We start from the raw sequence: 576,716 nt of genomic DNA on the forward strand, positions 1-576,716 counted from the left end.
TCATGGCCATAAAGGAAACCAACCCTGAATATCAGTTGGAAGGACTGATGCTGAAGCTGAAGCTCCAGTACTTTGGGCACCTGATGGGAAGAGCTGACTCACTGGAAAAGACCCTGATGCTGGGAAAGATTGAAGACGAAAGGCAAGGGAAGCAACAGAGGTTAAGATGGTTAGATAGCATCACTGACCCAGTAGACATGAATTTGAGCAAACTCCAGGAGAAAGTTGAGGACAGAGGAGCCTAGCGCGCTGTAGTCCATGGGGTCACAAGGAGTCGGACATGACTTAGTGATGGAACATCAATAACAACAACATGGCCAGGAAGGGTGGGTGGGCTAAGTCAGTTAAGGGCTCGCTAGAGCTGTGTAGGAGTGGGGCCCAAGTCCATTACTGGGAAGGAGAGGGGAAGAGGCTGAGGAGGGTGTAAGGAAGGAGGAAAAGGGATCAAAGAGTAGGAAGGTACAGAAAAACTTTTTTTGCTTCAAAGTTTTGACCAGGTACACAGCTTGGCCTCATGATATGACTCACAGAGCAATTAGACCATGCCTGCTGTTGTCCAAATTCTAGATGGAAGCAACAATGAAAAGTGTTTGTCAAACTCAGTAATGATCACGGTCACCTTGAAACCACAGTGATTTGGTAATGACAAAACAGTGATCATTCCTGTCTCATGTCCTCATTACTCATCTTTAAAAGGTCCTCATTTCTAAAAGATTCATCTCAAAGATTCATTTAGGTTCCAAAGTTGGAGACTTGGCATGATAATCTGAAATGAACCCAAAGAAAATTCTCACATTGTCTGGATTCTTAAGCTGTAATTTACAGTTTTAGCAAGACAGTGGATATGTTGTGGTTTTATCTTTAAATACCATGCACACTAAATAGTGCAATTATTCTGTGAATTATGGAAACTGTGAGTGCCCCTAACTGTTTCAGAAGGGAAAGAATGAAAATGATCACTCCCAGTTGTACTATGTATGTGCAATGAGAGTTAGCTGTCATTTTTATTTGTTTGCTTATAGATACTTATATCTGGATTCAAGAAGTGTTTCCACAGATATATTTGTAACAACGTAGGCAGGCAGTTTTACAAGAAAACCGTCTACTGTTTTGTTAACCAGATCAGATCTATGAAAGTGTCCCTTGCTGACTATCCGTTTGCATGGTGAAGCAAACTTGGCATCCTTTAAAAGATAAATGACTTCTTCCTAAAAGTTAATCAAAATATTACTTTCTGGGAGATCCTGATAACCAATCCTCTGGGAGATCCTGATAACCAATGACTAAATGACATAGGTGAGAAGTAAAAAATTTCTACCATGGCAACATGATTTCACGGAGGATTTTTATGTAATCCACTTAATGTATGGTTTACAGAAACCACAGTATTTGAAATTTGTCTCTTTTTCCATGGATGTTTTAAACTTTTTTAAAAAAGTCTCTCAAAACACTTATGAGAATTATTTACTCTGTCCCTTCCTTTCTAAATTCTTCATCTTCAGGGTTCAGAATTTTTACGGATTTGGAACCTTCTTAAGTCCTGCTGAAATTTCTCCAACCTCCTCTGTAGATCCTGCTGCACTGTCATCTGTTATGCCACTGAAACTCTGTTCATTCATTTTCTTTGGACATCTTTACTTAACAAAGCACTTTCATTGTAGTCTCTTTAATATTACAAAAACTTGCTAGAATTGTCAACTGTGCCTAATATATTAGGGTTGAAAATTCTAGTTTTATATACATATATATATATATATATATATATATGTATACATATATATGTAAAAGTTAAGTTAAGTTAAGTTGCTCAGTCATGTCCCACTCTTTGTGACCCCATGGACTGTAGCCCACCAGGCTCCTCTGTCCATGGGATTCTCCAGGCAAGAATACTGGAGTGGGTTGCCATTTCCTTCTCCAGGGGATCTTCCTGACCCAGAGATCGAACCCAGGTCTCCCGCATTAGAGTCAGACACTTTAACCTCTTAGCCACCAGGGAAGAGCATATATATGTATATATATATATAAAACTATGCCTACTGTATATGTATACAATATATGGTATCCATAGTAGGTATATGGTATATATAGTATGTGTGTATATATACGTACACACACTAGCACACACACATATATATTTCCCTAACCTACTGTACCTACTATTCCAGTTGTTACTAAGGAAACAGATCCGCAGCATGAAAGGTCAGAATTGAATTAAATTATGTGTTAAATCTTTTCTGCAAGGTGCTATTTAGGAAACAAATGCTTCCTAAGGTTCTTTTTTACATACATGATTTTTATTGGTACTATATTAAATAAAATCTATGTTTTCTTTGAATGCCATTCTTTTAGTATCTGTAAAAGTAACCAATTACAGGGAGTTGCTGTGTGGTGACAAGGTAGGTAAGTTTGTTAAATGCCATCATAGAATACACAGTTTTGTCAGGGGAAGAAGACATCTTATTAGCCTACAATGATTAGGTATTGACTATATTATCATCAGAGAGACCTTGAAACATTATTTAAAAGCCTTTATGCACACTGGGAAAATAGAATAGGAATTTCATTAAATTGAAATTATGCTTATAAATGGGAGGCAGGTAGATGAGGTTATAATTTTTAGCTAGTAAATACTGATACTTATAGAATTTTATGTAATTAAGTTTATTACTAAAATATACATATACGTTTAAAATATATTATCCATTTATACAGAATTAAATAAAAATGACTTAACTTTTATTGTAAATAACCAAATTATGTTGTTTTTCTAAAACTATATTAAATAAGAAGTCCAGCTGCATTGCAGTAATTTTCTAATTTGGTAGAGTCCACATTGAAATTAGAAGTCACTGTAATCAAAGTGCTTCTCCTTGATTTTTAATAATATGCTGTTTTGTACCACTTGTATGAATTTCAGCAAGATTGAATATTGTAGAATACAGATGCTTATAAAGTATGGGTGGAGGTGCTAAATTGTGAATACAAAGTTAAGCTTTTTTCCACAATAATGATAAAAAAAAATCTTTGAAAAAATATAAAACAGTATAAACATGTATTACCATTGTTTTGTTATCATCATTAGTTAAGCCATCGTTAGAATGTCCAGAAAGTATTGACCTTCACATTTGGGCTTTTTGCATAAATTAGTATGCTTTTCCACTGATCTGTCATTGCATTATTCTAAATCAAGTCTCTAAGCTCTTATACATTTGCTGGTCATCCAATAGGTGGAACTGTAGCTTCTAGAATTAACTGCAATGCTTTCTAAAATTATTTTTTACAAATCTTCAAAGTTGGTTTACGTATTTTACTGTCCCAGATTTAAAGCACTAACTATGTTGTAAGGAAAGATCTGATTTGTGGGTATGGGTAATAAATGTCTTAAATTATCCCCATTTATTATCTGTTTTCCCTGCTGGAATGATGTTATATAGTCACCCTCTTTAGAACATTTTTTTTTCCAGTTTTATGTGTAATTTTAGACTCGGGTTTTGTAGGGCATGCAAAAGTTTACCTTGATTTACTATATTCTGTTGTTTGAATGAATAAAATGTAGAGCTCCACTATCATTAGTTTCACTTATCAAAGGATCTTAGGGGAAAATTCCTGATAATATTAACATGAAGATTAAATGCAGAAAAAAATATCAAATGAGTGACACTTGGTCGCTTCTATCTCAATGCCGCATTTAGTGTGTTTTGTAAGTGCATGTAGTTCAAAGAGTTGAAGTGTACTGTACAAGGGTCATTTTGGCAAAAAACAAACAAAAAAACAAACAAAAAACCTGTCCTGATTTTACCTCCATTGAGACAAAAAAATGTCACTTCTGATTATTTTTCTGCTGTTAAAAGAGTTTGTTCGGCAGCAGCAGGAGTTAGTTGCAGCCTGCGGGATCTTAGTTCCCTGACCAGGGATTGGACCCAGACGCCCTGCATTGGGAGCATGGAGTCGTATCCACTGGACCGCCAGGGAAGTCCCTCTGCTTTTCTGAATCGTGTACATATATCACCACTAGATGTTTTTCCATTTTTGACATTCTTTATTGAATTTGATATTGTCTTTTCTACAAACTCACCACACACACACACCTTTGTCATGTATCCATCCTTCCAAAATATTTACATTAAAGTTTTGATTATTTCAATATTTGTTGTTTATTTTTAATGATCTTGCCAATGCTCTTCTTAGTTGAATACCATGATAAAAATGATTGTTCATTCTCTTCAGAGTTAATATCTTTTTTTTCTGTCTAGCATTAACACTTGTCTCTTTTCCTAGTTTACTGTTTTGGTATTTACCATAACTTTATCTCAGAGTCTTCACCCATGGTCTAAAGGCTCTCTCCAGATTCTCTGAGACACAGTGGATATTTAGACAATCTTGTCTTCCTAGAACAGAACCTTGACCTGGGCTGATAAGCAGTGGTTATAAGCACAAGTTATGACTGCATAACTGTCATCCCAATGTCTCTCTTCGTCCAGAAAAATAGTGGAGAGGACCATACAAGCTGGAATTGATTCTACAAAATTTCCCAGTTGGGCTGCTATCCAAAAGTCTACAAGCAATAAATGCTGGAGAGGGTGTGGAGAAAAGGGAATCCTCTTACACTGTTGGTGAGAATGCAAACTAGTATAGCCACTATGGAGAACAGTGTGGAGATTCCTTAAAAAACTAGAAATAGAACTGCCATATGACCCAGCAATCCCACTGCTGGGCATACACACCGAGGAAACCAGAATTGAAAGACACGTGTACCCCAATGTTCATTGCAGCACTGTTTATAAAAGCCAGGGCATGGAAGCAACCTAGGTGTCCATCAGCAGAGGAATGGATAAGAAAGCTGTGGTACATATACACAATGGAGTATTACTCAGCCATAAAAAAGAATACATTTGAATCAGTTCTAATAAGGTGGATGAAACTGGAGCTGATTATACAGAGTGAAGTAAGCCAGAAAGAAAAACACCAAAACAGTATACTAACACATATATATGGAATTTAGAAAGATGGTAACAAAAACCCTGTATGCAAGACAGCAGAAGAGACACAGATGTATAGAACAGTCTTTCGGACTCTGTGGGAAAGGGCGAGGTAGGATGGTTTGGGAGAATGGCATTGAAACATGTATATTATCATATGTGAAACGAATCGCCAGTCCAGGTTCAATGCAGGATACAGGGTGCTTGGGGCTGGTGCACTAGGATGACCCGGAGGGATGGTACGGGGAGGTCGGTCGGAAGGGGATTTAGGATGGGGAACATGTGTACACCCGTGGTGGATTCATGTTGATATATGGCAAAACCAGTACAATATTGTAAAGTAATTAGCCTCCAATTAAAATAAATAAATTTATACTAAAAAGCAATGGATATAAGGTGGCAGATTACAGATTTTTAATCAGTGCCCAGAACATGGCATGATAAGAAGCCTGTTATGTTTGGGTTTGTGTCTGTAAAAGTTGAGGGTATTGGTTTTAAGCATTAGAAGCAGATGCTGACTGTGTTATAGGAAAACAAAACAAAACCAAACCACAAAACCAATTAATTTATTTGAGTGATAGGATGACTCAATAGCAGTTCCAGGATGTTGATGGAATAAGTTTGGAAAACGGAAAATAAGTGGCAACTCCAGGGGTCCACAAGCAGGAAACCACTTTGAGCTTTGATAACTTTCTTTACTCACTCTTCAAAATTTGATCTCAACTGATTCTGTATTTTTCTGCAAATTCAGTCTTAAGATGATCTTCTTCTTATTTAATCGTTTATTCATAACAGCATTTATTCCAGATATTCAAAAATGCTTATAGTGAATAAGACTGTTATCCTTTAAGGGCTTCCTTGGTAGTGCAGTTGGTACAGAATCCGCCTGGAGATGCAGGAGACCCCAGTTCAATTCCTGGGTCTCGAAGATCCGCTGGAGAAGGGTTAGGCTACACACTCCAGTATTCTTGGGCTTCCCTAGTGGCTCAGCTGGTAAAGAATCTGCCTGCAATGCTGGAGACTTGGGTTTGATCCCTGGATTGGGAAGATCCCCTGGAGAAGGGAAAGGTTACCCATTCCAGTATTCTGGCCTACAGAATTCCATGGACTGTATTTTTTAATATTCCAGATATTGAAAAATACATTGAATAAGACCATTACCCTTTAATCTCATGACTGAATAAGACTGAACTCTCCAATTTACTCTCAATGTTATTAAAATTTCTTGCTACAGTTTTTGATGTGGCTTCAGTTGAGCTAATTTATCTTACTTTTAAATTTTATCATTTCTAATGAAGATCTTCAGAAGCAAATTTGAATTTTTTTAGCTCACGTGGTGAAAGGACAAAGAGATATAATGGCTCAGTAGTTTGTAGAGACATACAAACTTCTTTGAGCCTTTTTATAATCTTGGATGTCTGTTTGATCATCGTTTCAATGGCTAATGAATAGCAAGATATTATAAATTTGGTTTATTGACAAAAATATCATTATATTATTTTGCTGTGCACTGTCATTCTCAAAGCACTTTCTCATGTTATTCCATTTAAGTTTTAAACAACTCTAAGATGTAGGCAAGGTAAATATTATTATCCCAATTAACAATTGAGGCAAAAAAATCCAGAGACACTGTGCGTCCAACTGTGTTTTGTCAGTTGGTTTAACTGAGGAACTCTTACATCCCAGAATCTCCTTTTTTAATATGATTATGGGTTGCTGCTGCTGCTGCTAATTCACTTCAGTCGTGTCCGACTCTGTGTGACCCCATAGACGGCAGCCCACCAGGCTCCCCCGTCCCTGGGATTCGCCAGGCAAGAACACTGGAGTGGGTTGCCATTTCTTTCTCCAATGCATGAAAGTGAAAAGTGAAAAGGAAGTCACTAATTATGAGTTAGAATTGGCCTAAATAGAGCTTTCATGAGATGTGGGCCACTGGGTATTGCTCTCTGTAGGTCATTTTGGGAAATGTTGATGAACAACTGGAGAAGATCTAGCACGTTCTAGTTTGTCTTTGCCCCCTCTATTGTATGTCTTATTTTTCTTATCTTTTCAAAGAATCAAATTTTGGTTCCATTGATTTTTTTTCTATTATTTTCAATTACATTGATCTGCTCTGTTTTTAAAATTATTTTCTTTATTCTGCTTGCCTTAGGTTTATTTTGTTCTTTTTCCTCTGGTTACCTAAGGTGTAAACTTAAGTTATTGATTTTAGATTCTTCTTCCTTTTCAAGTCTTGGCATGTGTGTGTGTGTGTGTGTGTGTGTGTGTGTGTGTGTTAGTTGCTCAGTCATGTCTGATTTTTTGCAACCCCATGGACCACAGCCCACCAGACTCCCCTGTCTATGGAATTCTCCAGGCAAGAACACTGGAGTGACTTGCTATTCCATTCTCCATCAGTCTTGGCATATAATGCTATAAATTTCACTTCATCCCCCAAATTCTCTGTGTGTGTTAGGCACTCAGTCATGTCTCACTCTTTGAGATCCCATGGACTATAGCCCACGAGGCTCCATGGAATTCTCCAGGCAAGAATACTGGAGTGGGCAGCCATTTCCTTCTCCAGAGAATCTTATCTACCCAGGGATCAAACCCAGGTCCTCTACAATGCAGGCAGATTCTTTACCAGCTGAGCCACTCTGGTAAGCTATAATTTTATTTTTATCAAATTAAAAAATTTTGGATTTCTCTTGAGGCTTCTTGGGTTATTCAAAAATGTGCTTTTGAAATCTCTCTGTATTTTTGGATTTCTCTGCTATATTTCTCTTATGGAACTCTGATTTAGTTTTATTATAGCCTGAAAATATTATTTGTATGATTTCTCTTCTTTTAGATTTATTAAGGTGTGTTTTATGGTCCAGAATATGGCCTACCATGGGGAATATTTCATGTGAGCTTGGGAAGAATGTACATTCTGCTGTTGGATGTAAAATCCTGTAAGTGATCAGTAGATCAAACTGACTGATAGTGCTGTTCAGGTCACCATACTCTTTCTGATTTTCTCCGCGTTTGATGGATCACATGCGTATAGAGGCAGGTTGCAGTCTCCAACCATAGCTATGGATTAGTCTATGTCACCTCTAATAGAAGAATTTATAAACGTCACACAGACATCTTATCAGCTTTTGCCTCATGGATTTTGATATTTTGTTATTAGGAACATATGCTTTTGGGACTGTCAATTTTTTTTTTTTTTTTTTTTTTTGAGACTTGACAACCTTTTCACATATGATGTGCTTTTTATCCCTGATAACATTCCTTGTTCTGAAGTCTGCCTTGTCTGAAGTCAAATAGTTGCTCTGGCTTTCCTTTGAATAGTGGCAGCATGTCTTGTCCACCTCCGGCTGTGGGCTGAACCATGGCAAACGCCCCCCAGGAGCCCTCACAGTGGCCTGGATGCTATGCTCTGGAAGTATACTCACTCTCAGTCCATGTGTGTGCATACATGTCCCCCCCTTGGCTGTGGGCATTCCTTCCCCTGCACGTCCTCTGGCCCAGAGCCTGGTCCCCACAGCTGGCTGTGCCTTCGAGGTGAGACTTCAGGGCTCTGTGATTCTGACCGAGGGTTGGGAGCCCTTGGCATTGACGGGGGCTTGCTTGAGAGATGGCACGAACCAGCTCCTGTACTGACAAGTCTAGAATGAGGGCCTCCGGCAACTGGGGGGGTGGTGCCCTGGTGTTTCTCATCCAAGGGCTCTCATTCTTACCCCACCCCTCACCCCACCCAGGAGCTCCTGGGATCAGGAGACATGGGGCTCTGTCAGGGATGAATGTTCCTGGCACTGACTTGGGCCTTTTCTGGGTTCCTCTTCGCTTCCCTGACCCTCTGCACACCCCAGCTTGTTGTGAGCTTCTACCTGGACCTGCCTTTTACTCCCCACCAATACACAACCATGGTCACAAAGTGTGCCCTCCTTCCCTTCCTGCGGGGCTTCACAAAGAAGAAAAAAGAGAAAAATGTACTGAGTACTCCTAGGTGCCCCTGTCACAGCTCTGTTGTCTGCAGTCAGCTGTGGTTACCCTGGATCCCTGCTGCTGCGATGGTAAGTGGTGGGGAAGGGGGCTTCTACCACCGTAGGATTAAGTCTCCATCTTTCAGTCACCCTGTGACCTTGTAAGGTTCACAGCTATCTCCCCAGTGGAATCTCTTGCCCTCTACCTCAGGTCCTGGCTGCAGAGTTTCCAATCTGTTTCCATGATGGCCTGGCACCTGCTGACTAGGTGATCATGATTATGATCTTTATTTCTCTTCCTTAGGTGAGACAGGAAGACTGTGGGAGCTGGGAATAGACTTGAGAATTGGGCTCTGATCGTGTCCTTTCCTCTGGAGTGTTGTTGTTCAGTCGTTAAATCATGTCATACTCTTTGCGACCCCCATGGACTGCAGCATTCCAGGCTTCCCTGTCCTCGACTCTCTCCTGGAGTTTCCTCAAATTCATGTCCATTGAGGTGGTGATAATATCTAACCATCTCATCCTGAGTTGCCCTCTTCTCCTCCTGCCTTCAGTCTTTCCCAGCATCAAGGTCTTTTCTAACGAATCAGCTCTTCGCATCAAGGGGTCAGAGTATTGGAGCTTCAGCTTTGGCATCTTTTCTTCCGGTGAATATTCCTTTGGAGTGTAGGTCTTTGTTACAGAGAAGGCTCTCAGCTTATTCTACGGTTTGATCCTGTTCTTTCCTGGCTAGATGTGTGAGGGGGTCTTGGATCCTCTTGGTGAGAATTTGGTGGCTTTTGGGTCCCTCTCAGACTGTGGTCCCCATGAGTTTCTCACACTCATTAGTCCACAGCTGTATCCAGCAATTCATCCAGCTGACTGTTCAGGTGTCCCTGTTAGTTTTCCGCCACAGCACTCTGTGTGAGGAGACGCTGCTTGCTGGAGGTCTCTGGATGTGTCTCTCTGCAGATTTTGGGGTGGAGGTTTGCCTTGGAACCTCAGTTTTCTGATAGGTTCAAGAAAAGAGATTTTAGTTTGTTCACCTTTTTCTTATCGTCACGGCCATTGCCAAGTGCTTTCTATGTTGGCACTAAAGCCAAAGTCCTTACCTGAGTGCTTCTGATATGTATGTTTCCCGCTATCTTGGTTTCTGACCTCTTTTTCTGTCCTGATCTTGTGATGCTTCCGTCGGGTGGCCTGACACTAGACTCCCGCGCTTCGGCTCTCTCTGCTCCATACTGACTTCTTGCTCCCTTTCATAAGCTACAGATCTAGCTGACAAAAATTTCTATGCTTTATTAAAATTGAGCACAAATAAAACATGGAATATAATTGGAAGGTTTGTGTGGATTGTATGGTCATACTCAGTTTCCCTGACTATTCAGATCAACATCAGGCCTCCTAAACTTTTAGTCCGAAAAGAATCAAAAAGGGAGGGAGGTTCAGGCGGAGGGAATGTCTGTATACCTATTGCTCCTTTGCTGATTCATGTTGATGTATGGCAGAAACCAACACAATATTGTTAAGCAATTATCCTCCAATTAAAGATAAATTAAAAAGAAACAAAAGGTAGTAAAGAGACATTCTGTCTCAAGCCACAAGAAGACAGTAACGTGTCAAGTCTACCAGTCGGCAAAAACTAGGTCAGAGGCACTGTCAGTAACACCCACCCAGAGAACACAGTCTGTCTGAGGCACCAGACTTAATGATTTTTTTTTTTTTTTTTGGATTCTACTAAAATGAATGAAATGTGAGTCAGGAAAGTGTTTCCCTGGTTACATGTATTAAGTATTAATTTATTTTAAAGATTATCACACAAAAGGTAAACGAGAGTCAGAAGAATGCCCAGCTAAGAAGAAAGAAGACAGTCACAGCATGATCGGGGTGTATCTATGAACATTTGGTTTCCGTGGAAGAAATACACAATGGAAAGCAAGGTAAACAAAACAGAATGGCAACCTGAGGAAGTCCATACATCCAGAGTTACACAGTTCTAGTTAGTTATATGCTTTTATAAATGGGTGAAAGTGTCACTTTAACATGAACAATAGACCCAAGTCGCAATTGCCTGATAGCATCTTCACTCCATAGGGCCACAAACCAAGATTTTCTCGATAGATCACTGAACAATTTCTTCTAAAATGTTACCCTTGTTCTCTTTACATGTTAATGGGGTGGTACTGAAGTTGAACATTTTTATTAAGTTAGACTGAAAAACAGACAACCCACTACTGCCCAAGTCTTGTTACCATCACTTCCCGATCAGATCACAACGTAAATAATGACTATCAGTGGTTACTGTAAGAATCACACGTCATTTAAGGAAGAGATGGTGTCTGGACAGGAAATAAAAAAGACAAAGATGATGTCTTTTACTCGAGTCATCAGCAATGACCTGAATTATCTGAGAGCTCACAGAGTTCTGACTCATTCAAAATAACGCTCCCATCTCTACCCATCAGCCCAACTTAAACACTCAGTTAAATAAAGTCTCTCTGGGGCTACAGTGCCTCTTGGATAAATATACATCTTAGGTCTATATTGAAGAGCTTGGAAGGACAAATGTAGCACAAAGGATGGAATTTCTACATTTTGTTCATGTATGTAGTGAGCAGGTTGTACTATAGGCAATGTTGATTTTACCTGAGATATCAAATATCACCCCAAGTAAGTCTATGCTGTGCGCAGTGTTAAAAGTAGCAGTGGGAAAGCTTTCCTGTGTCATACCTAGTCCTGCCACTTCCTATTTCTAAATTTATGACAATTTATTTTAGTTACACTCCTTAGAATCCTCAGTGGTCCATGCAGTTTAAAATTTAGAATGTCGTTCCCTGTCAGTATTCAGGAAGAGGGACCAATGGTGAGGAAAGGGGGCTGGTGGGGAGCTGAACAGAACATTCACAAAATCTCCTTTGTGGCATTGTTACTTTAGATTATATCCCTGACAGTGAGGTGGCTGTAGTTAGAGTGAGTGAAATGGATTATTTCTGGCTAATGGACCTAATGGGCTTCCCTGATGGCTCAAAAGTAAAGAATTCACCTGGAATACAGGAGACGCAGGAGACGTGGGTTCAATCCCTGGGCCAGAAAGATCTCCTGGAGGAGGACTTGGCAACCCACTCCAGGATTCTTGCTGGGAAAATCCCATGGATGGAGGAGCCTGGCAGGCTACAGTCCATGGGATCACAGAGTCAGACATGACTGAAGCAACTGAGCCGAATGGCCCTAATATTTATCGTTTTTGGATATCAAACTCTACTTCAGTTCAGTTCAGTTCAGTTCAGTTCAGTTCAGTCGCTCAGTCGTGTCCGACTCTTTGAGACCCCATGAATCTCAGCACGCCAGGCCTCCCTGTCCATCACCAGCTCCTGGAGTTCACTCAGACTCATGTCCATCGAGTCCGTGATGCCATCCAGCCATCTCATCCTCTGCCGTCCCCTTCTCCTCCTGCCCACAATCCTTCCCAGCATCAGAGTCTTTTTCAATGAGTCAACTCTTCACATGAGGTGGCAAAAGTACTGGAGTTTCAGCTTTAGCATCATTCCCTCCAAAGAAATCCCAGGGCTGATCTCCTTCAGAATGAACTGGTTGGATCTCCTTACAGTCCAAGGGACTCTCAAGAGTCTTCTCCAACACCACAGTTCAAAAGCATCAATTCTTCGACGATCAGCTTTCTTCACAGTCCAACTCTCACATCCATACATGACCACTGGAAAAACCATAGCCTTGACTAGACGGACCTTTGTTGGCAAAGTAATGTCTCTGCTTTTCAATATGCTATCGAGGTTGGTCATAACTTTCCTTCCAATGAGTAAGCGTCTTTTAATTTCATGGCTGAAGTCACCATCTGCAGTGATTTTAAAGCCCCCCAAAATAAAGTCTGACACTGTTTCCCCATCTATTTCCCATGAAGTGATGGGACCAGATGCCATGATCTTTGTTTTCTGAATGTTGAGCTTTAAGCCAACTTTTTCACTCTCCACTTTCACTTTCATCAAGAGGCTTTTTAGTTCCTCTTCACTTTCTGCCATAAGGGTGGTGTTATCTGCATATCTGAGCACCCTCTTCCAACAACACAAGAGAAGACTCTTCACATGGACATCACCAGATGGTCAACACCGAAATCAGATTGATGATATTCTTTGCAGCCAAAGATGGAGAAGCTCTATACAGTCAACAAAAACAAGACCAGGAGCTGACTGTGGCTCAGATCATGAACTCCTTATTTCCAAATTCAGACTTAAATTGAAGAAAGTAGGGAAAACCGCTAGACCATTCAGGTATGACCTAAATCAAATCCCTTATGACTATACAGTGGAAGTGATAAATAGATTTAAGGGCCTAGATCTGATAGATAGAGTGCCTGATGAACTATGGACAGAGGTTCGTGACATTGTACAGGAGACAGGAATCAAGACCATCCCCATGGAAAAGGAATGCAAAAAAGCAAAATGGCTGTCTGAGGAGGCCTTACAGATAGCTGGGAAAAGGAATGCAAAAAAGCAAAATGGCTGTCTGAGGAGGCCTTACAAATAGCTGTGAAAAGAAGAGAAGCGAAAAGCAAAGGAGAAAAGGAAAGATATAAGCATCTGAATGCAGAGTTCCAAAGAATAGCAGGAAGAGATAAGAAAGCCTTCCTCAGTGAACAATGCAAAGAAATAGAGGAAAACAACAGAATGGGAAGGACTAGAGATCTCTTCGAGAAATTAAGAGAAACTCTACTTAGGTCTCTGAAATAAAAATGTATTTGTTAAAAAACTATAAACTTAAAAAATAGCAAGGTCCTTAAAACATTTTTTTTAAATGAATATTGAAACAAAGAAGGATCAAGTGACATTAGCTGAACAGTGCTAAACTGAATACCTGCTTCATAACTTGAAATGCATCCATTTCCTTAAATAGTGAGTTCCTTAAAGGATGATCCAAGTCTTATTCTTTTTTGAATACCCAGCTCTTAGAAGATCCAATTAATGTTTTTTAAAATTAAATTTTGAGATAGTAGGTTTTTTTTTTCTTTTGGCTACCTAATAATCAAAGTTTGCAAATATTCAGAAGAGTATTAGGTATGTAGAACAGGTCTCTGTAAAATTCACACAGACATAGAAAGTGATGGAGAGCCCATATTTGTCTTATGTACATATTTGCATCAGGAGGAATAGAGGATTTTAGAGAAAGTGGTTTAACAAAATTTATATGACTGAAATAGCAAGAAGTATTTTTGGAGTTATGTTAGACTGCTGCTGCTGCTGCTGCTAAGTCACTTCAGTCTCTGTGCGACCCCATAGACTATGCTGCTTAATAATTTCCTGTGATTAAAAAAAAAGATGGGTCTAAATATTTAGAGAGAAAAAGATAGAAAAGAAGGAAGAGGAGGGGGGAAGAGGGAGGGGGAGGAGGGGGAAGGTGGGAAAGGAAGGGGAGGAGGAGAAGGGTGGGAAAGGAGGGAAAAGAGGGGGAGGAGGGGGAGGAGGGAGAAAGGAGGGAGAGGGCAGAAGGTGGGAAAGGAGGGGAAGGAGGGGGAGAGGGTGGGAAAGGAGGGGGAGGAGGGGGAGGGTGAAAAGGAGGGGCAGGGTAGGAAAGGAGGGGGAAGGGGGGGAGGGTGGGGGAAGAGGAAATGCAGAGAAACAGTTTTGAGAAAGGGATTTGGGGAGCCTGATGAGGCTGGTCTTTCTTCCTTTCCCTGCACCCTTATTTCTAGTCATCTCAGGTTTTCCGTGGAAGCCACACGCTTTGCCATCAGAGCTCACACCTGACACTCATGCATATCAAGAATATTTCAAAGGAGGCGAGAACAAGAGCCAAGAGGTATGGGCTGTCCTGTACTCACATTCTGTTGGTAGCAAGCATTCAGGAAGTACTTATCCAGTGACTCACCTTTGTGATTATACAAACCAGCAGCCTGATTTCCTAAAATACCTAGATATTAGGATAATTCATGTCTCCATGAATATTTAGATACTCTATCTAGTTCTTGCTCAAACATTGATTTTAAAAATTACCATACGGATATCAAAATTAGGTATATTGGTCTAATATTTTTCTTGAATACTTGGAAATAAAGATAGCAGTTTTTCCGTCTTGGGAGAATTACCAGATTTGGGTTTTTGGTACATTACAAAAATAGCATAGTAATTGCTTTTGTGCTGTACCCTCGGACCTGCATTTATTCAATGTCTTGCTGCTGCTAAGTCGCTTCAGTCGTGTCCGACTCTGTGCGACCCCAGAGACGCCAACCCACTAGGATCCCCCGTCCCCGGGATTCTCCAGGCAAGAATACTGGAGTGGGTTGCCATTTCCTTCTCCAATGCATGAAAGTGAAAAGTGAAAGTGAAGTCACTCAGTCGTGTCCGACTCTTAGCGACCCCATGGACTACAGCCTACCAGGCTCCTCTGTCCATGGGATTTTCCAGGCAAGAGTACTGGAGTGGGGTGCCATTGCCTTCTCCATTCAATGTCTCATGTTGGCTCTAAACTTATACAAGCTTTTGTAATTTTCATACACTTTCCCCAGTAAACATGATCCCCATGATTTTAATAGTGACAGAAAGGGAAAGAAAACTCCATCAAGTTCACATCAATTTGCTCTGGAAGCACATAGAAGTCATAGACAGAAGAAGCTGTTTCATTCAGCATTTAGAAAGAATGAGTGTTTGCACCACCATCGCCCTCCTAAGCATTTTCAGCCTTCTACTGGCTGCTCAGAATTGAAAACAATCATACATTTTTCATTGCTTTCCTCCAATTCATGACCTTGCCAGACCTGCTTGAAGCAGGACATTTCAGCACTAGGACTGACCTCGTACTTCAAGCTTCCTCTCCCGTTTTGATTTCTATGATATTATGGAAGCTTCACTTTCTCTCTCTAAAGCCATGACTCTATAAAAGGACAAAAATATTCCTAACTAATTTGGTAATAGCGAATAAGAAATGCCCAGCTAATATTTAAAGATTAAGTTTGAGAAACAGATTCTGCAAGTCTAAATCCAAGTCACAAAGGATTCTGTGTCACGAGAGAGGAAGTAGTAAAGAAAGCCACTGATGTCTAGCACAGTCATGACCACACACATTTCACTTTGGACGTTCAATCCTTTTCTACCAAATGCTCATTTGCAATAATTTTATTTATTAGAGGATGAGCATGGTTCTGGAGGAAAGCTGTTTTCTAGTTGTCTGACACTGTGAAAGCCACTTAAAAATTCTGGATATAGCTTCACTAGTAAATGTGTTGATTGCCAATGTCATTTTCAACATTGATATTCTATGATTCTGTCAAACCAGAGTCAACCTAATAAAAATTATATTATACCAGAGTTAGGAAAACACTGGAAATGCATAATAAATTCTCAGTAACCGTATATTTAATAAAGGCCTTCTTTTACTTTATTTTGAAAATAGCAAGCCAGTAAGTGAAGGAATAAGTGACATTTTAAACGTTAGCAGAATATGATTGTCAAAATTCTGTTTAATTACATAGTTACAGCTCATCACACAATAACAAAAATTAAGGAAATCATATACTATTACAGTTTCAACAATATCAAATAACTCGTGAGTAAAAACCATCAATTTAGATGTTCAAAGTCTTGATCATGCAAAGTTGTATTCTTGAACTGCTTTTCCTTTTTTACAGTGGGATGGGGGAAATTTTAATACTGTGCAACTATAACATCTTCCTGGTAGTCATATCTTTTGTAAATTGCTTAAAATTATGAATAAGATGTTAATAAGTTTTCTCTATTAAGAATTGAGATATAGAAACTATGAATTCAGAAAATGGTAATTCTTGAGCTATGCATTTCATGTATTTTACCAAGGGGAATAATCACACAGACAGATTTTTAAATAATTTAATTTCCTAATTTTATTATTGCCGCATTATAATAATATTTTCTGTTCTGCCAGAAATTCACATTTAGTTTCCAGGGACAGCTCTTTCTTTGCATTCCTTTTCCAAAGGTGGCCCAATGTTAAGTAGAGATGTCCCCAAACTGTTATTTATCTGGGATAAATTGTGATTCAAGATAAAGGATGTCAAATCACATATTTTCCAATAGAAGCCAATTTGCAATGGATATTTTATTTCTTAACAAGGGCCTAGTGTCCAGTTATTTACCAAAATGCTCATAAACAGTAAATGGAATCAATGACAAATGACATATGTTTACAATGTACAGTATAAAACTTCACAAAGTATATATAAATTAATTTAAAAGAGTTTTACATAAAGCAAACATATAGCACACAATTTAATATAGTTTGAAGATTCATAGGGATGAGGAATTTACAAGATGGGATAATTCTGTGTAGACCTAAGAAAAAGATCATTGTAGTGGAACATAGACAGTGGGTAAAAAGTCAAAAATGTGTGTGCGTGACAGAGAGATAGGGCATGTGTGGAGTAAGAGGTTCTCTGCAGGTCCCAGGAGCTCTCCTGTCATCTGCAGTAAAGATGGTACCGGCTTTCATGCATTATTTATTGTCAAGGGGTAGACTGATTCGTTGCTATGATTTATATACTGCCTGCTGTAACTAAAATAATTGTATCATAACTGGAAAGAAATTCTATTTCAGGTTGTCACAAAAAGTTGGAGCTCCATTTTGCCCCCCTCTGCCCACCGATACAGCCATATGTATTTTTGATAAAAGAAAGCATTGTTCCTTGAATTATGCAATATATATGTAAATCTAAATTTTATTAATCAAATTATTTGCAACCTATATTAGTCATACTAATTTCTAATTCATATTTAATATTAAGATACCCCTGTCATTTTCACTTTTCCTGCCTTTTCAGCTTCTGTCAAACAGTTAATGATATTGAAACACCATAAAAACCCTCTCATAATTTTTTTTTGAGAGAAATCCTACAGTGACTTAAAAAAAAATTCTTTAAATCATCTCAGTTTTCTTTTTCTCCTGAATTTAGGTTTTAAATGTCAGCTTCCTGAAAATAAGCAACTCTTATGAGTCTTATGTAGATCATTTGAGTGTTAAGATAGTAATCAAGTTCCAGCATGAACACAACTACAGAGATAGCATGGAGTCCTTGTGCCATTTGACTCACAATTCTGTGTCTACAAAGAGGGTTGAATTTATGTTCCTTAAAACCATCCTAAAATCAGAGCACAGACTGAAAAAGCTAACTGTGTCAGCTACCAAACCTACCAAAATAACTATTGGAAAATTTAAATCCAGTCATTTTTCTTCAAACCAGAATAGCAGGCAGAGAAAACAAAGCAAAATAAAAACTTACTAGGTAGAATTAGTAGAATAAAGTTGGTGTATTTTGATTACAAATGTATTTTTCCTCTCCTTTAAGTGTATACAAGATGTTAAAATCTTCAATAAGAGAAAGTGTATGAAAATCACAAGTAAAATGTGTTTTTCATATTATTTAATAATTTAACTTATTTACTTATCTAAAGTTGATTTAAATAATTGCCTACTGAAGTATGTAAGAAAAAACTTGATATTTAAGGTATTTTAATGTAAAAAAATGCCATTCCCCAAATTTCAGTTGAAAATGGAAGCTTTTTGAGTTCCCAGGAAAAAAATGTAGCCTAGACATTATTATCTAACAAAGCTGTGACAATTGCAATAAATAATGAAACAAAAGTGCTACAGAGTGATAAAGGTCCCCGAAACAATACTCATATATGATGAACTAGTAGGAATACAAAACATAGACATCTACTTAATTTTTTTTGTTCAGCTATCACATTAGGATAAGTAAATCTGGATTTCCAACAAAGAACTCAGTAATAATATAAAAGTAATAAAACTTATCCTAATCACTTATGACCTACAACCAGTCTAATGAATTGCCTCATCAAGCCTTTCTATTGAACTAGTGGTGATGGGTTCAGGAAGAGTTAGAAACATCTGAAAAACAGGGAGAGACACTTACACGTGCAAGGGCCTATTTACTTGCATGGCATTTCTCAGCTCCCACCATGTCTAACTGGGAGATGCCATGAGCCAAGGAAACATTCCTGGATTAGAAGCCTGGAACGAGGCAGGACTGTTCCTGACCATTTCTTTGCCTTTACATGAATTACAATACCAACAGGTTTGGGTTTTCTCCTGAGCAGAGCATAAAGTGGAAATGTTCTTCTACGTGATTGCTTTCAGAGCTGGGTAGCATTCCATCTATCTAGAAAGGGTGTCCAACATCTAATGATACTTCCCCAAGAAGTATCCTGTGTCTCCACTAATTGTAATAGTTGCAGAAATGTACAACCAAGATTCACATTCTCAGGTAAGAAAGGGAGGATTTGTGGTCATTTCAGAAAGCAAAAGTGGGTGACTCTTTCCAATAGACTGATAGGGAACACACATGTGAGGCTGTTGACTGTTTAGCCCCCAAGCAGTGTCACAGCTAATACACCTTTGTGTTGAAACTCAAATGAGGTTGACTGTACAGAGATGATCGTGTTACTGAAGAGATGTTTAACCATGGGTGTTTTGTGATACACATTCTTTTGTGTGCGATAATTTTCACTAAACCGAAGGAAGCATACTTGATACGTGTTGTCTTTCTGTGGTGACTTCAAAACCTGATAAACTGACGTCTTCTTTTGATTGCATACTTAGTGTGAGGTGAAACTAGTAAAGGCCACATCTGTGACATAGAACTGAGGTTAGAATGTGAAGACAGCAGAGTCTGGGGTCATGCTGGACACTTCCCTGGAGTCTTTGTAATTTTGTCTGAACTGTTGCGCTCCTGACTCACCCCGTCATCTTGTTCTGCCTGCCTCCAGGGGACACTGCACTCCACACATTACAAAGGCTAGAAGGGCATTCATGTGGCATATTGCCTGCCATAATTATTAACATAGGTCCAGTGGCAAATTTTTATCTATTTTGAGAAGGCCAAGGTCAGGGGATTGTAAAGTATATTAATAATTGGTAAAGTAATTTGAAATTGAAAGGTATTCAAAGTCATCACTGATTTGGAGAAAATGTCTAATTTTCACTTTGAGCAGTTTTCAGTATAATATTTGCTATAAGACAAAGTGTTAGAGGCCTAAGTTCAGCCCCACTGAATGTAGACTGCACATTTATTGTGCTGTGTTGTAAAAATAAAATCTGGACTATAATTTTTTTTTACAAGAATATAATTTTCTCAGCTTCTTTTCACTGTAGCATTAGTGGTCCATTTTAGTAAATGGCTAAAATAACCTAGGGAGTAGGGTACTCATGCTTTTTACTGATTTTCTGAGATTCTGGCCAAAGAATGAGGGGCAGACATCAATTTTTATGGTTTTAATATCTCCTATAAAGATACCACATGCAATAAATTGGATTTGTAGAAACTACTAACAGTGCAAAGTTATTTACCCATCCACTGCTTCTATGCTGGACAAAAAGAATAAGTGGTTAATCATTTTATAGGTGATAAATTATTTTCAAAACATAATTGCCCAGTGAAGACAGAGGAAAATTGTATAAGATACAAGGACTAGCACTTTTTCACTACTTGGTGAAAAAGGTGAGGTTTACTTTTAATAAATACATTTCACTTTATTTCACATGCTCTATCAAACAGCATCTTCCCTAACATATAAGTAAATAGGTATTTCTTATTTCATTAAGTTCAAATGGCAGTAGTGGCCAAAACCTACTGATTCATAAGTATTTATTGTATAAATAATTTAGTTCTGAGTGCCTAGTATCATTTGATGAATAAGTGAAAGAAATGTTTTCTTTTTCCCTCCCAGCAGGATAAAAAAACCATTGGGTCACAGTTATTTTGTACTTCTCTGCATAAATATAACCTCATGGCTTGGTCGTGTGTACAGCAATTAATATTATCAGAAGAAAAAACGGGGACATAAAAAAAATAAATCCCTTCAGATAATCTTTCCATGAAATATGTGTGTCTTTCAGGCCTTCTCTGCGCTCAGAAGAGCCTTTGTGACTTGTGTTGGGTTCTTTGACCACGAGTTTCTTCCAACCTGATGTGGGAATTCTGACCACCTTCATCCACCTGTCTAAATCTGGGTGGAAAGCCATCTGAGTTTCAGAAGGAGTCAAAAGATGTTTTTGGTTTGTAACTGTCACTACCTCATGATGAAAAAGTCACATGTATATTAAAGAAGAAGATAGTTTCTGAAGGGAGAGAAATGCTTGCAAAGTGTAGAGGCATCTTTAGTCAAAAACCTGCAACCTTGAGTGAGCTGGATACACGCCTATGACCCCTCTTCTGACTGCTATGGTTCTGGCTTTACGAAGTTCCAGCAGACTGGTTCAGTAACTTCATCTTTGGTTTGTGTAGAACATTTATCTGCTTGTCACGTTGATTACAATGTGCATTGCCTTATGCCAAGTATATTAGGTTAATATAAATTGTCGTATCTGTTCATTTAAGTTTCAACTTAGCTACAATTTTAAGTATAGCTAGAGGAGTAGGCTAGAATAAGTCTCCAAAAATTTACCACGAAATCTTTTATAGCATTATTCTCATTGTGATAAGATTGGGTTAACCACACAGGAAGGAAATTTCTCTCTCACTGACTCTTTTTATGACATGATTCTCTGAATGAACTGGCCCAAGGTTATGCCTGATCTTTGGGACCCCTCCTCAGTTACACTCACTGGTAATGATCACAAGCAAATGGCCTTCTGGAAACTACTTCATGCAGGTATCGTGTCTCCCGCCAAACAGACAAAAGAGCAGACTCGTCTAATCAGCAGAATCTCCCCCTCCCGCCCCCCTCCCCAGACCTGCTGTCTGTACTGCTGGCACGTTAATAATGCTGAGACGTAAATCAGGACCTCTGAGGGTCTCTCCCCCTAAGTCCCTTGTAGAAACTTGTGGTCTCTAGGCAACAGCTCTACCGAGTGAGCCGCAGGAGGCTTGCTGTGAACGCGGCACCACTAGGAGCTGGGCTCAAATGGTCTCAGCCAGGAGTCGCTCTGATGTGTTTCTTTAACGGCATTTCCAATGCAAATGCCATGTGCTCAGGTAATCCGGAGGTGTTCAACCCTGGAAGCTGGGACTTCAGGGAAGGCTGTATGAACATCAGCAACCCATCTCCTGCTCTTCTGCTGTGTCAGCAAAAGTCACAGCACAGAGCATTTGAGTAATTTTCTTTTTACCCCTGAAAGCTTAGGATAATTATTTTTCACAGCCACATTAACTCTTATGATTAGCATCTTGATGGCATTTTCAAACTCATCTGAGAGATGTGGAGAGTCTAGGTAGTGGCTATAAGTGTGAAATTTTTCAAGGAGGGACTGGATACTGCTTTTATCTAGTAGTAACTGTCTATAATGAACTGTCAATCTGCATTCAAGCTATGGCCATGGGTGAAAGAAAAGTCTCATCACAGGTCAGCAAATCAGGTACCCTTTCAATAGACTAACTCTGAAAGCTTAAACAATTTTGATATTGAAAAAAAATCAGGTTTTCATCTTACAAGACCTAGGATCATGATTCTTTAAATCCACCTTGGAGTGTTGGGAGCTGACCATTTTAGGCACGTGGCATCAGACAATTCAGGCAGAATGATTTTTATTTTTACTTGAGTAAACTCCAAACTAGAAAAAAATATCTGTGTTGACCTGAATTAGCCAAACTTCCCCAGTTCACATGGGAATCACCACTTCCTTTTAAACCTTATAGGTCTGTCATTAGTCTCAGGGATGAAAAAACTTTTTGTTGTTGTTGCATACATTTTCTCTTATAATCCCAGCCAACCCATATCCAGTCAAAGGAGAGTAAAACCCAGCCAATTCTGGTTATGTAGTAATTACAAGCCCCTGATGGCTATCTGAGAACAGCATCTCTAACGCTTAAGAATGATACCTACCATCCTTTCCATGCTCTTCTTCTCTTGACTGCAAAATGTCTGAGTTCTTTTAAAGTGTATTTTTTTTCCCCCTTAATCAGATTGTCATTTAGAGTCCTTTTCCTCCAGGTTAAGTGGAAGCTGATTGGGGATCACACCCTATCTTCCCATGTAGCTCAGAGGGGGCCCAAGGGAGAAACATCATCAACAACAAGGGGTACTTAAACAGAAAGACAGGGCTGTGACGTGACGAGCAGGACAGCCAGACTGCTTCCTTCGCTTCCAGAGTAGTTCCCCGTTCTCACACTGTCACCTCCGTTTGTCACAGGAGCAGACGTGAATACATAAATACTTTGCTGATAAGAAGCCTTTTTTTTTTTACAGGACTATTTTAAAAATAGTTATTCAACATAACAATCTTAATTTTAATGCACCAAATTACAGTTTTCAACAATTTAAGTGAGCATATCCTGTCACTCTCGGCACACATGGATATATACGTGTTAGATATAGATGGATACAGCAATATCCATATCTGTATTGTCTACAGACACACACACACACACACACACACACACAGCACACACACAGAATAGAGCTACAAGGCCCTGGGTAATAGTGTTCTAAATTTTGTGTTCCCTTAATTGTCACTGGGCTTACTTATATAGAGAGTTGTGATACCATTTGTAGAGCTTACTGAATTTGTCCCTGTTGAAACTCTCCGAGCCACACAGCTTGTGGCGGGTCACCTTTCTGCCCAAAGACAGACCTCTCATCAGGTGGGAGGACTGAGCCCAGAGTAATAATGCCAGGGGTAATGCCCTCACCCAGGTCCGGTCCAGTCCAGCTTGGCAACTTCTCACCCTGCCCAGGTTTCTGCTGCTGTCAGACCCAAAGAATTTTATTTAAATGACTGTTCAGACGATTTGAATTCTATTTTTGTGAAACACCGACTCCCCCCTCCCCCCATCCCAAGAAACTCAATAAATAAAGGACTTAGCCACAGAATCAAGGAAGCAGAACTCCAGTTTTGAACCTTCTACGGGGACTGGGGCCAGACCCGACCCAGGTCAATGTTCCCTGCAGTTGGTCCTCAGAGGGCGCATGCCCCGCAGGCAGGCAGGCGGTCCGGACAGACGGTCTCTCTGGTCTCAGCCTTGCCCTGGGTGTCACTGGATGAGGCTGGAGCTGTAGCTGAAGCCGTAGCTGCTGGAGCGCGATAGGGCCGGCTGCGTCTCCTCGCTCTGCTCCGAGGCATAGCTGGGGAAGGTCTGCGCACGTGACATCTTCGAGGGCCCGAAACCGTGACCTGGAGGGGCACAGAAGGAGAGCTGTTACGGGGGGGCTTGCTCAGTACCGGGGGCTGGCTCCGAAGGGCACCGGGTGAGGGGGCAGTGAGCGCCCAGCGGCTGGTTCCTGGGGGGTGGCTAGGATGTCTTCAGGGCCCAGTTTTGGACCCGGGTGGTGTCAGAAATTCTGGATGCCGGAGAGCTAGGGAGAACTTTCTAGGGATCTCAGACTTCTACTGTCCTTCAGTCTCTGGAACAAAAGCACAAAATCTCCCTCCACGACCAAAAGCTGCTTTTGGTGGAGAATCTGTAAACGTCTTCTTTTCTTTGATGGTCCCTTTTCAGCATACAGGAACGAATGACACACTCCTTAAAACCTTTTTGAGCAGCCAACTTCATTTTATCCTAACCAGTGTCAATTATCAGGAAAAAATATACAGGGGGATAGCGTTTCAGGAGCCCAGGTTTGTGAGTAAAGGCACCCACTTCATGATGCGGTTATTAACCCAATTAGAGTGGTCTAAAAGCTAATTCTTACGGACAATTTATTAAAAAAAAATTCTATCTACGATTTTATAGCATAGATGTACCCCTGCGGTGAGAACTTTAACGCAAAATCCAAAGGTGATTACTGGAAAACTAATGGCACCCCACTCCAGTACTCTTGCCTGGGAAATCCCATGGATGAAGGAGCCTGGTAGGCTGCAGTCCATGGGGTCGCTGAGTCGGATAGCACTGAGCGACTTCACTTTCACTTTTCACTTTCATGCATTGGAGAAGGAAATGGCAAGCCACTCCAGTGTTCTTGCCTGGAGAATCTCAGGGACGGGGGAGCCTGGTGGGCTGCCGTCTCTGGGGTCGCACAGAGTCGGACATGACTGAAGCGACTTAGCAGCAGCAGCAGCAGTGGAATGCTAACATCAGGAGAAAGGATGCATTCTCGGGCCTCACGTGGACTTCCCAGGTGTCTGTTCTAAATGAATCAGGATTGTTCTTCGCACATGAGGACGAGTATCTGATGGATGAGCTCAGTGCAGAGAGAAGATGGAATAGATGTGGTGTGCTGTGCTCTCGGACCATCTGCGTCACGCAAAGCAAGAAACGTACTGAGTCTGGTTGATACGTTTTCTGGTCTCTGTGGTGAGAAACCCAGGGAAGACGGTCTGCTAACACAGAAAGAGCAAACTCGGCTCCCTTTACAAGCTTACACGCTTAAAGCCGGTCTCATCATCTTCGGGTGTGTCTGACCACTCAGAACCCTATCCTTGTTGAGATCTGGGGAGGAAATGCAGATACATCGGGTAATAATAAAAAGCTAATTAAAGTGGTAGAATCTCCTAACATTAAGAAAAATCGTGAGAACGGAGCCTTCTGTTCGAGATAAATACCCTTTTAGGGGCACTGTTAGCCCGGTTCTCTGGGTGAGCCTCAGAGCAGGGCAGGGCGGAGAGGGCCCCACCGCCCCTGCCAGCCTGCGCATCCCCCGGCCTCCAGAACTTCGCACTCCCTCTCCTCCCTCTCCGGGTCCAGAAACCCCGTCTCCTCTCTCTGCTCCTTCAGGCCTGAGGGTGGCGGGCTGCCTTGCTCCTGCCTGTCGCTCACGTGTCCTCATCAGCTCAGTACCTGGATCCACAGCTCATCCAAACCTCAGCTGAACGTGTCTTCTTTTTCCTGTTGGACCATGAAGATGCTGTGAGGAAAGGGAAGCTGGGTGTTGGGGGGAAGATGGAGCCACCAGAGGCGAGGTCAGGAGTGGGGTCTGGGGAGCTGGCCCCGCGTGACCGGCTGTAACTGACTTTGAGAGACTACTGGTATCTGGGTTTGTCCGTTCCCTTCTCTGCACGGTCTGTATGACAGCAGTGGTATAATAGGGCTTTCTGAGTCTGAAATCAGTGTGTATCAATTAAATTCATACATGTAAAATGCATTCTCCCTGGTGGCTCAGTGGTAAAGGGTCTGCCTGCCAATGTAGGAGATGTAGGTTCGATCCCTGGGATGGGAAGACCCCCCTGGAGAAGGAGTTGGCAGCCCACTCCAGGATACTTGCCTAGAGAATCCCATGGACAGAGGAGCCTGGTGGGCTCCCGTCCATAGGGCCACAGAGTCAGGCATGACTTAGTGACTAGACAATAAGAAGCCTGTCATCCTAGCAAGAGACAGATGCTGTGAGGGCCCTCCTCCAGTAGGGCCGCCACAGGGGCAGTCAGTGAAGACTTCCCTAAGGAGGTGGCCTTTTTACATGGTGCTTGTATGACAGGGTTAGGATACACTGACCTGATACTGGAAACTTCACTTAAAATTTTACAGTTTGCTTCCTTATCTCACCATTGACTTGCTGGATGATAATTCATAGTTCTTATAGGAGGAGAGACTGGCATTCATGAGCAAAAACCAGTTGGAAGTCCTAATGTTGAGACCGTGTTACTGGCCTTGGTTTTACCTTGTTACTTAAAGAAAAATAAAAAGAAATATCTGAAAGAGAGCAATGTGAGAGCACACTTTGTTCTTGTACTTGTGGCCTGAAGGCTAAGGTTGGAGCTGTGAAGATAGAAGCGTCTTTGCCCACGCACACAGGTTTCGACCCTGGAATCTTGGTGTAAAACTTCAGTCATTTAAGTAACATTTGCCAAGCAGCTACTAAAACAGTTCAAGATTCCACAGGGAAGACAAAGTAGTGGAAACCATGGTCCCTGCGTATCTGGGGTCCACAAGCTGCTTTGGGACACTCATTAGACAGGGACAGGCAGCAGCAGACATCCAGTGCAGGGTCTGTGCAGGCAGTGTGGTCTGGGAGCAAAGCAGGATGCCAGCGTGGCCCATGGGCTTGGTTCCAGGGCTGCACACGTCAGTCCAGCCATCACAGTGACCCCTGCTCCAGACTGTGCAGACCCGCCATGCCCTCAACGGAAACAGCCCTGAGTTCAAATCCAGCCCTACTGTCCCTTTTTGAGCCTCATTTTCTTGCACAGACAGGACACATTTTCCTAAGGTTTTTTTTTTTTTTTTTTGGGTCACGCTGCATGGCATGTGCAATCTTAGTTCCCCAACCAGGGATCGAACCCCAACCCTTGCCCCCTGTAGTGGAAGCACAGAGTCTTAACCACTGGACCACGGGGGAAGTCCCTTTCCTAAGGCATTTTGAGGGTTAAACAAAACAACAGGTAGCACAATGGGAAAAGAATCTGCCTGCAATGCAGGAGACCCAGGTTAGATCCCTGGGTCAGGACAATCCCCTGGAGGAGGAAATGGCAACCCACTCCAGTATTCTTGCCTGGAAAATTCTATGGACAGAGGAGCCTGGCAGGGGTCATGGGATTGCAAAGAGTTGGACATGACTGAACACACACACATACTTTCAAACAAAACAACATACAGGAAGCCACTTGGGGTGGTAGGTGCCTAATAAATGTTAGTTTTCCCCCTTCTTTCTACACTGAATGTGTCCACACTCTTGTCTGACTTCCTATTCAGTGTCTATACTTTCTGCATCATCGCTGTGTGCCGTCCTCATTATGACAGGCTTTAAATATTGTTCTCATTCAGTCATCTTGAAGATTTCATCATCTCCTCTACAAAGAGTTTCTAGTCTAATTGGAAATGAAATGGTGAATTTTTCTTACCTCAGTCATGTCTTTACAGTTGATAACTGATGCTATTTAATACTTATCACAAAAATAATATACCTCAATCTGAGCTGAACTTATGCTTAATAAATGCTGTTTGATTTTGGCAACAATGAGTATGGGAAGAAAAGAGAGAAATAATTAATGATTTTCTCAACATTCGTTTGAATTCTGCCCCTAGGCACTGTTGATGAAAACAAAACAAAAAACAGAAATCAACTTTGTGGCTTAAAAACTTGCTGGAATAGACCTGTTCACTCCACTCAACAGAGACTCTATTTCAGTTCTTCCTAAACTTCCCCTCCGGTGCCTTGCGCTCAGTCGTGTCTGACTCTGTGCGGCCCCACGGACTGCAGCCCGCCAGCCTCCAGGCAAGAACACTGGAGTGGGTTGCCGTGCCCTCCTCCAGGGAATCAGGGACTATTATTTTCTTGACTTTTTCTCTGGGAGGTATTTGTACTTGCTAATGAAATTCTTTAATTTGCTTTAAGATTATATAAAATGATTAAACATAACGTGTAATTTTTCATCTTCAATTATCAAAAAAAGGAAAAATTTAAAGGTTCATGCCATCATGTTTCTGATATAAATTGTCAATTTGCATCACACTAATTTACATTCCCACCTAGAGGGTATTAAAATACTTTTTATCCTAATGTTAGATAGATCTGGATTATTAGATTAAAAAATTCTGCCAACTTGAAGGATAAAACATTGCATCTTATTTAATTTCTTTTTGCTACAATTAAGTGTTTAACTTTTGTAGTCAAGTGTTTGTGGTTTCTGGTTTTGTGTCTTGAAATAAGTCTTTCTTTATCACATTATTAAAATATTTTCTTACAAGTTGTTTTCACATTTTCATAAATTTCCTCTACTATCTTCAGCTTTTTAATTCATGGTAAATCTCTCTCGGTTCATGCCCTGAGGATCCTGTGTTGCGCGATGGTTGATCGTGTTAGCTCTGACGGAAGGGGACACGGGTTTGGGTTCTCACTCTGTCCCTTGACTCTTCTGTCCCTCAAGCGTATAATGGCAGTTGTAATAGTCTGTCAATAGGATCATGTGTTAAATGTGCTAATTCATGAGAGCACAGTCTCATAATGTATTCCATTCGTGTGTGTGTCACACAGGATTACCACTGAGAGCAGGGTATACTGTACACACACGCAGCCCACCAGCTCAGTCTTCACAGCCGGCTACTGGGGAGAAGCAAAGCGTTTTCAGTAACACCTCTCATTGATCCTTTGTTATGAGGTTCATGAGTCTCAGTGTGAGTATTTTTCCGAAGGCGTCATGAGGGTTTTTTTTCAATCAAGGAACAAAGGTGTCTAATTTCTGGGAAATACTTCTGAATTATTATTATAATTTTTGTTGATTATTTCCCTCCCACCATTTTTCTCTGCCCTCTCTCCCACCTTTGTTCTTTTTCTAACCTTCTATTATGTATACGTTCTAGGGCTGTTCTAACAATTTTCCAGTCTTTTCCATCTTCACTCTCTTTTTTGCTGCTTTATTTTGTGGATTTGAGGTTTACTTTACCTTCCAAGCTTACTAAATTATAAAAAAGATTCTGCTACTCTAATTTTAATTTGAAAAACCTTTCTTTTCCCTTTGTCCTTCCCTGCTTTGTTCTCCTTTCTTTAATATACATTCATATATTTTGTTATTCGTAATGACACTTTCATCCCCAAAATGATGGACCTGTTTGGCTTATTTCATAAGTAGATATTTAAATATTCTTTTTTTTTTTTTTTTTAGGTTCTCAGCCTTTTAATGCATTTAGCATCTGAGGGACGTAGACTTCTCTGAAGATTTTGGGAACCAAAACACTTGGATTCTAGAGGCTTGCGCTAATGGTTATCTCACAGACACTCCCTCTGTCTCTCCCTCTGTCTCTGAGAAGCACACGGCTGTTCATTTCTTGACAGAGAGCTCCCGGGACTTGGATGTTTGCGATGGATGCCCTTTATGTTTGGAATCCCTTCCTTCCCTCATTGGCAGAATCCAAATCTCTGGGTCTTCCACAGCTCATCTCTTTAAAGATTAGAAAATTTTGAATGGAAAAATGCATATTATTTAATTCTATGTAGTACCCTCCTCTAGTTATGAAAAACTGATGAGTTAGCAGCCACATTCTCATGCTGGGAAAAGAAAAATCAAACACAATATCCTTCTAATACTTTAATTTGCTTTAAAGATGGTTTAATTTGATTCATACAGAATTATATTTTTTAATACCCATTTCATAAATTTTCTAGACCAAAAATAGTCTTCTATTATTTTGGTTGATGTACCATTTATTTATTCCTGTTGCATACATTTCATTTCTCTTGTATTCTAATTACCTACTGGGATCTAATTTTATACAGCTGTGATATTAATTTTCTATAACTGTAAAATTTAGTTGAACTCTGTCAGTGGATTGCATTTGAGTAGCTGTGGAATTTGTAAGCAATCTGTGGCAGCTAATAAAATGGTAAATATTAACATGGGATAAATCAAAGTTGAAACAGTAGAGAATATGTGAAAAAAGTTATTAATGGTGCTCAAAAAGAGGAATGGGACAATATTATAAAAATAAAAGTAGATATATTTAATTTTTGAGCTATAAATTTTTCATTGCTATTTTCAAGAGTTTACATATAAATTTTTTAATATAATGTTAATATAAATTTGTTTAGTTGCTAAGTTGTATCCAACTCTTTTATGACCCCATGAACTGTAGCTTGCCAGGCTCCTCTGTCCATGGGATTTCTCAGGCAAGAATATTGGAGTGGGATGCCATTTCCTTCTCCATTAATATAAATGAGGTACATATTGATACACCTTTTTCCCATTTTGAATGTATTTATAGAAAGTTTTAGCAATCAAAGAACTATTAAGAATCATGAAGTAGGGTGTGCCCAGTTCAAGCTGAGATCGGCAGAACTAGTATCTGAAGCATTTTGACAAATTTACTACCTAGTCACATTAATTGCCTGCAAAGTGATTACAAGAATACATATCAGTTGATCATCCTTAAGATGACATCTTAAGGAGAAGATGGAGAATTTCATTTGCTGTAATTCTTCTCTAAAGATTTTAAATGCATAGAAACACTTTTCCAAGAGAGTGAGGCTTTCCTATATAGTATATGAGATTTATTATGAGAGTTATAAATAATAGATTTGATTTACAACAGAAATAGAAAAAACTGAATGTCACATACATTTACACAGGAGGAAGTTTGCAAAGAAAAAAAAAAGTAAATTGAGGGAGATAAACAAGTTGATTGAAAATTTGCTGCCAGGTTTTCATATAACGTGGTGCAGTTTTATTCTGCAGTGGATACAATGAGCTTGCATTTAGTCTGAGGACTCTGAGATGAGTTTGAGGATGTGTGTCCAGAAACCTGCTTAGCACTCAACACATCTGATTTCTCATCTCATCCTATGAAGAAATTTGCCTTGAACTTCTCCTTCTAGTAAGGATTAGGTTGATTTTTCAGAGATCTGGGAAACATTCTGATAACCACAAACAAACCTATGTCTTCTTAGGTTTTCTAAAAATACTTATTTGACAGCGTTGGGGTCTTAGTTGTGGGCCCTTAGTTGCCTGACTAGGGACTGAACCCACAGCCCCTCTATTGGAAGGTGGATTCTTAGTCACCAGACTACCAGGGATGTCTCTGTCTTCTTAGATTTGTAAACGTTTTGTTTGTCTGCATAAGACCACAGTACCCAAACAGTCATGGCTTTCAGACTCTGTATCTCATCATTAGGAATCAGGCCCTCCTGATGCTCATGATGAAAGATAAAGCTCTGGATGGTGAGTTGTAGCAGGTGAGATGGAAGCATGGAGAGGGCACACCCCGGGGAGTCTGTTACATCTTATGAAGCCGACTGGATTTTTTTTCTAATGGATGAGGAAGAGTTTTGAATGATTTAAAGATGAGTGATTGGATCAGAGTTGCTGGCTTACTCAATGAGACTACAGAGGAGCTGTTGGCAATCCTTTCCCATCACACAACTGAGAGATAAAATTCAGCCCCAGAGAGAACAATTTCTCAGAGAAGGTGTTTCGAAGGTAGAAAGAAGCCTCTGATTTTATGTACATTTCCTTAGGTTTACTTATCATTCTTCCTTATTATCTCCAGCTAATCAGCATTCCTCCAAGTCCAATAACAGAGATGAAAACTGCTGGTATCAACTTGCACAAGAATGAGGCCAAAATGAGTGGGTGTAGTGAGAAGTGAGGATGTTTATTCTTGCTGAGAAAGACTTATGAGTACCTCTCAGTATAATTATATTCAATATTTTAAGTTTCCTCATGTAGTCAATAAACTGTGAGGATTTCAGAACCTGGAAATCTGAAGCCTAGAGTTTCTGGTTAGTAGTGCTTCCTGGTAGGTTGATATTGCAGTGATTCCTCTAGTTGCTTTGAAAATAGCCAGATAAATAGAGAATAGGATATCTGCGATTCATGAAAATGGAGTTAGGGAGTATAGAGCAAAGGAGGTGATGTGGACATTTCTTTTATGAAAAAGTACTGCCAAAATTCCAAAGTACTTTTCCAGGCAGGCTGAAAAATTGTTGGTATGCATTTTACCATCAGTGTAGCCAGCAGACAGCAATGAAAGCCGTCTTAATCCCAGTTAGTTTTTAATTTAAAAAAATTAATTTTATTGTGTTTTTTGGCTGTGTTGAGTCTTTGTTGCTGTGCAGGTATTCTCTGTTTAGGGTGAGCGGGGGCTACTCCCTCGTCGCGGGCCACACGCTCCTCCTGTGATACTCGTTGCAGGGCACTGGCCCTTGGGCGGACGGTCTTCAGTAGCTGTGGCTCCGAGGCTCGGTAGCTGTGGCGCATGGGCTCAGTTGCCCCGGAACTTGGGATCTTCCCGGACCAAGGAGCAAACCCACGTCCCCTGCACTGGCAGGTGGATTCCCAACCACTGGACCACCAGGCAAGCCCTTTTAATTTTTAATTAGTTATCTTTATGTTAGCTCTGTGAGAGATTGAAATGTATTTTCGTCAGTTATTTTTTTTAACAGTAGTACTCATGTCAAAAGGCTGAACGATGTTTGTGGAATTATTGCCATTGTATAATGTCACATTGCCTGTAGTCATATCACTGAAAACAGGCTAGGGCAGGGAAGGGTTGGGAGCACAGCCACTGAGGCTGGTACTGGCCTCACCGGTGACCTCGGGTCGGATACGATTGGACATTAAGTAGCTGAGTGCTCGGGTCACGATATTACTGCTCATTAATATGGAGCACTAACTGTGTCCCAGGAAGTGGCAGAGGTTTCACTTGCATTGATTGACTTAATCCACCTGGTAGCCCTGCAGGACTGGCCCTCTTGCCCTCTCTCCTGGGCACACAGACACCAAGGTTGGAGTCCAGGCTGCTGGCTCTAAACACTTCAGTGACCCCAGAAAATTGTCTACCCTACAGTTAGCACAACAACCAGAGAAAGAGGCATGATTTTGAAAACAAAAACATATTTTAGAGGCAAGGGAGCAAGCAGGCCTCATGCCTTTTTTTTTCTTTTAATTCCCCTCAGTTATATTCATTTTCTAAAGAGCACAGGATAATCTGAATTACTTATATTTCATATTTCTTGATAATAAGAATATGGAGATTCACTGTTTTTTTCCCCCAAAGGTCTATATTTCTTTATGTTTTACTTCAATTTTATAATTGTGAAACTCAGAAATGTTAGTTTTTATCTTTTTCTAATATTTAACAATCACTTACTAAAATAGCCTCAATGGTAGAGAATCTGCCTGCCATGCAATCGAGATGCAGGTTGATTCCTGGGTCAGGAAGATCCTCTAGAGAAGGAAATGGTAACCTACTTCAGCGTCCTTGCCTGGAAAATCCCATGGACAGAGGAGCCTGACAGACTATAGTCCATGGGGTTGCAAAGAGTTGGACATGACTGAAGTGACTCAGTAGCAGTAGCAGCTTCTAGAAATAGGATGCTAAATCCTATAAAATTATCAGTAACCCCTTTAGATTGATCTTAGATTATGTCCAAAATGGTGAATTGGCCATTGTTACCAAATTCACTCATTTTCACTACTGCTGTGGAACATAATATTTTAATGAAAACCATTTATGTTTACATAATTAATAACATTAACAGTATAAATTGATAAATCATGTAAAAATTAAAATTTGTAATTAAGTCTGAGACAGAACAGCTTTATGGTTGCTCAAGTCTTCATGCCTCTATATAAGCCTATTCTAATTCTTATCAACTTCGAAAAACTTCTAGTTCTGGGAAATTTGGCCGGCTCTTTAAGGAAACATACTAGTTTATATTATTTCCTATGTGATATATAAAAATAAATTGCAAAGACCTTGAAAAGAAGTGAAAAAATAAGCATTAAAGATCATTAGAAAGAAATTTAGGAAAATAGTTCAAATTGGGAGATTTTTCTAAGTACAAAAGCAATTGAAGTTAAAATACAGAATCATTTGTCACTGTTTGACACCAAGTCTAAAAGGATGAAATTTTGAGTTTAACCCCCCTGAAGCTGGACAGCATTCAGTTCTTTGAAGCCTCAATTTTAATGACTTTCCCAGGAAAGCATTCATTAGCTATCATTTATGTGTCAGAAAACATTTCAGCTGGGTTGATTCACTGAGGAGTCCTGATAGTGGTGGTGAGGGGCCTTGAAGTGGTCATAACACTATTTTTGTTAACAAATTTATAGGAAGTTACTTTTTTACCTAAGACAAGGCTGCCCAATGTGAGTACATTGTCTACTTTCTTTACTTTGGATGGATATATAAGTATAAATATATATGGGCTTCCCTAGTTTTGGTAGTGGCAAAGAATCTGACTGCCAGTGCAGAAGATTCAAGAGACATGGGTTCAATCCCTGGGTTGGAAAGATCCCCTGAAGGAGGGCATGGCAACCCACTCCAATATTCTTGCCTGGGAAATCCCATGGACAGAGGAGCCTGGTGGGTTACAGTCCATTAGGCCACAAAGAGTCAGACAAGACTGAGCAACTGAGCCCATACACACATAAATATATATTTGTGTATATATATATATATTTATTTATTTCAGGCTAGTAATACTGTCATCTGACGATTGCAACTTTGGGTCCTAAGTCATGTGTATTTTTAAAACAGCATATTTTTTTGATAGACAACTCATTCCAAACATGAATCCAATGAAATGATAATGAAAGAATCAATGAAGATGCGTGTAGCAACTAAGACAAAGAACAGGTATCTAGTGGGAGCTGGAAACACGGAATCATAGACAAGGGACCAGGAGGATGCTGAACAAAGAGAAAGGAGAGCATTTCCGTTTGACACCTTGAATTCCATGCAGTATTGTATGAGTTCGGCCACAGCAAATAGGCCCTCCTGTTTCCTTCCATCAGGAGGAGATTAGAAATTGTCATTCTTAGAAAGAAAATGAAGCCGAGAAGTTCAGCTGCGTAAGAAACATATTCCTCTCAGCCTGGGAGACGGGAGCTGGGACCTTGAGAACTGCTGCTTTGGGCAGAGCAGCAGCCTTTCCTTGGTTTACACCTCGAGCAGAGTTACTGGACAGCAGTGAAAATGGTTTCGGCAGGCTTAGAAACACGACTGAGATGGCAGAGTACTACTCCTTTTAGAAACTCTGAGGAGAAACTGGATGGGGCACACAGGAACGTTAAATAATTCGGGGTGTGATAGACTTGAGTTCAGCATCCTGGCTGTCAGTGAAGCCTGAGGTTCCTCTCTGTCTGTGGGATGAGAAGGGGCCTAGAAACCCCCCAGAGCCTTGAAGCAGAAGTGAGACAGTAACTAAACCAGCACAGGGGGCGGATCCCCGCATGGTGCGCTAATGCCTTCATTTCTGCTTCCCTTTTATTTGCAATGTGTTTCTAGATATTGTTGAATTGACTAAACGAGGTGCTGATACACTGAAGAGATAATTTTTTTTTCTAAAAATGGAGGAGGGAAAAGTGAGTTGCTTTGGGGGTTCTTGTTTGGAAAAGCCTGACAGCTGGAGGTCTGATGGCTGCAAGTTTTCTGTCACCTATGGACAAAGAATGGAGGGGGGTTCATGTTTGGGAACACATGTAAGAATTAAAGATTTTAAAATTAAAAAAAAATAAAATGAATCACAAAAAAAATTAAAAAAATAAAGTTCACAATCTTCTATAAAAGAAAAAAAAAAAAAGAAAAAAAAATGAAGAAAACGTTCATGCCTCTTCATCTTGGCATTGGTCGCTGAAACAGGAGAGCGTGGCCAGGAGACAAAAGCTTGTCTGGTACTGAGAAGGGGTGTTTCAACACTGAACACAGGATTCTTGCCTAATTTCCTGTCCTCCTGGACTTGCTGTTTTGGTGAGCAGCACCCATCAACACGACAGCCCGGGTCAGCGAGCTGCGGCCGGTCTGGTCTGAGGGCTCTGCCATCATCAGCCACTGAATCCTGCAGTTTCTTCCTCCCCGAAGCCTCGTGAATCCACGTGCTTTCTTCGTGCTCACTCCCTTCACCCTAAATTTCCCACCAGGTTTATGGCTGCAGCCGCCCAGCTGGTCTTCCTGACAGCAGTGTCTCCCTTCTCGGATCTGTTCTTTGTGGGGGTGACTGTGAGCATCAGGGCGTCCCTCCCCTCCACACCGGTCCAGGATAAAAGCAGACTCGCCTGCACAGCACCTATGTATGCAGGGTCCTCAGTGCTGGTGACACGGGTGTGATTAGAGGACTCTTGACTCAACCCGCACGTGCAAAATCCATCAGTTCCACCCCTTTCCAGTAAAACTCCTCGTAAAAAACATTGTTTCGTTTATAAATAAGCTCTAGACTTCCTCTAGGGCTTCCTTTTCAGGGAGGGGGATGTATTTCCCTTTTATTGATTTATTTAAATTAATTTTTACGGGCGTGTAGTTGGGATGAGGATGGGAGAGCAGGCGTGGAGGTGGAGATTGGGAAAAGATGAAGCTGGAGAAGTGAGCGTGGCTCAAATTGCGTGAATATATGTGGAACGCAGGGCTTTCTTTTAACCAGACTATTAACCCTCAGACTCTCTCATATATAACATATGTTTATAAACATGTCGGAACTTCCCCTGATGACTCTCTGATTTCAGCCGTGCTCTACCCCACCTCGGCTCCCCCAGCCCCTTTCGAAAGGACACGCAGTTCCCCAGGAAGGCAGTTCCCTGCCCTGTGGCCTGGGCTCCTTCCCCCCGCGGCAGTGTGCCCCCTCGCCCTCCTTTGCACCCACTCTTTCAAACTGGTTCCTGTTTTTCTTAAAGAATTCACATAGGATGCCTCAGAGAGTTCCGCACACCATCTCGCCTGGCCTGATCCTGAGCCGCTACATGGCACTCTTACCCTCTCCTGTGTATCCAGCTCACCTCTTAACTCTTTGCCTTCGTATCTCCTCTGTGAGCTTAAATGTGAGGAAAGAAGGTCTATTTACCTTTGTGTCTGTGGAGCCTTGTGAAAGGCCAGGCTCACAGAGGGCACTCAGTAAATGTTAATGCATAAAACTGTGAGAAATGCTTGCAGCAGCTCTATGCAGAGAAGGTAGACTCATGTCTCATGGATCTCCTTGCACATGTTTGGTGGTCAGTAATTACTTTGTTGAATCAGAATAATTGAACGATATGGCCTGGTTCTGGCCAACAGGGAAATGATAATCCTTTTAAAAATGAGAATTTTAATAATAGTGTAAGACTATATATGATTGTCAAATGTATGCCATAGGTGTATAGGAGAATGAGGAAATGATTATTTTTAGCTGCCTCATAATATACTGATCTCAACAAATGTACCAGTTTAAAAGGTTTTTCACAATCTAAACAGATGTGAGTTGAATGGAAAAATGAGGAAAGTGAGAGTTTGCTGGTAGACAGCCCTGCCTGAGCCTCCCTCCCCTCTGCGTGTTTTGTGAGCAAAGGCAGGGAGGGCCCTTGTTCTGAAAGATGGAACAAGCATCTCCCTCTAGAGAAGAGGGGAGATTATGTCCCTCACAGTAAGGATGTCTCCCTCTGGGACAAAGTGTGGGCTGGATCATAAAATATGAGGGTTCCCTATGCTGTGATTCCTTTCCTGTAACACAACCTTCTTCATATGTGGGTGTCACCTGGCCCTCTCTGCACCTCCCTGTGAGAAATGGGACTCAGGAACCCGACAGAAATGCTGGTGCACTGGCTAATACTATTGCTCTGAGTAATAAAGCTTCCTGGGTCTCTGATCCAGGCATCCCTCCTCTTCTGCTGGCATCCATGAAACTGCGGCAGGCCGACTGGCTAGCTGGTACAGGGCGTGAAATCTTAGACCCTCACAGTTCTTGACAGTGTTAATACACAGTGATGCTTAATGCTTTTTTACCATAAGGGTGGGCTTCCCTGGTGGCTTATATAGTAAAGAATCTGCCTGCAATGTGGGAGACCTGGGTTCGATCCCTGGGTTGGGAAGATCCCCTGGAGGAGGACATGGCAACCCACTCCAGTGCTCTTGCCTGGAGAATCCCAGGGACAGAGGAGCCCGGCGGGTTACAGTCCACGGGGTCACAAAGAGTTGGGCATGACTGGGCGACTAAGCAGAGCACGGCATAAGGGCAGTGACTCCCAGTTTCTGTTGGATTTTCACATTGACTTATTATTTAGTAAGACTTTGCTAAGCTTCAGTGAAATTCTTCCTTTTGTGAAATCATCATGGCTTTATGAAATAATTTCATGATAGTGACCAGCAGCACAGTTTCAGAGAGAGAGCTGAATAACTCCTTGATATGTGAGAGAGAGAGAAAGAAAGAATATGGATATGTTGGAATTCTTACTGGAGAACAGAAAATTAGGTGAGTGGTTCTCTTACCACTCAAATGCATGGGGAAGAAATAATTATTAATGGAAATTAATTTCCAATAAAGGTAGTCCAGTCATCTAAGAAGAATTATCCAAACTGTTTCTTATAAGGCACATAGATTTTTGTTGCTGCTACTGCTTTGATGAGGGGAATCTCTTTTTCAGATATTTTTTTAAACAATAGCATGCTCTCAATGTAAAAATAAAATGGGGGATAAAAATCAGAGTGCTTATTTGATTTTCCCAGTGAAAAAAGAAACACTTGTTTTAGGACAAACACAAAGCAGAGAAAATGAATGATTCCTCCAGTTTTAGAATGAAGCTTTTATCTTGTTAGAGTCGTTGTTAAGAACAGCGAAAAGCAAGTTTAAATTCTGAATATGGAAAATTGTTCTCGAAGATTTTCTGCCCTTTAAAATTGCTCTGAGAGATGATTGCTACACCACAATAGGGAGCTTTAAAGATAGAAAATAAAGAGATTACAGGGTAAATAGCCTGCAAGCTGTGATGGTTAACATTCAGGGGATGAGTCACTGGTGAATATATCACTTATCAGAGTTCTTTGGTGAATATAGTTTCCTTTGTTTCCTTGACGGACAGTTAAACTGAACTGAGAAGATGCAGTCAATGTATTTTAGAATGTCCTGTTAACCACTGTCAGAATGTGGAGCGGACAGAAGAGAAACGTGGCCCACACAGGAAGCATGGTGCAGGGGCTGTGAGAAGCTGGTTGACAATCAGACAGCTCTGCCTATTGATAACTTTCAGTTACCGCCGACTCGGTTCATTATTCTTGAGCATGTTAACCACTACGTGTCATTTTCACAGGATGGTTGACATGTGAGTTGATTGAAAAAATTTGATCCTATAATAAGTGAATGGTTGATGATTGTTATTCTGATATTCACAAACTTTTGAATGATTTTCCCTTTTGTTTAATAACAAAAGGTCCTGGCAGTGTTTATGTATTGCATCTGTATGTTTAAATTTAAATTTACCAGTTAAAGTTAGCATGGGCTTCCCTTGTGGCTCAGCTGGTAAAGAATCTGCCTGCAATGCAGGAGACTTAGGTTCAATCCCTGGGTTGGGAAGATCCCCTGGAGAAGGGAAAGGCTACCCACTCTAGTATTCCTGCCTGGAGAATTCCATGGACTGAATAGTCCATGGGGTCACAAAGAGTCAGACATGACTGAGCAACTTTCAAAGTCAGCACAACTTTAAATCTCTTGAGTAGAAAGAGATATGGTATAAAAACAGTAATCAGTGTGTGTTCAGTGGCTTGATCGTATCTGACTCTCTGTGACCCCGTGGACTGTAGCCCACCAGGCTCCTCCATCCACTCCTGGTGGTACCGCTGGACACCTGGGTGTACTTTTTAAGAATGTTTTTTGCTTCTGTAAATATAGGCAGACGTTCTCTGATACCAGTACCAATGACAGTAAAACCGAAACTCTTGTATGTGTGCAAAATGTTTCTTTTCGGTCTCTTTTCACGTTGTTTCATGAAGCCTGCCCGGTGGAGAACTACTTGTAGATGTCCTTGCGGTTGTGCCGCCGTGTCTGGCAGCCTTGCAGGGAGGGGGCGCCTGCAGGCTGGGTGGTCTTTGCTGAGTGTGAACTTGGCTGGGCCACAGCCCTGGTTTCAATCAAACACTAACTTAAGTGCTGCTCGGAGGAGTTTCGTAGGTGTGATTAGAGTCCACAGGGAGGGAGATGATCCCAGAGAATCTGGTGGAGCTGATTCCATCAGGCGAAAAGACCAGCACCGAGGGTTTCAGTCCTGCCTGTTAACAGCAGCTTCACATTTGATAGTCAATAAAAAAGTGATACTCACAAACTTTTGAATGATTTGCCTTTTTGTTTGACAACAGAAGGTCCTAGAAGTGTTTACATATTGCATCTATGTGTTTAAATTTAAATTTACCAGTTAAAGTAAGCACAACTTTAAATGTCTGGGTGGAGAGAAATATGATATAAAAATAGCAATCAATATATGCTCAGTTGCTATGTTGTGTCTGACTTTTTGTGACCCCTTGGACTGCAGTCTGCCAGGCTCCTCTGTCCATGGGATTTTGCCGGCAGGAATACTGGAGTGGGTTGCCATTTCCTTCTCCAGGGGATCTTCACATCCTAGAGTCCCTACCTGCTCTTCCTGAGGTTGTGGTCTGTGGGTCTGTTTTAAAAGTAATTCTATTGTTTGTTTATTTTGGCTGTGCTGGGTCTTTGCTGCTGCAGGTGGGCTTTCTCTAGTTGTAGTGAGCGGGGCTGTTCATGGACCGGCGGCAGGATGCTCACTGTGCATGAGCTTGTGATGGTCAGGACGCTGGACTGAACTCAGCGGTTACAGGACTGTGGTGGACTGAACTGTGTCCCACTAGATTCACTGGTTGAAGCTCTAACCTTTAGTGTGACTGATTTGGAGAGAAAGCTTTTAGGATGTAAGTTAGTTGAATGAGCTCATAAGAGTGAGTCCTAATCAGATAGCACTGGTGACTTCATGAGAAGAGAAAGCAGTCTGTCTACACTCACTGAGGAAAGGTCATGGGAGTTCACAGCAAGAGAGCAGCCATCTACAAGCCAGGAAGAAAGCTCTCACCAAAATCTGACCCTGCCGATGCCCTGATGTTGGACTTCCTGTCTCCAGAAGTGTGAGAGAATCAGTTTCTCAGGTTTAACCACTCAGTCTACGGTATTTGGTTATGGCAGCATCAGTAAATTGTGGAGGGATTGATTTTAGGGCCAAACATCCTCAAGGACCATTTTCATTATTGCCTCATTTATTAAGAAGAAAACTGAAGCTTTTTCACTTAACAAAGAGCTAACACATCTGAACTGATCAGCAGTAGTGATCAGCGGTGATTGCTGACTGGCTACTGGAGGTGTACAAGGCGTTTCAGGAAAGAATAAGAAAGAAACAGAAAAGCTGGGCTCAGATTCAATGAATGAACACCTACTGTGCAGGAACCGTCAAAATGTAACACCATTAAAAGCTTAGTCTGCACGTCCTTCTGATGCTTGTCGAAGCTGTGGGTCTACTGTCTGGTAACGGGAACGTGCAAGGATTGTCTCCTCCATAAATAACATGTCGAATGCACAACGTTCTCCTTCGGGGTTTTCTTCAGGCTCAAGCTGGTGGACGCAGCTGTCACTTTTGCTGCAGTGGCCCTCCTGCAGCCCTCCCTGGGGCCTCTGCTGTGGCCCTGGCTGTCTCTTCCTCTCCGTGGTCCTCCTGGCCTAGCTTTCAAAGGTCAGGAACAATTCCTAAACCAGTGGCTCCAAAGACCTCCTCTACAGTGGACAAGCTCTCAGACCAAAGGCAGGATTTGCTGATCTGGATTTAAATCCTGTTTGCCTGTAACTGGAAGTCACTGAAAGTCCCCAGGTTTTGCATTTTTTAAGTGGGGGTAATATTTACCTTGTGGCTTAGGTTAAGTAGAAAGTGTTTTAAACAGAGTGACCCATGTGAGGGCTTCCCAGGTGGCATTAGTGATAAAGAATCCAGCTGCCAGTGCAGGAGACTTGGGTTTGGTCCCTGAGTTGGAAAGATCTCCTGGAGGAGGAAATGGCAATCCACTCCAGTATTCTTGCCTGGAGGATCCCATGGACAGAGGAGTCTGGTGGGCTACAGTCCATGGGGCTGCAGAGAGTCAGATGCAAATGAGCACATGCATAACCCATGAGAAGTTCTTTGCACAGCACTTACTCCTGTAAGTGCTGCAAACACATTAGCTGGTTATGTTTATGACCATGGAATAAGATACCCCAGAGCAACAGATCTCCAACTTTCCTGGTCATAAAACATCATCCGTTTACTGCAAATCTGCTTTAAGGCTGTGGAGTTAATTTGCTAATTTGCTCATGGGGAATGGGTCTAATTATTGTGATATGTGTGGCCACTGTGTATTATTATGCACAGTTCTTGTTTTTTGGAAGAGGTGCACACTGCACTGGAGGTGGAAAATGGTCAGTTCTGTTGGCCGAGAGACATGTAGGAGCAGCTACTGTCATCCAATGTCCAGCACATCAGACTAGACAGGAGCCAGGCAGTGCCCAGGGTGTTCACTGCTGGAATTTGATTCTTCAGCAACCCAAAGTAGGAACAATGGGATTACCGAGGGCCTCCTAATGGATTCAGGAGATTGTTTTATGTTTAAAAAATTATCACTGAATGGAGGATATGAATTAGGATGTTTGATCTGTCTCTAAAACTGCTATTTGTTGTTGTTCAGTTGCTAAGTCGTGTCTGACTCTGTGACTCCATGGACTGCCGCATGCCAGGCTTCCTATCCCTCACCATCTCCAAATGTTTGCTTAAACTTGTGTCCACTGAGTCAGTGATGCCATCCAACCACCTCATCCTCTGTCTCCCCCTTCTCCTCTTGCCCTCAGTCTTTCCCAGCATCAGGATCTTTTCCAAGGAGATCTTTGCATCTGGTGGCCCAAGTATTGTAGTTTTAGTTTTATCATCAGTCTTTCCAGTGAATACTCGGGGTTGATTTTCTTTGATTGACTTGTTTGATCTCCTTACAGTCCAAGGGACTCTCAAGAGTTTTTTTCCAGCATCATAGTTCAAAAACATCAGTTCTTTGGTGCTCAGCCTTTTTTATGGTCCAACTCTTACATCCATACATGACTACTGGAAAAACCATAGTTTTGACTATACGGATCTTTGTCAGCAAAGTGACGTCTCTGATTTTTAATATGCTGTCTAGTTTGGTCATAGTTTTTCTTCCAAGGAGCAAGTGTCTTTTAATTTCATGGCTGCAGTCACCACCCAAAGTGATTTTGGAGCCCGGCCCCCGCAAAAAAAAAATCTGTCACTGTTTCCATTTTTTCACCATCTATTTGCCATGAAGTGCTAGGACTGGATACCATGATCTTAGTTTTTTGAATGTTGAGTTTTAAGCCAGCTTTTCAGTCTCTCACTTTCATCAAGAAGTTTTTTAGTTCCTCTTCACTTTCTGCCATTAAAGTGGTATCATCTACATAGCTGAGGTTGATGATATATATCCCAGCAGTCTTGATTCCAGCTTATGAGTCATCCAGCCCAGCAGTTCACACGATGTACTCTGCATATAAGTTAAATAAGCATGGTGACAATATACAGCCTTGATGTACTCCTTTCCCAATTTTGAACCAGTCCATTGTTTCATGTCTGGTTCTAACTGTTGCTTCTTGTCCTGCATACAGGTTTCTCAGGAGGCAGGTAATCTGGTCTAGTATTCCCATCTCTTTAAGAATTTTCTATAATTTGTTGTGATCTACACAATCAAAAGCGTTCAGTTCAGTCACTCAGTCATGTCCGACTCTTTGTGACCCCATGAACTGCAGCACACCAGGCCTCCCTGTCCATCACCAACTCCCAGAACCTACCCAAACTCATGTCCATTGAGTTGGTGATGCCATCCAACCATCTCATCCTCTGTCGTCCCCTTCTCCTGCCTTCAGTCTTTCCCACCATCAGGGTCTTTTCCAATACGTCAGCTTTTCACATCAGGTGGCCAAAGTATTGGAGTTTCAGCTTCAACATCAGTTCTTCCAATGAACACCCAGGACTGATCTTCTTAAGGATGGATTGGTTGGATCTCCTTGCAGTCCTAGGGACTCTCAAGAGACTTCTTCAACACCACAGTTCAAAAGCATCAACTCTTCAGTGCTCAGCTTTCTTTATAGTCCAACTCTCACATCCATACATTACTACTGGAAAAAACCATATCCTTGACTAGACAGACCTTTGTTGGCAAAGTAATGTCTCTGGTTTTTAATATGCTGTCTAGGTTGGTCATGACTTTCCTTCCAAGGAGTAAGCGTCTTTTAATTTCATGGCTGCAATCACCATCTGCAGTGATTTTGGAGCCCCCCAAAATAAAAGTCAGCCACTGTTTCCCCATCTATTTTCCATGAAGTGATGGGACTGGATGCCATGATCTTAATGTTGAGCTTTAAGCCAACTTTTTCACTCTCCTGTTTCACTTTCATCAAGAGGCTCTTTAGTTCTTCTTCACTTTCTGCCATAAGGGTGGTGTCATCTGCATATTTGAGGTTATTGATATTTCTCCTGGCAATCTTGATTCCAGCTTGTGCTTCATCCAGCCCAGTGTTTCTCATGAGGTACTCTGCATATAAGTTAATTTAGCATAGTTAATGAAGCAGAAGTAGATGGTTTTTTGGAATTCCCTTGCTTTTTCTATGATCCAGCAGATGCTGGGATTTGACCTCTGGCTTCTCTGCCTTTTTTAAATCCACCTTGTACATCTGAAAGTTCTTAGTGCACATACTCCTGAAACATAGCTTGAAGGATTTTGAGCATAATCTTGCTAGCATGTGAAATGAGTCCAACTGTATGGTAATTTGAATATTCTTTGGCATTGCCTTTCTTTGGGGTTGGAATGAAAACTGACCTTTTCCAGCCCTGTGGCCACTGCTGAGTTTTCTACATTTGCTGTCATATTGAGTGTAGCACTTTAATAGCATCAAGATATTTGATGATGACTTTTCTTAAGTCATATTGTTTTATTTTTGGATAGCATAATCATATCCATAGAAAATAGCATTTTTCAGAAATCCTGATGCTGCTGCTAAGTCACTTCAGTCGTGTCCGACTCTGTGCAACCCCATAGAGGGCAGCCCACCAGGCTACCCCATCCCTGGGATTCTCCAGGCAAGAATACTAGAGTGGGTTGCCATTTCCTTCTCCAATGCATGAGGACATAAAATGTAGGAGAGAAAATACAGTTGTATAAATTGACACCTGTGCAGATTATTTTTCATGCAAATATGTTTAATCAGTGAAATGAAAATGAAACCAAAAAAAAGAATTTTAACCAAATACTGATAAATCTCAAGGCATATTATCTATTCAATAGGAGGATAGGATTGAATCCTATAATATTTCACTTTTAAGGTTATGAACTATAAAATATCAGAAATATCATGGCATGCAAGTCTAAAATACATACATTCAGATTTTAAAAATGTGATTATAACAAAGTTTTTTTGGTCATCTGTCAAACTTGGTTTGCTTTCATTTGCATGATTTATTCCTGTAACCATATTCTTGTATCAGAGCACGGCAGTCATGTAGGAGCTGCAGTGCTAATCACGTTAACTCTGCAGATGCTCAGAACTTCTTCCTGGCCCCAGGTAATGGCTTCAGTGCCAATTTTAGCACACAGCTCCATAACATAGTATTATTTATATTGATCTCTCTGTCTAAGGAATCCCTGGTGGCTCAATAAAGAATCTTCCTGTCAATGAAAGAGATGCTGGTTCGATCCCCGGGTTGGAAGATCCCCTGCAGAAGGAAATGGCAACGTGCTTGCCCGGAGAATCCCACGGACCGAGGAACCTGGCGGGCTCAGTCATGAGGTGGCAAAGAGTCTGACAGGACTGAGCGGCTGAATCACCACCACGGCTGTCTGTTTGGCTGCCTCTTGGTTGCGGCACTGGGACTCTCTAGTTCTAACCCGCGGGCTTAGTAATATCAGCACCCAGGCAGAGCTGCACCTCGTCACATGGAATCTTAGTTCCCAGGGACTGAACCTGCGTCCCCTGCATTGGAAGGTGGATTCTTAACCACTGGGCCGCCAGGGAGGTCCCTACGGTACTGTTTTTTATTCACATTTCTTTTCTCTGATGCCTTTCCAATCACAGAAGGATTTCCTGTTGACTGCAGGGTGAGAAACCAAACGATACGAAGATGAGTAAAAGCAAGCCCACGTTCCCGCCTTCCTCCATTCCCTGCTGAGATGCTGCCTGTCTCTGTGCAGCTCTCCCCCAGGGCCTCCGACCGCACCTGCCCCGCGGCCTCCCTCCCTCCCGGAGCTTCGCTTTCCTGCCCCCTTGGCGGCTTCCCCGGGTGCACCAGGCCCTGGTGTGCCCCCGCACCTTTCTGCTCTGGTCGCAGTGCCGGGCGCCCGGGGACCAGCCCGTTTCCCCTTTCATTCTTACAGAGGTCAGATTTTCAGACTGCCTGCAGTGATTTCAGAATTATCGAAGAGAAATGAAAATCCAGCCCCGACTCCACTGTACCTTTCTCCCTTATCCGGCCACTCTGGCTCTACTGGTCCCGTGGCCCCTGAGGGGCTGTGGCTTCATTTTTCACAGCACCCCTCCCCCATGTCTAATGTAGCCTTTAAAACACGTATTTGTTGTTGAGGTCCAGCTTTGTGATCAGGAACCTCTCCTTCTGCCCACCGCTTTCACTTCTCTTTCCGGTTGGTACTAGTTTCTGATTGCCGGCTCCTATATTTTTAATCAGCTCTTCTTCTAATTGCTTTTCTCAAGGCCACCCAGCTCTAGGCCAGGGTCTGTCCCTTCCTCTCTCCTGGGGCCCCGCCCATTACTCCCCCTGCTCCCATCATTTCCGGGTTACACCCTGTTGGCCACAGGTCTCAGTTTTGATCAAAGTAGGAAAATGTTTATATGTGGCTGTCAGGCTTCAGATATTTTCACAGATAATTACTTTTTCAATTCTAAAACCAGCACTGAGAAGTAAGAGGGAAGGCGTTGTTACTTGGTACTTGGAGTGGCACCCTGGGGGCTGGTGTGACATTGCTAAGGTCTGTCAGGTGCCCGTGAGATTACAGCTCAGATCGCCAAATTCCTGGTTGTGTGTCTGCTCCCTCACATCATGCTCTAGGTGTCCTCTGAGCTCCGCTTTGTGGAGGCTGGAATATCAGATGTCTAACGACAAAGCTCTGGTTAGTCCCCTTCCTCCATTTTACTCCTCAAATGAGGTCCAGTTCTGCCACTCAAAAAAATGCAGTCATCTCTGTGAATAGTACAGGATATTCTCTTGGAAGTCAGATCTGGGAGTCCTTCTGACTTTATTGTCCAGTGATTTGTGTCAACCTGTCATTCAAAAAGTGGAAAAAAATGGGATGGGGTTGTTTGGAATTTAAGCATTTATCAGAATCACCTGAAGGTTTGCTGCACACGTCTCCGGGGCTCCACCCCTAGAATTTCTGACTCAGTAGGTCTGGACTTGCATTTTTGACAAGTTGCCTGATGCGAATGCTGCCGACTTGGGGACAACACTGTAAGAACTACTTTGTTGTTTAGTCACTTTGGTCGTGTTCGACTCTTTTGCGATCCCGTGGACTGTAGCTCACAGGTTCCTCTGTCCATGGGGTTCTCCAGGCAAGAATACTGGAGTGGGTTGCCATTCCCTTCTCCAGGGGATATTCTGGACCTAGGGACTGAATCCTCTTCTCCGGCATTGGCAGTCATGTTCTTCACCACTGAGCCACTTGGAAGAACACGTGCCCACGTAATTTCTAAATTCCTCTAAATACCAACCAGTTGTGACTGGGAGTGACAGCGCTCACCATCAGTGAGCTGCTGATGACACCGCATCCCTTGGCACTTTTGATGACAGTCAGCTGGAGGCTGGAGATAGAGGATGTGCATAATAACACCCCCAGCACTTCCTGCAGGCCTGCTTGAAGCTGGGTGTGAATCCAGTGTTGGTCCTCTTTTCCATTTGAATGTATGATGAACTTGGATGGCTAGTGTTTGTTTTAGAAATTTGTAGAGACATAAAAGCCAGTCTGCATGCAATCTGATTCCTGAATGAGCTTGTCACTTAGCATAATAGTGTCATATAATAACCTGCCTGGTGGTGTAAGTCTCCAGTTACCTTGCCTGCCTTGTACAATACTGATCCTTAAGGTTGATGGTAACGGGACTACAGTGACTGATGAGTGGGATTTTATTCTGTAATTCTGGGTCTCAGGAAATTACACAGAAAAGGAATTTATTTGGGTTCTGTAGCTGGTTTCTAGTCAGGGCAGGAGCTGCAAAATTTATGTTTCTCATCTATGATTCTGCTAGGTTCATGGGTTCTGAGGGAAATAATCCTATTTTCCTGCTAATAAATACAGGGTAAACTCATTAATTACACTGAGATTAATCTGGCATTTAGCACAGACACTAAAAAGAGCACTGCATTGAGTATTTGACCTTTTACAATATTAACAGTTGGAACGGGCTAAAATTTAACATACAGCACAAGTCCAAAAATAGAATTAGCAGCAGGCTCCAGAGAATTTTTGTATTTCATTCAGTTGTCTTCCCGTAAGAAATTACAGGCAGTGAAACCATCTAAGAAGACATAAATAAAACTGATTTTCTAAACTGTGTGGATACCATTAAATATATCATTTATTATACTAATTATATAATAGTAATTCTCTTTGGTGCTTTGCTAGGTTAGAGAGCTAAAAAGAGGCCAGATAAGAAAGACATTTAAATGGGTGTAATGCAAATTTCAATTTATAACTTTGAAATACATCCAAGAAATTTTGAAGGGAAAGTAAACAGTAAGGCTACACAATCTTTTTGTTTGGTTCTGTTTTTGTTTTTTTTTTTTTTTTTTTTTAGTATACACATCCACACAACATAAACTCAGTTTCAGAAACCAAATAATAATAAGGGAAGTTATTATCATACCATGTCCTTTAATAATAAAATGAAAAAACTTGTTTGAAAGGACAGATACAATTAATGACTTTTCTTCAGAGTTTATTCATATATTTGTACCCTAAGAAGTTTCAGCTAAGCCTGTGAACCTTTGGCCAAGGTTCAAGAAAATGTTTATTGCTTGTTAATGGACAGTGTTCAAACATTATCATGTATGTGCTTTCTATCAGATCAGGATTTATTTGGGAGAAGATCTGTTTGGAAATACTCTGGCCTGTCTTTTTTCTTTTTTTTCTTCCTGTGTGTAAGAGAACCATCTTAATAGTGCTGTGGTTTATCTGGAAAACTGAATGAAGATTACTGAACTGTAGAAACAAGTTCAATCCAAATTATAGCACCATCTATTTTGCATGTGGCTACCTGTATTGAAAAAGAGCCAAGTCTGTTTTTTGCATGGATTTTACATGGATTATTTCATCAATATTATTATTATTTCTTTCTCATCGCTCATTTCTTTCATGAAAACTCTCAGTGGCCTTCATCACCTCTTCTCTCATCTTCATCCTCCCCTCACAGGACATAACAGGTGAAATAAGACCACCGTCTAGGTGCTCATGAACCTCCCTCCTCTGAGATGGAAGTACATCCCCCGGTGATGAGTTTTAATGTCTCGCCAGCATGTATGCCTCCCTTTAGATTATAAACCACAGGTGCAGGAGCCGTGTCTCTTTATGTGCTGTCCAAGTTCTGACTTTTGATGGCACTTAATCATAAGAATCGTCAAATGAGCAAGTTAGAAAGTGCTCTTCCAAACGCCTCCATCTTAGCAGTAAAAGGATTAACTAGAGCTTGCCCTGAACTGTCGCCCTGATGTGCTTCCAGGGTGTAAGGAGTCCCCTTACCTTCTCAGCAGAAATGTATTTTGACCCTTCCCCGGTTGCTAAACTTCTTCATTCTTTATTTTTATCCCGCCCTGCAGAGACTCCATTTGGTAGATACCCTGCACCAAAGTTAGAAAAAATTTATGACACAGAAAACGCCAATACCAGTTGGCAGTCTGTGTTAATATCTAAGATGGCAGAGCAAGCATATGTGAGACTAAGGAAATTCATGGCTTACGGTTTCCTGAGGAAGCTTAAGAGGTAGTTTGGGTCCAGTAATAAGATACCTAAGTTACGGGGATATGAAGCACAGCACGGTGACTATAGCTAACAATATTGGATTGTATTTTGGAGGTGCTAAAAAGGAGATGTTAAAGGGTCTCATCACCAGAAAAATACTGTGATGTTTAACAGCAAAATAAACAGAAAACCAAACCAAAAAACACAAACATGAAACAGTCTAAATGTTTGACAGTTGCAGTTGTTTATATGGATTAATCTACAGACCTACTGCTTGGAATATCATTTAGCTATTATAAGTGATGATGTACAAAGATATTAATGATGTGGCATTAATATCAGCTATGGCACACTATTAAGGAAAAGGCTGATTAAAAAGTAGTATTGAAGGTAAGATGCACTGAGTAAAAAAATCAAACCAAACGAAAAGACTGGATATATCTTTATACATAAATACAACATGACAGTCTCTGGGAGATGGTTTTAAACATTTTATTTTATTCTCACTTCTCATTTTATTCTCAGTGCTTTATTCTTTCCCCAAATTTTCAATTCCCCAAAATTATTTTAATCAGAAGTATTTGTACTTACAGATAGATGTAAAATAGTAACTTGCTTGAATAAATATTCTTGGAGAGTTTATAGTTTTGTAATTCTATTGTCCTAAAATATGCCAGCTACTGTTCACTGCCTAGACAACTGCCCATTTTGCCTTTTCTCCTTGTGGTAAGAAGCCAGGGTGGAAATATTTCAATCTCAGGGAAGTCAGGATTTTCCTTCAGCCAAGGGTATAAATAGTGACTATGACTAGTAAGCTCATCACAGCAGTTCCTTCCTCTTGGTCCAGTTACTAACTTAGCTAGCCTCCCTTGTCCACAGAGATGCCCATAATGTCAGAATTCTGGCCCATTAAATGGAAGATGTCTGCATGGAAATTTGGAGAGATTTCCTTCACTGATTAAAAAATGAATAAGCCTCATAATAGAAAAGCTTCTTGTTTCTTCCTTTTGCATTTTGAGAGTGAGTGTGAAGCCTGGAGCTCTGGCAGTCATCTTGTGAGCAAGAGTTACAAGCATGAAGGTAAAAGGAAACTGGCTAAACACAACATAACAGAAGCATTGAAAGAGACTGGATCCCCAATGTCACCACTGAGCTGCTAAACCCGCAAGAGCCTCCAAATGATCAGGCTTTTTTATATGATAAAGAAATGAACTATTGGTGTAAATGTCAGTTAGTTTTAACCTATTTATAGCAAAAAACATTCTGAAGTATTACATGAAGTCCATTAGCAAAATTAGATGGCAGGATTGTAGCTATCTTCTAAAAAAATACTCTTAGAGCACCCCCACCCCATAAACACATTTTTTGAAAATGTATTTGAAAAGAGAGAATGTTGTAAACAATGTATTTGTTATAGTGCAGTCTGGAGTTGTTTCTCTTTCTAATGTGTTTGAGATCATGGTATCTGGTCCCATCACTTCATGGCGAACAGATGGGGAAACAATGGAAACAGTGACAGACTTTTATTTTTGGGGGCTCCAAAATCACTGCAGATGGTGACTGCAGCCATGAAATTAAAAGAATATGCTTGCTCCTTGGAAGAAAAGTTATGACCAACCTAGATAGCATATTCAAAAGCAGAGACATTACTTTGCCAACAAAGGTCCATCTAGTCAAAGTTATGGTTTTTTCCAGTAGTCATGTATGGATGTGAGAGTTGGACTATAAAGCTGAGTGCCAAAGAATTGATGCTTTTGAACTGTGGTGTTGGAGAAGTCTCTTGAGATCCCTTGGACTGCAAGGAGATCCAACCAGTCCATCCTAAAGGAGATCAGTCCTGGGTGTTCATTGGAAGGACTGATGCTGAAGCTGAAACTCCAAAAATTTGGCTACCTGATGCGAAGAGCTGACTCATTTGAAAAGACCCTGATGCTGGGAAAAATTGAAGGCAGGAGGAGGAGGGGACGACAGAGGATGAGATTGTTGGATGGCATTACTGACTCAATGGACACGAGTTTGAGTAAACTTGGGGGGTTGGTGATGGACAGGGAGGCCTGGCGTGCTGCAGCCCATGGGGTTGCAAAGAGTCAGACATGACTGAGCTGAACTGAATGTGTGTGTTAGTCGCTCAGCTGTGTCCAACTCTTTGTGACCCCATAGACTGTAGCCCACTAGGTTTCTGTGTCCATGGGATTCTCCAGGCAAGAATACTGGAGTGGGTTGCCATGCCCTCCTCCAGGGGATCTTTCCCACCGAGGGATCCAACCCTGTTCTCCTGCATTGCGGGCACATTCTTTACCGTCTGAGTCACAAGGGCAGCCCCTCCTTCCTAGTAGTGGTGCCCAAAATGTTGTTCCCCTGAGACCCAGCCAACTGGGGGCTACTCTCTGTTTGCGAGGGGACAGAGGCGGGTGGTGGCTTCCTGCTGTCCTCGGGCACCTGGTGTGGGAGATGCTGATGCACCCCGCTATAGCACAGTAAGTCTCGGGGCGGTGCTGGCCCCCACAGGCTGCCTGCTCAAGGCTCAGCTGCCAGCCTTCATCTGAGGCTTGAGCTTTCAGCTCACATGAATACGACAAATGTCAGTTTTGAAAAATAAAAAGAAAAAAACTTAAGTGGCCTTTAAAAAAATTTTATTTTTGGCTGTGCAGGGTTTTGTCTACGTGTGATGAGCAGGGGCTACACCAGCTGTGTGACTGCGTGGCTTCTCCTATTGCTCAGCACTGGCTCTGGGCACACAGGCTCCAGTAGTTGCAGCACGTGGGCTCAGTAGTTGGGGTGCACGGGCTTAGTTGCTCTGTGGCATGTGGGATCTTCCTGGATCAAGGATTAAACCTGCGTCTCTTGCTTGGCAAGTGGATTCTTTACCACTGAGCCACCAGGGAAGCCCCAGAGGCCTCTTAAACTGTGGAGAAATAGCTGTCTTTTTTGAATTTTTTTTACTGGAGTACACACTGCTTTACAATGTTGTGTTAGTTTCTGCTGCATGGTGGAGTGAATCGGTCACATGTATACATATATCCCCTCAAGAGGGAGGGGGCAGACATGTAGAGCCCCGAGCTGAGCGCCCTGTGTATACAGCAAGCCTCCCACTAGCCATCTGTTTTACATATGAGGGGGTATGTGTATCAGTCCTGCTTTCCCCGAATTTTCATCTTCGATAGTTTTTTGACAGTTAAACAAATTCCCAACTATGTGGTAGTGAAACAAGAGCCCAGCATTCTCTAGCACAGAGGTGACCTCAAATGGGCACTGTTCTCTGTGGATTAGCCTAAAATGTGATGAAAAGTTTAACAGCCAGAGAGTCAGAGATGCAGTGATAGTTCTTGTATCGGTCGGGCGACTGTTTTCCTACTGCTGCTGTAACGAATGGGCACAGACTTAAGGCCTTTAAAAGCACCGACTATTCATGGGGTCGCAAGAGTCGGACACGACTGAGCGACTGAACTGAACTGATTCTCTTGCAGTCCTGGAGGTGGAGTCTGAAGGGCATGTCCCTGCACAGAAAGGCCAGCAGGTGGCGCCAGCTGCGGCCTGTTTCCTTGCCTCGGCCTGCTCCTCACTGGACGCTTATGACCCCAGAGCCTCATCTTTCCTCCGTCTGCTCCCACAGTCAGCTCACCTTGTTCCTCTTCTGTAGCCACATCAGGTCTCACCAGTCCATATCCTTAACTGAGTCGCCCCTGCAGAGTCTCTCTGTCATGTCAGGTCCTGGGGATTTGGACACGATGGATGTCTTTGGGGAACCATTATCCAGCCAACGACAACAGTCAGACCATTAAGTAAAAATAATACTGACAACTGAGCCCATATTGTGTTCCATGCATTATTCTAAGACCTTGAAAATGGGTAAAGTGAACATTTAGGAGAAAAATATTAACGCACTTTAATACTTGTGTCTTTATGTGATTAAGTACTATAATTATTCTCATTTGACAGATGAAGATAATAAAGTATAGAGACACTAACTAGTTTACCTGAGATCATAACGCTTGAAGAGGCAGAGTGGTTCTTCAGTCCTAAACAAGAATCCCTACTCCTTCTCTCTGTACCACATGTCACCTTGATCTCCTGTGACTGGAGTTTCATGGGGTGATGGGAGGGTTAGCAGAACTAGATAAGCTCTGTATTTCAGGTTCTAATGGATTCTTTCCAACTTAAGGTCATAAGTACATTTTGCCCAATGAGAAAAATTCTAATGGTATCTTAGTTGTAGCAGCAAAGTCATTAAAGCAAATGTTTCAGATTCATTCATTATATTCTTTGGAAAGAGTCTAGTGTAGGGGGAAAGTCACATTTTTTAAATACAGACTTCACCGAAATGTTAGTAATGACATGTCTAAGCTGGCCCAGAGTGAGCTTTTCACAGGTGGGGTCTGAGAGGCCAGATTATGTATCAGACAGCTGATAACTAGTGAAAAAGAAACTCCATGTTTTTCAGAGGCCATGCTCATAAATGAATTTTAAAAATCTAGCATTCTAAAACTATTATGAAGCCAACAAAGGAGAAGTCTGGAGAAAATAAAACACATGAACATTTTTTATAAAATTATCAATTCTGACAAAATAAAGTAACAAAACTTTTTGTGTTAAGGCAAGCCTATTAGATATGTATACAGATAGAGTGCATATGTTTAATAATAGCACTTATTATCTTTCCCAGAAACATAATGGGCAATTTCTGAAGCATAAGTGATTTCTGAAAAGAGGAACTAAAAAGAGGAAAAATAAATGTAGATATAATTTAACTTCTTTGTTATAAGCAATTTGAAAATATAATGGGGGAGAGCAGAATGTAATTGTAATGTAGAATGCATTTTAAAATCCCATTTATTGAGAAGCCATTTGGTAAGTGGTATACCTAAAGAAAAATATTCACATACTTTGAAATTAGGGAAATTCATAGATTAGTGGCTTTAGAGTTCATTTACTGTTTCAATGCAATAGAAAAAGGAAGCCAAACTGGCTCCAAATGTTGTGTTTTTATAGCACATGTGGCGACAAAGAAAAACTAAGACTAGTAAAAATAACTCCATAAAGATAAGCTGAATGTTTCTTTCCTGCTGATTTCAGTTTGTTGCCTTAAAATTCTAATAGGCTGGGGACGGACTCCCACCCCTTGAAAGACGGCTGTTATAATTACTCCTCTTTGCTTTTATATTCAAGTCACGGGGCTTGGGGAATGAAGCTGTGCAGCTCAGTTTAGCGGGTTTCTCAGCTGACGATAGCTGAGATCCAAGCAGTCAAGTGTGAGGAAACTAACAGAGGGTAGGTTGTCAGGCCGGCATGGATGCAGACGAGATGGGCTCTCCGCGGAGAACCACAGCTCAGGTTTACTACGCTGTGCCCTCCGCAGATGACTGAAGCAGCCTCGTTACTCAGGACGGTGATTCTTCGTGACCAAACCATTACATTTCAATGCCACGGCCAAAACTTGTTGTTAGAGTGGTTTCCTTTGTAGAGCTAACTCACTTGTTAGGGGCACTTCTGAGCTTGGATGCTCGTCAAGAAAATGTCAGAGGTGCTCAAGCAATGCTAAGGAAGTATAGGTATCTTTCCTTATACCTTTTATGACCTTTTTCAGAATGAACAGTTTCAGTGATTTTAGAATGGTGCTTTTCAAAGCCCATTTGTTGCCTTTTGGGTCATAGGCAAGTCAAAGTTAATGACTTTATTTATGTATGAAACGAGGTTAGGTGTTCCCAGATTTAAAAATATTATCTTTTTCACATATTGCTGCTGACAAAAATTTTTCTAAAAAAAAAGAGCTGCTAATTTTGAAATATCTTAATGAATTTTGAAAGAACATGATTACAGTATTTAAAATTCAAATGAAAAAATTTCCTTTTAGCTCACAACTCTACTTTCTGGCTTCTTGGTCCATATATTAGGATTAGGAGTAGTAGTTAGCAGTAACAGTAGAAGAATGATCATAGCACTCATTTTAAGTTTATGATGTGCTAGGATTTATGGTTTCTATAGACATATTAAATTCTGTTTACAAGCCAGTGACTTGCTAAAAAGATTTTTAGTTCTATTTTGCACATTAGCAAACAGATTTATGGTAGGTAAGTTTTCTGCCCATGACTGTAGAGCCAGTACTCCAGTAACATTGGTTTGGCCTCAAAACCAATGCCCCCATCCCCTCCAAAATGCTACAAAACATGAAGTGAAAACAGTTGTCTCTGTAAACTGAAAACTTAGAAAAAAAACAATAAGCAGGGTGTTTCTTTCTAAATTTTATAATATTAAGAATAATATCAATGAATAACACACTATTGTTTCAGTTTATTTAAGAGATTCCAAAAGTATACAAAACAGAAAATAAAAGAAGTCTGTCCTCCTCAAATCTGGTAAGATCAATTTATGGCATTTTTGATAGCCAAATTTTCACGAAGATTTGAAGACATTTTAATATGCAAATATTATGTAATTAATAGAGTTAATTTTTAAAATTATGATTTTACTTTTTTGAGTTGTTTTAACTTCACAGCAAAATTGCAAGTGCAGAGATTTCCCATGCTCACTGCCCCTACACAAGTGTAGCTTCCCCTGTTATCAACACCACCCACTAGATGTTACGTTTGTCACAGTAGATTAGCCTAATTTATTTTAGGGTTCACTCACGGTGTTGTACATTCTATGAGTTTGGACAAATGTATAAAGACATTTATCCATAATTATGGTATCATACAGAGTATCTTCACTGCCTTAAAAATCCTCCTTGCTCTGTCTGTAAATCTCCCCTCGACTGACCTTGGCAACCACTGATCTTTTTACTGTCTCTATAGTTTTGCTTTTCTCCAAATGTCATATAGTTGGAATCATAATTACATAGAAAGCATAGGTTAGTGAATTACTATAAAGAGAACACAAACCCATCATTCAGGTTAAGTAACGTAACTGTGACTTCCTGTCCTAAACCATTCAGTTTGCCCATCCTCATCACAGTCCTCTCCCTCCAAAATAACCCCTGTCCTGACATTTACAGTTGCCACTTCCCTATGTTTCTCTATGGTGTTAACCACTCAAGCGTGCATTCCTAGTCAGTGTAGTTCATTCTTGCCCATTTTAAAAAAGATTGACTATATCTTTTATGTCTCTTTCAGTCCACAGGTTCTCTCTCTCACTTTATTCACCTCCCCATTTATCCGTTAAAGACCCTGGACTGACTGACCTGCAGGGTTGAGGGGCCCACAGGCTGGATTCCCCGTGTCACGTTTATATATGTGCAGGTCAGTATATTCTGCTCTTCTTCGTTTGCGGAAAATTAGCTGTATATGGAAACTTTATCAGATATATAAGATTGACAACTTATATAAATGATTTTTGACTAAGATGCCAAATCAATTCAGTGGGGGAAAATGAAGTCTGTTTGATTTTTGAACAGCTTGTACTAGAACAACTTAGTATCTATAGAGATTTGGAAGAAAAAAAATCCTCTTCCTACTTCACTCTTTGTAGAAAAGTCAATTTGAGGTGAATCAAAGGCCTAATTGTAATAGTGAGACCACAGGGCTGCTAGGAGAAAACTAGAAGACAGTCCTTGTGTTCTTGAGGTGAGCAATGTATTCTCAGACAGGACTGAGCACAAAGCATGGAAGAAAATGGTGTGAAACTGGAGCTTCCCAAAGTTAAAAACTTCTGCTCCACAAAGGACTGCAGTCAGCAAGTACAGAGGCAAGCCACAGCAAGGGAAAGAGTTTGCAATATTTATACTTGACAGACAACTTATATCAGGAAAATACAAAGAACACCTATAAATCAAAAATAACGAGACCTAAAACCCAGGGTTGAAAGAAGCAAAAGGCTTGAACAGAAGTGGGCACAGGGAAGGATGTTCAGCTTAATACTCACGTCACTGCAGATAAAAAACTGATCTAGAGCAGCACACCCAAGGAGAATCACTGAAGGTGAAATCTTGAAACACCAAGATGGGATGGGAAACTGCGGTAAGTACACGCCCACCTGAACGACTGGCATAGGAGAGATGGACAGCATCAGATGTGGAAGAGCAGCTGGAACTCTCCCAAGTGGTTGGTGGGAATGTAAAGTAACAAGGCTTGGGGGTTTCCTACAAACTTAAACACACATCCAACTTATTACCTAGTGATTCTTCCCCGATTATTTACCCAAGAGCAATGAAAACATATGTCCAAAAAGACTTGTACAAGATTGTTTTTCAGTTTTACTCATGATAATGAAAACTGGGAATAATTCACAAGACAATCAGCAAGAGGATTAATAAATTGTGCACTGGACAATAAGGGGACAATATTTAATTTAAAAAACCCAAAACACTACACTGTACAACAGTCTAAGTATCAAAAATGTGTCGTGAGAATGAAGTCAGAGACGATGATATACAATGTCTGATTACATTTTTAGACGTCTAAGAACAAGTTAAATTGCCGTGGTGATTGAGGTCTGAAAGGAGTTGTTTTGTGGTAGGGAATTTGACTGGAAAGATACACAAATGAACTTTATGAGGTGATATAAATGTTCTGTGTTTAGATGGTGGTTATGTGAGTGTAATTTCAAACCTGGAAGATCTGAACTTAAGCATCTGTTTATTGTATGTAAATTATAACTATAAAAAATTATATGGGAAAACAAGTCAATCAAGTTGGTTTATTGTAAGAGCCTGTATCAAAGTCCAGAGTGTAAGCTGTGATGAAAATCTGCATCAAGAATCATGTTGAAAGAGGAAAATTGTATGGAGGCAACACCTTATTTTTCAGGCTTAAAGATGAATAGATATTTAATGAAAGAATGAACAGAAAGAAGAAATGAATATAAGACAGTGATAGGTGAGGAAATAAAAAATACTGCCAACTTCTAGAGAAAATAAACTATGTAATACTATTTGTAATACAAAGTATGAAATAGTGTCACCAAAGAAAAAGAAATCTGGCAGTTCAACAGTGAAAAACACTATTCAGTTAGGGGAATCTGTGATAGAGAAAGCCTTAGTAGAAGAAGTAGAAGATAACTTACCTATGAGATTATGCATTAACAATTCACCTGTATTGTATATTTTAAACTTAGTATATCAACAATTTTGAGCTATATTTCCCTTAGCACTGAAAAATAGAAGATTCTGGCCCTACCTTGATGTATAAGGGTATTTTATAAAGGTTAATGTCATTTCAAGATGTTAGCATCCTGAGGTGACATTCTGACATTTTTATAGGCATCCTGAATGGAAATAAAAAGCCAAAAGGCAATTCAGAAAATGAGACATGGCTTATCTAGCATGCGGTAAATAATTTTCAGGCAAGTGTAATAAAAATGTGACAAAAATGAAAGTAAAGCAAACAATGATACATACTTTCCTAATTGTTCTATTTTTTTTCACATTTAATATGCATTTGGTGAGTGGATATGACATTTTCTGACTCCAGTGAAGGTGGCATTTTATTCCCACAAAAAGGATACAGCTGTTTTCTTAGAGAATTCTAGAAGAATTATGCCACAAAGAATTTCTACATCATTTGTCTTCTTCCTTTCAGTTGGTGAGAAGACCTATCCCTAAGGGTAGGTTTTGTGCAGGAGCAAATCACTGGTTTCTAATTCACTTCTCTAAAGTATAGGCAGTCGCCACAGGACTGGAAAAGGTCGGTTTTCATTCCAATGCTAAAGAAAGGCAGTGCCAAAGATTGCTCAACCTACTGCACAATTGCACTCATCTCACATGCTAGTAAAGTAATGCTCAAAATTCTCCAAGCTAGGCTTCAACAATATGTGAACCATGAACTTCCAGACGTTCAAGCCGGATTTTGAAAAGGCAGAGGAACCAGAGATCAAATTGCCAACATCCACTGGATCATTGAAAAAGCAAGACAGTTCCAGAAAAACATCTATTTCTGCTTTATTGACTATGTGAAAGCCTTTGACTGTATGGATCACAACAACCTGTGGAAAATTCTGCAAGAGATGGGAATACCAGACCACCTGACCTGCCTCTCGAGGAATCTGTATGCAGGTCAGGAAGCAACAGTTAGAACTGGCCATGAAACAACAGACTGGTTCCAAATAGGGAAAGGTGTATGTCAAGGCTGTATATTGTCACCCTGCTTATTTAACTTATATGCAGAGTACACTGTGCGAAATGCCAGGCTGGATAAAGTACAAGCTGGAATCAAAATTGCTGGGAGAAACATCAGTAATCTCAGTGATGTGAATGACACCACCCTTATGGCAGAAAGCAAAGAAGAACTAAAGAGCCTCTTGATGAAAGTGAAAGAAGAGAGTGAAAAAGTTGGCTTAAAGCTCAACATTCAGAAAACTAAGATCATGGCATCCAGTCCCATCACTTTATGGCAAATAGATGGGGAAACAATGGAAATAGAGACTTTTGGGCTCCAAAATCACCGCAGATGGTGACTGTAGCCATGAAATTAAAAAGATGCTTACTCCTTGAAAGAAGAGTTATGACCAACCTAGGTAGCATATTGAAAAGCAGAGACAAAAAAACAAAAAACAAAAAACAAAAAAAAAACAAATAAAAAGCAGAGACATTACTTTGCCAACAAATGTCTGTCTAGTGAAAGCTATGGTTTTTCCAGTGGTCATGTATGGGTGTGAGAGTTGGACTATAAAGAAAGCTGAGCGCTGAAGAATTGATGCTTTTGAACTGTGGTGCTGGAGAAGACTCTTGAAAGTCCTTGGACTGCAAGGAGATCCAACCAGTCCATCCTAAAGGAAACCAATCCTGAATACTTACTGGAAGGACTGATGCTGAAGCTGAAACTCCAATACTTTGGCCACTGGATGTGAAGAACTGACTCACTGGAAAAGACCCTGATGCTGGGAAAGATTGAAGGCAGGAAGATAAAGGGAAGACAGAGGATGAGTGGTTGAATGGCATCACTGACTCAATGGACATGCGTTTGAGCAAGCTCTGAGAGTTGGTGATGGACAGGGAAGCCTGGTGTGTTGCAGTCCATGGGGTTGCAAAGAGTTGGACACGATTGAGCAACTGAACTGATTGCCAGTTTCCAGAAAATAATCGCCATAGTGAGGCTGAGTTGTCACGAGACATGAGCTGATTTCAAGAATCTTCCTAAAAAGTATTCACACGGACCTAGGGTGCTTTTAACCCGAAGTGCACCCTCTGTGCAGGATACCACCCTCTGCAGGAATCATGCAACAGCAAATAGCTCCCTTATCCTTATCCTAGGCCGCCCCAAAAGTAGGCCATGAGGATCAGAAGCCATGGCCACCTGCAGCCTTGTCGTTGGCTTGACAGTTGGGGGCTCTGACTACACTTTCTTCTCTGGAACAATGCTGAGCCCCTAACTGGACACGTACATTTCCTACGTTCATTCATGGCAGGAAATTTCAGCGAGTTGCCAGTGACTTTTAAAATTTTTCTGTAAACTATAAAGGAGCAAGATTTGCTCTCTTTTGAAATGTATCGAGCTCAGCAAATTCTGCTTCTAAGGGTATGTGCGTTCAGACGTTAGATTGTCCCAAGCTGACAGTGTTCCCTCCGAGACAGTGGTCTTAGGCTCAGAAGGCTGGTTTTGGGTCGGCCAAAATGTTTGTTTGAGATTTTATGCAACATCTCATGGAAAAACCTGAACTTTTTGGCCAACCCAGTATACAGGTGAGAGCCGACAGAAAAGATGTCATTTCTGCCAAATCCATGTGTTAGACTTACATGCAGCCTCCCAGGTGGCTCAGTGGTAAAGAATCTGCCTACTGATGCAGGGCATGCAGGAGACACCGGTTTGACCCCTGGGTCAGGAAAGATCCCCTGGAGAAGAAAGTAGCAACCCCCTCCAGTGTTCTTGGCTGGAAATTTCCATGGACAGAGGAGCCTGGTGGGCTACAATCCATGGGGTCTCAGAGTGGGACATGACTGAGTGACTGAGCACCATAACCATAGACTTAATATGTCTGTGCGCTCAGCCGTGTTCAACTCCTTGTGACCCCACGGACTGTAGCCTGCCGGGCTCCTCTGTCCGTGGGATTCCCCAGGCAAAAGCACTGGAGTGGGTTGCCATTTCCTCCTCCAGGGGATTTTCCTGACCCAGGGATAGAAGCTGCGTCTCCTGCATTGACAGGCGGTTTCTTTACTGCTCAGCCACCTGGGGAAGCCCCTGTTAGACTTACAAAGAGTACAGTGATTGGAACCAAGGGCAAGCGCAAATATCCCTGGAGGCGGATTCACAGTGACAACTTTTCCATCGTGTGCAAAGGCAGAGTTAAGGTTAGAGGAACTGGGACCGTGGATCCCAAACATCCTGAAAAGCAAGCCAGGCTCACTGGTGTTTCCAGGGCCTTTCTCCGGGTTTCTTCTCCACTTCCCATCATCCTGTCATGAGGCCCACCGGAAGTGCCAGGGACCCGCCACTGTCTAATCCACTACTGGGACTTCCCTGCACTGCCCACCACCCAGGTCACCATTGTGACATCTCATTTCTCCTCTCGCAGAGACACTCAGGCAGAAAGTTCATTCTTTTAGAAAGTGCCCCAAGCCCTGAGTTACAGGACAACTGTGGTTCACAGGGATGTGACCAGCTCTGTCTCTATGTGGTTGGATTACTCAGAGCAAGAATAAGCCTGGACAGATACACAGAGCTGTTTCTCCCTGCTTTCCCACTTATCAGTAGGTAGTTAAAAGGGGATAAAACTTCTCATTAAAGACCCTTACTTTGAGTGCAGCAAGACTTTCTATTTACCCTGCCTGCCAAATGAGTAAAATTCCCAAACTGTGGTCTCATTAAGTGAGTCCGTTTGTATAGCAGGAACTTGGTCATACAGAAGGCCAGGCCCTTTGCCTGGGGGTACAGTCAGTACTCAGGAAACATGTTACATGGACACAGCATCAGAACTGGACCCCTCTCCTCACATTAAACAGTGTTTTCTGAGCTTTTTAATCTTTATCTCTGCTTTCTCTGATGATCAGCTCACACCATCTTTCAGTGGATTGTTATTAAATCTTGCAAACGGTTTGTACCTGCTGTTTCATAGTTCAAAATAAATAAATTCTTAGCTCTACAGAACTATCCCCATATCCTTCATCACACGTTTAAAGAGATTGAAGGATTTCTACAATCACTGTGAAACATATACTGAGTGAGGTAGATTGAAGGGCTGAGCATACCAAGCTCACCGGACCTCAGCTACACCTGGTCCACATTTTACAAGAGAACTGTACAGTTCCGAGAGGTGGTCAACTTGTCCAGGGTTGTGTGAGAAGCTAATGACAGAAGCGAGATGAAAACCCAGGTCTCCCAGCATCTGGAATAACTGTCAGGAGGACCTGAAGACCACAGGGTCGGAGAGCATAGCGTCACTCTGGTCATTTGGCATGCCTGTTCTGAAGTCCCGAGCTCTGTCTCCATCTGCCAACTAGGATGTGCTGTCGCTACTCCCACTGCCAGTAATCTTAAGCCAAAGTAGCGCTTCATTTGAGGAAATGGTATCACTGGGTTTTAAAGCTGAAAAATCAAAATGAGGGGGAAAAGCACATTTTTTTATATGTTTGAAAAATAGATATTCACTTTCCATAGAATTACTTTCTCCTTTACCTTCCCTGGTGGCCCAGAGGGTAAAGCGTCTGCCTGCCAATGTGGGGGACCAGGTTCAAATCCAGGGTCAGGAAGGAAATGGCAGGCCACTCCAGTATTCTTGCCTGGATGGAGGAGCCTGGGAAGCTACGATCCATGGGATTGCCAAGAGTCAAACATAACTGAGCAACTCCACTTTACCTATTGACATTAATACATACCTCTGTAGGGAGGTAACACACAGCCCAGAACATCACAAAATATTTTGCAGAAACCAAACTAAAATGTTTTGGATATCTGGTAGATCTATATGCTGTTGAATAGTCCTATACAATAGTGCTACAACTGAATAGCCATGCTTGGTGTGCTAGCAATGATGATGGGACCCAAGTGACAGGAAAAGTGGGCGGGATCCAATGACCACGAGACAAATAACATTCTAATACTTGTTTAAACAGACCATCCTCATTTTCAGTCGAGACTACTCCTATTTTTCTATAATTTGCATCATGTCAAATTTATTTCCTAAAGGATTATTTACCAAAACGATCATGGACGACAAAACCTAAGTGAGCATGTGATGTGCTGTCATTACAAAGCTCAAGAACTGACTGTTTTTATTCGTGATAGGTGATATTCACCCACACACCAGGATCTGGTTCAGCCCTGTGTGACTGCATGTATGCTAAATATAGACGACTGAGATCTAAGTATCTTCCATAGAGTTTAAAAGGAATTGCAAACATTCTTATGTAGAATGTTGGCTTCAGCTACGCAGCACAGTTATAAACATGGTCTAGATTTTGTCATGTGATTCTCAAAAACAGCACATTTTAAACGGCAGAGATGCCCAGTGCTTCTTTGGCCGAATGAGGAGACATCCTCTCCTTTGAGAAGATCCCTGACCACAGGTAACAGAGGGCTAGGGGTTTGTGCTCTGTTCAACTGTGAGGACGTGGGGCTTGTCATCCGCTGCGGCCACAAAGGGAAATTGGTGGTGATTTTCAGCATGTGACTATGTCACAGAGGAGAGGTGTTTTTGCCTCTCAGACACAGTATCTCCTCAGAGTCGCTGCATTGCAGCCTCTGCTCACGTGCTCACAGCTGTGTAGGGACCTTCATGGCAGAATGCCTGCTGGATATTCAAATTAAGAAGAAAAAATGTTTAAAAATTTATTCTGAACATGAGATTCAGATAGTCACAGCTGAAATCTTAGTGGTTACCCACAGTTACATTTGGAATAAACCTAGGTTTAATATATTTAATCTGGTTGGATATCACTAGTAAATTGATACATATTTCAGGAAAAGTATTGCAAAGTATGGCTGTGTTAATGTTCCTTAAAATGTTATTTTTAGCAGCTCTGACAATCACAACCATAGTCACAGTTACACTCAGTTATTAAAGAATAAATCTAGGGGGTCTGATGAGCATAGGGATTGCAGTTGATGTATTATGTACTTGCAAGTTGCTAAGACAGTAGATTTTGAATGTTTTTTGCGCAAAAAAGGGTAATTATGTAAGGTGGTGGCAGCGTTAAGAAATGCTATGGGAGTAATCATTTCTCAGTACAAATTATATCAAATTAACACATACACCTTAAACTTTCACAATAGTATATCTCATATATAAAGTTTTAAAAATTATAAACAGATGTACAGTTAAAATTGGTGATTTTGTATTTGGGGTTACTGCAGCCTGCCAGGCTCCTCTGTCCATGGGAGTTTCCAGGCAAGAGTACTGGAGTGGGGTGCCATTGCCTTCTCCGCAACAATATGAGATGATAATTTCATTTTTAAAAGTTTTTTAGTTACAGACACACACACATCTTACCAAATGGTCACACATCTGTTTATAGTGTATTTTGTGAAAATTTGGGGAGGTCTGCCAATGTCTTGGACTGGCCAAAAAGTTTGTTCGGTTTAAAGTAAAAGATTTGTCCATTTTCACCAAGAACTTTATCCATCAATATTCCCTAATGGGATGAACTTTTTGGCCAATCTAGTAACTTAAGCATTTTTAAGATAGAGAAATTTAAATGGGGAACAAAAGAAAACTAAGATCTATCTTATAAGATAAATGGTTTACTTGTAAAACCAGTTTATATAAATATGTTATTTATTTGACATAATAATTTACATAAATTCTATCAGTAAGTACTAATTACTCTAGTGAAAAGAATTCAGAATCAGGGGTGAAAACTGTACTGCCTTCATTTTTCACAAATCATCATACACACTTGGGCTTTTACGATCATGTCTGTAAACAAAATATATGGGCTTGGTTTTGATTTGGCAACTTTTTAAAATAGCAAAACATTATTTACCTTTAAGACCGGCACTGAATGACGCTCTTCTCTTTCCTGTTGTAAGATATATGGGGCATGCCAAGCAGGTTGAAGTGAGTGGAAGAGAGGGACTCCATTGTGTTGTAATGAATCACATTATTTCTATACTTATGAATGCCTTGCCAGAAGTGAAAACACAGGGAAGTGAAACCAATTTTTTACCCTCCTAATTTACAAAGTGGGACATATTACAGAAGTAAACGAGACAGCCAATTCTGATCAAGTGCTCCACCCTCGTTACCTGGCAGTGACTGTTGCTGACATGGTGCGCAGGAACCAGGGTGCGTTTAGGAGGCGTGGTGACCACAATCCACACTCTGACTGCACTCGGCGCGGTGTTTTACAAGCCAGCCCCTCTGGCCAGTGTTCCAGACGATCAGTGAGGACGGCTTGGACGGCTTTATTCAGAAGCGCCAAGCTTAAATGGATCCCATGCTTCACGTGACTTTAATGCTGGCATCTCCACCTACTCCTTCATTTCTATTTGCTGCAGAACACTGGAAGCTTCCCTCCTGCCCCTCTGTTCCCCCACACGGCATAAATGGGACGGAGCCCTCTAATCTCTTCTCATGACGAGGAGCCATTTATGCTCCTCAGCTGGGCCCACCCCCACAGGAATCCATCATTACTCTGTGTGTCTGAGCTAGGCGGTTGCTCAGGGGTGAGGGGGGCTCCAGAGACCCCTACGTTCCTGCTGACATGGGCGCACCCCCTGGTCCGGTGTGGTTCTGCTCCCTGGAGGGCTGGTTAATTAACCTGCTCTGTGAAGAGAACATCATGAACCTCAGTTCAGGGGAGACCCACATCACCTTCAGTTTTTCTAAAACTCGTTAGCACTTCAGAAACTGAAGTACAAGACAAGGTGTTGATCTTTAGAGGTTTGAGGGTTGCAGACAGGGTCCTCTCCTGTTTAAGCCATGTCCACTGAGTGGGTTCAGGAAGACTGTGCCATTGGAGGGTTTCCTAGAGGTGCCGGTGACTAAGTGCTTCCTTCAGAAACACTCTAAGAGAGGCTCACAGACTTAGAGAACGAACTTCTGGTGGCCGGGGGAAAGGCAAGGATAATTAGGGAGTTTGGGATGGGCATGTACACACTGCTGTATTTAAAATGGACCAGCAACAAGGCCCTATGCATGGCACAGGGAGCTCTGCTCAACGTTATGTGGCAGCCTGGATGGGAGGGGAGTTTGGGGGACAATGGATACGTGCATATGTACAGCTGAGTCCCTTCACTGTGCACCTGAAACTATCACAAGGCTGTTTATTGGCTATGCTCCAGTACAAAATAAAAAGCTTAAAAAATACTCTTAAGGATGCTAATAAGTAAACAGGAACCAGGGTATGGACACCCTCAGAAGCAAGTGTAATTTTGAAGCTGAATGTATTTAAAATACACGTGGACAGAAAAGGGAGGAGACTAGAGATGAGTTATAACTTTTCAAGGTGAGACTCGAAAGATCCTTTGCTCCTCTGTTGGGCTGACTTGGGTTTCCCCAGACCCTGTAGGGACCCAGAGCCCCTCACCTCTGCTCACGGGGCCACCTTCTGCAGAAGAGTTTGACAACAGGTTCTGAGTGATACTGGAACCACCTTTTAGATGGTCATTGTAGAACAGCCCAGAATCCCACTACTGGCAGTGATGGAGGACTGGGCTGAATTTACTTCCTGACGGTGCTGTGCACGCTTAGTTGCCCAGTTGTGTCAGACTCTTATGACCCCGTGCACTGTAGCCCACCAGGCACCTCTGTCCACGAAGATTCTCTAGGCAAGAATGCTGGAGTGGGTTGCTATGCCCTCCTCCAGGGGATCCTCCCAATCCAGGGATCGAACCCAGGTCTCCTGCTTTGTAGGCAGATTCTTTACCATCTGAGCCACAAGGGGAGCCCAAGCATACTGGAGTGGGTAGCCTTTCCCTTCTCCAGGGGATCTTCCCAACCCAGGAATGAAACCAGGGTCTCCTGCATTGTAGGCGGATTCTTTACCAGCTGAGCCACCAGGGAAGTCCACTTCCTGATTTAGTTCAGTTCAGTTCAGTCGCTCAGTTGTGTCCAACTCTTTGTGACCCCATGAATCGCAGCACACCAGGCCTCCCTGTCCATCACCAACTCCTGGAGTTTACTCAAACTCATGTCCATCGGGTTGGTGATGCCATCCAGCCATCTCATCCTCTGTCATCCCCTTCTCCTCCTGCCCCCAAGCCCTCCCAGCATCAGAGTCTTTTCCAATGAGTCAACTCTTTGCATGAGGTGGCCAAAGTACTGGAGTTTCAGCTTTAGCATCATTCCTTCCAATGAACACCCAGGACTGATCTCCTTTAGAATGGACTGGTTGGATCTCCTTGCCGTCCAAGGGTCTCTCAAGAGTCTTCTCCAGTGCCACAGTTCAAAAGCATCAGTTCTTCAGCGCTCAGCCTTCTTCACAGTCCAACTCTCACATCCATACATGACCACTGGAAAAACCCTAACCTTGACGAGATGGACCTTTGTTGGCAAAGTAATGTCTCTGCTATAAACAACTAAAAAAAGTAGATACAGTATATGAAACAACTGACTTTGGACAGTAGGCTGCATGAGAATGTGACCCCAGACAGAAGTAGAACCCATGAGGTCCGCGTGAATCCTCCTCTTTGCACACGGATTCCCTGGCCTTTCTCGCTGCCACATGGACAAGGGTAAGAGTGTGAATGGAGGCCCACAGCCCATTTCTAAATGTTCACATGTTATAAATAAAGCCTGCACGTTGTCAAAGCACAGATGCTATAGCCCCTGATATTGACAAATAAACATTATGACAAACCAAGTATATTGATCTTGCTGCTGGTTACAGTTATTTTGAGAAAATCGTCAAGCTGTACATTCGGATCTCGGTAGTTTTCTAATTCAGTTGATTCATATGAAATTGCTTTGGGACTACAAAAATGGTCATCATGCGGCTCAACTTTGTATATATGAATATATGGTTTTTATATGAATAGAAGTCTGCAAAGTATCAAAGTTTAGTGATTTTAATGATTGAAATAATCCCAAGTACTTTTTTTTTTTTAGCACAAGGAAACTAGATATAAGTAAGATAATGAAAATGGGAAAATCTACAAACGTGAAAATAGTAACAAACTCTTAAGGAGTGTGAGAATGAATAACAAGCTTGTTTTTTTAAAAAAATCATTTGTGACCTATTGTAGTATTTTTAAAAAAATAGAAATGGTTCAATAAAACAGAACTTGCTCTTTCCTCCTGGTGCAGCTTCTTCAGGGAGATGAATGAAGCTTTAGAAAATATTCAACACATGAAATTTCCAGATAGCTCTAGGTTTAAAAAATTTTTCTCTAGACATAGAGAGAAAAAGAGGAGCTCACTTCTTCAGAATGTCTATTCTTTATTTGGCCTCTATGTGCATTGATTCTATGCTCACGTGCTCACTCGTGTCTGACTCTTTGCGACCCTGTGGACTGTAACCGCCAGGCTCCTCTGTCCTTGCATACTCCAAGCAAGAATACTGGAGTAGCCGTTTTCTTCTCCAAGAGATCTTCCCCACCCAGGGACTGAACCTGGCTCTCCTGCTTTGCAGGTGGATTCTTTACCAACACAGCCACCAGAGAGAAGCCATTCTCTCTATAATGTTTCCATTTTTTCCCCTTTGTAATTAAGATGCTTTATTAATTCTGGACCCTAATAAAACAGCTACATTATTCTTTCTGATCTCTTATTTATCCTAAGCAAATCCCATGTCACAAATGTGAATAACGGGCTGTCCAATTTTGCAAAGAACTCCTTTTCTTTAATGAAATCTCTCTCTTCTGTTATAAAACATGTTACTTGGGACTTTACAGGTGGTCTAGTGGTTAAGAATCCACCTTTCAATGCAGGGGGAAGGGGTTCGATCCCTGTTCAGGGAACTAAGATTGCACACGCCATGGGGCAACTAAGCCTGAGTGCTGTAACTAGAGAAGCCCTTACACCACAACTAAGACCAACACAGTCAAACAAATAAATAAGAGAAAAAAGTAAAACACGGGGGAGTATGGCTACCGTGACCACCTCTTTTAACAGGTGGGGCACGGTCACCTCTTTATAAAACAAGAAAGAAAAGAAAATATATAATTTTAGTTGTTTACAACAAAGTTTTCCTTCAAAGGTAAATACCATGTCAAGGTAGTCATTTAGATGAAAAGGTCATTTGTACTTTGATAAGTTTGCTTTTGACAGAGGAAATGTCACCATCTTAGAAATTTATCTTCCAAACTATTTCCTTTTGTATAACTCAACATGATGATTTTAATCATACAAAATTCAACTAAAATGATCATTATTGTATAATCCCATTGATTATCATATTAAGTGTACTTTTTAGCCTAGCTTTTCCATCTGTAGTGGAGACATTTATCTGTGTAATAAAGAAAAATCTATTTAGTTACACTAGTAATGGACTGTTTTTCATAATTTTACCTATATATATATATAGGTATATAATATATCTATATGTTACATAGGTAAAAACCTTTGTTATATATAGGTACCCTATACATCTATATATTATATAGGTATATTGCTGTGCTGTGCTTAGTCACTCAGTTGTGTCTGACTCTGATTCCATGGACTGTTGCTCACCAGGCTCCTCTGTCCATGAGGATTCTCCAGGCAAGAATACTGGAGCGGGTTGCAGGCCCTCTTTCAGGGAGTCTTCCCAACCCAGAGATCGTATTAGAGTCTCCTGCATTGCAGGTGGATTTTTCACCAGCTGAGCTACCAGGGAAGCCCATAGGTATATTATATAGGTAAAAACCTATATTATAGTTTTGCTTTCTCTGCATAATTGTAAGTTTTAGATAAGTAAATCATAACATCACTAACATTTACTTCTGACCACATACAATGTATCTCTGATTAGCACTGATAAAACTGAGCTAGTTTACTTCAAGTTAGTGATAATTTTGCAAGTAAAAGTATCCTGTGAACAGACGGTGGGTGACAACTTCCATATTTTGTTCAAGAAATCTAGAGAAAGTCACAGGAGAAAACAGCACAGTCACACTTACCCACCAAGGCTATGTGCTTCACTCTTCTTTTGGAAAACACTTTTTAAAAATAGCACTAAAGAACAATTTCTTTCATTTAAGAGTGCAAATTATTTAAGTTAAGGAAAACAATCTTCTAACATCCTCTGAACATTCTAAAGAGAACAAGCAAATGAAGTTGAAATTTGGAAACTGTTCGCAAAGTATTTTCTCTTGTTAGCCAAGTGCCTGCAGGTATAGCAGAGACACAGTGCACAGTATGATATTTCCAACAGACGGCCACCTGCCACTCTGTGAGCAGAGAAATCCACAGAAACCTCGCCAGGCTAAACTAAGGAATCCCGCATGTGACTCCACAGGAGACAGACCACAGACATCCACACCTTTGGGGCCACTGAAAAACAAGCTGACCCCAAACACAGAACTTTCCCATTCTATGTGCTTTCAGAAATCTAAAACGTGATTGCCTGGTTTTCACTTAAAATCCTAGCCCTATTTTATAATTTGCCCTGATCATAGAGTCAACTGTATAATGAATTCTCATACATAGCAGGAGATATTGTCTACTGTTCTGTGTTGTATGCAAATAGGTTGTGTCTGCCCCAATTTTTTATTCTATGTTCAGTTCAGTTCAGTCACTCACTCGTGTCCAACTCTTTGCGACCCCATGAATCGCAGCACGCCAGGCCTCCCTGTCCATCACCATCTCCCGGAGTTCACTCAGACTCACATCCAGCGAGTCGGTGATGCCATTTAGCCATCTCATCCTCTGTCGTCCCTTTCTCCTCCTGCCTCCAATCCCTCCCAGCATCAGAGTCTTTTCCAATGAGTCAACGCTTCACATGAGGTGGCCAAAGTACTGGAGTTTCAGCTTTAGCATCATTCCTTCCAAAGAAATCCCCGGGTTGATCTCCTTCAGAATGGACTGGTTGGATCTCCTTGCAGTCCAAGGGACTCTCAAGAGTCTTCTCCAACACCACAGTTCAAAAGCATCAATTCTTCGGCACTCAGCCTTCTTCACAGTCCAACTCTCACATCCATACATGACTACTGGAAAAACCATAGCCTTGACTAGACGGACCTTAGTCGGCAAAGTAATGTCTCTGCTTTTGAATGTGCTGTCTAGGTTGGTCATAACTTTTCTTCCAAGGAGTAAGCATCTTTTAATTTCATGGCTGCAGTCACCATCTGTGTTACTGACACATAACCTTCATTCCTAATTATAATTTTAGAATTACATATTTATGTTTAAATATATTAAGTAATATATTGATATTAAATATATACTATCATATACAGGATACTATAAGTTATATTAACATATATTAATGTATTATAGTATATTATGTTAATATGTTATAATTAATATATTAATATATGTTTCATATATTATTATTCATATGTAAAGGTGGGCCCACATTTTCATGTCCTATTGTTTATATAATTATACAATTATTTATATAATTCAGATAAAAATAAGATATTTTATTTTTCCAGTAATAGTACAGTAAACAAGATGCTTTGGCTTTGCAGGTGGCTCGAACACACCTGCTAATGTGGGTTCAGTCCCTGGGTTGGGAAGGTCCCCTGGAGGAGGGCAACCCACTCCAGTATTCTTGCTGGAGAGCCCCATGGAAGGAGGAGCCCAACAGGCTGCAGTCCATAGGGCCGCACACAGTCAGACATGACTGAAGTGACTTAGCATGCATGCAAGGCCTCGTTACAGCTGGTGTGAAAGGGACCTGACTTAAAAACATTTCCCTGTGTAAGCAAAAGCTGATTCTATTACAAGTAGCAAACTTGAATTGACTTGCCTCCTATTATTAGCTGGGATTACGGGGCCCAGCTGCAGCTAGGGAGCTGGCCGACCACAAACAGGATGCTATCACTGGATTCAGATGATTTTTTTACAAAAGTGAAAATATGAAAAATATGTCAAATGTAGACTCAAAAGACAGAAAAGGTCAGGTTCAGGTTTGAAGGACTATGAAGGCAGAAGCTGCTAGGCCGCTAACATCATTTACCAGGAAAAAAACCAGGGAAGAACTTCCTAAATATGAAGTCAAATGAATTATGGTACAACGGCAGGTTAAACACACACACACAGAAGGACAGGGAGCTGGAGAGGAAAACCAAGCAGGACCCTGTGGGGCTTCTGGGCACAGAAGACTCTGTGTCCCCTATTTCTCATTTGTTGGAAACAGACTCCAATCTCTTGACCTTCCCTGAGTTCCAAAGGGCAGGGAAGAGAGAGGATGCAGAGACAAGGAAGAGCAGTCAAGAAACAGGCCCCCACTCTGCCTCAAGGGATACACATAATGGTATCTTCAAGCTCTTTATAGCACTAATGAGGGTGAAAGAGGAGAGTGAAAAAGCTGGCTTAAAACTCAACATTCAAAAAACAAGGATCATGGCATCCAGTCCCATCACTTCATGGCAAGTAGATGGGGAAACAGTGAAAAAAGTGTCAGACTTATTTTCTTGGGTTCCAAAATCACTGAAGATGGTGACTGCAGCCATGAAATTAAAAGACGCTTGCTCCTTGGAAGAAAAACTATGACAAATCTAGACAGTGTATTAAAAAGCAGAGACATTACTTTGCTGACAAAGGCCCATATAATCACAAGATGGTAGAGTAGAAGGATGTGTGCTCATCTTCTCATGAGAGAACTCCAAAATTACAACTTGCTGCTGAACCATCTACAGGAGAATGTTCATCCCACCAAAAGAGGATACCCACATCCAAGGGCAAAGGAGAAACCCCAGCGAGACTGTAGGAGGGGTGAAATTTCATTTAGAATCAAATGCCACTCCAGCCAGAGAAGCTCGGAGGGCTCAAACAAAATCTAGTGTGCACCAGGAGACATCACAGAGACTGACCAGACCTGCCTTCGAGTGTTTGAGTGTCTCCTGCGGAGGCACAGGTCAGCAGTGGCCTGCTGCAGGGGCACAGGCTATGGGTACAGCAGTCCTGGGTGTGGCAAAAGCCCTCTAGGAGGAGGTCGCCAATAACCCCACAAAAGAGCCACCAGAACTTATACAGGACTTGGGGAAACAGACTCTTGGAAGGCACAAACAAAACCTTGTGTACACCAAGACCCAGGAGAAAGGAGCAGTGACCCCACAGGAGACTGACCCAGACTTGCCTGTGAGTGTCCAGGAGTCTCTGGCAGAGGCCTGAGTTGGTGGTGGCCTGCTGCAGGGTTGGGGGCACGTTGTGTAGCAGTGCCTGCATGGGACCTTTTGAAGGAGGTCGCCATTATCTTCATTACCTCCACCATAGTTTGGTCTCAGGTTAAACAGCAGGGAGGGCCACAGCCCTGCTCATCAGCAGAAAATCTAATTAAAGATTTACTGAGCATGGCCCCGCTCATCAGAACAAGACCCAGTTTCTCCTACAGTCAGTCTCTCCCATCAGGAAGCTTCCATAAGCCTCTTATCCTTATCCCTGTCAGAGAGAAGACAGAATGAAAACCACAAGCACAGAAACCTAACCAATCTGATCACATCAACCACAGCCTTGTCTAACTCAATGAAACTATGAGCCATGCCATGTAGGGCCACCTAAGACGGATGGGACATGGTGGAGAGTTCTGACAAAATGTGGCCCACTGGAGAAGGGAATGGCAAACCACTTCAGTATTCTTGCCTTGAGAACCCCATGAACGGTATGAAAAGGCAAAAAGACAGGACACTGAAAAATGAACTTCCCAGGTCGGTAGGTGTCCAATATGCTACTGGAGAAGAGGGGAGAAATAACTCCAGAAAGAATGAAGAGATGGAGCCAAAGTAACAACACCACCCAGTTGTGAATGTGACTAGTGATGGAAGTAAAGTCTGATGCTGTAAAGAACAATATTGCATAGGAACCTAGAATGTTAGGTCCATGAATCAAGGCAAATTGGAACTGGTCAAACAGGAGACAGCAAGAGTGAAGATCAACATTTTAGGAATCAGTGAAGTAAAATGGACTGGAATGGGCGAATTTAATTCAGATGATGATTATATCTACTACTGTGGGCAAGAATCCCTTAGAAGAACTGGAGTAGCCATCATAGTCAACAAAAGAGTGTGAAATGCAGTACTTGGATGCAACCTCAAAAACAACAGAATGATCTCTGTTCATTTCCAAGGCAAACCATTCAATATTACAATAATCCAAGTCTATGCCCCAACCAGTAAGGCTGAAGAAGCTGAAGTTGAATGGTTCTATGAAGACCTACAAGACCTTCTAGAACTAACACTAAAAGAAGATGTTCTTTTCATTACAGGGGACTGGTATGCAAAAGCAGGAAGTTAGGAGATACCTGGAGTAACAGGCAAGTTTGGCCTTGGAGTGAAAAATGAAGCAGGGCAAAGTCTAAAAGAGTTTTGCCAAGAGAACTCACCAATCATAGCAAACACCCTCTTCAAACAACACAAGAGAACAATCTACACATGGACATCACCAGATGGTCAATACCCAAATCAGATTCTTCATATTCTTTGCAGCCAAAGATGGAGAAGCTCTATACAGTCAGCAAAAACAAGACCAGAAGTTGACTGGCTCAGATCATGAACTCCTTACTGCAAAATTCAGACTTAAATTGAAGAAAGTAGGGAAAATCACTAGACAATTCAGGTATGACCTAAATCAAATCCCTTAGATTATACAGTGGAAGTGACAAATAGGTTCAAGGGATTAGATCTGATAGACAGAGTGCTTGAAGAGCTATTGATGGAGGTTTGTGACACTGTACAGGAGGCAGTGATCAAGACCATCCCCAAGAAAAAGAAATGCAAAATGGCAAAATGGTTGTCTGAGGAGGCCTGACAATTAGCTGAGAAAAGAGAAGCCAAAGGCAAAGGAGAAAAGGAAAGATATAGCCATTTGAATGCAGAGTTCCAAAGAATAGCAAGGAAAGATAAGAAGGCCTTCCTTAGTGATCAATGCCAAGAAATAGAGGAAAACAACAGATTGGGAAAGATTGGGGATCTTTTTAAGAAAATTAGAGATACCAAGGGAACATGTCATACAAAGATGGTCACAATAAAGAAATGGTATGGACCTAACAGAAGCAGAAGATACTAAGTAGAGGTGGCAAGAATATACACAAGAACTACACAAAAAAGATCTTTACGACCCAGATAACCATGATGGTGTGATCATTCACCTTGAGCCAGACAACCTGGAATGTGAAGTCAAGTGGACCTTAGGAAGCATCACTATGAACAAAGCTAGTGAAGGTGATGGAATTCCAGTTGAGCTATTGCAAATCCTAAAAGATAACACTGTGAAAGTGTTGCACTCAATATGCCAGCAAATTTGGAAAACTCAGCAGTGGCCATGGAATGGAAAAGGTCTGTTTTCATTCCAATCCCAAAGGAAGGCAATGCCAAAGAATGTTCAAACTACTGCACAATTACACTCATCTCACATGCTAGCAAAGTAATGCTCAAAATTCTCCAAGTGGGGCTGCAACTTACTTCTAGATGTTCAAACTAGATTTAGAAAAGGCAGAGGAACCAGAGATCAAATTGCCAACATCCATTGAATCATTGATAAGGCAAGACAGTTCCAGAAAAACATCTACTTCTGCTTTATTGACTATGCCAAAGCTTTGACTGTGTGGATCACAACAGACTGTGGAAAATTCTTAAAGATGGGAATACCAGACCACCTTACCTGCCTCCTGAGAAATCTGTGTACAGGTCAAGAACCAGCAGTTAGAACTGGACATGGAACAATAGACTGGTTTCAAATAGGGAAAGGAGTACATCAAGGCTGTATACTGTCTCCTTGCTTATTTAAATTATATGCAGAGTACATCATGCAAAATGCTGGGCTGGATGAAGCACAAGGTGGAATCAAGATTGCCAGGAGAAATATCAGTAACCTCAGATATGCAGATGACACCACCCTTATGGCAGAAAGCAAAGAGGCACTAAAGAGCCTCTTGATGAAAGTGAAAGAGGAGAGTGAAAAAGTTGGCTTAAAGCTCAACATTCAGGAAACTAAGATCATGGCATCTGGTCCCATCATTTCATGGCAAATAGATGGAGAAACAATGGAAACAGTGGAAGACTTTATTTTTGGGGGCTCCAAAATCACTGTAGATGGTGACTGCAGCCATGAAATTAAAAGGCACTTGCTCCTTGGAAGAAAATCTATGCCAACCTAGACAGCATATTAAAAAGTAGGGACATTACTTTGCCGACAAAAGTCCATCTAGTCAAAGCTATGGTTTTTCTAGTAGTCAAGTATGGATGTGAGAGTTGGACTATATAGAAAGCTGAGCGCCAAAGAATTGATGCTTTTGAACTGTGGTGCTGGAGAAGACTCTTGAGAGTCCCTTGGACTGCAAGGACATCCAACCAGTCCGTCCTAAAGGAAATCAGTCCTGAATATTCATTGGAAGGAGTAATGCTGAAGCTGAAACTCCAATCCTTTGGCCACCTGATGCAAAGAACTGAGTCACTGGAAACGACCCTGATGCTGGGAAAGACTGAAGGTGGGAGGAGAAGGGGACGGCAGAAGATGAGATGGTTGGATGGCATCACCGACTCAATGGACATGAGTATGAGCAAGCTCTGGGAGTTGGTGATGAACAGGGAAGCCTGGTGTGCTGCAGTCCATGGGGTGCAAAGAGCTGGAGATGACTAAGCGACTGAACTGAACTGATGGTTTTCTAATAATCATGTATAGATGTGAGAGTTGGTCCATAAAGAAGATTGAGCACCAAAGAATTGATGCTTTTGAACTGTGGTGATGGAGAAGACTCTTGAGAGCCTTGGACAGTAAGAGCATCAAACCAGTCAATATTAATGTTAGTCAACCCTGAATATTCACTTGAGGGACTGACACTGAAGCTCCAATACTTTGGCTACCTGATGTGAAGAGCTGACTCATTGGAAAAGACCTTGATGCTGGGAAAGACTGAGACCAGAAGGAGAAGGGGACGACAGAGGATGAGATGGTTAGACATCATCACTGACTCAGTAGACATGAGGTTGAGCAAACTCTGGGACTAGTGAACGACAGGGAAGACTGGCGTGCCGCAGTCCATGGTGGTCACAAAGAGTTGGACATGACTTAGTGACTGAATAACAAGAACAAGAACAAAACTTATGCAACCACAATTTAAAGTTTTAAAATATTGGATGTTTTCAGTTTGAAGTAGTAAACTTTGAATTAGCATGTATTATTTATAGAGCAGTGGGGTAAGTGCCAGAACTTTACTGAAGGCCACATCCCAGCTTAAATTTATATTAACTCTGCAGTATAATTTTCACATCCCTGGAAGAGGGCATGGCAACTCGCTCCAGTATTCTTGCCTGGAGAATCCCCCGGACAGAGCCTGGTGGGCTACAGTCATTAGGGTTGCACAGAGTCGGACATGACTGAAGTGACTTAGCATGCACACATAATTTTAATGATGTGAATTTCCTGATGTTTCTCATTTTTTCTTATTCTCCAATCATGACATCATCCAGATGTCATATTCTTTGGCAGACAAAAGAAAATAAGGAGTGGGGGATGGATGAAAAGCAAGTATTAATGTTAAATCTAGAATTAGGGTTGGGGTACATTTAGTTGAAGGGTAATGGGGTCGCACAGAGTTGGACATGACTGAAGCGACTTAGCAGCAGCAGCAAGAGGTAGAAATGAGGTTAAAAAAACAGAACAAAAAACAGAATCAGGAAGAAAAATACAAGTGAACTGTTTTTCCTCTCAAGATTCTTCTATGTAGTTTCTAGTTTGTGAAGCATAGCTTAATAGGTACATTTTCAAGGGAAGTGATAAACAGTGGACAGCAATGAGCCAAATGGTCCCGTGTGTGTGTAGATGTGTGTGTGTGTGTGTGTACATGTTTGAGCATATGCACCCAAATCCATGACAGAGACAGCGGACCTTCTGTCATGGTTGCGTTAACCTTTCCTTGAGCTAACATTATGTACCAGTTTTATCCCCTACAGAATAAAGTGGAATATATTTTTCCCATAAAAGTTTGATCAATGTAGAACTACACGTGTTACCGATTGTGTTTTAGAATATCGCACGGTAGAAGCTTGATGGAGGAAAATCAAGTAGAGAGACCAAGTTTCAGGTTTAATTCAAGTCTGAAATTGAAGTTTCAATTCCAGGTTTGAATTAGAGAGTGAAGCAGTCTGTTTGAATAAGGCCCTCGTTAGATTATCGCAATCCAATATACTATCTGGAAGCTCTGCGCCTTTTATTAACTACTTTTTATACCTAATAGACCAGGATTAAGCGGCTGACTGCTGTATTTCACACTGAGTTATATTCCATTTTCACTGTGCTAGACTTAATTAACTAAACTGTGCCTTTCACCTGTGGTCCAGCCAGTAGAATGTACGCCGTGATGAACCCGACTTGGTAATAATGGGATCAAGCAAAGCTGGTCTACCCAGGGAGAGAGGCTGTGCCTGGGGCAGGCACCAAGTGTTCAGAAAGGTTCTCAGGAGACAGGATGGGTGAGTCGTCAGAATGGATCTTGGGTGGGAGTGCAGGCTGCGGTGGGTTCACCTCTTCGTCACTGAGCTGGATAAAGTCCTTCAGGAGTTTTTTACTCCCCAGCCTGGAAAACGGAGTCCTGTTTTCCTTAGGCTACATGGACTGTGTGATGCAAACTTGGGAGGAGTGTCACCTCCTTAGAGGGTAAGAGCTGGCTTATACTGAGAGGGGAAAGAAAAAACCAATGAAGACTTAAGCCTGACCTTGTCCCTTTTCCTCTTGCATCAAAAACTTAGGTTAGAGTTAGTTTTTCTCAAATTTCAGATGCTGGAAATGTATTTCTTTTATTAATTTTTAATTTTACATCCTTAAAAATTTTTTTTCTCTAATTGGAGGGTAACTGCTTTACAATGTTGTGTTGGTTTTTGCTGTGTGACAGTGTGAATCAGCCATAAGTGTACAGATATCCTCTCCCTCTTGAGCCTCCCACTCCCGGAATACTATTACTTAAAGCTAGATTTTTATAACGTCCTTAGAACAAAACAGAATTCTTCATGCATAGTGGAAACTCTATAATAACATTTTAAAGTAAAAAAGTGGAATAAACTGGAGTAGGATAGCATGATTCTCTGTCTGGGAAAGAAACTTCTCAGCGTGAATTTAATTTACTTCAATATATTGACAATGGTTAATGACTAGGGAACCTTTACGCCTCATGTGGACAATCTCATTTAAGCACCATAATAGGTACTATTATCCTTGGTTTAGAGATGAAGACAGTGACGCTTAGAAAGATTAAGTAAATGGCCCCAAGACACACAACTTAGCTCTGGTAAATATTCAAACTCTGATTAACTTAGCTCCCAAACTCAAGACTGTAGCTTCTGCAGGTAGAGCCTCTTCATCATGACTGAGCCCCCAAATTTGGCGGCGCCATGGGGATAAAAAAAAAAAAATCAAACTTGCTACCTCACAACCTAGTGGAAGAAGCAGGTTTGTAAACAAATACATTGATGTATGGAAGTTAGACTTGAATGTCTGGGAGCCTGGAAGAGCAAGTGACGGACTGTGCATGCAGTTCGCACTGAGACTATTGTAGCGTTTTTATCTGACATCTGTTTCGGGGGTGCAGATACCCAGGGAGGCCCTTCCCTGCACTCACCCTTCGTAAGGCAAGGCCATGCTGTAGGCGTCATGTGCTGTTGTGCTGTGCTTGGTCATGTCTCACTCTTATGTGACCCCGTGGACTGTAGCCCACCAGGCTCCTCTGTCCATGGGATTCTCCGGGCAAGAATACTGAGTGGGTTGCTGTTTCCTCCTCTAGGGGAATCTTCCTGACTTGGGGATCGAACCCACATCTCTTGGATGGGCAAGCAGATTCTCAACTGCTGAGCCATCCGGGAAGCCCACCATAAATGTTCACATAGATGAAAACTGATGATTCTAAAAACTAGCTCTTGTTTTTAATGGTTGTGGTAGAATCTCCAAAGGCAGGCCCGGGCCCTAGGGAAGACGTGTGATGTATTTGGCGGCCACGGACCCAGCGAGACTGACTCACCCGACAACGTGCAGATCACATTCTGGGAAGACACGTGGATCGTGAAGTTCCTTTCTACCACTAGTGCAGAAGTCTCTCTGTGTTTTACTTGCTGCAGGAGGCTTTCATTAACTTTGCAATTTGGAAAACATCATATCATGAAAATTTAAACAGAAGACCTCGATGGAAGCAATTTAAAAACCACGCAAACTCGAAACTGAATGGGCAGTAAAAGAGGACAGAGGGTCAGAGCCGACGAAGAGCAAGTAAATCCTTTGATTTGCCTCCCTCGTCTCCGCCAGAACTCTATTTACTATCTTGCGAAGGTTATCTCTAATTCTAATTGCCTGTTTGCATCCTGTCCTTCGGAGAAGTTGGCGCCGCGGATGCCCTTTCGGCCAACATAAACTGGCTTCTGTGTAACCAGGTGCGCTGCTGTGCTAACACTCGGGGTCTGAAGCTAATTATGGGCGATGGGCGGAGGGCGGGCTTAAGGCAGTTGAGAACTGGCACGTGAGTATTAATCAGCGTTAATGAAAGCAGAACTCCAAAGTTATCACCTTTACAAATGGCATCTCCAATGGTCCTTAGTTCAAACAGCAAAGCTGTTCAGACTGTTCAAAAATGAGTCCCAGCCTATCTCATAAAAACTGGTGCAAAAAAGGAGTCAATAAATGTATCAGGGAACGTTGACGGGTAACACCGAGTCCCCTAAGCCGGTGCACAGGGCTCATTTCCGGCCCATATTCTCGAGGCCCCTTCCATCACTGTAGCGTGTGGGAGAACTCACCCTGGAGGCGAGCGGCAGATGGAGACAGAAACCTGGCTACCAGGGGCAGGAGCCTCGGCATCTCCTGGCGCCTCCTGGGCCACCTGAGCGAGGACCAGCAGCTGCGAGCATCGGTGTCCAGGGAGAATGACGGTCCTTTAGCGAGCAGCAGACGTGCCAGCTGTTCAGGCAGGCAGCCTGGCTGTGCAGGACATGGGCCGCCGGGCCGCTGGGGCTGGGTGCTGCTCCTTGAGACACAGGCTGAGGACTGTCCTCGGGGAGCGGTATCGACGCTACCCCTCCCAATAGCTTTTCAATGCATTTTCTATGGCAACCCGCTCCGGTATTCTTCCCTGGATAATCCCATGAACAGAGGGCCCTGGCAGGTTGCAGTCTGTGGGGCCGCAAAGAGTTGGATATGACCCAGCGACTAACACTACTACTACTAAGTTTAAAGTGGGAACGCTTTTAATAAGAGGTGTAAGTAAAGATGACGTCAGCTTGATGTCTGAGGCAAACTTGATTCCTCCCATAATCTATTTAAATTCGTACTTATGGCACGTTTCTTTGTTAAATGTTGCTGCTTTTTTGTTAAATGCAGCATTTCACCATTGACCTTCAGGCTTCAGACTTTCCCCAAAGCTCTGTGCTCCAGAGCTCTGAGTGATGAAAGCCCCAAACCATTTGACATTCTCTGGGCGTCTCTGGTGGCTCAGATGGTAAAGAAACTGCCTGCAATGCAGGAGGCCCGGGTTCAAACCCTGGGTCAGGAAAATCCCTTGGAGAAGGGAATGGCAACTCACTCCAGTATTCTTGCCTGGAGAATCCTACAGACAGTGCTTGGTGGGCTATAGTCCATGGGATCACAAAGAGTCGGACATGACTGAAGCGACTGACTCTGTTCCATAATCTGTTGTGTACATAAGTAGAATTGTGATTAAAAGTCATGTTGATGTATAGCAAAAACCATCACAATATTGTAAATAATAGAGTAACTAAAAAGCCTCTTGATGAAAGTAAAAGAGGAGAGTGAAAAAGTTGGCTTGAAGCTCAACATTCACAAAAGGAAGATCATGGAATCTGGTCCCATCACTCCATGTGAATAGATGGGGAAACAGTGTCAGACTTTATTTTGGGGGGCTCCAAAATCACTGCAGATGGTGATTGCAGCCATGAAATTAAAAGATGCTTATTCCTTGGAAGAAAAGTTATGACCAACCTAGATAGCATATTCAAAAGCAGAGACATTACTTTGCCGACTAAGGTCAGTCTAGTCAAGGCTATGGTTTTTCCAGTAGTCATGTATGGATGTGAGAGTTGGACTTTGAAGAAGATCGAGCGCCGAAGAATTGATGCTTTTGAACTGTGGTGTTGGAGAAGACTCTTGAGAGTCCCTTGGAATGCAAGGAGATCCAACCAGTCCATTCTGAAGGAGATCAGCCCTGGGATTTCTTTGGAAGGAATGATGCTAAAGCTGAAACTCCAGTACTTTGGCCACCTCATGCGAAGAGTTGACTCATTGGAAAAGACTTTCATGCTAGGAGGGATTGGGGGCAGGAGGAGAAGGGGACGACAGAGGATGAGATGGCTGGATGGCATCACTGACTCAATGGACATGAGTCTGAGTGAATTCCGGGAGTTGGTGATGGACAGGGAGGCCTGGCGTGCTGCGATTCATGGGGTTGCAAAGAGTCGGACACAACTGAACGACTGAACTGAACTGAACTGAAGGACAACTCTGACCCCCTTACTGGAAGCAGCTTCCATGTCCCTTTTGTTTGTTTATCCCTGTTTTCCTTAGACTTTAATCATAAAGACTAGATCGTTAGGCAACAGTTAATATAGCTCCTGATTTCTGCTTTCCTAAATATACACCTTAGGGCTTCCCAGGTAGCACAGTGGTAAAGAATTCATCTGCTAATACAGGAGACTACGGTTTGATCCCTTGGTTAGGAAGATCCCCTGGAGAAGGAATTGGCAACCCACTCTAGAATTCTTGCCTGGAAAATTCCATGGACAAAGGAGTCCATGGGGGCTAGAATCCACGGAGTCGCAAAGAGTGGGACATGACTGAGCACACACACAAAAGTGTACACTTAATCTAGCCTGTTGATTCCTTTCCTAGATTAGAAGGAATAATTAAGTAGTTAAAGAAGCTAGGTCTCTACCCTTAGCTTCTTCTCCTTTGCAAATCCCCAGGCCGACTCTCCTGGCAAGACAGCATCCTAAGGATGATGGGGAGAAGTCAGCAGGCCTGCATGCAAGAGAACATGATGAATAATCTGACTTCCTGCCTCAATGATTAACTGAGATTGTTCCCCCTCTTTTCCCTTTAAAAGCTCTCATGGCTGAGCAGAATCTTGGGAGTTGGTTTCCAGACATGAGGCCACCATCTCCCCAGATCACCAGCTTTTCTGAATAAAGTTCTTTCTTCTCTACCGAATTCTGCTCCTCAATTTCCTGGCTGTTGAGCGGTGAGCAGCTGAACCTGTACTCGCTTACATTACGGACTTATTTTCTTTTTCTCCCTCCCTTTCTTTTTGCTTTTCTGAGTGTTTCTCATCTTCCCAACACATTTTCTGCTGAAGGCCTTAGAACTAAAATCACAGTTCTGATATGAGTGAAACAAATAGTGTGTTTTAAGCCTTCACTTTTGGACCAAGAGTTCCTTGAGACTAGAAAGAGCATCACAAGAAGGTGTAGTGACATAAATGTTTTTCATAAATGCAGAAGTTAGAGACATAGAAAAACTACCTTCTAATAATCAATCAGCCTGACTGCCCACTAAAAATCGAGAAAAGTCTTTATGAACACCCTCTGCAGGAAGGGGAATCAGAACCCATCACAGCCATTTAGGGGCAGAGATTTTCAACAGCAGCAGCCTTGGATTTAGCCACCTAAAGGTGAATTATTCTGTTTGTCAATTTTTTTTTTTTTTGACTCCAGAGAGCTAGCGTCCAACAGGGAAGCTGTAAGAGCCCACTCTTTCTGAGCGCCTAGTGGGAGATCTGGAAGATTACATTGCACCTCTTTTCCAGACATTAGAGTAAACACAGGATGTCAGTATTGATATGTCAATCTTTTAAGTCTATCTTGCCTCTACGGTTATAGAGTAGATGACAGAAATGTATACAGTAAAACCAAAGAGAGTGCAGTTTTGAGGGTGATAGGCAGCTGAAGTTACAGGTAAGTCCTGTAGAGAATGGATTTGGTTTCACACCAGGAATTTTCTTTTCCACTTCCAGTACATGTGCTGCTTATTAATGAATTCCAATCTATTAAACTTTAAGCATATTAACTTCCCCCTATTACCTTGTGAATGAAAGCCTGATGAATTGAATTCATACTGGCCTCAGCTCCACAGTGAGAATGTTCACAGTATGCTGGAAAGACCCTAATGATATTTTTAGTCCCCGATGCCACCTGCAGTTTACTCGATGATGTGTCTCCCCCCAGTGTCAGTTGTCCTCGGACTCTGGATGATCAGTGACGGCAGCTGCTTGACCATGTTCCCCTCCTTGTAAAGAGGTGGGACCACTTTAAGGAGCACAAGTGAGGACTGAGATGCAAAAAACCACACTTGTATATGTAGTTTAGTGGGATGAAGGGGTGATGAGATTGTCTTTGTTTTCCTTCTCTCTCTTTTTAAACATCTGCCTGCAATGCAGGAGACCCTGGTTCAATTCCTAGGTTGGGAAGATTCACTGGAGAAGAGATAGGCTACTCACTCCAGTATTCTTAGGCTTCCCTCGTGGCTCAGCTACTGAAGAATCCACCTGCAATGCAGGAGACCTTGGTTTGATCTCTGGGTTGGGAAGATCTGGAGAAGAGCATGACAACCCACTCCAGCACTCCAGTATTCTGGCCTGGAGAATTCCATGGGCTGTACAGTATATGCGGTCACAATGAGTCAGACACAACTGAGTGACTTTTTTCACTTTTAATTTATTTGGGCTTCTCAGCTGGCGCAGCAGTAAAGAATCCGCCTGCCAATACAGGAGATGCAAGAGACATGGGTTCGATACCTGGGTCAGGAAGATCTACATCCTGAGGAGATGGACGAGGAGGAAATGGCAACTCATTCTCTATAATATTTTTGCCTGGAAAACTCCATGGACAGAGAAGCCTGGTGGGTTACAGTCCATGGTGTTGCAGAGTTGGACATACCTGAGCACGCAGGCAAGAGGTATGCAATGCAAAAATAAATGCCCAGCAGAGTGAAATGTACTCTGCATTGAATACATTTTATAGTTATCTGATTTACAGTAATCACCTTCATCAATGCATTTTTTTTTTTTTGGGCCGGCTACAAGCAACAGCCAGAGAAGAATGTGACATTGAGATTGAAGGGGTTCAGAACAAGCCTCCCCAAAATGTTCCACTTTGGCAAGTGGATTCTTTCGAGCCAAAGACAATCAAGGCCCAGAAGACTCAGGAAGAGTTTTTAACCTCGTGCTTAATTGACTAAAAGAATCCAGACTGAGCGCCTGGCTCAGATGCAGAGCTGTTACCAGAGATAACTTTTATCAGAAGGACCAATCTGTGTGGCAGGGCAAACATCTAATTACCAAACACCTGCTCTTCTTGTCACCTGTGTCCTGCCACCCACCTCTACCCTTGGAAGCCCTAGGCCCTGTCCCTTCCCTTTGCTCAGAACACCGGATAAGCCTCAGCCACCATTCTTGGCTTTGGGTCTCATGGGAATCCCTAATGTATACCATTACATTTATTTTTCTCCTGTTAATTTCACATCAATTTAATTATTAGACCAGCCAAAGAACCCTGAAGGGTAGAAGGTATATTTCCCCTCCCCAACACAATCATCTAAATAGATCATAACTAATAAGGCATTTGAAACCCTTAACTGGAAATATTAGTGAGATAAATCATAGAGTATCTAATCACTTATTGATTCTGTTTTATTGTGTAAATCACCACTGTCCTCCAACAAGTCTCACTGCAATGTTTTCAGCAATTTCACTGCCTTCTGGTATTTTTTGTTGGGCGCTTATGACATTATTTTGGAAGTTATCCACCTAAATCTTAATACTACCTTCAGAGAAAAGTTTTCCATGTTACCATGAAAACCACAGTCTTTTATTTGCTGGAATTATAGACCAAAACCTTGTTAGAACCCAAAGTTATCAGTAGAGTTGTTCCAACCCTTTTCCAACTTATTTGTAGTAGTATTTCTACAACTTATTTGTAGTAGCTTAGAGATTTAGTTGTTTTTGTTTTCTTCTTTGAATATTCCATATTTTTAGTTTTCTTCTATTGAATATTTACAGATATATGATTACATTTAAATAAAAATAAATTTATATTAAAAGCATATTTTCTAATTATTTCTAACCACAGGAACAAGCAAGATGAATTTTACAAGATCACGACTCAGGCAATTTAAGTGTGTAGTGCTGGCATTTCTGGAGGGAACCAATGGAATGAGAAGCACGTCTTCTCTGATTCATGAACTGTCAGAGCAGTTTCCCCTCCCTTTCCCAGTCCTCTAGTCCTTATCCTATTAAAGATCTTCTCATACAAATAAATAATACAAAAAATAATCACGACCTGTTAAATACAGCAGTCAAGCTGGTGGTAAGACAGTTCATTTAAAATATCAAATGCAATTATCTTCCATAAATGACTAAAATGGTTCTGCTTTTTCCTGCAGACTGTATCTTAATCATTCATTCCCACTCATTGAATCTCATTATTCTAGGTCTGAAACTCTGGCAAGCAAATATTGCTTAAAAAATAACACTATTTCAGGTTGTTTGTCACCATTTTTTTCCTCTCAAAACATTTAGTGTTGTTAATATGAGCAAAAGTTAATGCATAAAAAGAAGAATATTCTGATTGCCTAATTACGTTGAAGGTTATAACGGTCATTCCTTCACCTGATATTTACTGGGTAGCTCCTACATTCAAGCCTCTTGTGCTCAAAAAAAAGTTTGTCTGATGAGAGTTTTCAGCTGTGTGTGTTTGGTTTTGTTTTAAGCCTTATTTTCCCTAGTTCCTGCTTCCTTTTGTCTTGGTCAGTTATTAGTTTCTTGCAGCTGAATATTTTATTTGAAGGATAAGTTTATTCATTAAGGACAGAAGGGAAGAAACAGGAAGAGAACTGTGGAAGCTGAGTTCTGCTGTTATTGATCAAATACCTGCCACTGTTAATCTGATTCATCTGCACGTCTATGCAGTCAATCAACCATTTACCATTAGGAAAAATACAGAAGCAACGGATTTACACTCCTCTTCTCCTGCCCTGCTCCCTCCCAAATGGTTTCCACATCAGCCTTAAAACTATGAGAGTTCACGGAGCATCTCATGACGAAGCCAGCAGTCAGCCTCCTGAACAGAGAGTCAACCCTCTTATGGCAAAAAGATGCTAAGAGGCAAACCCTTTGTAAGACACAGCAGGAAACAGACCCTGGTAGTAGCCACTTTTAGCTTCTGACAATGTTTGTATCATTTTTTTCAGTTCCACTCCTTCGCCAAAGCAGTTCCTCGGCCCTTGGTTAGCTTTGGGATAATTTTTACCATGAGTCTATGAAATAATAATTTTAGAAAAGCCACGGTAAGTCTCAGAGCTCCCACTTTGGGCGGGGAAAGCAGATAAATGAAAATGGAGGAGAAGCAAGCAGGGCAAATACAAAGCAAACTGCGTGGCTCCTGGTTTCACCCCCAGGAAGCCCACTTGCCTTGCAAACTGTAGATTTCTCCAACGCTGCTCTGCCGGGTGATGTGGTGCCAGTAGGCGCTGCGAGGAAGAGAGATCGATTTGGATAACGTCATGGGTTCCGTCAAGCTTGTCTGGAGCTAAAAGAAAAAGAAACTGTGTCTCAGGCTTTACTTAAAATATGCAATTGAAATCGGCTCTTGAAAAAGTTCAGGGTTAAATATGAGTGACATATAATAGACTCTGTTACAGGTTCGTGCATAACATGCTGTTTCAAGATATCATTGGGGGGTGGGCTGTGCTGGGCGGGCTTGAAGGATCTTAGTTCCCTGACTGGGGATTGAACCCGGGGCCACCGCAGTGAAAGTGCTGAGTCCTAACCACTGGATCGCCAGGGAAGTCCCAAGATCATCATTTTCAAGTAAGGAAAATCGTGACTTAAAAAAATATGAAATGAACACTTGTAAACAATTGATCTCATTAATTCAGAAGTGAAGTGAAGTCGTTTAGTCGTGTCCGACTCTTTGCGACCCCGTGGACTATAGCCCACCAGGCTCCTCCGTCCATGGGATTCTCCAGGCAAGAGTACTGGAGGGGGTTGCCATTTCCGTCTCCAGGGGATCTTCCCAATCCAGGGATCGAACCCAGGTCTCCTGCATCGTAGTCAGACGCTTTAACCTCTGAGCCACCAGGGAAGCCAAAGTTGGTCAGGAACGCGGGTGAAGAACCACAGTGGTGATCCATTCTATTCCACCAGATAAGTTTATCTACATTTCTATAAGCGAGAATTACCTGCATGACTATCAGCGCTCTACAGTTTACTGGACTGTAAAATAACTCAACAAATGGAGGTGCAACCCCTATCAGAAACAGATGCCCAAAATAGTGGCAAACGCAAGATAGCATTTCCTTTTCACCCATGTGAGTGTCTGTTGGGCTGCACCCCCAGACCTATTCTAGGCTGAAGAAAGAGCCCAGAGTCAGAGACATCAGCGGTTTAAAGGCCACAGTCCCCAACCTTTTTGGCACCAGGACCGATTTCCTGGAAGAGAATTTTCCCACAGATGGAGTGGGGCAGATGGTTTGGGGATGGTTCAAATACATTACATTTATTGTGCATTTTATTCCTATAGTTATTACAACAGCCCCACCTCAGAGCATCAGGCATTCGATCCCAGAGTTTGAGGGGCCTTGGTTTAACGGATGGGGAAGCTCACATGTTGGAAGCAAGGTCCTGGAGTGACCCCCCACCGTGCGGGGCGAATACAGCAGCAGTGTTTGCTGGGGAGGGTCGGAGATCGCCAGTTACAGTGGGATGGACGTCAGGAAGGCTTGTTAGTTACCAGGGTAACCAGCAGAGGCGCCAGAGGCTCCTCAGCACCCCTTTGATTAGGGCAAGCACCAGGGGGCGCTGGGGTGGGCGTCCCAGGTGACTCTAGTGGTAAAGAACCCATCTGCCAAGGCAGGAGACTCAGGTTCCATCCCTGGGTCGGGAAGATCCCCTGGAGGGCATGGTAACCCACTCCAGTATTCTTCCCTGGTGAATTTCCACCCTCCATAGGGTCGCAAAGGGTCGGACAAAACTGAATTGACTTAGCACAGGGCCTGGGGCAAGTGCTTAGGCAGGTCAGTTATGCGAGCAGATTGTAGGTGAAGCAGACACCAGCCAGGCAGGGGACGGACGGAGAGCAAGAGGACAGCCATGCTGAGGAGCCTGACCACACAGCATCGTCCGTTGTTCCTGACACCCGCTCCCAGCCTCGCCCCATGGCTCCTTCCTCAAACAGACCTTATTCCTCACTCCTTCAATAGAAAAAGTGCTTTCCCTGAGAAGTTCTGTGATAAAAGGGTGCTGCGTGCCTGGGTGCTCAGCTGCTTCAATCGTGTCTGACTCTTTGTGACCCCATGGACTGTAGCCCGCCAGGCTCCTCTGTCCATGGGATTCTCCAGGCAAGAATACTGCAGTGGGTTGCCCTGCCCTCCTCAAAGGGATGGTATCTTTTCTGATTTGAAAGATAAACTTAAGGTTAGTGACAGAGATCCACACAACATCACATCAGGTGATGCTCAGACACATGATTAGTTCAAAGAGAATGATACTTTACATTGCATTTTTAAGAAGAAATTCATTGTTACTGATTCAGAAGTCCTAGAAATGGTTTTGTTTGGCCTTGGCACACATTTCTCTGATGTAATCTGAGTCAATGTGCACTTTCTGACAATGGGTGATCCTCTAATTAATAACACTGCACATGTCCCCTTTATTTAGTGACTGACTCCTGGCAAAACTGGGAGTCATAAGGTCGCCTTGGAGTCCCATTTGCTCGCTGGTGGGGGACCCTGCCCCATGGGGCTTGGATGTCTGCATCCGGAGTCACTGCCCTTCCGAGAAGGTGCCGTCCAGAGTCCCTGATATGATAAGTTAACAACAGGGCCTTAAAGCCACATAAAACTAGAAAGGTTTTAAATTTTAACTGAAGATGAAGCCACAGGATTGGAACGTATTTGTTTGATTTCACTTTTTAGTAGGGAGGACTGCTGTGTCTTGCCCTAGAAGTGCCCTACTTGGTGAATCTGAGAGCCTAACTCTCTTGAAGGTCTTTTTCTTTTCTATAAAGGAGGGCTCCAAACATAGCAACAATGCAGCCAATTTTTCAAAATCTTTCTTTTTTATTATGAAACGGGGATACTAACACACTGACACGCCATGGTTGGTAGACGGGGGGTATAAGTGCTGTGCTAAGTCCCTCCAGTCGTGTCTGACTCTTTGTGACCCCATGGCCTTCCCTGGTGACTGAAATGGTAAAGAATTTGAAGCAGCTGCAATGCGGGAGACCCGGGTTCAATCTCTGGGTTGGGAAGATCCCCTGGAGAAGCGCATGGCAACCCACTCCAGTATTCATGTCGTGAGAATCTCATGGACAGAGAAGCCTGGCGGGTCACAGTCCATGGGATTGCAGAGTTGGATACGACTGAAGCACTTAAAGTGAAAGTGTTAGTCCCTCAGCTGTGTCCGACTCTTTGGGACCCCATGGACTGTAGCCCATCAGGCTCCTCCATCCATGGGATTCTCCAGGCAAGAATACTAGAGTGGGTTGCCATGCGCTTCTCCAGGGGATCTTCCCAACCCAGAGACTGAACCCCTGTTTCTTAAGTCTCCTGCATTGACAGGTGGGTTCTTTACCACTAGCGCCACCTCGGCTGTTAGGGAGAAGCCAAAACGTCTGGGTCACAGAAGGGCAGTGGAGGACTGATAAAGTGACGAAGACAAAGTAAAGTCGCTCAGTCGTGCCCGACTCTGCGACCCCATGGACAGTAGCCTGCACCAGGCTCCTCCGTCCATGGGATTTTCTTGGCAAGAGTACAGAGTGGGTTGCCATTTCCTTCTCCAGGGAATCTTCCCAACCCAGGGATCGAACCCAGGTCTCCTGCCTTGTAGACAGATGCTTTACCATCTGAGCCACCAGGGAAGTTCTTGACAAGGTACTGAAGACCACTGCAAATTATTGGAAAGCCTGCATTCAGAAACAGGGCATCTAGGTTCCAACCTTTCATGCCTGGGCTGGCTGGCGACTGCTCTGACTGATAAGGTGTGGTACTGTGACACTGTCCGTTTCAGGCACGCCCTTTAAGACCCCGAAGGCAGTCTCTTCTTGCCTCCCTTGTTCTGGGTCACCAGGTGAGCCTCACTGCTCTGAGGCTGTCGTGGGCTGAGGAAGCCCCAGCTCACTGTGTCCACAGGCCATGTAAATCGTGGTTTGACTCCCAGAAATCCAACTACTTTCATCTTACAGATGGAAAAATCCAAGTCCAGGAAAATTCAGGGATTTGCTCCAGGTAAAATCCTGCGTGCAGAACCCGCAACAGAAAACAGTTCTCCAGACTTCTGAGTCCACGGCTCTTTATCCCATTTATATGCTGATCTCTCCTGGGAAGGCGAGCTTCCTCCCGCATGAATGACATGTGACAACACAGCCTTGTGTTTTGAGAGGATTTTTGCTGCCAAGAAGCAGCAGGAAGGGCCTGACCACTGATGTGATTTTTGTGATTTCACTGATGTGATTTCCCAGCACCTGTTCCCATTTTACTATTTTCCAGCTTATACCACTGCCTCCTGCAATTTCCCTTCGCTGTTCTGGGACCCTGCTGGCCCTTATGATAAAACTTAATGCTTATTTGTGTTCACCTACATAAAATTCATGTGTATTTTTAAAAAAAACTGTTAAAAATCAATTTCCCTTTTTGCTGACTCTCCCTAATTATTGTCTTGAATTTAAAAAAATCATATTAGGACGAAAGTTACCATTTATAGATGAGCAGTTAGGAGGCATTCTCTATGTGCCTTGACCTATGCAAATTGGTTTCACAGGTTATCTCCTTTAATATCCACATAAATTATCAACAAATGTACTATCTGACTTTTACAGACAAAGGAGATGGGGCCCTGGGGGGTCATGGGACTTGTTCACGGTGCCACAGCCAGTGCGCGATGCCTCTGGGGCTTGGAGCCCATGACATCCTTCCCTCTTTACCATAGTTCATTGTAAAATAATTGATTGGAAACTTCCTATTCAAAAAGCAGGTAAGATGAGAATTACACCAGTTGGGTCAATTCCACTGGACTGAGGCAGGAACGTGAGCGCCTCTCTCCTATGTTCAAAAATAGAAGACCACGATTTGTGTGGCAGAGTCACAGAGCTAAGCCCACTGGCTTTGTGGTCTGCAACTTGTTATCAAAGATCAACACCACAGTCGCCTAGCCATTTGACTTCAGGCAAGGTATGTAAACTTTTTTTTTCCCCAAGATTCAATTTTTCCTTATCTCTAAATTAAAGATAAGACACATTAATACAATGTGCCTTCAGTGTTGTTGTAAATATCTTATATGATGCTTTTAGTATGAAAAGCACACTCATGTCCAAAGCGCTCAGTGAAGACCACCAATCTAAGTCTAAGAGCTCAACAGAAGTAAAAAAAACTCAGTCCACCCTCTCCTTCCCCTGCTGTATTTGTAAGTCCACCAGTTCAGTTCAGTCGCTCAGTCGTGTCTGACTCTTTGCGACCCCATGAATCTCAGCACGCCAGGCCTCCCTGTCCATCACCAACTCCCGGAGTTCACTCAGGTTCACGTCAGTCGAGTCAGTGACGCTATCCAGCCATCTCATCCTCTGTCGTCCCCTTCTCCTCCTGCCCCCAATCCCTCCCAGCATCAGAGTCTTTTCCAATGAGTCAACTCTTCGCATGAGGTGCCCAAAGTACTGGAGTTTCAGCTTTAGCATCATTCCTTCCAAAGAAATCCCAGGGCTGATCTCCTTCAGAATGGACTGGTTGGATCTCCTTGCAGTCCAAGGGACTCTCAAGAGTCTTCTCCAACACCACAGTTCAAAAGCATCAATTCTTCAGTGCTCAGCCTTCTTCACAGTCCAACTCTCACATCCATACATGACCACAGGAAAAACCATAGCCTGGACTAGACGGATAGACATGCAGCTTTGGAGAAGGCAATGGCACCCCACTCCAGTACTCTTACTTGGAAAAATCCCATGGATGGAGAAGCCTGGTGGGCTGCAGTCCATGGGTTCGCTGAGTCGGATACAACTGAGCGACTTCACTTTCACTTTTCACTTTCATGCATTGGAGAAGGCAATAGCAACCCACTCCAGTGTTCTTGCCTGGAGAATCCCAGGGACAGGGGAGCCTGGTGGGCTGCCGTCTGTGGGGTTGCACAGAGCCGGACACGACTGAAGCGACATAGCAGCAACAGCAGCAGCAGCAGACATGCATCTTATCAGAAACACATAACCCAATCAAAAAATGGGTGTAAACAGACATTTCTCCAACAAAGACATACAGATGGCCAACATACATAAAAAAGATGCTCAAAATCGCTCATTATTCGAGATCTGTAAATCAAAACTACAATGAGGTAACACCTCGCAGCCATGAAAATGGTCATCATCAAAAAATGACAAACAAAAAATGCTGGAAAGGATGTGGAGATAAAGGGAAAACCATCTTGCACAGTTGGTAGGAATGGAAATTGATACAGCCACTCTGGAGGATCCTTAAAATACTAGGAATAAAGCTACCATATGACCCAGCAATCCCACTACTGGGCATGTACCCCGAGAAAACCAGTCTTCAAAAAGACACAGCTTCTCTGTATGATGAAGAGTTAAAACATGCCTCACATGGGCACATATGTTGACCACGCCCTGGTTTGTCTGAGACAAGGGGAATGGGTGGAGAAACCCTGTAGATGAGACGCAGGGCAGAAATCCAGGTGGTGGGGCAGAGTGTTCATGTGACGTGGGACATGCTGGTCAGTGTAAGAAAAAAACATGCTGCTTCATAAGGAAAAGCTCAACACCAGTGCACTCCCTCAAGATCAGTTAGTTTTGTTTGTTCTTGGAAAAGAGCTCATGAAACTCGAAAGCTGCACAGAAATCGAAGCCCAGGAGACCGTCCGCCAGCCAAGCTTGGCACTGTTAGGGTTCTGCCAGTTCTCTGGAGCTCGAAAGTTTATGGATGACGGGCTTCTCAAAGACTTGACTTAATTCTCAGTAGGGGACACACTCTTAATCTTCCATTTTATTCAACATAAATGGGAAAAAAATAGAAGACACCTTGCTGAGTGCTGCTAAGTCGCTTCAGTGTGTCCGACTCTGTGCGACCCCATAGACGGCAGCCCATCAGGCTCCCCCGTCCCTGGGATTCTCCAGGCAAGAACACTGGAGTGGGTTGCCATTTCCTTCTCCAATGCATGAAAGTGAAAAGTGAAAGTGAAGTCACTCAGTCGTGTCCGACCCTTAGCGACCCCATGGACTTGTAGCCTACCAGGCTCCTCCATCCATGGGATTTTCCAGGCAAGAGTACTGGAGTGTGTTGCCATTGCCTTCTCCTTGCTGAGTATAAATGCTCACAAATAAAACGTAGTTTATATGGTTGTGTATTGGAAGTTGTTAGGTGACGTTTAAAATTGGACTTTGTAGGATAGTATTTTCATTAACTTGAAACAAAATAGATGTCATCAGTACATATTTTAAACCGCATATTGACCAAAATACTTTCACAGGGTGTGAAAGAAAGCTGGACTTTGGAATAACAGCAGAAATTATTACAAACATCTACATAAATACTTTGAATGCCACTCTAACCAATACTCAGTAAAGTTTTTTTTTTTTTTTTTTTTAATGTTTATCAGCTTGCATCTTCTGCATCCTTTTTTTTCTTTATGGCATTTTGTTGTTGTTTTAATGTTTAGTTTTAGGCCATGCCATGCAGCACATGAGATCTTAGTTCCCCAACCAGGGATGGGATTCATGCTCCTGGAGTGGGAGCTCACAGTCTTAATCACAGGCCCACCAGGGAAGTCCCAGTAATGCTTTTAAGAATAAGTATTCTTTATCTATCTATCATCTGTAAGCAGATACATTTACAGAGCTACCCTTTGAATCTAAGGAAAATGACGAATACATTAAATTAAAACATTAATTAAACATTAAATTTCATAGGTGTTTTAAATAAAAGTTTTGCTGTCATTTGATTTTGAAGTATATGGAGGCTGTAATATGTGTATGTAATTAATTTCCAGTGTATGCATATAGTGAATTCTGGGATGAACTTTTAAAACTTTACCCATTTAAAAAGAAAGGTTTTCCTTTTGCCATGTTATGAATTACCTCATAATTACTGAGCTTTCACTAAAGACCAGGTGGTAGCCTGACCCTCTGAAGTGGATATTATTGCTCCTCTTCCTTCTTTTAAGGAGAGGTAGCCAAGACACAGCGAAGGTAAGTGACTTGCAGGAGGTCACACAGCTCTGCTGGTCTTTCCCTAGAGTCTCCCTGGTTACCGACCATGCTGTGCAGCTTCCACATAGTGTGTGTGCATCCAGGGATTGACAACTATGCTCACATTCTTTAACTGCAGCCTGAATGATCTTCTCATGCAATTCTTACATCAATTTCTTAGATTTTAGTGTGTCCCTACCAGCCTACTCCCCCACACCCATTTTACAGCGTTGTCTCCAAGAGGAGTCGGTCTGATTCTTTGGGTTGTATGCATATATGTCATATATGTTTGTATGCTGAGTCATTTTGACTGACTTTTGAAATGGTTTTTTTTTTTTTTTTTTCCTCTCTTAAGGATATTACTCTTGTAATTGGGGCTTTCCTGGTGGCTCACTGGGTAAAGAATCTGCCTGCCAAGCAGGAGACTTGGGTTCGATCCCTGGGTTGTGAAGATCTGGAGAAGGAAATGGCAACCCACTCCAGTATTCTTGCTTGGAGAATCCCATGGACAAGAGGAGTCTGGTGGGCTACAGTCCCCAGAGTCGAAAAGAGTTGGACACGACTCAGTGACAAAACAACAACACTCCTGTAATTGCCAAGAGCAGACTGTATGCCTCTGAATAAGTAAGACTACTATAGTTTAAAGAAATGAAAAAGAACAATATTTGTAGATTTCTCTACTACTGTTCTATTCTAGCAATATAAATAAAAGAAACAAAATTGTGTCTTTTTAAACACAGTTGAACTTTTTAATGTTAAACATTAATTTTCCTCATACCTTATAATTGTAATCAAGTTGATTATATGTTATACATATATGATATATAATACATTTTTTGAAGTGACATCTAGAGTCATAGCAACTTCTAAAGAAAAACAAAACACACAATCTAAATAAAATTTTGACCATCACACTATGTCTCAGCATGATGTATTAGAAAAATTACATACTGCCTTCCTGTCATTTCCATCTCATTTGTGTATTTATTGCAGATAGAAATTAGTATTTTCTTTGTTTTTGTTTAGAAACTAATTTTCCTTTAGTGTTCTGAAACATCAGGAACACAGGCCCACTTTAGTTATCAACTATAATAATTTGTTCTAACTGAGCTTGTGTTAGTTTAATCAGTGTCGGCCAATCAGTAAAAGAAAATTTCACAAAAATGCAAACAGCATTTCCCAGCAGGGAACTGGTCATTGTCAGTAATAATGAAGGCTCTTGTCTGCTGGTTAATAATTGATAATACTGAGCAAGAGAGTCAAGAATAGAATTTTGAAGAAAGAATTCACAAGCAGATGTTCCTATATTTTGGTTGTAATATACCATTTGCCATCATAAATCACACATTTAAGCAACTTATAGAATTTCATAACATTCTATGACTAAACCTAGAAAAGAGATTGCAAAAAATGTTAACATTTTCCTGTCTATAGCTTATAAGATTATTTTGCTTCCAAATTCTTCACCTTTTCAGTATGGGAGAACTAGTTTTTTTTCCCCTCATAGCTGATAGAGATTCACATAAAATGCAGGTATGAAGAATGCTGTCACTCAAAAGAAAGCCAAACTGCCCAGGACAGGTCCCATTCTGGAAGCTTTCCTATTTCTTCAAAATGTATAAATGGGCACACGGTACTCTCCGCCTTGTTAGACAGGGACTCGAAAAGAACTGAAAGATATAATTTAGTGCCAGTTGGGAATAACAGTTTAGAGTCTTCAGAATACTTACGACAAGTATTATGGTATTTTATAGACTCCAGGATGCCATCATTAGAAAGACACATGATTTTATGGAGCACTAGGAAAGAACAGTGCTGCTAATTAAACCGTTAACTCTCATCTGACTTGAGAGACATTAAACTGTGAAAAAGATACCCAGCTTGGAGTTCATGCCGTGGAATAGCATTTCCTTGGTCATACAGCTCCTTAGACAAGAACTATTTCATAGGCTGGTAGCAGTGAATACCTGGGTAAGATCAGTGATCATGTATAAATCTGGAAGGGCAAATACACTAACTTCGAGTCACAGTCTAAGTCAGTTGTACATGAAACAACTTCGTTCTCCCCTCTCCCCTTGCCCTCCTCTGAGGCAGGTGGCATTAGACCTACTACGTGCCAATGGGGTGGCTGGAGAGACAGACAGTGCTGCCTCCACACCAGAAATTTCTTTTCATCTTACATTATAAAGGGAAATAAGATCATTTGTTTTTAAATGCTTACTGTTCAAAAGGCTTACTGTTTGGGGAACAGTAAAAGTTTCTAGTTTGTTAAATGTGTGACTTTAACTCTCTTTTATTTCTAGTAACAAAAGCAAGTAAAATGACAGATCTTAGAGAAAGAAAACTATTTGTTTTCTAGGAAGGACATTTTACGTGAGACTTATGTTGTTCTTCTCCATCCACTGGAGCTTAGGAAGACCACAGAAGTGACAATTTTGGACAGTAGCCCCTTTAAGTCCTGCCAGTGGTGTTTTTTAGGCATTACCAGTGGTTTGCTATCTTGCTCATATTCAACACCACCAATGCTGTAAAAAGCCTCTTGATAAAAGTGAAAGTGGAGAGTGAAAAAGTTGGCTTAAAGCTCAACATTCAGAAAGCGAAGATCATGGCATCTGGTCCCATTACTTCAAGGCAAATACATGGGGAAACGGTGGAAACAGGGTCAGATTTTATTTTGGGGGGCTCCAAAATCATTGCAGATGGTGATTGCAGCCATGAAATTAAAAGATGCTTACTCCTTGGAAGAAAAGTTATGACCAACCTAGATAGCATATTCAAAAGCAGAGACATTACTTTGCCAACAAAGGTCCATCTAGTCAAGGCTATGGTTTTTCCAGTGGTCATGTATGGATGTGAGAGTTGGGCTGTGAAGAAGGCTGAGCGCCAAAGAATTGATGCTTTTGAACTATAGTGTTGGAGAAGACTCTTGCGAGTCCCGGACTGCAAGGAGATCCAACCACTCCATTTCTGAAGGAGATCAGCCCTGGGATTTCTTTGGAGAGAATGATGCTAAAGCTGAAACTCCAGTACTTTGGGCACCTCATGTGAAGAGCTGACTCATTGGAAAAGACTCTGATGCTAGGAGGGATTGGGGGCAGGAGGAGAAGGGGACGGCAGAGGATGAGATGGCTGGATGGCATCACTGGCTCGATGGACATGAGTCTAAGTGAACTCCGGGAGTTGGTGATGGACAGGGAGGCCTGGCATGCTGCGATTCATGGGGTCGCAAAGAGTCGGACACAACTGAGTGACTGAACTGAACTGATGCTGTTTGTCCTTAAATTGTGCACAGAGCTTTTCAGGTGATGAGGAAGCAAGAATGACTGAAAAGAGGAGCATTCCAGACACTGTGTTTTTAAAGGACAAACTGTAACTTTTATTATGGGGGGTTCTTTGCTTTTAAATCACATTGCTACAAAGTTAGAAATGACTATCCCCTCTTCCTTCACTTATTTTTGATAAACTATAAGGGAAAATCCGTGTTTTGAAAATTTCATTTATGTCTTCTCATCATGTCCCTGTGGACATTTCATAGCACTTGTAAAGCTTAAGAACATACAAAGCAAATTAAAACAAGAAGTTTCTTTTATATTATTTGTGTTTGTGTGTATAGTTTTATGTGTATGTGTGTAACAGATCCATTGAAATCCAAAATTAAATTATTTCAGGGCCTTTGAGGTCTTGTCGACGATGAGGTCAGCCTACACTCACCCTCCACGGGCAGGGCCATGCAAGCACCTTTGACATGCGTGTTTTGATGAATGGCTGTTATCACCGAAACAATGAAAACTTTCCTTGAAAATGCTGCACATGCAAAGTGGAGCACCTTTGTTTTTGACAACAGAATTAGAAGAACTTGGAGTGTTTTATCTAAGATTATGACCTCCATGAAAGTGAAAGTAAAAGTGAAGTCACTCAGTCATGTCCGACTCTTTGCGACCCCGTGGACGGTAACCTATCAGGCTCCAAGGTCCATGGGATTTTCTAGACAAGAATACTGGAGTGGGCTGCCATTTCCTTTTCCAGGGGATCTTCCCAATCCAGGGATCAAACCAGGGTCTCCTGCATTGCAGACAGACGCTTTACCATCTGAGCCACTAGGGAAGCCCAATAGAAACAAATTCGAGAGGTGCCATTGGTTTAAATATGTAGCTTTAATAATTTCCCCTGTGTTCTCAAATAATTTCAAAGTTGGTAGTCACACTTTTTCACCCAGTTTAAGCCACTGGATGGTCAAAGATGCCCCGAGCCTGCTATTTTAATATCTGTCCCCTTCCCCTTCCATCTTCAAGCACCCAGGTCTATGGTGTACCCTGATCCTGGCTTCCACTGCCTGAGATCTCAGTTGGTGGACCTTCCATCTGTACCATCCCCATCACAGCAATAGCCTCCCTCCTCTCCCCTTGCTTCTCAGTGGCACAGGATAAGACAAAATACAACTGCATCAAAGGCAAAGGTGAATTAAATTTGGTGTTGCAAATCTTTTGGCACAAGGTGCAGGTGTACTTGAAAGGGACGAACATATTACTGAGCTACAGCTGGGAACCCAAATATCGTGTCTTCACCACCATTGCAGATCTTAAAATTATTCAACATCACCATCGTAATAATGAACCTTTCACGGTACCTCCTGTGTGCCAGGTCTGTTCTCAGCACTTTGTATGCATTAATGCACAGATACATCATTACAACCAAATCAGTAGAATGATTATATACCCATTCTACAGACAGAGGAAAATGAGACATTTAGAGGTTAAATGAGCTGCTCAAGATAATACAGTCCATGAGTAGGAGAACCAGAATGGGAAGCCAGCACACTGAGTGCTGTCCTTACTGCAGACAATTACTGTTGCCTGAAAGAGCTCCTGGACTCTCCTTCATGAAAATACCATCTAAGAGCCTCCACTTATGAGCATTTTGCCTGCTCAGAACAATCAGAAGTAAAGAACTACACTTGTTGACTAAGGCTTCTCTGGTGGCTTAGAGGGTAAAGCATCCACCTGCAATGCAGGAGCCCCGGGTTCAGTCCCTGAGTTGAGAAGATGCCCTGGAGAAGGAAACGGCAACCCACTCCAGTACTCTTGCCTGGAAAATCCCATGGACGGAGGAGCCTGGGAGGCTGAAGTCCTTGGGGTCACAAACAGTCAGTACTCTTGCCTGGAAAATCCCATGGATGGAGGAGCCTGGGAGGCTGAAGTTCATGGGGTCGCAAAGAGTCAGACACGATTGAGCGACTTCACTTTGACTTTGACACCTGTTGACTAATAGCAAATGACCTCACAGTTGTTAATTTTAGGTGAAAATGAACACTAGCAGATTATAAATATGGGCTGATAATGATTGTGCCAGTTACTCAAATAATTTGAAATTTGGTAGTTATACATTTTTTTCTCCCAATTTAAGCCATTAGAAAAATGTCATATTAATTAGATAATTATTAAAATAATTTAAATTTAACCCAAATCTTTCTAAAGACTAAATCCTACCAACCTCCTGGTAGTGCTTCATCAATTAATCCCATAGTCTCATATTAATAATCCTTTTTATGTTCTAGCTACTCTTTTACCTCCCACTGAAGGCCAAATGGAAGCGTGACTTGCACTTGCCACCCTTAGATATTAGGAAGGCTCTTTAAACCATATCTTGGATAGAGAGATAAAAATGTATATGTAGTATTGACAAAATTTGAAATGTATTAAGAATAATGTAAAATCATTTCTTAAACCACTTTGTCTTCTTACATTTAAAAGATTATTTTACATTTCAAGTTATTACGTATCTGAAATTTTTTAAAGTCCAAATGAAATAATACTACATAGAAAGCCCCATAGTCTTTTAATGGAATAGAATTATGAGTATTTTTCTGGGTAGTGACCCATCTATTTCTCAAAATTCCACTTTTGTCCTTTCATAGATGGGTTCTTATGCATCCCTATCAATTCTGCAGAAAGACAATATTGATCTCTTTTGATGATCAATGACCAATAATAATTCTTTTGTTTGCTTTTCAAAGAAGTTAGTAGTAAAGCTTATATTGTTTTTCAGATACTTGTAAATTTTGCTATTTCAGATTCTTTATGAAATTATTTCTAAGCTCAACCTTGAAACTACAGCATAGATCCAGGACAGGATAATAGACAACTGGTGAACAGTATAAGTGCTTTCTGAAAACATTTTAGTATTGGCTCTGAAACATGGACAGAGAGAGCTAGAAGTTTCAGAGAATTTAAAATAAATACAAAGACAGAAAGAAAAATGGAACGCTTTCTGGTAGAAACGTATTTTCCTTGTTATCGTGGGTCCCCATTCACATCGCTGATTGTCTGGCTACGTGTGGAGATATGCAGAGGGCACCACTCCGTTTGACTCTCTGGGCACTCTATCCCCTCTTTGGGTAACCATGGCAACAGGTCATCGGTACATACACAAAGTGCATGGCTCCCTGCAGCAGCCACAAACAGCTTCTTTTGTCATAAACTGAATAGAATATTCGAGAGATGAGGTTCGGTAATTGGGACAAGCTCTCAGGGCTGGGGTGGGGGTGGACACTCAGGCGCTGGCCTGAATGGGCCCACATGTACACGATGCGCATTGGAGCTCAGGGACATTCATTTCCAAGCTGTTAGGTTACCAAGGAAGGGGCCTTACCCGGGCCTTCTGCTCCATTTCTAGCATTAATCTCTCATGCTGCTCAGCTATGGCCAGTGTCGCAGAATGGACCTTCTGATAGATCATTTCTCCTTCCCTTGTTTGAAAAGTGAACAGGCCTTCTCCTGTGTCACACATTCTGTGAGAACAGAGACAGGGAAACAGATGGGTCTTCATGTGCTCAAGTGCGCAACAGTTCTCGCCCTGTAACCCCCTCCGCCTTGACCCACACAGGCATGAGTGAAGCAGATTCATCCTGGACCAAACCAACCAACCAACCAGCCGGCTAACCAACCGATGCATCTATAAACTGTGCACGAGGATGAAACTATGGGTGAATATCCATGCACATTTGGAATTTTAAAGATGAAGTGTTCACAGCAGTGTAAAAGCAATTTCAGGTATGACAGTGCATGTCTTACCAATATTTAAAGAATAAAAACAAACTGTTGTTTTAACAACCTTCACATTGATATCATAGCACTATCTCCTATGACTTGATAGCTCTTGAAATGTTAAGAATGAAAATCTGCAATTTTATACTCATTGCAGCAGGAATCAAGGAGCAGACTTTAAGGATCTGCATACATAGGTTGAAGCTTTTATTCAAACTGAAGAATCCTTACGTAAATCTCAGTATACACTAAGAGACAACATGCCGGCGAGGAGACTCAACATGGATGTATGAATATTTGTTTGAACCTTGGCTCAGCCACTTACCAGCAGTGTGACCTTGAGCAAGATAACCCTCCTCTCAACATCTCCAGCAGGAAAAATTATAATACACATGTCATAAGATCATTATGACAGTTAAGAGATGATACAATATTTTTAGTGTCATTTAGCATGTATTAAGTGCTCAAAAATGTTGGTTACTCTTATTTTCATCATAGAGAAAATATGAAACTAATCTCAATATCCACCATACAGAATCTGTTTGTGTAAATATAATATTTTTATCTGATGGACTATTACAAAGCTATTATTGTGTCATTTATGAAAGCACATAATAACATTGAAACTCTTTTTCTTCTTTTGGCCATGCCGCATGGCTCGTGAAATCTCAGTTCCCTAACCAGAGATTCAACCTGGACCACAGCAGTGAAAGCACAGAATCCTAAACACCTGGCCACCGGGGAACTGACTAAAATTCTTACAATGTAAATTCAAGTGGAAAAAAAATCAGAATACAAATTCCTTTTCAATTATTTAAGTATGATGACTTTTTAAAATGGGGTTTCCTAGGTGGTGCTAGTGGTAAAGAACCCACTTGCCAATGCAGGAGACTTAAGAGACACGAGTTTGATCCCTGGGTCAGGAAGATCCCCTGAAGGAGGAAATGGCAACCCACTCCAGTATTCTTGGCTGGGAAATCACATGGAGAGAGGAGCCTCATGGGCTATAGTCCCTGGCGTCACAAAGAGTAGGACGTGACTGAAACGGCTTAGCACTCATGCACCTCTAAAACAATTTTTTCTTGGAATAAAACCACTGACAGTTTCTCAGGCAGCAAGATTATGGATATATTTTATTAACCAAGACTAATTCAACTTTATTTTTTTGGGCTCCAAAATCCCTGCAGATAGTGACTGCAGCTATGAAATTAAAAGACGCTTACCCCTTGGAAGAAAAGTTATGACCAACCTAGATAGCATATTCAAAAGCAGAGACATTACTTTGCCAACAAAGGTCCGTCTAGTCAAGGCTATGGTTTTTCCTGTGATCATGTATGGATGTGAGAGTTGGACTGTGAAGAAAGCTGAGCACCAAAGAATTGATGCTTTTGAACTGTGGTGTTGGCAAAGACTCTTGAGAGTCCCTTGGACTGCAAGGAGATCCAACCAGTCCATCCTAAAGGAGATCAGTCCTGGGTGTACATTGGAGGGACTGATGCTGAAGCTGAAGCTCCAATACTTTGGCCACCTCATGCGAAGAGTTGACTCATTGGAAAAGACTCTGATGCTGGGAGCAACTGGGGGCAGGAGGAGAAGAGGGTGACAGAAGATGAGATAGCTGGATGGCATCACCGACTCGATGGACATGAGTTTGGGTAAACTCCAGGAGTTGGTGATGGACAGGGAGGCTTGGTGTACTGTGGTTCATGGAGTTGCAAAGAGTCGGACATGACTGAGCAACTGAACTGAATGGAACTGAATTCTAAAATAAAAATAATTAATTAGTATTTTAAGCCAGCTTTTAAAAGTAGTTGGAGGCCTTCAGAAAGAGGCACTGAGTATTAGTATGATGTTCCCATTCACAGACTGGATATTAACAGGACTGCCGTGTTGGTGTTTTCAGGCTGTAATACCAAAAGATCTGCATGAAATACTCATGAGGCCAACCTCCATCTTCCATCACCAAAGAGATTTTAGATTCTTCTCTGTGATTTTCCGAGGAGTTTTGGTAGAAAATAAATGTCTCAAGAGGCTTTAGAAATTACAGAGGCTGTGACTGCCAGCCCTTAGGGCCCCATAGAGCCAGCACTTAGCTTCTGTGAAAGAGATCTTAATAAAATTCACACAGCGTGAAATGGAAAGTCTGAGGGAAAAATGAAGAGTTTTCACAAAGTGAAACAAATGAGCTTTCTTTGTTGATTCCGAGGAGTAAAGAACTCCAACAGGAAGAGCAGGCAAAACATTGATAAACGGTGAGCCCATCTCATTTGAGGTTGAGTTTCGTTCACTGTCACTGGAAAAACACTGCTTATTAGCCTTTGGAAATCAGACAATGAAGATACAAATTGTTATTTTATACCTAGTCACTGAGATGCACAGGTCTAACCCTTCGCCACTTCCTGGGACTTAACTATGCCTAGTGGGGGTGTCTGAAGGCATACAGAAGGGATTGTATTTTTTTCCTCCAACCTCTGAAATAAAAATTTCATCCATTGGTCAAGAAACCAGGAATTAGAACACACTGGCTTAAAATAACAGAGGACATTTGGGCAGAAGATGCTGTTTTCTCAACAGATACCCAAAGCCAAGGTGAAATTACACTTCTTCAGTACAATTGGCTTAGATTTATGACTTCTGTCAGCAGTGTTGGAATAAACAGTTTACGTTTTTCCTAGTTACTATTTAAAACATTTACTCTTGGGAGTGGTAAGGAACAGATAAGATCTTTTTCTTATACATCTAAACAGTTTTGTGGTAGTAGGCCAGTGCTAGAGAGGACAAGATGAGACATGAAACCATTGTGATGACCGATGCCTTGCTCCTCAACGTGGTCCCCTGACCAGCATCACTGGGAGCTGTCCAGAGTGCTGAAGTGGAACCTTCATTTTGACATTTTGTAAAAAATTTTTTTACATTGGAATATAATTGCTATGACAAAGGATGCAAGAAGATACAATGGAGAAAAGAGAGCCTCTCCAATAACAGGTGCTGGGAAATCTGGACAGATGCATGTAAAAGACTGAAATTAGAACAGTATCTAACACTATACACAAAAATAAACTCAAAATGGATTAAAGATGCAAATGTAAGACTGGACACTGTAAAACTCTTAGAGGAAATCAAGAGAAAAACACTCTTTGACATAAGCCACAGAAAGATCTTTTATGACCCACTTCCTAGAGCAATGAAAACAAAACAAAAGTAAACAAATAGGACCTAATTAAACTTAAAAGCTCTTTGTACAGCAAAGGAAATCATAAACAAGATGACAGCCCTCAGAATGGAAGAAAACATCTGCAAATGAAGCAATGGACAAAAGATTAATCTCTAAAATATACAAGCAGCTCATGAAGCTTGATAAAAACAAGCCAATCAGAACCTGCATTGTGACAATATGCTTGCACACACATTATAGTTTGAAAAAAACTGGCGTATAGAACTCTTTCCATAGGTCACCATGTCATCCAAGGGAGTGGGGGATGATACTTGGGACACATAAGAGGAAAAATTAGGAGTGATATTTGTGCAGTTTAAGACTGTGACCCATGGACCTGAAAGAAAGGAAGAAGTATGACAAAATGGACAAAAAGCATAAAAGAACACTTTCCTTAACTTGGGAAGAACTAAGATAGTCACACATAGTAAACAACAGAGTCTGAAATGCAGTACTTGGGTGCAATCTCAAAAATGACTGAATGATCTCTGTTCATTTCCAAGGGAAACCATTCAATATCACAGTAATCCAAGTTTCTGCCCCAACTAGTAATGCTGAAGAAGCTGAAGTTGAATGGTTCTATGAAGACCTATAGGATCTTTTAGAACTAACACCCAATAAAGATGTCTTTTTCATTATACGGGACTGAAACGCAAAAGCAGGAAGTCAAGAGATACCTGCAGTAACAGGTAAATTTGACCTTGGAGTACAGAATGAAGCAGGGGGAAATGCTAACAGAGTTTTGCCAAGAGAATGCACTGGTCATAGCAAACACCCTCTTCCAGTAACAAAAGAGAAGACCCATACACATGGACATCACCAGATGGTCAATGCTGGAATCAGACTGATTATATTTTTTGCAGACAAAGATGGAGAAGCTCTATACAGTCAGCAAAAACAAGACCAGGAACTAACTGTGACTCAGATCATGAACTCCCTATTCCAAAATTCAGATTTCAATTGAAGAAAGTAGAGAAAACCACTAGACCATTCAGGTATGACCTAAATAAAATTCCTTACAATTATACAGTGGAAGTGACAAATAGATTCAAGGGATTAGACCTGATAGACAGAGTGCCTGAAGAACTATGGACAGAGGTTCATCAGACTATACAGGAGGCAGTGATCAAGACCATCCCCAAGAAAAAGAAATGCAGAAATGCAAAATGGTTGTCTGAGGAGGCCTTACAAATAGCTGAGAAAAGATGAGAAGTGAAAAGCAAAGGAGAAAACGAAAGACATACCCATTTGAATGGAGAGTTCCAAAGAAGAGCAAGGAGAGATAAGAAAGCCTTCTTCAGTGATTAATGCAAAGAAATAGAGGAAAACAATAGAGTGCAAAGAAATAGAGGAAAACAATAGAATGGGAAAGACTAGAGATCTCATCAAGAAAATTAGAGATACCAAGGGAACATTTCATGCAAAGATGGGCTCAATAAAGGACAGAAATGGTATGGACCTAACAGAAGCAGAAAACATTAAGAAGAGGTGGCAAGAATACACAGAAGAACTGTACAAAAAAGATCTTCATGACCCAGATAACCAGGGTGGTGTTATCATTCAACTAGAGCCAGACATCCTGGAATGTGAAGTCAAGTGGGCCTTAGGAAGCATCACTATGAACAAAGCTAGTGGAGGTGATGGGATTCCAGTTGAGCTATTTCAAATCCTAAAGGATGATGCTGTGAAAGTGCTGCACTCAATATGTCAGCAAATTTGGAAAACTCAGCAGTGGCCACAGGACTGGAAAAGGTCAGTTTTCACTCCAATCCCAAAGAAGGGCTATGCCAAAGAATGTTCCAACTACCACACAATTGCACTCATCTCACAGGCTAACAAAGTAATGCTCAGAATCCTCCAAACCAGGCTTCAACAGTACATGAACTGTGAACTTCCAGATGTTCAAGCTGGATTTAGAAATGGTAGAGGAGTGAGAGATCAAACTGGTAACATCTGTTGAATCATCAAAAAAGCAAGAGAGTTCCAGAAAAACATCTACTTCCTCTTTATTGACTATGCCAATGCCTTTGACTGTGTGGATCACAACAAACTGTGGGAAATTCTTCAAGAGATGGGAATACCAGACCACCTTATTTGCCTCCTGAAATCTGTATGCAGATAAAGAAACAACAGTTAGAACTGGACATGGAACAACAGACTAGTTCCAAATCGGGAAAGGAATACATCAAGGCTGTATATTGTCACCCTGCTTATTTAACTTCTATGCAGAGAACATCATGAGAAATGCCAGGCTGGATGAAGCACAAGCTGGAATCAAGATTGCTGGGAGAAATATCAATTACCTCAGATATGCAGATGACACAACCCTTATGGCAGAAAGTGAAGGAGAACTAAAGAGCCTCTTGATGAAAGTGAAAGGAGTGAAAAAAAGTTGGCTTAAAACAACATTCAGATTTTATTTTTTGGGGCTCCAAAATCACTGCAGATGGTGACTGCAGCCATGAAATTAAAAGATGCTTACTCCCTGGAAGAAAAGTTATGACCAACCCAGACAGTATATTCAAAAGCAGAGACATTACTTTGCCGACTAAGGTCCGTCTAGTCAAGGCTATGGTTTTTCTTGTGGTCATGTATGGATGTGAGAGTTGGACTGTGAAGAAGGATGAGCACCAAAGAACTGATGCTTTTGAATAGTGGTGTTGGAGAAGAGTCTTGAGAGTCCCTTGGACTGCAAGGAGATCCAACCAGTCCATTCTGAAGGAGATCAACCCCGGGATTTCCTTGGAAGGAATGATGCTAAAGCTGAAGCTCCAGTACTTTGGTCAACTCATGCGAAGAGTTGACTCATTGGAAAAGACTCTGATGCTGGGAGGGATTGGGGGCAGGAGGAGAAGGGGACAACTGAGGATGAGATGGCTGGATGGCATCACGGACTCAATGGACGTGAGTCTGAGTGAACTCCGGGAGTTGGTGATGGATAGGAGGCCTGGCATGCTGTGATTCATGGGGTCGCAACGACTGAGTGACTGAACTGAACTGAACTGAAAACAACATTCAGAAAACTAAAATCATGGCATCCGGTCCCATCACTTCAAAGTAAATAGATGGGGAAACAATGGAAACAGTGAGAAACTTTATTTTTGGGGGCTCCAAAATCACTGCAAATGGTGACTGCAGCCATGAAATTAAAAGACGCTTGCTCCTTGGGAGGAAAGATATTGCAACTTAGACAGCATATTAAAAAGCAGAGACGTTACTTTGCCTACAAAGGTCCATCTAGTCAAAGCTATGGTTTGTCCAGTAATCATGTCTGGATGTGAGAGCTGGACTATAAAGAAAGCTGAGCGCCGAAGAATTGATGCTTTTGAACTGTGGTGTTGGAGAAGATTCTTGAGAGTCCCCTGGACTGCAAGGAGATCCAACCAGTCCATCCTAAAGGAAATCAGTCCTGAATATTCATTGGAAGGACTGATGCTGAAGCCGAAACTCCAATACTTTGGCCACCTGATGCAAAGAACTGACTCATTGGAAAAGACACTGCTGCTGGGAAGGATTGAAGGCGGGAGGAGAAGGGAATGATAGAGGATGAGATGGTTGGATGGCATCACCGACTTGATGAACATGAGTTTGAGCAAGCTCTGGGAGTTGGTGATGGACAGGGAAGCCTGGTATGCTGCAGTCCATGGAGTTGCAGAGTCAGACACGACTGAGTGATTGAACTCAACTGAATTGAAAATAGAGGTGCTACTTACATCTGAATATCCTAATTCCTACCAGTAACATGCACATTCCTCAACTGCACTGATATGAAGAATAAGTCACAATAGGGACAATGTCTGTGTGTCCTGATTGCAAACCTGAATTCTTTTGAAATGTATAAACAATGACAAATGTTATCTCTCTTTATACTTAACAAGGTAGTTGCACAAAATTAATACTTCTTATCTAAAATAAGAGGTTAAAGAGTAGAAACTCTAAGGTCACTTTCAGCTTTAAAACAGTCTGGGGCCACATAAAAATTCTCAGAAGTAAATAGGAATGGGCTTAGTTGCTCAGTCACATCTGACTCTGCCCGCCAGGCTCCTCTGTCCATGGGATTCTCCAGGCAAGAATACTGGATCTTCCTGACCCAGAGATCAAACCTGCATCTCTTATGTCTCCTGCATTTCAGGCAGGTTCTTTACCACTAGCACCACATGGGAAGCCTAAAGATACAGACAAGCTGGCAGCTCTGGGATTCAAACTGATGCCCCCAAAGAGACTGGAGCCTTAATCCAGCGCCTTAGACTGCTTGGCCATGCTACCCTGCTTGTCGTAGGTTGTTAATATACTTTGTATGTATATTGTATGTATATTTGGATGTAACGGGAATAAAAACAATCTTAGTCTTTTTGTTCAATGGCTCTTTTGCAAATTCCATTCCTCTAGGGATTTGAGGGCATGCTCTCGCCTCACCACTCTAGTCCAGAACCCTTGACATGGCAGTCTTGTCTCCACTGTGTTCTCCTGCGGCACTATTTACAATAGCCCGGATGTGGGAGGAGCCTAAAGGTGCTGACAGACGGATCGAGGAGTTGCGGTACACATGTACAGTGGAATATTCCTCAGCCATAAAAGAAATGAAATTGGGTCATTTGTAGAGACATGGGTGGACTTAGAATCTGCCATACAGAGTGAAGCAAGTCACAAAAACAAATATCATGTTTTAACAAACAAATGTGGAATCTAGCAAAATAATACAGGTGAATCTATTTGCAGGGTAAGACTAGAAACACAGACACAGAGAACACGTGGACGTGTGGACATGGCATGGGAAAGGAGAGGGCGGGATGAATGGGGAGAGCAGCTCCAACAAATACCCACGACCAAGTGTAAAACAGGTAACCAGTGGGAAGCTGCTGTCTGGTACAGGGGGCTCAGCTTGGTGCTCAGTGGTCACCCAGAAGTTGGGATGGGAGTGAGAGGGAAGGAGCTTCAGCAGGGAGAGTATATATGTATACAGTGACTGAGCCACTTCCTTGCACAGCAAAAATGAACACAACATTGTAAAGCAATTACATGGCAACAAAAAAAAGAGAGAGAAAGAACCAGAGTTCACTGTGAAGGTCTGTATTCACATGAAACTGAACTCCTTCTGTGAATACACTCACTCTGTATCAACCTAGAGAGGTGCATAGGTCCAAAGTTCCCTTCAATGGGAGAAGAAACCCTAAAAGATGGTGCCATGGAGGCAATCTCACTTGAGAAAAAGCCCGTGTCATGTAATCACTACACCACTGCCCTCTTTTTCTTGTCCTTAGGTCTCAAAATCAGCTTTTTATTTTTTCCACTTTTTAGTTTATTTTTTTAATTGAAGGATAATTGCTTTACAGAATTTTGCTGTTTTCTGTCAAAGCTCAGCATGAATCAGCCATAGGTATACATATATCCCCTCCCTTTTGAACCTCATTCCCATCTCCCTCCCCATCCCACCCCACAGAGCCCCTCTTTGAGTCTCATGAGCCTTAGAGCAAATCCCATTGGCTCTCTATTTTACTTATAGTAATGTAGTTTTCATGTATGGATGTGAGAGTTGGACTGTGAAGAAGGCTGAGTGCTGAAGAATTGATGCTTTTGAACTGTGGTGTTGGAGAAGACTCTTGAGAGTCCCTTGGACTGCAAGGAGATCCAACCAGTCCATTCTGAAGGAGATCAACCCCGGGATTTCTTTGGAGGGAATGATGCTGAAGCTGAAACTCCAGTACTTTGGCCACCTCATGTGAAGAGTTGACTCATTGGAAAAGACTCTGATGCTGGGAGGGATTGGGGACAGGAGGAGAAGAGGACGACCGAGGATGGGATGGCTGGATGGCATCACTGACTCGATGGACATGAGTCTGAGTGAACTCTGGGAGTTGGTGATGGACAGGGAGGCCTGGCATGCTGCGATTCATGGGGTTGCAAAGAGTTGGACATGACTGAGTGACTGAACTGAACTGAACTGACTGAATGTGGTTTCCATTGTTACTCTTTCTATACATCTCACTCTCTCCTCTCCTCTCTCCATGTCCATAAATCTGTTCTCTATGCCTGTTTCTCCATTGCTGCCCTGTATGTAAATTCTTCAGTACCATTTTTCTTATTCCGTATATATACATTAAATATGATATTCATCTTTCTCTTTCTTACTCAGATCACTCTGTATAATAGGTTCTAGGTTCATCCACCTCATCAGGACTGACTCAAATGCACTCCTTTTTATGCCTGACTAATATTGCATTGTGTATATGCACCACAACTTCTTTATCCATTCCTCTGTCGATGGACATCTAGGTTGCTTCCATGTTCTAGCTATTGTAAATAGTGCTGTAATGAACAATGGGATACATGTGTCTTTTTCAATTTTGGTTCCCTCAGGGTATATGCTGAGGAGTGGAATTCCTGAGTCATATGGTGGTTTTATTCCTAGTTTTTTAAGGAGTTTCCATACCGTCTTCCATAGTGGCTGTATCATTTTACATCCCCACCAACAGTGCAAGAGCATTCCCTTTTCTCCACACCCTCTCCAGCATTTACTGTTTGTAGACTTTTTTTTTTTATCATGGCCATTCTGACCAGTGTGAGGTGGTATCTCATTGTAGCTTTCATTTGCATTTCTCTAATAATGAGCGGTAAGGAGTTCATGACCTGAGCCACAGTCAGCTCAATGAAGATTATCGGGAAAAATATCAGTAACCTCAGATATGCAGATGACACCACCCTTATGGCAGAAAGTGAGGAGGAACTAAAAAGCCTCTTGATGAAAGTGGAAGAGGAGAGTGAAAAAGTTGGCTTAAAGCTCAACATTCAGAAAATGAAGATCATGGCATCTGGTCCCATCACTTCATGGGAAATAGATGGGGAAACAGTGGAAACAGTGTCAGACTTTATTTTTTGAGGCTCCAAATCACTGCAGATGGTGATTGCAGCCATGAAATTAAAAGATGCTTACTCCTTGGAAGGAAAATTATGACCAACCTAGATAGCATATTCAAAAGTAGAGACATTATTTTGCCAACAAAAGTCTGTCTAGTCAAGGCTATGGTTTTTCCTGTGGTCATGTATGGATGTGAGAGTTGGACTGTGAAGAAAGCTGAGTGCTGAAGAATTGATGCTTTTGAACTGTGTTGTTGAAGAAGACTCTTGAGAGTCCCTTGGACTTCAAGGAGATCCAACCAGTCCATTCTGGTTGATCAGTCCTGGGTGCTCTTTGGAAGGACTTATGCTAAAGCTTAAACTCCAATACTTGGCCACCTCACGTGAAGAGTTGACTCTTTGGAAAAGACTCTGATGCTGGGAAGATTGGGGGCAGGAGGAGAAGAGGACGACAGAGGATGAGATGGCTGGATGGCATCACTGACTCGATGGACATGAGTTTGAGTGAACTCCGGGAGTTGGTGATGGACAGGGAGGCCTGGTGTGCTGCGATTCATGGGGTCACAAAGAGTCGGACATGACTGAGTGACTGAACTGAACTGAACTGAATAATGAGTGATGTTGAGCATCTTTTCATGTGTTTGTTAGCCATATGTATGTCTTCTTTGGAGAAATGTGTTTAGGTCTTTCTCCCACATTTTGATTGGGTTGTCTGTTTTTCTGGCATTGAGTTGTATGAGCTGCTTGTATATTTTGGGAATTAATCCTTTGTGAGTTGTTTCATTTGCTATTATTTTTTTTTCCCATTCTGAGGGTTGTCTTTTCATCTTGCTTATAGTTTCCTTTGCTGTGTAAAAGCTTTTAAGTTTAATCAGGTCCCACTTGTTTACTTTTCTTTTTATTTCCATTACTCTAGGAGGTGGGTCATAGAGGATCTTTCTTTGATTTATGTCATCGAGTGTTCTGCCTATGTTTTCCTCTAAAAGTTTTATAGTTTCTGGTCTTATATTTAGGTCTTTAACCCATTTTGAGTTTATCTTTGTGTATGGTGTTAGGAAGTGTTCTAATTTCATTCTTTTACATATAGCTGTCCAGTTTTCCCAGCACCATTTATTGAAGAGGCCGTCTTTGCCCCATTGTATATTCTTGCATTCTTTGTAAAAAACAAGGTACTCATAGGTGCATGGGTTTATTTCTGGGATTTCTATCTTGTTCCATTGGTCTATATTTCTGTTTTTGTGCCAGTACCCATCCTGTCTTGATGACTGTAGCTTTGTAGTATAATCTGAAGTCAGGCAGGTTGATTCCTCCAGATCCATTCTTCTTTTTCAAGACTGCTTTGGCTTTTTGGGGTCTTTTGTGTTTCCATATGAATTGTGAAATTTTTTGTTCTAGTTCTATGAAAAATGCCATTGGTAGTCTGATAGGGATCACACTGAATGTGTAGATTGCATTTGGTAGTACAGTCATTTTCACAATATTGATTCTTACTATCCAGGAACATGGAATATCTCTCCATCTGTTTGTCATCTTTGATTTCTTTCATCAGTATTATAATTTTCTGTGTACAGTTCTTTTGTCTCCTTAGGTAAGTTTATTCCTAGATATTTAATTTTTTTTGTTGCAATGGTGACTCAGATTGATTCCTTAATTTCTCTTTCTGATTTTTCATTGTTAGTATATAAAATGCAAGTGATTTTGTGTATTAACTTTGTATCCTGCAACTTTGCTAAATTCACTGATTAGATCTAGTAATTTTCTGATACTACCTGTATGGTTGTCTATGTATAGTATCATGTCACCTGCAAACAGTGAGAGATTTACTTCTTCTTTTCTGATCTAGATTCCTTTTATTTCATTTTCTTCTTAGCTAGGACTTCCAGAACTATGCTGAATAATAGTGGTGAAAGTGGACACCCTTGTCTTGTTCTGATCTTAGGGGGAACGCTTTCAGCTTTTCACAACTGAGAATAATGTTTGCTGTAGCATTAGTTGCTCAGTCGTGTCTGACTCTGTGACCCCATGGACTGTGACTCACCAGGCTCCTTTGTACATGGGATTCTCCAGGCAAGAATAATGGAGTGGATTGCCATTCCCTTCTCCAAAATGGGTGCTGAATTTTATCAGAGGCTTTTTCTGCATCTATTGAGATGATCATATGGTTTTTATCTTTCAATTTGTTAATATTGTGTATCACATTGATTTGTATATTGAAGAATCCATGTATTCCTGGAATAAACCCAGCTTAATCATGGTGTATGAGCTTTTTGAATTGCTGCTGAATTCTGTTTGCTAAAATTTTGTTGAGGATTTTTGCATCTATGTTCATCAGTGATATTGGTCTGTAGTTTTGTTTTCTTCTTCTTCTTCTTTTTTTTTTTTTGCATTGTTTTTGTCTGGTTTTGGTATTAGGGTGATGGTGGCCTTGTAGAATAAGTTTGGAAGTGTTCCTTCCTCCACAATTTTTTGAAAGAGTTTTAGAAGGATAGCCATTAGCTCCTCACTAAATGTTTGATAGAATTCTCCTCTGAAGCCATCCGGTCCTGGGCTTTGTTTTTTGGGAGATTTTTGATCACAATTTCAATTTAAGTGCTTGTAATTGGGTTGTTCATAGTTTATATTTCTTCCTGGTTCAGTCTTGAAAGACTGGACTTTTCTAAGAATCTGTCCATTTCTTCCAGGTTATCCATTTTATTGCCATATTGCTTATAATCCTTTGTGTTTCTGCATTGTCTGTTATAACCTCTCCTTTTTCACTTCTAATTTTGTTGATTTGATTCTTCTTTTTTTCCTTGATGAGTCTGGCTAAAGGTTTGTCAATTTTGTTTATCTTCTAAAAGAACCAGCTTTTAGTTTTATTAATTTTTACTATTGTTTTTTATTTATTTCTGCTTGGATCTTTATGATTTCTTTCCTTCTACTAGTTTTGGTTTTGTTGTTGTTCTTCCTTTTCCAATTGGTTTAGGTGTGACGTTAGGTTGTCTATTTGATGGTTTTGTTTTTTTCCCTTGCGGTAGGATTTGTATTGCTATAAACTTCCTCTTAGAACTGCTTTTGCTGCATCCCATAGGTTTTGAGTTGTCACGTTTTGTCATTTGAGTCTAGAAATTTTTTTATTTCCCTTTTGATTTCTTCAGTAACCTGTTGGTTATTTAGAAACATGTTGTTTAATCTCCATGTGTTTGGGTTTCTCACAATTTTTTTTTCTTGTAATTGATATCTAGTCTCATAATGTTGTGGTCAGAGATGCTTGATATGATTTCAATTTTCTTAAATTTACTGAGGTCTGATTTGTGACCCAAGATGTGGTCTATCCTGGAGAATGTTCCATGTGCACTTGAGAAGCAGGTGTATTCTTCTGCATTTGGATGGAATGTCCTGAGGATATCAATGAGATCCATCTCATCTAATGTATCATTTAAGACTTGTGCTTAATTATTAATTTTCTGTCTTATTGGTGTGAGTGGGGTGTTAAAGTCTCCTTCTGTCATTGTGTTACTGTCTGTTTCTCCTTTTAAGTCTGGTAGTGTTTGACTTATGTATTGAGGTGCTCCTATGTTGGGTACATAGATATTTACAATTGTTATGTCTTCCTCTTGGATTGATACCTTGATCATTATGTAGTGTCCTTCCTTATCTCCTGTAATCTTCTTTAAGGTCTATTTGCCTGATACGAGGAGTGCTACTCCAGCTTTCGTTTGCTTCCCACCTGCATGGAACATATTTTTCCATCCTCTCACTTTCAGTCTCTGTGTATCATGAGGTCTGAAGTGGGTTTCTTGTAGACACCATATCTATGGGTCTTGTTTTTGTAACCATTCAGCCAGCCTGTGTCTTTTAGTTGGAGCATTTAATCCATTTATATTTAAAGTAATTATTGATATATATGTTCCTATTGCCGTTTTCTTAATTGTTTGGGGTTGATTTTGTAGATCTTTTTTCTTCTCTTGTATTTCTTGACTATGTAAGTCTCTTTGACATTTGCTGTAAGGCTGGTTTGGTGGTACTGAATTCTCTTAACTTTTGCTTGTCTGAGAAGCTTTTTATTTCTCCATCAATTTTGAATGAGATCCTTTCCAGGTGCTGTAATCTTGGTTGTAGATTTTCCCCTTTCAGTTACTTTAAATATCCTGCCATTCCCTTCTGGCCTGTAGAGTTTCTGCTGAAAGATCAGCTGTTAAACGTATGGGGTTTCGCTTGTATGTTATTTGTTCTTTTTCCTTTGATGCTTCTAATATTCTTTCTTTGTGTTTAGTCTTTGTTCGTTTGATTAGTATGTGCCTTGGTGTGTTTCTCCTTGCCTTTATCCTGTATAGGACTCTTTGTGCCTCTTGGACTTGATTGACTATTTCCGTTTCCATGTTGGGGAAATTTTCAAGAAAAATTTCTTCAAAAATTTTCTCATACCCTTTCTTTTTCTCTTTTTCTTCTGGGACCCCTATAATTTGAATGTTGGTGCATTTGATATGATGTCAGAGGTCTCTGAGACTGTCCTCAGCTCTTTTCATTCTTTTTACATTATTCTGCTCTTCATAAGTTATTTCCACCATTTTATCTTCCAGCTCACTGATTTGTTCTTCTGCTTTTGATTTCTTCTGGAGTATTTTTAATTTCTGTCATTGTGTTGTTTGTGTATTTATTCTTTAATTCTTCTAGGTCTTTGTTAATTGATTGTTGCACTTTCTCCCTTCTGTTTTCAAGGTTTTTTTATCATCTTTGCTATCATTATTCTGAATTCTTTCTCGGGTAGTTTGCCTATTTCCTCTTCATTTATTTGGACTTCTGTGTTTCCAGTTTGTTCCTTCATTTGTATAGTATTTCTCTGCCTTTTCATTATTTTTATTTTTTAACTTATTGTGTTTGAGGTCTCCTTTTCCTTAAAGGTTGAATTCTTTCTTCCTTTTGGTTTCTGCCCTTCTAAAAGGCCCAGTGGTTTCTGTAAGCTTCGTATAGGGTGAGATTTGTGCTGAGTTTTTGTTTGTTTGTTTTTCCTCTGATGGGCAAGGCTGAGTGAGGTGGTATTCCTGTCTGCTGATGATTGGGTTTGTATTTTTGTTTTGTTTGTTGTTTAGATGAGGCGTCCTGCACAGGGTGCTACTGGTGGTTGGGTGATGCTGGGTCTTGTGTTCAAGTGGTTTCCTTTGTGTGAGTTCTCACTATCTGATACTCCTTAGGATTAGTTCTCTGATAATCTAGGGTCTTTGAGTTAGTGCTCTTACTCCAAAGGCTCAGGGCTTGATGTCTGGTCAGGAACAAAAATTCCACAAGTGGTTTTTTATGGCATTAACTGAGAGTAAGACAAATATCCAAAAATTAGAAACCAATGATGAATCCCTGACAAATGGCAGTTACAAAATCAGGCAAATAATAATTAAAATAATGGAATATACACATATACATATACACTCTTGAGCAAAGTCAAAACAGCCCAACAAAAATAAAGTACAGTAGACTGACCCAGCAAACAGAGGAAATAAAAAATTATATTTACCAGTTAAGAACAAAACTAACTAAAGCACAAACTGGAAAACAAAACTAAAGCAAGGTGCCAAGTGGGGAATAAAACAATGAAAACACAACTAATAAGTATGCTGAGAGAAAAGGAAAGAGAGAATAATATGCAAAGTTAAATAGAGGTAGATAAAGATTTATATACATTAAAGATTAACTGCAAAGGGAAGAGAACAGTAGGACAAGCAAACAAAGGAATAAATGTAGAAAAAATAATAATAGGTTTAAAAAATTAAAAATTAAAATTAAAAAAAGAGAGAGAGGAAAAACAGGAACACGCCACAGAACTGAAAAAGCCCAACATAGAAGCAGAGGTTTATAACAACAATAAAAAATGTGACTGAAGAAAAGAAAGCTCAAAAGTTTAATTAGATTTCATAGTGCCAATAAGATCGACAACTACAACAGAGGGGGAATAAAAAGAAAAAAAATCCAAAAGAATCTACATAACAAGTCAAAACATAAGAAAAACAAATGTTTTTCTGAGTCACCGCTGTCAGAGTCCTTTCCCATGCTGGGAGTCACAGTCCATCTCATCTTCCTAGGATGCCCTCCAACACTGTGCTGGTCTCTGGACCTGCTGCAGGGGCAGCCCAGGTTCTAATCTGGTTCTACTCCTCTGTGTTCTTGACTCCAACATCCACAGCTAACAGAACTAGTGCGTTTTCTTTTGTGTGAGCTCTCAATGACCTTTTATATGTTCCATAGACACAGTCTGCCTAGTTGATCGTGTGGATTTAATCTGCAGCTTGTACAGCTGGTGGGAAGGTTTTGGGTCTTCTTCCTTAGACACACTGACCCTGAGTTTCAATTGTGGTTTTATTTCCACCTCTGCATGTGGGTGTCCACTGGGGTTTGCTCCTGAGGCTGCTCTGGAGGGCTTGGGTCTGCCCCAGTGAAGGCCAGGTGTGGAGGTGGTGCAGCTGCTTGGGTCACAGGGGTTCTGGCAGCACCAGCTACTCGGGAGTTGGCGGCTAGGGCAGCAGGAAATAGTGCTCTAGAAGGGTATGGCAACCAGTATTGGCCAATACACTCCAGTACTCTTGCCTGGAGAATCCCCCCTGACAGAGAAGCCTGGCAGGCCACAGTCTACAGGGTCACAAAGAGTTGGACACGACAAAAGCAACCCTGTGTGCATGGACACAAGAGTTTTTTCCCTGTGGCAGCTCTGCCCCAGTGAGAGCTGAGTGTGAAGGTGGTGCAGCTGCTTGGCTTGTGGGGACCCTGGCAGTGCCAAGTGTGCAGGGACACAGACTGCTTCCATGGCAGGAGTTATGGCCCTATCAGAGTCTTTTTTCAGCCTCTTGTAGTTGGTGATCAGAAGGCCTCTTTGGCCAGATTTTCTCCGTAGCTCCACCCATTTAGGCACTTAGAGGGCTCCCTTGCCTGGGGTCCTTCTCTGTTGTTTGGCACATCTGCCCCCTGGCTGGGGTCTTATTCTGTAGATTGGTGCATCAGGCACTTAAAGGGGCAACCTGGGTGTGGTCCTGCTCTGTAGTTCAGTGTGTCAGGCTTTTGATGGGCCAGCCTCTCTATTGTTCAGCTGCTGATGCTGGCCTGTGAGGAGAGAGAGGCTATGGTGATGGCTCCGCCCCCTACACGTGACTCAGCAGTATCACTTTGCTTCCAGGGCTACCCAGCTTTCCTCTACAGGCATTTCCCACCATGATCTCCTCCCTCACATCCCCTTGATCTGTCTCTCCACAGTCAACTGCAGCCCTCACCCTAGGACTGCTCCACAATCCCTAAACTCAGCTCCCAGCCGCTGCACCTTCCAGGGGATCTGTGTCCCTGTCTGGGGTATGCATGGCTGGGGCGAGGACTGTCTGTTTCTCATTCCATTTAGGCTGCCACAGGTCAGCTCTTTTACTCTGAGCCTTAAATGTTTCTCCTCTGACTCAGACAATTGCCCTGATGTGCAGATCAGACCCCTGCTTCAGTTCCCCCACCCGCAGAGGGCAGGTCCAGTCCTTCTAACACTCCTGTTTTCCCCCTAGTTTCTTCATCCTACTGAGTTTTGCATGGGTCTATGTATTCCTTTCCACTGGTCAGGTCTTCCTGCCCGCTTTCCGGTGGTGTTCTGCATGCACATCTGTGTCTGAAGCTGTGTTCCTGATGTATTCATGGAGAGAGATGTACTCCACGTCCACCTACTCCTCTGCCATCCTGTTCTCTCCAAACTCAGCTCTTTATGAATGAGTGATGTCAGAATTCCAGCCTTTCCTCCAAATGACAAGCAAAAGAATTTTGCCAAGAAAGAAACAGTTTAAGAAGTGAAAATGGATGCTTTAAAAATAATTCTCTATGGGTCTTTAGATAAAATTTTTCTACAGGTGAATTTGTAGACCTCTGGCAATTCTGTCCGTCTTCACACCGTGTCATTTCATTCCTGCAGTATGTTTTGCAATTTTAACCTTTATTTAGTGACTAGATATTTATTCTCTGTTCACACAGAAATTCTAAACTCTCTACAATGGTGTTAAAACAGGAGCACTTTCCTGAAAACCCAGTGGTGCTTCTTTCATTCATTTAATGTTTAATTATGGAAAGGAATGAAATTCTTAAAAGCACAGCTCTTCTGGAGAACAGTGCAAACCTATTAACACTTTTCTTCCTGATAACAGTTTAATTTTTATTGTCACTCAACAATGCTAGCATTTTACATCTTTTTTTTTTTTTTTTTTGGCAGCTATGAAAAAGGCTGAAGTTTCTGTCTAAAACTTTGGTAAGTCAGATGTTGCTTTATGGTAAGAAATGATAAGCAAAATTGACAAACAGATGAAAGCCAGAGTAAGGAAAGTCTAGAAACAGACTCAATTCATACGAGAGTTAAACATGTGATACAAGCGTCACCTCGTATCTGTGGGGGAAAGCTGGACTGGTCAATAAGCTGTGTTTGGACAACAGCCATTTGGAAAAGTATTTCAATCCATATTTCTGCTTCCACTGATATAAATTCAAGAAGCAACAACAGCAGAAAAGTAAGAGAAGAAAGTAGGAAAGAATTCCTAAAGTTAGAAAATAGAAGGGTTTCAAGCTACAACCCAACACAAAAAGTGACAGAAGACTAATAAATCTGCCTGTGAATTACTAGCATGAACTAGGAAATGGCAAACTAAATACTAGGGAAAATATTTGAAATTCACAACACTGATAACTTCTGATGCCTGTAAGTTAGGTATACTATCAGTAAGTACTTTGTTCATAGGGTTTGTTTGATCATTAAATGAACTAATACATATAAATTTTAAAACAGTGTTTATAATTTATTATAACTCATGAAATAGTACTTTTATTCTTATTATTACTACTACCAAATGGATATCTAAAACGCTGCTAAATTAGTAAAAAAAAAAAAAGGTGACTATAATGTTTATAGTGTGCTAACAGTTTTGTAAAAAAAAGTACATGGGGAAGAATTTATATAAATCTTTGCTTATATGTACATTAAACTGTGGAGGAATGCACAAGAACTGTCTTATTAGTTGGGGATGAAATGAACATGACTGGCAGTCCATGAGTATGAGAGAGACACTTTCCACTGATTCTTCTTTATGCAAACTGTCATATTAAGTAAAGGAATGCTATCAATTTATTAATTTAATTAATTTAAATTAGACCACATTAAAACTTAAATCAAAGGTCCAAAGACCCTCCCTTACATGATTTTTTGTGCAGATGTGGCGCTTACAATGTTCTCAGCTCAGTCCCTTGGCAAATAACAGGCTGCCCTTGGCAGTCATGGGGGACTGGCTCCAAGGGTGGGTACCCAAATCTAAGGATGCTCAAGCTCCTTATATAAAGTGATGCAGTACACTCAGCCCTCAGTATCAGCGGTTCCCCATCTGCAGATCAATGCTCAGCTGGTTAAATTTGTGGATGTGGAACCCGCAGATAATGAGTGCCGACTGTATACTTTACTGTTAAATTTGTACAATACTGTAGTAGTGACTTAAAGGCCTCCCTTGCAGCTTAAACACACCCACACCATATATACATTTATATGCACGTTTACTCTCTTTCCAGTCAGCACAGGCATCTCATCTGATTTCCAAGGGGACCAAGATTATGCAGAGTTCTGGCTTATAAATGGGCTTCCCTGGTGGCTCAAACAGTAAAGAATCTGCCTACAATGTGGGAGACTCGGGTTCAATCCCTGTGTCGGGAAGATCCCCTGGAGAAGGGAATGGCTACCCACTCCAGTGTTCTTGCCTGGAGAATCCCACAGAGAGAGGAGCCTGGAGGGCTGCAGTCCATGTGATCTCAAAGGGTCGGACACGACTGAGTGACTAATACCACCATCTGGGTTGTAAAGCACTGAGACAATACCCACTACCCATAGCAATGTTGCTGCTGCTGCTGCTGCTAAGTCGCTTCAATCATGTCCAACTCTGTGTGACCCCACAGATGGCAGCCCACCAGGCTCCCCTGTCCCTGGGATTTTCCAGGCAAGAACATTGGAGTGGGTTGCCAGTTCCTTCTCCAATTCATGAAAGTGAAAAGTGAAAGTGAAGATACTCAGTCATGTCTGACTCTTCACAACCCTATGGACTGCAGCCTATCAGGCTCCTCTGTCCATGGGATTTTCCAGGCAAGAGTACTGGAGTGGGTTGCCATTGCCTTCTCCGACCCATAGCAATGAGAGGAAATGATAATAGCCAGCTTTTGGGGGAACACCTATAGTGCCAGGCATGGTGATAAATGCTGTGTGTCCATTACCTCGTTGAGCTTCACAACACTCTACAAGGCTCTCACCATTCTGTTTTACAGAAAAATATCATGCTAAGGAGGCTAAGAAATTTGCCCAAGGTCATTAAAATCGAGGTGGCTGAGCCATGATCTGAACCCAGCCATATGATTTTGGAGTCTAGGCTTACTACCACTTAGCTCGGTTGCATTCATTCAAGATGAGCAGCAGAAAAGCAGGCATAGTTGTTTCATCATGACACTTTTCGTAGTGTCATGACAGACCATAGGACAGGGCTTGGGATAAAACATCTTAAAAGCACTCTCCTTTGCTGCAGTTCCATTTTTATCAAATCAGGTTTTCAAGACACATACCTCAATGGCATGGAGGAGGGCATGGCAACTTACTCCAGTACTCTTGCCTTGAGAATCCCATGGACAAAGGAGCCTGGAAGGCTACAGTCCATAATGTTGCAAAGGGTTGGACATGACTGAAGTGACCTAGCAAACACACACATCTCAAAGGCATATGTGCACCAGGAAAATGCACATTAAGGTAAATTGATCAGAACTGTTAAATTGGACTCAAACATGCTCTGGACTCCCAGCTTCTTGTCAAGTCGTTTGTAAGGAGGAAAATATAATAGAACATCTGCCATCTGTCTCCTGCCTGGACTACTGTACATGTTTAATGCATACAGTGGCTGTTCTTGCTTTTATCACCGTTGGTACCTTAGGGCTACAAAGCTGTCCATCACACAAGCTGAAAAACTCAATCCTACAAGGAAATCTAGATTTTAGTCCAGGCTCCATTGCAAATTAGCCTGAAATGACACTTTTGATCCTTTATAAAACTAGGTTACAATGAAAGAGTTGATATAAATGCTAAGGTAAGAATTTCTTCCAATATTCTATAATTCCTCCACCCATGTACTCAGTGATGACCAAATTATAATCACACTAATTAAAATATCTCCATCTGTACACAATTTTCCTACTATTCTACTCTATTTACTTTTTCTTATTGCCAAATGTTCTCTCTTGGTTTTTCATCTCCATGAAAAAGCCAGCTGAGTCTCCCAGAAGCAGTTTGAAGTTCTGGCTTCATAAAATCCTTGAGAAGATACATATATAACATGTTCTTTTTCTTACTTTCTTTCCTACCTCAAAAATTGAGAACTGAAAAGTCCACCAGGTGAGGATGTAAATAAGCCATAACACTTTAGTTGCTATTTAGAACCTCAAAATATGATCCTAGGGCTTCCCTAGTGATTCAGTGGTAAAGAATCTGCCTGCCAATGCAGGATGGAAGTGGAAGTGTCAGTCGCTCAGTCGTGTCCGACTCTGCAGCCCCAGGGACTGCAGCCCTCCAGGCTTCTTGCCTGGGCCTCTCCAGGCAAGAATACTGCAGTGGGTTGCCATTCCCTTCTCCAGGAGATCTTCCCAATCCAAAAATTGAATTCACGTCTCTTGTGTCTCCTCATTGCATGTGGATTCTTTACCACTGAGCCACTAGGGAATACTGATAATTGTATTCCCTTAGAGCAAAAGAACAAGTAATCAGGGTTTAGAAATTATATTTTATTCTCTTTTTGCTCCAAGTGTAGTTAATTAAAATAATTTTTAAAATTATTTGAAAGATAATTTCACTGTTTCAAGTGACTATGGAGGAAAGTGCTTAATTATAGCTAAATGAGAAAAAAAATCAAGATTATACTTGATTTTATGTTGGTAATATTGTCTTTTCTTCTCTGCTTATATTTGGTGATGGTTTAGTCACTAAGTCATGTCTGACTCTTGTAACCTCATGGGTTGCAGCCCACCAGGCTCCTCTGTCTATGGGGCTCTCCAGGCAAGAACAATGGAGTGGGTTGCCATTTCCTTCTCCGGGGGATCTTCCTGACCCAGGGACTGAACCTAGGTCTCCTGCACTGCAGGCAGATTCTTTACTGACTGAGTTACCAGGGGAGCCCAATTGCGTATATTTATTCATTTGATGACATTTTTTGAGGAGCATCAGTTAATAATGTGTCAGGTTCTGTATTAGCTTCTAGATAGTATTTTATAAATCATATTTTAAAAATAAGTAAATAATAAACATTAACTCATGAGCTGCATTTGCTTTCATTATCAATCTACCCACCTACCTACCTACCTATCTTTCTGTGTGTTTACTTTTTTATTTAAAAACTCAGAAAATGAGTAGATGGCTATATGAAATACATGACACAATAACAGATTTTGAAGAACTGAACTGGTTATCAAATTGACAACATCCATTGGATCATAAAAAAAGCAAGAGAATTCCAGAAAAACATCTATTTCTGCTTTATTGACTATGCCAAAGCCTTTGACTGTGTGGATCACAACAAAGTATGGGAAATTCTTCAAGAGATGGGAACACCAGACCACTTGACCTGCCTCCTGAGAAATCTGTATGCAGGTCAAAAAGCAATAGCTAGAACTGGACATGGAACAACAGACTGGTTCCAAATCAGGAAAGGAATACGTCAAGGCTGTGTATATTGTCACCCTGCTTGTTTAACTTATATGCAGAGTACATCATGAGAAACACTGGGCTGCATGAAGCACAAGTTGGAATCAAGATTGCCAGAAGAAATATCAATAACCTCAGATATGCAGATGACACCACCCTTATGGCAGAAAGTGAAGAGGAACTAAAGAGGCTCTCGATGAAAGTGAAAGAGGAGCATGAAAAAGTTGGCTTAAAGCTCAACATTCAAACAACGAAGATCATGGCATCCGGTCCCATCACTTCATGGCAAATAGATGGGGAAACAATGGAAGCAGTGAGCGACTTTATTTTTGGGGCTCTAAAATCATTGCTGATGGTGACTGCAGCCATGAAATCAAAAGATGTTTGCTTCTTGGAAGAAAATCTATGAGCAACCTAGACAGCATATTAAAAAGCAGAGACATTACTTTGCTGACAAATGTCTGTCTAGTCAAAACTATGGTTTTTCCAGTAGTAATGTCTGGATGTGAGAGTGGGACTATAAAGAAAGCTGAGCACCAAAGATTTGATGCTCTTGAACTGCGGTGTTGGAGAAGATTCTTGAGAATCCCTTGGACTGCAAGGAGATCCAACCAGTCCATACGAAAGGAAATCAGTCCTGAATATTCATTGGAGGGACTGAGGCTGAAGTGGCAACTCTAATACTTTGGCCACTTGATGCAAGAACTGACTCACTGGAAAAGACCCTGGGTCTGGGAAAGACTGAAGGCGGGAGGAGAAGGGGACAGTGGAGGATGAGATGGTTGGATGGCATCATCGACTGGATGGACATGAATTTGAGTAAGCTCCGAGAGTTGGTGATGGACAGGGAAGCCTGGCATGCTGCAGTCCATGGGGTCGCAAAGAGTTGGACACGACTGAGCGACTGAAATGAACTGAACTGAACTGGTTATTCTTATTGTGTTAAAGTTTTCTCTAGAGGCTTTTAGTTGATAGATCACTGATGCAGTATAACTTTCAGACTTTTACTACCACTATTAAAACAAGCCACCCAGTCAAATGGTACAACACATATCATTCTAAGACACTGAGGGAGAATACTGACTGGTATCACAAAGGATATGGGCATATCTGTATACTATGGCTTTTTCATTTGTTTAAAAACAGAAATTAAAATTAATACCATTAAAAAAATGAAACTACTAAAATTTTTTAAAATTAAAGAATTTCATATGTAGACACTTAGATTTTTAAAAATAATTTCTGATGCCATCATTCCAGGTCAGAAAACTTTAAACCTTAATTTTGAAACTTCCTTTATAGTTTAAATTGCATTCTTTAAAAGTATCTGAAGTGAACATATGGTGAGCAGAGAATCTAAATTACCTTCAAAGTAGAAGTTAAAAAATGAAATCAATATTTCCCCTCTAATAAAAATATCAATTTTTTAATATCTCTTGATATCATTAATCCTAGGTACAAGATTTTAGTGCTCATTAAGGTTCAGATTGAGGGTTGCCCCAGTGGCTCAGTGGTAAAGTATTCACCTGAAATTCAGGAGATGTGGGTTTGATCCCTGGGTCAGGAAGATCCCCTGGAGAAGGGCATGGCAACCCACTCCAGTATTCTTGCTGGGAAAATCCTATGGACAGGGGAGCCTGGTGGGCTGCAGGGCAGGGGGTCACAAAGAGTCGGACATGACTGACTGAGCACACATCAGTATTAAAGAAGCTTTTGTCATTGTCAAAAAACCACAGGAAGAGCTCAAACCTAAGAGGTATTCTCAGATGTTGAGCGTAGAGGTTAGATGTGCTAGAACAAGCCCCAGTGACCCAGATTTCAGACACTTCAGAGAAGAGTCCACCTGGAGGAGGGTCAGGGGGTCAGGCATATTCGGGCGCTGCAGTCCTTTCATGCTGGGAGTAGGGGAGGATGAATTAGTAAGCTACAAGTGATCTCTCGGGTGAGATTCACACTTGGTAAGAAATGGGAGAAACAGTACGGAGGGAGAGAGGGAGCAGCGAATCAACAAAAAATTAAAGAAGAAAAAAGACGCTCAGGAAAGGTCAGGGAGTCCAATAGTGATAAGCATCCACAAGGAGTGCATGGAAATAATGATTATTCAAGCGGGAACGTTCTTCAGTGAACAAGCTGGCTACGTCCTGAGGACACAGAAGGTTCTGAGAGCCAGAGAGGAGGGAGTGAGGATCAGCAGGAGCCAAGGAAGTAGCTAGCTTCAATATGTAAGTGTTATTTTCAGAGTCCCATCATCAGAGAATATTCTGGATTCTCCCGGCTCGTCCTGTCCACAGCCCTGGCTGATGCACTGAGTGCATTGCCCTGATATTTTAAGGGAGTGGGTGGGTGAGACCATCAAAGTCTCCCTGTTTATTAACACTTCAGCTATGAGACCCGGGGGTAATAAAATCAGGGTTAGATGCTCAGGTGTGAAAGGAGAGACTTAGCGAAAAGGTGAACAGAGCTGGGCGAAGGTGTGCAGCCTCTTCCTGAATTTTTAGCTCTGCTTAATTTTGTCTGACCCCAGGTATACTTTGTTTCATGTGTTCAGGATAATGGGGATTGATTCTGTACATTAAATAAATACTATAGGTGATACTTTTGCAGATTTCAGCATGAAACTATTTCTTTTAGAGCACATCGTGATGGTTTCCTGCTCCACCGAATGTAGACGAGAACTAAGGGCTCCACAGAACCTTCTCGCAGGACCAAATGCTCATTAGCTTGTTTATTCAATCAACAAACACTTATTTGTCCATCACTGTATGCAAGGCATACAGTGCCTGACTCTTCACCTGACTCTGCAAATGGCTGTGTAAAGCTGGGTGGTGATTTGGAAAAGGAACCCAAATGAATGAGATTCTGGTACTTTATATGAGTGGTTTATACTCTATCTGCCACCTCCAGTTCACCAGTGTCTCCAGGCCTGGACCCAAATACATTCCCTTCATGTTTCCAGAAATATCTTCAATCATTAATTAAACATCTTCAGGGAAGTTGAAGGTCTGGTGGTACGAATGAATTAATCACTTGGAGTAACTGAGACGTATTTATAGAAATAGAGTTATGCTTTTTCTGGAAAGGGCAATTTCAAGTCTTTAGCAGTGGAAACCACTGTAACGTTGGTTTTAACCAGCCAGGGGGCTGCCTGAAGATACTGGTGTCCTAGTGGGTCAGGTGGAGGAAAGGAGAAGACACAAAACATCCCAGGGAATAGATGATGCCATCTTAATATTCCTCATGATTCTGGCAGGAGCTGGTTAAGGCACCTCATGCAGTTGGCTGGACAACTGGACCTTTCTTAGGCTCTTTGAATTCTCCGTAGCAGAAGGGGCCGGCAGAGATGGGAGAACGCAGAGGAGCTGACTGCCAGCATCCTCTTCTCTAGCTGCCATCTCTGCTCAAGATGAAATACTGGGGAAATGTCAAGGAGGTGGGAGTTTACTGGACTGTTTTCACTGTTCTCAGTCCAGCCCTAACTGCCGTAAAGAAATGGAATAAAAATGCCACAGGGCAAAGTAGTTAAGAGAAATTTACTCTTTCACTCTTGAGATCTAATGGGAATTCAAACAGTATACATTTTATTTCATTTTTCTTAATGGTCAAAGCCTTTGGCTACTTCTTGTAAATATCTATCACGAATGGAAGCAATCATAGTGAAAAATATCCCTTTCCGCTTTGCTAGTAGCTCAAGCTCCATGAAGCTCTCGTTTGAAATGCCACCTTCTCTATGGACAAAAGATCATCTGTTGCTAAGGAATATCTATATGATTTCCCTTTTCTTATTACATAAAAGGATGTTGCATGTGTGCGTGCTAAGTTGCTTCAGTCGTGTCTGACTGTTTGTGACTCTATGGACCGTAATCCGCCAAGTTCTTCTGTCCATGGGATTATCCAGGCAAGAATACTGGAGTGGGTTACCATGCCCTCCTCCAGGGGATCTTCCCAACCCAGGGATAGAACCCATGTCTCTGATATCTTCTGCATTGGCTGGTGAGTTGTTTACCACTAGAGCCACTTGGGAAGCCCCATGTAAGGATGTTACAGAATCTCAACATTCTGGGTTGCTTTGTTGTCTATCATTCTAGATGCTTGAGGTGTAAAGTTATCTTATGTTTATAGTATAGTGTAGTATGAATTGTATAAACATAAGTAAGATATGTTATTCAATTATATAAATGAATTTATAGAACTCATTTTTTTCTACCTGGGGATTGATCCCTGGTTTTAATTCCCAAGGATTGTTTATCTCACTGTTTTCATTAGGTTTACCTACAGATTAAAGGCGAGAGGAATTTGCAAGGTAGTGAACACAAGAGTACTCGAAAGCACAACTCCTCCAATTTGTGTTTAAGTCAGAGGAAGCAGTCAAGGTTTGGGGACCAGGGTTAAGAGTCTGAGCAGCCCTGGGTTGCAGGGGGTGGAAGCCACAGGGATAAGACAAAGCCTGGAGCAGACACCCAATGTCCCAGGAGAACACATGGAGGAGCCGAGCAGCTCGGGCTCAGCCTGGAGGCCTTGGGAAAGTCAGCTGACTTCAAAGTTGGGCGCTCATCAATAAAAACCATGCCTTTCTTTTTCTTGTCTATAGCAACTTTCTTCATAACTGCCAAAGAAGGCAGTGGCCCCCACTCCAGCACTCTTGCCTGGAAAATCCCATGATCGGAGGAGCCTGGTAGGCTGCAGTCCATGGGGTTGGAAAGAGTCGGACACGACTGAGCAACTTCACTTTCCCTTTTCACTTTCATGCATTGGAGAAGGAAATGGCAACCCACTCCAGTGTTCTTGCCTGGAGAATCCCAGGGACGGGGGAGCCTGGTGGGCTGCCGTCTGTGGGGTCGCACAGAGTTGGACACGACTGAAGCGACTTAGCAGTAGCAGCAGTCTTTATAATTGCTAAATCTTGAATGCAATGAAAATATCCTTCATTAGGTGAATGGATAGATAAACAGTGTAAAACCATTTGTCACACACTCTAAAGGATTGCTATGAGGATCAAAATGTGGAAGCATCATGGAAACTGTTAAGGACTATGAAATGAAGGGCGTTATTATCAACAGTGTGATTCTGCGAGAAGGTTCGGCCAGGGCACTCCTGCATCTGGGGAGCCCCTGCTTCCTCCTCGGCTATGTCTTCTGGCTGCTCTGGAACAGCACCCGCCTCTACTGCACCTCCCCGGTGAGGCTGCATTGTGAACGTTTGGAGATGATGCTTCCTGTTATCAAACTATGGCTCACAAGGCCTCTGGCAGGCTCGATCGCACCCTGGTGAATACTCTGTCCAACCAGCAATTGTCCCCGTCAGAGAATTTGCCTGTGAAAAACAGTTTCCTCTGGTAAAGTGGCAGCTTTCCACTGGGGAAACATGCCACTCGCTGCCACAAACAGACAATATTGGAGAAGGGAACAGAAAGCACTTTGCTGTTTCCCCAGCTCATGTAAAGGTCCTTACTCAACCTGTTTCTCCTGCAGTGGAAGGTTTGATTTGTATGGCTCTAGCAATGTTGCCTTTTTGGAAATTCATCGTTTCTCAAGGGCTGTGCTGTCTTCCCCCTACACCAAGTTTCATTATGTTTAGTGCAGAATGTGTAAGTGACGTAGTTAGAATCGCAGGCAAAATAACCTATTCCCATTGAACCCAGGTCTCCCGCATTGCAGGCAGATTCTTTACCAGCTGAGTCACAAGGGAAGCCCTAAATAACCCATTACTATACCTACTGTCAACTTTCTGCATATTTAATAGAAATGCAGGCTATAAAACTATGTACAGGTCATCAGGACTGGCCTGAATGAAATGGCTTGGTTTCTGACTGGATTTGGGTGACTTTATATATTTTTCTCTGGGGTTCTATTTAAAATATGGCAATTCACTTTGGCATGAAGAGTAAGAAAACAATTTCTCTTAGTGAGAATGATTTCTTAGTGTTCCTGTTACTGTGAGTTCACTCTGAAGTAGGTTTACAGGTAAGGGGAGTGATGGGGCATAATTCCTCAGGATGCTGTGTTGTCATTTTAGATTTTGGTGCCAAATACTTGTCATTAATATTTTAAATTAACATTAATGTGATTGAATCTAACTTTAGAAATATCAAGTGTTTTGCTATTAATGCAAACACAGAGGAAAGGAAAGAACAATTTACCATTTAAATCGTGTGGACTAGAGTCTTACCAGAGAGAGAGCACAGGCTTTGAACACACTAGAGGTTTGTCTTAGAGGACTTCTCACTCTGGGCTAAAGAGTATCTGGATGGAAGATGACACCATAGGTCCTGTGCTCAGGACAGTAGGGTTAGCCTCAGCGCTAAAGGTTATCCAGACAGCCTTCTATCCTGAGGCATGACTGCCTGGGGAGCACGCCCTCAACAGCGTGGATCCTTCAGAAAACTGTGACAATGATCAGGCAGAGAAATTTGAGAGCTGCGTTTTAAAAACTGGATGCTCGGTACACTCAAAACGTCATGCTTGTCCAGTCCCTGCCAAGTCTGAGAGGTGCCAAGGAGATGGGCATTTTGGGGAAAAAACATGGCAGTTGTCACTAAAGCTGAGTCACCAGTGTCTTCTGAGGTTTAGATCAAAGCCTGGGACCCGAGGCTGGCATCCGATGCTGGTGTCTCTACATCAAGAGGGACTTGCTAGACTACTTGAGGGCACTCATTTGAAGTTAAGAATAATAACTTACTTGGAAAGCACTCTCTCCTATAAATATGAATGGAAATTTCAAAAGTATAAATGTGAATATGTTCCTAAAGAACATATTCAGGGTAGCACAGCTTTTCAGCAGTGACCCAGATCCAAATATATGATTTCATTTTATTGTTGTTTTTCAGTTGCTAAGTCACGTCCAATTCTGTGACCCCATGGGTTGCAGTATGCCAGGGTTCCCTGTCTTTTACTATCTCCCAGAGTTTGCTCAAACTCCTGTCCATTGAGTCGGTAATTGATGCCATCCAACAATCTCATCCTCTGCTGCCCTCTTCTTCACCTGTCCTCAATCTTTCCCAACATCAGGGTCTTTTCCAATGAGTCTGCTCTTCATATCACGTGGCCAAAATACTGGTGCTTCAGCTTCAGCTTCAGTCCTTCCAGTGAATCTTCAGGGTTGACTTCCTTCAGGATGGACTGGTTTGATCCCCTTGCAGTCCCAAGGACTCTCAAGAGGCTTCTCCAACACTGTATTTGAGAACATCTTCCAGTAAAGAATCTGCCTGCCAGGAGACGTGGGTTCAATCCCTGGGTTGAGAAGATCCTCTGGAGAAGGAAATGGCAGCCTATACCAGTATTCTTGCCTGGAGAATTCCATGGACAGAGGAGCCTGGCGGGCTACAGTCCATGGGTTGCCAGGAGTCACACATGACTGAGTGACTAACACTTCACTTTATTACTTGGAATTAAATTAAGATCTTCACTGAAAACAGATATAAGATAACACTGCATCTTCTCTGAGGGAGCTTTTTAATTCCCTCCCAAGTTACCATAACATTCCAAATCGATGGATACCCTTGAACTGACCATTTTTTAAAATTTATTTATTTATTTTTTTTTTTCTGTTAAATCCAAACTTTATTTATTTATTTTTTTTTTTAGTTTTTTTTATTTATTTTATTTTATTTTATTTTATTTTTCTAATTTTAAAATCTTTAATTCTTACATGTGTTCCCAAACATGAACCCCCCTCCCACCTCCCTCCCCATAACATCTCTGTGGGTCATCCCCATGCACCAGCCCCAAGCATGCTGTATCCTGCGTCAGACATAGACTAGCGATTCAATTCTTACATGATAGTATATATGATAGAATGCCATTCTCCCATATCATCCCACCCTCTCCCTCTCCCTCTGAGTCCAAAAGTCTGTTATAGACAGCTGCGTCTTTTTTCCTGTCTTGCATACAGGGTCGTCATTGCCATCTTTCTAAATTCCATATATATGTGTTAGTATACTGTATTGGTGTTTTTCTTTCTGGCTTACTTCACTCTGTATAATTGGCTCCAGTTTCGTCCATCTCATCAGAACTGATTCAAATGAATTCTTTTTAACGGCTGAGTAATACTCCATTGTGTATATGTACCACAGCTTTCTTATCCATTCATCTGCTGAGGGACATCTAGGTTGTTTCCATGTCCTGGCTATTATAATCAGTGCTGCGATGAACATTGGGGTACATGTGTCTCTAATTGGAGATAACTGCTTTACAATTCTGTGTTGGTTTCTACCATCCTGTTTTTATTCTAAAAGTTCTCTCATAATTTAAGCCTCTGTTTAAAGACAGATCAAGCAGGTTTTACCCAGTAGCTCTCGCTAGAGAGGATAAATTTTCAATGATCCTTTGACTTCTTTCTATTTAAAAAGACAACACTGTTTATATTATTTATATTTTTATGCTGTCTTTGGTAACCTCAAGAAAAATCACTCTTTGGTATTTATTTTCTCTGTTTTTATTGTTCTCATCAATAAATGTACAAAATACATACTTTAAGTAAATTCATAATAATGCCTCCGCTGCATTTAAAAAATTCTTTCCAAGGCAGCTGGCTTAGGAAAGAACTAATATAATTAGCATTTTTTGAGGGATGGCTCGTGTCAAGACAGAGAGATGAAAATGCTTGCTGCAGTGAGAGAATACATCTGAACGTGCACCGCATGCAACAGAAGAAAGTGACTGAGGACAGTGAATTAAGTTTCCTTTTTTTGTTTTACACAACTGAAGCATTATTCTTCCTAGTTTTAGAATTTATATCGTCATAAACACATTTTTATTGAAAAACCTCCTCTTTATTTCCATGTTGAGTTTTGGCAAGATCTACACCTAGTTGCTCTGGTGAACACTTCATGGAGCCCCTGCCACTGGAAGAGGAAGAAAGTTAACAGAACAAAACAAGACCCTCACTCCTCAAGTCAATATTTAACTTAGGCCACAAACAGCTTCAGATAATTAAGCAAATATATTTTGTATGCCAGCTATGTCCCAGGAATATATATGCTTGTTGGCAAAAGGAAAAGTAGGGATATGTTTTACAACACTTACTAAAGTGATCTTCTGAAAGAACATTTTAATCTAGACATTGGTGTAATATCCTAGGTACGTAGCGATAGGCTCTTCTTATTTATGGCCTGATGGAGGCAAGCTTTAAAATTTATGTGCAGTTTTTATGCTGGTGAACACAAACAATATTAAGATGAAAATTATAAGAAAGTCAAGATTGAATCTCAAATACATTTTTGGGGAAAGCTGTCCATGGGGCATTTCTAAGATATACAAGTCATTCTTTTAGATGGTATTTACTCTTTTATATAGAATTCATGCTTTAGATTTTAAAGTATGTTCATTTGATTACAGCTGTCACTCTCAATGAACTGTCTTACAGGAAATCTTCTGAAGTTTTGACTTTGAGTCCAAGGGAATGAGATAATAAAATCACCATGTCAACTATATTTCAAAAACCAGAACACAGTAATTGTGAAATTTTGGAACTATATGAAGAAGTAAATGAATTAAGTATTGTGTGTCTGTGTTAAGACGCTTCAGTCGTGTCCGACTCTTTGCAACTCTGTGGACTGTAGCCTGCCAAGTTCCTGTGTTCTTGGGATTCCCCATCCAAGAATACTGGAGTGGGTTGCCATGCCTTCCTCCAGAAGATCTTCCTGACCCAGGGATCAAACCCGTGCCTCTTATGTCTCTTGCATTGGCAGGGGGGTTCTTTACCACTACCGCTACCTGGGAAGCCTGAATTTAAGTATTATGTTCATATAAATATTCTGAAATAGAATTCAGAAACATTTAAACACTAAATACATTTCTTAAGAGTAAAGGTTTAATATTTTCATATTAAGCTTTTATTAATAATTGCAAATAACATGTATACAGGAAATGTGATAAAACAAAATATAAATGTGGCACTCAATGATACATCCAAAAGCAAATGCCAGTATAACTACCACCAAGTCAAAATTTAAAACATAGTTAATTAGCATCCTAGGTGTTTGTCCCTCCCAATTCCTACACCTTCCATGTTACACTATGATTTAACCAGATGTTTACGGCAACAGCGTTCTGGGTTGTCTTTAGTTTTTCATGTAATTATGCATCACAAGCACCATAGGTTAGCTTTCCAGGTGGCGCTCAAGGTAAAGAATCTGTCTGCCAATGCAGGAGATATGAGATGAACGAGAGGTGGGTTCAGTCCCTGGATTGTGAAGATTCCCCTGGAGGAAGAAATGGCAACCCACTCCAGTATTCTTGCCTGGAGAATCTCACCGATGGAGGAGCTGGGAGGGGTTACATACAGTCCACAGGCTGGCAAAGAGTCGGACACGACTGAGCACAAACATTGTTGGTTAGCACTGATGATTTTCCAATTTCATTCTTTTGTGTTTAGCTTCTGCTTACTCAAAGTGCTATTTTTAATCTATGTAGGCATGTAGACTGTTGGATGCTCATTGTTTCTGAATTATCCTATTTAATTACATAAATTACTTCTCCATTCTAGTGCTGAAGCACATTCAGGTTATTTTCATGTTGTGGTTCTTACCACGTATATAAATACTTGAATCCATGTCTCTTGGTGGACATGTGCAACATTTCTATTGGGTACATAACTAGAAGTGGAATTGCTTGGTTGTGGAGTATGCGTATGTTCCTGGTAAAACAGATAAACTAGTGATTGTACAAATCTCACTCCTACTATAAAGATTAAGGGTTCCAGTTGCTTCACATCCTTACCAATGCTTGGCATTGTCTTTTTTTACTTTAGCCATTACTGAGTGTGTACAGTCTTATCTCATTGAAATCTGAATCTGTAACTCCCAATAACACTGCTGAATGACTGTACTGTTTTTATTGACTATTTGGATATCTTCTTTTGTCTAGTGTTTATTCAAAATACTTGTCTGTTTTTGTACTGAGTTGTCTTTTCCTCATTGCTCTTTTATTATATTGTCTGGATATGAGTGCCTTATCAATTATATATGTTGCTACCAATTCTTTCTCACACTATGACTAATTTTCATGCCTTCAATGATCTTCTGATGGACAGTATTAATATTCTTAATTTTAATATGGTCCAAACTATTAATTGTTTTGTTAGTATTTTAGTTTTATTTAAAAAATTATTTCTCCTTTGAGTGCATGAAGATATTGTCTGCTGGTTCTAAACACTATATTAACTTTTTCTCTCATATTTTAAACACATAATTTGTCTGTAATTAATATTATTAGTGTTTATATATGTGAGGTTGGATCAAGTTACTTTTTAGTCCTTATAGTTATCCAGTTGACTCAGCACCATTTATTTAAAACACTGACTACTCTCCAGTATTCGATACTACTACCTTTGCTATAAAACAAAAATCTATATAATGTGGCACATACGAACCCTTATATCGATTTTTGTTTTATAGCAAAGATAGTAGTAGAGAATACTGGAGAATGGTCACTGTTTTAAATAAATGGTGCTGAGTCAACTGGATAACTATAAGGAAAAGATGGGCTCGATAAAGGGACAGAAATGGTATGGACCTAACAGAAGCAGAAGATATTAAGAAGAGGTGGCAAGAATACATGGAAGAACTGTACAAAAAAGATCTTCACGACCCAGATAATCATGATGATGTGATCACTAATCTAGAGCCAGACATCTTGGAATGTGAAGTCAAGTGGGCCTTAGAAAGCATCACTACAAACAAAGCTAGTGGAGGTGATGGAATTCCAGTAGAGCTGTTTCAAATCCTGAAAGATGATGCTGTGAAAGTGCTGCACTCAATATGTCAGCAAATTTGGAAAACTCAGCAGTGGCCACAGGACTGGAAAAGGTCAGTTTTCATTCCAATCCCAAAGAAAGGCAATGCCAAAGAATGCTCAAACTACCACACAACTGCAGTCATCTCACATGCTAGTAAAGTAATGCTCAAAATTCTCCAAGCCAGGCTTCAGCAATACGTGAACCATGAACTCCCTGATGTTCAAGCTGGTTTTCGAAAAGGCAGAGGAACCAGAGATCAAATTGCCAACATCTGCTGGATCATCGAAAAAGCAAGACAGTTCCAGAAAAACATCTATTTCTGCTTTATTGACTATGCAAAAGCCTTTGACTGTGTGGATCACAATAAACTGTGGAAAATTCTGAAAGAGATGGGAATACCAGACCACCTGACCTGCCTCTTGAGAAATCCGTATGCAGGTCAGGAAGCAACAGTTAGAACTGGACATGGAACAACAGACTGGTTCCACACAGGAAAAGGAGTACATCAAGGCTGTATATTGTCACCCTGCTTATTTAACTTCTATGCAGAGTACATCATGGGAAACACTGGACTGGAAGAAACACAAGCTGGAATCAAGATTGCTGGGAGAAATATCAAGAACCTCAGATATGCAGATGACACCACCCTTATGGCAGAAAGTGAAGAGGAGCTGAAAAGCCTCTTGATGAAAGTGAAAGAGGAGAGTGAAAAAGTTGGCTTAAAGCTCAACATTCAGAAAACGAAGATCATGGCATCCAGTCCCATCACTTCATGACAAATAGATGGGGAAACAGTGGAAACAGTGTCACACTTTATTTTTTTGGGCCCCAAAATCACTGCAGATGGTGATTGCAGTCATGAAATTAAAAGACGCTTACTCCTTGGAAGAAAAGTTATGACCAACCTAGATAGCATATTCAAAAGCAGAGACATTACTTTGCTGACTAAGGTCTGTCTAGTCAACGCTATGGTTTTTCCTGTGGTCATGTATGGACGTGAGAGTTGGACTGTGAAGAAGGCTGAGCACCAAAGAATTGATGTGTTTGAACTGTGGTGTTGGAGAAGACTCTTGAGAGTCCCTTGGACTGCAAGGAGATCCAACCAGTCCATTCTGAAGGAGATCAACCCTGGGATTTCTTTGGAAGGACTGATGCTAAAGCTGAAACTCCAGTACTTTGGCCACCTCATTCGAAGAGTTGACTCATTGGAAAAGACTCTGATGCTGGGAGGGATTGGGGGCAGGAGGAGAAAGGGACGACCGAGGATGAGATGGCTGGATGGCATCACCGACTCGATGGACGTGAGTCTGAGTGAACTCCGGGAGTTGGTGATGGACAGGGAGGCCTGGCGTGCTGCGATTCATGGGGTCGCAAAGAGTCGGACACGACTGAGCGACTGAACTGACTGACTGATGCTTCTTCCAATGGGCAAACATGTATTCCTCTGCTAATGCTATACTGCTAAAAATAATTTAACTTTATAATATGTCTAATTATCTGATAGGACTTGCCTTCTCAGCTTGTTCTTCAAGAATGAATTGGAAAATTCATACAACTTTTCCATTTTCATTTCCAGATATTTTTTAGAATCAGCTTTTAAAGTTTCACATCTTTACTTATTTCATTTATCTTTATTCAATATTTCATTTCTAATCTTCTGTCTGTGAATAGTTTCCTTTGGCATGACGTCTATCTTTCTGTATATTTATATTTCCTTTGGCAAAAGGTCTGCTATCTGAGTTCATCTGTATGAAACATTTTAATTTTGCATTTATTCTTGAATAATTTTTTTCCAAGAGTAGAATTCTGAGTGACAGTTATTTCTCTTTAGTACTTCATAGGTATCATTCCACTTTTTTCTCGCTTTCATAATTTCTGTTGAGCTGTTAGCTATAAATTACACTGTAACCTCAGAAAGTAAGCTATTTCTTTCTAAAGGCAGTGCTCTTTTTATTTATCCATCTTAGGTTTAGAAATTCTTCACTCTATGATATGATGCTTTTTATTTTTGAAAATTCTCGGCCATTGTATCCTCAAATTTTGCACGTGTCTGATTTTTCCTGCTCCCTTACTCTAGAACTCCAATAAAGTAAAGGATCTGCCTGGTAATGGAGGGTGACACGGGTTTGAGCCCTGGTCTGGGAGGATTCCACATGCTGCGGAGCAACTAAGCCTGTGTGCCACAGCTATTGAGCCTGCGCTCTAGAACCTAGGAGCCATACCTCCTGAATCCCCTGCACCCTAGGACCTGTGCTCCAAGCAACAGGCCACCACAATGAGAAGCTGGAGCACCACAGCTAGAGAGGAGCCAGGGCAGCAGTGAAGACCTGGCCCAGCCCCCCAAAAATAAAGTAAGTAAAATTATAAATAAAACATGGAATAAAGGCTTTAGCATTAATAGAAGTAATTTGCTGCACTAGAAGAGTGCTGGAAGGCTTGGGTCACAATGAAGGAGTTACCTGTGGACAGGGATGGGGAAGGGAAAAACGCATGCTGCATGGAAATTGCCCATTTTCCTCAGTTTTCAGACAGCTGCTGCATGCTCCTACTCCAAGAGCACTTACTTCAAGAGTATCTACTCTTTTTCTCTCTTTATGTAAGCAGATATATCCCTACCTATTTATCTATCAAGAGATCATTCATAAGTATAACACCATAACATCTTGTGAAGCCAGTAGCTACTATGCTTAAAAACGCAAGTCAGATGATAAAGTACATAAATACCACCAATAAAGTCTTCTGTTTGCTAACTCAAGGTTCCATGCTTAATCTTTAAAGCATGTTTTGTTCATGAGAATTAATGTTAATGTAAACCACTCATCACCCACATGGAGCCTAGATGTTGATTACATTTTGCTTTCAACAATTTAGTTCTATTCTTTGCTCTTCCAAGACTATATAATTACTAAGGTCCAGAATATAGTAAACCATTATTTTGTACTCCCTGTGTCTTAGCTCTTTAGGTTTTGAGCAGACTCCAGTTTTCATTTTTGTCAGAGTCTAGTATGTTGATGTACCACTTTGGATGGTTATCCTGGTTCTCTTTGCCAGTACTGACCCAGGTCAATGCTATCTTTGATCTCATTAAAAATTAGAGGTAAATAGAGCACTAGTGCACTGGAGATGAAGTAAGTGTCCATACTGAATACTGCTGAACTTATTTGACAGGTGGAACTCGTGGCTACTATAAAACACCAGGCAAGTTATCCTCTGTTTATGAGAAGTAAAGGTGTTAACGGGCTTTCCAGGTGGCGCCAGTGGTAAAGAACCCCCTGCCAATGCAGGAGACAGAGGAGACATGGGTTTGATCGACGATCCCCTGGAGGAGGGCATGGCAACCCACTCCAGTATTCTTGCCTGGAGAATCTCATGGGCAGAGGACCCTAGCAGGCTACAGTCCCTGAGGTTGCAAAGGATTGGACATGACTGAAGCGAGTTAGCATGCACGCACAAGGCCATTAGTACAATGAAAAGTGATTACTCACCCTATGAGCATGCCATAAAACATGTTTCCTTTTTTAAAACTAAATAGGGGCCTCATCACAGTAGTGGAGAAACAATTTCTGTAACAATTTAAAAATCTTGTTCTTTCCAAACCCTGCCTCAGTTCCTTCCTTGATAAAACGTGCTCTATTGTTACTCCCAATTCACAGAAGAGTGCCTGCTTTCTGAATAGTGACTCAAATGACTCAACACTTCCTCTGGCTGCGTGGAAACTGCCTGCTTCCCTCAGCTGTCACACAGCTGCTGTGTACTCTTCCTTCCCTTCCATCCACTGCAGACCACTTCAAATGCACCAACATGCAAATCTACTCCTCATGTTTCCAAGGCTTCATGTGGACCCCTCAGGTTCCTTTGTCTTCATTCCCATCTCCTGGGGTGACAAGGATTCTGCAACTTCCTACTGATTGTAAATACATTCCTGCTGATTGTAAATTGTAAAGAAAGAATTACATTTCTCAATGGAATAAACCTTAAAATAATTACTGTATTAACTATATCTTTATTTTCTGTGTTCTGATGCTTTGATTGTTGTTATTCAGTCTTTAAGTCATACTTGACTCTTTGCAACCCCATGGACTGCAGCACTCCAGGCTTCCCTGTCCTTCACTATCTTCTGGATTTGCTCAAATTCATGTCCATTGAGTCAATGATGCTAGCGAACCATCTCATCCTCTGTCGCCCCCTTTTCCTTTTGCCTTCAGTCTTTCCTAGCATCAGGGTCTTTTCCAGTGAGTTGGCTCTTTGCATCAGGTGGCCAAAGTATTGGAGCTTCAGCTTTAGCATCAGTCCTTCCAATGAATATTCAGGACTGATTTCCTTTAGGATTGACTAGTTTGATCTTGCTGTCCAAGGGACTCTCAAGAGTTTTCTCCAGCACCACAATTTGAAAGCATCAATTCTTCAGTGCTCAGCCTTCTTTATCATCCATACATGACTACTGGGAAAATCATAGCTTTGACTATATGGACCTTTGTGGGCAAAGTGATGTTTCTCCTTTTTAATATACTGTCTAGGTTTTTCATAACTTTCCTTTCAAAGAGCAAAGGTCTTTTAATTTCATGAGTGCAGTCATGATCCATAGTGATTCTGGAGCCCAACAAAATAAAACATTTAGGGTTTTGCAGACCCTAGAGGGACAGCCCCTCCCAGGGTTGGCTGATTCCTAGAGATAGCAAACCACCTGTAAGGACACTTCTCAAATGCAAACCAACCAACCCAGAGTCCACATCCCCAACCACCTTCTCTATGGGGCTCTCACACCTGAGCCACTACTCACAGATTCAGGGCTTTACCAATGAGTCAGTTCTTTGCATCAGGTGGCCAAAGGATTGGAGTTTCAGCTTCAGCATCAGTCCTTCCAATGAACACCCAGGACTGATCTCCTTTAGGATGAACTGGATGGATCTCCTTGCAAGTCCAAGGGACTCTCAAGAGTCTTCTCAAACACCACAGTTCAAAAGCATCAGTTCTTCGGCACTCAGCTTTCTTTATGGTCCAACTCTCACATCCATACGACTACTGGAAAAATCATAGCCTTGACTAGATGGACCTTTGTTGGCAAAGTAATGTCTCTGCTTTTTAATAAGCTGTCTAGGTTGGTCATAACTTTTCTTCTAAGGAGCAAGAGTCTTTTAATTTCATGGCTGCAGTCACCATCTGCAGTGATTTTGGAGCCCCCAAAAATAAAGTCTGTCACCGTTTTCACTCTTTCCCCATCTATTTACCATGAAGTGACGGGACCTGATGCCATGATCTTCATTTTCTGAATGTTGAGCTTTAAGCCAAATTTTTCACTCTCCTCTTTCACTTTCATCAAGAGGCTCTTTAGTTCTTCTTCACCTTTTGCCATAAGGGTGGCATCATCTGCATACCTGAGGTTATTGGTATTTCTTGGGAACTGTCAGTGGCCAATTACCTTTTCAGTGGCATTCATCTGATCCGTAGGCCTCACCATGCTCTGTTGTGCTTAGTCACTCAGTCTGGACCGATTCTTTGTGACCCTATGGACTGCAGCCCACCAAGCTCCCCTGTCCACGGAATTTTCCAGGCAAGATACTGGAGTGGGTTGCCAAGTCCTCTTCTGGGGGATCTTCCCAACCCAGGGATCAAACCCAGGTCTTCCGGAATGCAGGTGGATTCTTTACCATCTGAGCCAGCAGGGAAGCCCAAGAATATTGGTGTGGTTAGCCTATCCCTTCTGCATGGGAGCTTCCCAACCCAGGGATTGAACCGAGGTCTCCTGCATTGCAGGAGGATTCTTTACCAACTGAGCTCTCTGTGAAGCCCAGGCCTCACCATACTTAGATATTAATAAAACTCACTAAAATGATTACCCACATACTCTGATTCTTTTGTTTATGAGAACTTCTTGGGCACAATATGAAATATATTTCCCATTTTTCCTATCATTTTTATAAAATATTTATTTTTTAAAGCTTATGTTTTATTCACAGAGAAATATATTTTTAAATGTGTTGTAATAAATACTTCTGCATATTATTGTTTGTATTTCAAAAGCTTTTTGTCATAAGATATTGTATTGCATGGGGCTCCCCAGGTGGTGCTAGTGATAAAGAACCCACCTGCCAATTCAGGAGACATGAGATGCGGTTTCGATCCCTGGGTTGGGAAGATCTTCTGGAGGAGGGCGTGGCAACCTCTCCAGTATTCTTTCCTGAAGAATCCCAAGGACAGAGGAGCCTGGCAGGCTATAGTCTGTAGGGTTGTAAAGAGTTGGACTTGACTGAAGCGACTGAGCATGTGCGCACTGTATTTTTTATATAGGGTTTCAAATTGAGTAATATGTCTATATTTGGAGTACAGAAATTCATGGAATCAAATGAATCAGGCTCTGACTGTGATGCAGAAAGTGTGAGAGAATTTTCCTTAAAAGCAGAGCTCACTGGTGTACGTGAAACAAGAAACTACAATATGTTTAAACTTCTGAAACTGGTATATAGATAAAAGAGCTGTAGTATATTCACACCAACTCCACTCTTGGGTATATATTCACAGAAACATGTGGTCCGAAAGGATACATGTACCCCAATGTTCATTGCAGCACTTTTTAAATAGCCAAGGCATGGAAGCAACCTAATTGGCCATTGACAGGGGAATGGATAAAGAAGATGTGCTTTATATATATATATATATGTATAATGGAATATTATTGAGTCATTAAAAAGAATGAAGGGCTTCCCAGGTGGCTCAGGCGTAAAGAATACACCTGCCAGTGCAGGAGACGTGGGTTTGATCCCTGGGTCATGAAGAGCCCCTGGAGAAGGAGATGGAAATCACTCCAGTACTCTTGCTTGGGAAATCTCACGGACAGAGGAGCCTGGCAGGCTACAGACCATGGGGCCACAAAAGAGTCAGACGCGACTCAGCGACTGAAGAACAACAAAGATGGAATAGTGCCATCTGCAGTGACATGGCTGGACCCAGAGACTATCATACTGAGTGAAGTCAGACAGAGAAGGCGAAATATTGTATGATATCGCTTTTATGTGGAATCTAAAAAGAAATGGTAGAAATGAACTTATTTACAAAGCAGACTCATAGGCTTAGAGAACAAACCTACAGTTATGGGGAGAGGAGAGGGATAGTCAGGGAGTTTGGAACGAACATGAACACTCTGCTATATTTAAAACGGATAATGAACAAGGACCTACTCTATAGCACATGTAAAACTGCTCAATGTTGCGTGGCAGCCTGGATGGAGGGGAGTTTGGGGGAGAATGGATACATGTGTTTGTATAGCTGAGTCCCTTTGCGGTCCACCTGAAATATCACAACATTGTTAATTGGCTATTCCCCAATATAAAATAAAAATTAAGGAAAAAAGGAATAGACTCCTGTATATGAAGCACTATGTGTATGTGTTAATTGCTCAGCTATGTTTGACTCTTTGTGAGCCCAAGGACTGTAGCCTGCCAGACTCCTCTGTCCATGGGATTCTCCAGGCACAAATACTGGAGTGGGTTGCCATTTCCTTCTCCAGGGATGAAACACGATGGAAGAGTCTAAAAATTCATTATGCTACGTGAAAGTAGCCAGACATATATTGAAATGATATTCTGGAAAAAAAACAAAACTTTAAGGATAGGAATCAGGGGATGGGGGTGAGGTGGGTGGTTTTGCTTGCTTGGTATTCATTTGGAAATTAGAAATAGTTTACAAATGATTCTTAGCAAAAATAGAAGAATTTAAAACACCACTCTAGTGCAGTAGTTATAAGTAACCAGGGGAGGGTAGTTCTGTCAATTTTGCAGAGCCTGTCATCGTAAAGCAACTCTGAACAACTGAAGCATCTGAGAATGTTCTTGAAACAACACAGGGACATTTTAAAGGCAGACACTTATAGGAAAAGAATAGTAAGGATGTATAGCTGAATCAGCAAAATTTGTACAGCAAAATTCTGTACAAATAAAGACAGAAAACAAAACTCTAGTAGGTTGAGATTTTCACCATTGCTATAGTAAAGAGGAAATAGAAAGATCTATAATATTAATAGAACTTCACTGTGACACATTTATATTAACAGTTTGTCATTTATAACTGTAATCAAAGTCAGCGATCTACTGAAGCGCTCCCCATTTCTCATTACACAGTGCCATTCTCACCCAAAATTTTCAGTGAACTCCTCAAAGTAGAGCTTTGTAGAATAATATGGACTAAGTGGGCTTCAAATAAGGAATCCCCTCAATATTCAGGTAGGTAGAAAAAGAGACAGAGTTTTATCTGGAAGAGTTCTCTGTTCACTCTGACCACCGCCCCCCACCCCCCCAAGAAGAGAGAAACTAGTTTTTACCCTGCTATGTAAAGGTCTGAGGAATATAAATGAATCCATTTGAATAGTTGGGATTTGACTGCTGAAATGATGTTGCCGAAGAATTCCTTTCCCTTTCTTCAGACTTTATATTCACAAAGGTGAAAGTGTTAGTCTCTCAGTTGTGTCTGACTCTTTGTGACCCCTAGGACTGTAGCCCGCTAGGCTCCTCTGTCCATGGGATTCTCCAGGCAAGAATACTGGGGTGGGTAGCTGTTCCCTTCTCCAGGGGATCTTCCAGATCCAGGGATCGAACCCGGGTCTCCCACATTGCAGGCAGATTCTTTCCTATCTGAGCCACTAGGGAAGTCCATATTCACAAATAAAGTAGCTAATTCCAGCAGAATTATGAATGGCTTATCTTCTGACTCTTGCTGAGTGAATCAGTTTCTGCAGACTGTCTTAATAGCAATACAGTGAATGCAAACATAGTCACCTGAGAATGCATAAGTAGAGCGGGTTCAGAGTGGTAACAGGGAAACAAATAGACAGGAAGTGGGGACTTCCAATGCTTACAGGGCCCATCTAACTTGTTTGAAACACAATCCCTTGACAGAGCAACGGGGAGTGAGTCGTTCAAATGTAACATTAGAGAGAGGCTTTTATTTCAAAGGCTGTAAAACTGGGAGAATTCATTCATCTGCGGAGCCTAATGTCAAAAGTTGTGCTTCTCATTCCTCACCAGCCCTGTGGTTAACAATGCACTTGACTGACAGTTCTGCCATGCAGAACAGGGTGTGCGTGTGTGCGTGTGTGTTGGGGGGTGGGTGCAAACTGACGCGTCGGCTTGAAAAGCTGTCAGTCCCCATGCTGCCTTGTCTGTTAGCATGGGTGCACAGCAAGCTGGGGTCCAACTCCTAATTTCTCTTTTAAAACAGAAAACTCTGGTGTCTGTTAAGTTCAGATAGTGCCTTAAAAATTTAATAGACACAATCGATCTAATTAATGATAACTGGGGCTCCTGTATACTGCATAGCATTTAATGCTAAAAATGACCCTATGGCCTCAGCAAAATTCATCTCCAGTTTTCAGATGAGAATCTGACATTTAAAGGAGTTGACACACAAGAGAATTTTAATCCAGAATCGATTGCCTGAGATTTCATATTCTAGTCTAAACCACTTCCTTACATGAACTTAATGTGAGAAATTTATAATGCCACGGTGCCAAAGTTGGTCAGAGAAAAAGGTTTTTTCAGTCTAATGCTTTTTCCTAGGGAACAAGTTTTTCAAATTACATTGATCACAACAAATATAACAAATAAAAATAAATATACAGAATGAATTTGTGGCAAGATTTGATTTACGCACATACATATTATTCATATCCAATCTTTCTTGATTCATATACCCTTGGAATAATTCTGTGAGCCAATGAAAACATAATTCAACTTACCTAAGTTCTTTACATGTTGACAAATATACTCATGTTTTAGAGAATGTCACTGCATTCATAAAATATTTATTACGTAAAAATATTGCTAAATATTTAATAATCAAGATGAATTGCCCTTCAAAACCTCCTTCTCAGCTCTTTTTATCTAACTAGGGTGGTATATTGGTATTCACGTCTATTTGAAACATGTTTTTTATTTTTCTTCTGACGCATGTATGTGCTCAGTCATGTTGGACTCTTTGTGACCCCATGGACTGTAGCCTGCCAGGCTCCTCTCTCCATGGGATTCTCCTCCAGGCAAGAATACTGGAGTGGGTTGCCATTTCCTTCTTCAGGGAATCTTCTCGACCCAGGGATCAAACCTACGTCTTTTGCATTGGCAGGTGGGTTCTTTACCTCTAGCACCACCTAGGAAGCCATATATATTGCTAAACGTATGTACATTTAGGGATTGATCATTTATAAGAAGTATTAATGGATCATAATGTCTTTCTGAATGTATATGATTTATTCCCTGTCAACCATCTTTGAGCATATTGGGGATGAGCCAATCCAAAGGGTCAGACCATCAAGAGATTTTACTGAACATAAAATCTTATCCCAACCAAGAGGCACAGCCAAGGCAAGAGAAGTGGTCGAGCCACTCTGCACCACTGAGAGCAGCTCCTCAGGACCTCCCCCCACTGCTCATGTGCACAGTCTGCTTCAGACTACGTGAGTTCTCGGAGTGATGTGTCCAGCAGGCACACCCAACAGGGAGGTAGGAAAGATGCAGCTTTATTTCCTACCCCAAATATGTACTTTAGGTGGTATTTAGCCTAGGGAGCACTGACTCAAGCCCACTGGTTGTAGGACTGCTGACCACAGGCAGTCTTAAACCAGGAGCATCCTGCTAAAAGCATTCTACAAATATCCTTTGTCTATTTACTCGGAGGGCTGTAAGCATGTTTGGGGTTTCCCAGGCAGTGCTGGTGGTAAAGAATCCTCTTGCTGATGCAAGAGATGTAAGAGACAGGGGGTTTGATCCGTGGGTTGGGAAGATGCCCTGGAGAAGGGAATGGCAACCCACTACAGTATTCGTACCTGGAGAATCCCATGGACAGAGGAGCCTGGTGGGCTACAATGGGGTCACAAAGAGTCAGACACGACTGAAGTGATTCAGCACGCATGCACACACAGTAACCAAGTATATAAGACTAGACTGGACCACTGGCTTTCTTTCTGTCCCCTGGACGTTCCTTCAGTGTTACTCAGGAGAGAAATGGATCCCAGACCAGGAGCTTTATTAACTCCTCTCTCCACAGTCTGATACATTGTTGAACCTGTAATTTTTTAAAATCATTTTTCTTGGACCCTTGTCTCCTGCATTAGCAGGTGAATTCTTTACCGCTAAACACTAGGGGCAAGCCCAAAAATATTTACGAATTTTAGATTTCATTAGAGTCATGGGCTTCCCCAGAAGGCTCGGTGGTTAAGAATCTGCCTGCCAATACAGGTGACGTGGGTTTGATCCCTGAGTCGGGAATACCCTCTGGAGAAGGAAACGGCTACCCACTCCAGTATTCTTGCCTGGAGAATTCCATGGACAGAGGGGCCTGACTGGCTACAGTCCACGGGGTTGCAAAGAGTTGGGCACAACTGAGCACAATCCATATTTCTGCTTTTTGTTTCTTTGTCAGTCTTTCCTTGAACCAGGTAACACATTCTAGGGATAGACTGTGAACTAGGTATGCTGTATATCCCTTCAAAGAGTAAGGGACTCAGTGACATTTTTTGTGTAAGAAAGAGTAACAGACACATTTTAGTCTACATAACCTAACATGTAAGATATTTTGAAATTTCTAAATTAAAATTTTAGTAAATGTAGGATCCTGTGGCTTCATATATAAATTGATGTTACACATTCTTCTGTTTCAGAGTTCTAAGAGATTTTTTTTTTTTTAAGTTCATGAGTGGTTTATTTGACTTGATTTTTTTTTTTAGATAGATATGCTTTATTTATCAAGATACATATGCCTTATTTGGTCTTCCCAGGTGGCACTAGTGTAAAAGAACCCGGCTGCCAATGCAGGAGACATAAGAGACCCAGGTTCAATCCCTGGGTTGGGAAGATCCCCTGAAGAAGGAAATGGCAACCCACTCCAGTATTCTTGCCTGGAGAATCCCCATGGAAAGAGGAGCCTGACAGGCTACAGTCCATGGGGAGCAAAGAGTCGGACACAACTGAGCAACTGTTTATTTACACTTTTTTTTTCACATTTATGCTTTATTTATCCTTTTGCTGCACTGCACGTGGGATCTTGGTTCCCTGACCAAGGATGGAACTGTGCCCTCTGCAGTGGAAGCGCAGAGTCTTAACCACTGGACTGCCAGGGAAGTCAGAGACTGTATGCTTAGGGAGACTGACTTCTTGTGAAATTTAATGTTTTAGGAGGGAAGAGCTTGGAGAGAGTTTGACATTTTGGAGGGACTGGATCGGGACGTGTCAGGTTGAAAAGAGACAGGGACAGCAAAACAGATGCGAAAGTGCATAATACTCACTGAAGAGAAGGAAGAGAAAGGAGAGAAAGGGGAGAGGTGTGGGGAGGGAAGGAGGGAGGGGAGGGGAGAAGCCAGAGGTGCAGAGGGAACCTTCTGTGAACGCGGAAAGGCAGGCGGAGTCCCACACCGCGGAGAATGTAATAATGAAAGGACGACGCAGGAACGGGCTTCCTTTCTGCCAAATTCACCCTCACTTCACGAAACAGGAATATGTCACGGGCAACTGAGACACCAAAGGAATGAAAATAATACTCTTTCTTCATCTCTGTTAACTCTTCCCGTGATTTGCGGCGCAGCTTATCTGTCAGATTTTGTTGTAATAGGATCTAAGTGAAGAAAACACCAGACAGTTGGGAATAATAACTGAGGTTTTGTTCTCACTTGTCTGCCTCCCGAAGTGGCGGAACTGTCGCTATTATCTCTGCTGTCTCACTAGAGTCGAAAAGGCCTGCCTGAGAGACTTCTTGCTCCCTGCTTGACTTGAGTGAGCCAGAGAGCCGCAGAAGCGGAGCCGGGCTTGGGGTCTTGCAGGCGACACTGCCCTGCTGGCCAGGCATGGCCACTGCCCTCGCTCACCCCGCAGACTTTGATGGCAGAGCCCCGGCTCGCGGCTAGAAGCAGCCTCTGCTCTGAACGGGCTCCGGGGGCAGCAGGAGGCTGACAGGCCGCGCGGGACTCTGTCATCCGGGTTCAGTCTACGGGATAGAGGATCTGTGTGGGTCACTGTGGGAGCATCCAGCTCAAACGACTGTGTGTGCGGGAGAGAGAGAGAGAGAGAGAGAGAGCGAGCGAGCTGTGGAGGGGGGGTTAGGAGGCGGGCAGTTCCAGGGGGACAAGGCGACAGGGACAGAAGTGAAAGTGAGCCGATCGCAGGGGGTACAGAATGACAGGCGCCCAGGACGTGTGCTGGAAGGAGGGGCGCCCCTGAGCAGCGCTCAGCTCGAGGAGCCCGAGAACATGCCAAAGAGGAGGCGCACAGCAGAGGAGGGCTGCGGCCGTCCAGGGGAGCCCCGCGGCCCCCAGTACGGCCACTCTGAGAGCAGGACACGAGCGACGGCAGAAGCGGGGTCTGAAGCGGACGGGCCCCGAGCTGGAGCGCCGCCCGGCTGGCGCGTGGGGCCGCGGAGACCCGACGGGCAGGAGGCGGGCCGCGCGCAGCAGAGCGGCCGAGGAGCGGCGGATGGTAACAGGCCGCAGCGTGCTCACGGGCGTCCTCCCGTCCTGCTGCGCTGGGTTCATTCGCTCTCTGCAAACAACTGTATCCCACCGTCTCCTGCATCAAGTCTTGGACTACCTTTCTCCAGCCTCACAGTCAGTTACCTTGCTTCCTATTTGACCAAGAAAAGAGACATGATCAGAAGACCACTTCCACACGCCTCTATCCGATCCTCAAATGCCTGCCTCCCCTTATTCCTCCATTATATCAGCCTCCATTACACTTTCCTGTTTAAAAGGATTTTTTTTTTTACATGTAGCCACTGACTTGTTCACTAGATCTTGTTTCCTCTCAACTCAAAGATACTGACTGATTAGTGATGTTTCCCTCTTTCTTCTGTTTTATTATTTTTTCCTCTTCATAGTATGACTCCCATGTGCATGCAGATTTTTTTTAAAATATAGCTTGCCTTCAAAACAATTTAACGTCACATTCTTTTACAGCTACTTCTGTTTCTGTTATCTTCACAATAAAATTTCTTGAGACGTTGTCCTTGCTGACTCCACTTTCTCTCCTCTCATTTTCTTTGGAATCCACCCCAATCTTCTTTCCCCACGACTCCACTGAAATAGGTCTTTCCAAGTCTACCAGTGGCCTCTGATTTGCAAAATCAACATGACACTTCTCAAGCTTCACCTTACTCATCCTGTCTGCAGCACTTAACACGGTTAATATTACCTACTTCTTGAGGCACTTTTGCTTCCAGAGTAAGTAATAGATGTTTGTATCTTCTCTTCTCAAAAGTGAGGCATCCAGGTATATAACTTAAAAACTATCTACATGCTGGGGATTCTTTCCTGATATACAGACACATACATACAGCCACTTTCTGAAATTCCCCCTGGAAGTCCACAAGGTATCTCCAACTTGCCAAGTCAAAAAACAAACAAGACTCAGGCTCACTTGTCATGGATTATTATGTTATCTTTTACATGCATAGAAAGAAAATCTAAGTAAAATAAGGTAGCCAAGGAATTTATAAAACCTTTGCACATACTGAGTCCAACTCTTCTGAATCAACTCAGAATTATCAATGTCCTTTGGTTTTCTTTTTTTCACAAAATATTATTCTATTTGTCATCAGCAAGTTAGTGATACACATTTCTTCATTAAAGAGTATGCTGATTTTGACTTTTAAAATTTTCTTCTGAACCCGACACCTACTTTACAAGTTTTATGCTGCCTGGTGGATATTTTGTCTACCAGATGGTGCTCACAGTTTTGTTTTTCTCAAATGGCCCTAAAGGTTTCTTGAGTGAAACGCTGGAGAGCTGACATGGTACTGAAATATAATTAAACTCAAGAAGTAAAGCACCCACATTACACATAGGTTCAAGAGAAGGGATGAAAACTCCGGCATCCATGACTAAGGCTGTGAACCTGCGACAATGGCAACTGTATCACTTCCGCCCCCTGCTGGCCACCATCGGATGATGCCATTCAGTGTAAGCTGCAGTAGTAGCAGGGGCTTCCCAGGTGGCTCAGGGGTAGAGAACCTGCCTGGCAATGCAGGAACCGCAGGAGATGCGGGTTTGATCCCTGGGTTGGGAAGATCCCCGGTGAAGGAAATGGCAACCTACTCCAGTATTCTTTCCTGGGAAGTCCCATTGACAGAGGAGCCTGGCGGGCTACAATACATAGCGTTGCAAAGAGTCAGACACGACTGAGCAGGCCATGAGCACACCGTGAGCACACATGGAATTCTCCAGGCAAGAATACTTGAGTGGGTAGCCAGTCCCTTCTGTAGGGGATCTTCTCGACCCAGGGATAGAACCTGGGGTCTCCTGAATTGCTGGCAGATTCTTTACCGTCCAAACCACCAGAGAAGCCCAGTAGTAACTACATATATCTCAATTCCAGACATGTGAAAATAAGTGCATCTTTTGAATGAAGGAATCAATAAGCAATAAAAGAATGGTCCAACTGTTCTAAAGCAGCCAGCCTGCATCTCCTGTGAGATGAGAGTCTCATTGGTGGATGTAGAGACGTGCCACCATTCAAGGAGATCAAACCGGAACTTCTCATTGATTTTTTTTCCTCTTGATTCCAGCAATCATTCCTTGATTGAATGACTATTACTAAAGTTTAGGAACTTTCGAAGGAGAATTAAAAAACCTAAAAGGAAGGCCAAACCTGTCATTGGAATCTCTATAGACCAATTAATGTAAAGCAATTCACACTAAAGCATGTGTGGGTTCAATAAAAATGTACTGAACTTTAAAGTTAATGGAGCAAAAACTAAGATCAGAGCCTCCATTTCTTGATAAGAACAGTTTCCTAAGTCATTTAATTAATGCTTTATCCTAGGGGGAAAAAATTAGTCCCAGTGTTGTAGTGGCAAGAGATTTAGCAAATTAAACACACACACAGAAGACACCAGCATCCTCAAAGACTTTGTCTTAGTTTTACTTCTCTGGAATTAAAGAAGAGCTTACACAGACATGTGAATTTTAAAATCACATATATCCTTGATGCAAATTTTCCAGAAGGAGACCTTTCTTCCCTATACTCTAATAGTTAAAACTCAGTTGAATATGATAACTTAATCTTTTTGTGACATTGAAAATCCCACTAATGTTCTAAGGTACCTCCAATCATTTATCAAATACCATGATGTTTTAGAGAAACAGAGAAGAGTAACACATACTCCCTGTTTTTAGTGAGCTCATAGGGTTCTTGGAGAAACCGATGGACCAATGGTTATAATATAAAGTAGGAATTGTAATAAAAGATTTAGTGAGTAGGTATTGAAATCACAAAAAGGTTGTGGATTAGGAAAATAAACCACACAGTCCATAGGGTTGCCAAGAGTCGGACACAGCAGAAGCAACTTAGCACAGATGCTCTCACAGGCTGTGTAAGTAAAAACAAAAAAATAAAGCTTCAAATAATAACTTCAAACCTCAATGCCTTAACACAACAAATGTTTACTCCTCATTCAAGCTATGTGTTATGCATCTCTGGGCAAATCACTAGGGCAAAGTGGATTCAGAAACTGAGGTGGCTGAGATCCCATGGTTAAGACATCTCAACACTAGACCATTTCAGCTGTACAGTGGGTAAAAGGGATGGGTGACCCCATGGACTGCAGCACACCAGGCTTCCCTGTTCTTCACTATCTCCTGGAGTTTGCTTACACCCATGTCCACTGAGTTGATTCTATTCAACCATCTCATCTTGTCCCCTTCTCCTCCTGCCTTCAATCTTTCTGGTATCAGGGTCTTTTCCAATGAGTCAGCTCTTCACATCAGGTGGCCAAAGTACTGGAGCTTCAGCATCAGTCCTTCCAATGTACATTCAGGGAATGATGTCTCACGTGGCCCCACCTAATTGCAAGGGCAAAGGTAAATACAGGGGAGGAGGTGGAAATTAAAAGACGCTTGCTTCTTGGAAGAAAAGTTATGACCAACCTAGATAGCATATTAAAAAGGAGAGACATGACTTTGTTAACAAAGGTCTGTCTAGTCAAAGCTATTGCTTTTCCAGTAGTCATGTATGGATGTGAGAGTCAGACCATAAAGAAGGCTGAGAGCCAAAGAATTGACACTTTCAAACTGTAGTACTGGAGAAGACTCTTGAGAGTCCCTTGGACTGAAAGCAGATCAAACTAGTCTATCTTAAAGGAAATTAATCCTGAATATTCGTTGGAAGGACTGATGCTGGAGCTGCAACTCCAATGCTTTGGTCACCTGATGCAAAGAGCTGACTCAATGGAAAAGACCCCAATTTTGGGACAGTTTGAGGGCAGGAGGAAAAATGAGTGACAAAGGATGAGATGGTTGGATGGCATCATCAACTCAATGGACATGAATCTAAGCAAACTTTGGGAGATAGTGAAGGACAAAGGGGGCTGCTGTGCTGCAGTCCATGGGGCTGCAAAGAGTCGGACACAGTTTAGCGACTGAACAACAAACAGTAATATTGGAGGCTGTACACTTAATCTCTTCTTTTTCTTGTGGCTGTTTTAACTTACTCTTGTCACTTAAAAGACTTCCTTAACTTTATCTCTTACTCTGTTGTGACTCAACATACTTATCTTTCCAGTGTTGCAGGGTTTTAATTTTTTTCAAATCCCTTTCATCTTTGCTTGCAAGTTCTCAGATTATTCCCGAGATCCTTTCTTTGTAGTATCTGGACAGCCAACAAACATTTTGTTTTCTAACTTCTTCCCCTTGATACTGTTGGGAAACACAATTAAAAACAAAATCTTCCAATCTAGAAATCCTCTCCACAAAAGTAATAAAGAAAGAAAACACCCTTGTTATTGTTTTCATGTTAAACCAGAATATGATACACATTTCAGGCAATCTGCTGAGAGATGGCAAAGACAGAAAGACATCTCGCCCTTTTTATAGTTAAAAGCAGATAGAAGGCGCTATGTACATGTTCTCAAGATAAATGACACTGGTCTCAAGGGATGAGAGGGCTTCACAGCACCATTTTCCAGACAGAGTTCATTCTCGATTCACCTGGTAACTGTAGTGACAACCCAGACTAGCTAACTGGCTTTATCTAGAGGAAAAACAAACTTTTCACACCTTTATGAGAGAAGGGGGTTTTGCAATGTGGAGTCAAGTGTCAATGCAGTTAGGTTCCTCCCCTCCCACAGCAACTGGGGGTTAAGGGCGTTCTCTTCTTTGATGTTTAACTTTCAAAGATGTGGCTCCAGAGTCCTTGAAATAAAGGCACTCCTGGTTCTTAACGCTGACAAAAGCCCATTTTGTTTTCAAAAGGGTTTATATACATTTCAACAGTAGGAGAGACCCGGGTTTGATCCCTAGGTTGGGAAGATCCCCTGGAGAAAGAAATGGTAACTCCAGTATTCTTGCGTGTGAAACCCCATAGGCAGAGGAGCCTGGAGGGCTGCAGTCCATGGGATCGCAGAGTCCAACATGACTGAGTGACTAATACCACTTCGAAGAGGGAAGAAAGTACTAACAATTTTGTTGTGGTGGATTCATGTCAATGTATGGCAAAACCAATACAGTATTGTAAAGTAAAATAAAGTAAAAAAAAAAATAAAAAAAAAATAAAGTAAATGTTCTAAGAAAAAGGGAGGGGAGAGCAATCTTTCCCTGATTTTTAACAGAGAATGAAGCCTCTTAATTTTTAGGTTTTTTAAAAATGTTTTTGAGGAACTGCCATACTGCTTTCCATAGGGGCTCTATAAACCTTACATTCCCACCAATAGTGCCCAAGGTTTCTGAGTTTTCTACAACCACACCAACACATTGCTATTGTTGTGGTTATTATTTTGATTGTAGCCCTCCTACTTGTGTGAGGAGGCATCTCATCATAGTTTTAATTTGCATTTTACTGAAAGTTTCTTATAGGTGCTTTTAGGACTTTCTTTTCAGGTGCTATTGTCTGTCTGCATATCTTCTTTGGAGAAATGCCTACTTAAGTCATTTGTGCATGTTTTTTTTGTGTGAGTGTGTTTTTTTTTTTTTTTTTTTGTTATGAGCTTTTTGAAGTTCTCTCTACACTCCAGACATTAACCCCTTATCAGATATGACTCGTAAATATTTTCTCCTGTTTTACGAGTTGCCTCGTTACTCCATTGATATTGTCTTTTGATGCACAAATTCCTTAAATTGTTAATAAGTTCCAACTTGTCTGTTTTTTCCTTTGTTGCCTTTTTGTGTCATATTCAAGAAATCACTGCCCAATCCGAAGCTGTAAAGTTCTGCTCTATATTTTCTTAAAGGAGTTTTATAGTTTCAGATGTTAAATGTAGGTCTTCGATTTGTTTTGACTTAATGTTTGTGATACACAGTAGTGATGGGCCAACTTCATCCTTTTGCATGTGGATATACAGATTTTCCAGTTACCTGTTGAAAGACTTTCACCATTGAATTTTAGCAGCCTTGCCAAAAATGATTTCAGCATATATGTGAATCTCTTTCCTTTTTTAAAATTTATTTTTAAATTAAAACATTTCCACCTAGCAGCATTCACTCTTTGCGCTAGACAGTTCTCTGGGGTTTGACAGATGTATAGAAAGACATATCCACCACCACCATCAGGATAAATACAGTTCCGCCATCGCCCTGACATTGCCCTTCTGTCGTTTCCTCACCCGGTCGTTCCCCTCCTTCTGCACAGCAACCCCTCCACAGCAGTCACTGGTCTCCCTCCTGACCTTATAGCTCTATCCTCCATGTGCGTGGCATCATAGCGTATGCTGTTTGCTGGATCTGGCCTCTCACTTAGAACAAGGCATCTTTGATGCACTCATTGTGTATGTCATTCACTCCTTTTTGATGCTGAGTAGCTCTCTATAGGAGAAGGTGATGGCACCCTACTCCAGTACTCTTGCCTGGAAAATCCCACGGACAGAAGAGCCTGGTAGGCTGCGGTCCATGGGGTCACAAAGAGTCGGACATGACTGAGCGATTTCCCTTTCTCTTTTCACTTTCGTGCATTGGAGAAGGAAATGGCAACCCACTCCAGTATTCTTGCCTGGAGAATCCCAGGGACGGGGGAGCCTGGTGGGCTGCCGTCTATGGGGTCACACAGAGTCAGACACGACTGAAGTGACTTAGCAGCAGCAGCAGCAGCTCTCTATAGATTTATCATAGTTTGTTTACCCATTCAGTGAAGGATACTTGGTTTGTCCAGTTTTGGTCAATGAAGAATAAAATGGCAACATTCATGTACAGGTTTTGGTATGAGCATCTATTATTATCTTTTGCGAGATAATACCAAGAAGTAGGAACCCGGATCAGATCTTCAGGCAATGCTGAGGTTTCTTTTAAAAACTTCCAAGTTTCTTTCCAAATCACTGTAGCACGCTACATTCCCACCAAAACTGTATGTGTTCCATCTGCTGTGCATCCTGTCTGCATTTGGTATTGTCAGATTCTCCTTTTTAACTTTAGCCACTATAATAGATATGCAGTTGTATCTCATCATAGTTTTAATTTGCATTCCCCTAACGAATAATTGGAGAAGGAACTGGTAACCCACTCCAGTGGTTTTGCCTGGAGAATCCCAAGGACAGAGGAGTCTGGTGGGCTAGAGTCCACGGGGTCACAAAAAATCAGAGATAACAGAGCGACTAACATACACACACAGTGAAAAATTAGGTTCGGCATCTTTTAGTGTGATTATTGATCAGTCATATGTCTTTTTTGGTAAAGTATCTGCTTATATTTTTTGCCTGTTTTTAAAGCTGGGTTTCATTTTTTCTTATTTTTGACTTGGAAATTCTTTATATATTTTGGATACAAGTGCATTGTCTAATATGTGACTTCTGAATATCTTCTCTAGATCTGTGTCTGGACTTTCAGTCCCTTAAAAGTGTCTCTTGCAGAGACAAGTTTTTAATTTTGATGCAGTCCAATTTATCTTTTGTGGGGAGGGTAATCATGCCTTGGTATCCTATTTAAAAACTCTCTGCCTTACCTTTTATTATAACTGAGTGGTCATACATAACAGGAGGAGGGTTTCTCTCTGCATGACTGATGGAAAAGCTTTTTAAGGACTGAACAAGCCTCTGTGACATCAGGGAATCCTTGATTATAGCACACAGAGCATTTGCTTCCATTCACCATCTTCCTGTGGGAACTGTACTGCTTTTTATTTCCAATTATTAAAAATCTGTAACCAGATTGTTCCCAGGTTTCTCAACAGAGACAATACTATCAGAGTTAGTAAGACATATATTTTAAGCACCAATTGTTATATTAAGTGTTTTGCTGAATAGGGAGGTTATGTTTTGAACAATAATTTTATAAAAATTGATTTGGAGATTGTTTAATCTTGTTCTGCAGGCCTTTGAGCTCATCCTGACTTTTGCTTACAATACTTATAAGTTTCATGAAGTGAAAAAGCCCCATCAGCAAATTTAAAAAGTGGTTTTATCTTCTACAGGGTAAAACTGCACATTATCATGACTCCTGTGACGTCCTCTGCAGGTCTGGATATCTTGTTTTGATTTTTTGATTAAATAAGCTTGCATGGTAAACCAGGTTGCTTTTCACTTTTAAAGTGCTCTTTTATGGTTAACTAGAAGGCAATGGCACCCTACTCCAGTACTCTTGCCTGGAAAATACCAGGGACAGAGGAGCCTGGTAGGCTGCAGTCCATGGAGTCGCAAAGAATCGAACATGACTGAGTGACTCCACTTTCACTTTTCACTTTCATGCATTGGAGAAGAAAATGGCAACCCACTCTAGTGTTCTTGCCTGGAGAATCCCAGGGATGGTGGAGCCTGGTGGGCTGCCATCCATGGAGTCACACAGAGTCGGACATGACTGAAGCGACTTGGCAGCAGCAGCATCACCAGCAGCAGCAGCAGCAGCAATTACTCTAAGCAGTCAGGAGGCTGTGACTTCCTCTCCCAGGCCATGCCCTCTGAGTGAGGGCAGTTCCCAGTGAAAGCTCCCTGGTCCTCCTCTCCTGTCCTCACCCGCATGGGTGTATGAGTACAACTGTTGGGATGCGAGAGGTGTGTTCCTCCAGGAAGAATGATCTTGCTCCATTTCTACCATTCATGCTTATATTTTATTGGTACAATAGAATTTAAAATGCATTTTTAAGAAAGCTCGTCAGTAGGGAGCCCAGAGCCTGGGCTCTACAAGAGAAGTCTTTGCAGTAAGCCCGTGCACTGCTGCTGAGGGTGTCCCCGCTCACCACAACCAGAGAAAATGCAGGCAGCAACAAAGACCCGGCGTGGCCAAGCAAATAAGCAAAGTTGTACAAGGCCTGTCAGTAGAAAAAAGGCTAGTTTGACACCCAGTTTTATCACTTTCCAGTACATGCGGTAGTACAAGTAAACGGCTAGAAACTGCCTCCAAATGCTGTGCTCTGTGCAGAGAGGCACAAAATAAAACACAGAAGATGGAGCTCTTGAGCTCAAGGTCTACTGTGCTGACACCACAAAACTGACCTGCCAGGTTCTCCTTTAAACTGTCCCGTGTCATCACCCATGCCCCCCCACACCCCTTCTCACAGTCCTGACTCGGGGAACTGGGTCGAACATGGACAAAACCTTCTGCTCTTGGTTACCTTTAATAGGAGTGAGATCTTTAGGAGTTTACAAAATAGATGCACAGAACAATGGTCAACATTCCAAGGGCAAGGGACACCCAAAATGCAGAGAAGGAAGAACATACAAATGAACAGTACCCACAAGGACAAACCTCTAAACATAAAGAAACAGAGGAGAAAAGAAAAAAAAATTAACAAGATATCCAAGTCCTCTCTTAAAATAGAAACATCTAAATCATCTTTTTAATGCCTGTAGTTATGGGGTCAAGAACGCTCTTTGCACCATTAGAGGGCGTGTGAATTGAAACTGCTTTGAAAGCAATTTACTATACTGTGAAGAACCTATGGCTTTTGACCCAGGAATTCTGCTTTAAAAAGGCTCTGCTAAGAAAATAATCAGATATTTGCACATCTTTTCACAGATGGTCAGTGTGGCTTTATTTATAATAGTTCATTTTGGGAACACCCTAATGTTAAATTGATGACAGTACAGCCATATGTTCAGATACCATATGGTCACAAAAATCTTGACTTTATACGACTTTATAGAAGATTACTTCTCAATATAATATTAAATGAAAATACGCTGATTTTAAAATACATTGGAAGGAAGTACAGCAAAATACTAAAAGCCATTTTCTCAAGATGCAGAAATAGTAAGTGATTTTAAGCTTTTCTTTCCAACTACTCCCTCAAAAGCCTGGCTTGACTTTTAAAATCAGACGATATAAAGTATTTTGTTAAAAATATTCATTTATTTCTTTGGCTGTGTAGGGTCTGAGCTGCCTCACCCAGGATCTTTGGTTATAGCGTGCTGGCTCTCTATCTGGTGCATGCAGTTGTGGCAAGCAGGCTCAGTTGCCCATGACATGTGGGATCTTCGTTCCCCGACCAGGCATCGAACCTGCACCCCTGGCCTGGCACGGAGGATTCTTAACCACCTGGTGGGGCTAGTGGTAAAGAACCTGCCTGCCAATGCAGGAGACAAGAGACGCGGGTTCAATCCCTGAGTCGGGAAGATCCTCTGGAGGAGGGCATTGCAACCTGCTCCAGTATTCTTGCCTGGAGAATCCCATGGACACAGGAACTTGGCAGGTTACAGTCCATAGAGTCGCAAAGAGTTGGACACCACTGAAGCGACTTAGCATGCAGACCACTAAGGAAGTCTCAGTGTCAAGTATTAAAACATCTCAATACTAAGGAAAAAGGGAGACCTACAAGGAAAACGTAAAAAGTGCACGGCCTGCCTCAGGTTACAAGAACAGACTTCTGCCCTTACTGTACCTACCTAGGAATCAAGGCCTGCTGTCGCGCACAGCTTCAAGGACCACCCTCAAAGCTCCATCCAGAAATGCTCACAGCTCTCTCCCCTTCCTCGGCCTCATTCCTCCCAGGGGAAGTGTTTTGTTGTAAAAGTGACAAATGCTCACTGTCAAACCTCAAACAGTGTAAAAGTATATAAAATAAGAAGAGTAAATGCCCTCCTGCTTTCCCCCCACTTTTTTTTTCCACGTTAAAAGCACTGAGGGATAATTTGCATGGAACGATGTGCACTGATACCGAGTAAACAGCTCCACGGCTCTCGACAAATGTCAGGATACAGGGCACGGTCACGCCCCCCACAGGTCCTGTGTGTTCCCTGGAGTCCATTCTCTCCCGACCCGAGGCAACCATTCATTTGCTTTCTGTCGCTATAAATCAGTTTTGTCTGTTGCAGGGTTTCTTACCAATGTTACAACGACGTTTTGGAGATTCATCCGTGCTGTGTGTGTCATGGTAGGTAGAATTCTGTTGCATAACTGTCTTAATTTGTCTACTCAGTCACATGGCGACCTCATAATTACCTTGTAAGGCCACTGATTCATTTTTAGAATGTGATAAATCATATCCCCAAGTGTGAATACATTAGACACTTCTGATATAGAATCCCCAAACCTAAGTCTTATCTTGGATGAGTGACAACAATATCACAAAGGGGTCACAACATAATGACTTGATACAGTTGATTGAAGCTCATGTCTAAATCCATATCTGTGAATAATGATTGTGAAGCAAGCATTTATTTTAGACATTTATGGATTCCGACCATATGCTGTGATCAAGAAATCAGTGTATCTGTCTTGACATACTACATTTAAAATCTGAGTCACACATTCCATAAATTATGGATTTGCCAACTTTCTTTTCAGTCATTCTGAATTAATATCAATATGTATACTTGACTAATGCTATTAACATAAACATCTGGATAAATGAATATTGCATTAAATTATCTCAAACCTAAAAAGTAATATTTAAGCAATTTTATATAAGACTCCTTTCAACATTTTTTCCTTAAAAAAAAATCCACAAAAGTAATGCCAGTAAGGACATGTTGACTTTTATGGAAATCCTACTGCACCAAAAATATAGGAGGATGCACCCAAAATCTCACAAATATACTGCATGATAAAAAATAATTATGAAACTAGTTTGATGCCAGCACAAGAGACTGAAGTTATTTTGAATGGGGTAATTAACCTGCCATAGAATTAACACAGTTTCATATAGATTATCAACAAGGATCTAAAGAAATTATATTTTTGGTGACCTCTAACCTTTATGAAAACAACCGTCTACCTGAGCACAGAACCTTGGTCCCAGGCCCCTCCTGCATGTTGCTTCTGCCCTCAGAGCTTACCTGCCCGACTCAAATGTGAACCACGTCGAGTCCCGCCCATATCTCCTCAGTGAGCTGAGGGGCCACATCACCAGCTTGACCTTGGCATTGTGGATATCCCAGAGATAGATATTCTCGTGTGTGATCTGCATTGTGCATTCGCCATAAATGTCCAGATTTGGTGTAGGCATAAGGTACACATTGAATCGTTCTGCAAAGAAACAAGGGAGGGAGGCAATGAAGTGAAAAGAGGTGTGACTTTTACGGCAGCACTATGTTAACCTGTATACCTACCTACAGCCTGCAAAAAGGGTCACTGTGTTCCTTGGTGACACCCATACACATTGTGAAACACTCTCTTTTTCCATTTTGTGGGAAAAGGGGTTGATGCATTCTTAATTATTCAGTCATTCACTCATTCTTCAGCTTCTTGTGGCCTGCATCCTCTGTGTGTGTGTGTGTGTGTGTGTGTGTGCGTGCACATGTGCTCAGTTGTGCCTAACTCTCTGAGACGCCATGGACTGTAGCCCACCATGCTCCTCTGTCCATGGGATTTCCTGGGCAAGAATACTGGAATTGCCATTTCCTTCTCCATGCATCCTCTATGGTGTGGATTAAATGGTTAAATTGTACCATGGGAACATAAGGGAAAAAAGCTAATTGGAGTCTCTGCCCAAACAGTGTTACTGTCTGCTTCTTCACACAATCTTAAGTGGATGTCATATAAACAATTCCAGGGAGGAATGCCTTATCTAATTTACACAAGAACTTACTCAATTTTACCTCTGTGGCATGAAGTGTTTAATGCCCACTCAGACTGACTCTCCAAGCACAGAGTACTCATGATCAAATTCAGCATATGATAAATGCAGATATTTGTGACTGCCTTCTGCAGAACTTCAGCCATTGTTTCAGTAAGCAAAATAAAACCACATAAATGCTTTCATTTCTGGATATTTTGTAGTTGAAAATCTATTAGGCAATGATTCCAAACCCTTTATAAATGTCTGTGTATGTCAAACACCATTGCAAAATTCTGCAGCCCTCAATTCCCATTTAAATGCATTAGAATATACTTTATTTTGAAAGATAAGGCCAGTTGGTAAGTTTCAGGAAGTAAAGAATTTGGTATGACCTACAAAGGGTCTTTATAAAATATCCCTAATTCCTAGCACCTTATCTTTGGTATACACCAAAATGTTAACTAATAAAATAAGTGAAATAAACATATCCCAAGAAGAAATAAATATATCCTTGTCAATCTTAAAGAAAAATCAACTCTGACTATTCATTGAAAAGACTGATGCTGACGAGGAAGCTCCAATACTTTGGCCACCTGATGCAAAGAGCTGACTCCTTGGAAAAGATCCTGATGCTGGGAAAGACTGAAGGCAGGAGGAGAAGGGGCAACAGAAGATGAGATGGTTGAATGGTATCACCGTCTCAATGGACATGCATTTGAGCAAACTCAGGGAGATACAGAAAGTCAGGGAAGCCTGGCATGCTGTAGTCCATGGGGTCTCAAAGAGTGGACATGACTTAGTGACTGAATAACAATATGACGAATATCAGGACTTCCCAGGTGGCTCAGTGGTAGAGAATCTGCCTGCCAATGCAGGAGACGCAGGGTCGATCTCTGGATCGGGAAGATCCCTGGAGTAGGAAATGGCAACTCACTTCAGCATTCTTGCCTGGGAAATTCCATGGACAGAGGAGCCTGGCAGGCTACAGTCCTTGGAGTCTCAAAGAGTCAGACAGGACTGAGTGACTAAACAACAATGAATATGGGCTGCAAGAATTGGGGAATTACAAAAAAATGAGTCATGACAACAGAAAGTTTAAGAATTACTAGCAGATACATCTTCGTGAGTTTTAATTTAATTGTGAACAGTGCTTTAAAGGCAGAGCTGTCGCATGAGTTATTTGGAGAGGAATAATCGTGCAGCTGCAGTTGGTCAAGGACTGAGATATTTTCAAATATGCTAACATCCATCAGAATGTCACAGTCTTAAACACTATATATTTGCTGGTCCTGAGCTGCAACTCAGGTGGTTGTAGTGGCTGTGCAGGCGCAGGAGGGCCTAGAGGAGCTATCCCACGTTGAAGGTCAGGAAGGGCAGGGTGAGGAGATACCCTTCGTCCAAGGTAAGGAGGAGCAGCCGCGCCTTGCTGGAGCAGCCGTGAAGAGATACCCCATGCCCAAGGTAAGAAAAACCCAAGTAAGATGGTAGGTGTTGCAAGAGGGCATCAGAGGGTAGACACACTGAAACCATACTCACAGAAAACTAGTCAATCTAATCACACTAGGACCACAGCCTTGTCTAACTCAATGAAACTAAGCCATGCCCACGGGGCAACCCAAGACGGGCGGGTCATGGTGGAGAGGTCTGACAGAAACTGCTCCACTGGAGAAGGGAATGGCAAACCACTTCAGTATTCTTGCCTTGAGAACCCCATGAACAGTGAAGAGGCAAAATGATAGGATACTGAAATAGGAACTCCCCAGGTCAGTAGCTGCCCAATATGCTACTGGAGATCAGTGGAGAAATAACTCCAGAAAGAATGAAGGGATGGAGCCAAAGCAAAAACAATACCCAGTTGTGGATGTGACTGGTGATAGAAGCAAGGTCCAATGCTGTAAAGAGCAATATTGCATAGGAACCTGGAATGTCAGGTCCATGAATCGAGGCAAATTGGAAGTGGTCAAACAAGAGATGGCAAGTATGAAGGTCGACATTCCAGAAATCAGCAAACTAAATGGACCGGAATGGGTGAATTTAACTCAGATGACCATTATATCTACTACTGCGGGCAGGAATCCCTCAGAGGAAATGGAGTAGCCATCATGGTCAACAAAAGAGTCCGAAATGCAGTACTTGGACGCAATCCCAAAAATGACAGAATGATCTCTGTTCGTTTCCAAAGCAAACTATTCAATATCACAGTAATCTAAGTCTATGCCCCAACCAGTAACACTGAAGAAGCTGAAGTTGAACGGTTCTATGAAGACCTACAAGACCTTTTAGAACTAACACCCCCAAAAAATGTCCTTTTCACTATAGAGGACTGGAATGCAAAAGTAGGAAGTCAAGAAACACCTGGAGTAACAGGCAAATTTGGCCTTGGAATGCGGAATGAAGCAGGGCAAAGGCTAATAGAGTTTTGCTGAGAAAATGCACTGGTCATAGCAAACACCCTCTTCCAACAACACAAGAGAAGACTCGACACATGGACATCACCAGATGGTCAACACTGAAATCAGATTGATTCTATTCTTTGCAGCCAAAGATGGAGAAGCTCTATACAGTCAACAAAAACAAGACCAGGAGCTGACTGTGGTTCAGATCATGAACTCCTTATTCCCAAATTCAGACTTAAATTGAAGAAAGTAGGGAAAACCACTAGACCATTCAGGTATGACCTAAATCAAATCCCTTATAATTGTACAGTGGAAGTGAGAAATAGATTTAAGGGTCTAGATCTAATAGATAGAGTGCCTGATGAACTATGGAATGAGGTTCATGGCATTGTACAGAAGACAGGGATCAAGACCATCCCCATGGAAAAGAAATGCAAGAAAGCAAAATGGCTGTCTGGGGAAGCCTTACAAATAGCTGTGAAAAGAAGAGAGGCGAAAAGCAAAGGAGAAAAGGAAAGATATAAGCATCTGAATGCAGAGTTCCAAAGAATAGCAAGAAGAGATAAGAAAGCCTTCTTCAGCGATCAATGCAAAGAAATAGAGGAAAAGAACAGAATGGGAAAGACTAAGTTTTCTCTTCAAGAAAATTAGAGATACCAAGGGAACATTTCATGGAAAGATGGGCTCGATAAAGGACAGAAATGGTCTGGACCTAACAGAAGCAGAAGATATTAAGAAGAGATGGCAAGAATACACAGAAGAACTGTACAAAAAAGATCTTCACGACCCAGATAATCATGATGGTGTGATCACTCACGTAGAGCCAGACATCCTGGAATGTGAAGTCAAGTGGGCCTTAGAAGGCATCACTATGAACAAAGCTAGTGGAGGTGATGGAATTCCAGTGGAGCTGTTTCAAATCCTGAAAGATGATGCTGTAAAAGTGCTGCACTCAATATTCCAGCAAATTTGGAAAACTCAGCAGTGGCCATAGGACTGGAAAAGGTCAGTTTTCATTCCAATCCCAAAGAAAGGCAATGCCAAAGAATGCTCAAACTACCACACAATTGCACTCATCTCACATGCTAGTACACTCCAGTACTCTTGCCTGGAAAATTCCACGGATGGAGAAGCCTGGTAGGCTGCAGTCCATGGGGTCGCTAAGAGTCAGACACGACTGAGCGACTTCACTTTCACTTTTCACTTTCATGCAATGGAGAAAGAAATGGCAACCCACTCCAGTGTTCTTGCCTGGAGAATCCCAGGAATGATGGAGCCTGATGGGCTGCCATCTATGGGGTCGCACAGAGTCGGACACGACTGAAGCAACTTAGTAGCAGCAGCAGCAGCAGCAGCACATGCTAGTAAAGTAATGCTCAAAATTCTCCAAGGCAGGCTTCAGGAATATGTGAACCGTGAACTTCCTGATGTTCAAGCTGGTTTTTGAAAAGGCAGAGGAACCAGAGATCAAGTTGCCAACATATGCTGGATCATCGAAAAAGCAAGAGAATTCCAGAAAAACATCTATTTCTGCTTTATTGACTATGCCAAAGCCTTTGACTGTGTGGATCACAATAAACTGTGGAAAATTCTGAAAGAGATGGGAATACCAGACCACCTAACCTGCCCTTGAGAAATCTGTATGCATGTCAGGAAGCAACAGTTAGAAATGAACATGGAACAACAGACTGGTTTCAAATAGTAAAAGGAGCCCGTCAAGGCTGTATATTGTCACCCTGCTTATTTAACTTCTATGCAGGGTACATCATGAGAAACGATGGAGTGGAAGAAACACAAGCTGGAGTCAAGACTGCCGGGAGAAATATCAATAACCTCAGATATGCAGATGACACCACCCTTATGGCAGAAAGTGAAGAGGAACTAAAAAGCCTTTTGATGAAAGTGAAAGTGGAGAGTGAAAAAGTTGGCTTAAAGCTCAACATTCAGAAAACTAAGATCATGGCATCTGATCCCTTCACTTCATGGCAAACAGATGGGGAACAGTGGAAACAGTGTCAGACTTTATTTTGGGGGGCTCCAAAATCACTGCAGATGGTGACTGCAGCCATGGAATTAAAAGACGCTTACTCCTTGGAAGAAAAGTTATGACCAACCTAGATAGTATATTCAAAAGCAGAGACATTACTTTGCCAACGAAGGTCCATCTAGTCAAGGCTATGGTTTTTCCAGTGGTCATGTATGGATGTGAGAGTTGGACTGTGAAGAAGGCTGAGTGCCGAAGAATTGATGCTTTTGAACTGTGGTGTTGGAGAAGACTCTTGAGAGTCCCTTGGACTGCAAGGAGATCCAACCAGTCCATTCTGAAGGAGATCAGCCCTGGGATTTCTTTGGAAGGACTGATGCTGAGGCTGAAACTCCAGTACTTTGGCCACCTCATGCGAAGAGCTGACTCATTGGAAAAGTCTCTGATGCTGGGAGGGATTGGAGGCAGGAGGAGAAGGGGATGACAGAGGATGAGATGGCTGGATGGCATCACTGACTCGACTGACATGAGTCTGGGTGAACTCCGGGAGTTGGTGATGGACAGGGAGGCCTGGCGTGCTGCGATTCATGGGGTCGCAAAGAGTCAGACACGACTGAGCGACTGAACTGAACTGAACTGAACTGAGCTGCAACCGTCTATATAATGGAAAGGATTGTTCCGGTTGCAGGTATTTTGTAAAGCAAAGATTTTCTGGTGCCAAGTTGGTTACATTAAACTTAAGCACAATAGTTTGAAATTTAGTAACCATATGGACACTATTTATGTTCAGTGTCTAAATATTTTGGGACCAAAAATAATGATTCAATATTTTACTTAGATTGTTGACCCATGAAAGTATTATGGATACAGATTTCATATAATAATTATTTGAAATATAATTATTTCAAATAATTACAATTATTTCCTAAAGAAAAAGGCAAAATGAGGTACGTTCTATAGCTGAGAAATGAAGAAAGGACACTGTCCTATCAGTTATCTTCAATGAAAGCCTATATTTGTAGCTCCATGTTGTTACCATTGTTCAGTCACTAAGTCAGGCCTGACTCTTCACGACCTCATGGACTGCAGCATGCCAGGCTTCCTTGTCCTCCACTTTCTCCTGAACTTTTCTCAAATTCATGTCCGTTGAGTCAGTGACGTCATCTAACTCTCTCATCCTCAGTTGTCCCCTTCTCCTTTTGCCTTCAGTCTTTCCCAGCATCAGGGTCTTCTCCAATGAGTCAGTTTTTCGTATCAGGTGGCCAAAGTATTGGAGCTTCCGCTTCAGCATCAGTCCTTCCAATGAATATTTAGGACTAATTTCCTTTAGAATTGACTGGTTTGATCTCCTTGCTGTCCAAGAGACTCTCATGACAGTCTTCTCCAACACCACAATTAGAAAGCATCAATTCTTTGGTGCTCAGCCTTCTTTATGGTCCAGCTCTCACATCCATATATGACTACTGGAAAAACCATAGGTTTGACTAGACAGACCTTTGTCAGAAAAGTGATGTCTCTGTTTTTTAATATGCTCTCTAGGTTTGCATAGCTTTCCTTCCAAGGAGCAAGTAACTGTCTTTTAAGTTCATGGCTGCAGTCACCGTCTGCAGTGACTCTGGAGCCCAATAAAATAAAATAAAATAAAATAAAATCTGCCACTGTTTCCATTCATTTTTCCCATCTATTTGCCATGAAGTGATGGGATGGGATGCCATGATCTTAGTTTTCTGAATCCTGAGTTTCAAGCCAACTTTTTCATGAATGATATCTGTCTGCAATTTTTTTATATTGACTTTTTCTGGCTTCAGTATCTGGTTATAGTGGCTTCATAAAATGAATTGTGAAATAATCCCTCCTCTTCTGCTTTCTGAAAAAGTTTGCATAGGACTAACATTATTTCTCCTTTAAACAGAATTCAAGAGTGCACAGTATGTGACTGGAGTTTGAGTATGGGATGTTGTACATTTTTCATTTTAATTTCTTGAATGGATACAGGGATCTTTAGGTTTTCTATTTTTTTCTTGAATCGTTTGGGTAATTTGAATCTCTATTAAGCAATAACAGTTTTATTTACAAAGTCCATAATCAGAGATAATATTTTCAATTTTTCTTTTATGGCAGATGGAAATTAAAAACATTTTTTCCCATTTTCTGCTCTGATTTTAAGATATTATTATCTGAGCTCTGAGAATGTTATTACTACAATTAGGATTTTAAACTATGCTCAAAGAAAAATGCAGAACTTTACAAAATATATTTTAAAAGTGAAAGGCTGAAAATTAATGATCTAAACATCCACCTAAAAGATTCGAAAAAGAATCCTGCAATTAAACCCAAAATGGTGGAGCAACTAACAGTGATTAGACATAGTGAGTGAGAGCATTTTAAATTATACTGAAAAAAGTTTTAATAAATAAGTTACCATCTGATGATGCCAATTAAGAGGGAAAAAAGCCATAAATAACCCACAGAAAGTGTAAAAGGAGCTATCACTACAGTATAGACAGATATTAAGAAGGTAATACAAGGATGTTGTTATTAAATTTATGTCAGTAATTTTGAAACTTTGTAAGAAATCCAACAAACTTTGCAAGAAATCATCCAATCATTTTAGGAATGATTTTCCTAAAACCATTGGTAGATATTCTGAAGCTAATTATAATCAATAGTTTATTACCCTGAGTTTTCAAACTTTAGTGCATATTAGGGTTCCTGGGGTTATCAAAATACAGACATCTGGCCCCACATCCCAGAGATATTTACTTTAAAGGTGTGGGGCCCAGAATTCTGTTTAATGCACACTTGATGTGAATGAATTGAAGACATTCAGAATATGCTAGAGAAATACTGTCTTTCCTGGTGGACGTTGTGCTACTTGCTTTCAGCTCAGTTCAGTTCAGTTCAGTCGCTCAGCCGTGTCCGACTCTGCGACCCCATGAAGCACAGCACGCCAGCCCTCCCTGTCCATCACCAACTCCCGGAGTTCACTCAAACTCACGTCCATCAAGTTGGTGATGCCATCCAGCCATCTCATCCTCTGTCGTCCCCTTCTCCTCCTGCCCCCAATCCCTCCCAGCATCAGAGGCTTTTCCAATGAGTCAACTCTTCGCATGAGGTGGCCAAAGTGTTGGAGTTTCAGTTTTAGCATCAGTCCTTCCAATGAACACCCAGGACTGATCTCCTTTAGGATGAACTGGTTGGATCTCCTTGCAGTCCAAGGGACTCTCAAGAGTCTTCTCCAACACCACAGTTCAAAAGCATCAATTCTTCGGTGCTCAGCTTTCTTCACAGTCCAACTCTCACATCCATACATGACCACAGGAAAAACCATAGCCTTGACTAGACGGACCTTTGTTGGCAAAGTAATGTTTTTGCCTTTGAATATGCTATCTAGGTTGGTCATAACTTTTCTTCCAAGGAGTAAGTGTTTTTTAATTTCATGGATGCAATCATCATCTGCAGTGATTTTGGAGCCCCAAAAATAAAGTCTGACACTGTTTCCACTGTTCCCCATCTATTTGCCATGAAGTGATGAGACCGGATGCCATGATCTTAGTTTTCTGAATGTTGAGCTTTAAGCCAACTTTTTCGCTCTCCTCTTTCACTTTCATCAAGAGGCTTTTTAGTCCCTCTTCAACTTTCTGCCATTAGAGTGGTGTCATCTGCATATCTGAGGTTATTGATATTTCTCCCGGCAATCTTGATTCCAGCTTTTGTTTCTTCCAGTCCAGCATTTTTTATAATGTACTCTGCATAGAAGTTAAATAAGCAGGGTGACAATATACAGCCTTCACGGACTCCTTTCCTATTTGGAGCCAGTCTGTTGTTCCATGTCCGTTTCTAACTGTTGCTTCCTGACCTGCATATAGGTTTCTCAAGAGGCAGGTCAGATGGTCTGGTATTCCCATCTCTCTCAGAATTTTCCACAGTTTATTGTGATCCACACAGTCAAAGGCTTTGGCATAGTCAATAAAGCAGAAATAGATTTTTTTCTGGAATTCTCTTGTTTTTTCGATGATCCAGCGGATGTTGGCAATTTGATCTCTGGTTCCTCTGCCTTTTCTAAAACCAGCTTGAACATTTGGAAGTTCACGATTCACGTATTGTTGAAGCCTGGCTTGGAGAATTTTGAGCATTAGCTTACTAGCGTGTGAGATGAGTGAAATTATTTTGCACATGGTATTTAATCCTTACTACCATCCTGTGGGATGTGTACCAACAGTATCATCCTCAAGGGCAGGAATTTGAGATTTAGAGCACTTTAGTCCCTTGACCCTGGCCCCAGAGCTCATGAGAAGTGGACACTTATGTTCCTCAGGCTAAGGGTCTGACTTTCAAGCTTTACACTATAGTTTTACTGTAGCAGGAAAATAACAAATCATCAAAAGTTGGATATATCCAAAATGACATTAGTGAACACTGAGATTTCTTTTCTCTTTTTGTGTGTGTGTATGTTTGTGCTTGTTTTCTGTGAAATGAGGAGTCATTTAACTTGGTTTTTCATCATAGTTCAATCTATCCATCTTTCTTTGTGTGACCAAGAGCACAGCATACCTATGGCTGTTTCACATTGATGTATGGCAGAAACCAACACAGCATTGTAAAGCAATCATCCTCCAATTAAAAATAAATTAACTAATTTTTAAAAGATTTAAGAAATACAGAAAAATAAACAATGATTGATACACCTTGTGGGTGTGAGTTTGTCTTGCTTACTACTCTGTAAGCTTCTTAAAAGTAATGGCCCTACTTTGTATGAAGAGAATGGCAACATACTCCAGTATTCTTGCCTGGAGAATCCCATGGACAGCGGAGCCTGGTGGGCTACAGTCCATGGGGTCACGAGAGAGGGACACAACTTAGTGACTAAACCACATTTCCTCAGCTTAGTTCTCACACAGCATAGCCTCAAAATTCTTTGATGAATGAATAATGAATGAGTGAATGACATACAAGGGTGTCTGAGTGGAATGTAGGGAGCATGGTTACTGGGGTAACCAAAGTAAATAATTTACAAACAACACTGGAATACTGTTTTGCTCCCGGAGAAAGGTTATATGCATATTCTTTGGCTAAAAGTAGGAATTCATGAGAATTCTAGCCCATTTCTAAGCAGGGACTCTTGGTCCTGGGAAAAAACCAAACCCTCAAATCTGACTCTGAATTAACCAAATGACAAAGTCTGAGGTCACTTCTCCATTTTGTTTTGGAGGGTGATCTCTTGCATGAATAGCAAAACAGATCCTTGAATCCACTTGCAGCTGTAATAGCAGGAACTTCCTACAAGTGGCTGGCTTCTTGGTTGTGATGCTTAACTCTGCTACTACTGATTAATATGTAACATTTGTTTCCTAGGATTGCTATTATGTATTGTGAGACTCCTTTCTAAATAAATATAACTGTAACACTGAACCAAAATGTTTTCTAAGGTCAGCATGAAATCGCTCAGTCCTGTCCAACTCTTCGCGACCCCATGGACTATACAGTCTATAGAATTCTCCAGGCCAGAATACTGCAGTGGGTAGCCTTTTCCTTCCCCAGGGGGTCTTCCTAACCCAGGGATCGAACCCAGGCCTCCTGCATTGTAGGCGGATTCTTTTTTTTTTTTCTCTTACTTATTTTGCTTTACAATACTGTGTTGGTTTTGCCATACATCAACATGAATCCGCCACGGGTGTATACGTATTCCCAATCCCGAACCCCCCTCCCACCTGAGCTTGGCAGGTGGATTCTTTACCAGCTGAGCCACAAGGGAAGTCACAAGGTCAGCCACGAGGTCAGCACAGGCTATCTTAAATACAGCTGAAAGATGTGAAGAGTCTGAAAGCTGTAAGAAGTTAAAAGTTGAGATTGTCCACTTAATATGCACTCTTTTGTGTTATCTGAAGTCTAAGAATAAGTATGCGTGTGTGTCTGTGTGTGGGTAGGTGGGTGTGGCATGCTAGCCTCCCTTACTTTCCGTATACCATGCAGATTCTGAATCAATAGGAAAACAGCTGACAGCACTAGACAAAGATGATTAATGCAAAGAATTTAATCAATAATCACTTATCTTAGCAACACACGTTATACCTTTAAAAATTATTTGCAGGGTACACAGTGGTGGTTTAGTCACTAAGTTGCGTCCGACTCTTGCGACCCCACGGACACAAGAACCCATCAGGCTCCTCTGTCTGTGGGATTCTCCAGGCAAGACTGCTGGAGTGCATTGCCATTTCCTTCTCTAGAGGAACTTCCTGATCCAGGGATTGAACCCAGGTCTCCTGCATTGCTGCTGCTGTTAAGTCGCTTCAGTTGTGTCCAACTCTGTGTGACTCCATACACGGCAGCCCACCAGGCTCCCCCATCCCTTGGATTCTCCAGGCAAGAACACTGGAGTGGGTTGTCATTTTCTTCCTTCTCCAATGCATGAAAGTGAAAAGTGAAACTGAAGTTGCTCAGTCATGTCCGACTCTTAGTGATCCCATGGACTGCAGCCTACGAGTCTCCTCTGTCCATGGGATTTTCCAGGTAAGAGTACTGGAGTAGGGTGCCATTGCCTTCTCCGTCCTGCACTGCAGGCAGATTCTTTACCAACTGAGCTACAAGGGAAGCCCCTGCAGGGTATATGAACTGGGCAAACTCCAGGATGATGAGGGACAGGGGAGCCTGGCGAGCTGCAGTCCATGGAGTTGCGAAGGGTCAGACACGACTTGGCGACTGAATAAAACCATGCCCAGTATATTAACAATGCATATATATGGCACCTAGAAAAATGGTATTAATGAACCCATTTGCAGGGAAGGGATGGAGATGGAAAGAACGGCTTTGTGGATACAGTAGGGGAAGGAAAGAACCGAACATGGAGAAAGAAGCATGGACATATATACACCACAATGCATAAAACAGACAGCTGGTGAGAAGTTGCTGTGTAACACAGGAAGCCCATATAGGCGCCCTGTGACGGTCTGGAAGGGTGGACTGCGGAGGGGAGGGTGGCTCAGCAGTGATGATATATATGTAATTACGGCTGAATTGTGCTGTTGTACCGCAGCAACCATGACAACATTATAAAGCAATTTTCCTCCAATTAAAGAAAAAATAAACAATTCGCACAAATGTTTGTTCTTAGCTAGTCTCAGAGTAAATAAGACCAAGCTGTTTGAAGAGTCAAGAAAACCTTCAAGGACAAGTAGCAATTTTGAATGTCAAGAAATATGCTGTGGTCGGGACTGAGCAGTGGGTCTTCTCTTGGTGATGGGACCCCACAAAACCACCATGAGCCACGAATGATACAATAATTTATGACATCAATTCTGCACACATGTGCGTCTCATTGCTTAGGAGTAATTTCAAACGGAATCCAAACCCATCATTGATAACATATTAAAATAATGTTTCTGATGAAAAAGAAATGGTAGAATTTAACTTTGAAATGCCTTAAGGAGAAACCCCTGAATCTGTAATAACAAATCTTTCATAAAGGAATGATTGTAATCTGAATGTATTAATGACTTCAAGCATGTATCAGGAAGTTAAAGTTTTGTTTACATGAAGAGATGTTATGATTAAAAACTGTGGAAGGACAGTTTTACAAGATAACATTGTTTTAAAAAATACTTGCATTAGCTAAACCAACAAATACTTTCCCTGCATGTAGTGAAATGAACAGGTGTCCTGTCTAACAAACAGATGTGTCCCTAAAGCAATTCTAGTGCTCAAGGGAGAGGATACACATTGATTAACAAGCACTCTTAGTCTTCAGCATGAGATTTTTACGGATTACTTCTAGTTATTTCAGGGCGGATCTTGAAATGGGATTATCATATTTATGGAAGAGGTCCATTGATTAGGAAGCGACAAAACTGGGGAATGCCAGTAACAACCTGTGCCAATCTGTGTGTGTGTGTGTGTGTGTGTGTGTGTGTGTGTGTGTGTTGGCAGCATGCATACACATATTCACTGGGATTTTTGAGCTACCAATAGTTGAGGCTGCAATTTTGACATTCTGTTGAGATTTATGCCTTCCGCATTGTCCTATGGTATAAATCACTATCTTACAAAGTTGTAGCTAGAGTTCAATGGGCCAAAAGAAATGGAGGAAAAATGCTGTTATCTGGACTTGGCGAAGCATTTTAAAGAAAGTGTATGAAGACTGGAAGAGGTGGAAGGAATGGCTATGTCCATGGCCTTGGGAGTCAGGGAGAAATTCTCCCACGTGGAAGGTGTTTCCTGGGGAAAAGAAATCCTCCCAGCTAGGATTTTCCTTTGAAAGCTTAATATGGAAGAGTCTCAATGTGTGTGTGAGTATGTGAGTGTGTGTGTGAGTATGTGTGTGTGTGTATGAGTGTGTGTGTATGTGTGTGTGAGTGTGTGTGATGTCTGCCAGTTTCCTTTAGGGTACCATGTACTTTCAGGAAGTCATTTAAATGGATCAAACACTACCTTCTCTAACTATTACTATATACTAAAAGCACATATAACCCGTTGTATGAATTTAGGATTATTTAAAAAGCACTGGATGATATTATAACTTTAGGTCTTCTCTAAACTATATGCAGGAATTAATTTTTGATTTCTTTATTTTTACTTGTGCTTAAACAAACAGATCTGTGCTTTTTTTTTTAAAATCTAAGCATGAGTTAGTCTTTATTTTATATTGTCTCCTGTAACCATCATGATAACACCATAAATCAGTTTATTTTCACACAGTAGCAAACTGAAATTAGAAGTGACTAAGGAACCTGATCTATTTAAGGGGTGTAGCCCACATTCAAGTTGCATCCTAAAGAGTTTACTTACTAGGCTAAATCTGCTTGTGCTTCTTACACAGCTCTTGCTATTTAATTCTGTGTTTATCCTATCCTAAAAAATTTATATTAAAATTTTACCTTTATATAGTAGGTAAATTACTTTGACATTATTATCAAATCAGCAATACAAATTATAATAATCAAAAGAGTACATTATCTATTTGGATAGGAACCATATACAACCCCAGATTTTTAAGGTAAAAGCATATAATTCACACTAAACAAGTTGCACACAGCAATGACTCCACCCACAGGCCTAATTTATTCACTTTCTTCATATTTTCTGTACGTAGTACTTGACGAATGTTTATTGGTAAAGAGTTTTTTCCTTCCTCTCTCAAACAGAATGAGCAGCATATTTTAAGCAATATGATTATGGATGTTCTGTACTTAGCACAGTTCTCAGAAAATAAGTCAGAGAGATGAAATCCAAGGAAGTGTGGGAAAGAAACTGAAATATCAAAAGTAAGCTAGAAAAAGAGTCACAGGAATGCCTTCATGACTTTCTGAAACTAGCAACATGGGCAAAATTTGCGCCTGTATATGTTCATGATTAGTTAGTAGGGGAAAAACATTTTTTTCAGTTCAGCAAAAAACAAAAAGCAATGATTTTTAATGGTCTATAAGATATGATGGTTATCAGAACATTATTATATATAATGAAGTCACCATCAGTGTTATCTTGACATATTTTTACCTGTGCTGTCTACTGTATAACCACAGATTATTCCAGAATTTCTTTTAACAACTAGTGTCAAGCTTCACCAATATCCCTCATTATTTTTAAAAACACTAGTCATTAGAAATTAATAACATTGGAAAGTTTCTATTTTCATACCACTAGATATTCCAGTGATGATAGTTCATTTTAAAAATGGAGGGGAAAAAGCTCGTTACACTACTCTGATTGCATTATTCAGAGGCTTTAGACAAGAAGATGCAGCATAAATTCTTAAGAGACATCAGAAAAGTTAAATTAGAGAATAGTACAGTAATATGTCACATAAACCTCAATTCTGTTATCTACACTCTGAGTTTTCAAGCATTCTACTTCCTCAGGTGTAGTACAGACTTCCCTTGTGGCTCAGCTGGTAAAGAATCCACCTGCAAGGCCGGAGACCTGGGTTCAATCCCTGGGTTGGGAAGTTCCCCTGGAGAAGGGAAAGGCTACCCACTGCAGTATTCTAGCCTAAGAATTCCATGGACTGTATAGTCCACAGGGTCGCAAAGAGACAGACATGACTGAGGGTCTTTCATTTTCACTTTCAGGTGTAGTATGGAAGTGTAGTATGAAATTAGAAGTGGTCAAATAGGAGATGGCAAGAGCGAACATCAACATTTTAGGAATCAATGAACTAAAATGGACTGGAATGGCTGAATTTAACTCAGATGACTATTATATCTACTACTGTGGGCAAGAATCCCTTAAAAGAAATGGAGTAGCCATCACAGTCAACAAAAGAGTCCAAAATGCAGTACTGGATGCAATCTCAAAAACAACAAAATGATATCTGTTTCCAGGCAAACTATTCAATATCTACATGGTAATCCAAGTCTATGCTGCAACCAGCAATGCTGAAGAAGCTGAAGTTGAATGGTTCTATGAAGACCTACAAGACCTTCTAGAACTAACACCCCCAAAAGATGTCCTTTTTATATAGGGGACTGGAATGCAAAAGTAGGAAGTCAAGAAATACCTGAAGTAACAGGCAAATTTGGCCTTGGAGTACAGAATGAAGCAGGGTAAAAACTAACAGAGTTTTGCCAAGAGAACGCACTGGTCATAGCAAACACCCTCTTCCAACAACACAAGAGAAGACTCTACACATGGACATCACCAGATGGTCAATACCAAAATCAGATTGATTATATTCTTTGCAGCCAAAGATGGAGAAGCTATATAGAGTCAGCACAAACAAGACTGGGAGCTGACTGTGGCTCAGATCATGAACTCCTTATTGCCCAAATCAGACTTAAATTGAAGAAAGTAGGGAAAACCACTAGACCATTCAGGTATGAACTAAATCAAATCCCTTACAACTTAACAGTGGAAGTGACAAATAGATTCAAGGGATTAAATATTATAGAGTGCCTGAAGAACTATGGATGGAGGTTCCTGACACTGTACAGGAGGCAGTGATCAAGACTATCCTCAAGAAAAAGAAATGCAAAAAGGCAAAATGGTTGTCTGAGGAGGCCTCACAATTAGCTGAGAAAAGAAGAGAAGCAAAAGGCAAAGAAGAAAAGGAAAGATATAGCCATTTAAATGCAGAGTTCCAAACAATAGCAAGGAGAGATAAAGCCTTCCTCAGTGATCAGTGCCAAGAAATAGAGGAAAACAATAGAATGGGAAAGACTAGAGATCTCTTCAGGAAAATTAGAGGTACCAAGGGAACTTCTCATGCAAAGATGGGCATGATAAAGGACAGAAATGGTATGGACCTAACAGAAGCAGAAGATATTAAGAAGAGGTGGCAAGAATACACGGAAGAACTATACAAAAAAGATTTTCATGACCCAGATAATCACAATGGTGTGATCACTCTCCCAGAGCCAGACATCCTGGAATGCAAAGTCAAGTGGGCCTTAGGAAGCATCACTACAAACAAAGCTAGTGGAGGTGATGGAATTCCAGTGGAGCTATTTCAAATCCTGAAAGATGATGCTGTGAAAGTGCTGCACTCAATATGCCAGCAAATTGGGAAAACTCAGCAGTGGCCACAGGACTGGAAAAGGTCAGTTTTCATTTCAATCCCAAAGCAAGGCAATGCCAAAGAATGCTCAAACTACTGCACAACTGCACTCATTTCACATGTTAGCAAAGTAATGCTCAAAATTCTCCAAGCCAGGCTTCAACAGTACATGAACTGTGAACTTCCAGACGTTCAAGCTGGATTTAGAAAAGGCAGAGGAACCAGAGATCAAATTTCTAGTATCCGTTGGATCACTGAAAAAGCAAGAGAATTCCAGAAAATCATCTATTTCTGCTTTATTGACTATGCCAGAGCCTTTGATTGTGTGGATCACAACAAACAGAAAATTCTGAAAGAGATGGGAATACCAGACCACCTGACCTGCTTCCTGAGAAATCTGTATGCAGGTCAGGAAGCAACAGTTAGAACCGGACATGGAACAACAGACTGGTTCCACTGGGAAAGGAGTAGGTCACCGCTGTATATTGCCATCCTACTTATTTAACTTATAAGCAGAATACATCATGAGAAATGCTAGACTGGATGAAGCACAGTCTGGAATCAAGATTGTTGGGAAAAATATCAATAACCTCATATATGCAGATGACATCACCCTTCTGACAAAACAAAGAACTAAAGGGCCTCTTGATGAAAGAGAAAGAAGAGAGTGAAAAAGTTCCTTAAAACTCAACATTCAGAAAACTAAGATCATGGCATCTAGTCCCATTACTTCATCAAATAGATGGGGAAACTGGAAACAGTGAGAGACTTTATTTTTGGGGGCTCCAAAATCACTGCAGATGGTGACTGCAGCCATGAAATCAAAAGATGCTTGCTCCTTGAAAGAAAAGTTATGACCAACCTAGACAGCTTATTACAAAGCAGAGACATTACTTTGCCAACAAAGGTCGGTCTAGTCAAAGCTACGGTTTTTCCAGTAGTCATGTATGGATGTGAGAGTGGGACTATAAAGAAAGCTGAGTACCAAAGAATTGATGTATTTGAACTGTGGTGTTGGAGAAGATCCTGGGACTGCAAGGAGATCCAACCAGTCCATCCTAAAGGAAACCAGTCCTGAATATTCATTGGAAGGAATGATGCTGAAGCTGAAACTCCAATACTCTGGCCACCTGATGTGAAGAACTGACTCATTGGAAAAGACCCTGATGCTGGGAAAGATTGAAGGCGGGAGGAGAAGGGGATGATGGAGGATGACATGTTGGATGGCATCACTGACTTGATGGACTTGAGTGAGTAAACTCCAGGAGCTGGTGATGGACAGGGAGGCCTGGCGTGCTACAGTTCATTGGGTTGCAAAGAGTCGGACATGACTGAGCAACTGAAATGAAGTGAACTGTTGCTGTGGACTGAACTGTGTCTCCCTAAATTCACAGGTTTAAGCCCTAACTGCCAAGGTGATAGGATAGGAGATGGAGACTTTGGGAGTAATTAAGTTTAGAGGAATCATAAGGATGGGGTCCTCATAATGAATGAGCACCCTTCTAAGGAAGGATAGGAGACAGCTTGTTCTTCTCTCCCTCTACCATATGGGTCCACAGCAAGAGCTTGGCCTTCAAAGCTGTGAGGAATTAACTCCTGTTGTCCGAGCCACCCAGTCTGTGGTATTTTGTTATGGCAGCCTGAGCAAAGATATACTATTCTCCATATTCCCTAAAATCTACTGAAAATCAACATAAGCCAAGATTGTTTATTTAGACTCCAAATCTATGACAATGCTTTAAGAAGAAATGTAGGACTACTACTGTCCATTCAAAACCTTATGTACAGTGAGTTAATGTATTGATTATTTATTGAAATAAAGGACAATATCATAGAGCAAGAATGTAGGGGACCTGAGCTGTACCTTAGCATTTTTCTAGGTGGTATGCAGTCTTGAGACAGATCCTTAATAGCTGAGGTTGATCAGTACACTTTCCTTTAAAGGATTGGTCTGATGTACCCCAGTGTTCATAGCAGCATTATTTATACAGCTAGGATATAGCAGCAACCTCAATGTCCAACAACATGAATGGATAAAGCAGCTATAGGACATATATACAATGGAATATTACTTAGCAATAAAAAGGAATGCATTTGAGTCAGTTCTAGTGAGGTAGATGAACCTAGAGCCTGTTATACAGAATGAAGTAAGTCAGAAAGAGAATAATAGTATAGTACCGGATACATATGCAATCTAGAAAGATAGTAATGATGAACATATTTGCAGGGCAGGAACAGAGACATAGACATACAGAACAGACTTTGGACACAGTGAGGGATGGAGGGGTTGGAGCAAATTGAGAGACTAGCATTGAAACATATTCATCACCATATGTAAAACAGAGAGCTAATGGGAAGTTGCTGTCTAATACGGGTGTTTGTCCCACAACTCATCCTGGTGGTCTGTGACAACCTGAAGGGGTGGGATGGGGTGGGGGCTGGGGGGGAGGTTCAAGAGAGAGGGGGCATATGTATACAAGTGGCTGATTCACGCTGTTGTACAGCAGAAGCCAACAGAATATTGTAAAGCGATTATCCTCCAATTAAAACTTTTTTTTTTTATTTAAAAGATTGGTCCCAAACATTTCTGAGATCCTTTCAGTTTCAAAGTTCGACAACTCCCCGTGCACTTTAAAGGGAAGGACGGAGCTGCACACTTACCGTTCTGCTCCCTCTGCACGCCTGCCGCCAGGAGATCGGGCTCCCCGAGGCTGATGTCATTGAGTCGGGTCCCCAGACACTCCATGCAGAGGTGTTTGCACCACTCCTCAGCCTCCAGCTCTGAAAAGAAGCACAGGCCATCAGAGTCAGGCGAGGCTGCCTGGGAAGGATGGAGAGGACTGCTTCCTGAACCAACTACCCAGGCAAGTGGTGAGCCTTAAAAATCCACTTTAAGAAAGCTAGAAAGCTGTATTCAAGAAGTGAAATAAAACAGTCTCCATGACTGTTGCCCATGATTTGACATTATAACATTATGCATCTATTGTATCTTAAAGATATTTTAAGTTATCCCTATGTAATTTACGGAGAAGGCAATGCCACCCCACTCTAGTACTCTTGCCTGGAAAATCCTATGAGTGAAGGACCTGGTAGGCTGCAGTCCATGGGGTCACTAAGAGTCGGATACGACTGAGCAACTTCCCTTTTACTTTTCACTTTCATGCATTGGAGAAGGAAATGGCAACCCACTCCAGTGTTCTTGCCTGGAGAATCCCAGAGACGGGGGAGCCTGGTGGGCTGCCGTCTATGGGGTGGCACAGAGTCGGACACGACTGAAGTGACTTAGCAGTATGTAATTTATCTTATTTATAAAGAATAGACTGAGAAGATTTGTTTACTATCCAGTATACTTAAGATTGATTTAGTTTGAGGAGAGAACGCACTTAATTTAAATATTAAATATAAAAATTATGAAGTATATAATATTTAATTAAATATAAAGTAAAAATACGTAAGTGAAAAGCTGGAAAATGTCAAACTAAATGTGTGAATGTCTTCCTGAATGTAACGTTGGTTTGTGCAAACGGAAGGTCTGATCTTTGAGCCATTCTGAACTGCAGTGGATCACAGTGGATCAACAAAAGAATGTGACCATTTTTGTTCCTACAAACATCAGAAGTTTGTAAAGTAAGGGCCATCCTTACTTTAAAAACTTAGGGATAGGATATTGAAAATAACTTTCCCCTTTCAGTTCAGTTCAGTCGCTCAGTCGTGTCCGACTCTTTGCGACCCCTTGAATCGCAGCACGCCAGGCCTCCCTGTCCATCACCAACTTCTGGAGTCCCCTTTAGAAAGCTACAATTGCCTAAAGATATTAATTAGATCACTCTTTACTGCCATTACTCTGCAACTTCTCTGTATCTGTGTTTTTCCTTTGCTGAAAACATGAGAGTATCTCACACCTCACTGAATCTTGTAGTATCAAATGCTTCCACAAACATGGATGAATTTGAACCTAATATAAGACCTAGGTGGGCGAGATGGTTAAGGATTAGTGGCATACCTATCTCATATCCTAGCATGGATCAGCACCAAAACAGAATTGGAAGCAAAGAGTTCTAACTATTTTTGTATCCAAAACAGTATGAGGTTAGAAATTTGGGGCCAAGCCCTCTAATCAATTCACAGAAATTGAATAAGAGCTTTCCATTGACATCTGCCTAGAGAATAGAACTCTGTGGGAGACTGTGGGTTCTTTTTACTTTCTAACAATATTCCATGGTCTTGATGAAAGGGGAATTTCTGATTTTTTCATGTAGCATAATTCTGTACTATAGCCATTTAATATAGATTTCCTTTAAAGTTCTTGCTGCTCTCCGTGGATCACATTCCAGCCCTTGACTTGGCATTTTAAATCCCCATAACAACGTCATCTGTGACAAGGTTTCTTGACTCAAGGGATGTAAGCACCAACTTCTCTGCTCCACGGCCAATGCCATCAAACCTGGCTAACACTTTCATCCTGTGCTGGGTCACTCTGCCTTAGCATCAAGAACGAGTTTGACCAATGAGATGTCAAGTGAAATTTGTCATTTATTTTTACTTTTATCAAGACCATGGAATATTGTTAGAAAATAAAAAGAACACACAATCTCCCACAGAGCACTATTCTCATAAAAACAATAGTTCCCATGTTCCAATCACAAAAGTGATTTTTCTTCACAAAAGGTATGGTTAGTATCCTTTAGGGATGGTTCTCTGTGATGTTAGTCACTGTGCCTGCCTACATCAAGGAGAAAGTAGATTCTCATGTGGCCTGGTTTGGGTGATGGGCTTTTCCTCAGGAATATAGAAATAAATCTAGAAAATAAACCTTCTCATTCACTCTATGATGTTTAGTTGCTAAACTGTGTCTGACTCTGCAACTTCATGGACTGTAGCCCACCAGGCTCCACTGTCCATGGAATTCTCAGGCAAGAATTCTGGAGTGGGTTGCCACTGCCTTCTCCAGGGGATCTTCCCCACCCAGGGATTGAACCTGTGTCTTCTGCACTGGCAGGCAGAGTCTCTACCACTGAGCCACCAGGGAAGCCCAGGGCTACTATAATGACAAAAAGGCATTGCTGAGACTCACAGCTTTCTAAAAAACCCTTTTTCTTCTAGAAACAGAATGCCAGCATTCATAGAAAAAATTTATAGAAGCAACAGCAGCACATATTGAAAATAATTTTTATTAGGTATATGAGTTTTGACTTATATAATTTATGAAAGTTTTGAAAGCTTCTCTAACAACGATCAGAATCTCAAGCCAATTTCCATGACATGTCTCTAGAAGTCCTTGACGTTTCTGGGAACGACACAACATGACTCCAGCTTTTTCTTTTTACATTTCAATGTTTTCAATGTTTCTCAGAACTATAATACTTTAAATCACCAGTGAAGTCACATGCAGGTAACACCTCATCTGCAGGACTACCTGGTAGTATTTCCAGGACCCCAAAGACAGAAAGAAGAGTATCTACTATGCTATTTGAGGTAAAAATAAGAGTGTTAAATATGACAAGGCATCTTTGCACCAATGTTCCTTTTAATGTTTCTGGCCTCATGGTCCAGTGGTTCGTGGGGTGTGGTGCTAGGATTCTCATTATCAAGATTTCCTGGGAGTTTGTTGAAACTGGAGATCTCCCCATTCCAGTCCTTGCTTGTTTGTTTAGTCCCTCAGCTGTGTCTGAATCTTTGCGACTCTTTGAGGGCAGGAGGAGGAGGGGACAGCAGAGGATGAGATGGTTGGATGGTATCACTGACTCGTGGACGTGAGTCTGAGTAGGCTCCGGCAGTTGGTGATGTACAGGGAGGCCTGGCGTGCTGCAGGCTATGGGGTTGCGAAGAGTTGCACATGGCTGAGTGACTGAACTGAACTGAACTGAACTGAGGGCTGTGGCTGAGCCTGGAGGAGCGGGGCTCTAGGACCTAGGCTGAGCAGCAAGCAGGGAACCTGTTCAGGGACTTGCAGGGTGAGCAGCAAAAGGTGGGTGTGTGCGAGTGCGTGTGTTGGTGTGTGTCTTTGTGTGAGTGTGTATCAGTGCATGTGAGTGTGTCTAAGTGTCTATCAGTGCACGTGAGTGTGTATATGAGTGTGTCAGTGAGTATTTGTGGGAGTGAGTGATGAGTGAGTCCGTGGGTCTACATATCAGTATGTGAGTGCGTGAGGCATTTGTGTCAGAGTATGAGTAAGCATTGTCTGTCTGTGTGAGTGTGTGTCTGCACCAATGTGCTGGAGGAACCAGGCTGCATGGATGGTGGCCAGGACTGAAATGGGGAGGCAGGTCCAGGAGCCACACCGCTGCCCGTGACCAGCGCAGGTCAGCCCTGAGGTCACGGTCAAGTCTGAGAAGCAGTCGGCACTCCGGCCATCCTCTTCTGGGTTGTGTTTGGCTCAGATCAGCCCCAAACGTGCACGTCATGTCAAAAGTTTTCACCTTTGTAGGCTGCACACTTGATCTAACAGTCTTGTTGCAGACAAGTACATTTGTTTGGGAATTATACAAGGCTTTGCGGTTTAAAATCTGTTTTCGATGGTCACCTTTCAAATAATTATAGCTATGCTTTTTATTTGTTCTTTCTTAGGCAAATGCTCTATATTGAAGTCCTTTAATATCTTTTATTGCATGTTAATTTACTTTGTCCCATCATTATTTAACTAGCGTTTTTCTCCCAGTTAACCTTACATCATTCACCTTTCACAGAACTGAGCAGATTAAATACAAGGGCAATAATCTCAACCCACTGCATTTTAAAATAATTATTTTCCCATATATTCAGTGCCCTTTGTCTTCGTTTTATCTTTCAAACATCTATCTTGCTCTATACATAGTGTGTGAATAATGAAATTTCTTTGTGGAGAAATAAAGGCAGAAAATGTTCTACAACGTTTTCTGCATTTTCTTCTTCATGGTGGAAGTGCTTTTTCATTTACATGTCTTTTTTGGGTAGCCTGCAGCTATGTTCAAATTCTTAATTCAGATAAATAACTTTTCTCTGGCACAGAAACCTCAATAGCATTTTCATTATGTATAGGATTAGTTAAATAGAGAAATCTGGCAATTTCCAAAACAGAAAAGCTGAAAGATGTTTATGAATAACACGACAAATAGGAGAGAAGAGAGACTAAACTAACTGAGTGAATTATGAGACAAATGGGTTATTGATTGTAGGGAAAATGACAATCAGCAGTCCTGCAAAGGAGAGATACAGTCATAGACGGATGGCCACTCCTGAGTGTCTTCCCATCACTTCTTTTTAGAATTCTGGGGAAAGTACAGTCATATTCCTCTGCATAAGAGGAGGTCTTTACACCAGACTCTTAATAAATACTTACTGAATAAATGATTAAATTTAAGCTTAATTACTTTCACTAAATTTAGGCCTTAGGATAATGACATGAGCGTTAAATGATCCAAAAGGAGCTTCGAAAACAGTGAAAAATTTTCTCCCACGTATACAGAAAACAGGCTGTCAGCTAAAATCATATAGCAGAATTAAAAATAGCACCAACTCAGTCTCATGGTAATTTATTGTAAGATGCAGGCAAGACTAGCTTTATGTGGAAATAATAAATTAGTCCTCATTAAATCTGGCTTTTATCAAAAATCTTAGCAAAATGTAGGTAAAATAATACTGCTTTGTCTTCAGCAAAATCAGGAACTTTTAAGTATATGTAATTTTTATCTGCTGGGCAGATTTTCTATAATTCGGTGATAAATGTTTTTTTTGTGTGTGTGTTATTAAAGTCTTCCTCAGTTCAGTTCAGTTCAGTCACTCAGTCATGTCCGACTCTTTGCGACCCCATGAATCGCAGCACGCCAGGCCTCCCTGTCCATCACCAACTCCCGGAGTTCACTCAGACTCACGTCCATTGAGTCAGTGATGCCATCCAGCCATCTCATCCTCGGTCATCCCCTTCTCCTCCTGCCCCCAATCCCTCCCAGCATCAGAGGCTTTTCCAGTGAGTCAACTCTTCGGATGAGGTGGCCAAAGTACTGGAGCTTCAGCTTTAGCATCATTGCTTCCAAAGAAATCCCAGGGCTGATCTCCTTCAGAATGGACTGGTTGGATCTCCTTGCAGTCCAAGGGACTCTCAAGAGTCTTCTCCAACACCACAGTTCAAAAGCATCAAGTCTTCAGCGCTCAGCCTTCTTCACAGTCCAACTCTCACAACCATACATGACCACAGAAAAAACCATAGCCTTGACTAGACAGACCTTAGTTGGCAAAGTAATGTCTCTGCTTTTGAATACACTATCTAGGTTGGTCATAACTTTTCTTCCAAGGAGTAAGTGTCTTTTAATTTCATGGCTGCAATCACCATCTGCAGTGATTCTGGAGCCCCCAAAATAAAGTCTGACACTGTTTCCACTGTTTCCCCATCTATTTCCCATGAAGTGATGGGACTGGATGCCATGATCTTCATTTTCTGAATGTTGAGCTTTAAGCCAACTTTTTCACCCTCCTCTTTCACTTTCATCAGGAGGTTTTTTAGCTCCTCTTCATTTTCTGCCATAAGGGTGGTGTCATCTGCATATCTGAGGTTATTGATATTTCTCCCAGCAATCTTGATTCCAGCTTGTGTTTCTTCCAGTCCAGCGTTTCTCATGATGTATTCTGCATAGAAGTTAAATAAGCAGGGTGACAATATACAGCCTTGACGGACTCCTTTTCCTATTTGGAACCAGTCTGTCGTTCCATGTCCAGTTCTAACTGTTGCTTCCTGACCTGCATACAGATTTGTCAACAGGCAGGTTAGGTGGTCTGGTATTCCCATCTCTTTCAGAATTTTCCACAGTTTATTGTGATCCACACAGTCAAAGGCTTTGGCATAGTCAATAAAGCAGAAATAGATGTTTTTCTGGAACTCTTGCTTTTTTGATGATCCAGTGGATGTTGGCAATTTGATCTCTGGTTCCTCTGCCTTTTCTAAAACCAGCTTGAACATCAGGGAGTTCACGGTTCATGTATTGCTGCAGCCTGGCTTGGAGAATTTTGAGCATTACTTTACTAGCATGTGAGATGAGTGCAATTGTGCGGTAGTTTGAGCATTCTTTGGCAGTGCCTTTCCTTGGGATTGGAATGAAAACTGACCTTTTCCAGTCCTGTGGCCACTGCTGAGTTTTCCAAATTTGCTGGAATATTGAGTGCAGCACTTTTACAGCATCATCTTTCAGGATTTGAAACAGCTCCACTGGAATTCCATCACCTCCACTAGCTTTGTTCATAGTGATGCCTTCTAAGGCCCACTTGACTTCACATTCCAGGATGTCTGGCTCTACGTGAGTGATCACACCATCATGATTATCTGGGTCGTGAAGATCTTTTTTGTACAGTTCTTCTGTATATTCTTGCCACCTCTTCTTAATATCTTCTGCTTCTGTTAGGTCCATACCATTTCTGTCCTTTATCAAGCCCATCTTTGCATGAAATGTTCCCTTGGTATCTCTAATTTTCTTGAAGAGAAAACTTAGTCTTTCCCATTCTGTTCTTTTCCTCTATTTCTTTGCATTGATCACTGAAGAAGGCTTTCTTATCTCTTCTTGCTATTCTTTGGAACTCTGCATTCAGATGCTTATATCTTTCCTTTTCTCCTTTGCTTTTTGCCTCTCTTCTTTTCACAGCTATTTGTAAGGCCTCCCCAGACAGCCATTTTGCTTTTTTGCATTTCTTTTCCATGGGGATGGTCTTGATCCCTGTCTCCTGTACATTGCCATGAACCTCAGTCCATAGTTCATCAGGCACTCTATCTATCAGATCTAGGCCCTTAAATCTATTTCTCACTTCCACTGTACAATTATAAGGGATTTGATATAGGTCATACCTGAATGGTCTAGCGGCTTTCCCTACTTTCTTCAATTTAAGTCTGAATTTGGAAATAAGGAGTTCATGATCTGAGCCACAGTCAGCTCCTGGTCTTGTTTTTGTTGACTGTATAGAGCTTCTCCATCTTTGGCTGCAAAGAATAGAATCAGTCTGATTTTGGTGTTGACCATCTGGTGATGTCCATATGTAGAGTCTTCTCTTGTGTTGTTGGAAGAGGGTGTTTGCTATGACCAGTGCATTTTCTTGGCAAAACTCTATTAGTCTTTGCCCTGCTTCATTCCACATTCCAAGGCCAAATTTGCCTGTTACTCCAGGTGTTTCTTGACTTCCTACTTTTGCATTCCAGTCCCCTATAATGAAAAGGACAGCTTTTTTCAGAGCTGGCGCACTGAGCGCAGGTGGTTGCAAGCCGGTGCACTGAGCACGGCCGAGAGGAGCTACCCCATGTCCGAGGTCAGGGGCAGCAGCCTAGAGTGACAGGCTGCGACGGTGCAGAAACGGCCAAGAGGAGCTACCCTGCGTCCGAGGTCACTGGCACCCGGGAGGAGCTACCCCGTGTCCAAGGTCATGGGCGGCGACCAGGAGGAGACACCCTGCGTCCGAGGTCAGGGGCGGCAGCCGAGAGTATCTACCCCACGTCCTAGGTCAGTGGTGGCCGGGAGGAGACACCCGGCTTCTGAGGTCAGGGGCGGCAGCTGGAGGAGCTACCCCGTGTCAGAGGCCAGTGGTGGCTGGGAGGAGACACCCCGCGTCCGTCCGAAGTCAGGGGCGGCCGGGAGAAGCCACCTCACGCCCGAGGCCCGGGGTGGTGACCCTGAGGAGCCACCCTGAGCCCGAGGCCAGGGGCAGCAGCTAGGAGGAACCACCCAAGCCCGAGGCCAGGGCCAGCAGCCGGGAGGAGCATCCTGAGGAGTGGTGGCTATGCAGGCGCAGGAGGGCCTAGACGAGCTATCCCACGTTGAAGGTCAGGAACGGCGGGGGTAAGGAGATACCCCTCATCCAAGGTAAGGAGCAGCGGCTGTGCTTTCCTGGAGCAGCCGTGAAGAGATACCCCACGCCCAAGGTAAGAGAAACCCAAGTAAGGTGTTAGGTGTTGCAAGAGGGCATCAGAGGGCAGACACACTGAAACCATACTCACAGAAAACTAGTCAATCTAATCACACTAGGACCACACCCTTGTCTAACTCAATGAAACCAAGCCATGCCTGCGGGGCAACCCATGATGGGTGGGTCATGGTGGAGAGGTCTGACAGAATGTGGTCCACGGGAGAAGGGAATGGCAAGCCACTTCAGTATTCTTGCCTTGAGAACCCCATGAACAGTATGAAAAGGCAAAATGATAAGATACCGAAAGAGGAACTCCCCAGGTCATTAGGTGCCCAATATGCTACTGGAGATCAGTGGAGAAATAACTCCAGAAAGAATGAAGGGATGGAGCCAAAGCAAAAACAATACCCAGTTGTGGATGTGACTGGTGATAGAAGCAAGATCCGATGCTGTAAAGAGCAATATCGCATAGGAACCTGGAATGTCAGGTCCATGAATCGAGGCAAATTGGAAGTGGTCAAACAAGAGATGGCAAGGGTGAACATCGACATTCTAGGAATCAGTGAACTAAAATGGACTGGAATGGGTGAATTTAACTCAGATGACCATTATATCTGCTACTGAGGGCAGGAATCCTTCAGAAGAAATGGAGTAGCCATCATGGTCAACAAAAGAGTCTGAAATGCAGTACTTGGATGCAATCTCAAAAACGACAGAATGATCTCTGTTCATTTCCAAGGCAAACCATTCAATATCACAGTAATCCAAGTCTATGCCCCAACCAGCAATGCTGAAGAAGCTGAAGTTGAACGGTTTTATGAAGACCTACAAGACCTTTTAGAACTAACACTGTCCCCCCAACAAAAAAAAGTCTTCTTAGATACACGCTTTTCTGGAAAGTGAAGAATAAAAGTCTTCTGATGTAGACTGTTGCTTAAAGACTACAAAGAACTCTCTTATTGTTATTTGAAATTTATAGGGCCATTAGAATATACATTTTGATGATACTTTTCATTCTGAAAAATTGGCACCTACTTGTTACTTAGCTGGCCTTGTGGATGCATTATGGGCTTTTCTGTTTCTCTTACTTTTTCTGTAGTCAGAAGACAAGAAGACAGTGACAACTGACCTGCTCGCTTCAGCTAAGACAAGAAGAAGGTTGAGCTCACAGCAATGAGCCCCGTCTGCTGAAGTCCGACGGCCAGAATTGATCCATTTGGAGATGTGGAACTTTTCATTTTCTAAGAGATCCTGTTTTGTTTGGTTCCTTTAGACCCAATTTTGGATTTCACATCTTTCCTTTAAATCTCCATTTCATTCTGTGTTTGCTGTTATCATAGCCTTTATGAGGTGGTATAGCGGTTTAGTCATTCAGTCATGTCTGACTCTGTGACCCCATGGACTCTAGCCCACCAGGCTCCTCTGTCCATGGGATTTTCCAGGCAAGAATACTGCAGTGGGTTGCCATTCCCTACTCCAGGGGGAACTTCCTGGCACAGGGATTGAACCTGGGTCTCTTGTATTGCAGGCAGTCTCCTGTCTTGCAGGCAGATTCTTTACTGACTGAGTTACATGGGAAGCCCCATAGCCTTTATACTACTGAGCTATTTGTCTGTCCTTCCAACCAATATATTCTGATATCGGAGTGAGGGAGACACTGATAAAGTTAGAATGGGTGCAGCACTTGGATTTGGAAACTAATAAATAAATGTGGAGGGACTTCCCTGGTAGTCCAGTGGTTGAGAATCTGCCTTCCAGTGCAAGGAAAATGGATTTGATCCCTGGTCCTGAAACATTCCACCTGTCATGAAGCAACCAAGCCTGTGCGCTGTAACTACTGAGCCCATGCTCACTAGAGCTGGTGCTCTGAGACTCGAGGAGCCACTGCAACAGAAGTCCGTGCACTGCAACCAGAGAAAGCCCATGGGCAGTGGTGAAGACTCAGCACCGCCAGAATGAGTAAATGAAGGAATAATCCTAAAAAGACTCAGCACCGCCAGAATGAGTAAATGAAGGAATAATCCTAAAAAGACTCAGCACCGCCAGAATGAGTAAGTGAAGGAATGATCCTAAAAAGACTCAGCACCGCCAGAATGAGTAAATGAAGGAATGATCCTAAAAGACTCAGCACCGCCAGAATGAGTAAATGAAGGAATGATCCTAAAAGACTCAGCACCGCCAGAATGAGTAAATGAAGGAATGATTCTAAAAAGACTCAGCACCGCCAGAATGAGTAAATGAAGGAATAACTGTAAAAAGACTCAGCACAGCGAAATAAATGAATGAGTAGATAATTTTAAAAAGACAGCACAGCCAAAAACAAATAAATGAATGATTCAATAAATAATTTTTTTTTCTAAAATAGAGCTTTTGTCTTAGTCACGTTGTCATAAGGACTAAAAGCAATTCCTTTCTACACAGCAAACATGAAGTACTTCGGAGCAGAAAGGAAAACATTTAAGAGGAGAGCCGAGTGTTGGAATATGGAAATGTGGCCAGTGCTGTGGTTAGCTGTGGAAGACTGTGACAGAAACCATATAGAGATCTGAGACAGTTTCTCTTGGTGGAGCACAATTTATTACAGAAAGCCTTGACAGCCGCTCAGAGTATGGAATGGTACTTGGTCAACAGCCCCAGTGAACCTGGGCTTGTGTTATCCTCAGAGCTCCCAGAAAGGAACGCAGCCTTGCCGGCCCTTCAGTTTCTGCCCAGTGAGCCTGCTGTTAGACTTCTGTCCTTTAGAATTCTTAAATGATGAATCTGTGTTAGTTTAAGCTGCTGCGTGTGGTGTCCTTTTTAATGTAAGAAACGGGACAACAAAACAAACAACAAAGGCCAATTAGTCTCTTCCTTTCTAACAGGAAAACTTCCAAGCAAGCAAATTAATTTAAGGGGATGTGATCTGTGAAAAATTAGGAGGGTATATAGATCTGGATGGAGCATGATATGATTACATCTGTTTGAAGCTTAAGAAATAAAATAATGAGGAAAGATTTGCTGCTCAACAGTGGGGTTAGGAAGTCTCAAAACAGAGAATGGAAGAACTGTCAAGAATTAATCAAGAAAAAGCAGGGGGTTGGGGGAGGGATGCTGAAAGAGGACTGAGGTGAGGTAGAGCAATCACTGGAAAGGTGAAACTCAGCTAGAGCCTAAAGATTTAAGAAAGGACCGGGTAACTGGGTACATGATCTACAGGGAAGGGATGTAAAGGATGAAGAGACATCATATAAAAGGCTAATATGACTTAAAGGGACACACTGGGTTTAGAGGATCAACAGTGGTTTTTGTGGACAGTCTTCCAATTATATAGCCTTTCAGGGAGGGGAAAAAAAGGCCAAAAAGGCCCAAAAGAAGAAGTAGCCTTTAGCAACTGGGTGGCGGAGAAGAAAAGAAAAAAAAGTAGAAAATGTGTATAAGTGATAGCGTGCAGCATTTGTCTCTCTCTGTCTGGCTTATTTCATTTGCCACAATGCCTCAAGGGCTTCCTTCTTTTTAAGGCTGAATAATATCCCATCACATATGTACCACATTTTCTTTATCCGTTCAACTGTTGATGGACATTTAGGTGCTTCCATACCTTGGCTTGTGTGAATAATGCTGTCATGAATAGGGGAATAAATATATCTCTTTGAGATAATGGTGTCTTTTTCTTTAGATATATAACCAGAAGTAGGAAATGGCAACCGTTCCAGTATTCTTGCCTGGATAATCCCATGGACAGAGGAGCCTGGTAGGTTACAGTCCGTGGGGTCACACAGAGTCAGACACGAATAAGTGACTGAGAACCAGCAGGCAGGAATACAGCCCATGTGATGGCTCTATTTTTGATTTCTTGAGGAACTTCCACACTGTTTTCCATTCTGTGTGCACCAAGTTATATTCCCACCAACAGTGTACAAGCGTTCCCTTTTCTCCACATCCTGGCCAGCGGAGAATTTGTTATCCCTTGCCTATTGCATATATGGTCAGTTAATTTTCTAAAAAGGCACCAAAAATACACAAAGAAAAAGTTCTTCTTTATTGAAGTAAACTTTATAATACCGGTGAAAGAGATTGAAAATCCATAGGATTCTCCAGGCAAGAATACTGGAGTGGATTGCCATTTCCTTCTTCAGGGGATCTTCCCGACCCAGGGATCGAACCCGGGTCTCCCACATTGGAGGCAGATGCTTTAACCTCTGAGCCACCAGGGAAGCCCCTCTTATGCTTAGATTCAGCTAAAGCTACCACCTCAAAATAGTTAAACATCCTCACATTCTGAAAACATTCTGAAGAGATCCATGACTCTCTCACCCATTCATTCATGATCTAAAAGTAGAAATGTAAGACCAAGTGGCCGCCTTTGCTTGCAATGTCTCCTGATACCCATGCTGGAGTAAACCACCACCACAGAGACTAAGGGCAACGATCTGAGTTCAGATTTGGCAGCCTAGGAGAGAGGACCACGGAGATTCCTCTAATTCTGAAAGGGAGGCGCCACACACCCTATTCCTCACTCAAGCCAACGGAGGGTGTGCTCCTGTGCATCTCTGGGTGTATGTGTGAGGGGAGGCTATGTATCCATGGTGATAGAACCTCTCCTACATATTAGTGACTAAAGCTGTTGTTTTCACTCCTGGGTTCGGAATCTCCTTATTGAATTTTTTGTTCTACCTACTTGTCAATTAGATGAGCAGAATGACTGGAAAGAGACCCAAAGCCGGCACTGGAGACTGACGGACATTCTCAGACAATAGACGGCAAAGATAAAACTTTAGTGTGTCCCAAGTGGACCCTGCTGAGGTCCAAGAGGGCTGTCCGCTGGCTGGACAGGAGACCCAGGGACAGGAAGCTCTGCACATACCCTGGTGGTGGTCGCCGGCAGGGGTCAGCAAGGGACACTCAGCGGTGGAGTGCAGGGAGGTGGCCATCTGCTCAAAGAGCTCCCAAGACCCACCCAAACAGACCCTGCAGCTCAGAGACCATGCGTGTCCATGGCTCCTAGGCTGGCCAATCAAACAGGCGGCAGGGTCCCTGCTTCCATCCTTCTTCTCTGGACCCAACACTACAGTGAAGCCAGAATGTGCGGGGTGAGGAGTTCATAGAGAGGTTATGCCCCATCTTCCCTAAAGCCTGAGTGGGGGAGAGGGAGCTGTGATCTAAGTCAAAGTCTGGCAGGCCTGGATTTTAAGACCAAAGTGACCTGGGAAGGAGCTGGGGAGGGCAATCTGACAGACAGCAGAAGCTACACTGAGAGAAAACACCAACCTCCCCAGAATGCAGACTCCTCACTCTTCTGGTTCCATGCAAGTTCCCCAGTCACATTCTGATCAAAAAGGAAATATCCTTGCTTAAAGTAATTTCCTTAATAGGGAGCAAGAAAATATAATAAAACGGTGCTTTAAACTATGAAGAGTTTAAAGAGATTTTATATAAGAATAGAGAGGCTTAACAGACAAAATTGGTCAGGAAATATTCTCTGACATTAAGATTGGGATTTGTTAAAAGCTCCACTTCAGTCAGTACAAAACACATGACTGTTTCAGGGGGGAAAGGATAGCAAAACTCCCCAATTCTTTCTGGAAACATTGTTGTTTAGCCGCCAGGTCCTGTCCGACTCTTTGCGACCTCATGAACTGTTGCACGCCAGTCTCCCCTGTTCTCCACTATCTCCTGGAGTTTGCTCCAATTCACGTTCATTGAATTGGTGATGCTATCTAACCATCTCATCCTCTGCCACCCTCTTCTCCTTTTGCCTTCAATCTTTCCCAGCATCAGGGTCCAAGGGATTCTCAAGGGTTTTCTGTACGTCTCCAGAATGTCTTAGTTAAACATTTTCCAAACAGCGGTGCTCCACAATGTATCTGTACTGTCATAATCAACCTGAGGATAACACAGGGACCATCCAGTTATTATCTCTCACTGGAGTCTGTTTTCACATCCCAGGTGGATTTTAGATTGAAGAGACTTCCTATGCTCAACTGACTTGTGAATTTTAAATTCTCTTGCGGAATCTTAAAATAAAACTAGGGAAGGCATGGCCCCAGAGCATAGCAGGACTTGGAGGATGGGGTGAATGCAAAATTGCTTCTGAGTACAGCGTGGTTTAGGGTTTTCCCTGCGGCCAAAGGGATTGGCTGAATCCATTCCACTTTTCAACCAAGTCCCTAAGGGCGACATTGCCCAGCGTATCTGCAGGTACAAGTTGGCTTTCACTTTCTTGTCTTTGTTAATAACTGCACTATCTTTTAAGTGACTTGAGAACTGAAACACTGTTCCAAGGAGATAGCAAGAAATAATTTCCAAGCGGCTTAGGGATGTTTCCAAAAAACATTCTTTCATTTTCTTCATTAGCTTTGAACTAAGATGAAAAATGTCACCTTGAAGGCTGGATCCACCCTACTGCTTAAATTCATTTGTCCCCAGTAAGTATTTCTATGAAAGCAACTATTTTAATTTGGCTGAAGGTCGGTTTTGTAGCAATATGTTTAGTATGGCTGTTTGATTATTGTAGAGTTGGGGAGAGAACAATGCTACATTGACATGGCACAAGAGATTAATTTTCAAATCATTATCACTTTGCTTATTTATGGATCACAGTTAATTTTTTCCCCTAAAGTACAGATTTTCAACCTGATGATAAAAAGTTTCAAGTCAACTGATGCACGCTCATGCAAAATTTGGTTTGGTTAGAATGAATCAATGTGAAACTGTGTACAAATATTTTCTATTTGAAAGAAATCATCTCTCAACAAAGACTGGAAGATAAAAGACACAAATAAACAATAAGGAGAGAGCTTAAAATCTGGAGAATATAGTTAAGTTAGAAGAAAAACATTTTCAAGGAAAGACTCTCTTTACAGGAAATGGCAGTAAAGAAAGCAGTAAGTTGTACCAGGATCAAGTATTTAAAAAGTACCTAAAAGTACATGCTGATTAAAACGTGAGTCTCAAGTCAGAGTGTGGGAGAAAGGAGAGAAGAAAACAGATTTGCTCCTGGAATTCTGAATCAAAATGCTTTGGGGAGATTCAATCCTGGGTTTATTTAGAAGAACTAGCTTGAGAAACCTATATGCAGGTCAGGAAGCAACAGTTAGAAATGGACAAGGAGCAACAGACTGGTTCCAAATAGGAAAAGGAGTCCGTCAAGGCTGTATATTGTCACCCTGCTTATTTAACTTATATGCAGAGTACATCCTGAGAAACGCTGGGCTGATAGAAGCACAAGCTGGAATCAAGATTGCAGGAAGAAATATCAATAACCTCAGATATGCAGATGACACCACACTTATGGCAGAAAGTGAAGAGGAACTAAAAAGCCTCTTGAGGAAAGTGAAAGAGGAGGGTGAAAAAGGTGGCTTACAGCTCAACATTCAGAAAACAAAGATCATGGCATCTGGTCCCATTACTTCATGGCAAATAGATGGGGAAACAATGGAAACAGTGTCAAACTTTATTTTTGGGGGCTCCAAAATCACTGCAGATGGTGATTGCAGCCATGAAATTAAAAGACGCTTACTCCTTGGAAAGAAAGTTATGACCAACCTAGATAGCATATTCAAAAGCAGAGACATTACTTGGCCAACTAAGGTCCATCTAGTCAAGGCTATGGTTTTTCTTGTGGTCATGTATGGATGTGAGAGTTGGACTGTGAAGAAAGCTAAGCGCTGAAGAATTGATGCTTTTGAACTGTGTTGTTGAAGAAGACTCTTGAGAGTCCCTTGGACTGCAAGGAGATCCAACCAGTCCATTCTAAAGCAGATCAGTCCTGAGTGTTCTTTGGAAGGAATGATGCTAAAGCTGAAACTCCAGTACTTTGGCCACCTCATGCGAAGAGTTGACTCATTGGAAAAGACTCTGATGCTGGGAGGGATTGGGGGCAGGAGGAGAAAGGGACGACAGAGGATGAGATGGCTGGATGGCATCACCGACTCGATGGACGTGAGTTTGAGTGAACTCCGGGAGTTGGTGATGGACAGGGAGGCCTGGCGTGCTGCGATTCATGGGGTCGCAAAGAGTTGGACACGACTGAGTGACTGAACTGAACTGAGGTTGAAAATAGGCTAGCTATTTCTCTTCCTATTACTGTTTGTCTTTGTGCTAAGTCCAGAAGTCAGCTTCTCAGAGTGGTCGCGAGGTGAGTGTAATTATGATTCAGACAAAGAAATAAGAAGATGTCTGTAATGTGCATTTATAGCCTGGGGTGATTGATTACAATCTTCATGTATTTTAAGCACTCTTTCTAGTTTTCCTTCACACTGTATCTGTGTTTTTATTCAGTTTTAAAAGTTAACCCAGTAAATTAAAATTATAATTTAATAAACAATTATTTTAGGCAAGAAGACCAAAATTAACTAGATGATCACTAATTATATTACATTTTGATATTTTCTGATAAAAATGAGCTAAATTTTACAACCATTATCCCAAAGATGGCACAGAGAGAATTTTGACTTATTATTCTAGAGTGTAATGGGAAGGGGCTCCACTTTTTGTTCTTTTACCTTTTCACCCCCTCAACCAACCTGGACGTCTGGCACCATGAATCTATTTTCTCTCTCTACAAGCCTGCTTCGGTTTTTTGTGTGTTTTGTTTTTAGATTTTACATATAAGAGATCATAAGGTGTTTGTCTTTTTCTGCCTGACTTATTTCACCCAGCACAATGTCCTTGAGATCCATTCCCGCTATTGCAAATGGCAGGGTGTTATTATTTTTTATGGCTGAATAATATTCACACACACCTATATACACACACATATATACATATGTATACATACATATATATATAGCTGTCCAGTCTTCCCAAAATCATCTATTGAAGAGACTATTCTTTCCTAATTAGAGAGGGGTTCTTCCTTAAATTTTAGTTCTGATGATTGTATCATTTGAGAGAGAAACATGAAATTATTTTAGTGATTGCATTAGGATCAAACTCCCCATGAAAGCCAGCCTCCTGCATTGGTTTGCTCCATCCTAAAACAGAGAATGAGAGAGAGAGGATGCCAGCCTCTTTGAGATTTGTATTTTGGAGTCAGCTGGTGTTACAAGCTGGTGTTAATCTTCTATTCATTAATTTTTATTCAGGTACACACAGACACTGCATCCTACTCCTCTTACCCTACAAAGTAACACATTTAGCTGTTGATTCAGGTCCACGTCCCCAGATATGAACAACTGGTGTCCCTTCCAGGCTGTCACACACTGTGTCTGTCTCAGAAGCACAGAAAACATTCAGAAGAGATTTAAAACTGGCCTTCAGGGCTGCCCCGGCGACTCAGATGGAAAAGAATCCGCCTCCAGTGCAGGAGACTGGGGTTTGATTCCTGAGTCTGGAAGATCCCCTGCAGAAGACAATGCAACCCACTCCAGCATTCTTGCCTGGAGGATCTCATGGACAGAAGAGCCTGGCGAGCAGAGTTGGACCCGGCTGAACGACTACCAGTTTCGGGAAGGAAGTCCATTGGGGCCTTTCCTGTCAGCCAGCGGCTTGCACAGCTATTTCTCACACGCGGAACAGCCACTCCCAAGTGGACCTTGGGGATGTGCTGAGGGTGAAGGGACTCCACAGCAGAGGCACCCCCCGCCCCTCCTCACATGTTAGGGACACACCCTGAGCCTCCACATCAGCTGACTCAATTCTACTCTTCACTGCTTATAACGCAACATGAGATTTCTGACTGTTCATCCAACTATACTTAAAACCTAGTACTTACTCAATGTCCAGAAAGATAGTCTCCTAGCAAGTAATCGCAGGTCCACCCAGATTAAGGTCCCTTTAGCCATTTCCAAGACACGCCCAGACACACCAGGGCTGTAAAGCTCTAGGCAGTGCGTGTTACCGCTGTCTGAGGCTCTTTACTACCGTCACTGAGTTTATCGGTTGGCCTGCTCCTGTCCACAGCGCCCTTGACTTTATCTCAGGTGGCTTCACTGACAAAATTCTGCTGGTAAATGTGAGCACTGCACATAGTTTCTCAGGGAACTGACTCTTAAATAAAAACACAAAGGAATGCATTGTGCAGAAACACATACCATTATGTGATTATCTTCTTTTGCAAAATAACAGCATGTATAGCCTTCTTTCTCATATGTTCCTGGTCAGTTTAGCTCCTTCTTATGGACCCTATTTTTTAATACTTTGCCCTGCCTCCTTTTTAAAACAATCACCTCTTATAATAGCAAAGCCTGGATGTTGCTAGTTTCTTTTGAAAAGTCAGAAGCAGAGAAAGTGGAGGTGGACCCACGGGGTTAGGAGCTGGAGTGGCAGGAGCCCAGGCTGCCAGAAGCCCCCTTTCCACGTGGATTTGGGGGCTGCAGAACCAGATGCGGTGATTGCACGTGTACAGAGTTCTACCATTCGACTGCAGAGTACGAAGGAAGTTTTCAAACTCTGTATATTTGCTTTTAATATGTCTTCAAATGTTCAGAGTAGGAAAAAGTATCCCCTTAAGGGAACTGGAGGGCATTGGAAAGACTGATGCTGAAACTCCAAGACTTTGGCCACCTGATGGGAAGAGGTGACTCACTGGAAAAAACCCTGATGCTGGGAAAGACTGAAGGCAGGTGGAGAAGGGGATGACAGAGGATGAGATGGTTGGCTGGATGGCATCACCGACTCAATGGACATGAGTTTGAGCAAGCTCTTGGAGATGGTAAGACTGGCGTGCTACAACCCATAGGATTGCAAACAGCTGGACACGACTTAGTGACTGAACAACAAGGTGCAATTCATCTTTCCTCATTCCTTTTATTTCTATCACCTGGGACCTAACTTTTGTGTGTGTTTATCTTGTAAGAAACATATAACCAGATTTTTCAAACCAATGTGATATCTCTTTTAAAAAAGTGGTAGATATTTACATTTATTTGGATTTTTATCAACCATTTCAAGTTTTCCACTTGTAACTACCGCTTCCCCACCCACCTTTCCTTGTTCTCTTCTCTACCGAAGGTTCTCAGACTTTGCTGAGCCTTCGAGTCACCCGGAGAGCTTGTTCAATGGATTCTTGGACCCCCCACTCACAGAGGTCCTAATTCAGCAGTTCTGAAGTGGGCCTGACAACCTGCACTTCTTACAAGTTCCCTGTTATGCTGCTGATGTTAAGACCATACCACCCGATTTTCTTTATTTTCTTTATTTTCTACCCTTCTCGTGTAGAAGAAAAAAGTGATCTTAAAACACTTCAATAATTTCCTCTCCTCTTTGAACCGTATTATTTTCCTGTAACATTTGTAACTTATCTTAAGTCTCTTATCTTTAAAGTCCTAAAATAGTGATTATTTTTAGCATTTTATATCGAAGTTACTCCAAATTTGCTGCTAAGTCACTTCAGTCGTGTCCCCACGACTCTGTGTGACCCCATAGAGGGCAGCCCACCAGGCTCTCCCGTCCCTGGGATTCTCCAGGCAAGAACACTGGAGTGGGTTTGCCATTTCCTTCTCCAATGCATGAAAGTGAAAAGTGAAAGTGAAGATGCTCAGTTGTATCCGACCCTCAGCGACCCCATGGACTGCAGCAGCCTTCCAGGCTCCTCCAACCATGGGATTTTCCAGACAAGAGTATTGGAGTGGGGTGCCATTGCCTTCTCTGTACTCCAAATTTAGCAACTGTTTATTTATTATTCTTAGTCAACATTTACTGGACTTGTATTAATACTATTAACACGTGAAAGTGCTTTGCAAGTATTGACTTGTTTCCCTCTCATAAGAAACTTGTGATGCAATTGCTATGATCACTTTCATGTTTATTTTATATGTTGAAACTGAAGCACAGAGAGGTGAATGAGTTTTCTCTTAGCCACGCAGCACGGCTGGCTCTGGCACCTACGTCCTTAACCACCCTCACCACTGAGATGTGCAACCTTCTGTTTTCACTTTCCTTCTTCCTAAAGAATACATTTTTAGTACTTTCTGTGAAGTGTCAGGTTAATACATTTCCTCAGTTTTCATATTTCTGAAAATGTCTCTTTACCTTCACTCTTGAATGACATTCTGACAGTTATTTTCTCCAGCATTTAAAAAATATTTTTCTAGTGTCTTGCTGCTGACATTGAGGTCATCTATTCATCTGCCATTTCTTGCTAAAGGTAGTCTGATTTTTTTGGGGTGTTGCTATTAAGATTTTTTTTGCTTTATATTTAATCTTGCATAAGTTGGTTTTATGTTAACGCTTGAAGACACATATCTTTCTTCAGTTCTGAGATTTTTTTTCAGCAATTTTGAGTTTTGGCTCTCTCCTATTCACTCTGTTTCTTTCTTGGAAAACTTGTCAGATGTATGTTAAGCATAATTTGGATATTCGCTTTCTCTTTTAAAGAGTTACGTCCCATAACCTAATATTTCTGTCTCTTCATATTTTGTGCTGCATTCTTGATTTCCTCAGATTCATCTTCTAATTAACTTGTAATCTCTTCAGTCTTTTTTTTCAGTTCTTTCAATTTCAGTAACTTAAAAAAATATCTAGAAATTCTAGTGATTTATTTTGTCTACATCCTGTTTTCATATTACTATGTTCTTCTGATGTGATGTGTATTTGTTTATCATACTTATTTATTTTAAATGCAAGTATAATATTTAAGATTCTTTTTAAACTTTTCCTATTATTTCTGGTTCTTAGGGCACTAATATACCTTTTTTCAATCAGCTGACTTTTTTTCATTGTGACTTTTTCATATGGTTTGTACTGTTTTATTGTAATTTCATCTTCAGAAAGTTTTTCTCTCCTCTGGAAATCTTATAAGCCTGCTATTCTTCAAGTGTCTGAACAAAAAACACTGTTTCAGTTTTGCCTCCTTCAAAATACTACAGCAGTAAGCACCTCTGGATAAACTCTGAGTTTAATCCCAGCTTGGGATTCTTTCCTTAAGCAAGTAGCTTATATTAATACATTATATTCATCTGTGGGGCGAGCTCTCATTTCTGTGATTCATTTCCACCTCACCTCTGAGATGAATGCCAGCCCTTCTCACTGCCTTCTCAGTCCTTTGTTGATCAACAAAGGAATCTCTGTCCTACTTCGCAGAGGAAATAGAAGTCATCATTACGGAAGACTTCCCATTACAAAACGTACAAACATCTGCGCCCGTCTTTTCTATGAAGCCCCCTGCTAACAACAGAGGTGCCAAGAACAGCAGAGGTAAAAGGGCAACGAAGGGGTTGGAAGGCACAACAGAGCCCATCAATATCCTGCAGATGGTAAAACAAACTGACCGAGAGGCAGAGGTAGAGGCTGCAAAAATAATTAGACTCTCTATTAATCAGTGGAATGAGAAAAACAACAGAAGGCATTGTCAAATAATATTTTAAAGACGTCCAGTGATGAAAGGCAGGAATCAAGCTACCTTTTTGAGTACCAAAAATAAAGGGATGACTCAGAGATCTTTCAGTGAGAGAAAAAAGTATGCCACAAGCAACAACCACCTATCAAAAACGGCTATTTCAGCTGCGGCATCACAAGCAAGAATGCAGTGGAAAGATGTCTTCAGAATTATACGATAAATTTTTATCAATCTATTATCCAATGCCTAGATAAATTATAGATTAAACATTAAAGGAAAATCAACAGCTTTTCCTCACATATATCCTCAACCAAGTTCCAAATATTCATGAATCTTTTCTGGACTACTCCTTCTGGCCCTCTCTGATACTGGTCTGTTTGTTTCTTCCATCACTCGCAAAATAGTTATAATAACTGTGGCTTCTTAATATGTTTTGCTATCAAGTGGGACAAGTCTCTTCTTTTCCCCTGTCTTTATCCAAATTTTTCTTATTTTTTAGTATTTTCCTTTTTTAATTTTGGTAAGAAGGCTCACCATGTTCTTATTAAGAGGTCTGTCCTCTTAATGTGTCAAGTGTACAACACAGTATCATGAGCTGCAGTCACACTGTTGTATAGAAGATCTGTACAAGTTATTACCTTACTTAACTGAAACTTTATACTCCTTGGATAGCAAGGGTATCTCCCCTTCACTGGATATGGTCATTTTTGATCCATGTATACCAAAATATCACTGAAAATTTGAGAAGCCAAGACACAAACTTGTGAAAGTCTTTTCAGTTTTCTATTATTCCATATTAAATGCAGAGCAAGCAACTTCCAGACATTTTCTGCACGGCTCCTTTCTGTTTAGGGCTGGCGTGGCTCAGCCAGGATGGGGAAAAGATGACTGGACTGCTGTCCACTCCCGGGGGCAGACGCTTTGCCCACAGAACCTGGAGGCCACGATCGGGGCAGGCAGTGTCCTGACCCTCTGTCACTTCTCTTCCTCTCATTTGTGAGTATACTATGGTCCACGACACACCCAGAAGCAGTGTGCCCTATATTCTATTCACAGATACATAAAATCAACAATGTTTTTTTTTTTTTTTTTTTTTTTTAACAAGAAGGGAACTTTATAAGGAATTTTCAGAAATTCTTGTCTTACATGTGCCTGTCTCATTGTCTTACTTTACCTAAGAACAAAAGACAGGGGACACAGAGTGTTAATCTTAGGTACCTTTTCTTGGAAAGGAAATCCATTCCTTGTTGGTTTTTGGGCATCTAAGCTTCATGCAGGGGACTCTTAACGGGTGTCTCTTGAAAGATCTATGTTAGAATCGGTGCTCATGTTTTATTTTTAGAATTGTGATTATTAGGGTTCCAGTGCACAAACAGATGAATATAGGAAGACTAAACATAATTTACATTCTATAGAGACTTACATATTTTTATTCAGGTCTTATATGTTTCTCAAATTGTTTACTTTGAGGAATATGATGAGAGTGTCATTTCAAATCAGTAAATTTGTTTTTATTACCTTTTATAAATATGTATTGCTTCTTTGTAAGTCTTTAATTTCCATGTATTGATTTTTTATCAAGCCACTCTACTAAACTCATTCATTTAAATACATTTTTTATTGATTTTATTTTGCACTTTCTAATTATACAGTCAGAATTTTCTGTGACTCGACTATTTAAAAAAGACAGTCATGCAGAAGAATTTCCTCATGGCAACATAAATTAATTGCCAAGCTCTGAAAGTATCTATTGAAGTTGACAAGTTTCTTCATCTTAAAAGAAGGGGACAAACTCCTGCCAGTGAAAGGGATGCAACCACAGGACAAGTCCCAGATGAACGACCCCTTTTCTCATCATTTCTGTGGATTTGTGCAAATTCAGGCCATTCAATGAAGAGCATCAGTTTTTAGAGCTCTGACCAGGGACTTGGTTTATATCGTCACAAAGTATTTCTGTAACAGCGTTGTTGTGACTATTTTTAAAACAAATATAAAGTTACTATTTCTCTTTTGTACATATAGACAAGCCTTTTAAATATAATGAGTGACAAGTATTGAAAAAGTACTAACCTCTCTCTCATGCCTGAGGTTTGCCTGTATTCCTAGAGAGAGATGCAGTCACAGACCCTCAAATGGGAAGTTGTATGGATAATGAGAAAAGTTAGGGGCACTCTGGTGCCAGGAAATGATTAGGCTATGCCATCTGGATAACACTATGCTCCAATAATATCATATCCAGTGGGACTGTGTGCTTAACAGCACAAACTTTGTCTCTCTTTTAGTAAATTCAGCTCATGTTCTCTCTCAATTTATAGGTTTTAAAAAATACTGTACATCTGAAATTGGCCAGGGATTTGACCTCTTGCATAGAAACCAAGAAAGAAAAAAGAATCTACTGCTGTTTCCAATTGCTGATGGGAATAGGAGGCTGTTCTGACTACTTTCCACGGCCCAGGTCTAGGTACAAGCAGACGCATATTGGCACTTAGTCAAGGAAAACGTGCCTGCTCCAGACTGCGGAATCCCAGGCACCGAGGTGCTTCCTACCAGTTACTATGGGGTATTCAGGGCACTCGTTCCCACACCCTCACACTGCCTAATTCTCAGTTCTTCTTCTGAGGATACTAGAGCATCTCGGCAGCATGAGATGCTCCCGTTGTCTCTTCCTTTCAATCTACAATTAGTAAGACCTCTATAAAGTAACAAAGGTGCCTCTGTCCAACACGCCAGGATGCTGGAAAACTTCACCCACCTGTGCATCTGAAGGTGGGTGAACGGGAACACACAGAGGAGGTGGAGCTGTGGGAACAGTGGACGAGGTGCCTCCAGTGCTGGCCCCCCAGCAGCGGCAGCTGAGCCCACGGCCCCAGAGAATCTGGAACAGCAAGGGAGGCAGTGCCCCTGACCCCAGCCTTCTGGCTGTGGCAGCACGCGGCCATGGGGAGATGGCAGCGGTGCCCGTGGCTCCTATGACCCCTTCCTATGGCTGCAGAGGCTCTAGCAACTCTGCCCCCCGTTTCTCCATGGACAGCTCCTGTGGACCTGCTAACCTCACCACAGTGGACACACGCATGACCTAGCACCCCCTCGCCCCTTTCTTTCCCTGTAGCGGCAGAGCTTGTGACACCAGAGACCCCAAACGTAGTGTAGGTACCTGCCATCCCTGTGTCCCAGGTGACAACCCTGGTGACACCTGTGGCATCAAGGTACCAACTACCCAGAGGCACAAGCAGTGACAAGATGCTCCAACGCAAACAGAGGCAGCCCAGGTAAGGGACACCAAAAACTTGCCCCTAGTGCAGCATAGTGGAAAAGAAGAGGAAGGACACTAACTACTAACCTGCTGAATGCATGCTCAGTCACTCAGTTGTGTCTGACTCTTTGCAACCCTGTGGACAGTAGCCTACCAGGCTCCTCTGTCCATGGAATTCTCTTATAATCAAGTTATAAAAGCTTCAGTTAAAGAAGAACGGTGTTTGCTATTTCAAAGAGGAACAGCAAGAAGAACAACTCATCAGGACTTTTTAGAACCTCGGTAACATGGCATCACAAAAAGAAAATGACGATTCTTCAGAAACCAAAATAAAAGTAATGGAATACTGCGATCTGATAGAGAATTCAAAATCCCGACCCTGAAGAAACAATGAGCTACAAGAAAACTCAGAAATGTAGTTCCATGAGCTCAGGAATAAAACTGATGAACAGAAGAAATACTTTACTAAAGATACTGAGACTTTAAAAAAGAATCAAAGAAATTCTGGAACTAAATAACTCAATGAGATGAAGAATGCATTAGAAAGCATTGAAAGTAGAGAAGACCATAGGGAAGAGAGAATTCGTGAGCTTGAAGATAGAAATCTAGAAATAATACTGATAGAAGAAGAGAAAGAATTAAGAGCTAACGAAATGAAAAAAAAAATTTACAACTCTATCCAACTCTATTAAGAAGAGCAACATTAAGGTAATGGGTATCCAGAAGGAGAAGAGAAGAGAGCTGTGTATTTATCTAAAGAAATAATAGCAGAGAACTTCCCAAACCTGGGGAAGAAACTGGATATACGAGTTCACTGAGCTAAAAGAACACTCTCAGAAGTCCATGACAAAGAATTTTAAAGGTAACCAGGGGAAAAAAGGATGGTAAATGCAAAGAAATCACCCTAGAGATTTCTCAGTAGAAGCCCTACAGGCCAGGGGGAAGTGGAGTGACATTCTCAAATATCAAAAGATAAAAACTGTCATCGAAGAATACTCTATCAACATGATCTAGGCTTTTGCAAACAAACAAAAACTGACGGAGATCATCAACACCAGACCTGCCTTAGAAGAAATGTTGAAAGGAGCTCTTCTATTTGAAACAAAAGGCAAAAGTACACGAAGCTTTGAGTAATATGAAAATGGACAGAATCAGAAAACTACAACACTATCCCAGATTTAGTTGCTAAATACTTAACTATAGCATAACTGTTAAAATAACTATAGATACCTAGTAAAAATAACTATAGCTACCCAGGCAAGAATACTGGAGTGGGTTGCCATTTCCTTCTCCAGGGAATCTTTCCAACCCAAGGATCGAATCTGTGTTTCCAGCTTTGGCAGGCAGATGCTTAACCAGTGAACCACCAGAGAGGCCCTATAGCAACTTCAACTTGGTAACAAATTTACGACATAAAAAGAGGAAAGAATGCTTCTTAACTCATTTTAAGAGGCCAACACTACCCGATACCAAGACCAGACAAAGACAATACACACAAAAAGAAAACTACAGGTCAATATCTATGATGAACAAAGATGCAAAAATCCTGAACGAAATAGTGGCCAAGTGAATGAAATAACAATTACAAAGATCATACACCATGATCAAATGGGTTTCATTCACTCCAGGGATGCAAGGATGGTTCAACATCCACAGACCAGTGTGACAACACATTAACAAAATGAAAGATAAAATGCATATGGTCATCTCAACAGATGCCGAAAAAAAGATTCTGATCAAGTTCAGCATCCCTTTATGATAATAAATTCTCAATAAAATGGGTATAGAAGGAATGTACTCCAACAGAATAAAGGCCAAATATGATAAACCCATAGCTAGCATCATACTCAGTGTTAGATACTGAATTTATCCTTTCAATCCTTTATTTTCCCGACAGAAAAGATAAAGAAAATGTGCTTTGGTTTTGTTTGTTTGCTTGTTTTCAGGAGCAGACACATTGTAACCCTGGTTTGCATTTAACTTACAAATATTCTGAAATTCAGCACAATAATTTTGAATTTAGTTTTTTAATAGTTACCTCAGCTATTATAGTACAGAACTGTAGGAAACTAAAATCCTTATGAAGATGTGAATGTGATCATAGTTTCCCTTTCTAGGTGTATGGAGACAAAGGTAAAACAAAATTTTGAAAGTGCTTTGCAACAAGAAAAAGAGGAAAAAAGGAGGTCCCAAGCTTCGTGATGACTCTAAACTAAGTATCTTATAGCCTCTACGTCACTGTACACTGGTTCTAAAACAAAGCTGCATGTGCACAAACGAATAAAGATGAATTCATCCTCACTCTGCCTGGATGGTTCAAACCACTGCCTTTACAAGTAGGGTCCAGTTTGCACCGTCCCTGTCTGCAGTCAGAGGAGGGACTTTCTGTGGCCCGTTCATCACATTTTCTACCGCACTGTTTCTACTGCCGCAGGCTATTACCCTGAAGGCAAGGAGCTGGTTTCCAACACTTCTGTTTTCAGATGTGTCTTTTAAATATGTAGGACATAAGCTTCCATGTCACCGAAGTCTCCCTAATGCATTTGAATCCTCTTTTCCATACCCTCACCTAAAATGTATAGGAACATAGGAAGTACTTGGGCTAAGTGGGGAGTAGCGTGTTGAAGAAACAAGATCATACTGTGTCTCTCTCTCTCTCTCACACACACACACATACACATACACACACACCTTTCTCTAAAGTCTTAGGTGTCTTACTCCCCGTGGTGATATTCATCTAGCTTCGAATCTCATTTCTCTGTTTGTACATTCATATAATAATATCATTAACTATGAAGGAACTAAGATTTAGCTTCTTTATTTAGATGCTATATATAAAAAGCAGAGGCATTACTTTGCCAACAAAGGTCCGTTTAGTCAAGGCTATGGTTTTTCCAGTAGTCATGTATGGATGTGAGAGTTGGACTATAAGGAAAACTGAGTGCTGAAGAATTGATGCTTTTGAACTGTGGTGTTGGAGAAGACTCTTGAGAGTCCCTTGGACTGCAAGGAGATCCAACCAGTCCATTTTAAAGGAAATCAGTCCTGAATATTCACTGGAAGGACTGATGCTGAAGCTCAAACTGCAATACTTTGGCCACCTGATGCAAAGAACTGACTCACTGGAAAAGACTGAAGATACTGAATCTTTCCCTGATGCTGGGAAATATTGAAGGCAGGAGGGAAAGGGGACGACAGAGGATGAGATGGTTGAATGGCATCACCACCTCAATGGTCATGAGTTTGAGTAAGCTCTGGGAGTTGGTGATGGACGGGGAAGCCTAGTGTGTTGCAGTCCATGGGGTCGCAAAGATTCGGACATGACTGAGTGACTGAACTGAACTGAGAGCAATTCCACCTGTTACCCTTTCATGGATCCTGGCTGATGACAAGAAACTCTTGGGTCAGAAAAAAAGGACTTTACTACTGAAGACGTAGCAGTCAGCATCAGTATCAGGAGGTTCTGAGTAGCTAAAACACTCTTAACAAAGAATAATAAAGTCAACAGATTCACTCTATTCAACATTAAGGCTTATGATGTAACTATAGTAATCAATGGTACAGTCTTGGCAGGAGGTAGATCATGGCTCACGGACTTATAAGTAAAAAGCAAAACTATAAAACTAAATTGCTGGGGGCCAGTGTGAGGGACTCCGCCCATGGCAAAGGTCATGAGGAAGGAGGCTTGGCATACGCAAAGGCGTGATCAAGCCTCAGGAAACCCCCTGTTCCCGAGCATCTACCCCCAAAACCAGAGTCTGTTTTATGCTCTCACCCACACCTCTGACTTTATGTGGGGCTCTCCCCCATAACCATTTCTCTTGGAGAAGGAGTTAACTTGCAGCTCCAAGTCAATAAAAATTCCTGGGCGTGACAAGAGTGTTTCAGCTTATGAACTCCTCTGAAGGTTATCTAGCCCGCCTGTATAGGTTCGTCCGGCCACATGTGATTGTTTACAGCCTCCCAACCTGAGAGGCATGAGATGTTTTAGACTTACTAAAGGCAAATTCTTTTGGGGAGTTAGAAATTATTAGTATAGTGGGTTGGTTAGGAATTATATTGGTGAAGAGTTTTTTCATTTGTTGTGCCAATAATTGCTGCTAATTCCCTGCCCTGGGTGGGACAAGGGTGTCTCAGGTCAAACCTCTCTGCTGGCAAACTAGCTTGTGTGACAGGATTATCCCTACTCCTGCCACTATGCACATGATTGTTTACTACCTCTCAACCATAAACAGCACAGAGAGTTTTGGAGTATTTTGAAAGTCTTAATTAGCATAGGGCTTTTCTCATTGTTGAGTCAATGACTGCCGCCAGGCCTCCATATCCTTAGGCACCTGGGAATATATTAATCAATGTATTTGCAATATAGAAAAGGAAATATAGTAGTTTTAAGGTCAGCAATACTAGACTTTTTGAGTTAATGAATTTTCTCTTTTGTAATAGATCACTGTATTTTGTTATAAATCACTGTGTCTTTGCTATGTAAAAATGTAACTTTATCACTATCTTAAGACTAAATAGATCTTAAGGGGAGCATTGGTGAAAGGATTTTCATTTGTTGGGCTGATGTTTGCTGCTAAATCTCCATATTCCCTGTCCTTATAATGAATATAACTAACATATAGGAGAAATAAGTATTAACCTTTAAGCATATAGGAGAAATAAGTATTAACCTTTAAGATTAATCATGTTAAGCTTGGGTTAAATAAATTCCTTTTTGATTGTAACTCACTACACCCTCACCCTATAGGAATGTAACTTTATTTGCAGGGTGGTGCTTGGTTTAAGAAAAAACACCCTTGGAAAAAATAAGTTTTTTGGTTATCAGAAAGAAAGGATCATAAAATGTCAGCAGGTCTCATGGCCAGAAGATGATGTAAAATCCATAAAACCTTTTTATGTGAAGTACCTGATTTTGATAAAGGTCAGGACTGCTGACCCCGCGTGACTCTGTATTCATCCCTATGTGTAACAAAAGGTATATAAGCAAACCCAAAAATAAAGAAATCAGATCAGTTTCCAGAAAGACTGATTCCCCATGTCGCTTCTTTCTTGCTCCCCGTTTCTCTGGCTGAATTTCCATCTGGAGCATGGATGCTATTCCACATAAACCAAGTTATTCAGCCTCTTTTTCTCCACTAATTTTCCTACTACACTATCTGTTTCTAATCTCTCTATATATCTGTAATTAAATATATATTTTTCCAAGGACGCCGACTCTGTCCCCACCTTCGAATCACCCTGGATCCACCGGGGCTGGACCCCGGCACTAAATAAAAAGTAGAAAAAAATCTTGAACAAAGACTAGACAAAGAATTCTTAGGTTTGACGTCAAAAGCATGACTCATTAAAAGAAAAAGTGGATACACTGGGCCTCATCAAAGTGAAAAGCTTTTTTCTCTTTAAAAGTTCATGTAAAGAAGATGAAAATAAAACCTACCCACTGGGAGAAAAAATTTATAAACCACTTATCTAACAAAGCACTAATATCTAAACAGTATAAAGAACTTTCAAAACTTAACAGTAAAAATAGTTTAAAAATCTAGTTAGAAAATAGGCAAAAGATGCAAACAGATATATGAATGAAGAGAATGCATGAATGGCAGATAAGAACATGACAATGTGCTCAGCAACCCTTACAATTAAGGAAACACAAACTATGAACACAATGAGGTATCATTACACACCTATCAAAACGGCTAAAATAAATAATTGTGGCAACAAAAGATGCTGGGGGGCAAGTAAAATGGGACAGGCATTATAAAAAAACATGCATCTACTATTTTAACCAGCAGTGGATCTCTTGAGCATTTATCCTAGGTCAATGAAAACTTATGCCCACACACAAACTTACAGATGAGTACCTATATCAGCTTTATTGTCAAGGCTCCAAACTGGAAACAACCCATAGGTCCTTCAGGAGGTGAATGATTAAACATATTTCAATAAAATCACATAATGAACGGAGAAGGCAATGGCACCCCACTCCAGTACTCCTGCCTGGGAAATACCATGGGCGGAGGAGCCTGGTAGGCTGCAGTCCATGGGGTCGCTAAGAGTTGGACACGACTGAGCGACTTCACTTTCACTTTTCACTTTCATGCATTGGAGAGGGAAATGGCAACCCACTCTAGTGTTCTTGCCTGGAGAATCCCAGGGACGGGGGAGCCTGGTGGGCTACGGTCTATGGGGTCGCACAGAGTCGGACACGACTGAAGTGACTTAGCTTAGCAGTCGCACATAATGAAACACCCAGGAGCAAACTACTGACATATGCAGGGAGGTATCATTCTACCTGTTACATGAAAATAACAAGATATTTTCAAAGGGACTGTGTTGAGTGACAAAAGACAGTCTCTAAAAGTTACGTACTGTATGATTCCAGTTAGGTAACACTTTGAAAGTGAAAATTTAGAGATGGAGGTCAATTACTGTGGGTTAGAGACAGCGGTGGGGTGGGGTAGGATAAGAGATGGGTGTGGTTATGAAAGAGCAACAGGAGAAATCCTTGTGATGTTGCAGTGGGTCGACATCTTGATTGTGGTGATGGATACACAAACCTACCCAGGTGATAAATGTATAAAACTACACACACACACACACACACACACACACACAGGAGAAAAATCTGAATAGACTGGTGGATTATAACAATGTCAGTATCCTGGTTGTGATATTACACTACAGTTTTACAAAATGCTCTCATATTAATTTCAACTGCACATGAATGCAATAACATTAATAAACATTTCAATTAAAATAATATAAATGGTTTATAACAGTGAGTATAAAAGGAATCCATGAGATCATAATGCTACTAAGATCAGAAAGCAATCAAATAAAAATACATAAATAATAAGGAAAAATTCTTCTTTACATACTAAGGCCACCTAAGGATAGAAGTCATAGTAAAACCTCTGTTTTGAGGTTATCAGTGTGACATTTGATTCAGACATTGATCACCGATGGATATTTAACCCACTGGGCTCATGTTTGTGAGGAAAACATATGAATTACAAAGGGAAAGAGTTACTTTTACAGAAGGGAAATTTGGCAAAGTCTACCATCTCCAAAGGACAATAGCTGTAAACCCCCATAAGGGGACAAACTGACATTGTGCACCTTCTAATGACAAGGCCGCGTCACTCACACAGTTATTCTTGAAAAAATGTTTAACCTGAGGGAAAAATACAACAAATCCAGGCTGAGGGGTGTTATAAAAGACAAGTTCCTGTTCTCTTCCATCATCTCAATGTCTTGGAAGACAAAAAGGGAAAATGAAAAGAGGCGGGGAGATTAAAGACGACAACCAATGCAATGAGCCAGTTTTGGGAGAACAGAATATGAAATAGGGACTCTATTATTTTACCAGTATTAAATGCCTTGTATATGACAATGCATTGTTGTTTAGTCGCTAGGTCGTGTCTGGCTCTTTTGTGACCCCATGGACTGCAGCCTGCCAGGCTCTTCTGTCCATGGGATTCTCCAGGCAAGAATACTGGCGAGGGTTGCCATTTCCTTCTGCAGGGGATCTTCCCAACCCAGGGACAGAACCTTCATTTCCTGCATTGGCAGGCGGATTCTTCACAGCTGAACAACCTGGGAAGCCCTTGATAATGTATTGTACTCACATAACATTTTTTTTTAAAATATTGAAATATACAGAGTAGATATGATGATGTCTACAATCCACTTTCAAAAATGCAGTTGAAAAGTTCAGAGAGGTACACAGAGACAGGGAGAGGGAAAGAAGCCAATTAATATTGTAAACCAACAGCCACTGGGCTCAAGTGTAAATTCTATTCCTCCAATTTTCCTCAAGTTTGCAATTTTTCAAAACACAAAAACTCAGGGGCTATTAAATTCCCCTAAATAAAATTTTTAAATATATTGGCATTGTTGCTTTCAACAGAGTAAGGGAGGGTGGCTGGGAAGGAAGAGAACAGAACACACAATTTCACATCTTGAGTAATTATTCTGCAGAACACTTCTTATGTTTTCCATGCTATTCCTGTGCATGGCAAGAGGGCTGTGGTAGCAGTTGGCTGTTTGGAGATTTAGGACCCTATGTCATTAAACACTGATATTTAAGGAGCTAGTTGAAAATTCAAGTCAAGAAGCCATATTTAAAAATAATAGTCATAAACATGTACCCTAATGTTCACAGTAGCATTGTTTACAACTGTCGAGATGTGGAAGTAGCCTAAGTGTCCATCAACAGACAATGACTACATATATCATATCTTCAGTCAGTCAGTTCAGTCACTCAGTCATGTCTGACTCTTTGCAACCCCATGGACTGCAGCATGCCAGGCTTCCCCGTCCATCACCAACTCCTGGAATTTGCTCAAACTCATGTCCATCGAGTTGGTGATGCCATCCAACCATCTCATCCTCTATCGTCACCTTCTCCTCCTGCCTTCAACCTTTCCCAGCATTAGGATCTTTTCTAATGAGTTAGCTCTTCTCATCTGGTGGACAAAGTACTGGAGTTTCAGCTTCAACGTCAGTCCTTCCAATGAATATTCAGGGTTGATTTTCTTTAGTATTGACTGGTTTGGTCTCCTTGCAGTCCCAGGGACTCTCAAGAGTCTTCTACAACACCACAGTTCAAAAGCATTGATTCTTCAGTGCTCAGCTTTCTTTATGGTCCACATCTTACACACACACGTATACAATGGGATACTACTGAGCCATAAAAATAATTAAATTTTCTCATTTGCAGCAACATGGATGGCATTGGAAGACATTATACTAAGTGAAATAAGTGAGATAGAGAAAGACAAGTACTGTATGATATCACTTATAAAGTAAAGTCTGAAATAAAACAAACTAGTGAATATGACAAAAAATAAAATAATAGTTATTTTGGGGTAGTGTTCTTATTGTAGAGATTCTAACATAACAGAATTACCACGGGCAGCTGAAATCTAGCTCACAAGATAAATCATGATGATACAAACACAGAATAATAACAAGTTTGAATTACTTTCATAGTTTATCATCCATTTCTTTAAGCAGTTTCTAAGCCTTGTTCCAAACTTAATGAATTAAAAACTCTGTGGGTAGCTCTGGACTCTAAAATTTAGTCTAATTCTTCAAAAACATTAATCAGCTGAGGTCTGTGAACCACTGGCGTAAGGTGTTATTGCTATTGTTCAAATATAAAAACAAATGCAGTTACGTTGCCCATTACAACATCTAGTCAATGGTTTAACTGAAAACTGTTCATGGAATAACTTTGGCACTACTTCCTGTTTGTTTCATCATTAAACTTGTGTTTAGTTTTTTATGGCGATAAGCAGAAAACACGTATTTTAAAGCACACAGAGGAACTTTCTTGGCGGTTTAGTGGTTAAGACGCTGCTTCCACTGCAGGGGCCGCTGGTTCGACCCCTGGTTGGGGAACTGAGATCCCACAGGCCCTGTGGCACAGCCAAAAAAAAAACAAAAACAAAAACCCTGTATGCAAGACAGCAAAAAAGACACAGATGTGTAGAGTGGACTTTTGGACTCAGAGGGAGAGGGAGAGGGTGGGATGATTTGGGAGAATGGCATTGAAACATATATACTATCATGTAAGAAACGAATCGCCAGTCTATGTCCAATGCAGGATACAGGATGCTAGGGGCTGGTGCACAGGGATGACCCAAAGAGATGTTATGGGGAGGGAGGTGGGAGGGGGGTTCATGTTTGGGAACACCATGTACCCCCGTGGTGGATTCATGTCAATGTATGGAAAAACCAATACAGTATTGTAAAGTAAAATAAAGTAAAAAAAAAAAAGTGTTTAAGAATAGCTATGATATATATTTCACTTCTGTTAAATTGGCTAAAATAAAAAAAATTAAAAGCCAGTGGAAAGCAAGCAATTTTACTAATCTGTTACTGGGCAGCCAACATTGTTTAGAACAAGTGAAGAGTACACTGTTAAGAAAGACAGAATAATGAACAGCATTCTGAAAGAGATGTCGGATGGCTAAATGGTTGTATCTTTTTATGCTCTTGGAATAAGACTGTATTTTTTCACGTCTGTTAGCCACTCATCAAACACAGACACTTGGCCACTACCTTTAGTAAAGTTTGAGCCCTGATTCTGCAACTATGAAAGCCCACCTACAATCCAATGGTCCTTCCATCCCCCTCCTCAGTCTCCTCCTCTCTTTTTCCCAAAGTATGTTGCTGTTACTTCTGTCACTCAGCTAAGAGGTGACTAAGTTGCTCTGAGCAGGGAGGTTTTTCAGTTGTTGTTGGCCATGCACAAGTGAACTACCATGCCGTTTTCTCCATTCATCAATATACACCACCATATGTAAAGGAGGTAGTGGGGATTTGTTACATAACTCAGGGAGCTCACACCCTGTGCTCTGTGAGAACCTAGAGGGGTGGGATTGGGTGGGAGGTGGGAGGCAGGGGACATAGGCACACCTATGGCTGATTCATGTTGATGTATGGCAGGAACCAACACAATACTGGAAAGCAACCATCCTTCAATTTAAAGTAAATAAGACAAAGAAATAAAACTGAGCTATCACACTGCTGTAGAAACCATGCTGCCAGCTTGGAAACAGAGACTCTGAATGGCTGGGCATTTTATCCAGTGGCATGGAATGGAATACAGCATAGTCTTTCTGACTCCAGAGTGCTCTTACACAACTCTGCCTCTACGAGGTTGCTGTTGTTTGGTCACTAAGTTGTGTCTGACTCTTTGTGACCCCATGGACTGTAACCTGCCAGGCTCCTGTGTATGGGATTTCCCAGGCAAGGATACTGGAGTGGGTTGCCATTTCCCTCTCCAGGGATCTTCCCAACCCAGGGAATCAAACTTGTGTCTCCTGCATTGGCAAGCGGATTCTTTACCTCTGAGCCACTAGAATGAGAAAAAAATTGCTTACCAGGAAAACTCAAACTGATGAGGAAGCTTAAAGGCAGTCAGATTCTCTTTGAAATAAAATCTGAGAACCCCTTTCAAAGAATAGATGGAGAATTGACAAGGAAAAGAGTGGGAATACCAGACTGAGCATGTCTGTGAACAGCAATTTCTCAGGCAGCTGGCAATAAGACAGTAGCCCTCAGTAGGGCCAGAGAGTGAGTCTAGCTTGGCATGCAAAGGGCTTGGGGGCCAGCCAAATTATTCAGATTTTACTAGGCAATATGGAAACATCAAAGGCTTTTTACTAGAACTATGCTGTAGGTTAATCAAACATTTTCATTTACAACAAATTGAGCAGAGATGCCAGAATCAGGAGAACTAGATAAAAAGATCACCAAGAAACATTTGCTCAATGCACTCATGGTCACCTGGAAACCAACTGTTGATCCTCATCATCAATTAATAGGGCCAAGATCTAGCTATGAAAATCAGAAAAGGACGAGGGACATTGTGGGAGATCATTCTCCTCTAAGTTAGGGACAGGAAAGAAACAGTAATGTAAGGGGTGAAGAAACTCAGATATCTCTTGGCCAATTAATAATGATGTCATGTCTCATGTGTTCTGTTGACAGTCACGTTTTTTTCTTTCTTTTCTCTCTTTCTGACTCTCCTTCCCCTCCCCACACCCACCTCCTTTCTTCCTTTTTTCTTGAATTCATTAAGTTCCCTCCAAGCATTAGATGCCGTGCTTTGGTTAGTCCCTAACCAAAAGGAGTAAAACAGTAAATAAGGCTTCTCATTAGGATCCTGTTGTGTCTTACAGCAGAATTAGAAGGGTGTTAATGAGGACCAGCATGCACAGAGATGCAAAGGTGTTGGCCAGGTTGTCAGAAAGCTGTACGAGAACAGCTGGGAAAGACTTTATAGAGAAGACAGGTGAGGAGTCAGTTCCGTTGACTTCACCGGAACCCCTTTACCAAATTCTCCCCAGCCCCTTCCGTCATCCCCATGAAGCATGGGCTCTTGGCCTGGTTTTCTTAAGTTACAGGAAGGGTTCTTCACGGCTGCAAAGTGTCTGCACTACAGCAGCCACAGGATTGGAAGACATTTAGACTTTTTGCAAATCTGTTTCTTGAAGTAGCTCTTAAGGGTCTTGGATTTCCTTCTGTTCACACAATACTGGAGAAATGGACTCCCTGATGAAGTTTTTTCCTTGATTCATATACGCTTCTAGCTTCTGTTATTACCTTTCTTTTACTCCTCTCTCCTTGACTGTAGGAGAAAGGACACAGAATTTGACATTTAAAAATCCCAGTTTCATTTACCAGCTGTGTGACTTGAGCCTGTTTTTTCAGCTACAGAATGAGGACAAAAGACCTACCTCTCAGGATGGCAAATATCAAGTGAGAATCATGTATCCTGTCAGTGGTGCAGTAGCACATTAATTCTTATTATTTAATAGCTTTATAAAACCTCATTTCTAATTAGCCATCATCTCTCTTGTAATATCACATATACATCATCTGTATGTACATATATACACACTTATCTTTTACATTTCCTTAAGTAGGCATCTGGTCCTTTAGAGCAGGGGTCCCCAACCTCCAGGATCTAATGCCTGATGACCTGAGGTGGAGGTGATATAATAATAATAGGAATAAAGTGCACAATAAATGCAATGTGCTTGAATCATTCTGAAACCACTGCCCTCTTGCTGGTCTGTGGAAAAACTGTCTTCCATAAAAACCATCCCTGGTGCCAAAAGGGTTGGGGACCGTTGCTTTAGAGGATGAGCCTTCATCTTTCCTTGAGCTACTCTAATAAACAGCTAAAGAACCAGGAATAAATCATTTAAGAGTTCACATAGCAACCAGGAACATAAACTGAACCACAAATCAATAATATAAATCATATTAATCTGCTAAATCAAATCGAAGCCAAACACTAAAGTCCTCTTGACTCAACCTTGACCTGACATGTTTTGGAAAAGTCATTATTAATCACTTAAACCTGATTTATTTATGGAAATAAACATTTGTGGTTTCCTAATATTACAAAGCAAGATAATTATACCCTAGGCCAGTGTTTCGCCAACTTGTCCCTTGGCCAAAAAATCACCTGATATGTTTGAAAAGAATGAAGATTCTTGGGCTTCACCCTACATTAGAATCAGAAAGAAAGGAGATGACAGAATCTGTGAAAAAATGAAAGTGTTATTTCCTCAGTCGGGCCCATGCTTTGCAATCCCCTGGACTGTTGCCTGCCAGGCTCCTCTGTCCATGGAATTCTCCAGGCAAGAATACTGCAGCGGGTTGCCATTCCCTATTCCAGGGGATCTTCCTGACCCAGGGATCAAAGCCAGGTCTCCTGTATTGTGGCAGATTCTTTACTGTCTGAGCCACCAGAGAAACCCACCAGTTCATCCCAAAGGCCAGGTGATTTTTATAACTTGGGAGATAGATGAAAGAGTGCATTATAGAAGCAGCTGGCCAGCTATAGCTTCGAGGTCAAATCCAGATTGTTCCATGCTTCTGTAAATAAAGTTTTATTGGAACGGAGTCACATTCATTTGTATTGTCAATTGCTGCTTTCACGCAGCTATACCAAAGTTGAGCAGTGTCAACAGAGACTGTATGACTCACAAAGCCTAAAATATTATCTGGCTCCTTGTAAAAATGGTTTGCCAACCCCTACTCTAGAGAAACATCTAAGGCAATAGGAAGATCATGGATTAGGGAATCAGGAACTGTGAGTTTATAGTTTACAGTTCTACAAAAAAACAGTGGGCTCTAGGTAGGACATTCAGTCTTTGAGAAACCAAAGCTTGTGATCTGAAAATAGCTAAGCACAGGTAAAATGTAGATCTGCCCTTAGGAGATCATAGAAAGAAGTCTTTTTTTTTTTTTTTTTTTTCTGAAAACTTAGAAGTTTTCCAACTAAAATATCAAGATCCTTTGATATTTTGCTGCAAGTACTACTAAACCACCAAAATAAATATGTAACTCAAAGGCTCTGAGAGGTAGCTCTATAACCCTTTGCTGAATAAAAAAGGAGAAATTATTTACTGAGTGATTGATAGGATACTTCTCTCAAAACGTGTAAATATGGCAAGAAGTTAAAAATTTGTTTGTGATAAAATGTTTGAGAACTACCAAATTAGATGTTCTCTGATGTCCCTTTGAATTCTAAAATTCCGTGAATGCAAATACACCGCTTGGATACTTCAAAGGTATCATGATCACTTCTCTTTTTTTCTTCCTGAATGATGAGAAGGCCAAGGCACTGGGGAGGGAAGAGGGTGAATGGCTAAAACAAAGATTAAATGGAGTTATGTATGTACATAAGTCTGGTAACTGCTGAACTGAATAAGGATAAAAGTGTCTTTTCATTGCTTTTCTACTCTCTTTTTGAAGCTTTAATATGTAAATGTGCCTGATGTATTTTCAAAAGGGGAGACATAGTATATTGTATTTCCCAAACTCATATAACTGTGAAGACTCATTTTTCTGAACATCTCTTGTGACCTCTTTTCTACAGAGAACACTGCTGTAAATAATGATGATCAGTGGGCTGTTACATTGATTTACGATAGAATAAAGCTGAGTGGCAAGAGCAATTTGGTTGTAAGATCAAGAGGATGGGGGGCAGTGGGGAGAGGTTGGGGATCTCTATCCTGCAGGTTCCAGGTAATGCCTCTGGTGCCAGGCAGTTGGTGCGGCATTGGAGTGAGGCAGGGAGGGGCTCTGCATTCAGGACAGAAAAATAAAGTCTTTCAAGTCCACACACACACCCAATCATCACAGAAACACATACTACGTGCTACACTGAAGTCACTCCACCTACTTACACCCTTACTTTCCAGGCTGTATTTTTGCCTCTCTGACCTTATTTTGGCTTTTAAAATGACGATGACCATCTCTGAGCTGGACTTCATTTGCATAAGTGCATGTGTTTTGCAGGTGTTTAGTCGCTAAATTGTGTCTGACTCTGTTGAGGCCCTATTGACTCTATTGTAGCCTGCCAGGCTCCTCTGTCCATGACATTCTCCAGACAAGAATATTGGAGGGGGTTAGCCACATCCTTCTGGGGGATCTTCCCGACTCAGGGATTGAACACTTGGCCCCTGCAATGGCAAGTGGATTCTTTACCATGAGCCACCAGGGAAGCCCTGAGAATTGGGCAGTTAAAGCTTTAAGGATATTTCAGCTTTGGAACACATGATATGGGTGGGCATGTTAGGAAATCAATACAAAATGAATCAGCAGTAAGGCTCCAGCCGAAGTGAGAGTCACTTTAGTGTGATTCTTTGACTCTTCTCAGCATTATGCCCTTGGCAGAGAACAGATAAAGCTGTTACTGTGGGAAAGATAGATTTTATTGCTGGTACAGCGCACACAACATACAGAAGGTCAGTGGGATGAGGGGGCCAAGAGAGCTTGGATCTTGAACCGTGGTGGTTGGATATACCCAAGAAAACCAAAGTGACGCTGATAAAAAGAACATCAGAAGGCTTACACTACCTAATTTCAAGACTTACTATAAATAAAACCCTAAGTAATTAAGACAGAGTGGCTTTGGCATAAATACAGACAGATAACATCAAAGAGGAAGAGAGAATCCATAAAGAGACCCATACATGGATGATTGATGGATTTTCTTTTAAAGCATTAATATATTTCAAAGAGTAAGACAGTCCATTCAAAACACGGTGTTGGAACAACTGCGTATCCATATAGAAAAATGAACGTTGACTCCCTTCTCACTCCATACGCTAAAATGTGAATGGATGATGGCCCTGCAAGTGAAAGCCTTGCATTCACACCACCAACTCCACACCAGTGTCCACACTAACTCTTCCCCTCACTCGCTCCTCTCCAGCCACACCGCCCACCTTGGTGCATAGGCATGTGCTTCCCTCTGCCTAGAATCTCCAGGTCTGCTCACAGCTTATTCCTTGCCCAAGTCAGGTCTTGGCTCAGTTGTCACCATTTCAGGTAGACCTTTCCTGAATGGGCAATGTGGGAGACCCAGGTTGCATCCCTGGGTTCAGAAGATCCCCTGGAGGAGGGCATGGCAACCCATTCCAGTATTCTTGCCTAGAGAATCCCATGGACAGAGGAGCCTGGCGGGCTACAGTCCATGGGGTCACAAAGAATCGGACCCAGCTGAGCAACTTACACCTTCCTGAATACCTCACTGGAAACTGTCTCTGTACCCTGGGTCACTTCCCAATCTCTAACCCTGCCATGTTTTTGTTCATTGCCCTTATTATTACCTGGAATTACATGTTCATTTTTTTACTTGTCCGTTGTCTGTTTCCCCATCCAGAATGTTTTCTCTTGGTCTGAATTTTATCTGCCTTGATCATTTCTCAAACCTCAAGCAAAGAGTAGGCAACCTGTAACTATTTATTGAATTAGTAACAGTAACTGCTATATGGAGAAGGCAATGGCACCCCACTCCAGTACTCTATAAGCTGAGTCATGTCCTACTCTTTGTGGTCCCATGGACTATAGACCACCAGACTCCTCTGTCCATGGGATTCTCTAGGCAAGAATACTGGAATGGGTTGCTATGCCCTCCTCCAGGGGATCTTCCTGACCCAGGAATTGAACTGGCATCTCTCATGTCTCCTGCATTGGTAGATGGGTTCTTTACCAGTAGCATCGCCTGGGAATCCAGTTCACCCAATGCCACACTACAGTTCTGTGTAGGGCATAGTACTGAACTCAAGTTATCTAACTCCCCTATCAGATATTTTATTCTTGAATTTGTTTTTCAAGAGGAGAAAACACAGAACCACACTGCATCTTTTTGGCTGGAAGATAGCTGTCTGATATTCCTCTAGTTGAACTTTTGAACTGTGGTATTTTTGAACTGTAGTGTTGGAGAAGACTCTTGAGAGTTCCTTGGACTACAGGGAAATCAATCCAGTCAATACTAAAGGAAATCAACCCTGAATATTCATTGGAAGGACTGATGCTAAAGCTGAAACTCCAATACTTTTGCCACCTGATGTGAAGAACTGACTCACCGGAAAAGACCCTGATGCTGGGAAGGGCTGAAAGTGGGAGGAAAAGGGGACGACAGAGGACGAGATGGTTGGAGGGCATCACTGACTCAATGGACATGCGTTTGAGCAGGCTCCAGGAGTTGGTGATGGACAGGGAAGCCTGGTGTGCTACAGTCCATGGGGTTGCAAAGAGTTGGACACGACTGAGTGACTGAACTGAACTGATTCCTCTAGCTATGATTAGAACAAACTCACTGCTAAGTTAATAGCCTGTTTTTCTTCTGTATTCTCATGCAAGCCTTTCAGTATTTTTTTCTCTTATTTATTCTTTTCTTTTTCCCTAAAGACTAGAACTGGTGAGCAAATGACAGCCGTTTAAAAATGTTCCCATATTCATTATCTGACACAGAAGTTTATGTTTTGAGTTAAAATATTTGTTACATGATCTCACAAACATCCTCCCATACAAACTACTCATTGTACCATCCACTTTTGCCAGAATTTAAGAATGGAAATGGCAACCTGGGTATCACTGAGTGATGAGTTAGATGGCTTTCTTTAATCCAATAAGTAAATGGCTACGTTTTATGAGTGAAAAGATTTATTTAGATATAATCTCCTTCATTTAAAATAGATTTGAAAGAAAAATATTAATTTTAAAAAATTCAAAATTCCTGGTCAATAAATATTTGGCATATAATTCTAAATTGTGGCCAAAATAATTTACAAGTTAGAACTTGGCTTCAGAATTGATTATAAGAGAAGACAAATGGAAACCTACAGGAAAAAATATACTCTGCAAGACAAAATGAGCTATAGTCTCAAAAAGTTTAGCTTCATGGTTAGCAGTATAAGTTTTGCAAGAAGTCTTTGGGCTTATATTTTAGCTCTGTCTGTTATAAAATGTATGAGTCTGAGCAATTTCTTAAACTGCCTTACCAACATTTCCTTGTCTGTAAAATGTGAGTGTTCACTGCAGGTGATTATTGTGAGGAAAAGTAAGTTGAAAGTGTGAGTTGTTCAGTCATGTCCGACTCTTTGCGACCTCATGGACGATAGCCTGCCAGGCCCCTCTGTCCATAGGATTTTCCAGACAAGAATAATGGAGTGGGTTTCCATTTCCTTCTCCAGGGGATCTTCCTGACCCAGGGATCGAACCCGGGGTTCGATCATGCTATTCTAAACTATCATGCTATTCACTGAAGTCCTCCAGTCACACATTAACTGTCAGTGCCTCAAATTCCATTTACAAATTACTGTCAGGATTCTGTTGGCCAGCCATTTGCTAGAGGTATCCATCAGTCTCAGAAGATACTGGGCTTAGACATTAACAATTATATCTTCTGTAAATCCATAGTGATTGGATTTTCTCATCCATGAGGACAATTAGCAAGCATGCTTTTCCAGATAATCTCTGTTTGGTGTATCCATGGCTGATGCTTGATTGAGGAGGAACACTGAAATGCATTTTTAAAATTCAAGACAAGAGTTGCTTTTTCAAAGCAGATTTAGCTAGAGGAAACTTATTAGAACAGGAATAATTCCCTGGCAAAGAAATGCATCCTAATTCAACAATGAATACCACATTGGATGTTGCTTATTTAACGATTTTAGTTGACTCCTTCAGACTGCAAAATAACCCTCAGTTACTGGCATTTTTAAATATTGAAAGTTACTTGGGGGCATCTACTTTTTACAGCTTCAAGAAATTATCTGAAGAAAAGGCCTATAAATTTACCTTTTCCTGAATAACACACAGTATTCAGCAATACCCAAAACATTTTGCAGAAGCATTTCACGGGAATTTGACAAAGATTTGTAATGTACAAGGCAATACATGCAGTCAGAGTATAATTTGACCATTCAGCAGAGAACAAAAAAAAAAAAAAAAAAAAAATCCAAAATAATGCCTGGAGCTTTGAAAAGAGAAATGCATATAATGATTAATGCTCTATGAGACTTGGGGGACATTTCCTCAGGAAGAACCATATATCTACCCCCCATTATTATGATTTCAATTTTTTATGGCACTTTACATGGTAACAGCGAGGCTCTTAGTCTAAATTCAGCCCTTTGGCTATCTTTTGACAGTCTATTTGTGTTCTGATTTCATGAATAATAAATGACTGAATGTGAAGAAATATATAGCCTTTCTCACTCATGCAAAAAGTTTTAAGATAAAATACATTTAAAAACTTTGCTTGTTGTTTAGTCACTAAGTCATGTCCAACTCTTTTGCAACCCCATGGGCTGTAGCCCACCAAGGTTCCTCTGTCCATGGGATTTCTGCCATTTTCTTCTCCATTTCAACGTAAATGCTACTGGTTTTTTTTTTTTTTAATCCAAAGGAATAAAATATGACAAAGTGAGCCATTCTCCACCCTCCCCTCTATTCCAAAGAAGCATGGTGTAATAAAAAGAGCAATGGAGTCAAGAAGTCATTTTCCAGCTGGTCTTGGAAACACCATTAAAATGATCAGAGTCTGGCTGGATCCTTCAGGCATTTCTTGAGTGCTTTACTATTCACAAGTAGAGATATGCCAGGGGGATATGTGCTCAGGGTAGACTTGCCTTGTTGTCGTTCAGTTGCCAAGTCGTGCCTGACACTCCCTGACCCCATGGATTGCAACACGCCAGGCTTCTCTGTCCCTCACTGCCTCCCTTAGAGGTTGTCAACAGGAACTAAGAAATTATTAAAACATGACAAATGCAGAGTTGACTGTATATTACAGTTTCTCTTGGAATTGTGCTGGAGAGCTGAAGGTAATGAAGATCTGGGGCTGAAGGAAGGTTTGAATTGGGGTGCAGCATCCTCAGGACCCATATGTCATCCCAGAATCAGTCTTTCAACATAGAAATGATGGCTTCCAGACCTTAACTACATGGGGATGGGCTTCAACAAGAAATGATGGATTCCAGCCCTTAAGTACATGGGGCGGGCTTCAGCAAGAAATGATGGATTCCAGCCCTTAACTATATGGAGACAGGCTTCAACAACCTCCATTTAAATGTATTGCTTTCTCTTCTTACTTCCATGTTGACATGATTTATCTAGTTTTTTGCTGTTGCTCAGTTGCTAAGTCTTATCCGACTCTTTGTGACCCCATGGACTGGAGCATGCCAGACTTCCTACCTCACTGTCTCCTGGAGCATGCTCAGATTCATGTCCATTGAGTCAGTGATGCTATTTAACCATCTCATTCTTTGCTGCCCTCTTCTCCTGCCCACAGTCTTTCCCAGCATCAGGGTCTTTTCCAATGAGTTGCCTCTTCACATCAGATGGTCAAATTATTGGAGCTTCAGCGTCAGCATCAGTCCTTCCAATGAATATTCAGGGTTCATTTGCTTCAGGATTTACTAGTTTGATCCTAGTTCGATAGGAATTGTCAATTCAAGTCTCTAGCTAATGGGAACAATGTTGTCCCCATTGGGCCATCCAAATGGAAACTCGTACAGGACCATGAATCTATTGTGGTTGGCAGTTATAAAAGAAAAATATTAACTAGCTCCTCAATGCCAAGTTCAGATGATGGTTTTTATCCCACTTCTAAGTAAATTAATAGCACAATAAAATTATATTGCTAATTTCTCTCTCAAAAACAATGACAGATGCTGGGAGAAGGATGAAGGAAAGGAGTCTGTCAGGCTGCCACTCTTCTAATTAGGTACAGAATGTGGGATGCAAAATATGTCAGGAATAAGTTTAATATGTGACCATGTAGTATGATAGGGAAAAATAGCATATCAGAAGTGAGCAACAATCATTTCTGACATCTTATTCTGAAGCTCAGCGAGCTTCCATCTGAGCTTGTGTGCACTGAGATTACAGAAAGACTGCCACTTGCTGTGTCTCTGAAGACCATAACACTCTTCTGCATTGCTCCAGGGGAAGCAGGCTATAAAGACCATAAAATGAAGCTACTGGATAGGTTTGGAGTTGCCCCAAAACTCTCAGAACAGCTGCCAGGTTAATTTGGCAGGAACCATAATCCTCAAACTGGCAGACCCTTAACATTCCCTCTGATTAGCTAGGAGACCCTAAAATATTTCAGCCTTTGTGAATAAATTAGCAGTTGTTTTCCTACTATAGGATCATTTTTCCAGCCAAGGAATAAGTGCCCTCTGGTGCTGTGACTAAGCACTTAACCTTGATGTCTAATCAAGCATTTTTTTTTTAACTTTATGTCCTATATACTAATTTAAAATTTTTTCTTTTTTTTTTTTAACTTTCTATTTTGCATTGGGGGTATAGCCAATTAACAATCTTGTGATAGTTTTAGGTGAACAGCAAAGGGGCTCAGTCATACATACACATGTACCCATTCTCCCCCAAATTCCCCTCCCATCCAGGCTGCCACATAACATTGAGCAGAGTTCCCTGTGCTATACAGGAAACTGTTGGTTACCCATTCGAAATATAGCAGTGTGTACATGTCCATCCCAAACCCCCTAAATATCCCTTCCCCCCACCCCAGCAACCGTAAGTTCGTTCTCTGTTTTGTAAGTTCATTTGTATCATTTCTTTTTTAGATTCCACATATAAGGGATGTCATATGACATTTCACCTTCTCTGTCTGACTTCACTCAGTAGGATGCTCTCTAGGTCCGTCCATGTTGCTGAAAATGGCATTATTTCATTCTTTTCAATGGCTGAGTAATATTCCACTGTATAAATGTACCGTATCTTCTTTATCCATTCCTCTGATTAAGCATCTTAATGTTCCCAAGCTGGACTATAGGCCTCTGATACCCTGCTTTCCATACCCTGATTACAGAATCCAGATGGCCTAACCACAGAGGTCCTTCTCTCCCTTTTTGTAGAGCATTCACTTTGTCCTTTTATAGGAGTTAAGTCTTTTTAAGAGTGTGATTCCTGGTTTTACTCATCAAGAATTATTTGACAGAATCTGTTTGAGACGGAACCATCTCCTAGTGTCTGTGAGAGGGAAACAGCCTCTCTTCCCTGGATGCCTTGCTCCAAGTTGCACAACTACCTCCCAGAAATAAGTACTTTTACTTTCCTCTGGGTTAGACCAGTTCTTCCTGATTCTTGCTCGTTTTCTTGATACCACTTATCACCAACCTATTAAACATTTTACTTAATTGTTGTGATTATTTTTTTAGCCTCCTTCAACTAGATTATGAGCTTTCCTGGTGGCTCAGACAGTGAAGAATCTGCCTGCCAATGCAGGAGACCCAGCTTTGATCCCTGGGTGGGGAAGATCCCCTGGAGAAGGGAATGGATACCCACTCCAGTCTTCTTGCTGGAGAATCCCATGGACAGAGGAGCCTGGTGCGCTATAGTCCGCAGGGTTGCAAAGAGTCGTATGACTAGGTACATGCACATGCCAGGATGTCAACCTGATTAAAAGCTCTTTGCAGACATGAATTTCCCTCTGCTTGTTCACAGCTGTATCCTTAATGTCTGGAACCAAGCCTTTACATGGCAGACATTTAATAAATAAATTATTTTTGAATTAATGAAGGAAGAAATATAGAAAGGTACACATATTCTTTTCATTGTTGTCAACTAACTTTACACCTAAAACAACTGGAAAAAAGAGAACGAAACCCACCCCCCCACCCAAAATTAGCAGAAGGAAAGAAATCATAAAGATCTGAGCAGAAGTAAATAAAAAGAAATGAAAGAAACAATAGTCAAGATTAATAAAACTAAAAGCTGGTTCTTTGAGAAGCAAAATTGACAAACCGTTAGCCAGGCTTATCAAGAAAAAAAGAGAGAAGAATCAAATCAACAAAATTAGAAATGAAAAAGGAGAGGCTACAACAGACAATGGAGAAATACAAAGGATTATAAGAGACTATTATGAACAACTATATGGCAATAAAATGAATAATCTGGAAGAAACGGACAGATTCTTAGAAAAGTTCAGTCTTCTAAGACTGAACCAGAAAGATATAGAAATCATGAACAACCCAATTACAAGCACTGACATTGAAGCTGTGACCAAAAATCTCCCCCAAAACAAAAGCCCAGGACCAGATGGCTTCACAGGAGAATTCTATCAAATATTTAGAGAAGAGCTAATGCCTACCCTTCTAAAACACTCTCAAAAAGTTGCAGAGGAAGGAACACCTCCAAACTCCTTCCACAAGGACACCATCACCCTGATATCAAAACCAAAGACAACACAAAAAAAGAAAACTACAGGCAAATATCACTGATGAACATAGATGCAAAAATCATCAACAAAATATTAGCAAATAGAATTCAGCAACACATCAAAAAGCTCATAAACTATGATCAAGTTGGGTTTATTCCACAGATGCAAGGATTCTTCAGTATACACAAATCAATCCATAAGATACACATATTAACAAATTGAAAGATAAAAACTATATGATCATCTCAATTGATGCAGAAAAAGCCTTTGACAAAATTCAGCACCAATTTATGATTAAAACTCTTTAAAAAATGGGCATCAAAGGAACCTACATCAACATAGTAAAGCCATATATGATAAGCCTACAACAAACATTATTCTCAATGGTGAAAAACTGAAAGCTTTCTCCCTAAGATCAGGAGTAAAACAAGGGTGTCTACTTTCAGCACTATTATTTAACATAGTTTTGGAAGTCCTAGCTACAGCAATCAGAGAAGAAAAAGAAACAAAAGGAATCCAGATTGGAAAAGAAGAAGTAAAGCTCTCACTGTTTGCAGGTGACATGATAAAGACAGTATCAGAAAAATACTAGAGCTAATCAGTGAATTTAGCAAAGTTGCAGGATACAAAATCAATACACAGAAATCACTTGCCTTTCTAAATACTAACAATGAAAAATCAGAAAGAGCCACTAAGGAATCAATCGTATTCACCATTTCAACAAAGATAATAAAATATCTAGGAATAAACTTACCTAAGGAGACAAAAGAACTGTACACAGAAAATTGTAAGACACTTATGAAAGAAATCAAAGATGACATAAACAGATGGAGAGATATTCCATGTTCCTGGGTAGAAAGAATCAATATTGTGAAAATGACTATACTACCAAAGCAATCTATAGTTTCAATGTGATCTCCATCAAATTACCAATGGCATTTTTGACAGAACTAGAACAAAAAAATTCACAATTCATATGGAAACACAAAAGATCCTGAATAGCCAAAGCAGTCTTGAGAAAGAATGGAACTAGACGAATCAACCTTCCTGACTTCAGATTATACTACAAAGACAGTATCATCAAGATAGTATGGTACTGGCACAAAAACAGAAATATAGACAAATGGAACAAGATATAAAGTTCAGAAATAAACCCATGCACCTATGGGTACCTTATTTTTGACAAAGGAGGCAGGAATATACAATGGGGCAAAGACAGCCTCTTCAATAAATGATGCTGGGAAAACTGGACAGCTACATGTGAAAGAATGAAATCAGAACACTTCATAACACTATACATAAAGATAAACTTAAAATGGATTAAATACCTAAATATATGACCAGAAACTATAAAACTTTTAGAGGAAAACATAGGCAGAACACTTGATGACATAAATCAAAGCAAGATCCTCTATGACCTGTGTCCTAGAGTAATGGAAATAAAAGGAAAAGTAAATAAGTGGGACCTGATTTAATTTAAAAGCTTTTTCACAGCAAAGGAAACTATAAACAAGGTGAAAAGACAACCCTCAGAATGGGTGAAAATTAAAAAAAAAAAAGAATGGGAGAAAATAATAGCAAATGAAACAACTGACAAAGGATTAATTTCCAAAATATACAAGCAGCTCATACAACTTAAGACCAGAAAAACAAACAACCCATTCAAAAAGTGGGAGAATGACCTAAACAGACATTTCTCCAGAGAAGTCACTAGATGGCTAACAAACATATGAAAAGATGCTTAACATTGCTCATTATTAAAGAAATGCAAATTGAAACTACAATGAGATATCACCTCACACTGGTCAGAATGGCTATCACCAAAATGTCTACAAACAATAAATGCTGGAGAGGGTGTGGAGAAAAGGGAATGCTCTTGCACTCTTTGTGGGAATGTAAATTGATACAGCCACCATGAAGGATGGTATGGAAATTCCTTAGAAAACTAGGAATAAAACCACCATCTGACCCAGCAATCCCACTCCTAGGCATATACCCTGAGTGTTAGTTGCTTAGTCGTGTCCAACTCTTTGCGACCCCATGGACTGTAGCCCACCAGGCTGCTCTGTCCATGGCATTTTCCAGGCAAGAGTACTGGAGTGGGTTGTTATTCCCTTCTCCAAGGCATATACCTTGAGGAAACAAAAATTGAAACAGACACATATATCCCATTGTTCACTGCAGCACTATTTACAATAGCTAGAACATGGAAGCAACCTAGATGTTCATCAACAGATGAATGGATAAAGAAGCAGTGGTACATAAATACAATGGAATATTACTCAGCCATAAAAAGGAACACATTTGAGTCAGTTCTAATGTGGTAGATGAACCTAGAGCCTATTATACAGAGTGAAGTGAGTCAGAAAGAGAAAGATAAATATCGTATACTAATGCATATGTACGGAATCTAGAAAAATGGTACTGAAGAATTCATTTGCAGGGCAATAAAAGAGAAATAGTGAAAGAGAATAGACTTATGGACATGGGGAGAGGGGAGGAGAGGGTGAGATGTACGAAAGAGTAACATGGAAACTTACATTACCATATGTAAAACAGAGAGCCAACGGGAATTTGCTGTATGGCTCAGGAAACTCAAACAGGGTCTCTGTATCAACCTAGAGGGGTGGGATGGGGAGGGAGATGGGAGGGAGTTTCAAAGGGATGGGATATATGTACATCTATGGCTGATTCATGTTGAGGTTTGACAGAAAACAGTAAAATTCTGTAAAGCAATTATCGTTCAATTAAAAAATAAATAAAATTTTAAAAAAGAGTCAATGTGGATGGATTGAGTGGGGGTTTAAAGTTATAAGGTGAGAGGGCAAAGGGCAAAGGTTATGTTAACTAGTTTTTCTCATCAGGAGTGAATGGTGGAATTAGATGTTATCTGAAGTCAAGGGTGTTAGCAGCATCTTTGATGTGAAAGTGAACAGAGGTATGGGGCCAAGAAAAGAGGTATGGGGCCACATTTCCCTACTCCAAGTCTCAGAATTCACTTAGTTCAAGTCATGAAAATACTTCCCTGGTGGGTCAGATGGTAAAAGCATCTGCTTGCAATGTTGGAGACCCAGGTTCAATCCCTGGGTCGGGAAGATCCCCTGGAGAAGGAAAAGGCGACCCAGTATTCTTGCCTGGAAAATGCCAAGGATGGAGGAGCCTTGTAGGCTACAGTCCATGGGGTCCCAAAGAGTCAGAAACAACTGAACAACTTCACTTTCACTTTTCATGAAAATACTTATTCTTTTAGTGACTTTGTTTTCACAGAGATAATATTTATAAGATAAAATTTTGAAACAAAAATTAAACAGGCTTCAACATCATAGAGCCTGAGTATGTGAACATTTTCTCATAGATAGCCAGTATTTGAGGTGAACAGTGAGTCCTGGTCCAAAGAAAGCACATGAAAATGATAACAGTGCTGCTATTACTGACATAGAAAAGAGTTAAATGATCTGCATCTTTTCTGAAGCTAATTTAAGACACCTTGGGAAAAAAAAAATACTTCTTAAGCTTTGAATACTTCTTTCTATCTTCAGGATTTGAATTTATACATAGGAGCATGTCCATTTGATGTTAAACTTATGAAACAAAGATAAATATTTATTATCAATAACAGACATAAGGAGTCTGGGGCAGAGTTGGCTTATGTTGACGGGCCCTTGTTATGTGTAGGACCTACTGTAAAATTTATTCTTTAAAGCAGAGTCTCAACCAAGACAACTGAAGGTGAGTCACCCTTCTGAGAAACACTATCAGAGAACTGGATCAAGCCATAGATTTTTATTTCCCTGACAAATTATAAAACAAACTTACTCTCTGGCCATAAAACATGCTCCTCTTAGGATTTTGACTCATGAAAATGTAATAAAACCACTCCAACTTGTGACCTTAAAGTGAATTCTAATTTGGTCTTGACACTAATAAAGAGTTTACTGCATCCTCAGGTCACCTACTCACACTGCTTTATAGCCTTTTAAGTGGCACTTGGGGTATTACCTATGTGATAAGGACATGGACAATGCTAGGAAAAAAAATAGAAGAAAACTAGTTTTCAGATCTTCTGTAGAGTTGCTTTGTCGAGTTGTTCTAGAATGCATTTCAGCCTTCAGTATATTTTAGTAATGACTTTAACAGCAGTATTTAAAAGATAAAAATTTATAGGTGATACCCAGTAGAATGAGATGTAGAGAAGCTTTAAAAAAGTACTGGCCTTCAAAAAAGTTTGGAAAAGCAGATAGGAGGAAAAAGGACCATATGGATAAAATTAGGTATAACTCCTGCAGCACAGTGTAAAAGTATGCACAAAATACTATTTTATATGTGCAAGTTGGGAAGAAACTGGCTTCTAGTATGTAATCTAAAGTGATTCAAAATCAAGATTCATTATAAAATGAAGAGCAAATAAAATGGCATAAGAGAAAAAAATACTTAGTGATAATTAATTTAAAACTATGGCCCCTAAAAATAATCAGAAAGCAATTCTGTCATGAAATTCATGGCTAGGTTTTTGTTTGGTTAACTGGATATGGTTTAGGTGAAACAGGGCAAGACTCTATGGTTCTTGTCCCCCACGTCCTCCACCTGCCTTTTTTTCTGTGGAAAAACTTTAGCAAAGAAATAGTTTAATCAGAGAAATGAGAACATGCAGACACAAAGAAAAACAGCCAAAGGAGACCAAATAATAATAGTTTAGTCATTAAGCTTAGTCAAGGACTTTTAGTTCCTTCTCAAGGGCCATACATAATATTCTGAGCCATATCCTATGAGCTGTCTTATAGATACTGAAACCTCACCAGGTGAAAGAAGCTAATGACATGATGACCAGACTGTAGCTATGACATAAGCTGCTGGAATTCTGAGAATTGGTCTCAAAGATATGAGAACAAACTGCCCTGGAGGTTAACTATACTTAAAACAATTAAGATGATGCAGGTCAGACCACTGATAACCAATTTCAAGATGACTGTCAGAGCTGACTGTGCTGTTTCTACATGTAGCCTCCTCCTCAGCCTATAAATCTCTTGCTCATTGATTGTCAGTGAGGGGGGAGTTGACACTTGGGAGAGTTGTCCGCCCCATTCCATTGTCGGCATCCAAAAGAAAGCTAACTTTTCAACTTACCTTTACATCAATCTGGGCTCTTTACTGTCTTCTGAGTGATGAGCAGCGGACCTGGGTTTGGTTACACAAGAATCTAATGGATAGCCAAAGATTAAAGGGAGAGATTTAACATTTCCCTGGGTTCCTATCTGGTTTTAGATTACCAATGAATAAAGCTTGAAATACAATCCTGCTGCTGGCATTTGCTATAAGAAAAGCTTGCTTTATTTTAAACCTATGTTAGGTCATTGTCTTTCTCAGCTGATAGATGAGAGGAGTAAAAGTCATAATGATTTACTAAATCTTCTGGCACCAAAAGGGATGATGACACAGCTTTAAACTAACCTTTTTAAGGACAGATTTCAGAACAGGGGAGAGAATTTCAGGGGCCAAAAATTAAAGCAAATCTACTTCTAAATTGTCTTTAGATTTATCTAAAAACATCACTTTTCCAACAAAGGTCCATCTGGTCAAGGCTATGGTTTTTCCAGTAGTCAAGTATGGATGTGAGAGTTGGACTATGAAGAAAGCTGAGCGCCAAAGAATTGATGCTTTTGAACTGTGGTGTTGAAGAAGACTTTTGAGAGTCCCTTGGACTGCTAGGAGATCTAACCAGTCCATCCTAAAGGAAATCAGTCCTGAATATGCATTAGGAGGACTGATGTTGAAGCTGAAGCTCTAATACTTTGGCCACCGGATGCGACTCATTAGAAAAGATCCTAATGCTGGAAAGATTGATGGTGGGAGAAGGGGATGACAGAGGATGAAATGGTTGGATGGCATCACTGACTCAATGGACATGAGTTTTAGCAAACTCCAAGAGATGGCGAAGGATAGGGAAGCCTGGTGTAATACAGTCCATGGGGTCACAAAGAGTCAGACACACCTGAGTGACTGAACAACAACAAAAACTCCCCAAATACTGAAATGGCACTGGTCCCTTAGTCTACAGCAAAAATCGAGAGAAAATTGAGCCAAAAGTGGTGTAGTTACCACAACAGGCTTACTCTATACTAAGGACTATATATCTAGGACGTCTTTCTGTATATGTTTGTTTGTGTGTGTGTTCTAATACATTTATTAGAACCCACTCTAATATTCTTGCCTGGAAAATTCTATGGACAGAGGAGCCTGGCAGGTGACAGTCCATGAGGTCACAACGAGTTGGACATGACTGAGTGACTAACACACACACATATATACTGTATATCTATGCTGCTATTCGTTAGCAGCGCTCTAAATTATTCCTTTTTGCAGATGCCAACATCAAATTTAAAATATATGTAATGCAGCAACTAGGACTATAGTTTTCTGATTCACATCCTGGCTCTAGCACTTACTAATTATGGGCATCATCCCAGCTTCCCTGTGCCTTTATTTCATCACCTCTAAGATGGGAACGACTGTCTATTACAAGTTCTGTGAGAATTGCTGTGAGATTGAAATGAAGCCACAGCATAGAACACAGTGCTGGAAACACAACGCATGCGCGGCTGCCGAGTTGCTTCAGTCCTGTCAGACTTCTCGCGATCCTATGGACTGCAGAATTCCAGGTTCGTACGTCCGTGGGATTCTCCAGGTATCCCAGGTGAGAATACTGGAGTGGGCTGCCATTTCCTTCTCCAGGGGATCTTCCTGATTAACCTGCGTCTCTTGTGTCTCTTGCATCAGCAGGCAGGTTCTTTACCACTAGCTCCACTTGGACACCAACCATCATTAAAAGGATTTAATCTGTTGCTTGGAGTCACAGAGCAAATAATTGGCTGAACGGGATTCATCTGTTTCCTCTGCTTACTTTCTTAGAAGATGGAGAACTTCTCCTGGAAATATGATTGTGCATATTATGAGCCAATATTAACTAGACAGCACAGATGTTTAATAAATTATTTACACCTAGGTTGAATTTTACTCCCCTAGTTATGCTTTTGGAGAAGGCAATGGCATCCCACTCCAGTACTCTTGCCTGGAAAATCCCATGGATGGAGGAGCCTGGTGGGCTGCAGTCCAGGGGGTCGCTAAGAGTCGGACACGACTGAGCGACTTCACTTTCACTTTTCACTTCCATGCATTGGAGAAGGAAATGGCAACCCACTCCAGTGTTCTTGTCTGGAGAATCCCAGGGACAGGGGAGCCTGGTGGGCTGCTGTCTGTGGGGTCGCACAGAGTTGGTCACAAATGAAGTGACTTAGCAGCAGCAGCAGCAGTTATGCTTTAGTTAGATTTTAACACCTTATCCCTATATGGGAAAACTTCCCCAATATAATACATGGAAGTTCACATTAATTATCATAGTCTATAAACAAAGTATTGTGGAAATAGGGAGATGGCAATTCCAATGTGAATGGCTTTATTTCACTTTTATATGATTCAAGAGTGATAGTGATAAACATGAGTGATTTTTTTGCTTCCCAGTTGGGTCAGTTCAGTTCAGTTCAGTTGCTCAGTCATGTCCAACTCTTTGAGACCCCATGGACTGCAGCATGCCAGGATTCCCTGTCCATCACCAACCCCTGGAGGTGCTCAAACTCATGTCCATCGAGTTGGTGGTACCAACCAACTGTTTTGTCCTCTGTCGTCCCCTTCTCTTCCTGCCCTCAATCTTTCCCAGCATCAGGGACTTTTCCAATGAATCAGTTCTTTGTATCAGGTGGCCAAAGGATTGGAGCTTCAACTTCAACATCAGTCCTTCCAATGAATATTTAGGACTGATTTCCTTTAAAATGGACTGGCTGGATCTCCTTGCAGTCCAAGGGACTTCCAAGAGTCTTCTGCAACACCACAGTTCAAAAGCATCAGTTCTTCAGTGCTCAGCTTTCTTTATGGTCCAACTCTCACATCCATCCATGACTACTGGAAAAACCATAGCTTTGACTAGATGGACCTTTGTCAGCAAAGTAATGTCTCTGCTTTTTAATATGTTGTCTAGGTTTGTCATAGCAACAAACCTATAAATTCTTATCTTCCTGAAGTTCACAAGTGAGAGCTGGCCTCAAGGTCAATGGTTTTGTTTGTTTGTTTTTACACTTGTATCCCTTAAACACTAACAATAGTTGCTGCACCTAGTAGTTGTTCAGATCTCTGAATCTCAAGTTTCTTTGTGTCATTATGCAATTTCCATTCAATGTCTGCAAGCTCTTGATCTGAAGAGGCCATGGGGACTAATTTGCTGCTTACGTCTGCCTCACTATTTATAAATGATATTAGTATGATTTAGTGAATGATGACTATGTCGTTAGAAGTAGTCCACCTAAACACAGAAAAATATAGCTTGAAGCAAACGGCAACAGAGTATTTAAACACAGAATCCTATTGCTCATTTCATAGCATTTTTCTTGACACACTAAAGAAAGATGCTTTTGGCTGCAGACAGTAACAGGCAGCTTTGTGATATATTCTGCCCCAAAATTATAGTTATCAAAACAAATAAATCCTTCAGATGTCAATGTGATGTACATCCATAATACAAAGCTGGAATTCACAGGAGACAAAGGTTATCAAACAGTGGACTAGATATAATTCTCCAGTCTCTATTTTCTTTCCTTATACAGCTGGTGAACGTCATAAAGATACAGTGATAGCTTTATAAGTTAATAAGAAGGTGTGGGCCTGGAAAAAACAAAAAATAGGAAAGACTTAAGAAATTTAATAGGATTTCCCATGAGACATTTCTTAGCATAGTACCAGGCTCAGTGGATCGTGTTTCTAGCATCTAAATCTGTTGAAATGTGAAAAATTCAAAAGGGAAATTAACATAGTATGTTTTATTTGCAAGTCATAAAATTAAAATAGTATATTTAATCATTATTAGATTATTATAATATTATATTTTTTTATCTTCTACTGCCTGTGTGCTCAGTTGTGTCCGACTCTTTGTAACCCTATGGACAGTAGCCCACCAGGCTCCTCTGTCAGTGGGATTCTCCAGGCAAGAATACTAAAGTGGGTTTCCATTACTTCCTCCAGGGAATCTTCCCAACCAAGGGATGGAACCCAAATCTCCTGCATTGGCAGGTAGATTCTTTACTACTGAGTCACCTGGGAAGCCCCATAATATTTTAATATCATTATAAAATAATAATATTTTCCTATTAAAAAATTATATGCTCCCAATAAAGAAACACAAGTACAACAGGATAAATTTTAATGATATTATTTTAAATATATATATATATATATATTTTTAATTTTTATTTTTACTTTATTTTACTTTACAATATTGTATTGGTTTTGCCATACATTGACATGAATCCACCACGGGTGTACATGAGTTCCCAAACATGAACCCCTCTCCCACCTCCCACCTCATATCATCTCTCTGGATCATCCCCGTGCACCAGCTCCAAGCATCCTGTATCCTGCATCGAACATAGACTGGCGATTCGTTTCTTACATGATAGTATACATGTTTCAATGCCATTCTCCCAAATCATCCCACCCTCTCCCTCTCCCTCAGAGTCCAAAAGTCTGCTCTACACATCTGTGTCTCTTTTGCTGTCTCGCATACAGGGTCATCATTACCATCTTTCTAAATTCCATATATATGTGTTAGTATACTGTATTGGTGTTTTTCTTTCAGGCTTACTTCACTCTGTATATCGGCTCCAGTTTCATCCATCTCATTAGAACTGATTCAAACTATTCTTTAGAACTGTATTCTTTTCAGTGGCAGTCATTTTCTCTTTCAAAACATGTGATTGGTAACAACATAGTTTGTGCGAAACTAATATGTGCCAGCCATCATCTTTTCTTGTTTAGGAATTAATTATTTCTCATAAGTGAAATTTCCAAATAACTGAAGTTTGTATCTTTCATTAAATCTATTTTCACATATTCCAGCATCAGACTTCACTTCTTATTTTTTTCAGTTGACTCCATTGAGTATCTCAGCTCTACATCCTTGAACTCCATCCCAACTACCAATCTACTGCTGATTCTACCTTAGTTTCAAACTCAGTCACCCCCTCATGGCCCCACTCTCATCCTTATTCAGTTTAAACGCTAATGTCAACCATGATAATCACCCCAGACCCCCAAAGTCAACTTCCTTGACTCTCTCCCTTGCTGCTTCTTATTCACTTGCCAAAACAAGACAGAAAAATACATACATTCCTAAGCACTCTGAATAGAGAGAAAAAGAGAAAGGCATACAATTAAATGTTAGTAATGAAAAGAGAACTATACAAATGAAAGGAAATTAGAATAATAAGTTACATATTAATAAGAGCTAACACTAACAAGCACTTATGAAGCCCAGTTAACCTGCTCAGTGATCAACAATTTTAGTACTTTATGTAACTGTCCTTTTAAAGATGACAAGGGCAAGGTTTGTGAAAGGGAAGTTCCTTTCTCCCAAACACACGACTAGAAAGGGAGAATGGCACTGAAACGTGTATACTATCATGTAAGAAATGAGTTGCCAGTCTAGGTTTGATACAGGATACAGGATGTTTGGGGCTGGTGCACTGGGATGACCCAGAGAGATGATATGGGGAGGGTGGTGGGACGGGGGTTCATGTTTGGGAACTCATGTACACCTGTGGTGGATTCATGTCAATGTATGACAAAACCAATACAATATTGTAAAGTAAAAAAAATAAAAAATAAAGAGCAAAACAAACAAAACAAACAAACAAACAAACAAACAAATAAAGATAGGAAAGCCATTTTTCAAAAAAAAAAAAAAAAAAAGAAAGTAGAAAGCCAGTATTTGAACTCAGGCAGTTGATGACAGAGGCTGTGGTCTTGCCTGGTCAGATACAAAGAACTCTGAAAACCAGGATAAAACAAACAGTGTTTCAGGAAAATAAAATTACCACAATGCCTGCAGCTGGAAGCAGAATGCCTGCCTGGCCAAGAAGTCTATAAACAAAGTAACATGGTTTCAGAAGCAACATGGAAATAATATTTCACTTGTTTTCTAAACTGTTGGAGAGCTTAAAAACATGAATACTTGGACATTCATTTTTATGAACATTGATAATATTCTGATATCAAAGCCTGTCTAGGAAAGCAACAAAAATTCATAGACCCCCCCTCAACTGTGAATATAGTTGTAAAAATCCTGTTAACAGAAAATTGAATTTATCCATTAAGAATAATGCTTCAACATGTCCAGTTGGGTCTGACTCTTGAAACATAAAGATAATATTCACTACCATTTGTCAAATGCTTAATATGTACCAGGTGCTGTTCTTTTGATACTAAATCGTTATTACCCCATGAGGTGAAATTGTTATTGGTCCCTTTTACAGAGGAGGAATTGGGATGCAGGGAGCATCTGAACTCAGACAGGGTGGCTCCAGAGTATGATTTTGGCCATGACTTTGCAGGAAATATATTATCATAGTTCATCCTATTAACTGTTTGAGGGAAAAGAGCCATGTAATTACACTGCTGACTTTGAGGGAATCGACATATTTTAAGAACATGACTTTTCTATCAGAAATAGAGCATAATACAGCTCTGTAGTGATATAAAATGAAGGAACTAGGATCACAGAAGATCACAAATATGACAATGAGGAAAAATAGCAACTTTCCAAAGACTAGAGGATGAAACACAGTTTTACAAATTTCAAAAGTATGTAAAATAATAAGCCATGATTCTAGAAATAAATGTAAACATAATAAACCTATAATTCACAAATGTTTAATAACTAAAACATGTAATTACAATTTCAGGGATTATACAACGGCAGCCAAAAGTATGTGTCACCTATTTACAGTGTATTTGATTTATTTATTCCTGAAGGCGGTTGTTGGGGTCAGTGGCTTATAATATTATTACTTACATTTTTGTTTATGTATGTCATTTTAATAATATATATTAATATTCTAATAAAGTAATAAAATATTATTAAAATAATATTCTAATAAAGTAATAAAATCAATACAGACAAATTAAACAACTTTTTAGACAATAAAGATAAAAGAGAACATCATTGATATTTCTTAACCAAAACAAAGTCATAAATATGAATTTCAGTATTTCATGTTTTATGACACACAGACATATTTGGGTGTATATGTGCCTGTGTGTTTGCATGTGTTTATACACTTGTTCAAAATATTGGATCACCTTATAGTACACTTTATGAACTGCATTATTCACTTAATAAATGATCTCCATCTTTTCAAGTTAATCAATACAAATTTACATCATCAGGTTTAATTGCTGCAAATTATTTTTTTTAAATCATTGACAAACTAGTGGACAATTACTGTATTAAGTTTTATGTTTCATTAAAAAGCACTGTAGTGATCTTCCTTGAACATAAATTTGTCTATATCCTAAATTTGATCCATGGTGCTTATTTGCTTATAACTTGATATCTTTACTGGCAAATCCCTATTTTAGAGGTTACTTGTGGGACTCCTGAGAAATTATGTGCCACTGAAGGAGAATTACCAATACTGAGTCATTTTAGATAAACTTTTGGGCTTGCAATGTTCAGAATCACAAAAGTGGTAGAATGTTACAAAAATTCCAGGGAGGGCAGGAAAGGAAGCCTAGGAGAAGAAGTCTCCTAGACATTTTTCTTTTCTGGCATTTGAATATTTCTAAAATTAATGACTTTTTACTGAAAGCTTTGAATTCTGTTTCCCTAGTTTGTAGGAGCCCAGGAACTGTCTGCTTCTCCCAAGGCACAGCTGTGAGGAGCAAGGCATGTCCCATGTTCATTATAGAGATGAACAAAGGCTCCCAGGTCTTGAAAGCTTTCTCCTCATTCCTTCTTTTTGTGGTACTTCCTTGCTCCTTAAAAGAAAAGCTATGATCAATCTAGACAGTGTATTAAAAAGCAGTGACATTCCTTTGTTGACAAAGTTCTGTCTAGTCAAAGCTATGGCTCTTCCAGTAGTCAAGTATAGATGTAAGAGTTGGACTATAATGAAAGCTGAGCACCACAGAATTGATGCTTTTGAACTGTGGTGTTGGAGAAGACTCTTGAGAGTCTCTTGGACTGCAGGGAGATCAAACTAGTCAATCCTAAAGGAAATCAACTCTGAATATTCAATGGAAGGAGTGATGCTGAAGCTGAAACTCCAATACTTTGACCACCTGATGCAAAGAACTGGACTCTTTTGAAAAGACCTTGATGTTGGGAAAGATTGAAGGTGGGAGGAGAAGGGGACAACAGAGGATGAGATGGTTGGTTGGCATCACTGACTTAATGGACATCAGTTTGACCAAGCTCCGGGAGTTGGTGATGGACAGGAAGGACTGGCATGCTGCAGTCCATGGGGTCACAAAGAGTCGGAAACAACTGAGTGACTGAACTGAGTTTCTCTGTCTCATAAGCTGAAATATGCACTTGAATATTTGTTCTATTTTGTTTAGTGCTTACTTCTATTTTCAGTACATAAAGCAGCCTTATTTTTGGAGACAGGAAGCCTGTATCCCTTTGATAATCAGAAAAAAAAGTTTTCAAAAAATAACTTTAATTTGCTCCATTTGGACATGTTCGAAACAGCATCCAAACTCTGGAGCTCCTCTCAGCTATTTCCATTCCTCTTCCTCTGCTCCCAAAACTCCTTTGAAAACATGAAGAAATTTCATCATTTCTTGTTTACGTTTATATTCGAAATTATTTTTTCTCTCCACTGATCTGTTGAAAGCCATTCAAAGCCCTCCACAAATGACAGATTATATATATAAAATATGGAAATATATATATGTATATAGGGATGTCTTTACTTCTAAAAAATGTTCTTTTATTCTTTATTCATTTATTCAGTTGTGCTGGGTCTTTGATCTCTGTTGCGGCGTGTGGGATCTTTAGTTTCAGCATATGTGATCCAGTTCCCTGACGAGGGATCAAATCCAGGCCCCCTCCATTGGGAGCACAGAGTCTTAGCCACAGGACCATCAAGGAAGTCCCTAATGACATATATATATGTCATATAAATGTGTGACATAATGACATATATATATTTCTTAAATATAAATATATATATATTTAAACCTGATTTGGAAGAGCTCTGCATTAGTAGTAGGACTGCCAACTAAACGGGCTGGGTGGTTTAATGGTGTGTGTGCTCAGTCATGCCTGACTCTTTGTGACCCCTTGGATGGTAGTCCACCAGGCTCCTCCGTCCATGGGATTCTCCAGGCAAGAATATTGGAGTGGGTTGCCATTTCCTTCTCCAGGAGATCTTCCCCACCCAGGGATCAAACCTGTGTCTCCCACGTCTCCTGCATTAGTGTGTGGATTCCCTACCACTGAGCCACCGTTGAACATTAATTGCTTAAAACATTTTCTAGAAAGCTTAAAGAAGACAGTCTTACATATTTTTAAGCCTTTTTTTTTTTTTTACTGAGATGAGTTGCCTCTTTAAGAAACATACTCAGTCCTAAGTCTTCATTCAGCACTTCAAATTAAAATTTTTTTCTGAATAAAAATATTCAAACCACTTTTCTGCTTCAAAGATTTCAAAAGTCTGGCGCCCAATTATAGATGGCTTGCTATCTCAGAAAGAACAGTTCCATATAACAGAATAACATATGGTACAATTTTGGAGTGACACATCAAAGGTAATAGTCTTTATGTAATCCTGAATATAAAGCAAAAGTACATTTTCTTAATGTGCAGGAATAAGGAATGACAACGATGCCTTCCCATCTGATCATTTTCCAGCTGACACCCTGTGGTAATTGTTCATAAAACTTAAAAAATATTTTGTGTAGTCTTGCCGGGAGAGCAGTTAGTTCTAACTTTCTGCAGCTTGATTGACTTTGGGGGGAATCTACTTGGTTTGCTCCAAGAAAGAGCATGAGAGCTGGATAGGGCTTCACGGTATGAAATGATGGGTAGAGAACCACGCAGAGGCAGCCCCTCTGAGGGGCAGTGTGCTGGACCCAAAGATGGCATGACAGGGTGAGACAGGGTCCTGACCCAGCAGATGGCCAGTTAGCTGAAGCTCATTTTAGTGTGTACAAAGTTCAAAAGTAGGGATCTAAAGCGGATGAGGGCCTCCCAGGTGGCGCTAGTGGCAAAGAACTCACCTGCTAACGCAGGAGATGTAAGGGACTCTGGTTCTATCCCTGGGTTGGGAAGATCCCCTGGAGGAGGAACTGGCAACCCATTCCAGTATTCTTTCCTGGAGAAGCCCATGAGTAGAGCCTGGTGGGCTACAGCCCACGGGGTCAAAAACAGTTAGACACGACTGAAGTGACTAAACAAAGGGGTGAAGGAGAGGGTGGGACGAATTGAGAGATTAGCACTGACATGTATACACTATCGTTTGTAAAATAGTCAGCTAGTGGGGAGCTGCTGTATAGCACAGGAGCTCAGCTCGGTGCTCTGGGATGACTTAGAAGGGAGGGGTGGGAGAGGGAGGGAGGCTCAAGAGGAAGTGGATGTATGTATACATAGAGCTGATTCATGCTGCACAGCAGAAGCCAATACAACACTGCAAAGCGATTATACTCCAATAAAAATAACTTTTCATTTCTCTTAAAAAAAGAAAGTAGAGCCAGGGTAAAACTGAAAAAGCAAGCCACTGGAATTGGAACTTAAACAGAAGACTCTAGGGATATGTGTTAGGTTTTATTCTCCAGTTACCAATTTCTAGAGTTTATCAGTCTTGGGTGAATAAAGCAGGATATGTCAGTATCACACATGTTACACTTAATGGTGCAGGCTTCTGTTGTTGTTCAGTCTCTAAGTCTCGTCCAACTCTTTGTGACCCATGGACTGCAGCACACCAGGCTTCCCTGTCCTTCACCGTCTCCTGGAGTTTGCTCACACTCGTGTCCATTGAGTCAGGGATGCCATCCAGTTATTACATCCTCTGCTTAATATAACTGTTAATCAGCTTATACATTTTCTTCTCATAACAAACTAATTTGTCTTTGTTTTCAATGTCTCAAATCAAAGAACCTCTTTCAGGTGATGGTGCGTTAGTCCCATTCTCCTTCAGTCAGTTCAGCTGCTCAGTTGTGTCCGACTTTTTGAGACCCCATGGACTGCAGCACGCTGTGGAGTCGCAAAGAGTCGGGCACGATTGAGGGACTGAACTGACTGAAGGTGAATGGGACTAATGTAGTCATCTTAAATGGCATCAACTCACCGCAGCCACAATTCTAGTGTCTTTGAAGGGACTGCTCTGGACTGAATCTACAAGACCACCCCACTTATCTCCAATACACATCAGTACCTTGACACTGTAGAGTAACAAGTCATTAAATTTTGCTTAAACCAGTTCTATCTGATTTGTTAACTAGCATACCAACCTTATAAAGCCATGTCCAAATTTTACAAGATGCATATAGTCTTGTTATGAGAGGGTGCAACTGGAAGTTTGGCCTTTTTATTCCATGTGAATCCGAAGGAGCATTAAAAATTCAAAGTCTCATTACACTGTCACTGCTACACAGCGTTTCACTTTCTCTAAGGAAATAACTTGGAGATCACAATACATTTCAGATCACATAGGGCCACTAGCTTCTGGTTTTTAAATCACTTCTTCCAAATCTCATAGCAGGATAGCTAAGAACCAGATGGTTATAAATGGGCAATTCTATTCCGCAGTGACTGAGTCAGCTACAAATATAAGTTGTTAGAACTTCATTCAAGTTGTCTTTTGTATCAAACAATCGATAAACCAAAAAGTCTCCCATTATCCCCAAAGTAAAAAGACTGCTCATAAAAGAGCCTTCCTGACATCACTTGAACTTGAGGAAGTATGTTTATCCACAGACCATGTGACTGAGCAACTGCAGGGAACTTTTTTCTAATGTCACACCCTGATGTGACTTCTTAAAGTGTTAGTCACTCCATCGTGTCTGACTCTTTGCGACCCCATAGACTGTAGCCCACCAGGCTCCTCTGTCCATGGGATTTTCCAGGGAAGAATACTGGAGTGGGTTGCCATTTCCTTCTCCAGGGGATCTTCCTAAACCAGGGATCAAACCTGGGTCTCCTGCATTGCAGGCAGATTCTTTACCATCTGAGCCACCAGGGAAGTTGACTACTTAAATGCAATACTGCCGGGAGCCATCACGGGAGATCCCACCCATGACAAGGTCATGTGGAAGAGAACTGTTAAACAAGGCTTCAGAACTCAACGGGCTCCCTAGGCTTTTTCGAGCATCTACCCCCAAACCAGAATCTGTCTGTTTTACTATTTCATGACTTTCACCAACTCCTCTGACATTAACAGGGGGCTTTTCCTGACCACCTTTCTCTGGAGAAAATTAAGTTAGGGCTATAGCTAATAAGTCTCCTGGACATGAGAGGAATATTTCCAATCAAAACCCCTCTGTTAGCATTTTAGCTTGCCTGGCAGATATATCCAGACTCTTGCAGCTACACATGTGATTATTTATAGCCTCCCAACTGTGAGAGGCACGGAAAGCCTAAAACATAGAGCCTTTCAAAGAGTTAAAAGTTATTAGAGTAGTGCTAATGTAGGATTTCATTATTGGGCCAATGCTTGTTGCTAAGTCCCCATATCTCTTATCCACTGTGCACCTGGGAGTGCATTAGTTAACATAGTTGGAAAGTAAGAAAAACAAGTGTAGCCTTGAAATTAACCACATCAAACTTTTGAGCTAACTGGTTCTTTCTTGTAACTTGCTGCACCTTTGCTCTGTGAGAAATGTAACTTGTTTAATACTTTTTGAGGCTGACATAGATTAGAAATATAAGAAAAAACATTTCAAAGGAAAATAAGTTTTCTGGTTGAGAAGCCTTTATCAAAAGAGGGTCATAAAATGTTCACAGGCCTCCAAGGCCAGAAGATAATGTACACAATATTGCTTATGGGAAAGATTTGCAGAAAAAATCCTGGTTTCGATAAAGACAAAACAGATGTAATGTTTGGGCTGACTCTGTATGACTTTGCATCTTTCATTTCCCTCTATGTACAAGTAAAGGTATAAAAGACCCTTTTGAAAATAAAAACAATGGGGCTCGCTTGAAGAAGCTTGGTCACCCCATGTTTTTCTTTTTTCTCTTTTTTTTCTCTCTTACTTTCTTTTTCCAGGCTGATCCCTTGGAGCATAGAGGCTCCCTGCGTTCACTTAGCTGCCCGGGTTTCTAACACCTGAACGGGAAGATGCTCTGCGTCTTCGCTCCCTCGGGAGACTGGGAGGGCACCTGTGGCCTCCGTGAACAGGGTGAACTTCTTGTCTAGAAGTTTTATTGGCTTTCTATGTAAACCAAGGAATATCAGCCTCTGTCTCTCCTCTATTTTCTTATCTACAATATTCTTTCCTTATCTCTCTCTAAATCAATTGCGGACGCCATTTTTCCTTCAGGTTCCCCTGGGTCCTACAGGGGCTGGACCCCGGCACAATACAATTGATATCCTCCTTACTGGATAAATACCAGCTGTTATTTTAAGCTCTGCAAACCAGAGTTTAACAACGGAAAGTCATATTTGACTATGAACTGAACAATCATCAGAATTTGTTAGTTGTTGCACTAGCTTACTTTTATCAAATTAAATTTAATACTACAAGCTTGAAAACTTCTATAACTTGGGGCCATACTTGAGGAGACTTTTCTTCATCCTTAAGCAGAAGTTGAGCCCTATATTATTATTATCCTATTATTATAACTGCAATTTAATTACTATTAAGTAATCTACATGGTTCAGAGGAGTTCTTAATCAGGAAATTAGAAAACATCAAATAAAAAGCATTTTTGGTAAAATAACACACACATATTTTATTATAATATTAATGAATAGTAATTGGAGTTTATAGTAGTCCAAGAACATATTCTTACTCCAGTGCTTCTAAACCTTTAATGCAGATGCGTAACCAGTTCATTTCTAATGTTCACAGGTCCGATGCCACAGGTAGGAGGCAATACAGGTTTTGCAACTGCATATACAATAAAAATGTTAGTCAAAAATGGCTTCAATGTGTGCCTATTACCTGTCAATCTAAATTCAAGAGTCATCTTTGACTGCATCTTTTTTGGACTTATTTGTGGGAGGAAAGAGTATTGGAAACCTGAGAAGCAGAAAAAACCATAGAAAATCCTCTGGAAAAAAGATGTCTTCTTAAAACAGTAATAAAATATAAGATACAGGTATATTTTACTGACAAATATAAACAATTACAGGGAAAGACATTATTTTAAAATATAATGTTTTCTTGGAAACAAACCTAAAGGATTTGGAAAATACAATGTGAATAAACTGAAACAGGTATTAAACTGATATCCAGGTATTCTAGGTACAAAGTATTACTTGTGTAAAAATTTTTAAAATTTTAATGATAAACATATCAATATATTGGATTTGGGTTTTACACAAATATTTTTCATTTTACTGTGGGAGAATTTATTCAATTATGAATATTCCATTATAAATTCTGAATGGGAGAAATTATAAAAATAACTGTATTACAGAATAAATTCAATGCTTCAAGTAATTATTTAGGAAATTAACTAGGTTGTTCAGACTTTAAATATTATTTGTTCTAAATTATTTGGAGATAACTTTTCAGATTTCATATACTGACAAAGACATAGCTGAGCTGTTTTTTCCTTTTCTCTTTTCCTTAATGAAGATAACAGAAACTATTACCCAACCTCTGGGTTTCCAACATCTAAGCAATCTGCTTATTCACCAGAAGGACTGATGCTGAAGCTGAAACTCCCATGCTTTGGCCACCTGATGCTAAAAGCTGAGTCATTTGAAAAGACCCTGATGCTGGGAAAGATTGAAGGCGGGAAGAGAAGGGGAAAACAGAGGATGAGATGGTTGGATGGCATCACTAACTTGATGGACATGAGTTTCAGTAAGCTCTGGGAGTTGGTGATGGACAGGGAGGCCTGGCGTGCTGCAGTCCATGGGTTCGCAAAGAGTCAGAGACGACTGAGCGACTGAACTGAACTGAAGCAATCTGCTCTTTTAGTCACTAGGAAATGTACATACTCCAAAAAAAGAAGAATGAACAAAGGCTTTCTTTTCAGGGAATAGCAAATGCAGAAATTTTCATTTGTATTCAAGAATGTATTACTCACAGCAGTTACAGCAGACCTGGCGGGCCGTGGTGATTTGCACAGACACACAGGACACTGATCACCATCCCCCACTCACCGTCACAACACAGAGCAATCTGTTACTTGGCAATTTAAGCAATTTTTCCCATGAGGCAGTCAAATTAATCCCTTAAACTTGTTTTGAAAAAGGAGAATGATACACATATTATAACAAAAATTAAGTATAAATTTTACTCATTGACTAATTCAACAAATGTTCCTTAGCACGGTGGGAGGGGAATTTTTGTGGCGCAGGGGAGAAAGACACCAGAGTCGTGTTTTCATTGAGCTTAAAATCTCACAGAGCAGAGAGATTCTGAAGAGAGTACATGAAGTCCAAGTTCCAGTGCTGGGGGTGGGGGGGCGGTGTGGAGGCATGCCATCCTAAGCTGAGAATGGAAGGAAACAGGGAAGTAACTGAGTGAAGTGTGTGTGAGGGCTCACTAGGCTGGGGGAGCCCGTGCAAGGACCACAGGTTAGGAAGGAGCAAGACACCCATGTGACCAAGTGCACACGTGTCTCTGTGCTCGTGAAGCATACACAGGCTGCATAGGTACACATTTAGATTTGTTTTTGTTGCTTGTTGTGATTACTGTCAGTTTCTTTATAGAATATTAGAATATACCACTTCCTATTTCTGCAATTCTCTCCCTACTCAGTTTTTAACTTAAAAATACATCATCATCTAGATGGCTAGTGCGAAACCGCTATGTAAGACAGGGAGCCAGCCTGGCACTCTGTGATGACTTGGAGGGGTGGGATGGGGGGAGGGGAGGGAGGTTCACAGGGAGGGGACATATATAATTATGCATGGTTTGCATTGTTGTAAGGCAGAAACCAGCACAGCATTGTAAAGCAACTTTCCTTCAATTAAAATATAAATGAAAAAATATTTCATAGATGACCTTACAAATAACTGATATAGATCTAATATTTTTTTGCAAATTTTACTGAGATAATTGTAGATTCTTACATAGTAGTAAGAAATACTACACAGAGATCCTGTGTATATTTTGCCTACGTTCCTCCAGTGTTAGTATTCTGCGAAAGTATACTACAACATCATAACCAGGAGACTGACATTGGAAGACCACTGATTTTATGCAGATTTCCTCAGTTTTACTTGTGTGTGTTATGAAGTTTGACACAATTTATCACTCGTGTGGGTTGTGTATGCACCACTATCATCAAGATCACCACTCGGTTCCAACAGAAGCTCATGTTACCCTTTTATGACCACACAGTCCTGCTCTCCACACACCCAGTTCAGTTCAGTTCAGTTCAGTCCAGTCGCTCAGTCATGTCCGACTCTTTGTGACCCCATGAACTGCAGTATGCCAGGCCTCCCTGTCCATCACCAACTCCCGGAGTTCACCCAAACTCATGTCCATCGAGTCAGTGATGCCATCCAGCCTTCTCATCCTCTATCGTCCCCTTCTCCTCCTGCCCCGAATCCCTCCCAGCATCAGAGTCTTTTCCAAGGAGTCAACTCTGTGCATGAGGTGGCCAAAGTACTGGAGTTTCAGCTTTAGCATCATTCCTTCCAAAGAAATCCCAGGGCTGATCTCTTTCAGAATGCACTGGTTGGATCTCCTTGCAGTCCAAGGGACTCTCAAGAGTCTTCTCCAACACCACAGTTCAACAGCATCAATTCTTTGGTGCTCAGCTTTCTTCACAATCCAACTCTCACATCCATACATGACCACTGGAAAAACCATAGCCTTGACTAAACAGACCTTTGTTGGCAAAGTAACGTCTCTGCTTTTGCAAATGCTATCTAGGTTGGTCATAACTTTCCTTCTAAGGAGTAAGCGTCTTTGAATTTCATGGCTTCAATCACCATCTACAGTGATTTTGGAGCCCCCCAAAATAAAGTCTGATACCGTTTCCACTGTTTCCCCATCTATTTCCCATGACATGATGGGATCAGATGCCATGATCCTAGGCCCTATCCCTAATCTCTGGCAACTAACATGTCCTCCATTTGTAAAATGCTTCATTTCACAGATGCTGTATAAATGAAATCACAGAGTGTATAATCTTTTAGGGCTGTTCTTTCTTCACTGGGCATAATTCACTTGAGATTCCTCCAGATTGCTATATGTATCAAATGTTTGCTCCTTTTTACTATTGAGGAGTAGTTCATGGGGTCGGTATACCACAGTTTGTTGAAGCATCTCTGGGCTCTTTCCAGTTCTGGACTATTATGAATAAAGCTATTATGAGCACTTTTGGTACAGGTGTGTGTTTGTGTGTGTGTGTGTGTGAGTATGTTTTCTTTTTTTCTCTTCCTGAGATACATATTCAAGAGTGCAATTGCTGGATTGTGTAATAATTACATATTTAATTTTATAAGAAGCTGCCACCCATTTTCCAGCGTGGCTGTACCACATGACATTCCTACCAGCAACGTATGAGTTGATCCAGTGTTCCTGCAACCATATGAGCATTCAGCGGTCTCACTATTTTTTTTTTTTTTCATTTTAGCCATTTAGACAGATGCATAGTGATGTCTCCTTATGGTCTAATTTGGATTTCCCTGATGACTAACTTTTCAAAAACTTCATGGTTACATTCACATATGCATGTGCCTGTGCTAAGTCACGTCAGTCGTGTCTGATTCTTGTGACCCCATAGACTGTAGCCCACCAGGCTCCTCCATGAAATTCTCCAGGCAAGAACACTGGAGTGGGTTACCATGCCCTCATCCAGGAGATCCTCCTGACCCAGGGACAGAACCCGTCTCCTGTGTCTGCTGCATTGGCAGGCAGGTTCTTTACCACTGTGCCACCTGGACACCTCACATATGCATAATTTCATACAAATGGGACAGTCTATATGCTGGATATGTTTTTCTGCTCACTGTATTTTCTTACTTTTCCTTTTTGCTTGCTGATTTTACCCATCTTCCTTTCTATCCCACTTCATTATCATCTCTTCTCACCCAGGTAATGCTTGTGAAGACACACACTCTTTCTCTTTTTCTTTTATAAAATGTGACTCAGTACATACTTCTCTGCTGGTTCTTTTGCCTGAAGAACTACACTTCACAAAATGCCTTTAAGTTAATTGGGTTATTTAGAATTCTTTCTAGTGATTGTATAATATTTCATGATAAGGATATACTAAGATTTATTCAACAATTTTCTTGATAGGCATTCAGCAATTTTGTTATCATTACACATAATGTATAATACACCAAATACATTCCCCAAAAGGTTCACTGAGTCAAGGGTATACATGTTTACAACAGCAGTTGTCAGTTTTCTTGAAAAAATAATTGAAACAATTCACATTCCCACTAACCATTATGACAGTACAATTTTATCTGCACTTTCATTCCAAATAAATGTGAGAGCTCGTTTTAATCTTGGCTTTAATCTTGTTATTTTGATTTTCACAACTCTGACTGCTTTTCAGTGTAGTCTGTTTCCATATAATTTTGTCATTTTAATAGAAGATATAGACTACTGCATCTTAGTATCTATCTAAAAAACATAACTTCCGAGGAAAAGTACTCAAATTCCTTATCAGTTTTTAAGTACTTCCTTTTTTCCCACTGGCATGCCGTGAAGTTAAGACAATTTAAAAAAGCTGTGCCATGACTTTTTAAACATTTTTACTACCATCTAAAAGCAGATTGTTACATCGACATATTAAAAATGGTTTAAAAAATAATACCCTCAAATTAATCATAATTTAAGCTAGCTGAAAACTCTCTGCAAGAATTGCACACAGAAGCATTCTTCATTTTTACACTTAGATCATGCCTCAGCTTCACTGTCAGGAAACTCTTCTCTTGGAATTTAAGGCCATGTTCTTTGAGTGAAGAGACCTTCATTTCTCAAAATTCTACCATGAAACCACCACCAATGACAAAGTAAATAAAATCTTCCAACTTCAGACTTGGGGTTTACAGCTGTGAGCCTAAATTTCAGAATTATAGCAGAAACCAACACAATGTAAAGCAACTGTTCTGCAGTTAATAATAAATAAATTAAAATAAAAAATAAATTTCAGAATTATGTAGAAACATAATTCAATATCCTTATCTGAAATAACAGCCTCCAGTACTGTCTCTGTACCCGAAACACAACTCAGGACAACTAAAAACTGTAAAACAACAGTGAAAATTGAAACATACAAACAACAGAGAAAATGATATTTTATCTGTTTTGGAAAACTAGTTTTCTGGGAGTTATTAGATTTAATCTAAGACATTATTTAAGAGCTCAGAGAAAACTGAAGTGGTCAAGTACTAAGACAGTGAACAAGAAGGCACAGATGTTAATATATGATTATTCATGGATATTAAAATATGATACTAGCAAGGCTGGGACAGGTTCTATTATCACATGGGGATTTATATTACCAGAAAGACTTTTATTCAACCACCACAGAAGTCAATTCTAAATGATGAAATGAGGTCAGATGGCAATTGAAGAAAGTATATAAAAAGGATAAAGGCATTCAAGGAAAGAGGAACACTTTGACACATTCTAATTCAATTTAGCAAAACTAAGATAAGTGTAGGTGAGTAGGTATGAGCAATTTATTTAGGCAAAGTGACCTTATCAGTCTTGAATAATATAATCCAGTAATAAATACACCTATAAACTTTAACCATAAATACAGAAGGTTTACTCCTTTTAAAAAGTTACTTAACAAAGCATCTCCTAAAAGACTTAACCATTATTTTAAATTCACATCTTTCAAAGACGTAGTGCTTTCTGCTTCCATCCAGTATAAAATGAAAACACCATTCCACTGAGAAAAATCTTTAAAAAACTATAATAAGCCAACTAATATATTACACAGTACAGGGATTCCAGGGCTTCTTGGGTGGCTCAGCTGGTAAAGAATCCGCCTGCAATGGGGGAGACCTGGGTTCAATCCCTGGGTTGGGAAGATCCCTTGGAGAAGGGAATGGCTATCCACTCCAGTATTCCAGCCCAGAGAATTCCTATGACTGTATAGTCCATGGGGTCACGAAGAGTCAGACACGACTGAGTGACTTTCACTTTTCACAGCAATTCCAAAATGAGAAACACCACGAGTTCCAAAGATAAACTGCCTAGTGTCTCAATAATGTCAGAGTGCTTTATGAACTGGGATGCTAAAATTCAATCTGAAATGTATTTAACTTGTAATACTGAGGATCTATGAAAGCAACCAATTGCTCACAGGTCTGCTCTGGAGTGTCTAGGGACCGTGGCTGTGCTCCCATGCCACACTTTTACACTGTTAACGCCTTACCACCTGCCTCCAACGGCACTTGGCAAGAGCCAGAGCACATGTCAGGAGCTTGCTCTAACAAACACCCCCACAGGCATTGTTTGCTTAATTCTCCAAGCTTGAATGGAAACCTCAGAAGTCCTCAGACCACCTGGGAACAAAACCCAGACACAGCCAGATAATAAACAGGCACCCATTAGATCTGTAGCAACAGAGAGACCAAGCTTACTAATAGTCTTCCACAGCACATTCTCACCACAATAAACCATGCAGTTCATAGGTGGATCTTAATCCATCTGGGCTATTGTCTCAGAAGCAGCTCCAGGTCTTCAAGCTGGAGACAGGGCTGTGATTGCTTACCTGATTCACACGCAAATGTCTTTGACGTTTCATCATGAAAGATAATTGCCACTGCATGCTTCTTTGTCTCTCGAGGCAGCCTGGTTATATTTTTGATGTTGTGCAGTTCAGTTACCTTGAACAAAAAACATTTTTAACTTAGCATACAGTACATGCTCTATGCTGGGTGCTCACACAAAATGATCCGTTATTACTGTCCTAAGTCACTTTCCAATGGATATTTTTACTTGTTTCTAATTAACAGGAGTCAAATACCATGCAGAATGAAAACAAAATACTTTTTTGGTGCCATCAATTGTGGTTATGCTTTGCTCAATTTTGAAAGAGTCTAAAAATTATGTAGAAGAATAACTCTGAAAGCAAGGACTCCTGTGTTTTTTAAAAATGTATCTTTTACAAACAATAGCCAGTATGACACACAGAAGAGTCTCAATAAATTTCCATTAAATACTGATTGGATTTAACATCTCAGCTGTCTTCTAAAACCCACTCATCATGCAAGTCCCTGGTAGAAATGCAGTCTAACTGACACCTGTCAATCAGCAGACAGTGACTCTAAAATTCTGGAAACATTACATATAAGCAATGGACTTCCTTCCCAGACCAAACCATAAAGTGTTCACGGACGCTTATACCCCTGATAGCCACCCTGTTCTCTCACCAAGGCTCATTCGTGATTTACGGACCCACGTTAACACCTCTACTCTTTTGGCAACTAATAATTGTAATGAACAAGTATTTTAGCTCTCAGTTGTATGGGTATAAGGCTTTCTGCTGTAACTTGTGCATTTTTATTTCTCTTCACAGTCCCTAGAAATGAGCAGTTTATCTACTTCCCCACTTACTCTGCAAATACAACTTAACGATAATAATGTGTGAGTTAATTTCTAAAATGCACTCAACATGCTACGTCAGTATTTTCTTCTAATAAAAGATCCAACAGGTTCATTTTCATTTCCATTTATATAAATACTTAAAATTTTATCTTCAAGTTTCTTTGACCTATGTGCATTGTTCACTCTCCAAGTATTTCAGAATTTTCTAGCTATTTTCTATTATTGGTTTCCAGTTTCACTGCATTCTAGTTTAATTTCATATGGTAGAGAGAAGGTATGCTACGGTTTCCATTTTTAAAAAACTGGTTATGTTCTATAGCCCAAACTACCACTCAAACTAGTGCACAATTGCACTCATCTCACATGCTAGTAATGCTCAAAATTCTCCAAGCCAGGCTTCAGCAATACGTGAACCATAAACTTCCAGATATGCAAGCTGGTTTTAGAAAAGGCAGAGGAACCAGAGATCCAATTGCCAACATCCGCTGGATTATTGAAAAAGCAAGAGAATTCCAGAAAAGACATCTATTTCTGCTTTACTGACTATGCCAAAGCATATTTTGAATATGCTTTCTGAATAGTTTAAGTCAACTTTTTGGCTTAGTTTTAAGCCGATTTTTTCACTCTTCTCTTTCATTTTCATCAAGAGGCTCTTTAGTTCTTCTCTTTCTGACATAAGGGTGGTGTCATCTCCATATCTGAGGTGTTGATATTTCTCCTGGCAAACTTGATTTCAGTTTGTGCTACTCTGCATATAAGTTAAATAAGCAGGGTGACAATATACAGCCTTAGTGTACTCCTTTCCCGATTTAGAACCAGTCTGTTCCATGTCTAGTTCTAACTGTTGCTTCTTGACCTGCATACAGATTTCTCAGGAGGCAGGTCAGGTGGTCTGGTATTCCCATCTCTTGAAGAATTTTCCATAGTTTCTTGTGATCCAAATAGTCAAAGGCTGTGGCGTAGTCAATAAGCAGAAGTAGATGTTTTTCTGGAACTCTCTCGCTTTTTTGATGATCAAATGTTGGCAATTTAATCTCTGGTTCCTCTGCCTTTTCTAAATCCAGCTTGAACATCTGGAAGTTCATGGTTCATGTACTTGACTTGGAGAATTTTGAGCATTACTTTGCTAGTGTTTGAGATGAGTGCAATTGTGTAATAGTTTGAACATTCTTTGGCATTGTCTTTCTTTGGGATTGAAATGAAAACTGACCTTTCCCAGTCTTGTGGCCACTGCTGTGTTTTCCAACTTTGTTGGCATATTGAGTGCAGCGCTTTCACAGCATCAAATTTTAGGATTTGAAATAGCTCAACTGGAATTCTATCACCTCCACTAGCTTTGTTCACAGTGATGCTTCCCAAGGCCCACTTGACTTTGCATTTCAGGATGTCTGGCTCAAGGTCAGTGATCACACCATTGTGGTTATCTGGGTCATGAAGATCTTTTTTTATACAGTTCTTCTGTGTATTCTTGCCACCTTAAGGATTCTTGCCATCTCGCGGATATGAGAGTTGGACTACAAAGAAGACTGAGTGGCGAAGAATTGATGCTTTTGAACTGTGGTGCTGGAGAAGAGTCCTGAGAGTTCCTTGGACTGCAAGGAGATCAAACGAATTGATCCTAAAGGAAATCAACCCTGAATATTCACTGGAAGGACTGATGCTGAAGGTGAGGCGCCAGTATTTGGCCATGTGATGTGAAGAGCTGACTGATTAGTTAGAAAAGACTCTGATGATGGGAAAGATTGAAGGCAGAATGAGAAGAAGGCAGCAGAGGATGAGACGGTTTGATAGCACCGCTGACTAAATGCACATAAATTTGGGCAAATTCTAGGAGACAGTAAAGGACAGGGAAGCCTGGCATGTTGCCGTCCATCAGGTCAAAAGAGCTACACATGACTCAGTGACTGAACAACAACAAAGTATGATTTTCTATATCCACATATTTTTAATTTATAGATGTCTTTACATTTATGGTGGGTTTCTTTATGACAGTGTATAGTTGCATCTTGTTTGATCCACTCTGACAATCCTCATCTTTTAATTGGTGCATTTAAGCCATTGATATTCAAAGTAAATATTGGTGTAACTGGACTAATATATAGAATATTTGTACTGGTTTTCTATTTCTTGTCCGTCTTCCCTGTTTCTATCTTATCTTTCACTCTTTTCCTGTCTTTTGTGGTTTTAATTGTGAATTTTATATGATTCCATTTTTCCTCCTTTCTGACATGTTATGACATGATGTCATATATGACATCATATATATATTTATAAATGTATACAAAATCAAATATATTGTTGATGCTATTTTGAACAAACTAAAAAATCACCCGTTAGATCAATTAAGAATAAGAAAAAATGAAACTTTTTATTTTATCTCCTCTTACACCTTTTTGATGCTTTTCCTTTCTTTATATAGATCTGAGTATCTAACCTACATTATTATTTTCTCTAAAGAAATAATTTTAACATTTTTTACAAAGTCTTACCAGCAATAAATTCAATTTTGTCTGAAAAAGTCAATTTCTGCTTCACTTTTAAAGATAATTTTACAGGGCATATAGAACTCTAGGTCGATGGGTATTTTTCATCTTAAACATTAAATATAGTTAGCTCTTGATATCCTAGGGTTCCACATTGTCAGATTCAACCAACCTTGGATTGGGTACTACTTTTACAATCCACAGTTGGTTGAATCCGAGGACATGGGACCTGCAGATATGAGACTCAGCTGTGCTTGCTATTTTATGTAAGGGTTTTAGGCATCCATGGATTTTGGTGTCTGTGTAGGATACTGGAACTGATTCCCCATTAGATACTGAGAGATGGCTGTGTTTCACTCTAATCTGTTGCTTGCATAGTTTCTGAGGGAAAGGGAAATGTAATTCCTCTTTGTTCCTCTATGGAGAAGGTGGTTTTTCCTCTCTCTGGTTTCTTTCAGGATTTTTCCCTTGATTTTCCATAGTTGAAAATGCCTAGGTATACTTTTCATTCATTTTTTTTTTTGTGGGGAGCAGTAATACTGCTTGGGGTTCACTGAGATTCCTGGATCTGTAGTTTTGTGTCTGACATTAATTTGAGGAAAATTGTTAGTTATTATTGGTAGAATTTTTCTTTCTTCTCATGTTGGTACTTCCATCGTGCATATATTATACCTTTTATAGATGTCCCAACAGTGCTGGAGTATTGGTTTTATTTTTACTATTTCAGTCTCTGTTCTCTCTGCTTTTCAGCTTTGGGGGTGTTTTTTATTCATTTACTTATGGCTGTTCTGGGTCTCTGTTGCTGCACAGGCTTTTCTCTAGTTGCAGCGAGCGGAGGCTACTCTCCAGTTGCCTTGCAGGAGCTGCTCACTGCGGCGGCTCCTCTTGTTTGCAGCACAGGGTCTAGGGCACAGGCTTCCGCGGCTGCAGCGCATGGCCTCAGTGGTTGCAGCTCCCGGGCTCTAAAACTCAGGCTCAACAGTTGTGGAGCACGGGCTCATCTCCTTAGTGTGTGGGATTCTTCCAGATCACGGATTGAACTAATGTCTCCTGCATTGGCAGGTGGGTTGTTTACCACTGAGCCACCAGGGAACCCTGGAAGTTTCTACTGAGACATCCTTAAGCTTGTAGATTCTTTCATCAGCCATGTCCAGTGTTGATGCAGTCATCGAAGGCATCCTTCATTTCTGTTACAGTATTTTTTTTTTTTTTTGGTTCTTTAGACTTTCTGTTTCTCTTCTGACAGTTCCCATCTGTTCTTGCATACTGTCTACTTTATCCACTAGCACCCTTAGTGTAGTAATCACAGTTGTTTTAAATCCCTGGTCTGATAATTTCAACATCCCTGCCTTTTCTGATTTTGATGTTCCATCTATCTCTTCAAATTGTATATTTTGAAGAGATATTTTCAAATATCTTTGAAATGCTATTGGTGTTTTATCTTTTGGTAATGCCTTGTAATTTTATCTTGGTAGTCAGTGACTTTTGTTTTTGGTAATATTTTCTTTTAAAATCTGTGATAATTTGGACTTCTAGCCTCATAAAATAACAAGCTTATCACTCAAGGTTGCTGTGCAGTCTGTCCAGAGGGGCCCTTATGGTCTCTGTCATAATAAATTTATAGTCTATAGTCTTCATGCTGGAAAAATCATTTTAATATTTAAAAAATACTTATTTTTTCTCTCCTTGTCATTATTTCATTTAACATGCAAAACTAAATTGGTAAGGTAAGTAATTTTAAGTTAAATAAACTAAAAATGGTTTGCTTCATATATATGCATGTATAAAAACACCTACATACGTGTATATATGCATTCATATGTGAATTTATACATATACTATATCTATCTATTTATATAAAAAAAAATCTCATTTTCTCTTCCACGGAAGAAAAATTAGGCACTAGTATCTTAAAGTGTCAGATCCTGGGGAGAAAGATGAGAATTTTTTTTGGAACAATGATTTATATATTATATTTGAAGTACATTAAAGCATACTCTCAACAATACACTCTTAAAATTTTAAATCATTTGATAATGGACTCAAATAATAGTTAAGCCAAATTTTATTCTAAAATAGTAGATTAAAGATATTTTAAAAAGAGACATTATTTCCACGTGTTATTAATTTTAATAAATGATCTTACCAAAATTAAGTAGAGTTTAAAAGCAATGAAGATCATGTGTTGCTTAAGAACAGATACTATCCATGTTGCTGCTGCTGCTAAGTCACTTCAGTCGTGTCCGACTCTGTGCGATCCCATAGATGGAAGCCCACCAGGCTCCCCCGTCCCTGGGATTCTCCAGGCAAGAACACTGGAGTGGGTTGCCATTTCCTTCTCCATGTTAGGTGAGTATAAAAGTGATATGCCACGATATAAGATATACATAATATCAAGTTGTGTCAAAAAATATCATAAAAACTTTATTATTCTGCTCCAAGGCCTTTTCCAAATATTTTTATTTACAAATATAAAAGAATATTGGAATATTGAATAGGACATCTTTTTTTCACCTTATAGCAAAAAATCAACAGAACAAATTAATAAACAGCCTAGCAAAATGCAGCAAGCACTAGAGATTTTCTAACTTTTGTGCCTCAGGCAATCTGACAAACAATGTGGTTCTAACAAAGTGTTTGGTCTTCTGTAAAATTCACATTTAGAAATGCAGAGAAGCTCTTCAAGCAGACATGGTTACACTGGTTTCCACAACAGCGTGAGGCTTTTTGTTGATCGACAGTGCAATGCTACCCACTTCAGTGTGTGCCCTAACAAACTGAAGTGATACCAGGAAGCAGAGCACTCACGGAGGCATAAAATCTCACCTCTCAGATTGTCTTGGTTAGGAAGTTCAAGAGTTTTGTTAGATTACAAAATGTTACAAAATCATACTGGAAGATTTTCTAAAGACTTGGTATATCTTTGGAATTTGCATGCATGCATGCTCAGTCGCTTCCGTTGTGTCCAACTCTGTGACCTTATGAACTGTAGCCCCCCAGGCTCCTCTGTCCATGGGGATTCTCCAGACAAGAATACTGGAGTCAGATGTTATGCCCTCCTGCAGAGGATCTTCCCAACCCAGGGATCGAATCTGCATCTCTTATGTCTCCTGCATTGGCGGGTGGGTTCTCTACAGTCAGCGCCACCTCGGAAACCCCTTGGAATCTGATATATCTTTTATTCAAAATTTATTTTAAAAATATTTAGAATCATAGCAATTCAGGTCAAGATATATCCGAATCTCTTGTCCTCACTTTCCACTTTCAGTACTAAATGATTTTATGACCCAGTACAAAACTGTTTGCATTTTCTTAGAGATAGGTAATTTTTAAAATAATATCTTTAAATGCTTTAAAATAAAAATATTTTTATTGGTCTACAACCTAACAGTGTGACATAAAACTGTGAACTTATTATTGAGTGTGAAATCCTTGTGTGCATGCTAAGTCACTTCAGGCCTGTCCGATTCTTTGAGACCCCATGGGCTGTAGCCCACCAGGCTCATCTGTGGGATTTTCCAGGCAAGAATACTGGAGTGGGTTGCTATGTGTTTCTCCAGGGGATCTTCCAGATCCAAGGATTGAACCCATGTCTCCTGCACTGGCAGGCAAATTCTTTACCACTAGGACCACCAAACCCTAGAGCATTTCAATAATATGTATCTATAAATTATTGCATCATTTAATAATTCAACCCATATTTCTGAAATATTAATTTTTCATATTGCCCTAAAAGGATAAAACAGTTTAATAATAAGGCATTAAAATAATTAAATATGATATTAGCAGAATTTAATTAAAGGAAAAATTACTTGAAAATAATTCAGGTTGTTCAAGTCTAAGTCAATAAATGCCATGGTCAGTAATTTAAAATACTGACATCTAGTAAGTGTATGTAGGTATACAAAAACAGCATGTTGTACACCTTAAATATATACAATTTTTATTTTATTATTTTAAAAAGAATACAGTAACTGGACTTTCTTGGTGACTCAGTAGGAAAGATTTTGGTCTGCAATGCAGAAGACGCAGTTTTGATCCCTGGGTCGGGAAGTTCCCCCAAGGGAGGAAATGGCAAACCCTCTCCAGTATTCTTGCCTTGGAAATTCCTTGGACAGAGGAGTCTGGCAGGCTTCGGTCTACAGGGTCGAAGAGCACTGGACACAACTTAGCGACTAAACAACAACCTTGTTTGGAGCCACTGCCTTGATTCCTGCTGCAGTTTTACCTATTATTGCCTTTGCTCCAAAACAAAGTGAAAATGACAATTAATATGTTAGTGTTATGACGAAAAGAGTGCTGCCTGCATGGACAATTCTGAGGTCCACTGTTTCAAACACAGGCTTCTCTTGGGCCCACAACACCTGCTCTGTCCTGAAACTCTGCCAGCATCTATTTCATGCACACGCCCCTTCTCCCTTCCCCTCCACAACTTCACTACTGCTCTTTCTCATCTCAAATATTTCCATTTGTTTTTCCATCTGCCTTCATACCCTTCATCTTCCATTGTCTTGTTCACACTGGTCTTAGACTTATATTTTTAACCCAAACGTTTTATCATGCCCCTTCATTTATCAGGCCTTCAGTTAGTTAGTCAGTGTTAGATGCTAAGTCATGTCTGACACTTTGCAACGACTGTAGTCTGCCAGACTCCCCTGTCCAAGGCATTCTCCAGGCCAGAATACTGGAGTGGGTGGCTATTTCCTTCTCCAGGGACTCTTAATCCAAAGATCAAACCTGGGTCTCCCACATTGCAGGCAGATTCTTTACCGTCTGAGCCACAAGGCATTAAAACCATTTAATCACACCCTAAAATTAAGTTCTCACTCCTTAGCAAGGACTCAATGACTTTAATGACTCAGTTCCTTCCTGGAAATTGAATATCATCTTTCTCTACATTAACCTTGGACACAAGTTAGTGTCCAGCCATGTACAAAGTCTTTGAGTTGACTTGAATAGAAATGTGCTCTTTAAAGGTAATGCTAAAGCTGAAGCTCCAATACTTGGGCCACCTGATGTGAAGAGCTGACTTATTAGAAAAGGCCCTGATGCTCAGAAAGATTGAGGGCGGGAGGAGAAGGGGGTGACAGAGGATGGGGTGGTTAGATAGCATCACTGACTCAATGGACATGAATTTGAGCAAACTCCGGAGATAGTGGAGGACAGAGGAGCCTGGCGTGCTAGTTTACGAGCTTGCAAAGAGTCAGACACGACTTAGCGATGGTACAACAGCATTCAAAGGTTACAGAGTCTGTAACAGAATAGTCTTCTTGGAGCTTCCTTCAGCTTCCCATCAAGCTCACACTCATTCATCAAGACCAACAAGCCTCCCTTAACCTTCCCTGAATGACTCATGCACAGTTAATAGCCTGTCGCTGATGGTGGTGGTAGGTGGTGTTTCTCAAGCCCTTGACAGTGTGATCTGAATTTAGATGGCTTCCCGACTCATTATGAAATCTGGTTGTGTTTGTACAGTGGACTCAGTAAGTAAATTATTGAGTTGTTCCTTTATTAATTCATGTCATTTATTTATCAATTCTCTACATAACTAGACTTCTATATAGGATTTTTTTTTTCATTTTAAATATATGCTTTTCTCAGTGAAGACCAGTAGACACCTGTTAAGTGATTGGCTCTTTCATATCTGATGAGAAAAGAAAAGATTAAAGATAAAGAAGAGGATAGCTTACAGCTTCACTGGGCTATATGTTCTGAAATGGAGGGCATACTTCTGTGTATCACTTAATAAGACCAAACAAAAGAGAAGCTGCTTCACTTGCAGACGAAAATAGTTCATTAGATTTTAGTTGTTCTACCATTACTTCGTTTGTAGAACTTTCAGGAGGAATCTGATATGGGCTGAAGGGCACAGTGATATTTTCTCCAATTAAGCCCAAGTTTTTCAGAGGGATCTCCTTTGCATACTTAGCAAAGTTAGGATGAACAAATGAAGGTTTACAGTAAAATTTAAAAATTACCATACTATTATGCTATATATCTTTCCCCTTAGCCTAACTGTGCATATTAAACTATTCACTTTCAGTTCAGTTCACTCACTCAGTCGTGTCCAGTTCTTTGCGACCCCATGAATCGCAGCATGTCAGGCCTCCCTGTCCATCATCAACTCCCAGAGTTCACTCAGACTCACATCCATCGAGTCAGTGATGCCATCAGCCATCTCATCCTCTGTTGTCCCCTTCTCCTCCTGCCCCCAATCCCTCCCAGCATCAGAGTTTTTTCCAATGAGTCAGCTCTTCACATGAGGTGGCCAAAGTACTGGAGTTTCAGCTTTAGCATCATTCCTTCCAAAGAAATCCCAGGGTTGATCTCCTTGAGAATGGACTGGTTGGATCTCCTTGCAGTCCAAGGGACTCTCAAGAGTCTTCTCCAATACCACAGTTCAAAAGCATCAATTCTTCGGTTCTCAGCCTTCTTCACAGTCCAACTCTCACATCCGTACATGACCACAGGAAAAACCATAGCCTTGACTAGACGGACCTTAGTCGGCAAAGTAATGTCTCTGCTTTTGAATATGCTATCTAGGTTGGTCATAACTTTTCTTCCAAGGAGTAAGAGTCTTTTAATCTCATGGCTGCAGTCACCATCTGCAGTGACTTTGGAGCCCCCCAAAATAAAGTCTGACACTGTTTCCACTGTTTCTCCATCTATTTCCCATGAAGTGATGGGACTGGATGCCACTTCGTTTTCTGAATGTTGAGCTTTAAGCCAACTTTTCCACTCTCCTCTTTCACTTTCATCAAGAGGCTTTTTAGTTCCCCTTCAACTTTCTGCCATAAGGGTGGTGTCATCTGCATATCTGAGGTGATTGATATTTCTCCTGGCAATCTTGATTCCAGCTTGCGCTTCCTCCAGCTCAGCGTTTCTCATGATGTACTCTGCATAGAAGTTAAATAAGCAGGGTGACAATATACAGCCTTGATGTACTCCTTTTCCTATTTGGAAGCAGTCTGTTGTTCCATGTCCAGTTCTAACTGTTGCTTCCTGACCTGCATACAGATTTCTCAAGAGGCAGGTCAGGTGCTCTGGTATTCCCATCTCTTTCAGAACTTTCCACAGTTTATTGTGATCCACACAGTCAAAAGCTTTGGCATAGTCAATAAAGCAGACATAGATGTTTTTCTGGAACTCTTGCTTTTTCCATGATCCAGCGGATGTTGGCAATTTGATCACTGGTTCCTCTGCCTTTTCTAAAACCAGCTTCTCACAAGCATAAAATAAATTTTCAGTAATTAGTATACAGATAAATAACTGAAAAAAGCCTGTTTGGTGATTTTTTTTTTAATTTTAAAGTATCTCATCAGTTTACTGTCATGACAATTGAGATTAAATACAGCCTATTGAGGCATTCAGTTTCTTCCTTTAAAGATAATTATATTTTGAAAAGTTAAAGAACTTAACTTTCAGATTTTTTCAAGTATATTCAAATGAACCAGAATACAAACTGCACTCTTCTTTCTTATTAATCTTACTAATAATTCTTATCTCTCCTGACATTTTACTAATCTCCTATGGTGGTTTTAATTAGGTTAGAGTTTTTATTTTGGGGAATAAACTCTTTAGAAGATAGTTTAGTAAAATTCTCTTCATTAGGATAGAGAATTTGATTTTCCAGTAAGAGAAAAGGTGAAAAACTTACTAAAGTTGTATATTATTTCCATTATTACATATCAATCTCTTTTGAAAGCCCAAGTCCTAAGTGCTCATAATTATAATTTAAGTATTGGTGTTACCCTATATATTGTATGCTTTAATATTCTGGTCACAATATTTGAATAGAAAGTGTATAATTTCTTCCTTCCAAAAATTTTATATCTATTTTCTAATAGCTGTTTCCTTATATTTATCTATCACTGAAAAATATGAAATGTGTACCATTGAAAAAATCAATATAACTCATTTTTTAAGCTCCTTGTGACACACTTTCATGTTTGCTGTCTGACAATCCCAACATGTTCATAATCAATAATCACAAGTTCTGCTGTCAGCTGGCAGAGTGGTAAAGAATCTGCCTGCCAATGCAGGAGACACAAGAGACACAGATTTGATCCTTGGGTCGGGAAAATCCTCTGGAGAAGGAAACGGCAACCCACTCCAGTATTCTTGCCTGGAAAATCCCATGGACAGAGAAGCCTGGTGGACTACAGTCCACAGGGTCACAAAGAGCCAGACACACCTGAGCAAGCACACGCCACTCAAATATTAAACTACATTACAAAATGCATCTTCTAGAGAAAATAATTATGGATAAAATTACAGTAGACTTAGAATTAACTATAACAGTCACCGTTGGCTGTCTACTCAGCATCCAGTTCCAGCTCTTTCATTCCTAATAGAATCTGATTTTGTTCGTTGTGCACCCCTATGTCATGTCACCCATTTACCCAGGTAGGCATCGCTCACTCTCAGTATCATGGTAGAATTTGTTACTCCTAGGGTTATAGTCTCCTTGCTCATGATTAGTTTAAGAAAGACAATATGACCTAAGTATAACCAGTGTCTTGTGCACAGAAGTCTTCTGGTGGCTTTAGAGAAATGTTTTCCAATCTGGAGGTAACCACCAGATGAATCTAGCCCCTTCTCCGGGGGATGCTGTGTTGTCTGGGTGTCACAATTCAGAGATGCTTCAGCTATCATTCTAGTAGACTGAAGATGAGGGCAACCATACAAATGGCAGAGCAGAGACAGGAAAGAGGGGGAAAACAACAACAACAACAACAACAACAACAACAACACAGGTCCTTAATTTTCATTCTTGAGCAAGAATCAAGAATGAACCTACCCTGGAGCCATTTTCTTTTTCTGGACATGCTGTAATATGTGAGCATGCTCGTCTTTAAGTTGTTTGAATTGGGGTTTCTGTTGCTTTCAACCAAAATCATTCTACCTTACAACACCAAGAGCTGAGCTGCCCTCACTTCACCAAAAGGAAATGGCTGTCCTCTCGGGGTGGCCAGCACAAGCTAGAGTGATGACCAGAACCTGGCCACGCCTCCTGCTTCTCACACTGGTGCTCTTCCCACCAGTTTATGCGATAGCTACTGCTCTGAAATCCATGCTATTTAATAATGGCAAACAATGGCTAATTGAGATGTCATCACAGGAAGGAGAATTCAACTACAAAAGAGCCTCAGATTGCAGGGAGGATGAAAGGTATCCCAGAAAACTCTTTATGTTATTGCTCCAAAATTATTTTGAAGTTGTCTATTACAGAAAAAAAAAAAAGAATCTGTTTTCAGGGCTAAGAAATGCAGAACATCAGTACAAAGGAAAAATAAGCACTAAACAGGAAATCTCCATGGCTCTTTCCTTCCCCCTCTCTCCCGCCACCCCCCATCCTGGTCTCTCTCTCAACATGTTTCATTGACTCTAAAAACAAAAAGGCATGAAACAGGTCTGTCAGCTCTCGTGTCATTCTCCCCTTGAGAGGCAGAGCTTTGCTACACAGATACTAGCAGAGACACCACAGCTTCTAGGACTTTGCTCAGTAGATGCACAACTTTAGATATTTTAGTGACAGTAATGAGTAGAAGAGCGCCCTTCCCAGTGGTATGTCAGGTCCTAAACCCCAGAACCTGTGACTGGGAACTTATCTGGGAAAAGGGTCTTTGCAGGTGTGATTAAGGGCAGGACCTTGAGAGGGGTGCATCCTGGATTCAGTGAGGACACTGGAGCTGATGACCAGAGTCCTGAGAACAGAGGAGCAGAGGGAGCTGTGAGGCAGGACGCAGCGGACACGGCCATGTGCGTGTAGGCTGAATGGACCCCTGGAGCCACCAGAGGCTGAGGATCCTCTCAGAGACTCTGGGGGTGCAGCCCAGCCAAAACCCTGACCCTTGACCTCTGATCCGCAGACATTAGAGAAAATAAATAGCAATTTTAAGACAAATCTGCAGTAGTCTGTTAGGCTAACCTAGGAAACTTACATGATTCAGTTCAGTTCAGTTCACTCAGTCATGTCCAACTTTTTGCAACCCCATGGACTGCAGCACGCCATGCCTCCCTGTCCATCACCAACTCCTGGAGTCTACCCAAATTCATGTCCATTGAGTCAGTGATGCCATCCAACCATCTCATCCTCTATTGTCCCCTTCTCCTCCTGCCTTCAATCTTTCCCAGCATCAGGGTCTTTTCAAATGAGTCAGTTCTTTGCATCAGGTGGCCAAAGTATTGGAGTTTCAGCTTCAGCATCAGTCCTTCCAATGAACATTCAGGACTGATTTCCTTTAGGATGGACTGGTTGGATTTCCTCGCAGTCCAAGGGATTCTCAAGAGTCTTCTCCAACATGATTACACACTGTTATTTGAATTTGGACAGCCAATTTGTGCTTTAAAGTCAGTTGTCCTGAATGAAGGTAAAATGACAGGAAGAAAATGACAAAAAAAAATGTGTATAGAGGCCTATTTCTCTAGATATTAGTTTCCTAAGAAGCAAAGAACACATCTGTATTTACCTTGAGTCACCTAAAGCATAGCTAACATCAGAAAGTGTCTAAAAGTAGTTCTCAAAATTGATAGACTCCATGAGAAAAATCACATGGTTACCTCGGCGGGCTAAAAAAAATAACATCATTGATACAGTTCAATACTTTTATGAGAAAAAGACCCCTAGACATATGAAGAATAGAAAGGGATTTTATTTACAATTGATTCACCAAAACTTGTTTTACTTTATGCACAAGTACTAGACACAGTCCCTTTCCTACTGGAAGAATGGCAAAGGGGCTCTTGATCAGGTAGCACAGGTCCTGGACAGGAAGGTAAGAAAAAGACTAAGAAAGGAGGAGACAGAAGTATCCATATTTGCAGACGATATGATCACCGATATGAAAATACAAACAGCATTAATAGGAAAAAACTATTAAAACAAAAGTATACAGCAGTTATCAAATATAGTTAACGCAAGAGACTAACAGGATCCGTCTACACTAACAATTGTTAATTAGAAAAAATTACCTTCACTATAGCAAGAAAAACTGTAAAGTACCCATGGATTTCGTTGGAGAAAAATTTAAAACTTAAAGAGAGAAGCTTAAGTAAAGTGAAAGTGTTAGCTGCTCAGTTGTGTCCAACTCTTTGTGACCCCACAGACTGTAGCCCACCAGGCTCCTCTGTCCATGGGATTCTCCAGGCAAGAATACTGGAGTAGGGTGCCATTCCCTTCTCCAGGGGATCAGAACCCAGATCTCCTGCATTGCAGGCAGATTCTTTACTGTCTGAGCCACCAGGGAAGCCCAAAGTAAAAAAAAGCATATTCTATGCCCTTAGATAAATTGCTAAGGTACCTTCGTAAAGTAAGAACTGAGTGTGTTTGGGAAACAATTGCTCTAACAAATGCTATAACATCATGTGATCTGGTGGCAGTTTAAGACAAGTGGCATGTTAGTGGTCCAAGAACAAACATCCAGACAGTACAGAGTAGAAAAATCCGAGAAAAACGTTATGTGTGCGAGTATCACCTCCTGGGAAGCCCTGTAAAATACGTGCCACCACAATAACTGAGAAAATAGCTCATTTAACAAATAGACTAGTGAAAACTGGATCCCTAAGTATTAAAAAAAATGGAGTTCCTAACTTCATATAAGATCTGGACACCAGATAGGTGAAAGACAAAACTATAATCCTAATTGAATAAAATGTCAGATGATACCTTTGTGATGTATGGTGTAGGGAAGTATTTCTTAAAGAAAGCTTCTGAAGCCTAACTGGCAAAGGGGCAAATTTGAATACATCCAAGTTTGGAGATTTCTGGACTCCAGAAAGTGAATAGACAGTTGACAGAGGTGAGAATTTATTTATAATATCTAAAACTGAAGTAAGACTAGTGTTTAGAATAGACAGAAAACCTCATAAAACAGCCAGAAAAATAAAGGGACCCCAGTATGATATGGACCAATGATATGATCAAATGGTTCAGAGAAGAATAAATTTGGAAAGCAATTATGCATAGGAAGAATTTCCCAAATTCACTGGCAATAGAAAAACATTATGCTCAAACACAATTGAATATCACTTCACACCCATCAGATTGGGAAAACTTAAAGAGTAATGGTAGGTGTCAATGAAAATGTGAGAATACAGAACCGTCATGTACCAAGTAGATAGATACAGTAGAGATGCTTTCCGGAAATTCATCTGGTTGCACATATTCAGGCACTCCCACACTCAACACGATGATCTCATTCTTTTTATATATCCCAGAAAACTGCTCGCATTGGGTCATAAAGACACAGAACTAAAATCTTAATTACCGCAGTCTGAGGTAATGAGCAGTAGGTGGCTATCTAGTTTCTATCACTGGGAAAAATGGAGAAGTAAAATACAATGGATGCAAACCATCAGGCTCAATGTAACAGAAGCAACTGACAAACAGGTCTTAAAAGCCATAATGCAGCAAGAATTAAAAATAAGAAGCACAATAAGTTATAATACAATATTAAGTGAATTTACAAAGCAGGACATATTCAAGAAATCAACCGTATACACTTATAAGATTCACATAAAGTTTCCCATCAAACTCATTATAATGGTAATGGAAGTGGAGAGATGAATGGGATTAAGGAATGAGAAGAAAATAGATTAATCAATTATAGAGATGAATGATGATAGCAATTAAATCAATCTTTGCAGCTGAGTTCTATCACACTTCAGTTCACTTTCAGTTCAGTTCAGTCGCTTAGTCATGTCCGACTCTTTGCAACCCCATGAACCGCAGCACGCCAGGCCTCCCTGTCCATTACCAACTCCCAGAGTCCATCCAAACCCATGTCCATTGAGTCGGTGATGCCATCCAACCATCTCATCCTCTGTCATCCCCTTCTCCTCCTGCCCTCAATCTTTCCCAGCATCAGGGTCTTTTCAAATGAGTCAGCTCTATGCATCAGGTGGCCAAAGTATTGGAGTTTCAGCTTCAAAATCAGTCTTACCAATAAAAACCCAGGACTGATTTCCTTTAGGATGGACTGGTTGGATCTCCTTGAAGTCCAAGGGACTCTCAAGAGTCTTCTCCAAGACCACAGTTCAAAAGCATCAATTCTTCTGCACGCAGCTTTCTTTATAGTACAACTCTCACATCCATACATGACCAAAGGAAAAACCATAGCCTTGACTAGATGCACCTTTGTTGACAAAGTAATGTCTCTGCTTTTTAATATGCTGTCTAGGTTGGTAATAACTTTCCTTCCAAGGAGTAAGTGTCTTTTAATTTCATGGCTGCAATCACCATTTGCAGTGATTTTGGAGCCCAGAAAAATAAAGTCAGCCACTGTTTCCACTGTTTCCCCATCTATTTGCCATGAAATGATGGGACCGGATGCCATGATCTTAGTTCCCTGAATGTTGAGATTTAAGCCAACTTTTTCACTCTCCTCTTCACTTTCATCAAGAGGCTCTTTAGTTCCTCTTCACTTTCTGCCATAAGGATGGTGTCATCTGCATATCTGAGGTTACTGATATTTCTCCTGGCAATCTTGATTCCAGCTTGTGCTTCCTCCAGCTCAGCGTTTCTCATGATGTACTCTGCATAGAAGTTAAATAAGCAGGGTGACAATATACAGCCTTGACATACTCTTTTTCCTATTTGGAAGCAGTCTGTTGTTCCATGTCCAGTTCTAACTGTTGCTTCCTGACCTGCATACAGATTTCTCAAGAGGCAGGCCAGGTGGTCTGGTATTCCCAACTCTTTCAGAATTTTCCACAGTTTATTGTGATCCACACAGTCACAGGCTTTGGCACAGTCAATAAAGCAGACATAGATGCTTTTCTGAAACTCTTGCTTTTTCAATGATCCAGCAGATGTTGGCAATTTGATCTCTGGTTCTTCTGCCTTTTCTAAAACCAACTTGAACATCTGGAAGTTCATGGTTCATGTATTGCTGAAGCCTAGCTTGGAGAAATTTGGCCAGTCCTGTGGCCAGAACTGGAAAAGGTCATTTTTTTTTTTTTTCTATCACACTAGAAAAACAAAAAGAAGGAAGGAAGGAGAGGGAAGAGGGGAAGGGAGAGAGGGAAGAGAGGGAGGGAGAGAGGGAGGGAGGGAAATCCACTTTCCATAGAAAGTCAACTGAATGATATTCTAATGAAATTCTAGCAGGTCAACTGCTATTAATTATATGACAATTACAACTTCCCAGTGCTCTGAGTTAGTCTTCCGCTCAGCTCTCTATGGCCTAGTATGTGATAACTCCTAATATAGCTAATGGGAACAATTATGTTTCTCTAGTAAAGGACACAGGGTGGAAAAGAGTATGATCACTGTTTTAGTTGTTTAGTTGCTGAGCCATGTTCGGCTTTCTGCAACCCCATGGACTGTAGACTCCGCTGTCCATGGAATTTCCCAGGCAAGAATACTGGAGTGGGTTGCCATTAAAGTGAAAGCAACATTCCAATTATTGTTCAAATGTGATTATAGTGCATACTATATCCAAGCTTGGGGGATAAGAATGGGTCTGATCTTGTGAGTTTACTTGCAAGGTAGAACTGGAATAAAAGAGAGCAAAACTGACTTTTAGGTCCACCATCAGCGAGTCAGGTGTACCAGCTCTAAGACTATGAGAACTTCCTGGTAGCTCCAAGATTAGGACAATTCCCAATACACCAAGAAAATCTTTTTATGAAAGGGTAAAAGGATTAGTGGAGAAATACAGTCTACTGCAAATCTGATTAAATTTTAATTTTATAGTACCCGGATTTCTATGATTAACTTGTTTCAAAGGAAAACTAGGGGGAAAATAGTTGCATAACACTTAACAATCTCTCTCTTATTTTCTCTCTTTGTCTCCAAATAAGTAGGGGAAAAACATTAATTTCCCTGAATATTGTATATAAGGAATTCAATCACCTCTTCAGTCTAGACATCAAATTATGTATAAAAATAATTTTGATTTCAAAATTATTTCTACACATAATTTAACAAATGCAATAATTATCATCAAAACAAGAATTTCACTGACTCTCAAAGCCTATGGTTTCTTGAACTAAGAATATGTTCTCTAAATAAAATCAGGTTAGAGGATATTATTGGTTTTTAACTTAAGACTGTTTCATGGGCAATTAAAATTTTACCTTTTGTTACTGAAGTATTAGATGTAAAAAGGATTTATAATTTTTAAAATATTATATAAATTTGAAACAAACATTAAACACCATTATTTATAAAAGACGATATATAGATATTTATAGCAAGGCACAAAGTCATAATTCAAGAATAAAGTCTCACTGAAACATCCTTAAAATTGTAAGTTGTAAATAAATATGCATTCATTACTTGAAATGTAATACATAACATTCCATTAATGATAGAAAAACAATTTATCCTCAGTGAACATTATGCAATTATCATTTCTCCTGCTGCATCTGTCAGATATTACACAATTAAGTCGAGTTTGTTAATGGGCAAAAAGAGATTTTGAAAAACTCCAGATGCATTGATGATATTCTGAAATAATAATTAAGGGCACTGGATCTAAATCCATTATATATATGTAAAAGTGCTTCAGAAATGATGGAAATAATGTCATAACAAAATAATGCTGTTGAATATTCTTTCTGAAATTACTATCTGATTTACCAGGGAAAACGGCTTGTTTGAAACTACAAATTACTTTATCATGCAAATTGGTCTCAGAATTTTTCTAAAGTTGGTATGAAAAATGTCCCTGGTTTCAAAGACGCAAAATCTGAGGCAGAAATGACTTGTATAACCCTAACTGTTTTACATTTACACATCATCTTACATGAAATTGTCATCTTACTTTCTGAGCTATAATATTATTTGCATTTTACAGATAGGAAAGTGAGAGAAAGACATTGTTTAAATCACACTACACTTTCCCCTGATGTAGTACCACTGTGTATGACTGCCTACACACAAGTGAGTAGTTTAAAAAAGTGAACAAAGACAGTAATTTTCCTAACATAAATCTTACTGCTGCATACTCTAAATCAAGCCCAGAATACTCTTACAGATATTTTCTAAGAGTGTGATTCCTATTTCTCACAGAAGAGATGACTCTCATGGACCAGTAGGTAATAAACAAATCATGATGACTGAGTGGTTGCTTTTCTAAGACTTCCTTAAACCACACAGAACGATCATTACTTAAGATTTCTTAGATGCTGCAAAATTTCAACTGGCCTTGACTCAAAATTACAAAGATCAAGTCTCCCTCTGCAAGTTCCTTATTATTTTGGGAGCACAACTTCACAAAATCTCTCCATCCAGAAGTCTTTACCCTTGGCCTTTCTTGCTGATCTCCACCTCTGTCAGTCAAGAGCATCCAGCCTTGGGCATAGCCCCCCTTCATCTTCTCCCACATCACACCAACATTTTGTATTCCATTTCTATGAGTGTTCCCTGAATGACTACCACTAGCACTCAGATATTAGGAGACAATTAATAAATGACCATGGATTAACTGTGACTGCTGCAGGAGCCAAGGTGTGTGTCCATGGAAGCTTCTGTTCAAGAAACTGAGATGTCTTCAAACTAAGGGATTATAGGAGGATGAATGAATGAATGAGTAAATACACAAGTGGATACAATGCCTTAACCTGAATAAGTGAATATCACTCACTTGTTCCAGTGAACTTATCCCAGAAGTTCACTTACGGGAACTTCTGGAGGGGTTTCAGGAGGATCCACACCAATGATTATTCTTCACGTGGTGCCCAGGAGCTGCTCATCTAAGCATTAAGCTATTTCTTCATGGAATCAAAGTGAAAATCTTCAAGACATCACATTGTACACAGTGCTACTTTCACAGTTCCCGATGCTTTTCCTTCTAGCAAAAGGATACGCTCTATTTACAGGTGGCTAGTCTTCATAAGGACATTTCCATCTTTTCCCCAATTCTCTTGGATGTTTACATACAGTTAAATACTGACAACTCCAATAGGAGTAAAGAGGATGGAATAAGATGATGTTTTCAATGTCAGGTTGTCGGGGATTTAGAAATAAGACTGGTCCCAAAACGAGCATTGCTTTTCTTGTGTCACGTAGAACTTCGCATAGGTCTATCTTCATTCATCCTTCTAAGGGACTTTATTTATATTTTCCTCCCCACAGGCTGCACTCATATTTACTTTGTTAAAATTTCTATAAACTGTTTCTTTTTCATCTGCTTAGGAAATTAAGGAAAATTTATTTGCTGATTCTATGTAAATTGCTTTAGCTCAGTTTTCATTGAGGATAAATTTGTTTTGAATATCTGTTATGACAATTATATACAGCCACATTTTCAACCCTAATGCATTTTTAATAACTCGCTTCAGCAGCTAGTGATTTGAATTTCAAATTTCTTTCTGCCAAGAAGTAAAAAAAAGTACATACCATCTTATGGCAGTTTCATATAAAAATTGATTTATGCTGCAAGATCTCTCTCACAGTAAACATATCAAATGTCTAAATGAGATCATTAATACTCATAAGCTCTAGAATATGTATGTTCCACATAGAGTATAGCATTAATTTAAACTTGGTGCAGAAATAATTGTATCTTTAGATTATTTTTCAGAAGCCCCTCACTTAGGTTCGAAATATTTCATTTGATTATTTTAATTAATTGCTATTGAACACTGTAGAGTATTTTAGAGCATATCAAAATAACTGACTAATCACAATTTTAAGGTATTTCAGTTCAGTTCAGTTACTCAGTAGTGTCCGACTCTTTGTGACCCCATAAATCACAGCATGCCAGGCCCCCCGTCCATCACCAACTCCCGGAGTTCACTCAAACTCATGTCCATTAAGTCGGTGATGCCATCCAGCCATCTCATCCTCTGTCGTCCCCTTCTCCTCTTGCCTCCAATCCCTCCCAGCATCAGGGTCTTTTCCAATGAGTCAACTCTTTGTATGAGGTGGCCAAAGTATTGGAGTTTCAGCTTTAGTATTTAAACATTAACAAATTGAATAATTTGGAAAATCCATAAAGGTCTATATCTTTAGGCCATCTTGAAAATGAAGTCTCCGCCCCCCCCCCCCCCCCCCCCCCGCCCCAGTTCTGGTGATCTGATAATTGGACTGACCATCAATGCTTGAGGGAAAACAAAGATTTTTAAATATGCCACATTTTTTCACACAGAGACCTTTCCTTATTGACCTGCCTGTCAGAGGCTGTTGCTGTTGCTCAGTCTCTGTGTTGTGCCCGAGTCTTTGTGGCCCCATGGACTGCAGCACACCAGGTTCCTCTGTCCTTCACTGTCTCCAGAGTTTGCTCACATCCATGTTTGTTGAGTCGGCCATGCAATCGAACCATCTCATCCTCTGGGTTGCCTTCAATCTTTTGTCTCCCCTTTGGTCTCCAATCTTTCCCAGCACCAGGGTTTTTTCCAGTGAGTCGGTTCTTCTCATCTCATGGCCAATGTGCTGGAGCCTCAACTTCAGCGTCAGTTGTTCCAATGAACATTCAGAGTTAGGACTGACTGGTTTCATCTCCTTGCTGTCCAAGGGACTCTCAAGAGTCTTCTCCAGCATTAAAATTCCAGAAGACTTTAGAATTATCTCTTTAGAATTATTCCATTTTTCAGCTAGTAGTATATTTAAAGAGTCTTGGTAGTGACTATACATTTTATAAATAATACTGGTTAGGATTTTCATGTTTATTTCACTAGCAGTTTCTCACTTAAATGGGACTTTTCATAATATTCTAACATTCCTTGAATTAGCTGTTTTTGTTTTTGTTTTTTTTTTCAGTCCAAGTTTCTACTTTTTGGTTTGTAAGTCTAGATAAATTTATAATTGAAATATCTGTGAAATATCCTGATGTCACCCGAAGGTTGGAACTAAGGTCAGTGTCTTTTAGGGAAAATGGTTTATTTTATACTGATAAGGGGCTTCCCTGATAGCTTAGTTGGTAAAGAATCTGCCTGCAATTCAGAAGACCCCAGTTCAATTCCTGGGTCAGGAAGATCATCTGGAGAAGGGATTGGCTACCCACTCCAGTATTCTTGGGCTTCCCTTGTGACTCAGCTGGTAAAGAATCCTCCTGCAATGCAGGAGACCTGGGTTTGATCCCTGAGTTGGGAAGATCCCCCAGAGAAGGGAACAGCTACCCACTCCAGTATTTTGGCCTGGAGAATTCCATGGTCTGTATAGTCCACGGGGTCACAAAGAGTCAGACACGACTGAGCGACTTTCACTTTCACTTCACTTCAAGGTTTTACAGATGTTAATATATGCTCATCTTCATAAGAATTCTCTTCAATTGATCTCCTGGGTAGTTTCACTATAATCTGGCTGCACTTCCAACTGTTTAATAGTAGATACGTACATATACCATATATAAATCCCTCAAAATCTAACATGCGAACAATGACCTTTTCTACACCCTGTCTCTGTGAACAGCACGACCACCCATCCCTCATCCAGTTCCTGAAAGGCATCAAGTCTCACTCCTGTCTCTTCCATTTCCCCAATATCCAATCAGTCACTAAGTCTTTTTTCTTGCTGCAGGTGTTTTGCAGGGCCGTGTTAGCGCCTCCTGTGCGACAGTGTGCAGCGGGTGTATGGAGACGCGCGCCCCTGCTTCGTGGGCCCCTCTCCCGGCCCCAGTCCGCCCCTCTGGGCCAGCCCGAGCCCCGAGCCCCGCGCGGAGCCCCCGTGCTGTGCTGCAGGCCCCCACTCTGACACGCGGCGGCGCGTGTGTGCCAGTGCCACTCTCCCAGCTCATCCCGCCCTCCCTGCCCCCTGGTTTACATGCCCGTCGTCTACATTTGCATCTCCAGCCCTGCCCTGGAAACAAGTTCATCTGCACCATTTTCTAGATTGCACATATATGCACTAATGTATGATGTTTTGTTTCTCTTTCTGACTTACTTCATTCTGTATGACAGACACTAGGTCCGTCCACGTCTCCAGTAAGTCTTCCTAATTCTCCTTGACTGTATCTGGAAAATATCACCAAAATCTATCTCCTCTTCATTCACTTCACCTTTCTCCATTCAGGAGTGTGTTGTCTATTTTGGGGAAATGACAATATTACAGCATTTAATTATATTGTTTCTCTATGTATATTCTACTAGCCTATCCATTTGACGTGATGTCACACAAACTGTTTTTTTCTAAATACATATTTGATGATATGAAAAACCATTTAAAGCCCTTCACAACTGCTCTGTTGCTTAAAGGACAAAGGTCAAAGTCACATGGAAGGCATTTATGACCCTTCACTGACCGCATCAACGTCCTTCGAGCTTACCATCCATCACCGTGGTCCTCTCAAGCTTTGCCAACACTAGATAGATACCTCAGATTTTCTTCAACTCACCATACAGTGTAACTTTTCAGTATGTTTATTCACCTTTTCTCCCTCATATATTGCATTCCTCTCCATTATTTGGCTTTGCCAAAAACAGAGCGATCTAAAGAAGCGCCTTGGAAAGTCCTGTTCTCCAAAGGTAGACAACCGTTCCCTTGTAATTTATTACCACATTTCATCGTATTTCATTATAGTTAGCTATTTAGAACCTGACTTTCTCAGACTGTAAAAACATAAGACGACAATGATAAGAACTCAACATTTTCTGACTGCTCTAGCCTCAGAGAGTTCACAGGTAGTATCTTCTCTATGGCTCAGTACTCCTAGAGAAGGAGGGCGACTCGCCCTACCGGGAAAAGAAGAAGAGCATCTTATCTTCATCCTCTGAACTTCAGTATCTATTTTGTCACTGGACATTGTTGTCTCACAGAGCAATGTATCTTGCTGTTGCTGTTCAGTCACTAAGTCGTGTCTGACTTTGTGACACCAAGGACTGCGGCCTGCCAGGCTTCCCTGTCTTTCACTATCTCCCAGAGTTTGCTCAAATTCATGCCCATTGAGTCAGTGATGCTATCTGACCATCTCATTTCCTGTTGCCTGCTTCTATTGCCTTCAATCTTTCCCAACATCAGGGTCTTTTCCAATGAGTCAGCTCCTTGCATCAGGTGGCCAAAATATTTTATATATCTAATTAAAATAGCACTTTATTTGTTATACTGAATTGGGTTTGATTGTCACCTCCCAATATTCAGGGCAAGCCTCTTTTCCTTCGTAGCAGAATGGAAATTACTTTTATAGGCAAGATGCACCTGTATGTTCCTTATCTCATCCAGTGAAAGCAAATTTTTACATGAAAAGTTTTTACTTTAACTTGAGGAACATCCGAGTTGCCTAAAGGTGATATAATTTTGATGGCTAGGTACAACTTTATTGTGTGTGAGTGATAAAGAATGGCAGTACTGACTAATAGAAGAGATGATAAATGAGACTTTAAATAATGCTAGCTATATATTAAGAAAAAAAAAGAAGCAAAAATCAGTGTCATGGAGCTACTTAAGACTGTAGGAAGAAGAAGAGAAGTAGTGAGGTTGATACGAATATTTTGTCTCTTTGGATGCCTAAGAGACATTTCAAACTTAACATATACAAAGTGGAAAGCTTGTGATTTTTTTTTCACTCTAAGCCTATAATAAGATAGCCAGTCAAGCATTAGGCAAAACTTGCTAACAGAGTATTAAAATAAGAGAAGAGACCATTTATATATTTTCCTGAAAACACCCTTTAAGATTTCTTATTACTGATGAATCATGACGAAACTGTTCTTCTATATCAAAACTGGTCTAACTTCATGGTATTACTTTGCAATCACCAAAGAAAAAATAAGATAAAATTTCTGAAAGGAAATTTAAATCACTAGGAAACAGAATTAGACTCTCGAATGCTGTGAAGGATAAGTTGTAATAACAGAAAACTTTAATCTTCCTAACACACCCACCAGAAAAGTACATTTTAGCTGTCACATACACTGAATCTAGTAGTTAATGTGCTTTAGGAAGCTCCAAGCTACAGTCAGTGATATCTGTTTAGTTATTTATTAGAAGATGAACCATTCCTATTCTCACTGTGCTCCACAGGATCTTTCGTGACTCAATTCTCACAGACTGCAGAAAGCTCACATACATAAATTGTGTATGTTTTAAAAGTGTTAGTGATAGTTTTCTAACATTAATTTTTATTTAACCCATTTATATCTACAGTCATTTTCTTCTTCTTTTTTTGTTAAAATGAAAGCTCTCTGGTTCTGTTAAAGACCAAACCCTATCATTATACAAAGGAAACATCTAATCATCACATCTTTGGTCTACTAGATTATTCCCACTGGCATACAGGATATTAAATACATTTCATATTTTAAAAACAACTGTTATACACAGGCTCAATTTTACAGCAAAATATCTTGAAAATAATTGCTTGGGTTGCTGTTTGTTTCTTCTCCCTCAATCTCGTGTAAGCTACTCCAAGTGAAATTAGTCCCCATATTTCACTGAAAAAATTCTTGGCAAAGCCATCGAAGACCATGTTATAAATCCAACAGTCCCTTTTCTGTCACCTTTCTCAATCTCTACAACTAGACACAGATGACCATTCGTTCAGAATTTTTAAAAAATGTATGTTCAAATGTTTTTAGCACAGTTTTCTCTTAGTTTCCAGTGGTCTACCCTTCAAGTCATTCTTCTGCTCTTACTTCCTGCTGGTCTCAGCTTTCTCTCCTGGACCCTCCACCGCTGCTCATCCTTTAAGTGTTGGAATGTTAATTATCTCCTTTTCCTTCATTTTCTCCTAATGACATTTTATCCAGTGCTCCAGAGTAAAGTACTATCAACAGGCCAATGACAGTCAAATGAATAACTTTAACAGTGACATTTCTCCCACCCAAGCCCACATCTGTTTATCTAATTGACTACTTGACATTTTAGTTTGAATACCTAATATACATTTCAAATTTAACATATGCTAAGTGAAATCTTCTGATTTGTACTCAAAGGCTGCTCTTCTGTCTTCCTCATCTTCATAAACTGCACCACTCCTCATCTCTGTTGCTCAAGTACATGAGTCCAACCCTTCATCTACACACTACATTTAATCCATAAGTACTTCCAGTCTGTTTTCACAAACTATACCCAAAATTTGTCCTTTAACCTCCAACTTCAATACTATCAAATTCATTGAAATTACCATCATATCTAGTCTAGATGAATAATGGCCAGTATTTGCTAAATTAACCATATGACATCTTTGTCTAGTTTTGGTTTTCAGTTTTGGTTTTATCAGTCTGATAAAGTGCGTTTGAAAGGGTTTCCTCTTTATATTTTCCTTAAGAATTTATGTGGATTCTTTTTTCACTTTAAATATGTTATAGTATTAATTAACAAGTGAAATGATATGGAGATCAAGATTTTTTGGTAGGAATATTATTGAACTGTAAGTTAAAAGTTTTTATTAGATCTTGAACTACTGAATAAGCCTGGGTGGTTTGTGTCTTTCGAGGAGTTTGTCTATTTCATTTAATTTGTCAAAAATTTTAAATCACATTTGTTCACAATATACTCTTATTATCCTTTTAATATTTGTAGAATTTGTAGTGGATAACCCATCTACTCATCCCAGTCTTTGATTTTTTAAAATATTTTTTTCTTGATAAATTTGGTTAACAGTTTATCAAGTAAATTTTTTTTTTTAAAGAAGCAGCTATGGACTTTATAAAATTTCCTTATTATTACTTTGGTTTTTATTTCATTGATATTTTCTCCTCCATTTATTGTTTCTTTGTAATGTAAGAACTTACAGATACACATTTCCCTGTAATTACTCATGTAGTTCTATATTTCACACATGTTGATACTTTTATGATTTTTGAGTTTAGAATATTTGCTAATAGCCTCTGTGACTACTGCATTTCCTTTTTGATTATTACCCCTTGGAATATGCTAATTCCCAAATAATTAGAGTTTACTTGATAACGCCAACTTCTAATTTAAATTATTTATGGTCAGAGAACACACTCTTTATGACTTCAACTATTTTCAATTTATTAAGACTTGCTCATATTGAATTAAAGTTATCTGCATATGGGTGTCTTTTCACTGGAATACAAACTCTTTCAGCATACGTATATCTCAGTATTCCCAGTGAAGAGCCCAGGGCAACGTATAAATCAGATACCTTATTTCAGTCTAAACTATTAACCCTAATAAGTGGTTACAATACTGGAATGTTGCCATTTGTCAAGTAAAAGATGGCTGAGTATGAGGACTCTAGATGCACTGGCTAGAGAGTGGGCAGCCAGGATACATCAATGACCAACAGGCAAGTGTTCTGACCAGGAATCCACAGAACATATACTATGCTTAGTCTTTCAAAATTTTACTCAAAAACTAAATGTCACAGACATACCTGGTAGTTTCTTATTAAGTCAGGTTTAAAACTATTGCCACGATCTTTATCATCATACAAAATATCAACATGACTTCAGGCTACAAATATCTTTTCCTCTAAAAACAGACATGTGATATAACGATTTTAAAATCCATGTACTCAAGAGAAAACCAAACTCCCATGAGCTTATAAGTGTTTTGGTAGGAACTTAAACTTGGATTCTCCAGTTATAAACGTGTATTAATATATAGAATACCTCATAGAGAGTTAAAGAAGTTCACATTTTAAGCCTTATGATATAGGTTCAAGTCTAAAACAAATGACTGCTAGCTATTTGTGTAATACAATTGGTTAGCACATGATTGCTGAATAATCTATTTTTAATAGATTTTACTTTTTAGAGCAGTTTTATGTTCATTGCAATACTGAGTGGAAATTACAGAGATTTCCCTTTTACTGCCTGCCCCCATATACACGTGGGCTTCCCAGGTGGTGCAGTGGTAAAGAATCCACCTGTCAATGCAGGAGACACAAGAGATGCAGGTTCAATCCCTGGGTCAGGAAGATCCCCTAGAGGAGTGCATGGCAACTCACTCCAGTATTCTTGTCTGGAGAGGACCATGGACAAAGAAGCCTGGAGGGCTACAGTCCACGAGGTCGCAAGAGTCGGATATGACTGAGCACACACACACGGACAGCCTCTCCCATTAGCAACATCCTCACCAGATGGCACATTTGTTATAACTCATGAATGAATCTGCTTTAATATAACATAATCACCCAAAGTTCATATTTTATAGCAAGGTTCACTCTTGGTGTTGTATATTTTATGGCTTTGGACAAATGTATAATGGCATACATTCACCGTTATAACAAAGAGTAGTTTCACTCTCCTAAAAACCTTTGTTGTTCAGTTGCTAAGCTGCGCCCAACTTTTGTGACCCCAAGGACTGCAGCAAGCCAGGGCTTCCCTGTTCTTCACAAAAAATCCTTGGTGCTATGCTTATTTAGCCCTGCCATGCTCCTCATCCCTGGAATGCACTCTATCTTTTAATAAAAGAAGAAATAAGAACTATATATCACAGAAAATAAGTTCCACAGACTCATTACAGTATTCAGGGTAACTTATTCTATGTTACCGCCATAAAGGAATTAAGGTCTTCCCTAAGCTTATGTGGGCATTCTGTCAAAAAGCAACACTGCTCCACAGTTCTGCATTCTGATCATGAATCCTCCATCTTACTAGCAAATACCTAACTCGTTTTGACATTATCACCAGAGATAACTTTCAGCAGCACATTCAGCATCATTCTACGGTGATTTCTTACATACTTTTAACTTTCAACTCATACTCACATATTTTTAGGAAATTGATATTTGACTCATGGGATTTATGCCACATCTCTACATATCAGCATGCACAACGATCGCTTTCTTGTTAAGCTGTAAACATCAAGTGCTTTGTACATTAACAGTGTCATTAACACTGCTCACACCAGCCTCAAAAGTTTTATCTCCTAAACATTGCCCACAGTTAAAATCAAAGTAACAAATGCACAATTAACCTGAACAGAGGGAAACTGCCTACTCAGCACCTTGGGAAATGATCTGGTTGAGTTATGAGGCATCTCATTTTGCAAAGTAGCAATAAAAATGAGCCTTTCATTTTGCAGAGGTACCACTGGCATTTACAGTAGATGATTAAAATAAAGGAGAAAAATAACTTTTGCATTTTATCAGCACTGGGACGTTTTATCCTAGCCATGCATTATGGCCTCTGAAGATTTTATCTATCAAAAGAAATGTCTCCACAGTTGTTGCCAAGGGTCAAGTTATTCCCCAGAGATTCCAGAGACCATGACTTACCTTATGAAAGTTCCTGAAATATGCTGCCTTCTCATCAGGAAATTTTTCTAGCCTTCTGGGTCCTTTACTAGATGCCTTCTTGAAAACCAACCAGCAACGTCTGAAAATCTGAAAGGAAATACAGGAATCTTATTCTCTCTCTTTTTACATGCATTTAGTAGCATCAGAGGTTTATCTATTCAACTAAGCCAGTGGGAATAAATTATTTTAAATGCACTTGTTTTACAGAGAGAAAAAATTGGGATCATAGGCATGTTATTCTTTCATATATCAGCAAAACTTAAAAACCATATTAAATATAAAATTTTATGTGAAAAAATTTTGTGTTGTGAGATTTTCAGTGCACTGGTTCCAATCCTCTTCAGTCTAATTAAATCATCTGGGTATCAACACCATAAAAAATTCTTACATTCTAGTGACGCACAATTCTGTTTTCCATGATAATGAAGTAACAATTGACTAACTTAAGTACTTTCATAATGCTCAATTTACTATTTTTGGAGAGACATCACATTTAAAAATTAACTTATCTTGTACTATTAATTTTAAAAAACCTAAACGCTCATATATTACTTTAGAAAATGAAAGAGATGTTTGTTATAATGGATACATCTGTTTCATCCTTTATATTTTCATAGCAACTAGTATTTATTAAGTTCTTATTGGTGCAATAAGCATTTTAAAATAAATTTTAAGTAAATTAAAAAATTTAGACACATTAATCCTCATATTCACTATATGAGGTTGCCAGCACTTTAGGATAGTTAAAAGTATCAGGATTTGAACATACATCTGTCTGAACAAACATCTCTTCAGCTTTAGTTTAAAAAAAATAGAGGAATGTATTACACAAACACAGGCCCTTCTCTCTGGATTTCCTCCTGACTTACAGGACTGATTCTTACACTATCAACTCATGCCCTGCTTATCACCCTCCCTCCACAGGCATGTTTAAGGCAAAGTAATTAAAAGAGTCTCCTTTTCAACCACCGAAGAGGTCCAGAAATACAAATTTCCTATTTCAAAGTCTTATAGAAATGTATATTTTTGCAGGAGTTAATATTCTCCATTGCCAGAAAATCAGATCACTCTATTTCTTTTCTATGTCTTTATTTAAACTGCAAAGTGGCTATGCACGTGCAGGTTAAGTAGCTTCAGTCGCGTTTGACTCTTTGCAACCCTATGGACTGCAGCCCTCCAGGCTCCTCTGTCCATGGGATTTTCCAGGCAAGAATACTGGAGTGGGTTGCCATGCCCTTCTTCTGGGGATCTTCCCGACCCAGGGATCGAACCGGCATCTTTTAGGTCTCCTATACTGGCAAGCAGCGTCTTCACCACTAGCGCCACCTGGGAACTAATACAGGCCAGATACTGTAATTCCTCTGGAGTGTGCATTGTTCATTTTTCACTAGAAGACAGTCTTTACCCTGTTCAAAGGCACTCAGAACAGTCACGTGAAGACCTTTTCATCATAAAAGCAGAATAAACAGAATGATTCAAATACACAATTTCACTTTACTCTTGCCAGCTTTTCCAGCTCCTTGCTTGTGGCTTTGCAAAGTGAGTGAAGGGCAGCCCCGGGCTTCCAGCACATCTGACTGCATCTCTTCTCCACCAGGTGGAGATGTGTCTCCTCCCATCACAAGTCTCCTAACCCCTCACTGGAAACAAGGAGTTAGCCTTTCAGAGCTCCAGCTCTTCTTTCTACATGCTTGTGCGTCACACGCAAAGTTCTAGTTATTTATTTGCTGACCCCTTATTAATCTCCATCCCAAAGTAAAACATTAGAAGATGTAATATAAATGTTGATGATAATATGATATCAGCATATGGTTTGTTGGATTCCTCAGCCCAATGTGATGGTTTGGAGGTGGGGCCCCTAGGGAGGTAATTAGGATTGGATGAGATCTTGAGGGTGGGGCCCTCAGGATGGGATTAGTGTCCTAATGGATTATGTCCTTATGTAAAGAATCTGCCTGCAGGATACCACCTGCAGGGCAGGAGACTCAGGTTCGATTCCTGGGTCAGGAAGATCCCCTGGAGAAGGAAATGGCAACCCACTCCAATATTCTTGCCTGGAAAATCCCATGGACAGAGGAGTCTGGCGGGCTATAGTCAATGGAGTTGCAAACAGTAGGACATGACTGAGCACCTAAATCATCACCATCAAGACAAGACACCAGAGAGCATGCCCTCTCTCCATGCCCTCACAGAGAGGTCAAGTGGGCATGTGGTGAGATGGTGGCTGTGGGCAAGCCAGGAAGAGGACTCTCCTTAGAACCTGACCACACTGGCCCTTGATCTTGGACTTCTAGCCCCCAGAACTGTGAAAAAAATTAATGTTTGTTGTTTATGTCACCCAGTCTACAGCATTGCATTATGGCAGCCCACAATGACTAAGACAGATACTTCTCCAGATTTTGTTTTATTAGCAGAGTAGTAGTCATAGTAGTATTGTGAAAGTGAAAACAGTTACATGAATCTGAGTAGAAATTTGAGAGATTGGAGGTATATAAATAAACACATCATTTGCAAAGTGGGACATATATAGATTACTAGTGGGGCATATATAGATTAGTAGTATTTATCTCTTGATTATTTTTAGTGGGTTGGGAATTCTAGTTGAGGTAGAAAGATCCTGTTTAAACTGAATTGAGACCCGAAACTCTGGTAATACAGTTTCTGTTCTTTCCTACAGAAGAATTATTTTCCTTGTACCCTGTGCACTTTATTGCTCAGGAACCATGGTGATGTTCAAATGAAGTCTTGTAATGTTCATGGAAATACACAAATACACTGACTGCAGTGTCCCAGCTATGGGACAACACTATTTTCTGCTAAAGAGAGAGATAAACATTGTCAGAAGGCATAAGTATTTCCATTTAGGCACTCGATATTGCTATAGAATAAATCTGATAACAGATAATAAGGGAAAATAGATTTGGTATTTTCGATAGTATCTTATCTCTTTGCTATTACATTAACAGGCAACCACATATAGATAGAACTGATTGCTAAAGACCTGATGTAATAGACTGTTTACCAAGCAAAGGCCTTCAAGTTATTATTTCCTTGCTTTGGGATAATTCTAGATTTATAAAACACTAGCAAAAATGTAAAAGATTTCACCCAACTTCTCCTAATATTAACATCCTCAATAAACATGATAGATTTTTCTAAAACTGAGAAATAAACATTGGTAAAATGCTATTATCAAAAATACAGATTCTTTTCAGAAATCAGTTTTTTCCCACCAATGTCCTATTTCGCTTTGGGTCCAGTCCAGGGTTTCCCTGGTGGCTTAGAGGTGAAGAATACGCCTGCCAGTGCAAGAGACACAGGTTTGATCCCTGGGTCAGGAAGATCTCTGGAGAAGGAAATGGCAACCTCTCCAGTATTCTTGCCTGGGAAATCCCATGGACAGTGGAGCCTGTCCATGAGGTCTCAAAAGAGTCAGACATGGCTTAGCGACTGAACACCAACCAGGTGACCATGCTGGACTCAGTTTCCTGTCTCCTTGCGTGTGGACAGTGCTCAACTGTGTCTGGCTCTTTGCAAACCCATGGACCCTCCAGGGTCCTGTGGCCATGGGATTCTCCATGCAAGAATAACGGAGTGGGTTGCCATTTCCTACTCCAGGGGATCTTCCTGACCCAGGGATCGAACCTGTGTCTCTTATATCTCCTGCATTGGCAGGCAGGTTCTTTGCCACTGAGCCACCTGAGCTTCCTGTCTCCTCCCCTGTCTCCTTAGTCTCCTCTGATCTTTGATAGTTTCTCAGCTTTTTTACTTTTTATGACCCTGACAGTATGGAAGACTATTGGTCAGGCATTTCGCAAAAAAGTTCCTCAATTTCTGTTTATCTCAATAAAATTATTTTTGATATTTCAAAAGTCTAATGAAAATCTCACAATAAAGTGATTAAAATAAAATAATTTACTGGGAAAAATAGTACGAATTATCATGACTGTGGACTAGTTATATTTTGATGTTTATTTGATTTTTAAATTATTTCATAAATGCTAATAAATGCAGAAGGTTTCATTTTTGGCTTTTATTGTCTTATGTTTTTTTCAAAACATTTTGCTTTGTGATGGGAGTCAGATAATAAAAAGGGACTTGCTGCTGAGAATTTGTAAGTGCCATTCTGTGTCAATGTGAAGTCAAATTCAGCACGAGTCAGCACGCTGAAAGCCACCTTCAGACCAGAAACATGCAATTCGTGGGAGCATGAGGAAATCACCTCTCTGTTCCTCTTTACCAAGCAGGATTTCAAAGTGTGCTATGCTCTGCTTTAGGCCCTATAGCTGATGCCTGATATGATTATGTTGGCAAAATTCTGGAGATGAGCGGCAAAAATGATTGCTTTAGTCCAGGAGGGCTGTAAGCACTTGTGGCACAGTGGTAAAGAATCTGCCTGCAATGCAGGAGACTCGGGTTCCATCCCTGGGTTGGAAAGATCTGCTGGAGAAGGAAATAGCAGCCCACTCTAGTATTCTTGCCTGGAGAATTCCACAGACAGAGGAGCCTGGCAGCCTACAGTCCATGGGGTCACAGAGTCAGACATGGCTGAGCAACTAACACTTAGACCTCCAGGAAATCACTCCTCTGAAAATAAAAAGTAAAGGAATAGGTCTTATTTTGCTTATTTTTTGAGTGCATGAAACAGATCCATACTAATTAAATAGGTATTTTTATTTTTGTTCCATGAGACAGGACATACGTCAGTGCCCTTCATTAGCAGCGTGTGGGCGGACAGATACTGCTTGGCTTTTCAAGGGCATGCGAACATGCAGGGACCATTTGGCTGGTTATCGACAGGATTAATTGCCTGCAGGAAGATTCACCTTCTCACGAGTCCTGTCCCTTCTCGGAAGACATGCCTGCCATTGCTATTCAAGATGCTGCTTCATTCTCTCCTGGGGAATTAACCCATATCACCTTCTCATTCACAGCTATCTCCTAAACATGTCAGTGGTCTCACCAAACAGGCTCCTGGGTACCTTTCAGGTTTTCCTTCTAGAAAATTCCATGTTGCTGCCAGGAGTGCAGGAATCCCCAGGATGCAAAACTGCTCCACACCTCAGTTTTCTACCACATTAGCCAGCCAGGAAGCTTGCCATAGTCAAATACCCCCTGGATTCCCTGCCACCTGATGAAAACCCTCTTGCTGCTGCTGCTGCTGCTGCTAAGTCGCTTCAGTCGTGTCCGACCCTGTGCGACCCCAGAGATGGCAGCCCACCAGGCTCCGCCGTCCCTGGGATTCTCCAGGCAAGAACACTGGAGTGGGTTGCCATTTCATTCTCCAGTGCAGGAAAGTGAAAAGTGAAAGAAGTCGCTCAGTCATGTCCGACTCTTTGCAACCCCATGGATTGCAGCCCACCAGGCTCCTCCGTCCATGGGATTTTCCAGGCAAGAGTACTGGAGTGGGGTGCCATCGCCTTCTCCAGAAAACCCTCTTACCTCATGAAAGAAAGAGACTGCTATGAAAACCCTCTTACCTCATAGCAGTCTCTTTCTTTCATGCTGTCTCCTCTCCAAAGTGATTTTACACAAATGGCATCCTTTTTCCATTTAAGACTCACTGTGATGTAGGCGGTTTGATTTCGTGGCTGGAGTTCCTAGCCATAACAATGCTATTTACCCAGAATCCATTCCTAAGATTTGACTTGACTAAAAGTTGGATCTAATGGGACTGTTCCATCACAAGATGGTGACCTAATGAACTCTGCACTTCAGGTAGGATTTTGGTTAAAACACTGGGGAGAATTTTTCATTATACAAGTTGTCAAATGTGAGGGTCCATTGCCCTAAATGGAGTGATAGAAATTTCATTTCTGGGGATTTCAGAGAATACAGAAGACAGTGGCATATCCAGAGCATCTTATATTTGTTTTCCCTTCTGAAAGCAAGATACTATATATATGATTACTTGGGCTATAGGATTCAATTGTTTACTTATAACTGCATATAAGATGACTATATCAAGACAACAAATAAACAACCAAATAAGTAAAGTCCATTCAGGAGTAGTTACTGCAGGTCATGTTATGAATAAATTCAATTACTTAGTCCTGGGTCTCTGTCCTCTCACAAAACATATATGGTACTATGAAAGACATACTGTGTTTTTGCAAAAAGAGTTAATATACAGGATTAAGCTTAATGCACAGATGAGTTTAGCTTCAGCTATCTTTTCAGCAGGGATATGAACTTTCAATACTGACATATTTAATTGCTGTCAAATATATACCAATATTAGAATCAGTCTCAACCATTCATTCATTCAAAAAAATACTTGAGAGCTCTTTGTTCCCTGGATATGGTAGTAAAAAAAAAAATACAGATTAAAACAGTAACAGCAACCAAAAGCACAAAACTTTTTGCCCTTATGGAAACAGAGTTTCTGCCTCTTGGAACATCCATTCAACTGGGTAGCCAGATGATGGTAGATAAATAAGTTCATTTGTAAATAGCATTTTTCAGTCGTGCTAAGTGCTATGGAGGGGTGGCAAGGGAAGGCTCACCCATGAGCCCATATTTCAGCAGTAGAGTAAGTGAGAGAAAGGGTGATGCAGACATTTGGGGAAAAGGTGCTTCAGCAAGACAAAACTGTAAGAGCAAACGCCCTAATGAGGGAGTCTGCCTGAACTATTATTCCAAGAACTGCAAAGAGCCAGTATGGAGGGCGGTGAACCACAGTAAGGACTGTAGGAAATAAGGAAAATATTGGAGACCTAGGTCAGGGAAGATCTCAGCTTTAAGAATTCAATCAGATTCATCAACTCTTTCTCTAAGTTATAGTAGATGTTCTTAAACTGAAGTCTAAGCAAATTTAGGATTATAAATTAAACAAAAGTCACAAACAGAATGAAATTTAAAAAACAGAGGTACAGGGTCAGAAATCTTAGGCATTTCAGATTGATTTCTCTTAAATGCCTAAATTTTTCTAGGCACATGTCATCCCTAAACTGTAAGACGTGCAGTTGTCAATCTGCAGTGTCTACAGTCCTGTGGCTTCTGGATGTCCAGAGAATAGACTACTAGAATCAAGTACAGCCACTGTGAGTCCTCCTTTGTATACACTTGCAACTCTAGATATAGTTCACAGCCTACTGAGTTCCCTGAAACAAATGCAGTGGCTCTCTGATAAATGTAAACCCAAAGGGTTTTCTCTAACTGTGAACTGATTAGAAATACTTAAGAATACAAAAGCAATGAAAAGAAGTGAGCCAAAGGTAACTTTAAAGGTTTTATAAGGGGAATTCTGGTGGCTCAAACAGTAAAGAATTCGCCTGCAATGCAGGAGACCTCGCTTTGATCCCCCTGTCAGGAAGAGTCCCTGGAGAATGGAACAGCAACCCACTCCAGTATTCTTGTCTGAAGAATTCCATGGACAGAGGAGCCTGGCGGGCTACAGTTCATGGGGTCCCAAATAGTCAGACAAGACTGAGCAACTCACACGTTTAAGCAGCCCACAGTGTAAAAAAGCAGAGTATATTTTTGGGGATGGGGAGATGTAAATACATTTTCTTAAATATCCACAAGTCTAAATACATTCATTTTAATCTGTAACTTAATTTAGCAAAAAGCTAATATCTCATAAAATATAAGAATTCATATCACTAGTTCAAAGATTGTTGTCATTAATATTTTAGTGTTTTAAAAATACTTCTACTGGCCATTTCTGTTTTAGATTATATAATATTTGACTGTAAAAAGCAGAGATCATTAAGGATGAGAGGAAGCAGTGTATATGGCTATCCATTTATGTTTATATATAAATGCATTTGCCCTTACATCTATTTGCCTTTTAAAATCTCAGTTTACATATGTATATAAATAATACATATAAATCTGCAGCAATCTCTATGTAAACACTCACCTATTTAAATATAAACCACAGAACAAAGAAATTAAAAACTTCTTTCCTTTCTCCTTGGAGCATAATTTAAGTTTAATTTTAAAAGAGAAAGTTCTCACCAATTTTGTTTACTCAAAACTTTGCACCATTCACCACTGTTAGATGCAAAATATAAATATTGCTATCCATTAACAGTGAAATATGTATATCTCATTTTTTTTCATTTCACGGTTGGAAAGTCCAAAATAAGTGTTCATCTTTTCTGTTTCTATTGTCTTGCTTTCTCTTTATCTTAATAATCCAGAAGAACAGTTGGAAATTCACAAAAGGCAAACGATGATTCCCCCAAGTCTCACCATTCCCCGTTTTTGTGGAGGCCAACTGTTTTTTGTTTTCCGCCTGAATATACATAGGTCTCTCTACTGCATTTGTCTACCACGCCATCCATGAAATGCTGGGAGAGAACACACACATGGTTGAGAGTCACAGCCAGAAATGAAACGCTTCACAGCAGCACCAAGGTTTAGGTGGAGAGTGTGAAATTGTCATCATCATGAGAATGAAAACCAGTTGTCGAGCAGACCTGGAAGGCAGTAACCCAAGCAGGTGGCAATTTTTAGAAACCATTACAGCGCTGGAAGGATATCTACAATTATTAACCCTCTCTTCTTGCTCCCCACTTTCAGACATGATACAGAACAAAATACCCTTGCTCTTTGCTCAAAATCTCCAGGAAAGAACCATGTCTTCTGGCTTTTAGTTTATCTAAAATCAGAGTAACTCTTTGGCTCGATCAACTTAGTTTTTGGAAACTGATGGTGTTTTATTTTCATCAGTCAGCTGTAGAGGCATAATGCTACTGTAAGTGAAAACTCTATTCCCAGGTACAACCTGTATGCTTCTGTTTTATGGACTCAGTTACTATGGGGCTAAGGAAGTACAAGTCAAACATGCAAATCACAGCTCAAAATATTTCCTCTTCAGTTTACTTCTCCTTTCGTTTTTTTTTTTTTTTTATTATATTTCCCCCACGTTAACTGTATTTTTAGTCACATAAGCTTCAGATCTTGGTGCTGTCATTAATTTTCCCCTTTACCTGCACCATCTCAAAATCTGCGGGCAAAATACAAAAACGAGAGGCTCTTGTGATGTAATAAGAATGGGCTGAATTGAGGAAAACACACACACACACAAACATATCCTCTTAGGAAAGAAACAAAAGATATAAATACAAATGGCAGAAGACCTTAAAAGCCAAAGAGAGTTTTCATTTCATGCAGCAGAAAATGGACTCAACAGTTTCACATACACATACTCCCTTAGGAAAGAAATAAAGGATATAAATACAAATGGCAGAAGACCTCAAAAGTCAAAAAGAGTTTTCATTTAATGCAGCAGAAAACGGAGACAACAGTTTTATTAAGGGAGTGATATTATGGGACTAATATTTTTAAATATTAGATCAGTAGCAGGGTTCATATAATGGTGCCCTCAGTAGCTCAGTTATGTCCGACTCTTTGTGATCCCAGGGACTATAGCCCACCAGGCTCCTCTGTTCATGGAATTTTCAGGCAAGAATACTAGAGCAGGATGCCATTTCCTTCTCCAGGGGATCTTTACGACCCAGGGATCAAATGACAATAGAATAATTTCTTTAGATAATCAGTACATTCACACCAGAGGAGATGAGAACTCAGCCACTGCTGAGGGCAGCAGAGAGAGAGGAGATGAAATCCAAGATGAAAAACATTACAGGAAAAATTTGAACTTCATAATAAACTTAATACAAGTGAAGAATTAAAGATATATCTAAGTTTTTATACCTAGATAGCTAAGTGAATGATGGCATTTATGCAACTGTCACAAAACCTAGAAATGAGTTCAGGTTTAGATATGCTGTTTAATATGATATTTAAACAACTGTGCTACCAAAACTGTTCTGAACAAAGTTAAAAACTGCAGTCTTCTGCAAAATGGATGCTTTCCACACTTCCCAAGAATATCTTCTCACCATTAAACTATATCCTCCTTGTGAAAACAGAAAACTTCACTTTCTGGACATAAATTTGCAGTCTCATTCAATGTTGATTCAACATCCAGTGCTTTTTTGAACACTTACTGCCTCTTTAAAACTATAAAGTGCAATATACTTAAAATGTTGAATCAGCAAACACGTTTCCATTACTTATTTCAAATTGGTGTATCAACCTGACTTAAATCTACATACCTGTGAAATGTCTTGAATAACACGTTTAAACCCAGCATAGAATTATTCCATGCCTCTTGTAATCCACTGTTTTTTAAAGGTAATGGTATTATTCAGATGTTGCTTTCAAATGAGGAATATATAGGAAAGTTTCAACTGATAAGACATGAGTTCTCTGGCAACAGATTTGATTATATCTGAAGGTACCCTTTCGTTGTAGAAAGGGGACCCCGTTCAGGGCCCGAAAGGGGCTCTTGTCTAACATTTGGGAATGAGTTTCTGAGGAGACACACATGCTGACAAAGCAAGAGACTTCACTGGGAAGGGGCGCCCGACGAGTGAAGAGCCAGAGGGTAACGGAGCCCAGGGGGGCTGCTCCACCACGGGACTCATGCTCTCGGGTTTTATGGCAATGGGGTTAGTTTCCAGGTCGTCTCTGGCTGCTCACTAACTTAGGGGCCTTCCTGGCGGTGCCTGCATCTCTCAGCCAAGGTGGACGCCAGTGAGGAGGATTCTGGGAGCTGACAGGATGTGTGGCGTCACCTTTTGACCTTTCCCAAATTCTCCCAGTTGGGGGTGGCTGAAGAAAAGTTATGACCAACCTAGACAGCATATTCAAAAGCAGAAACATTACTTTGCTGACTAAGGTCCGTCTAGTCAAGGCTATGGGTTTTCCTGTGGTCATGTATGGATGTGAGAGTTGGACTGTGAAGAAGGCTGAGCGCCGAAGAATGGATGCTTTTGCACTGTGGTGTTGGAGAAGACTCTTGAGAGTCCCTTGGACTGCAAGGAGATGCAACCAGTCCATTCTGAAGGAGATCAGCCCTGGGACTTCTTTGGAGAGAATGATGCTAAAGCTGAAACTCCAGTACTTTGGCCACCTCATGCAAAGAGTTGACTGGGATTGGGGGCAGGAGGAGAAGGGCACGACAGAGGATGAGATGGCTGGATGGCATCACCAACTCGATGGATGTGAGTCTGAGTGACCTCCGGGAATTGGTGATGGACAGGGAGGCCTGGCGTGCTGCAATTCATGGGGTCGCAAAGAGTCGGACACGACTGAACTGACTGACTGACTGACTAACTGACTGAGAGTTCTGTGTCCCTTACCAGGACCTTATTGTCATAAAATAACTCACATGAACGGTTCCTATGGTGCCTGGCCAGGGTTGGAGGCATCAGTCAGTGTGCTTCCCTTAACAGTTTCATTTCAGTCTGCCATAAATAGCTGTCAGGTTTAGTAATTAATTTAAAGAATTATGAAAATGTCAGTTGTAAGAGAAGTTCTGTAATGATCTTTAAGAAATTCCAGAACTTGTAGGGTCAGTAGTTACTAACCTTTAAGTTCTCATTTTCATATGTGTACCGCATATGACATATTCTGGGCTTCCCAGGTGGCGCTAGTGGTAAAGAACCTGCCTGCCAATGCAGATTATGACGTTAACAGATGTGGGTTCAATCCCTGAGTCAGGAAGATTCCCTGGAGGAGGAAATGGCAACCCACTCCAGTATTCTTGCCTGGAGCATCCCATGGGCAGAGGAGCCTGGTGGGCTACAGTCATAAAGAGACAGACTTGTCTGAAGCGACTTAGCTCACACGCACACATGCCATATCTTAAAGTTAATGTATATCCTTCCAATCAAAAACTTTAATATATCAACTATATCTGATACCTTTATTAACAACATTAATTAGTTTTTATATTTCACATTGTACAAGATAGTATAAAATGTTACATATGAAACATTATAAAACCTAACACTTCCAATTATATGACAGAGCTTGTTGATATACTATTTTGTTGTAGACAGTCCTTGCTCTCAAGGGCTGGAAACTAGCCAGTGAGGAAGAATTACCCATTTATTCTGATAAACTGAAAACTTCAGCACAGCTACAACATTTCATGTCTAAAAACTCAAGTGATGAGAGAGACAAAAAAAAAAAAAGCTAATAAAGAGTGAAAAGAAGAATGATCTGAAACTGACTTTCCTTGTAAAGCCTACAAAACCTAGAGGCAACACGGGGCTTGCTTGTCAGTATACCCACGAAGAACTCTTCAATCCAAGTGCTTAGTTATAAATAAATGTTTGCCTCCCAAACAGACTGTTCTGAAAATACCCATTTGAACCTTTGTATCCAGAAATAAGTGATTAAAAAAAATGATCAAGAATAAAGAAAGTATCAAGATCTAAACTAACTGGTTTTGAAAGTATGGGTTTCTTGAAGTGTTAGGCGTTAATCCACGCTCAGTAGCTGAACAGAAGCTTATTTCCTCATAGCATGGAAAAGACATGAAAGCTTCAGGAGTTTGAAAATCCAGGGAAGAAATAGCTTAAAGGGTGACTGATTGCAAATGTATAAAGCTCGTTTTGAAATGAAATGTCTTAAGTGAGAGGTGTTACTCAGAAAAGAAAATTAATTTCTTTGCAAAATGTACACAGTGTTTCTTATCTACTTGACACTTTTTTTTTCTACTTTACATTTTTGTGTCTGTCATGTGCCCTAATTTAATTTTAGCTGCTGTTTAAAAAATGTACTGGCTTTCTGTTTAGAGCTACATAATTAGATTCGGATGCTCTTTTCTTGATTTAGTGTTATTTGAATTTTGTGGTTTAACCTGACTTTTTCTCTTTATTCAGCATGTTGGGCATCACTTCAGTCATGCAGCAGCAGCAACGTTGACTTGCAGTAATAGTGACAATAAAGGTGGCACCTCAAACACAGAAAGGATAACAAACATTTTAAATTTGGAAAAAAAGTATCAAATTTGCATCTGTGACTTTGACCCAGCATTCTCTCATTCTAAATTTTACACCATCAATTCATTTGCATTCATAACAATGTTATGTGGATAAATGATATACTGCAGGGTTGCTGGTAATAGCAAAGTAACCACAATACCTGTTGATAAGAACTTCCCAAATACACTATAGTACATGTACAAAATGGGTAAGACAGCTTTCTACATTCTGATTGAAAATATCTCCAGGTTATGTTTATGTGTGGAGAAATGCCTTGCTTTTTCATACACATGTGTCTTTCGCACGAGAAAGAAAGAAAATTAAAAATATTCTGCCACATGTTCTTGGATCTCCATAAAGGAACACTAGAACTGCAAAAAAGAACTTTAAAAATTGGTTCCACCACAGGATTGATGGGTAGGGTCTAGGTCTACCAAGATGAGGGTGGGAGAGATACTTTTCAATTCATGAATTATGTGCCACTAATATTCCTTACCTACCTGGTAAGGAATATTAAAATATGATCAACAAGGGTTTAAAGCTCCATAGACAGAGCTGAAAGAAAAATTTCTATGGGCAGCCAATGGAGGCTCCACGGTCACATCTGCATTTTAGAATGGCTGACTCTGGCAGTGGGGTGCAGAGTAGGTTGATGAGGAAATGCCTGAGGCATGGAGGTCTCTTACTTTGGCTTTACTTCTAACAATAATTGCCGTTCAGTACCCAAATTTGTCATGTTAAGCACTTTCTTACTCAACCCTCACACCAATATTGTGTGGTAATAACTGCTATTATTTCCATTTTACTGATGAAGCAACTGAGGCTCAAACTGTCTACCAATCTTGGAGGACCAAGGACAACATGTTGCATGGGGGAGGGGAGAGAAAAGGGAGGGAGAAAAGAAGAAGGGGAAGCTGGATATTTAAAGGGAAATTGAGACACTGTACTGTACATTTGAAAGTTGCTAAGAGAGTAGATCTTAAAAGTTCTCAACATACAAAAAAATTGTAACTACGCACAGTGGTGTATGCTAACTAGTTTTGATAGCTCTTTGCAAAATATATACATGTATCAAAAGCATTGTTAAACTAATACAATCTCATATGTTGACTATTGTTGTTGTTCAGTTGCTCTGAAGCATGCCAGGCTTCCTGGTCCCTCACTATCTCCCAGGGTTAGCCCAAGTTTATCTCCATTGCATCAGTGATGCCATTCAGCCATCTCATCCTCTGACACCTTCTTCTCCTTCTGCCCTCAATCTTTCCCAGCATCACAGCATCAAGGACTTTTCCAGTGAGTCGGCTGTTCGTGTCAGATGACCAAAATACTGGAGCTTCAGCTTCAGCATCAGTCCTTCCAACAAGCATTCAGGGTTGATTTCCCTTATGATTGACTGGTTTGATCTCCTTGCTGTTCAAGGGGCTTTCAGGAGTCTTCTCCAGCGCCACAGTTTGAAGGCATTGATTCTTTGGTGCTCTGCCTTCTTTATGGTCCAGCTCTTACAACCATACATGACCACTGGGAAGACCAGAGCCTTGATTATACGGACCTCTGTTGGCAGAACAATGTCTTGGTTTTTCAACACACTGTCTAGGTTTGTCATAGTTTTCCTGCCAAGAAGCAATCATCTGATTTCATGGTTGCAGTCACTATATGCAGTGATTTTGGATCCCAACAAGAGGAAATCTATCATTGCTTCCACTTTTCCCCTCCTATTTGCCATGAACTAAAGGGGCTAGAAGAAGCACAAGCTGGAATCAAGATTGCCAGGAGAAATATCAGCAACCTCAGATATGCAGATGACACCACCCTTATGGCAGAAAGTGAAGACGAACTAAAAAGCCTCTTGATGAAAGTGAAGGAGGAGAGTGGAAAAGTTGGCTTAAAGCTCAACATTCAGAAAACGAAGATCATGGCATCTGGTCCCATCACTTCATGGGAAATAGATGGGGAAACAGTGCAAACGGTGTCAGACTTTATTTTTGGGGCTCCAAAATCACTGCAGATGGTGACTGCAGCCATGAAATTAAAAGACGCTTACTCCTTGGAAGAAAAGTTATGACCAACCTAGATAGCATATTGAAAAGCAGAGACATTACTTTGCCAACTAAGGTCTATCTAGTCAAGGCTCTGGTTTTTCCAGTGGTCATGTATGGATGTGAGAGTTGGACTGTGAAGAAAGCTAAGCGCCGAAGACTTGATGCTTTTGAACTGTGGTGTTGCAGAAGACTCTTGAGAGTCCCTTGGACTGCAAGGAGATCCAACCAGTTCATTCTGAAGGAGATCAGCCCCGGGATTTCTTTGAGAGAATGATGCTAAAGCTAAAACTCCAGTACTTTGGCCACCTCATGAGAAGAGTTGACTCGTTGGAAAAGACTCTGATGCTGGGAGGGATTGGGGGCAGGAGGAGAAGGGGACGACAGAGGATGAGATGGCTGGATGGCATCACTGACTCAATGGACATGGGTCTGAGTGAACTCTGGGAGTTGGTGATGGACAGCGAGGCCTGGCGTGCTGAGATTCATGGGGTCGCAAAGAGTCGGACATGACTGAGTGACTGAACTGAACTGAACTGAACTGAACTGAATGGGGCTGGATGCCATGATCTTAAGCTTTTTTAATGTTAGTTTTAAGCCAGCTCTTTCACTCTCCTCCTTCACCCTTATCAAAGGGCTCTTTAGTTCTTCTTCGTTTCCTGTCATTAGAGTGGTATTATCCACATATCTGCTGATGTTTCTCCCACCTATGTCAGTTGTATCTCAATTAAAGGTATACATAGAGATAAAGGGGAAGAGTGGTAACTGGGATAGATTGGGAGTTTCAGATGGACAGGTACACACTACTGCATTTACAGTGGATAACCAACAAGGACCTACCATATATCATAGGGACCTCGACTCAATATTACTAACAACTTAAATGGGAAAACAATTTGAAAAAGAATAGAACAGGTACATGTGTAACTGAATCACTTTGCTGTACACCTGAAACTAATAAAACATTGTGAATCAACTGTACTCAGATACAAAATAAAAATTTAAATATGTAAAAAACAATAGAAGGGAATGGAGGAAAGGAATTCCCAGGAAGACAATCAGAAAGGGAACAGGAGTTAACTGAAGAGCTAATATTCAGTAATTAAGACAGTAGGAATATAAGGGTGATGAAGTAGAAGAGAAATCTTCTAAGGTGCCTATTTTAACTATTCCTTTGGGGTAAAATAAAAGGTAATGTGTAGCCTGCATGAAAGAAATGACATTAACAATGAGACAGCAGGTCCACGGTGGTCCCTGCTGTAATGTAAATGTTATAGGATTTGCTTGTTTCCTCACTCTTTTCATATTTATCTTCTATGTAAGTTCTCATACATCAAAATAACATTTCTACTGTCAAAATGTGTTTTTCCAACCAACAAGTTACCTGGAAAAAGAGCGTACTTAACTAGTTTTTGAAAAACTAATGACAGCCCTGTAACTTCACGTATCTGTCATGTGTCACAATAGTAAAATCAAATTGAACATAGCAGGTTTATTTTAAAATCTCTGCTTTGATACAAGTCCTTATGAAAAATCCTTCAATCATCCCTTTATAAAAACACAAAAAGCTTCTAAGAAGCTTATTTTTACTAGAAGCTCTATCTCTGATACATCTTAGATACCATGGACTATATATAAATGCAATTTTAAGATGTACTGTTATAAAAAGTCATACAAAAGCAAAGAAAATTCCCTCTGCAAAAGAGATTTCATTGGCATCTTGGCCTGGCAACCCCTGATGATGTCTCTGAAATGTATTTGCCAGATAGCAGTCATAAATTATTCTTATTCAAAAGCATAAAATCAGAAGAGGAATAGAAGCCTGCATATTTGTATAAAATTAACAGCCTTCTAGATGTAAAGGACACAATGGATATGAGTTTGAGCAAACTCTGGGAGTCAGTGCAGGGAAGCCTTCACTGTCAGGGAAGCCTGGCAAGCTGAAGTTCATGGGGTCACAAAGAGTTGGACACGACTTAGTGTCCAAAACAAGACATAGAGGAATAATCCAACTCTTTATCAGTACATCTTATTCATACTAGTGTTAACTGCTCAGTCATGTCTGACTCTTTGAGACTCCATGGACTGTAGCCCTCCAGGCTCCTCTGTCCATGGGACTCTCCAAGCAAGAATACTGGAGTGGGTTGCCACTCCCTTCTCCAGGGGATCTTTCCAACCCAGGGATTGAATGCAGTTCTCTTGCACTGCAGGTAGATTCATTACCATCTGAGCCATCAGGGAAGTCTTATCCATATTAAATGCTCAATAATTATCTGAGAGTATAGATCCTTAAATGCAAATCAGCTCAATAAATATTCACAGAACACTGACTATAAGCCACTGTACTAGGCACTGGCCAATGCAATAATGAATGGATCCTGGCTTGATGGAACATGCAGTCCAGTGGGGCAGAACAGCATGCAAAGACTAATTTCAACTCATTAAAGAAAGCACCACAGTAGTGATGCTTTCAATGCACTGAGACAAAGAGGAGCATTTGATACAGCTTGAGAAGAAAGGCTGGATGAAGAAAAGCTGATTAGAGAGAGAGAAGCAGGCAACATCAGCAGCAGGAAGCGTCTTTTATAAAATCAAATTGGTATCATCTGGTGAATCATTTTACTTGTAATTACTTGAATAGGATTTAAATAATACTTCTTTCTTGTATGTTAATGTGTATATTCTTTTGTCTGACAGTTTTGACGAATTAATTTCAGATATATGAAATTGGTCCCTCGTTCATACATTCATTAACTAGCTACGCAATACTGGTTCCAAATCACTTGAGCTTACTTATTCTCTCCTATAAGATGGAGTTGAACTAGGTCATTTAATTCTTTAGTCATTTCAGTTCAGTTCAGTCACTCAGTCGTGTCCGACTTGTTGAGACCCCATGGACTGCAGCACCCCAGGACTCCCTGTCCATCACCAACTCCCGGAGTTTACCTAAATTCATGTCCATTGAGTCAGTGATGCCATCCAACCATCTCATCCTTTGTCGCCCCCTTCTCCTCCTGCCCTCAATCTTTCCCAGCATCAGGGTCTTTTCAAATGAGACAGTTCTTCACATCAGGTTGCCAAAGTACTGGAGTTTCAGCTTCAACATCAGTCCTTCCAATGAATACCCTGTACTGATCTCCTTTAGGATGGACTGGTTGGATCTCCTTGCAGTCCAAGGGACTCTCAAGAGTCTTCTCCAACACCACAGTTCAAATCAATTCTTCAGTCCTCAGCTTTCTTAATAGTCCAACTCTCACATCCATACATGACCACTGGAAAAACCATAGCCTTGACTAGACAGATCTTTGTTGGCAAAATAATGTCTCTGCTTTTTAATATGCTGTCTAGGTTGGTCATGACTTTCCTTCCAAGGAGTAAGTGTCTTTGAATCTCATGGCTGCAGTCACCACCTGCAGTGATTTTGGAACCCCCCAAAATAAAAGTATGCCACTGTTTCCATTGTTTCTCCATCTATTTGCCATGAAGTGATGGGACCAGATGCCATGATCTTAGTTTCCTGAACATTGAGCTTTAAGCCAACTTTTTCACTCTACTCTTTCACTTTCATCAAGAGGTTCTTTAGTTCTTCTTCACTTTCTGCCATAAGGGTGGTATTATCCGCATAGCTGAGGTTATTAGTATTTCTCCTGGCGATCTTGATTCCAGCTTGGGCTTCCTCCAGCCCAGCGTTTCTCATGATGTACTCTGCATATAAGTTAAATAAGCAGGGTGACAATATACAGCCTTGACATACTCCTTTTCCTATTTGGAACCAGTCCATTGTTCCATGTCCAGTTCTAAATGTTGCTTCCTGACCTGCATACAGGTTTCTCAAGAGGCAGGGTAGGTGGTCTGGTATTCCCATTTCTTTCAGAATTTTCCACAGTTTATTGTGATCCACACAGTCAAAGGCTATGGCATAGTCAATAGGGCAGAAATAGATGTTTCTCTGGAACTCTCTTCGATGATCCAACGGATGTTGGCAATTTGATCTCTGGTTCCTCTGCCTTTTCTAAAACCAGCTAGAACATCTGGAATTTCATGGTTCAAGTACTGTTGAAGCCTGGCTTGGAGAATTTTGAGCATTACTTTGCTAGCGTGTGAGATGAGTGCAATTGTGTGGTAGTTTGAACATTCTTTGGCATTGCCTTTCTTTAGTCACTTAAGAGTCGTTTAAAACAAAACACATCATGATTTATTGTGGATATATTAACACTGTGAATACACAGGCTATATCTCTGCCATTTATTGTTCTAAGTTAAGAATGATTAAGAACAGTGATGTGAGAAGTTTTATAAGATAATGATATCTATATTATAAAATTTTCAAATAGTATAAAAGTACATAGAAGACAGAAAGCCATCTAGCTATCAGAAATAACTGTAATTAATAAAGTGACCAACATTTTATACAGATTCTTTCAATGAAGTCAGAATTTTACAAAAATGAGATGTTTAATAAAACTATATTTAATTTAATAATAGCAAAATATTCATTCTACTTTTCTGTTTTAATAATATATTTTGTTGTTCATTTGCTAAGTCATATATTTAGCAGGTTGTATTTCATTAGTCATATTTTTACATATCAAATTGTATGGCATTTAACTTGCACTTTGGTAATAACTGAATAAATTATACATAAAGATAAATGTACATAAAGATAAATGTACTCAAAACTATTTAAATTCTATTACCATAGATTCTCTATTCCTGAGTTAATTATTTCCATGCAGTTTTCAGTGGGCCCGATTTTACTGCCAAGTTATTTGTTCTAAGAAAGATTTGTAGGTGTAATTCCTTGAATTCTTACATATTGAATACTGTCACATGTCCTCTTTATATTCATTGACTATTTAGCTGGATTGAATTTCATGGTAAATGCCTGATTCTGTGAGACTTACAGACATTGTGTAATTATGTAGATATTGCATCTGGCACTGGTCCTTTTCTATGACATCTCCATTTATTATCTGGCAGGATTTTGTACTTCATTATTATTTTTTAAGAATTCTTTCTAGGTGTTATATAATTCCTAAGACATTTCATGTTTAAGAATATAAGTCCGTTCCACTGACATTTGGGTAACAATTTGGCCAAGTACTAATACAATATTTTTTGGAAAACATTTCCTATCACTCAGAATTTTGTAGGTATTGATATACTATACTCTAGAATCCAAAGTTGCATAAGAAAATTTTAGACTCATTTGAGTGATCCCATTGTCAATTGTTTTCTTCTCTGGATGGAAATCTGAAGAACTCAAGATATTTCTTAGTATAGTCTAAGAGTAAAGACACTAATAATAAAACACAGAGGTAACATCTTTGAAATCAAGAACATGATTAGAATGTCCAGTGTCATATATGTTACATACAATTCCTAGAAAGTTCATTAATCAAGAAAAAGCTATATAAGTGTTAAGAAAACATCAAGGAAACAGAAGTGATCATTATTTATAGTTTATAGAAATTATATTGCCTGCATTAAAAGAAACAAGTTATAATAATCATAATTTTTAAAACCTCTACATGGTATTTTATGCAACTTTGTAAATCTGAAATCATGGCAGGTGTTAAAGAAGAACAAGGTAAAGGGTTTTCCCATTCTGCTATGAAGATTTAAGGTGGAGGTACGGTAATTAAGACATGTGGTATTGATACAGAGACAGATAAGGGACAAGTAGAAACTATTATGGGGCCACCAACTGGCAGACACATGTGGGACACTGAGGCATGGCAGAGCTGGGATTCAGAACAACAGAGTTAAAGCCTGCTCAATAAATGGTAAGGGGAAAACTCATTATTCACACGGGAAAAACAAAGACTGTGTTTCCAACCTCTCACCTTATACAAAATCAGTTCCTGTGAATAAATACTGTAAATAAAAGAGGCAATGCTTTAAAACTTTTAGAACCAAATAAAGGATAACAAGTTCATTATATACATACTTGAGAAAGAATATTTTAAGCCTTACATCAAACTCACAAGATATAAACACAAATATAGAGAGACATAACTATATTGAAATTTACGGGGATGATCCGGAGGGATGATGTGGGGTGGGAGGTGGGAGGGGGGTTCATGTTTGGGAGCTCATGTACACCCGTGGCGGATTCATGTCAATGTATGCCAAAACCAGTACAGTATTGTAAAGTAAAATAAAGTAAAAATAAAAATTGAAAAAAATAAAAATAAAAATAAAGTGCTATTTGTCAAAATATATCATTAATGCTTTTTAAATTCCTGGAGATGATATGTGAAACAGATAAGAGATGACAATATGTATATAACTTATTATGCACATCTGGATATTCTGAGTGAAGGCCAGTAGTAAGCCAGGACACATGAAAAAATACACAAAAGGTATTCAGTTGTAGATAAAAAAAATTCTTCTAGATTTGTGGACAATATTTAAGTATTGATTTTTTAAATTCTTTAAACCTATGAGTGGTTTAAACATTGCAAAAAAAAAAAGACTTTAAGAGAAGAAAAATTTTAATTTTATTCAGTTCACATCGGAGCATTTTATCATCCTAGTTCCTGCTCTCTCTCAAACTTGGGGAAACTAAATATTATTGCTTGTAAGTTATGGGAGTTTCCCTGTCTCTAATAAGAATCAGAAAGAATCCAGACTTTATTAGAATTTACTGTTCTAATGGGATAGTTTTGACGCACCAGAGATTAGTTAGCTACTTGAGGTAAAACTCAGGGCATTCAATTCAAAATTTTCAGCATGTGGGCAAGGTATGGCCAAGAATCACTGTTAGGCTAAATTAGAGCCTGAATTGAAACACACAGAAAGAACAAGGACTGCGGCTGGGAAAAAGAATGGAGCTACAAAAGCAAACCGGGAGTGGATGCCAAATATAACAGATGTTCCAGAGGTGCAGGGCAGAACCATAAACACAGACAGGCATGAGAGAGGGCAGAGTGCAAAATTCCTTAGCACCTGGTGAGAGTATCAGATTGCATTCATGTATCAGTAATTTTACATCACATTTCTCTAAATCTCCATATGTCCTGGCTCTCAGAGCAATCACTTTATGTAGCTGATAATTAGAGCATGGCTTTCCCATGCTGTGGACTGACCAAATAACACATTCATGTACTCAAACTCTCAGGAAGTATATACAAATAGAAGGTTCATTTTGAATACATTTTATATTAACTGCATCAAAATTTAAAAATAATTTTGTCTGATTCTTATTAGGATGAAAAAGTAAAAGATGTTTGTTTAAACATCATTCATCTAATGAGATCATCTAAATGATTCTAGCTTTAATTTCATACACGTGGAAAGGGGGACAAAATAACTGCCCTAAAATCATCCTCACTTCATAATTAAACATTTAGAATTAGAATTTAATTCTGCTAATCTTGAGCTAGTATTATCCCCTTATTCCATATACCTTCCCATTAGAAAGTGAGACAGTAACACAGTGCTTCATACAGGGTACCTTGTTGATTGGCTAATTTAATTTTTATTATATATAAAATGTCACACTTAGATGAACATTTAATAACAATCATGAAAAATTTTCATATATAAAATATATACAGTTTTGTTGTTATGCAGTTGCTCAGTCATATCCAACTCTTTGTGACCCCCATGGACTGCAGCACACCAGGCTTTCCTGTCCTTCACCATCTCCCAGAGCTTGCTCAAACTCATGTCCATCGAGTTGGTGATGCCAACCAACCATCCTGTCCTCTGTAGTCTCCTTATCCTCCTGCCTTCAATCTTTCCCAGCATCACGATCCTCTCTAATGAGTCGGCTCTTCATATTAGGTGGCTGAAGTATTGGAGTGTCAGCTTCAGCATTGGTCCTTCCAATGAATATTCACGGTTGATTTCCTTTAGGATTGACTGGTTGGATCTCCTTGCAGTCCAAGGGACCCTCAAGAGTCTTCTCCAACACCACAGTTCAAAAGCATCAATTCTTCGGCACTCAGCCTTCTTTATGGTCCAACTCTAACACCCATACATGACTACTGGAAAAACAGCCATCTTGCACTTACATCATATACAACAGTATATAGAAGTAATATAGGCTGTATAGGTTTCCCGGGTGGCTTAGCAAACAAGAATCTGCTTTTCAGGAGATGCAAGTTTGATCCCTGGGTCAGAAAGATCCCCTGGAGAAGGGAATGGCTACCCATGCCAGTATTCTTGTCTGGAGAATTTCATGGACAAAGGAACCTGGCGGGCTACAGTCCATGTGGTCAAAAGTCAGACACGACTGAGTAATTAACACTTTCACTTTTTTTTTCAGCTGTGAATTCATGTATAGGATTAAGCATCTTATTTCCTATGTTACAGAGAAATATAATTCTCGAGAACAGAGAGAGATATAGCATAGCCAGAGATCTGGGTTAAACATGCTACTAACAGCAGCAGAACTTGCAAACTGTGCCTCTCCAGTTTTGCTAGATTCAGATTCAAGACAAGGATGAGTCATCTCACCAGAGGACAAATGCTCTGGCATGGACAATGATGCCTAGAAGTAAACAGAAGGCATAAAAATTGGAAAGGAAGAAGAAAACTGTCTTCATTTTCAGATAATACAATTTTATATTTTAAAGAGCTAAGAGACGTCTAAGGAACAAGAGCTAACAAAATAACTATGTTGAAAACAGGAATTCTACTGAAGATCTGAAATAACAAAGATGACTGCTTTTCTGTATACTAGTAACTGACAGTGGGAAAATAAAGTTTAAAAGATAAAGCAATATAAAATACTTGGAAAAACACATACCAAGATCTAAGAAAGACCTCTATACTGAAAACTACACAACTCTTGAAAGAATTAAAGAAGCTGCATACAAAGGGACATCGCCAACAAAAGTCTGTATGGTCAAAGCTATGGTTTTTCCAGTAGTCATGTATAGATATGAGAGTTGGACCATAAAGAAGGTTGAGTGCTGAAGAATTGATGCTTTTGAAATGTGGTGTTGGAGAAGACCCTTGAGAGTCACTTGGACTGCAAAGAAATCAAACCTGTCAGTCCTAAAGGAAATCAACTCTGAATATTTATTGGAAGGACCGATTCTGAAGCTGAAGCTCCAATACTTTGGCCACCTGATGTGAAGAGCTGACTCATTAAAAAAGACCCTGATGCTGGGAAAGCTTGAAGGCAGGAAAAGGGGCTCTAGTTAAGTATTTAACAACTAAATTTGGTGTACAACTGGAGTGTTCCAATTCTGTTCATTTTCAAATATGTTGTTCGGTCGCTGAGTCATGTCTGACTATTTGTGACCCCACGTACTGCAGGATACCAGGCTTCCTTGTCCTTCACTGTCTCCTAGAGTTTTCTCAAACTCATGTCCATTGAGTTGGTGAGCCATCCAACCATCTCATCCTCTGTTGTCTCCTAAGCCTAATGGTTAACAGGTACATACTATTTATATTCTCGAATTTGGTTTTTGGCTTTATAAATATGCTAGTTACAAAGTGAATTGTGATTTGTTTTATTCTATTTAAAATCATCTTAAATACCCTAGTTATAGCGAGGGCTTATAGCCTACTCAGAATGAAACGAAGCCAGACTGTTTTGTGTGAGTCTATGTGTCTTTCAGTATCACGCTCAGTTACTCAGTTGTGTCCAACTCAGCGACCGCATGGACTGTAGCCTGCCAGGCTCCTCTGTCCATGGGGTTCTCCAGGCAAGAATACTGGAATGGGTTGCCATTTCCTCCTCCAGGGGATCTTCCTGACCCAGGAATGGAACCCACATCTTCTGCATTGCAGGCAGATTCTTTAGGACTGAGCTACCCGGAAAGCCCCCATCTTTCAGTATATAATCAGCACACTGAAAGTTATTCAAAAAACTATATCCTATCTTACCCCACTTTTTGTCTTGAAGGGACTAGGCACACAAAGTCTTCAATAAATAAATTTGATTGTCTTAAATATATCAGCATTTATTCAAAACCAACTAAATCCAAGACCTAGAATATTCAAAGAAAGGATGAACAAGGCTTGGTTCTATGCAGATTAGCTACACTAACCATGAAATAATATAGCTGCTATAATTTGGGTAAACACAGAAAGACCTGGAACTACAAACAAACCGTGTTTTACTCCACTGCTTTTCTTTCCAATTATTTTAAGTCCTTCTAAATAACTGGAGAACAAAAGTCTTAAGTGATACATTTTGTTATAATAATATATCACATTTAACATATCCACAGGTCAGACAAAAATCTGACTTTCTTTATCTTAGAAAACTTATAAGAACAGATCCATACATGGCTGATCTGATTATATGAGTGGTTCTATTCAATCTCTTGCTATTTGAAGACATACATGTACACAAATATACCCACAAAGGGATTTCTGGTGGTTCCCTCCATCCTCCAGACATCTGCTGGTAATCAAATATTTCTATTAAAGTATAAAAGACCAATGTTTTAGGAATTTTAAAAAGAAAGAATAATTTCCTTGATTTCAAACCAAGGGAGAAATAACTTAAAGAGAAAATAAAGCAGTTTGCTTTAATAAGAATCTTATAAAATTTAAAATTGTATAATAAATTTATGAATTATACATTTTTATTAAATACTGAAAACAAAATAATGAATTTGTCTATATGGAATGTATTGTAACATGTACTTCTTCTTTAAATAAAATAATTACTGAAGTTTCTTTCCTGTAGCTGTCAGGTTAATGATCATATTTGCATAATAGGAATCTATTCTATTTTTTTACTCTTTTCTGTGCATAATTCTTAGTATCTTATTTTGATTCAGTTTGACTGAATAGAAAAACCTGTTGTCATAACGTTTGTTATTGTTGAGTCACTAAATTGTGTCCAACTCTTTTGTGGCCTCACAGACTGTGGCTAGCCAGGGTTCTCAGTCCACAGAATTTCCCAGGCAAGAATACTGAGTGGGGATAAGGCTCTTGGCTAAGAAAACATTGCTTATTTTGAGAAATATTCAATCACTATTGAAATCTTATTTTTAAAACAATTTTAGTTCCATATATATCTTAAGGCCATTGACATAGAATACTCATTTAAAGTATCACCTAATTTGTTAAGAAAACTATTATCTGATCCCACGTATCCAATTACAGTTTTGAATGATGATGAAATACATTCTGACCAGAACTGACAGGAAAAGCCTCTATTTTCTTTCTTTTTTTTTTAAATGAGAAAATGCCCCTTCTTTGGTTATTGTTTCATGAAGTAGTGCTGTGTAGACTGAAAATGGTATGGAGAACTTTGCCAGTATGCCTTGATTAAAGTTCTACCTTCCCAGGGTTAACTGCAAAACTGAAAAGGGATGAGAGCTCTGTGTTTAAAGAGGGCTCTCAATGGCACCCCACTCCAGCACTCTTGCCTGGAAAATCCCATGGACAGAGGAGCCCGGTAGGCTGAAGTCCAGGGGGTCGCTAAGAGTTGGACACAACTGAGCGACTTCACTTTCACCTTTCACTTTCATGCATTGGAGAAGGAAATGGCAACCCACTCCAGTGTTCTTGCCTGGAGAATCCCAGGGACGGGGGAGCCTGGTGGGCTGAAACTGCTGGTCTGGGCACCACACACCTGCCCTAGGAGGCTGTGTGTTGACAACTGGTTCACGAGCTTACTTTTGTTGTGAGGGATCCCAAAGAGAGAGTCAGTCTAGAGTCCTAGGCTCAGTCCTAGGAGTCCATGGGGTCGCACAGAGTCGGACACGACTGAAGCGACTTAGCAGCAGCAGCATCACTGAATTCTGACAGAAACCTGCGAGATGTACTTTCACAAGTAACATCTAGTGTTTCCAACAGACAGGCATGACCTTGTTTTGCTGTGCTTCATGTTGTTGGGATTCTCAGACATTGCATTTTCTTTCCAAATTGAAGGCTTGTGGCAACTTTGTGTTGAACAAGTCTGTAGACACTGCTTTTCCAACAGCACTCTTTTTAAACTAAGGTTTGTACACTGTTTTTTAGATATAATGCTATTGCACACTTAATAGACTACAGTACAGTATAAATATATAACTTTTATATGTGCTGGGATTAAAGAGTAGGGCATGTATTAAAATCACATAGAAAATTAACAAGTTTTTAATGTGTATATATGTCATACAAAAAATTCTCTTGTTTCCTTATCAAATTATGGTAAGTATTAAAGTCTTTATTTTATTAGTGGCCAATTAGGAAATTTGATTTGGCATACATTTATTTTCAAGGGCTCAGCTTAAATTAATATTAAACTATGAAATCAGCAGGTTCTTCCTGATGAGTGCCATTAGCCTACAAAATTACTGCCTGATGAAAATTGGCTCACCAATGAAAAATTCATTCATAAAGTTTAGAAATTCTTAAGAAATAAAAGGTTACATTTATTAATAACTCTGATTGGTAATGCCCTTTTAAAAGAAATTCTCAAACAGGAAAATTAACCAATGGATTTATTCATTTATTTGTAAAATACCTGTTGGTAATAGACTTACTTTTAATCTGTAAAGATAGCCAATTCAAATTTCCTAAGCAAAAATTAAAAACAAAAAGCTATTGTACTTTTCAGAAAATCACTCCAGGGTACAATATTGACTTTCTGCTTAGTCAGCATATAGATGAAAATGTTATTAACATGCTAGCATACATGCATTGTTTTCATCAATTTTTAACCATTTACAAGAATCCATCAAAAAATTATGCTTTTATTACTTGCTGTCATTATCTTCCAAAGAAAACATTCTATACATACCTGGACAATTAATTTTCTCATAAACTTTGAACAAATAGCATAAGAAGAGCCTAGGAGTCTAGACTGACTCTCTCTCTGGGATCCCTCACAACGAAAGTAAGCTCGTGAACCAGTTGTCAACAAACAGCCTCCTAGGGCAGGTGTGTGGTGCCCAGACCAGCAGTTTCAGCATCACCTGTGAAAAAATGATGAATCAAAATCCCTGAGGGTGAGGTCCAGCAGCTTACATTTCAACAATCCCTCCAAGCGATTCTGACATATATGAAATGTACTATTTAAGAATGTATTTTAAGGGACTTCCCTGGTGACCCAGTGATTAAGACTCTGTGTCCCAGTGCAGAGGACCCACCGTCATTCCTTGGTCAGGGAACTAGATTCCATATACCACAATTAAAGATCCTGCTTGCCACAGTGAAGACCGGGCACAGCCAAACAAACAGACCAATAAATAAAATTAAAAATAGCTCATCTGCAATATTTTTTTTAAAAAGAATTCATTTTAAATAGAACATTAGATCATTCTTTGAGTCCACACACAAAAATAAACTCAAAGTGGATTAAAGACCTAAATGTAAGACTGGATACTATAAAACTCTTAGAGGAAAACTTAGGCAGGATTTCTGACATAAGTCACAGCAATATCTTTTTCCATCCACCTCCGAAAGTAATGGAAATAAAAACAAAAATAAAGAAATGGGACCTAATTAAACTCAAAGGTTTTTGCACAGCAAAGGAAAACATAAACAAAACAAAAAGACAACCCAGAGACTGGGAGGAAATGTTTGCAGATGATGTGACCCACGAGGGATTAGTCTCCAAAATTTAGAAACAGCTCCTGGGGATTAATATCACCAAAACAAACCACCCAATCAAAATATGGGCAGAAGACCTAAACAGACAATTCTCCAAAGAAGACATTGCCAAGAGTCACATGAAAAGATGTTCAATATCGCTAATTACTAGAGAAATGCAAAGCAAAACTACAATGAGGTATCACCTCACACCAATTAGAAATGGATATCATCAAATAGTAAATGTTGGAGAGGGTGTGGAGAGAAAGGAACTCTCCTACACTGTTGGTGGGAATATAAACTGGAACAGCCAGTGTGGACAACAGTATGGAGGTTCCTTAAAAAATGAAAATAGAGTTGCCATATGATCCTGAAATTCCACTCCTGGGCACATATGGTCCAAAAGGATACATACATCCAAATGTTCATTGTAGCAGTTTATAGCAGGTAAGACACAGAAGCAACCTAAATGTCTATTGACAGAGAAATGGATAAAGAGGATATGGTACATATATACCATGAAATATTACTCATCCATTAAAAAGAATGAAATAATGTCATTTGCAGCAACATGGATGGACCTAGAGACTGTCATATTGAATGATGTAAGTCAGACAGAGAAAGAGAAATATAGTTTGATATTGCTTATATGCAGAACCTTAAAAAACAATACAAATGAACTTATTTACAAAACAGAAACACACTTACAGACTCAGGGAAGGAACTTATGGGGGGAACGGTGTGGGGGGAGGGACAGTCAGGGAGTTTGGGATTGACATGTACCCACTGCTATATTTGAAATGGATAACCAACAAGGACCTACTGTATAACACAGGGAACTTGGCTCAGTATTATGTAACAACCTATATGGGAAAAGAAATTTGAAAAAGAAAAGATATGGGTATTGCCAAAAAGTTCACATGGGGTTTTCCATAAGCTGTTATGGAAAAACTCAGACGAACTTTCTGGCCAACGCAATGTATGTATAACTGAATCACTTTGCTGTACACCTGAATCTAACACAACATTGTTAATCAACTCTGCTGCTGCTGCTGCTAAGTCACTTCAGCTGTGTCCGACTCTGTGCGACCCCATAGACGGCAGCCCACCAGGCTCCCCCGTCCCTGGGATTCTCCAGGCAAGAACACTGGAGTGGGTTGCTATTTCCTTCTCCAATGCATGAAAGTGAAAGGTGAAAGTGAAGTCACTCAGTCATGTCCAACTCTTAGCCACCCCCTGGACTACAGCCTACCGGGCTCCTCCATCCATGGGATTCTCAAGGCAAGAGTACTGGAGTGGGTTGCCATTGCAACTCTACTCTGATATAAAATAAAAAGTCTAAAAAATGTATTTTGTTCAGCAATAATAAGGAGCAAAGATTTAAAAGAAGAAAACAGAGTCTTTGGGGCAGAAGGTACTTATGTTGTGGTATACCTGGTGTGATATCTTGCAATTACTGCCTCATACAGCAGAAGGTGGAACCCAGAATATTTGTACTCCTTTCCAACTCAAGGGCAGGATTCCTTAATTGAGTGTTACGTGCATAAATAAGTGGAGAGTGCAGAGGGAAGCTTCTTTAGAGAACACAGTTTGGAGTTCACTGAGAAATGAAAGCAAGGTCTGAAATGGAGGTATAAAATTGTGCTGATGATGGGAATTCAAAAGAACTGGCCAGCAGAAAAAGTTGTAAAGCAATGAAGAGTTACTGGTTAGTTGGACAGGAGAGTAAAGGAGAAAGAAAGGGAAACTGCAATTATTAAACAAAGACTAGAATGGAATTTATGGCACTTTCAATAATGCCTGGTGTATTACTACAATTTGGTTTAGGTGGTAGGTCATCTAATTTACTATAGAATTTAATGTAATTTCCTTTCATTACAGATGGTGAGGAGGATATAAATAGAAGTGTTGAGAAAGAGAAAGAAAAAAAAATCACAGGGAAAACTGTAATACTAAACCAATACACAATGTTCACTGCAAGATTTGACCACAAAAATCCAGAAATGCAGGTGGTTTCTGTCTGGTGATTTATGCAGTTCTTGATTCCTTTTATACTGCTACATCCATTGTGTTTTGTTCTTTGGACCTGACAGGGCAACAGAAATTCACGTTTGTTTTCTTTTTTCCTGGAAAGAGGTGATAGTGAGCAACACAATGTAAGCACTGCCAGTTGCTCTAAAGCAATGCTTGTTTTAACAGTTTCCAACCGAGAGAGATGTTGAACAATGTTACATATGTCATGATGGTGCTACAGATTAATTAATGTGGTCCAGGCAGAATTACAGCATGAATGATGAACACTTAGATGACGGAGATCCAATTTTATCAAACCTCACATTTAAATAAAAAGTTTGAACAATAAATGCTGGAGTGGAGGACTATTTAGAGATCCTTAGCATTTTAAAAACTGGCAAGATGAGAGCCTTCCTTGAGAGAGGAATCGTTATAATCAGTGAGTTAGGCTACAGTTCGGGGAATTTCCTGTATCAATGCCAAACACAAAGTCCTTGCACTAATTCCCTTTGATTCAGAAGTCTAATATACTGTTAGAACCCCTCAAGGAGTAATTTGTTTCAAAGTTATTTTCTGCCTTATACAAACTCTAGTTATTTTGTGTGCTAAATCACTTCAGTCTTGTCTGACTCTGTGTGATCCCACGGACCATGGCCCACCAGGCTCCTCTGTCCATGGGATTCTCCAGGCAAGAATACTGGAGTGGGCTGCCATGCCCTCCTCCAGGGGTTCTTCCCAACCCAGGGATCTAGCCCATGTCTCTTATGGTCTCCTTCATTGGCAGGCAAGTTCTTTACCACTAGTGCCACCTGGGAAGCCCCTGGTTATCTTAGAAAAGTTAAAGTCTGAAAGGAAAATGATTAGAAAATATTAGCTGATACTGTATCCAAGAGAATAGAAGATAAGAACATTCTTCCTAGAGTAGCCTCAAGGCTAATCTGGTTTCACCGTTAATTTACTATGATATTAATAATTTATATATCTCAGTCTTGGTTTATGCATCTGTAAGATGAAGCATTTGTATTAGAAGACAGCTTTACAATTATGCTTACCACTAAGTTTAAGGTTCCTTAATGGTGACTATTATTAAGGCACAGAAAACAGAATCACTAGTTTTTATGTTGGAGAAGGCAATGGCACCCCACTCCAGCACTCTCGCCTGGAAAATCCCATGGACAAAGGAGCCTGGTGGGCTGCCGTCTATGGGGTCGCACACAGTCGGACATGACTGAAGCAACTTAGCAGCAGCAGCAGCAACAGCAGCAGTTTTTATGTGGAAAATCAAATCAACAAAAGCTCAGCATTTGCCTTATAAAAGTAGGCTCCCTATTTTTGTACAAGTCAGTAGTAATTAAAGGATTTTCAATTAAAAGTATGTATATCTAAGATACATTTTCTTGGACTCCAAAATCACTGCAGACAGTGACTGCAGCCATGGAATTAAAAGACACTTACTCCTTGGAAGAAAAGCTACAACCAACCTAGACAGTGTATTAAACAGAAGAGAAATTACTTTGCCGACAAAGATCTGTATAGTCAATGCCATTATTTTACCACTAGTCATGTACAGAGTGACAGCTGGACCATAAAGAAGGCTGAGGAACTAAAGAACTGATGCTTTTGAACTATGGTGCTGGAGAAGACTCTTGAGAGTCCCTTGGACTGCAAGGAGATCCAACCAGTCCATCCTCAAGGAAATCAGTCCTGAATATTCATTGGAAGGACTGATGCTGAAGCTGAAGTTCTAATACTTTGGCCACCTTATGGGAAGAGCCGACTCACTGGAAAAGATCCTGATGCTGGGAATGACTGAGGGCAGGATGAGAAGGGGACGACAGATGATGAGACTGTTGGATGGCATCACTGACTCAAAGGACATAAGTTTGAGTAAGCTCCACGAGACGGTGAAGGGCAGGGAAGGCTGGCATCCTGCAGTCCATGGGGTTGCAGAGCTGGACTCTGCTTAGCAACTGAACAGTAGTAACAGTATCTAAGATAGAATGTAGAATGTGACTAAAGAATATACATGTTTGAAATGACCTCACTGAAGTGGATGCTTTTGAACTGTGGTGTTGGAGAAGACTCCTGGGAGTCCCTTGGACTGCAAGAAGATCCAACCAGTCCATCCTAAGGGAGATCAGTCCTGGGTGTTCATTGGAAGGACTGATGTTGAAGCTGAAACTCCAATACTTTGGCCACCTCATGTGAAGAGCTGAATCATTGGAAAAGACCCTGATGCTGGGAGGGATTGGGGGCAGGAAGAGAAGGGGACAATAGAGGATGAGATGGTTGCATGGCATCACTGACTCGATGGACATGAGTTTAGGTAAACTCGGAGATGGTAATGGACAGGGAGGCCTGGCGTGCTGCAATTCATGGGGTTGCAAAGAGTCGGACATGACTGAACGACTGAACTGAACTGAACTGAAGTGGATGAGGGAATAGGTGCTGAATTAAGTAACTTTGAAAAGGAGGGGAGACTGTGAGATTAACAGCAAAAAGAATAATACAAATCACAGACTCTTATGGACAAAGCTGCTTCCCACAGAAGTTGCTGTTGTTGTTCAGTCACTAACTCATGTCCGACTCTTTGCGACCCCATGGAGTGCAGCATGCCAGGCTCCTCCCATCTCTGCTATCTCCCGGTTTGCTCAAACTCATATCTGCCCATAGAAGTACAGGACACTCATTCTGAAACTATTATACTCATAACCTGGAATTTAAAAATTAGGCAAAGATGGTGGTGGTAGGTACCAGGTTTCTTTCTCACTGTTGGAATGGGAGGTCTCAGATAAGCAAGGGGAGGAGATGGAATGATCGACATGATAATGAATGAGATATGCAGACACCAGTAGGAACTCAAGTTTCACTTAATATAGAGATTCATGTTTATAGTTATAAATAGTTACACATATGAATATATACATGGGTTAGTATATATCCCTATATTCCCTGTTCTCCCAGCAACTTAATGTAAAATATATATATTCTTCTCAAGTGTGCATGAAACACTCTCCGGGATAGACCATACACGGAACCATAAAAGAAACCTTAACTTTATTTATTATTTTTTTTAATTAAACATGTCTTATTTATTTTTTTTAATTTTTTTTGCATACTTTTATTTATTTTTCTTTTTTTTTATTTTAATTTTTTATTTTTAAAATTTCTTTAATTCTTACATGCGTTCCCAAACATGAACCCCCCTCCCACCTCCCTCCCCATAACATCTCTCTGGGTCATCACCATGCACCAGCCCCAAGCATGCTGTATCCTGCGTCAGACATAGACTGGCGATTTGATTCTTACATGATAGTATACATGTTTCAATGCCATTCTCCCAAATCATCCCACCCTCTCCCTCTCCCTCTGAGTCCAAAAGTCCGTTATACACAGCTGCGTCTTTTTTGCTGTCGTGCATATAGGGTCGTCATTGCCATCTTTCTAAATTCCATATATATGTGTTAGTATACTGTATTGGTGTTTTTCTTTCTGGCTTACTTCACTCTGAATAATCGGCTCCAGTTTCATCCATCTCATCAGAACTGATTCAAATGAATTCTTTTTAACGGCTGAGTAATACTCCATTGTGTATATGTACCACAGCTTGCTTATCCATTCATCTGCTGATGGACATCTAGGTTGTTTCCATTTCCTGGCTATTATAAACAGTGCTGCGATGAACACTGGGGTACATGTGTCTCTTTCAATTCTGGTTTCCTCGGTGTGTATGCCCAGCAGTGGGATTGCTGGGTCATAAGGGAGTTCTATTTGCAATTTTTTAAGGAATCTCCACACTGTTCTCCATAGTGGCTGTACTAGTTTGCATTCCCACCAACAGTGTAGGAGGGTTCCCTTTTCTCCACACCCTCTCCAGCATTTATTGCTTGCAGATTTTTGGATCGCAGCCATTCTGACTGGTGTGAAGTGGTACCTCATTGTGGTTTTGATTTGCATTTCTCTAATAATGAGTGATGTTGAACATCTTTTCATGTGTTTGTTAGCCATCTGTATGTCTTCTTTGGAGAAATGTCTATTTAGTTCTTTGGCCCATTTTTTGATTGGGTCGTTTATTTTTCTGGAATTGAGCTGCATTAGTTGCTTGTATATTTTTGAGATTAGTTGTTTGTCAGTTGCTTCATTTGCTATTATTTTCTCCCATTCAGAAGGCTGTCTTTTCACCTTACTAATACTTTCCTTTGTTGTGCAGAAGCTTTTAATTTTAATTAGATCCCATTTGTTTATTTTTGCTTTTATTTCCAGAATTCTGGGAGGTGGATCATAGAGGTTCCTGCTGTGATTTATGTCTGAGAGTGTTTTGCCTATGTTCTCCTCTAGGAGTTTTATAGTTTCTGGTCTTACATTTAGATCTTTAATCCATTCTGAGTTTATTTTTGTGTGCAGTGTTAGAAAGTGATCTAGTTTCATTCTTTTACAAGTGGTTGACCAGTTTTCCCAGCACCACTTGTTAAAGAGATTGTCTTTACTCCATTGTATATTCTTGCCTCCTTTGTCAAAGATAAGGTGTCCATATGTGTGTGGATTTATCTCTGGGCTTTCTATTTTGTTACATTGATCTATATGTCTGTCTTTGTGCCAGTACCATACTGTCTTGATGACTGTGGCTTTGTAGTAGAGCCTGAAGTCAGGCAAGTTGATTCCTCCAGTTCCATTCTTCTTCCTCAAGATTGCTTTGGCAATTCGAGGTTTTTTGTATTTCCATACAAATCTTGAAATTATTTGTTCTAGTTCTGTGAAAAATATGGCTGGTAGCTTGATAGGGATTGCATTGAATTTGTAAATTGCTTTGGGCAGTATACTCATTTTCACTATATTGATTCTTCTGATCCATGAACATGGTATATTTCTCCGTCTATTAGTGTCCTCTTTGATTTCTTTCATCAGTGTTTTATAGTTTTCTATATATAGGTCTTTAGTTTCTTTAGGTAGATATATTCCTAAGTATTTTATTCTTTTTGTTGCAATGGTGAATGGAATTGTTTCCTTAATTTCTTTTTCTACTTTCTCATTATTAGTGTATAGGAATGCAAGGGATTTCTGTGTGTTGATTTTATATCCTGCAACTTTACTATATTCATTGATGAGCTCCAGTAATTTTCTGGTGGAGTCTTTAGGATTTTCCATGTAGAGGATCATGTCATCTGCAAACAGTGAGAGTTTTACTTCTTCTTTTCCAATTTGGATTCCTTTTATTTTTTTTTCTGCTCTGATTGCTGTGGCCAAAACTTCCAGAACTATGTTGAATAGTAGTGGTGAAAGTGGGCACCCTTGTCTTGTTCCTGACTTTAGGGGAAATGCTTTCAATTTTTCACCATTGAGGATAATGTTTGCTGTGGGTTTGTCATATATAGCTTTTATTATGTTGAGGTATGTTCCTTCTATTCCTGCTTTCTGGAGAGTTTTTATCATAAATGGATGTTGAATTTTGTCAAAGGACTTCTCTGCATCTATTGAGATAATCATATGGTTTCTATTTTTCAATTTGTTAATGTGGTGAATTACATTGATTGATTTGTGGATATTGAAGAATCCTTGCATCCCTGGGATAAAGCCCACTTGGTCATGGTGTATGATCTTTTTAATGTGTTGTTGGATTCTGATTGCTAGAATTTTGTTGAGGATTTTTGCATCTATATTCATCAGTGATATTGGCCTGTAGTTTTCTTTTTTTGTGACATCTTTGTCAGGTTTTGGTATTAGGGTGATGGTGGCCTCATAGAATGAGTTTGGAAGTTTACCTTCCTCTGCAATTTTCTGGAAGAGTTTGAGGAGGATAGGTGTTAGCTCTTCTCGAAATTTTTGGTAGAATTCAGCTGTGAAGCCGTCTGGACCTGGGCTTTTGTTTGCTGGAAGATTTCTGATTACAGTTTCAATTTCTGTGCTTGTGATGGGTCTGTTAAGATTTTCTGTTTCTTCCTGGTTCAGTTTTGGAAAGTTGTGCTTTTCTAAGAATTTGTCCATTTCTTCCACGTTGTCCATTTTATTGGCATACAACTGCTGATAGTAGTCTCTTATGATCCTTTGTATTTCTGTGTTGTCTGTTGTGATCTCTCCATTTACCTTTCTAATTTTATTGATTTGATTTTTCTCTCTTTGCTTCTTGAAACCTTAACTTTAAACGGAATGAAATCACACAAAGTTCCAAGACTACAGTGAAATGAGATTAGGAATCACTAACAAAATAAATTTGGCAAATTTCTATATGACTCTCCAATTCCCCTGCTAGGGCTTTATCCAAGAAAAATGAAAACATAGGCCCACACAAAAGTCTGTACATGAATGTTGACAGTAGCATTATTAACCATAGTCAAAAAGTACAAACAAGCCAAATGGCCATTACATGATGAGTAGATAAAGTGAGAGACCACCATGCAGTGGAATATCATTTGGCAATATACAGGAACAAAGTGCACATACATGCTGCAGCACTGACGAACCTTGAAAACATGATACTAAGTGAAAGAAGTCACAAAAGACCACATGTTGTATGATTCTATTTGTATGAAATGTACAGAATAGGCACATCAATAAAAATCACTCACCAGCAGCTGTCTAGGCTTGCAGAATTGCGAAAAAAATGGAAGTGAAGGGTAATGGTTATAGAATTTCTTTCTATGGTGATGAAAACGTTCTAAATTTGATTGGGTGATGCAAGAAGAAATCTGTGACTATTCCAGCAATCATTAAATTGTACACATTAAAGGGGTAAACTGTAAGGTTGTGATTTATTTCTCAAAAAGCTGGTATTAAAATATAGCAAGGAAAGGAAGAGTATGTATAAATTTATTATAAAATGCGTTTTTATAAATATGACTTACTGAATAAATTTTAAATTGTGTAGCTCAGTGGTGTTAAAACTTTATGTGGCCCATACAAAATATAGACCACGGGTCAGATTTATGCCTGACTCAAATGGCGCAGTCGTAAAGAATCTGCCTGCCAATGCAGGAGGTACAAGAGACATGGGTTCAATACCTGTGTCAAGAAGATCTCCTGCAGTGGGGAAATGGCAACCCACTCCAGTATTCTTGCCTGAAAAGTCCTATGGACAGAGTAGCCTGACAGGGTACAGTTCATGGCGTCACAGAGTCAGACACAACTGAAGCAACTTAGCACGCAAAGACCCAAGAATAATTTTTACATTTCTAAATGACTGAACAATAGGAGAAGACTATTTCATGACAGGTGGAAATTATATGAAATTCAAATTTCAATATCCATTTCATTGGGCCCTAGCCATGTTCATTCATTTATGCACTATGGTAGTTTTTACAATACAGTGGCTCAGCTGAGTGCTTGTGACTTTATGGTCCACAAAGGAGCCTAAAATATTTACTATTTGGGTTTCTGCAGGGGAAAAATGGCTATATTTCCCAGTCACGGTGAGGAGCCCAGAGCAGGGAAATATATAGTTAAGTGTACTAGTGTGTATCAGAACTAAAGCAGTGAAGATGAAAAAGAGATGTTGGATTCAAATTAAACAGCACGACAGATTAATTACACGTCTCCTGTGCTTTCTGCATGGCAAGTGGATTCTTTAGCACTGAGCCACCAGGAACTCTAAAGTAAACATTACCTAGAATCTACTTAGATAACCGAAGTCCCTCATGCCACATCCATACTCTCCAGTTCATTAAGTCACTACACATTCTTACTCAGGAAAGACAACGTAACTGACACTCAAGCTTCACCACCCGACTTTGGAGAAATGCTCTAAGCACATTAAACTGTGTACAGCCAAACCTCGGAGGTATTATGGGTTCAATTCCAGACCACCAAAATAAACAATATCACAATAAAGTGAGTCCACGTGAATTTTTTTATCTCCTGGTGCATATATGAATTATATTCATACTATACTGTAGTCTACAAGGTGTGCAGTAGAATTATGGCTTAAAAAACATGCATTAATTAAATATATTAATTAAAAAATAATCTACTGCTAAAAAATGGTCAACTATGCCCTCAGTGAGTCATAATATTTTTCAATAGCTACATCACAGATCACTGATCATGGTAATAAATACAGTAACAAAAAGTTTTGGAATCTTGTCAAAACTACCATAATGTGACACAGACAAAATGTGAGCAAATGCTATTGAAAAAATGGTGTCGATGAACTTGCTTGATGCAGAGTTGCCACAAAACTTCAGTTTGGAAAAGATTCATGATTTGTGAAGTGCAACAAAGCAAAAAACACAATAAAACAAAGTATGTCTGTACAATAACACATGAAATAGAAGAAGGTTTAATAAAAGACACTTTCTGCTAAGGGGTTGTGACACACAAAACATTTGGAAAGTACTGCTTGTTCATTTCTCATGTTTAGGTTGCTTAATCTATAATACTTTCAAGTTTTTAATTTTTAATAATTCACTCTGTAGCCTCCATTCTTACCAGAACCGTCCAGTTTGACCAAAATAGCAGCAAAATCACAAAATTAATGTGTTCTTTGAACACAAAATAAAGATTTCATCCATATAAGGGTAGAGAAGTTACTGCATAAGACATACACGGTTGTGAATAGAATCTCTGATAAGAGTTAGACTTCTTCACCTGTGCATTTGAAGACATCACCTCTTCACTCTCCCAGCTGCTGAAAAACTGAGATGGAAGTTGGAAAAACATTTGAATGTATAAATTTAAGAACCAGGAATACCTTTAGATCAATTTTCAAGTCAATATTTAACTTTTAAATCACGTGGACCTAATGCATTTGCAGATGGTATGCTCAGTCATGTCTGACTCCTTTGCTACCCCATGGACTATAGCCCCCCTGGCTCCTCTCTCCATGGGATCTCCCAGGTGAGAATATTGGAGTGGGTTGCCAGTTCCTTCTCCAGGAGATCTTCCCAACCCAGGGATCAAATCCATGTCTCTTGCAGTGGCAGGCAGACTCTACCACTATTGCCACCTGCAAATGGAAGTTCCATTTGCAGATTATGAGCAGATAATTCCTGTAGATCAGATGACCATAACCATTACCAGAAAGAACACATGCTTCATGAAATTACCAACAGCACAAACATCAATGCTGCTGACACAGCAGTTCTCCTTTGGCCCAGTTAAGAAAATATACAGAAAAACATAAACAAATAAAACTAAAGAAACAAGGGGGAAAAAACCTCACATAAAGAAAAAAAAAGTTTTTCTTTCACAGCAGATCAATATCTACAATGTCTGAAAAAACCATTAAAGTGAAAATATTTTTAACCATCTAGCAAAGCATCTGTATTGAAACCAAAATGGAAAAGCTGGGATAAACCAGTAGATCATATCTATGGCATTCCAATCCCAAAGAAAGGCAATGCAAAAGAATGCTCAAACTACCACACATTGCAATCATCTCATATGCTAGCAAAGTAATGCTCAAAATTCTCCAAGCCAGGCTTCAACAGTATGTGAACCGTGAACTTCCAGATGTTCAACATGGATTTAGAAAAGGCAGACGAACCAGAGGTCAAATTGCAACATCTGTTGGATCATCGAAAAAGCGAGAGAGTTCCAGAAAAACATCTACTTCTGCTTTATTGACTATGCCAAAGACTGTGTGGATCACAACAAACTGTAGAAAATTCTTAAAGAGATGGATACACCAGACCACCTTACCTGCCTCCTGAGAAATATGTATGCAGGTCAGGAAGCAACAGTCAGAACTGGACGTGGAACAACAGACTGGTTCCAAATAGGAAAAGGAATACATCAAGGCTGTATATTGTCACCATGCTTATTTAACTTATATGCAGAGTACACCATAAGAAATGCTGGGCTGGATGAAGCACAATCTGGAATCAAAATTGCTGGGAGAAATATCAATAACCTTAGATATGCAGATAATATGACACTTAAGGCAGAAAGTGAAGAAGAATTAAAGAGCCTCTTGATGAAAGTGAAAAAGAAGAGTGAAAAAGTTGGCTTAAAACTCAACATTCAGAATACTAAGAGCATGGCATCTGATCCCATCACTTCATGGCAAATAGATGGGGAAACAGTGGAAACAGTGGCTGACTTTATTTTTGGGGGCTCTAAAATCACTGCAGATGGTGACTGCAGCCATGAAATTAAAAGACACTCCTTGAAAGAAAAGCTATGAGCAACCTTGATAGCATATTAAAAAGCAGACATTACTTTGCCAATAAAGGTCTTTCTAGTCAAAACTACGATTTTTCCAGTAGTCATGTATGGATGTGAGAGTTGGACTATAAAGAAAGCTGAGCGCTGAAGAATTGATGGTTTTGAACTATGGTGTTGGAGAAGACTCTTGAGAGTCCCTTGGACTGCAAGGAGATCCAACCAGTCCATCCTAAAGGAAATCAGTCCTGGATATTCATTGGCAGGACTGATGCTGAAGCTGAAACTCCAATACTTTGATCACCTGATGCAAGGAACTGACTCATTTGAAAAGACCCTGATGCTGGGAAAGATTGAAGGCAGAGGATGGGATGGTTGGATGACATCACCAACTCGATGGCAATGAGTTTGAATAAGCTCTATGAGTTGGTGATGGACAGAGAGGCCTGGCATGCTACATTCCTTGGGTCACAAGAGTCGACACGACTGAGTGAATGAACTGAACTGATTGATGGCACGTATTACACTAAACTAATCTTAGAGAGTTTAAATTGAGATTTGTTTCTCTGGAGGATAAAGAAGGCTATAAGTTATTTTTCAAGTGAAGTACATATTAAGGATATTGCTTGATTTTTCTAAAAAATAATTGGTAACTACTCATGGAACATAAGCATTAAAATAGGTTCATTTAAAATTTTCAACCAAATCACCTCATTACTCATCTACATTTCATAAAATACTAATTTTAGATCAAGTTGGTGGCTCTGTGTACGACTTCTGTTGGTGGACTGTGTCATTCATGAAGATGAGCTTTATTGAATCAAAGCTTAGAAATATGGGCTTCAGTGAAAAATCTGTGGGAATCTGAGAGGCATTACATAATAAGTCACAAAATAAAACAACATAGCAATAAATTTATGTTACACATTTCCAGCCACTCCAACATTCTGTTTTGCCTGTCCACTGACTTCCTGGATCCCACCCACAACCCCCAGCTTTCTTTCTAGACTCATTCTTTCCCTTTCAGAGCAATTAACCCTTGTCTCATTGCCTCCTTTCTTACCCATCATAACCATACTGCTGCTGCTGCTAAGTCACTTTAGTCGTGTCCGACTCTGTGCGACCCCATGGATGGCAGCCCACCAGGCTCCCCTGTCCCTGGGATTCTCCAGGCAAGAACACTGGAATGGGTTGCCATTTCCTTCTCCAATGCATGAAAGTGAAAAGTCAAAGTGAAGTCACTCAGTCATGTCCGACTCTTAGCGACCCCCTGGACTGCAGCCTACCAGGCTCCTCCGTCCATGGGATTTTCCAGGCAAGAGTATTGGAGTGGGGTGCCATTGCCTTCTCTATAACCAGGTTCAAAAAACAAGACAAGCTCCTGTTGCCATGATTTATCTTCCTTTGAAAGCAGGAAGGGAATTAATAAGGATAGATTTATTTTCCTCTGTCACATTTTTGAACTGTAATTCAGTAAGTTTTGAAAAGCTAGAAGATAATTTAATAACGTGGAACAATACTCCACATCTCAGAAGATATCATGAAAGCTAGATAGAATCATATCTATAAATTTCACATGAGAACTATTACTTTTGCCCAAAGCAAGTCAGTTACTGACATAAAAATGTTTACATGACAACAATTTATTTTAACTAATGAATCCAGAATATAGACAATCAATAATTCTATTTCTCTTGGAAAGAATAATTTAGTTGTGCAAGTATCTATGTATTTTCTCCTAAAAGAATAAAGGTCTACTGTAAACTTTTGTTCCACAGAAAATTTTGAGCCTCTGTGTTATCTTCTCATTGTCTGTTAAAAATGTACTTAAAACACTATGTTTGACTTAAAAAAAATCCTTTCTTAAAGGTTGCTGCAAAGATGGAAATAAATCCACAAGTTTAAAAAATAATGGTAAATTTCAAGATATTAGATGCAGCAAACTTTCTAAAAGAACCCAGAACACTGTCAAAATAATGTTAAACGATTTGGTTGACTTTTGTCTCACATGACTTAAGATAAAGATCTTTGATTATTGCTGTTGTTCATTTGCTCAGTCATGTCCATCTTTTTGAGACTCCATGGATTGCAGCATGCCAGGCTTCCCTGTCCTCTATCTCCCAGAATTTGTTCAAACTCATGGCCATTGAGTCAGTGATGGCATCCAACCATCTCATCCTCTGTCGTCCCCTTCTCCTCCTTCCCTCACTCTTTCCCAGCATCAGGTCTTTTCTAGATGATAAAGAAACTAAATTATATACTACCTCACATAGTGTCAGAGGTAAGTATATATTATTATTTAAAACATGCAACAGTAAAATAAAATCTCAGACATTTATTTCTGAAAGTGAAATTTGATAGTACATACAAATATTTAAGCAAAATTTTAAAATGCAGAATATCACTTTGCAACTGCAGTGTCATCTCATATATAGAATAGATATTTTATCAGAACAATCCATTAAAAACTAAGCTTTATGGACTAACATCTTTTAATTCATCAGTGTGTTTATTGTTATTACCATCCTATATTTCATATTTCATTAATTGCTTTTACATCCTGCTTGTCAAAATATGAACCATGTAGTGAGAGACCATGTCTTTTTAATCATTTTATCCCACACAGTTTAGGTAGGACTGCCCATATTTCATAGTGGTAAACTGAACTGAACTGAAAGAAAACGTCCTGGCTGACCTCACCCTATTACACAGTTTTCTAAAGCAAAATTAAAAAAAAAGATCTGAACCAATCAGTGATTCAAAAAAAGAAATAAATTAAGATTTAAAAACCTTGAGTCTATGACATACATAATACTCAAGTATATTTAAAAATATACGAAGAAGATGATATGATTTAAATCACTTCAGCTTACTCTAAAAATACTTCACCCAAATCCAATAGTGTAATAACTATTTTTAACCAGGGTAATTAATAACTAAGTCTTTTAAATAAGCAAATATACTTTCTTTAAAAAAAATCACCTTCAGAAACATGATTTCTAAATCATGGAGGGTAACTAAAGCTGCAAGGAACTATACAATGCATGCATGCCAAGTCGCTTCAGCCCTGTCTGATCTTTGGACACCTATGGACTGTAGCCCGCCAGGCTCCTCTGTTCATGGGCTTCTCCAGGCAAGAACACTGGAGTGGGTAGCCATGCCCTCCTCCAGGGGTCTTCCGGACCCAGGGATCAAACCCACGACTCTTGCATCTCCCACCTTGCAGGCAAGTTCTTTACCACTAGTGCTACCTGGGAAGCCCATAAAATGCATAAACTACCCTTAATGTAATAAACATTAAGGTTTTCGTATATAATGAATTGAGATTAGAATTCAATGTATTCAAAGGTATTTCATCTGCACAGAATTTTATTTATTTCACGACAGGACTGAAGCAACTTAGTAGCAGCAGCAGCAGCAGTCTTACTTTAATTATGCTGCTCAGACTAACAGTGTCCTAGACACATTTTTGGCAGTGTTATTTTATGCAATTAAATTGTAACAAGCAATAAAATTTCCCTTTAAAACTGGAAACTAAAAAACCCCCGAAGTCCTACATTAAATTATGTAACCTTTCTACTGAAGGCTCTATTATATTAACAATGCCGATGTGACAGTTTATATTGATAAATATTAACACTAGTTTTCTTTATAATCATATTTATACCATTTATACAAGATTTATTATGCTATTTCAAATACTCAAGAAAAGTTTTTCTAGTTGTAAAAGTAATATGATGCCATTATTGAAAATTTAGAATAGTAAAATTTATAAAAATCATATATTTTAATGTTTACTTCCAAAGTAGCTTTTTTCAATATTAGTATATTTTTCCAAATTATATTAACATTTTTCCAAAATTGTGGAGCTCCTTTTTAATGAGCTTTTTATGCACTCCATTTTAATCAACATCTTCCTAAAAATCAAAGCAATCTCCCCAAATCTTAATGTTTAATAACTCCATACAAATCCAATAAATGGATTTAATTTATTTAAATTTTGCTTATATTTGTGGCATTCAGTTAATTTTTATGGTATATGTGAATAATGAAAATATTCTTGTATCTAAATTATTTTCTTCTGCTTCTTTATTTCAATTGCTTAGTTTTACTAGTAAGTGACTATAACTATAATTTGGCACTTGAAGGCTTTTTTAAAAATTCAAGAGGAAATATTTAATTATCCCCCCCAAAGTCTGCACCAATATACATTTATCTTCACAGTTTGTAATTATGTTCAACACAATTTTATGTTCTAAATAATCAAAACATAAATATTTCTTCTATATTTGATTGTATATAATGAAACTTTAAATATATAATTTTCAAAGTTATACTGAGTCAGTGTCCTTCACTGGGTTCATTCTATCAAATTACCCTTTCTGCATAGCATGATTTTAATGTTTAATCCTACCTTTTACTCTTTTAAGACATATTCTGTTTTCTTTAGCCAAGAAGATGAAGTTCTGCAAAGATTCAGTTCAGCTCAGTCATGTCCAACTATTTGTGACCCCATGGATTGTAGCATGCCAGGCCTCCCTGTCCATTACAAACTCCTGGAGTTTACTCAAACTCATGTCCATTGAATCAGTGATGCCATTCAACCATCTCATCCTCTGTCATCTCCTTCTCCTCCCACCTTCAATCTTTCCCAGCATCAAGGTCTTTTCCAATCAGTCAGTTCCTCACATCAGGTGGCCAAGGTACTGGAGTTTCAGCTTCAGCATCAGTCCTCCAATGAATATTCAGGAAATATGATTTCCTTTAGGATGGACAGGTTGGATCTCCTTGCAGTCCAAAGGACTCTCAAGAGTCTTCTCCAAAGATTATCCACGTATTATCTTGCCAAATATCTATGAATTTTCTGCTGCTGACTCCTCACATAATTTTCACATAAAATTTTCAAATTCAAATACCTGAACAACAGTAATAATGATTCTAGGCAAAATGATCAATGTTGCTACCTAATTTACACATTTAAGTGTTTAAAACATGATGTACTGAAGTGCTTGCTCATAAATGAGCATAAAAAGGAAGATGCCTAAGAAGGAAGAGGAGGATAATAAGCAGATAGACAGGGAGAAGAACCTGCGCTGGGGGCAGGACACATCAAAAAGTAATAATAATATTGAAAGGGATGAGGAGGGCTGGAAAGGACACCTCATTCTCTTTTTAGGCATTCTGTGTTGGAGTGTGCATATTTTTGGCTTCCCAGGTGGTGGGAGTAGCCTCAGCACATCTGCAGGTTGCCTGTGAACTCCTCTGGAATAGAAACTTAAATCATGTTGGAAATTACAAAGCTTCAGAAAAGTGAGAATTGATGATCAGTGTCTCCTAAATAATGAAACCAAAACAATATATACTAAACTGAGTACTGGTGAAAATTAAGCATGGTCTAAAGAATACGGAAATGTATGACCCTTATCTGTCTGAGAACTTTATAAGACGTATTAGTGTGCTTGAAAGCTCTATAGTGATGAAACATTCCCTCAATTATAAGGCTTCCTAAACTAACGGAGAAGGTGATGGCACCCCACTCCAGTACTCTTGCCTGGAAAATCCCATGGACAGAGGAGCCTGGTAGGCTGCAGTCCATGGGGTCACTAAGAGTCGGACGCGACTGAGCGACTTCACTTTCACTTTTCACATTCATGCATTGGAGAAGGAAATGGCAACCCACTCCAGTGTTCTTGTCTGGAGAATCTCAGGGACGGGGGAGCCTGGTGGGCTGCCGTCTACGGGGTCGCACAGAGTTGGACACGACTTAAATGACTTAGCAGCAACAGCAGCAGCAAACTTACTTAATTACAGAGAGAGAGAGAGAGAGAGAGAGAGAGAGAGAGAGAGAGAACCTATTATTATTCTATGAACCTAGTGTTACACAAAAGGTTTTATTTTTCCTCAAAAAAGGCTGATGTAAAGTTACTCAGCCAGGGCAAGTGAAGTCAAAACACCAGTGCCATGCATGTTCCACATCCATATTATTTCTCTGTGGATTTCTCTGATTTTTCTCTCTCCTCTGTCTCATTTTAGACATGTTTATTTTTCCAAATTCATTCTATTTTTGTTTCATCTGAGGTGTAGCAGAAACAAAGAGTATTAAAAATAGCTTGCATGATCTTTAACTCATGCCTGCATCCCTCATTTATTCAGTATGTCACCGGCTTTGTGCTAACGATGCCCTCAGAGGGCTGAGAAACAGAGGGAGACAAGACAAATGACTGACCGAGCGGTAACAAAAAGGGAGCTTATCTGGTGACTATCAGGAAACACTGAAGCTGGAGGGATGCTGAATTCATTATCAGGTTCACTGTAGAACCAGAAAAAAATAGCTGATCTTTCCTCTTATATGCATTAGAAAGGTTATCTGACCGCAAACATATGTGAAATCTCTCTTCAGTTATACATATTTATATAATACAATGCTTTGAGGTCTAAAAGAAGTCTCAGAAGAAAATGGTAGATGTGATAAATTGTACACAATTAAACATGTTGGATAAAATAATTTTGGTGGAAAAATACTTGTTTCATACAGTGAAAAAAAGGTAAGGTAAGGTGGGGTAAGGTGAAGTCGCTCAGTCGTGTCTGACTCTTTGCGACCCCACAGACTGTAGCCTACCAGGCTCTTCCATCCATGGGATTTTCCAGGCAAGAGTACTGGAGTGGGTTGCCATTTCCTTCTCCAGAGGATCTTCCCAACCCAGGGATCGAACCCAGGTCTCCCGCATTATAGGCAGACACTTTACCGTCTGAGCCACCAGGGTAAGCATGTTAAAAAAGAAAAAAAAAGAAAAGAACCAAAACAGAAGACTTACATTATCTTGACCTTAACAAGAGAATCCACATACAAAGAGCCAATCTGAAGTCATTACAAATTCACCAATCATTCTAACAGTTACCCACCACCCACCATGTCATCCAAGTAATTTAGGGGAACTTCCAATTAGTCTGAGATTATAGACAGAAAAGACAGATCTGAGTGTTGTTGAATGGCGCCACCTACAAAGGCATATGCTGATGACCTGTGTGTCCAAAAGAATGGGGAACTCTAGCCATGACTGGTGTCAAAAGGGAACACACTGCCCAGTTACTTGGCGGGGCAGGGCACACAGGGAAGCGACTTTGTCTTTCCTGCTGGCAAGAAATACAATTTAGTGTTTAGATAAAAATGGATTCTTAAAAAAAACACATAATTTTTATGAGAAAAATGATGTGTAATAAACTAATACACTTGTAGCTCAAATGACATCAGTTATGATTTTGAAAGTTACTGAACTAATCCCCTATTTGTTTGTTAACATCAAGGGTATCTATATGTGTTATATGGACTCTGTTTTCATTTTAAAGTTTCTGAATACATTACATGGTTTATTCATTATCTTTCAGGATTCAGTCAACTATTTGGCTAATAAACAATTTTACAACATGATATCCTATTAAAATTTTTAGGAATTCACCTCTCAAGAGGAAAAAAATCTAAATGGAAAATGATCTTATACTTTATCCTTTTTGCATATTTGACTCTGGATTGACTGTTGCTTAATGTCTTAAAATATATACTCAACAAATTATATGCATTAACAGGAAGTTAAAACCTAACCAGAGAGAATATATTTTACCTTAAAATGGACTTGTGTGTGTGCATCTTCAGTCGTGTCCAGCTCCTTGTGACCTCATGGACTGTGGCCCACTAGGCTCCTCTGTCCATGGGATTTTCCAGGCAAGAATACTGGAGTGGGTTGCCATATCCTCCTCCAGGGGATTTTCCCCACCCAGGCATTGAACCCACATCTCCTGCACTGGCAAGCAGGTTCTTTACCACTAGTGTCACCCAGGGTGCCCAAAATGGACTTGGTGTTTATTAAATTTTAATCTGTCAAATGTTACCATGAAATGAGAAATACATTTGATTGCAGAGAGCTTAGTTTCTAGAAGACAATGCAATTATCTTCTAAAGATAAAATATATTTTCACTAGTTTACTAGCTTTTAAGATAAAATTATAATATAGCAGTCTTACAATACTAAGAAATGTGTTGCTCTTCTAGCAAGTATGAACTATTTATCATTGAATTTTTTAAATAGCTAAGCTATTGAGTCAAACTAGGATCTCACGATAAAAAATGATGCTACACTACTTCTCTGCTGGTTTGCTGCCCTAGAATTTTACCACAATGCATATATTGACAAAAGTCTCTCCTATTATGCAAGATTTTCTAATGATAAAAATGTCTCTTTGTGTTTTATCAGAGAATGAAATGTAGGCATTGGACCCAAAAGGAAAATACTGTTCTTCATCAGTGTTAGGTTGGATATAAATGAAATGATTTTTTCTTTGTTTGGAAATTGCTTAAAGCTGGAAATTCTCATTATCTGGGGTGACTGCAACATTCCATAAGCAAAGTATGGTCCCTACGAGCTGAGGTCAGTTGTACCGAAGGGTGTTCCCCTGTCAAAACCCTAAATTAATCAAGTGCCAAGCCTGACTGCACTTATGCAACTCTGTCAGACATTTGCATTTGCATTTTCATATGTGTACATACGGACAGACAGGACTGAGTGGCTAAAACAAAAACATCAAAGAGCACTGAGGCAAGGCAGACTCAGAGACTTGGAAAACAAATGTATGCTTACCAAAAGGGAAACACTGGGGAGGTATAAGTTAGGAGTTTGGGATTAACACACACTAGAAGGAAGTGTTAGTTGCTCAGTCGTGTCCTACTCTTGTGACCCCGTGGACTGTAGCCCACCAGGCTCCTCTGTCCATGGGATTTTCCAGGCAAAGATATTGGAGTGGGTTTCCATTCTCTTCTCCAGGAGATCTTCTGGACCCAGGGATTGAACCCGGGTCTCCAAATTGCAGGTAGATTCTTTGCCATTTGAGCCACCAGGGAGGCCAACATACACGATACTATATATAAAATAGACAACCAACAAGGACCTACGGCATTGCACAGGGAACTCTACTCACTATTCTGTAATAACGTATATGGGAAAAGAACCTGAAAAAGAACGAATATTTGTATATGTATAATTGAATCACTTTGTTGTATGACTGAAACTAATACAACATTTTTTTAATAATTTTTTTAAAAAGAGGATGCTTTTTAATTCCAAGGACAGTGGGGGTGGGAGGGTGATAAAAAGAGTGAACAGAAAAATCAACTAATATCCACTATAATCAGCATTCCTGTGACTGTCAGGATCAACTTAAAAAATCTGCTCAACCATAACCCAATGGCTACTACCAAACAAACCTCTCTTCCATTCTGTATCCAAGCTGTACCAATTCACGGATTTCTCAGGGTTATCTAACATTCTGCTAAAATGTGTTAATATAGGTGTAATAGGTTTAGTCTATTGGATGCTTAATTTGTCACATTCTAGAAAAGATTTAGTGAAAGACAATATTAAGATAGCTGTATTGTATATCTGCAAGGCAAATTGTTTAAACTTTTGTAGGATATTTCCTAAATATGGATGAGATGTTTCCGAGGTAACAATCAGTGGGATCACCAAATTTGAAACTTTCAATATGCCATGTGCCTTACCAAATGTTGCTCCTACTTGTGTTATTGTTATTTTATAATAACAATAATAAATTGGAATAATGACAATGTGCCTGTGTGTATAAGACTGCATCTCCCTAAGTGAGTATCTGCATAAAAATGATAAAATCGAAGGAAGGGTTTATAGACTTTGAAGTTCTCTTACTTTTTTTTTTTTAACATGAGCCCTTCAAGTATTTGTCCTTAATTCCTAGGCAAGTAGTTACTGTATCTTAACTCCCCAATGAAATTAAGGCTGAGATAAAAAGAATTGAAAAGAAATAGTCCCACAAACACAGTATTACAGATCTGTACCTTGTTCCTCATTTGGAATGTAATGCATCCCTAAAATAAGGGACTGTCATAATGTATTAGAGCAATGTGCCAAGATATAAACAGCAGGTGATATGGGAGAGACATGGTTCAAGGTCATGAAGAGTTACATAATGCTATAATAATAGGGTGTGAAAGATATGAGAGAAGATATGAGAGAACTCATGCAAATAGGAGTCACCTGTTTGCATAAATCACCTCTACCTCCAAAATTAATTTCCTCTGCTAATGTTTTGTTTTAATTTTGCATTTTTTATTAATTAGATACCATTGCCAGAGAAATTGTACTCTTCCCTAGCCTGCCCACTTAACTTCACTCAGCCAATCAATTCTGAATATTCACTGGAAGGACTGATGCTGAAGTTGAAGCTCCAATATTTTGGCCACCTAATGCAAAAAGACGACTCATTGGAAAAGAAACTGATGCTGGGAAAGATTGAAGGTGGGAGGAGAAGGGGACGACGGAAAAGAAGATGGTTGGATGGCATCACCAACTCAATGGACATGAGTTTGAACAAACTCCAAGAGACAGTGAAGGACATTTCAGCCTGGCATGCGGCATGCAGTTCATGGGGTCACAAAGAGTCATACACAGCTTAGTGACTGAACAACAACATGATTTGGTAACATGTATAACTTTGTCCAAATAAAAAATAATTTAGACAAAGAGAAAAAAAGAAGGGGGCCAGAGAAAAGATGAAGCTGAAGAGGAAAAGAAAAAGCAAAGGTCAACAAATCAAAATTAAAATAATTTTTTAAAAACTAGTACAGTGATGTAATCCCTTGAGTTAAAATTAGTTGTTAAATGGGTTTATAAAATGAGTGATTGATCAAATTGACTAAGTCAAATCTGATTTCCTTTCTCTTTTATAACAATTTAGGATCATAACACTTATTGTATGTTGAGTAAAGGTAATTTAAAAAACCTTGTATTATTGCCAATATACAGATATATACATCATTTTGGATACAATACAAATTTGTGGCATTCACATTGGTAATATCCTTTCAGAAAACCTTTAAAAATTTTAAAAACAATTGGGCTCAGTATTTGGCACTGAAATGTAATAAGCTAAACAACAAAACTCCAAATCATTTCATTCATTAAAAAACATTTGGCATTAATGTTTTAAAAGTAATTAGTGAAGAAGTTAATATAAATGCAGGAGTCAATATTCACAAAAGCAAAACTGATGGGACAATCAGTGAGAAGCAAGGTACCTTGTCAAGTGATTAAAGATGTTTTCATTATTTAATGATGGGTATTACCAAAAAGCAATATTGTACAATTCTAACATCATGAAAAAGAAATATACTAGTAATAAAGAATTAAACAGACAATACCCAGCAGCTCCAATTCAGTGTAATAAATTTACATTTTATTGCTTTTTGTGCTTAATAAGAATTCTGGGATTCATTTGTTGAAAACATTTTCAAATTTTAGCCAAAATAATTCTAAAATAATAATAAGATCATGAAGCACAAATTAGGGTATTAATCTCCTAGGAGAGTAATCGTAGGGTAAACTTTACACTGAATCATCATTTTTCCATTAGACTTCTGTGCTGCAACATTGATTTAATAAAACTACCATCCAGACAGAGCCGTTCAACCAAATTGAACGTTACTAGCATAAAACTGTTGCTGCTGCTGCGGTTCCCATAAAATGTCTTGGAAATAACGACAGCATTGCACATCCATTTGCTGGTGCATAAAGGCACAAGACCCTGAGAGCATCAATTACAGCATTAATTGCAATTTAGTTGTATTCACTCAAGAATAAAATCCTATAGGGAGTGCTTTATTTAAACTGGAGGAGTCATATTTAATATAAGTGTATATATTACTCATTTGGGGAGTGTTGGGGAATATTTTATGGGTGTGAAGGAAATTAACATGCTTTAATCAAGCATTTATATATAAAAATTTATTGCTTCACTCTGTATTATGTAATTTCATATTCAAAGTCCTCAAATTTTTATTGTAATAAAATTGAGATATTAATGGAAAATTGGGGAAAACATTTAAATATTTTTCATGGGAAATCTCAAAATCCCTAGATCACAAGACCTGTAAATGATCAAAAATTCTTTAAAGTTTATCTGAATGACCCATGTCTTGAAAACATATGTTAGGTGTTAAACTATCATAAAGTGATATTCATATAATCATATGTAAAAAGATGCTTCTTTTCTTTAAGAAGGAAAAATATTTCCTCTTGAATAGATTGCTAATGAGGACAATCTCAGAGACCTCTGGGACAATGTTAAACACCCCAACATTCGAATCACAGGAGTTCCAGAAGAAGAAGACAAAAAGAAAGACCATGAAAAAATACTTGAGGAGATAACAGTTGAAAACTTCCCTAAAATGGGGAAGGAAATTATCACCCAAGTCCGAGAGAGTCCCAAACAGGATAAACCCAAGGTGAAACATCCCAAGACACATATTAATCAAATAACAAAGATCAAACACAAAGAACAAATATTAAAAGCTGCAAGGAAAAACAACAAATAACACAGAAGGGGATTCCCATAAGGATAACAGCTGATCTTTCCATAGAAACTCTTCAAGCCAGGTGGGAATGTCAGGACATACTTAAAGTGATGAAAGAAAATAACCTACAGCCCAGATTATTGTACCCAGAAAGGATCTCATTCAAATATGAAGGAGAAATCAAAAGCTTTCAGACAAGCAAAAGCAGAGAGAATTCACCAAGACCAAACCAGCTCTCCAACAAATGCTAAAGGATCTTCTCTAGACAGGAAACACTAAAAGGGTGTATAAACTTGAACGCAAAACAATAAAGTAAATGGCAACAGGATCATACTTGTCAATAACTACCTTAAACGTAAATGGGTTGAATGCCCCAACCAAAAGACAAAGACTGGCTGAATGGATACAAAAACAAGACCCCTATATATGTTGTCTGCAAGAGACCCACCTCAAAACAAAGGACACATACAGACTGAAACTGAAGGGCTGGAAAAAGATATTCCATGCAAATAGAGACCAAAAAGAAAGCAGGAGTAGCAATACTCATATAAGATAAAACGGACTTTAAAACAAGGCTGTGAAAAGACACAAAGATGGACACTACGTAATGATCAAAAGATCAATCCAAGAAGAAGATATAACAATTATAAATATATATGCACCCAATATAGGAGCACTGCAATATGTAAGACAAATGCTAACAAGTGTGAAAAGGGAAATTAACAATAACACGATAATAGTGGCAGACTTTAATACCCCACTCACACCTATGGATAGATCAACTAAACAGAAAATTAACAAGGAAACACAAACTTTAAATGATACAATAGACCAGTTAGACCTAATTGATATCTATAGGCCATTTCACCCCAAAACAATGAATTTCACCATTTTCTCAAGTGCACATGGAAACTTCTCCAGGATAGATCACATCCTGGGCCATAAATCTAACCTTGGTAAATTCAAAAAATATTGAAATCATTCCAAGAATCTTTTCTGACCACAATGCAGTAAGATTAGATCTCAAATACAGGAGAAAAACAATTAAAAATTCCAACATATGGAGGCTGAACAACACATTGCTGAATAACCAACAAATAACAGAAGAATTAAAAAAGAAATCAAAATATGCATAGAAATGAATGAAAACACAACAACCAAAAGTCTGTGGGACACTGTGAAAGCAGTGCTAAGGGGAAGGTTCATAGCAATACAGGCATATCTCAAGAAACAAGAAAAAAGTCAAATAAATAACTTAACTCTACACCTAAAACAATTAGAAAAGGAAGAAATGAAGAAATCTTAAAAATTAGGGCAGAAATAAATGCAAAAGAAACAGAAGAGACCATAGCAAAAATCAACAAAGTCAAAAGCTGGTTCTTTGAGAGGATAAATAAAATTGACAAACCATTAGCCAGACTCATCAGGAAACAAAGGGAGAAAAATCAAATCAATAAAATTAGAAATGAAAATGAAGAGATCACAAAAGACAACACAGAAATACAGAGGATCATAAGAGACTACTATCAGCAACTATATGCCAATAAAATGGACAACTTGGAAGAAATGGATGAACTCTTAGAAAAGTACAACATTCCAAAACTGAACCAGAAAGAAACAGAAAATCTTAACAGACCCATCACAAGCACAGAAATTGAAATTGTAATCAGAAATCTTCCAACAAACAAAAGTCCAGGTCCAGACGGCTTCACAGCTGAATTCTACCAAAAATTTCGAGAAGAGCTAACAACTATCCTACTCAAACTCTTCCAGAAAATTGCAGAGAAAGGTAAACTTCCAAACTCATTCTATGAGGCCACCATTATCCTAATACCAAAACGTGACAAAGATGCCACAGAAAAAGAAAACTACAGGCCAATATCACTGATGAACATAGATGCAAAAATCCTTAACAAAATTCTAGCAATCAGAATCCAACAACACATAAAAAGATCATACACCATGACCAAGTGGGCTTTATCCCTGGGATACAAGGATTCTTCAACATCCGCAAATCAATCAATGTAATTCACCACATTAACAAATTGAAAAATAAAAACCATATGATTATCTCAATAGATGCAAGGAAAGCCTTTGACAAAACCCATGTATGATAAAAAACCCTCCAGAAAGCAGGAATAGAAGGAACATACCTCAACATAATAAAGCTATATATGACAAACCCACAGCAAACATTATCCTCAATGGTGAAAAATTGAAAGCATTTCCCCTAAAGTCAGGAACAAGACAAGGGTGCCCACTCTCACCACTACTATTCAAGATAGTTTAGGAAGTTTGGCCACAGCAATCAGAGCAGAAAAAGAAATAAAAGGAATGCAAATTGGAAAAGAAGAAGTAAAACTCTCACTGTTTGCAGATGACATGATCCTCTACATAGAAAACCCTAAAGACTCCACCAGAAAATGAGCTAATTAATGAATATAGTAAAGTTACAGGATATAAAATCTACACACAGAAATCCCTTGCATTCCTATACACTATCAATGAGAAAATAGAAAGAGAAATTAAGGAAACAATTCCATTCACCATTGCAACGAAAAGAATAAAATACTTAGGAATATATCTACCTAAAGAAACTAAAGACCTATATATAAAGACCTATAAAAGAATAAAATACTTAGGAATCTATCTACCTAAAGAAACTAAAGACCTATATATAGAAAACTATAAAACACTGGTGAAAGAAATCAAAGAGGACACTAATAGATGGAGAAATATATCATGTCCATGGATTGGAAGAATCAATATAGTGAAAATGAGTATACTACCCAAACCAATCTATAGATTCAATGCAATCCCTATCAAGCTACCAACGGTATTTTTCACAGAGCTTGAACAAATAATTTCATAATTTGTATGGAAATACAAAAAACCTTGAATAGCCAAAGCAATCTTGAGAAAGAAGAATGGAACTGGAGGAATCAACCTGCCTGACTTCAGGCTCTACTACAAAGCTACAGTCATCAAGACAGTATGGTACTGGCACAAAGACAGAAATATAGATCAATGGAACAAAATAGAAAGCCCAGAGATAAATTCACACACCTATGGACACCTTATCTTTGACAAAGGAGGCAAGAATATACAATGGAGAAAAGACAATCTCTTTAACAAGTGGTGCTGGGAAAACTGGCCAACCACTTATAAAAGAATGAAACTAGAACACTTTCTAACACCACACACAAAAATAACCTCAGAATGGATTAAAGATCTAAAGGTAAGACCAGAAACTATAAAACTCCTAGAGGAGAACTTAGGCAAAACACTCTCTGACATACATCACAGCAGGATCCTCTATGACCCACCTCCCAGAATATTGGAAATAAAAGCAAAAATAAACAAATGGGACCTAGTTAAAATTAAAAGCTTATGCACAACAAAGGATATTATAAGCAAGGTGAAAAGACAGCCTTCAGAATGGGAGAAAATAATAGCAAATGAAGCAACTGACAAACAACTAATCTCAAAGATATACAAGCAACTAATGCAGCTCAATTCCAGAAAAATAAACGACCCAATCAAAAAAATGGGCCAAAGAACTAAACAGACATTTCTCCAAAGAAAACACACAGATGGCTAACAAACACATGAAAAGATGCTCAACATCACTCATTATCAGAGAAATGCAAATCAAAACCACAATGAAGTACCATTTCACACCAGTCAGAATGTCTGCTATCCAAAAGTCTACAAGCAATAAATGCTGGAGAGGGTGTGGAGAAAAGGGAACCCTCTTACACTGTTGGTGGGAATGCAAACTAGTACAGCCACTATGGAGAACATTGTGGAGATTCCTTAAAAAATTGCAAATAGAACTGCCGTATGACCCAGCAATCCCACTGTTGGGCATACACACCAAGGAAACCAGAATTGAAAGAAACACGTGTACACCAATGTTCACTGCAGCTCTGTTTATAATAGCCAGGACATGGAAGCAACCTAGAGGTCGATCAGCAGACGAATGGATAAGCAAGCTGTGGTACATATACACAATGGAGTATTACTCAGCCATTAAAAAAATACATTTGAATCAGTTCTAATGAGGTGGATGAAACTGGAGCCGATTATACAGAGTGAAGTCAGAGAGAAAAACACGAATAGAGTATAATAATGTATATATATGGAATTTAGAAAGATAGTAACGATAACCCTGTATGTGAGACAGCAAAAGAAACACAGATGTATAGAACAGTCTTTTGGACTCTGTGGGAGAGCGCGAGAGGGGGATGATTTGGGAGAATGGCATTGAAACATGTATATTATTATATGTGAAATGAATCGCCAGTCCAGGTTCGATGCATGATACAGGTTGCTCGGGGCTGGTGCACTGGGATGACTCAGAGGGAGGGGATGGGGAGGGAGGCCGGAGGGGGGGTTCAGGATGAGGAACATATGTACATCCATGGTGGATTCATGTCAATATATGGCAAAACCAATACAATATTGTAAAGTAATTAGCCTCCAATTAAAATAAATAAATTTATATTAAAAAACAAAACAAAACCAAAAAAGAATAGATTTCTAAAGAATATGTATTCGTATAAATACATTTTATATTTGAATATTATTCATTATATCCCTTTCATTCATAATATTAATTGGGTGAAAAATGTTTATTACTGAGCTTAATAAGTCCATTGAACTAGGTTATAAGACTATAAATGGCAAACATTAAAATAAGCACTAACCAAAGGCTAGGGTGAGACAAGTATTAGGCATATGTTTAAATACTGTATTAAACTTCTTATATACTGTCTATTCCCTCCTTAGGTTAATTTCAAGAAAAGTTGTGTTTCTTAAGAATTGTTGTACCTATTTTAAGCAATTTTGGTGTCCTCTCCTTGCTTGTATTTTGTTAAATAGAATGAGATGATTTGGATAATTTCAATTCAGACTTGGAAATTTGCACTTAATAGATTTTTTGGACTCACATGTTTCTAAAAGATTGTTTTTGGAGACAACTACTCATCTAGCTGCCAAGATTAAAAGACTGTTCTCTGCATTACAGGTACCTCACTAACTCTCAGAGTAGACGTGACTGTCACCTAGATTGGTAATCAGTTAAATATTTGACATGAAAACCTACTGTATTATAACTTTCCATTGTGACTCTATGTGGAGGATATGACTAAAGATTCATCATCTGAATCACTGAAAACTCACAGAATTTCTTTACTTCTCAAAAGTTATTTTTCTTGAAACAATCTTTTAGCCATCTATATAACATTTCCTCTATTGTTCAAGAAGAAAAGTGACTGCTTATTCTTTTTTCTGTCTTGGAATAAAAAATCAGTCTAAAAAATATTACTCAATACAAAATGACATGTTTTTCAAATTATATTTCTAAATTTCCTTTTTATAAATGAAATTAAAGATTTGTATTCTTTGTTAAGGTGATGATATTGGTTAAGGTAAGAAACATTAACCAAAAGGAAATTCCTGTTTTTAAAAATACCACATATATTGAGCTGAAAAATAAATATTTGTGCTTTTAAGATACAGTGTAAAGTGAACAATGCGAAGAAATAAAGGAAAACAATAAAATGGGACAGCCTAGAGATCTCTTCAAAAAAGCTAGGGATACCAAGGGAACATTTCATGCAAAGATGGGCTCAATAAAGGACAGAAACAGTATGGACCTCACACAAGCACAGAGATTAAGACGAGGTGGCAAGAATACACAGGAGACCTGTACAAAAAGATCTTAAAGACTCAGATAACCACAATAGTGTGCTCACTCACCTAGAGAGAGACATCCTGGAGTGTGAGGTCAAGTGACCCTTAGGAAACATCCCTACGAACAAAGCTAGTGGAGGTGATGGAATTACAGCTGAACTATTTCAAATCCTAAAAGATGAAGACTGATAAAGTGCTGCACTCAATATGCCTGTAAATTTGGAAAACTCAGCAGTGGCCACAGGACTGGAAAAGGTCAGTTTCCATTCCAATCCCAAAGAAGGGCAATGCCAAAGAATGTTCAAACTACTGTGCAATTGCACTCATTTCACATGCTAGCAAGGTAATACTCAAAATCCTTCAAGCTAGGTTTCAACAGTACATGTGTGAACCGAGAATGTCCACATGTACAAGCTGGATTTAGAAAAGGCATCTGACTGCAATGCAGGAGACGTGGGGTTTGATCCCTGGGTCGGGAAGATTCCCTGGAGTAGGAAATGGCAACCCACTCCAGTATCCTTGCCTGGAAAATCCCATGGACAGAAGAAGAGCCTGGCAGGCTGTACAGTCCACGGGGTCACAAACAGTCAGACATGACTGAGCGACTAACACACACAGAAAAGGCAGAGGAACCAGAGATCAAACTGCCAACATCTGTTGGATCATCGAAAAAGCAAGAGAGTTCCAGAAAAACATCTATTTCTGCTTTATTGACTATGCCAAAGCCTTTGGCTGTGTGGATCACAACAAACTGGAAAATTCTTCAACAGATGGGAATACCAGACCACCTTATCTGCCTCCTGAGAAATCTGTATGTATGTCAGGAAGCAACAGTTAGAACCAGACAGGTAGTGATTGTGGCTATTAAGACAGATAAGGCAGGGTTAGGAAGGTGAGAGCCAGCACAGTGAGTATATTTCTGTGCATTTGACAGCCTTCCTCCTGTTTGGTGGGTCAGATGGTAAAGAATCTGCCTGCAATGTGGGAGACCCAGGTTCGGTCCCTGGGTCGGGAAGATCCCCTGAAGAAGACAATGGTAACCCACTCCAGTATTCTTGCCTGGAGAATTTCATAGACAGAGGAGCCTGGTGGGCTACAGTCCCCAGTGTCACAAAGAGTCAGACACGACTGAACAACTAACATTGACTGATAGTTATTAACTAATTGCTGCTCATATTTTGACCATTATCCTTAGTTGCTCTATCTAGAGCAGTGGCTCTCAAATTTTAGCATGTATTAAAATTCCCCAGAATGCTTATTTCAAGACCTTTAGTGCTCTACCAGCAGAGCCTAGGATTCTACAGAATCATAGGCTAGGAATTTGAGCTCTAACAAGCTCCATGTGATACTAATGCTACTATTCCAGAACGAGCATCGTTACTGCTCTTGGGTATTTAAGGAAGTGATGTGTCTAACACTTTTCCATTGTGTATGATATAAGTTTAAATCAACAATTGGATGTCACCAAACTCTCATGTAAAAATACTGTGATTTTTATAACTTTAAATATTTTAAACTGTGCATTTTCAAAAAAGGAAATGTGTTATTCTTCCTACAGGCTTTATGTCTCTACATGAGATAATTAGAAATACAGATGCACAACACTCAATTCTTCAGTTTTCTGTCTGCTGCTGGCCAGATGATTATCTCTGCACTAAAAAAAGAGATAGATTTGGGAATGAATGCTTTCTTACAAATATAGCCATAATCAACCTATCTGAGCTCTCAGTTTAGAGATGTCTATTATTAATATCTCTGGTTCTCTGCTGCACATTGATTGCCATTTACTGAGTGGTAACGTCTAGCCAGTTGGCAAAAAAAGATAATGATGATTTATGTATTTAGATAGCATGTTACATTTCTGAAACATGCGTAGGCAACCTATTACGCACAAATTCAAATTCAACAGATACAATAAACAACCTCCTACTACATACAAATTCATATTCAACAGATACAATAAACAACCTCCAAGACCAAAGCTGTGTGCAAAATAACACCATGATAAATGATTATTGCAATTGAGAAAACCCTCAGTCATGCTGGAATTAATATTCAGAATTAATATTCTTTTTTAGGAAATATACAGATAAAAAACTAAATATTTTGCCAATTTATGATCTTCAGTACATCACACAAAGGATATACAGTACACTAATGGGAACAAAGAGATGATATTTCAGAATCTCAAATTTAGCCCCATGCCGTTTTATTGAAATTTCAGAAAACACTTTTTCTAAGCCTGAAGCTATTTTCAGAATAAGTATTCAAGAACATATTTTTTTTAAAAACCATTATATAATGTACACAAAACATGTATTTATTGTGTCATAAAATGATAGGCAATATAATTTCTCAGTTGTTGGCTTTTTTCCTTTTGTGAAGGGCATTTGAGCCAATGAAGATAGCAAAGGGCAAAAGCTATACATTTCCTCTAGGAATTAGTCAAGAAAAGTATTCACTAGTGATTTAAATAAACTCAGCAGATGTTCTGTACTGATAACATTGTTCAGTTTAGGCAATTTCCATTTCATTGGTGTTATTACTATTAATAGCTGACATTTACTGAGTGCTTAGTATATGCCATGCCATGTGTGGTAATTTTACATTTCAACAAACTTTTTATTTCAAGAAGTAGAGAATACATAACTTTCAGCCCCTGGTATACAATTGATTTTGAAAGTCAAGTATGAATTTATATAATCACTGATAGTGTATAAATATATTAATTTTGCACATTCCTTTCCATATTAGAAATTATGTATACAAATTTGTCTTACCTTTCGGTATGTGTTCTTATATGTTTTGTGGAAGGAGAAAATTCTTATGGAATTTGTTAATACTGTTTTAGTGAAACAGCTAACTGTATTCCTATCTTAATTAGTATATACACTCAAGCAATGTTGTGAGCAACCCCAGAGAATCATTTCTATAAAGAAATACATTTAAGTATTGAATCCAATTAAACTTCTGCAACCCTGAATATTATAAATATATAATGCTAATACATTATCTCGACATATGATGGGGGCTTCCCTGGTGACTCAGATGGTAAAGAATCCACCTGCAATGCAGGAGACCTAAGTTCGATCCCTCGGTTGCGAAGATTCCCTGGAGGAGGGCATGGCAACCCACTCCAGTATTCTTGCCTGAAGAATCCCCATGGACAGAGGAGCCTGGTGGGCTACAGTCCACGGGGTCACAAAGAGTTGGGCATGACTAAGCGACTAAGCACACACGTGCAGACAAATGATAGGCTAACTTTGCCTACTAAAAATTCTAGGGAATTTTGAGAGAGTAATGTTTGTTATTTGTTTAAAAAGCAAATCCAAAAGAGAAAAATAATTTTTCAATGATGACTTTCATTTTCTTTAGTATATTCTTACTGTTGTATTTCCTATTTTTTATAACAAATATCTACTTAATATATAGTTGGAAAACACTTAGGCAAGTAAAGTTTATTCACTGGAACCACTGAACTGGAAGTGACTGAGTAAACATCTACTCCAGTGGTCAATCTTTTCTGCAATCGTTATTTATTTTTAAATAAAATATTTCTTGGAAGCCAAAATGAATAAAAGCAATGAACCTTCCAGTTTTGCAAAATTCTGTCATTTGTGAAAAACAATTCCTTACTCGTAGAAACTCTAAACATTTCTGTGTTCTGACAAACACCCACAAGATCCCCATGCAGACACCGTTTGCAGTCCTCCTGATTTCTCAGCCAGGTTTGTTGTTGTTTAGCTGCTTAGTTGTGTCTTTGTGACCCTAGGAATTGTAGCCCACTGGGTTCCTCTGTCCATGAAATTTTCCAGGCCAGAATACTGGAGAGGGTTGCCATTTCCTTCTCCAGTGGTTATTCCCAACCCAGGGATCGAACCTGTATTGCCTGGATTGGTAGGTAGATTTTTTTATCACTGAGCTAGCAGGGTAGCCTCACAATTTCCTACCAATATTTATTTCATTCTAGAGTCTATCAGATAGAAGAATCATCTCTCCTCAAACTGAGTTGCATATTTGAATATCTTATCCTCTGTTCGCTAATCTTAATTCAAAGCCCATTTCTGGAATTTCCTCCTGGAAGCTGGGGGACCCTCTGACAACCTTGACCAAGAGCATCTGACACAGTGAAGCAGTTCCAGTTCCAGGCAAGGCAGTGAATGGTCTAGGAGCTTCTCTCCAGTTTGCTGAAAGCCAGCTGGCATGTAAAGGTGTGACTGTACCAGGAGAACCAGGCTTGAGGAGCTTGAGCCCCAGGGGGGAGGCTGTGGAGGTTGAGGCGGCCAGAGGAGAGGAGACATGTGAACCAAGAAACCAAACAACCTGGAAATAGATCCCAGCCTCAGGGACTCCCACTGGCACCCCACCCATCAAGGACAATCCACTCAGTAAGCCCTTCCCCATGGTGGCAAAATTTGAATGAAATAGAATCATTGTTTCTAGCCTCTAAATTGTGGGGTAATTGATGTGGTAGCAATAAAAAGCAAAACAAATGATGTTTCTGTCATTCTAACAATTTTGTGTTATATGAGCCTATCTTAATTTGTCCAGGCATGAACTTATAAACATATAACCAGTTCCATGTGGTTAATTATTCAAGGCACATGGCCCAGCAGCTTAATGCCTCTTTCTTTTTGCCAAAAAGGTTACCCCAGGCTTAAAAGAGCCTGGTACCATACCAAAAAAAAAAAAAAAACAAAAAAAACAAAAAACCAACCACACACACACACACACACACAAAACACCAGCAACTTCTTATTTTCAATGTGCAAAAGAAAAAAGCAAGAAAGTTTAAATATATGAATCTTTATCTGGTTGTCATATTTTCCTGCACATAATTTCTATCTAGAATAGTAAGTTTAGAGTTTATTTCTGAAAATTTCTGTGATTCAATACATTACATGCATACTTGAGAAAATAAGAGAAGTCTAGTGTATATAAATATAAAAGCATTTTCCTCAAAGGTCACAGGAAGACTAATTTGTTTATCAATGGATTTTCCTCTATCTTTAGACTTTTAATCTGAAATGTATCTTAAATATTAAACAATGGAAACAAATGTTTCACAGGGGAAATAAATGTCAGAGGCTTAAACAACACTACAGAACTTTCTGTCAATGATTTAAACTTCACTGTCAAATATTTACATAACATAGTTTAAATGAAAGCAAAAACTACGCACTTACTGTGAATGAAGTGGCTTTTTTCCAAAGGATAATTCTCTTTAAGAGCTTGTTCAAAATCTATTGTGGATGATTTAATAAGATTTCATTATTTTGACTCTTTTGATCCCAGCAACTGTAAGATTTTTCTGCATTTTCACAGTTCCTTTATTAACTGTGATATATATGTATATATATATATAATTTTATACTTTCTGCATTCACTGTGAAAATATTACTATAAAATTATTAAACCACAAGCATCCCCTGCTTTTCAAAAGTTCCCATTATGCCATTTCACTTTTACAAAAATCTACATTAGTAGCTGTTTTCGATAACCAAAAGAAATCTGAAGAGGATTTTTGCTTTCACTAAAGGTGAAAAGCAAAAACAGGATTCAGCACTGGTTTTCCAAGGAGCCAATTTCTGGCGTGCTACAGCCCATGGGGTCGCAGGGGTGTCGAATACAACTGAGCAACTGAACACGAAAAATAATACAAAGGAAGCATCCACCTAGAGAAGCGGGACTGGGGCAGCCAAGCTCTTTTCCTGGTAACTCTCAGCATCTCAGTGTCAAGCCACCACAGCTTTAATCTGTGTCTATGAGCATTTGTGCTTTATCTTGATCTATTTTGTGCCTCCGTTAGCAAGATGTGTCCTAATGTAACTGCTTCTTCTCTTTACACCATTTTGGCTTCTGAAAGCTTTCGTAGAACATTCTACCTTCAGACAGTGTGGGAAAGCTGTACCATGACTTATGCTCTTTCAGTGATTAAGGTCTTTACTTATCATCAGTGATTTCCTCATAAAAACACAACTCTCACATACACAACCATGTACTCACGCTCAGTTACTTCAGTTGTGTTAGATTCTTTGTGACCCTATGGACCAGCCTGCAAGGCTCCTCTGCCCTGGGGATTTTCCAGGCAAGAATACTAGAGTGGATTACCATGCCCTCCTCCAGGGGATCTTCCTGATCAAGGGAACAAACTCTCATCTCATGCATCTCCTGAACTGCAGGTGGATTTTTTACCACTGATCCACTGGGGAAGCCTTATATGACATTACAGATTAGAAAGTTAATTTTTAGATTAGAATTAGATAATTAAAATACTCAAACATCAAGTAAACAAGAATATGCTTGTCACAAGTGGATTCAATCGCTAAGAGAAGTCCTTCAAAGGTATATGTGCTCATACTTTGTTGAAATTTTAAAGACACTGTTGACAAAAAGCTCAAATTCCATCTTTTTATACCATTTATCTTAAAATCAATTCAGTGATAAATATGAAGTGATTTTCTATTGGTTTTCAAATGATCCTTCAGCAGCAAAAGTTTTGGGGGGTAAGGGGGATGGTAGGAAAACCTTCCTCACAATTGCAATGAATGAAACAGCAGAGGGTATCTCTGTTCTAGGGGATGGAGGCTGGGGACTGGGCCTATTTCTGCCCCTGACCTCCCTCTTCTGCTGAGATAACTGCAGTGTATCTGGAGTTGGAAGCATCAGTATCACTGATGTTGGAAGCGCCGGTATCACTGATGAAAATCACTGTGTCTTTTGGAGTGAACAATGAGTGGGTTTAAACAAAACGTCAGTTAAAAGTTATCCACATTTGTCATGGCCTGCCAGCAAGACACACGGCACACCAGTGAGCTGAGCACTAGTTGGAAACTATTTTCAGGTTATAAACAGTGTCCATTCTTCGAGACAAGAGAGACCATTCACCAAGCATTCTAGCTGCTCTCCCTGCTTACTGGCCCTTTGCCCTTATGGAAGCAAAGGCTCCCATATTGTGACTCATCTATAAAGCAACATCTGCCACCTTCAGCTCAGATAGGGGAAAGTCCTTGTGAGATCCCGTAGCCTCCTAACCATCTGTGATGCCAGCCAAGACGACCTGCGTCAAACGGACATGGCGGCACTTTCATCAACTGGCTCCCTGGTGACCACACGAAGCAGGGCCCAAACCAGCCCAAGGCATTTGTTACACATTTGCTTCAACTCTTCAAACAGAGGAATGATCTTGTCTCCTAACTAAACGCTCTTATTCTTCCACTACTTTTTGACAGTGTGACACAGAGACTGATAATCAGCCATCTATCTAGTAGAATTTTTCAAGAATGTGCCTGACCTAATCATTTGTATTGGAGTCACTCTATCTCCTTCTCCAAGTGCTGTACAAATTCTCTATTTTTCAATATTCATATATATTACTGCCTTTAGGGCTTGGACTTCCTGCTCAGTTGCTAAAGAATCCACCTGCAATGCAGGAGACCCCAGTTTGATTCCTGGGTTGGGAAGATCCGCTGGAGAAGGGATAGGCTATCCACTCCAGTATTCTTGGGTTTCCCTTGCGGCTCAGCTGGTAAAGAATCTGCCTACAGTGCAGGAGACCTGGGTTTGATCCCTGGGTTGGGAAGATCCCCTGGAGAAGGGAACGGCCACCCACTTCAGTATTCTGGCCTGGAGAATTCCATGGTCTGTATAGTCCATGGGGTCACAAAGAGTCGAACATGACTGAGTGACTTTCACTTTCACTATATAGGTCTTAATAGAAATTGATTTTTTTAATCTAAAAAAATGCTTTGAAGAATCAATGACTAATGAAATCATTCAACAAATATGTATTGAACAATTCCTGAAACATGGTAGGCTATTATTTGGTATCTGTTGTAAATTAATGAATAAAAGTGTGACATGATTTGGGGCTTGAGAACATATAAATATACATTGTGAATATATATGTATATATTATGTGAATACATATGCATAGATAACATATACATATCTTTTGTAAATATTTTACTCTAGAGATATAGAAAGAATCTGAGACTGTTCATGCGAATATTTCTAAAATTATTAAAATTATTTTTTTTCTGTGCTATAAGAGGTGGAGGGAGAGAAAACTATAACAACTGTCATTCTATGTTTAGGAAAAGATATGCAGTATGTTTGCATTTAAAATTTTCAGTAGAATCAGAGAATATTTTGTCTGATCACTTAAACCAGAGCAGAAAAGTGTTTTTTCTAGAGCTTTACCAATTCTATCTTCCTAAGAAGGGTGAACCAGATGAGCCAGTGGTCAACAAGGCCTTTCTTTACTCTTCTGAAGGATCTCAATATTAGAGGATGACAAAAGTGTCACCCTCCCATCTCAGATGCAGACTTGGGGGGAAGGATCACATAGACGATGGACAATGAGGATTAGGCCACAGGACATCTGCTGCCCGATTTGCTCTACTTTCCAGGCCAGTGGGACAGAGTTAAACAAATACCTGCAGCCATGACTTTCCAAATGTACAAGGGAAAGGGCCAGTTTTTTCTTTTTTTCTAATCTATTAATAAGCTTTATAAGGTACATTAAAAGTTAATATTTTAAAAATAAACATATTTAAAATGTAAATATGTTTATATTTTTAAAATTCAACCTAAAATCACTCTGCCAAATGACTATGAAGTCTTCAAGCCTGGTTCTCACTTTTGGCCCTAACTCACCTGGACTGAGAATGTGAGCTGTGTGTCCCAGCTCCACCCCAGCCACATCACATGCTGAAAAGTTGATTCAAGAGTCCCAAATCAGACCTTAAAGGTGAGAACAGGATATGCTGTAAAATACAGTTGATCCTCATTATCTGAGAATTCTACATTTGAGAATTCATCTACTGATATTTTTGTAATCCCAAGATCAACTTGGGTCAACCAATGCTCACACATATCCAGTTGAGGTCTTATAACACAAGGCTCCATCTTCTTTGTCTCAAGTCTCTTAACTATAAACTAGGATTTTTTTTTTTTCACATTCTATTTATTTGCCACGCTTTTCACACTTGTGTGCATTTTGCGGGTGATTTCATTGTTTAAAATAGCCCCAAGCACAGCACTGAAGTGCTGCCCAATGTCCCTGATCAGGCACAAGAAGGTTACAACATGCCTTAGGGAGGAAACAGGCATGCCAGATAACCTTAGTCCAAGCATGAGTTACAATGCTGTTGATGTGCATTGTTCAGTGTTAATGAATCAACAATATATGCTGGAGTATCTTTAAACAGAAACACACTAAAAATATACTTAAAATACATGTATGTATTGATCGCTTGATGAAAATGCTGTGACCAGTCATTGGCAGGGCCTAAGTCTGTATTTCTTTTAAGAACAATGGTTCAGTATTAGCTAATTCAATGCTTTTTGGTGACTTCATAAAATGTAACTACCATGAATAACGAGAATTAACTACATACACAACTCTTTCCTTAAATGACTGTGGCAGAGTTATTTTTTTCAAGCCAACTAGAAGCTGTCTAAAAATGTAGTTTAAAAATACACTTATATGTTAATTCTTCATGAGTTGGAAACAAAAATTTTTCAAAATATATTATCTGAGGATGGACCAAGCTTAAAATCCTTTTAGACTTAGCTATACTGATTCTTTTATTAACCTAAGAAATACAAAATACAAAAACCAAAAACATCTGGCAGAATTTTAGGACTGTACTGTCAAAGAAAGATAGTTTCTAAATTTAGGCTTCTTTCTCGTCACCAAAAATAAATCAACAGAGTATTCCCATGCATACTTATGAAGCTGAGACATTTATTTGGATTCCTTCTATAAAATAAATATTTCAGTTGCTTACAGAATAGAGACTGTAAATTTTTTTACAAAGCATACACATATTACATAAAAAACAGTTTGTCAAAGTGTCTTCTAAGAATAGATTTCTATAAACCAACAGTGGCTGATATATTCTTGTAAGAGACTTTGAGAAACTGATTTGTATTCTGATAGGCCTGATAGCACAGCTGGTAAAGAATCTGCGTGCAATGTGGGAGACCTGGGTTTGATCCCTGGGTTGGCAAGATCCCCTGAAGAAGGGAAACATTACCCACTCCAGTATTCTGGCCTGGAGAATTCCATGGACAGTAAGTCCACGAGGTTGCAATGAGTTGTACATGACTGAGCGATTTTCACTTTCACTTTTGAGGTAACGCTTGGGCTTTCAGTTCAGTTCAGTTCAGTTGCTCAGTCGTGTCCCACTCTTTGTGACCCCATGAATCGCAGCACACCAGGCCTCCCTGTCCATCACTAACTCCCGGAGTTCACTCAGACTCATGTCCATTGAGTTCGTGATGCCATCCAGTCATCTCATCCTCGGTCGTCCCCTTCTCCCCCTGCCCCCAATCCCTCCCAGCATCAGAGTCTTTTCCAATAAGTCAACTCTTCACATGAGGTGACCAAAGTACTGGAGCTTCAGCTTTAGCATCATTCCTCCCAGGGCTGATCTCCTTCAGAATGGACTGGTTGGATCTCCTTGCAGTCCAAGGGACCCTCAAGAGTCTTCTCCAACACCACAGTTCAAAAGCACCAATTCTTCGGTGCTTAGCTTTCTTCACAGTCCAACTCACATCCATACATGACCACAGGAAAAACCATAGCCTTGACTAGATGGACCTTAGATGGCAAAGTAATGTCTCTGCTTTTGAATATGCTATCTAGGTTGGTCATAATTTTCTTCCAAGGAGTAAGCATCTTTTAATTTCATGGCTGCAGTCACCATCTGCAGTGATTTTGGAGCCCAAAAAGTAAAGTCTGACACTGTTTCTACTGTTTCCCCATCTATTTCTCATGAAGTGATGGGACCGGATGCCATGATCTTTGTTTTCTGAATGTTGAGCTTTAAGCCAACTTTTTCACTCTCCTCTTTCACTTTCATCAAGAGGCTTTTTAGCTCCTCTTCACTTTCTGCCATAAGGGTGGTGTCATCTGCATATCTGAGGTTATTGATATTTCTCCGGGCAATCTTGTGTTTCTTCCAGCCCAGCGTTTCTCATGAGGTACTCTGCATAGAAGTTAAATAAGCAGAGTGACAATATACAGCCTTGACTCACTCCTTTTCCTATTTGGAACCAGTCTGTTGTTCCATGTCCAGTTCTAACTGTTGCTTTCTGACCTACATACAGATTTCTCAAGAGGCAGGTTAGGTGGTCTGGTATTTCCATCTCTTTCAGAATTTTCCACAGTTTATTGTGATCCACACAGTCAAAGGCTTTGGCATAGTCAATAAAGCAGAAATAGATGTTTGTCTGGAACTCTCTTGCTTTTTCCATGATCCAGCGGATGTTGACAATTTGATCTCTGGTTCCTCTGCCTTTTCTAAAACCAGCTTGAACATCAGGGAGTTCACAGTTCACATATTGCTGAAGCCTGGCTTGGAGAATTTTGAGCATTACTTTAGTAGCATGTGAGATGAGTGCAATTGTGCGGTAGTTTGAGCATTCTTTGGCATTGCTTTTCTTTGGGATCAGAATGAAAACTGACCTTTTCTAGTCCTGTGGTCACTGCTGAGTTTTCCAAATTTGCTGGCATATTTAGTGCAGCACTTTCACAGCATCATCTTTCAGGATTTGAAACAGCTCAACTGGAGTTCCATCGCCTCCACTAGCTTTGTTCATAGGCCTTAGGCTTTATAAATTAAGCAAACAGGGCCTTTTCTCGTGGCTCAGTGGTAAAGAATCTGCCTGCCAATGCAGGAGACATGGGTTCAATCCCTAGTCTGGGAAGATCCCTCATGCCTCAGGGTAACCAAGCCCATGCACCACAACTACTGAGCTACAGCAACAACTGCTGCAGCCTGCATGCTCAGTCTATGCTCTGCAATAACAGAAGCCTCCACAAGGAGAAACCCACAGGCCGAAACCCAAGAGTAGCCCTCACGCTTCACAACTGGAGAAAAGCCTGTGTGGCAATGGAGACCCAGCACAGGCCAAAATAAAAGAAAGAAAGAAAATTATTTTAAAATAAAATAAGCAAACAGTAATTCAAAATACATTAAGGTCACAGGATGTCAGCAAAGAGCAGAACACCTCAACCTGTTAGCTGATACAATTAATTAATCTGGATTAATTCTTGAGTAGTTAAATATTCTTGCTTATTTGGAAAATCTAAAAAAAGGTGTAAATAACCAAATAAACAGGCATGCAGATTACTGGACAAAAACATTATTTTAATCATTAAAGAAAAGCAATTAACTTCTGTAACTAGTAGGAAAAAAACCTCGAAAGCCAATGTCTTTCTTTACATTTTGTTATGTCAAGTATAAGTAAAGCCTGCAGTCTGCTAAGGCACTGTTTTCTTTAAGCAGGTGTATCCTGCACAATGTGACCTAGCAACCTGGTGGGAACAGTTTCTGGAGGTTTGAACTTCACCTGCTGTTACCGAGGACAAAGGACTTCAAAGACTCTCATGTCAGAAATTTCAGGATACAGGAGTGGGCAACACAAGCAAAATCATTTGATGATATAAATTTAGAGAATGACATTAATTATAGGAGAGGCTACATAAATATTTTAAAAGAGCTACCTCATTTCCATAAAATAATTTAGTCAAGGATGTATAACCAACAAATGAAAAATGTGTTACGTTCTTCTCACTGCTGTGTTGTATTCATATTCATATCTTTGAGATTCATCTCAAAGTGAGATAAAATGGGGCCCAAAAGAAGAGACAGTTTCCCATTTGTATCATTTATGAGCTTAAATCTTATAAATTACAAATTAATAGGCTTAAAAAAATATAAGAGCATAGTCTATAAGCTATTATTGAAAAATTAAACTCCATAGTTCATCTTTAAAATAGAGAATACCATTTTAAGGTAAGTTATCACTATCATTAAATATATTTTATTATTTCTATTAATATGTGATTAATAACAATCCATTCAGCTATATTAGTATATCAACAAATAGACTGTAACATCTCATTAGTTCAGATGCTAAAGAATTAAATGAGTTTTAAGTGTGCCAATTTATTAATAACTCTTGGGGTGGACCTGCTCCCTCTTGATTTTTGTCTAAATTTATTAGGGGGTTTGATAATTAAATTAAGATCAGGTCATTACCACATTCTCACATGAGATTCAACAGATGCAAATGAAATGTTTAATCACATTAGTGTCATCCTTCATTCAAAATACTTTGTGAATTTTAAGCATTTCCTTAAATTATTTTTATATCTCTACTTAAGAGTGTTAAATACCTTTTTTCCTCATGGGAAGAAATTACAATTCCATGTTGACTGATACTATAGATAGCAAAGCATATTTCCTTTTTTTATGAAAATGTGCCAAAGTTAATGAAGAAATTACCTGGAGAAGACTGTTTTAATTTATATATATTAACTTTTACTAATGGGTCATTTTTCTTCCAATCAGTATCAGTTCAGTTGCTCAGTCATGTCTGACTCTTTGCGAACCCATGGACTGCAGCATGCCAGGCCTACCTGTCCATCACCAACTCCCAGAGCCTGCTCAAACTCTGTCCATTGAGTCGGTGATGCTATCCAACCATCTCATCCTCTGTCGTCCCCTTCTTCTCTCACCTTCAACTTTTCCCAGCATCAGGGTCTTTTTCAAAGAGTCAGTTCTTAGCATCAGGTGGCCAAAGTATTGGAGCTTCAGCTTCAGCATCAGTCTTTCCAATGAATAGTCAGGACTGATTTCCTTTAGGATGGACTGGTTGGATCTCCTTGCAGTCCAAGGAACTCTCAAGAGTCTTCTCCAACACCACAGTTCAAAAGCACCAATTCTTCAGCACTCAGCTTTCTTTACAGTCCAACTCACATCCATACATGACTACTGGAAAAACCATCACTTTGACTAGATGGACCTTTGTTGGCAAAGGAATGTCTCTGCTTTTTAATATGCTTTCAGTTGGTCATAGCTCTTCTTCCAAGGAGCAAATATCTTTTGATTTCATGGCTGCAGTCACTACCTGCATCTTTAATTTCAAGGCTGCAGTTGTGATTTTGGAGCCCAAGAAAACTGTCACTGTTTTCACTGTTTCCCCATCTATTTGCCATGAAGTGATGGGACCGGATGTCATGATCTTAACTTTTGAATGGTGAGTTTTAAGCCAGCTTTTTCACTCTTCTCTTTCACTTTCATCAAGAGACTCTTCAGTTCCTCTTCACTTTCTGCCATAAGAGTAGCATCATCTGCATATTTGAGGTTATTGATATTTCTGCCTGCAATTTTGATTTCAGCTTGTGCTTCACCCAGCCTGGCATTTCGCATGAGGTACTCTGCATATAAATTAAATAAGTAGGGTGACAACATACAGCCTTGACATACTTCTTTCCCAATTTCTTCCAAAGAGCTCACAATTAGATCTCTAAAAATGGAGTGGGTAGCCATTCCCTTCTCCGGGGGATCTTCCAGACCCAAGGATCAAACCTAGGTCTTCAACACTGCAGGTGGATTCTTTACTGTCTGAGCCACCAGGGAAGCCCTTACAGATGTATTATGGTGGGCATGTTACCGAAACATATCTGCAGTGCGATACAAGTGGAGTAAAACGTTGTCCTCCTCGAATCCTCAGAATCCTACAAAACGTGCTTCTGTATTTATTATCATGTATCAACTGACTTACATATGCATTACATACTGAGGGCAAGGTATGGAAGTCTCATTCAATAATCACTCCAGCCAGCCCTGTTAAATGCACTACATGCTGCTAGACTTTAAGTAAGTAAATAAGTGTTAGTTGCTCAGTTGTGCCTGACTCTGCAACCCCATGGAATGCAGCTTACCACGCTCTTGTGTCCATGACATTTTCCAGGTAAGGATACTGGAGTGGGTTGCCATTTCCTTCTCCAGGGTATCTTCCTGACCCAGGGATCGGACCAAGGTCTCCTGCACTGCAGGCAGATTCTTTACCGACCCCCACTTATATTATGCCATCTTCTCTGGATTACTCCAGAACTCTTTAGTGAATTCCATTCTCATATTTTTAACTGGAATCCTTCTGGATAAAACTGTCCATTATGAAATCAATATTTCCTCCCCTCTCTCCCACTAACTAATCCCTTGTTCTTTGTTTATTCTTTTTGTTTATAGAACCACAGGTTGCTAGGACAGACTTCCTGCGTTTGTTTTTCAGTTAAACCCTTCCCTACCTTGTAACATAAGCACTGAGTGGACTAAACATTCACGAAATAGTTTAGCAAAAATGAAACTAAAAAATATTTAAATTGGATATGTACCCAAAATACAGCTTAATTGAAATCTATACCATCATCTGGCAATCTATTCCTACAACTGAAAAAGCATCAGGCAACTGAAGAAAAATAAGTAGTTGAAATGACATGAAACCAAAAACATCTGCACAGCAAAGAGAACAATCTCTGACAGTCTCCAACAGTCCTTGAGACTGATGCTCTCACTTGAAATGGATCTGTGAAACCTGTGTCTACACTTGAGACTTGATGGGAATCCCCCAAAGATGAAAGATCTTCCAGCCTTTACTTCAAATAACATTGTCACCACTGGTTTATCACACACTTTATGTAACACAGCAGTACACAGTCATCACTCCACCACACCCCTCTTTAAACATAATACTATCCCCATGCCACAAGCAGTCTGTTTGGAAGGCTGCCATGCAAACAGTTTCAGGGATGGGATCATTAAGAAGACTCATATCCTCAGGACCTCCACTGACTTGTTCCACCGGTCCCCTCCTGAGTCCCCCCATCTCACTGCACCCTGGTCAAGCTCTGCACCCAGAAGCTCATCTGCATAGACTAGAGAGCAAGGCCCTATGCTTCCAGCTGGTCCCAGCTGGGTTCTCACAGAACGAAGTTCCATGAGATATGGGAGGGGGGCTTGTACTGCGTGTCCCTTCTCTCCCCCTCAGGCTTCAGCAGGCACCACTGCCCCCCTCCCCAGGCCACTCCCTTGGGCGGCCCCTCTGTCATCCTCAGCTCCTATCTGGCCATCAGTCCCTTCTCTTGTTCTTCGTGCCTGGGCACAGCAGAGGGTGACTCCTGCTCTCTCCTGGCTTTTGTTGGTTTCCCTTACCCATCTCACCTACGGTAAGATTGCTCTAACTCCTTCTGAGAGGGCCATTTTTTTCCTCCAGGAGCCCGAAATAACAAAGTGACAGTTTTGTGTAGTTTTCCAAGAAACCCCCTGACTGCTGTTTCATTCTTGGGAAAATAAAATAAGAATTCATGAGTTCTCAGAAACTTGTATTCCTTATGAGACAAAGAGTTTAGGAACATCTGGAAAATGTCTTGCTCTTGTATATATTTTTTTCCATATGAAAAAATTCACATATGTGCATATATCTAGGAAAAATATTATCCCTACATGTTAAAGAAAAATTAATCAAAACATTATAAAACTCTTTTACAATCTATATATGGATCAAATCAATTATACTACAGTCATGAAAAACTACCTGTGAAGAACTGAATTTAAAATGTCAGGTACCAGGCAAAGATGCTCATACTGTTAATGCCTGTTGAGTAGAGATGGAAGGTCAGTATTTATAAAGCAGGATGGAGACAGTTTCTCAAGTGGGCAGCAAAACAAGAATAGCTCTTACATATTTACTAGATGAGCTGATATGTCTAAAGGAAGACAATTAATTTTCAAGCAGATATATAACTCATTATAATACCAGTAAGTGCTTCCCTGGTGGCTCAGATGGTAAAGAATCTGCCTGCAATGCAGGAGACCCTGGTTCAATCCCTAGGTTGGGAAGATTCCCCTGGAGAAAAGAAAGTCTACCTACTCCAGTATGCTTGCCTGGAGAATTCCATGAATAGAAGAGGAGCCTGGCAGGCTATCCGTGGGGTCACAAAGAGTTGGACACGATGGAGCGACTAACACTTTCACTTTTCATGATACCAGTAAGACCCAAGCCTCCTTAGTTTTGGGAACATAATTTCAGGTAAAGCTGGGGCAGTTTAAACCAGGGCTCACCTAGGGACGTGTCCAGTGCAACGCTCAGCAGCACATCAGACAGTGAATTTCTCTCTTCAAAATTTTAAATGATTTGCAAATAATTCTGTGACAAATGTTTCCTGTTTTTTTCTTTGTTTTATACTTCCAATTTCAAAGTACTGTATTTTTTACTATCTCATTAGGACAAGTCACAAAATACTAAGGAGGTATTTGTAATCAATACGATTGCATTTTCACAGGGTCTCACTGCTTTGTTTTCACTTTATGTCTTGTAAACTAGTTACTCTCTGTAAGATGATACTTCTGATTTTTCCAAGTTTCCCAGTGAAAATAAGATTCCAATATTATCTTCTACTTAACCACAGCCTCCTTTTTTCTAAGATGATCATACATGTTATATAATTATCTTTTTATGTTGTACTAATGCAGATTAAAATATTGATCTGCATGTTAAATATTGATCATCATAAAATATTGATCTGCACAGCAATAAAATACATTGCTATTCATTAGCTATATTATTTCTTCAGTAGTGATTTGTTGACTTTTTGTTAATTTATAAAAATCAACACAAATGTGCCCACCTAGAACTCAAAAGTTAAACATCTGGCCCAGGATTTATTTAGAAACTTTGATAAAATATAAATTTTATACAAGATAACATTTTTTTTCAAACATGCAGAATAGATAATCGATGTTTAATGAAACATTACATTCCGTTGCACATTTTGATTTGGTTCAAGTTTTTAGAAAATATCATTGGCTGTAGTATTTCTGAAGAGATTGTTTTAGTTTTATTGTTGGTGAGAATTACAAGAGAACATTAATTTTTATTTTTGACAAAAGTTACCCCAGCTCTGGATACACAGATTGGAAAACATTTCATCAGGAAATCTGCGGAACTATTTTAGTTATGCTATGTCGAAAGATTTTCTTGCCCAAGAAGCTAAAGGCAGTTTCAAAGGGAGTTATGTGTTGGTTTAAAAATGAAAAATGGCATTAAAAAGATTTTTGACACATTTTCTAACCAATATGCTTTTGAAATATATTAAATCTTATTGAAACCATACCAAGAGTCAAATCAAATGTCTCATAGGGAAATATTTTAGTTTAAAGATCCAAGCACATATTTTCTGGATGAGCCTAAATAAAATATATGTTTGTCATATGTATTAGAATAAAGTGAAAAGTGAAAGTGAAAGTCGCTCAGTCCGTATCCGACTCTTTGTGACCCCATGGACTGTACAGTCCATGGAATTCTCCAGGCCAGGATACTGGGGTGGGTAGGGTATTAGAATAGAGAAGCCTGAATTTGCAATTTATCTCAGAATTCAGCACCAGATTATTTAACCTTTCAAGTGATTTTGTGCTTCTCTAATACAGTCGCTTTTTAATTATGCACACACAATTATACAGTCTCCAAGAAAAGAGAGAGAAGAGAATGCATATGTGCCTGCATGAGAAACAGAGACGAAGGAAGAAGACCCCCAAGCTCACACACACCTGAACCCACATAACGAAGGCTAGATTATGGAGGGTCTAAAAAGTAATTTTGCAATGGACTTCCGTGGTGGCTCAGATGGTAAAGCCTCTATCTGCAATGTGGGAGACCCAGGTTCGATCCCTGGGTCAGGAAGATCCCCTGGAGAAGGAAATGGCAACCCACTCCAGTATTCTTGCCTGGGAAATCCCATGGATGGAGGAGCCTGGTGGGCTACAGTCCATGGGGTCGCAAAGAGTCAGAGACAACAGCGACTTCACTTCCTTCCTTAAAAATCCTATTGCAGTGAAGCTTTTTCTATGGTTTTCCTTCTTTCAATAGGAAGGATAATACTACCTGAAAGAAAGGGTCATTGAGTCTGAAGGATGGTTTTCTTGAATCTTCACTGTGTCTTAAAAGCTTAGGTATGTTGGGATGGAAAAAATACTCATTTTTAAAAGCTCATTTTACACTGAAAAGCAAAGCATTAAGCCATTTCTGGAGAGTAAGCAGGCTAAATATATATACAGGTTATTACTACTGACAGGAAGGTGCCCTCTGCGTTGGGAGGAAGAAAGAAAACAGGCACAAAAAAACAGGGCAGGATTCCAGAATCCACAGCCTTGTTGCCCTCAAACTTCCATTAGGTGTGAACTTCAAGAGGGCTGGTGACGGAAGAGTCCGGAAAGAGTGAACAGGCGCTATAAGCAATAGGAACATGTGTACATTCTGGTTCCATCTGTAACCCTGCAGAGGTCTCCATGGCAAGCTATGTGGTCAAAGTGATCTCCAGCCACTATGAAGGTCAAGAAAGGACCTGAAGCAATGTTCTTGAGTCTCTTTCCCAAGTTTGTGATGTGGAAGGGACCTCATACACCTGCATGTTACCCAGCAAGGACATGGGAGACCTCAGTGAGGGTCTAGCTGACCCCAGAGCAGAGACTCATGGCAGTAGGTACAAGACTGAGGCCAGAGGCACAGCAGAGTGACACAGGAGTATCTTCAGTGGTTGCAAGAACTTAGGTGAGTCTGTGTTAACAGGGACCAAGGGATGTGACCCTGGAAATATATCAGGGACCATCACTTCATTATTGTGATTATGTAAACTAATTAGAGATACTTTTATACGTTTTTCCTTTGTTGTTAAGTCGCTAAGTCATGCCCAACTCTGCAACCCCATGGACTGTAGCCAACCAGGCTCCCCTGTCCATGGGATTTTCCAGGCAAGAATACTGGAGTGGGGTGCCATTTCTTTCTCCAGGGGATCTTCCCGACCCAGAGATCGAAACTGCGTCTCCTGCATTGTATTCTTTACCACTGAACCACTAGGGAAGCCTGCTGTTTCCATCACTCAACCTTTAAACTTTTAACTAAAAATAGCTTTATGATTAAAGTTATATTTAGGGTTGCAAGATTTGGCAAATAAAAATACAAACATTGTATCATACTTACACTAAAAAAATTCATTGTTTACTTGAAATTCAAACTTAATTGTGTATCCTACACTCTATTTGACAAGTATATTTGTAATTAAATGGCAAGTTCAAACTCTTAAACTTGGGAAGCAAGATGAGTCTCATAAAATATAGAATGTTAATCTTTCCACCTACGTCTGTACTGGTGAAATTTTTATTGTACTATATGAGGTAAATATAAAATGTACTTTCCCTCTGATGTATAGGTTAACACTGCTATAAAACAAAAGGAGGAAATGCCAGCAATTATCTTTGAAGGGGTTTCAAACAGTATTGAGATTCTCAACACAGATCAGAACAGGGCAGATACAATAACCTACTCTTAGAATTCTTTGTTTCTTGTTAAGGAGTTCTTGAAATAGATAAGGTGTTAGCCTCTGGGCCAGGCATTTTTAACTGAGAAAGGGAAAAATGTTTCTTTGAAGAAATAGAGAGGTCAGACATGTGTGGGTTTTCCCCAAATATGATGAAATGGAAAAGACGACAAAGAGAAAAGCGTTCCAGAAATAACTGAAGAATCTTTTTCCTCCTGACCTGAGTGAGGAGTAGGAGGAGAAGTCCCAGAAACAGGGGAGGAGGGGAAGGACCAGGCCGATTCCAAGGCCAGTCATTAAGGGAGCCCAGGCCGGAATTCCACCAAAACCTTAATCCCAGAGGCAGGACTTTAATCTGCCTCCTTTTCTTCTGAGGAGGGTGAGTCCCAGGGGGGATCTTCAGCACGGGGACTGAGGACAGCACCCCAGGAGGGATGGTGAAGCTGCATCCAGCGAGCATGCAGCTTCCTGGGGTGGGTGTCAAGCTCGGAACTCGGCCAAGGTCATCAGGCAGGCTCCACCTGTCTCTATTTGTCTCCTTAGCTGCAAATGAAGGAACCTTCCAAGTGGTTTTCTGAAACTGTTTTCTGGCTTTTCATATACAGCATTGGGGGAATCATTTCTTAGGTGGGGTCATGCTTCGGCTTCCTTGTATGTAAAAGAGGGCCATTTATGTCACCTAACTGATAGCGTTGTTTGGGAAACTGATAAGAGATAATGTGTGTAAAACATTCACCACAGTCTCTGCCTAATAAATAAATGCAAACTGGTACAATAATAACTTAATGATTATTATTATCCTATAACAACTCTGCAAGGTGAGTGCTGTGGTGAAATGGAGGCAATACTCTTGCCATGAAAAACGGGGTAGGACAGAATTCTCAGTATGAGCACACACAGGCAGATTTCATTAGCTGCCTGCAAAGATTTGTTATTTCCTGGAATCAACCAAAACCTATTCTCTGTTTCAGATATCAGAAGTAAAATTCATTCATTCGATATTTACTGATTAGAATTTTCTTTCAAACATGACAATATTGTAACAGCAGCTTCAGTGGTCTCCCTGATTCTCTTCTGACCCCTCCAACCCTCATCCACTTTTAACACAGCAGCCAGCTATGTGTGGTCCTATCGCTCACTCATTTCCAACTCTTTGCAACCCTGTGGACTGTAGCCCGCCAAGCTCCTGTGTCCATGGGATTTCCCAAGCAAGAATACTGAAATGGGTTGCCATTTCCTTCTCCAGAGGACCTTCTTGACCCAGGGGCTGAACCTATGTCTCCATCATTGCAGGCAAAGTCTTTACTGTCTGAGCTACCAGGGAATACACAGTATATATAATACATACGTGTATAACATATTCAAAAAAACTATATATAATATACACACTCTCTATATAGTTTCTACTGAATGCATTCTGTTTGACACAAAATGTACTAGAACTATATATAATATATACAGTCTCTATACAGTTTCTATTGAATGCATTCTGTTTGACACAAAAGGTAGTAGAAACCCCATCTATTAAGCCACACATTCCTCAAGGATATGGAACATCTCTGCTAGCTCAGACAGTAAAGAACCCACCTGCAATGTGGGAGACTGAGCTTTGATCCCTGGGTCGGGAAGATCCCCTGGAGAAGGGAATGGCAACCCACTCCAGTATTCTCTCCTGGAGAATCCCATGGACAGAGAAGCCTGGCAGGCTACAATTCATGGGGTCGCAAAGAGTTGGACATGACTGAGCAAGTAACACTCCTCAAGGGTACAGATACTCTCCATGACTTCTCATAGGATCTTGTTCATACCAGAGCATCAAATTTATTACCTGTGTTATCAGTGTGCTGAGTTTAACTGAGTTTCAAAATCTAAGTACAACAAAACTTAATGGGAAGACCTGTTCAGTGACATGTTTCTATTTGTGAAGTAAGTACTCATAATTTGCTTCCTGAAATACAGAAGCCTCCTTTACTGTATAAAAGGAACATAATTCCACTGTAATGAGAAATATCAAATTCCCACCATTATATAATGGCAACTGGATATATAATACAAGTCAGGCAGTGATACATGAATCATGATAATCACCAAAGGAGGATAAATTGTGAATTAATAAAGAGGCTCATAGTAAGAAACAAGGTAGATTTCTCATTTCATTTGAAAGTAATAAAATAACTTCAAAATTAAATCACTGCCCATTGCAGGCATAGGGCTATTCAGAAGTGCCAACTGTTTTTCCATGCTATTACTCACAGTAAATTGGGGAGCCACCATACTCTTTAAATCACTTTGGTAACTATATCACTTATCACTTCTAATATAGATATAGCAAGAACAACAATTGTTAATACCATGACTAGTGGTTAATATGTATTTCATAAAAATAACTATCAAGAATGAAACAGAAAAGAGTATACTCAGACTTTTGGATTTCTGGTATAGTAAGCTTTGATTATCTGGTAGAATATAGAAGAATTTTTTTTTAAAGGACCAACTTTTTCAGTATATCTGTAAGAGATATAAGAAATTAACTGACTTGATAATATCTAAAGAGCTTCCCTGGTGGCTCAGAGGTAAAGAATATGCATGCAATGCAGGAGACCCAGGTTCGATCCCTGGATCAAGAAGAGAATGGCAACCCACTCCAGTATTCTTGCCTGGAGGATCCCATGGACACAGGAGCCTGATGGGCTATAGTCCATGGGGCTGCAAAGGTTGGATGTAACTGAGCACTCATGTGAGGTGTGTCACTAGACAGCTTTCTAGAAAACACACATAAATTATTAATTTATACAATATTATGAGTCAAACACAGATTCACTGAATACAGACTAGGAAAGAAAACTCAGTGTTTCCTCCAGTTCAGTTCAGTAGCTCAGTCATGTCTAACTCTTTGCGACCCCATGGACTGCAGTATGTAAGGCCTCTCTGTCCACCAGCAACTCCCAGAGTTTACTAAACTCATGTCCATTGAGTCAGTGATGCCATCCCACCATCTCATGCTCTGCCGTCCCCTTTTCCTCCCGCCTTCAACCTTTCCCAGGATCAGGGTCTTTTCAAATGAGTCAGCTCGTTGCATCAGGTGGCCAAAGTATTGGAGTTTCAGCTTCAGCATCAGTCCTTCCAATGAATATTCAGGACTGATTTCCTTTAGGATGGACTGGTTGGATCTCTTTGCAGTCCAAGGGACTCTCAAGAGTATTCTCCAATACAACAGTTCATAAGCATCAATTCTTCAGCACTCAGCTTTAAAGCTGAGTCCAACTCTCACATCCATACATGACTACTGGAAAAACCATAGCTTTGACTTGACGGACTTTTGCCAGCAAAGTAATATCTCTGCTTTTTAATATGCTGTCTAGGTTGGTCATACTTTTTCTTCCAAGGAGCAAGCATCTTTTAATTTCATGGATGCAGTCACCATCTGTAGTGATTTTGGAGCCCGCCAAAATAGTTTGTCACTATTTCCACTGTTTCCTCATCTATTGCCATGAAGTGATGGGACCAGATGCCATGATCTTAGTTTTCTGAATGTTGAGTTTTATGCCAACTTTTTCACTCTTTAGTTCTTCTTCACTTTCTTCCATAAGGGTGATGTCATCTACATATCTGAGTTTATTGATATTTCTCCTCACAATCTTGATTCCAGTTTGTGCTTCAACCAGCACAGCATTTCTCATGATGTACTCCACATATAAGTTAAATAAGCACGGTGAAAATATACAGCCTTGACATACCCCTTCTCCCATTTGGAACCAGCCTGTTGTTCCATGTCCAGCTCTACTGCTTCTTGACCTGCATACAGATTTCTCAAGAGGCAGATCAGGTGGTCTGGTACACCCATCTCTTGAAGAATTTTCCAGTTCGTTGTGATTCACACAGTCATAGGCTTTGGCATAGTCAATAAAGCAGAAATAGATGTTTTACTGGAACTCTTTTGCATTTTCAATGATCCAAACGGATGTTGGCAATTTGATCTCTGGTTCCTCTGCCTTTTCTAAATCCAGCTTGAACACCTGGAAGTTCATGGTTCACCCACTGTTGAAGCCTGGCTTGGAGAATTTTGAGTATTACTTTGCTAGCGTGTGAGACGAGTGCAATTGTGCGGTAGTTTGAACATTCTTTGGCATTGCCCTTCTTTGAGATTTGAATGAAAACTGACCTTTTCCTGTCCTGTGGCCACTGCTGAGTTTTCCAGATTTGCTGGGAAATTGAATGTAGCACATTCATAGCATCATCTTTTAGGATTTGAACTAGCTCAATTGGAATTCCATCACCTCCACTAGCTTTACTCATAGTGATGCTTCCTAAGGCACACTTGACTTCACAGTGTTTCCTTGAGAAACCACAAATCACTGTTGAAATGTAACAGGACCACTTCACATTCCTGATTCAAGGCAAATTTTACCTAATTCATTGCCAATTTTCACTCATGTTAAGGTAAATATTTGCTTCCTTAACATTCACATTCATCTTTTATAAACAGTCGTCTGATCTTACATGAGAGTATCAATAACTTCAGAAACTAATTTGTAATTTGCTGTTGCATATTACACCATCTTTCATCGGCTATAAAGAATACAGTATACTTTAACCATTCTTTCAAATATTTACTAATCTTTTCCTCCTCTTTGGTGGCTGCACGATTGCAGGAGTGCTGAGAGGAGCTACTCCACATTCAAGGTCAGGAGAAGCAGCTGTGAGGAGACACCCCTCATCCAAGGTAAGAGCAGTGGCTGCGCTTTGCTGAAGCAGCCGTGAAGAGATACCCTACGTCCCAGCTAAGAGAAACACACGTAAGATGGTAGGTGTTGTGAGAGGCATCAGAGGGCAGAAACACAAACCATAATCACAGAAGATTAGTCAGTCTAATCACACGGACCACAGCCTTGTCTAACTCAATGAAACTAAGCCATGTCGGGTGGGGCCAGCCAAGATGGGCGGGTCATGGTGGAGAGGTCTGACAGAATGAGGTCCACTGGAGAAGGGAATGGCAAACCACTTCAGTATTCTTGCCTTGAGAACCCCATGAACAGTATGAAAAGGCAAAATGATAGGATACTGAAAGAGGAACTCCCCAGGTCAGTAGCTGCCCAATATGCTACTGGAGATCAGTGGAGAATACTCAGTTGTGGATGTGACTGGTGATAGAAGCAAGGTCCAGTGCTGTAAAGAGCAATATTGCATAGGAACCTGGAATGTTAGGTCCATGAATCAAGGCAAATTGGGAGTAATCAAACAGGAGATGGCAAAAGTGAATGTCGACATTCTAGGAAGCAGTGAACTAAAATGGACTGGAATGGATGAATTTAAATCAGATGACCACTATATCTACTACTGTGGGCAGGAATCCTTTAGAAGAAATGGAGTAGCCATCATGGTCAACAAAGAGTCCAAAATGCAGTACTTGGATGCAATCTCAAAAACGACAGAATGATCTCTGTTCGTTTCCAAGGAAAACCATTCAATATTACAGTAATCCGAGTCTATGCCCCAATGGGCAATGCTGAAGAAGCTGAAGTTGAACGGTTCTATGAACACCTACAAGACCTTTTAGAACTAACACTCAAAAAAGATGTCCTTTTCATTATAGGGGACTGGGATGCAAAAATAGGAAGTCAAGAAACACCTGGAGTAACAGGCAAATTTGGCCTTGGAATGCGGTATGAAGCAGGGCAAAGGCTAATAAGAGTTTTGCCAAGAGAACTCACTGGTCATAGCAAACACCCTCTTCCAACAACACAAGAGAAGACTGTACATGTGGATATCACCAGATGGTCAACACCAAAATCAGATTGATTATATTCTTTGCAGCCAAAGATGGAGAAGCTCTATACAGTCAAAAGAACAAGACCAGGGGCTGACTGTGGCTCACAGAATGAACTCCTTATTGCCAAATTCAGACTTAAATTGAAAAATGTAGGAAAAACCACTAGACCATTCAGGTATGACCTAAATCAAATCCCTTATGATTATACAGTGGAAGTGAGAAATAGATTTAAGGGACTAGATCTGATAGATAGAGTACCTGATGAACTATGCAATGTGGTTCGTGACATTGTACAGGAGACAGGGATCAAGACCATCCCAATGGAAAAGAAATGCAAAGAAGCAAAATGGCTGTCTGGGTAGGAATTACAAATAGCTGTGAAAAGAAGAGAGGTGAAAAGCAAAGGAAAAAAGGAAAGATACAAGTATCTGAATGCAGAGTTCCAAAGAACAGCAAAAAGAGATAAGAAAGCCTTCCTCAGCAATCAGTGCAAAGAAATAGAGGAAAACAACAGATGGGAAAGACTAGAGATCTCTTCAAGAAAATCAGAGATACCAAAGGAACATTTCATGCAAAGATGGGCTTGATAAAGGACAGAAATGGTATGGACCTAAGAGAAGCAGAAGATATTAAGAAGAGGTGGCAAGAATACACAGAACTGTACAAAAAAGAGCTTCATGGCCAAGATAATCACAATGGTGTGATCACTCATTTAGAGCCAGATATTCTGGAATGTGAAGTCAAGTGGGCCTTAGGAAGCATCACTACAAACAAAGCTAGTGGAGGTGATGGAATTCCTATTGAGCTCTTTCAAATCCTGAAAGATGATGCTCTGAAAGCATGGCACTCAATATGCCAGCAAATTTGTAAAATTCAGCAGTGACCACAGGACTGGAAAAGGTCAGTTTTCATTCCAGTCCCAAAGAAATGCAATGCCAAAGAATGCTCAAACTACCACACAATTGCACTCATCTCACACACTAATAAAGTAACGCTCAAAATTCTCCAAGCCAGGCTTCAGCAATAGGTGAACTGTCAACTTCCAAATGTTCAAGCTGGTTTTAGAAAAGGTAGAGGAACCAGAGATCAAATTGCCAACATCTGCTGGATCATCAAAAAAGCAAGAGAGATCCAGAAAAACATCTATTTCTGCTTTATTGATTATGCCAAAGCCTTTGACTGTGTGGTTCACAATAAACTGTGGAAAATTCTGAAAGAGATGGGAATACCAGACCACCTGACCTGCCTCTTGAGAAACCTATATGCAGATCAGGAAGCAACAGTTAGAACTGGACACGGAAGAACAGATTGGTTCCAAATAGGAAAAGGAATATGTCATGGCTGTATATTGTCACCCTGCTTATTTAACTTCTATGCAGAGTACATCATGAGAAACGCTGGGCTCGAAGAAGCACGAGGTGGAATCAAGATTGCCCGGAGAAATACCAATAACCTCAGATATGCAGATGACATCACCCTTATGGCAGAAAGTGAAGAGGAACTCAAAAGCTTCTTGATTAAAGTGAAAGAGGAGAGTGAAAAGTTGGCTTAAAGTTCAACATTCAGAAAACGAAGATCATGGCATTTGGTCCCATCACTTCATGGGAAATAGATGGGGAAACAGTGGAAACAGTGTCAGACTTTATTTTGGGGGGCTCCAAAATCACTGCAGACAGTGATTGCAGCCACGAAGTTCAAAGAAGCTTACTCCTTGGAAGGAAAGTTATGACCAACCTAGATAGCATATTAAAAAACCAGAGACATTACTTTGCCAACAAAGGTACGTCTAGTCAAGGCTATGGTTTTTCCAGTGGTCATGTATGGATGTGAGAGTTGGACTGTGAAGAAAGCTGAGCACCGAAGAATTGGTTCTTTTGAACTGTGGTGCTGGAGAAGACTCTTGAGAGTCCCTTGGACTGCAAGGAGATCCAACCAGTCCATTTTAAAGGAGATCAGCCCTGCGTGTTCTTTGGAAGGTCTGATGCTAAAGCTGAAACTCCAATACTTTGGCCACCTCATGCGAAGAGTTGACTCATTGGAAAAGACTTTGATGCTGGGAGGGATTGTGGGCAGGAGGAGAACGGGATGACAGAGGATGAGATGGCTGGATGGCATCACCGACTCAATGGACATGAGTTTGGGTGAACTCTGGGAGTTGGTGATGGACAGAGAGCCCTGGTGTGTTACAATTAATGGGGTCACAAAGAGTCAGGCACAACTGAGCGACTGAACTGAACTATCTTCCTCTTTATAGCATTATTAAATAAGAAAATGGTCTGACTAGCATTTTCCCTGTATTAAAATATGTAGAGAGAATGCATCCTTGCCAAAAATAATATTAATAATCAGTAAGGTTAAAATGAGTCATGGTTTCTAAAATGTTGCTGCCTATCTTCAGCACTCAGTGCCTTCACAGTCTCCCCTTCTTCCTACTTAAGTAAAACAGGGAAGGCAAAGGAATCTTTATTTCCCTTGGTTTCAGTATAAAAGTAACTTGGATCAACACCTTACTCATCAGAAAAGAGTATTTCATTATGAACAGGAAGTCCTGCTTCCCATCTCTCTCCTCTGTCTTTCTCCAATTTCTGTATTGCATTATGTATATGTAATACACAGTATTACATTATGAATATGGCTAATTTATCATGAAACAAATTAGAGGATTCTCGCTTCTTCATCCTGCTTTCTGTTTTTGAAAACCTTTCAAAGACAGAAAAATGTGTACAACTTATTTTAAATTTAAGGGCCAAAAGAAAATTCTATTAAGAACTTTGCTTATTCTTTTACAGTCACATCACAAAAATCCAAAAAAGTAAAATCAGTTCCTTCTGTCCTAAATGAAGATGTAAGTTTATCAATATCTGCTTTCCATGATTTTGTATTATTAAAAAACTGAAGGTCCTGTGATCTAGGAATGAAATCAAACATTCTGCACAACAAAATCAGTGAACTGGTTTCCAGTTGCACGTGTGTGCGTGTGTGTGTGTGCATTTAATAATCAATTAAGTTATATTAAAATGCTACAAGGAAATATAAGTAATTTGATGAAATGAAAGTTAATTTGAAGTCCTTGTAAAGAGCAATTACCCTAAAAAGTATGGTCTGAAATTTAAGCATAGCGATTATTTCTGGTTTTGTTTTTCATAAAATCAGGTCATGATTAGTTTTACGTAATAATATTATACATCTTTAAAGACATTTGCACTGTTTATTAATTCAGGCTGGCTCTGCTCAAAATTAGCCCAAATTGCAAACATTTTATGACAAATATAAGACATCTACAGCATTTCACCTACTGAATGGTATGGATTATGCTTCTACAGTATCTTATAGATCATTTTCCTTCATTAATTTGTCAGAGCAAAATATTTCAAGAAACATCTCTGTCTTAGCCTGGAGATGATGAAAGAAAAGTATCAAAATGCATTAGCTTCAGGCTCTCAAAATCTAACAAAAAGCCCCATTTAAAAAAGTCAAACAATCGTCATCAAACTTTCAAGATACAGATAACTCTGGGAATCGGTTTCCCCTTAAAGAACAGAAAAGTGGACCTTTAACACCTAAAATTCAAAAAGCAAAATAAACATACCCCCTCCACTGTGATGTATACCATATTCACAATCTCCTGAGACAAGCTTTCAGCTACAAAGTTCTTACAAAATGCCAATTCCACATCAGGATAGGTGGCAAATGATGAGAATTCACATTGATTAGATGATTTCTTTTCAGATATGAGTCTATCATTATGCAAACAGGTATGTAAACAACACTCATAAGGTTATTACACTCATTAAGTGTGTTACAATTACATCTGAAGGCCAGGACTCACTGTGCACTTTAAAAATTGCCAAATCTTTAGATGGCCCAGATGTTTATGCTTTGATGCCCAGAGTTCAGAATGCTAGAAATACAAGATGAAGCACTGTAACAAAAAGCTGACAAAAACCTATAGTAGATAATATTTTCAAACAAAAGCAGCAGTAATTTCAAGGATGGCAGTTTAAACTGTATTCGATGTCAATAAGATGTTGGGCCCTATCCTGGTGATACAGACACACTAGCAAGAAATCTAAAGAGAGATCACGATGGAAACGTAAGACATACACACACATGCACACACATGCACACACATGTATGCAAGCGCAGGGCAAGAGACAGGGAAAGGCAAACTATTTATAGCGCATAAAACTGGGACGTGCTCCGTGAACTTCTTTATCAAGTATCTTATTCAGGCGTAAGTTGGTTAAACGTTTCAGTTAAGTTTAACGAGAAAACTTGAGTATTTCATCTAACGAAACACATTCTTAAGAAGCAAAGGGAGCGGGCGAGGCCAACAGTAGGTAGCCACGTGCTACCTGCCGGGAGCTGACCAAATCTCACAACAGGAGGAAGAGTGGGCGTGGTGACACAGACTGTGTGATGCCGAGCCAAAGACTAACTTGCAAGTACCACTGCGGAAAGTCCTGCATCACCGGCAGAGCTGCCTGCCATCCCTTCAGGCTCACAGAATGGAAAAGACAGGACAGCTCCTAACGGCTTGAGTTACTTGGGCATAGCGCTAAAATAATTGCTCATGCTCCCAAGGGAAACCACCTTTCCGATGTTTAAATGCTATTAATCTGGATTTGTTGAATTCTGCACAGATTTGAGGGCTTCTGTAATCTTCTAGCAAAAGGATTAATCACTTAATATCCTACAAGAATGCTCTATAAAAACATTTTTTAAAAGCCGAAGCAATTCACCAAAGCTTTCAATAAAAATAAAGACCAGAAATCAAGCACAAATAGGACAGGAATTTTCTATCATTTACAAGAATGTGCTGAATAAATACACCTCTAAATATACATGACATTTAGAATTTTTAATACCAGAATGGAAAGAAGCAATAATATAATCAAAATATTCATGGAAAGCTGATGTTTGAGGATATAGTTTTTAAATATTCTTAACTATCCTACCCAAGGCAAAGTTCCAGGACAGACAGACAGACAGACACAGACACAGACACAGACACAGACACACACACACACACACACACACACACACACACACACACACAGCAGGTTAAAAGGACTAACTGTGAGGCAGAAATTGTTGCTACTCAGGGAATTCCAAAGTGAGCAGGAACTGGGTGGAGATGAGACTTGAAAGACAGAAGTGAGAATTTTAACACAATAAAAAATATTGAAAGAAGATAATACATTATTTAGCATAGATGTCACAATTCTACCAGTTGTTTGCAAATAAAAAATAACAGATTCAGTGGCTTAGTTAGAAAATCATAAATTCACAAAAGTGTCAGCTAACATAAATTTCTGATACTGCCCATGAAAGCTATGAATGATATCAAACTTAATTACTATTTCAGATGTAATGTATATATACAAACGTTAATATATTTACACACAAATATAATGATCAAACCCACCTAGTAGTTTTACTAAGTGGCTTTACAATATAAAGCCATTGTATATTTTAGTTTCACATGCATAAAAACTTCTTGGTATCTTTCTAATTGGTATTTATATAAATATATACAAATCAATGCATATGTTATAGATATATCATTACATTATTGACATGCTATATTACTTTGACACATGTATCTTCTTATTATTGCATTATAACAGGATATAGTAATATCATTAGGCCCATTTCTGGTGATGTTAAGTTTTATCATTTAAATTGTGAATATTCTCTTTGCTATTTTTTCTCAGTGATTGATGATGCCAGAGTAATTTAATTACTACTTTAGTAATTGTAAGAGAATATTTTCTATTTCTGTCACTGATTTTGTGCTTTTATTGCTCATCCTTTGGTAAAGAAGGGTTTCTCTTCTCCCTAACACCCCTTATGTTATTTATTGTGCCTGTAAGTAAGGATAGGCTTTAAGGCTTATGGGAAATGGCTAGGGGACACACAGAAACAAGCTGGAAGAGGCTGCCATGGGCCACATTAGGGTCAATTTAAGTATCAAAGTAAATAATGACAGGAATTGACTACAAACTGAGTTTTTAAGGCTCCATAAATGATATTAGAGAAATAAGAGAAAGTCATTTTTAAACACAAATAACATACTAATAGGAAAGTAACTCCATTATATAATGACCTTTATCCATAGATATAACATCAAAGTAATATTACATTCTTTAATAAAATTATCTGAAATATATGGCTTTATACAAATTACATATATGTAAGCCAAGTATCAGATGTAATTAATATACTGCTTTTGCATTTATATTGAGTTTTTTTCCTGACTGAATTATCAAATAGTATTCATTGTGCTCAGTGAAAGGAAAAGTTCTAACCACAGTGAGAGGAGCCTGGTCATGAAGAGGATAAATATAGAAACAGAAGACACTATACTCTGCTATAATCACCAGTAGTAAGTAGAACTGTTCTGAGCACAGGTTCTAGGGACAAGGCTGACTAGATTTACCCTTATTTAAGAATTTGCTACTTACTCACCAGGGGTTTCCCCAGTGGCTCAGTGGTAACAAATCCACCTACAAAGCAGATGCAGGTTTGATCCCTGGGTTGGGAAGATCCCCTGGAGGAGGAAATGGCAACCCACTCCAGTCTTCTTGCCTGGGAAATCCCATGAACAGAGGGGCCATACAGTCCATGGGGTTGCAAAGAGGTGGGCATTACTGAGCGACTGAACACACACACACACACACACACACACACACACACACACCAGACACCTGACTTTCCCCAAATATAAAAAGAAGCATGTATTAAATTATTTAAAAAGCAAAATGTCAAAAACATTGGCACATTTTAAGTTTCAATAAAGGTTAGTCATTTATTATTATTGGTGTTATCAACTGGATAAAATAAGGACCAACAAAGAAAGAAGGCAAGAAAAAAAGACAAAGTAGATTCAAAGTAAGAAAGAATGCAAACCATTTAGAAAAACTGGCAAGTGCTGGAAAGTATAAAAGGAAAATCTTATCTGTTATGGAATGTAATAAATTAAATAGTACTTTAATGAAATAATTTATTTTTGAAACATATTCCTGAAGAAAAACAATGTTTTACTATCAACGCTTTATTTAAAGGCACATTTTGATGCCATAGATATGGTTCCTCATTTTAATGCATGAATGAGAAACATTTGTTTGTATATGGTAGAAATAAATCTGAACTCTTGTGTCTCCTCTATTTCAAACATTTAAAGTTCTTAATCCCTTCTTTAAACTCTCATTTTTAATCTAGATACACTGTGTGTGTTAGTCGCTCAGTTGTGTCTGACCCACGAACTATCCATGGGATTCTCCAGGCAAGAATACTGGAGTGGATTGCTGTTCCCTTCTCCAGAGGATCTTCCTGACCCACGGATCAAACCCAGGTCTCCTGCATTGCAGGCAGATTCTTTATCATCTGAGCTATAGGGAAGATCTCAGATACACTAGAGTAATGGAAATCTCTTTAAAGAACTGGCATTTCAAACTAGTTGTTCATTCTTTTGTAGAAAAAAAGATTAATGTTGTGATTATTTGCATGGATTTTAAAAAGATAAATGAGTTCAAATTGCCCATAATTTAGCTTTTTGAATATACATGATAAGCCATTTGCCAATACAGCTGCAGGTAATTTTACTGAAAGAAAAGGATTGCCAATATTTTACAATTTATGCTGTGGCATTTGCCCCTAAAATGTTGTGCTTTTCTCATCTGCTGTCAGTTAAAATCCTGAGTCTCTAAGGATCTTACTTGCCATTTCTATGTAAAACAAACAGACACTGATCAAATTACCTCCCAACATACAACTGTGACTCTGGACAAGTCTAATGAACATGCCACATTTACCAAAAAGGGAGAAAGCACTTGTAAAGGAACTTACTGAGATATTCTGCAGCATGAATTATTTTATAAATGAATAATATATAAATATAGCATACATCACAGACCATGAACAGGGGATGTATGGATAGTCATATTAAAAGAATAAAGGTGGGCCCTTTAAGTGTTAGTTGCTCAGTCATGTCTGACTATTTGCAACCCCATGGACGGTAGCCCGCCAGGCTCCTTTGTCCATGGAATTCTCCAGGCAAGAATCCTGGAGCGGGTTGCTATTCCATTCTCATGGGATCTTCCAAACCCAGGAATCGAACCTGGGTATCCTGCATTGCAGGCAGACTGTTTACCACTGAGGCTCCAGGGAAGCCCCTTTACACCAGATACCATACTTACCTTAAAGATTGAAAAAAAAAAAGGAGTCAATTTTTCATTATTGCATATTAAATTACATTTTAAAAATACTGATACAAAAGTTCATAATGTAATGTCTACCATAAATGTGATTATTTCCAAGTGAAAATGAAAAATACTGTTCATAGATGTATTATGAACAAGAAAAGCAAACTCATCCCGCATGCAACTCCTTAGCAACAAGTCCTTTGCACAGCTACCTAAGAATAACAAAAATTAATAACTATAAGACCACAGAGGACTAGACCATAAGTAAATTTTCTCAATCACTAGAGAGAAAGAACTAGCCTGATTATACAACAGATAGTGAAATATAGTCCAGGTTACACCTTAATCCTGATTTCCTGACTGGTTAGCTCTTCTTTTTATTTTCAAAGTGTTCTGGTTTTGGTGGTGAATCATTTCATCACACTATATACAGTTTGCATTTTGTATATTCTACTTTTTAAAAATATGGTCATTGATATAGAAGTTATTCAATCAGTATTTGCTAAATGCATATTAATATGTCACTTTTCATTATTGCTAATATTTGATTTTAAAGATATCATAGTTCCTTACTATTCAGAACTCAAGGATATATTTAATAATCTCTCACTAGGAGCACAGCATGGTGTAATCAACTATTAAGACCCCATATGGGATTACATCATCAAAATAGCAATGTAGGGAACTCCAGGGCTCCATTTTTTCACAAAAGCAACTAAAACACCAGCACAAAACTGTCAGAGTTAACTTTTGTGGAGCTCTGGATTCAAGTCAGAATCTCACAATGACCAGGGGCAAACTTACTGAAGAAATATGCTGCTGCATTTTCATAAGAGAGAACCCTCACATTTTTAATTGCCTGCATCCCATCTCCCAATTTGAGATTACCAGTGGCCAGTGAGACAAGAGACCATACTCTTGGCACAGGCTACTAGTGCCAGAAGGTACGACATGGATGCTATTCTCAAAGAATTGTGGTTGTGTTTTCTGACCTGTTTGATAGCTCCCTGAACTACTAGCTTCTTTTCTTTGCATTCAAATGGGTATATCTTTCCATTTCTCCTTTGCTTTAGCTTCACTTCATTCAAAAGATTTAGCTTCTTTTCATTCAAAAGATAAACCTATTTGAATGCAGAGTTCCAAATAGCAAGGAGAGAGAAGAAAGCCTTCCTCAATGATCAATGGAAAGAAATAGAGGAAAACAATAGAATGGGAAAGACTAGATATCTCTTCAAGAAGATTAGTGATACCAAGGGAACATTTCATGCAAAGATGGGCACAATAAAGGACAGAAATGGTAAGGACCTAACAGAAGCAGAAGATATTAAGAAGAGGTGGCAAGAATACACAGAAATATACTAAAAAGATCTTCATGACCCAGATAACCACGATGGTGTGATCACTCAACAAGAGCCAGACATCCTGGAATGTGAAGTCAAGTGGGCCTTAAGAAGCATCACTACGAACAAAGCTTGTGGAGGTGATGGAATTCCAGTTGAGCTATTTCAAATCCTAAAAGATGATGCTGTCAAAGTGCTGCACTCAATATGCCAGCAAATTTGGAAAACTCAGCAGTGGCCACAGGACTGGAAAAGGTAGGTTTTCATTCCAATCCCAAAGAAAGGCAATGCCAAAGAATGCTCAAACTACTGCATAATTGCATTCATCTCACACACTAACAAAGTAATACTCAAAATTCTCCAAGCCAGGCTTCAACAGTACGTGAACTGTGAACTTCTATTCCTGAACACAATCCTGTGTTCAGGCTGCATTTAGAAAAGGCAGAGGAACCAGAGATCAAATTGCCAACATCTGTTGGATCATTGAAAAAGCAAGAGTGTTCCAGAAAAACATCTACTTTTGCTTTACTGACTATGACAAGGCCTTTGTGTGTATCACTACAACTGTGGAAAATTCTGAAAGAGATGGGAATACCAGACCACCTGATCTGCCTCTTGAGAAATCTGTATGCTGGTCAAGAAGCAACAGTTAGAACTGAACATGGAACAACAGACTGGTTCCTAATCAGGAAAGGAGTATGTCAAGGCTGTATATTTTCACCCTGCTTATTTAACTTATATACATAGTACATCATGCAAAATGCAGGACTGGGTGAAGTACAAGCTGGAATCAAGATTGCCAGGAGGAATATCAATAGCCTCAGATATGCAGATGACACCACCCTTATGGCAGAAAGCGAAGAAGAACTAAAGAGCCTCTTGAAGAAAGTGAAAGAGGAGAGTGAAAAAGTTGGCTTAAAACTCACCATTCAGAAAACTAAGGTCATGGCATCTGATCCCATCACTTCACAGCAAATAGATGGGGAAACAATGGTAACAGTGAGAGAATTTATTTTGGGGAGCTCCAAAATCACTGCAGACGGTGACTGGAGCCATGAAATTAAAAGACACTTGCTCCTTGAAAGAAAACCTATGACCGATCTAGACAGCATATTAAGAAGAAGAGACATTCCTTTGCCAACAAAGGTCCATCTAGTCAAAGGTATAGTTTTTCCAGCAGTCATGTACAGATGTGAGAGTTGGACTGTGAAGAAAGCTGAGTGCCAAAGAATTGATGTGTTTGAACTGTGATGTTGGAAAAGACTCTTTAGAGTCTCTTGGACTGCAACGAGATCCAACCTGTCAATCCTAAATGAAATCAGTCCTGAGTATTCATTGGAAGGGCTGATGCTGAAACTGAAACTCCAATACTTTGGCCTGATGTGAAGAACTGACTCATTGGAAAAGACCCTGATGCTGGGAAAGGTTGAAGGCGGGAGGAGAAGGGGATGACAGCAGATGAGATGGTTGGATGGCATCACCAGCTCAATGGACATGAGTTTGAGGAAGCTCCGGGAGTTGGTGGTGGATAAGGAAGCCTGGTATGCTGCAGTCCATGGGGTCGCAAAAAGTCTGACATGACTAAGCAAGTGAACTGAACTGAACAACTACATGAGGGCTTACAGTGTTGAACTGAGGCATTCCCAGGCTGGGGTAGCATTTGCCAAAAGCACTTAAAGGCAAAAATACTGGCCACAGATGTCCAAATCAAGCGATAACAGTCAGGACAAGCAATAGACCAAAAGCCAGGGAGAAAGAGGTTGGGAAAAGAAATATGAGGCAAAATAAAAGCTTGTAAAAGATGTGTGTATATCGGGCAACTGAGAAGACCATGCACATGCCCAGAGCTGTACACTTAATGCTGAAAAGAGGGAGGACAAGCTACACATTCACCTCTCTGTCACTTTCAAGTTTCCTGCCAGCATAGTGAAGGCTAAGGCAGAGTTGTAAATGGTCTGGATGAGTACTGAAGGATTGAGCAGAAGAAAGGAAATTTATAAATATGGGAGCACAGATAAATGAACTAGAGGACAGAAAAACAACAGAGAAAAATCAAAACCTAAGATTGATTCTTTAAAAAAATAAAAATGAGTAAAACCGACAAACTTTCAGTTAGACTAACCAAGAAAAACAGAGAGAAGATTCAAATTACTGTAATCAGAAATGAAAGTGGGGACATTACTACAGACCTACTAGAAATCCAAAGGATTAGAAGAGATACTATGAACAACTGCATACTGAAAATTTAGAAAATGTAGATGAAATGAACAAACTCCTAGAAACACAAACTACCAAAACTGATTGAAGAAGAAAGAGAAAATGTAAACAGATTTATAACAGGTAAGAGGTTAAATTAATAACTAAACTTTACCCCTACAGGAAATCCCAGCATTAGACAGCCTAACTGGTGAATTAAGCAAATTTTTCAAATAAGAATTAACATCAATTCATTTCTACCTCCTGCAGATAACTGATAGAAAAGGAGTGGGGAACACTCCTATTTCATTCTATTAGAAGACTGTTTTTCTTGACACCAAAGCCAAATAAGGACGTCATAAAGAAACAAAAACAAACAAGAAAAAACTATAGACCAATTATCCTTATGAAACTATATGCAGAACTCTTCAACAAAATACTAGCATATTAAACCTGGCAGCATATTAGAAAAATTACACAACATGACCAAGTGGGACTTAAGAAGGCAAGTGTGGTTCAACATATAAAAACAAACCAAAGTAAGACACCACAAATAGACTGAAGGAAAATCCCTGTCACACAATAATCTCAATTGATGCAAAAATAGCATGTGACAAAATCCAAAACTTCATGATAAAAACACTGAATAAACTAGGAATAGAAGGAAACGTCCTCAGCCTAATAAAGGGCATCCATGAAAAATCCATAGCTGACATTATATTCAGTGATGAGAAACAGAAAGCTCTCACCCTAAGATCAGGAATAAGACACGATAGACAGTCTAGTCACTAGTATTCACCATTGTACTAACCAGAACTTTTAGGCAATTAAAAACAAAACAAAGAATCAATATAGTGAACATGAGCATACTACCCAAAGCAATCTATAGATTCAATGCAATCCCTATCAAGCTACCAACGGTATTTTTCACAGAGCTTGAACAAATAATTTCACAATTTGTATGGAAATACAAAAAACCTTGAATAGCCAAAGCAATCTTGAGAAAGAAGAATGGAATTGGAGGAATCAACCTGCCTGACTTCAGGCTCTACTACAAAGCCACAGTCATCAAGACAGTATGGTACTGGCACAAAGACAGAAATATAGATCAATGGAACAAAATAGAAAGCCCAGAGATAAATTCACACACCTATGGACACCTTATCATTGACAAAGGAGGCAAGAATATACAATGGAGAAAAGACAATCTCTTTAACAAGTGGTGCTGGGAAAACTGGTCAACCACTTGTAAAAGAATGAAACTAGAACACTTTCTAACACCACACACAAAAATAAACTCAGAATGGATTAAAGATCTAAAGGTAAGACCAGAAACTATAAAACTCCTAGAGGAGAACATAGATAAAACACTCTCTGACATACATCACAGCAGGATCCTCTATGACCCACCTCCCAGAATATTGGAAATAAAAGCAAAAATAAACAAATGGGACCTAGTTAAAATTAAAAGCTTATGCACAACAAAGAAGCCATAAGCAAGGTGAAAAGACAGCCTTCAAAATGGGAGAAAATAATAGCAAATGAAGCAACTGACAAACAACTAATCTCAAAGATATACAAGCAACTAATGCAGCTCAATTACAGAAAAATAAACAATCCAATCAAAAAATGGGCCAAAGAACTAAACAGACATTTCTCCAAAGAAGACACACAGATGGCTAACAAACACATGAAAAGATGCTCAATATCACTCATTATCAGAGAAATGCAAATCAAAACCACAATGAGGTACCATTTCACGCCAGTCAGAATGGCTGCTATCCAAAAGTCTACAAGCAATAAATGCTGGAGAGGGTGTGGAGAAAAGGGAACCCTCTTACACTGTTGGTGGGAATGCAAACTAGTACAGCCACTATGGAAAACATTGTGGAGATTCCTTAAAAAACTTGAAAGAGAATTGCCATATGACCCAGCAATCCCACTGCTGGGCATACACACCAAGGAACCTAGAATTGAAAGAGACATGTGTACCCCAATGTTATTGCAGCACTGTTTATAATAGCCAGGACATGGAGGCAACTTAGAGGTCAATCAGCAGACAAATGGATAAGAAAGCTGTGGTACATATACACAATGGAGTATTACTCAGCCATTAAAAAGAATACATTTGAATCAGTTCTAATGAGGTGGACGAAACTGGAGCGTATTATACAGAGTGAAGTAAGCCAGAAAGAAAAACACCAATAGTAATGCATGTATATGGAATTTAGAAAGATGGTAACGATAACCCTCTATGTGAGACAGCAAGAGAGACACAGACGTATAGAACAGTCTTTTGGGCTTTGTGGGAGAGGGAGAGGGTGAGATGATTTGGGAGAATGGCAATGAAACATGTATAATATCATTAAGAAACGAATCACCAGTCCAGGTTCGATGCAGGATACAGGATGCTTGGGGCTGGTGCACTGGGATGACCCAGAGGGATAGTATGGGGAGGGAGGTGGGAGGGGGTTCAGAAGGGTAACACGTGTACACCCATGGCAGATTCATGTTGATGTATGGCAAAACCAATACAATATTGTAAAATAAATAAATAAATAAACATCATTAATTTTAAAAAAGACATCGAAGTTGGAAAAAAGTAAAGTATCTCTACTTACTGAAAACCTAATCTTATATATAGAAAATCCACACACAGAAAATCATTAAAACTAATAAAATCTGCAAAGTAGCAGAATACAAGGTCAACACATGAGAAAATCAGCTATAATTCTATACACTGTCAATGAAAAATCTGAAAAGGAATTTAAGAAAACAATTCAATTTTGATTATATCAAAAATATAATAGTCAAGAATAAATTTAAACAAAAAGGGACAAGACTTGTACACTGAAACTCTAAAGCACTGCCCCCCAAATTCTTAAATACCTCAATAAATGGAAAGAAATCCCATGTTCATCTATCAGAGAACTTAATAATGTTAAAATGGCCATACCCCAACCCCTGCAAGTGATCCACGTAATCAATAAAATTCCCATCAAAATCTCATTAGCCTTTTGCAAAAACTTATATTATTCAAAATCCACATGCAATTTTAAGCACTCCAAATTTCCAAAATAACCATGATAAACAACAGAGCTGGAGGACTCAGTTCTCAACTTTAAAACTTAGTACAAAGCTACAATAATCATAAGAGTGCAGTGTTGCCATTAGGACAGACACGTGGGTCAATGAAATAGAACAGTCTAAAAATAAATCCACACATCTGTGGCCAGTTGATTTTCAACAAGGGTGCCATAACCATTCTAAAGGGAAGGAATAATCTCTTCAATAAATGGTGCTATTACCTGGAAACAGAAAAGAATGAACTGGAATCTCACTCAAGCCACAGAAAAAATTAACATAAAAGTGAATCAAAGACCTAAATGTAAGAGTTAAAGCTATAAAACTATTAGAAGAAAACATGGGAGTAAGTCTACATAACACTGGATTTGGCAGGGGAATCTCAGATATGATACCAACAGCACAAGCAACAGAAGAAAAAATAGATAAAACTGGATTTCATCAAAATTAATTTTTTGTGCATCAAAGCATATTACCAATAAAATGAAAAGAGGAGAGCCTACTTTAGAATAGAAGAAAAAGTGCAAGTCATAAATATGATAAGGGTTTATTTTTCCAGAACACATAAAGGAAATTTACAGTACAACAACCAAAAGCAACCAACTATCTCCCCACAAAGGACTTGGGTAGGCATTTCCCCAAAGATAAATATTCAACCAACCCATGAAATGATGTTTAAATATACGCGTTCAACAAGTCACTAGAGAAATGAAAATCAAAACCACTAGAGAAACTTACATCCACCAGGATGGCCATCATAATCACAGTCACAACAACAAAGAAAATGTCAAGTGTTGGCAAGGATATGGATAAGTTGGACTCCTCATACACTGCTGATAGAATGTAAAATGGAGCAGTCATTGTTTAAAACAGTTTGGAGATTCCTCAAAAAGTGAAACAAGGAATTAATATTAATATATAAGACAGCAATTCCATTCATCTGTATATATTCAAAATAATTTTTAAAGGTATCACCAAAAGCTTGTACACAAATGTCCACAGAAGTACTATTTTTGATTACCCAAAGGTAGAAACATCCCAAATACCCATCAACTGATGACTGGGTAAACAAAATATATATTCATACAATGAAGCACTATTCATGCATAAATGAAATACATGCTACATAACATAGATGAACCTCATAAAAAGTCACACTATTTATATATCCTGAATAGTTAAATGCATAGAGACAGAGGCAAACTGGTGACTGCCGGGGGCTGAGGGAGTATGAAATAGATAGTGATTGAGTATGGAATAGGGTTTTCCTTTGGGGTGATGAAAATGTTTTGGAACTGGACAAGAATAACAGTTGCACAACACTATCAATGTACTTAATTCTACTGAATGATACTTTAAAATGGTTCAGTTCAGTTGCTCAGTCGTGTCCGACTCTTTGCGACCCCATGAATCGCAGGACGCCAGGCCTTCCTGTTCATCACCAACTCCCAGAGTTCACTCACACTCACGTCCATCGAGTCAGTGACGCCATCCAGCCATCTCATCCTCGGTCATCCCCTTCTCCTCCTGCCCCCAATCCCTCCCAGCATCAGAGTCTTTTCCAATGAGTTAACTCTTTGCATGAGGTGGCCAAAGTACTGGAGTTTCAACTTCAGCATCATTGCCTCCAAAGAAATCCCAGGGCTGATCTCCTTCAGAATGGACTGGTTGGATCTCCTTGCAGTCCAAGGGACTCTCAAGAGTCTTCTCCAACACCACAGTTCAAAAGCATCAATTCTTAAGTTTATACTAATATGATTTTGCTTCAATAATATAATCTTTCTTAGGAAAAAAAAAAGGAAAAACTAATATGGTAATCAGCACTGAGGAGATAGAGATACAGATGACACAAATTCTCCCTGTGAGGTTTTTAACCAAGTAAACCTCAGAGAAACAATTACAAAATGGTCATAATTCATATGTGGGGTTGGAGAGTTGGGAAATGCATCCTTGGAAAATGACCACGAATTGAACCAACACTATAATGTTGCCCCTTTGGCACAGTTGTGAAGGCAGCAAGTTCCTGGGTCAAATATTCTTTGACTCTTCAAATAGCCAGCCATCATGATATATCTCCAATGATCTTACATTGCAAGTGAACTGGCTTCGGTGGTGAGTGCCATACCTTCCAAAAAACATCAGAGGTCTTTAAAAATTCCAAATTGCCTCCTGAACTTGATCCTTGATTAGTGCAGCCATTTCCCTGAAGTCAGCTAAAATTATCTTAAAACTTGCATTTTTAATTCCCTGCTTACTATCCATCCTGGCTTGCTTTACAGGTTGCAAGAAACAGACACGAATTCAACTTTTTCCAGCTTAGGAAGAGTGACCCCTGACCTAACCAGAGCTGTGGAGAACTGGGTCCCCCAGTATTTATAATAACAATTACATACACTTCTATAGTACTCTACTTGTATCACTTTTCCAAACAAACGACTTACATGATTTAACTCATTTACTCATCACTCCAACACTATTTTGCAAGGAGATGAGAGATCAAAGAGGAGATAAATATCCCCAGGTCACATTGCTAGGAAGTGCTGGATCTGGGTTTCAAGCTGAGACAGTCCTGCTTTAGAATCCATACACTGAACTAATATGTAAAGATTCTCACAAGGCCTCTGTATTCAGGAGGCAGTCAAATTTCACGTTCAGACACTAAAGTCATTTTTTAAATACGGAGATGGTTTAAAATCAACATGTGAAAATCATGTTCTTAACTCAATAGATTCTATATAATCTTTTATTTTGAAAGAAATTAATTCAGGCCCTGAACTTACTGATGCATTCATTATGAGGTAGACTATTTATGCCAAATGAAAATAATCTGAGTCATCTCCATTATTTTGAAATAAAATAAGTGTGAAATATCATTCATTCCCTCTCCCCATTTGTTTATATATTAATTCAATACATACTTCTAAGCACTGGCTATGGGTCAGCCTTGTGCTATGAGAATGTAGTGAGAAATACCGGAAGTGATCTTTAACCTCATGGAATTCACAGTCAGTGAGACAAACACTAAAACAATATTCATACAGATGTATAATGTAAGATTATGATAGTTATTATGTGAGGAAAATGGAAGTGGCTTCAAAATAATGACCAGCATGTAAAAAAAAAAATCACATGGAAATTAAATTTCTATTGCCGAAAAATAATTTGCCAAGCCTATTAAGAATCCTGAAAGATACTTAAAAATAAGAAGCCCATAAAAGATAATTCCAAATAATTTTGTTAATATTCATAACATGAGCACATTTATCCCATTTTAGGGAACAAACATAAATCAAAATAACATCAATGGTGAAATGTAATAAAAATAAAGCATAAGTAAAGAAAGCCTGATTAATTATGCAAGGATTGTACACAATTCAGGATTATCCAAATCCTCTGATCGCTTATTTTGTTCCCTTACTCCATCTCTGCATATTTTAATCCCCAGCTTAAATCGTTATCTCCTTTCCAAAGTATCATTCTGAACTCTGCCCTCCTTCCAGCCAGCACAATTTGTTCTTTTCTCTCAATATCCAAAATACTTGATTGTGTCTTTTGTAAGGCACTCAAAACATTTGGTGTTGCACTGTGTGTATCAGGGTTTTACCTCTACCTGAACCATCTCTTTGTACCACAGAGCACCTGGAGTGCTTTTCACAGGCAACAGCTGTTGAGTGAACAATTATTCTGTTATCCCCTGGCAGTTGATATTTCTATTATAAAAAAAGAATAACAGATTTGTAGCTACGTTTATTGCTACACCATCCAATGCATATTCTAGTGAACCAAACAATATAATTCACTAACTCAGAAATAACTTGCAAATTTAAGCTACCTACATCAACCATATTTGAATGAGTCACTAGGGGTAGGTTTGGTATGGCTCTAAACATTTTTTACATGATACACATTTCAAAACAAGCAATTCATCTTAAGTTGTACAATAGATGTTATGTACAATAGATGTTATGTACAGATGCCCTATTGAATTTATTTGCTGTCTTCTAATGCCATCCACTGAAAAAATGTTTCAAAAAGCAAAAAGGAATTGAGATCCTGAAACACCAACCACAAAATAGTACAATGAACAGAATGACATAATTTTCAGTTTCAAAAATTAAATACAGCGTGGTCCAGTGGTTAAGACTGCGCTCTCAACCCAGTGGGTCCAGGTTCCACCTCTGGTGAAGGAACTAGACCTTGCATGCCCCAACTAAGAGCACAAGTATGGAAAACAAAGATTCTTTTGTTTGCATGCAGTAACTAAGACCCAGAGGAGTCAAATAGATTTTTTTTTTAAATAAGCACAGCTACAACAGAATATTTGGCATACTTTTATACTATTTTTGACAGTAACACAGTGTTATAACAATAACTGAATGAAATGGTACTTTAACTTCACTTGGTATTGATAGAAAGTAGGGTTTTTTTGGTCCGCTATTAGTTCTGATTTAATATTTTAAAAAAAAACACAATTTACTAGGAATATAAAGAATAGAGAACTGATTTTAAAGGTTGAATCTTCATGGTTTTTTATTTCTATTGTAAATTCAAAGCTTAGAGTAGTCAATTAAAAAAAAATTAGCACATTGAGAAACAGTGGGATTTGAAATATCCCAAGAAGCTGCTGAATTTCACTACCCACTCACTCAGTACTCTCAACTATTCAACGAACAGTTGTTTTTCTCTTTAAAGATAGCAATTTTACAGGATCATTTTTTGTTTCATGTTCAGCGTTTTTCATAGGCAAGGCAAGCAAAATACATGTTTTTAATAAGAATGGATCTTCGAGGAGGAAAACGCAATTATATATACTATATAATATCCACAAATCATACCCATTGAAAGTTGAAAATTTATTATGGGAAAGTAAAAATTATCTTGAAGTGCAAACAGCAGTCCTACTGTTTGCTGTGCTGTAACAAAAGTTCTGCCCTATATTTTATAATCTATATTCCCTACTGTATATAAGCCATAGTCTCTATATTTTATAATCTAATCATCAGTGTAATACAAAGCAGAATAAGCTAAAGGCTGGGTTTCCCAGATGGCACTAGTGGTGAAGACCCCACCGGCCAGTGCAGGAGACATAAGAGATGTGGGTTAAATCCCTGAGTCAGAAAGATCCCCTGGAGAAGGAAATGGAAACCTGCTCCAGTATTATTATTATTGTTTTAATGTATTTATTTATTTGGCTGTGCCAGGTCTTACTTGTGGCATGTGGGATCAAACCCAGGTCCATCTACACTGGGAGCATGGAATCTTAGCCACTGGACCACCAGGGAAGTCCCCACTCCAGTGTTCTTGCCTAGAAAATCCGACAGACAGAGGAGACTGGTGGGCTACAATCCATGGGGTTGCAAAGAGTAGGACATGACTGAGCGACTAGGCACTAAGTCAAATTCAAGTAAGTGCAGGAGCTGGATATCAAATCCATTCAGTCATTCAACAGTTAACATTTATGTGTCTCCTTTTCAGAGTCGACCATCGGACTGAGCACTGGTGGGGGCTGGGGTGGGGGTGGTGATGGGCAAGAGAGGCAAGGTCCCTGTCCTACAGGGGCTTATGGGGATGAGTTCCCTCTATTTCATTATTTGTTAATAGTATAAATGGGCTTCCCTGGTGGGTCATGGGGAAAGAAACTGCCTGCAATGCAGGAGTTGCAGGTTCGACTCCTGGGTCAGGAAGATACCCTAGAGTGGGGCATGGCAACCCACTCCAGTATTCCTGCCTGGAGAATCCCAAGGACAGAGGAGCCTGGCGGACTACAGCCCATGGGATCGCAAAGAGTCAGACAGGACTGAAGCGACTTGAGCACACACATACGATAGTACAGACATGGCATCTACAGTATTTAGTAAATGGTCCATATTTTAGTCATGCTCATTTTCTCACAGAAATTAAGACCCAAATGTTCTCTATAAGAACACAAAATGTTTTAAGAAATTATCACTGGTATTTATGTTCACCAATCTACAAAATGTTAATGTAAAAGACAGTTCATAATTGCTTGCTTCTTAGTTTTCACTAGAAATTAAGGTTTTTAAGTTGAGAGTTCTAATTTAAGCATGTAACTAAAACAAAAGGAATAATATGGAAACACTTCAATACTCAGTAGGAAGTAGGATATGTGTTTTCAATAAAGGAGGTATGAGACAACAAAAAAAGAAATTTGAACTCAAGATGTTTTTTAAGGTAGTCTGAAAGTACTCCTTTGGGCTTTCATTTCCATATGGGTAACGTTAAGGCATTGAAATATCATGTCTAAAGGTCATTTTTAATTGCATTTCTAATATTAAGTCAAGGAAAAGGAATTAATTCTCAGTGAAGTTTCTGATGCAACTTAATAACAAATCCCAAAATGCAAATGACAAAAGATTAAAAATTCTGGACAACTTTGGAGAGGAAGTATTCATATTAAGTTTGCTGGAGGCAGAGAGTAAGATCGAGGCTCATTACACACAAATGAACAGTGGGGAGAGAACAGGGAGCCCAGATACAACCCACAGAGATAGAGACACTTTGTCTATGAAAAACACTGCATTGAACCTGAAAGGAAAAGGACGGACTATTTGACAATAATGATGAGAAAACTGGCTGAATATTTAGAAACATAAATCTGATCGTTATCTCCACACTAAGAATTATTCCAGGTGAACTGACAAACCTACACATGAAAATTAAAATTGAGAATGGTTAGAATAAAATGTAGAAGAATATCTTTATGATCTATAGTAGGTCAGGGAAGAAATTCTCTAAAAATAAAAAAAGGTAAGTATGTATTTCTAGCTACAGTATGCTAAAGATCAAATAATCTTAAAGATAGTCTTGCCCAATGCCTTAGTATATAGACAGAGAAATACAATCAAGGGGGACACAATCAGAAAATCAAGTATATAGCTAGTAAGTAAGTAAGTGAAAGTCACTCAGTCCTGTCTGACTCTTTGCGACCCCATGGACTATAGTCCATGGAATTCTCCAGGTCAGAATACTGGAGTGGGTAACCTTTCCCTTCTTCAGGCGATCTTCCCAACCCAGGGACTGAACCCAGATCTCCCACATTGCAGGCGGGTTCTTTACCAGCTGAACCATCTAGTAGTATAGCTTAATTTTCTGATTGTCCCCTTGACTTGAATACTTTATGTGATTTCGTATATTTTAATTCAGAAACAGTTGTTCAATATTTTAATTCAGAATCATTTTGTATCTGATTACAGATGGTTAAAGGATGCCATTTTAAAAAATTCTTGCTTAAAAATAAGAAATTGCATTAATGATGATTTAATGAATAAAATAAAATACTGTAAAATAAACTCAAATTTTCTTACATTTTAAAAATCTTACAGAATAAGCATAATTGTGGGATAATTGTAAACTAATTTCATAAGCAAATAAATTGAAAAGCAGGAAAAAGAAATATAAAAATATAGGAGCAAAGCACTATAAACAATTGAAAACAAAGAGAGGGAAAACCACATGTTGTTTAGAAATGATGGAAAAGGCTTTGCAAATGCAGTGACTTTTAAAATGGTCTTAGGACTTCCCCGGTGGTCAAGGGTTAGGAATTTGCCTGCAAACGCAAGGGACACAGCTGCTATCCGTGGTTCAGGAGGATCCCACATGCCTTGCAGTAGCTAGGGGCACGTGCCACAACTACTGAGCCCAGGCTTCAGAGCCCATGCGCTGAAATGAAGCGGGGCCTCCACGCACCACAGCTAGAGAAACCCCACACACAGCAACAGAAATAAACAACACACTTTTAAAATATATTTAAAAAAAAGTTAAATTGTCTCAAGGACAGGTAGCACTGTGACAAGCCATGACTGTGAGAGCAGGACGAATGTTACATACAAAGTGTATACAATCAAGAGGCCGGAAGTGGGAACACCCACCCGTTTTCTAACACACAAAAGGCACCATGACAGCAATGCTCTTCTCTTATTTTTGCTGCCTATCCTGGCTCTTTCTTGCATTTTTTGGCTTGATTTCTATATAGCATCCCCACTTCCTAAATACTGATCATACCAACTCACACCTCAAATGCACCATTATTATTGTATGACTCGCCTGCTTAAAACTCCTCTTCTGAAAAATCAATGAATACACATCACGGTTGTAACTTATTATAACTTTAAATATCTTCTAAAATCCCCACTCCAGAACACTTTACACACAAGTGGTGCTGGGTCACTCCTGGTTCACACACTCAGATATTCCGTGACCTTTGTCCTGCCCAGGTTACTCCATTATTCACCCAATCCTTCCTCCACACCCACTTGATGAGCCCTCCCATTCATCAGAACTAACTCAGTCACCTCCACTGTGGGACCTTCTGGGTTCTCGGTAGCAAAATCCCCATCTTCCATTCTTCACCATCTTCCCTTGCAAAAGGTGCATGTGACTCTCCATGGCAACTGTGTGTTTCATTTTGACTCCCTTATTAAATGTGCTCCTTGAAGGCAAGATTCGTGCTCTTTGCTTTGATGTGTCCTAGGCACCTACACAGTGTCTGCACAGAGCAAGACCTCAACCCATTCAATATTCAATTAGATCCAAGACACACAATAACAATAGTTTTCCTCTAAGTCAGTATCAACCACTTAGAAAAAGTCATTTAAAAAGATTTCATTCAAAGCAGCAGCAAAACCTTTAAAGTGCATTAAGAGTAAATACAACAAAATGTTGGAACTATATGCAGACATGAAAAATTGGACCTGTTTAACAAGCTCATGGATAAGAATATTTAATAAATGAAGGTGAAAAAAATTGGCTCACCATATGGAAAGCAATAGATTACCAATGTAAAGCCTAAAATGAGGATTAACTGCAGATTGATTAAAGATCGAAATGTATACATGCTTAAATGCATGAAAACTGATGAAAATATAAAAATAGCAGTTTTATATTACCATGTAGAGTAAATTCTTAAATAAGATACAAAAAGCATAAGCCATAAAAAGAAAGTATACTTGATTTCATTAAAATTTAAAATATCAGGAAGACACAAGAGACCTAAGCAAATTTAAAGGCAAGTCATAATGTGAGACAAGATAATTATATAGTTTATTAACTGCATTTGAATAGTGTTCAAAATACAGTGAGAACCCTTGTGAACCATTAAGAAAAAAACATCACATAGAAAAATGGGCAGTGGAACTGAAGAGATAGTTCATAAACCAGGAACATCAACTGATCAATAAACATATGAAAACATGTTCAAACTGTAGAGAATATGTAACTTTCACACATCTACTTCCCCATGGGAAGAAAACATCTCATCTGAAAATACCCAGTGTTGGTGAGGAAGCAGGGCAGAGGATATCAAACTCAGGAGAGAATATATCTGGATGGATCATCTGGGAACAATTTGGCAAAATCTAATTTGTGTCGATCTATGCCCAGAAATGGAGAAGGAAATGGCAATCCACTCCAGTACTATTGCCTGGAAAATCCCATGGAGAGAGGAGCCTGGCAGGCTGCAGTCTATGGGGTCACAAAGAGTTGGATACGACTGAGTGACTTCACTTCTAGTATTCTTGCCTAGAAAATTCCACGAACAGAGGAACCTGGTCACCTACAGTCTATGGAGTTTCAAAGAGTCAGACACCACTGAGCGACTGAGCATACACAAGCCCAGAAAATCTGCCTCTAAGTATATAACCTAGAAAAAAAAATGAATTGATAAAGATCTGGTACAGATATACAATGGAATATTACTCAGCCATAACAAGAAATGAAATTAGGTCATTTGTAGAGATGTGGATGAACCTGCTGCTACTGCTAAGTTGCTTCAGTCATGTCCAACTCTATGCAACCCCACAGATGGCAGCCCACCTGGCTCCTCCATCCCTGGGATTCTCCAGGCAAGAACACTGGAATGGGTTGCCATTTCCTTCTCCAATGCATGAAAGTGAAAAGTGAAAGTGAAGTTGCTCAGTCGTGTCCGACCCTCAGGGAACCCATGGACTGCAGCCTTCCACGCTCCTCTGTCCATGGGATTTTCCAGGCAAGAATACTGGAGTGGGGTGCCGTTGCCTTCTCCGTGGATGAACCTAGAGTGTGTCATACAGAGCGAAGTTAAGTCAGTAAGAGAAAAACAAGTATCATATATTAATGCACGTATGTGGAATCTAGAAAAATGGTACAGATGAACCTAGTTCTGAAGCAGGAATAGAGACACAGACATAGACAGTGGATGTGGGGAAGTCAAGGGAAGGGTGGGATGAACTGGGAGATTAAGACTGACATGCATACACTACCATGTGTGAAACAGACAGCTAGTGGGAAGCTGCTTCCGAGCACAGGGAGCTCAGCTCAGTGCCCCGTGATGACCTAGAGGGGTGGGGTTGGGGGAGTGCAAAAGAGGCTCAAGAAGGAGGCAATATATGTGAACATATAGCTGGTTTGTACATCAGAAACTTGCACAACATTGTAAAGCAACTAAACACCAATAATAATAATAATAATAAAAATTTTCACAATTGTACTAGGAAATACAAATTGTGTGATATTTATACCAAGGAACAGTGTACAGAAGTAAAACTGAATAAACAGGAACTCCATCAAAATTGCTAAAATCTCAAAAAAATCTTGAGCAAAGACAAATATTTTTCAGGAAGTTATAGAGTATATGATTCCAATCATGCAAAGCTGAAACTATGCAAAGCAATAGTGAGTATTATTCAAATAAACTTCAAAATGTAATAAATGTAGAAATACTATGTATATAGTATTATAAATTTAAGTGTACTTCTGAAGTTACTATGTTGGGATACAAAGTGAAAGTCGCTCAGTCATGTCTGACTCTTTGCGACCCTATGGACTATACAGTCCATGGAATCCTCCAGGCCAGAATACTGGAGTGGGTAGCCTTGCCCTTCTCCAGGGGAACTTCCCAACCCAGGGACTGAACCCAGGTCTCCTGCATGGTAGGCGGATTCTTTACCAGCTGAGCCACAAAGGAAGCCCATGTTGGGATACAAAAGTGGCCTCAATTTGACCCATTTTATTTCTACTATTAAAAAACTGAAGTAAATATGGCAAAATATTATTTTTAAGACAGTTATATATACTCTGCTTGAATTTTTAATAATTTAAAGTAATATGGCAATAGCTATTACTTCTGAGGATGTAATATAATAAGTTCTCTCATTTCATTGAAACAACTGGAACAATTATTTGTGAGCAAACTGAAAATTTTAAAAACTGCAATTCTACTTCGAACCACACTCCTTGGAGAAACTTGGATATATGGGATCAGGAAGAATTATATAAGTGTATTTGTTGAAGTATGGTTTATAATAGCAAAAACAGCAAAACCTCAGTGATGTGCATTAACAGAGGAAGTATAGTTTATGTATATAATACAGGACAATACAACCAATGAAATAAACTAGATCTATGGAGAAGGCAATGGCACCCCATTCCAGTACTCTTGCCTGGAAAATTCCATGGACAGAGGGGCCTGGTGGGCTGCAGTCTATGGGGTCGCTAGGCGTTGGACACGACTGAGCGACTTCACTTTCACTTTTTACCTTCATGCATTGGAGAAGGAAATGGCAACCCACTCCAGTGTTCTTGCTTGGAGAATCCCAGGGACGGGGGAGCCTGGTGGGCTGCCATCTATGGGGTCGCACCGAGTCGGACACGACTGAAGCGACTTAGCAGCAGCAGCAGCAAGTAGTAATGTGGATAAATATTGAATACAGTTGTTCAGTGTGTCAAAAGCAAGAGGTTCAAACAGGTCTCCAACTCTCAGCGTTTTTTCTATCTTAAAAAATTTGAAACAAAAAAATACAGGATTAGATTGGTAAAATATGGGTAGCCTGCATGTGTTGGTTTGTAATATGATTCCATGTAGCTTCCAGTATGTTTGAAACATTAATTAAAAAAACTAAATGAAACAATAGTAGATATTGTCAATAGCTTTGAATTATAAGTTTTAGTTTAATTATTACTCTAGGTAATGAGAACCCTGGGAAAATTTAAGAGGGGGGAATTATATGTTTCAAACTGAAATTTAGGAAAATTAATCTGGCAGAAGTACAAGGAAAATTGAGCTGGTAGTAAAAAGAACCACTGGAAAATCTCACCAACATTTAAGCCTGAAGTTAAAAAAGCAGAATTTCAACTGGAAAGAGACCACAGAGGACGGACATCCCCGGTCAGCACCAGTAAGATATGGCATTTGGTTGTCTGCAGTGACTCAGAGAAACGGAAGAGCCATCATCATCTCTGAGATCTGAAACTGAGTCATTTTGAAAAGACTGACAGTGTTAACAGAAATATCTACTTATACATGTTTCTATATGACAAAGTGGCTGGTTTGAGGAAAAAATACAGTATGTTCTATGTAGACTCATTGCATTGGGGGTGCAGTATGGGTAATAAAAGCAGGAAAATTTTCATAAAAATTTGGGCATGCCAATCTGGAGATTGGAAATGAGATTAAAGTTTAAAATATCTACTTTAGATAAATTTTTTGAGAAATAGGAATAAAACCATACTGCATGCTAAACTGTTTTGGTCATTTCTGACTTTTTGAGACCCTGTGAACTGTAGCCCACTAGACTCCTCTGTCTGTGGGATTCTCCAGGCAAGAATACTGGAGTGGGTTGCTGTTTCCTCCTCCAAGATATCTTCCCGACCCAGGGATCAAACCCATATCTCTCATGTCTCCTGCATTGGCAGGTGGGTTCTTTACCACTAGTGCCACCTGGGAAGCCCAAAACTGTAGGGCTCAGGACTAAATAAGGATTCTAAGAACAAGTTGAGTTTAAGAAACAGATGATTTCCCCTTGAAAATTAGTTTGCATACTTTGCATGGATGATAAAAAAAAGTTTAAAACTGAAAAACAAAAAGAAAAGAAACATGATTGAGAGAAGTCTTACAATGGTGAGTGCTGGGAGGCTGGGAGGAGGAGCAGAAGCCAGTGAAAGCTGAGGATGCGGCCGAAAAGGCAGAGGGAGGCACCAGTTCAGGGCGACCTCGCCTTCCACATGGACATGACAGCAGGTATCAGGTGACAGCAGACAGCAAGATCAGGTGTGCTTATGGCTGAAAATCGGTAAGGTATATGTAATGGCAAGTCCAGAAGTAGAGGGCTTTCTAGGTGATACTACCTGTGCTTCTATTAGCTGAAACAAATCGGACAGTTGGGAAAAAAACAAAACATTGAACGACAGAGAAGAACTAGTCATCAAAGTCCAGGAGGCTCAGCACTCCAGGTAGGGAAGCATGGCAGCCCAATGCAGGGGCAGCCAAGGCGTGATCACCCTGGCAACCTTCACTCTGGTTACCACGCCTTCACTCACATCAATCCACATGCATCATTTTGCCAGACTAAAATGTCTAAAACACCTTTCATCAAGTAATTGCCCTGGATTAAAACCCTGCCACGTTCCCACTGTGTATCAAATAAAAAATCCAGTGAAGTGTGTCACCGAAAGCAAAGAAAGAAGTACTGTTCCAAAGAGGTGAAATGTATTAAATACTCCAAAAAAGGATGATATTTCTTCACTGTGGCAAGTCAAGTCAGTGCTTATTATTTAGAAACATTAATGTCAATAGATGAAATAGTGTGTGGTCTATTGTGTACCTGCAACTTTGAGTAGTTTATCTTATTTACAGCTAACAGTAACCCTATAGAATAGTCTTTGGCATGTGACAATCAATTTACAGATGAGATACAGAGTTGGAAAGTCAACGGACTCAACAAAAGGTCTTTCCAGAGCTCTCCTCTCCATGACCCTGTGCTAATGCTCGAAGCCTGGAACTCTTGAATTGAGGCTTAAATCTTGTGAATAACCTGAAATACTGAGATTTCCTCATGAAGAGGTTTGTGGAGAGTTGTTTCAGGGACCAAAAGAATGTAATCATTGCTAGAAGAGGGGGATCCATCGGTTTCATCTAAGTCATAAAGTGACATGTCAGAAAAGCGAAAATCAAGGAAATGGAACAAGACCTATTTCAGAATTACGCTTTTACATATAGGGCTATTTTTTATGATGGTTTTCATGTTTAACAATAAACAGTGTGAAAGTTGCTCAGTCATGTCCGACTCTGTGGACCCCATGGAGTATACAGTCCATGGAATTCTCCAGGCCAGAATACTGGAGTAGGTAGCCATTCCCTTCTCCTGGGGATCTTCCCAACCCAGGGATTGAACCCAAGTCTCCTGCATTGCGGGCAGATTCTTTACCAGCTGAGCTACCAGGGAAGCCCTTAAAAATAAAGACAAGGGTGAAAATTTCACAATTCTCAAACACATTTAAAGTGATGCACACACCAAAATTTCAAGGCTGGAAGATTACATGCAGCTCAAGGAAAGTGGTAATGAGATCTGAGGACCCACTGGAGACACTACCTTTGAGATTAGGAATTCAGACTCAGTAGAGACAAAGTATTAGAACAGAGACATTGAATGGCTCTCATCTACATTGGGAGGAAAACTACACAAAATAGGAGTTTCATAATTTGTACAGGTCATAAAGAAAAAGTATCGTTCATTCAGCCGTGTTCTGACTCTTTGTTATCCCAGTGGACTGCAGCCTGCCAGTTCCCTCTGTCCAAGGCGTTTCCCAGGCAAGAATACTGGAGTGGGTTGCCATTTCCTCCCCCAGGGAATCTTTCTGTGTCTCTGGCACTGGCAAGTGGATTCTCTACCACTGAGCCACCAGGGAAGCCCAAGAAAAAACACATGCCATGTCCTAATCAAGGATGCCACATCAGAGGGGAGCCTCTACTGGGGTGAGAGTGAAATGCATTGTCATCAAAATGTGTGCAGTGGTTAGCTGATATTCTTAGAAGAAACTAGAAATGACTATAAAACAATGACACTTTTGGACACATGGTATTTTATCTTACCTCGCTTAAAATCTTCCTGTAGAAAATAAAGATGGTATCTAATCTCCCTGGTGAAGAATGTGCTATTTTAAAGGGGGACCATACAGAAAAGCATGTTTCAAAATGTAAAATGCTATAACAATACAAGTTGTTGGTATGATTCTTAATGGAAAATTCCTCTTGCTCAAAAAGTTATCACAAGGTTCTAACTCATATAACTATTTGAAATTTCACAACCAATATTAAAAATCAATATACACATAAAGCATAGTCAAAATAGCAACTGAAACAAATAATACAACACAATATATGAAATACATGGGATATTGTAGAACTGCTTTTTTTTTTTTTTAAATATTGGTAGCCTTTAAACAAAACATTCTCTCCAAAAAACAAATGCACTTTGGGGGGGTTTTGTTGTTACATGGTGTGTTTTTGGAGAAGCTAAATTTTAGTGCTTTCTCAAAGAATTTTCAGAAAGGGCCTTTAGATGAAGTTAAAAAATATTACAGAAAAATGAAGCACAGGGTAACATCTTTTAGGTAAGATGTAAGGCATATGCTAGCTGATATATTCCCTACTACAGCCTTTGTATTGCAATTCAGTTGATATTCCTAAGGCTAATTACAAACAGGAAAATTACAAAGTGCCTTCAAGACAGCAGTGCCAATACTACGTTTGTGTCAGTCAAAACCCTGGTAGTGCAGTTCTGAATAAACTTATCTAAAAATTTAACAAAGATGTACTGACATTGGGTCTTCCTCATCTCAGAACCCCGCAGAGCAGAGACCACGACTAGACTTGCAGGTTGTTCAGTCGCTAAGTCGTGTCTGGCTCTTGTGACCCCATCCTTCCTCCTTTAGCATGCTAGTCCCCTATGATGAAAAGGACATCTTTTTTTTTTTTTTTTTGGTGTTAGCTCTAGAAGGTCTTGGAGGTCTTCATAGAACTGCTGGACTTCGTCTTCTTCAGCATTAGCGGCTGTGGCACAGACTGGGATTACTGTGATGTTGAATGGTTTGCCTTAGAAACGAACAGAGATTGTGTCATTTTTGAGATTGCCTTTCAGATTCTTCTATTGACTGTGAGGGCCACTCTACTTCTTCTAAGGGATTTCTGCCCACAGTGGTAGATGTAATGGTCCCCTGACTTGCAGGCATTGATGCAAATTTTTCTTTTCCTTCTTTTTACTGCTTTATCTTGATATATTTCATATTAATATATCCTTAGTTAATATTTAAAAACAATCATGATATTTTTAATTGATAAATGTACCAAATAGGTTATAGATTCTAATTACATAGAAAAATGATTATTTGCTTCACCACTGATTCTGAATCCGATATGCTTCAGGTGTCATACTATTTTTCAAAAGTACTCTTACGGTTCCCCCTTCACGTCTTATCCAGCTACTGAAATTAACTTGTCATCAGATAGCATAATAACTGAAACTGTTCCTAGATGCTTTATTTGGGACTTCATTTACTTTATATTCTGGGCAGTTTTATTATCGTTTAAAAAGGAGCTGCAATGAGGTAATATCTTGGGAATCAAAATAGCTAATGGCACTTTTGGATGGGAATGTAGCCAAGTGGTCTCTTACTGGAGATATAAAAAGAAATTCCATTGAAATTGTTGCTGACCTTTATCTTCCTCTAAGTAATGGCATTTTTCTAAAATTTGGACAAGGTGGCTCACTTCGAATTCAGAAGCAAAGGCAGAGAAGTTTTCATTGCTGTTTGCTTCCACAGTCAATGGAGTATTCAAGCCGCTTGCCTCCTAGTAATTAAGGAGTCCTGTGGGCAAACCTAGCTCATCTAAGCCTCCTTCACAGAGAACACTCACTTGCAACTGCAAAATAATCAACATTTGTATTTTTCACAAATCAAAGAGAGAGGACGTCTACTTCAAACTAAGTAAGCTTCTGCACAGCAAAAGAAACCGTCAACAAAATAAAAAGGCAACCTATGAAATAAGAGAAAATATTTGCCAATCATTTATCTGATAAGGTTAATATCCAAAATAAAACCTTAACAACAGTATTACAAATGGGCAGAGGACTTAAATAGACATTTCCGAAGAAGACATGTGGATGTTATACAAATGAAATCACATAGCATATTACCTTTGGGGATTTTTTTTTTTTCCACTCAATATAATTCTCTCAAGATTCATCTTTAGGGGGTAACAAGAGTTTAATCATTTTTACTGCTGAGTAGTATTACATGATGAGGATGTCCTACAGTTTAACCATTTATCCAATGATGGATATCTGGCTTGTTTTCAGTTTGGGGATATTTAAAATAAAGCTGCTGTGAACATTTGTATGGTTTTCATGGGAACAAAAGTCTTCATTTCCCTGGGATAGACTACTGATGGTACTGCTGATGGCCGTATGGCCACTGCATAGTTTAAGAAACTGCCACATTATTTTCAAGAGTGTCTGAACCAAATCACCTTCCCAAGAGCAGTGTATGAGTGATTCAGGTTTTCTGTATCCTGTCAGTATTTGGTGGTGTCACTGTTTTTCATTTTAGCCTTTCCAATAGGTATTTACTGATAACTCATGATGTTTTTAATTTGCATGTCACTAATGGATGCTTACTCCTTGGAAGGACAGTTATGACCAACCTAAATAGCATATTCAAAAGCAGAGACATTACTTTGCCAACTAAGGTCCATCTATTCAAGGCTATGGTTTTTCCAGTGGTCATGTATGGATGTGAGAGTTGGACTGTGAAGAAAGCTGAGCACCGAAGAATTGATGCTTTTGAACTGTGGTGTTGGAGAAGACTCTTGAGAGTCCCTTGGACTGCAAGGAGATCCAACCTGTCCATTCTAAAGGAGATCAGCCCTGGGATTTCTTTGGAAGGAATGATACTAAAGCTGAAACTCCAGTACTTTGGGCACCTCATGCGAAGAGTTGACTCATTGGAAAAGACTCTGATGCTGGGAGGGATTGGGGGCAGGAGGAAGAGGGGACGACAGAGGATGAGATGGCTGCATGGCATCACTGACTCAATGGACGTGAGTCTGAGTGAACTCTGGGAGTCGGTGATGGACAGGGACGCCTGGCGTGCTGCAATTCATGGGGTCGCAAAGACTGACACGACTGAGCGACTGAACTGAACTGAACTGAATGGCTAATGATGTTGATATCTGTTCATGCGTTTATCAACTTTTGTGAAGTATCAGTTCATGTTTTTTGTCCATTTCCTAACTGAATTGTTTTTAAAATTTAACTTAGAGTTTTAAGAGTTTTTTATTCTCGTTATCTGTTAGAGACATGTTGTTTGTAAATAATTCCTCCCCCCATAGCTTTTTAAAATTCTCTGAACAGCCTCTTTCATAAAGCAAAAGTTTTCATTTTGATGAAGTTAATTTATCAAGTTTTCCTTTTAAGGGTCACACTTTTGTGTCAACTCTTTGCCTAGTCCTAGTTCCCAAATATTTTCTTTTATGTTTTGTTACAAATTTCATACTTTTACTTTTTACACTTAAATCACTAATCTTTTTAGAGCTATAAGGTGTGAGGTTTATGTTGAGATTCATTTATTTTGCCTATGGATGTCCAAATTTTCCCAGCACATTTGTTTGAAAGATATCCTTTCTTCATCAAATTGTTTTTGTATCTTTGTCAAAAATTTGTTGGGTATATTAGAAAATCTTTTTTCTTCATTATATGGTCTAAATGCATGCTTCCATTGAAGCTCCTAAACTTCTCCATGGATGAGCAGAGTAATTCACTAAATATGCTCTAAATGTCCTCGCTAGGAGTGACTACAGCAGAAAATGAATTCTAGCATCTACATATTGCTAAGGACAATTACTTAATCATAAATGCTCTAAAAATTAGTTACTTTAGAATATATTTAGCATATATTGGATTTAAGTGTATTTTCAAATTTAATTTCATCACTTCCAATAATGCTGTCTTATTTGTTGTGTGTCTTAGTTGCTACCAGTTGTGATCAAAGCTGACACTGGCTGATTCAGATGAGAAAACATTGATTTAATATTTTATTACCTCAAATCAGGAAGAGCAGGCTAGAGAACAAGGTAAAAAGCACTGTATTCACAGTTGAATAGACAATAGTGAACTGGAAGGACTGTCGGTAGTAAACCTCTATCTTGAATCTCTGAGACACAAAACTATGGCAAAAGAAGGAAAAAAACCAAAAGGCACAGGACATGTGGTACAAATGATTTAACGTGCGAGGAGAAAGAACAGACAGAATTAATGTGTGAAAGAGTAATGGTAGGTCATCTTTCAGAGCTGCAGGAAGATATCAAGCCATGGAATAAGCAGCACTATACACCCCCAAATAATGAACAGAATAAATGCTGCACCTCCGCATTTCACAGCAAACCCCCTGAAAACCAGGAAAAGGGGAAGTTACAAGTGGTCAGAAGAAAAATGACCAATCCAAAAGGTAACAGGATGCCTGATAGCTGACTTCTCAATGCAAACAATAATAGGTTGAAGAACTGGTTCTTCTCCGTGCTGAGGAGAAAAAAACAAATACGTCAGTGATTCTCAGAGCTAGCCACTAGAATTATCAGCACCCCATCTGGTCTCCTTGCCAAAAGTCATACTTGACTGCAATCCTTTTATACACCCAAGATTCGTGGATATTGCTAATTTGAGAATAAACATTTAACCTTTCTTGTAAACACATTAGTGACCTCCCAGACCCTCAGCATAGTGCAAGCCCCTTTAGTCTGGTCCTTTACTTCAATGTTCCATACTCATCCTGGGAACGGCAATACACAGTCCCTCACAAGTACTGAGAACCATTTTTTTGGTTATGGGCTAAGCAATGTACAGATTTCGGCAAAGTATCAGGGTGCAACAGTATGTGTGTTAAGTAGCCTTTGGAGGTGTAAATAGTCGCTATGTTCTAAATGTACAGAAGAGTACATTTCATACTTATTCATAAATTTGGTACCTTAAAGTTATACATCATGATTTGTGACTGGATGTACTTTTATTTAAGGCTCCCCTGAAAGGTCCATCTAGTCAAAGCTATGGTTTTTCCAGTAGTCATGTATGGATGTGAGAGTTGGACTATAAAGAAAGCTGAGTGCTGAAGAATGGATGCTTTTGAACTGTGGTATCGGAGAAGACTCTTGAGAATTCCTTAGACAGCAAGAAGATCCAACCAGTTCATCCTACAGGAAATTAGTCCTGAATATTCATTGGAAGAACTGATGCTGAAGTTGAAACTCCAATACTTTGGCCACCTGATGCAAAGAACCGACTCATTGGAAAAGACCCTGATGCTGGGAAAGATTGAGGGTAGGAGGAGAAGGGGACGACAGAGGATGAAATGGTTGGATGGCATCACGGACTCAATGGACATGAGTTTGGGTAAGCTCTGGGAATGGGTGATGGAAAGGGAAGCCTGGTGTGCTGCAGTCCATGGGGTCACAAAGAGTCAGGCACGACTGAGCGACTGAACTGAACTGGTGGTTCAGATGGTAAAGAATCTGTCTGCAATGCGGGAGACCTGGATTCAATCCCTGGGTGAGGAAGGTCCCCTGGAGGAAGGAAATGGCTATCCACTCCAGGGAATGGCTATCCATTCTTGCCTGGAGAATCCCATGGACAGAGGAGCTATAGTCCATGGGGTCACAAAGAGCTGGACACGACTAAACGACTAACACTTTTGGGGACTTCCCTGGTGGTTCACAGTTACAAAGCTAATACTTAAAGATTCCAAAGTGTAATGAAGTCGACAAAAGCATCAGTAAATAACATGGGTCCTTTCTACAGCACAGTCCCAAGGGTCTTTAAAGCACTCAGAGAGATATAATTCCTTTTTCCTAGTAAGTTAAATGAAAGGCATAGCTTTTCAGGCAAGTTCAAATATGTCAAAAGTATTTTTTCATTCTTTTTCTTGAATAACATGTGAAAAGTTTTACTAGACTTATATAGACAGAGATACAGAATTTTCTCTTACTGGCTGCCACCCTCTAAAAGTTGTAATTTTTAAAACATACATTAAAATTCAATTTTAAACTAATACCAAACATTTTTCCAAATAAAAGTATAATGTGAAGATGTAACAATTTATATAATGAATATAAGACATTTTATGAACATTTTATTCTCCTGGAGTAGGGCTAGGTGCCTTTACATAGTTAGGGAAGATAACAATTCATCACTAACTAACGAGGGCTAACAACTTGTTTGGAAATATATACATATTCTATTTAATATATAACATAAATTATATATATGCATGTATTTAAGTATGTGTACATATGTATATTCATAGACATGTTCACTGGAGAAGGCAATGGCACCCCACTCCAGTACTCTTGCCTGGAAAATCCCATGGACACAGGAGCCTGGTAGGCTGCAGTCCATGGGGTAACTAAGTCGGACACGACTGAGCGACTTCACTTTGATTTTTCACTTTCATGTATTGGAGAAGGAAATGGCAACCCACTCCAGTATTCTTGCCTAGAGAATCCCAGGGACAGGGGAGCCTGGTGCGCTGCCATCTATGGGGTCGCACAGAGTTGGACACGACTGAAGTGACTTAGCAGCAGCAGCAGCAGACATGTACACATGCATATTTTAAAGGTTAATGAATGGTCAGAAAATGTATTTATATTTACAAAAAAATCAAGAGAAAAATAACTATACATGTTTACACATGTAATACATCATATATTTAAACAGTTACAAATATAACTGAGAATGGCATACAGGCAATTTTTAAAAATAAGGAAACTAAGAAAAGAAAAGGAACATAACTTAAGTATGTATGGTTCAATACCTGCCACTTAAAAGCAGCTGGCTACAAAAATAAACAAATAACTGATCCCAGCCTCTTAGATAGTGTTCACAGTATATTTCAGTGCTGTCTGATGCTAAAGACATTGGGCAGCTTCTTGCTGAATAACTGTATCACCCCTTGATTTGCCAGATCCCAGTAAATGTGTATTATTTTTTAGTTGTGTTTTTCTTTAAATAAACTCACTTTCCATTAGGTTAATTCAAACATAAGCTTTTATATAACCACCTTAAATAAAAGACCATTTTTCATAAATAAAGGTAGTGATAAAATAAACAGATTTAATTATTTGTAAAGCATTTTAAATTCTACCAGAACACTGTCAGTTTTTGAAATTTGTTTTGTTTTCTTAAAAGGAGAGATCATGTGGGTTTTAGATGGTACAATGGAAATGAAATCATGGCCATTTAAAGTGGACTAGAGAAATATCAGTATAGAGACTCCTTATTGTGGCAAAGATTCTCTTACTACCTAGCAGTTTTTCTAGCTTTACTGAGATATAATTGGCATGAAACACTGTATAAGCTTAAGGTGTCCATCATAATGACTTCATATGCATGTACTGTGATCTGATCAATGTAATAAGTTCATGTGCTCAGTCACTCAGTCATGTCCGACTCTGGGCGACCCCATGGACTACAGCCTGCCAGGCTTCTCTGTCCATGGAAATTTTCCAGGCAAAAATACTGGAATGGTTGCCATTTCCTTCTCTAATTCAAATGGCTTATTATGATCTAGCTGGAACAACAAGTTAGAATAAAAATACTTCAAAACAATGGCCACTATTTCAAATACATAACTTCAGATTAAACTTTTTTTTTACATTATTTTATACTCATCCACAATGTCAACCTTTACAGAGCACCTCTGAAATACTCTTAAGGAAACTGGGAATGTAAAACTTATAGAGATAGTGACCACTCTTTGGTTACCCTACGTACAATTTATTTTGGTCATCTGGAAGATCTCCCTGAGTGCTGAGCATAATCTTTGTTATCTGAGGGGGCGCCATCTTCAAAAGTTCACCTTGCCAGCAGTCATGTATAAACCTATCAAGACAAAAGCTGAGATATGAAGTCTCATATCTCACCCCTGATTTAATGACTTCCCCCAGGTATTGCATGGGAATAATCATTTCATATCAAAATCCAGCAAAATGTTTTGGTTTGGTTTTTACAGGTATGCTTACTTTTATTTTCTTTGCTTTCTGGCTTTAAGGTTTGAAAATGAAAAAAAAAAAAAAAACAACCCAACTTAGTCATGCCCATATGCATAGGTAGGAATGTTTTAAAAAGGAAAAAAAATCTCACTAATGCAGATAATAGAGTTTCTTAGGATAGCTAAAATGTCATATCCACAAACATATGGCTGCAAAACAATATAGAGAAACTGAATAGATGGTATACAAGACCACTTTCTACTATAAAATTCTAAGAACAAGTGAGACTTGTAGACAGATGGAGAAATAAGTGGCATATACACCTAACATTAAACATATACATAACATAAAAACCTGAATTTAGCACAGAGAGCTCAGCTCTGTGTTCTGTGATGACCTAGATGGGTAGAACTGGAGGCAAGGGAGGTCCAAGAGGAAGGAGATACATGCATGCATATAGCAGACTCACTTCATTGTATAGCAAACAATAACACAACAATGTAAAGCAATTAAACTCCAACAAAAAATGTAGAGCTAAAATAATTGGAATTTTATACATTCTAAATCCATATTTAATGAGAAAGAGATAATAAATCATCATGTATATAACAGATCCACTTCAGAAAGCAAAATGCCTAGCATACACAGTATTCAGAAATGAGTAAGGATTTAAAGGTACCCAAGTGTGGATCACAATAAACTGTGGAAAATTCTCACAGAGATGGCAATACCAGAGCACCTGACCTGCCTCTTGAGAAATGTGTATGCAGGCCAGGAAGCAACAGTTAGAACTGGACATGGAACAACAGACTGGTTCCAAATAGGAAAAGGAGTACGTCAAAGCTGTATATTGTCACCATGCTTATTTAACTTCTATGCAGAGTACATCATGAGAAACGCTGGACTGGAAGAAACACAGCTGGAATCAAGATTGCCGGGAGAAATATCAATAACCTCAGATATGCAGATGATACCACTCTTATGGCAGAAAGTGAAGACGAACTAAAAAGCCTCTTGATTAAAGTAAAAGAGGAGAGTGAAAAAGCTGGCTTAAAGCTCAACATTCAGAAAATGAAGATCATGACATCCGGTCCCATCACTCCATGGGAAATAGATGGAGAAACAGTAGAAACAGTGTCAGACTTTATTTGGGGGGCTCCAAAATCACTGCAGATGGTGACTGCAGCCATGAAATTAAAAGACGCTTACTCCTTGGAAGAAAAGTTATGACCAACCTAGAGAGCATATTCAAAAGCAGAGACATTTCTTTGCCAACAAAGGTCTGTCTAGTCAAGGCTATGGTTTTTCCAATGGTCATGTATGAATGTGAGAGTTGAACTGTGAAGAAAGCTGAGCCTCAAAGAACTGATGCTTTTGAACTGTGGTGTTGGAGAAGACTCTTGAGAGTCCCTTGGACTGCAAGGAGATCCAACCAGTCCATTCTGAAGGAGATCAGCCCTGGGTGTTCTTTAAAAAGAATGATGCTAAAGCTGAAACTCCAATACTTTGGCCATCTCATGTGAAGAGTTGACTCATTGGAAAAGACTCTGATGCTGGGAGGGATTGGGGGCTGGAGGAGAAGGGGACAACAGAGGATGAGATTGCTGGATGGCATCACCGACTCAACGGATGTGAGTTTGAGTGAACTCTGGGTGTTGGTGATGGACAGGGAGGCCTGGCGTGCTGCGATTCATGGGGTCCCAAAGAGTCGGACATGACTGAGTGACTGAACTGAACTGAACTGAACTGAATACAACTTCCACATCTTAAATCCTTAGATTGAGAACTCATACCTGTGGTAATGATCCGGAAAGTTCTTTCAAACTTTTGAATGGTCAAAATTATTTTGCCTGTATCTTATGTTAAAATATATTTATTCTATCAAAACTAAGATCATGGCATCTGGTCCCATCACTTCATGGGAAATAGATGGGGAAAGAGTGGAAACAGTATCAGACTTTATTTTGGGGGCTCCAAAATCACTGCAGATGGTGATTGCAGCCATGAAATTAAAAGATGCCTACTCCTTCGAAGGAAAGTTATAACCAACCTAGACAGCATATTAAAGCAGAGATATTATTTTGCCAACAAAGGTCCGTCTGGTCAAGGCTATGGTTTTTGCAGTAGTCATCTATGGATGTGAGAGTTGGACTATAAAGAAAGCTGAGTGCTGAAGAATTGATGCTTTTGAACTGTGGTGTTGGAGAAGACTCTTGAGAGTCCCTTGGACTGTAAGGGGATCCAACCAGTCCATCCTAAAGATCAGTCCTGGCTGTTCATTGGAAGGACTGATGCTGAAGCTGAAACTCCAATACTTTGGCCACCACATGTGAAGAGTTGACTCATTGGAAAAGACATGCTGGGAGGGATTGGGGGCAGGAGAAGGGGACGACAGAGGATGAGATGGCTGGATGGCATCACCAACTCGATGGAGATGAGTTTGGGTGAACTTCGGGAGTTGATGATGGACAGGAAGGCCTGATGTGCTGTGACTCATGGGGTCGCAAAGAGTCGGACCCGCCTGAGTGACTGAACTGAACTGAACTGAATTATTGGCAAACTACTAATGCATTTCATACACGACATAATCTCTCTTCACAAAACACTTTCTAGAGATTTGGGAATCCAGAAAAAAATTTTAATGCTCTGCTGCTGCTATGTTGCTTCAGTCATGTCCGACTCTGTGCGACCCCATAGACGGCAGCCCACCAGGCTCCTGCGTCCAAGGGTTTTTCCAGGCAAGAGTACTGGAGTGGGTTGCCATTGCCTTCTCCTTTATATGCTCTAGGGACCAAAAATATGCAAATGCACACACAAAGGTTCCTATTTGTATCAATGAGGGAGATTCTATAAAGGGATACATTTTCAGAAAACATGTCTCATGAAAACACACTCTCTTCCATCATCAGGTAAAAGCTGTTTATAAAAGGACAGGAAAACTCAGAAGAGTTTGCAAGAAGCAGACAAGTAATCATCAGACAAGGAATGGGGGTGTCTTGAGGTTTTAATCCAGGAGGGAAAGAGGGCAAGGGACAGACGAATCTATGATCAGTTGTTAGAACAAATGGAGACCATGCAGAAGAGAAAACCCTCAACAGATGATGAGCTCATCAAGCTGCTGCTCATCAGATACTCCAGAAGTGTGCTCTACTTTCACCTGCTTCCTCTACAGCTGGGTGGGGACACAGTGATTACCGTAAGTCTCCTACATATGAACCTCAAGTTGCAAACTTTCAAAGACGCCAGTGTGCCCCTGTTTGCCAACTGTTGTACTGTATTACTGTACTTTTCAAGGTACTGTACTGTAAGGTTAAAAATGTTTTCTCTTTTGTGTGTTCTTTAGGTATTATTTGTGTGAAAAGTATTACAAACCTATCACCATACAGTAGTATATAGCCAATTATATTAGCTGGGTAACAAGGCTAACTCTGTTGGACTTCGGAACAAACTGGACTCACCAGCACTGTCGGAATGGACCTCATTCTTATGTAGGGGGCTTGCTGTATTCCTGACCTAATACACCATGAGTAGTGGTGATATAGAAGATGCTGTGCTGTACTAAATCACTTCAGTCGGGTTCAACTCTCTGCGACCCTATGAACTGTAGCCCACCAGGCTCCTCTATCCATGGGGTTCTCCAGGCAAGAATACTGGAGTGAGTTGCCATGCCCTCCTCAAGGGAATCTTCCCCACCCAGGGATCAAACCCACATCACTATATGTCTTCTGCATTGGCAGGTGGGTTCTTCACCACTAGCGCCACCTGGGAAGCTCCACTTACAGTTGATAAGAACCCTGACTTAATACAACCTGACTCTGGAATATTCATACACACACAACCAGTGTACACAAGCTGACAAACAGAAGATGCTGCATAATTACTTAACCATTTGTTGAACGTGTAATACCACCCTATCCTGAGACACTGCTTCAATACCCACACATACCAAGCCAACCTCTCACCTGAGTACTAAGAACTAGAAAAAAGCTGCATAAAATACTATCTGTGAACTCCTGCCTGTGAACATGCATGTTGATGTATTTGAATAAAATTCCTTGAGAACAATGGCATGAGAGCCTAGAGACAGTCAAGTTTCAGAATCACAGTAGCCTATTTGCAGTCTGGAACTTGTGCACTGATGACAGTGATGGTAATGATGTGATGTCATTCCACTATGCTGCGTTTACTGCTGCTATATTTTTAGAGTCAATAAGCTAAGTATAAAGTGACTAAGTTTCAGTGATTGTGTTCTATCTGCAAACCAAGAATAGCTGGGGTATTTTGTAATATATGCCTTGTTGATTAAACTTAACCCATTAGAGGTTAGAAGAAAAACAGATAATCAAGGCTAAGAAATAAACAATACTGACCAACATGCGTTTGCTTTATTTTTATTACATCTTTTAAGTACTCTTTTCTTTAAAAAGAAAACACTGGCCACCATGGTATCCTGTGAATTATAACATTAATCATGCAACAGATAAGATGGCGAGAAGAACTCAACTATCGTAAAGGCTTTTAAATCCTGCAAAATGAAAATATATTATAGAAACAGTAATGTATTACAATGAAAATAATACAGAATTTAAAGAAATGATTCTTTATGAGTCATGTCATTGTATTTTTAATAATTGAACACCTTTAAAGATGCAATAATTTAACAAGAATATTTTTAAAGGGCAAAAGTAAAATTCAGGAAAATGATTCTATTTTTTTCCTCAAAATTATTTTCCTAAATGGAAGAAAAACTGATTGAGTGAAGACAAATTTCAAAGCAAAAAAGTGTTCAACATTTACCACTTCATCCAACTATTTGGCTGAAGAACCATCCACAACAGGTAGCACTGCTGCTGCTGCTGCTAAGTCACTTCAGTGGAGTCCGACTCTAGTTTCTATTAAAAGACACATGGCAGGGGCCCTTTCAAGCACTGACCCGGAAGCACCTCTGGAAAAGTTGCCCCACAGGGTAGAGGGCAGGAAGTGCTTTTCTGCCCTCATTCAGCATAACGATAAGCACTAACTTGTGAGGAGTAAAGGGCATATTAAACATTTTATCTCAAAATATATTTTCATGTCATCCTTTTCCTCTCTAATATGATTGGCCTCATACCTAGCCCTTCTCCCTCCCCTTAGAATACTATAAAACTTGTTTCCTGAAAGCATGCCTTCTACCCATAGTAAATCAAATATCTGTGCATATTTAATTAGATTTCTATTTTGAAACTTAACCCATAAAAGAACTATTATGTATCCGCTGAGCTAAAAATATTTTGCTTACAAAAGTTCATAGTTCTGAGTCCATAAAATTAGGAATATGTATTATTAACTATGAAAACGAATGCTTAGATAATTCCTATATCTCTGATTTTGGGGTATGACTATACGTTTTCATTTTTAAGGCACACAATATTCACTTAGTGTTTTAACTATCTTAAGGGACACATTTAAAACTTCCTAAGCTTTACAGAATCACGTGTGTGAAGTTCTGTCATTTGAACTCCCTCTTTTGAATACTACCATATTCTGAATAGAAAAGTTTCTAAAGTTTAAGTAAATAATATTTTCCAAAACAGTCAAAGCTAATGTAGCTTAATATTTTGATTTACTATTAAAACCAGACAAAACTGTTTCAACACCAACCTATGAAATTCATATTTCTCAAGCAGAAATGGAACACAAAAGCAAGTCCAATGAACATAAACATGCTTTTACTGTTTTCTGGGTCCTTTACACAGGCATGGTTCTACACAGTGAGTGTGGAAACAGAGGCTTTGGAAAGGAAATGAACATTGGCACCCATCTTTAGGGGGGAAACTGTCTGGTGAACCAAGAGGCTATTTCAAAGGCTGCAAATGTCGTAGTTACCCAAGAAGCGTTCAATACCCTTCCCCTGGATCCTATCTTATAATTAAGTAGCAAATTCGGTTTTAATTGTAGGAAATCCTGGAAAGCTCTGACGGGGGGAGGAATCCTACAGACTCCAAGGCCAAGTGCGCAAGGAGGTGATTTCTCAGCGTTCTGCTCCTTATTCTGATTTTCACATACAGGGTAACTGTGCAACCAGATGCCCGTCTCCCCGCGGGGCTGAAATCACCCACCAGCTTATAGCGTATGAGGTGTCAGACACAATGGAAATTTCAAGGAGGGGAGCCAGAGTGCCGAGCAGGCACCCTGTGGGACAGCAAAGGGCGTCAAAGGTCAAGTTCCTGAAACCCTTCTCGTCCGGCCCACCCCCACGCTCTAGCTCCACACCTCGCGTGTCGGCTGATGGCTCTGGGGGCCACACATGGAAGCACCGTGTCCCGGCCGCGCGCAGCTTTTCCCGGGGCGTTCTTGCTTTCCTCTCCGGGAAAGAACGCGTTCCTCTACCCAGAGGAGCCCCGAAACCTGGCCTAGGGCGCCCGCCCTCTCCCGCCCGGTGGGGCGCCAGGCTGCGGGGGAGGGTCGTCACCCAGATCTGTGCTCCCCACTTGGACGAATCTGCTGGGGCTCGAGAAGGGGTCCCGTGTGTCCTTGGGGGTACCGTCCGCATCTCGAAAGTGAAGCCAGCAGGGGCAGCACCCACAGGCAAGTCAGCCCCGCCCCTTCCTCCGCCCCGGCACCTGCCCCCACCAACTGGCCACGCAGCGGCTCCTGGGTGCGGGTGATCCTTCTTTTGGGGACTCTGCCCTTCCTTAGTTTTCCAACGATATATTAAAGATCTAGCATTTATCTTCTCCTTCTTTTTCCTTTTCCTTTCTTTCCCCTCCTTCCTTCCCTTTAAATGAGGAAAGAAGTCTCCCTCCTTTCCTCCCTCTCCAAGTTAAGAGTGCTCATCTCTTCAGCAGAGAAAGCAGGGAATGTTCTCGGTCAAGGCCGCGTGGCCCCAGCATCCTGGAGCTCCGCAGAACTGGAACTCAGAGAAGAGTGAGGCGGAGAGACATCCAGGGAATCGGGAAAATCGGCACCCTGGCCTCCGCACATGGAGCGTCCCTCGCGCCCTGGACCGGCCCGGGCCGGCCCGGTGGGTGTCAGGACTCAACTCCACGTTGCGCCTCCCCGAGGGGGCCCCCGCCCCGCTCTCCGACCCTGCCGCTCCGCACCCACACCCCTACGTCCGCCTAGTCGGGGCAGTGCTCGGCCCGGGTGACCCCCCCTCTCCGGCTCCCTCCAGTCCACATCCCGGGTCCTCTACCACCATCTACGCGTTCCTCTTACCTCCTCCTCCGGTCACTAGTGAAGTTTTTACAGCCCTCAAGGGTCTACACTGTCTCTCTCTCAAATCGGGCAGATCATCTTTCAAAAGACGGTAAGCGGATCTCCAGAAACTTTTCGGCCGCCGAGGCTCCCGGGTCAGCGACCGTGAGCACACCCCTGGCGCGCATACCAGGGCGCAGGTCCACCTGTCCCGGCGCACCCCGAGCCGGGGAGCCTGCCCGCCGGCAACCGCAAAACTCGCCAGCTCGCCCCGCAGAGACGCGGGGCGCTACCCGGGCATCGAAAGAGAAATTGGAAATGGGCTGGGGCAGCGGGGACTGGGAAACGGTGACGATTTTGGATACACACTCACAGGAGCGTGTGTCCACGCCCTGCACACCGAGCGGTTGTACCCCGAAGGCGCACACTTCCCGAGATCAGAGCCCTGTGGATGCTCTGAATGTAACCCCCTCTCCGGGGCGCATCCATCTCGGAACTGATCATCCTTTCGCCTAGGCGACTTCTCAGTCTGGGTCTGAACCAGCGCCGCGCACGGGAGGATGCGGATCCGGGTGCTCCTGGCGCCCGAGCCCCATCTCCGAGACCCCCCGCCCCCCACCCCGAGGCAGGTGCGGGCCCCCAGCGCGGCCGAGCAACAAGCGGGCCGTGCGCCGGGGAGCCGGGTCCCTGTCCGCCTCCGTCCCCGCGTGGGTCACCTCTCCCCGCCCCCCACCGCCAGCCGCGCCAAACGGGCGCCGGGGACAAGAAAGCCGCGCGGGCGACTCACCCCCAGCTTCCTGCTGCGGATTTTCACGTAGCCCTGCTTGACTATGTCGTTAAAGTTGGAGGCCATGGTTGGCGCGCTCGGCTTCCCCGGGTCGAGAGCCGCCGCCGTCCGCCGCGGGGTCCGCGCAGGTCTCGCATGCAGCCGGCCGCCCCCGAGCTCCCGCCGCCGGGGACGCGGGCGGGGTGGCGGGGCGACCGCGGGCGGGGAGCGAAGGCGGCCCGGCGCTGCGAGCCGCGCGCGCCCTCCGCGTCCCGGTCCTCACCTCCGCCCCCGCCGCGCGCCGCCGCCGCCGCCCCCGGCCAGCACCCTCGGGCCGGCGGCTCCCTCGGCGGCGCGGCGCCGGCCGGAGCGCACCCGCGCCGGGGAGGGGCGGGCCGGGGGGGCGGGCCGACTCGCCCGCGCGCCTCCCTCCCCGCGGCCCGCGCGGCGGCGGAGCCCGGAGACGCTCGCCAGACGCGCTCCATCACTCGCGGCCCGGGCGCCGCGCTCCTCCCGCCGCCCCGCGCCCCGCTCCCACCCCGGCAGCCGGGGCCCGCTGCGCTCTCCCCGGTCGCGGGGTTCTTCCCCGGGCTCTGGCTCTCCGCGCCCCGGGCCGCACCCCGGGGACCCCAGGGCTGAGGTGGGGGGGGGGGGGTATGCTCCCCGGGAAGATAGGCCAAGGAGGTGGGGGCGAGACAATTGTTTATTTCGAGGTCCGTGTTTACAGTGCGATTTGATTCCTGCCGCACGCGCTCGCGTGCCCAGTCTGCGCCCCGTTAAGAAGTGTAAAATCGAGCCCTTCCCGGTGCACACAAAGAGACCGATCGTGCGCATGTGTCTAGTCCCTCGGCTGCTGGGGAGACTGGGGCGATCAGGCGAGGCGCCGGCCGCCGACGTCCTCTCCAGAAGAGGCGGCTGGCCCTGGGCTGGAGTAATGTGTGCCGGCGTTTTCCTGAACTGTGGCTAAAAGCGGCTCGTGGCTCCCGGTCTTCTAGAGGAAATGGAGACCACAGCTGCTCCCAGTGGACGCAAACGATTCATTGAAACGTTCCACTCAACAAAGCAACGAAGAACTTTGTCCCCTTAATGTATGAACACATGACATTCAAGTCGGCTCTTCTCTGTTGTAAAAGAAATCCTAAGCTAAAAATCGTTTGATAAGATTGGAGGGAAAACGACGGCGTATCAAATGTTGGCTGAGGCAATGTAAGGATTTGTGCTAGAGGAAAGGATATTTAATACCTTAGTAGGTAAGGGTGTTTCTAATTAAGGAAAAAATGTATCAAGATTGAAAATTTTCTAAGTGACTCCTTTATGTATAGTCAATATTGAATATAACTTCAAAAGATCGTGTTTCTTTCTGCTTATTTGGGTTAGCAGTATTTTTCTAAGTTCTCAGATAAATTTTCTTAGCTCTATTGGGATAATAGTAAGAGAGAAAGGAAACTACTTGATTGAGGGGAGAAAAATACTAAAATTTGCAGGATAAAGTAATATGCCCTTCACTCTACTAAATGGATGCCCCAAGGGTGATTTTTGTCCGGACATTAGCAAGAGTCTCCATCTAAAACCGTTATAACCCGGTGGAAACTCTAACTTATCTAAACAGCACACTATTCCTATCTGCTCATCTATGTAGCCAGCACTGTTTGAAGACACAATCATGCGGAGGACCAGGTGCTAGGCAGATCTCAATATATCCAATCACACGGCAATATTTCTTAGGCTGTCACTCTGGAATGAGCTCAAATTCTGACCTTTCCAGAAAACTTGCATAAACTCCCTATTGACTCCATGTGATTCCCCTTCTCCAAACACTTGGAGCATGCATGTGCCTAGTCCACAGGAGCTAAATCTCTTCAGCTGTGTTGGACTGTGACCCCATGAGCTGTTCTCCTCCGTCCATGGGATTCTCCAGGCAAGCATACTGGAGTGGGTTGCCATTTCCTTCTTCAGGGGATCTTCCCAACCCAGGGATCGAACCCACGTCTCTCACGTCTTCCACATGGACAGGCAGGTTCTTTACCACTAGTGCCAGCTGGGAAGTCCCATTTGCTCCTGTTTTCATATACTACCTGGCTATTATTGGTTTCCTTTATCTGAAGACTGTTTTAGATTTGCAAATACTTTAAATATTCAGTCCTGTTTGCAACCCAAGGAAACTTGCCATTTAATAGATGAGGAAACTGAAGCTCAGAGATGTTCAGTTTCAGAGCCACAATTTGAAGACAGGTTTTGTGTCCACAATAATTTCCCTGACCACTAACTTCAACCATCACTTATATTAGTAATTGGTTTCCACAAATCGATTGTGAGCTGTTTGAAGTCAGGGATTAATTTTGTCTCAGCAACAATCTTAGGGCATACTCAAGGATAAAATAAGGGTGGTAGCTCTGGCTTTTAAAGATTATGGAAAGATGATGCCTTTGTTCATATGCTTATGTAGGTCTCTGTAATGCCCTAATATGATTTAACTATTTTCCTGTATTTACTTTTGATTCTTAGACTGCTGGTATAGTAATTTGTGTGTGTATGTATATGTGAGTGTGTGTCTACAACAAAATTTCCTCCCCCTCTTTTTATACTGTTTGTTTGCCTCCTGAAAACACTAGGCTATGCTGTATAAATTTGTCATGTAAATTTTTCCAGATATGGATTGGTTGCTTGTATTCTCATGGCATCATTTATTTTAGTCACCTAAGTCTCAAACTATTAATGTGACTTATACATTTGAGTACATTCTTCTTTTTATTTTCAAGAATAATTTATGAGGTGTTGTATATATCCTACTGAATCACATCAAGGGTAACAAAATGTCTGATGCTCCCATTTGTTGGAGAAATCAAGTCTTGTCAGCCTGATCCATACATTACAAAATTCTCCTTCAAACTTCCACTTAATGGCTTTGTAGCTTCTGATGATCACAGTTTAGATACATTCTTACAGATTGCAATGCTGTGATTTTCTGATTTGATTTCATTCCTGCGTTTATGAATTATTTCCTTACAAAACTCCTTTGCAAATTACAGGACTGCCCTGAGATAGATTCCTTGTAAGAAAGGCAGGGAATATGCTTGATTCTTAACCTTTACCAACCCTTTTTTTTTTCCCCAGAAATACTGACTACGTTATAACAAACACAAAAGGAAACTCTGCTCCTTTTAGAATACCATCAAAGATGGGGTTTTGTGTATGTGACATGTCAACCCAACACAGTGCAAATTCTTTTCACTGTTTGAATTCCTCCATCCTTGACCAAAAGGAACTGCTTCAGTAGAGGCTTTTTGTGTTTCTGTCAGTTTCCCATGAACCTTAATAGCTTTGCTGTGATCAATCACAAGATATCTCAGGCTCATCTTGCACATTTCCAACTCAAGACCTGGAATCCATTATGTCTTCTAGGAACCTTTGTTCCTTTTAATGGGAAATGAAATTCATTTCCCATAATCTGGTTACCAGCTTAATCTTTTTGCTACTGATTCTATGCTTTTCAGTTATTGAGAAATGAAACACTCTTCTTTTAGGAATAAGTCTTAAAAGAGAAAAATTCTCAGGTTGTACAAATATTTCCAGTACAAATGAATGTTGACAGATTTGATATTTAAAGATTGCTTCTTTTCTTTTAAGGTTTCATTATGTGAAATATTTACAGATTTCCAAATTCAAACCTACCAAACAAGGTGCATTGAGAGATAATAGCTCTGATTTCTGTCCCTTCCTTCTGTTTTCTACTTCTCTTTTTAAGAAGCCATTTTTATTAGTTTGGGGTTTATCTTTCCACTGTTATTTTTGGCTATATAAGACAAGACACATGTGTGCTCCTATTTCTATATTAGTTACCAAAAATTGCATACTGTTCACACTTTTATCACTATAGTACCCATCCTCTAAACCGGGACCTCAAGATCCCCATCTCTTGGCCTGATGGGTTCATGTAATCCACCATTTGAGTCTGGGCTGGATATTTTGATTAACTTCTAGTGGACAGAATGGCAGAAGTGACGGATGTCCTTCCTAGATTAAGTTATAAAAGACTGTGGCTTCTCTCTTGGGTGATCTTGGTTGGAGGCTCGCCCTTGGGGAAACCAGCTGCCACAATGTAAAGCAATCCGATGGAGAGGCCCCTGTAAATAAACCTGGAGGTAGACCTTCTCAGGCTTTCCAACAACCAAGGTGACCTACCTCACAGGTGGATTCTCCCCCAGGGAAGCCTTCTTTAAAGGCTGACAATTGGAGAAAGACCCAAAGACAATCAGCCACCTAAGTTGCTGCTGCTGCTGCTAAGTCGCTTCAGTTGTGTCCGACTCTGTGTGACCCCATAGACAGCAGCCCACCAGGCTCCCCTGTCCCTGGGATTCTCAAGGCAAGAACACTGGAGTGGGTTGCCATTTCCTTCTCCAATGCATGAAAGTGAAGAGTGAAAGTGAAGTTGCTCAGTCGTGTCCGACTCTTCGTGACCCCATGGACTGCAGCCTACCAGGCTCCTGTGTCCATGGGATTTTCCAGGCAAGAGTAATGGAGTGGGGTGCCATTGTCTCCACCTAAGTTGCTACTGAAACTGAAAGTGAAGTCGCTCAGTCATGTCTGACTCTTTGCGACCCCATGGACTGTAGCCTACCAGGTTCCTCCATCCATGGGATTTTCCAGGCAAGAATACTGGAGTGGGTTGCCATTGCTACTAGCTGTTTCTAAATAACAGAAGTAGTAAGATAACAAATGCTTGTCTCCATCTGCTAATTTGGGGGTAAGTTATTATTGGTATGCATAAATGGATAAATAGATTTTGTTACCTGGAAGTAGGGTGCTGCCTTAAACCAAAACTGTATAATTGGGGAATGGTTTTGGAATCCATCACTGGTCTTGAGGAGGGTATTGGTGAAAGCTTTAAGTAACTGGCACACACTGTTTGCAAAAGTTTGGAGACTAAAGACACTGTGAGTGAGATCTTACAATAAAGTAAGGAAAATAATTGGAAATAAGAGGACGGAGCATTCTGATTAGGTAGTGGAAGGAAACTTAGCAATATACCTTTTTGCGACTATGTGGAAACTAGAAGAATATACCTCATAAACTGTGTCATCAAGATATGATTTCCAGGCAAAGTATTGGTGGGGGAGCCTTTTTCTTCTTCCTATTTAGTAAAATGAGAGAGGAGAAAGATAAACTGAAGAAAGGACCATTAAAGAAAAAGGAGCCAAGAATTTATGTTTTTTAATGTTCTCAGCCTTTCCAAGCCAAAATAGTGCCAAAATTAAGAAAAGGCTTTTGAACAAAGATCTAATCTTGGGCACTACTGTGAAAATTTGCTCTAAAGATACAGCCAAGGATGTGACTGTAAAATATGTATCTTTTAAGATTTCAGAAAATTAATGATTTTATTCACTTCCTTGGCTGTATCTTTAAACCAAAATTTTTGGCAGTGTCCTGGATGAGATCCAATAAAGAGATTCACAAGAAACCCACACAGCTCTTAAAAGAGCTATATATGCAGGAACAGAAATAAACAAAGATCATGTGGAATGAGAGGCACTTTGACTCAGAAAACAACAACAACAAAAAGCTACCTTTCATGAAAAAGTAAATATGATTGATTACTCAGAGACAGGAATTAAATGTCTAGAAAAAAGAGTCAAGAATTGTGGAGAAGTATTAGCAGATGGTGATTACAGCCATGAAATTAAAAGATGCTTACTCCTTGGAAAGAAAGTTATGACCAACCTAGACAGCATATTAAAAAGCAGAGACATTACTTTGCCAACAAAGGTCCGTCTAGTCAAGGCTATGGTTTTTCCAGTAGTCATGTATGGATGTGAGAGTTGGACTGTGAAGAAGGATGAGCACCGAAGAATTGATGCTTTTGAACTGTGGTGTTGGAGAAGACTCTTGAGAGTCCCTTGGACTGCAAGGAGATCCAACCTGTCCATTCTGAAGGAGATCAGTCCTGGGTGTTCATTGGAAGGACTGATGCTAAAGCTGAAACCCCAATACTTTGGCCACCACATGTGAAGAGTTGACTCATTGGAAAAGACCCTGATGCTGGGAGGAACTGGGGGCAGGAGAAGGGGACGACAGAGGATGAGATGGCTGGATGGCATCACTGACTCAATGGACATGAGTCTGAGTGAACTCCGGGAGATGGTGATGGACAGGGAGGCCTGGCGTGCTGTGATTCATGGGGTCGCAAAGAGACGGACACAACTGAGCAACTGAACTGAACTAAACTGAACTGCTTCCTTGATCTTCAGGACTAATCTGGGAGTGTCCATCATTTTCTCATTTAGATTTCAGAATTGTTAGGAGCCATGATTCTGCATGCTTTTTTCTGCCTCCTTTTGAGCAGGAATTTGTATATAGTAGTTGTACTGTGCTTGTCCGACCATTACATGTTGGAACTGTGGGAGGCAGGTTCCTTGTGTTTTTAGATTCAAAAGTCTACAGTTTGAGAATGAAATCCACATTTGAGAAACTGCCTGAGGTACCACACTTGAAGACCCACACTGACAACAGCACCTGTCTTATATGACAAGATTTGGTACTTTGAGCTCATATTCTAAAGAGATGAGAATCTGAAGGGTCTTAGGAAAGGTAAACACATTTTGTATGTGAAGGACATGAATCACTGGGATCCAAAAGGCAGATTGTCGTTGGCAGCTTCGAAAAGGGGTCACAGAGATCCCAAGCCTCTCCTTCAGTGTGGGCTGGATTTGTGGGATGAAGTTGAGCAAACACAGTAGGGCAGGAGTGATGAGATGTCACTTTCCAGATTAGGTTATCAAAACACACAGGTGTCTCGTCTCATTCTCAGGGATCTCTCCCCATCTTTAATAGACAAAATGAGCATACCTCTTCTTCAGTGCTGCTGCTGTTGCTGCTAAGTCGCTTCAGTCGTGTCCGACTCTGTGCGACCCCATAGACGGCAGCCCACCAGGCTCCCCTGTCCCTGGGATTCTTCAGGCAAGAACACTGGAGTGGGTTGCCATTTCCTTCTCCAATGCATGAAAGTGAAAAGTGAACGTGAAGTCGCTCAGTCAGTGGTGCCCTCTAAAAGTAGTACGAATCCATGTAAAAACTTGAAATACTAGAAATATAAAATATTCCATAGCTTTTCATATTATTTTATGAATAATTTTTTAATGAATCTGGTTTTCCCTTGACTTTAGGACAAGTTTTGTTTATCAGGGGGAAAAGGCTAAGTTAAGCTGGCCTTCTTCCCTTGTATCATAAAGTGTTCCAAGGATGTAGCTTCTCAATGCATTCATCTTGACACATTCTGTGATTGACTTACTAAACTGGTTCTGGTACCTCTTCCCCTGTGAAGCTGGGCGGGGGGAGGGGAGGGCTTCATGCCTGCTTGAAATACTCAGGACCCCAGGTGGGTGTCCTGCTATCTAACTTACTTCTGACATGGTCTACCCAGAGATAGCATTGATATTCTGAGGGTTATGAAATCTGACTCTTACCAGACTGCACCCCTTCCTTCCCTCCACCCACCTCCAGGATCCAGTCACGAGTCTAAGCCATTACCTCTACCTCTGACTGACTGCATATACATCAGAGGCTTCCAAGCCCCCACCACCCCGCCCATTCTCTGGCTTGATTTTGATTCATTTGCTAGAGTGGCTCACAGAGCTCAGAGAAACATTTTACTTACTAGGTTATTGGTTTATTCCATGGCCTCTCTGAGGTCACACTGCTCTCCCAGCACCTTCACGTGTTCACCAACCTGGGAGCTCTCCAAATCTTGTCATTTGGAGTTTTTATGGAGGCTCCATTTGCATAGATGGGCTTCCCAGGTGGCGCTAGTGGTAAAGAACTGCCTGCCAACGCAGGAGACAGAGGAGACATGGGTTTAATCCCTGGGTCCGGAAGATCCCCCCGAGGAGGAAATGGCAACCCACTCCAGTATTCCTCCCGGGATAATCCCATGGACAGAGGAGCCTGGCCAGCCACAGTCCATGGGCTGGAGAAGAGCAGGACATGACTGAGTGACAGCGTGCACACACTCACATTACATAAGCATGAGTAATTAAATCATAAACTTTAATTGACTCAACCTGCAGCCCCTCTCTCTGGTCCCTGGGAGGTCAAGGGGGTAAGGCTGAAAATCCAAAACTTCAGTCACAGGATTGGTTCTCCCAACAACCAGCCTTCAACCTTAGGTGACTTCTGGGGATTCCAAAGTCACCTCATTGATATCACTAAAGAAACTATGACCTCTTGGCCTCTTCGGAATTTCCAAGGGTTTTAGAATCTCTGCACTAGAACCAAGTAGAAGACCAAATATACATTTCTAAAGTCACAGTATCAGTCCTACTGGGTCTCCTTCTTTTCTAATATTTGAACTTTTTCATGTTCATACTGTTGGAATTCCTCTCCTGGTTCACTTTTATTCCATTCCCAATAGGCTTTGCCTTTCAAAGAGTACTAAGGACTGAGGCCCAGGTCACTTACTCCACTTACACATTTTGTTGTGGTTGTTTAGTCGATAAATCGTGTCCAACTCTTTTGTGACTTCATGGACTGTAGCCTGCCAGGCTCCTCTGTCCATGGGATTTCTCAGACAAGAATACTGGAGTGGGTTGCCATTTCCTCCTGCAGGAGATTTTCCCAGCTCAGGGACTGAACCTTTGTTTCCTGCATTGGCAGATGGATTCTTTACTGCTGAGCCACCAGGGAAGCCCGACTTACCTGATGCAACATCACAAATATCTTCATGATTTTAAATTAATATATTGCGTTATATATACAGCTGAAAAAAAACTTTGACATTGGCATTTCTAGTCTCTTTCTTCTTTCTAATAGTTTGAGTTCCTTTCTTTTGATTATGTTTACAAGATGTAACATTAAGCATCATAATTGATGCTTTTGAACTGTGGTGTTGGAGACGACTCTTGAGAGTCCCTTGGACTGCAAGGAGATCCAAGCAGTCCATCCTAAAAGACATCAGTCCTGAATATTCATTGGAAGGACTGATGCTGAAGCTGAAACTCCAATACTTTGGCCACCTGATGCAAAGAACTGACTCATTTGAAAAGACCCTGATGCTGGGAAAGATTGAAGGCAGCATGAGAAGGGGACGGCAGAGGATGAGATGGTTGGATGGCATCACTGACTTGATGGATATGAGTCTGAGCAAGCTCTGGGAGTGGGTGATGGACAGGGAAGCCTGGCGTGCTGCAGTGCATGGGGTCGCAAGGAGTCGGACACGACTGAGCGCCTGGCCTGAACTGAGCAAGATGTAGGTCTATTCTTTTCTCATTAATTATCTGTTGTTTTTAGTAATAAGTTCCATTCATTTTATTCTTTGCTTACCTTTAACACATAGCTTAAAAAAGTAGGCCGAAAGATTTTATAAATTCAATAACTAGTTTCCAGCTATATGTAGTCAGAGTCCTATTGCTAGAGTCAGCCATATTTTAAAAGTCTTATATTTAGTTATTTGAGCGTTACTCCAAATTAACTGAAAGCTTGCCCTACTGTTTCTTTATTTCTCAATTTTAGAATTTATCTGGTACCAATTTTTTTCAAGCATTAATGCTTTTTCCCATATCTAGAGTTATACTATGAGAATCATTCATCTTGTAGAACTATATATTTGATCAATTGTTTAAGTTACCTAATCATCATTATTTTTATGAAAGGTTGAGTCACACATTTGATAATTTGAGAAACAATAATCTTGTAAAATATCAGAATGTAAGTAATATGCTAATAATGTTAATAAGTTCATAGGTGACTGTGGTGCTGGAGAAGACGCCTGTGAGTCTCTTGCACAGTGAGATCAAACCAGTCAATCTTAAAGGAAATCAACCCTGAATAGTCATTGGAAGGACTGATGCTGAAGCAGAAGTTCCAATATTTTAGCCACCTGATGCAAAGAGCTGACTCACTGGAAAAGACCTTGATGCTGAGAAAAATTGACGGCAAAAGGAGAAAGGGATGGCAGATGATGAGATGGTGAAATAGCACCATGAACTCAATGGACGTGAATTTGAGCAAACTCCAGGGGATAATGGAAGACAAAGGATCTGGTTGTACTTAAGTCTGTGGGGTCGAAAAAAGTCGGACACACTTAAGGACTGAACAAGAAGAATAATCTAAGTTTAAAACTTCCACCGGGTGTGGCTGAATATCTCCCCAGGTGGTCTGACCAATCATTTTTGCACCAAACTCTGTCTTTAAGGGAAAGTTCACTGAAGATGCCTGCACATAAAGGATGAGCAGTGAGTTATCCTTACCCCTTACAGAGTTCAGGAAGGAATGTTATTTTCTAAGGAGTTACATGGTTGGGGTCAAAACAAGAAAATAATCTTTATGGTTGAGCACATTGGGGAGGTCTGGTGAAATCATCCTGCAGCTACACACTTAGAGAGGAAGGAGGAGGCCCAAATAGCTAGAGAAAAATTTTATGTTTAAATTTTTCTTGTCTTGCCTTAAAATAGGATTCTTTTTTCCTCAACACAATCCCTTATAAAAGAAAAACATGAACAGGAATAATGGGATGCTCCCATATTGGAGTTCCACAACCCTGAGGTTGACTGCCCACTAGAGAGATACTATCCTTGCAAATCTGTCTAGTTCAAGATAAACGCACAACATTCCCATCTCTACTAGTTTCTTAACAAATCTTTGATGCTAATCTTACATATGATGTTCAGCTTCTCTGTTTTTCAAAAACATCATTAATCTTTGCCACTCACATTTCATCTCTGAAACCTTATTTGTTGAAGAAATAGCAAGAGCATCAGAGCAAGACAAATTATAACCTCCATGAGCCTCAGTTTTTTGGCAATTAACCAAGGTGAATATCAATGATTTAGAGATGTCTGTTAACATTAGGTAATATGATGTCCCTGGTACAGTGCCCATCTCATAGTTTATATAAAAATGAATATCAACTGTCCTCTTCTGTCTTAAATAATTGTTTTGGTATAAGGGTTTAGCCTTTCTGTATGTCTAGGGATATTATATCTTGAATCACAGATAATCAGTGTCATCTAAATGTATCACAACTGTCCACATTATTTTTCAACTTGAAGAGATAATTAAACTTTTTTAAGAAAAAATAGCTTATTTAGTTCAAACTAATGACCAGTCCAAATATATATATGTATATAAACACATTCATTGGAAAAAACCCTCATGCTGTTAAAGATTGAGGGCAGGAGGAGAAGGGGGCAACAGAGAATGAGATGGTTGAATGGCATCACTGACTCAATGGACATGATCTGGAGCAAACTCAGGGAGATAGTGAAGGACAGGGAAGCCTGGTGTGCTGCAGTCCATGGGGCTGCAAAGAGTCACACATGACTTAGCGACAACAACAATGATCTTAAGTTTCTTTAGTAAAATTAAAGTGGGTATCCAATGCAAACAAAATGTTCTGTATAATCGGTTTGATGATCAAATGACAGATGAAAGCAGCATAACTTTAAAGCATATTATAAATACAAATTGCATTATCTATAACTCCATTGACTACAAATCATTTAAAAAATATTTAGAGGTTAGTGAAAAAAGAACATTTACTTCACCAAAGACTGCACTTAACTCTCTAAAGCAGACTTAGATAAATATCACAGATATTTGCTTGTTCAAGGTGTGAAAGAAATTCAGCATATCCAGCGTGGCAGCCTACCCCAACCTTTTTTGGCACCAGAACTGGGATTGTGGAAGACAATTTTTCTGTGGACTTGGGTGGGGGGAGGGTGGTTTCAGGATGATTCAAGAATATTACATTTATTGTGCACTTTATTTCTGTCATTATTATGTCAGCTCCACCTCAGAATGTCAGGCATTAGATCCTGGAGGTTGGGAACCCCAGCAGTGAGGAATATAGAGAACCATTTAAATAAATAGAAGCAGTTACTGAATTAAAGTATGCAAAAGCGACTCATAGAGCGTACTTACCACACATTTTTAAAATAAAGATAATATTGATTCTAAATAAAGAGACAGCGTGTTGTATAAAAATAGAGCTGGATAAATTAAGAATGTACATAAAAGATGGAAGCTTAAACCTTCCTCTGAAAGAACAAGTCAGAATCATCAGAAAAGAAACTCAAATCAGTGACAAGAAGTTTATTCTTGAGGAGCATTTAAAAAGTGAATAGGAAAAAGACAATGGGAGGAATTTTTTTGTTCCTCTGAGGATACGCCAGCATATACTAAGGCTGAATGATGGCTCTCTGGCTTAGTGAGTCATAGGAGATTTTATAGACCACGGGGACCAGGCAAGGCTCTGGGTCAGTCGTGACTCAGAGAGGCAATTTCTCACCAAGTTTCACAAACCCCAGTGATTCATCAGTGTCTTCCTTCTTCAATCCCTTCTCATTACCACGGCAATTCATACAACCCAAGGGAGTCAGAAAAGGTGTCAGAGTTTATCTTCTATTCCCTGAATTTAAAATATCCATTGGAGCAAGTTTCAATCAGAACACAGTTGTAAATATCAGGTGCATAATGTCATTTAATTCAGGCAAAGCGAGAAAAACAGAATCACTGGAAAATGAATGTGGAACTACCTGACTGTTTAAAAATATGTTGCATTTATGCTGTAATATCAGATCCCACACCCTAGGTGGTTCATTGGTAAAGAATCTGCCTGCCAATGCAGGAGACACAGGAGGCAGGGTTTGATGCCTGGGTCAGGAAGATCCCCTGGAGGAGGAAATGGCAACCTACTCCAGTATAATTGCCTGGGAAATCTCATGGACAGAGGAGCCTGGCAGCCTACACTCCATGGGGGCACAAAAAGCTAGACATGACTGAACGACTGAATACTCATCAGATCCCTGGCAGATAATTAAGGAAAGAACAAATGCAAAGCTTTCTGTTTACTTGAGTTCACTTCAGTAGTATTTGAATATTAGGTTTCCTTAAGATTAATTTTTGGAGAAGGCAATGGCAACCCACTCCAGTACTCTTGCCTGGGAAGTCCCATGGACGGAGGAGCCTGGTGGGCTGCAATCCATGGGGTCGCAAAGAGTTGGACGCGACTGAGCAACTTCACTTTCACTTTTCACTTTCATGCATTGGAAAAGGAAATGGCAACCCACTCCAGTGTTCTTGCCTGGAGAATCCCAGGGACGGGGGAGCCTCGTGGGCTGCCGCCTATGGGGTCACACAGAGTTGGACACGACTGAAGCGACTTAGCAGGATTAATTTTAGGTATTTATCATAGCAGTTCTCTGAAAATGAGAGGAGATTAAAAGTAGCCTACACAATAAAGATAGAAGATAAAATAGATGGCAAGGAATCACAAAATGGGGAATTGTTTTTAAAAGACATAAAGATTAACACCAGGAAATGATGGTTTGAACATGAAAATTTGGAAAGTTTCACTAACTATAGGTTATACTTTATTATATCTTATAAGCCCACAATATATCCATGAGATGTTTGTAATTCAAATGTGACTATTTTCTAGGTAATGTTAAATATCTCAATTTTAAAAATGTTAACATATATAACAGCACTATATGAAATGAAACTGTCAAATTTAAATGGACCTGTAAAAGGCAGACAAAAATAAATAACATTTTACAATTCATAGTAAAACCTGTATGTTAATTGTAAAGCACTAGTCAAATTCCAACTACAACTTTTTTTTAAAACAACTACTCAGTTCGAAGTATATTTTGGTTAAAGAAGCAGTTAAAGTTCAGTAGATTAATTAAAATGTGTAATAAAGGTACATGATAAGAAAATACTATGGGCCATATACTCAAAGTTTACTAAGACATAAATTCATGGTAGTAAATTATATCATTATTAAAAATAAAGAATAAGTTGAATGGAACATATTGAGTTTACTTTGTAAATAATCCTTCATTAATCCTTACAGATGTCCTGAAAGGTATTTATCACTCTAAAGATGAAAAAAACTCAAGTGCAGAGGGGTTAAGTAACCTGCTGCAAATACAGTTTCTATATATTTTATCTGTCTGGATTAGGAACTTGCAATTTTTATTGCTGTAATTTTCTCAAGAATAGAAATAAAGAAACTATTTAACAACAATGTATTTTCAGTGAAATAAAATAGAAGGATTGTTATGCTAGTTATAAGTACATGCAAATTAAAAAATAGCTAAATAGTAATATTGATGCGGAGAAGGCAATGACACCCCACTCCAATACTCTTGCCTGGAAAATCCCATGGATGGAGGAGCCTGGTAGGCTGTAGTCCATGGGGTCGCTAAGAGTTGGACATGATTAAGTGACTTCCCTTTCACTTTTCACTTTTATGCCTTGGAGAAGGAAATGGCAACCCACTCCAGTGTTCTTGCCTGGAGAATCCCAGGGACGGGGGAGCCTGGTGGGCTTCTGTCTATGGGGTCGAACAGAGTCAGACACGACTGAAGCGACTTAGCAGCAGCAGTAATATTGATGAGTCCAGGAGTGACTCATCAGTATTTCTGAAAATACTGATCTAATCATCAAAAGAAGGTAAATTATAAATACAATTGAAAAATGAAAGAACAAAATATGTAATGATTTTTAAGTGAAAAGAAAATAGTATTACATAGAAAGTCATGCTGAACAATTTAATGAATGGAAACACATCCTTAAAGATAAAATCAAAACTATTTTTAAGGTTAACAGTTTTAATAGTGTCAGTTGCTTAGTCCTGTCCAACTCTGCCACCACATGGACTATAGCTTGGCAGGTTCTTCAGTCCATGGAATTCTCCAGGCCAGAATACTGAAGTGGGTAGCCATTCCCTTCTCCAGGGGGTCTTCCCGACCCAGGGACTGAACCCAGGTCTCCTGCATTGCAGGCAGATTCTTTCCCATCTGAGACAGCAGATTCTTTCACAATTCAACAGATTAATTAAGCTATTAATTAAAACAGCAGTTTTACCCTGGGCATTGTCCTAAGCACAAAGCCTATAGCTGTGAATATTACACAGACATGACCATAATGAGACATCACCTCATGCCTGTTAGAATGGTTACTATGAAAAAAAAAAAAAAAAGAAGAAGAAGAAGAAATAACAAATGTTGGCAAGAATGCAGAGAAAAGGGAACCCTTGTGCACTGTTGATAGGCATGTAAATTGGTAAAGCCATTATGAAAACAGTATGGAGGTTCCTCAAAATATTAAACCTAGAACTTCCATTGTTGTTGTTCAGTTGCTAAGTTGTGTTCAATTATGTGACCCTATGGACTGCAACACTCCAGGTTTCTCCATCCTTCACTATCTCCTGGAGTTTGCTCAAATTATTGTCCACTGAGTTGGTGATGCTATCCAACCATCTCATCCTTTGTTGCCCTCTTCTACCATTTCTGAGTATTTATCTGAAGAAAATAAAAACATTAATTGGGAAAGATATAGGCACCCCCATGTTCCAGCAGCTTTATTTACAATAGATGAGATATGGAAACAACCTAAATGTCCATTAGTAGATGAATGAATACAGAAATTGTGAGATGCACACATATACAAATGAGTATTATTCAGTCATTAAAAGTAGTGAAATCTCGCCATGTGCAGTGACACAGGTGGGCCTCTAGGTACTATGCTAAGTGAAATAAGTCAGATGTAGAAAGACAAACCCTGTATGTTTTCACTTACATGTGGATTTGCAGAAAGAAAAACAAACAGTACATTCATAGATATGGAGAATGGATAGTTAGTTGCCCTCGGTGAAGGATGGGAGAAATGGATGAAATTTTTTGTTGTTTTTGTTTAAATAAGTTGAATATAAAATTAAATTAAAAAAGAGACCAACCTAGTTCAAGCCCTCATCTTTTTAAGTACCATATGAAGGAATAAGGGCTTCCCTGGTGGCTCAGTGGTAAAGAAGCTGCCTGCAATGCAGGAGATCCAGGTTCAATCCCTGATTTGGGAAGATATGCTAGAGAAGGGAATGGCCATGCACTCCAGTATTCCTACCTGGAGAATTCCATGGACAGAGGAACCTGGAGGGCTACAGTCTGTGGGGTCACAAAGAGTAGGACACGACTAAGTGACTAACCTCCTGAAGCAATAAACTAACCATCATGGATGACACTGAAAAAATTAAAATTAAATTCCATTGTTTGCTGATACCAATAAATACCTAAGACCTGATCATTTCTTGGTACATTAAAGAACAGGTTATTCACATATTGCATAGTGTGCTAGAGAAAATAACTATAAAAAGTGTTCAGATTAATTTTACATAGCTATTAGAACATTCATCCAATCTGGAAAATAATGGTAAGAAAAATAATTCAAGGGAAACTCATGGTGAGATTGGGCATTCTGTCTGCAATCTGCCCCAATCAGCTCTAGTGTTGTCGTTGCCCTTCCAACATGGGTCCTTTTAGCTGGTGTGGCTTATCAGTTGGAGATCAAGTTTGGTGCAGAAGCCAAGGAAAGGTATACGCTGATCATGAGCCCAAGCTCCAGAACACATGCTCTCTGGAACAGGTGGTGGGCGGGGCTACTTTATGGTGAATCTCAACAGTTCTCACGGAACTGGTACAGTTCATGTCCAGATCAGTGTGCTAGGTGCAGTGTCTCCTACACTGGCAGCCGCCATCTTGAGCTGACTGGATGTCCTGTGAAGCGCTTCTGCCCACCGCCGGCAGCTGAGGTGTCGGGCGCCATTTTGTTCCAGGAATTCTGGTCTGAAAGGCTGGGTGTGAGTCCTCTGTTCACCCCATCCTCGGAGCGGGTGAAACCTGACTAAGCACAAAGGAAAACAAGGCTAGACCTTATTACCCAGATTCTATTTTTATCTACCAGGCATTGTTCATGGGTTTGACTGGTGACACTGTCCCTTTGGGGAGATTCTTCATTGTAGACAGTTTTGACAGAAGGGATCTTCCCACCAGGGGATCTTTCCCACCTCTCAAGGAACATCACAGTTCCCAGACCCATCTGCCAGGGTTCTGGATCCTGGAAGGACAAGCACAGGCTGCACCTGGGCCATGAGGCATTCTCTCTGGGAATCTTGTGTCTTGGCCTCAGAACAAGTTTGCTTCTCTTGTGTGCCTGGCTGTGACTGGCTGTCTCTCCATTAGAGCTCCTTTGGCTCCTGTTCTACAAGTCCAATTTCAGCCTTCTGACCGTTCTGTGTGTTCCCAATAGTCACCAGTCAAGGTCTTCCTAGCTTAAGATGGCTTGTGTTACTTGCACATAATACCAGCTAGCAAGATAGGAACATAAAAATTCCAATGAATATTCTAACAGTGAAATTAAAATGAAGTTATAAAATTAAGATGTTAAACTTACTTCTTTCCTCAAAGAAGCTTAAGGATGGGTTAGGAGGAAATTCTCAGTAAAATAGAATAGGCACATAGACATTTCATTAAAATGTGAAAATCTATTTGGTAAAATTCAATATCTACACATTTACTAAAAACTCTTCATAATAGGGGGCTTCACTTGTGGTTCAGCTGGTAAAGAATCCACCTGCAATGCTGGAGACCTGGGTTGGGGAGATTCCTCTGGAGAAGGGAATGGCTACCCACTCCAGTACTCTGGCCTGGAGAATCCCATGGACTGTATAATCCATGGGGTCGCAGAGTCAGACATGACTGAGCCACTTTGACTTTCTTCATAATAGGAGCATTCGTTTATTTATGTAACAAAGAAAGTCGTTCCTTATTTTGTAATTTTTCCCAATTTTTTAAAATGAAATTTTTTGGGGGTATAGTTGCATTACAATATTGTGTTAGTTTCTGCTATACAGTAAACTGAATCAGTTATATGTATATATGCATGTATGGGTGCTAAGTCACTTCAGTTGTGTCTGACTCTTTGTGACCCCATGGACTACAGCACACCAGGCCATGGTTCTCCAGGCAAGAATACTGGAGTGAGTTGCAATGCCCTCCTCCAAGGGATCTTCCCAACCCAGGGATCAAACCCACATCTCTATGTCTCCGGCATTGGCAGGCAGGTTCTTTATCACTAGTGCCACCTGGGAAGCCCCTATCAATTCAGTTCAGTTGCTCTGTTGTGTCTGACTCTTTGTGACCCCATGGACTGCAACAAACCAGGCCTCCTTGTCCACAACAAACTCCCAGAGCTTGCTCAAACTCATGTCCATTGAGTTAGTGATGCCATCTGCGCTGCCATAGGAAGCCCTATACTTATACACATATCCCCTCTTTTTGGATTTCCTTCCCATTTAGGTCACCACAGAGCATTGAATTCCCTGTGCTATATAATGGGTTGTCATTTGTTAATCTATTTTATACATAGTATTGTATAAATGTCAATTACAATCTCTCAGTCCATTCTACTTTCCCTTTCCCCCCCCTCATATCCTTATGTTTGTTCACTGTATCTCTATTTCTGCTTTGCAAATAAGTTCATTGCTATAGTTTTTCTAGATTCCACATATAAGTGTTGTTATATGGTATTTGCTTTTCTCTGATTTACTACTTCCTCCAGGTCCATCTGCATCTCTGCAAATTGCACAACTTCCGTTTTTTTATTGTCCTTGTTTTATGCCTGAATAATAGGTGATAGTCCGCTGTATGTATGTGCTACATTCTTATCCATTCCTCTGTTGATGGACATCTAGGTTCGTTCCATGTCCTGCCTAGTATAAATAGTGCTGCAATCAACATTGGAGTGTATGTCTTTTTGAATTATGGCTTTCTCAAGGTATATATCCAGAAGTGGGAGCTCTGGGTCATATGCTAATTCTATTTTTAGTGTTTTTAAGGGACCTCCATACTATTCATATGGCTGAACCAAATTGCATTCTCCCAACAGTGTATGAGGGTTCCCGCTTCTCCATGCCCTCTTCAGCAATTATTGTTGTAGATTTGTCTATGATGGCCATTCTGACTGATGTAAAGTGATACCTCTATGGGGGCAAGGACACTGACAGCAGAAGCCTCAGGAAAATGTTATTACTAAAATATTATGACTATTTTGTTTGTTTTTTGTTACCAACTTTTTTCATAAAAAAAAACTTATCATAGAAAATCCAGAAAACAGGAGATTATCAGAAGATTAATTTACATAAACCTTTTAAAGCAGTTGGACAATATATGTGGCTTTGTTAGCTTAGATAGCAATACCTTAAATGCCTTAAGGTCACAAAAGTATCATCGTGCAAGACCTCAGGATCCTAAACCCACCTGACTCCAAGGCTTCTGCTTGGAGGGCAGGCTTGTTGTTACACTCAGGACTGTACTTCTAACTGCATTCCAAATACTGCATGGAAATCATTTGATTGATATGATGAATCACTTAATTGTTGTGTCATTGCCCATAGTATCCATTCTAACCTTTCTTTTTTTTTTTTTTTAATGAATTCTGTTGGTCTTTCTGGCATATTCTATGTTCATTTTATCCTTCAGTCATTCATTTATTCATTCAACAAATATTTATGGAGCACTTATAATGGGACAGGGTATTCTAGACACTTGGGAAAACAGTGGTGAACAAGACAGACAAGAACTTCTGCCCTTCTGGAATGGAAATTTTAGTTAAAAAAAAAAAAAGAAAGCAAAGTACTGTAATGTTTTAGGTTGTGAAAACTCTAAATTTAACTCTAAACAGAAGGAAGCAAAGCATTCAACACATTTCTTCCAATATCTTTACAGAAGTTGCTAGATGGTTCTTGCTGGAGGCACAGAGTAGGTACCACATTTATGTTACAGATGAGAAATTAGACTCACAGAGATTAGACCACTGTGGGTACCTGACTGGTGGGGCATTTAGCACCAGGCATCTAAGAGTGAAGTCTGGGCTAAACCACACCTGCATTATCCCAAACTCAGGCTTTCCTCACATAGGGTAAATCAGAACTGTCTTTAGAAATAGGTTCTTATCGGGCAAGGAGGAAGAACAGATCTTAAGAATTATGAGGACATTTTCCTCATGTCTGTAGAGTAATGAAATACTGTAGCTGATGTCTGGAGAATCATTACTGAAGATATGGAAAGTAACTGTGTATCAACGTGATTCATCCAATTCAAAGATATGCTTTTGTCTTAGATGACAATCTATACAGTAAATAACCCAGCTACTGCTCTTTCCTGGGACCTCAACTAAAATAATATATCATCTTGAGGCTGTTTCTTTTTTTATTTTCCCCCTGGTATCTCCATGTTTTCAGACAAAAGTCAATGATTTCTTTATCCTTTATAGTAAAAGTAATTAATATTAAATTCTTGAAAATGCATTCAGTTCAGTTCAGTTGCTCAGTCATGTCCGACTCTTGGCGACCCTGTGGACTGCAGCACGCCAGGCTTCCCTGAGAGTCACCAACTCTGGAAGCTTGTTCAAACTCATGTCCATTGAGTTGGTGATGCCATCAAACCATCTCATCCTCTATCATACCCTTCTCCTCCTGCCTTCAATCTTTTCCAGCATCAGGGTCTTTTCAAATGAGTCAGTTCTTCACATCAGGTGGGCAAAGTATTGGAGCTTCAGCTTCAGCATCTGTCCTTCCAATGAATATTCAGGACTGATTTCCTTTAGGATGGACTGGTTGGATCTCCTTCCAGTCCAAGAGACTCTCAAGGGTCTTCTCCAATACCACAGTTCAAAAGCATCAATTATTTGGCATAGAAAATACATAGATTTAATATTTTCTAGTGTGAACAGAGAATTACATATCCAATATAATAAACTGAGCACTCCATTATTATAAAGACAATTTATTTCTGATATGCCTTTCCATATATACAGTTGAGCACATATTAATTTGAATATGATAAATGCTCAATAAAAATTCATATGTGGGGTGAATCAATGTAATAACAAATGTTATAGTTAGGAAAATAAGAGATAAAAAGGAAATATCAAATGTGACTGGGATCCTTATAAGAATCAGAACATTTTAAGGATAAATGTTAGACTTTAATTTCTTGTTTTTGTGTGAAGCTGAAAATTGACAAAGTTTTAGAATAAAGTGAACAAAACAACTCATCTTTCTGGTACATGGGTTAGTGTCGAGTACATTGATTCTGCTCTAGGGCCAGATGACTCTTGTGAAGATTATAAAAAGGATATATTTTCCTTGAGTTTTATTGATTTCTTGGCAAAAAATTTAAGCTTAAGAGGAGGGGGAGAAAAAAATGGTCGGATATATGTGTAATATGGATAGGATGCAGGAAATCTTGTCTGTCAAGGGATAAAGAAAGTCAATAAAAGGAAGCCTCAGCAGTTCTTGGGAGAAATTATTGTAAAGCATATCAGAAATCATGTTCATGACTTTGGATGGCACAACATATGGGTCACAGATAGAATGAACTTGAGATTTAAATATGAGTAGAAAAATGCAATCACAAGGTATTACAGGGTCCTGAGAGCTAGAATATAGGCAGGTAGAAATGTACATTGTACAAAAGGAACATGTCTGACAGAATGTGCCAGTTATTGATTGCTATGGATAGAAATGCATCTAACTATGCATGCCTTCATATGCCTAAGAATATAAGCATGGTAGGCTACATGTGAGTGAGGAAGAGAGAAAGGAAGAGATAAAGAAATGAGGAGTCAGAAAGAGAGAGACAGAGAGGGAAGAAGGAAGAGAGAGACTGCGGGGGAAAGAGAATAAAGGAACCAGGGAAGAACAGAGGAAGAGAAAGCTCGAGAAAAGAAGGGGTCCAGAGGGAGACAGGAAGGGAAAGAGGAAGGCAGGGAAAAGGGAGAAAGAGAGAGAGAGAGAGGTACTAAAGCTATTTCCCTCAGATGGAAAAGAATAGGTGAGCTAAACAGCTCCTGTTTGTGTCTCCAATAACAGATTGTGATATGGAAGGCTATATTTTCAAAGATATGTTCACATGAGTTCTTCTACTAAAGTCAGAATTATGATTATCTTCAAGTAAGTAGTTGGAGTGAGTGTTTGAAAAGGAAATTTGAATTTTTACGGTCTTCAAGAATAAAGCTGGGATACAGAGATGGAATGCATAAGAAAGGATTTTTTTTCCTTCATTCACTGCAGTCATTCAGAAATAGCTCTTTCTGAGCTATTCAGGAAGAATGTATCTGATTTCAGGGGATCATATTTTGCCACCAGGGGAAGTTTCAAGAGACTCTTATTCTTCTATTTCCTGAATTCAGTTCAGTTGAGTTCAGTTCAGGCACTCAGTCGTGTCCGACTCTTTGCGACCCCATGAATCGCAGCACGCCAGGCCTCCCTGTCCATCACCAACTCCCAGAGTTCACTCAGACTCACGTCCATCGAGTCAGTGATGCCATCCAGCCATCTCATCCTCTGTCGTCCCCTTCTCCTCCTGCCCCCAATCCCTCCCAGCATCAGTCTTTTCCAATGAGTCAACTCTTCGCATGAGGTGACCAAAGTACTGGAGTTTCAGCTTTAGCATCATTCCTTCCAAAGAAATCTCAGGGCTGATCTCCTTCAGAATGGACTGGCGGGATGTCCTTGCAGTCCAAGAGACTCTCAAGTGTCTTCTCCAATACCAGTTACTTTATAATAAATAACTTATCTTATCATTTCTATTATGGGGAAAAAAAGACTCTTTCTAATGTTTTTGTTCTCATGTTAATCATGGAGGAAAAGATAACGAACCCTATTGAAGGGGTGAGGATGGCAGGGCAGAAAAATCTCAAACCGTCTGTCATTTGAGTGCCTGTTTTCCTCAGATCTTTCACCTGCGCCTTCTCATTCAATTATCCCTGATATAAGAAAAGTGTTATTATTCCGAACCACTTGATAGGAAAGCTAAATCTGGGTAAAGCAACCCGATCAAGGTCTCAACTTGTTTACTTGACTACATACTGCTTGCTTTTCTCCACAGCACACTGCCTCTTTAATCAGACTAACTCTGGGGGAAATCAGGTGCATGTAAACCCCCTGAAGTCCAGAACGCTTTAGAGACATGTTGCAGGCAGATACAAAAAGAGCTGTCTTTCATTGTCCTTTCACTCGCTGATTCCTGGGAAGAACCACTAAGATAACTTACTCCACTAGACTTCTGTTGCATATGAGAATGGTTCTTCTGTCTCCAGCGATGAGGTACTTTGAAATCCATCTTTGAACTTATCTAGAGACTTTTTGATTAGAGATACCAAGGGAATATTTCATGCAAAGATGGGAACAATAAAGGACAGACATGGTAGGGACCTAACAGAAGTAGAAGATATTAAGAAGAGGTGGCAAGAATACACAGAAGAACTGTACAAAAAAGATCTTCATGACCCAGATAATCACGATGGTGTGATCACTCATGTAGAGCCAGACATCCTGGAATGAGAAGTCAAGTGGGCTTTAGAAAGCATCACTATGAACAAAGCTAGTGGAGGTGATAGAATTCCAGTTGAGCTATTTCAAATCCTGAAAGATGACACTGTGAAAGTGCTGCACTCAATATGCCAGCAAATTTGGAAAACTCAACAGTGGCCACAGGACTGGAAAAGGTCAGTTTTCATTCCAATCCCCCCAAAAGGCAATGCCAAAGAATGGTCAAACTACCACACAATTGCACTCATCTCACACGCTAGTAAAGTAATGCTAAAATACTCCAAGGCAGTCTTCAGCAATATGTGAACCATGAACTTCCAGATGTTCAAGCTGGTTTTAGAAAAGGCAGAAGAACCAGAGATCAAATTGCCAACATATGCTGGATCATGGAAAAAGCAAGAGAGTTCCAGAAAAACATCTATTTCTGCTTTATTGACTATGCCAAAGACTTTGACTGTGTGGATGACAACAAACTGTGGAAAATTCTGAGAGAGATGGGAATACCAGACCACCTGACCTGCCTCTTGAGAAACCTATATGCAGATCAGGAAGCAACAGTTAGAACTGGACACGGAAGAACAGACTGGTTCCAAATAGGAAAAGGAGTACGTCAAGGCTGTATATTGGCACCCTGCTTATTTAACTTATATGAAGAGTACATCATGAGAAATTCTGGGCTGGAGGAAGCACAAGCTGGAATCAAGATTGCCAGGAGAAATATCAGTAACCTCATATATGGAGATGACACCACCCTTGTGGCAGAAAGTGAAGAACTAAAGAACCTCCCGCCCGATGAAAGTGAAAGAAGAGAGTGAAAAAGTTGGCTTAAAGTTCAACATTCAGAAAACTAAGATCGTGGTATTTGGTCCCATCACTTCATGGCAAATAGATGGAGAAACAGTGGAAACAGTGTCAGACTTTATTTTTGGGGGCTCCAGAATCACTGCAGATGGTGATTGTAGCCATGAAATTAAAAGACGCTTACTCCTTGGAAGAAAAGTTATGACCAACCTAGACAGCACATTCAAAAGCAAAGACATTACTTAGCCAACAAAGGTCCATCTAGTCAAGGCTATAGTTTTTCCAGTGGTCATGTATGGATGTGAGAGTTGGACTATAAAGAAAGCTGAGTGCTGAAGAATTGATGCTTTGAACTGTGGTGTTGGAGAAGACTCTTGAGAGTCCCTTGGACTGCAAGGAGATCCAACCAGTCTATCCTAAAGGAGATCAATCCTGGGTGTTCATTGGAAGGACTGATGTTGAGGTTGAAGCTCTAATACTTTGGTCACCTGATGTGACGAGCTGACTCATTTGAAAAGACCCTGATGCTGGGAAAGACTGAGGGCAGGAGAAGGGGATGACAGAGGATGAGATGGTTGGATGGCATCACCGATTCGATGGACATGGGTTTGGGTGGACTCCAGGAGTTAGTGATGGACAGGGAGGCCTGGGATGCTGTGGTTCATGGGGTCGCAAAGAGTCGTGCAGGACTGAGCAACTGAACTGAACTGAAGAGACTTTGTGTGTGAGAGATCATGAAGCTGACTGTGCTTTTCATATTTTTTTTGAATACGACCTCCTGGTAATACTTCAGGAGAAGGAAATGCCAACTGACTCCAGTACTCTTGCCTGGAAACGCCCATGGGTGGAGGAGCCTGGTAGGCTGTAGTCCATGGGGTCGCTAAGGGTCGGACATGACTGAACGACTTCACTTTCACTTTTCACTTTCATGCATTGGAGAAGGAAATGGCAACCCACTCCAGTGTTCTTGCCTGGAGACTCCCAGGGACAGGGGAGCCTGGTGGGCTACTGTCTATGGGGTCGCACAGAGTCAGACACTACTGAATCGACTTAGCAGCAGCAGCAGCAGTAGTACTTCATCATAATACTTAATTACAGAACAGTATAAATGTAGCATGGGTTTTTGGAACCAGACAAAAGAGAGAATAAGCATTAGCATTTGCGCATTTGGGGACATTTTAGAGAAGTGGATGTGACATTAAGGGTGACACAGATATCAGTGTGGTCTGATTGGAGTGGAGATTGTAAAAACAGTATTTCCAGGTTCTCAAGGTATGAAGATTAGAAAATTTAAGATGCCAAAGTAGAGTATCAATGCGGTAGGACAGTAAGAAGAAATGTAAAGTCTGGTAATGGTGGAGGGCAGCTGACATACCTTCTTCCTATTATATTTTTCACTGACTTAAAAAATTTTTTATCTATAAATGAATTCTATGAATTTTAATTAGCATAATAAAATGGTGCTTGACTATTCTGTCATATAGTAGGGATTCGGTAAACTTTTATTTAGCTTAACCTTTATTCCATGACTTATATAGACTTAAACAGACTTAAATATTTGTATGTGGATAATTTTTATACCTAAGGCATTAAATTATAGTATAAAAACAGTGCTTTAATGTTGCTAAGTATTTAAGTGTTCTCTGAAGGTTGTTTCTGAAAGCCTATTACTGCTTTCTTTAGGAGAGCAGTAAATTGTGAATACATTTAGTCTTGTTGTTCTTCCAAATGAAAATATGATAAAAAGGAGTAAGGCATTCCATGTTTTGGTTTATGATGAAGGTTAGGATTTGTCTTTTGGCTGGAGTCAATGTGGAAAATAAATTCTAGATGCCACTTGGTTTTAAAAAATTGTTTCTGCAGTATACTTTCTTATGCAACTCTTGCTGTACCAGAAATGGAAGAGTCATGTTAAGGTAAAGAACACTGGAATGTGTGTGTAAGGCACTGGGTGGTAGAAATGTGGGGTTATTCAATGCCTATTCTTTACAAGAAAAGTTGTGAGAAACCTAGACAGTGTATTAAAAAGCAGAGACATCGTATTAAAAAGCAGAGACAGAACCTACGGTTTTTCCAGCAGTCATGTATGGATATGACAGACCGTAAGGAAGTGTGAGTACTGAAGAATTGATGCTTTCAAATTGTGGTGTTGGAGAAGACTCCTGAGAATTCCTTGGACAGCAAAGAGATCAAACCAGTGTATCCTAAAGGAAACCAACCCTGAATATTCACCGGAAGGACTGATGTTGAAGCTGAAGCTCCAATACTTTGGCCACCTGATGTAAAGAACTGACTCATTGGAAAAGACCCTGATGCTGGGAAAAGTTGAAGGCAAAAGGAGAAGGAGGTAGTCGATGATGAGATGGTTAGATTGTATCACTGACTCAATGGACATGAATCTGAGCAAACTCTGGGAATTGGTGAACGACAGAAAAGCCTGGCATGCTGCAGTCCATGGGGTTGCAAAAGTCGGACATGAATTAGTGACTGAACAATAACAACAATCCAACTGAAAGTTCAGGAGAGGTCCTGAAATAAAAGGACACTCAGAGCAGAAAAAAACTGTGAAGTAGGTGTTTATACTTACACAAGTATTCAAACGATGTGCCACTTGAAGTCATATGTTCATCTGTCTCTGAGTCTACTGAGTGACTGAACTGAACTGAACTGAAGAAATGAAAATCAAAGCAGTCAATCCTAAAAGAAATCAACCCTGAATATTCACTGGAAGAAGTGATGCTGAAGCTGAAGCTGCAATACACTGGCCACCTGATGAAAAGACCGAGATCATTGGGAAAGACTCAGACGCTGGGAAAGATTGAAGGCAAAAGAAGAAGAGGGCAGCAGAGTATGAGATGGTTAGATAGTATCACTGACCATGAATCTGAGCAAAGTCTGGGAGATAGTTAAGGACAGGGAAGCCTAGCATTTCCCAGTCCATGGGGTCACAAAGAGTTGGACTTGAATTCAGTTCAGTTCAGTCACTCAGTCGTGTCCATCTCTTTGCGACCCCATGAATCGCAGCACACCAGGCCTTCCTGTCTATCACCAACTCTGGGGAGTTCATTCAAACTCATGTCCATCGAGTCGGTGATGCCTTCCAGCCATCTCATCCTCTGTCGTCCCCTTTTCCTCCTGCCGCCAATCCCTCCCAGCATCAGAGTCTTTTCCAGTGAGTCAACTCTTTGCATGAGGTGGCCAAAGTACTGGAGATTCAGCTTTAGCATCATTCATTCCAAAGAACATCCAGGGCTGATCTCTTTTAGAATGGACTGGTTGGATCTCCTTGCAGTCCAAGGGACTCTCAAGAGTCTTCTCCAACATCACAGTTCAAAAGCATCAATTCTTCGGCGCTCAGCCTTCTTCACAGTCCAACTCTCACATCCATACATGACCACTGGAAAAACCATAGCCTTGACTAGACGAAACTTTGTTGGCAAACTAATGTCTCTGCTTGACTTAGGGACTGAGTAACAACAGAGAAATGGAAGCAAATGAATGTAAGACTTGAGGGGTCCTAGAGAAAGAGATCAGATGTTAGAAATAGGAAGAGTGTGAAAGAGTCCATGGTCATTACCAAGCACACTTCCTGAGTTATTCTTCTGATCTCTCCTTTTTCTATCTGTGAATAACTTGCCCATGCATCATCTTTCTTAGAATCTGGGAGGTTCTTCCTTATCTGTGATCCTCAGTGGTCTAGTCTGAAGTCCATGATGGAGAAATTTCTCATAAGGGCTGGTGCAGGCATAGGACAAAGAGTAACTGAAAATTAAACAGTCATGTCTTTGCAGAGATCTGTAATTTCTGTGGCAATACAACTTTCTCAAGTTTTGGCAGTGTTCATGTCTATTTGCTTTCAATGCATTCTACATGAAGTTAATCATACATGTAGTTTTGAAAATTGATGACTCACCTCTTTTATTTACTGGGACTCTTGTTTGCACATCTCTCTTCCCCTCAGTTTAATGGCAATTACCTTTAGGCCATGGGAAATTATAGACTTGGAGAACAAGGAGGGCACTCTTAATTAGGTTGGTATCATTGGACTGGCTTGTAGACAAACGTCTCTCTTGTATCTTGGGTTACATGTACAGTTGGCTTTTCCAGTCCTGGAAAGCTGCAAATTATTGGACTCTCAACCATTTTTAGTGGGAGTCCATAGCACAGAGAGAAACCTTTAGTGAAATTATATTCTTTTATTTTTCTCAATATTTGGTCAACTCTCACCTCACCATGTCTCTTGATACCTCGTTAAAAGCATTAAGAAGCAGTCAAGGTATATCAGTATTGTGATTTTTTTTTGCCTACCCTGATAACAACAGACTTATTAGGCAAAGCTTATGCTCACAAATTCTCAATTTAGCTCTATCAGAAATTCATTTGAACTTGTCCCTCACCCTCGTATTCCATTATGTACCATGTCTAACATATTTTAATTTCTAATTACTTCTCAAATGCAAAAATGATTTCCTATCTCCTGTAACCATGTGGACAAGCTGTTTAGAAGACTGCTGACTGGAGGCAGAAATCATTTAGAAAATAAATTATTTTTTTTGACAGACAAACTATATTCAAATAATAATCAAGGAATGACTATATATCATAAATGTGTGGTTAGTCAAAAATACATCTGCATTAGTTATTTCCCAAGGCTGATATTCAGCTGTATGAAATAGAAGAATAATACACTAATTTTCAAAAAATATATTCTTAAATTGATAGATTCTGTAATTTCTTTTATTTAGATCCTAAGAATGTCTACTAATGTCTTCCTGTATGAGCTATAGCAATGAAGATAAATAGGGTTTTCTCTCTGGTCTTTAGGACATAAACCCTGATTTGTTCATTTAACAAATATTTACTCTTGTGTTTAGTTTGTTCTGTACCCACGCTGTGTTGCATCCTGAGAATACATTAGGAAAGACAGATATGGAGACAGAGTCTGATAGAAAGATGGATTTTAAAGTGATGAAAACCCATGTGAATTTATAATTATGAAATCAGAAAGGTGTTGTTTAAAACAGAGGATGCTTTACATGAAGGAACAAAGCAGAGAGATCTTTATCAGACTGGGTTATCAGAGCAGACTTCTCCAAGAGACTGCTGTTTAAAGCACTTTATCTGCTTATTTAACTTCACATTCTTGTATTTTATGGACATGCTTTTGGAATTCATTTATTAGAAATGGGAAAATGAGATATGTTCTAAACAGGTTAAATAGAAGTTTCAGGTTAACCACTTCACCTAAAAATTTCAGATGAGTCCTAAAATATCAGGGATTATTTCAAAATATTTTCAGAATCCAAGTAATTGAAAGCAACTTTTATTATTTTTCATTATACTTTTCTCTTTGCTTCTTTCTTTCCTTACCCCTAACCAAGTGAAATCCTATTGTTTTGTGTAATATTTCAGAAATCACATCACTCCTCTACTTAAAGCCCTCCAACACTTTACTTTGAACTCAGAGTCAACTCAAATCCCTTCTTTTGGGCTACAAAACTTCTTGTGTGATTTGTGTCCATTTTCCTCCAATCATACTGCGCTGTTTCCTCTCATATGCTGCTCGAAGAAATGTGATCAACACTTGGGAAAAGTGTTGAAGAAAGCAATTTGGATGAATATATTAAAATTAAAATTATAAAATCACTCTGACCCACTGTTTGTCATTTATGGAAATGTAGACATGCTGGTCGGAGAAGGCAATGGCACCCTACTCCAGTACTCTTGCCTGGAAAATCCCATGGATGGAGGAGCCTGGTAGGCTGCAGTCCATTGGATCGTGAAGAGTCGGACACGACTGAGCGTCTTCACTTTCACTTTTCACTTTCATGCATTGGAGAAAGAAATGGCAACCCACTCCAGTGTTCTTGCCTGGGGGCTGCGGTCTATGGGGTCTCACAAAGTTGAACACGACTGAAGCAACTTGGCAGCAGCAGCAGCAGCAGACATGCTGGTACTGATAATAGAGACTTTGTACATGGAGGTTTTTTTCAATTGGAGGACAACTGTTTTACAAGATTGTGGTGATCTCTGCCATACATCAAAGTGAATCAGTCATAATTATGTATATTGTCCCCTCCTTCTTGATCCTCTTTGCTCCCCTATTCCACCCTTCCAGGTTGTTACAGAGTGCCAGGCTGGCTCCCTGTGTTATATACAGCAGATCTCACTAGTTATCTGTTTTACACATGATAGTATACATATGTCAATGTTACTTTCTCAGTTTGTCCTACCCTCTCCTTCCTGCGCTGTGTCCACCAGGCCTTTCTCAATGTCTACATCTTCATTTCTTCTCTGTAAATAGGTTCATCAGTACTATTTTTCTAGATTCTTTATATATGTGTTGTGTGTATGCATGCGTGTGTGTTAAGTCATTTCAGTCATGTTGGACTCTTTGCAACCTCATGGACTGTGGTCTCCCAGGCTCCTCTGTCCACGGGATCCTCCAGGCAAGAATACTGGAGTGGGTTGCTATGCCCTTCTCCAGGGGATCTTCCTGACTCAGGAACTGAACCCGTGTCTCTTATGTCTCCTGCATTGGCAGGTGGGTTCTTTACCACTAGAGCCACCAAGAAGCCCTATACATGCCTTAATATATTCTATTTGTTGTAACTGGAGGTTTAATGCAGAAGTTCTTTGTTTCAGTAAAAATCAGTTAACAAACCATCTTAATATTCATCAGTTTGTGAAAGACCCTGGAAAGTCATTTTAAGGAAACCTTTGTTGCCAACTAAAAGACATATTTGGTATTGATTTTAAAATGCATTTTTTTCCAGGTATCTGGGAATAAGTTTGTCAGGGCAAAGATCCAATGCTGTATGGTAGAGTGGAGTTGTCACAGTGGAGATGAGAAAATGTCTCTGGTTGGTTCAAATCAACTAGACATATGGTTTTCTTCCTCTTCCCGAGTCTCCCTGTGAGCCAAGCTGAGTGTGAGCTAGTGAAGAGGTTAATATTCATTCAAGCTTGAGCTTGAGAAGAAAAGACATGGAGAGAAAGATGGGAGAAGTAAGACAAAAATCTTAAGAAATAACCTGAGTCAAAGAAAGTTAGCTGAGTAAGAGGGACATGCTTCAAAGCAGCTTAAATATATTATCCTTTATTAAGAAAAGACCCTGATGCTGGGAAAGATTGAAGGCAGAGGGACAAGAGGGCAACCGAGGATGAGATGGTTGGATGGCATCACCAACTCAATGGACATGAACTGGGGCAAACTCTGGGAGATGGTGAGGGAGGGACAGGGAAGCTTGGCATGCTGCAGTCCGTGGGGACTTGAAGAGTCAGAACGGACTTGGTGACTAAACAACCATATATTAAGAAATGTGAAAGGAAAGAAGAAAGTAAAATATGATTTAAAGTTCTTTATGTGTTAAATCATGGATAACTAGATGAAACCAGGATTACAGTTTGGATGAAATATAAATGGGGGTAGATTATGCATAAGTGTATAGTTAGCTAATATAGTAACTTTATTACCAGCAACTTGTTCTTTTCTTCATAAATTTGAATACATAAAATGAAGTTTTTATTTAGGCATTCAGCTACTGATTCTGGCAAAGGGTTGTACATCATCAAATTTGATAATGCATAGTGACAGGATACATAGTAAGATTAAAATTGGAGTTTAGAAAACTATCATAGCAATTCTGTAGATAAAGGGCAGATGGATGGAAGAGCCTTATTTTTTTGTGAGTTCAACTTAGTGTTTAGAAAATCAGGTCAGAATTGTAGCTCAGAGAGACTGATTTTTTCAGTGGAGTTCTCTGTCAACTTTGTTTGGAGGCTGCTAGAGACTTCTCACATGTGTGCTGACAGTTTTCAAAGGCTTCAGCTGATTTTTAAGCTGGGAAAGTTAAACTCTCTCTAGACTTTTCAAAAGTCAGCCTTATCTGTGCTTACAGATACACTTCTGTATTTCACAACTGAGTTTTCAGTGTAGTTGTTAAGAAATAACTACTTATTCATATCTGTTTTTTAGAATTTTAAGGTAAAGGATGACAAGTGTCTTTTTAATTAGCAATGTTATTAAATACATTAACAGAGTTTAGAATTGAAGGCACATAAAAATAACTCAAAGATGATTCTTTAGCCAATTATGGAAAGTACTAACTTCCATTCTGGAACTAGCTTTATTGATGCAAAAATTTGATGTAGAATGTATGCTTTTTGAAAAATAAAATACTTAGGGCAGTATTACATTAATATGGTGAAAGAAAATTATCTCTGGTTGCAGATGACATGAACTTATAGGTAGAAAATCTTAAAGACTCCACAAAACAAAAACAAACTTTTATAATTAATAGGCAAACTCAGTAATGTTGCAGAGTACAAAATCAATATACAAAAATCAGTTAATTTCTGTACATTAACAACAAATTATCTGGAAAAAATTTTAAATATGAATAAAATTAAACAAAGAGTAAGGATTTGTACACTGAAAACTATAAAACATTGATGAAAGAAAAATTTAAAAGATAAAAATAAATGGAACGATATCCCATGTTCATAGACTTAAGTAATTAATATTAGTAAAGTGTCCATTCATCCATAGATTCAATGAAATTCTTATTTAAATCTCAATGGAATGTTCTACAGAAATAAAAAAGAAAGCCTAAAACTCACATGAAACTACAAGATACCATGAATAGTTAAAACAACTTTGAGACAGAGCAAAGCTGGAGGCATCACACATCCTGATTCCAAAATATATTGCAAAATGACAGTACTTTAAAACAGTACTTTAACTGGTATAAAGACAAACATACAAGCCAATGGAGCATCTGGATGGTCTAGAGCCATTTCATTGTCAAAAAAAAAAAAAATGTTCTGGGCATAAAATAAAGAAATTGATCAGTTCAGTTGCTCAGTTGTGTCTGAGTCTTTGGAATCCCATGGACTGCAGCACGCCAGGCCTTCCTGTCCATCACCAACTCCTGGAGTTTACTCAAACTCATGTCTGTTGAGTCAGTGATGCCCTCCAACCATCTCATCCTCTGTCGTCCCCTTCTCCTCTTGCCTTCAATCTTTCCCAGCATCAGGGTCTTTTCAAATGAGTCAGCTCTTCGCACCAGGTGGCCAAAGTATCGGAGTTTCAGCTTCAGCATCAGTCCTTCCAATGAACATTTAGGACTGATTTCCTTTAGGATGGACTGGTTGGATCTTCCTGCAGTCCAAGGGACTCTCAAGAGTCTTCTCCTGTCGGGAGCTGCATTAGGCGTTACTGACAAAATGGAGGCACGGCCCCAGGCCCCCCTCCTCATTCCAAAGGCCCAGACCTGGGATGAAGGAGTTAGGCCTTGTAATTCTGACTTGTTTTTTCCTCTCCTCTGCTGAGTTGACTGAAAAGGAATATTAAGGTGCTTGTTGTTCTTGAGAGGAGCATGAGAAGGCACAAAGCCTTCTGCAGCTGTGCTCAGAAAATAATTCATAAAGTTAATCATTGACATTTGTTCAAAGACTTTTACAAAAGAGTGTTCCAGGATGAGCACATAGGCCATAGCTTGAGGCCATGGGAGGGATTGCTATCTGAAGCCTATTTGTGAGGAGAATGTTTATGGCAAAGGAGTTTACTGAATTTAGGGCTTAGAAATAATTAAAACAGTTAGAAGTTAAAGATTTAAGGAATGTTGTAAAGTTAGCATATTTTACTATAGTTTATAGAAGTTAGGAATTTTTAGAGACCCTATTGCTAGAAGCCTTTTTAAGAGATAGTGAGCTCAGGATGTTAGGGGCAAACAGGATTTAGGAAGATAAGTAGTAAACTGAGGAATGTAGCATGAGTTACAATGTAATCACAAGTTAACTACAGGACACCTTAGAAGAGGTAGATAATAGATGATAAGGCTGATTCCCAAAGAATCACTAAAGCAGGAACTCTCTTTGAAGAGCAACAATGATTTATGGAGATAATAAATCTGGGAGAGGGGGAACTGAAAATGTCAAACCTCTGGCCTAATGTTTTTGTAAAAGTATAAAAGAGAATCTTAAACTTGAAATAAACAGGCAGTCCAAAAGAAAACTGAGAGGCTGCCTCATCACCGACACTGTCCATCTCGTCAGGTTGAATCCCTGGCTACTGCAGCTGGACTCCGGCATTCTCCAACACCACAGTTCAAAAGCATCAGTTCTTCAGCGCTCAGCTTTCTTTATAGTCCAACTCTCACATCCATTCATGACCCCTGGAAAAACCATAGCCTTGACTAGACGGACCTTTGTTGACAAAGCAGTGTCTCTGCTTTTTAATATGCTGCCTAGCTTTTCTTCCAAGAAGTAAGCGTCTTTTAATTTCATGGCTGCGGTCACCATCTGCAGTGACTTTGGAGCCCCCAAAAGTGAAGTCTGCCACTGTTTTCACTGTTTCTCCATCTCTTTGCCATGAAGTGATGGGACCAGAAGCCATGATCTTTGTTTTCTTAGTGTTGAACTTTAAGCCAACTTTTTCACTCTCCTTTTTCATTTTCATCAAGAGGCTCTTTAGTTCTCCTTCACTTTCTGCCATAAGGGTGGTGTCATCTGCATATCTGTGGTTATTGATATGTCTCCCGGCAATCTTGATTCCAGCCTGTGCTTCATCCAGCCCAGGATTTCTCATGATGTACCCTGCATATAAATTAAATATGCAGGGTGACAGTATACAGCCTTGATGTACTCCTTTTCTTATCTGAAACCAGTCTGTTGTTCCATGTCCATTTCTAACTGTTGCTTCCTGACCTGCATACAGGTTTCTCAAGAGGCGTGTCAGGAGGTCTGGTATTCCCATCTGTTTCAGAATTTTCCACAGTTTGTTGTGATCCACACAGTCAAAGGCTTTGGCATAATCAATAAAGCAGAAAAAGAAATTATTAAAGGGAGGAAATGAGTCAATTCTAGCAAACCCAGAGAAGGCAATGGCAACCCATTCCAGTACTCTTGCCTGGAAAGGAGCCTGGTAGGCTGAAGTCCATGGGGTCGCTAAGAGTCGGACACGACTGAGCGACTTCACTTTCAATTTTCACTTTCATGCGTTGGAGAAGGAAATGGCAACCCACTCCAGTATTCTTGCCTGGAGAATTCCAGGGACGGCAGAGCCTGGTGGACTGCCGTCTATGGGGTCACACAGAGTTGGACACGACTGAAGTGACTTAGCAGCAGCAGCAGCAGCAAACCCAGTATAAAAATATCCTGCATGTATTACAGAAGGAAAGAAACCAAGTTAAATCAAGTGAAGAATAAACTTGGATTTTTAGAAATCCAGCTGAACCTTCTTGAAAGGAATAAGACAATGGCAGAGAGAATTAGTGTGAGAAGCACATTCCATGATTGTAGAAAAAAAGCAACATAAAGTAATTTATGTTCCAATGTTTGGAAGATTCAAAAATTGCATAAAAATACCTCATGGATTGTAGCTCCTGTGTCCATGGACTTCTCCAGGCAAGTATACTGGACTGGGTTGCCATTTCCTTCTCCAGGGCATGTTCCCAACCGACAGACCGAACTGGGGTCTCCTGCATTGCTGGCAGATTCTTTACCATCTGAGCCACCAGGGAAGCCCAAGACAAAAAATCAACATAAAGTAATTTATATTTCAATGTTTGGAAGATTCAAAAATTGGATAAAAACACACATATTGAAGAGAACATGCACAATTAGTGGTTCTTACAGGTTCCTTTTGGCAAAGGTTTCAAAAGCATCAAATAACAGCTACAGATCACTAATCTGAAGGTAGTTTTCCAACTAAAGGGATGAAGAAGCATCATTACTAGAAGGTAGTTCTTGTAGGGTTCAAGTTTTCCTATAATAAGAGGCAGTGGAACCAGAGCCACTGTGCCCCAGGAATTTGAAAGTTTGCTCAGAAAATTAATAGATCCTGTCTCAGATAGACACGAGCCACAGTACAACATTGGATCAGAAAAATGTGAGTCAGGGGAGAAATAGAAATTTCTGCCTTTGGTTGTAAAATGGAGATGCATCAAATGTGATCTACTGCTGTCCTCTTTCCATTGGAATTTTCTAGATTTCCAAGACAGTAGTAGAATTTCAATGCCAAAGTATGAGATAGGATATAGATGTATGTTTAAGTCAACCTTTTTTGCAGATGCCATATTTGCATATAAAGAAAAACAATGCTTTGCAGGATTGTTGCTTCCAAACAAATGTGAATTTATAGGCCATGGATTTTGAATAACAGAAATGGACTGGTTATCCTTCTGGCCTGGGTGATTCCATGAAGATGATCTCTGTAGATTCTGTGTCTCCTGAGTCTCCTGATTTTCCAACTAAAACAACTTGGTCTCCTTCATTTGGTTTGTGCTGTGGATTTTGGTAACACTGTGTACTGAGTCCTGGGAACATAACTTTCCTGGGATTACTGCTACAAGTCTCATGATGGTCCTGTTTTCCAAATTTTATGATGATGGAGACAGCAAATTGAATATTTGGCAGTCTATGAACCCTTTCACGGCTTCTCCGATGACTCAGCAGGTAAAGAATCCACCTGCAATGTGGGAGACACAGGAGATGACGGCTCAATACCTGGATTGGGATGATCTCCTGGAGAAGGAAATGGCAACCCATTCCAGTATTCTTGTCTGGAAAATCCCATGGATGGAGGAGCCTGGTGGGCTATAGCCCACGGAGTTGCAAAGAGTCAGACACTATTGAGTGACTAAACACACACGTACACATGAATCCTTTTAAACTAATAAAAGTGAAACTGTTGAGAGATTTGGTTCACCTCTAAGTTCTCAGGCCCTGAAGGATTCACACCCAGTGAAAAGAGAAATAGCCCAAGCTGCTTCCGGCTGCTGTAAGAAGCATATTTCCAGGCAGTCATCAAGAACACCTCTGCTGCTGCTGTTAAGTTGCTTCAGTCATGTCTGACTCTGTGCGACTGCATAGACAGCAGCCCACCAGGCTCCGCTGTCCCTGGGATTCTCCAGGCAAGAACACTGGAGTGGGTTGCCATTTCCTTCTTCAATGCATGAAAGTAAAAAGTGAAAGTGAAGTTGCTCAATTGTTTCTGACTCTCAGCAGCCCCATGGACTGCAGCCTACCAGGCTTCCCTGTGCATGTGAATGAGATTAAATAGGGTAAGAAATTGAGGAAGACATGCTTTTCCCCCTCAAATGTAACAAAATTTTGGATTTTAGGATTTTTAACTTATAAGAACAAAATAGTTGATTTTAATGGCATTGGACTTTTATCTTTAAATTTTAACTTGAAAAGAAGTTGTATAGTTGACCTTTAATTTCTCGCTAGGAATTTTATAATCATGTAGAATTAAAATCGGGGCATATCTCAGTTGACATTTTTAAATGAGATTTTTGCCTTGGGTTTTATTCATTTCATATCACTGTTGGCTTCTGATTTCACAGTACTCAGAGGCTAGATATGACTTTGGATTAAAAAAAAAAAAGGTATAGAATGGAAATGGGATGACTGAGTAGTATTTAAATCATATGCTTTTCTCACCCATGTTAAAGACCAGCGGAGTCCTAGAAAGATATCCAAAGGACCTGCATTTGGCATAAAAGGAGTAGATTCCTGAAGGTGGGGCAGGGCTGCATTAATACATGGTGTAAAATAGACAGCTAGTGGGAAGCTGCTGTATAGCACAGGGATCTCAGGGATCTCAACCTGGTGCTCTGTGACCACCTAGAGGGGTGGGATGGGGGGTGGACTGGGAGGGAGGCTCAGGAGAGAGGCTCAGGAGGGAGGCTCAGGAGGGATACATATAGCTGGCTCACACTGTTGTATGGCAGAAACCAACACAATATGGGAAAGCAATTATCCTACAATTCAGTTCAGTTCAGTTCAGTGGCTCAGTTGTGTCTGACTCTTTGGAACCCCATGGACTGCAGCATGCCAGGCCTCCGTGTCCATCACCAGCTCCCGGAGTTTACTCAAGCTCATGTCCATTGAGTCAATGATGCCATCCAACCACCTCATCCTCTGTCGCCCCTTCTCCTCCTGCCTGCAATCTTTCCCAGCATCAGGGTCTTTTCTAATGAGTCAGTTCTTCACATCAGGTGCCCGAAGTACTGGAGTACACACATCCTCCAATTAAAAATACATTTAAAAAAATGAATAAAATAAAAATGCAGGCTTGTCTCCAGCCTCAGGGAGTGTCATACCCCTCTTTAGAGCAGGAATAGTGATTAGGCACAAAGAATCCTCAGGCCAAAATCGTCTCAGATGAATGCAGGTCTCAGCCTGACAGGGAAGGCTGCTCCCTGCTTTCTCTTGTTTTGTGAATAGGGAGCTTCTCCAGACCAACCAAAGCCAATCCACCCTTCCTTCTCTTCACCCGTAGTGTGGTGCACAAACTTCATAGATTGGTAAACTTGGAGAAAAAAGAAAAAACTAGGTGTGTATAGCTCAACACTGCCCTCACTTTTCCTTCTGGGAATCAGTTGCTAACAATGAGAACATAATTTAATTTTGCTGGCAAATAGATGGAGAGTGTCATAATTCTGAGGTTTGGGTGATATTTGTCATATTTGTCTTTTCCCAAGCTCTCTGCTTCAATTTACCTTCAGTAATAAGCTGATATTTTGGCAGACAGAGTTGTAATTGATTCTCAAACTATTTGGAATCTGATGAAGAGGTGTGATCATTACTGTAGGATCTTCCCTGAGGGGCTCTGAGCAGTGAATACTATTATTCCTATTTTAAAGAAGGAATAGAAATGCTGAGTTTAAATTATGATGTATAGGATCACACATATAAGTAGATAAATTGTGACTGAGTTCCCTGTAATGCTACTCTAGAGACTGTGTTCTTAACTATGTTATATCCCCCTGTGAAAAGTTGAGTTTCTGAAAATGTAGCCGCAGATAAAACAAAACGAAACAAAACAAAGGTAACAGAATAAAAGCCCAGGATATTCAAGAGCAGTGATGAGACTTTTGGCCAAAATTTTCACACTTTCTTTCTCTTGCCCTCTCACCTCCAATTTCTCTCATCTTTGGGATTAATTTAGCCCAGGCTTAAGGATTGTTTTCTATCAGTTACTTGGCGAGAGCCAGTTTGAGGCTTTTGTGGGGGAATTATGTGTCTGGAGACTATTAATAATAGTGGGTGATACTGAAGAGGGGATAGAAAGTTATGGATCTTGGGAAGAGGTTGACCTGCCAAGATCTGTGTTTGTGATAAAAGAGGGTCAAACTCAATCTATCATGTGTTTGTCTGATCTTCCTGGCTCCCTAGACACTAATAAGGAGCTTATGGGAGCCCTGCCTGGGAAACATAAAGAACCTGGGAACAGGGATGTGCTTCAAAACTAGGATTTGAAACCTGCTTTCTGATAATTCCTAGTACATAGTTGTAGTTGTTAAGTCTGTAAGTTGTGTCTGACTCTCTTGTGATCCCATGGACTGTAGCCCACCAGGCTCCTCTGTCTTTGGGATTTCCCAGGCAAGAATACTGCAGTGGCTTGCCATTTCCTCCTCGAGGGGACCCAGGGATGGAACCCCTGTCTCCTAAAATGGCAGGTGGATTCTTTACTGCTGAGCTACCCAGGAAGCCTAGCATGTAGACTTTGCCCCATATCTCATATGGCTTTCTACCACTGGGGAGCTGCTATCATTTAGGGTACTCTCCAGACTTCAGCCTTCTGATTCCACAAAGAAACACAGATTGGTAGAGGCATTCTGAATGCAGACCACAAGGAAATGGTAAATGGCAAAGGAAAGCTGCTGGGAAATATATGCTATTAAAAAAATTATTATACCTGAGATTTAAATGGAGCCTACATAAGCACAGCTACTCACAAAATAATTCCTGGAGAAAACAAAAAGGAATGATTTCTCAACTGAAAATTTTGGGTAATTAAGTATAGTACTTTCTTTCTGTAGTAGCTGCTTGGTACATAAAATGCAGATATTAATATAAAATACAGAGCAAAAATTTAGAAGACATTAATATACACATACATACATGCATGTGTACAATATATATATGTACATATGTATTAATGTACATATATGTGTGTGTGCATGTGTGTGTAAAAAGCAGAGATATCACTTTGCCAACAAAGGTGCGTATAGTCAAAGCTATGGTTTTTCCAGTAGTCAAGTACAGATGTGAGAGCTGGACCATAAAGAAGGCTGAGTGCCAGAGAATTGATTCTTTCAAACTGTGATGCTGGAGAAGACTTTTGAGAGTCCCTTGGACTGCAAGGAGATCCAACCAGTCCATCCTAAAGGAGATCAGTCCTGGGTGTTCATTGGAAGGACTGATGCTGAAGCTGAAGCTTCAATACTTTGGCCACCTGATGTGATGAGCCAATTCATTGGAAAAGGCTCTGATACTGGGAAAGATTCAGGGCAGGAGGAGTAGGGAGCAACAGAGGATGAGATTGTTGGATAGCATCACCGACTCAATGGTCATGAGTTTGAATAAACTTTGGGAGATAGTTAAGGACAGGGAAGCCTGGCGTGCGTGTTGCCGTCCATGGGGTTGCAAAGAGCTTGAACATGACTTAGTGACTGAAGCCACTGAATAGAAACCCCACACATTTTCCCCAGGAAGACATTTTAGGTCCCATGAGCCCTCAGTAGGATTTACTGAAGGGAGACAGGTGGCAGAAGATGGTGGCAAAGCTGGTTTTGGACAAGAATAGTAACAAAGCTTGGGATCTGATTTTAGGCACCATCCCTAATGGTAAATGCTATGAAAGTGAAAGTGAAAGTCTCTCAGTTGTGTCCAACTCTTTTCAACCCCATGGACTATATCCATGGAATTCTCCAGGCCAGAATACTGGAGTGGGTAGCCTTTCCTTCTCCAGGGGATCTTCCCAACCCAGGGATCGAACCCAGGTCTCCTGTATTGCTGGTGGATTCTTTGCCAGCTGAGCCACAAGGGAAGTAAATACTATTAGTAAGTAAGTTACTGTTAGTCACAGTCATGCCCGACTCTTTGGAACCCCATGGGCTGCAGCCCACCAGGCTCCTCTATCCATGAGACTTTCCAGGCAAGGGTACTAGAGTGGATAGCCATTTCCATCTCCAGGGGATCTTCCCAGCCCAGGGATTGAACCTGGGTCTCCTACACTGCAGGCAGATTCTTTACTGACTGAGCTACAAGGGAAGCCCAGTAAATGCTATAGATCTCATTAAATTCTGTAGCTTGAATATAGGTAAACCGTGTTTCTAAAACATTTTAGCTAACCATAAAATTGATTACTTTTTTTTAAAAATAAGAGCCTATTTGTCACATTCACTGTGCTAAAAAAACAAGTCAGTAATTTTCCCAATGAACACACATCTCTAACGCTTACCTTGTGTTCAGCCACTGGCTTAGGAAGAATTCTTCTTTTTGTGTCTGATGCATAAAATCCTGCTTTTTGAATAGCATTATGTTTCCTTCGAGTAAACCACTCACAAAATGTTCAATTCAGTTCATACAATTAAAGCTCATAAATATTTTCTGAGCACACACTGTCTTTCACAGACGCAAAATAATAGCAAATCGTCATAATCATAATAACCATCTTATGGCATTTAAGAATCTGCTAGGGGACGTTAATTTTGAACACCACAAATAGATATATAAAAATTACTGCAAACATGACAGAAGTGTTATTTTCAAATAATAGTAATTGGTCAATTCAGCGTTTTCCCCAGGGTGGCATTGAGGTCCCAGGGGCCTTATGTAGCATTATGTCATTTGGGGGAGAGCATCTGGACTTCAGCTGGCAACTGCCCATGCTGTTAGCAGCTAAGATGTACATGATATATTATCCCTGTTGGGGTTTTAGTTTTCAAAATTACTCCATGCTGGAATCCCCTAAGAAGTCTGGATGAAATATGAGCTGCTGGGAATGTATGTATAAGAACAGAAGTACAGATGGGGATGGTCTACAGTGGGATCGCACTTTAACTCAGCTCACAGACCTCTCCTGAATATTCAGCACGTGCATTTCCTGTTCTTGTTAGTAGTACACAATATTAGAAGAAGACATTTATGTTCCGAGAGCAAATGACGTAGAAGCTAACGTTCTGTAGCTATTCAACTAACCATCTGACAATGAAGCTGCTGCTAAGTCACTTTAGTCGTGTCCGACTCTGTGCGACCCCAGAGACGGCAGCCCAACAGGCTCCTCCATCCCTTGGATTCTCCAGGCAGGAACAGTGGAGTGGGTTGCCATTTCCTTCTCCAACGCATGAAGGTGAAAAGTGAAAGTGAAGTCGCTCAGTCGTGTCCGACTCCTAGCGACCCCATGGACTGCAGCCTACCAGGCTCCTCCATCCATGGGATTTTCCAGGCAAGAGTACTATAGTGGGTAGCCATTACCTTCTCCACTGACAATGAAGGGAAATAACTTATTCATATATGCTAGGCCAAGATATTTTCCATCACCTACTATTCTGGAAAAAAGTGACAGAAGTTGTATTCCATTAACATAAAAAAATAAATCCAAGAAAGAAGAAGCTATGGGATATATAAAGTATTGGAAAACTGCATGGTTAAGTCTAAATTATTATTGAAGGACAACTTTTTTCATTTAATACAAATAAGAAATAGATGTTTTAAACAAGAAATTGGAAAGGTAGTGATCTCACAATTAAAATTAGGAGTTACAACTAAGCAAACTTTTTTTTTTTTTTTTTTTGGTGTAGAGACAAAGATTACCATCTTTGTTTAAAAAAGCAAAACTAACAAAAAATAACCCTACATTGTGTAAAGTGTTACACGTGTGTTCAGTTGTTAAGTCATGTCCAACTCTTTGCGACCCCATCGACTCTACCCCACCAGGCTCCTCTGCCCATGGAATTTTCCAGGCAAGAATACTTGAGTGGGTAGTCATTGCTACTGAGGGGATCTTTCTGACCCAGGGATTGAACCTGCATCTCTTGCATTGGTAGACAGATTCTTCACTGCAGTATAAAGTAATACAAGACATTTATTAATCTATCAATATATAATCTTTTGAGGAAATTAGTGCTTAATGGAGAATACACATTTTTCTTAGTATCCATAAAACATTAAAATAATTGACCATTTACTCAACATGGAAAGAAAAAAAGCATAATAAAACCAAAAGAGGTGAAATCATACATATTTATTCTCTGAATATAAAATAAAACTTATTAAAAAATGAATAGTGCAAACTACCCTTCAACTGTTAAATTTGAGAGTTAAAATTAAAACATCTAAATATATTAGGTTAATTTTTAAAAAATCAAGTTCTATTACAAATAAATGAAATGAAAGCATTAAATATCAAACCCATGGAGTCTAAAATTATAGAGGCCAATTAAAAACTTAAATATCATAGAGAACAAAATAAACTGAGGATAAGCAAAAAAACCTTTAAATTCATGAATTTAGAGAAAAATAAAAATTTAAAAATGGGCAATATGGAGGATTTAACATGAAATGGAAAATTTTAATTAAGTCCTTGGTTTATGTTTGCTTAAGGTAAACAATACTTTGGCTACCTGGTGTGCAGAGCCGACTCATTGGGAAAGACCCTGATGCTAGAAAAGACTGAAGGCAAAAAGAGAAGGGGAGACAGAGGATGAGATGGTTGGATGGCATCACCAACTCAGTGGACATGAGTTGGAGCAAACTCATGAGAGGTAGTGAAGGATAGATGATCCTGGCATGCTTCAGTCCATGGAGTTGCAAAGAGTCAGACCAACTTAGTAAGAGTCAGTTCCCAGGCAGGTTGATAAGAACTCTGGGGGTCCCCAAGGAGAGAGGGGTCTGGGGTTCTCAAGGAGGAGGTAGATGTCTGAAATTCTCAAAGAGGAAGAAAGGACAAATGTTCTTTTTTCCTCTACATTCCTTAGTCTTAGTCACATAAAACATTTTCATCTTTGAGCCTGGAACTGATGATTATACAACAAACAGCTCAGTTTAAACTCTGTTCAGTTCAGTTCAGTTCAGTCGCTCAGTCGTGTCCGACTCTTTGCGACCCCGTGAATCGCAGCACGCCAGGCCTCCCTGTCCATCACCAACTCCGGGGAGTTCACTCAGACTCACGTCCATCCAGTCAGTGATGCCATCCAGCCATCTCATCCTCTGTTGTCCCCTTCTCCTCCTGCCCCCAATCCCTCCCAGCATCAGAGTCTTTTCCAATGAGTCAGCTCTTCACATGAGGTGGCCAAAGTACTGGAGTTTCAGCTTTAGCATCATTCCTTCCAAAGAAATCCCAGGGCTGATCTCCTTCAGAATGGACTGGTTGGATCTCCTTGCAGTCCAAGGGACTCTCAAGAGTCTTCTCCAACACCACAGTTCAAAAGCATCAATTCTTCTGCACTCAGCCTTCTTCCCAGTCCAACTCTCACATCCATACATGACCACAGGAAAAACCATAGCCTTCACTAGATGGACCTTAGTTGGCAAAGTAATGTCTCTGCTTTTGAATATACTATCTAGGTTGCTCATAACTTTTCTTCCAAGGAGTAAGCGTCTTTTAATTTCATGGCTGCAGTCACCATTTTCAGTGATTTTGGAGCCCCCAAAAATAAAGCCTGACACTGTTTCCACTGTTTCTCCATCTATTTCCCATGAAGTGATGAGACCAGATGCCATGATCTTTGTTTTCTGAATGTTGAGCTTTTAGCCAACTTTTTCACTCTCCTCTTTCACTTTCATCAAGAGGCTTTTTAGTTCCTCTTCACTTTCTGCCATAAGGGTGGTGTCATCTGCATATCTGAGGTTATTGCTATTTCTCCCGGCAATCTTGATATAACAGCAATGTACCCTGCTTGAGGACAGTTTCTCCTTTCTGAAAATCTTCTGGCTAATCTTGTTATCTTAAAATGTAAATTATGGGAGTGGGTCTAGTAAGGTCTTTACAACCTCCAGACATTCTTTTGATTCATTGTAATAACTAATTTAAAAGTATATAACTTCCCTGATGGCTCAGAGGTTAAAGCATCTGCCTGGAATGCGAGAGACCTGGGTTCGATCCCTGGGTCGGGAAGATCCCCCGGAGAAGGAAATGGCAACCCACTCCAGTACTCTTGCTTGGAGAATCCCATGCAGGGAGGAGCCTGGTGGGCTACAGTCCATGGGGTCACAAAGAGTCAGATGCGACTTCACTTTCACTTTCACTTGCTAACACTAGCGAAGGGGGCACTCTCCATCCCCCTTTTGATGTCTATGTCAGAAGCTTTCCCTATCCCTTTTCTTACTTTAATAAAACTTTATTACACAAAAGTTCTGAGTGATCAAGCCTCATCTCTGGCCCCAGATTGAATTCTTCTCCTCCAGAGGCCAAGAATCCCGGGGTCTTTCATGGTTAAGCAACAACCTTTCATTAGTGACTGAACAACAAATAGCAATGTAAACAATATAATAATGTATGGATTTATGAGGCATAGCTCTCTGGAAAATGCCACATAATTTAAGCACAAAACTGGGCATAAAATAAAGATACATGATAATGCAAATATGTCCTGGTCTAAGGACAGGACAGGTTTCTTAAAGATCTCACCTCTTCCTCTGTCTTTCCCATGTAAGAAAGGACAAGGGAAAATACCTTTGATATCCCAGACTCCTATTTTTTTCACTCAGGTCTATTGATTATTTGTATTCTTTAATTTATTAGAAAAGTTTAATACTGAATAAATTTTCTGATATGTGTGAGTCTGATTGGACAATTTCATTTTTTATGCTGCCTTAGCTAGTAAATGATGGAATTAAAATTCCCATTCTTATACACAGCAGAGCAACACAGATGGTTCTTAATGCTTATGATATATTTTTTTGTTGTTTTTAGCCTTATTAATCATCAAAGACCACTGTTCTACTAAGGTTCTGAAAAGAATTCATTCTCTACTTTTGTATCTTCATAAAGGTTCAGTCTATATTTTGCAACATTCATTACAACAGAAATTCTTGTTTCCAGTGAAGAGACTCTAGACATTCTATTTATTGTATCTAGACATACAAAATTTGCTACTAATAAATATCTAAAATAAATTTACCTTTAATAAAATATAGATATTTTATAGCAGATTTGCAAATTATCTTTTCCAGCATTCCCAAAACAAAATAAAAATTAGCATTTGTATAGTAGTTTATAATTTACAATTAAGTTATGTATAAACTGCCCCAGTGATAAAACATACTGAAGGGAGTTTCTGCAAATCATTGAATAAGGTTTATTACAGACTTTATCAATTGATTTAATGTAATTCTAAGACTCTCACTACACTAGGATTTATCTATACCACTTCTCAGGTGACACTAGTGGTAGAGAACCTGCCTGCCAATGCAAGAGATGTAAGACATGTGGTTCAATCCCTGGGTCAGAAGTTCTGCACCATGCTTTTCTCTCTTCAGTTGAACAGTTTCTCAAACGCATGGTACTGTGTATTGGATTTGTTGTTGTTGTTCAGTAACTAAGTTGTGTCCAACTCTTTGCAACCCCATGCACTGCAGCATGCCAGGCTTTTCTCTCCTTCACTAGCTCCTTGAGTTTGCTCAAACTCATGTCCATTGAGTCGGTGATGCCATCCAACCATCTCATCCTCTGTTCCCCTCTTCTCCTCCTGCCCTCAATCTTTCCCAGCATCATGGTTTTTTCCAATGAGTTGGCTCTCTGCATCAGGTGGTCAAAGTATTGGAGCTTCGGCCTCAACATCAGTCCTTCCAGTGAATATTCAGGAATCATTCAATATTCAGTTGATTTCCTTTAGGATTGACTGGTTTGATCTTACAGTCCAAGGGACTCTTAAGAGTCTTCTCCAGCACCACAGTTTGAAAGCATCAGTTCTTCAGCACTCAACCTTCTTTATGGTCCAATTCTCACATCAGTATAAGACTACTAGAAAAACCATAGCGTTGACTAACAATCCTTCATTGGCAAAGTGACGTCTCTGTTTTTTAATACACTGTCTAGATTTGTTATAGCTTTTCTTCCAAGGAGCAAGCTTCTTTTAATTTTGTGGCTGCAATCACTATCTGCAGTGATTTTGGAGCCCAAGAAAATAAGTTCTGTCACCGTTTTCACTTTTTCCTCATCTATTTGCCATGAATTGATGGGACTGGATGCCGTGATCTTAGATTTTTGAATGTTGAGTTTTAAGCCAGCGTTTTCACTCTCCACTTTAACCTTCATCAAGAGGCTCTTTAGCTTGCTTTCTGCCACTGTAGTGCTATCATCTGCATATGTGAGGTTGATGACTTGAGGAGATGTACCTAGGTACCCAGGGACTGGGCTTCCCTGGTCGCTCAGTCTGTAAAGAATCTTCCTGCAGTACAGGAGACCCAAGTTTGATTCCTGGGTTGGGAAGATTCCCTGGAGAAGGAAATGGCAACCCATTCCAGAATTCTTACTGGAAAATTTCATGGACAGAAGAGCATGGTGGGCTACAGTCCATGGGGTCACATGAGTTGGACATGACTTAATGACTAAACCACCACCAAAGTACTGATAGCCATTTTATCTCTTTTTGGGAGAGAGTTGCCTTGCATTATGTTTTGGGGTTATGTTAATTACTCTTAAAATTCAGCCACAATCCCAAAATAATGTTCAGTTGCCTAAAACCTCAATTGCTATGTCAACTTTCAACAGCAGCAGTATGAAAATACTAAAAGGAAGGAGGAGAGAGCAGGAGAAAGTTGATGCTCACATGCACATTTGAGGAGCTGAACAAGCACAGCTACTGCAGTCTTCATTCCTGTCAGTCCTGATGAGACAGTCGTGGGTATTTTTTAACTTCCTTTTTCTACTATACCTCCATGTTTCATTTCCTTTACCATAATCCTTTGGGAGAGCAAACTAAACCTGCACTTCATTCAGATTTTTCAATCTTGTACTTCTGGGTTAAAGTTGATAATTAGACAATTCAATCTGGACTACATAGCTATGAATTCAGATGACAGCAACATCATCCAACTAACATTTTCTTCCACTTACTTGCAAAATATCATAAAAGTGCATTTGAAGAAGGACTTCTGGTAGCTGAGGACAATGGGGTCAGCGTAGCTGTATATTTCCAAAAATATTCTTCCTAACCCATAAATAAAACCAGAAGAAAAGCAAATTCTACACAAAACTACATCCTCAGCATAGCTTGAAGACAAAGAATGCTGAAACTACAAAATAAATAAAAAGAAAGAATGTCACCAAATTCTATCATGCTTTCTCTCAAACAAAGCTACCTCCATCCAGTAACACAGGCAGACTAAGAAACACTGTGGTGAAGATATAAGAGGGAAGCTAATGAGAAGATGTCAGTGTAGTTTAGTTTGGGGAGAGGGGAAGGAAATGCCAAAAGATTAAATCTACCCTAAATAGGAATATACTGAGAAACTGTTCATGAGGATTTGGGCATAGAACAAAGAAAAATAATTCTAAGTATGCTCCATTTAAAGGTCTAGGTGCCATTTAAAGATCCAGAAACTATTTTTAAGCATGCATGATTTAAAAGGATGGTGGTGGTTTAGTCACTAAGTTGTGTCCAACTATGTGTGACTCCATGGACTGTAGCCTGCCAGGTTCCTCTTTCCATGGGATTTTCCAGGCAAGAATACTAAAGTGGGTTGCCAGGTCCTTCTCCAGGGGATCTTCCCAACCCAGAGATTGGACCCTAGTCTCCTGCTTGGCAGGAAGATTCTTTAGCACTGAGCCACATGGGAAGCTGATTTAAAGGAATAGGTATAATTAAATGAGGAATCTATTGAAACGTATAACTTCTAAATGAAGAAAAAAGGTCAAGCGAAAGGAAGAAACACCTGTGGCAACAGGGTGGTAAAAGAAAAAAAAAAATGAAAAGAAAATTTGGTATCCTGAAAGACAAATAGCAACAAAAATATAGAAGGGTTCTTTGATAGGATTCTTAGATATAACATCAAGAGCACAAGCAGCAAAAAGAAAAAAAATAAATAAATTCATTGGATTTTTTCAAAATGAAAACTGTTGTGCACCAAAGGACATTAGCAAGAGATTGACAAGACCACATATGGAATGAAAGAAAATATTTGCAATTCCTTTATTTTGATGGATGTCTAATATCCAAAATATGTGAAGAACACCTATAAATCAGCAAAAACAAGGGGAGGCAAATGACCCAATTAAATCATTGGCAAAATACTTGTGTAGACACTTCTACAAAGACATACAGAAGATCAATAAATTCATGAAGTGCTTATCATCATTAGTCATTAAGGTAATGCAAGCTTAAGCAAACCTTAAAGAAGTATCACTCTGATGATGGTAATAAAAACAATACTCTGAAAATATCACATGTTGGATAGGATGTGAAAATATTAGGACACTTCTACATTGCTGGGAGGAATGCAAAATTGTTCAGCCACTGTGGAATAGTTTGGCAGTTACTAAATGGCTTTTTTCCCACTCTTAGATATATACCCTAAAGAACTGAAAATAGGTACTCAAACTAGTATATGTGCATGTATCTTTAAAACAGAACAATTTACATTATCCAAAAGATGAAAGCAACCCAAACACCTATCAATGGATGAATGGATAAAGGAATTTTGATAAACACATGCAATGTAATCTAACTAACTCCAGTTTTAGTGGGATTAGGACAAGAAACATATTTATGTTTTACCTAGGCTTTTCCCTCTGAAACAGTAGATTAAGGATAACTGGGAATAAGTGTACATGATATTTTGGCCTGATTCTACTTTCTGAGGACTCATGGCCAACACAGATCATAAAATCAGGGATAGACCTTCTGTTGCATGAAAATTATGTCTTTAATATAGGGATATACAAAAGGAAGTATTAGGTTGGCATCACAAAGATCTGCAGGGTGCATCTGTTTTCCTAGTAATGTTAGAAAACTTTACAACTGAAACAAAAGAAATCTCACACTAGTCCAGCACAGATGAACTTGATTTTAGATGAAATTTGAGAAGCCCAGACCTAAAGAGTGATTTGCAAACTTTGATAATAAGAGAGAATGACTTTATTTAAAGTTGAGCAAAAAGCTACATTAGCTTTTAGAGTAGAATTTGTTGGTCAATCAGAGAAAGCTTTATATACAAGCTTATAATCTATAATAAATGCAGGACAAAAGAAAGGAAGAAAGAAGCTGAAAATTCAGAAGAAAGTATTATTATAGAATTCAGTAACCATAGAATACTTTAACATATTGGCATTTTCCATAAAATGCAAAAAAGCTCCAGTACAAAAAAAAAAAAAAAACCACCTTGAGAATGTAGGCTAAGATATACATAGTCTGTAAAGGCTGCTGCATAATCAAATAGCAGCAGATTAATTAAAATACAACCAAAAAATAACTAACAAAATTAAAATATAAATCAACTAAGAAATCCAAAAAAAGGGCAAAGATTGGCATAACTGATAAATATGTGATCCAACCATATGCTTTTCACAAGATAAACACTTTGAGATACTTTTAGAATAAAAAGATGGGAAAAAGTATGCCAAATATATAGTACTCTAATGAAAGGTAGGATGATTATACTAATATTAATACAAACAAAATAGGCTATGAGACCAAAATTTTTAGTAGAGAAAATTGTTACTGGAGAAGGACATTTTTTAATGATAAAAAGATGAGTCCATAGGAACATAAGAAATTTATAAACATACATGCACCCAAGAACACAGTCAGAATGCATGAAGCAAAGCTGACAGAACTGAACAGACCAATAGATAACAAAATGGCAGCCAAGAGCATGGTTCTCATCCCTTCTTTCCCTCCCCAACACCTATCCCAACAAGTGCAGTTCAGTCCTGAGACGTGGAAAGGAATGCATTGGTAGCAGTGATACACTATTATACTGTTGTTGCAACTTTCCTGAACACTACTGGGACTGGGGAAAGAGAAAATCATCCAGTTCTGTCCTACGTTCCATCTCAAAATGGTTAGATGGACTTCTTGTGATGTCATCTACCCTCTTGATTATTTATTTAAACCACAATGCCAGTTCAACTAATTAGACATTATTTATAGTGTATTGATAATTCCTTAAAAATATCTGCCAAAGTTAACTTCATATTAAAATTCATAACCTCATTCTTAGTTTATTTTTTGTATGGTAATTTACATATGAAGTTATTTTCAGCAGATATTGTTAAAGGAGCTATCAACACACTATAAACAATCACTCAGTTGTGTCTGACCCTTTGGAACCCCACGGGCTGCAGCATGCCAGGCTTCCCTGTCCTTCATCTCCTGGGGTTTGCTCAAACTCCTGTCCATTGAGTTGGTGATGCCATCCAACCATCTTATCTTCTGTCATCTCCTTCTTCTCTGGCCTCGGATCAGGGTCTTTTCCGACGATTTGGCTCTACGCATCAGGTGGCCAAACTATTGGAGCTGCAGCATCAGTCCTTCCAATGAATATTCAGAGTTGATTTCCTTTAGGATTGACTGGTTTGATCTTCTTGCTCTCCAAGGGACTCTCAACAGTCTTCTCCAGTACCACAATTTGAAAGCATCAATTCTTTGGTGCTCAGCCTTCTTTACAGTCCAACTCTCACATCCATACATGACTCCTGGAAAGACCATAGCTTTGACTCTATAGACCTTTGTTGGCAAGGTGATGTCTCTGTTTTTTAATATGCTGTCTAGGTTTGTCATAGCTGGAGAAAGGAATCACAAAACCACTCCAGTATTCTAGTCTTGAGAATCCCATGAACAGTACAAAAAGACAAAGAGTACTACTTACTTTATTGACTCTTCAAATATTTTGAAATTGGTTTGATAAATGCATGTTTCCTAGTTTATGTCTTATTAATGGTATTAAATTTAGAAGCTGAACTTAATGACTAAGCAATAGGTATTGAAATGAAGCATTAATTTGGAGTTATTTAACACCAAATCTTGGTCATAATAATGGTTAGACTTTTTCATAGCTTTTTGAGCCTAATAAAAGCTTGAAAATAATTTACATTGTTTGAAAATAATGAGACTTAATAAAACCCTTAATTGTAATATTTTATCACAATTGAAGGATATCCTTTATTAATAAGAGAGCACCCTAACTAACCTGCTTAGTTGACATTACCTAATAAATTAATCTGACTGAGATTAATAGTCACTAATGTTAAAAACTTATACACTGATAAATTTCAATGCTAACGTAATTAAAAATGCTTTCATCAGTGATATGTCAACTCATACTTTTACATTTGGATTCTAATGGTACTAAATGTGATGGCTGAATATTTCTAAGTCTATTGAAATAATTATTAACTTTTAACAATAATTCCTTTTAGCTTAATCTGTGAATTAAGCAGTAAAAAGTGATTTCAAGATGATATTGAATTTATATGCATATTCAATAGTTTCATGTTAGATTGTTGTATGTTTTGCAATTTGTAGAGTTGTATTTCCAATGTTAAGACTTTTAAATCCATATTATATAAGAAGAGAGTATATTATAAATATATATTTTGGATAACCAAGTAATTTTTTAAAGAAAACTTTTTAAATTTCTTAAACTTATAGTGAAATATATAATATTTTTATTATTCTTTCTTCCCCACAAATCCATAGATGAATTTCCCTGGTGGCTCAGACTGTAAAGCATCTGCCTACAATGCAGGAGATCCAGGTTCAATCCCTGGGTCGGGAATATCCCCTGGAGAAGGAAATGGCACCCCAGTCCAGTACTCTTGCCTGGAAAATCCCATGGATGGAGGAGCCTGGTGGGCTCCATATCATGGGGTGGCAAAGAGTCGGACACGACGGAGTGACCTCACTTTCACTTTCACAAATCCATTAAATTTACTAAAATATGAATATTATTTTTAATCCTGGTCCATGCTTCTCTGATGGCTCAGTGGTAAAGAATCTTCTTGCTAATGCAAGAAATGTAAGAGACACAGGTTTGATCCCTGGGTCAGGAAGATCCCTTGGAGAAGGAAATGGCAAGCCACTCCATTATTCTAGCCTGGACAATGCCATGGACAGAGGAGCCTGGCAGGCGATAGTCTACGGGGTTGTAAAAGAGTTGGACATGACTTCACAACTAAACAACAACAACAACAGCAATGAATTGTGTGACTATAAAGCGGTTATTTATTCTCACATTAATAGACATTTTGATCACTTACAGATTTGGAATATCTCATATAAATTCTTTCTGTGATGTCAACGGAGGCATATGTTTCAATTTGTTAAATGGTGAATCTTTTTATACTACTATAAGAAATTAATGAAACTTCTAGTTTTTTCACATCATAGCCAATATTGGTGCTATCAGGCTTTTTAATTTTTCTCACTCTAGTGATTGTGAAGTAGTATCTTACTTTAATTTTGGTTGTAACTGTTGTTCAATCTCTCAGTCATGTTTGATTCTTTGTGACCCCATGCACTGCAGCACACCGGGCTTCCCTGCACTTCACCTTCTCCCGGAGTTTACTCAAACTTGTGTTCATTGAGTTTGTGATGTCATCCAAGTATCTCATCCTCTGTTCTTCCCTTCATTGACTTTACTTTGATTTTCACCTACATTTCCCAAAAATATTCTGATCTAGAGTAATATTTTATGAACTTATTGGCCATTTGTATATATTATTTTTTGAATTATTCACATTTCCCCTTTATTGTTTTGTATTTTTAAATAATTTTTCAGTTGTTTGCTGGTAGCATGTAAAAACAACTGATGTTTGTATACTTGTTGAAAGTGAAAATTGCTCAGTCATGTCTGACTCTTTGAGACCCCATGGACTATACAGTCCATGGAATTCTCCAGGCCAGAATACTGGAGTGGGTACCCTTTCCCTTCTCCAGGGGATCTTCCCAACCCAAGGATTGAACCCAGGTCTCCTGCACTGCAGGCGGATTCCTTACAAGCTGAGACATCAGGAGCTGTTCCTGATTATTCACAGCACACAGACTTGCAGGGCCTCCTTGTGATTCTGAATTTGAGAAGAAGCTGTTTTAGACTCTATTTTACCTTTACATTGTCACAGTTGACTGCCATTAATATATCCATTTCTTGTCCTTTGTGATGTTTTTAATGCATTTTGTTTCTTTATATGTTATAAACCCCATAGTACATTGATATCATTATCAAACAAATAATCAGTGGTCCTTGAAGTGATTTTGAAAAGAAAAACTCCATTATATGTAGAAGGCAGCAGAGGATGAGATGGTTGAATGGCATCACTGACTCAATGAACATTAGTCTGAGCAAACTCCAGGAGATACTGAAGGGCAGGCAAGCCTGGTGTGCTGCAGTCTGTGTGGTCACAAAGAGTCGGACACAACTTAGTGACTGAATGACGACAACAGATTGACGTCTTGTTTTCTGTTGCTCTTCATTTCTTTCTTATGTGCAGGTTTCCATATGTTAAATGCTCTGTCTGCCTAAAGGAATTTATTTATCATTACTTAAAGTAATGATGTGCTGGTGATAAATTCTCTTGACTAATTGTTTTTTTTTTTTTTTTCCTGAAAGAGTATCCTTATTTTGACATTAATTTTTAAAAAATATTTTCACAGAGTATAGAATTCTGCGTTCCGTTCTATCTGTGAGTATATTTTTCTACATCACTAAAGGAATGCTTCTCCATTGTTTCTGGCCAACCAAAGCCTTTGTCTATCTGAAAAAGCTATTTCCCCTGTCTTTCAAATATATTTCTTCCAGGAAGAGAATCCTAAGTTGGCAGCTTTCTTTAATAGCTTAAAGCTGTTAGTTATATGCATAAATTTCACTTACCACAGTTCAGTTAGGTAACACCAGTCTCTCAGCTGTAGAGTTAAAATTTCAATGATCACAGTATGTTAAATGTGAGTAATGACATAGAGTCAAAATTTTAGTTATCACAGTATATTAAATGTGAGTAATTTCATAAAGTACAAATATTGCTTCCAGCTGTTTAATCCAAAAATCACCATGTGAATAGTAGACACCTATTATGACTGGTGTCCCGTCACATCAGGTCTTTCAAATTCTCCTAGTGATTGGTCACTGTGCAGCTGTTACGTCAGTTACACAAAGACAAAAGGTGTCTTACTTGTGCTCCTAGAGCCTCCCAGTGATAAACTTGTATGAAAGTTTACAGCGGATACTCAAAAGAGTTTCCTCTTTTTGGCCAGTAAAGATGAACAAGCAGCAAAGGAGAGAAAGGGATGACATTTGCAAGTGAAATTCGAGTGGAACATAAATCAAATCATGGAAGGAATAGCTGATTGTGGGGATGTTGACACTTGTTTCTCAAGAAGCTCTAGACATGCAGCCGGAGGAATGTCGTGAAAGCTAGTTTATCAATGTAATGAGGAAAGTGTTTTTGACAAAAGGGATGAAGATGTCCCACAGGAAATGATGTCAGCCCTGCCTTTTGTTTGTTTTATTCTCAGCTATGTTGTTGTTTTTGTTCACTCACTAAGTCATGCCTGATTCTTTGCGACCCCAGGGACTGCAGCACACCAGGCTTCCCTGTCCTTCACTATCTCCCAGAGTTTGCTCAGATTCAAATCCATTGAGTCAGTGATGCTAGTGAACCATCTCATTCTCTGTGGACCCCTACTCTTTTTGCATTCAACCTTTCCCAGCATCAGGGTCTTTGCCAATGAGTCAGGTCTTCACATCGCTCTTCTCAGCTGTGTGCTGTGCTGTGCTTTGTCACTTACTTGTGTCTGATTTTTTGCAAATCCATGGACTGTAGCCCGCCAGGCTCCTCTGTCCATGGGATTTTTCAGGCAAGAGTACTGGAGTGGATTGCCATTATCTTCTCTGGGGAAAATCTTCCCAACCCAGGTCTCCCACATTACAGGCAGATTCTTTACCATTTGAGCCACCAGAGAAGCCCAAGAATACTGGAGTGGGTAGCTATCCCTTCTCCAGGGAATCTCTCTGACCCAGGAATCGAACTGGGGTCTCCTGCATTGCAGGAGAATTCTTTACCAGCTGAGTCACCAGGGAAGCCACTTCTATAGTGGGTTCTAAATAAATGTTATAATTTTAATCAATATTTTATTACTCTGCCACTGACTAGAAAATATAACTCCTTTTATTTTTTCCCAAATAGGATCATTTGGAGAAAACTAAGTTCCATACATCAGGTCACATATATAATTTTTGGTAATGGCTATCCTGATTTCTGTGTGCATGAAATAATCTTTCTCACTGAAACAATATTTCCATGACCCTTCTAGCAGAATCAGCTATCTCTTGCATGATTATTTTAGTGAATACCATCCCTCATCCATAAATCTTTCATTGTCATATTGACTTATGAATCAGTTGTTCACCTCTACATGTTAAATATGCCTTTGTTAGTCAAGGACTCTGACTTTAAATGATCAAATTGTCTTTGATTTACATCTTTCCTGAATGCTTACTGTGTGAAATGCATCTTTCTTATATTTTATTATGTTAGACTTTGGTTTATTAACTTTATTTAGAATTAAACATTACTGAGTTTCCATGTTTCATTAGTACTGGGAGCATGAAAGAAAAAAGGTGTTATTCTGCTTTCACAGAATCCTCTGAAGGAAAAATTTATATAGCATTTTCTTTTTAAAGAAATTCTTAATTATATAGTATAGACATAAAAACATATTTTAATTGGAAGATATCCAGATCATAAATTGAGAGTCATAGTCAGAAGATACACTTTTGTAACTAAGATTTTTTTTTTGTGAGCTAAGAATTCTATAAGAATTATGGCTTTGTCATTTATAGCTTTTACAGAAAGAATCAATGATTATTTCTCTTATAGTCATGAAATTGGCATTTTCATTATATTCACTTATTGAATATTTTTGATGTCTAAAAATGTTTATCTTTAAAGGTATTCTATAGGGAATAGAGGACAAACCAGAGTATTGAAAATTACCTTCAAGGGTGTTTAATAAGAACATAGTAAGAGATCATAGTGGAACCTATTAGTGATAGTTCTCAAAACATTTTCAGATACTTAATTTAATCAAATCTAGGAAAAGCCAAATCATACAACACAATAGGGAATGTGTACCTAGACAGAGTATAAAATAGAAAATAATAATTTCCAGTGTGCTTGCCTTGAAGATTGATGACCTAAAAGGATTTGAAAAATATCCAACATTTTTAAATTTAGCTTATTCCGTTTTCAGTGGTAGGTGATGGAGAACATATACAGAAAACTAGACATGGATTCTGTTTTCAATAAGGGTTTGGACCATATCATGTTAAAACGTGTAAAGTAATAAGTTTTATATAGGGGATATTAATAAAGTATTGGTTTGGCCAAAAAGTTCATTTGGGTTTTTCCATAAGATCTTATGAAAAACTCAAACAAATTTTTGGCTAACTTAACACTATGGAAAGTAGGAATAAATAATCGAAGTCTGATGGTGAATAAATAAAAAAGCTTCCATTTCTTTAAAATGGTAAAGAGGAAGGATGCTAAATGTAGAAACCAAAGCCTGGAACAAAGTGAAAATGAAGAAAATAGAAAATAAACCAAGGTATAAATAAGTGCCAGACATACCTTCTCCCACTAAAAAACAAACAATAATGACAAAAACTCTTAAAGGGATGAAGAATATAACTGAAAAATTTAGGTAGGAATCAGATTGTGGATGAACTTGGTCTTCTAGGTTTCCTATGGCCTTGGAGTTGATTCCAAGAAGGGATAAAAAAACGGAATTAAAAGCATTGTATAGGCTACTATTTTTTAAAAAAATGACAACAAAATAAAGTCACATACATCCATATTACCTTTGCATTATCACTCATATTCTGATGAATTTTATCTTAATTGGTAAAACTCCATTAGAACACAAGTGGGTAGTTCATAATTAAACTTTTGAGTGATTTCTTAATTACTTACTTGGTTAGAGAAAGCAAATGAAATCCAGGGCTATAGAGCTGCTTTATTGCTCTGACAGGAGAGTAAATCATATGCAAGAAAGCAGAGAAGCTCCAACAGATCTCCCTGGCCTTTGAGCAGAGTGGAACTCTTCACTGACAGCAACCACTTTTTTAAGAACCTCCTGGAAGAAAAGGAAATAGATGAGAATATTAACTCCATAATCATGGCAGACACATTTTAAAAGTCCTTTCCAGTAAACTAGGGTGTTTTGTCTGGTTCCAGCTGGCCAGGAGACTATTTCTGCTGTCATGATGATAAATGAACCCTGACATTCTCCATATTTGTCATATCTAGACTCAGTCATTATAATGTGTTTTATCTGAACATTAACACAGCAAGCAAATAAAACTGCAGTAAGCACAAAACAGAGAAGCTCACCTTCTGGTAGGAGCAAATCCCTCATAAACAGAAAGGCACTTGTTCACCACTGCCGCCATATACAAGAGTCAAAGGTTGAAGGGGTCTGGATGACTTTCTTGAGAGAACTGTGCCCTCAAGTTCATTATCTTTCTTTACATAATGCCTCAGATTTTATCAAATGCAGGATCATTTATCCCAAAACCATTTTTTAAATTTATTTTTCTAATAAGGACTGTTTTTAAAGTTTTTATTGAATTTGTTACAATATTGTTCCTGTTTTATGTCTTGGTGTTTTGGCTGCAAGGCATGTGGGATCTTGGCTCCCTGACCAAGGAGCGAACCTGCACCCTTTGCATTGGAAGGTGAAGTCTTAACCACTGGACCACCAGGGAGGTCTCCTCAATACTATTTTTAAGTTGATTGTTATATGAAGTAGTGATAATCTTGGGGAAAAAAAAGTTACTTTAACCTTCAACAAATGGATACATGGCAAGTTAAATAAAGTTAAATAAATATCTGACTGTCATTTCCTCATTATTTCATAAAATCCTTAGCCTACAATATTCCTGCTTTGTTATTTGCACTACTTAGAAAGTTTCTTCTTAAAACTGAGCAGTATTTTCTCTTCATTGTAAATCATGCCCTTAGGATTCAGGAATCAAATTTCTCCATGAATATTGCCATTTGCCAACCTGTAAATCAAAAGAGGTTGTTTTTTATTTCTGTGTCTATTTTTCCTCCTGGGCACAGTTACACTGGACTGCATATCTTAGACATTAGGATTCACCAAAATTTTCAATGGGTATATGCCTAACTCTTTTAAGGTATACTTAAATGTTTGAAATCTCATTCTTTGGCTGAGAAAGCAGGTTATCATACATCTCATGTTTTGTAGTGTATGTCCAACAAATTAGGAGACAGAGGGGGAGTGATATTTGGGATATGAAAGGCTGCAGTGAAGGAAAACAACATTTGAACTTCTAGGAAGTATTGTAGTACATTCTAATGCTACAAGTTACCTGACAAACATGAGAAAATTAAAAATTTTTATAGTGTCTTATTGTGCAATTCTGAGAAGTAAGAATATGAATTACAACCTAGTGAAATTTGAGTATGAACTTAGTATTAAGTAGCATCAAAGTGTGACTTTTTCTTAACAGTGAGAAAAATAATACATTACTTCATTAGGTATATTAGATATTATAGTAACATGTATGTTATTAAAGTTATATTCCCTAGCATATAATAAATATTTTAAAACATGAGTTAGGACTTTGTGGGATATCTTTATATAAAAATAAACTTCCTGCTTGATGCCTATAGAATATTTGTATCAACCTTAACAATTTCATAGTATGAATATTTTCTATGAGAATGTGTAAACTATTCATATTTTATGATATTACAAATCACAGACAAAGGCTTTCACAAATGTTTCACTGAATATTAATCACAGAGTTAAATATAGAACTTGTTTTCTTATTCAAGATCAAATATTGCAAGATAATTTTTTTTTCACTTTTGTTAAATAAGAAATATATTTTGTTGTTGTTCAGTTGCCAAGTCGTGTCTGTTCAGTTGCCACCCCATGGACTGCAGCACACCAGGCTTCATAGTCCCTCAGCATCTCCTGGAGTTTGCCCAAGTTCATGTTCAATGCACTGGTGATCCCATCCAACCATCTCATCCAAAATTCAAAATGTTGCCAACATCAAATATGCTGCTTATAAACATAAGTATTTTCATAAAGCAGAAGAAATATATTTATAAGCAGCTTATTCAATGTTGGCAGTATTTGATTAGGCAGAAGTTACCTAAAATTTGAGAAGCTTATCCCTCTATATCCTACAATGCAGTTTTTGCAAAAATGAGTTTTAGTTCCACTTCTGGCCATGATGGAATCAGAGACATGATTAAGTAGTCCACAATAAGCAACTGAAAACTGGACAAAATAGATTAAACAACTTTTGTTTTTCAGATATTGGATAATCAGTTGTTCAGGATTGTAATCACTGAGAAATAAAATAGGATCACTTTATCATTGCCTTGGCATTCTGTCTGCAGGCAGTGACTTTATGCATCCATACTTAAATTTACTTACATTTGTTTACCTATTTGGGCTTCCCACATGGTGCTAGTGGTAAAGAAACTGCCAACGCAGGAAATGCAGGAGACAAGAGTTCCATCCCTGGGTGGGAAAGATCCCCTGGAGGAGGAAATGGCAAACCACTCCAGTATTCTTTCCTGGAGAATTCCTTGGATACAGGAGGCTGGCAGGCTACAGTCGATGGAGTCTCAAAGAGTCAGACATGATTGAGTGACTTAGCATGCATGCACATATTTATCTATTTATTTGACAATGGGACTGTTTTAAAAATTTACATTATTTTGTTGCTGTAGGTCTGTTGCCCAGTCGTGTCCAACTGCAACCCCATGTACTGCAGCACAGCAAGCCTCCCTGTCCCTCACCATCTACAGGAGTTCACCCAAGTTCATGTCCATTGCATCAGTGATGTCATCCAGCCATCACATCCTCTGATGCTGTCTTCTCCTTCTGCCCTCAATCTTTCCCATCATCAGGGACTTTTCCAAAGAGAGTGACTATTTGCATCAGGTGACCAAAATACTGGAGCTTCAGCATCAGTCCTTCCATTGAGTATTCAAGGTTCATTTCCTTTAAGAAAAAAACCATCTTACTTGAAATCTTGTTATATAAAATAAATTTTAAAAACTGAATTCCTTTTATTGAGGTGGGAAGGAAGATGAATTTTGCTTTTACCACCCTGAACACATTCTTAATGACACTAGTAGCAGAACTCTAGAAAACACAGTTGGAAAAGCTGTAATAAGATAAACTTATTCTAGCATATTAGACAGATTGTAAAATCTTGGTAGCATGCATTGTTTACATATTCAATTGAATATACCAAGTTTTGAAATTTAATTATTTAATATCAAACAAACATATATACACCTGTTCCATTATCTAGGCTCTGTCCATATTATCATAGGGATTTGAATGAGTCTTACTGTTTGATCGATATTGATCAATCTGTTTTTAACAAAGTTAGCCCAATCGTTGGAGCAATATAACTTATCCTTTAAATATGTTTGCTTTACATTGAACATGGTTACTTCTGATGGACCAGATTTGCCATTTTAGGTGAAAAGTAATTTCCATACCTAATTTATGTTTTCCTGCAAAGGCAGCCCACATTGTTGATGTTTATTTTTAGTCTGAATTATCTTAATAAATTATCATTACTTGAGCATTCAGATTTAAGTAGATGATTAATGTAGAGTCTATTTAAAATGATGGATTAGAGTGATCACCATGATTTATTAAACCTTTCCGCTAATATAACCTTCTAAAAATTTATACCTTTTGGACAAAAGTGTACACTTTCATCATTTTCAAATGAGAAAAGCATCATTTTGAAATTAAGTATACATTTTAGGCTATATATAAAAAAAGAGAAACTCCAATGGCTAGCCTGGAATATAATTGTCATTCATTGAATCATTCAACTGCTTTCATTTTGATATACTTACTTATCTTGAGATTTCTGTAAGAAATGAAAGTGTTTATGATTAGTTTTCAGTATATACATATATGTATATGAATTTATAACTTAAAATCATTGTTCTGGTCTTTCTTATTTTGTCTAAAATGTGTTTTAAAGCTAGAATAAATATTCCACATTTATTCTAATTTATTCTAATAGTGAATTATCTAATGATTTAATGTTTTAAGGATTTTTAAACTTATCAACACATCAACTATATCCAATATTTTCTCTAGGAGAAAAGAAAAAACTGAAATTTGAAAACAATTAAGTTGCATTCCCTTCAGAATCCATACCTCTTCTTAATTTTGACTCTTTTAAATGGGAAGGATTTTGCATTTTCTTGGGACATTGATGTACTATTTATTGATATAGAAGTCAAAATGTCTAATTTCTTTATTTTTTTTTCAGGAGTGAACTTTTATTTTTTTATTTTTTTAAAAATAAATTTATTTATTTTAATTGGAGGTTAATTACTTTACAATATTGTATCGGTTTTGCCACACATCAACATGTATCCACCACAGGTATACACTTGTTGCCCATCCTGAACCCCCCTCCCTCCTACCTCCCTGTACCATCCTTCTGGGTCATCCCAGTGCACCAGCCCCAAGCATCCAGTATCATGCATTGAACCTGGGCTGGCGAATCGTTTCATATATGATATTATACATGTTTCAATGCCATTCTCCCAAATCATCCCACCCTCTTCCTCTCCCACAGAGTCCAAAAGACTGTTCTATACATCTGTGTCTCTTTTGCTGTCTTGCATACAGGGTTATCATTACCATCTTTCTAAATTCCATATATATGCGTTAGTATACTGTATTGGTGTTTTTTTTTCTGACTTACTTCACTCTGTATAATAGGTTCCAGTTTCATCCACCTCATTAGAACAGATTCAAATGTGTTCTTTTTAATGGCTGAGTAATACTCCATTGTGTATATGTACCACAGCTTGCTTATCCATTTATCTGCTGATGGACATCTAGGATGCTCCCATGTCCTGGCTATTATAAACAGTGCTGCAATGAACATTGGGGTACATGTGACTCTTTCAATTCTGGTTTCCTTGGTGTGTATGGCCAGCGGTGGGATTGCTGGGTCATATGGCAGTTCTATTTGCAGTTTTTAAAGGAATCTCCACACTGTTCTCCATAGTGGCTGTACTAGTTTGCATTCCCACCAACAATGTAAGAGGGTTCCCTTTTCTCCACACCCTCTCCAGCATTTATTGCTTGCTGACTTTTGGATTGCAGCCATTCTGACTGGCGTGAAATGGTACCTCATTGTGGGTTTGATTTGCATTTCTCTGATAATGAGTGATGTGGAGCATCTTTTCATGTGTTTGTTAGCCATCTGTATGTCTTCTTTGGAGAAATGTCTATTTAATTCTTTGGCCCATTTTTTGATTGGGTAATTTATTTTTCTGGAATTGAGCTGCATTAGTTGCTTGTATATTTTTGAGATTAGTTGTTGGTCAGTTGCTTCATTTGCTATTATTTTCTCCCATTCTGAAGGCTGTCTTTTCACCTTGCTTATAGTTTCCTTTGTTGTGTAGAAGCTTTTAAGTTTAATTAGGTCCCATTTGTTTATTTTTGCTTTTATTTCCAATATTCTGGGAGCGGGTCATAGAGGATCCTGCTGTGATGTATGTCAGAGAGTGTTTTGCCTATGTTCTCTTCTAGGAGTTTTATAGTTTCTGGTCTTATATTTAGATCTTTAATCCATTTTGAGTTTATTTTTGTGTATGGTGTTAAAAAGTGTTCCAGTTTCATTCTTTTACAAGTGGTTGACCAGTTTTCCCAGCACCACTTGTTAAAGAGATTGTCTTTAATCCATTGTATATTCTTGCTTCCTTTGTCAAAGATAAGGTGTCCATAGGTGTGTGGATTTATCTCTGGGCTTTCTATTTTGTTCCATTGATCTATATTTCTGTCTTTGTGCCAGTACCATACTGTCTTGATGACTGTGGCTTTGTAGCAGAGCCTGAAGTCAGGCAGGTTGATTCCTCCAGTTCCATTTTTCTTTCTCAAGATTACTTTGGCTATTCGAGGTTTTTTGTATTTCCATACAAATTGTGAAATTATTTGTTCTCACTCTGTGAAAAATATTGTTGGTCGCTTGATAGGTTTGGGTAGTATACTCATTTTCACTATATTGATTCTTCCAATCCATGAACATGGTATATTTCTCCATCTATTAGTATCCTCTTTGATTTCTTTCACCAGTTTTATATATATAGGTTTTTAGTTTCTTTAGGTAGATATATTCCTAAGTATTTTATTCTCTTCGTTGCAATGGTGAAAGGAATTGTTTCCTTAATTTCTCTTTTTACTTTCTCATTATTAGTGTATAGGAATGCAAGGGATTTCTGTGTGTTGATTTTATATCCTGCAACTTTACTATATTCATTGATTAGCTCTAGTAATTTTCTGGTGGAGTCTTTAGGGTTTTCTATGTAGAGGATCATGTCATCTGCAAACAGTGAGAGTTTTACTTCTTCTTTTCCAATTTGCATTCCTTTTATTTCTTTTTCTGCTCTGATTGCTGTGGCCCAAACTTCCAGAACTATGTTGAATAGTAGTGGTGAAAGTGGGCACCCTTGTCTTGTTCCTGACTTTAGGGGAAATGTTTTCAATTTTTCACCATTGAGGATAATGTTTGCTGTGGGTTTGTCATATATAGCTTTTATTATGTTGAGGTATGTTCCTTCTATTCCTGCTTTCTGGAGAGTTTTTATCATAAATAGATGTTGAATTTTGTCAGAGGCTTTCTCTGCATCTATTGAGATAATCATACGGCTTTTATTTTTCAATTTGTTAATGTGGTGAATTACATTGATTGATTTGTGGATATTGAAGAATCCTTGTATCCCTGGGATAAAGCCCACTTGGTCATGGTGTATGATCTTTTTATGTGTTGTTGGATTCTGATTGTTAGAATTTTGTTAAGGATTTTTGCATCTATGTTCATCAGTGATATTGGCCTGTAGTTTTCTTTTTTTGTGGCATCTTTGTCAGGTTTTGGTATTAGGGTGATGGTGGCCTCATAGAATGAGTTTGGAAGTTTACCTTCCTCTGCAATTTTCTGGAAGAGTTTGAGGAGGATAGGTGTTAGCTCTTCTCAAAATTTTTGGTAGAATTCAGCTGTGAAGCCGTCTGGACCTGGGCTTTTGTTTGCTGGAAGATTTCTGATTACAGTTTCAATTTCTGTGCTTGTGATGGGTCTGTTAAGATTTTCTATTTCTTCCTGGTTCAGTTTTGAAAAGTTGTGTTTTTCTAAGAATTTGTCCATTTCTTCCAAGTTGTCCATTTTATTGACATATAATTGCTGATAGTAGTCTCTTATGATCCTCTGTATTTCTGTGTTGTCTGATGTGATCTCTCCATTTTCATTTCTAATTTTATCGATTTGATTTTTCTCCCTTTGTTTCTTGATGAGTCTGGCTAATGGTTTGTCAATTTTATTTATCCTTTCAAAGAACCAGCTTTTGGCTTTGTTGATTTTTGCTATGGAAGATATGTACACATATACATTTATATAATAATATAATGAGTATATATGCATACAATATTTATATATTATTATTCATATAATGTGGTGGTGGTGGTTTAGTCATTAAGTTGTGTCCTACTCTTTTAAACCCCATGAACTACTGCCTGCCAGGCTCCTCTGTCCATGGGATTCTCCAGGCAAGAATACTGAAGTGGGTAGCCAGTTCCTTCTCCAATTCATATAATGTAAATCATTCCAAAACTCAATTGTTAAATTCAATACAATTTTAACTAGAATTCTAACAATGCTTTTCTGAATAGAAAGCAAAATGTTTATTTGTTCCACTGTGTTTGTTGAACACACAAATGCCATGACTGGCGTTAATCTTGTCCTTGAGCCTGTAGAGGAAACAAAATGTACACCCTTATGGTGTTTATCATCTGTAAGAGGAGAAATTCATTGTAAAACTTCAAAATGTAATGTCAGGTAGCGATTAGTGACATGAGGAAAAAATAAGAAAAGATGCTGAAAGATATTAGAGAGATTGGTCTGGAACCATCTCTCTGAGGAAGTGACACCTAAATCAAGACGTGAGTGAAGTACATGAATACTTAATAAAAACTCTTCAGTTACATGGAGGAAAAGAATTGTAAGCAGTTAGTGTCAATGTCTGAGGTTAAAAAAAAGACAAAAATGTGTGCTTTAAGATCAGCAAGGTCACAGCAGTTAAAAAAGAATCAGAGAAGCACTATAGGAATTTAATTGAAATTGTGTTGAATTTAACTATTGAGTTTCAGAATAATTTACTTTATATAATGTTGTTTTCACGTCCGTGGAATTTTTTTTTCATTTGTTGACATCTTTTTTTTTTTTTTATAGTAGTTTTTAGTTTTATAAAGGCCCAGGACTCAGTAAATGTATTTCTAACTACATCATAATTTGTTGGTGTGATGGAGTATTTTTCTCATCTCTGTCCTGTATTCACAAAGAGTTGGACATGACTGAGCAACTGAACTGAACTGAACTGATCTCATATTCAGTCATTTTAATAAAACATTTAAGTCTAATGAATTCTGTGAATTTAAGCATAAAATCAAAACATTAGAAAACTCAATTTCTGTTTACTTAATGCTTATAATTATTTTTAGCTTAATACTTCTGTTACAATAGTCTAGATAATAGCATTTAATAATGTTGGTAAACAGGCAATGTCAGTGTATTTCCAGATATTTTATTTATTTAATTTTTTCTTCTATTTTATCTTTACATATTTTTCTATGTCTTGAGACGTTTTTTCACTCAATATTTTAAGCTTAATTCTGGGGTTTTATAGTTTTCCTCCTGTATTCGACAATACCTAATGAAGTTTTGAAATTGTGTAATGTTCTTTGAATTCCAAAAGTAGAATTACTTTGATTCAAGTGCTGCTGCTTTGTTCTTCCTTCATCTCTGTCTTTTGAGTAACTACACCTAAGTGTTCCCCTTATAGTCTCTTTTAAATGTCCCTAGATGGATTATTTTCCCTTGTTTGCTGCTTGGGACTAAGGTCCATCTACCCAGAAACCACGTGGAGAGTCAGGCCCGTGAGGGGGCTCTGCTGTTTGCAGTTGTGCGCTGGCCCTTCCGCAGATAGCAGGTGGAACTGACCTGAGCTTGCCCCTCAGGGGATCAGAAACACCCGGAGGCTGTGTTTGACTTCTGTTCTGTAGACAGGCTAGAAAGGACAGACAATGTCATTTTCTTCAAGGAATGGTGGTGGTCAAGGCTTTTATTATGGGTCTCAGGGGCCCATATCACCAAGCTTCTCATTTCATTTCTTTCCCCAAATGCTCCTTCCTAGATCCTTGTTCAGTCTGAAATCTGCAGTTGTGTTTGCAGAGGTAGCCAGAGTTGTAATCATCTGACCATTAGCCTAGTAGCCCACAAAAAGCCTGACCTGAGAATGGTCGATGGATCCTGGGTTCTCTTAAAAGTAGTCTTTTCTCTATTATTGTTTTAAACTAGATGAGACTGTATAAAAATTTCAGATTTGTCTAAAGTTAAAAATTAGACACTTAGGTTTCAGTTTGCATGGTTAATTTAGATGAACGAAGATAACTCTGTAATATTCCAAATGCCTTTATTGGTACCTGATGAGTAATTTTCTTTTATATTTAAAATCAATCATGATTTAATAAATGTTAAATGCAGTATATATTTATATATACAGCTGAATTATCATTTTTATACAAACAATTGATTTATAGTTTCATTTTTAAAGATGAAAAATTTTATTTGCATTCCCAAGATATTGAATTTTCACAATACTAAAAGAAAAAAATGTTTAAAAATCAGGCAATCCCCACTAAGTTTTAAGACATAGCTATAGCCAAGCTACCAGGTGGCACGATTACAAGAAGTAATCAAAATTTTATGAGCATGTAGTTGGAACTTTAGGAGCTGTTCTATTGTTATAATGGTGCTGGAGATTTTAGTGAACTGTTAATTATGGTTTGAAAATAAATTAATTTTAGAGAATCATGGAATTTATCCCTGAGGGTTAAAGCTTAATCTCATAATAGAGCAAAACTTTAAAATATCATTCTGTGTGATATCAATAATGTCTTTATTTAAGAAAAGGAGTAATATAAAGAATTTAATGCCTCAGTGTGGGCTAAGAAATCATCTCTCTTTAAAATGGTGCTCTGGTCCCTAGATGCTTGTTGTGTCATGATATATGATGGTCTCATTGTTATTTAGGAAGACACTGAAAGGTTATGGGGGCTGAAGAAATGAGTCATGTCTTATGTGGGGACTCATTGTCCCTGGGCTGTCCTTCCTTCCTCAGATGAGTCCTGTTATTTTATCTGTTCTATGCATGGCCTCAGGCAGTTCAGCAGATGTTGAACTGATAGCCAAGGTTAAACATCTTCTCTTGTGCCCTATGACTGCCATCAACTGACGTGAGCAACCCAATTAACTAATTTTATACTTGTTTAGTGCCTCATTTCGGATTAAAGTCCTTATATATGATTTGATGATAGCAAAAACTTCTCCGTCTTCTACAAATCAGTAAAAATCAGACTAAAGTCCTCACCTCAACATCGTGACTCATTGGGCTAATATGCCTTTGATATTAGTATATTCACTGCAGATTTGCCGTTTTATAATTTCTAGAACTTTTCTTAGGCTTCCCAAGGGTGCAGTGGTAAAGAATCCACCTGCCAATGCAGGACACACAAGAGACACAGGTTCGATACCTGGGTTGGAAAGATCCCCTGGAGGAGGAAATGGCAACCCACTCCAATATTCTTGCCTGGAGAATTCCATGGACAGAGGAGCCTGGTGGGCTATAGTGTCTGGTGGGCTATAGTTTATGGGGTCACAAATAGTTGGTCATGGCTGAGTACCAGATAATTGCACCAGGTGATGAAGATACCGTTTGTAAAGGTAAGCAAGATTTTTAATATGGTTAAAGAAATCAAGATCATATATTTTCAAGAAATCCTCTGTGCTCCTGTATGCATTCTTTGCTAGTATACTTTATACAGTTACAAACACTAGAATCAGCCATGGATGTTGCAGGGTAGAATATTAAGATAGCTTTTGCTAAAACATCACCAATAAAGGCATCACTGTTTATTTCTCCTGACTTCTCCTCATTTATCCAGGTTATCCCCACTAAAGTACATTTGCTATCTTCTATTTTTGATGTATGTCCTTACTCAGGGTTGGCCACACAACTTGCTGGGAAACATGAGGCAATAACTTAAATGTTGTCAGTGTGTCAGAAAGGAAGCCAATGAACAATGCATTTTCTATGACAAGAATACAAGAAATCTGAGAATGCAACTATTGATAGAAGCTGTAGGAAAATGAAGAGATAATAGTAAAGGTTACTCTTTACTCTTGCCTACTCTTTAAAAATTATGAAATCCAAGTAATTTCAGACAAATTGAAAAAAATTAATAAAGGAGAGATTTAATAATGCATTTTCTCCATAAATGTCAAAGAATGAAACATCTCTTATAACACCTTTGTTTCTAGAGGGAACATTGCTGCTCCCACATAAAGGGCTAAGTGATTTTAAAAATAATCAAACTTTTTTTAAAATTTAAATTTATTTATTTTAATTGGAAGCTAATTACTTTGCAATATTGTATTGGTTTTGCCATACATCAACATGAATCTGCCATGGTGTACACGTGTTCCCCATCCTGAAAGCCCCCCTCCCACCTCCCTCCCCGTACCATCCTTCTGGGTCATCCCAGTGCACCAGCCCCAAGCATCCTGTATCCTGCATTGAACCTGGACTGGTGATTCGTTTCTTATATGATATTATACATGTTTCAATGCCATTCTCCCAAATCATCCCACCTCCCTCTCCCACATAGTCCAAAAGACTGTTCTATACAACTGTGTCTCTTTTGCTGTCTTGCATACAGGGTTATCGTTACCATCTTTCTAAATTCCATATATATGCATTAGTATACTGTATTGGTGTTTTTCTTTCTGGCTTACTTCACTCTGTATAATATGCTCCAGTCAAACTTTTAATTTCAGAATCACTTTCGATTTCTAGAAAAGTTGTAAAGATAATACAGAGAGTCCCTTGTGCTCAGTTACTCAGTTGTGTCAGACTCTTTTCGACTCTATGGACTGTAGCCCTCCAGGCTCCTCGGTCCATGAGATTCTCCAGGTTAAGAGTACTGAAGTGGGTTATCATTTCCTCCTCCAGGGGATCTTCCTGACCCAGGGATCAAACCCAGGTTTCCTGCATTGCAGGTGGATTCATTACCAACTGAGCCACCAGGGAAGCCTACAAATACTGTAGACATTGTCTATAGTAATTTATTTGACATATGTTTTTAGCAAATTTTTTTTTATCTGCCTTTTGACAGCAGTAGCGGTAACATGTGATTTGTAAGAATATGTTGTGCAGATGGAGCTATATTTCTGATTTCATGATTTTGACTGAAAAAAACTATAGTTTTACTAATTAAGAAAGAAATACAAACACAATCAATAGTGGTGCTTGCTCTGGGTCCAGATGATTTTTTTCTGAATGTATGAATACAATGAAACCTTACTCTTCTCTTTAGCCCATATATGCCAAAGTAAATATTCACAATGTTACTGGACTTGTGTTAAAAAGTACTATTCATGTATGGTTCCCATTGATGTTGGCTTTAATATAACTTTCAATTTTTCAGTTAATTATGAGACAAATATTTATTAACTCAATTCATTTACTCAGTGTTTCAGCTCAGAGATTTCAATTTATTCCATTTCAAATTTTGAAAAGGTTAACATAATTGGTCATGAAAACTGATATTACATTTTTTTCATTCTCTTTCTGTGCAAGAAATAAATCCTATGATTTTGAATTACATCTATTATAGAATGTTTAAATATTTTAACATTAGCTGTTGCTGATAACATGGTTCTATAAAGCACAATAAAGATTTGTTTTAGTTGTTTTATTAGCTTGTAAACGATATTTGGGAAAGTGGGAGGAGGAAGAGCTTATTTCAGAGTATAGGACATGTCTTCCTGAGCCTCAAAGATATTTCAAGGGTTTTTCATTTTAGGGAATGCTGGCGGAGAAGAAATTAAATTCATTTCTCAGGATTAAAGCTAAATTAATAATTTAATAAGGGAAATGAGGACATGACATAATTGGTGAAATGTGCATTTGTGAATAGCTATCTTCACTCTGTCATCAAATCTGGTAGAGACAGACCAATGCTCTGAAACCTTGCTTCAATATCCTTAAATATCCTAGACTGCAAACATGTTGCACTTCTAATACCACCATTTAAACAGCTATTAACACCATAAACATGTATAACCTTTGGCTCAGTTCAGTTCAGTCTCTCAGTTATGTCCGACTCCTCGCTACCCCATGGCCGACAGAACGCCAGACCTCCCTGTCCATCACCAACTCCCGGAGTTCAGACAAACTCACGTCCATCGAGTCGGTGATGCCATCCAACCATCTCATCCTCTGTTGTACTCTTCTCCTCCTGCCTTCAATACTTCCCAGCATCAGGGTCTTTTCCAATGAGTCAGCTCTTTGCACCGGGTGGCCAAAGTATTGGAGTTTCAGCTTCAACATAAGTTCTTCCAATGATCATTCAGGACAGATCTCTTTTAGGATGGACTGGTTGCATCTCCTTGCAGTCCAAGGGACTCTCAAGAGTCTTCTCCAACACCACAGTTCAAAAGCATCAATTCTTCATTCTCAGCTTTCTTTATAGTCCAACTCTCATATCCATACATGACTACTAGAAAAACCATAGCTTTGACTAGACAGACCTTTATTGGCAAAGTAATGTCTCTGCTTTTTAATATGCTGTCTGGGTTGGTCATAATTTTCCTTCCAAGGAGTAAGCGTCTTAATTTCATGGCTGCAGTCACCATCTGCAGTGATTTTGGAGCCCCTCCAAATACAGTTAGCCTTTGTTTCCACGGTTTCCCCATCTATTTCCCATGAAGTGATGGGACCTGATGCCATGATCTTAGTTTTCTGAATGTTGAACTTTAAGCCAACTTTTTCACTCTCCTCTTTCACTTTCATCATGACCTTTGGTACAACCACAAGTGAGTTGAGATCCTATTATTGTGAGACACTGTACTAATTTTCTCATTTGTTTTTACCAGTTATCCTTTCAATGAGCAATAACTCTCAATTACTTTCTCCATTTTGCATGATTAACTAAATTTTGAAGAGTCTAAATAACCAGCCTCAGATAACATTTCATATCTCCCCAAAGCCAGCGGATGTTCCTTTTTTCGTGCCACAGATCATGACATGTTTTTTTGTGTGGTTTATACCCCCAGTGACACCTTTTCTCTTGTTTACCTCTCGAATTCATATGAATTCTTTAAGATTATTCCAAACATCTCAGTCAGGTCAAGTGCTTTCTTCTTAGGAAAGTCCTGCTGAGTTAAATGCTCCACCCTCTCTCCTCTTTATCTATTAGAGACACATTATATTTCATGGTAGCTTCCACATATAGAATCTCATGAAATAAGATTATAGAATCCTTCAGAGCCAAAATTGCCTGTTATTTGTCTTGATTTCCATAACATCTAGCACAGGCTTGGCACATCCATGCCAATTTTAGAATCAGAATTATTATAATGTTTGCCTATGATATTTATGTATTAAAAGGTGAAAATCAGAAGGAGTTGTTCTACATGTGCATCTGAAAAATATTTCCAGTGTGACATGAGTGGGAGAGTACATGCAAACAAAAGTTAAGAGATAGTAAATGACTGTTGCAAATAAAGCATAAGCCAAATGGAGTATATGTCAAGTGTTTTAAAAATTGAAAGAGAAAACTGTTGGAGATGATTCTGACATCCCCAATGTCCCAAGTCTGACAAATCCACATCCTGTAGATGTAAGAAAACAAATAAAGAATGTCATAATATACTCTGGTTCTTCAACTGTCATGTCGGGCTTCCCTTGACTCCAAATAGAATTTTATTAACTGAAAACTTTTTTCTAGATGAATTTTAGGAGCTGAATTTCATTACTCTGAAGTAATCTCTGATAAGTATGAAAACTCATGCACATAACAGCCCCTTGAAATAAGGCAAATATTTTATTTCACATCTCTTCAAAATAACGAGGATTACATGAGGCCAAATGATTTGCATTCCTCTTAATACTGCTGCTACGTTTTGAATCAGGGTATTATGTAAGATTTTCAGCTTCCCATCTTCTTTTATTGGTATAAGGGGTGAGTGCTGTTCCTCAACGGGCCTTCATATCATGCTAAGAAGTTTGCATTTTATAATGAACCAATGGTTTATCACTAAAGAGGCAAGTAGCCTGTGTCTCATAAAAACCCTCTGACACGAAGTAGAAGGAGACTAGAGGTGAGGAGATATAAATACGGTGTGTAATATTTCTGTCAGTAAAGAGTGGAAGCCTTAGTTAAGTGCAGTTGGAAATGGAGAAAAGGAGGACATTGTACTTTTGTATCTATATGCACATATGAAAATACATGGGTTTCCCTGGTGGCTGAGTGTAAAGAATCTGCCTGCAGTGCAGGAAACACAGGTTCGAACCCTGGGTCAGGACAATCCCCTGGATAAAGAAATGGTAACCCACTCGAGAATTTTTGCCTAGGAAATCTCATGGACAGAGGAGCCTGGAGGACTACTGTACATGGGCTCAAGAGTCTGACATGATTTAGCAACTAAACAGCATGAAAACACATAATCACACACACAGGCATCTGCCCTGTAGAACCCTGGTAGATAAAATTAAAGCATGATGATGCTCTTTCCCCAATTAAAACTTACATGCATCTGAAAATAACAACAAAACAGACATTAAAGTGGATATTTCTTGTGAAATCATATACCCTCATCAACTATATCCAGCTACAGAATAAAATTCATAAATACTTTAGATTGTTTCAATATTGTTCTGTTCTCATTAGTCTTTCCAAAGGACAGAGACATATCAACCTCATTTCTTAATGAAATTTAGAGTAAAATCTTGCATATACATGGATTGCTTTCCAGTTGTAAACCTAGGGCTAAGGAGCCTTCTATGAAAGAATGAAGCTCGAAGTTTCAGTCACTTTCATGCCATATTAGGGACCTGATGGGACACTGAGTGTCAGGGAATGGTTAGCGGTTAGGTGTCAGTACCTGTGGGTACCTGGCAGCCCCCAGCAAGGGACTGTGATGAGAGGTGACATGCCTATTGAACCAGCAGCAGATATGGATGCAAACAAGCATGAGACTTGCTGGTTGTGTGATAGCACCCACCAGCAGTGAATGGGCTTGCCACTAGCCCTGGGGCTCCCATGATTATTCAGTGAATGGGGACATGTGTCAGTGGGGGTGGGGCGGTAGAGACTGGCGGGGAGTGCAGCCCGTGGGGGTTGCAACTTTGAGGGACACCTTATGCATCAGAGACTGTTTAGCCTGGAGAAATTTGTCTTATTTCTAAGAAAGTCATTCTCTCCATTCTCTTACCTTTTATCTTCATAGTCTTTTTCAGAGATCATATTGTATCTGCTCTTTAGTTTGGAAGTCATACACTGGCCTTGGTCCAAAACCAATAAAATTTTTACTTGCCTAAGAATTATTAAACACTGGAAGAGGTCAGTGAGAAACCCGAGAAATCTCTTTGAAGGGGACCTTTTAATTTTCTTTCTTTTTTTTTTTTTTTTGACAAAATTCATCAAGGTTGTGGGCATTCTTATTTGAAAGCAAGGTTCAACTTATTTAATGTAAGATTATATAATGCCAAACCTGCCTTAAATTTCATGACAATAAAACATTCCTTTTAATCAGTCTTCCCAGTTACTTTGGCTTTGACTCAGACTGTTAAGAGAGTCAAGGTTTTGGCAGATGGATTCACATTGTTGAGTTGTCAGTGGTTTCTCCATTCAACTTCATTGCCATTGTGTTGGCTGATCACTTGCTAAGCGACCTACAGCAAGTACAGATGTGCGGTTTCATCAAATTGATGTTAGATATTTAAAAGGTGGATTTCATCAGACCTCAATTCACTTGTGTTTTTAATAAACCATTCTTAAAAATTCCATTTAACATGTATAAGGATATGACTCAGAAAAGAGCAATTTAACATTATAGTTTTTAAAAAAGTGCTAGGTTTGCAATTGTGAGAAGTACAGAAATGAAACCTGTTTCATATACTTGGAAGTGGCATAAAGCCTGTATGCTGGTTCCATGAATTTTAAGGTGAACATTAAGTCCATTGAATTGTCAGCACAAGGTATTCATCACGAAATAGGCCTACTTGCAGAAATTCTATGTAGTCTAAAGTTGGAGAAAAGGTGTGAAATTAACTTAACAGATGGAAGCAGGCTAAAGTAATTAAGCATTGAGAATTCAGTCCCTCTTATAGCTGCACAGAATGTTAAATCAGATGTTTGACCAGCGAGATCAGACAAAGAGAGAAATATGCTTCTGCTCAGAATAATCTGTATATTTAATATATTCAAAGTGCTCCTGAATTGGTATATGGACACTGAATATTACCTTGGTAGGAACAATTTTATTTTATATTATTTGAATCCTGCAAAATATGCTTATGGGAAAGTTTGAGTTCTAAAAGCAATTATCCTGTTATTATTTGTTCTCAGTATCTTGTATCATTTGTTCTCCACATTCAAATACAGAGAACGCTTCTCTAGTTAAATCCATTTAGTCAATTCAGTTGTCAAATAAAGTAAAGGACATGGGAAGAAACAGACTTGTCATTATTCAAACAAAGTGGCCCTGAATAAAATATTCTATCTACACTATGGCTTGGAAAATGCATTTTTCTGTGATTTTAAAATCATAAATTTATAATCATAAATACTATAATTCTGGCTAAAGAGAGATTTACATTGTAAACATCTATAATTTAGATATTTATAGAATATCTAATCTGATTTATTGAATTAAAATAATTTACATAAGCTTTGATTGTACTAGAGGTAGCCTCTGTGTTCCATTGTACTGAACAGATTTATGGACATGGGAGGGGGCTGGTGAGGAAAGAAAGGGTGGGATTATGGAGAGAATAACATGGGAACATACATTGCTATATGTAAAATAGATTGCCAATGGGAATTTTCTGTATGACTCAGGAAACTCAAACCAGGGCTCTGTAACAACCTAGAGAGGAGGGAGGTGGGAGGGAGCTTCATGAGGGAGGGGATATAGGTATACTTAGGGCTGATTCAAAAGGAACAATGGACGGGTTCCAAAGTGGGGAAGGAGTACATCAAGGCTGCATATTGTCACTGTGCTTATTTAATTTATATGCAGAGTACATCATGCGAAATGCCAGGCTGGATGAAGCACAAGCTGGAATCAAGATTGCGGGAGAAATATCAATAACCTCAGATAGGCAGATGACACCACCCTTATGGCAGAAATGAAGAATTTAAGAGCCTCTTGATGAAAGTGAAAGGGGAGAGTGAAAAAGTTGACTTAAAGCTCAACATTCAAAAAACGAAGATCATGGCATCTGGTCCCATCACTTCATGGCAAATAGATGAGGAAACAATGAAAACAGTGAAAGACTTTATTTCTTGGCTCCAAAATCACTGCAGATGGTGATTGCAGTCATGAAATTAAAAGATGCTCCTTTGAAGAAAAGCCATGACCAAACTAGACAGCATATTAAAAAAGAGACATTCCTTTACTGACAAGGGTATGTCTGGTCAAAGCTATGGTTTTTCCAGTAGTCATGTATGGAAGTGAGCGTTGGACTATAAAGAAAGCTGAGCAATGGAGAATTGATGCTTTTAAACTGTGGTGTTGGAGACTCTTGAGAGTCCCTTGGACTGCAAGGAGATCAAACCAGTCAATCCTAAAGGAAATTAGTCCTGAATATTCATTGGAAGGACTGATGCTGAAGCTGAAACTCCAATAGTCTGGCCACCTGATGCGAAGAACTGACTCACTGGAAAATCTCCTGATGCTGGGAAAGATTGAAGGAGGGAGGAGAAGGGGATGGCAGAGGATAACATAGTTGGATGGCCTCATTGGCTCAATGGACATGAGTTTGAGCAAGTTCTGGGAGTTGGTGATGGACAGCGAGGCCTGGCTTGCTGCAGTCCATGGGGTTGCAATGAATCGGACATGATTGAGCAACTGAACTGAACTGAAGGCTGATTTATGTTGATGTTTGGCAGAAAGCAACACAATACTGTAAAGCAATTATCATTCAATTAAAAATATATAAATTAAAAAAAATTTAATAGCATTATCTTTGAATCAAAATTTATTTAAGCAGTTAGAACAATAAAATAAAGTGGTATTTTATTATAGCCCAAAGTGTAAAACTACTTATCCATGAATCCATATTGATATAAATGATTGAATAAATAGATAAATGGGGGAGGGTACAAATCTCCCCTGCAGAAGAATTGCAAATAATTTATGTCTATATAAATAAGTTATATAGCTACCCTACTCTTGAAGAGGAGAAGCTTAATTCCCTAGTTCTTTTTTTTTTTTTTTTTCCTTTACCACCCCACATGGCATTCAGAATCTTAGTTCCCCTACTGGAGATCGAACCCATGCCCCCTGCAGTGGAAGCAGTCTTTTTTAAAAAATGTATTTATTTTTAATTGGAGGATAATTGCTTCATAATATTGTGTTGGTTTCTGCCATACATCAACATGAATTAGCCACAGGTATACATATGTCCCCTTCCTTTTGAATCTCCGCCTACCTCCCACTCCATCCCACCCGTCACTGAGCACCAGTTTGAACTCCCAGCATCATACAGCAAATTCCCATTGGTTATCTATTTAACATATGGTAATGTGTATGTTCAGAGAAGGCAATGGCACCCCACTTCAGTACTCTTGCCTGGAAAATCCCATGGACAGAGGAGCCTGGTAGACTGCCCTCTATGGGGTCACACAGAGTTGGACATGACTGAAGCGACTTAGCAGCAGCAGCAATGTGTATGTTTCCATCTACTCCCTCAATTTTTCCCACCCTCTCCTTCCCCCACTGTGTCCACAATTTTATATCTGTGTCTCCATTGCTGCCTTGCAAATAAGTTCATCAGTACCATCTTTCTAGATTCCATTCATATATGTGTTAATATATGGTGTTTATTTTTCTTTCTGTCTTACTTCACTCTGTATAACAGGCTCTACGTTCATGCACCTCATTAGAACTGACTCAAAATGCATTCCTTTTCATAGCTGAGTAATATTCCATTGTATATATGTACTACAGCTTCTTTATCCATTCGTCAATGGACATCTAGGTTGCTCCCATGTCCTAGCTATTGTAAATAGTGCTGCAATTGGAAGTTCAGAGTCTTAACCACTTGACCACCAGGGAAGTCCCAAAACTCCTTTCTTCTTAAATCATAGCTGCAAATAGTGACTTCCTTCCAAAGAGTCAGTATGACAGGATAGGAGAGAGTAACGTCATAGAAGAGTCTGGCACATCCTTCCTCAGCCAGCTCATCAAGTTCAAGTCATGTGGATAGTATGTGTCTTTGATGTGACATGATAAAAATGGTGTGTTATCTTTGTGGTCTTCTTCCCCAACCCTGTTTTAATCAGGAGAAAACTTCAGAGACATTCCAATAAAAGGACCTATTACAAAATGCCTGACCTGTAATCCTAACTATTAAAAACAACAGAAGTCAGACAGACTGTCACAGCCAAGAGGAGCCAGGGGTGTGTGGTGACTAAATGTAATATGGGAACCTGGGTAAGATCCTGCAACAGAAGAAGGACCTTCGGTAAAAATTAAAGAAATCTGAGTAACGTATGGACTCTGGATAGTAGTGATATGTCAATTAATTGTTCATTAATTGTAACAAATATGCTACAATAATGAAGACATTAATGATAGGGAAACTGGGTACAGAGTGTATGTTCTTCTTCTTAGTCTTCCTGTAAATTTAAAACTGTTCTAAAAAATAAAGACAATTTAAAATAATGTTTTAAAACAATATATATAAAGTATATGTATATATACATACATATAAAACTTAAAAAAAAATCTGAAGTCATGATATAGTGTTATGACCAATAAGATTTCTATAGAAAAATAATAATTCTATTAATTAGAGAATTATAACTCTCTAAAACAAAGCTTTTAGTGACTTTTTTTTTCAGTTGACAATTGTGATGTTGATTTTGAGGTGATTAAAATGCTAATTTGGATGCCTAAATTACAAATTAAGAGTTGACTTTCTCTGCTGACAAGTTGCTAAGAAACATCCCTCAGATTCTCAGATTTTTGTGTTAGGTGCTTCTTGCTCAGCTTAAATATTTGTTCAAGGCACAGGAATTTATCTTTAAGCTATTTTTGAGCTTCCTCACAGGTATGTCATGAGCATTTTCAGCTTGCATAGTCTTTGAGAGTTGAAGGAATAGGTATAGCTTTGCTTTCAGGGAAGGCTTGTCAGGTAAAATATGTTATTGTTTCATTATATCCGCATCTTTTCCTCTGCAGAATTCTTACGGCATTTTGTTCCCAATCACATTTTAGAAGTAATTATCGTGAAGCTTTTCCTAAGCTCTCAACCTTCTCTATCTCCTTTGCACCTGTGATAGGCGGCAAAATATGTTCCCCAAAGCTGTCCATGTCCTAATCCCCCAAAGCTGGGACTATGTTAGGTCACATGGAAAAAGGAAATTAAGGTTGTAGATGGAATTAAGTTGCTGAATCTAATCTTAAGATAAGGATGTTATCCTATATTATCCAGTTATACTGAACATAATCACAAAGATCTTTAAAACTGGAAGTGGGGGAGAAAGAGGACAGCCAACAGATGTGACTGAGGGACCGATGTCAGAGGGATGCTCTGCTGGCTTTGAATGTACGGGAGCCGGTCATAGGTCAAGGAATGCAGCAAACCTCTGGGCACTGCAGAAGGAAATGAATGAATTATCTCTGAACCTATGGACTAGAATGCACCCGGCTAACATCTCGATTTTGACATAGTGAGACCCATTTCAGACGAAAATGATAAATAACACATTTGTATGGCTTTAAGAGACTAAGTTTATAGTAATTTTTTATGATGGTCACTGGACACCAATACAATGACGCCAATATATGTTATGCTGTGCAGGCATTTAATAAGCATTCTTTCATGATACTGTGCCCTTATTTTTTCATTCATATTTTCCCAAAGGACTGTAAATTCTACCAGGTCAAGAAATATATTTTTTTGCAGGCAATACCAAACTTGGGCCATATTTTGGTGCTAAGTAAATAATTACTGATCAATAAATAATATAACATATCAGACAAATGTTTACACTTTGAGAAAGATGAGACTCACAGCTTCTTTGATTTTTGGTTTCCTCACTTATAAACATCAAAATTGTGTTCTCATGGTTATTAATTAGAATATTAGAGTGAAATTGAATATTAACCTGAAGGCATTATGCAGATATAAAGTTTTATAATTAAGTGAATTTAGTTTTCTGCTTGTCACTGCCCTTTTCCCAACAAATCTGATGAATACTTGATAGAATTCTACCTCATTCATCTTTTCTTCAGCATGAATCATATAGCTTTTCTACTTATTGTTCAAAAATAGGTACCTAATTGTTATCTTAATTAGATATAGTAAATTTGAGTTAAATCAAAGAAAGCATAATGAATTAAAAAGAGGAAAAAGATTTTATTGTTATCCTAAGAGCTATTTCTTGCCTTCCTTTTTCTGAATTTTTTCTAAGAATGTGGCTCTTTATTGTTTTAAGTGTCTGCAGTATCATTCACAGTACCTTTAAAAAGATGGGTAAATGCTAAATGGTGACAATGGTATTATGATATAATTATATGATTTACTCAACTCTATAAGTAAGAAAATAAGTTTGTGCTTGAATTACCCATAGCCACAGTCTCCACATAAAAGCTATGGGGTCCAGTTCTCCATTTCTATACCATGTTTTAGCCAAGCATCTTTTAGTCAGGGTTACAGTAAAGGGCAAAGTTCCAAAGCAAATATGCAAACTGTTAAAGATTTGGGAACTTATGTGAGTACCGCAGGGTCTCTACCTGAATTCCTTTCTTTTACCATGAAAACTTTATTTTTCAGCGAGGTGTCTAGAATTCTCGTGTTCTCAGTGACTTCCTGGCCAAAGAAAAATATCACTGTTCTTAAGCCTACCAGGTTACTTGCATTTTAAGGTTTTCAGCTAACTCTGGGATGAAAAAATTTGGCTATGCTGGAATGAATTTCAACCATCACTGAGCAAATTGGGAATGAAGATTTTGGAACTAGAGATCTAGTATTCTAAAATCTTATCACCTAGGCAGCAGCATATACTACTCTCTTCTGAGAACGGCTCTGCTGTTCCTATTACTTAGCATATCAGTGTCAGAGCTTGAAACACCCTTGACCCTGGGAAAATAAGCAAAGTTTCAATGTATCATATCTCTGCAAAACTGAAGTTTTTATAATGAGGTTCCCTCATATAGTACTTTAATATCAGTGGTTTTGTAAGATTTAATCAGTACATTTTTAAAGCATGTGGAGATCCTTTAAGGATGACAGTTAACCAATAGAAAGATTTTCTGTTACCTGCTATCTTCTGTCACATTACATACTAAAAAAATATAGCTTTGATATTTGAGGGAAAGAAAAGTGTGTTGGGGGTAGGATTTCCTAAGTGTTTTATGATGGAATAATGCAGATATATGAAATTAATTCATGAATGCAAGCAGTTTTACAATGCAGGTCATAAAAACTATATTTGATGAACAGTTCTTGTTCAGAATTAATGTTCACATTTTCTCAAATTTCTGTCATTTAGATTGAAGTGATTTCACTTTAGATTTGCCAGTTCACTTAACCTCATGATTCTCTTCTATAATGTTTTGTCATTTTTCAAATTTTCAATTTCTATACGGCTTTTTGGCAGCAATAATTCACTATCTACCAAAAGTGCTGGAATATGTTATATTATATCCTAAGCAAAATTTTCATATTACTTAAGATGTTCCTTGGCAATTTTCTATTGCCTAGAAACACTAATAAAAACTTTATATTTTGGGTCATTTCTAGATTTAACTATTAAGTTAGCAGTTATGCCTCAGTTCAGTTCAGTCCAATCACTCAGTCATGTCCCACTATTTGTGACCCCATGGACTGCAGCACGCCAGGCCGTCCTGTCCATCAACACTCCCAGAGCTTACTCAAATTCATGTCCATCAATCATGATGCCATCCAGCCATCTCATCCTCTGTCATCCCCTTCTCCTCCCACCTTCAATCTTTCCCAGCATCAGGGTCTTTTCACTGAGTCAGTTCTTAGCATCAGGTGACCAAGTTTCGGAGTTTCAGCTTCAGCATCAGTCCTTCCAATGAACGTTCAGGACTGATTTCCTTTAGGATGGACTAATTGGATCTTCTTTCAGTCCAAGGGACTCTCAAGAGTCTTCTTCAACACCACGGTTCAAAAGCATCAATTCTTTGGTGCTCAGCTTTTTTTAAAGTCCACCTCTCTCATCCATACATGACTACTGGAAAAACTATAGATTTGACTAGATGGACCTTTGTTGGGAGTGTAGTGTTTCTGCTTTTCAATATGCTGTCTACCTAGCTTTTCTTTCAAGGAGCAAGTGTCTTTTAATTTCAAGGCCATGAAGTTATACCTGCTTACTATTAACTATATCTTCCAATACATGGAAACCAATCTATAGACTATTTGTAGTAAACTTGCTAAAGCTGATTCCAAAAGCCGAATGAGTCATTTACAGTCTGAAGACTAGAAAAAGAGGAGAAAACTGAGTCGTTTTAAGCTAGTTGTGTCCAAATGTTTCACTAATTATTGTTGGCAAGTGTGAGTTATAATGATCAACGCTCCATCATCATTTTAGGACACATAGACGAATTAAAAAACTATTATACTGCTTGGCTTTATTAGCTACCATATTTCCTACTGAGTTTCAATGCTAGAGTCAATTTTTGTCCAATTAATTGCCATAACAAGTTCCAATGATCAGTTCAGTACATAGTCTCTCTCTTTCAATCTCTTTGTTTCAGGGTTCACAAGTGCTTAACAATCACAAGTACATGTGCGCCCAGTCATGTCTGACTCTTTGCTGCCCTATGGACTGTAGCCTGCCTGGGTCCTCTATCCATGAGATTTTTCAGGCAAGAATACTGGAGTGGGTTGCATTTCCTCCTCCAAGGGATCTTCTTGACCCAGGGATGGAACCTGTGTCTCTTGCATTGGCAGGTGAATTCTTTACCACTGAGCCACCTGGGAAGCCCCAACAATTACATAGCCATAAGAAGAAACTCCTTAGCATGCGCCTTAAATATTAATAAATTCATTTTCACATAAGGAGCATTTTACCATGAAGCTACTTTGGTCCTCAGTTTCTGTTGAAACCCAGAAATATAAATTATATGTTTCAAAGGAGGATTTCAGACTTCTTTGTAATTCATGCAAAGACGGTTTCTGCAAATATCATCAGTCAACCAAAGAGGATAGAAGAGATAAGAAAAGCACTGGAGATTAAGGAAGATTAATTGAAAAAGTTGTTACTCTACTGGGAGTTCGTCTCCCAAACCAAAGCCCAGAAAAGGTGCTTCAGCACGATGACCTAGATGGTTTGATATTGGTTTCCCACAGTGAAAGTGAAAGTCCAAATCTTTGTGACCCCATGGACTGTAGCCCACCAGGCTCCTCCATCCATGGAATTTTCCAGGCAAGAATACTGGAGTGGGTTGTCATTTCCTTCTCCATGGGTTCTTCCCGACCGAGGGATCGAACCCAGGTCTCCCACATTGCAGGCAGACACTTTTACCCTCTGAGCCACCAGGGAAGCCCACAGTGAACACGTGTTCAGTTCATGACTGAGAAACAGACACACAAGAACTTGGCTCTGTAGCTTGTAATGGCAGGAAAAGGAGTGATGTTAGCGCTAGACTCTGTGAAGTCAGAGGTCTGTGAGTGCTTCCCACAGATGAGAGAAAATCAGCATGAAGTTGCTGTAGAACTTGGAGGGCATCCTGGAGACCAGTGGGAACTATAGTAGGAAGGAGAAAGAGAAGGAAGAAGAGAAGGAGAAGTAGCCTTGAAAGCACACATCCAGGTGCTCAGATCCTCCGGGCAGAGCGATAATGGGAAGAACTGCTGATCTCCACAGACCCGCAGTGCATCGGATCAGCAGGGAAAGTGGCAGCTCTTTACAGGACCAGGACATGCACGTGTGCTTCTCTCATCCTCTTAACAACCTGAAATCTAAAGAGTCTCAAAATCAGAGTCAGCAAGGAGAGTGGAAACGCAGATGGAGAAAAAGGGAAAGCAAACACCTCCGCCCCTTTTCTTGACTGGTTTCCAGCAGCCAGAGCTGGAGGAGGGGGCTCCCTATGAATGCAATTCGAAGATTTACTCATAACTGGAATCAAGTATATTATTTACGTGAACCTTTTTGTGAGTAGAAATAACTGAAGCTCCTGTTATCATCTGAAAATAGCCAGAGGACTCATGAGCAACTATTTTATTTGTTGCCTAATGGTGCAGGGAAGAACCAGTGTCTAAAATAGATTGCTATGGACTGTGGAGAGAGGAGATAAGATGCAGGGCTTTTAAAATTTGATCCTGTGAGGCCTGCTTTTTAACTCTAACAGAGCATGTGCGTGTGTGCTAAGTTGCTTCAGTCGTGTCTGACTCTGTAACCCCGTGGACCGTAGCCAGCCAGGCTCCTCTGTCCACGGGTGTCTCCTGGCAAGCATACTGGAGTGGGTTGCCATGCTTGCCTCCAGAGGATCTTCCCCACCCAGGGATCAAACCCGTGCCTCCTACATCTTCTGCACTGGCAGAAGGGGTCTTTACCACTGTGGCCACCTGCCACCTGGGAAACCCCTAATCAAACACATTTGGGGTAAAAATGAATGGGTAAGTGAAATGAATGAATGAATGAGCAAATAAACAAAACCAAATAATAAGCACTTTTCTAAATCCAGTTTCCTCTACTGGTATATTTATTCACCTAGCTCCTTATATTAACCGTTCAAGTATAGCCCATTTTTTTTTTTTCTGAAAATATTACTTTATGTGTCTTTCTATTGAAATGTTTCCTATTAATTTTTAAAAAATTATTTGTGTCTATCTAGTATCAAATTATGTATCTCAAGGAAACTTTTAAAAATCAAAATTTCTTTGATTTAATGGCTTTTCTTATATTTATCCTCAGATATATTTATGATTTTGTTATGGCATTGTCATTTATGCTTTTAAGATTTCTTTATTATGAGATATATAAACCATTTAAAGCCATAGATGTGACATTAAATTCTGTGAGAAACACCACTTTCAAAATTATTATTACATTTAAAGTCATTAGAATCAATTATTTGATTAAAATGAAATCATTTAATTTTGTATTATTTAACTTTATATGTACTTTATATTACTTTAGCTTTATAAAATGTAGCCTTATAGATACATTAATATTTAGCTAATTTAAGGGTGTCCTCTTTATGCAAATAAATATAATATATATTATTAACCAGATAATTCTGGATATTATATAACATAAAGGAAAAGGGGGCATTATCATTTATGCTTTTAAGGTTTCTTTACTATGGGGCATAGAACTATTTCAGGTCATAGGTGGGATTTAAGTGATGGTAAATTCTGTGAGCAAATTAGTTGGGGAGCAACATCCACCCCTTATGGTGAACATGAACATCTCTGGTGCTGACCCCACATTCTGCCTCCATTCACATCTTCAGAAGCAGCGCTGGGGCTCCAGGAAAGTTTCTGTCCTGGACATCAGTTCAGTATCTGAGTGTCATTGCTTCTGGGCACTTCAACACTGGAGCCAGGAGGTTGATGCACGTGTACTGACCCAGGAACACCTGGCGTGTTGCAGTCCATGGGGTCAGAAAGAGTCGGACACAACTTAGCAACTGTACAACAACAACATACTCATGCATATGCAGGTCTGTGTGTGTGTGTGTGTGTGTGTGTGTGTGTGTAAGTATGTATTTACGTCTGTCTGTCTGTCTGTCTATCCATAATGAGTTCATACTGACACCTCTGATTTCATTGCAGCACCACAGAGTTCTTTTTGGTCTTTCCTTTTTCTCACATGGAGAGATTATATTTTTAATCTTCATATACACGTAAAATAGATTATCAACCAGATTACAACATTTATGCACAGCTTCTGTTTTTAACCTTACAGTGTCTATTCAAGACATCATTTAAAAATTTTTCTTAGATTAGCTCTTTCCTCACCTTCCACTTTCAGCATGTTTATATTATAAATTTGTAATAGAGTTAGGTTTATTTGTTAGTGTTTATATTCCCTTTGTGGGATCCTGCCAAATCCTACTTGGTTTCCTTTTTTATTTATATATATTTTAAATTAAATTCTGCTTCCCTCTCAGGCTCACACTGTCTCCCACACAAGTTTTATGTTGTCTTTATGAAGCCTACAATATGGGTTTTTATTTAAGTTGGTTATTCAAGCGAAATTGATCTGGATGCTGCAGATGTACAGAATGTGTTAGGCTGTCTGGTTAACCTGTCATGTAGTTACTGAACAAGCACCATGACTGAGAGTGTGTTTAAAGGAAAGATGACTGACAGTAGATCTAAGAGTAGATCCTCAGCTCTTAGAAGGTAACTCAGAGAAACAATACATGCACAGATCAGTATTTTACTTTGGCTTGTGAATCTTTTTTATATAATGGATACTTGGCTCCTAAAAAATGTCCTTTAATTTTCAAATGATATATCTTTCTCTTATGGACTGAACTTTTGTGTTCTTCCCAAAATGCATATGTTTAAACCATAACTTCCAATTGGATGGTATTTGGAGGTGGAGGCTTTGGAGGTAATCAGGTCATGGGAGGGGGGAAACCTTCATTATGGGGTTAGTACCCTTAGAAGATGAGACAGAGTGAGCTTGCTTTCTCTCTCTGCTCTCCACTATGTGAGGTCACAATAAGAAGATCATCCTCAGTAGACCAGCAAGATGGCACTCGCCTAAAATCCACCCAAGCTGGGTCCCTTGGGCTTCCAGAACTGTGAAAAATGAAAGATTGTTGTATCAGTCACCAAGTATAATGTATTTTTGTCTGATCAACCACTAGATAAGAAACACAAAATCAGGGCTTAGATTCTAACCCACTGGATTTGGAAGAATTTGGTTGTTTGGAATTATATTGGTAGCGTGCCAAAGACACTAGGCATGATACAGTAGCGATGAAGTCTATCTTCAGTAAGTAATGAAATAGTTAAAGAGGAAAGTGTGAAAACAACTTACAGGATATTTTGATAAGAACCAATCCCAGAAACTTCAGGCTATATAGGGGTCAAACTGAATCATCCCAACGGGGGCTTTTGAAGACATTACTGTCATGACTAGCAAGAAAAATTCAAGTGATGAAGCCATACTTCATTTTTTCTAACATGAATTTAACTTTGTTACACATCAGAAAATTTAATTGGTAAGGTGAGCTGCCATTGGATAGGTATGGATGTGAAATATTAATAGGTAGGAAAAAAGACGTAACAAGTTCAAAATGGTATGATGCCTTTACTCTCAGAAATGATTCTAAGATTCTCACTGAGAAAGAGTAGCTATAGATTTTCTGTCTGTCATTTTCCTGTAAGTCTTGTTGGGAAAGTTTTTCCAAATATGATAAAACTTGTAAATCAACTATACTCCAACAACAAAAAAATTTTTTAATGTGATAAACTGAGAGAGTAATTTAGTAGTGTATTTTGGTTTTGATATTTCAAGGCATTCTTTTATATAGAATGCTTCGTTGCAGTTATGTTCAAGGTGACAGCCCTCTATTAATTTTAATGCCCAGAAAAATTATTGAGGTCACCATTTACCTTCACAAGTAATTATATCTGAAGTTAGGAAAACAACCTAAAATCAGGTTATATCTACTAAATTGAAGCAGTACACATCATACGCATTCATAGAGAACTATTTGCTAGCCTCACTGTACCATAAACCCAACATCTTATACATTATTTCCAAAAATGATATCTTTTTTATTTCCCACGTGTTTCTCTCTATCTCTCCATTTCTCCAAAGAAAAAAATGTCGATGGTATTGACAACTAAAAGTTGAAATTGGAAACCAAAGTATACACTTTTAATGTCTAGAAGAAGAAAAAAAACTGCATGGATTTAAAATAAATGCTAGCTCTTATCAGTGAAGTAGAGGGAAGAGGATTGAGTCAACCAAACATTCCAGGGTTCCATCCACCAGAAGGAAGGGAGGCATGTCCAGGTGAAGGGAGAACTTGAACAGTCCACTGTCTTCATCACAGACTTTCAGTTACCCATGGTGCTTCCATCGTGGCTCAGCTGGTAAAGAATCCACCTGCAAAGTGGGAGACCTGAGTTCCATCTCTGGGTTGGGAAGATACCCAGGAAAAGAGAACAGCTAACCACTGCAGTATTCTGGCCTGAAGAATTCCAGGGACTGTATCGTCCATGGGGTCACAAAGAGTCGGACACGACTGAGTGAGTGACTTTCTTTGTCTTTCATATTACTTTATATGACTTGTCTCTCTTCTTTGTGGAGCTTCCTGAGAATAAGTATCAAGAATTGCTGAACTTAGTGGTTACATATAAAATTTTGGAATGTAATTCTTTGGGAATTAAATATCGAGTTAATTGTCCTTTTTGCAACAATGAACATGAGAGTGCAGATATTTTTTGAGATCTTGATTTTAATACTTTTGTATATATACCCATAAGTGGGACTACTGGATTACGTGGTAGTTCTATTTTTAAATTTTGAGGAAATTCCATTCTGTTTTCATAGTGTCTGCACCATTTTGTTTTCCCACTAACCATGAATAAGAATTTGAATTTCTTCACACTGTCTCCAATACTTTTTTCTTTTTTGATAATAGCCATCCTAATGGCAAATAGATGGGAAAAAAAGGAAACAGTGCAGACTTTATTTCTTGGGCTCCAGAATCACTGCAGATGGTGACTGCAGCCATGAAATTAAAAGATGCTCCTTGGAAGAAAAGCTATGACAAATCTAGATAGTCCTTTAAAAAGCAGAGACATTACTTTGCCAACAAAGGTCCATATAGTCAAAGCTACGGTTTTCCAGTAGTCATATATGGATGTGAGAGTTGGACCATAAAGAAGGCTGAGTGCCAAAGAATAGATGCTTTTGGAACGATGGTGCTGGAGAAGACTCTTGAGAGTTCCTTGGACAGTAAGGAGATTAAACCAGTCAATTCTAAAGGAAATCAACCCTGAATATTCATTGGAAGGACTGATGTTGAAGTTGATGCTCCAATACTCTGGCTACTTGATGCGAAGAGCTGACTCATTGGAAAGGCCCCTGATGCTGGGAAAGATTGAGGGCAGGAGGAGAAGGAGATGACAGAGGATGAGATTGGAATCACGGACTCAACGGACATGAGTTTGAGCAAACTCTGGGAGATAGTGAAGGACAGGAAAGGGTGATGCTGCAGTCCACGGGGTCACACATAGTTGGACAGGACTTAGCGAATGAATGACAAAATCCTGATGGTATGAAGTGATATCTCATTGTAGTTTTGATGGGCATTTCCCTGATGATTAATGATGCTGAGCATCTTTTCATATACCTGTTGATTATACACATGTCTTCTTTGGAGAAATTTCCATTCCAGTCCTTTGTCCATTTTAAAATGTTTTGTTGTCGTGGTTTTAATTTTGTTTTTTTTTGCTATTGACTTATAGACCTTTTGTTTATATTTTGGATATTGACCCCTTATCAGATATATAATTTGCAAATTTTTTTCCCATCCCTTAGGTTGCTTTTCACTGTGTTGAATTTTTCTTTTGCTGTGCAGAACTTTCTAGTTTGATGTAGTCCCATGTGTCTCTTTTAGCTTTTGTTGCTTATCCTTTTGGTATAAATCATTGCCTAGGCTAATGTCATGAGTTTTTCCCTTGTTTGTTTTTCTAGGAGTTTTGCAGTTTAAAGTTTTACATTTAAATATTTAACATCTAGCCTTTAAAAACGAAGGAAATCCTGACATGCGTGACAACTTGGATGAGCCTGGAAGACATTATTGTAAATGAAACAAGCAAATCACAAGAGGACAAATACTTCATGATTCCACTTATATAAGGTATCTGCTGCTGCTGCTGCTAAGCCACTTCAGTTGTGTCCAACTCTTTGCAACCCCATAGACGGCAGCCCACCAGGCTCCCCCGTCCCTGGGATTCTCCAGGCAAGAACACTGGAGTAGGTTGCCATTTCCTTCTCCAATGCATAAAAATGAAAAGTGAAAGTGAAGTCGCTCAGTCACGTCCGACTCTTAGCGACCCCATGGACTGCAGCCTACCAGGCTCCTCTGTCCATGGGATTTTCTAGATAAGAGTACTGGAGCGGGGTGCCATTGCCTTCTCTGATACAAGGTATCTAGAATAGTCAAACCCATAGAAACAGGGACTAGAATGGTAAGTGCCAGATATTGAGGGGAGAGTAAAATAGGGAATTGTTTGGCAGATATAAAGTTTCAGTTATAAAAGATGAATAAGTTCTAGAGATCCGCTGTACAAAACTGCGGCTACAGTCAATACTGTATTATGCACTTCGCATTTTGTTAAGAGAAGGGATCTCATGTTAAGTGTTCTTACCAAAATAAAATAAATAAATAAGGTTAAAACATGCAGATGGTCAATAAGCATATGACAAGATGCTCAACCTTGCAAATCAAAATGACAGTGAGGTTTTACCTCACACTGGTCAGAATGGCCATCATTGAAAAGTCTACAAATAATAAATTCTGAAGAGGGTGTGGTGAAAAGGGAACCCTCCTACACTGTTGATGGGAATGTAAATTGGTGCAGCCACTATGCAAAACAATATGGAGGTTCCTTTAAAAACTAAAAATAGAGTTACCATATGATCCACCAATCCCACTCTTGAGGATATATCTGAAAAAGATGAAAACTCTAATTCAAAAAGGTACATGCATCCCAGTGTTTATAGCAGCACTATTTATAATAATTGAGCCAAGGATGGAACCTGAATGTCCATTGGCAGGTAAATGAATAAACAAGATGTGGGGAGTATGTATATGTGTGTATACTCACACACATATATACAATGGAATACTACTCAACCTAGAAAAATAATGAAATAATGCCATTTGCTGCAACATGGGTGGACCTAGGGATTATCATACTAAATTGTAAGTCAGAGAGAGACAAATATATGACATCACTTATATGTGGGATCTAAATTAAAAAGTCATACAAATGAGCTTATTTACAAAACAGAAATACAGATATAGAAAACAAACTTATGGTTTCCAAAGTAGAAGGGCGAGAGGGATAAATTAGGAGTTTTGGATTAGCAGATACACACACTGCTATATAAAAAATAGATAAACAATAAGGACCTACTACATAGCACAGGGAACTGTATTCAATATCTTGTAATAAACTATAATGGAAAAGAAAAAAAGAATTGTATGATGTAAATAGGAAATAAAATACTGTATTTTAAAATGTGAATGCCACAAATCAATTTAGAACATACCAAGTGAGTGGCAAAGTTTTTCATGTTGAATCATAGCATTCAAATTTTAGTTCATCTGGAATTAATTTTGTTCTATGAAGTGAAGTTAGACTAACTTGATTAGGTTTTTCCTGAAGAAGAAGCAATTATATCTGTACTATTCTGACTTTTGGTTTCTATGATTCATTTTACATATATTATGCTATATTAACTTGAAAAAAGGAAATTTCCTGGTGATTATATGGAAGAAATGTTGCTTAATATTACAGTTACTTCCCTAATCATCTCTTTGTTCCACTACAATTTATCTACCATATATTTTACCTCAACAGCCATTCTCATAGATCTGTTTTGGGAGTGGTGGTGATTCTTTTCTTTTGAATTTAAATATCTGAAAATTCACCTTTCCAGAAATCTCTGGCTCCATGTTTTGTGTGTGTGTGTGGTTTTTTTTTTTTTTTTTTAATACGGACCATTTTAAACGTCTTTATTGATTTTGTTGTTGTTTGGTCACTAAATTGTGTCCGACTCTTTGGCAACCTCGTGGCCTATAGCCACCAGGCTCCTCAGTCCATGGGATTTCCCAGGCAGGAAGACTGGAGTGGGTTGCCATTTTCTTCTCTAGTGGGTCTGCCCAACCCAGGGATAGAACCTGGATCTCCTGCACTGACAGGCAGATTACCACTGAGACACCTGGAAAGCCTCAATATTGCTTCTGCTTTATGTTTTGGCTTTTTGGCCATGAGATTTATAGTGTCTTAGGTCCTAGACCAGGGATTGAAACTGTACCCCCTGTATTGGAAGGGGAAGTCTTAACCCTGGACCACTAGGGAAGTCCCAGCTTCCATGCTTTTTAAGGGAAGAAAATTTCAAATTAAATGAAAATTCCTCTGACACTCAACTTAACTCTTACTGAGCAATCTTTCAGTCTCTTTCTTAAATTCACCTCAATAAATAACAGGATTAAAGCATGAAAAATATGGTGATTTATCTGAGTGATTCAGTTTCCCAGATTGGTCTTTGAGGATTGTCTACAAATGACCCAAATTCTAGCCAAGAGTAGCTCTACTTTATAGCCACTCTGAATGTCACCTTGTTATTGCAACGTATCCAATCCCTCAACTCTGGTACTTTGTACAGGGGTGTTGAAAAAGTGAAGCCATTTCTTTTCTGTTGTTTTTCACTTGAGTGGCCAAAAATATTTTATTTTTACCCAAAATAACAGCAGCACACTGCTAGGTTTCTGCCTCAAGGTCATGTAAACTTCCTAGTCCATATTCTAATATTGTCCACTGGCAAGTTGACGGATTTACTCTCCGGGGACATTGTCCTTGTCTTTTAAATTTATAACATCAAGTATGAAATGACAAGTTTTTTACTCTAGAAGAGGAAGACAGCTAAGCCTTCTGCAAATCCATGGCATTTCTGAAGTTTCTGGGCATCCAATAACTTAGGCCACAAGGGTAGATATGTGAAGAGCAAGAAGCTGTGTCTTGAACATCACACCAAGAAGAAGGTGTAGGAAGACCAGTGTAACATTTTAGATTTTAAGTGACTAGGACCACCAAGTGAGTGACTTTCTCCAACTCATTTCTGTTATGACTCCCATAGCTGTTTACTACATAGAGGGAAATCTTTACAAGTTCACTCGTGCTTGACTATCTAGAAGAGAGGTGATAAACTTGAGGCAAGAATTTTAATAGGAGAATTACAAGAAATATTTCTTTGGGAAATTGGAACAAAGACATATTTTTCTTCATGCATGCTAAGTTGCTTCAGGCATGTCTGACTCTGCAACCCCATGGATTGTAGCCCACCAGGCTCCTTTGTCAATCGGATTTTCCTGGTAAGAATATTGGAGTGTTTGCCATTTCTTTCTCCAGGGGATCTTCCCAACCCAGGGATTTGAATACGCATCTCCTGCAGCTCCTGATTTGGCAGGTGGATTCTTTACCTCTTGTGCCACCATGGAAGTCCCTATTTTTTCTTTATATGTGTAAATAATTCACATTTTGGAAAATAGAATTTGGCTTGCTTTAGAATCTACTGGAGTCTAAATACTTGATCACAGGTTATTAGATAGCTTTTCAAGCCAAGCTACACATTAAGCTGGCAGATAAATTATACATCTTGAAGCAAAGTTGATTTACCCCAACAGAGTGATATGTGTCTTCAAATTGTTTCCTTATTAAATGGCATCAGTATGAAACATTTGATGCCAGTGTCACTGAAAACACAAGTTTCTTAAATTAGCAGATTCCTCAAACACTTTTTGTAGATGTATCTGTGGTTCTAAAAATCTGAGTCCTAAAAATAAACACTTTCTGGAGTTTTGAAAGAGGTCTCTTATTGTTATAAGATATAAAATAGTAATTCTTTTCTTCATAGGTATCTTTACAAGGAAAGATTTTAGTATTCTGAGCATTCACAGGAATGACCTCAGAAAAGACATCCTAGACATGATTTTGAGCAGGAAGTTGATTGCTCATTCTACTTGGAAGGTGAGTTAGTGTGCAATCAGGAACTGAACCTACAACTGGGTAGGTCGACAAAGAGAGCTGGGAAGAATAGGAGGAGGCAAAGTGTTTGGCACACAGTAGACGGCAGCCTCTAAGACAATGACATTATTATCGTCTCTTAGTTATTGATGACCTAATATATAACCCAGTCCTGGGAGATTTATAAGCAACCAATTGATTATAAAAGGCATGCCCACCCCCTTTAAATTCTCCAGGAAAAATAGCTTCCTAATAACAGGTTGGAGAAGATTCTTGAGAGTCCCTTGGACTGCAAGAGATCCAACCAGTCCATCCTAAATGAAATCAGTCCTGAATAGTCATTGGAAGGACTGATGCTGAAGCTGAAACTCCAATACTTTGGCCACCTGATGTGAAGAGCTGACTCATTGGAATAGACCCTGATGCTGGGAAGGATTGAAGGCAGGAGAAGAAGGGGACAAGAGAGGATGAAATGGTTGGATGGCATCACTGACTCGATGGACATGAGTTTAAGTAAGCTCTGGGAGTTAGTGATGGACAGGGAGGCCTGGTGTGCTGCGATTCATGGGGTCACAAAGAGTCAGACACGACTGAGCGACTGAACTGAACTGAACTGAATAGCAGCTTGTGGTCATTCCAGTCGTCACTTCCTGGTTGATCTGTATATTTTATAGGTCATGAGATGGTTCCTTATGGTTCGTTCATACCTTTTAGAGTATCCTTATAATAAGTAGATAATTCTGTATCAGCTAAGATAGTATGCATGTGTCTTTTTCTTTCAACACAAAATAATCTAACTTGTACAAATTAAGTAGAATAATGATTTTTAAAATATTAACATATGCCACTTTCCTAGAGCTTCCCAGGTGACTCAATGGTAAAGAATCCACTTGCCAATGCAGGAGATTCAGGAGATGTGGGTTCAATCCTTGGGTTGGGCAGATTCCGTGGACAGGGAAATGTCAACCTACTCGAATATTCTTGCCTGGAGAATCCCATGGACAGAGAAGCATGGTGGGTTACTGCCCATGGGGTCACAAAGAGCCGGACACAACTGAGTGACTGAGCATGCACGCACGCCATTTTCTTAGACTCTGAAAAGAAAGGTGTTACATCTGCAAAAGAAGGCGCTGTCATTTACTCTGGGACTGTCAGATATATCAACACTTATGGTGGCATATTCTTAGCAACTAAATGCCTAATCAAGATTTTTAAGGAAGATGTCAGGTTTCTTTTTTCCATTTTCAGACAAGACCTTGGAAAATAGAGGGAGAGGGATTTTATGTTGGTACAGGAGATGTCTGTGTTAAGTTTTACCCTGCACCTAAAACTGCTGAGTTGAATTTTAAAATGAGATACAGTAATGTAAACCTTGAAATGTTGAGGAACCTGAGAACAGCAGAAATAGTTCTGTATGTCCTACAGTCTATATAAACTAGGTAGACAGTTTTGAGAGAGAAGTCTACTCCATTGTGAAGGAGCAGCAGGGAATAGAAACATCCGTGTGATGCCTTCAACGCATTATTCCAGATGAAGAGAGGTTTCTAATGAATGTAGAATACTTGGCTGTTAGAGACTGTGCATGTCTGTTTGTGTGTGCGTGTGTGTGAGTATTAGCTGCTGAGTCATATCCAACTCTGTGCAACCCCATGGACCGTAGCCTGGCAGGCTCCTCTGCCCATGGAATTCTCCAGGCAAGAATACTGGACTGGGTTGCCATTCCCTTCTTCGGGAGATTTTCCTGTCCCAGGTCTCCTGCATTGCAGCCAGTTTCTTTACCATCTGAGCCACTAGGGAAGCCCAGAGAATGTCAAATGGTTTGGGGATTTCGTAATTCAGAACTCTGGAGCACACAGCTTTGGGGAAAGTCTGAAGCATTTAGGTCAATGGCAAAATGCAGCATTTAACAAAAAAAGCAGCCACATTTAATATGCAATGCAGCTTCTAACAAAGAAATTGCCATCAAGTACGAATTTAAAGTAAATTCTGGGAGGAATCAAGTTTGCATCAGACATGAAGCTGACGTCATCTTTATTTACACCTCTTATTAAAAGCGTTCCCACTTTAAACTTAATAGTAGTAGTGTTAGTCGCTCGGTCATATCCGACTCTTTGCAGCCCCACAGACTGCACCCTGCCTGGGTCCTCTGTTCATGGGATTCTCCAGGCAAGAATACTGGAGTGGGTTGCCATTCCCTTCTCCAGAGGATCTTTCCAGCCCAGGAATTGAACCTGGGTCTCCTGTGTTTCAGGCAGATTCTTTACTGTCTGAGCTATAAGTTCAGTAATTTCTTGTTGGTCCGTTGAACCAGCTCTTTGATTTTAGCTGGACCTCCAAACTGTACCAGAGAAAATCATTCATGGTTATTCCTCTCAGCAACCAGTGTTTCATTTTTACAACTTAAATATAAGAGTTATAAAATATAAAATTTGTAAATTAATGAAAGCTATATGAACAGTTAGATCACAGCACTCAGGACCAGGCCTGAGAAAAGAAGGGAAGGTTAGGCAGAAACAGGCAGCGTCTAAGATGTAGAAGTTATTCTTGCAGTCGTGACCCACTGTGAAATCACCCCTCAACAGTGTTGAACTTGTTGGGATTTAGAAACCACACAATGAATTGTGTTTTTCTTGTAATGCTATATCTTGTCATTTCAACCTTGAGACCTTAGTGTATACATGCCTTTGTGATCTTTAACATTGTGTATCTTCCACTGGTGCCAAGATGATTACTTTTAATATTAGGCTTTCAGTCTTACTACAAAGTGTTAATTTAGGTCTGACAAAACTTAACAGAGAATCATTCCACAATAGTCCTCCTTGCCACTATATATATACATACATACATACATATGTATATATATATGCATACACATGAATATATGTTAATCTTATGTATATGTATGTATGTGTGTGCTTAGTCACTCAGTGGTGTCCAACTTTTTGCAGTCCCATGGACTATGGCCCATCAATCTCCTCTTGTCCATTGAATTTTTTAGGCAAGAATGCTGGAGTGGGTTACCATTTTCCTCCTCCAGGAAATCTTCTTAACCAGGGATAGAACATGCACATCTCTTGCATCTCCTGCTAAGGCCACCTGGGAAGCCCGTGTATATGTGTGTGTATATATACATATAATATACATATATATAACATGGAATATCTTCAGAAATCTATCAAAAGGAAGTCAGTTTTCACTAGTGTATAAATTATTCCAACATACACTTGCCCAAAGGCAGCAAGTTAACATTAATGAATTACTATATTACAGAGACTTCAGGTACCAAGATATTTGAATGTTTAAGATATTTCTGAGTTTCCATTCATGAAGGCATTTCTCCAAGAAATATTTGTTGAATGACTACTATTAATCAAAATTATTCTCAATATTGGGTTAATTAGTTAGTTCAGTCGCTCAGTCGTGTCTGACTCTTTGCAACCCCATGAGTCACAGCACGCCAGGCCTCCCTGTCCAACACCAACTCCCGGAGTTCACTCAGACTCACGTCCATCAAGTCAGTGATGCCATCCAGCCATCTCATCCTCTGTCATCCCCTTCTCCTCCTGCCCCCAATCCCTCCCAGCATCAGAGTCTTTTCCAATGAGTCAACTCTTCGCGTGAGGTGGCCAAAGTACTGGAGCTTCAGCTTTAGCATCATTCCTTCCAAAGTAATCCCGGGGTTGATCTCCTTCAGAATGGACTGATTGGATCTCCTTACAGTCCAAGGGACTCTCAAAAGTCTTTTCCAGCACCACAGTTCAAAAGCATCAATTCTTCGGCGCTCAGCCTTCTTCCCAGTCCAACTCTCACATCCATACATAACTACTGGAAAAACCATAGCCTTGACTAGATGGACCTTAGTCGGCAAAGTAATGTCTCTGCTTTTCAATATGCTATCTAGGTTGGTCATAACTTTTCTTCCAAGGAGTAAGCGTCTTTTAATTTCATGGCTACAGTCACCATCTGCAGTGATTTTGGAGCCCCCCAAAATAAAGTCTGACACTGTTTCCACTGTTTCCCCACCTATTTCCCATGAACTGATGGGACCAGATGCCATGATCTTCGTTTACCTGAATGTTGAGCTTTAAGCCAACTTTTTCGCTCTCTTTCACTTTCATCAAGAGGCTTTTGAGTTCCTCTTCACTTTCTACCATAAGGGTGGTGTCATCTACATATCTGAGGTTACTGATATTTCTCCCGGCAATCTTGATTCCAGCTTGTGCTTCTTCCAGTCCAGCGTTTCTCATGATGTACTCTGCATAGATGTTAAATAAACAGGGTGACAATATACAGCCTTGAAGTACTCCTTTTCCTATTTGGAACCAGTCTGTTGTTCCATGTCCAGTTCTAACTGTTGTTGCTGGCCTGCATACAGATTTCTCAAGAGGCAGGTCAGGTGGTCTGGTATTCCCATCTCTCTCAGAATTTTCCACAGTGTATTGTGATCCACACAGTCAAAGTCTTTGGCATAGTCAATAAAGCAGAAATAGATGTTCTTCTGGAACTCTCTTGCTTTTTCCACGATCCAGCGGATGTTGGCAATTTGATCTCTGGTTCCTCTGCCTCTTCTAAAACCAGCTTGAACATCAGGAAGTTCATGGTTCACATATTGTTGAAGCCTGGCTTGGAGAATTTTGAGCATTACTTTACTAGCATGTGAGATGAGGGCAATTGTTTGGTAGTTTGAGCATTCTTTGGCATTACCTTTCTTTGGGATTGAAATGAAAACTGATCTTTTCCAGTCCTGTGGCCACTGCTGAGTTTTCCAAATTTGCTGGCATATTGAGTGCAGCACTTTCACAGCATCATCTTTCAGGATTTGAAATAACTGTACTGGAATTCCATCACCTCCACTAGCTTTGTTCGTACTGATGCTTTCTAAGGCCCACTTGACTTCACATTCCAGGATGTCTGGCTCTAGTTGAGTGATCACACTATCGTGATTATCCAGGTCTTGAAGATCTTTTTTGTACAGTTCTTCTGTGTATTGGGTATATAATGGCAAAATATTGGAAGGACTGATGTTGAAGCTGAAACTCTAATACTCTGGCCACATGATGTGAAGAGCGGACTCATTGGAATAGACTCTGATTCTGGGAAAGATTTAGGGCAGGAGGAGAAGGGGACGACAGAGGATAAGATGGTTGGATGACATCACCAACTCAATGGACATGGGTTTGGGTGGACTCTGGGAGTTGGTGATGGACCAGGAGGCCTGGCATGGGGTCGCAGAGTCGACATGACTGAGTGACTGAACTGAACTGAATGGCAAATAAGATAATTTAAAAGTTTATAGAATAGTTGAAAAACATGACAATCAACAAATAAAGTAAAAAGATAATTTTAGATTACCTCAAGTGATATGAAGGGAGTAAATTGGATAACGTAATCCAAGAATGATTGTGAAGAGACCACTTTAGATAAAGTGGTCAAGTAAGGTTCCTTTCAGCCCAGATATTTGTAATAGCAGAAGAATGAAAAGGCACAAACCCTTTGAAGACTCCATAAAAGAGTATTTTAGGTAGAAGGAGCAAAAATTACAGTGTAAAACAATCCTGAGAAATACCATTTCTTTAAGTTATATAGTGAATAGATAGGTAGAATGTAAGAGTGGAAAGAAATATAGATCAGTTAAGAAGCTAATACAGTAACTTCAGAAAGAGAGCATGGTGTTTTGAAATAGAATTAAGAGGTACTTAAGTTATATTTTGAAGGTATAATTTACAAAATTTAGTGGTGGAATGGTTTGGGAGCTGGGAAGGAGGGAATAATAGAAAGAGAGATACAGACAGCTATTAGGAATGCTTTGAGCTACAAGTACCAGAGTAACTGACTGTAGTGGTTCAGCATATGAGGGTTACAGGAAATCTGGCAGCAAGCGTTCGCTGGCAACAGTTCCATTCTTACTAATTCCATCAAAGATCCGTGCTATATTCCAGGTCCTAAATCCTTTACTGGAGGAAATTTTACTCATCTATTTCCTGCTTCTCTGTCACATGAAAGCAAACACAACTTCAGGTATCATGTCCACCTATTGAAAGAAGGGAAAAATAAAGAGATTTAGTGCCATGAGTTACATCTATTCCTTTGATCGGGACCATAAAAATCAGCTTAGAAACCTCAAAATTTCTCTTTTACATTGATTGGAACCTGGTCACGTGGCAACCTTTGGCTGTAGGCATGAATGGGAAACATGTATTTCTTGTTTCCTAGACTATAGAATGAAGAATAAATGAAGAAAAGGGGATTGGTCCGTATTAGGAGTTGCTGATGAAGTGTTGTCCACAGGAGGGTTCAGTGACAACGTCCAGCTTTTCAGCTTGATCTAAACAGACTTGGACATGACCGAGGTGACTTAGCATACAGATGCAGAGGCTTCTTAGTTGTTGTTGGTTAGTCGTTAAGTCCAGCTTTTTTGCAACACCATGGACTGTAGCCCACCAGACTCCTCTGTCCATGGAATTTCCCAGGTAAGAATACTGGAGTGGGTTGCCATTTCCTTCTCCAGGGCATCTTCCTGACCCAGGGATTGAACCTGCCTCTCATGTGTCTCCTGCATTGGCAAGTGGATTCTTTACCACTGGGCCAGGACAACATAAATCAGATGCATGGATTTCAAAAATCTGATCACTTCTAAGATCTGCTTTCCCCATCTAGTTCGTTTTATTTTCTAATATTAGAAAGGAAAGGATTACTCTAATATTAGAAAGGAAGAAAGGGAAAAAGGAAGAAAAGAGGGAGTTAATAAGGTATGATTTTTCAGAGGAAAGAAAACAAAGATATCTGCATAAAATCAGATTGTAATTTTTGTGGGGGGATTAATTTGAGATTTTAATTTTTTTTTTGATAATGGAATGCCTAAAAATTTCAGATTATAAAGGATAAAAGATAAAAAATTTTAATTTATAAATATGTGTTTGGACAGTGGTTAATATTAGAATATACACATTCTACTATATAGCTTTGGGCTTCTCTGGTATCTCAGATGGTAAAGAATCTGCCTGCAGTGCGGGAGACCTGGGTTTGATGCCGGGATGGGAAGATCCTCTAGAGGAGGGCATGGCAACCCACTCCAGTATTCTTGCCCGGAGAATCCCCCATGGACAGAGGAGCCTGGCGGGCTACAGTCCATGCGGTGGCAAAGAGTTGGACATGACTGAGTGACTAAGCACAGCAGAGCATATATAGTTTTATATGTAAAACTTTTTCATTTAATCTATATGAAATATGTTCCAATAGCAGATAAAATAAATAACATTTAAGTAGTTAAAGGCAAAAAAACAAATTTAAAGGTGTTATTGTATGAATTATGTGTGTATATGTACATATATATGTATATACTTCAAATACTGTACAAAGCCAGTCTTTCTGATGAATAGCAACTTTTTAATGAATTCAGATGATATTACACTGAGCTATAGAAACGGGGAAGTTATGTTTGTTCTACTCATCCTAAATCTGAATAAAAAGCAGTATTTAAAAGCTTGTAAAATCCTCACCTAGTACATTTTTTCTCTTACAAAGCATTTTAAGTATTATTGTTTTTCATTTTCATAGAACGTGGGGATCTTGCAACTCCTTATTCTTTTATGTTTTTCCCATTGAAAATATGTCCCACAATAAATCATTTTAATATTGAATATTTTTTGGTTTCCTTTCTTCTGATCCCAGTCCATGGCTTCTTGAAAAAAAAAAATAGGTGAAATGACAATGAAGGAAAAATAATTACCAAATCCATATTTAAAACTCATTTTGTATTTAAGCTCAGAGGAAACACCTCAGTTCAGTTCAGTTCAGTTGCTCAGTAGTGTCCCACTCTTTGCGACCCCATGAATCGCAGCACGCCAGGCCTCCCTGTCCATCACCAGCTCCCGGAGTTCACTCAAACTCACATCCATCAAGTCGATGATGCCATCCAGCCATCGCATCCTCTGTCGTCCCCTTTTCCTCCTGCCCCCAATCCCTCCCAGCATCAGAGTCTTTTCCAATGAGTCAACTCTTCACATTAGGTGGCCAAAATACTGGAGTTTCAGCTTTAGCATCATTCCTTCCAAAGAAATCCCAGGGCTGATCTCCTTCAGAATGGACTGGTTGGATCTCCTTGCAGTCCAAGGGACTCTCAAGAGTCTTCTCCAACACCACAGTTCAAAAGCATCAATTCTTCGGTGTTCAGCTCTCTTCACAGTCCAACTCTCGCATCCATACATGACCACTGGAAAAACCATAGCCTTGACTAGACGGACCTTTGTTGGGAAATACCTAGATGTATTTAATTACAATCATAGGACAATAATTGCATACATTAGAATCTGCTAGGGCATCTTTCATATGTTTTCAGATTCTGTATGAAAAGGGATAAAAGATAACATTATAAGTATAGTTGTATGAGTTGTTTGATGGGTCTTCTGAAATGTCTGTCCAGTAATCTAATTTCATTCTGCTCCATGGTACCCTCTTTTAGGGTCTTGAGTATTTCACCTTACTGAAACATTTGTGGGGAATGTAACATTATATTTGATTAATAAATATTTTCATTCATATAATAATATTAATTAAGCATCTAACATGTTCATGGTATCAGTGCTAGGATACTGGGGACTAGGTCTGTAGTTTGTATCAAGATATTTAACAAATAGTTGCACAGGAAAATATGATAAATAGATTATATTAAATTTGAGTGCTGTAAGCTTTGTATAATTGAAGATAAGGTAAAATGCATTACAAGCCTTTAAGAATAAAGAAATAGTTTAAGCCAAGTTATAGAAAGTAATAGAGTGCATTCAGAATGAAACGTATTGCAGTAAGTCTGGGGGATACAGAGCATATTAATAGGAAGAAAAACTGAATAAAAGTTTTGCAGACATAGTTTGGGAACTTTGTAAAGAATTAGGAAGTTAGTGTGTTTGCAATGATGAGTACCTATTTTTTAACAGCACAGTGAGAATTATCCAAGTTGGTGACATACTCTGAAAGTTTATCACTTCAGAGCCACATGTTTGAATAATGCGGTCCAGATAGCATTCTCTTAACACATCTCTGGTTCCTTCACACAGCATAGTTTGTCTCATTGAAATGCAGGCACGAGGTTAAGGGGACTCTGTAAATGAATACCTAATCCAGGGATTCAGAATTGTCCAAACATAAGACTTAATGCTTTTTAAGAAGCTTCAGAGACTAGAAAGAATTCCAGAGATGATTAATATTACCCAATTCAAACTGAGGATGGTTAAACATGTATATTTTCTATATGAAGAGTTTAGAAATGTTTATGTATACAATAAATGTGTGAGTAAGGACAAGCAGCTAGGTTCTCAGTGGGCCATGTCTAGATCAGCTAGAAAGGATGTGAAAAATGTCAAGTGAAGAACGCCTGTGATCCATGAGGTCTAAGCATCTAATCTAAGAGGGCCTAGCTTGTGAGTAGGGCAAAGAGCATACCTACAGCTGGGGCGAACTGCTTCTGCACATGCCCTACCCATCCACACAATCTTACCTACTCATGTTACTTAGGATTAGGATTTTTAAGGAGGAATGAGAGAGAGTGTATCATGTGGATAGCCTCAGTTAATCTGAATTTGTCATGACCACCACCCTGTTTCACCATAAATCTAAAGTGTTAACCATCCTCTTTAAGAATTACAAAATGGGTGAATTTGTCCAAGTGTAGGAATACTGCTAAAACTTTTCTCTGTAACCTTTTATCAGCAGCAACAATAGAATCAAAACTTACTGTATTAGCTCAAATGCTTTATTTCAGCTTTTATTCTAATTTTATTTTTGCCATTCTACCATTGGATGATTTTAAAGTATATTCTATGCTTGATTTTAGACTATGTGTGCAATTTAACACCCAGCACTATGTAACTTTAATAAGAAATTGTTTACCTTTTGTCTTGAAGATAACAACTAAGAAATAGAATTCTTATACTTCCTTTTGTTTTTATTCACAAAGCAAGCACAGCAAAATAAGTGTGATGAGAGCATACAACATCCAGGATAAAACCTAAAGGTTTATTGAGGTAAAGATTTTATCAGGGGTAATTGCTTTACTGTGTTGCATTGGTTTCTGCTGTTCAATAAAGTGAATCCATTCTAAGTAAGTAAGTGTTGACCAACTCTTTGTGACCCCACGGACTGCAGCTCACCAGGTTCCTCTGTCCATGGGCCTTTCCAGGCAAGAATGCTGGAGTGGGTTGCCATTTCCTTCTCCAGGGGATCTTCCCAACCCAAGGATCGAACCCCAGGTCTCCTGCACTGCAGGCAGATTCTTTACCGACTGAGCTACAAGGGAAGCCTATGTATACATATATCCCCTTCTTATAGGACCTCCCTCCGCGGACTATCCCACCTCTCTAGGTCATCACAGAGCATCAAGCTGAGCCCCCTGTGCTGTTCAGCAGGTTCCAATGGGCCATCTGTTTCACACGTGGTACATAGTAGTGACTATGCTGCTGCTGCTGCTGCTGCTAAGTCACTTCAATCATGTCCGACTCTGTGCAACCCCATAGATGGCAGCCCACCAGGCTCCCCCATCCCTGGGATTCTCCAGGTAAGAACACTGGAGTGGATTGCCATTTCCTTCTCCAAGTGACTATACTGCAATCTCCCAATTCAGTCCCCCACCCCCCACCATGTCCACACATCTATTCCCTACATCTGCATCTCTAGTCCTGCCCTGCAAATAGGTTCATCTGTAGCATTTATAGTGTATATTAACACGTATATGCACAAGCTGGGATCGAGATGGCCAGGAGAAGTATCAACAACCTCAGATATGCAGATGACACCACCCTCATGGCAGAAAGTGAAGAGGAACTGAAGAGCCTCTTGATGAAAGTGAAAGAGGAGAGTGAAAAAGCTGGCTTAAAACTCAACATTCAAAAAACTAAGATCATAGCATTCAGTTCCATCATTTCATGACAAATAGATAGGGAAAAACTGGAAACAGTGGCAGACTTTATTTTCTTGGGCTCTAAATTCACTGTGAAAGGTGACTGCAGCTATGAAGTTAAAAAAGATGTTTTTCCCTTGGAATGAAAGCTATGACCAACCTAGACAGTATCACAAAAAAACAAAGACATCACATTGTCAACAAAGATCTGTCTAGTCAAACCTATGGCTTTTCCAGCGGTCATGTATGAATGTGAGAGTTGGACCATAAAGAAGGCTAAGCTGCCAAAGAATTGATGCTTTCAAATTGTGTTTTTGGAGAAGATTCTTCCATGGTGGCTCAGAGGGTAACCTACAATGCGGGTCCTCAGAGGGACCTGGGTTTGATCCCTGGGTCAGGAAGATCCCCTGGAGATGGAAATGGCAACTCACTCCAGTACTCTTGCCTGAAAAAATCCCATGGACGGAGAAGCCTGGTAGGTTACAGTCCATGGTGTCACAAAGAGCCGCACATGACTGAGCAACTTCACTTTCACTTTCTTGAGAGTCCCTTGAACTGCAAGGACATTAAACCAGTCACTCCTAAAGGAAATCAGTCCTGAATATTTATTGGAAGGACTGATGCTGAAGCTCCAGTACTTTGGTCACCTGATGCAAAGAGCCAAATCATTGGAAAATACTCTTGTGCTAGGAAGGATTGAGGGCAGGAGGAGAAGGGGATGAAAGACGACAAGATGCTTGGATGGCATCATGGGCTCAGTGGACAAGAGTTTGAGCAAACCCTGGGACATACTGAAGAACAGGGAACACTGGTGTGCTACAGTCCATAGGGTTGCAAAGTCAGACACAACTTAGCAACTGAACAACAAAATGAGTAAAAAATGCTAATCACCGAGTCCAAAATATATTTGCAATTACTGCTTTCACCGGTGGAAAGAGGCTCTTTTAGTTCTTTTCCTTAGGGGAAAATTATATGAGAGAAGTTACAAATTATTATTTGTAAATGCCATTGTGGGAAAAATTCTAAATAATGCAGAAGCTTCAAAAATAATAATTCAATTAGCAAATGGGAGAATGATTGACTTCATATGTTTTTATCATTCTTTACAAATTTCTGAACTGGAAAGGAAAAATAAATGCTATATTTCTTTTCATGACATAGTTAACTCCACATTAATTAAAACATTTAACAATGCTTCAAAGTTTCTATACCAGTAAGCTGAGAAAACTGATGTGCTACTTGTTAAGTTTTACCTTAAAGAAATCTCAGTTTATATGAACACATTGAAATGCCTGTAAGAATTTTTTTCTTATTAAATATGAAGAATGGGAATTTTTCTACGAAGCTCTCTGTCTTATTATTTAAAAATAAGAAGCACAGTAATACCTGTTTTATGACAGATTATTTTTAAGTTATCACAATAAATAAAGAACAATCATTTAAAGATCATATTTATCACCAAAAATGATAGAGATAGATGCTTGAGTGTTTAATATTAAATAAATGATTTCAACATTTAATCTTCTTTTTTATGCCAAGTAGGAAGCAAAAAAGTTGAGGATAAGACAATGTAATACAATTTTAAGTCATTTTTGGAATGATTGCTTCTCTTTCAAAGACAACATTAATGAGCTATATTTCCTCTAAAAGAAATGCTGAGATTACATTTACTTTTCTCCACCCCAACCCCCGCAGCACTTAACATTCCTCATTTTTAGTTGCTTTGGCTTGTTCTGCTTTCTTTCTGTCCATATCATCTATAATGCAAAGCCTGTCAAAATGGCATGGGATGCATTTCTTAGAACGTAAACCACTTTAGAAATATCTTTGTAGCCGAAGATAAAATGAAGTGTAAAAAGCGTGTAAATTGATTTAACATTTCCCCCCAAATAAGAGCATTTAAAAATCCTGAACCTACTATTGCGCATGCTTTAGGCTTAGAGGATTCAAGAAGAAAGAAAATGCCACTGCTCAAATTTTTCTTCACCTTTTTAAAACGTTTTTGGAAAACGTGATTGTTCCCATTGTGAATAGAGATCCTCGAGCAAGAAGATCTTTTAAGCATATTTGGACAAATGCCACCTTCATCTTAAAAGGAAGAAATGAAAAAGAGAAACTGACATGCTCCCCAAATTTTATACTTAGGTACATAATCATGCTAGGATTAAATAAAAACAATAATGAGTATATGGGATAACTTAAAGGTCTGAGAATGTTTTGAGTTCATTCATGATCAGATAGAGCTGAGATAAATTTGAGAACAAAAATTTCCTATTATTCTCACACAAGTTTTATTGTGACTAAATCTATGATAGAAGGGTTTTTGCTGTAATACAGTGTTACCAAAATTCACATGTGAATTAAATTTTGCTCAAAAGTTAACCAAACTAAGAAGTTTGGAATATAATATTTAGCTGGTAAATGTGCTAAATTAGCTCTACTTTCACTGGACTTCAGGCTAAAACCATATTCATTTGTTGTGAGGTTGCTATTTGTATTGGGGACAGTTGCACTGGGATAAATTATTGAAAAATTAAGCTCTGGATACTAAGAAAAGTCAACTGCAATATATTTTTTGTGAAAAAGAACAAATTGAAGGCAACCATTTTTATTAACAATTTTATAATACTATTAATAAATTCTTCAACAAAGTCAAATCAAAATCCTAGTCTGTTTAAGCAGAAAATGAAGATTGTGATTAGTGAAAGTCAAAATACAAATGTAATGCAATACAGTACAAAGGGGGCTTCAAAGGGTGTGGTCTGGATTTGGTTTATAATGAAAAAAGAAAGAAGTAAATTAGAGCCTTGGAACAAATGAAATATTAAGAAAGATTATTCTGAAAGATAGATTCAAATCTGGAAGATGATTTGGAGAAAGAGTGGCTTATCTTAAATAAACAACAGATTTAAAAAAATCAGAAATAAAGCCCAAGTTAGCGTTTGTTACTATAGCAGTATATAGATCGAGGTCAAAAAGACCTGCCCCGAGTACATTTTAAAAAATGCATATTCTGGACTCAATGCAGAAAGTCAACCTAAATAAATATGAAACAACTTTCAATATGAACAGGGACTTGTTTTTGTAAGAAACTCATAACATGCGCCTATAAAATGAGGATGATTTAAGTAAAAGACACAACAGCAATATATTCTGTAGCTTAGAACATATTACCTTTTCTTTTTTCATGTATCATTATGAACCCATGACGTTTTGGCTTCAATTATTTTTTAATTAAAGTTTTTATTCATCCTTGGATGCTCAACTGTCAACACTTTGTTCAACGGGAGTCCCTTTATATGCACTTTTGTTACAATTCCTTGAACCTTGGAATAATATTCTGCTTTCTGGCACCAGAGTATGTTTCAGGCTCACGTTTGACAGATGGAATTACCTGTATCTTCATGGAACTCTTGATCTTCTTAGTAAACAATGGAAACTTAGGGTGATAGTATATTTTGACCATTTTGGTGGTCAGAGGTAAGACTCCTGGAAATTACATGTCCTTTTAAAGACAAGAATTCACATTGGAATTTCAATTCAGTTCTAATATGATAGTGTCCCACTTAAAATGCTTAATGCTGTAAGTGAACTTCATTTTTATATATTTAAAACACTAATTACTAAAAAGTTTCAAAATACAGCCATCTCTTGCTGTCTGTGAGGGATTGGCTGCAAGAACCCCTACAGATACCAAAATCCACAAGTCTCAAATTCCTTACATAAACTGGCATGGTGTTTGTGTATAACTTAGTATTGGAACTAAATTCTTTCTATTAAAGCTTTTAAGTTGATTGTTATTTCCTGTAGAGCTAAAGCTTTTCTTTATGCTATTATATAAGATAGCCTTTTACACCACATTTAATGTATCATCAGTTCAATTCAGTTCAGTTGCTCAATCATGTCTGACTCTTTGTGACCCCATGAACTGCAGCATGCCAGCCTTCCCTGTCCATCACCCACTCCTGGAGCTTGCTCAAACTCATGTCAATGAGTCTGTGATGCCATCCAACCAACTGATTCTCTGTCACCCCCTTCTCCTCCTGCGTTCAGTCTTTCCCAGCATCATGGTCTTTTCCAATGAGTCAAATCTTCGCATGAGATGGCCAAAGTATTGGAGTTTCAGCTTCAGCATCAATCCTTCCAATGAATATTCAGGACTCATTTACTTTAGGATGGACTGGTTGGATCACCTTGTAGTCCAAGGGACTCTCAAGAGTCTTCTTTAACACCACAGTTCAAAAGCATCAATTCTTTGGCACTCAGCTTTCCTTATGGTCCAACTCTCACATCCGTACATGACCACTGGAAAAACCATAGCTTTGACCAGATGGATGTTTGTCAGCAAAGTAATGTCTCTGCTTTTTAATATGCTGGCTCAGTTGGTCATAGCTTTTCTTCCAAGGAGCAAGTGTCTTTTAATTTCATGGCTGCAGTCACCATCTGCAGTGATTTTGGAGCACCCAAATTAAAGTCTGTTGTTACTCTTTCCACTTCTTCCCCATCTATTTGCCATGATGTGATGGGACTGGATGCCATGAACTTAGTTTATAAGCCAACTTTTTCACTCTCCCCTTTCACTTTCATCAAGAGGCTTTTTAGTTCCTCTACACTTTCTGCCATAAGGGTGGTGTCATCTGCATATCTCAGGTTATTGCTATTTTCCCCAGCAATCTTGATCCCAGCTTGTGCTTCTTCCAGCCCAGCATTTCTCATGATGTAGTCTACATATAAGTTAAATAAGTGGGGTGACAATATACAGAGTTGATGTACTCCTTTTCTGATTTGGAACCAGTCTGTTGTTCCATGTCCAGTTCTAACTGTTGCCTCTTGACCTGCATACAGATTTCTCAAGAGGCAAGTCAGGTGGTCTGGTATTCCCATTTCTAAGAATTTTCCACAGTTCGTTGTGATACACACAGTCAAAGGCTTTGGCATAGTCAATAAAGCAGAAATAGATGTTTTGATGGAACTCTCTTGCTTTTTCAATGATCCAGCAGATGTTGGCAATTTGATCTCTGGTTCCTCTGCCTTTTCTAAAACCAGCTTGAACATTTAGAAGTCATGGTTCATGTACTTTTGAAGCCTGGCTTGGAGAATTTTGAGCATTACTTTACTAGCGTGTGAGATGAGTGCAGTTGTATGATAGTTTGAGCATTCTTTGTGGACATTTTACTAAACAACTCTTTTTCAATAACATGATGCTTCGACTTCATACATCTTTGTTCTTTTAAGCATTCTTATTCTAAAAACAAAATTCCCTATCATGAAATCCAAAATTTCAGATGCCATTGGAAAAGTATAGATATCTATTTCCATGATAAACTCTTACTTCCACCAAAAAATTAACAATGTTAGGAAAGATAAAGCTTATATAAACTCTGTATAAAATTAATGTTTAGTTTTTTAGATTATAGAGATTTCATTTATAGATTCACATTTTAAAGCATTATTTTATAAAATTCAAAGTAACTTAAATCCTAAAACATTTCAGTGCTAATACTAAAGCCCTATTACATTTATGCAGGGGTTTGTATATTTTGATTCAGTGAAGAAATGCAAATTCTACCAGGAAATCAGTATATGTTGTGTCTCAAATACCCAGTTTTTTTTTTTATTACTAGTAACTGTGTTCATTTCCATGAAAAAAACCCAAAATATTCTTCTAAAATATATAAGACAAAACAGTAAGTTTTCAGTTTTATTGTACTATTCATAACTTAAAATAACTTTTTCAAATTTAAATGGAATTTAATATTCTTCTTGAAAAATGAAGGGACTAATGAATAACTCTTTAACCAATGGATGAGGTTTGGAGGAGATGTTGATCACTCTTTAAAATCTGGATATTTGCTATTAGAAGATTTAAAACTGACTCTTGAAAAAATAAAGACCTTTCAGCCTTTGAGTAGTTAATCCTTTTATCATTTCCTTGGCTTGCAGCCTGCTCCTATCACTCCATTAGTTAAATTTCTTTCTAAATATAGATTGTGCTTTTAAAATGAGAGAGCATTTTTAGTTTAATAAGTTCAATTCCTTATAATTTTTAACTTCAGAAAAATGATTCACAACCATTCTGTCTTTTTAGCTAGAAACACAACATCTAAGCAAAGAACTTAAACGTCTTCATAGTTTTACTACAGAATGTCTTTTTTCCATTTTTTAGAAACTTTTTTTTGGAGGCAGCTTTTCCAGTGTCTTTGGTTTGGCATGCTATGTCAATTCTGCCCTTCTGCACCTCATCTCTCATCAGGACACTGGCCTATATGAACCTCAACACCAGGGATTCTCATTTCCTGTTAGCCAGTGGAAACCCTAGAAGAAGGTCAGAGAAAGGGAATGACAAGAGATGAGGACTTTCATTTCCACTCAACTCTTCAAAGTCACCTTAGGCTGGAAGCATCTCTACGACCATGTCCCAAGATGCATCCTTCTGGGTTGTGGTGACTGCTCTCCAGGAGCACCCAACACTGCTAGCTGGAGGTCACTGCCTTGTCCTGCGATTCTGCCACACTCTGCTCATAATTTGTAAATATCATCTTTATTAAACTCTCCCTAAAGTATACTAATTTAATTGTACCACCACTATCTGTTAGGTCTATGACTGTTCCAGGAGTCTTTCCAAAGATTCCTTCTTGAAACATGAGTTCTCTGAAGAATTTTTTTAGTTCGATAAGCTTATGTTTGTTTTTAGAAGAATCACAATACTTCTAAGTTCTTTTTGGTGGTTGTAAATCCTGAGGATGTAAAATAAAAGAGCATTTCAGATATTAAAATGTAATGGCTTATAGTCATACATCTTTAATTTGGTTTCTACTCAATGATTCTTGATTAGGATATATTATTTCAAATACACACAATCCTTTACTATTGCATCCTAAATGCTAAAGCCTTCTTTGAAAGGAAAATTTCCCCATTTTTGCTATTTCTAAGTTTTCAAATTTAAGATTCAAAATCTTAAGAAATTACTTTAAATAAAATAGATTTCTTCTCAGGAGGATTCTTCAGTTTGTTTAATAACAATGGGTGTCCTTTAGCTTATGGAATGGGTTTTACCTGTTGGGTGTTAAAGAATTTAATTTTTCCCCTCTTTGGCATATCTCTTGCTGATTTGAAACCTTTTGTTACAGTGCCTCCATGGCTTAATTTTGTATTTAGATAATCTGATAGAAGAATTGCTGACATTTAGGGGATTGGAAGCTGAGCAAAGTTGTTGTAGGTAGTCTTGGGGCAGAGTAGGATTTAGAAGCTGGGGATCAAAAAGATGAATGGGTCTTTCCACAATTAGGGGGAATAAAGTTCACTGTTGATCTTGCTTTGTGTCTAGAAGCAACATTTGGTGTTTCATGAACTTTGCACTTTCTCTTTTATAATTTTTTAAAATTATTATCATTATTTAACTTATGGTTAATTTCCTGTGGTTGGCTGGGGCCTGAGCTTCTCAATGTAAAAGTTTGGTCTTTTGCCTTTGTAGGTTATTATTATTATTTTAGCAAACAAAGTATCTACCTGAATTCTTTCCCTTTTCCCTCTCACCACTTGGTGGTCTGCACAGTTTCATGATCATTCTTGGGTATCTGCAGGAAGAAGTCAAGGATTTTAAAATATCTTTTGTGGGCACTACTTTCCACTGAAACCATGGGACAGTAATAGTGGAGCTAAGACTTACCAGGTCACAGAAGGTCATATTTTAACACAATTTCTAAGATATTCAAACTTCAGCATAAGTCTACAAAGCAGATGCTATTATTTTCATCCATTTTTTAGGTCTTATAAAAAATTAATAAACATGAACTTCAATTAAACAAAGCCAAGAGACCTGAAGGGGAAACTCTCACACCCTAAGCACTAGAGCAGAGACAAACAGGAAGATGGGGCTCAGCCAATGAGAGATGATGACAGCTCAGCCACAGATTTTTGTTTACTATAGCTCCCTCAAATTCCTTCCCCCCGCTCCTCTGTAAAAGAATTCTGTCCATTTACACAAGGGACTTGCATTTGACTTACCGTGGTTGCAGACCGAAAATTGCATACTTTATTAATCCTGAAAAAACCTTATTTTTGCTAGAGAAATAACTGTCAGTTCATTTATTTTAGGTCAATAAGTTGAAACACAAAGTAATTTGTTCATGGTTTGAACTAAGGCACTCTTGGTTACAGGCTTCCCTGGTGGCTCAGGGGTAAAGAATCCTCTTGCAATGTAGGAGATGAGGGTTCAATCCCTGGGTCAGGAAGATCCCATGGAGAAGGAAATGGCAACCCACTCCAGTATTCTTGCCTGGGCAATCACATGGACAGAGGAGCCTGGTGGGTTACAGTCCCTGGGGTCATGAAGAGTTGGAGACGACTTAGCAACTGAACCACCACCACTCTTGGGTACAGAGTCTGTCTGTAATCTCTATCTGTAATTGGTGAATTTACATGATTTACATTCAAAGTGAAATAATATATCCAATAGAATACAGTGGTATTACTAGCTACCAAATTTGTTACTATTTTCTCTTTGTTACCCTTGTGTTTTTTTTCTAATTTTGTCTTCCACTCTTTTTTTGCCTTTTGTGGTTTAATTGAGCATTGTATGTAATTTAATTTCTCTTCTTTCTTAGCATATCAATTATACTACTTTTTTTTTTTTTACTATTTTTACACTGAACAAACTTATCTGAGATGAATTAAGAATAAGAAACATAACAGATTTTATTTTTACTTTCACTTAATCTTTTTTCTGCACACTTTCTTTACTTTTGTAGATCCAAGTTTCTGACCTATATCATTTTTTCTTCTCTCTAAAGAGCTTCTTTTAACATTTCTTTCAAGGATGGGCTAGTGGCAATAAAGTGCCTCAATTTTAGTTTGTCTGAGAAGGTCTTTATTTCTGCTTCACTTGCAAAGGGTAATTTCACAGGATAATTTTCTATATCTTTGATCTTCAGTAATTTGAAATGATTTATCTAAGTGTAGAGTTTTTTAATTTAAACTTTTCTTTAAAAATTTTTATCCTCTGTTTTTGAGAAGCTTCTTGGACCTGTGGTTTTGTGTCTGATGTTAACTTAGGGGAAATTCTCAATTATTATTATTATTTCATATATTTCTTCTGTTCTTTTCTTTGTCCTCCTTTGGATATTCCCATTTCTCATATGCTATACTTCAACAGTTTTCCCACAGTCTTTGGAAGTTCTGTTTTTTCAGTCTGTGTTCTTTGCTTGTCAGTTTTCAAGGATTTCACCGCTGTATGCTCTAGCTCAGAGATTCTTTCATCAGCTATGTCCAGTCTCCTGATAGCCCCTCAAAGGCGCTCTTCATTCTGTTGTAGTGGTTTTTATCTCTAGCATTTCTTTTTGGTTTTTTCTTAGTATCCCCATCTGGTTACATTGCCCATCTGTTCTTGCATGCTGTCTACATTTTCCATTAGAGCCCTTAGTATATAATCTTAACTGTTTTAAATTCCCAGTCTGATAATTTCACCATCTCTGCCATGTCTGGTTCTGATTCTTGTTCTGTTTCTTCTAATTGTGTTTTATGTCTTTTGATACACATTGTAATTTTTTGTTAATAGCCAGGCATGATGACTGGTTAGAAGGTACTCCTGTAAATATGTCTTTAGTTGTGGGGTGGTCAGGTGTGGGTGAAGAATTTGCTAGTTGGATAATTATGTCTCAGTCTTTTAGGGATGCTATGCCTGTGAACTGTGAACTTGACAAGTGTTTTTAATACTTTTTCTGCTTCTTTAGTGGAAGAGAATGGTTAAAACAGGCAGGAGTTGGTGTTTCCCTCCTTCCACACGCAAGTCAGGAGCCTGCTGGAGTGGGTATTCACCTTCCCCCAGGTGAGTCAGATTCTGATAACAACCAGAAAGTTGGTCTAAAGTTAACTGGCTTCCCCTGTGGGCAAGTCTTAAGGAGACCAGAGTGCTTTGGGGTAATTCAAAATGGCTCCTCTCCCTTTGTCCTGCAGTTATTGTGAGAGGATTTTTCTCAGCTATTTCCTGTGTGAATCTGGTGTAGACCCTGGAAGAAAACCCCCAGGGTTGTGCGGGTCCCCCTCTGACTGAGTCCCTGGAGTGTCAATAGAGTGGTCCACACTGAGCCTGCAGCAATTCGTCGATTACAGTTCTTGTTTTCCTACGTTGACGCTGGTCCCTGTGGTGGTTTCTGCTTGTTCCCCTCTGCTTGGGTAAGTTATTTCCTTCTGTATTTACCTGTTGGTTTGTTCATCCTCATGGGCAGCAGTTTGGTTTGTTTCTCTACCTCATATGGATTCTATAGTTGATATTTTCATTCTCTTTATTTTTTTCACTTGAGTTAGGATAGAATGGGGGTTTCTGAGTTCTTTACATGCAGAACCAGAAATGGGAAAGCCCCCTTTATATACTTTCAAATATTTCATTCTTGGTTTGGTAAAATATGTAACCAATTTGTTTCTTAGTAACCCATGATCCTATCTTAAATAACTGTAAAGCTGTTATATTCCAAAAGAAAAAAAGTATACAGAAAAGCATACAAATTATATATATTCTTACATCTCTGATATTTTACATGCCCCCAAATCTAATTCCCCAGAGAATATCCTTTGTGACTAAAACCACCTTAAAAGGCCCCTGGAAAATAAAAAAGATTTGTTCTTTCACCTTGTAAAAAGAAAGGTGTTAGATACCATTAAGGGCTTACATGGAAAATGTCATGTCTTTAGGTTAAATTGATATAGGTAAAATATTATTAATATAAATCAGAAATTGTAAGTTTTATGGAAAATCTAAAGATTGTCAAAGCTCTTGTTAACTTGCTTCTATCAGAAGCCTAATGCTTGAAATTATAGTATTGTGCCATCAGATGTAAATTTATTTTGTAATTTTGATGACAACTTTTCTTCTTTAGTTTGAATCAAGTATCTTCTAGGATAACGGTTTTTAGCTGGGGTTACACATCCCTTACCTATGGAGTTTTGTTAATATGCAGACTTAACAGAAGCTCTTGATTATCTTGATATATTAATAATATATTCTAGTGATAAATTGGTATATTAATGGCATATAACCTAATGATATTATATATTTTATCTGAGATCTTTTTCCTCTGTAAAAATTATATTCACCCATTTTTATGTATTAGATATAGTATCTAGTCTTCTGAAATCCATTTTGACTTCGTTTTGCACACTTCAGAAGTAACCATATTTCCCTACTGCCTTTTCTTAATGAACCCACATCAAATCTTTCACTTTTGAAAATTATCAGCAAAATATAACCATAGCCATTTTACTGTTTTAAATAGTTTTAACCAATTATTTTTTATTATGATCAAAAGCCCTCACGTATACAAAGCTTGGCATATTGTGAAGCCACAGAAATACCCTCTAGAGCCACTATTGGAGCATGCAATTAACGCTTCACCCATTCCTCAGTTCTGTAGTATAATCCCCTAGTCCTATTCTGGAGCCTGATCTTTTTTTGCCTGATATAAATCTTGGAGATTAGCGTCTGCCTTACACTCATAAACTGGAAGAAAAGACTTTTTCTATATTCCAACTTGAGAGAAGACTGAATATGAATCAGTGATATACTGGCCAATAAATAATAATTGTCTCACTCTACTACTAATTGATTTATCAATTAGAGCAACAGAAAAAACCTAGTTTTTGGAGCCAGTTTAATTCTCCAGAGCTTCAAGCTTAGCCCAGGAGGAGTGGGCAGATAAGATCCATTATATTACTTGAGAGGCCAGCCAACCACTATTTCCTGAAATTTCACATTTGGTAATTCATCAGTTGCTATCTTGAAGGTTTTCCTGTTTTCAAGCTCCTCTTACAAACATTTATCCCTGAAGGAAGCAATGATTTAAAACCATTTGAGAAAGATCACTGACAGCTCTGTGAGACCAAGATTAGGGTCCATAAAGGCAGAGAGAAAAACCTGATAGGGAACTGAGAATAAAAGTTACCTTTTACCAAGTTCAAATTTTGCTTGCATTCTGATCCTTTTAATTGAAAACGGGATGTTTAATTGAATTACATAATTATAGTATAATGGCATTTTAATTTTGAAAAGAACCTTAAGAATTCTTTCCTTTTAAAAATGAGGAAAAGTTCCATTAATTAAAATATTGCAATTCAACCCATAGGAAAGGAACCTTTCTGTGTTTATTACTGCTCAAGCATAACCAAAAATGCTCCTTAGAAAGTAAATTTGTGATCAAAGTAGTGACCCAAATTGTTTTTTGTAGAGTAGTAACTGAACTATGGCAAAACTGAAACTCTATCTTATTGGCAGAATGATATTTCACTTATTAGGACAGCAGTTTTGGGCAGCAAAGAGACACTAGATTTGGTTGGTTCATAGGACAGGAATATTAGCTGTCTGATAGGCATGCTTTAGGATTTAATTATTTAATCAACTTTCTTAAAAAGAATAATGCAACACGTTCACTTTGGGAATTAAACTTGAGATGAAAGAGAGAAAGAAAAGAACTTTAGCTCTTATAATGTAGCAGTATTTTATCCTACTTATTTATTTTGTGTTAAATTCCTGGCTTTCTGCAAACTGAGAGAAGAAAAGTAGCATTATCAGAACTTCAAAGGGCCATCAAAGGATGCACCATTAACTGTGGGCAGAATGACAACAAAGATGTAGAGAAATACACTCTATTGCAATTTACTGAGTGACATAAAATTGTATAAAGTAAGCTTGGAGCCCAAAACAAACAGTGAAACTGCTTCCCTCATAGCTCAGTTGGTAAAGAATCTGCCTGCAAAGAAGAAGCTAGTTCGATTCCTGGGTCATAAAGCTCCCCTGGAGAAGGGAAAGTCTACCCAATCCATTATTCTGGCCTGGAGAATTCCATGGACTGTATAGTCCATGGGGTCACAAAGAGTCAGACATGACTGAGCAACTTTCACTTCATTAATTCATTAGAAAGTGTTATAGCTGCAACTAAGCACTTCATGATACAGTTTACCAACCAGTAAGGCATGTACTCAAAACAGTAGACAAAGTCACAATATATACACAGATCCAGCAAAGCTGCAATACCTTTAAAAGTGCTATAGCTAGAAAACATGATGATAAAATTAACTTGATATGTAGATGATACCAACCACTAAGCTCGCTTCATAAACAGCAACCTTGCTGAGTTCAACAGGATGAAGCTAACAAATGTGTAGATAAGATGGTGCTGATAAGATCCCTGAATCTGTTTCACAGATTTAACATCCCTTGTCCACTGAGTCTCTCCACCCATAGGGTACACCTATGCTCCTGGTGATAAACCCAGTGTGTGGTACACCCCTAATTCAACGGCAGAGACCAGTGACTTCTGGCCTCTATACAGAATAGCTTATAACACTCTTTGGAGAATTGGAACTTGGAAAACTGAGAAATTGACTATTTAGTCATAGTCAGTTGAAGTCATAACAATGTGCAAACTTAAGTGATAAGGAAGGGGTTGATATGAAAAAAAGAACAAAATCAACAGGTAGAAAGAATTTGTGCTATCATGAAAAAGATTATTTTTTTTGCTTTCAAGAGTATAGGGTTCTTGCCAGAGTTTCAATTCATACTTTAGATGGGAGACATGTGGCAATCTGAAGTTCCTGGTCTTGAATTTCCTTCTGTCTGACTCACTTCTTCCCTTAAATCCTTGCCCCAATCCCCTTTTCTCCCTATGCTAAGGTAATTGAGTGAATCTCTATGCTCTTAAACTGAACAGAGCTCTGCATAGTTCAAATACAAATGGGAACAGCATTATAAGAAGAGAGAAACAAATACCGAAGCTCATGATTTCACCAAAGACAAATGATGTCTTTTGGTTTGACTGGATGGTTTCATCCTTCAGTACTTTCATTCTATGTTTGACTTTTTCAGAAACCTTATAAAATTTTATATTTTTCTTCAGAGTTCTAGAATTTCAAACCAATACTGGCATCAAATACCTTCTAGTAGTTAATAAAGTTATCTTAAGATATGCTATTTAAGAAATAGAAGCATGTTGCAGTGGATCTCCAATTTTAAAGAAATCTGTTTAAGAGCCGCATATGCTTAACATTTTACCAAATCTACTATAACACAGATAGAAAATCAAGTTAGATACTTTGGAGTGGGGAAACAGATCTTTATTGTGTCACCTTCTTAGATCCATACCTTGAAATTAGTTTTTGATTGCCTAGAAAGATGAGAGGAACTTTAGCTTGCAGACAGATTTACTGTATATTAAAAGGTACAAAATCTGAATTGTTTTCTCTATTCTCTGTTCTCTGTGGCCTTCATCAGGGGTGATCAGGAAACAAGGTTAAGTTCTTGTAGGGTTAATTATGTTGGACTTCTCTTTTTTCCCACACACAAGCTTAATTATATTCATCATCACTTAGGTCTCTATCCCATGTAGCCAATTGGGATTGGGATTTGGTCATGATAAAGTGGAGAATTTAGGGCTTTAGACTGGGCCTCCCTGGTGACTCAGACAGTTTAAAAAAAAAAAAAAAAGTCTGCCTGTGAAGCAAGAGATCTGGGTTCGATTCCTGTGTCAGGCTGATCCCCTGGAGAAGGAAATGGCAACCCACTCCAGTTTTCTTGCCTGGAGAATTCCATGGACAGAGGGGTTTGGTGGGCTACAATCCAAGAAGTCACAGTCGGACAGTTCAGTTCAGTTGCTCAGTCGTGTCCAACTCATAGACTGCAGCGTGCCAGGCTTCCCTGTCCTTTACCAATTCCCAGAGCTTACTCAAACTCATGTCCATTGAGTTGGTGATGCCATCCAACCAACTCATCCTCTGTCATCCCCTTCTCATCCTGCCTTCAATCTTTCCAGCATCAGAGTCTTTTCCTGAGTCATTTCTTCCCATCAGGTGGCCAAATTATTGGAGCTTCAGCATTAGTCCTTCCAATGAATAATCAGGGGTGATTTCCTTTAGGACTGACTGGTTGGATCTCCTGGCAGTCCAAGGGACACTTAAGAGTCTTCTCCAACACCACAGTTCAAAAGCATCAATTCTTCAGCGCTCAGGTTTCTTTATGGTCCGCCTCTCACATCCACACATGATTACTGGAAAAACCATAGCTTGGACTCGACAGACCTTTGATGGCAAAGTAATTTCTCTGCTTTTTAATATGCTGTCTAGCTTGGTCATAGCTTTTCTTCCAAGGAGCAAACTTCTTTTAATTTTATGGCTGCAGTCACCATCTGCAGTGATTTTTGCCCAAGAAAACAAAGTCTGTCACTCTTTCCATTGTTTCCCCACCTGTTTGCCATGAAGTGATGGGACTGGATGCCATGATCTTCGTTTTTAAGCTAGCTTTTTCACTGTCCTCTTTCACTTTCATCAAAGGTTCTTTAATTCCTCTCTGCTTTCTGCCATGTGGGTGGTGTCATCTGCATATCTGAGGTTATTGATATTTCTCCTGGCAATCTTGATTCCAGCTTGTGCTTCATCCAGTCTGGCATTTCTCATGATGTACTCCGCATAAAAGTTAAATAAGCAGGGTGACAATATGCAGCTTTAACCTACTCATTTCCTGATTTGGAACCATTCTATTGTTTCATGTCCATTTCTAACTGTTGCTTCTTGAACTGCAAACAGATTCTCAGGAAGCAAGTAAGGTGGTCTGATATTCCCATCTTTAAGAATTTTCCACAGTTTGTTGTGAGCCACACAGTCAAAGGCTTTTGCATAGTCAATAAAGCAGAAGTAGATGTTTTTCTGGAACTCTGCTGCTTTTTTGATGATCCAATGGATGTTGGCAGTTTGATATCTGGTTCCTCCTGCCTTTTCTAAAACCAGCTTGAACATCTGGAAGTTCATGGTTCATGTACTGTTGAAGCCTGGCTTGGAGAATTTGAGCATTACTTTGCTAGTGTGTGAGATGAGTACAACTGTGTGGTAGTTTGAGCATTCTTTGGCATTGCCTTTTTTTGAGATTGGAGTGAAAACTGACCTTTTCTAGTCCAGTGACCACTAATGAGTTTTCCAAATTTGCTGGCATATTGAGTACAGCACTTTCACAGCTTCACCTTTTAGGGTTTGAAATAGCTCAACTGGAATTCCATCACCTCCACTAGCTTGTTCATAGTGATGCTTCCTAACCCACTTGACTTCACATTCTAGAATGTCTGGCTCTAGGTGAGTGATCACACCATCGTGGTTATCTGGGTTATGAAGATATTTTTTGTACAATTCTTCTTTGTGTTCTTATGCCCTCGTTATATCTCCTGCTTCTGTTAGGTCCATACCACTTCTGTCCTTTGTCGAGCCCATCTTTGCATGAAATATTCCCTTGGTATCTCTAATTTTCTTGAAGAGATCTCTAGTCTTTCCCATTCTGTTGTTTTCCTCTATTTCTTTGCATTGATCACTGAGGGAGGCTTTCTTATCTCTCCTTGATATTCTTTGGAACTCTGCATTCAGATGGGTATATCTTTCCTTTTCTCCTTTGCCTTTCACTTCTCTTCTTTTCACAACTATTTGTAAGGCCTCCTTAGACAACCATTTTGCCTTTTGCATTTCTTTTTCTTGGGGATGGTCTTGAACACTGCCACCTGTACAGCATCATGGACCTCTGTCCATAGTTCTTCAGGCACCCTGTCTATCAGATCTAATGCCTTGAATCTATTTGTCACTTCCACTGTATAATCGTAAGGGATGTGATTTAGGTCATACCTGAATGGTGTAGTTATTTTCCCTACTTTCTCCAATTTAAGTCTGAATTTGGCAATAAGGAGTTCCTGATCTGAGTCATGACCAGCCCCTGGGCTTATTTTTGCTGACTGTATAGAGCTTCTCCATCTTTGGCTGCAAAGAATATAATCAGTCTGATTTCTATATTGACCATTTGGTGGTGTCCCTGTGTAGAGTCGTCTCTTGTGTTGTTTGAAGAGTGTGTTTGCTATGACCAGTGCATTCTCATGGCAAAACTCTCTTAGCCTTTGTCCTGCTTCATTCTATACTCCAAGGCCAAATGTGCCTATTACTCCAGGTATCTCTTGGCTTCCTACTTTTGCATTACAATCCCCCATGAGGAAAAGGACATCTTTTTTAGGGTGTTAGTTCTAGAAGGTCATGTAGGTCTTCATAGAACCATTCAATTTCAGTTTTTCAGCATTACATGGATTACTCTAATATTGGATGGTTTGCCTTGAAAATGAACAGAGATCATTCTGTCATTTTTGAGATTGCACCCAAGTATGTATTGTGGACTCTTTTTGACTATGAGGGTTACTCTGTTTCTTCTAAGGGATTCTTGCCCACAGTAGGAGACATAATGGTCATCTGAGTTAAATTCACCCATTCTGATCCTTTTTAGTTCATTGATTCCTAAAATGTTGATGTTCATTCTTGCCATCTCCTGTTTGACTACTTCCAATTTACCCTGATTAATGGACCTAACATTCCAGGTTCCTATGCAATATTGTTCTTTATAGCACTGGACTTTGCTACCATCACCAGTCACATCCACAACTGGGCATTGTTTTAGCTTTGGCTCCGTCTCTTCATTCTTTCTGGAGTTATTTTTCCACACTTCTCCATAGCATGTTGGGCACCTACTAACCTGAGGAGTTCGTCTTTCAGTGTCCTGTCCTTTTGCTTTTTCATACTGTTCATGGGGTTCTCAAGGCAAGAATACTGAAGTGGTTTGCCATTCCCTTCTCCAGTGGACCACCTTTTGTCAGAACTCTCCACTATGACCTGTCTGTCTTGGGTGGCGCTACACAGCATGGCTCATAGTTTCAACAAGCTAGACAATGCTGTAGTCCATGTGATCAGTTTGGTTAATTTTCTGTGATTGTGGTTTTCATTCTATCTGCCCTCTGAAAGATAAGGATAAGAGGCTTATGGAAGCTTCCTGATGACAAATAGCACACACAAAACAATCTGAAGGCTAAGTATCATAACTCTGGGTAACCTAAAAGAAATAAGTTTGGGTGGCCCCATTTGCTTCTTTGTAAACATTGTACCAGCAAGTTGGTAAGGTTGTGAGTTAAAACCAGATTCAGACCTTCCTGGATTCCCAGCCAAATACCTTCTAGCAGCAGTTCCACGATGACCCTTAACACATGCCCACTCTGAGTTTAGGTAAAAGCTGTTTACTGGGTACAGTACAGTCACAACTGACATTCCTTAGACTCCATAGGTGGTTTGTAAAATGAAGATTGTATAAATTAAGTATTTCTCTTGACAGTTGCTTAGAAAATCTCCACATTGGAGTCTAATATATGATTTCCCACTAAGTTTTCTCACCAGTATGAAGCCAATTACACTTTTTAGTTGAGCATCCAGTGAATTAGTCATCTGTATCCAGGTGATATACTGTAACAAAACTATGTGCCTTTAACTGATGGATTCACATTCAAATCTTGAAACGCTTATGTTATGAACAGTCTGAGGAAGCTGACAGAGAAGGCAATGGCAACCCACTCCAGTACTCTTGCCTGGAAAATCCCATGGATGGAGGAGCCTGGTGGGCTGCAGCCCATGGGGTTGCTAAGAGTCAGACATGAGAAAGCTGAACACAGTTGGAATGAGCACTGATTCACACCTCCTCTCACACTGACACTAGGGTAGGTGCTCATGGACTAGCCTGCGTGCATGCTCACTCACTCAGTCATGACTGACTCTATGCGACCCCGTGGACTGTAGCTTGCCGGTTTCCTCTGTCCATGGAATCTTCCAAGGAAGAACAGTGGAGTGGGTTGCCATTCCCTACTCTAGGGGATCTTGGTGACCCAGGGATTGAACCCATATCTGTTACATCTCCTGCAATGGCAGGCAGATTCTTTACCACTAGCATGACCTGGGAAGCCCCTCATGGACTAGAAGTCATCCAAAATCCTCACCATTTAAATTCCTACTCTTTTCTCTCTTGGAATTACACTGCATTTACTTAGGTTGAACAAGTATATGTTATCAATTCACTGTCTAAACAGTATGAATGGCACTGTTTTAAAAATCTGAGAGGAAAAATAAAGAAATATAAGAGGTAGTCTTTATTCTTTGGAGAAAATATGAGTACAAATAGGAAATAAGTAACCATGATTGCAAAGGGATTTATAATAACTAATTTATGCAAAGATAAGTGATACAGAGAAAAGAATCAACACAACTTCAGAAATGGACCGTGTAGGTCAGTGAGGGAGATTCTGAAAGATCTATCCTGTTTTTGAAGACGCTACAGAAAAGTTGGAGGCCATCTTGGTCATTTATGACCATACCTTGGCACTACTCGTTAAATTTTATTCTCTGCTAATACTGGACCAGTGTACTTGGCTACATTTGAAACGATGATCAATTTTTTTTGGGTACATGGACTAGCTCTTCCATCATGCCAACTTCCTTCTAGCCTGTGCGAGTCATATCCAATCTTGGGAATTCTTATGAGAATCAAACTTTCTCTGTTTCTGCTTCCTACTTCATCTATGTGCTTTGTCATAAGTTTGTTACTTATCAGCTAGAAACAGTCATGATCTTGAATGAAGATGGCGTAGTTTGGAGAAAGAGTCTGAAGACAGATTACCTGAGTTTGAATCCATCTGTGGTGTGCTGTGCTTAGTTGCTCAGTTGTGTCCAACTCTTAACACAACTACAACTACTAACACATATTAGATACGTAACTTCATTGCAAAACTATTAGCCCCTGTATTCTTTAGTTTCACTATACCTTAAGCATAAGAGTATCTAACTATCTACCCTTGGGGTAATATGAGACTTAATGAGGAAATATTTGTAAAATGTCGTTACTCAGTTTTAAATGTTGGCTCTGATTTAGGTTATTCTCTAAGTAAGTAGACTATTACTGTGCATTCTCTTTAATGAGCACTCTTGAAACTGATAAAAATCTTATAGTAGATGATATAGAAAGGCACTTTACATATTGAAATAATTTAGCTATTAGCTGAAATGCAATTTATTTGTTTCATTAAGCATTCCTTATCAAAGGGCTTGCTTATCTATTAATTCTTCCCCTTGCTGTTATAAATACACTTAATTACTTTCTTCAACTGACACAGTCTTCCTTATTTCTGAAGAACATATATCACGTATCCTGTTTCAAATAGCCTTCCCTGATACCTTTCAGGCTTGACAAAGTATTCTGTTCTCCTTCCACACTTTCTGGGATGAATTTTATCATGACACTTTGAGCATTATACTGAAATGATCTGTTTGGCAGTTTGTAAGCAGACTGAGAGACTCTCTAGAGAAGGGTAATTTGGTTTTCTCATTTGTATCCTTGACACCTTTTGTAGTGCCAAAATGTAAGGAACTCTTCAATGTTGAATTGAACTTGACCTTTGTTATGATCACAAAGATAACAAAAGGTATTAAGAGAACTTGCAAGATTAAGGTCTGCAATACAAAGGCATATTTGTTACCACAGAGAATTCTTTCTAAAGAAATCAATGAAGAAGCCTTGGGAAATGATGCAGCACAAAACAACTTTGTTTTTATTTCTTAGTGTAACATTATCCACTTAAAATGAGGAATGGTAGAAAGCGTCTCTAAAATCACTCGTGGAATATTGAGCTCTCTTACAAATTATTCTTCAGAGAATTTAGATCTTTGCAGGAATGCTGATTTCTGTACTTACAGGAAATTATACGTCTTTTCTTCAACGTTAATTTTAACATCAAATAACTCCCTCGTACAACCACATCATAAAAGGTTCAGCCTTCTTGTACAAGTAATTATTTATGTTAATTGTAGTCATTAGAATTGAAATTGATGAGAAAAAGTATACTCAAAAGGTAACATCTGAACATTTTAATAGTATGTGTTAAACATTAGATAAAGTTATAAGAATATTAAAAGATGTGTTTAACAATGTAGTTAGATGACAAGAATATTTTAATTATCCTCCAGTAAGTACAGATCCTACAAAAGCTTGGAACACATATCAAAAAGCAGAAAAAAAGGAACAGTTTACTGAAGGCATACTTTAAATAGAATTTAAATAATCAATTAAAAGATCACCACCAGGGGACTTCCCTGGTGGTCCAGTGGTTAAGACTTTGTCTTCCAGTGCAGGAGGTACAGGTTCCATCCCTGGTCTGGAAGCTGAGATCCCACATGCCTCACAGCCAAAAACCCCAAAAAACGTAAAACAGAAGTAATACTGAAACAAATTCAATAAAGATTAAAAAAATAAAATCACCCCCAAGCTTGAAGTGACCGCAAAGTTTTGGGTTAAATATAAAAGCTGATATTTGTTGATATATCAGCTGATATATAGCTGATATTTGCTATAATATTGTTTAGTAAAATATAATATTTTTATATTTATAAAAATATAAGTATATTTACTGTATGCTGCTGCTGCTAAGTCGCTTCAGTCGTGTCCGACTCTGTGCGACCCCATAGATGGAAGCCCACCAGGCTCTCCCGTCCCTGGGATTCTCCAGGCAAGAATACTGGAGTGGGTTGCCATTTCCTTCTCCAATGCATGAAAGTGAAAAGTGAAAGGGAAGTCGCTCAGTCGTCTCCGCCTACCAGGCTCCTCCGTCCATGGGATTTTCCAGGCAAGAGTACTGGAGTGGGGTGCCATCAAAGAAGCAGAATAATTCAGAGGCAAGAAAATCATGCATGGTCCCTCAAAAAAAATTTGTCTAGGCTATAAATTGCAAATCTGACTTAAAGTCTTAGATTGAATATAATGGTTTCTGAAAGATTTGACTTCTCTAGATCAGTTGTGCACCACATGTCATAAGAATTCCCCAAAGTCTGTACACTTGTTGGCTTTTGTAGTCATGTTTGATAGGTAACAACTATATGTTTACAAAGTATATAGTTAAAACTACATTTAATTTCTAAAAAATTTGACTGGCTTTTGTTTATTAAAAGATACATTTAATGCTTACTTGTCATAAAGACTTTCATTAATTAGAATATCCCATTGTTAATTAAATGAAAGCAACTAAAGAGCTACATATTAAGATATTTTTATGTTAGTTCCTATTATAAATCCTATTTTGAAGTTAGCATAAATTGCCCTTTAACAGAATTTTGGGATTCCGACTAGAGTTACTGGGAAATTAGATTTATTAGATTCAAAATTTGCTTAGCTGTTTTGTTTGTTTGTTTTTTTTAATTGAAGGATAGTTTATTTAAAATGTTGTGTTAGTTTCAGGTATACAGCAAAGTTATTCAGTTATACATATATATGTATCCTTTTTCAGATTCTTTTATTTTACATTTTTGTTGCTGTTCAGTCTCTAAGTTGCGTTTGACTCTTTGCAACCTCATGGACTGCAGCACGCCAGGCTCCTCTGTCCTCCACTGTCTTCTGGAGTTTGCTCAGATTCATGTCCATTGAGTTGGTGATGCTATTTAACCATCTCATCCTCTGTCGCCCTCTTCTCCTTTTGTGATCAATCTTTCCCAACATCAAGGTCTTTTCCAATGAGTCAGCTCTTTGCATCAGGGAGCCAAGTATTGGAACATCAGCTTCAGTCTTTCCAATGAATATTCAGGGTTGATTTCCTGTACGATTGAATGGTTTGATCTCCTTGGAGTCCAAGGGACTCTCAAGAGTCTTCTCTAGCACCACAGTTCAAAAGTACCAATTCTTTGGTGCTCAGCGTTCTTTATGGTCTGGCTCTCACATCTGACTACTGGAAAAACTGTAGCTTTGGCTATACAGACCTTTGTCGGCAAAGTGATGTCTCTGCTTTTTAATGCACTGACTTTTAATATTAAATATCTTGCAATAATGTGTAAAAAGCTATCCACATTATTGCAAGATATTTAATGTTTCCTGTGCTATGCAGTAGATGCCTATTGTTTATCTATTTTATATACAGTAATGTGTATCTATTAATCCCAAGCTCCTATTTATCCCTCCCCCTTTCCCCTTTGATAACCGTATGTTTGTTTGCTATGTCTGAGAGTCTGTTTCTGTTTTGTAAATAAGTTCACTTGTGCCATATTTTAGATTCCACATATGAGTGATATTATATGATCTGGTCTTTGTCTGACTTACTTCAATCAGTATGATAATATCTAGGTCCATCCATGTTGCTAAAAATGGCATTATTTCATTCTTTTTGTTTGTTAAATTTTATTTATTACTTATTAAATTTTCTCAAGTTATTACATCAGATCATGCTGAGTAACTCATACACCCTAAATGCTGTTGGTTTTCTGAATCATTCCTGAGGAATTGTCAAACCCAGAGGCTGAAGGCGGTAGGCAGATACTGGAGAACATAACCCAGATACATATTCAATTCTGGGAATTTTGTGTGAATAGCTAATAGGGTTTCTAGTCTGTCCAGGGTTCTAGATGTATTTTCAACCCCGAAACATCAATAGTCATTTCCTGGGTTTTACTTGCTGGGCACATGGCAGCCTCGGGTCACATGCAGTCCTTAGATGAGAAGGATGTTGTTAAGCTGGGTGGCTTATGGGATATGTGTCCTGGGATGTGGACCCCAGTGATTCAGGAAGAAAGAAAGAGGCTCAGAGTCAAACCCGCCGGCTTGACTGTGATGCAGTTTTCCTCACTTAGGTCTGCCTCCAGCCACCTACATCTTGATTCATCTCCCCCGGCCAACAGTGAGTGTTTGGTGTGAGGCATTAGGGTTGTGGCGGGTATACCAGGATCCCTTTTCCTTTTTCTTGCTTCCTAGTTTCTCATCTGTCGTACGACTGTTTGGGAGGCTGTAACTTAATATTATATTATCATCAGCAAAACAGCAGTGGGAAGATGATTTCCACCCTGCTGGCCAAAGAGCTGTCTGTATGAGAGCAACCTGTCTTTTTCTTTCCTCTCTGGTCATATGGAAGGCCAGATGTCACAGGAAGTGTTTTATAACTTGCTGACTCTGTGAATGTTCCAGAAAATATAAATGACTCTAAAACTTAAAAAAAAAAGCATTCATGTATAAAGGTCTATTTTTTTTGGATTATGGCCATGTTAAGGGTTCACCCACAGAGTCACTGACAGAAAAGTGTTTGGACTTACCCTTTGACCTTGAGACATATCCATGTATGGAACTTTGTAGGGGGGAGAGGGCTTGTTAAAGATGACATAGGAAGTACTGTCCCCCCAACCCCTTGTGGCTGCCTTCAAGCTGTGCTCTCATTGGCCAGTAGTTATTGGGAATAAACCACCTCTGAAGACCAAAGGACAGGGAGCCCCAATCTATAAGTAGTTACTACTGCTGCTACTGCTAAGTTGCTTCAGTTGTATCCGACTCTGTGTGACCCCATAGACGGCAGCCCACCAGGCTCCCCTGTCCCTGGGATTCTCCAAGCAAGAACACTGGAGTGGGTTGCCATTTCCTTCTCCAATGCATGAAAGTGAAAAGTGAAAGCGAAGTCGCCCAGTCGTGTCCGGCCTAAGAGCCTCCTAAAGCCTTGCATGGGACAGAGAAAAAGCTTTGCATGTGACACAGAGCATAGCCATCTTTTCTGAAGTGGGCTGAAAGTGGGTGCTGCAAGGAAGTGGAAAGCGTAAGAAGTAACTCCTGCTGATGATTCCTCCTGGAGACTGGCCTGATGGTCCATAATTAGGCCAAATCTGTGTTCAATCAATTCCCCACCCCCTGACTATTTAAAAAAATTATTTTTAATTGGAGGATAATTGCCTTACAGTGTTGCGCTGGATTCTGCTGTACAGCAATGTGAATCAGCTATAGGTAGTTATATATATACTCCCTGCTTCTTGAGCCTCCCACCCCACATGCCACTCATCTAGGTCCTCACAGAACACCACGCTGAGCTCGTCTGCGCTGTGCTGTGGGTTCCAACTAGCTGCCTGTTTCACACGTGGTAGGGTGTCTGTGTCAGTGCTCCTCTCTCAATTCACCCCACTCTGTCCTTCCCCAACTGGGTCCACAAGTCCATTCTTTATGTCTGTGTCTCTATTCCTGCCTTGCAGGAATGGTTCATCAGAACCATTTTTTTTTAGATCCCGCATATACACACACACACACATATATATGCATTAATATATGGCATTTGTTTTTCTCTTTCTGACTTGCTTTGTTTAACAGGCTCTAGGTTTATCCACCTAACTACAACTGACTCAAATTCATTCCTTTTTATGACCAAGTTATAGTCCATTGTATATATGTACCACAGCTTCTTTATCCATTCATCCATTGATGGGCATCTAGGTTGCTTCCATGTCCTGGCTGTGTAAATAATGCTGCAGTGAATATTGGGGTAAATGTGTCCTCTTGAATTAAGGTTTTCTCAGAGTATGTGCTCAATAGTGGGATTTCTGGGTCACAGTATTTTTATTTCTAGTTTTTTAAAAGAATCTGCATATACATCCTCTCCAAAACAAGTTGATGACTCATGTGGCCCAATCCCAGATGAAAAGGCTGCATGTGTCTCCATGAAAATATCAGTGGAGACTTAAAAATATTCTTTAGCAAGACAAGGTTAGTAACATCAGCACCAAAAATTCGTGGAAGTGAGGAGTCATTGTCAGCAGTCACAGATCCTGAATGAGAGATATTAAAAACAAAACAATCAATAAATAAAAGAAAAAGATGGATCAAAGGTGAAGAAAGTGTGGGGAGAGATTATAATTAGAAACCACTGAGAACAAAATAACCTAAGACAAAAGGGAAGGCAAAACCAAAACTAGCTGGCTATTTATATCATCCCCAAGAAAAAGAAATGCAAAAAGGCAAAATGGTGGTCTGAGGAGGCCTTAAAAATACCTGAGAAAAGAAGAGAAGCTAAAGGCAAAGGAGAAATGGAATGATATACCCATTTGAAAGCAGAGTTTCAAAAAGTAGCAAGGAGAGATAAGAAAGCCTTCTTCAATGATCAGTGCAAAGAAATAGAAGAAAAGAATAGAATAGGAAAGACTAGAGATCTCTTCAAGAAAATTAAAGATACCAAGGGAACTTTTCATGCAAAAGTGGGCATAGTAAAGAACAGAAATGGTGTGGACCTAACAGAAGCAGAAGATTAAGAAGAGTTGGGAAGAATACACAGAAGAGCTATACAAAAAAGATCTTCATGACCCAGATAATCACAATGGTGTGATCACTCACCTAGAGCCAAAGATCCTGGAATGCGAAGCCAAGTGTGACTTAGGAAGCATCACTACAAACAAAGCTAGTGGAGGTGATAGAATTCCATTTGAGCCATTTCAAATCCTAAAAGATGATGCTGTGAAAGTGCTGCACTCAACATACCAGCATATTTGGAAAACTCAGCAGTGGCCACAGGACTGGAAAAGGTCAGTTTTCATTCCAATCCCAAAGAAAGGCAATGCCAAAGAATGCTCAAACAACTGCACAATTGCACTCATCTCACACGCTAGTAAAGTAATGCTCAAAATTCTCCAAGCCAGGCTTCAGTAAAACGTGAACCATGAACTTCCAGATGTTCAAGCTGGTTTTAGAAAAGGCAGAGGAACCAGAGATCAAATTGCCAACATCCACTGGATCATCAAAAAAGCGAGAGAGTTCCAGAAAAACATCTATTTCTCCTTTATTGACTATGCCAAAGCCTTTGTGTGGATCACAGCAGACTGTGGAAAATTCCTAAAGAGATGGAAATACCAGACCACCTGACCTGCATCCTGAGAGATCTGTATGGAGGTCAAGAGGCAACAGTTAAAACTGGACATGGAATAACAGACTGATTCCAAACTGGAAAAGGAGTACACCAAGGCTGTATATTGTCACCCTGCTTATTTAACTTATATGCAGAGTACATCATGTGAAATGCCAGGCTAGATGAAACACAAGCTAGAATCAAGATTGCTGGGAGAAATATGTTACCTCAGATATGCAGATGATACCAGCCTCATGGCAGAAAATGAAGAGGAGCTAAAGAGCCTCTTGATGAAAGTGAAAGAGGAGAATGAAAAAGCTGGCTTAAAAACAAAAAAAATGAACATCATGGCATCCACTCCCAACACTTCATGGCAAACAGGTGGGGAAACAATGGAAACAGTGACAGACTTTATATTTTTGGGCTCCAAAATCACTGCTAATTGTGACTGCAGCTATGAAATTAAAAGATGCTTGCTCCTTGGAAGAAAAGCTGTGACCAACCTATATATCATATTAAAAAGCAGATGCTGTACTTTGCCAACAAAGGTCCACCTAGTCAAAGCTATGGTTTTTCCAGTAGTCATGTATGGATGTCAGAGTTAGAATATAAAGAAAGCTGAGTGCTGAAGAACTGATGCTTTTGAACTGTTGTGTTGGAGAAGACTCTTGAGAGTCCCTTGGACTGCAAGGGGATCCAATCAGTCTATCCTAAAGGAAATAAGTCCTGAATATTCATTGGAAAGACTGATGCTGAAGCTGAAACTCCAATACTCTGGGCACTTGATGGGAAGAATTGACTCATTTGGAAAGACCTTGATGCTGGGAAAGATTGTAGGTGGGAGAAGAAGGGGACAACAGAAGATGAGATAGTTGGATGGCATCACCGACTCAATGGACATGAGTTTGAGCAAGCTCCCGGAGTTATTGAAGGACAGGGAAGTCTGGCGTGCTGCAGTCTGTTGGGTCACAAAGATTCAGACACAACTGAACGGCTGAACTGAACTGACTTATTTACATCATGGCCCAGTGTGTGCTAAGTCACTTTAGTCGTGTCTGACTCCGTGTGACCCTATGGACTGTAGCCTGCCATGCCCCTCTGTACATGGGATTTTCCAGGCAAGGGTATTGGAGTGGGTTGCCATTTCCTTCTCGAGGGGATCTCTCTGACCCAGGGATTGAACCCACATCTCTGACGTCTCCTGAAGTGGCAGGCAGATTCCTTACCACTAGTGCCATCTGGTAAACCCATTGTAGGCCAGAAACATGATCTATTATTTATTATTAAATCAATCCAATGAGGCTGAGAAACAGTTCAGTGCAGAGACAGATCGAGGAATTTGGTGGGTGGCTTAGAAGGATCACAGACTCAGATATTTTCTGACTGCTGTGAGAAAGGGTGGTTCAGCCCCATATAATATCAGCTCTCAGTGCACAGCAGAGGGAGTGCGGTGATTAATTTGAAAACCCCTGAGCTGCTGCAAGTGTGGAGCAAGCAGTGTGTTAAGGCTGTGATATAGGAAGTGTCCAGGTGGCCAAGTTTCTGTGTAATGAGGAAACCTGTTTCCAGATTGTACTGTAAAGAAGCTACCCTTCCCCCATCCAGATTCCCTGCCAGCCTGCCGAGGAAGCAGATTTTACATCTCTCCACATCTGCAGCCAAGAAGGGCACCAGATAAGCCTGTGTAAATAGAAAGCTACAGGCCTGAGTCGGAGAGAGATAAGTCATTTCTCAGGGGTCAGCATAGATGGAAGCCAGAAATTAGCACTCCTTACATACAGGAAAGCCTTAGCTGCACGGGGTCCAGCTGAATGTGGGGCAGGATGAGAGCAGAAGTCAAGGACAAGTGAGCCAGGAGGCTGGGGGGGGGGGGGGGGTGGGGGGGTGGGGTGGGGTGGGGCCTGCCTGTCTAATAGGTGACAGTGGAATATCAGCCAAACCTAGAACCAAGTAGATCTTGACTCTGTCTAAAGAGATCAGCTAAGGACTCAGCTTATTTCTTATGGAGGAAGAAATAGATCCTCCCCTGATGTCCCTACTTTGTAGCATGTGTGCTTGGTAGGCAGCCTATTCCCACCAGGGCATCTGCAGTGGTTGTTAAAATCCTTACTGGTTGGTAAATAGCTGCTGTCCTGAGCCACAGTTCCTTTCCACATGCCCAGAAGTTGGATTTCTGCAGTTTTTTGAAAGTTGGTCCTGGTTTCAGTCTTCCACTTCTTTAGGTGACCCAGATCGCTGTTGATATCAAAGTAACAAAGCTGTCTCACGCTGGTGGAATTTCTTGGGTGCTAACCTTTCTGCTATATCAGTGATCAGTTCTTCCAATGAAATAGTTTTGGAAAATTCTCTTTCAGAGAAGCTTGTGGTTACAGTAATCTTGTGGTTCTGTCCTCTCTTGTTGGCGTGTTGAGATTGTTCTTGATTTTGTTTGCCATATCCAGGGGTGGATACTGTGTCTTCGTCAAGATAAACGTGTCCTCTCTTCTCCCACTCCAGCTCTGCCTTGACCATCACACTACCCACAGTGCCAGGTCACCATATGACCAACACACGTCCTTGTGTTGTGCCAGATTCCATCGTGTTATTAATGCAGCACAGAGGCCAGGCCTCTGTGGAACAGTTAGTAAGGACAGGCTTAGAAATGTCCACTCTGAAGGACTGTTCTCCACTCATTACTCATTCAAAACAACATAGAATTACAGGATATTTTTGATAAGAATAAAATAAAGCTAATATAATCTAGCTATTTTGTATTCATTGAAGTAATTTATTCCTCAATATCTATGACAATTGGTCATTAAATCTTTTTTTTTGCTATCAATGAAAACACTTTATTAGAACACCAAAGTCCTCACCTACAGTTTGAGTACCTATAACATGTAGAGGTGACCTATTTTTATAGTTGCATCTTAACTCTAAGTACTGATGCTTCTTTTCAATTATTTTTAAAATTTATTTTTTATTGTAGGATAATTGCTTTACAATGTTGTGTTGGTTTCTGCCCTACAAGAACATCAATCAGCCACAGGTATACATATGTCCCCTCCCTCCACATATGGAATCTAGGAAGATAGCACTGATTAATCCTCTTCTTAATTATGTCCACTAATAAGTATTCCACTTCACTATGATGAATATAACTATAGACACACACACACACACACACACACACACACACACATACACTCGGCCCTCCATAGCTGTGGATTCTGTATCTGTAGATTGAATCAACTGTGGGTTGAATATATGGGGGTGGGGGATGGGAAATTCAGAGAATTCCAAAAAGGAAAACTTGAATTTTCCATATATTGGCAACTATTTATATAGCATTTTCATTGTGTTAGGTATTATACGTAATTTGGATATGATTTAAGGTATACAGGAGGAATTACTGATAAATAGTTTACATGCAAATACTGTGCTGTTCTATAAGGACTTGAGCATCCTTAGATTTTGGTATTCACGGGGACCCTGGAGCCAATCTCCAAGGGATACCAAGAAATGACTGCACATATCTTCAATATCAGAATTTTTTTTATAGATGAAGTCTACTTCTCAGTAATTTAAAAGAATGCAATAGATATGTTCATCTAGCCTCTGTCACAAGTCATCTCTACAACAGAGTTAGCCAGCTTCTTTCTCTTTCTGACTCACTTCACTCTGTATAATAGGCTTTAGGTTCATCTACCTCATTAGCACTGACTCAAATGCATTCCTTTTATGGCTAATAATATTCCATTGTATATATGGGCCACAGCTTCTATATCCATTCATCTGTCGCTGGACATCTAGGTTGCTCCTGAGAACTTACAGTGAATGGTGTGGCCAGATTCATGGTCTCTGAAGGAGAAGATTTAACTCTGGGACCAAAGACAGTCTCAGTTACTCAGAACTTTGTGTAGATTTTCTTTAAAGTGAAAGTGACAGAAAAAGCTTCTGACATAGACATCAGAAGGGGGCAGGAGACTACCCGCCTCAGTAGTTTAAGTGGGACCTTATACACTTCTCAGCTAGCTGCTGAGAATAGATAAAAAGGATACCTCAAAGTTGTAAGAGTTCCACCAGACCCTTTCCCAAGGCATACATCTTAAGATAACTTTGGCACAAGATTAGCCAGGGAAAACAGGGTTTCAGGGAATGTCTCTGGGTGTGATACTCTGTTGCTGTGTAATCAGGGGTGTAAGTCCTGAGAAACAGGTTCCCAGGCAAGATTTGTTACAATTATAATTATTAATATAGAGCCTAAGGAAAGCATTTCCATGAGTAAGACATTGTGCTGTGTGATCCTAAAGAAAGGCCAGTTCTGGGGCAAGATAAGTTGTTACACAAGGCTAAAGGGCAGCCTGAGTGAGAATGTTCACTACCTCCTCAAAGGGCCTTGGATGGGCCTGTCTAAGCTTTAACTCTGTCACTCCCATATCCTAGTTATTGTAAATAATGCTGCAACAGACACTGGGGTACATGCAAGGTAGGAAGGAGGTTCAAGAGGGAGGGGACTTATGTGTCCCTGTGGCTGATTCATGTTGATGTATGCCAGAAACTAGCACAACATTGTAAAGCAATTATCCTTCAAATTTAATTTTAAATTAAAACTTAAAAAAAAAAGAGAAAGCTTATTTGAACTCGGATGCTGGAACCAGGCTAATCCCAGAGTGTCGCAAATACCTAAGGCCATTTTTTTCTCCCCTCAAAGGGTTCACAGTCCCCTAAGAGAGGCAGACAGACACACCACAAACTAACTAGATTACTGTGTGGAAAGACAGTGGTCACCAAGGTGCAGAATGTGATGACTCCACAGAACACATCACCCAGACCGAGTAACCGTGGAAGGTGTCACCAAGAAGTAAAGAAGCCACACATCTCGTGAATTTCAGAGGAGTCAGAATGAGCAACAGGGAATGAGAGATGCTGAGGGTTCAAAGTGAATGAAGACACAGAAGATAACACTAAGGCCTTTTCAAAAGGACAAGCACTTCAGTGCTGAGAATTCAGAGACTCACTGTGCCCCCAGGCTTCAGTCTCTGAAGTCAACTTTCTTCTCTTCGTGGCCATGAGGGGATCCTATAGCGCTGCAACCCTCATTCTTGTCAACAGCAGGCATTGCTGCCCCTGGGCTTGTGCTGAACTTTCATCTTAATTTATGGCACAACCATCGTGATGAAAGCACAGGCTGGAAAGTCAGACTGATGCTCAGCCACTTCTACTTGATTGGTTATCAATGGGCTATGTAACGTCTGTGGACTTTAAAAGCTTATTTGTAGAATGGTGGGTATACATAAAGCACCCACCTGAATCTTGAGAGTGTGAAGGATGAAGTAATCCACTGAATGACTACAACTTTGAACTGAGCATTCTATGAGTAGAGTAGCGTGGTGCCTTGTCCATAATGAATAAGAGAGCAAAGTGTTAGTCACTCAGTTGTGTCTGACTCTTTGTGACCCCATGGACTGAGGTCCACCAGAGTCCTCTGTCCATGGAATTCTCCAAGCAGCAATACTGGAGTGGGTTGCCATTTCCTTCTCCAGGGGATCTTCCCAACCCAGGGATAGAACTCAGGTCTCCAGCATTGCAGGCATATTCTTTGCTGTCTGAGCCACCAGGGAAGCCCTCAATAATGAAGCTATTGGTATTATTGATCTTTATGATGATAACATTAGTATCAATACAAATTGACATGTTAATACCATTGTTATCTAACTATCCCTTTTAGTTAAAGACAACAGAATAAACTGAAACCCTTGCCTCTCTTTTATTGTCCTCCTTTCCCCTATAGGAACATGTCACTGTGCAAATGCCCCTACCCTGAAATTTCCATTCATTTTTTATTACCATGCTAAATCTTCCTCTAATATATGTACGTATAATCTTATACTTTTGATGAGTCTGGGATCTTTCGACGTATTTCCCTTGGAGGACACATGAAGGCAGGAATGTGCAATGACTGACGAATGTTTCATAAGCACTGTTCAGTTTATGCTAATATCTAAGACATGCTACGCTTGCGATGGTTGAAATGGTACCAATAATAAAAACAAACACCACAAGTACAGAGACCCTCCTGGGATGGTGAACATTCCTGGAGATAAAGCTTTCCCTTGACCAGCGCTTTTGACAATACTTCTAAAATCAAAGCTAAGCAACACTTCTTCCTTGTGGAATGTTTTGCATTATATCACATTTGGAAGCAACTGTCTTTGGAGCGATCCACGTTAGCTGCAGCTCTGTCTTGGTATAGCCTGCTGACCTCTGGCACCCGCGAGATGGAGCAAAATTCCCAGGGAAGTTATCTCTGACTTCCCCACCAGGTGCCCCGCCTGTCCCCAGCTTCAGCCTTGTTTGCTGACTTTCCAGGACTCGCCTGTCACTCTGTGCTCTGGCAGTGCTGACAGCCTCAGCCTGACCCCCACGTGTGCTGGGGTGGCCTGCACCCATTTCACAGGTTGGCTCCTGCCCAGCCAACAAGAGAAGGCTGGAGACAGGATCTGGAATGCACTTTTCTCCAAACACATTAAATTTTGCTTTATGTACATTTGCTGAGGTACCTGCCGTTACGTCTGTCTCTCCTACTGTGTTACGGACATGGCTCTTGATTCTGTCACACTGTCTCTGCAGTTTTCATTTCATCAAACAGTTCTCTTTTTTCCCATTTAGTCATAGGCCCTTTTGTTGAATAAATTTTGTCTCTGTTGCTATTCCAACCATGTCTAAGAACCTTGTCTCAAACAGGCCCAGAGAATTGACATTGCATCCTGCTTGTGTTCTATGTCGTAGGCAGAATTAGCCTTTCATGCTTCCTAACAATTCGACCACTTTGCAGAGAATTCACTTACATTATTCTTTCAAAATTATGTATTTTTTATCCATTTTTTCCAGTATGTGAGGCTATTCAAGAATAGAGCCCTTTTATTTATTTTTAATCACTCCAACCCCTAGTACAGTACCTACCTAAATGAATGTTGGCTGAAGTTAAAAATATATTAATAACAACATCACTTTGTACTTTGCACTCAGTTAATCACTGAGCACTTCACTCAGGGAGGGGAGGGTTAACACAAGCTCTTCAGATCTATGTAACAATTCCCTGCATGGCCAAACACTCTTTGAATTAAGATGAACCACAAACGCTTATGTTTTCTCCCCAATACTGTCTTACATTTAAGTCTAGCTGGAAATACATGTGCACAAATTAAGCTTCTTAAAAGGCCACTACCATGAGATAAGTACTCTGTTATCTTCAAACTCTGCTTAAAAATTGGATGCAAAAATGCTGACTATTGACTACACAATGCATAATTAAGGTTCTGCTCAGCAAATAGAAAATCTAATTTAAGAAAACTGCTATCATGCCCCCCCCACCCTGAATTATTCCCTTGCTTTAACAAATAATTCTTTTCTGTTCTCACTATAGTACATGTATTATTGGACTATCTTGTATGGTTTAACGCTAAATAAAACAATCACTGCATGCAGAGTAAAGAGCAGGATATAATTCTCCTAGAAGGTAATTTCCCCTTAGATGTTATGGGTTAGAAAAAAGGATAAAGTTCTATGTGTTTAGGGGGTGTTGGTCTTTCTACCGTTAATAGGTGATTCTTCTGGTTCAGCTGCCTACTCTTCACGCTCATCACTTCCTCCACTCACTCTATCCACCTCCGAATCAGCTAGGTTTGTAAAGTCCAGTTGCTGGGAGAAAATGGCTCCCCTGTGCCATATACAGATGACATTTGTAAAATAATTTGGTTGCATTGGGAAAGGGAGTGCAGAAAAGATTTAAGGTTCATTACTTTCAGCATATGTAAAAACTTTCTTCTTCCGAAGACAAGTATAGGTTGTGATGGTCGACAGTGGTATTTGCACAGTTCTTTTAGAAAGGGCACAAAACTCTTAAGTTGTCACTAGATGACCAACATACCCAGCCCTGTCCTTCAAATGTATCCATAGCTCACAAACACTTCTCATCTTACTTTCTCATCTCAACTTGGTTAGAAATTGGAACATTTACCCTGCCTGATAAAGTTCAGTACTCCTGGAAACTTCGTATCTTACTCTGCCACCTAAACTATCTCATTGTTTTTCTTATTTTGCCAAAATTCTTCTGCAGATGGTTAGCAATGAATAATTAGATCAACTAATCTCAGCTAATTTGGTAGAAAATTAATTATCTGCTTAAACTTAGATAATGTCTTAAGCTAGGTAAAGAGCACTTAAGGGCATTAAAACTGTAATGATTTTGGAATGGGTGAAAGCAAAGCAGGATTTTATAGTTATTTTTGGTCAAGAGGACCTTTTGACTATCACGGCTTTGTGGACAGTGGCTGTTCCTATTTGCAGTGAGGCCAGAGGAGAAGTCAGCTAGCACAGCTCTCAGTTATCTTAGAATAATGTCTACTCACTGGTCCTGCTGTTCTTCCCAGGTCTGCATGTCAGGGATAACCCGAGGTCAAATGGTTTTAGACAGAACACTCTGAAGGCTTGTGCCTTTAATAGAGTAGAACTTCTTCTCATAAATCAGAGAGGCTCCCACTAAGATTTTATAATAGTGCATTTCATCCCTGTGTGAAAGACATGTTAGGATAATTAATCCTTTCCTGCCTAAGAAGATTTTCAGACAAAAGACGTCTGAGGGTCTCACATGGTCACTTTATAGATAAATATGTGGAGATGGAATTTGGAATTATAGTTTTTGTTTTAATGAGAACTTCAGAATCCGTTGAAACACTGTAGATCTTGATATTAACACCTGACTTCAAGAAGAAGAGGAGGAGAATCTCCACTCCTGCAGGATACCGCAGGAGCTTATAAAAGGGAAATAAACAAGGCAGCATCCTGCTTCCATGGAGCCTGCATTCTGCTGAATGCAAAATCCTGGCACATTTTGATATTTTGTGCTTTGAGGGGATGTGTGTTTGAAAAGAAGATGAGATTATGAGAATGATTGAACATGGGTGACAGCTTTAAAACTGGTAAAAAATGAGAAGGAAGATAATGAAATGCATTAGTGTATGGCAACAGAAAGCCACTGATCATTCAAAAATCTCTAAATACTAAAGAAAGTAAAATATGTAATTGTATCACCTTCATGTATTTGAATTATTATCCACATTGTAAAATCACTAAAGCCACATTATGTTTCTTTAGACAACTCTGATAATACAAATTTCAGCATACAAACTGAGAATAAGCAGGAAGCTAATTTTTTTCTGTAAAAAAATGAAAAAAAAAAAATACGTACCTTAAAAAACTAGGGATAAAACTACCATATGACCCAGAAATCCAAATGCTACCCATATATGCATATACCCTGAGAAAACCATAATTGAAGAAAACATGTGTACCCCAGTGTTCACAGCAACACTATTTACAACAGCAAGTATGTGGAAACACCCTAGATGTCCATTGCCAGATGAATGGATAAAGAATCTGTGGCACATATATACAATGGAATATTACTTGGCCATAAAATGAACACAGTTGAGTCAGTTCTAGTAAGGTGGATGAACCTAGAGCCTGTTATATAGAGTGAAATAAGTCAGAAAATCAAATTTTGTATACTAACATGTGTACACAGAATCCAGAAAAATGATACTAATGAACTGATTTGCAAGGCAGGAATAGAGATGTACACAGCAGACTTTGGACACAGCAGGGGCAGGAGAGGGTGGGACAAATTGAGAGAGAAGCACTGACACATATGCACTACCATGTGTAAAATAGATAGCCAGTGGGAAGCTGCTGTATGGACACAGGGAGCTCAGCATGGCACTCTGTGACGACCTAGGGGGTAGGATCGGGTGGAGGGTGGTGGGAAGGCTCAAGAGGGAAGGGACATACGTATACTTGTGGCTGATTCACACTGTTGTATGGCAGAAGCCAACACAATGTTTGAAAGAATTATCCTCCAATTAAAACACACACACACACACACACACACCCCTAAGAAAAATCCATTTTTCAGTTTAAAGTCAATTGTTTTCCTTCATTTGATTTGCATTTCTATACTCTCCTATTTAGCTGAATCTATTTCTTTCTTTCTTTCTTTTTTTTTTTTTTTTTTAATTTCACTGTGTGGGAGAAGTCTATCAGTTTTGTTCCTAGTAATATTGTGGCATGACTTCTGGAGTTAAGCTTTGTCTACATTATAGGCAAGGTCTTACACTATTTCTAACTATGACTGTCCTCATTCTTTTCAGATGCATACTTTTTTTTTGGTATTTTTACTCTTTTCCTGATTTTCAGCAGTACATAGATTGGCCAAGTAAAACTGCCATTTATCTGCAGATTGTCAGCATAGTCAATGAGCTCTGCCATCTGCCTAGCTGAGAAAGGTTCCTGGGTGAGCACACTGGAAGGACACTCTCACTTCCATAATAGCAGTTGCTCATCCAAAAGAAAGGAGAATTCTGCACACTTGTCTGATCTCTATGTCCCTGCTATGATGGAATCAAGCCTGGCACTGTCATTCGGTCCTCTAATGTGATTAAGAAGATGTAGCAACTAACAGTTCATTCCTTACTGAAACATATTCTGCAGAACTATGAAAAAAGAAAAGACTTTAGATTTAAGATGATTTCATCTTCATGTTTTTCATTTATATAGATAAAATCTGAGCAGCTAAAAAAGTTAGGCAAAAAACACCTCTTCACTCCAAGTGATAGTATCACTCTCTACACCTATCTCAGCTGTCCCTTCATTCTACTTAAATCTTTCTCATTTGCTACATAATGTTTAGGCAACCATTTAAAACCCTTCATGTTATGTCATCCAACTTCACCTCTCTCAGCATGCCACTCAATATCTTGCATTTAAATTAGAAAGTGTTCAATGAACACAAGTGTCTGGTTGTTGTGTGTTCTCACAGTCACGCCTGACTCTTTGCAGCCACATGGACTGTAGCCTGCCAGGCTCCTCTGTGCATGGGATTCCCACTCAAGAATACTGGAGTGGGTTGCCATTTCCTCCTCCAGGGGATCTTCTCCACCCAGAGATCAAACCCGTATCTCCTACATTGGTGGGTGGGTTCTTTACCACTGAGCCACCAGCGAAGCTCAAGTATCTGATAAATGGATGCAAAACAGTGCAAATGGTTAGCTATGTTAAAGAATAGAGAAAGGAGAATACATAATATGCATACATTCAGATAAGAGGAAAGACAGTGTGAAGAAATGAAATGATTATGCCATGTGTGGGGGCGCTTTTCCACCTGTGTAGACAGAAAATTTGCTCTCAGCATGACTTTGATTATTTTATCAGTTCAGTTCAGTTCAGTTGCTCAGTCATGTCTGACTCATTGCGATCCCATGAATCGCAGCACGCCAGGCCTCCCTGTCCATCTCCATCACCCGGAGTTCACTCAGACTCACGTCCATCGAGTCCATGATGCCATCCAGCCATCTCGTCCTGTGTCGTCCCCTTCTCCTCCTGCCCCCAATCCCTCCCAGCATCAGAGTCTTTTCCAATGAGTCAACTCTTCGCATGAGGTGGCCAGGGTACTGGAGCTTCAGCTTTAGCATCATTCCCTACAAAGAAATCCCGGGATTGATCTCCTTCAGAATGGACTGGTTGGATCTCCTTACAGTCCAAGGGACTCTCAAGAGTCTCCTCCAACATCACAGTTCAAAAGCATCAGTTCTTCGGCGCTCAGCCTTCTTCACAGTCCAACTCTCGCATCCATACATGACCACAGGAAAAACCATAGTCTTGACTAGACAGAACTTAGTTGGCAAAGTAATGTCTCTGCTTTTGAATATGCTATCTAGGTTGGTCATAACTTTTCTTCCAAGGAGTAAGCGTCTTTTAATTTCATGCCTGCAGTCACCATCTGCAGTGATTTTGGAGCCCCCAAAAATAAAGTCTGACACTGTTTCCACTGTTTCCCCATCTATTTCCCATGAAGTGATGGGACCAGATGCCATGATCTTCATTTTCTGAATGTTGAGCTTTAGGCCAACTTTTTCACTCTCCACTTTCACTTTCATCAAGAGGCTTTTTAGTTCCTCTTCACTTTCTGCCATAAGGGTGGTGTCATCTGCATATCTGAGGGTATTGATATTTCTCCCGGCAATCTTGATTCCAGCTTGTGTTCCTTCCAGTCCAGCGTTTCTCATGATGTACTCTGCATATAAGTTAAATAAGCAGGGTGACAATATACAGCCCTGATGTACTCCTTTCCTATTTGGAACCAGTCTGTTGTTCCATGTCCAGTTCTAACTGTGACTTCCTGACCTGCATACAGATTTTTCAAGAGGCAGGTTTGGTGGTCTGGTATTCCCATCTCTCTCAGAATTTTCCACAGTTTATTGTGATCCACACAGTCAAAGGCTTTGGCATAGTCAATAAAGCAGAAATAGATGTTTTTCTGGAACTCTCTTGCTTTTTCCATGATCCAGCGGATGTTGGCAATTTGATCTCTGGTTCCTCTGCCTTTCTAAACCCAGCTTGAACATCAGGGAGTTCACGGTTCACGTGTTGCTGAAGCCTGGATTGGAGAATTTTGAGCATTACTTTAGTAGCATGTGAGATGAGTGCAATTGTGTGGTAGTTTGAGCATTCTTTGGCATTGCCTTTCTTTGGGATTGGAATGAAAACTGACCTTTTCCAGTCCTGTGGCCACTGCTGAGTTTTCCAAATTTGCTGGCATATTGAGTGCTGCACTTTCAGAGCATCATCTTTCAGGATTTGAAACAGCTCCACTGGAATTTCATCACCTCCACTAGCTTTGTTCATAGTGATGCTTTCTAAGGCCCACTTGACTTCACATTCCAAGATGTCTGGCTCTAGATCAGTGATCACATCATCATGATTATCTGGGTCGTGAAGATCTTTTTTGAACAGTTCTTCCATGTATTCTTGCCACCTCTTCTTAATATCTTCTGCTTCTGTTAGGTCCATACCATTTCTGTCCTTTATCGAGCCCATCTTTGCATGAAATGTTCCCTTGGTATCTCTAATTTTCTTGAAGAGATTTATAGTCTTTCCCATTCTGTTCTTTTCCTCTATTTCTTTGCATTGATCGCTGAAGAAGGCTTTTTTTAAAAATCTCTTCTTGCTATTCTTTGGAACTCTGCATTCAGATGCTTATATCTTTCCTTTTCTCCTTTGCTTTTTGCCTCTCTTCTTTTCACAGCTGTTTGTAAGGCTTCCCCAGACAGCCATTTTACTTTTTTGCATTTCATTTCCATGGTTATGGTCTTGATCCCTGTCTCCTGTACAATATCACGAACCACATTGCATAGTTCATCAGGCACTCTATCTATCAGATCTAGGCCCTTACATCTATTTCTCACTTCCACTGTATAATCATAAGGGATTCGATTTAGGTCATACCTAAATGGTCTAGCGGTTTTCCCTACTTTCTTCAATTTGAGTCTGAATTTGGCTATAAGGAGTTAATGATCTGAGCCCCAATCAGCTCCTGGTCTTGTTTTTGCTGACTGTATAGAGCTTCTCCATCTTTGGCTGCATAAAATATAATCAGTCTGATTTCGGTGTTGACCATCTGGTGATGTCCATGTGTAGAGTCTTGTATTGTGTTGTTGGAAGAGGGTGTTTGCTATGACCAGTGCATTTTCTTGGCAAAACTCTATTAGTCTTTGCCCTGCTTCATTCCGCATTCAAGGCCAAATTTGCCTGTTACTCCAGGTGTTTCTTGACTTCCTACTTTTGCATTCCAGTCCCCTATAATGAAAAGCACATCTTTTTTGGGTGTTAGCTCTAAAAGGTCTTAGAGGTCTTCCTAAAACCATTCAACTTCAGCTTCTTCAGCATTACTGGTTGGGGCATAGACTTGGATAACTGTGATATTGAATGGTTTGCCTTGGAGATGAACAGAGATCATTCTGTTGTTTTTGAGAGTGCATCCGAGTACTGCATTTCGGACTCTTTTGTTGACCATGATGACTACTCCATTTCTTCTGAGGGATTCCTGCCCACAGTAGTAGATATGATGGTCATCTGAGTTAAATTCACCCATTCCAGTCCATTTTAGTTCACTGATTCCTAGAATGTCGACGTTCACCCTTGCCATCTCTTGTTTGACCACTTCCAATTTGCCTTGATTCATGGACCTGACATTCCAGGTTCCTATGCAATATTGCTCTTTACAGCATCGGATCTTGCTTCTATCATCAGTCACATCTACAGCTGTATATTGTTTTTCCCTGGCTCCATCCCTTCATTCTTTCTGGAGTTATTTCTCCACTGATCTCCAGTAGCATATTGGGCAACTACTGACCTGGGGAGTTCCTCTTTTGGTATCCTATCATTTTGCCTTTTTATACTGTTCATGGGGTTCTCAAGGCAAGAATACTGAAGTGGCTTGCCATTCCCTTCTCCAGTGGACCACATTCTGTCAGACCTCTCCACCATGACCCGCCCATCTTGGGTTGCCCCGCAGGCATGGCTTGGTTTCATTGAGTTAGACAAGGGTGTGGCCCTATTGTGATTAGATTGACTAGTTTTCTGTGAGTTTGCTTTCAGTGTGTCTGCCCTCTGATGCCCTCTTGCAACATCTACCATCTTTCTTGGGTTTCTCTTACCTTGGACGAGGGGTATCTCCCTACCATCCCCATTCCTGACCTTCAATGTGGGATAGTTCCTCTAGGCCCTCCTGTGCCTGTGCAACCACTGCCTCTAGGGTTGCTCCTCCCAGCCGCAGGCCCTGGCCTCGGGCGTGGGTGGCTCCTCCCAGCTGCTGCCCCTGGCCTCGGGTTCGGGGTGGCTCATCAGGGTCACTGTCCCTGGCCTCGGGCGCGAGGTGGCTTCTCCCGGCCGCCCCTGACCTTGGACATGGGGTGTCTCCTCCCGGCCGCCACTGACCTCGGATGCTGGGTAGCTCCTCTCAGCCACTGCCCCTGACCTCTGATGCGGGGTGTCTCCTCCCGGCTGCAGCCCCTGACCTCGGATGCGGGGTAGCTCCTCTCGACCGTTTCTGTGCCATTGCAGCCTGGCACTCTAGGCCGCTGCCCCTGACCTCGGACATAGGGTAGCTCTTCTCGGCCATGCTTAAGTGTGGTGGCTCGCAGCCGCCTATGCTTAAGTGCGCTGGCTCAAGTGATTATTTTATATATAAATATAAAAATACATTTCTATACTCCCACATTACACTGTAAGACTCTGTTTTCTGTAAAGAGAGATTTTGACTATTTACCAAGGCTGAATCTCCATGAATGAGTACTAATGTCACAGTAGCAAAGGGGTTAATGTGTGCTCAGTCGTGTTTGTCTCTTTAGCCCATCAGCTCCTCTGTCCATGGAATTTTTCAGGCAAGAATACCAGAGTGGGTTGCTATTCCTTCTCTAGGGGATCTTCCTGATGCAGGGACTGAACCTGAGCCTCTTGTGTCTCCTGCATTGGCAGGCAGATTCTTCACCACTGTGACACCTGTTTGTTGACTTTTTCTTAGATCAGGTTGGGGAAGTTAAAGACAGAATTTCATGTCATTGGAGTAAGTTTTTAAAAACTTTTTCTAAATCTATGTCACGATTACCCTGGAGGAGATGTTAGAAGAGAGAGTTCTTTTTGTTTTCAGGTTGCCTTATTATATTTAGATTGTCTTTCATATTTTCATTTACATTTCCTTGCTACAGCATCTGGTTGTAAAGTTTCCCATGCTACTTATGCTGGGATATAACCTTTCAACTTGTCCTTGTCCAGTTGACAATCTGTGTTCCTTGGGCATCGACTCCTTTACTGCCCCCTCTGTGTAAGCCATGGCAACCTTCTTTGAGTCCTCATGAGATATTGTCCAGATTTTTAACATGATATTTATAAGTTTCCCTATGGACATTTTCTTTTTTCCTTCTCAGTAATACTGATATATCCCCAAAGGTAAGAGTTTGGTGGGTTTTATGCGTTTTGTCCCCATTGTCTACCAAAGTACATGACATACATTGAATATAGGCATTTGGAAGCTGAAAAAAAAAAAATCATAAAATCGGTCATTATCCTTCAATCCTTGAACAGACTATTTTGGTTTATCACTACTAAATAAAATTTCAATATGCTAAAAATCAACATAAAGAGATTTTTACTTATAAGGATGTAATTTACAGAATATAAAGTTTGAGATGTCAGGATGGTACAGACTTCCAGGGTGCAACTGACATGTTGATGAATTAGGTTTAGTCATGGATATTGGATGAGAGAAGGGAAAATTATATAGCAGATTCTATTTGGCATAATAAAACACAGAGGTAGAAATTAATATATTCCTTTTCAAAAGGTAATGCAAATAGCATTATTTCCACTTGTTAAGTGTCTCTCATGAAACACACACAGTGCCAGGTGTTTTTACACCTTTGCTCCCAAAAACAACTGTGCCAGCTGGTTTTACGTAGGTTTCTAGACAGAGAGACTGAGATGCAGGTGCTTTATTAAACTTAAGTAGCAACATTATAATTTGAAGCCATCACTCATTTTCTCTGATCCTGAGATTATCTTGCTAAACCTCCCAGTCATAATTAAATCAATGCTGGGATAAAGTCATTTGTAAGAAGAAAAGAGGTATTATGAATTTTGAGTCCTTGTTTTGTGACAGGAAACATTATTTATATCTTAGATGGTGGTGATAGTATTCTACCCAACTTAAACTTTAGACAAAAAATTAAAAGAAAATAATAATATCCAATATTTTGTAATGTTTTACAGTTTAAGGTGGTTTTATTATAGTTAAGTTTATTTGGGCTTTTAGGAGATTTCAAGAGCACTGTTGCTTAAGTTGATCCAGAAAAGCATGAAACAGTTTCCTGAGGATTCTGAAATGTCACCAAATCAGTTTGATTTTCCTCTTCAAGTCTATTTCCCATCTAAAATGCAAATTTATTTATACACATTCTCCTCTCTCTCTCATACATATATATATATATATCCAAAGACATATATATATATATAGTGTTATATGCATGTTAATAATATTTTGTCTCAATTTAACAGATAATCATTTTATAGATTTAATCATCTCTTTTTGCAATTGATTATTTAGAATAAGTTCCAAAATTTCCTTGACCAGTTCACTGCAATGTAACATGGGTGCTCTGTTTCCTGAGGTAACCTCATAAACATTGCACTTGCAGAAAACATGGAAAAAATAAGTCATTCTTTTTTTAATGGAATGACCCTGAAATCTAGGTAGGAAAATGCAGTTGAGTATAATTGGAACAATAAAGCTATTCACCCAAATTTAGATCCAGCAATTAAGTAGCAAAATTTTACAGTGTAAGTATTATATCAGAGTAGCAGTTAGAAAACGATATTAGACGTTTCTCCTCTGTTCTAGGACACACATCAGATAAATAACAGCTAGTTCAAACAACATCAAAGAAAGAAAATTTTCCAAATGAGCGGCAGACACAAAAATAACTGAATTCAAAGAAGGGAAAGATTATTGGAGGAGAGATAGCATGGAAAATGTTTTATCAAAGAGAAATGATCTGAAGTAGGTTTAAAGGAATGCACAACTTTTGGAGAAAGGAGTGACTTCTGGGTCTGAAAAAAACAAACAAACAAACAGGTAGATGGAAAAAGCAGAGGAATATGACAAAAATCGTGAAGAGACCAGCTGGGCCGTACTGAAAATTGGGAAAATTGAATGGTGGAGAGATGGTTTAAGAGCCAGTTTTAAGCCATGAATCTATCTTAACTGGCTGAGCATGAAGTAGTACTTTTGGTAACAGCAATATTAGATTTCAAGTACCCAGGCAAAAGAAGTAGAGTGAGAATTTTAGAAAATATTCTAGAAAGCAGAGTAGGCATTTTCCTCTAAATGCTGAAATTGTAAAATTATCCTCATAAATTAAGACATGCAATTTCAGACTTTTAAAATATAAACAGTATATCCAAAAGGAGTTTTGTATTCAAGTCTCCATAATTGATTTATTTAAAGTAAGCAATCCTAGAATTACAAGAACATAAAATTTTAACTTTGTTTTAATGAGCCCCTGAAAATGTTTACTTTATAAAAAAATGTTTCCCATTTATTTTGTAAATGCTGTTCATGATCATTTTCTCTAGCATAAATGAATTATGCATGACTTTAGTGTAAAGTTTTTCTTCCTATGTTGTGGAGACATTAAGGATTCAGAGTACTTTTAAAATATAATTTTGTAAAAAAAATGAAACAATGTTTTTAAATATTTAAGAGAATAAAACAAAGAAGCCATTCATTTTGCTATTAACCAATGCATGTCTTCCATGGGCCAAAGGGAATTTTTAAAGAAGTTCATAAAACCATAACATATGGGCAGAAAATGTTGATTTTTACACATTTTAAGAAGGGTGGTGCAATATCTTACTAAAAATTATAATAAAAAGAAAGGATTAGAGAGAAGAGATACATCAATCAAAAAATGGTAGCCCTTTCATCCAAAATTCAGCTATATTATATAAGTACTGTGAAGAGAATATTCACTATTAAAAATTCTGTTGTATGCATTAAATTATTAAATAATACATCTCATTTATTGTCATAATAGTTGTTTTTGTTGAGTGAGTATTGTATGCTTACATGATAATGGCACATATTAGAATGTGGAACGTTTTATTTTTCCTTGATTCATATGAATATGAAGCATAATATGCTTGGTGTTGATATATGGACACATACATACATATGTGTGTATATATATATCTGCCTTCAAAAGATTATTTCTGTTTATAATTCATATGATGATTTAGTTGCTAAGTTGTGTCTGACTCTTGCAACCCCATGGATTGTAGCCCACCAGGTTCCTCTGCTCATGGGATTTCCCGGGCAAGATTACTGGAGTGGGTTGCCATTTCCTTCTTCAGGGGATCTTCCCCACCCAGGGATCAAAGCCCCTGTTTCCTGTGTCCCCTGCATTGCAGGCAGGTTCTTTACTTGCTGAGCCATCAGGGAAGCCATAATTCACAAGCATCCATACTAATTTACTAGGCAGAACAAAATATATTAGGCGAAGTAAATGATATTTTATTAAAAGATGAACAATGAAAAACAAAGCAGTAATTATAAGGATAGGAGTTCTGAAACATGCAAATTCAAATAACAGAGGATGAAGATATTTAAAGTAATTTTTGGCAAGCTTGCAGTATTTAGCTGAACATTTTTATATGTAATTAGATTATGAAATAAAGCCAGCTGGCTCTGTAAAGCTTTAAATACTGTGTAAACACAAAAGCATATGGTCTTTTGACGATGTCAGCCTATTTCAATCTAGGTATGATACCTATCTGTTCTCAATAGTTTCAAACTTTTGAAGCAATTTTCCACTGGCTAAAAATAATTATGAAAATAATACTTATCTGATCTATGCCAGTCAGTGACTTCTGTATATGCGTCAAATATGACACATGCCCCTTGTATTTTGTCACTCATCTAACTGGGCTATGCTGTGCTAAGTCGTGTCCAACTCATTTTGATCCCATGGACTGTGACCCACCAGGTTCCTCTGTCTATGGGATTCCAGAGGCAAGAACACTGAAGTGGTTGCCATTTCCTCCTGCAGGGGATCTTGCCGACCCAGGGACTGACCCTGTGTTTCTTACACCTCCTGCATTGGCAGGTGGGTTTACTAGTGCCACCTGGGAAGCCCATTCATCTAATTAATAGATAATATTTGCCTTAACGGAGAAGGCAATGGCAACCCACTCCAGTACTCTTGCCTGAGAAATCCCATGGACGGAGGAGCCTGATGGGCTACAGTCCATGGGGTCACTAAGAGTTGGATGTGACTGAGGGACTGCACTTTCACTTTTCACTTTCATGCATTGGAGAGGGAAATGGCAACCCACTCCAGTGTTCTTGCCTGGGAATCCCAGGGACAGGGAAGCCTGGTGGGCTGCTGTCTATGGGGTCTCACAGAGTTGGACACGACTGAAGCAACTTAGCAGCAGCAGCATTTGCCTTAAGGTTTTTGAATGGTTCAGTTCAGTTCAGTTGCTCAGTCGTATCCGACTCTTTCGACCTCATGAATCGCAGCACGCCAGGCCTCCCTTTCCATCACCATCTCCCAGAGTTCACTCAAACTCACGTCCATCAAGTCGGTGATGCCATCCAGCCATTTCATCCTCTGTCGTCCCCTTCTTCTCCTGCCCCCAATCCCTCCCAGCATCAAATTCTTTTCCAATGAGTCAACTCTTCACATGAGGTGGCCAAAGTACTGGAGTTTCAGCTTTAGCATCATTCCTTCCAAAGAACACCCAGGACTGATCTCCTTCAGAATGGACTGGTTGGATCGCCTTGCAGTCCAAGGGACTTTCAAGAGTCTTCTCCAACACCACAGTTCAAAAGCATCAATTCTTCAGCACTCAGCCTTCTGCACAGTCCAACTCTCACATCCATACATGACCACTGAAAAAACCATAGTTAAGAGTAATTAAATATAATTCCCCAGTTGGAACTTGCCAAGAAAGCATCTATAGTTTTGGAAGATATGTTCAAACAAACATGTCTAGTTTCCAAGTTAATAATGTTGGCACTGCTAGATCCTACATTTTTTACTGATTTCCTTCCTCAAATTACTAAGTATTCAGAAACATGCATAGGGTAATTTCTGTCAAAGCTCTCTCCCTTCAATATTAATAAATAGGCAATTAAATTCATTAGAATAAATTTGAAAATAAGATGTTATTTAATGTTTTTATTCACTTTAATTTTATATTCAGTTTAGATTGCACATATTCTCTTATATTGAGAAATCATGAAATGTTAAACATGCTTTTGTAATCTTAAAATACCGAAGTCATTCCAGTTTCCCAGTATCTTGGTTGGAATAAGGTAATTATAGGAAGCGTGAATCTGTTTGGACCATATACAGTTTTTTTTTTTTTATTAGTTTTGCATTTGAAAAATATATAGGTTTGAAGTTGTTGTTCAGTTGCTGTCATGTCCTACTCTCTGCAACCCCATGGCCTGCAACACACCAGGTTTCCCTGGCCTTCAACATCTCCCTGAGTTTGCTCAAACTCATGTCCATTGAGTTGGCGATGCCATGCAACCATCTCATCCTCTGTCGCCCCTTTCTTCTCCTCCCCTCAGTCTTAGGTGGCCAAAGTATTGGAGCTTCAAGTTGGCTATTTATAAATATGTGACATTGATTTTTATAATACTCTTCTTTACATTCAAAGACTATGGCCGATACCATATATTTCCTTTTTCTCTTCTGTTACCTTTAATATAAAGTATGTAGTTATATTTTCAAATGAAAGTCTCTACATAGACAACTATATAACCACTTATTTTTCAAATCTCCTTCTTCATAATTATTCCTGAACAGGCCTCTTCTATTCTGGTCTTTTCCTCTTTTCCTCATTTCAACTCATTTTATACTCGACCAGTAGTGTTAATAGAATATTCTCCCTTGGAAATTTCTTCAAGTATTCTCAGTTTTGTTTTTGAAAAATAAAAGTACAAACTTTTTAACCTGATTGTTAAATATTTCACGTTTCCTCTTGACTGTTCAAGTTTTCCACCTCAATTTTATGACATGTTATTTATCTTTAAAAATCATTTACATTAGCCAAATTGTACTGTTTGCTATTGTTCTCATCTCTTGGTGTCCATCACATGTGGTTCCCAAGGCCTCTCCCATTTTTATATACAAGTTATTTCTGTAACAAGTTCAAGGTCATGTTACACTGGCCTCTTCTGTTAGCCCTCCAATTTCCAGCTCATTTAATAGCCCATTCTCTCCCCCATGGAGTTTCATATCTATTATGAACCTTAGCCTATTTGTTTATAGTTAATGTCCAGCTGTCCATGTAGACTGTTTTTATTGGATTAGAAATTTCTTGAAAATAATCTTTCTCATCTCTTGGGCAATATTTATCACTTAGTATTTTTGATAAATGATTTTTCTCCATATCAGATATCCTCTCCAGCCAGTCTTATTTCCTAGGCAACAAAGCCCCAGGGTGCAAAAGAAAACATATCTTAATATTAATCTGGTAGCATTTGAGAATCATAAATTATTATTCCATTACTTTGATATCTAAATACACATTTTATCTAAATAAAAAATATACATTTATTTTCTAATTCTAAGAAACATTATATTTAAGGTAGTAAACCAAGTATTTCTTTTAATTTTTACCTAGTAAAGTACTTTTGATATTAAACTTTCTAGAGTATGCCTATAATTTTCCTCTTTTTGCATTTGAGATTCTAAATCATCTTGATTTTTTTTCCATTCTATGATGTATTGGATATTTGCTTTCTTATCAATATGTCTGCATATGAGAGTTTCAGCATTAATTCTCACTTTCATATAACTCTATTACCTCTTAGTAAAAGTTATCTATTCTCTTATCAGTGTATATGAATATGAAATTGAAGGTGCAAAATAAACAGTATATCTTTTCTAACACATTGTTGAATATAGAATGATGTTTGTGCAAAATCAATAAAATATATGAAATCACCATAGAATGATTGCTCTAAGTTGCTCAAGTTATTTCAATGAAGTCCACTTGTCTATTAAAATCAAAATAAAGTCTTTGCAGCCTCTTTTAAAAAAGAATGGTATATGGAAATAAGATAATACTATTTTAAGAACAGAAACATACTTGGGAGGACTCTCTTTAACCTTTTTCACACACTAAATATTAACACCATTAGATTTAGCCACACAGCCTCTGGAAAATATAGATTAAAAATAAAGTGATAGGTGTGCTTCTTAAATTGTCAGCCAGCATTTGTAAATGTGACTTTATAGTTACTCTAGTTATAAACATAATGAAAAAGAGTTAAGTTGCTTGCATCAGCAAATGGAAAGATTCTAAGGGTAAAGGACAATAAAAATCCATGAATTAGCATGAAGAAAGCTAATTTTTTTTCTAGATCATCTTTTTCACAAGGACCAAACTTAGCATACAGGCTTTTATTCTAGACCTTGGAGATATTTATATCGATCCAATTTTTGATATATTCAGAGAAGACAAATATGAAATTTTCTTAGGTTCCTCAGCACACATGCATGCTCAGTTGAGTCCAACTCTGTGACCCCATGGGCTATAGCCCGCCAGACTCTTCTGTCCATGGGATTCTCTGGGTAAGAATACTGGAGTGGGTTGCCATTTCTTTCCCCAGGGGATATTCCCAACCCAGGGACGAATCTGTGTCTCCAGAGTCTCACAGCTGAATATAAGAGCTCTCCTTCCTAGTGGTCCACATAAGCAACAAGAAAAAAAAAAAAATTCAAGAGGAGGAGTATGTAAATGAACAATTAATAGAGGAAGAACAAATACATAGACTATTTGGAAGGCATTACAGTGAAATCCTTTATAAATACTGATAAAAATTTGACTTTTATATAAACTTCTGAAGTTCTTATAAATATTTGTCAATGATGTAAGTGGGGAATTTGAGTCTCCTGTGATTCCATTGACATAATGCTCATGTTCATGATATAAATCAAGAACTTGGAATCAGTCAGTTCAGTTCAGTTCAGTCACTCAGTCGTGTCCCACTCTTTGCAACCCCATGAATTGTAGCACGCCAGGCATTCCTGTTCATCACCATCTCCCGGAGTTCACTCAGAATCACGTCAATCAGTCCGTGATGAATCCAGCCATCTCGCCCTCAGTCGTCCCCTTCTCCTCCTGCCCCCAATCCCTCCCAGCATCAGAGTCTTTTCCAATGAGTCAACTCTTCGCATGAGGTGGCCAGAGTACAGGAGTTTCAGCTTTAGCATCGTTCCTTCCAAAGAAATCCCAGGGTTGATCTCCTTCAGAATGGACTGGAGGATCTCCTTCAGGATGGACTGGTTGGAGTCCAGTCCAAGGGACTCTCAAGAGTGTTCTCCAACACCACAGTTCGAAAGCATCAATTTTTCGGCGCTCAGCCTTCTTCACAGTCCAATTCTCACATCCATACATGACCACAGGAAAAACCATAGCCTTGACTAGACGGACCTTAGTCGGCAAAGTAATGTCTCTGCTTTTGAATATACTATCTAGGTTGGTCATAACTTTTCTTCCAAGGAGTAAGCGTCTTTTAATTTCATGCCTGCAGTCACAATCTGCAGTGATTTTGGAGCCCCCCAAAATAAAGTCTGACACTGTTTCCACTGTTTCCCCATCTATTTCCTATGAACTGATGGGACCGGATGCCATAATCTTTGTTTTCTGAATGTTGAGCTTTAGGCCAACTTTTTCACTCTCCTCTTTCACTTTCATCAAGAGGCTTTTTAGTTCCTCTTCACTTTCTGCCGTAAGGATGGTGTCACCTGCATATCTGAGGTTATTGATATTTCTCCTAGCAATCTTGATTCCAGCTTGGGCTTCTTCCAGTCCAGCGTTTCTCATGATGTACTCTGCATAGAAGTTAAATAAGCAGGGTGACAATATACAGCCCTGATGTACTCCTTTCCTATTTGGAACCAGTCTGTTGTTCCATGTCCAGTTCTAACTGTGACTTCCTGACCTGCATACAGATTTCTCAAGAGGCAGGTTAGGTGGTCTGGTATTCCCATCTCTTTCAGAATTTTCCACAGTTTATTGTGATCCACACAGTCAAAGGCTTTGGCATAGTCAATAAAGCAGAAATAGATGTTTTTCTGGAACTCTCTTGCTTTTTCCATGATCCAGCGGATGTTGGCAATTTGATCTCTGGTTCCACAGCCTTTTATAAAACCAGCTTGAACATCAGGGAGTTCACGGTTCATGTATTGCTGAAGCCTGGCTTGGAGAATTTTGAGCATTACTTTAGTAGCATGTGAAATGAGTGCAATTGTGCAGTAGTTTGAGCATTCGTTGGCATTGCCTTTCTTTGGGATTGGAATGAAAACTGACCTTTTCCAGTCCTGTGGCCACTGCTGAGTTTTCCAAATTTGCTGGAATATTGAGTGCAGCACTTTTACAGCATCATCTTTCAGGATTTGAAACATCTCGACTGGAATTCCGTCACCTCCACGAGCTTTGTTCATAGTGATGCTTTCTAAGGCCCACTTGATTTCACTTTCCAAGATGTCTGGCTCTAGATTAGTGATCACATCATCATGATTATCTGGATCGTGAAGATCTTTTTTGTACAGTTCTTCCGTGTATTCTTGCCACCTCTTCTTAATATCTTCTGCTTCTGTTAGGTTCATACCATTTCTGTCCTTTATCGAGCCCATCTTTGCATGAAATGTTCCATTAGTATCTCTAATTTTCTTGAAGAGATCTCTAGTCTTCCCCATTCTGTTCTTTTCCTCTATTTCTTTGCATTGATCGCTGAAGAAGGCTTTCTTATCTCTTCTTGCTACTCTTTGGAACTCTGCATTCAGATGCTTATATCTTTCCTTTTTTCCTTTGCTTTTCACCTCTCTTCTTTTCACAGCTATTTGTAAGGCCTCCCCAGACAGCCATTTTGCTTTTTTGCATTTTATTTCCATGGGGATGGTCTTGATCCCTGTCTCCTGTACAATGTCATGAACCTCATTCCATAGTTCATCAGGCACTCTATCAGATCTAGGCCCTTAAATCTATTTCTCACTTCCACTGTATAATCATAAGGGATTTGATTTAGGTCATACCTGAATGGTCTAGAGGTTTTCCCTACTTTCTTCAATTTGAGTCTGAATTCGGCAATAAGGAGTTCACAATCAGAGCCACAGTCAGCTCCTGGTCTTGTTTTTTGTTGACTGTATAGAGCTTCTCCATCTTTGGCTGCATAAAATATAATCAGTCTGATTTCGGTGTTGACCATCTGGTGATGTCCATGTGTAGAGTCTTGTATTGTGTTGTTGGAAGAGGGTGTTTGCTATGACCAGTGCATTTCCTTGGCAAAACTCTATTATCTTTGCCCTGCTTCATTCCGCATTCCAAGGCCAAATTTGCCTGTTACTCCAGGTGTTTCTTGACTTCCTACTTTTGCATTCCAGTCCCCTATAATGAAAAGCACATCTTTTTTGGGTGTTAGTTCTAAAAGGTCTTGTAGGTCTTCCTAAAACCATTCAACTTCAGCTTCTTCAGCATTACTGGTTGGCACATAGACTTGGATAACTGTGATATTGAATGGTTTGCCTTGGAGATGAACAGAGATCATTCTGTCGTTTTTGAGAGTGCATCCAAGTACTGCATTTTGGACTCTTTTGTTGACCATGATGACTACTCCATTTCTTCTGAGGGATTCCTGCCCGCAGTAGTAGATATGACGGTCATCTGAGTTAAATTCACCCATTCCAGTCCATTTTAGTTCGCTAATTCCTAGAATGTCGACTTTCACTCTTGCCATCTCTTGTTTGACCACTTCCAATTTGCCTTGATTCATGGACCTGACATTCCAGGTTCCTATGCAATATTACTCTTTACAGCATCGGATCTTGCTTTTATCACCAGTCACATCCACAACTGGGTATTGTTTTTGCTTTGGCTCCATCCCTTCATTCTTTCTGGAGTTATTCCTCCACTGATCTCCAGTAGCGTGTTGGGCACCTACTGATCTGTGGAGTTCTTCTTTTGGTATCCTATCATTTTGCCTTTTCATAGTGTTTGTTCATGGGGTTCTCAAGGTAAGAATACTGAAGTGGCTTGCCATTCCCTTCTCCAGTGGACCACACTCTGTCAGACCTCTCCACCATGACCTGCCCACCTTGGATTGCCCAGCAGGCATGGCTTGGTTTCATTTAGTTAGACAAGGGTGTGGTCCTAGTGTGATTAGATTGACTAGTTTTTGGTGAGTATGGTTTCAGTGTGTCTGCCCTCTGATGCCCTCCTGCAACACCTGCCATCCTACTTGGGTTTCTGTTACCTTAGGCGTGGGGTATCTCTTCACGGCTGCTCTAGCAAAACACAGCTGCTGCTCCTTACCTTGGACTAGGGGTATCTCCTTACGGCCTTCTTTCCTGAACTTCAACTTCGGATAGCTTCTCTAGGCCCTCCTGGGCCTGCGCAGCCAGGGATGCTCCGCCCGGCCTGGCCCTGGCCTCCGGTATGGGTGCCTCCTCCCAGCTGCCGCCCGTGGCCTCTGGCTCGGAGTGGCTCCTCAGGGTCACCGCCCTCGGCCTCAGGTGCGAGGTGGCTTCTCCCAGCCGCCCCTGACCTCGGAAGCAGGATAGCTCCTTCCGGCCGCCGCCCCTGACCTTAGACGCGAGGTATCACCTCTCAGCCGCCGCACTGACCTCGGACACGGGGTAGCTCCTCCCGGCCACCACTGATCTCGGACGCGGGGTAGCTCCTCTCGGACGCCGCCCCGACCTCGGACGCAGGGTGCCTCCTCCCGGCCGCTGCCTCTGAACTCGGACACAGGGTAGATCATCCGGGCCGCCGCCACTGACCTCGGACGCGGGGAAGCTCCTCTCGGCTGTTCCTGCGCTGTCGCAGCCTGGCACTCTAGGCGCGCTGCCCCTGACCTCAGACGTGGGGTAGCGGCCTTCGCAGCCGCCTGCGCTTAGTGCGCCCGCCCTCACAGCCTCTAAATCCCTTAACTCAAGATTTTATTCTACCCTTTAAACGGCAACCCACTCCAGTATTCTTGCCTGGAAAATCCCATGGATGGTGGAACCTGGTAGACTACAGTCCATGGATTCGCAAAGAGTCGGACACGACTGACTTCACTTTCTTTTCACTTTATCCGAAGGGTCTTTGTTTAAGACCCTTTTTTAAAACTTCTGTGATAGGATGCCTAGATAATAGTGCTCCACAATTTCTGTTGCTGAAGGAATGTTTCTTTGCTTGCAGACTTCAGGTGTGCAAGGGCGGGAGTTTCCTATTTCCTTTTTTTTTCTAAGTTATTTTTTTATTGGAGTATAGTTGCTTGAAATGTTATGTTCGTTTCTACTGTACAACAAAATGAGTCAGCGACATATATACGTGTGTGTGTGTTAGTCGCTCAGTCATGTCCGACTCTTTGTGACTCCACTGACTGTAGCCCCCCAGGCTTCTCTGTGGGATCTCCAGGCAAGAATACTGGAATGGACTGCTATTCACTTCTCCAGAATGTATACATATATCCTCTCCCTTTTGGGCTATCTTCCCTTCCTTCCTATTTGCTTCTTGCTATCTCCTCAGGGTATGAAGTACGGTGTGGTTTTCCAGAACTCAGCTGAATGAAGGAATGTGATGGTTCTGTGCCATACAAAGTATCTGGTTTTAGCTGTGTTGATTCCGTCAGAAAATGTCTTCCTGAAAAGAAACTAAATTTCATAAAATCTCCCTATCTTTATGCTCAAGAGAAAGCAACATTAAGCAACAGAAAGACACAATGGAAAATACATTTTGTTAAAACATTTTTATTAAATAATTTTAATTATTTACTTATTAATTAATAGAACTTAATTGTTTATTTAATTTATTAAATTTAATCAATATTTTAAAACAAAATTTATTTTCTTAAATAATTTTATTAAAAAAAAGCTTTATTAAAAAAGAACTGTAGTGGACATTAGGTAGAGTACTTTGGGAAGAAGGAAAGTGTCAATGAAAAACAAAAATACAATATTGATGACCATATTTTGAATAAGTATTTTCTAAACGATAAAAATATTGTGTGACTAACAATGAAGGAGTTGAAGTAAGAATAAATATTTCAGTGCAAAATAAATCAGAGGTGAGCAGACCAAGAAAAATTGAACAGTACCACTATGTCGGTAAAACAATTGTCTTGATCACAATAAACATAGTAATGCCAGCTCTATCGGACTGATTATTTGGCAATGCTTATCAGAATTCTTCTGTTACAATATTAGTTATATTTATATTTAGGCTTAATGTAGTATGAATTAAATTGTGCATAAATCTCTTTCCAAAAGTTTATTTAAATTATTGGAAAATCATTTTATTGTAATGATACAGTCACAGGTTAAATAAAATCCTACAGTGTAATTTTGAACATGAGTATGAAAGGCGAAATGGAGGTAGAATTAATTTTAACATTTGGCTAATTTCCTATGTCTAGCATGAATAGGAATTGGCAAGCATTACCCTTTACAGAATTCCATCTAAATAAAAATAAATTCTGGCTAGATGTATTATTTGTTACACTTTTATTATCCAGCCTTTAACTCATTATTATACTGTGATGAAATACAAATTTAGCATAATGACTGGTATAACATTTCCTATAATTTTCATTCAAATATTAGGAGATCATGTTAGCTCTCTAAATTAATATTTTTTAAAGAATGTTTTGATGACTCCCACAATGTAAAATATGTAAATGTAAACTCATTTGCAAGGGCATTAGCCTCAATCTACCAACCTTCCTGATAGATGCTCTCTAGGCTGTATTATTATTGCTAAATTAATATAGCTAGGATTGTGGTGTTGACAAAGCAGATGCTTTACATGGAAATATTTGTCTTCTGTTGTTTTAATGCTTATCTCTTGCCCCAAATCAAGGTTTGATTAATATCTATGTGAGAATGTTAATTAGTTCATAGTAGAAATAGGAAGAAACTGCAGGTAATGTTGCCATAAAATAGCTCCAAGTCAACTATAAGTATGTGTAGCTATGTTTATTGCTACTTGCTTTGGAATCATTGCTGAAAGTAGTTTGGACTAATAAATGATACTCTTGCTTTCACAATCACCTAAGGACAAAAATTTAAATTTAGCTGTCTTAGGAATTTAATGGCTTCTAAATAAATCTTTTAAATTATAGTTTCAAGGCACTTTAAATTTAATTAGTAAATCTTTCTGTGTGAGCCGAAACTGTATCATTTTAACAGCTTCCTTAAGCCCACTGAGTTTTTGTTTTAAATTTCAAAAACCCAAAAGAAGTCGCTTGTTTTCCAAACAACCACTTAGTTCACTATATCTCTCTTTCCATGAAAAGCAATTGACCTACTTGTATTGGAGCATGCTATAATTATAATGTAGACCAAAAAAAGAAATTGCAGTGCTTTGCATGCTCAGTTGTGACTCTGCGACCCCATGGACTGTTGCCCACCAGACTCTTCTGTCTATGGCATTCTCCAGGCAAGAATACTGGAGTGGGTTGCTATGCTCTTCTCTGGGGGATCTTCCCTACCCAGGGACCGAACCCAGGTCTCCCATATTGCAGGCTGATTCTTTACTCTCTGAGCCACTAGGGAAGCCCTGAGCCTCAATTATATCAGCTTATCGAGAGGAGCTACCCCACGTCTGAGGTCAGGGGCAGCGGCCGAGAGTGCTAGGCTGCGATGGCGCAGGAACGGCCGGGAGGAGCCACCCTGCGTCCAAGGTAGGGGCAACAGTCTGGAGGAGCCACCCCGCATATGAGGCTAGGGTCGGGGGCCACGATAAGCCACCCCGCATCCGAGGCCAGGGACAGCAGCCGGGAAGATCGACCCACATCCAAGAAGCAGTGGCTGCGCTGGCGCAGGAGGGCCTAGACGAGCTATCCCACATAGAAGCTCAGAAAGGGTGGCAGTGAGCAGATACCCTTTGTCCAAGGTAAGGAGCAGCGACTACGCTTTGCTGGAGCAGCCATGAAGAGATGCCCCACGCACAAGGTAAGAGAAACCCAAGTAAGATGGTAGGTGTTGCAAGAGGGCATCAGAGGGCAGACACACTGAAACCATACTCACAGAAAACTAAATCTAATCACACTAGGACCACACCCTTGTCTAACTCAATGAAACCAAGCCATGACCGTGGGCCAACCCAAGAAGGGTGGGTCATGGTGGAGAGATCTGACAGAATGTGGTCCACTGGAGAAGGGAATGGCAAACCACTTCAGTATTCTTGCCTTGAGAATCCCATGAACAGTATGAAAAGGCAAAATGATAGGATACCAAAAGAGGAACTCCCCAGGTCAGTAGTTGCCCAATATGCTACTGGAGATCATTGAAGAAATAACTTTAGAAAGAATGAAGGGATGGAGCCAAAGCAAAAACAATATCCAGTTGCAGATGTGACGGGTGATAGAAACAAAGTTCAATGCTATAAAGAGCAATATTGCAT

General features: G+C 39.8%; 1 protein-coding gene across 1 annotated transcript; it reads right to left on the reverse strand.

Annotated features, from left to right (window-relative positions):
- Positions 1–23,873: 23,873 nt before the first annotated feature.
- DOK6 (docking protein 6) lies at positions 23,874–414,960 on the reverse strand. Its single transcript, XM_052660529.1, has 8 exons — positions 414,895–414,960; positions 284,836–284,943; positions 255,442–255,556; positions 182,028–182,147; positions 162,780–162,969; positions 102,731–102,869; positions 88,312–88,429; positions 23,874–24,013 (listed from the first exon to the last, which is right to left on the reverse strand). Exons 1-8 carry the CDS (start codon positions 414,958–414,960, stop codon positions 23,874–23,876), a joined length of 996 nt encoding a protein of 331 aa, XP_052516489.1.
- Positions 414,961–576,716: the final 161,756 nt, after the last annotated feature.

Source organism: Budorcas taxicolor, chromosome 22 (assembly GCF_023091745.1).
Source record: "Budorcas taxicolor isolate Tak-1 chromosome 22, Takin1.1, whole genome shotgun sequence".
Lineage (NCBI taxonomy): Eukaryota > Metazoa > Chordata > Mammalia > Artiodactyla > Bovidae > Budorcas > Budorcas taxicolor.

Excerpts from the sequence above, each read along its gene's own strand:
- DOK6 (XM_052660529.1), bottom strand. The coding sequence starts at position 414,960 with ATGGCCTCCAACTTTAACGACATAGTCAAGCAGGGCTACGTGAAAATC. Across the intron at positions 102,870-162,779 it reads TTCACATTTGAGTCGGGCAG|AATGTGTGACACAGGAGAAG; the intron begins GTAAGCTCTGAG and ends CTGTTCTCACAG. Across the intron at positions 88,430-102,730 it reads AAATGGAGCAGAAGGCCCGG|CTCCAGACAAGCTTGACGGA; the intron begins GTAAGGCCCCTT and ends TTTTTCTTTTAG.